At 52.5% G+C, this 535882-nt stretch overlaps 167 protein-coding genes and 4 pseudogenes across 171 annotated transcripts, besides 4 other annotated features; 86 read left to right on the top strand and 85 right to left on the bottom strand.

The window, feature by feature from the left end:
• Positions 1-1479: 1479 nt before the first annotated feature.
• Positions 1480-3816, bottom strand: NCS54_00600600 (Hypothetical protein; the record flags this gene model as incomplete). Its single annotated transcript, XM_053151483.1, has 1 exon — positions 1480-3816. One exon carries the CDS (start codon positions 3814-3816, stop codon positions 1480-1482), a length of 2337 nt encoding a protein of 778 aa, XP_053007458.1.
• A 1012-nt stretch (positions 3817-4828) lies between these two features.
• NCS54_00600700 (ATP synthase subunit delta, mitochondrial) lies at positions 4829-5619 on the bottom strand (the record flags this gene model as incomplete). The annotated part of the gene is made up of 5 exons (XM_053151484.1): positions 4829-4861; positions 4917-5095; positions 5161-5314; positions 5427-5456; positions 5518-5619. 5 exons carry the CDS (start codon positions 5617-5619, stop codon positions 4829-4831), a joined length of 498 nt encoding a protein of 165 aa, XP_053007459.1.
• Positions 5620-14437: 8818 nt separating this feature from the next.
• NCS54_00600800 (Hypothetical protein) lies at positions 14438-16600 on the top strand (the record flags this gene model as incomplete). Its single annotated transcript, XM_053151485.1, has 1 exon — positions 14438-16600. One exon carries the CDS (start codon positions 14438-14440, stop codon positions 16598-16600), a length of 2163 nt encoding a protein of 720 aa, XP_053007460.1.
• A 943-nt stretch (positions 16601-17543) lies between these two features.
• Positions 17544-18406, top strand: NCS54_00600900 (Small COPII coat GTPase SAR1; the record flags this gene model as incomplete). The annotated part of the gene is made up of 5 exons (XM_053151486.1): positions 17544-17562; positions 17634-17737; positions 17841-17880; positions 17943-18008; positions 18066-18406. 5 exons carry the CDS (start codon positions 17544-17546, stop codon positions 18404-18406), a joined length of 570 nt encoding a protein of 189 aa, XP_053007461.1.
• An 832-nt stretch (positions 18407-19238) lies between these two features.
• NCS54_00601000 (Patatin-like phospholipase domain-containing protein) lies at positions 19239-21620 on the top strand (the record flags this gene model as incomplete). The annotated part of the gene is made up of 2 exons (XM_053151487.1): positions 19239-20229; positions 20278-21620. 2 exons carry the CDS (start codon positions 19239-19241, stop codon positions 21618-21620), a joined length of 2334 nt encoding a protein of 777 aa, XP_053007462.1.
• Positions 21621-22472: 852 nt separating this feature from the next.
• NCS54_00601100 (J domain-containing protein) lies at positions 22473-24733 on the top strand (the record flags this gene model as incomplete). Its single annotated transcript, XM_053151488.1, has 4 exons — positions 22473-22502; positions 22567-22878; positions 22929-24528; positions 24582-24733. 4 exons carry the CDS (start codon positions 22473-22475, stop codon positions 24731-24733), a joined length of 2094 nt encoding a protein of 697 aa, XP_053007463.1.
• Positions 24734-25511: 778 nt separating this feature from the next.
• Positions 25512-27475, bottom strand: NCS54_00601200 (DUF4484 domain-containing protein; the record flags this gene model as incomplete). The annotated part of the gene is made up of 3 exons (XM_053151489.1): positions 25512-26611; positions 26665-27017; positions 27081-27475. 3 exons carry the CDS (start codon positions 27473-27475, stop codon positions 25512-25514), a joined length of 1848 nt encoding a protein of 615 aa, XP_053007464.1.
• Positions 27476-33503: 6028 nt separating this feature from the next.
• Positions 33504-35013, top strand: NCS54_00601300 (1-acyl-sn-glycerol-3-phosphate acyltransferase; the record flags this gene model as incomplete). Its single annotated transcript, XM_053151490.1, has 2 exons — positions 33504-34764; positions 34817-35013. The coding sequence occupies exons 1-2, from the start codon at positions 34050-34052 to the stop codon at positions 35011-35013; spliced, it is 912 nt and encodes a 303-aa protein (XP_053007465.1). The 5' UTR covers positions 33504-34049.
• A 672-nt stretch (positions 35014-35685) lies between these two features.
• On the bottom strand, positions 35686-40775 carry NCS54_00601400 (DUF4045 domain-containing protein; the record flags this gene model as incomplete). The annotated part of the gene is made up of 3 exons (XM_053151491.1): positions 35686-36066; positions 36117-40330; positions 40640-40775. The coding sequence occupies 3 exons, from the start codon at positions 40773-40775 to the stop codon at positions 35686-35688; spliced, it is 4731 nt and encodes a 1576-aa protein (XP_053007466.1).
• Positions 40776-42009: 1234 nt separating this feature from the next.
• Positions 42010-42825, bottom strand: NCS54_00601500 (ADP-ribosylation factor-like protein 2; the record flags this gene model as incomplete). Its single annotated transcript, XM_053151492.1, has 6 exons — positions 42010-42141; positions 42194-42274; positions 42336-42481; positions 42534-42550; positions 42602-42712; positions 42767-42825. The coding sequence occupies 6 exons, from the start codon at positions 42823-42825 to the stop codon at positions 42010-42012; spliced, it is 546 nt and encodes a 181-aa protein (XP_053007467.1).
• Positions 42826-43282: 457 nt separating this feature from the next.
• On the bottom strand, positions 43283-44983 carry NCS54_00601600 (Hypothetical protein; the record flags this gene model as incomplete). The annotated part of the gene is made up of 2 exons (XM_053151493.1): positions 43283-44730; positions 44815-44983. The coding sequence occupies 2 exons, from the start codon at positions 44981-44983 to the stop codon at positions 43283-43285; spliced, it is 1617 nt and encodes a 538-aa protein (XP_053007468.1).
• Positions 44984-45923: 940 nt separating this feature from the next.
• NCS54_00601700 (Hypothetical protein) lies at positions 45924-47543 on the bottom strand (the record flags this gene model as incomplete). The annotated part of the gene is made up of 1 exon (XM_053151494.1): positions 45924-47543. The coding sequence occupies one exon, from the start codon at positions 47541-47543 to the stop codon at positions 45924-45926; it is 1620 nt and encodes a 539-aa protein (XP_053007469.1).
• A 900-nt stretch (positions 47544-48443) lies between these two features.
• Positions 48444-50818, bottom strand: NCS54_00601800 (Protein kinase domain-containing protein; the record flags this gene model as incomplete). The annotated part of the gene is made up of 6 exons (XM_053151495.1): positions 48444-48662; positions 48713-48800; positions 48850-49312; positions 49360-49707; positions 49755-49836; positions 49895-50818. The coding sequence occupies 6 exons, from the start codon at positions 50816-50818 to the stop codon at positions 48444-48446; spliced, it is 2124 nt and encodes a 707-aa protein (XP_053007470.1).
• Positions 50819-55152: 4334 nt separating this feature from the next.
• NCS54_00601900 (Hypothetical protein) lies at positions 55153-56335 on the bottom strand (the record flags this gene model as incomplete). The annotated part of the gene is made up of 3 exons (XM_053151496.1): positions 55153-55976; positions 56037-56170; positions 56232-56335. 3 exons carry the CDS (start codon positions 56333-56335, stop codon positions 55153-55155), a joined length of 1062 nt encoding a protein of 353 aa, XP_053007471.1.
• Positions 56336-58203: 1868 nt separating this feature from the next.
• On the bottom strand, positions 58204-60954 carry NCS54_00602000 (Ribonuclease Z; the record flags this gene model as incomplete). Its single annotated transcript, XM_053151497.1, has 1 exon — positions 58204-60954. One exon carries the CDS (start codon positions 60952-60954, stop codon positions 58204-58206), a length of 2751 nt encoding a protein of 916 aa, XP_053007472.1.
• An 872-nt stretch (positions 60955-61826) lies between these two features.
• NCS54_00602100 (Flavin-Reduct domain-containing protein) lies at positions 61827-62690 on the top strand (the record flags this gene model as incomplete). The annotated part of the gene is made up of 1 exon (XM_053151498.1): positions 61827-62690. The coding sequence occupies one exon, from the start codon at positions 61827-61829 to the stop codon at positions 62688-62690; it is 864 nt and encodes a 287-aa protein (XP_053007473.1).
• Positions 62691-63021: 331 nt separating this feature from the next.
• On the bottom strand, positions 63022-64826 carry NCS54_00602200 (Hypothetical protein; the record flags this gene model as incomplete). The annotated part of the gene is made up of 2 exons (XM_053151499.1): positions 63022-64479; positions 64782-64826. 2 exons carry the CDS (start codon positions 64824-64826, stop codon positions 63022-63024), a joined length of 1503 nt encoding a protein of 500 aa, XP_053007474.1.
• Positions 64827-67254: 2428 nt separating this feature from the next.
• On the bottom strand, positions 67255-70167 carry NCS54_00602300 (Hypothetical protein; the record flags this gene model as incomplete). Its single annotated transcript, XM_053151500.1, has 3 exons — positions 67255-69589; positions 69904-69934; positions 70122-70167. The coding sequence occupies 3 exons, from the start codon at positions 70165-70167 to the stop codon at positions 67255-67257; spliced, it is 2412 nt and encodes an 803-aa protein (XP_053007475.1).
• A 1170-nt stretch (positions 70168-71337) lies between these two features.
• On the top strand, positions 71338-77151 carry NCS54_00602400 (DMAP1-binding domain-containing protein; the record flags this gene model as incomplete). Its single annotated transcript, XM_053151501.1, has 4 exons — positions 71338-71397; positions 71555-71577; positions 71639-76267; positions 76317-77151. 4 exons carry the CDS (start codon positions 71338-71340, stop codon positions 77149-77151), a joined length of 5547 nt encoding a protein of 1848 aa, XP_053007476.1.
• Positions 77152-78125: 974 nt separating this feature from the next.
• On the bottom strand, positions 78126-81339 carry NCS54_00602500 (DUF2183 domain-containing protein; the record flags this gene model as incomplete). The annotated part of the gene is made up of 3 exons (XM_053151502.1): positions 78126-80969; positions 81027-81128; positions 81295-81339. The coding sequence occupies 3 exons, from the start codon at positions 81337-81339 to the stop codon at positions 78126-78128; spliced, it is 2991 nt and encodes a 996-aa protein (XP_053007477.1).
• Positions 81340-85549: 4210 nt separating this feature from the next.
• Positions 85550-86304, top strand: NCS54_00602600 (Hypothetical protein; the record flags this gene model as incomplete). Its single annotated transcript, XM_053151503.1, has 2 exons — positions 85550-85727; positions 85781-86304. 2 exons carry the CDS (start codon positions 85550-85552, stop codon positions 86302-86304), a joined length of 702 nt encoding a protein of 233 aa, XP_053007478.1.
• Positions 86305-86708: 404 nt separating this feature from the next.
• On the bottom strand, positions 86709-89131 carry NCS54_00602700 (ATP-dependent RNA helicase DRS1; the record flags this gene model as incomplete). Its single annotated transcript, XM_053151504.1, has 2 exons — positions 86709-87467; positions 87518-89131. 2 exons carry the CDS (start codon positions 89129-89131, stop codon positions 86709-86711), a joined length of 2373 nt encoding a protein of 790 aa, XP_053007479.1.
• Positions 89132-89768: 637 nt separating this feature from the next.
• NCS54_00602800 (Hypothetical protein) lies at positions 89769-90829 on the top strand (the record flags this gene model as incomplete). Its single annotated transcript, XM_053151505.1, has 4 exons — positions 89769-89782; positions 89871-89942; positions 90138-90250; positions 90303-90829. 4 exons carry the CDS (start codon positions 89769-89771, stop codon positions 90827-90829), a joined length of 726 nt encoding a protein of 241 aa, XP_053007480.1.
• A 1161-nt stretch (positions 90830-91990) lies between these two features.
• NCS54_00602900 (MFS domain-containing protein) lies at positions 91991-93772 on the bottom strand (the record flags this gene model as incomplete). The annotated part of the gene is made up of 5 exons (XM_053151506.1): positions 91991-92202; positions 92253-92421; positions 92475-93134; positions 93184-93596; positions 93652-93772. 5 exons carry the CDS (start codon positions 93770-93772, stop codon positions 91991-91993), a joined length of 1575 nt encoding a protein of 524 aa, XP_053007481.1.
• A 3940-nt stretch (positions 93773-97712) lies between these two features.
• Positions 97713-98486, top strand: NCS54_00603000 (AAA-12 domain-containing protein; the record flags this gene model as incomplete). The annotated part of the gene is made up of 3 exons (XM_053151507.1): positions 97713-97958; positions 98266-98399; positions 98456-98486. 3 exons carry the CDS (start codon positions 97713-97715, stop codon positions 98484-98486), a joined length of 411 nt encoding a protein of 136 aa, XP_053007482.1.
• A 1670-nt stretch (positions 98487-100156) lies between these two features.
• On the top strand, positions 100157-101409 carry NCS54_00603100 (Hypothetical protein; the record flags this gene model as incomplete). The annotated part of the gene is made up of 2 exons (XM_053151508.1): positions 100157-100418; positions 100469-101409. 2 exons carry the CDS (start codon positions 100157-100159, stop codon positions 101407-101409), a joined length of 1203 nt encoding a protein of 400 aa, XP_053007483.1.
• Positions 101410-101541: 132 nt separating this feature from the next.
• On the top strand, positions 101542-102630 carry NCS54_00603200 (Hypothetical protein; the record flags this gene model as incomplete). Its single annotated transcript, XM_053151509.1, has 1 exon — positions 101542-102630. One exon carries the CDS (start codon positions 101542-101544, stop codon positions 102628-102630), a length of 1089 nt encoding a protein of 362 aa, XP_053007484.1.
• Positions 102631-103467: 837 nt separating this feature from the next.
• On the top strand, positions 103468-104553 carry NCS54_00603300 (Hypothetical protein; the record flags this gene model as incomplete). Its single annotated transcript, XM_053151510.1, has 1 exon — positions 103468-104553. One exon carries the CDS (start codon positions 103468-103470, stop codon positions 104551-104553), a length of 1086 nt encoding a protein of 361 aa, XP_053007485.1.
• Positions 104554-106377: 1824 nt separating this feature from the next.
• On the top strand, positions 106378-107025 carry NCS54_00603400 (NADAR domain-containing protein; the record flags this gene model as incomplete). The annotated part of the gene is made up of 1 exon (XM_053151511.1): positions 106378-107025. One exon carries the CDS (start codon positions 106378-106380, stop codon positions 107023-107025), a length of 648 nt encoding a protein of 215 aa, XP_053007486.1.
• Positions 107026-108898: 1873 nt separating this feature from the next.
• On the top strand, positions 108899-111730 carry NCS54_00603500 (Hypothetical protein; the record flags this gene model as incomplete). Its single annotated transcript, XM_053151512.1, has 1 exon — positions 108899-111730. The coding sequence occupies one exon, from the start codon at positions 108899-108901 to the stop codon at positions 111728-111730; it is 2832 nt and encodes a 943-aa protein (XP_053007487.1).
• A 3882-nt stretch (positions 111731-115612) lies between these two features.
• On the top strand, positions 115613-117348 carry NCS54_00603600 (Hypothetical protein; the record flags this gene model as incomplete). Its single annotated transcript, XM_053151513.1, has 5 exons — positions 115613-115909; positions 115959-116211; positions 116261-116379; positions 116434-117204; positions 117253-117348. 5 exons carry the CDS (start codon positions 115613-115615, stop codon positions 117346-117348), a joined length of 1536 nt encoding a protein of 511 aa, XP_053007488.1.
• Positions 117349-118093: 745 nt separating this feature from the next.
• On the bottom strand, positions 118094-119582 carry NCS54_00603700 (EHN domain-containing protein; the record flags this gene model as incomplete). Its single annotated transcript, XM_053151514.1, has 5 exons — positions 118094-118185; positions 118239-118493; positions 118560-118635; positions 118694-119231; positions 119287-119582. 5 exons carry the CDS (start codon positions 119580-119582, stop codon positions 118094-118096), a joined length of 1257 nt encoding a protein of 418 aa, XP_053007489.1.
• Positions 119583-121759: 2177 nt separating this feature from the next.
• Positions 121760-122716, bottom strand: NCS54_00603800 (IU-nuc-hydro domain-containing protein; the record flags this gene model as incomplete). The annotated part of the gene is made up of 1 exon (XM_053151515.1): positions 121760-122716. One exon carries the CDS (start codon positions 122714-122716, stop codon positions 121760-121762), a length of 957 nt encoding a protein of 318 aa, XP_053007490.1.
• Positions 122717-123784: 1068 nt separating this feature from the next.
• NCS54_00603900 (MFS domain-containing protein) lies at positions 123785-125843 on the top strand (the record flags this gene model as incomplete). The annotated part of the gene is made up of 8 exons (XM_053151516.1): positions 123785-124013; positions 124067-124275; positions 124328-124488; positions 124541-124692; positions 124744-124838; positions 124889-125063; positions 125118-125329; positions 125382-125843. 8 exons carry the CDS (start codon positions 123785-123787, stop codon positions 125841-125843), a joined length of 1695 nt encoding a protein of 564 aa, XP_053007491.1.
• Positions 125844-126643: 800 nt separating this feature from the next.
• On the top strand, positions 126644-129245 carry NCS54_00604000 (MFS domain-containing protein; the record flags this gene model as incomplete). The annotated part of the gene is made up of 3 exons (XM_053151517.1): positions 126644-126702; positions 127147-128637; positions 128684-129245. The coding sequence occupies 3 exons, from the start codon at positions 126644-126646 to the stop codon at positions 129243-129245; spliced, it is 2112 nt and encodes a 703-aa protein (XP_053007492.1).
• A 552-nt stretch (positions 129246-129797) lies between these two features.
• On the top strand, positions 129798-131162 carry NCS54_00604100 (Hypothetical protein; the record flags this gene model as incomplete). The annotated part of the gene is made up of 1 exon (XM_053151518.1): positions 129798-131162. The coding sequence occupies one exon, from the start codon at positions 129798-129800 to the stop codon at positions 131160-131162; it is 1365 nt and encodes a 454-aa protein (XP_053007493.1).
• Positions 131163-131783: 621 nt separating this feature from the next.
• NCS54_00604200 (Hypothetical protein) lies at positions 131784-132490 on the top strand (the record flags this gene model as incomplete). Its single annotated transcript, XM_053151519.1, has 3 exons — positions 131784-131967; positions 132020-132336; positions 132392-132490. 3 exons carry the CDS (start codon positions 131784-131786, stop codon positions 132488-132490), a joined length of 600 nt encoding a protein of 199 aa, XP_053007494.1.
• Positions 132491-133194: 704 nt separating this feature from the next.
• NCS54_00604300 (Hypothetical protein) lies at positions 133195-136217 on the top strand (the record flags this gene model as incomplete). The annotated part of the gene is made up of 3 exons (XM_053151520.1): positions 133195-134674; positions 134734-134831; positions 134875-136217. The coding sequence occupies exons 1-3, from the start codon at positions 134544-134546 to the stop codon at positions 136215-136217; spliced, it is 1572 nt and encodes a 523-aa protein (XP_053007495.1). The 5' UTR covers positions 133195-134543.
• Positions 136218-138918: 2701 nt separating this feature from the next.
• On the top strand, positions 138919-140245 carry NCS54_00604400 (F-box domain-containing protein; the record flags this gene model as incomplete). Its single annotated transcript, XM_053151521.1, has 2 exons — positions 138919-139144; positions 139257-140245. The coding sequence occupies 2 exons, from the start codon at positions 138919-138921 to the stop codon at positions 140243-140245; spliced, it is 1215 nt and encodes a 404-aa protein (XP_053007496.1).
• Positions 140246-140311: 66 nt separating this feature from the next.
• NCS54_00604500 (Zn(2)-C6 fungal-type domain-containing protein) lies at positions 140312-141984 on the bottom strand (the record flags this gene model as incomplete). Its single annotated transcript, XM_053151522.1, has 4 exons — positions 140312-141098; positions 141153-141286; positions 141345-141652; positions 141732-141984. The coding sequence occupies 4 exons, from the start codon at positions 141982-141984 to the stop codon at positions 140312-140314; spliced, it is 1482 nt and encodes a 493-aa protein (XP_053007497.1).
• Positions 141985-143025: 1041 nt separating this feature from the next.
• Positions 143026-143490, bottom strand: NCS54_00604600 (Hypothetical protein; the record flags this gene model as incomplete). The annotated part of the gene is made up of 2 exons (XM_053151523.1): positions 143026-143066; positions 143124-143490. 2 exons carry the CDS (start codon positions 143488-143490, stop codon positions 143026-143028), a joined length of 408 nt encoding a protein of 135 aa, XP_053007498.1.
• Positions 143491-145435: 1945 nt separating this feature from the next.
• Positions 145436-147171, bottom strand: NCS54_00604700 (annotated as a pseudogene). The gene is made up of 7 exons: positions 147020-147171; positions 146583-146969; positions 146461-146530; positions 145990-146402; positions 145791-145935; positions 145595-145738; positions 145436-145543 (listed from the first exon to the last, which is right to left on the bottom strand).
• Positions 145436-147171: a sequence feature.
• A 526-nt stretch (positions 147172-147697) lies between these two features.
• Positions 147698-148631, top strand: NCS54_00604800 (AB hydrolase-1 domain-containing protein; the record flags this gene model as incomplete). The annotated part of the gene is made up of 2 exons (XM_053151524.1): positions 147698-147963; positions 148016-148631. 2 exons carry the CDS (start codon positions 147698-147700, stop codon positions 148629-148631), a joined length of 882 nt encoding a protein of 293 aa, XP_053007499.1.
• A 1009-nt stretch (positions 148632-149640) lies between these two features.
• On the bottom strand, positions 149641-151035 carry NCS54_00604900 (Hypothetical protein; the record flags this gene model as incomplete). Its single annotated transcript, XM_053151525.1, has 1 exon — positions 149641-151035. The coding sequence occupies one exon, from the start codon at positions 151033-151035 to the stop codon at positions 149641-149643; it is 1395 nt and encodes a 464-aa protein (XP_053007500.1).
• A 691-nt stretch (positions 151036-151726) lies between these two features.
• NCS54_00605000 (Hypothetical protein) lies at positions 151727-152828 on the bottom strand (the record flags this gene model as incomplete). Its single annotated transcript, XM_053151526.1, has 2 exons — positions 151727-152729; positions 152782-152828. The coding sequence occupies 2 exons, from the start codon at positions 152826-152828 to the stop codon at positions 151727-151729; spliced, it is 1050 nt and encodes a 349-aa protein (XP_053007501.1).
• Positions 152829-153949: 1121 nt separating this feature from the next.
• Positions 153950-155100, bottom strand: NCS54_00605100 (Hypothetical protein; the record flags this gene model as incomplete). Its single annotated transcript, XM_053151527.1, has 2 exons — positions 153950-154598; positions 154667-155100. The coding sequence occupies 2 exons, from the start codon at positions 155098-155100 to the stop codon at positions 153950-153952; spliced, it is 1083 nt and encodes a 360-aa protein (XP_053007502.1).
• Positions 155101-155973: 873 nt separating this feature from the next.
• On the bottom strand, positions 155974-156477 carry NCS54_00605200 (Hypothetical protein; the record flags this gene model as incomplete). The annotated part of the gene is made up of 1 exon (XM_053151528.1): positions 155974-156477. The coding sequence occupies one exon, from the start codon at positions 156475-156477 to the stop codon at positions 155974-155976; it is 504 nt and encodes a 167-aa protein (XP_053007503.1).
• Positions 156478-159004: 2527 nt separating this feature from the next.
• Positions 159005-161227, top strand: NCS54_00605300 (F-box domain-containing protein; the record flags this gene model as incomplete). The annotated part of the gene is made up of 2 exons (XM_053151529.1): positions 159005-160191; positions 160240-161227. 2 exons carry the CDS (start codon positions 159005-159007, stop codon positions 161225-161227), a joined length of 2175 nt encoding a protein of 724 aa, XP_053007504.1.
• Positions 161228-164121: 2894 nt separating this feature from the next.
• NCS54_00605400 (Hypothetical protein) lies at positions 164122-166497 on the top strand (the record flags this gene model as incomplete). Its single annotated transcript, XM_053151530.1, has 1 exon — positions 164122-166497. One exon carries the CDS (start codon positions 164122-164124, stop codon positions 166495-166497), a length of 2376 nt encoding a protein of 791 aa, XP_053007505.1.
• A 3946-nt stretch (positions 166498-170443) lies between these two features.
• NCS54_00605500 (Hypothetical protein) lies at positions 170444-171467 on the top strand (the record flags this gene model as incomplete). Its single annotated transcript, XM_053151531.1, has 2 exons — positions 170444-171316; positions 171366-171467. 2 exons carry the CDS (start codon positions 170444-170446, stop codon positions 171465-171467), a joined length of 975 nt encoding a protein of 324 aa, XP_053007506.1.
• A 3059-nt stretch (positions 171468-174526) lies between these two features.
• NCS54_00605600 (Tubulin beta chain) lies at positions 174527-176208 on the top strand (the record flags this gene model as incomplete). Its single annotated transcript, XM_053151532.1, has 7 exons — positions 174527-174538; positions 174611-174634; positions 174692-174717; positions 174771-174812; positions 174862-174962; positions 175009-175768; positions 175821-176208. 7 exons carry the CDS (start codon positions 174527-174529, stop codon positions 176206-176208), a joined length of 1353 nt encoding a protein of 450 aa, XP_053007507.1.
• Positions 176209-176336: 128 nt separating this feature from the next.
• On the bottom strand, positions 176337-178666 carry NCS54_00605700 (Hypothetical protein; the record flags this gene model as incomplete). Its single annotated transcript, XM_053151533.1, has 10 exons — positions 176337-176569; positions 176615-176861; positions 176909-177004; positions 177056-177261; positions 177307-177419; positions 177470-177611; positions 177661-177730; positions 177785-177951; positions 178001-178160; positions 178211-178666. The coding sequence occupies 10 exons, from the start codon at positions 178664-178666 to the stop codon at positions 176337-176339; spliced, it is 1890 nt and encodes a 629-aa protein (XP_053007508.1).
• Positions 178667-180623: 1957 nt separating this feature from the next.
• NCS54_00605800 (Hypothetical protein) lies at positions 180624-182120 on the bottom strand (the record flags this gene model as incomplete). The annotated part of the gene is made up of 7 exons (XM_053151534.1): positions 180624-181002; positions 181056-181151; positions 181199-181587; positions 181634-181707; positions 181765-181798; positions 181854-181873; positions 181925-182120. 7 exons carry the CDS (start codon positions 182118-182120, stop codon positions 180624-180626), a joined length of 1188 nt encoding a protein of 395 aa, XP_053007509.1.
• A 644-nt stretch (positions 182121-182764) lies between these two features.
• On the top strand, positions 182765-184362 carry NCS54_00605900 (FAD-binding PCMH-type domain-containing protein; the record flags this gene model as incomplete). The annotated part of the gene is made up of 3 exons (XM_053151535.1): positions 182765-182839; positions 182898-183820; positions 183870-184362. 3 exons carry the CDS (start codon positions 182765-182767, stop codon positions 184360-184362), a joined length of 1491 nt encoding a protein of 496 aa, XP_053007510.1.
• Positions 184363-184908: 546 nt separating this feature from the next.
• Positions 184909-186465, bottom strand: NCS54_00606000 (Hypothetical protein; the record flags this gene model as incomplete). Its single annotated transcript, XM_053151536.1, has 2 exons — positions 184909-186364; positions 186419-186465. 2 exons carry the CDS (start codon positions 186463-186465, stop codon positions 184909-184911), a joined length of 1503 nt encoding a protein of 500 aa, XP_053007511.1.
• Positions 186466-187155: 690 nt separating this feature from the next.
• On the bottom strand, positions 187156-189461 carry NCS54_00606100 (AAA domain-containing protein; the record flags this gene model as incomplete). Its single annotated transcript, XM_053151537.1, has 5 exons — positions 187156-187700; positions 187754-187819; positions 187874-188029; positions 188081-188456; positions 188508-189461. 5 exons carry the CDS (start codon positions 189459-189461, stop codon positions 187156-187158), a joined length of 2097 nt encoding a protein of 698 aa, XP_053007512.1.
• Positions 189462-190408: 947 nt separating this feature from the next.
• On the top strand, positions 190409-191157 carry NCS54_00606200 (annotated as a pseudogene). Its single transcript has 3 exons — positions 190409-190636; positions 190698-191059; positions 191118-191157.
• Positions 190409-191157: a sequence feature.
• An 8462-nt stretch (positions 191158-199619) lies between these two features.
• NCS54_00606300 (Hypothetical protein) lies at positions 199620-200808 on the top strand (the record flags this gene model as incomplete). The annotated part of the gene is made up of 2 exons (XM_053151538.1): positions 199620-199748; positions 199843-200808. The coding sequence occupies 2 exons, from the start codon at positions 199620-199622 to the stop codon at positions 200806-200808; spliced, it is 1095 nt and encodes a 364-aa protein (XP_053007513.1).
• Positions 200809-201951: 1143 nt separating this feature from the next.
• Positions 201952-203319, bottom strand: NCS54_00606400 (Hypothetical protein; the record flags this gene model as incomplete). The annotated part of the gene is made up of 3 exons (XM_053151539.1): positions 201952-202179; positions 202238-203020; positions 203161-203319. The coding sequence occupies 3 exons, from the start codon at positions 203317-203319 to the stop codon at positions 201952-201954; spliced, it is 1170 nt and encodes a 389-aa protein (XP_053007514.1).
• A 4745-nt stretch (positions 203320-208064) lies between these two features.
• NCS54_00606500 (MRH domain-containing protein) lies at positions 208065-209249 on the bottom strand (the record flags this gene model as incomplete). Its single annotated transcript, XM_053151540.1, has 3 exons — positions 208065-208217; positions 208331-208841; positions 208894-209249. 3 exons carry the CDS (start codon positions 209247-209249, stop codon positions 208065-208067), a joined length of 1020 nt encoding a protein of 339 aa, XP_053007515.1.
• Positions 209250-210082: 833 nt separating this feature from the next.
• NCS54_00606600 (Delta(14)-sterol reductase) lies at positions 210083-211647 on the top strand (the record flags this gene model as incomplete). Its single annotated transcript, XM_053151541.1, has 3 exons — positions 210083-210144; positions 210200-210504; positions 210557-211647. 3 exons carry the CDS (start codon positions 210083-210085, stop codon positions 211645-211647), a joined length of 1458 nt encoding a protein of 485 aa, XP_053007516.1.
• Positions 211648-213849: 2202 nt separating this feature from the next.
• Positions 213850-216659, top strand: NCS54_00606700 (Beta-glucosidase; the record flags this gene model as incomplete). The annotated part of the gene is made up of 2 exons (XM_053151542.1): positions 213850-214091; positions 214196-216659. The coding sequence occupies 2 exons, from the start codon at positions 213850-213852 to the stop codon at positions 216657-216659; spliced, it is 2706 nt and encodes a 901-aa protein (XP_053007517.1).
• Positions 216660-222710: 6051 nt separating this feature from the next.
• NCS54_00606800 (Hypothetical protein) lies at positions 222711-224118 on the top strand (the record flags this gene model as incomplete). The annotated part of the gene is made up of 5 exons (XM_053151543.1): positions 222711-222852; positions 222904-222972; positions 223021-223116; positions 223167-223607; positions 223817-224118. The coding sequence occupies 5 exons, from the start codon at positions 222711-222713 to the stop codon at positions 224116-224118; spliced, it is 1050 nt and encodes a 349-aa protein (XP_053007518.1).
• A 1700-nt stretch (positions 224119-225818) lies between these two features.
• Positions 225819-226298, bottom strand: NCS54_00606900 (Hypothetical protein; the record flags this gene model as incomplete). The annotated part of the gene is made up of 1 exon (XM_053151544.1): positions 225819-226298. One exon carries the CDS (start codon positions 226296-226298, stop codon positions 225819-225821), a length of 480 nt encoding a protein of 159 aa, XP_053007519.1.
• An 823-nt stretch (positions 226299-227121) lies between these two features.
• Positions 227122-227976, top strand: NCS54_00607000 (DUF5071 domain-containing protein; the record flags this gene model as incomplete). The annotated part of the gene is made up of 1 exon (XM_053151545.1): positions 227122-227976. The coding sequence occupies one exon, from the start codon at positions 227122-227124 to the stop codon at positions 227974-227976; it is 855 nt and encodes a 284-aa protein (XP_053007520.1).
• A 687-nt stretch (positions 227977-228663) lies between these two features.
• NCS54_00607100 (Hypothetical protein) lies at positions 228664-228939 on the top strand (the record flags this gene model as incomplete). Its single annotated transcript, XM_053151546.1, has 1 exon — positions 228664-228939. One exon carries the CDS (start codon positions 228664-228666, stop codon positions 228937-228939), a length of 276 nt encoding a protein of 91 aa, XP_053007521.1.
• Positions 228940-229140: 201 nt separating this feature from the next.
• On the bottom strand, positions 229141-230695 carry NCS54_00607200 (annotated as a pseudogene). The gene is made up of 2 exons: positions 230404-230695; positions 229141-230354 (listed from the first exon to the last, which is right to left on the bottom strand).
• Positions 229141-230695: a sequence feature.
• A 917-nt stretch (positions 230696-231612) lies between these two features.
• Positions 231613-232797, top strand: NCS54_00607300 (Hypothetical protein; the record flags this gene model as incomplete). Its single annotated transcript, XM_053151547.1, has 3 exons — positions 231613-231748; positions 231805-231824; positions 231886-232797. The coding sequence occupies 3 exons, from the start codon at positions 231613-231615 to the stop codon at positions 232795-232797; spliced, it is 1068 nt and encodes a 355-aa protein (XP_053007522.1).
• A 438-nt stretch (positions 232798-233235) lies between these two features.
• Positions 233236-233982, bottom strand: NCS54_00607400 (Hypothetical protein; the record flags this gene model as incomplete). Its single annotated transcript, XM_053151548.1, has 1 exon — positions 233236-233982. The coding sequence occupies one exon, from the start codon at positions 233980-233982 to the stop codon at positions 233236-233238; it is 747 nt and encodes a 248-aa protein (XP_053007523.1).
• A 1868-nt stretch (positions 233983-235850) lies between these two features.
• On the bottom strand, positions 235851-236435 carry NCS54_00607500 (Hypothetical protein; the record flags this gene model as incomplete). The annotated part of the gene is made up of 2 exons (XM_053151549.1): positions 235851-235935; positions 235996-236435. 2 exons carry the CDS (start codon positions 236433-236435, stop codon positions 235851-235853), a joined length of 525 nt encoding a protein of 174 aa, XP_053007524.1.
• Positions 236436-237802: 1367 nt separating this feature from the next.
• NCS54_00607600 (Hypothetical protein) lies at positions 237803-238720 on the top strand (the record flags this gene model as incomplete). Its single annotated transcript, XM_053151550.1, has 1 exon — positions 237803-238720. The coding sequence occupies one exon, from the start codon at positions 237803-237805 to the stop codon at positions 238718-238720; it is 918 nt and encodes a 305-aa protein (XP_053007525.1).
• Positions 238721-240458: 1738 nt separating this feature from the next.
• Positions 240459-241754, bottom strand: NCS54_00607700 (Hypothetical protein; the record flags this gene model as incomplete). The annotated part of the gene is made up of 5 exons (XM_053151551.1): positions 240459-240858; positions 240908-240948; positions 240998-241362; positions 241413-241658; positions 241718-241754. The coding sequence occupies 5 exons, from the start codon at positions 241752-241754 to the stop codon at positions 240459-240461; spliced, it is 1089 nt and encodes a 362-aa protein (XP_053007526.1).
• Positions 241755-244523: 2769 nt separating this feature from the next.
• Positions 244524-246196, bottom strand: NCS54_00607800 (annotated as a pseudogene). The gene is made up of 4 exons: positions 245975-246196; positions 244973-245933; positions 244576-244791; positions 244524-244531 (listed from the first exon to the last, which is right to left on the bottom strand).
• Positions 244524-246196: a sequence feature.
• A 2243-nt stretch (positions 246197-248439) lies between these two features.
• NCS54_00607900 (Hypothetical protein) lies at positions 248440-249501 on the top strand (the record flags this gene model as incomplete). Its single annotated transcript, XM_053151552.1, has 3 exons — positions 248440-248497; positions 248549-248849; positions 248898-249501. 3 exons carry the CDS (start codon positions 248440-248442, stop codon positions 249499-249501), a joined length of 963 nt encoding a protein of 320 aa, XP_053007527.1.
• Positions 249502-249946: 445 nt separating this feature from the next.
• On the top strand, positions 249947-250822 carry NCS54_00608000 (Hypothetical protein; the record flags this gene model as incomplete). Its single annotated transcript, XM_053151553.1, has 3 exons — positions 249947-250532; positions 250584-250665; positions 250714-250822. 3 exons carry the CDS (start codon positions 249947-249949, stop codon positions 250820-250822), a joined length of 777 nt encoding a protein of 258 aa, XP_053007528.1.
• Positions 250823-251036: 214 nt separating this feature from the next.
• NCS54_00608100 (NACHT domain-containing protein) lies at positions 251037-254006 on the bottom strand (the record flags this gene model as incomplete). The annotated part of the gene is made up of 1 exon (XM_053151554.1): positions 251037-254006. The coding sequence occupies one exon, from the start codon at positions 254004-254006 to the stop codon at positions 251037-251039; it is 2970 nt and encodes a 989-aa protein (XP_053007529.1).
• Positions 254007-254747: 741 nt separating this feature from the next.
• Positions 254748-256151, top strand: NCS54_00608200 (F-box domain-containing protein; the record flags this gene model as incomplete). Its single annotated transcript, XM_053151555.1, has 1 exon — positions 254748-256151. One exon carries the CDS (start codon positions 254748-254750, stop codon positions 256149-256151), a length of 1404 nt encoding a protein of 467 aa, XP_053007530.1.
• A 719-nt stretch (positions 256152-256870) lies between these two features.
• On the top strand, positions 256871-258348 carry NCS54_00608300 (FMN hydroxy acid dehydrogenase domain-containing protein; the record flags this gene model as incomplete). Its single annotated transcript, XM_053151556.1, has 7 exons — positions 256871-257187; positions 257246-257375; positions 257428-257502; positions 257559-257707; positions 257764-257785; positions 257836-258264; positions 258316-258348. The coding sequence occupies 7 exons, from the start codon at positions 256871-256873 to the stop codon at positions 258346-258348; spliced, it is 1155 nt and encodes a 384-aa protein (XP_053007531.1).
• Positions 258349-259073: 725 nt separating this feature from the next.
• Positions 259074-261662, bottom strand: NCS54_00608400 (Hypothetical protein; the record flags this gene model as incomplete). Its single annotated transcript, XM_053151557.1, has 3 exons — positions 259074-260846; positions 260901-261476; positions 261528-261662. The coding sequence occupies 3 exons, from the start codon at positions 261660-261662 to the stop codon at positions 259074-259076; spliced, it is 2484 nt and encodes an 827-aa protein (XP_053007532.1).
• A 3088-nt stretch (positions 261663-264750) lies between these two features.
• NCS54_00608500 (Hypothetical protein) lies at positions 264751-266480 on the top strand (the record flags this gene model as incomplete). The annotated part of the gene is made up of 2 exons (XM_053151558.1): positions 264751-265040; positions 265094-266480. 2 exons carry the CDS (start codon positions 264751-264753, stop codon positions 266478-266480), a joined length of 1677 nt encoding a protein of 558 aa, XP_053007533.1.
• Positions 266481-266723: 243 nt separating this feature from the next.
• On the bottom strand, positions 266724-267654 carry NCS54_00608600 (40S ribosomal protein S7; the record flags this gene model as incomplete). The annotated part of the gene is made up of 3 exons (XM_053151559.1): positions 266724-267090; positions 267141-267223; positions 267493-267654. 3 exons carry the CDS (start codon positions 267652-267654, stop codon positions 266724-266726), a joined length of 612 nt encoding a protein of 203 aa, XP_053007534.1.
• A 489-nt stretch (positions 267655-268143) lies between these two features.
• On the bottom strand, positions 268144-270124 carry NCS54_00608700 (PseudoU-synth-1 domain-containing protein; the record flags this gene model as incomplete). The annotated part of the gene is made up of 3 exons (XM_053151560.1): positions 268144-268321; positions 268372-269874; positions 269937-270124. The coding sequence occupies 3 exons, from the start codon at positions 270122-270124 to the stop codon at positions 268144-268146; spliced, it is 1869 nt and encodes a 622-aa protein (XP_053007535.1).
• Positions 270125-270892: 768 nt separating this feature from the next.
• Positions 270893-271246, bottom strand: NCS54_00608800 (Hypothetical protein; the record flags this gene model as incomplete). The annotated part of the gene is made up of 2 exons (XM_053151561.1): positions 270893-271035; positions 271084-271246. 2 exons carry the CDS (start codon positions 271244-271246, stop codon positions 270893-270895), a joined length of 306 nt encoding a protein of 101 aa, XP_053007536.1.
• Positions 271247-275273: 4027 nt separating this feature from the next.
• On the top strand, positions 275274-277615 carry NCS54_00608900 (F-box domain-containing protein; the record flags this gene model as incomplete). The annotated part of the gene is made up of 2 exons (XM_053151562.1): positions 275274-275846; positions 275927-277615. 2 exons carry the CDS (start codon positions 275274-275276, stop codon positions 277613-277615), a joined length of 2262 nt encoding a protein of 753 aa, XP_053007537.1.
• A 3272-nt stretch (positions 277616-280887) lies between these two features.
• On the top strand, positions 280888-282326 carry NCS54_00609000 (Hypothetical protein; the record flags this gene model as incomplete). The annotated part of the gene is made up of 5 exons (XM_053151563.1): positions 280888-280945; positions 281015-281062; positions 281145-281853; positions 281905-282045; positions 282233-282326. The coding sequence occupies 5 exons, from the start codon at positions 280888-280890 to the stop codon at positions 282324-282326; spliced, it is 1050 nt and encodes a 349-aa protein (XP_053007538.1).
• Positions 282327-282620: 294 nt separating this feature from the next.
• NCS54_00609100 (Hypothetical protein) lies at positions 282621-283805 on the bottom strand (the record flags this gene model as incomplete). Its single annotated transcript, XM_053151564.1, has 3 exons — positions 283709-283805; positions 283076-283659; positions 282621-283019 (listed from the first exon to the last, which is right to left on the bottom strand). Exons 1-3 carry the CDS (start codon positions 283725-283727, stop codon positions 282621-282623), a joined length of 1002 nt encoding a protein of 333 aa, XP_053007539.1. The 5' UTR covers positions 283728-283805.
• A 416-nt stretch (positions 283806-284221) lies between these two features.
• NCS54_00609200 (WSC domain-containing protein) lies at positions 284222-285246 on the bottom strand (the record flags this gene model as incomplete). Its single annotated transcript, XM_053151565.1, has 2 exons — positions 284222-284978; positions 285032-285246. The coding sequence occupies 2 exons, from the start codon at positions 285244-285246 to the stop codon at positions 284222-284224; spliced, it is 972 nt and encodes a 323-aa protein (XP_053007540.1).
• Positions 285247-286025: 779 nt separating this feature from the next.
• Positions 286026-286571, bottom strand: NCS54_00609300 (Hypothetical protein; the record flags this gene model as incomplete). The annotated part of the gene is made up of 3 exons (XM_053151566.1): positions 286026-286274; positions 286333-286484; positions 286535-286571. 3 exons carry the CDS (start codon positions 286569-286571, stop codon positions 286026-286028), a joined length of 438 nt encoding a protein of 145 aa, XP_053007541.1.
• Positions 286572-288980: 2409 nt separating this feature from the next.
• Positions 288981-290072, bottom strand: NCS54_00609400 (Hypothetical protein; the record flags this gene model as incomplete). Its single annotated transcript, XM_053151567.1, has 3 exons — positions 288981-289177; positions 289235-289689; positions 289744-290072. 3 exons carry the CDS (start codon positions 290070-290072, stop codon positions 288981-288983), a joined length of 981 nt encoding a protein of 326 aa, XP_053007542.1.
• Positions 290073-296514: 6442 nt separating this feature from the next.
• NCS54_00609500 (Hypothetical protein) lies at positions 296515-298011 on the top strand (the record flags this gene model as incomplete). The annotated part of the gene is made up of 1 exon (XM_053151568.1): positions 296515-298011. The coding sequence occupies one exon, from the start codon at positions 296515-296517 to the stop codon at positions 298009-298011; it is 1497 nt and encodes a 498-aa protein (XP_053007543.1).
• Positions 298012-298915: 904 nt separating this feature from the next.
• NCS54_00609600 (Arginine--tRNA ligase) lies at positions 298916-300979 on the top strand (the record flags this gene model as incomplete). Its single annotated transcript, XM_053151569.1, has 4 exons — positions 298916-299197; positions 299254-300458; positions 300505-300918; positions 300973-300979. The coding sequence occupies 4 exons, from the start codon at positions 298916-298918 to the stop codon at positions 300977-300979; spliced, it is 1908 nt and encodes a 635-aa protein (XP_053007544.1).
• A 462-nt stretch (positions 300980-301441) lies between these two features.
• Positions 301442-302968, bottom strand: NCS54_00609700 (MFS domain-containing protein; the record flags this gene model as incomplete). The annotated part of the gene is made up of 2 exons (XM_053151570.1): positions 301442-302656; positions 302708-302968. The coding sequence occupies 2 exons, from the start codon at positions 302966-302968 to the stop codon at positions 301442-301444; spliced, it is 1476 nt and encodes a 491-aa protein (XP_053007545.1).
• Positions 302969-304842: 1874 nt separating this feature from the next.
• Positions 304843-305672, top strand: NCS54_00609800 (Hypothetical protein; the record flags this gene model as incomplete). Its single annotated transcript, XM_053151571.1, has 2 exons — positions 304843-304930; positions 304978-305672. 2 exons carry the CDS (start codon positions 304843-304845, stop codon positions 305670-305672), a joined length of 783 nt encoding a protein of 260 aa, XP_053007546.1.
• A 1086-nt stretch (positions 305673-306758) lies between these two features.
• NCS54_00609900 (Hypothetical protein) lies at positions 306759-308080 on the top strand (the record flags this gene model as incomplete). The annotated part of the gene is made up of 4 exons (XM_053151572.1): positions 306759-306926; positions 306982-307018; positions 307070-307137; positions 307199-308080. The coding sequence occupies 4 exons, from the start codon at positions 306759-306761 to the stop codon at positions 308078-308080; spliced, it is 1155 nt and encodes a 384-aa protein (XP_053007547.1).
• Positions 308081-309578: 1498 nt separating this feature from the next.
• On the top strand, positions 309579-313247 carry NCS54_00610000 (Hypothetical protein; the record flags this gene model as incomplete). Its single annotated transcript, XM_053151573.1, has 2 exons — positions 309579-311397; positions 311452-313247. The coding sequence occupies 2 exons, from the start codon at positions 309579-309581 to the stop codon at positions 313245-313247; spliced, it is 3615 nt and encodes a 1204-aa protein (XP_053007548.1).
• A 205-nt stretch (positions 313248-313452) lies between these two features.
• Positions 313453-314538, bottom strand: NCS54_00610100 (Hypothetical protein; the record flags this gene model as incomplete). Its single annotated transcript, XM_053151574.1, has 7 exons — positions 314383-314538; positions 314290-314329; positions 314220-314240; positions 314041-314144; positions 313881-313984; positions 313659-313808; positions 313453-313599 (listed from the first exon to the last, which is right to left on the bottom strand). Exons 1-7 carry the CDS (start codon positions 314453-314455, stop codon positions 313453-313455), a joined length of 639 nt encoding a protein of 212 aa, XP_053007549.1. The 5' UTR covers positions 314456-314538.
• Positions 314539-318059: 3521 nt separating this feature from the next.
• Positions 318060-318434, bottom strand: NCS54_00610200 (Hypothetical protein; the record flags this gene model as incomplete). The annotated part of the gene is made up of 1 exon (XM_053151575.1): positions 318060-318434. One exon carries the CDS (start codon positions 318432-318434, stop codon positions 318060-318062), a length of 375 nt encoding a protein of 124 aa, XP_053007550.1.
• Positions 318435-324588: 6154 nt separating this feature from the next.
• NCS54_00610300 (MFS domain-containing protein) lies at positions 324589-326136 on the top strand (the record flags this gene model as incomplete). The annotated part of the gene is made up of 1 exon (XM_053151576.1): positions 324589-326136. One exon carries the CDS (start codon positions 324589-324591, stop codon positions 326134-326136), a length of 1548 nt encoding a protein of 515 aa, XP_053007551.1.
• A 2985-nt stretch (positions 326137-329121) lies between these two features.
• Positions 329122-331868, top strand: NCS54_00610400 (Hypothetical protein; the record flags this gene model as incomplete). The annotated part of the gene is made up of 3 exons (XM_053151577.1): positions 329122-329250; positions 329300-329668; positions 329721-331868. The coding sequence occupies 3 exons, from the start codon at positions 329122-329124 to the stop codon at positions 331866-331868; spliced, it is 2646 nt and encodes an 881-aa protein (XP_053007552.1).
• Positions 331869-332510: 642 nt separating this feature from the next.
• NCS54_00610500 (Hypothetical protein) lies at positions 332511-333762 on the top strand (the record flags this gene model as incomplete). Its single annotated transcript, XM_053151578.1, has 2 exons — positions 332511-332912; positions 333019-333762. Exons 1-2 carry the CDS (start codon positions 332532-332534, stop codon positions 333760-333762), a joined length of 1125 nt encoding a protein of 374 aa, XP_053007553.1. The 5' UTR covers positions 332511-332531.
• An 80-nt stretch (positions 333763-333842) lies between these two features.
• NCS54_00610600 (Hypothetical protein) lies at positions 333843-334617 on the bottom strand (the record flags this gene model as incomplete). The annotated part of the gene is made up of 2 exons (XM_053151579.1): positions 333843-334553; positions 334606-334617. 2 exons carry the CDS (start codon positions 334615-334617, stop codon positions 333843-333845), a joined length of 723 nt encoding a protein of 240 aa, XP_053007554.1.
• Positions 334618-335194: 577 nt separating this feature from the next.
• NCS54_00610700 (Hypothetical protein) lies at positions 335195-335620 on the top strand (the record flags this gene model as incomplete). Its single annotated transcript, XM_053151580.1, has 1 exon — positions 335195-335620. The coding sequence occupies one exon, from the start codon at positions 335195-335197 to the stop codon at positions 335618-335620; it is 426 nt and encodes a 141-aa protein (XP_053007555.1).
• A 1149-nt stretch (positions 335621-336769) lies between these two features.
• On the bottom strand, positions 336770-343830 carry NCS54_00610800 (Hypothetical protein; the record flags this gene model as incomplete). The annotated part of the gene is made up of 4 exons (XM_053151581.1): positions 336770-338307; positions 338355-343207; positions 343260-343525; positions 343636-343830. 4 exons carry the CDS (start codon positions 343828-343830, stop codon positions 336770-336772), a joined length of 6852 nt encoding a protein of 2283 aa, XP_053007556.1.
• Positions 343831-347710: 3880 nt separating this feature from the next.
• On the bottom strand, positions 347711-349559 carry NCS54_00610900 (Nuclear distribution protein nudE 1; the record flags this gene model as incomplete). Its single annotated transcript, XM_053151582.1, has 2 exons — positions 347711-349288; positions 349329-349559. The coding sequence occupies 2 exons, from the start codon at positions 349557-349559 to the stop codon at positions 347711-347713; spliced, it is 1809 nt and encodes a 602-aa protein (XP_053007557.1).
• Positions 349560-351119: 1560 nt separating this feature from the next.
• On the bottom strand, positions 351120-356286 carry NCS54_00611000 (Hypothetical protein; the record flags this gene model as incomplete). Its single annotated transcript, XM_053151583.1, has 2 exons — positions 351120-352858; positions 352911-356286. The coding sequence occupies 2 exons, from the start codon at positions 356284-356286 to the stop codon at positions 351120-351122; spliced, it is 5115 nt and encodes a 1704-aa protein (XP_053007558.1).
• Positions 356287-357922: 1636 nt separating this feature from the next.
• On the top strand, positions 357923-361720 carry NCS54_00611100 (Hypothetical protein; the record flags this gene model as incomplete). The annotated part of the gene is made up of 3 exons (XM_053151584.1): positions 357923-358062; positions 358191-358892; positions 358942-361720. 3 exons carry the CDS (start codon positions 357923-357925, stop codon positions 361718-361720), a joined length of 3621 nt encoding a protein of 1206 aa, XP_053007559.1.
• Positions 361721-364216: 2496 nt separating this feature from the next.
• NCS54_00611200 (AA-permease domain-containing protein) lies at positions 364217-366057 on the top strand (the record flags this gene model as incomplete). Its single annotated transcript, XM_053151585.1, has 4 exons — positions 364217-364432; positions 364489-365774; positions 365822-365971; positions 366018-366057. 4 exons carry the CDS (start codon positions 364217-364219, stop codon positions 366055-366057), a joined length of 1692 nt encoding a protein of 563 aa, XP_053007560.1.
• Positions 366058-366396: 339 nt separating this feature from the next.
• Positions 366397-366933, bottom strand: NCS54_00611300 (Hypothetical protein; the record flags this gene model as incomplete). The annotated part of the gene is made up of 2 exons (XM_053151586.1): positions 366397-366657; positions 366703-366933. The coding sequence occupies 2 exons, from the start codon at positions 366931-366933 to the stop codon at positions 366397-366399; spliced, it is 492 nt and encodes a 163-aa protein (XP_053007561.1).
• Positions 366934-370476: 3543 nt separating this feature from the next.
• NCS54_00611400 (Hypothetical protein) lies at positions 370477-371184 on the bottom strand (the record flags this gene model as incomplete). Its single annotated transcript, XM_053151587.1, has 3 exons — positions 370951-371184; positions 370656-370897; positions 370477-370606 (listed from the first exon to the last, which is right to left on the bottom strand). Exons 1-3 carry the CDS (start codon positions 371116-371118, stop codon positions 370477-370479), a joined length of 540 nt encoding a protein of 179 aa, XP_053007562.1. The 5' UTR covers positions 371119-371184.
• A 307-nt stretch (positions 371185-371491) lies between these two features.
• Positions 371492-373365, bottom strand: NCS54_00611500 (FAD-binding FR-type domain-containing protein; the record flags this gene model as incomplete). Its single annotated transcript, XM_053151588.1, has 2 exons — positions 371492-373172; positions 373220-373365. 2 exons carry the CDS (start codon positions 373363-373365, stop codon positions 371492-371494), a joined length of 1827 nt encoding a protein of 608 aa, XP_053007563.1.
• A 1200-nt stretch (positions 373366-374565) lies between these two features.
• On the top strand, positions 374566-375366 carry NCS54_00611600 (Hypothetical protein; the record flags this gene model as incomplete). Its single annotated transcript, XM_053151589.1, has 2 exons — positions 374566-375027; positions 375076-375366. Exons 1-2 carry the CDS (start codon positions 374629-374631, stop codon positions 375364-375366), a joined length of 690 nt encoding a protein of 229 aa, XP_053007564.1. The 5' UTR covers positions 374566-374628.
• A 778-nt stretch (positions 375367-376144) lies between these two features.
• NCS54_00611700 (Hypothetical protein) lies at positions 376145-380524 on the top strand (the record flags this gene model as incomplete). Its single annotated transcript, XM_053151590.1, has 1 exon — positions 376145-380524. One exon carries the CDS (start codon positions 376145-376147, stop codon positions 380522-380524), a length of 4380 nt encoding a protein of 1459 aa, XP_053007565.1.
• A 448-nt stretch (positions 380525-380972) lies between these two features.
• On the top strand, positions 380973-383513 carry NCS54_00611800 (Hypothetical protein; the record flags this gene model as incomplete). The annotated part of the gene is made up of 1 exon (XM_053151591.1): positions 380973-383513. The coding sequence occupies one exon, from the start codon at positions 380973-380975 to the stop codon at positions 383511-383513; it is 2541 nt and encodes an 846-aa protein (XP_053007566.1).
• Positions 383514-387435: 3922 nt separating this feature from the next.
• On the top strand, positions 387436-388755 carry NCS54_00611900 (Hypothetical protein; the record flags this gene model as incomplete). The annotated part of the gene is made up of 1 exon (XM_053151592.1): positions 387436-388755. The coding sequence occupies exon 1, from the start codon at positions 387724-387726 to the stop codon at positions 388753-388755; it is 1032 nt and encodes a 343-aa protein (XP_053007567.1). The 5' UTR covers positions 387436-387723.
• Positions 388756-389204: 449 nt separating this feature from the next.
• On the top strand, positions 389205-390884 carry NCS54_00612000 (Methionine aminopeptidase 2; the record flags this gene model as incomplete). Its single annotated transcript, XM_053151593.1, has 6 exons — positions 389205-389286; positions 389338-390110; positions 390163-390426; positions 390476-390640; positions 390695-390781; positions 390828-390884. Exons 1-6 carry the CDS (start codon positions 389244-389246, stop codon positions 390882-390884), a joined length of 1389 nt encoding a protein of 462 aa, XP_053007568.1. The 5' UTR covers positions 389205-389243.
• Positions 390885-393551: 2667 nt separating this feature from the next.
• On the bottom strand, positions 393552-394607 carry NCS54_00612100 (Hypothetical protein; the record flags this gene model as incomplete). The annotated part of the gene is made up of 1 exon (XM_053151594.1): positions 393552-394607. One exon carries the CDS (start codon positions 394605-394607, stop codon positions 393552-393554), a length of 1056 nt encoding a protein of 351 aa, XP_053007569.1.
• A 2236-nt stretch (positions 394608-396843) lies between these two features.
• On the bottom strand, positions 396844-398955 carry NCS54_00612200 (Pyruvate decarboxylase; the record flags this gene model as incomplete). The annotated part of the gene is made up of 3 exons (XM_053151595.1): positions 396844-397103; positions 397152-398484; positions 398539-398955. 3 exons carry the CDS (start codon positions 398953-398955, stop codon positions 396844-396846), a joined length of 2010 nt encoding a protein of 669 aa, XP_053007570.1.
• A 1472-nt stretch (positions 398956-400427) lies between these two features.
• On the bottom strand, positions 400428-402029 carry NCS54_00612300 (FAD-binding PCMH-type domain-containing protein; the record flags this gene model as incomplete). Its single annotated transcript, XM_053151596.1, has 3 exons — positions 400428-401399; positions 401450-401657; positions 401707-402029. The coding sequence occupies 3 exons, from the start codon at positions 402027-402029 to the stop codon at positions 400428-400430; spliced, it is 1503 nt and encodes a 500-aa protein (XP_053007571.1).
• A 393-nt stretch (positions 402030-402422) lies between these two features.
• Positions 402423-404399, bottom strand: NCS54_00612400 (Beta-lactamase domain-containing protein; the record flags this gene model as incomplete). The annotated part of the gene is made up of 4 exons (XM_053151597.1): positions 402423-403293; positions 403351-403627; positions 403678-403806; positions 403859-404399. 4 exons carry the CDS (start codon positions 404397-404399, stop codon positions 402423-402425), a joined length of 1818 nt encoding a protein of 605 aa, XP_053007572.1.
• A 702-nt stretch (positions 404400-405101) lies between these two features.
• Positions 405102-406898, top strand: NCS54_00612500 (Zn(2)-C6 fungal-type domain-containing protein; the record flags this gene model as incomplete). Its single annotated transcript, XM_053151598.1, has 2 exons — positions 405102-405160; positions 405212-406898. 2 exons carry the CDS (start codon positions 405102-405104, stop codon positions 406896-406898), a joined length of 1746 nt encoding a protein of 581 aa, XP_053007573.1.
• A 121-nt stretch (positions 406899-407019) lies between these two features.
• On the bottom strand, positions 407020-408348 carry NCS54_00612600 (Hypothetical protein; the record flags this gene model as incomplete). Its single annotated transcript, XM_053151599.1, has 1 exon — positions 407020-408348. One exon carries the CDS (start codon positions 408346-408348, stop codon positions 407020-407022), a length of 1329 nt encoding a protein of 442 aa, XP_053007574.1.
• A 1552-nt stretch (positions 408349-409900) lies between these two features.
• NCS54_00612700 (Hypothetical protein) lies at positions 409901-411781 on the bottom strand (the record flags this gene model as incomplete). Its single annotated transcript, XM_053151600.1, has 4 exons — positions 409901-410754; positions 410801-411332; positions 411384-411682; positions 411733-411781. 4 exons carry the CDS (start codon positions 411779-411781, stop codon positions 409901-409903), a joined length of 1734 nt encoding a protein of 577 aa, XP_053007575.1.
• A 371-nt stretch (positions 411782-412152) lies between these two features.
• NCS54_00612800 (AAA domain-containing protein) lies at positions 412153-414957 on the top strand (the record flags this gene model as incomplete). Its single annotated transcript, XM_053151601.1, has 4 exons — positions 412153-412163; positions 412347-413772; positions 413825-414035; positions 414071-414957. 4 exons carry the CDS (start codon positions 412153-412155, stop codon positions 414955-414957), a joined length of 2535 nt encoding a protein of 844 aa, XP_053007576.1.
• Positions 414958-415331: 374 nt separating this feature from the next.
• On the bottom strand, positions 415332-417604 carry NCS54_00612900 (Catalase; the record flags this gene model as incomplete). Its single annotated transcript, XM_053151602.1, has 2 exons — positions 415332-417329; positions 417386-417604. The coding sequence occupies 2 exons, from the start codon at positions 417602-417604 to the stop codon at positions 415332-415334; spliced, it is 2217 nt and encodes a 738-aa protein (XP_053007577.1).
• A 940-nt stretch (positions 417605-418544) lies between these two features.
• NCS54_00613000 (Hypothetical protein) lies at positions 418545-421270 on the top strand (the record flags this gene model as incomplete). Its single annotated transcript, XM_053151603.1, has 7 exons — positions 418545-418707; positions 418760-418834; positions 418886-419123; positions 419174-419326; positions 419377-420202; positions 420256-421183; positions 421236-421270. The coding sequence occupies 7 exons, from the start codon at positions 418545-418547 to the stop codon at positions 421268-421270; spliced, it is 2418 nt and encodes an 805-aa protein (XP_053007578.1).
• Positions 421271-423159: 1889 nt separating this feature from the next.
• On the top strand, positions 423160-424119 carry NCS54_00613100 (AB hydrolase-1 domain-containing protein; the record flags this gene model as incomplete). The annotated part of the gene is made up of 1 exon (XM_053151604.1): positions 423160-424119. The coding sequence occupies one exon, from the start codon at positions 423160-423162 to the stop codon at positions 424117-424119; it is 960 nt and encodes a 319-aa protein (XP_053007579.1).
• A 435-nt stretch (positions 424120-424554) lies between these two features.
• NCS54_00613200 (Hypothetical protein) lies at positions 424555-425907 on the bottom strand (the record flags this gene model as incomplete). The annotated part of the gene is made up of 1 exon (XM_053151605.1): positions 424555-425907. One exon carries the CDS (start codon positions 425905-425907, stop codon positions 424555-424557), a length of 1353 nt encoding a protein of 450 aa, XP_053007580.1.
• Positions 425908-428227: 2320 nt separating this feature from the next.
• Positions 428228-429970, top strand: NCS54_00613300 (Hypothetical protein; the record flags this gene model as incomplete). Its single annotated transcript, XM_053151606.1, has 5 exons — positions 428228-428484; positions 428600-428664; positions 428732-429581; positions 429692-429859; positions 429910-429970. 5 exons carry the CDS (start codon positions 428228-428230, stop codon positions 429968-429970), a joined length of 1401 nt encoding a protein of 466 aa, XP_053007581.1.
• A 2576-nt stretch (positions 429971-432546) lies between these two features.
• Positions 432547-434648, top strand: NCS54_00613400 (Chitin synthase; the record flags this gene model as incomplete). The annotated part of the gene is made up of 3 exons (XM_053151607.1): positions 432547-432726; positions 432782-434368; positions 434421-434648. The coding sequence occupies 3 exons, from the start codon at positions 432547-432549 to the stop codon at positions 434646-434648; spliced, it is 1995 nt and encodes a 664-aa protein (XP_053007582.1).
• Positions 434649-435891: 1243 nt separating this feature from the next.
• On the top strand, positions 435892-437871 carry NCS54_00613500 (Zn(2)-C6 fungal-type domain-containing protein; the record flags this gene model as incomplete). The annotated part of the gene is made up of 2 exons (XM_053151608.1): positions 435892-435945; positions 436009-437871. 2 exons carry the CDS (start codon positions 435892-435894, stop codon positions 437869-437871), a joined length of 1917 nt encoding a protein of 638 aa, XP_053007583.1.
• Positions 437872-438544: 673 nt separating this feature from the next.
• NCS54_00613600 (Hypothetical protein) lies at positions 438545-440315 on the top strand (the record flags this gene model as incomplete). The annotated part of the gene is made up of 5 exons (XM_053151609.1): positions 438545-438727; positions 438774-439289; positions 439341-439414; positions 439462-439579; positions 439629-440315. 5 exons carry the CDS (start codon positions 438545-438547, stop codon positions 440313-440315), a joined length of 1578 nt encoding a protein of 525 aa, XP_053007584.1.
• Positions 440316-440624: 309 nt separating this feature from the next.
• On the bottom strand, positions 440625-441614 carry NCS54_00613700 (Fido domain-containing protein; the record flags this gene model as incomplete). Its single annotated transcript, XM_053151610.1, has 1 exon — positions 440625-441614. One exon carries the CDS (start codon positions 441612-441614, stop codon positions 440625-440627), a length of 990 nt encoding a protein of 329 aa, XP_053007585.1.
• A 5535-nt stretch (positions 441615-447149) lies between these two features.
• On the top strand, positions 447150-447887 carry NCS54_00613800 (Hypothetical protein; the record flags this gene model as incomplete). Its single annotated transcript, XM_053151611.1, has 1 exon — positions 447150-447887. One exon carries the CDS (start codon positions 447150-447152, stop codon positions 447885-447887), a length of 738 nt encoding a protein of 245 aa, XP_053007586.1.
• Positions 447888-448259: 372 nt separating this feature from the next.
• On the bottom strand, positions 448260-449879 carry NCS54_00613900 (Peptide hydrolase; the record flags this gene model as incomplete). Its single annotated transcript, XM_053151612.1, has 4 exons — positions 448260-448602; positions 448651-448851; positions 448901-449725; positions 449776-449879. 4 exons carry the CDS (start codon positions 449877-449879, stop codon positions 448260-448262), a joined length of 1473 nt encoding a protein of 490 aa, XP_053007587.1.
• Positions 449880-451490: 1611 nt separating this feature from the next.
• Positions 451491-453201, top strand: NCS54_00614000 (Cystathionine beta-synthase; the record flags this gene model as incomplete). Its single annotated transcript, XM_053151613.1, has 2 exons — positions 451491-451864; positions 451917-453201. The coding sequence occupies exons 1-2, from the start codon at positions 451602-451604 to the stop codon at positions 453199-453201; spliced, it is 1548 nt and encodes a 515-aa protein (XP_053007588.1). The 5' UTR covers positions 451491-451601.
• Positions 453202-453480: 279 nt separating this feature from the next.
• Positions 453481-454338, bottom strand: NCS54_00614100 (Signal recognition particle receptor subunit beta; the record flags this gene model as incomplete). Its single annotated transcript, XM_053151614.1, has 1 exon — positions 453481-454338. One exon carries the CDS (start codon positions 454336-454338, stop codon positions 453481-453483), a length of 858 nt encoding a protein of 285 aa, XP_053007589.1.
• Positions 454339-455024: 686 nt separating this feature from the next.
• NCS54_00614200 (Palmitoyltransferase) lies at positions 455025-457372 on the top strand (the record flags this gene model as incomplete). The annotated part of the gene is made up of 5 exons (XM_053151615.1): positions 455025-455276; positions 455330-456139; positions 456187-456542; positions 456590-456702; positions 456750-457372. The coding sequence occupies 5 exons, from the start codon at positions 455025-455027 to the stop codon at positions 457370-457372; spliced, it is 2154 nt and encodes a 717-aa protein (XP_053007590.1).
• A 4187-nt stretch (positions 457373-461559) lies between these two features.
• Positions 461560-462950, top strand: NCS54_00614300 (Hypothetical protein; the record flags this gene model as incomplete). The annotated part of the gene is made up of 4 exons (XM_053151616.1): positions 461560-461746; positions 461800-461856; positions 461907-462351; positions 462401-462950. 4 exons carry the CDS (start codon positions 461560-461562, stop codon positions 462948-462950), a joined length of 1239 nt encoding a protein of 412 aa, XP_053007591.1.
• Positions 462951-463472: 522 nt separating this feature from the next.
• Positions 463473-465111, bottom strand: NCS54_00614400 (Hypothetical protein; the record flags this gene model as incomplete). The annotated part of the gene is made up of 3 exons (XM_053151617.1): positions 463473-464421; positions 464469-464806; positions 464857-465111. 3 exons carry the CDS (start codon positions 465109-465111, stop codon positions 463473-463475), a joined length of 1542 nt encoding a protein of 513 aa, XP_053007592.1.
• A 415-nt stretch (positions 465112-465526) lies between these two features.
• On the top strand, positions 465527-466315 carry NCS54_00614500 (Hypothetical protein; the record flags this gene model as incomplete). The annotated part of the gene is made up of 3 exons (XM_053151618.1): positions 465527-465539; positions 465599-465841; positions 465888-466315. The coding sequence occupies 3 exons, from the start codon at positions 465527-465529 to the stop codon at positions 466313-466315; spliced, it is 684 nt and encodes a 227-aa protein (XP_053007593.1).
• Positions 466316-469871: 3556 nt separating this feature from the next.
• On the top strand, positions 469872-471357 carry NCS54_00614600 (Hypothetical protein; the record flags this gene model as incomplete). The annotated part of the gene is made up of 2 exons (XM_053151619.1): positions 469872-471245; positions 471298-471357. 2 exons carry the CDS (start codon positions 469872-469874, stop codon positions 471355-471357), a joined length of 1434 nt encoding a protein of 477 aa, XP_053007594.1.
• A 1340-nt stretch (positions 471358-472697) lies between these two features.
• On the bottom strand, positions 472698-474041 carry NCS54_00614700 (DAO domain-containing protein; the record flags this gene model as incomplete). Its single annotated transcript, XM_053151620.1, has 2 exons — positions 472698-472887; positions 472936-474041. 2 exons carry the CDS (start codon positions 474039-474041, stop codon positions 472698-472700), a joined length of 1296 nt encoding a protein of 431 aa, XP_053007595.1.
• A 540-nt stretch (positions 474042-474581) lies between these two features.
• Positions 474582-476878, top strand: NCS54_00614800 (Zn(2)-C6 fungal-type domain-containing protein; the record flags this gene model as incomplete). Its single annotated transcript, XM_053151621.1, has 7 exons — positions 474582-474631; positions 474690-474818; positions 474875-474943; positions 474996-475127; positions 475175-475509; positions 475560-476464; positions 476522-476878. The coding sequence occupies 7 exons, from the start codon at positions 474582-474584 to the stop codon at positions 476876-476878; spliced, it is 1977 nt and encodes a 658-aa protein (XP_053007596.1).
• Positions 476879-477076: 198 nt separating this feature from the next.
• Positions 477077-479310, bottom strand: NCS54_00614900 (Hypothetical protein; the record flags this gene model as incomplete). The annotated part of the gene is made up of 2 exons (XM_053151622.1): positions 477077-478242; positions 478305-479310. 2 exons carry the CDS (start codon positions 479308-479310, stop codon positions 477077-477079), a joined length of 2172 nt encoding a protein of 723 aa, XP_053007597.1.
• A 503-nt stretch (positions 479311-479813) lies between these two features.
• NCS54_00615000 (Hypothetical protein) lies at positions 479814-481648 on the bottom strand (the record flags this gene model as incomplete). Its single annotated transcript, XM_053151623.1, has 5 exons — positions 479814-480485; positions 480534-480801; positions 480854-481065; positions 481137-481416; positions 481473-481648. 5 exons carry the CDS (start codon positions 481646-481648, stop codon positions 479814-479816), a joined length of 1608 nt encoding a protein of 535 aa, XP_053007598.1.
• A 1811-nt stretch (positions 481649-483459) lies between these two features.
• Positions 483460-485425, top strand: NCS54_00615100 (Hypothetical protein; the record flags this gene model as incomplete). The annotated part of the gene is made up of 3 exons (XM_053151624.1): positions 483460-483843; positions 483896-484004; positions 484059-485425. 3 exons carry the CDS (start codon positions 483460-483462, stop codon positions 485423-485425), a joined length of 1860 nt encoding a protein of 619 aa, XP_053007599.1.
• A 344-nt stretch (positions 485426-485769) lies between these two features.
• Positions 485770-486505, bottom strand: NCS54_00615200 (Peptidyl-prolyl cis-trans isomerase; the record flags this gene model as incomplete). The annotated part of the gene is made up of 4 exons (XM_053151625.1): positions 485770-485779; positions 485831-486087; positions 486140-486403; positions 486503-486505. The coding sequence occupies 4 exons, from the start codon at positions 486503-486505 to the stop codon at positions 485770-485772; spliced, it is 534 nt and encodes a 177-aa protein (XP_053007600.1).
• Positions 486506-487147: 642 nt separating this feature from the next.
• Positions 487148-488788, bottom strand: NCS54_00615300 (MFS domain-containing protein; the record flags this gene model as incomplete). Its single annotated transcript, XM_053151626.1, has 3 exons — positions 487148-488445; positions 488501-488628; positions 488682-488788. 3 exons carry the CDS (start codon positions 488786-488788, stop codon positions 487148-487150), a joined length of 1533 nt encoding a protein of 510 aa, XP_053007601.1.
• Positions 488789-492404: 3616 nt separating this feature from the next.
• NCS54_00615400 (Hypothetical protein) lies at positions 492405-493417 on the top strand (the record flags this gene model as incomplete). Its single annotated transcript, XM_053151627.1, has 3 exons — positions 492405-492903; positions 493196-493323; positions 493373-493417. The coding sequence occupies 3 exons, from the start codon at positions 492405-492407 to the stop codon at positions 493415-493417; spliced, it is 672 nt and encodes a 223-aa protein (XP_053007602.1).
• A 490-nt stretch (positions 493418-493907) lies between these two features.
• On the bottom strand, positions 493908-494441 carry NCS54_00615500 (Hypothetical protein; the record flags this gene model as incomplete). Its single annotated transcript, XM_053151628.1, has 3 exons — positions 493908-494203; positions 494293-494377; positions 494427-494441. 3 exons carry the CDS (start codon positions 494439-494441, stop codon positions 493908-493910), a joined length of 396 nt encoding a protein of 131 aa, XP_053007603.1.
• Positions 494442-495194: 753 nt separating this feature from the next.
• Positions 495195-497300, top strand: NCS54_00615600 (Histone-lysine N-methyltransferase SET9; the record flags this gene model as incomplete). The annotated part of the gene is made up of 2 exons (XM_053151629.1): positions 495195-495293; positions 495354-497300. The coding sequence occupies 2 exons, from the start codon at positions 495195-495197 to the stop codon at positions 497298-497300; spliced, it is 2046 nt and encodes a 681-aa protein (XP_053007604.1).
• Positions 497301-497498: 198 nt separating this feature from the next.
• On the bottom strand, positions 497499-498257 carry NCS54_00615700 (Hypothetical protein; the record flags this gene model as incomplete). Its single annotated transcript, XM_053151630.1, has 2 exons — positions 498141-498257; positions 497499-498089 (listed from the first exon to the last, which is right to left on the bottom strand). The coding sequence occupies exons 1-2, from the start codon at positions 498231-498233 to the stop codon at positions 497499-497501; spliced, it is 684 nt and encodes a 227-aa protein (XP_053007605.1). The 5' UTR covers positions 498234-498257.
• Positions 498258-499156: 899 nt separating this feature from the next.
• On the top strand, positions 499157-499906 carry NCS54_00615800 (Antigen; the record flags this gene model as incomplete). Its single annotated transcript, XM_053151631.1, has 2 exons — positions 499157-499594; positions 499652-499906. 2 exons carry the CDS (start codon positions 499157-499159, stop codon positions 499904-499906), a joined length of 693 nt encoding a protein of 230 aa, XP_053007606.1.
• Positions 499907-500349: 443 nt separating this feature from the next.
• On the top strand, positions 500350-502045 carry NCS54_00615900 (Peptide hydrolase; the record flags this gene model as incomplete). Its single annotated transcript, XM_053151632.1, has 3 exons — positions 500350-500671; positions 500728-501869; positions 501920-502045. The coding sequence occupies exons 1-3, from the start codon at positions 500398-500400 to the stop codon at positions 502043-502045; spliced, it is 1542 nt and encodes a 513-aa protein (XP_053007607.1). The 5' UTR covers positions 500350-500397.
• Positions 502046-502365: 320 nt separating this feature from the next.
• Positions 502366-503325, bottom strand: NCS54_00616000 (Hypothetical protein; the record flags this gene model as incomplete). The annotated part of the gene is made up of 2 exons (XM_053151633.1): positions 502366-502762; positions 502856-503325. The coding sequence occupies 2 exons, from the start codon at positions 503323-503325 to the stop codon at positions 502366-502368; spliced, it is 867 nt and encodes a 288-aa protein (XP_053007608.1).
• Positions 503326-504761: 1436 nt separating this feature from the next.
• Positions 504762-506357, bottom strand: NCS54_00616100 (RING-type domain-containing protein; the record flags this gene model as incomplete). The annotated part of the gene is made up of 1 exon (XM_053151634.1): positions 504762-506357. The coding sequence occupies one exon, from the start codon at positions 506355-506357 to the stop codon at positions 504762-504764; it is 1596 nt and encodes a 531-aa protein (XP_053007609.1).
• Positions 506358-506806: 449 nt separating this feature from the next.
• NCS54_00616200 (Hypothetical protein) lies at positions 506807-508799 on the bottom strand (the record flags this gene model as incomplete). Its single annotated transcript, XM_053151635.1, has 4 exons — positions 508677-508799; positions 508466-508614; positions 508328-508410; positions 506807-508278 (listed from the first exon to the last, which is right to left on the bottom strand). Exons 1-4 carry the CDS (start codon positions 508692-508694, stop codon positions 506807-506809), a joined length of 1722 nt encoding a protein of 573 aa, XP_053007610.1. The 5' UTR covers positions 508695-508799.
• Positions 508800-509198: 399 nt separating this feature from the next.
• On the top strand, positions 509199-510152 carry NCS54_00616300 (BTB domain-containing protein; the record flags this gene model as incomplete). Its single annotated transcript, XM_053151636.1, has 3 exons — positions 509199-509495; positions 509558-509993; positions 510040-510152. 3 exons carry the CDS (start codon positions 509199-509201, stop codon positions 510150-510152), a joined length of 846 nt encoding a protein of 281 aa, XP_053007611.1.
• Positions 510153-510991: 839 nt separating this feature from the next.
• Positions 510992-511453, bottom strand: NCS54_00616400 (Stress-response A/B barrel domain-containing protein; the record flags this gene model as incomplete). Its single annotated transcript, XM_053151637.1, has 3 exons — positions 510992-511106; positions 511156-511384; positions 511435-511453. The coding sequence occupies 3 exons, from the start codon at positions 511451-511453 to the stop codon at positions 510992-510994; spliced, it is 363 nt and encodes a 120-aa protein (XP_053007612.1).
• Positions 511454-511895: 442 nt separating this feature from the next.
• Positions 511896-512981, bottom strand: NCS54_00616500 (Hypothetical protein; the record flags this gene model as incomplete). Its single annotated transcript, XM_053151638.1, has 1 exon — positions 511896-512981. The coding sequence occupies one exon, from the start codon at positions 512979-512981 to the stop codon at positions 511896-511898; it is 1086 nt and encodes a 361-aa protein (XP_053007613.1).
• Positions 512982-513329: 348 nt separating this feature from the next.
• Positions 513330-515635, top strand: NCS54_00616600 (Zn(2)-C6 fungal-type domain-containing protein; the record flags this gene model as incomplete). The annotated part of the gene is made up of 3 exons (XM_053151639.1): positions 513330-513443; positions 513714-514631; positions 514679-515635. 3 exons carry the CDS (start codon positions 513330-513332, stop codon positions 515633-515635), a joined length of 1989 nt encoding a protein of 662 aa, XP_053007614.1.
• A 16-nt stretch (positions 515636-515651) lies between these two features.
• On the bottom strand, positions 515652-517562 carry NCS54_00616700 (Hypothetical protein; the record flags this gene model as incomplete). Its single annotated transcript, XM_053151640.1, has 3 exons — positions 515652-516445; positions 516493-516898; positions 516948-517562. 3 exons carry the CDS (start codon positions 517560-517562, stop codon positions 515652-515654), a joined length of 1815 nt encoding a protein of 604 aa, XP_053007615.1.
• Positions 517563-517881: 319 nt separating this feature from the next.
• NCS54_00616800 (Hypothetical protein) lies at positions 517882-518691 on the top strand (the record flags this gene model as incomplete). Its single annotated transcript, XM_053151641.1, has 1 exon — positions 517882-518691. One exon carries the CDS (start codon positions 517882-517884, stop codon positions 518689-518691), a length of 810 nt encoding a protein of 269 aa, XP_053007616.1.
• A 133-nt stretch (positions 518692-518824) lies between these two features.
• Positions 518825-519340, bottom strand: NCS54_00616900 (4HBT domain-containing protein; the record flags this gene model as incomplete). Its single annotated transcript, XM_053151642.1, has 1 exon — positions 518825-519340. The coding sequence occupies one exon, from the start codon at positions 519338-519340 to the stop codon at positions 518825-518827; it is 516 nt and encodes a 171-aa protein (XP_053007617.1).
• A 152-nt stretch (positions 519341-519492) lies between these two features.
• Positions 519493-520087, bottom strand: NCS54_00617000 (Hypothetical protein; the record flags this gene model as incomplete). Its single annotated transcript, XM_053151643.1, has 2 exons — positions 519493-519865; positions 519936-520087. 2 exons carry the CDS (start codon positions 520085-520087, stop codon positions 519493-519495), a joined length of 525 nt encoding a protein of 174 aa, XP_053007618.1.
• Positions 520088-520946: 859 nt separating this feature from the next.
• NCS54_00617100 (Hypothetical protein) lies at positions 520947-521774 on the top strand (the record flags this gene model as incomplete). The annotated part of the gene is made up of 1 exon (XM_053151644.1): positions 520947-521774. One exon carries the CDS (start codon positions 520947-520949, stop codon positions 521772-521774), a length of 828 nt encoding a protein of 275 aa, XP_053007619.1.
• Positions 521775-521890: 116 nt separating this feature from the next.
• On the bottom strand, positions 521891-522670 carry NCS54_00617200 (RING-type domain-containing protein; the record flags this gene model as incomplete). Its single annotated transcript, XM_053151645.1, has 1 exon — positions 521891-522670. One exon carries the CDS (start codon positions 522668-522670, stop codon positions 521891-521893), a length of 780 nt encoding a protein of 259 aa, XP_053007620.1.
• A 3276-nt stretch (positions 522671-525946) lies between these two features.
• NCS54_00617300 (Nickel/cobalt efflux system) lies at positions 525947-527176 on the top strand (the record flags this gene model as incomplete). Its single annotated transcript, XM_053151646.1, has 2 exons — positions 525947-526709; positions 526761-527176. 2 exons carry the CDS (start codon positions 525947-525949, stop codon positions 527174-527176), a joined length of 1179 nt encoding a protein of 392 aa, XP_053007621.1.
• Positions 527177-527510: 334 nt separating this feature from the next.
• NCS54_00617400 (Hypothetical protein) lies at positions 527511-528299 on the top strand (the record flags this gene model as incomplete). The annotated part of the gene is made up of 1 exon (XM_053151647.1): positions 527511-528299. The coding sequence occupies one exon, from the start codon at positions 527511-527513 to the stop codon at positions 528297-528299; it is 789 nt and encodes a 262-aa protein (XP_053007622.1).
• Positions 528300-529057: 758 nt separating this feature from the next.
• Positions 529058-529865, bottom strand: NCS54_00617500 (EKC/KEOPS complex subunit BUD32; the record flags this gene model as incomplete). Its single annotated transcript, XM_053151648.1, has 2 exons — positions 529058-529258; positions 529425-529865. 2 exons carry the CDS (start codon positions 529863-529865, stop codon positions 529058-529060), a joined length of 642 nt encoding a protein of 213 aa, XP_053007623.1.
• Positions 529866-529970: 105 nt separating this feature from the next.
• On the bottom strand, positions 529971-530392 carry NCS54_00617600 (EKC/KEOPS complex subunit BUD32; the record flags this gene model as incomplete). Its single annotated transcript, XM_053151649.1, has 2 exons — positions 529971-530036; positions 530096-530392. 2 exons carry the CDS (start codon positions 530390-530392, stop codon positions 529971-529973), a joined length of 363 nt encoding a protein of 120 aa, XP_053007624.1.
• Between the last annotated feature and the right edge of the window lie 5490 nt (positions 530393-535882).

Below are 535882 nucleotides of genomic sequence, written 5' to 3' on the forward strand. Positions count from 1 at the left end.
ATGAACGTGCTCATGGCACATGCAATGCATTCTTTTCCTGCGTGACTCGCACATACATACATCAAGAAAAAACATCCATGCCCTGTTGATTTGAGAACAAAAGCAACACAGCCTCCATAGTTACAGTACCTTTTACTTTACATTATCTACACCGCCCAGCTTCACCGCCCAGCAATTGAGAAGATTCTTGTGTGGTTTTTGGTCCTCGATGACTCGATTTCTGTCAAGATGCGTGAAAAAAAAAAAGTAGATGCAGATACTGTAATTGAACAGCTGCATGAGTAGCTACGGGGTCAAGTTGTGGGATTTTGTAGAGATTTGAACAATTGGCATGCGGACTCATCCCATTTCTGGGAGTCTGCTCCGTTTTTTCATGGTCCTTCTTTTTTTTTACCATTTCCGTAGAAAAATTGAACCATGAGAACCAATTATTTTAACAGGGTCTCTCTCTCTCTCTCTTTCTTGTTCTCTCTCTTACACCGCCTTCAACTCCAAACATCGTTCTCGTTCTTTTTGCAAGTTTATCGAAAAAAAAAAAAAAAAAAAAAAAAGGCGGCTGACGTTACAACCCCCCCTGTTCTACACACGCCCCCCTTCCAATCCTTCTTCCTGTAACTAGTCACTTACATACATAAACCTAGCCCAGTTTTTTTTTTTCCTTGATACCCACAAGGACAGAAAGAGAGATCCTGAATGATCATCATCAATGATGGATGGGATTTTTCTCAAATCTCTCCCGCTGGGGTCATCTCCTGCCCCAAGCTCCCCCCTTGTTCCCCAAGCTGGCGATCACTCGCCCTGGGATCTACCCTGTTTCGCCTCACCTTGCTGCAGCAGTGGTTGAAATTAAAACAAAAAACTGACAGGAGAGAAAAAAAAAAGAGACATGTATATTGTCAGAAAAAGTCTCCGTAGTTTCTGCTTCTTCCCCTTCATCACCGCTCTCTCACCCCAGCCCTACCCCCCTGCAGACCGCCTCTTCCCATCAGCCGCGCGCCAGCCTTTCCCGCTGCGACGTTGGGTTTGGCCCGCTCCCCCCCCTTCGAAGCATGGGGACGACCGAGAAGCTGCAGTAGGGCCCGACGGCCGGGGAATGGAATTGTCCCTGTTGGTTGGGGATGAGCGGAAGGGCAACAACTTCTTCCCTTTCTCTCTGTTGAACGGGTGCCGCTGACGTTGGACCGCAGTGCAGGAATGGGATGGCAGAGGACACTTGGCTTTGACTCAATAAACTGCCTTGACCTGCATGGTTCAGTTGAATCTAGTTAAGCCGTGTCTCGTGTCGAGATGGATTTGGTTGTTCAAGGGAACCTAGCGTTGTGATGAATGGTTGCATCATGACAACTGTACTGCATTGGCTAAGCCATCACCATCTCATCATAGGTAGGTAGCTGAACCTGGACAACACATCGAGGAAACATTGTTTAGTTAATCCATATTCTTCTAACCTAATCAACTCTCAGAACCAGCCCTCCTACCCTACCCATGCCTCGCACTATCCTTCAATTTGGTGTTGATCACCAAGTCATCCTTGCCTCTCATATGCATAACAATCGTGAGGCCCTCAATGTCAATGTCTGGGCACTTGTGCGAGAAAGATGTGCCAACACCGGCATCAACCCCCTGATCTCGCTGCTGCTCAGTTGCCTGGTCGACCACACGAAAACTCGCCTCAGACTTGAGTTGGTCAACCTCGGTGCTGAGGTCCATGTATCGTGTTCGCCACGCGCAAACGTGATTATATGGGATCACCGGCTTCGGGTTGTGAATCTCTGTCACCGTCTCGGTCTCCTCGTACGATGAATGACTCGTCGTCTTGCAGTGCTTCGTGCTCTTCATCTCCCGAGTTGCAACAACCTCTTGCTGGGTCCTGTGACGAGATTCCTCCAGCAAGTCCTCGGCGCTTTTCCGAGCAAGTGACTGTTCCACTTCCATCACTCTAAGCCGAGGAGTCGATGACTCAACTGCAATGACATGTGTAGCATCGTGGGCTTCCCTCGACTGGACTTCACCAGCCAGTTGAGCTGCACCCTCCCCTGGTTTCGGCGATGGAGACCGACTTGGATAACAGAACAGACAGTTGTCCTTCTTTTCCGCGTCAGAATTTGGCGTCCGTCGGATTCTGCTGAGACTACGCCTCCACTTCACAACTGGAGGAGTCAACTGCCTATCTCGGTTGACATCTTCGGACTTTGTCACTTTTCGTAGTTGCTTTCTCCATGACGAGATGCCATTCGACTCCACTGCCTCCTGTTCAGGATCCTCAATACGCGGAGGTATTTGCCGTGGCCCTCTTTTTGAAGAAAGAGCGGTATGGGCTGCATGTACACTCGTATGTGTATCTGCAACAAGACTCTGTTCCTTTGCGGGAGAGACCATTTTCTGTTCCCACGATGCACATGCCTTACTGGCCTTCTCCTGCTCCCCGAGGCTAAGTGGCAGGGGTTTGGCTTGCGATACCGGCTTCGTACTTGCTGTCGTCTGCGTAAGGGGAAAAGACCGGCGTAGTCGTCCTACAGGCCGACTCTTTGCTCCGATGACTCGATCCTGACTGATGGAGTGAGCCTTCAATAGATGAGCAACCTTGGTTCGAACATCGTCAAGAAGCAAATGGGACCTGGGACTTAAGTCTCGCTCGACGGCAGGGTCAGCTGCCAGTGTGTGCTCCTCGACCACTTCAGGAGCTTTGACGTCGGTGCTCAGAGAATGCTCAACTACCTCCTCCCCTACTGATGTGACTTCGTCTTGACCGAGTTGATGATCTCCTGGGGAACGACTGGGAACATCCAGGCCATGATCCGTCATTCTGGAGAGCGCATCTTTCCTGTCTGCCCTTCTTCGCTGAGTACCGGCAGACCGTTCAAGCTGCCTCGTGCCAGCGGCTAGGTGTTCCATGATATGCTGTGAGTGATGTAGATCCTCGGCATGGTGATACAGCTGGTCAATCCTCTTCTCTAAAGCGCTGTGAAGCGGAGAGTTCTTTGGTCGTTGCGGCTCCTGCTCTTCATCCATGTCGATCACCTCTAGTTCATCGTCCTCGGTGATTTGCCCCTTGAGACTTCGACGAGCTGCACATTCGATGCTGTGGCGAACTGGATGGTGACCAGCGTGTGTCGCTCGACACCCTGGGCCAGAACATTTTTCCTCAGCGTCTTTATCACTCGATGAATTCAGCGTTGGGCGATGCGGGACACAGTCTGATAGCCTGGTCGCCCGCTTTGCCTGGACAGTTCTTGGCGTAGTCGTTGGCTCAGGGGCGTGGGCTTTCGCTTCCATGTCTGCCATATAGAAGGGATTGTTCTTCACGGAGCTCGAGATCGCCGTTGGTGCGGCAATCGTCTTTTTCAGAGTCGGCTTGGGGGCATTCTGAGTTGTCCTGAACCTTCGACGAGACGTCCTTTCAACCCAATGGGGCGTTCTAGGAGTCTCTTGTCCCGAGGTAAATCTGGAGGCCTCTCGAAGACGTGTTGTACGGACTGTAACTTGAGTCGTATGAACATGACTCTGTTCTGCCTCGACAGTAGCGTGTGTTGACTTCTTGGAACAGTGGTCTGTGGTATGTTGCTCCTGGTCCTGCTCCAAGGAATGGCCATGCTCCCTCTCGCTACCCTCATCGAGAGCATTCCCCGTGCACTTCAAGCAAGAGTCATGGCCACAGTGTAGGCAGTATCGTTGCGAGGATAGGGGCGCGCCACAAGAATGGCAAACCTGAAAGGTCTTGACCCTGCCGTCTTCAGGTGGTTCTGCAGTGCCCGAGTCCTCTTCCGAAAGCCAACCTCCAGGCCGAGAAATTCCGTACTGTTCAAAGATGTCCATTGCATCCCGCCGTCTTTCTGTGGAACTCACAGTAGCTGAGTCATATGTCGAAGGGATAGGAGACGTGAAGGCTTTGGTTAGAGCTGATGGCTCAGCTGAACAGGGCTCTTCTGTAAGAGGGCGCCGGGAAGATCTGCGGGTTACAATACTCGACTTCTTGCGTTGAAGGCTACTCCGGCCGGCTCTCAGTTCAGCTGCAGAGACACTCGATCGTATGCTTCCAAGATTTGGCTCTGAGATGCGGTGTCCAATTTTGGGGTCACCCGGGGCATTCGGTGTCTGGGACGTCCTCTTTGGCTTCATATCAAAGTGCGTCTTCTCCAGGGGTAAGCTCGGTGACTCCTCTCCGATTACGATGTTCCTTGATGCTGGCTTCCCGAAGCCGCTGTCTACTCGGCGTCCCTACCCGAGCGTCGTGCTCTCACGCTCTCGCTGAGCGGCGATCGAAGCTTCGTCATCGGAGGCTTGCTGGGATACGATCTTTCTGAGCTGGCGGATGCGGTCGCCGACGATTCCAGGAGGGATCCATTCGGATTTCTGTGTATGCGTCGATATTCGACTTCTCCAAGACAAAAGCCGGTTGGGGGTGGCAGCAGATGACGATGCCATCAGATCCAAGGAATGATAGACGACGACGGCCTAAAGACTATAGTAAAATGTAAGTAAATGCCACGCCAATGTCGCCTTGCGTGGCATCATGTAGGAGAAGTTTCGAGGTCATTGTTTTAGGAGGTTGAATCAAAGTCGGAGAGATGGAAGGCTCGTGCGCCAGATGGGGAAGAAGCTCCGGCATCGCACCAACCAAGTCATTGCCAACCACTTCAGGCAGGCCATTGATACCCAGCATTTCATGTTAGAGAAGGAAGGTTTCACAGAGACAAAAGGAGACATAAAAGTGCATTGAGGAGGTAGCACAACCAGGACCGGTATCAATTGTCACGGCTCCGTGCTAGGAATGGGTAGAATATTGATGTACAAGGGCCTCCGTCACCACAAAACGCTGTACACACATTTATTTCACATGCGCGGCCAGGGTCTCGAGAACCTGTCATATGGTCAGCAATTGGGTCAATGGCAACATGCCGGCATCGTAGACGCACCTCAAGCTCGATCTTGGCCTCGGCGATGTCCTGCTCGCTTCCGCTTCCGCTGGCGACCTTCTGGGCCTCGGCGATCTGAGCCCTGACGGCATCAGCGCTGAAGTCCTCAAGGGGGAAACCCTCGACGGCATTGATGCTCAGGACCGAGTTGGGCTGGACGGTAGCGAATCCACCGGAAACTGTAACGCAATCCATCAGCGACTATCCCTTCGTCAACCGTATATTCCCGGGGGCATCGACGTACGGAAGAACTGCTTGGCACCGCCGGACTCCTCGATAACCTCAACCAGACCAGGCTTCAGCTGCTCAATGGAGGGAACGTGGTTGGCGAGGACACCCATCTCACCCGACTCGGCGGGGATGTTGACCTGGACGACATCCTGGGACTTGTAGATGGCCTGCGTGCGGCAATTAGCTCCATCCGTCAATTGGCGACGAGCCGTCGTCGGGACGGTCCAATTCCATCGCATCGTGTCCAATCTCGATCGGGGTATCGCGCGGCAGTCATACCTGGTGAGGGAGAGCAAGGCTCAGCTTGATCTGCGATGACGGTCAGTCGGGCCGGGTCGTAAAAACAGTAGCCGGAGATTGAGTCGCTTGCCTTGTCGGGAACGGCCTCGGCGTAGGTCCTTCGCTGGAGGGGAACTCGGATGGCGGCAGGGCGAGCTCGGAGAGCCGCGCGGGCGAAGCGGAGGGAGTTCATGATGGGCTGAGCTGGTGGGTGAGGTTGTTTGCTTGGGTGAGCTCAAATGAGGCCGCTGGCACGAATCTTTGCCGGAGCAGCAATTCGCGATTCGGCTAACGGGAAAATCCGAAGGAGGTAAGTCACGTGGTATCTCACATGACGCAGTTTATCTGATCAAACGCCGACCCACCCCTGAGCCTCTTCAACTACCGACAACAACTAAAGAACAACTGCCGATGCATTTTCATGGGACATGAAGGGGCTGGATGACGATTTTAGTCTGTGAAATTTTCTTTGAGGTTTCCGTTTTCTGAACCACCACATCAGACATTCCAGGAAAGCCTCGGTGAGGTCTACTGTGGACGGGTCTTGTAACGGCTTGCCTGAAGGACTGATCCTGGTACCAAAGAAAAGCTGTATGTGATTGTGGTTGTTGAGTCATTGTTATTTGCTCCAAGCAGAGCGCCTTTTTTTGCTGCTGGAGAGAGGCCGACTAGGTACCTCAGGTTGTCATGTAGAAAACGACCCCCTGATGTAAAGCATCGGTGCTGATGTCTTGACCTCCACAATCAGTATTGCTTTAAACTTTTGCTCGTATATCTCGCCTCAGGTCAAGTCTCATGCCACTAACGCGCGTGGTTTGTGAGAACTCTACCCTTGTTGTGTGTCTTCAACATCCCTTTATCCGAAAGCTGCCTCTACTGCCAAGACCGAGCCCAGACGAGACGGCTTCGTAAAGACTGACGGCTCAAGTCGAAGGAACTTGGAAGATGTTGAGCTCATGCCTACAAGGGTAAAGTTCTTAGACCATTCTTTGACTATCCATGGTGGATGACTTCGTAAGCTCCTGATATGGTCACCATTCACGTGTGGTACTGCGCAACTGTTCTGGCCTAGATGAGTAAGGCGATGCTGTTTCTCTTAAAACATCAATTTTGAGACTTTAAATCTACGTTGAAACGATTCTAGTAAGTACAGAGGTATTCTTTTGGTCGAACTGGTATCATGAAATGCCGACTTCTCACCACCTCAGCAAAGCGTATAAATCAACATCAACATCGTCAACGTTGCAGGTGGTATGGAAAGTCGTGCTTCGACTAAGATATCGCTGATCTGAACAACTCAGCAATCTCGAAGTCTGAGACTACGCTCAATGGGTGGATGCTCCCTGGTCAGGAAACGTTGCTTGATGAGTGACCACAACTCTACGTCACGGTGGGAGCTAGCCTTCTATTTCTAGGCTATGACCAGTCATCTCCAGGAAGAAGCTCTAGATATCCCTGTTATATCGACACAATACGAGTTCCGTGAGAATTTTGCCAACTGAGATTGCCCATTAGTCTTGGGTGTCTCGAGATTTGTGTGCGTTTATACTGCACAGAGCAGGGAGAGCAATGGAGCTGGTTGACTGGATGCAACACTATACCAATAAAGTTGACTGGATTAGTAGCCCTGTTGTATTGTACTCTATTAATATTACACTGTACTTACCTGTCTTTCTCGACCTGCGGTACCTCTACCTTTCAAACCATGGAGGAAAGCCTCGGGGGGGAACTCCATGCTGCCTGTGTACACTATTCTCGTGCTCCTTTTGCTATGTGTTCATTTTTCGCGCTGATCGCAAAAATATTTCAAGGGGACCAAGATGTGTGGGAAGAGCTGTGGCATTCAATGGTGGTTAGTGTTCGTATGTGCCGCCCGTGTTGGCGACGCCCTCATCCTCCTTTTGCGCCCGATCCTCGAAACCCTTGCTCGTACGCCTCTAGCACGAGGATTATGAGGTTTGGCCCCATTAATTTGGGGTGTATAGTACATTACGCGACGGTGATCGTTTCGGCATTGTCATGCGGTATTGAAGCTTGTCGAAGCTTGTGATGTTATAGGGCACTGAGCACGATACCTTGACTGTGACTAGGTTATTCGCCGTTTGCTTCGTCCACATGTCCTTCTACTTTGTTGGTCATTTCTCTGCGGTTTCCATGAATACATGTTTAATCCCTTGATCGTCATGTTTCGGTGTTTCAGTGTCGCTCTCAGGGGCTCACTCCTGTTGTGTGCTTGGCTGTTCACGTATCTACCTCATGGCCTTTTTTCTATACCCCCTAAAACCTCTGTGTTTCCTTAACTTTGAACAGGTGTGGATCTTGGGGAGTATTCTACTGGGACATGAGGAAGTTGGATTTCGACTCCTGTTCTCATCCAGGGGCTCAGGGGTTGCTTCAGGACAAGAACTCTCCGGTACCAACATCAGCATTACATATGAGGTTTATCTCTCACATACTACCATCTATGCTTGGTTTCTTTCTCTTATCTTTTCTTGGACGATGTTACTATGTTACAGTGGGAAGGAGAATGCACTCGGCAGTGTTGATGAACGTGACCTTGGTTGCATGGCGAGCAGATAAGACCCCTAATAGTCACATTCGGCGGACTTATGTGGAAACTTTCAATATTAGAATTAACGTATGCTATGGGATGAGTGAATGGTGTGGTGTCCTCGCGGGATAGGGGGTTGACTGAAGCGGATTGCCCCGAGCTCAAACAAGCCATGTGTGAGGTTAACTCTGTAGCTTGACTGTTTATCCGAATAGAGGGATTCACTATTCTCATTGCATCAGGGCCCGCTAGCTTCTAGTGCTTGGCTCAAGTTTCTCGGAGGCATTGGGCGAGGGAATGGCAGTTCATCTCGAACTTAGGGATAACTTCCCACTTCAGCGACTCAATGGCTGGTGGCTCGGGTGTTACGGATGTTGACGAATAACATGATAACCAATCTCTTATCAGAGACACTACTTCAAGGCCCGTACACACGATACCCTTTGCTGAGTACTCTACCGACATGAATCTGTGCTGTCATCACTCCAGGCCATCACTCAACACTCCTCCCCTGCCCCATACCAAACAATACCTCGGATGTTCAAGAGAATGCGCATGGCTACCCCACGGACACCCATGTCCAACCCTCAAGCCCCAACGAATCCGAAGCGTAGCAAACGCCCCATCAACTTGTGTCGTATGACTTGGTGTCGATGTCATAGCCTCAAGAGTAGCTTACCCTGTACCCCGGCACCAACCAGCCGGGAGCACCCTCTAGAACTTCCCAATAACCTAGGTAATAACAGCGAGATTCCGAATTCCCCTCATGAGCATTCTTCCCCAGCCGGTCCGAATCCTGACGTCTGAGCTCGGAGTCTCGGGGACTGCCAGCAATCCTCGTCTCGCAGTGGCAAGTCGGCACTGGTATCCCTGGGAACAAGTTGGATATACTGCGTACACGCAGTGTCCAGCCAAGAGGTGCCGATCATATGCGAGTTGAGGCGGAGCGCTTGGTATGACATCTTTTGCTCGGTGCCCGAGGAAACGAGCCGCAGATGGGAGTTGCCCAAGTACCTAAACAAGCAATGATGTTTTCATCGGGCATGGATGACATCCATTGCTCGTGGACATTCGGACCTTCAAAGATCCGCAAAGATCCGGAATCGGGCCCCGAGAGTTCCAGGATGGTTTGGCATCGCCACAGAAACAACCCTTGCCACATCAGCTCCAAGTGGCTCAATCCCTCCAATGTCGTCACCATCCATCTGCCTCAGCCCCCGTGTGTAATGTAATGTAGCCCTCGGCTTACGAGTACGCCCACGGCATGCTCACCCGCTCAAGGTTGGACTCACCGCTATGAGATCAAAGCCGTAGTATCAATGTTTCCGGCCATGCCCCTGCCAAGTCCCTCTGAGCAATGAATTGCATCACCAGTTTCAGCCATGGCGGCAGGGAGATCAACACAGCTCTCAAGACGGCGAGATCAAGGCCCGGTCCATGCGAATCTCGAATTGCGCCTCTCGACAAACTTCATTCTCGATAGCCCAGTAATTGAGAAACTGGATGCCAGCATGGCCAAAGCTCCGCGTGCGGTCGGACCGTGGCTTGTTCCATTCTCGGTCAACAAACACAGCAATTGGCTTTTGGTCAAATTCAAAACCGTGCCCCCATTGCTTGCTTGTAAGCTACGTAAAGACGTATCATGCCGCTAGCGGAGCACAAAAACAAAATCCTCAACGGAAGCTGGAGGCGGGCGGCTTGCTCCAACCAAACTCCCTCCAGTCTAGAAAAAGCCTGGTCCAGAGCAAATTTTCAGGGCGATAACCCACAAACCGCTACTGTACGAAGCAACGAGGCCAGGGGAACACGGCACGGGAGACAGAAACGACGGTTACGCAGGAGACTTCCCGCTGTTGGATATTTGCCCTTTCGAGACTGTAACCAGTTCTCGGACATTAGAATCTCTTGGCAAAGATCTGAAAGGACTTGTAACGTCTCTGATCGACAGCAACTTGAACACAGTTGACAAGTGTGTAACATTGGGGGCCCTCGCTTTGCTTCTTTGGCACCGGCCCCGTCATAGCATGTCTGCAGGTCACAGGACGCTTGTCCCCTTCTCCCTGCTTGCTTCTGTGGCTTTCAGCGACAAGGTCCCAGCTCCGGAACTTGTTGGCGGCTCATTTGCTGGATCAAGGGAACCGGCTAGGAGGACGGGAACGACAACATGGAGGGCTCCATGTTACACAGCGACAACCACCATGCAGCGAAGAACCCACACCCCCATTGCAAAAAAACCACGCGTTTTACTGCGCACGACTCTTGTCCTGCCGGCGTCGGTAATGAGGAGGAAATGGTTCCATCTGTCGGCCCAGTCTTCATATCCGGCCGAGACCGGGGCCTACGTTGTAGTGTAGACGCAGCGAGACGGAGCAGAAGCATGCGGGCCAAGCAGCATTCTGCGTGTGAGGTTATACTCACGCTGCATCCAGCTTAGAGATATGAGGACGTACCTGCATTCTTGTCGAAACCGTGCTGCTATGACTGCGTCCTGACAATTGAGTTTGCGGCTCGTAGTCGACCATTAATATCCAGGTTTCACTTTTAAGACTTGTTGGTAAACTTTGGAGTATTACCTGCAGCGTCCGCATAAGCATAACCGCATGCCTGTCGAGGTGGCTCTCCACTGGTATGCTGGGCGGCTCGTGATTTGGGATTGGTTCATTGAAGCCGTGAATGATGCTGATTGTCGTATCCTCTGTAGCTCCAGTTTGATCTGTCACGAAAACCGAGCTGGACTCCAAAGGCCTGTGAAAGCCGACTTCACCGCCGGAATCTCGCGACGTGAGAGTGTATCGCCGAGAGTGGGTGTATCGCTGATGAATTATAGTGGACGGCCACTGATATAGCCTATTATTCAACCAAGGCAGGTTTGAACAAGCTATTTGGGCTGCAGGAGGCGTCGTGGGCCAGAACGCGGAGAGGCTTTCGGATGCCACCACACAAAGCGGCGCAAGCTTGAGAGCAAGCAAGCAAGCAACGAATTTCCATCTACGCGCTGATACCGCACCGCATCACCGCACCTGGAGATGGATGCGGGGTTTGGCTTCAACGCGGGGGTTAGCGCCCAGGTGGACGGGCCAACGTGACGAGCAACACCAGCAGATTCCAGCAATAGGGGGACGAAGCTGAGGCGTGAGAATTGATATCACATCAGACACGTCCATTCCTGAGAAAGCGGAGGCCGCCGTGGTTACGTCCTGCTGCTCAAGGGGTGTCGCACCGCCTCTTGATGCCTCGACACGACACCACACGGGAAGAGACCGAGGTATTTGACGATCAGTAACGGCTCGGGATATTGGATCCTTCACAGCTGCCGTGATCGTCACGGAATCAACTGCGCAATCAACTGCACAATCACGAGCATGATTCAGGCTAAACATCCTGACAGCTTGGTTGACGGACGTGAATGCCAGCAGCTGCAGCGCCGAAATGCACCCGACTTGTTGATATGTAACTTGTAGTTGGAGGCCAGACTTATCGAGTTATCCCGCCTGTCAGTTTTCAGGATCCGGGGCACCAATCTTGGGAAACCATCCCACGGTGATATCGTCAGCCCAAGACTGAACCATGACCCCATCCATGCATGTTGCGGGCACGCGGAAGGGTCAAGCTACCAAGATGCGCCAATGCCAGTCACTGTCGTCATGGCGCGCGAGTTCTGTGGTCTGAGTTGCATGCGTTTCTGCAAAGTGGGCCAGCCGTGGGAGCTCACGGGGTTTCGGAGTCTGGACGAGAAGAGGGGAAATGAAGCGAAATGCCAATGGCAGCACCTGTGGCAGGTATCCAGAGGCGCGATTGATGCAAGCCAACAGCAGCGCACCAGAAGGGTCGCCGCAAACGCTTATTCGAGTGCGTCCCTGAGTGCGAGGCTATGCCAAGCTGGGTAGTTCGGCCTCAAGGGTCAATCGTAGACGGAGACGGCAGCATGGCACGAGCGGAAAAGGCGCCAGCAGAGCAGAGCGACCACTTGTCAGGGCGGACAAGCGGCAGTGGAGAAGCTGCTCTGGAATTGGTAGACGGACTGTTTTCGTTATTTTCGAGGCGATATTCTGGAGCAACCCCCACGGCTCGGACGCAGCCGAGAGTAGAGCGTACAAGAACAAATATGAGGCGCACGACGACTGAGCTGAGCTGACAAAGAGCAATGATGAAGGAGAACTTGTGCGTCCAAGCTCTGTTGCCATTGTGCATTGTGGCACTAGAAACCAAGACGAGGCTTTGCGAGTTCTGTGCATTTGATGACCGGGTACTTGCCGGTGACAATCTGCAACACAAAAGATCAGCGAGCACCCTGGGCGCAGCCATCCCTTCTCGCATCAAGAAAGCCCCTGGCGCGGGGTGTCTAAACGTGAAACAGGCATAATGGCTGTCGAGCCATGTCAATCACTCGCGTCGTGTCGTGTCGTGGCTGGGGTGACGGGAAAGTGACTGATTGTCAGTCACTGACCGCGAGGATCAACAAGTACGACTCAGCGAGTCGCACGTACCGGTTCGAAGTCGTCAGCAGTAGGCAAGTTGCAGAGCGAGCGTTCGTCCAAGATTACACCGCCTCGTAAGGAGTGACTGTTGCTCCCTAGCACGCCCCAGCGTGCTTCCAACTGGCCAGAAGCCTTGAGAACAGGGATTGGTGGAGCGGCCAAGTGCGGGTTGTGAATCAACGGCGGCGATTTCTTGTGGCGGCTTGCTTCTGGAAAGATGATGACGGAGATCATGAATACAGGTTGCTGATGAGCAAGGCTTGGGTGGAGGGCAGTGCGCTTTAGCTCGGGGTGAGATATTCGCACGGCCAATCCGGTTACGAGTCGTGGATCTTTTTGGTGGACAGACAGTGCGAGGATCGTGTTCGGCGCCCGCACGTGGACATTGTTTGGCCATCTCTGACAGGCGCCACTGGTCAATTGGGAAGACCCTGACTGGTTGATCCTTCCAGAACCCGGTACTGTGTGAGCACCCTGAATGTTTCACTGGGTGAAGGTCTGGGTTCCTTATGTAGCCGAAATTTGGCCTCGGAATGCCCAGATGTAAGACGCACCGTAAATTTGGAGTCGGAAGGGATCCAATAGGTCTCCTTCTTTTTTTTTTTTTTTTCTATCTGGCGAAAAAGCGGAAACGAAGACTCGGAGCAATAATAGCGGGACGAGACAAGCTTGACAGACAGGGAAAAGCAGCAGGGCAAGGGCAGCGAACCATTGTTAGCCCGTGGCCCCCCATGGATCGATCTAGGCGTTGAAGCCAGCCCCAGGAGAAAAAGGGCGCAAAAAACAACCCCCTAAAGGTTCAAGCGCTGGCCTGGCCACCAAGTCTTTCCACTGAGCTTCAGTGGGCTCGTCCCACCCACACCAAGTGAAAGCCCTGCCCTGAACCCTCACCTGGCGCCCGCCCTGTGGGATGTAACCAGCCGAGAGAAACCTTTGGCCAAGCCCGTGCCAGCAAAATTTCATTGACACGGACAGCGACAAGGCACATGTCCCTATTTTTTCCCTTTTGTCCCCTCCATCCCATCTTCAGCTCCAGTTTTTACCCGCTCCTTGCACGGCACCCATTTACCGTCGTCCTCTAATTTAGGGGACACCCCCCTTCCTTCCGTACCTTTCCAAGTCGTACCTGCCATCGGCTACTGTTTTTTTTTTCTCGTTCTTTCCCGCCGCTTTGCAAGCGTTCCCGAGGGCTTATTAAATCGACGACACCACCACCACCTCAATTCACCAACTGCCGAGTGATATATCCCTCTTTCTTCTCCCGCACTTTTTTGTTTACTCTCCTGCACCTCTTCAACACACACTACGCTCGGGCAATCGTCCCTACCCGGTCCCTGTCCGTCTTTGTCTTAGACTTTGTTTTGCACTCGTGCCTTGAAGGGACGTCATCTGCACCTGCAGCTCCCACGCCCACCCACGCGCAGTAACAAGCACACCCACAGCGAACCCACCACCAGCAAAGCAGCATTAGCATAGGCGCCACTCTTTGAGACGGGGATCCTGCGATTCGAGAAAGCCGCGCTTCTACTACTCCTTCCAGCTCTCAAAAGTCCGGGCCGGCCCTGCATCTTGCTTCTTGCCATCGACCCATCTGGCCTACTCTGAGGCGGTTCTACCTCCCCAGGAACATCCCATCAATTATTACCGAGCCTCATACCAGTTGACCATGTCCGTCATTCTGTTATAGCACCTCGGTCCTCTGGGACACGCGTATTACTACACCACTGGACGTTGTTCTTCGCTCTCGCGATAATCCACCAGCAACGTCTTGCAGCTTCAGCTCCGCCTGACGCCTCACAACCACCACACATCTCGCCCAGCTACCTTTCAACTCTCACACGCCTCCCGCTTCGAACTGCCTTGCCGGTTCCTTGCCGACAAGCTCGATCTCTGAATCTGCAGCATTGACAGCTCATACTTTTGAAGCCTTGATCCCTGCTCTCAGATCAGATAATATTCCGAAGCCCCTTCCTAGCCCCAACATGACCACCAACAACCCAGACACGCCTTGGGTGGCTCACGGCTCAGAAGACTTCGAAGAAGCCGACGAACCTCCCGAGCTAAACTTCAAGAAGCAACCACTTGCTTCAAGCAACTTTCAGCGAACCGCCATTCGACCCTCCAACGACAAGACGTCTCTGTTGACCAAGGCCATCATGGGAAACTCGGATGACGATTTGTACCAAACTCAAACTCACGACCTTCAACGGCCCGCCCTGACCAGCAACCAACGGCGGCGTTCCCTTGCTAGCACTACCAGCCTCGCCTCGACCGCTGACCTGACGAGCGACACGGGTTTTACGAGCCCTTCGCGGCCCAGCACCCCGAGCCCTCCTCTCCCCGAGATGACCATGCTCCGCTTCAACGACGAACGGGTTGCAGACCCGAAGCAGGTCTCCCTGCTTGGTGCTGCTGTCAGGCTGCAAGCCAGGGCTGAGGAGGCACCTCGCAAGCGAAGCATCCAGTTCGCGTGCGGAGGTAAGCCTGCTGCTCAAGACCAGACACCCCGGGCTCAGCCCATGGTCAAGACACCTTCTGCTCAGGAAGCTCCCCGGCGACCCTGTATCAAGTTTGCCTGCCCGGCTCGACCTGCCTCAACTCAGAACACTCCCCCAAAAAACATTGACATCCATGCCAGCCGAGCTGATCGCACACCCAAAGCCGAGTCTCCATCCACTCCTAGACGAAGCTCGACGTTGACATTTGCTGTCCCGGCTGCACCTCAACCGACAACTCCTCGCAGACACTCTATGTCACGGCCCAAGTTTCTCCGTGCTAACTCGTCCGATCTGGCTACGGATGGCTCCCAGTTCCACGAGTTTGCCAGGGGCACAACTCGTGAAGACGACTGGATTCGTCGTGAGAGCGATGCCACGGGAGCTAAGCTTACCATCAACGATACCCTTACTAAGGAGAACCATATCCGTCGCCTCGCCACTGAGGCCGAAGAGGAGGCCCTAGAGGAAGAGGAGGAGCTGGACAACGACGACGAGGATGCAGCCTTTGACAATGATGAGGACGATGAAGACGATGACGATGACGATGATAATGAGGATGAGCTCGACGTCGACGTTGAGGATGACGAGGATGAAGATGAGGACGAGGACTCTGATGGTTATCACACGGACGAGGAGACTGGCTTCGCTGATTCTGAAGAGGAGGACGAAGACGATGACATGGCTCTCTGGACTCCTAGTGCCAAGACAGTGGTTCACATCAGCTCCGGTACTCCTCAGATCCGCCGCCCATCCCTCCACGAGCGAAAGTCGGACTCGTCCATCACGACCCTGAGCAGCCAGCAGCGGACCATTCGCCGGGAGAAGCCAAGACGCCCTAAGCAGCGCGATGAGGCTCCTGATCTTCCTGACAGCACTGACTTCGTCTGCGGTACCCTGGATGAGGACAGACCTCTCGAAGAAGCGTATCTTTCGTGCCTAGCAGCTCGAAGGACCGAGAAGCTCCGTCTCATTCCTCAGGATATTGACCCTAGCTTCCCTGCCTCCGAGTCCGAAGACGAGGGTGATGGAGAAATTTTCAACCCTGTTCACCATTCAAGCGATGAGGAAGACTTTCTTCATGGGAAGATGGAGGACTTGCATCATGAGCGCGACCGCCGCCGACGGAAGAGTGAGCATGCTTCACCCAAAAGATTCCGCTCGCCTGCCCCTAAGCGCCACCTCTCTCCTCCTCCCAAGGCCAGAGGACGTTCGCCCAAGCCCTTGTTCGACCGACACTCGCCCCGCAAGGCAAAGTCGCCAGCTCCTGCCCGAAAGCCCATAACCACACCCCTTGGATCCCCTCGTTGTGGTCAGGTCAAGTTCAACCTCGCCGGCCGCCCTGGTCTCACCCAGACCAAGTCCCTTCCACGTGCCGGTGCTATGTGCCTGCAGCGCAAGCAAGCCCGACAAAAGATCATGCACGACAGCGACGTCCACGTTCGCGGGGCCATCGACATCGTCAAGGGCCTGGAGAGCAAGCGCCAGCGACGCAAGGAGAAGTTCCATCAGAAGTACTGCAACCGTGCACGACGAGGCCAGATCCCTGAGCGGAAACCTGTCCCCGGTCGTGGCACGGAACGCATGCGAGAACTCGGCCTCTTGATGGCCGGCAAGAAAGACCAGGGCCACTATGTCATCTCTGTCTAAGCACACTTGCCGTGTTGCATGAAGACCAATTATGCATTGCCTAGATGCAAGATTGGCATGACCAAAGACGGTCATGCACGATATACCTACGATTTAACTTGACGACGTTTTCTTTTTCCCTTCCTAGGCCAGGTCCCCGGGACTGGGCCACTTGTATCTACTGGGACTTATGGATGCCCGATACAAAGGTTTCCTGTATATATCTTTTACATCTTTTTTATCATTGTTCAAAGCGGCCGGACAACGCTCGCTATCGGCGGAGAGGAGCCTTTTGTTTAAACTATCTGGATACCCGATACAGCACATTGGGAATATGGGTCACCTGCTCGGCGTTGGATGAGAGGCTATGATGATATGCATCTACAGGATATCAATAACGACTATGATACACCTTTCAACTATTTCTGTTTGACTGTGATGAAACTTGACATGCCTGATTTGTAAGAAATGCATCTGAATTCTTCGACGCAGTTCTTCTGCATGCACATTTGCTGGTGTGAGGTGTAGAGTTGAAATTCCGGTGAGATGGCCGAGTATCGGAAGTGGCAAGATGTAGATGTTGACAGGTCAAGGCTGGTTGTGTAGGGGAGAATGATCTAGTTCATGCAAGTGTGATGAAATAAATCGAACGACAACAAAGAAGCCGAAAATAAAGACTCGTAATGGATGTGCTACGTGATCTCTTTGTTGTCTGTCTTCCGATGCCTTCCCTCGCGTGTTCCGAAGGACAGCGTGACATGCGACCATGGATGCCTGAGAAATCAGGCCAAAACAGCGTCACCCTTTCTTGCCAGCTTTTGACAATCCTATGAACGCCTTCCTCATAATCCACCCAGTTCGCATTCAACGACGCCAGCCTCCACGACGAATATCCCCCAAGCGGCCGAATATAATCCATCAACTTTACCTTTGATTTAATACGACTATCTAATACATCTGCATCATGTGGATTGTCAACTGGTGTATGTGCTCGCCTCGATGCGCCGCCTGCAAGCGATTCGGATTTGGATGGGCTGACACGTGCTGCGGATAGTCTACGATGTGCTGTCCTCACTTGGACTTCTTAACAAGCACGCGAAGCTCCTGTTCTTGGGTCTCGACAATGCCGGAAAGACCACTCTTCTCCACATGCTGAAGGTGCGTCGAGATTTGTCTGCTGGATGGATCATGGGCCGCCCTGATTCACACCGACGGCAATGGCAGATTTGGAGGAGCATTAGTACTGACGATAGATGCACAGAACGACCGTGTTGCCATTCTTCAGCCCACTCTTCACCCCAGTACGTTCTATCCAGGCCTCGTGCTTTATCGCTGTGAAATATGTTGTACTAACTCGCCGTAGCATCCGAGGAGCTCGCTATCGGCAACGTTCGATTTACCACGTTCGATCTGGGCGGTCACCAGCAGGGTAAGTGATGCTTGGCCTCAGTCCGCGACTGTAAATGACTAATGGTTGTCGTGATAGCCCGCCGTATCTGGAGAGACTACTTCCCTGAGGTCAACGGTGTCGTCTTCCTCGTCGACGCCAAGGACCACGAGCGATTCCCCGAGGCCAAGGCCGAGCTCGATGCCCTCCTCTCTATGGAGGAGCTTTCCAAGGTCCCCTTTGTCATCCTCGGAAACAAGATCGACCACCCCGATGCCGTCTCTGAGGACGAGATGCGACACCAGCTTGGACTCTACCAGACAACCGGCAAGGGCAAGGTTCAGCTGGAGGGTATCCGACCGATCGAGCTGTTCATGTGCTCCGTGGTGATGCGACAAGGCTACGGTGACGGTATACGCTGGCTGTCGCAGTACGTGTAAGGGGAGAATGAGAGAAGAGATCGGGAGTAGGAGGGAGAGATCTACAGAGGTATACCAGATGTCGAGTGTTCGGGGGGAAGAGCAGAGGAGGACCTGTGACTATCCACTGTTTATGAGATTCAGAATTCTCCTTTAGGCGAACCTTGGTCGTGCAATTCTACTACAACATCTTGCTATATACTAGGTACACAACCTTATCAACCGAGTTGTGTCGTTGGGAAATACCCCTGATGATGGAAAAATAGGAAAAATAATCCCCGACCCCTGGTGGCGTCGGGGCAAGGGTGCAGCAAGGGGAGGCGACGGGGATCCACGATGCTCATGAACGCCGATATTTGTAGGTGGGGAGACATGATGACGTGCACCGTTTTGTGAATGGAGCTGAGAGGCGTAACTAGAGGATGCTTGGGTGCGTAGAGCGTCTCTGTGCCTCACTGGCATCTGCTGTTTTCCATCACTCTCTCACTCTCTCCTGATGCCAGACCGGGTGTTCTTTAGTTGGGAGAGCCATGACCTCGGCTCGCCAAGGGCGAACTGGTATGGATAAGGATGGACCCCCGAATGGCAACTTACAAGGCCGGGTTGCCATTGGCTGTGGATTTCGTTGGGGTAAAGTACAGAGGTAGCTCAGGCTGACCAGCTCCGGACGAGACCTACTGATGTCATTTCCTCACGTTGTCTATTCACGAGGTACTTTACCCAACAGACAGGCCGTGATAAAGCGCATTTCTACTCCCTTTTTTCGCCTCGTCCATGCCAATCTGATCTGTTGCAATCTCTCCTAAAATTTTTATTACCAGCGATGGGTTAGGGATTGCCAAACCCATCCGTCATGTCGCCGCCGTATGCCTCTTTGCTTCCTCGCGATCCCGTCTACGGCTTTCCACCCGAGTCCTTCGACCCCTCCCATCTACCAGACGTCGACACTGAATTCGTCGACGCGCAAGATCTCGAAGCCTTTGAAAAGGCGCTACAAGCCCCGGATCCGCTCCAGAGCCCGTCCGAAGATGCGGGTGCCCGATCGCCACGCAGTCCCAGCTCGTTCAGCTTAACCAAGAGACCGTCGCAGGCTGAGGGCGGCCTTGCCGATGATGTGGCAGCCGTTGCAGCCGCTGCAGGCGCCGCGTCCGGCGATCTTCCCGTGCTATCGTCGCCGAGTCAGGGACACCCGAGCCAAGGGACGTTTATCACGGCGCAGAACGATTGGGCCCCTGTGAACCCCAGAGTTTATCGCCATCGACGCGGATCTAAGCGACACAAGAGAAAGCGCCGCAACGGCAAGGGAGCCGTTGAGGGCCTGCTGGGAACACGGACCAAGGACGAGACCCGCGAAGGATACCTATACCAAGTATCGAAATGGCCACTGCTCTTCTTTGTGTTTGCGTGGTTGACCGGCCTCGCGATTGCGTATCTCTCGACGAGATTGTACATTTGGGTGTATGAGCACTTTTTCACTTGGCGTGGAAAGCGAGAAAGCCTTCGACGGAACCTGCGAAACACCGTTCACTATGAAGATTGGGTTACCGCCGCGAAGGAGCTCGACACTTACCTGGGCCGGCAAACCTGGAAGGAGGAGAATGATTTCGCATACTACGACTCCAAGACGGTTCGCAAGGTGTGGGAGCAGATGAGGAAGACAAGACTCCGAGCAGAAGAGCAAGAAGAGAAGGATGAACCGAGCGATGGAGGCAAAGCCGTAGACGATCTGAAGACTCTGATCGAGGCCTGCGTCAAGAACAACTTTGTTGGAGTGGAGAACTCGAGGTTATACAGCCAGACGTACTTTGGGACGAAGAATTTGGTGCAGAACTTTCTCGACGAAGGTGAGGGTTTCATATTCTACCTGTGGAATTACGACTAACCAAGAGCAGAACAAAAGAGCATCAAGTTCCTTGCTAGCACCAAGCAGCTAGAGATGGAGCAGAAGCGGGTTCTTTTCAAGCACGTCTACGCCAACTATGGAAGAACAGCGCTTTGCTTGTCAGGAGGCGCAGCCTTTGCCTACTATCACATTGGAGTTGTCAGGGCCCTTCTGGATGCAGATCTCCTCCCAGATGTCATCACCGGCACCAGCGGCGGAGCATTGATTGCGGCCCTGGTGGCCACCCGCACAAACGAGGAGCTTAATGAACTACTTGTGCCAGCACTCTCGGAGCGCATCAACGCTTGCCGTGAGCCCTTCACTGTTTGGCTTCCGCGATGGTGGAAGACAGGAGCCCGGTTCGACTCGGTTGACTGGGCTCAACGATGCGGCTGGTGGACGCGAGGTTCAATGACATTCCGAGAGGCATATGAGCGGACAGGTCGCATCCTCAACGTGACCTGTGTGCCAGCTGATCCTCACTCGCCTACTATCCTCTGCAACTACCTCACAAGTCCCGACTGTGTCATCTGGTCGGCCGTTTTGGCATCGGCTGCAGTCCCTGGCATTCTGAACCCGGTTGTCCTCATGATGAAGACTCGGGACGGGACATTGGAGCCATACTCGTTCGGCCACAAGTGGAAGGACGGTAGTCTGCGGACAGACATTCCCATCAAGGCGCTGAACACACATTTCAATGTCAACTTCACCATTGTCAGTCAAGTTAACCCGCACATCAACCTGTTCTTCTTCTCCTCGCGAGGCTCGGTTGGTCATCCAGTAACGCACCGTAAGGGACGTGGATGGCGAGGCGGATATCTCATGTCGGCGTTTGAGCATTACCTCAAGTTGGACATGAACAAGTGGCTCAAGTTTATCCGTCACGCTGAGCTGCTGCCACGGCCTCTTGGCCAAGACTGGAGCCAGCTGTGGTTGCAGGAGTTCAGTGGGACCATCACTATCTGGCCCAAGTCTAGAATTTCAGACTTTTGGCATATCCTGACGGATCCTGATGCACCACGCCTTTCACGGATGATTCACGAGGGCAAGCAGAGCGCATTCCCAAAGCTCAAGTTTATTGCAAACCGTCTCATGGTTGAGAGATTGATTGAACAAGGTCGCCGAGACTCCCGCCCGTGGGTGCGTAGGGGAAGCATCCAGACCATACTCAGCGAGGAGGATCTTAGAAGCATCCTTGCCGAGGAGATGGGCACTGGAGCAACGACAGAGGAGGAGACGGATGCGGAAGACCTCAGCGGGCTTGGGCTTGGCATGACAACCCTCGACGAGGACACGTTTTACGAGGAGCCGAGGGAGAAGAGCGATTCAAGTCACGGAGACGCCAGTGAGTAAGCAGCGAATAGATGTGAAGCAGGAGGAGGGCAGAATGTCATAGCGTAGCGTGTGATGGTTGCTTTGCTTTGGTCATGGTTTGGCGTTGGGAGGATGTAGCATTGGAACAAAGAACTGCCCCATGCAATAGGGAATCGGGATCTGTACTGTAGGACTAGAGAGACTGTGCTTTAGGTCATATTCACATGTAGCGAGAAAGAGTTTCCTTGTCAATGAATCATTAGTTTTATAATTGAAAAGCTGGAGGTTTTGAAGGTGAAAAGGGACAAGGTTTCTGTTGCAAAGTTAGACTTGGTTATCACGAGTGTGAAAAATGGAGGCGAATAGGCTAGACAAAGGCATAGGTAAGCTACAGGGCTGACCACGCTAAAAAGAGGTGAGATGGCTGCGCTTCTAAAATTGAAATGGAAAGAGTGAGAGAGAGTGAGGCTGTGAACACGGTGGCGCGTATTCACGGAAGGTACCAGCTGGAGTGTTCCTTGTGCTTGTTCCAGCCCAAGCGGCAAGTGGGGAGTGACAGATAATCCGACCACCGGCGTCCGCCCGCACCTTGCAAGACCCTCCCAGGCCCAGTGGAAGTCCCCGGTCCCGCCTGGAGTGGAAATGCGCTGCGTGGCCGTAACATTTTGAGGACAGCTTGACACACTCGCCTCGACATCCATTCTTTTGATAACTTTACGGAAATCCGCATTGTCGGCCAGCTCAACACGCGACACGACATTTGGCCGGTAGATTCCATCTTTCCTGGGCATACGGAAGAGAAGGAACGAATCCTGTCTGGTCTTGCTGTCTTCTTCACCCGTTACAAAGCTCCTTCGTCGAGTGTAGCCCTGGGCTCTCTACTCTTTCAAGATGAGTTCAGACTACTCGTATGACGAGCAGGTAAGAGAGATGCTACACCTCCTACTGCACATCCATGGCTAACCCGTTCTTCTCCTAATAACAGGGACAGTTCTTCCCCTTCTTCATCCTCACCCTCACCGGCCTCGTCACCGTCCCCCTGACCTACACCCTCGTCCGCCCCAGTCGCGACCAAGATGCGCTTGCGCCGCGGATCAAGACCGACTACAAGACGGAGCACTCGGCCACCGTCGAGTCGCTGAGGACGACCCAGAAGCGCAAGCAGTGGAGGGTCAAGCGGGCCATCTTTGCCGTGATCGGATGGGCCCTCATGGGCGGCATGGTGTACCTCATCATGGTGACCCAGCGCACTATCCCCAAGCTCTACAACCCCTACGATATTCTTGGTATTTCTGAGGTGAGCTGTCCCGAGATTGACAACCAGAGTAATATACTAACGCACCCTAGTCTCTCAACGAGAAGCAGATCAAGTCGCACTACAAGCGCCTGTCCCTCAAGTACCATCCCGACAAGATTCGCCCCGACCCTGCCAAGAACGAGACCGTCGAGTCGCTCAACGATTACTATGTCGAACTCACCAAGGCCTACCAGGCCCTCACAGACGAGGAGGTGCGCAACAACTACATCCAGTACGGCCACCCCGACGGCAAGCAGAGCTTCAGCATGGGCATTGCCCTCCCCAAGTTTATCGTCTCCGACGGAAACGGCAAGTATGTCGTTCTCCTGTACACCCTGCTGCTCGGAGTCCTTCTCCCCTGGCTCGTCGGATCGTGGTGGTACGGTACCAAGCGGAGGTCCAAGGAAGGTGTCCTGATGGAGAGCGCCAACAACCTGTTCCGACACTACGAGGAGAACATCGACCAGGGTGGAATCATCACGGCACTGAGCACTGGCAAGGAGTTTGAGGAGACTCTGAAGGGCGACAAGGCCGAGTCTGGTCTGTCCAAGATTGAGTCGAGGATCACGGCCGAGGGCGAACACAAGCCCTATGCTTCTGGTATGACTGCCAAGGACAAGGACAAGCTTGAGGATCTCGATAACGGCGTGCGACGCAAGGCTCTTGCTCTTCTTTGGGCTTACCTCGGTCGTGTTGAGCTCGATGACCCTGCCCTCACCAAGGCCAAGTTCCAGGTTGGCCCCATTGCCCGCGCCCTGAACCAGTCTTTTAACGCCATCTCTTTGGCCTACGGCAACATTGGTCCCATCGCCGGTTCCTACTACGCCAGCCAGCACCTGATCCAGGCCATGCCCCCCAAGTCGTCTCCTCTTCTCCAGCTTCCCCACATCACCCCCTCCATTGTCAGTGGCATTGAGGGCGACTCCAAGACCCACATGTCTGTTCAGAAGTTCATGGACCGACCGGATGCTCAGCGACGACAGCTTGCTGTTGGTAAGGGCCTCCTGACCGAGGAGCAGTACAAGACCGCCGTCAGTGTTGCCAAGCAGATTCCCTACTTCCGTGTCGCAAAGGCTTTCTTCAAGGTTACTGGAGAGCGTTTCATCATCCCCTCGTCCCTGGTGTCCCTCGTCATCAAGGGCCGCTTCATCCCCCCTGGTACTGAGAACGTCCCCGCTGTTGACGAGCTGGATCTTGAGGACATTGATCCCGCCGAGGACGACATTGAGGCTCTCAGCGGTCGCAAGAAGAAGGTCATCAAGGGTCCCGACGGCAAGCCTGTTCATGTTGACGAGCAGACCATCCTCCCTCCCCTGACTTTTGCCCCCTACTACGCCCGCGATCACTCTCCCCAATGGCATGCCTTCCTCAGCGACTCCAAGCAGGGCAAGATGGCAGTCCCTCCGTTCCACTTTGCCAAGTTTGACCAGCCCATCGTTGACGACAAGGGTAACCCGACTTTCAACATGCAGACTCTCAAGGCTCAGTTCGCCGCTCCCCCTCAGGCCGGTCACTACACCTTTGTGCTGCACGTCATCTGTGATTCTTACGTTGGCTTCGACACCAAGATGGAGGTGACACTTGTTGTTGAGGAGGCCAGCAAAGCGGCTGAGATGCAGGCTGAGGACGACATCAGCGAGCCGGAGGAGGGTAAGTTGATACCATTCATTGTCAGTTGTGACCATATGCTAACTAAGTTTCAGACTCCCTTGCTGGCCAGATGCACGTTCTCAAGACCGGCCAGACCCCCAAGCCCCGCCGGAGGGTCGAGGAGGACTCTGACGATGAGAGCGGGACCGAGGAGGAGGATGATGACACCAGCGCAACAAACACAGACACTGAGGACGAGTCATAACCGGATCGCCTTGTTGAACATAGTATTTCCGCAATCCCTGTATCATCGGTGCCGCACCCCTTGCCACCGTCTGTAGGTGTCTCTACGGGAGGCAGATAATCCTTGTGTATGTATTTCTGGGAAATGGGCAAAAGGAGACGAGGTAGGGAGAGCTGCTTTGTCCGGTATGAGGAGCATGGCACCCTCCGACTTTGGGCATAACATTTTCCGCGGCCAAAAACCGGGTTGGGAGTTTGGGGGTTCTTTTTTAAGGGAATGAGATATATAACCTCTTTTTTTTTTGTTGTTGTTTCATACCTATTGTACTTTGTTGATTCCACACTCGACTTTTTTTAATCTCTGCTTCTCTTGCCAAGTTTGAACCCATGCAACATGTGGGAGAGAGATGTACAAGTTTGTGTTGTCCTTTTGATCTTGAGCAACACATACATACATGCCCAGCAAAAAACGCTACATAATAACAACCCCCCAACCAAAAGTTTCTAGAATTAGGAAAAAAAAAAAAGCAAGCATTAAGAGTGAAAATATGTGAAAAATGCAACGCTGCCGGCAAATAAAACTCGTCTCCTCCATCAATTCGTCGACACAAGGTTTGTTGGGTTTTGCCTGCGAGGCTTAATTCTCTGAGTTAGGTATTCCGCATACATCTAGACTGACCCGTCTGCTCTTAAAAACAATACTCTTCTTTTTTAGCTTGCAGAGTTGTACAAAGAAGACGCAAGTCCAGCTTCGTCTCGTTGCCACGGTTGTCTCAGCAAAGACAGCCGGGCCAGAACCTTCAACAGACCCTCACGCCGCAGACTTCGACGCCCTTGCCCTCGATGCGGGCTGAGCGGCCAAAGTAGAGGGTGGATAGCTCGCGGACAAAGAGTGAATCGCTGTCGCTCCAGACGTCGAGGCCCATGTTTTCCACGGCGTGGCTGTCGACGCGGATGGCGTCGGCGTCCAAATCGTCGAGATCGGCTTCTGTTGGACGGAGAGGTGTCCGCTCACCAGAACCTTGTGATAGATCCTCCTCGTCGTCGTGGTCAGTGTAAGGTTCGTCCTGGCTGTCGGCCAGATCACCTAGTACGGAGAGGATCTGGGTTGTGAGACGGTGGAAATAGGCGATTATGGCGAGTTCGACACGGGCTTCGTCCGAGTCGTGGCTGGTACGCCTGGGTGCTGTGAGGGAGGTGAGAGATTCGGATAATGGCTCAGAACGAGAGCTCGGGCGAGGCATGCTCATTGATGAGGGACCTAAATCGGCGAGTAGAGCAGCGTCGCGAGATGCTTCTTCCTGTTGCTCGGACCTGAGCTGCTCACCGGCGCTGGCCCACCACATATATCCATTATACGCCAGGGCTGCCCAGCTTAATGGCTCGACAATGGTTTCTACAGCATCGTCGCGGGGATCACGCACGAGGCGGGTTGAGTGAGTGGAAACGCGTCGTTCTGACTCGGGAGACTCAGGGGCAGCATTGGGTGTTGAGACGGGGGCTGCCAGGCGAGCCAGGCCGTTCTTGAGAGAGGTGAAACGGCGTAGATCTCGCTGAGTTGCCTTGATAGGCTGCCCCCGTGGACATTCTACCACAGGCCAGACCCGTTCGACAGCATTAGAGGCGTAGTCCGGAGGAATGGTGATGAGCATATCCCACAGAGTATCCTTCATGGCGAGGATGCTGTCAGTGGTACATGCGATCCACCCAGAGCCGGCCTCATCGTCCACCGCATCCTCGCTACTGCGTTCCCTCTTGGAGGCCTCAAAATCCTCCATGAGGAAAGGGATGTCGTGTACACCAATAGAGAACAAGGGCCTTAGGCGCTGTGTCGAGGTCGAAGTGGGGAGGATATCGGTAACGGACAAGGGAATATTGGAAAGCACAGAGATATTATAAACTGGGAGAGATTCTTGTTAGCGACAGCTCAAGTCCACATAGCGCGCAACTTACCAAAATCGCAAATCTCATGAACTGGCGCATGACATGATATTAGAATGCGCTTGCGCAACAAGGCAGCGCGGTGTATAGGAAAGATGAGAGGGCCGAACTTGTCCAATAGGCTGGTCAAGCTCCACGCGGGATGATATGGCGAGAGAGTATTGCCGGTAGGTATTAGGGAGGCGCCGTCCGAGGCGGATCGGTTCCGGCTGTGGCCTTTGCGGCCAAAAGGTTGTGAATGGAGGGATGGAGAGCTCACGGGGGTTTCTCCTGAGAGACGTCGATTCCCCTGGCCTTGCTTCTCGCGATTGGCGGTCCAGTATTCTTCCAGAATGCTGGTGTTCTTACGGTCCTCGGCGAGTTTCCTGCGGAGAGCTGTTAGTTGGGTGTAGTTGCGCACGGCGAGACGAGACGAGACGAATACGTACGCGGCCATTTCCTTCAGAGCCTCTGCATGTCTCCAGGCGCGACCTAAGCGACCGTAGCTCAGAGGGACCAGGACGCCAACGGCGATCATTCTAGCATGACGAGCTTCCTCCTCATCGCAGGGCATGTTGACGAAGGCACTAAGACCGGCGTGGCCGCCATCGTGGACAAAGTAGATGAGATCCTCAGAGACGGTATGTAGGCCCGAGGGCAGAGACTTGTACTCGACGAGGCCTTCGAGTTCAATGCCCGGGGCGGACTGCTTCCAGAGGATGGTGTAGCCAGCCTTGACGTCGAAGTGGATAAGGAATAGTGCGTCGATGGGAGGACGGTCGAGGGGTTGGTTCGAGGGCATGCGGACCGAGAGGGAGGGTTGTCCTCGGCGAGAGGAGGCCATGGCGATTGATTATCGGGCGAGGCGCATCATATGCCAGAGAGAGCAACGACGAGAAGCTCGAGCTTGATGGTTGGGAGCCTTGGGGGGTACGGACGAGGACCGAGAAAGAGCTTGAACAAGTGGATCGGATTGCGGCTTTAAGCGACCAAGCTAGAGCTCCCGGGTTCCAGGATGCGACAGATAGGGAACGCTCGCAATGGTCGAGGCGAGAAATCTGGCGATGGTTGATGCTTGGAGTCGAGGGTGACGGCGAGGCTTCCACTTTGAGGCTGCAACGGGGCTTACAGTGGTTACATGAGCTACTGTATCTGGGTATCCCGTGTAGAGCCGGTAGAGTCCCCGATAGGCGCACTTCACGTGATGCGATGAAGGACTAGAGGCTGTAAGGTGGTGAACCGAGTTGGAAGAGCTTGATGGTGTTTTGCTAAATTGATGATGTATAGAGCAAAAACAGCTGCAATTGAACTTTTCTCTTCACATGTCTCAGACCGAGCTGGTCTTTTCAGGTTGAGTCGTGCTGGTGCTACCAAATGGGCTGCATCTCGAGCTTGAGAGGGTGTGAGGGTGTGCTCGGACGGTCCCGTGATGTCGGATTCAAGCCCTGGTCCTTGAAGAGGTCGTGCAATTTCTGCCTGCCACATTTATCCCAAGAAACGATACTCGAACAATATTGATTTTGACATGTGTTTATCTATATCATTACATCTATATGCTGCCTGCACCTACAGCCTAGAGGATCCGCTCCAGACGCCGTCGCCAGTCTACAGCACTCATACAGGGAGCTGCTTGGCGTTGCGGGGGGGGGGGAGCTCGGGCCCCCTAAATGCCCCCATTGGCCGTTTTGCCTCGGACCCGGTCCGCCGCGTTTTCCCCCACGAGAACTCCTGCCAGTCAACGTTGGATATGCAGGCCACGTTGATCTCGGATCCATTAACACGTGGAGGAATAGGAAGGTTGGACTCAAAGTTCTTGGTTGTAAGGATGAGAGTTGGTATGGGCGAGTTGATTAACCATGAGTAGATTTGGAGTTGACTGTTTGGTATTGGATTGACTGGGACTTATAGTTGACTGATCAATATGACTGTTGATTGACTGGTTGATAGATAGTTGACTAATCCACTGACATATCTCTTGGAGGATATTTGATCGACTGAGATTTGGTACTGAGTCAATACGACAATGCTGGGGCCGATTGCGTTCTGGGCGCCACTTGGGCCTGAACCACTTCGAGCCATTGCCAGTTGCGAGTGACATTTGAATCGGGTTTGCGTTCGAGTGTAATCTAGATGAAGGAAGTTGAATAGTTCTTGCACAACAGTTCCTACATCTTATCGGTGGTTGGGCATTCTAGTAACTCAACACAGTGAGTAATATATCTATATCGCCGTGGCAAAGACCTCATCATGGATCGCTTCAAAGAAGGCGGCGTTGCTGTGTTTATATATCTGAAACTGGGAAGAAGCGACCTTTCTCATCGGGTACAAACTCTAGACGGCCGACGAAGGTGATGCTCGTCGCATGGACGACAACCCGGTTCTCAACTCGGCCATGAGATACCTATGAAAGGTCTTGTTTATATTTCTTTGGTGTGCTTGGGTACTTCCAACTGTCAAGTTTTGGGAACGAGTTGAGTTCTGTGAGATACCGCTGCTATACGCATTCTGGCTAGATGGACGTCCAGATAGTACAAGGCCAGCCCTTGAAGCAAGAGACACATAAAGAATCCACCAGGACATCGCAATTGATCATCTAGGTAGGAGCAGGGAATGCATCCGGCAAAGGAATCATCCTCAACCGGGGTGCTTTTTCAGACTCTCAAACAGTAACTCAAACACACCACACCTTGTCTTCAAGGCCTGGCTGGTCCTGGTAGAGCCTGGCATAGACAACCAGATCAAACCGGGAACAACCGTGTGAGGAGTGTGGAGTTGTATCCCCAGGGGCCACCAGGTTCGATGGCCTGAAGTCTGATAGTATAAAGAGGGAAGGCTGGATTCACGCAAAGCCGAGAGGGACTTTATGGCTGATTGAGAGGAGACTGCCCCGAAACAGTCTGACCGAAACTCCCTAACTTGGCACAAAGCTCTTCTGGATACTTACAGCCCTTGCGAATTGCCTAGCCCAAGGCGGTAACCATGAAACCCCAAAGTTCCCCTGACCGGAAGAACTGGATATGGGGGCTCTCATGTGAGTGAAGGGGTCAAGATTGGCCTAGATAAGCCATGGGGACCACTGCTAGGGAAGATTCAGAGTGCGTGGTCTTCTATATATCGTTTGAGCCTTTCTTAATGAGACCTTTTCCTGTTAGGTGCTGATTGGTAATGGCCAGGGTGTAGAAAGACGGCTGATATCTGGTTAGGACGACGGTCTCATCTACCCCGAGAGCCCATGAATAGACATGTTCACCTCGAGGAGGGCGAGGCTTAGTCCTGTTGTGCCCACATCCCGTAAAAGGGATGGAGGAATGGCCAGACACCATCACCCCATCGCAATGCTTTCGTTTTGGGGATTGCTTATAGGGGAAAATCTACCCTTAACCCACTGCTATCTCGAAGAGAAACATGGACAAGGGATAGTAGTCGTGTAGCGGCAGGGAATACCCCTTGAAGGTTGTCGTTATCCAAGACCTTACTGCTTTATCATAGTCCTCGTTGAGGTGACTAACAGAGGTCCTATATTCGGTGGAAACGTAGGATCCTCGATATATAGGTAGAATATGCCTAGGAAAATATAGAATAGGTTGAAAACTGAGACTGGTCCATGAAATGCAGGACCAAGCAGAACCATTCGCAGGCACCGTTTGTCGCCTCGCCTGGTAGAGGGGGTAGGCAGCCCTGAGGGAAGACGGAAAAGAAACACCATTGAGAATATAGGGGGAGGCTCGATTATGTGGTGCGCCTAGTCTTCTGTTTCGATGGTGAGGTGAAGCGCTCACCGCGCCGAAAGTCCAACGCAAGGTGACTCAGAGAGAACCTTGAGATTCTGCCTTCGCCAGGTATATAAAGTACCGGGGAAAAAGGAGAACTCCGACCATGGGGTGTTTTGAGCCCCATACTGCAATGACGTTGCCAACGAAGGAGACCAATATGTAGAGTTGAGCGCTCCAAGGGGAAGGGGCAGCACTGTTTGCTGCCATGGCCCAACTTACTAGTTTCCTGTATATATCGGCATTTCTCCTTTTATGTCTGGCCTTTCATTTGAATGAAATTAGAATTTCATTCGATAAAGTTCAGAGATATACTCTATGTCTGGATGAGAGATTCATCCGCTCCGAGAGGCGAGAGTGTTGCCCCGCACCCCATCTCTTTGGTAGTTCCATTCTCGAGGTCAAGTTCCCGCATAGCGGTAGGGAGATGCTGAAGAGTCCTCACAATCGTTGGTGGACGGCGGGAGACACTCTGGCAAGCGTTGCCCTCAAAAGCGAGAAGACGGAGAAACCCATCTATGAACCGTACCACTACGTCGGTTCTTGTGGGAGCAATGCTGGGGACAACTTCCCGACCAAGGATAGCAGATAAACAGGGCTGAAATATATATATGAGAGGAATGATATGGCGTCGACCAGCATCCTTGGAATGACAGTGTTCTGCCACAGGGACCGATTATATAACCCTGATCCAAGGGCACCTAGGAAGTCGAGGGGAATTCTTGTGAATGCGGACGAGAAGATGTATGTCATGGTATCCAACCCGATTGTGCTTTAGAGTCATGATCCAGGTTTAATAGGAGCCATCAGAGGCACCTGCGCGAGGAAGATTCGTGCGATGTGTGGTCAAACCGACATTTGCCGCCTCAAGGAGTGTTGTTTCCGTTCGGTTGGGTTACTGGGATCGCCAGAAGTCTCCCAGGAACGGAACTCATCAAAAAGATGGATCACCGGGGATGCGATTCCTGGATGGGAAGAACGATGCCTTTGAGTCCACCCGGAGTAGACCTTCTATGACCTCTTCCCAGTTCATGAAATGACACGTGGGAGAAGCCCAAGAAGCCGGCGAAGCCATAGCTTAGGTGGATGACGGGTTTTGTTTGTCCTTGAAGTAAAGGTGAAGTAAGGGTACGTATATATATACTAGGAAAGCCGCTAATGATAATCCATTGTCAAAGACCAGCTGATGTGAATCTGTGTCTGTAACTATGTGTTGATCCTGGGCCCCGGTTAGAGGGTGTGTGCGTGCCATCGAGCAAAGGGATTGGTCGCAGCAAGGCGAAGCGGAATGGAACTTTCCTTTTGGCTCTTGTTGGAGGGTTGATACTATAGAGGCGCCGTTGACAACTTGAGGGTCCTTGATGTGATTGACGGTTAAAGGTCACGTTGAGTGGTGTTGAGTTCATGAAAGACCATTCCCATCCTACAAGTCGGGCCAGGTCGGATCGATTCAAAGGGCATTTGCAGGTCGGTAACAAGGTACAGAACGTCTGTAACAGTCCGTGGACATGGTGCGCAAGACCGCGTACGCGGTCGGCTCGAGGAACCCGAATCGATGCGCTTTCTCTTCATCCCACCGCCCACGATTTGTAACTAGTGTAAAGAACACTGGATACAACTTGGAGGCGATCGGGTCCAGGTATGTCTCGGTATTGATAAATGCATCGTGATGTATATATATTGCAAAGTTCGAAGATAGACGAATAGTCGTTCAAGACGCATTGTCATGGCTTGGGTGAAGCAACGAAGTAGGTAAGAACCGCCCGACCTGGGACGTATGATCATGGTAGTGAATGATGGAGTACAAAATTGTCCCAGATCGTTTGGACACGACCCTTGTGTACAGAGCGAAACATGGTCGACAGATTTCACTCCGATGTCTCAAGGTCCAGGATCATTTCGTTGCAGTATATAGTGAAACGCGCCAACCCCGTAAGTGAGGATGAGGGGGTTATAATATATGCGACGAAAAAGCAAGCATATAGAGAAAAGATCCGTTTGGACGTTGCATCTTTGGTCATCTCCTTCCACAGACCCGAGGTATCTCTGATTAGTGTCGAGACCTGAGGTTAAACACGAGGACCCAAAAATGAAACGTTCTGGTGAAAAAGAGACCACGGGCTAGTGGTTTTCTTCATTTATGGGGGTGACCTGACAAAGCTCGAAAAGAGGTTGACCTCGCCGAGGTCCCGCGCATGGTGAGAAGACGCAAGGTCGACTCAAAGCACAAGCCTTAACTTGGCAAGGATCTCATCGTGAGGCTCGAAGGAGAAGTAAAGGAAGTCAGATGTGGCTGGGGGCAATAGAAGGGGATAGTCGATGACCCGCCATCTTGTTCATGAATGCTGTATATATAAGAGTTTCCAAATGATAGAAGGCGATGAACAGGTGAAAGAGACCTCGGCGTCAGCCCCTTCCATGTTCTTTGAGCCTGGTCCCGTTGGGTTTTGTTTTGAGACAGATCTTCCTTAGCTAGGTCCTGGTAGAAGCAATCCTCAAGCCTGGAACAACCGAAAATGTTATGGGAGGTGGACTCTTCTATTGCGCCAATGAAGTGAGCAATAAGACGGGTACATATAAAAGGTGTTGAGTTTTCAAGTCGAATGTAAGAGGGAGATAGAGGGAGGGTATTTATACCCAGAAATGAAACTATTTGTCATTCTCAGCTGAAGCCTGCAATTACCACCAGCAGCCGTATTCACCGTCTGCTTGATGGTGATGGCTTCAAACTTGAACAACCTTGGAAACCAAACCCTTGCCAAGAGGGTACGTCACTCTTTCCCGAATTTGTGGAGTAGAAGACTAGACTAAAGGCTTGGCATCTCTGTCAAACGGTTGGGGACAGGCCCGCCACGTGATTCTCGTCTTTCTGGTCAAAGCGTTCGCTTTTTCACCCCAACGTAAAGTGGCATATCTCACGATGAGCTTGTTCCATGAGCCGCGGCACGATTTTTTTAGTGTAAGTTGGCATATGATATTGAGTCTTTAGTGAGAATATTAGTCAATTTTTGTAGCTATACCGCCTGTTTTATGACAATACAACGTCATTGGCATCTTGTAATATATCATGTGTCCCCCTGCAATTACCCCATTCGGGCCATCGCAACATCGGGGAAACCGCTGACTCAGGTCCCGACTTTCACAAGCCATTTTCACCCACACCCACACACCCACCGTCATGTTCGGCCTCGGCCAATCAAATCGCCCCAATCAACGACTCTTTTCCAGCAGCCGTGTCTCGTTCTTCCCGATCCCGTGGCCGCCATCCAACGGGCGCCTTTTTTCTTCTTTCCCTGTTCCTGTTTTTTCTTTCTTACTTACCAAACCTTGTGCTTCAAGCCATGGCCTTGTGATAGCAGGTCATTCTTCATTATTCGTTATATTCTTACCCACCCTCGTTTTTTGTTGTGTCTGTGTGTCTGTCTGTGTGTGCGTCGCAAAAACAAAGGGAACCCCGCTGCCCGCCATCGCCATCGTCGCTGCCGCCGCCGCGAGCGAGAATTGAGCCTCCACTCAACGAACCAAACTAGACCAACCACCCCCGCCAAACCCTCTCCCTATAACCCTTTCCTCCGTCGACTCTCCTCCGAATACTTCTCAATACCGTATAGACTCGCCCTATATCGTATAAACAGACGACCGCCCACCATGTCTGTCTCGAGCATCCTTGCGACCTTCCTCACGGGCTACGCTGCCCTCACCATCTTCTTCTACGCCCTCTCCATGGTCGTCCCCAAGGCCGGCTTCGTCGCCCGCGGCCTAGCCTCGTACATCTCGCTCATCTTCGCCGCCCTCTACGGCGTCTTCGCCTCCATCTTCCTCACCCTCATCGGCAAGCAGGGGATCGCCCAATGGGCCGCCGGCCGATGCTTCCTCTACGCCATGCTCTTGACCACCGGCGTCGAGTTTGTCATTGAGGACCCCAACAACATCCTCGGTACCACGCGCCCCGCCGTCTTTATCGGAAACCACCAGACCGAGCTCGATGTTCTCATGCTGGGTACCATGTTCCCCAAGTACTGCAGCGTCACGGCAAAGGCCTCGCTCAAAAAGACACCCTTCCTCGGCTGGTTCATGGCTCTGAGCGGCTCCATCTTTATCGACCGCAAGAACACAAAGGATGCCCGCGAGGCCATGAAGGGCGCCGCCAATGAGATCCAGTCCAAGCGCCAGAGCGTCTACATGTTCCCCGAGGGCACCCGCAGCTACGCCAAGGAGCCCATGCTGCTCCCCTTCAAGAAGGGCGCTTTCCACCTGGCTGTCCAGGCTGGTGTCCCCATTGTCCCCTGCGTTGTCGCAAACTACAGCCATATCCTCTTCATCAAGAGTTTTGTCTTTAAGTCTGGCAAGATCCCCGTCAAGGGTATGTTTTCTCCTTCAGAGTGACAATCTTATAGTTGACTAACAAACTACAGTCTTGGAACCCATTCCTACCAAGGGCTTGGAGACTGCCGACGTTGATGAGCTCACCCGCACAACGCGCGAGCTCATGCTCAACGAGCTTGTCTCTCTAACTGCCAAGGCCCGAGGCCAGCCCATCGCCGTGCCCGCCTCAAACGGAAACTCAACCGGCAAGAGCTCCGGCGTCGATACCAACGGCGCCGCTCACTAAGTGACCACCCCCCTAAAAAAAACATTGTAGACTTCAGGTTGGTAGAGGTAGATTTTCAAGAGGAGGAGACAGACTGGGTAAGGGATGATGAGTAAATTTTCCTAACGAGAGGGTTCCAAGGGGAGTCATGTCGGATGAAGAGACTCGAAGGCAGTCATTTGATACCCCCATAGACGCATGAGGCGGCTTTTTGCTCTGATGGACTGAGCAAAGTCGATTGCTTTTTGTTTTTGTGCTATTGCATTGTTTTTTTCTCCTCATGCATGCAGTCCTGTTTGATCCATGCTTTGCTGTTGAGACATGTTTTTGTTTCCCAAGATACAGACGATTATCAGATGAACCAATAGACGGCGCATGATGAGATGAGATTTCAGTTGTCTTTGCAGTTGAGTCCATGTTTGACGACATCACCTAGACGATGGAAAACTAGAATCAAACATCAAGTATTGATACACACATCGCTGTCTAGGCCACACATGGTCTACTATCGTCACCCACTTGTTCCAACATGAGGCTACAAACAAGATTTCAACTCCGAGATCGCCAACCCGTCCCATGTCTCATCATGCACCCAAGGCCGGGGCCAGCCAATTACAAGGAGTACCGCTACATAGAAAATAACCTCAAGAAAAAAGTCCCGACTTTTTCAACACTTGACACACTCTCTCTGCTTCACTCGCTAAGTGCCTGCAGCGCCTGTGTCAGCGACACCACTCTCAAGCTCCGACCGCGCCTCGGTGTGCCAAGAGCAGCTGATGCGTTGCCGCTGTGGGTTGCCGTAGGGCTAAGGTCATCGCGCCAGAAGCGGAAGACTCGCTTCAGGTCCCGAGGAATGCCCTCGAGCACAACTGTCGAGATGGGGACAAAGGGGCGGTCCTCCATGCCAGAGGCAAGAATGGCGTACTCTTGCGCAAAGTCAAGAGCGTTGCGGAAGGATGCATATCGGGACTGGGCACGGGCGCCGACGATGATGTACATCTCAAAGAAGGCGTCGAGGACGTAGATTTGCTCAGGGGAGAGGTCACGCTGGTTGAAGGGCGAGATCTCAAAGACCTAGTCATCGTTAGTATCTGTCAAGATCTACTTGAGAATAGTCAACATACCTGCTGCCGTGTATCTGCATCCGAGCAGAAGAGTCTGCTGCAGTACTTGGCATAGTTGGGCTTGAGTCGCCAGTGGTCAGCCGAGTGCGGCTTGGATCCTCCCTCGAATAGCGCCCAGAATGACTCGGGCTCTTCACCGTCATCGACCTCAATCAACTCCCCAGTCAGCGTGAGCTCGATGCCAATGAGTCGTGCCGCGCTAAGTTCGGCCACATCACAGCCGCGACCCTTCCAGAGGTAGGCCTTGCCCTGGTTGGTGATGAGGTACGAGAATCCCGCGCAAAGGCTAGCTGGGGTAAAGTCGCACTCGTCAAACGAGACCTGACCCTGGTATTGTCGGCCACACAGCATGTTGGGTGCCAGCGAGTCGTACTTGTTGCTCGAACCTCGTCGGACCATGACAACACCGCCGAGCGCCTGGAGGAACTCGGTCGTCTCCTTGCCCTGCTGCATCTTGACCAGCTTTCCACCAAGGGCCTTGGCTTCCTTCTGAACAAACAGGAGAGCATCGTCAGCTGCAGCCTCGGGCACTTGGTCACCAACCCAGAAGTAAATCTCCAGCCGCTTCCAGCCAGCCTCATTGGTGAAGCTATGCGGGGCGATGTACATCTCTCGCTCAAACAGCACGCGCTCATAGTGCGAAGCAACCGGCGACTTCCTGCCTTCAGCCGAGATCTGGAACACCTGGAAGCTCAGACTCTGGATCTTAGCAGGCCCTGTCGGTGGGCGGTTCATGAGAATCGATGCAGTGTCCACCTTGTACTCGGTCCTCGGCTGCTTTGGGCCGAAGAAGTCGCTGAGCAGACTTGCCACATCGTTGCCTTGCTTGGGCTTGGGCGATGCGGCCGCCGAGGTGGTTTGCTGGGCCTTGGGAGTCTGGGGTTCCTTAGCTGGAGGAGTTGGCAGAGGGCGGTTAGCCACTCGAGATGGTGTCTTGTTGATTTGGAGTGGAGACGAACGTTCGACCTCAGGAAGGGCACGAGGTGTCCTTGTTGGTGTCTTGGTCACCTCAGGCTCAGCCCCATCGAAAGAGGGCTTTGAAGGTGGTGGTGGTGACTGAGCAGCACCGCCAAACATGGCTCTGGCGTTCTTGACCGACACGACAGGGTCGCTGTCAACCTTTGTGAGCGACAACGGCTCGGGCTCCGGCAGAGGGCGCTGGAACATCTTGACAGGAGACCTGGAGCCAGTTCGCTGGTGAGTCAACCTGACAGGCTCCTTAGCAGACTCCAGCTTTGCGCCGTTGGATCCAGCTTCATCAAAGAACCTCGACATGCGCTTCGTGTCGAGCTTCTTGGGCGAGTTGGGCTGCGAAGCGGCATCACCGGTCTTCTGGATTCTAAGGGGAGACGGGAAGTCGCCAGAAGCAGGCTCAGTGGGAGATGTTTGCTTGCGGAGGAATGCGGGAGCTCGCTCCTCAAGGCTTTGGAAGCCCTTGGCAGGTTCTTTCTCCTGAGGCTTAGCACCAGGAGTAGGTCTACCACGGAGGGCCGCCTTGGCAGCGACTTGCTGCCGGATAGAGAAGGGACCAGAGACTGATTCTTCAGTCTTTTCCACAGGGGCGGGAGCAGGGGTTTCCTTCACGGGGGCCTCCTTAACAGGCTCGACAGGTGCCTCAATGGGCTTTGGGCTCTCCTTGGGCACAGACTTGGACTCAGTAGCTGGGGCAGCTGCAGGGGCGGCTGTGGTCGGCGCCTTTCTCCTAGGTCCTCTCGCTCGACCCTTTGTCATATGTGTCAACTGTGGGCCAGGCGCAGATGGCTCTGTGGTTGATGCAGAAGCACCCTTTGAGCCAGATTCTTCACTGGCTCCCCCATTGGTAGCCATGGGAGGGGGGCCTCGCGCAAGCATACCAGCCAGAGCTGGGCTGAACCGGCCAGCAAGCTTACCTCCTACACCTCCTACACGTCCCTGCAGTATAGAGGGGGCACTCGTTTCCTTCTGCAAGATCGGCAAGGCTCTTGGCTCCTCTGGCTTTGCGCTGGATTCTGTTGATACCCGCTTGAGGCCTTCGTTCGAGTGCTCAGCAGAAAACGGGACGGCGGCGGGCTTTGGTGAAGGCTTAGGCGACACAGTGGGCTTCGGCGAGAGAGATGGTGTACTTTGCATCCTCTTGGGACCAGGAACCGGCTTTGGCGACTCTGGCCTACCTGGCGCAGCAGCCGACTTCAGATCCATGACTGATTTTCTCTTGTTGGCCAGCTCGGCTCGTCGTGCGAGTCCCTCGGGCAGGGGTTGCTCGGCAGTCATGGTGTTGCTTCTGGTGATGCCCTTGCCTTCTGCCTGAGCTTTCTTAAAGTCATCCTTCTTCTTCAAGATGGCTTCCTTGAATTCATCTACCCTCTCCGTCTTTTGGGGACCACCTGTTTGGTTGAGCGCGGCCTTGCCCCGCAAGATGTTATTCTTGAGCTCATCCGGGGCTACGTAGTTCTGAGTCTTGGTCCTGCGGAGGTTGCCAAACACGTTCTTGAACTCGGGCTCGTTTGTCTTTGGCGCCTCGGAGCCAGTTGGTCGATGCCTCAAGCTGCCGCGAAAGTCCTTCTTAGGCGGCGTCTCAGGCTTCGGCTTTGGCATGGGTGCAGGGGGCTTGGTCTCGCTAGGACTTGTAACCTCCTCATGCTCCGGTTCGTGAAGCTTCTGCTTCTCCTCTGCTGTGAGCTCAGGATCTGGCACCGGTTCATGCTCAGGCTCAGGAACAGGCTCAGGGGTAGGCTCTACCGCCTTCTCTTCAGCACCTGCTGGCTCAAGCTTAGGGGCAATCTTCGAGATGCTCTTGCTAGCGCCATGGCCGAAAGGAGGTCGGTTGCCACCAGGAGGAGGAGAGTAGATACCGCCCAGGCCAGGGGTATTGGGCCTTGCAACAGATCCCACCGGCGTAGACCTCATAAGCCCACCGATGCTAACCTGATGCTTGTGAGAGATGGATCCTGGCCGAGGACGGGTCCCTTCTGCAGGATTGTTGGCTTTCTCGGCCTTGTTCTTGTTCAACTCCGCCATCCACGCGGGCTGCGACGTGTTTGACCTGTGCTGAGGCTTGGGTGACTCGGGCTTATTCAAAGCACTCTCCAGCCAGCTAGACTTGGTCGGGCTCCACCGTCGAGGATCCATTGTCTTGGATGGGCTCGTTGGAACGTGGATCCTTTCTTCCCCAGCCTTAGGGGTCTTGGATTCCAGGGCGCTGTCGATTGTGGGAGCTTTCGGTGTGGTTTCGATCTCCGACTCCCCATTTCGTGACGTAGGTCGGCTCGAGCTTGGCGTAGTAGATCCAGGGCGCACCATGCTCTGAGGTCGGCCAGTTCCGGGCAGCCCAGTGCTTCGACTTGAGGCTATTGAGTCACCACGGGCTAAGCCTGGGGGACTCGTTACGCTCCATCGCTTGACGCTGTCGGACCTCTTCATCATGGCGCTCTGTACGAAGCCCCCTACACCCTTGGTAGGCGAGTTGGACCGAGAGTTAGACCGGATAGGGGATGTGCGGCCTGAAGGGGTCCTCGCAAAGCGGTCAACCAATGGCTTGTCGTCACCTGGGCCATCGAAGCCTGGAGGATTGAGAGTCGGAGGGCTTGCCAAACGCATCTTGGTAGGAGAAGGGGTCTCCTCGACAGGCGGGCTAGGCTTGGGTTGATCGGATGTCATGCCTGGCAGCTGGGCCTTGACGGAGGCCATATCTAGACGATCCTCGTCTTCAACCTGGTTCTTTCGGTAAGCAGCAGAGCTTGCTCCCCGATCAGCCGTCTGACGGAACCACGAGGGATCTTTCGAGCCGAGTGCCTGGGCGATCTGGTCTTTGGAAAAGGCTTGCTCGGTGGCAGAGGCGGGAGCAGGTGCGGCATCCTGCGACCCGGCCAGCGACCGCTGGGTCGCATTTTGGGTCGCGAGCATGCTCAGGGGACGGGCGGCGCCGCTGCGGGAGCTAGGCCGGCGCTGCCACGACAGCGTAGACGAACGGGCGGGTGGTGTCGCTGCTGTTGTAGGAGACTTGGTGTCGACGTCGAGGGGTGTCTCGTTCTCCTTGGTGGGCGAGGAGTCGGGGGGGACCATGGGGGTCTCGAGCTTGGCCTCGGGCTCTGGCGTTTGAGGGGAGCCTTCGTCCTTGGGAACGACAGGGGACTCGAGCTTCAATGCCTCAGAAAGGTGTATGCTGCGTCGGCTGGAGCGTGGAGACGGGGTGTTTGCGGGTGAGGACTTTTGCGGCGAGATGGATCTGGCACGTTCTAGGACCAAGGACCCGTCGTTAGCAAGAAAAAGGGACAGCGATTGAGTGATTCAGCATGAACAGCATCGACAACCACATCCACGACCTAGAAAAAACAGCATGCAAGAGACCATGGAGTAGAGCAGGTAAATAACAATGGGGACGAAAAGTAAACACCGGGACGTTATGTTGTGTACGACGGGGAATGTTGGCCTGACGAAAGTGGACGCCATTAATGCAACAGCAAAAGTCTAGCATCACGTCTCTCTCTCCCATCCCATCCCGTCACATCGCAACACAGCACAGAGCTTTCTAGGACCTCTCTCACCTTCACGACGGGCTTGCCTCTCTCGCTTGGCAGCCAGGTATTCCTCGAGCTCACGGGCTCGCACCTCGTCTTCTTCGATCTGCTGGCCTCGCAGGCGTTCGACCTGCTCGAGGAACTGGGAGACTTCGTCGGACATGGCTCTCGGACATGACACGGAACGGGGGGTGGAGGGATGGATGTTTTAGAACGGGCGGCGGCAGCAGCAGAGGATTTGGGGGGGGGCCGCTATGCATAAGCAAATGGAGCAGTAAGAAGGAAAAAAAAAGAAGGCAATCCCACGCAAAAGAACGCTGCAACTATTAATTCCTAGATCTCTTTCCTGCCGGGCGTTGCCTCGGGTTGCCGATGGGAACGAACTGTAGGTGCTGCACGAGACGGGACGGGAAGAGAAAGAGTTCGCTGGGCGTTGATAAACTGGGCGTCAAAGACAGACAGTCAGCCAGCCATGGATGCATGGGATCATGTCCACCGTCCCCATCTGTAAAAGACCAGACCGCAGCTGTCCATGGAATTTTCCCTCCAGGCTCCATCCACGCAACCAGAGCCCACGCACATCACACAGACCCTATTGGCCCGCCCCATCAGGCCCCCCCTGGCAATTCTCCAGTCTAGAGGTGTCTCTCCCTAGAAACCCACCCGCGGACGGCCCCCCCGTAGCGGAAGTCTCAGGGGGGTGCTCCCGCTGCCAGCTGGAGGGCGCTCCCGCTAGAAGTTCAGCGAACCTCGATGTCAGCGATGCTCGGTGCCTGACAGCTTCAGACCCAATGGCGGTCATCAACCCCTGGCCGAGTTCGATGTTGATGCACGATTGAATTAGGTATCATACGAAGAAATGCATAAACCAACATGGCTCATCTTCTCCTGGGCATAACAGATTAATTAGTCGTTATGCACCAGCACGAATCCTTCCTTCACTGATGGATCGATGCGATGCGCCATAAACAAAACCAAGAACGTCATCTTTGGTTTGTTTACTTCCATCATCCCGTCCATGACCACGCTCCACCTCCACCACGCTCTCGAATCCGGTGAAACCTTGTCCCCCCCATCTCAGATTCTACCTAGTCTGCTGCCCTCAGAAAAAAAAAAAAAAAAAAGGCGAATCCCATCTCAGATCCTCCTCCAGCCGATCGGGAATGCGACGTTGCGGCAGTGTACGAAAGTGCCGCTTTCGATGTGCCCATCCGCCGCTGGCTTGTTCCCTGTCGTTCGCGTCTGGTGCCAGAAAGCTTCCGTTTGAGTTTGACCGTTGCCCGGCGTAACGAGCCCATCTATCGTTTCGGGCTATGCACGTCATGGTGGGTGGACTTTCAGCTTTTACCTGCTCGTCTCAACAGTCATTCTCCTTGTTGACTGGCTGCGTAGATAGCTTAGTATAGGAAAAGGCGCTTCTTGGCATCCTCCACAACCCATGATAATCCCTCCTTTAGGTTGCTACCAGTCATGGCGCTGCATGGTAGGATGTGCCAGCGATGAGTCCTTATCGACTCCAATTGAAGTGCCTAAGCCGTTGTGAGCTGATGTTTTTGTTATTCTCTTTTGCTCCGAACTTACCGAGAGGATCTCCTGTTCCGTCATGCATCCCTCAACGTCCGTCTTGTTTGCAAACACGAGGAGGCTTGCTCCTGCAAGACGCTGTGCAACTCGTCAGTAAACTCTTGGCCTCTTACACTTCCGGCCATTGGTATGGACATACCTCTTCCAAGAGAAGCCCCTGCAGCTCGTCTCTGCAGTCCTCGATACGCAACCGATCCGTTGCGTCCACAACCCAGATCAGAGCATCTGTCTTCTCAAAATAATTCCTCCAGTATGACCGGAGTGTCTTCTGACCACCAACATCCCCTAACAGAGTCAGCCATGGTGTTCAGACACTTCAGGGTGCCTAGATACACACAGATGTTGAGCTTATACCTGGGACACATCGTCAGCACTATCCATGCTCACGTTGAGAGACCATCTTACCCCTCATAATCGATCGTCTTGATAATGAAGCCCAACGTCGGGCTCACCGTATTGACGTCCTCTCCCATAACCTTCTTAACGATAGTTGTTTTTCCCGCATTGTCTAGTCCTCTGTGTGGTGTCAATCTTGCGGTCCTCGTTTCTTTTCGTTCGGTGAGCCCTCACAGCATCAGGATCCGCATCTCCTTATCCTTGAGGCGAGCTTTCCGCAGAATAGACAACATGATTCGAGGCTTGTGGTATCTGAACTGGAATCAAGAACGCAAAGGATCACTCTGTCAGCCGCTTTTGAGAATTTCAGGCGAATAAATCTGATGCGATTTTTCTTTGATGTTGGGTTACTTGGACGTCGTTGAATTCTGGTGCCTGCGGCTCTCAAAGCTGCACGTGATTGGTGCTCGCTTCAACGACCTCCTCCCTCACGATGCCCAATGCCACTCCAACTTGACACGACTCCAAAACAGATGATTTCCGTTGTACAGCGTAATTCATACAGTCTATTCCGCTTCAACGTATCTCCATAGCTAGTACATACCGCTATCACCCCAAATCGCTGTACAGATCAATCAATGAATCAAAAGTCTACAAGCCTCCTCCACATTTGAACCCCCCAAAACACATTCTTCACAATCCCTTCCTCGCAGTCCGAATATCTTCGACGACTGTGATGGCCATCGCCCTTCAGTAGTTAGCAAGCTCCTCGGCGGAACGGACTTCCAACTCCCACACAACCAGATCCAGCCACTCGCCGCCGCGGGTTCCTCTCTTGGCAGTCTCCTTGAAAAGACCAACTCGCTTGAAGTCAAACTTCTCCAGCATGCCCGTCATCCAAACAAGGCTCGGGTCATCTTCTCCGGTGAAGAATGTCTCAACGTAGATTCTCGCATACTGTCGGCGGTTCCTGTCGGCAGGGTACTCGTACATGGAATTGGGGTTTGAACACTCCCACTTGAAGTCGACCAGACTGCGGTGGCCTATCGTCACAGAAGCCAGAATCCGGTCGAGAAGTGCGGTTCCGATCAGCTTTCTTCGATGCTCAGGGTGGACTGCCAGTTTGATCTGCCCTGTGAGTCTGGATGCAGGACACATGTGACCGAGGAAACCCTGTCGAGTATCGGCGACAAATGCGAACCCAAGGATGACTGCAGGCTTAGATGGCTCTTGAGCCTTCTTGAACTTCAGGAATTCCTGGTACTCTTGCTCTGCCCCCTTTGGCCATTTGGATCGGTCTAGGAACTCGCTCTGCGAGGGAACCGCCACGATGAAGGGCCGCAGGCCGCGCAAACAGGTGTCATAAACAGCCCGGATGTCCGAAGCAGTGACAGGCTGAGGAAGGAGGATCTGCGAGTGGCCTTCTTGTTGAACCTCCAGGTTGACAATCCGAGCAATCTCGGCGCAGTCCTCGGGGACCACGGGTCGTAAAGTACATCGAGCGTCTGGCCAGGGCTCTTCCTCCGGCAGCTGTGATACTTCTTCTTGCTTGAGTTGGCCAAGGACCTCTTCCTTGAGTTTCTCGCGACGAGTGAGTTCTCTAGAAATGTACATCTCTGATGTCATGTTCCACCGTCGCCACTCGGGATCTCCCATATTATGGGTGATTGTTCTGTCCTCCGTCTTGATCCTGATGTGTTTGAGGGGCTTCATGAGCTCTCCGGTATCCGTGTCGATATCACATTGATCCATGGCTGGATCTCGAGAAAGCCTGAAGTAGGTGACGACGGGCGGCTTCCAGTCATCCAGTTGCCATTTGTCCACGGCAGCCATGACGGCGGGCAGTCGGAAAGGCCCTGGGCTAAGTGGTGCTTCAAATTTCGGGAGTTCAATTGATCTTTCATTCTCTTGCGCGGCCGAGGAGGGAATCTCAACAGCTTGGTCCTGCCCTTCACTCACAACCATAGTGAGAGTGCCAGCACCAACATCTCGCTTCTGCTGCGATTCTGTAACGGCATGGATGATGTGCAGGGGTGCAGGCAACGGCACACCTCCTGGCGGTGAGCCTTGAGAGAGATCAGGGCTTGCCTCTCGAGGCGAGTTGGTGGTCTCTGAGCTGGACTGCTCAAACCCGGGCATCGAAGGCTGAGAGCGAACTGCATACATCTTCTGGTTCCTGTTGAGGCTCCTGGTCTGCGCTGGGGGTGTTGGTATGGCTGCAGGGCGCGAAGTGTCTGGGCGACCGGCCATCTAAGCCGTGTCGTGAGAAGCTGTTTGCGCACCCTCTCGTCCGGCCCTTAAAACAACTGTCGGCCACAGGCGTGGCGGAGTCTCTGTGCGGATAGGAACGCCTCCGCTCTGGGCTCGAAACTGCTGCAGCGTTTGCAAAACACTCGAGGTCGATGTAGCATCGGGGATCTCGCCCTTTTGACCACCTGAGGGACGATACATGGCTGGCTGTCGACAGGCTGGCTGTATTGGGGAGGAGTCGCTTTGATGAGGGCGCGGATTTGTGCTTGCAGCGGAAGCTTGCAGCGGATCGACTGAGCAAGAAGCAAACGATGCGCGCAGCCGTGGGTGGGCTCTGAACAAAGATGCGTCAGCAAGATCCAACGATGAGTTGTGAAGGGTACAACAAACAAAGGATTATGCGGGAGGCAAAATATTTGTGCTCTCGAGGAAATATGTTGGCTCGATAATGGAGGTGAGAAGTGTTGTTGTGTCAACCACCAAGCGGAGGAAGGAGGTCGCACGTGCTTGCGAGAAAAGATGAGGAAGGCGCAAATGGCAGTGGATCATAACACCAAATCAATTTTTGTTGATGCCTTCTCGTTTAGGGCTTAGGGTTCAGTCTCAGTAAAGAAGGGCATCACGGTGCTCGAGAGAGGCAGAGAATCTGCCAGTTGCCGGGCACTGGCAGACAGTGCTTACAGCTTATTAGCTGGGCCAAAGAGATCTGATGCTGGCAAACAATGGCTGGAAGTTTGTTCACATGCATTCGAGCCAGGAAATCGTAAATGAGTAGGGATGTTGATTTACAAGCTGCATGCGAATCCCTCGTTGGCTGCTTCGTTGTAAGGGGGTGGAATATAAAACATGACGTTACATCATTGTGAGAACAAGGCAGAAATTAACAAAGGAAAGGTTATTCATATTATCGTATCTCGTATCAAAACTCCTATAGGTGCCCTGGGTATTTCCTCCTATCGACCTCCAGGTCTCCGTCTCATTCCCATCCATAACCTCAACTCCGGGCTCTATAAAGATACTATAGTTCCCTCCTCCAGTTTACTAATCCTCCTCGATATATATAGATGGCACAAAATTACCCCTTTCGTCCTTCTCCAATGTCCTCAACCCCCTAATGGACCACAGGGCGATATCCCCCTGTTCAGTCCTGAGAGTAGATGCTTGATGGTGGTGGCGGGCTATCATCCCCTTCTTCCTCACTTGGCTGGCTCCCCAAGCCCGACGGGGCAGAGGCCAGCGTTTGCTTCACTAACTCGGGATTCACATCCAGTCCCATCTGTCTGCAAAAGTCCAGGTATGGCTGGTCGTCAGGGGGCAGCGACACCAAGGACGGTGCGTTGCGTGTGCCAAGGGCTTTGAGACGAGCGTTCAAGTTTGGGGCAAGAGAGGAGACAGTAGACATGGTGCTTGGGGGTGCCATGGTGCTCCCTGAATGGCTGGGCGCATGAGACCCAAATCGTGAAAGGGAGGCCACTGAAACGGACTCCCAGATGCTCCCGCCTGCTGTAGAAGCGGGAGGGCCCGCAACGGTGGGTGGGCGGTTGAGTTTTGGCTGCGGGAGTCGGCTGCTTTCCGATTCAGAATCCATCGACCGTGGCCGTCCATTTCCCAATAGAGAGGGCACATCATTGGCCGGGCCGTAGTCGCTGAGGGCAGGGTGAGTGTCGTCCCCGAATAGTTTCCGGCGCTCGTTGAGTGTAAACCCTTGGCTCTTCATACGAAGGTCCATCCAATTCGATGCCTCTTGACCCACACGCTCGGCGGGAGTATCCAGCTCGTCCATGTCGGAGGACTGTGCCTCTTGAACTGAGTTAGACTCAGAACGTTCCTCGTTGGATTCTTCGTCCGAGAAACCCCAAGTCGAAGGCGGACTTCGAAAATATGCATAATCCAACTGACCATCTGCGTCCTGGGCCCATCCTGGGACACCTTGCCGCGGCTGCGATGGCTTTTTAGCAATAACTTCCCGCTCTACTTTCTGTGTCACGTTTTCGGCTCTCAATACTAGGAAGCGATTCGGCGTAGACAGCGTTGAATCGTTCTCGGCAGCCTCCTTTGCGGCCCTGACTTGAAGCCTCACAGCTCGGAGCGTATCGGCAAGCATCTCGCTCTGGCGTCGAATGGCATCGGCTCGGTCCCTACCGAAATGGTCAATCCATGATTCGAGCAAACGCAACAGTCGGGGTTCCTTGAGCGACTTTCGTCCGTAGCCTCCAGTGCGAGAAAGGAGGCTCGCTCGTAGGTTAAGAAGCGCTTGATCCTGACCACCAATGGCTGACATGATACAGGCCTCGCAGCCGCTTTTGACTGGTTTCGGACAAGAAGCAGCCTGTGCGTATCCAAATACGATTCGGAAAACTTCGGCTCCCATCCAGATCCCAGTGACAGCATCCATGCGTTTGAGCCAGGCCTTGACGCTGGCGGGGTAGGGAATGCGTCGTCGCCAGAGTCGCAAACGGTCGATGCGGCTAGTACACTCGGCGATGATATGAAGCATATGACGACGGATCAGTTTAGGATTGAGACCGTGATGAGCCTTACAGAGCTGGGCTGCCTTGGGTCGGGCACGGAACTGATCGAGCCGGGACGATATGCGAGCGAGGAGTTTGTTCGATCGGCGTAGGGACTTGTCGAGCCGCCCTATGCCTCTCGCCTGGTCCTCGAGCCATGCTTGGGAAGGATTCGAAAATTTAATTTCACAAGGCATGCATAGCAGCCCCGTGAGTTGGCGGATATCTGGGTCGTGACGACGCTTTGTCATGATCAGGACAGAGAAATCGCCAAAGATGGACTGAAAGAAGTCAAGCCTCGCTATTCTATGAGAATACCAAGAGCAAAATCATTTGAGTCAAATGACACTGAATGGGATGCAGACAGCTTTCTTTTCCCCTCGCATCATATCTGACCAAGAGAACCATATATAGCACCGGGCCTCGAATGAACTTGAGAATGCGGGCAGTGAACCAGCGAGATCTTCCAGCATTCTTGGGTGAACAAGACAATGGAACAACTGGTTGCGCAGAAAGGCTGCTGTTCGGAAGTCACTCCCACCCATCATAGTTCTTTGTGTGAACAAGTGGCCATTGTGAAGTGTGAAGGCAGACCTTGAGTTCTGTTAGCAAGTGACGTTTGCATATTTCGAATCCTTTCGGATGCCTACCTAGCACGTGAGATCACAGCCAAACAAGGCCCAGATCTAGATCGTGTGGTGACGATCTCAAGTATCCGAGACGACTCGGATACACGAGTATCGAGTGTCCCTTTCCGTTAGTCGCCAGTTGCGTCAAGGCAATTCTCGATGAGTATTTGTCCGATTTTATTAGACCTGACAAAGGGAAAAAGAAGTGGACAAGTGTTGTCCATATGCTGTCAGAGCCGAAACAAGCACCTCGACGCCGCCATCCAACAAAGTGCACCTTTCCTTCCCGTCGTAGCGTTGCGTTATAGGGGCCAGCTGCCATAGAGAAATCCCAGAATAAGTGAAAATGGCAGCGAGAAAATTCGACGGTGGCACTAGAATACAATGGTAGGTCGAATGAGCATCAAACGAGCCTCTTCCATATCAAGAGGTCCCTCCCTTCAAACTCGCCTCGGGAAACCCAGAACTCCGTGATCATGCTCGTATGTCGTTAGAAAGAATATCAGGCTTGCGATGCCAGCTTCAGACATATTGATGTCTTGCACCCTGCTGCTCCATTCGTATCCGCTCCAGGCGGATCTTAGCCGCCTCGGTGCCGTCGTCAGGCTGAGCCATCTCTTTGAGCCAGGGGTGGTTCAGGGCCTGCTTTGCAGTGATACGTTGGGCAGGGTCGTAGACGAAGATCTTCTTGAGCAGATCGACAAAGTTCTTGAGGAATGCGTTGTTGCTAGGGATGATGTCCTGTTCCATGTCAGCAACCATAGACAAGCCGGCAACTGATCTTGACCTACCGTGAGGTGCTTCATGGCCTTGACGAAGCGCCGGGAGCCGCGGGTCGTGTCGGGGGTGGGATAATCAAGCTTAAGCCGCTTGAAGTACCTATATACTGTAAGTGGGTGGACGAGTGGGCTGATCTTGAGAGACCTACTTGGAAGCGGCATTTCCTCCACTCCGTGTGGACATCTTGTTGACAGCCTGGACCAGGTGGCTGTCGATGCGGTGTCCCACCACTGCCTCCATCATGGCCAGATGCTCGAGGTTGTCGTGGGTCTGGAACAGAGCATCGCCAGTGAAGAACTCGACGAGGATGCATCCGATACTCCAAATATCGCAGGGATACGACCATCCGAGACCCAGAATGATCTCTGGGGCTCTGTAGTGGCGAGTCGAGACAACTGACGAATGATATTCATCCTGGAAAGTCGCGGAGCCAAAGTCGATCAACCGAATCTCAGTGTCCAACAGAACACGGCGTTGAGTAGCCTGTCTGTTGATGGTCGTGGAAGACGAAGGGATCTTGCGGTTGTAGGTGAAGGTCTGGTATGAATGGTTGCAGAGCAAGATGTTCTCGGGCTTGAGATCGGTGTGAATCAGGTTGAGGTCGTGTAGGACTAGAAATGGTCAGCGGCAGTTGAGCGGCGAGATTCGTTCTACTCACAAGCAACACTCGTAAAGAGTTGTCGGGCAAAGCTCTGAATTTGGCTGTTAGGGAAAGGAACGAAAGCGTTGCCCTTGAGGAAATCAAACACGCTCTGATCGAGCAAGTCCATGACGATGCAGATGTGGCCGCGGTAGTCGAAGCAATCCCGAAGATGGATGCATCGATTCCGGTTCTCCTCATCGTTGGCCTTGAGAGTGGCCAGGACACGGAGTTCAATCCTAGACGCATCCCGGTACTTCTGAACTGATCGGATAATCTTGACGGCAACAGCCTTGTTGCGTCTTCGGTCGCGAGCCTCGACAACCTTGCCAAAAGTGCCTTGGCCCAGGAGACGGACGATTTTGTCTAATGGGGTCAGCTTGGAGATGAACTCGGAGCAACGGGCAACTTACACTTGTCTGTCAGTTCAGCATCCGGCACAACAATGTAGTGGCCATCGTCATCATCGACCTTGACGTTCTTGTTGTATTGTCGCTGAGAGTATTTGTCAGTGGACTCGGTCTGCAGAGAGCGATGTGGAGAATCAACTCACGTCATGGATAACCTGAACGTTGACCTCGCCAGCCTTCTTAGGTGGGTAGGGGGGAGGCTTGTAGGTGAAAAAGGGATCACCCAGGCCGTCGATATCGCGACGCTTGGCTTCGTTGGCCACCTGCTGTCGAGTCCGCTTCCGCTTGAGTGGAACCTGGACATCGTCGTACTGGCCGTTGGAGGAAAGCGAAGTAGGTGCAGTGTTGAGAGCAGAATTGGTGCGGTCACTGCTGGAGATGGACGAGCCAGTGGGCGTTGATGTCTGCAGCGGAGTGTTGTTTTGTGATCCCAGATACTTAATGTGGTAACCCGCGCCCTGGATGGTGCCAGGCTCATCGTCACGTCTCCTCTTCTTGGCCACCTGACGGCCCGAAGTGCTGTCGGTAGGGCCGGTGGCAGTGCCATTCGTGATTTTTCTACCCGTATTGGCCTCGGGCTCGGGAGTGTCGTCAATTACAATGATCTCCTTGGGGAGGCCATTTTTGTAAAAGTTGTTCCAATCGGGCTCACGAGAGCGACGACGCTTCCTGGAGGGCTGCTCCGCGCGAGCGGCAGGAGCGGCCTCAGGCATGGTTGCGGTAGAATAGTTCGCGTCGTGACGAGGAGAAGGCTCGTGGGCCGCGGGAACAGCACGAGAAACCGAGGAGTGAGCAAGGCTCAGAGTATTCGATCCGGATGACGAGTACGCGAGAGGCGAGTGCTGATAGGGCGGCGGGAGTATGGCCGCAGTGTTATGAGAGGGCGAGGCGACCGACGAAACCGGAGGAGGGAGAATAGTCTGGCTCGTAGCAACAGAACGATAGCTGGCGCTGGGGTTTGCCTGGTATCCTTGGTGATGCGTGTGTGAATGGGTGTACGAGCCAGGATAGTGAGGATGGTGGAATTGCGGCAGAGTTCCAACGGAAGCAGTCGTCGGAGTTGACATGATTTCAGAGCCGTCCAGGGCCAGATGCAGAAGTGAACTAGGAGAACAAAAGGGAAGACCGAAGGGACGATGCCGTGTCGAACGGTACGAAAGACCGATCAGGTCGAGTCGAGTCGAGTCGTATGCGCAGGCTCTCTCTCGTTTCGTTGCGTTGTATCGTGGGTAAAGAAGAGGAGGAGAAGAGGCCGACGAGCGAGAGGCGAGATGGAACGGGGGGACCTGGGGCGTTCTCAATCCGCTTGGTGAGCCGGGACGATGTGTTGGTGAGAGGTGGGTGGAGGTGTGAAAGGTCGGGTAGTGGAAGCAGCACGATGGGCAGGCCTGGCTCCAGCCCTAGCGGTACACGATACAGTGGGCTTAGCGGGTGGCATTCGGGGGTTCCAGTGAGGGGGTGGCCTGGAAGGGCGCTGTAAGGTGTCCACTGTGCGAGGTTCAGGCGAATTTAGACTGACCCGAAAAGCTCGCTCCAGGCACCATTAAATCGCCTAATCAGGAAATGATAATGTTCCTTTTTTGGGGAGGAGGCGAGGCTTGGATTGAGTCCAAAAAGAAAGCGATGTGGAGTGATTTCACATCGGCCTGGTGAGGGCGTCACGGGCTTCGCTACCGTCTCCCTAGGAGGAGCGTTGGTCAAAGTTACTGGGTGCAGGTCGGGAGGGTGACGGGCCCATCGTGAGTGACGCTGATAGCGGCCCATTTCTAGTACTTGTTCAAGAGCGGCGGCCTCTACATTGCTCCATGTATCTTTCGCGTCATCTCCAACAGGCCCATCGGGAAGTGGATTGGTTAGGGAGGTGTGCTCTGTCCCTTGCTACGTTTTCCTTCGGGTTACGATTTAGGATGAGAGAGAGGCGGAATTCCAGCTAGACAGAGGTACCTGGATGTGGCGCTGTGATCCGGCATTGGAGTCGGCGCTGCAGGGCATCGAGCAGGGCTTGTTTTGCAGGGCTTTGCAGCCCGTTGTCTCCATCGAAACAATCCTTGGGTCCTGCTGGAGGGCGCCTTTGGGAAGGTGGCCGAGCCAGGCAAAGGCGTCCCGATGGTTTCTTGGCCCAGAGTCCGTCGCAGCGGCGTGGTCCCTGTGGAGCAGCCCGTGCCTTGGAGGGTGCCTGGGCAGTGAACGCAGACCAGCGTGTGACGTGTTGGTTGTTGAAGACTTTGGCATCGTGAATCGTTGTGTAAAAGTTTGTAATTAGGAATATCTCTGATTCACATCGAGGCGTTTGTTAAATCTCTTCTTCTGGTTTTTTGCACCACTTGATGAAGAGGGCTCTTGCCATACGACAAAAGAACAGATGAAAGTGCCCGCCCAACCTGGAAGGAGCAAGCCTATCGGCGCTGCGAATGCCGTGTCTACAAGGTCAGCTACTGTCTGCAAGTATATTTTTATCTCTCCCCGCCAAAATGCTCCGCACCGCCCCAAAAGGTACATATCGTTTCTGATGGTCCAGGTACACTTCGCCCTCGTCGGCCTGGCACCCTGCCTGCCGAATGGAAAAGACGACGATTTCGTGCTTGGGCCACCTTGGGACCTTTCACACTCCAAGTCTCCATCGTCGCTTAACTCTTGCTGTTTGATGGGCAATTTTTCCCTCCTCCTTCATCTCCTCGTCAACTGAATCTGAGCCTGGCCGTGGACCCCATTAAGGGATTAAGACAAATTTCTCTGCTGTTCGCAGAACCACCGGTTGAAGAGCGGGAAGGCCAGAAGGGGCGTCACTGCGAAACATGTCGGACAAAAACGTCAATTGATTTCCGGGTTGCAACAAGGTCACGACCTCGCAGGTGCACGAAATCAGCACTCGACATTGACACCAATGTGGAGCGATCGATTGCGGTTCCGTCGGCCTCATCGACCTCGTCGACCCCGTTCCTTGGCCGCCTTGAAACGCCTCTCTCGCAGCAAAGAGATGCTATCCCTTACTGCCAGGAACGCAATTCAAGATGCGCTGGCTCTCCTCAGCCTAAAGAGAGTTTCAACCTTCATGGCCAGGAAGGGTCTAGCCAGCCAGCGCCAAATCTGGCACGCTGTTCGCGCAGAGTGACGCTGCTGGCTGGGTGGGCCGCAGCCAACCCTCGACCCTCGCTCAACCCCGTGCTTCAGGCCGAGTTCGTTCTGTGCCCCTCGCTTTCTCGCCTTGGATCACGTCGTGGCTAGAAAGACGCAACAGACGTCTTCACAAAGGCATTGTGCTCACCACTGGCTGCCCTGAATTACCTCCGTCTGTTTATTCTTTGCTCGTTGCTTGTACCATCGACTATCAAGCCCAAAGTTACCCTAGCAATCGAGACCCCAGAGAAACAGGGACTCCAAGATGTGATGCCGCCCAGCCCCGTCTCGCATCCTTCCGGGCCCGCGGCCGTTCCAGTTCCAGAGCCTCTGCACCACATTACAGGGACTACAGGCGTCTCATTACTCGTTGGTCCGTCCCTTGTGCCCCCAATGTCTTGGGCTGATGACAGGCTCTGTCAGCTCACGGCCTCCGACATCATTCGTCGCAGCCATGACCATCCAGATGTGCTGCGGCAGCACCGCTACTCCCGAGTAGTAGACCCGAGTAAACGACGCCAGCAAAGCGCGCAATGGGGAGATTCTGTTGCCAATGCCTCGGAAGCGTTGAAACGCTCTCAGTGTTCGCCAACGCAACTGATACAGATGCCTCTCCCCACGCACAAGCACACGCATGCACCCGCTCACACCCGCGGCCTACGCCTCGGCGATGGATCCATCCACCTTGTCCCCCGGCCTAAGCGGAGGTTGACAAGAACCCCTGTTGTTGGACTAGACTTGGTTAACCCCAGCTTCTGTTGTCCTTCACGGACCTCGATGAGCCTTGACCGTTGATGTACATCTCATCTCTCTTTGAGCTCCATTTCTTCATTTCGCGCCCTCGTGCCGTCAACTGTTCGTCTCTTTCGTGCTACCAACAAACACCTTGTCATGATAGATAGCATCGTCATGGTGTGGAGTTGTAGGCACTGTCTCCAGAACATTCCCACCACACCCCGCTGCCCTGCCCGCTGCTAGCCAGGTGATGGGTCATCCATCCACGGATAAGACTCCGTTGGCTCAGCTGGCAGTCGCTGGCTGGCTGGCTGGAAACCGGTGGACAAGTCGGTCCTCGTCCCGTAGCCTTCGATATCATCAGAGTTGCTTCGCATTACCTCTAACTGGCCAGTCGTCAGCCTCTCACTTCATGGCGGCTTTGGATCCACTGCCACGCGCTGCGCGTTCTGTCGCTCCCTGATGCACTTCTCTGTGGCGCTTCGGTTCTTGGTCCCCTGATCATGCTGGGTCGATATGTTGATGCTTCGTCAACAACCCCCGCTTCCACAGCAAGATAGAAGAGGATTCGGGAAACACCAGCTGGTTTCTATTTGCCGTCCTTCTGCCGACGACTCAAGACCGCCTTTTCCCGCCTCTTTCGACTACCCCGCGCTCCTTCATGATAAGTCTCGTCTGTCAGCCTGACGAGTGACGTGCTTGGATTTCGGCATTCGATAGCGACACAGGGTCACCTGTTTAGCCTGTCTGACAGGACCAATATTCTCCCCTTGGGCATGATAACCAGTGTCTCCACTGCCACCATCGCGACTTTGACGGGCTGCCATCCCGCCAGAGTTAGCCGTGTCGATCTCGGTGGCGATGGCTTGCCCACCAAACCTAGGCCAACTCGGGCTTGTGGAAGACCTCCTGGATTTTAGGGAAAGAGGATCGAATATGTCTCGCCCTGCTGAATCAATGGATCTTGAGGTCCAGCCAGCCCCGCTCAATGCCAAGTTTGATGAGGTGAGGTGTTTGTTTAGTCATGTTGATGCCGTGATCTTTGCCCATGTCTCGTTTCATCCTTGTACACAACTAGACTGCCGTAGCCATGATGGTTGGTTGTCGAAACAGCACACCGTAGGCAGGGACAGGTTCATTCAAGTCAAAAATGGCTTGTGGATGTCAAGCAACTCTAGCTCTATTGACTGGTTTTAGCAACTCGAAGTTCTATGTAGTCTTTTTGTCTTCCGGTCCAGCATATCTTTTCAGCCCTGGTCTACAACGACAACCATAAAGATCCCTCGCATTTTCCATAAACGCCATCTGTATGGGTGTAACCCGTTCTCCAATCCTCGGAGACAGGTAAGGAGTACATCTACCCCTATTCCCTTGAGCTCAAGTCTAGGGTATTCTCAAACCCAGTCCTGAACCAAACCCCTCCCGAAAGCTATGGGCAAATCAGCCTCCTCGATCGAGGACTCCCTCTGTTTCAAAGTAGTCCTGAGACAAGGCCCATCCGACGATGTATCAAGCCCGGAGTATGCTAAAAAGCACACGATGTGGACTCTTACAGACCACGGTTAAAGATGACCTTGCCATTCAAACCTCCCTTACCGTGGAACTCGGGCTCGAGCATCTCGGCACTAATCTCCTGTTGCTGGGGGAAGACGGCAAGGGCAAAAGGCAGAACAGCAAACGAAGTGAGGGCAATGAGACCCAGGTTAAGGCCGAGGGGAATGCCCTTGGCCAACTGGGGTCGAGCGCGCACCCACTCCTTCTCCATGAGGTTCTTGTACCAAGCCTGCTTGTTCTCGATGTGGTAGAGCACCATAGGGGGAATGACCATGATGGGGCTACCAGTGAAGACTCGGCTGGCGGCAGTCTCGTACACGGCAATCTTGGCGGCGGTATGGGACTTGCCCAGCGAGGGAACGTCCCGCTCCGACTTGCCCTCAGCCTTGAGCTTGGCCTTATCCTCCTCGGAGAGAACAGGTCGGACGTCGATACCCTTGACGATCTCGTCGCGGCGCATAAGGTAGGTGTTGAGGCCAGCGGCCGAGGCGACGGCAGCAAAGGGGATCAAGCGGCCGAGGATGTTGCGAGTCGAGGGGGAGACGTTGAGGCGCGGGACGATGGCGTTCAGGCCCAGGGCGACGGAGCATGAGGCACCGACGGCCGAGAGGTAGGACTTGACCATGACCTCGGTGGACATGGGCGACGACTTGTTGGCATTGGCAGTGTTGAAGGCGACGTTGAGGGACTGGTTGAAGACCTGCCACCCAACGATGCCCATCGTGCCCAGACCGGGCTGGAGCATACCCGCCGTGACGACCAGGTTGGTTAAGACGTAGCAGGACATTCGGAATGGGAGCAGGACAGGTTCGCCGGTATCTGCAACGCTCAAGAGTCAGATATATCCATTGCTTCGAGTCTTGAATAGGAACCACATACCAGGATGCAGCGTAGAATCCACCACCTTCTTCGCATGCCAGAGCGCTGGCGACATGTGCTCGACCTTGCCTGTCTTGTATTCGGTCACCAGCTTCTTGGCCGTCTCGAGGCCCGTTGTGCCTGCGAACAATGTTCTAATGCGCCGCCGCGGTCAGCCAGCGCCAATGCATCTGGGTAGTTGAATGTTGCACTTACGAGGGGTCTGTGATGCCAATTGCATGGCGCACCCGTCCCATATACGTCTCGAGGTCATACTGCGAGGCGGGGAGCTCCCGCGTGCCAGGTAGCGAGGCCGACATGATATCTGGTGTGGAAGCTGTTGTCAAGCTTGGATGTGAAGCAACGACGTTCGCAGGGACGGATTCGAAACGGGGAAAGTCACCAGAGCGGGAGGGCGTCGAGAGGTCAAAGGAGAGACATTAGCGAGAAGGCGCAGGAAAGAGGGGGGTTTTTCAAAGAGTCCACGAGAGGGTTGGTGGAGGACTAGAAGCCCGAATGACCATGGGCCGTGGGACACTGGGAAAAATAGCGACGATAAGCGCGTCCCGCTTTCGGCGCCGGGAGTTGTGTGTAGTTGGCCGGGGCCAGGTGATTCACTAGTGTCGGGGTGCAGCGCCGGCCCGGTCAAAGATCGTGGGGTTCAACGCAGCGTCGGGAGCTCTCCCGACAAGAGCATCACGGTCTCATCGCATGTTGTCAAGAGAACCGTTGAACTATGATGAATTCTTCATCACGATCCGGTCTACGAGGGAAGGAGCCCGAGGGTTTTCTGGCCAAAAAGGGTTTAGGTCCATGCACCCCTGACCGTTGGCCGTAGGGCTGGGCAAAAAATGAGGAAGGAGCGCGGGTTTGATATCAAAATCGTCTCAACACCACCACCGACATCGCCAGACCTCTCAAAAAATCAGCGAAAATGCTGGAGAAAGACTAAAAGTATATTCAGACTCGTTTTCGACCACGCCAGGATTCGAACCTGGAATCTCTAGAGTATTCGGTGTCTGAGGGCCGAAATCTAGCGCCTTAGCCATTAGGCCACGCGGCCGATCTATTTGATGGTGGGAATGATGTTCCCGGGACATATAAGGGTGGAGGAAGGAGGGGTAACCAACGGCAGCTTAGGACGTCCCTTGGTGACACGTCAGTTGCTCGTGCAGCAACTTTGCGCGATGCAGGGTCATGGTTCGATGGGCGAGAAGCAGGGACAGGCTGCAGATGTCAGGGCTCCGGTGGTCGGGGGTGGTTGTTACCAGTCCAATGTGCTGGCCGAACTGACAGGTCGGCTGTCGTTGCAAGAGACGACATCTGCGTGATGCGGAATGGCGATTTGATGGATGTGAAGGGGAGATGGACGATGATGGCGATGGTGACGAAGACAGGTTTACTTGGAGCCCCGCTCACTGAGAGACATCCCTCTTTGCGACTGTTTCGCACCTTCCTCAGTGAAGAGTTCGACGCAGATGTCTGAAGCACCATCATTCACATCCCTTGGTTACCCTTGTCTTCCATGACACTTATCTCCGATTGACTCACTGACAGGATAATCTGAGTCAACCACCCTGGAGATCCTTGCAGGTTTGACGCTTCGGACACACCAGGGAGGGAATCATCGTTAAGTGAGCCGAGATTAACAGCCACTGCAAGAAAAGTTCACCTACACCATACGACCGCATTCTCGGGATTAACACCCTTCTGTCTATACCCTCTAGCTATGAGCTCTCCTACATCTTTTCTTGTATCAGGATTATCTATTGGGGATCGCAGTTTCATAATGGCTATTGGCCAGTCTCAGGTCAGGAGTCTCATGGTGCAGGTTAGGGGGATGTTTAGTTGGCCATGATTCTGCCAAACTCCAACTCATTGCATGTTTTATTCGCTCTTTGATTCTCCTTTCCGTAACAAGAGCCGTATTATGACATATATGACCGTGAGTTGGATGGCAGAAACGCAAAAGCCGCTTCCCTCTCTACGAGGTGATACATCTCGACTGGAGATGACCAGCTTAAGAATCACCATATCACGCATAGAAAGAACAGTCAAAGACAAGAGTGGTCATTCCATAGTCATGGCATAACAAAGTAAGAAGAACGTTACTCGTAATCTATCCGCCACCATGCTCTACCCATGTCCGTTCCTGCTATTGTACAAGTCCCAATTCCTCTTTTGTAACTCATTTATCACCAGCGTCTGCCAGCATCTGAGCAATCGCCGGCTGAAACGCCGCAGCCTTTTTGAAATCTCCCAACCTCACGCGCATGTGGTCAAACGCCATGAGCACCTCGCCAGCTTCGCCCGCGTCTTCCCTCTTGAGAGAGTCAGACTTGACGTAGCGCTGCGAAAAGTGCGTGAGGAGTGTCCGTCGGGCCTTCATCTTGTGCGCGACGCTGAGTGCCTCTCCCATGGTCGAATGCTTCTTCTTCTTAGCATGAGATAGCATGTCGTCATCAAAGGTACACTCGTGGACGAGTAGGTGAGCTCCTTCGCATTCCCGCGCAAAGTCATCTGATGGACGACAGTCGCCCGAGTAGGCGATGCGAAGACCAGATGTGAGCTCAATCTCTGTAGCAAATGACAGCCAGCAGTGAGGTACGGCGACACGAGTGATGGAGCGAAGACCAAAGCTGTCGTCCTTAACTTCTCGGCGTCCTGTGTTGAACTTATCCGACTGGGAACAGCTAGGGAAGTGCAGGCGGTGGAAGCCAATGTCTTCGACCTGGGAGACCTCCTCGAGGAGGCCGCGATATCTTGATATACACGAGATGGCCAGCTTTGCGTTGCTGTCTTCCAAAGTGTGCTCATACCAGGCCTTGATGAAGCTGGGGACTCCCAGATGATGGTCGGCGTGGAGGTGGCTGATGACGATACACTTCATGTCTCGCAGAATATTTCCAGTTTCCTCGTCTCCAAATAACCGGCGGATCTGGCCAAGGGTACCTTCACCGCAGTCGAGAAGATAGTTTCCGATACCAGGGACGCGAATGAGCGTTGCAGAGACGTTGCGGTACTTTCCAGGGATCGAAGAACCAGTGCCGAGGGGGATGATCTCGGCATCACGGTTGGGAATGTCCTTTTCTTCTTCCTCGATTCGTTTTAGAAACTCGGGGTCAGAGGTCTCTTCCTGCGCCTTGCGTGCCAGATCCATAATCTCGTCACTGACAGACTGTGCTGCCTCGGCGAGGTTGGGAAAAGGGGCAACCGTTCCAGTATCGAAGCGAAGGCGAGGCATGAGCGACATCTTGCTGCCAATGCGGCCATGTTCGACTTTCAGTCCAGGAGGTATGTCCCCCTTGACCGTGTTGTCGTATTTGAGCAGAGTGAATCTCTCAGGGTCGATCCGCCGTAGCTTGGTCTGGAGCTCACTAGGCCCAGCCAGGGCAATCATGTTTGGGCATGTATCCTGCGCACAAAAGACGTGCTTCATATTGGGGTGCTCTTGAATGAACTGGTGGATCCTGGCATCATTAGCCAAGCCAGGGCCCAAGATCCAGTAGAGAGTAACGACGTTGGCCATCAACTCAGTGTTGGACCACTCTGGTCGCTCAAAGAAGGAATCCAGAAAATCGCGGGATTCTATGTCGGCAACGATGAAGCCGTTTCCAAGTTGCATCTCGCCCAAGACCATGTCAGGGGTCACAGTCATGCCATCTTTTCCAGTAACACTCTGACCCTGGGTCAGATGCTTAAAGTCGGAGACAGCGACACCAAGTTCTTTTGCTCTTGACGGATTAAATTTGCCACGGCGGTCGTGACACTTGACGAGATAGCACATGGACGTTTGGCTGTATATTGTAGGCGGGAGCGGTCGATGTGTGACGTTGATGAGGTCCGCTTTGCGATCGATAAGGCCTTCGTGCTCGGGAAAAATCCAGACAATCTCGTCTGGGTTGCTGATTTCTGTGCCATCGCCTGGCCTAGGGCCCTTGTATAAGCTCACATCGCCCCCTTTGCGGACAAAGACGGTATCTGTGGGTTTGACTTGGCTCAACTGCGTAGGGACCAAGACGCCATTGCCTTTGAGGTGACCATTAAACATGGTCTTTTCGACAAGAGTGGCAGCATATTCGGGGTCGGAGAGCTTTGCCAATTCCTTAAACTGTGCTGAGGAGGGGCTCAGATCTCCAACGATAGAACTCGATCGACGTCGTTTCTGCGGGCTACTAGAGCGCTCTCTTTGAACTGGAATGTTCCACACACGGATTGCGTCGTCCTGCCAATCGGGTTCGAGGTCCTCGATAGTCTTGGCCCTACGATCAGTCCTGTGCTCGTATGTGACCACAGAGACGGGCTGTCGTAGAATCACAGGTCGGCAGGCGGCCAAGCTGTGGCACAAGTTCTCACCACCGTGTATACCAATGGCCTCGAAAACTCCTGCCTTGACCGTCTTCTTTCCCTTTTTCTGTCTCTCCTCGTTTAGAATGGCCGTCTGTTCCCTGCTTGCCTCGAGTGTTCCGCCAACGGTGAGGATATAGCCAAAGAGACCTCCGACCTGGTCCCAAGACACACTGCCGCTGAGGAAGACATGCTCTGTGCTTCCCATGCCAAGTCTCCGACTGTTGAAGGCGCGCTGGGTGCCCTCGGAGGGTCGGCCGAAGACGTAGGCGCGCTTTTCATTGTGAACGAAGAGGCATGTGCCAGGAGTGTCCAAGGTGGGGACGGCTGCGATCTCGATAGAAGTCGCCATTGGAATATTGGCAGAGTATAGCCTAACTTTTGGAATTGGAGATGGAGGATTTGTCGAGGTCGCTAGGGGCCTGGTTTCAGGCAAACGTGGCTTGCGAAAGGCTCGAGACTTGGCCTTGGGAATCGGGGTTGTCGATTTCTGTCTGTAAAAGAATGAGGTTGTAGGTGGGGGAAGATATAGACGACGGTTAATAGATCCTTGAAATTGACACCCAAGACGCTGAGAACCCCATCTTTGCATGGAAAGAGTGCGAGGGGAGAATTAGCAATGCGGCGTAAGACGAAGCCACAATTGCTCTGACATGGCCGGTGAAGTCTTGGTAGTAGTAGTTCTAGTTCCAGGTGGGCAACTTTTTTGCGAGGACGCGGCCGAATGAGTCTTTTGCCGCGTCTGCGCTAACAAGCGCCTCGCGACGTCACATGCGCTAAACCCTGATCCCTGACACGTGCCTCTGCGGCTAAGAGATGGGGTTTATCATTATCTTCCTCTAAGTTACCTACCCTGAACAAACTCAGTTGCCAAAAGTACTTTATCTCTGCTTTCTGGTCAACAAGTTCTTGGTTTTGATTCTTTTATGACGATCTGGAACGCTTCTTCACTGGGTAGGAAGTTTACCTGCATTGTTATCGCGCTGACTGAAGAGCGACAGTCAGCGCGGGTTAAAAATGCAGTGCAAATCTGGTATTGGTTATTCCAACCAACCTGCCCAGGTGGAAACCAAGATTCATTTTAATGTATAATATTGCCATAGCATAGCGCAGCATTGTGGGAGCTTGGTGAATTGATTAATATCTAGCCGTGAATATTTTTACCTGCTAACCAACTAACTTATCATGAGCGTCTGCGACATCGGATACCACTACCCGATTAATAACCATGTCTAACTGCCGACTTGCTTTATCAGGTATTACCAATGAATCGATGCCGCCATCAATCACGAATCGTCGACCCTCTCTTCTCCACAACCAATCCTGATACCGTACCTAGCTAGGTAGGATTAAACGCCCGTTTCAATGTTCTCCTCCGTAGCCCGTCGACGTCCCCTTAACCTTTCACCCCGCCAAATACCCCTCACCACCACCCGCTGCTTCAACACATCACCATATTTCACAATGGCGGACCAGGTCAAGCGCAATCCTCACCCGGATTTCAAGGGCGTCGAGGCTTCTCGTCCAGATTGGAATAACGAGTCAAAGTTTCGTTACACAAAGACTGTCAACCCGGATTGGAAGTTTGGCGATGGCGCAAACAAGCTTCATGAGGGCGACGCGGGGAAGAAGCACGTCGCAATAGATCCCCATGAAGAGGGACGCAACCCTGGCTTCAACTACAAGTTTCTCATCTCTGCCATTACTCCACGACCTATTGCGTTTGTGAGCACGCGCTCTGCCGACGGGTCTTCGACCAACCTGGCGCCCTTTAGCTACTTCAATATGGTCAACCACGATCCCCCGCTGTTCGTCGTGGGCATCGCTTCCGGCCTGGGAAACGCCAAGGATACGCTGCGCAACGTGTCCGAGTCGGGCGAGTGTGTCATCAACATCATCTCGGAGCCCTTTGTCGAGGCTGCCAACTCGGCCAGCGCAAACGCCCCCTATGGCGTATCTGAGTGGGACATTTCTGGCCTCACCCCTGTGTACGATTGCGAGACGGTCAAGTGCGCTCGTGTTGGCGAGGCTGTCGTCAGTATCGAGGCCAAGCTTGACACTCTCAAGGAATATGACAGCCGCGCCCGTCCGGGCAACAAGTCTGGTACCATCGCCATCTTTGAAGGAACGAGGTTCTGGGTTAGGGAGGATGCCATTAACGAGGAGAGGAACCTCGTCGATCCCCAGGTGCTGAGGCCGATCAGCCGTCTGGGAGGCATCACGTATGGAAGGACCACCGAGGTCATGGAGATTCCTAGAGTCGACTTCGAGAAGGATGTCGGTGGGTTAGAGGGTGCTGAGAAGCTCAAGAAGCAAAATTCGCAATAGACTAGAGTTTTTATATATGGCTGATGACTGATAGAATAGAGCTAGACGGATTCGCGACCCATCACATGGAACCATTTCAGTGTGCAACACAGCTCTCGATTCAGTATCAAACCTCCAGTTCCTCTCCTGGAACGGACTCAAAGGATATCTCAGGAACAAAAACCGCCTCAGACAAAAGACAGCAGCGTACATATCAGAACAAATATCAGGTCATGCAAATCATGAAGCCAAAACCGAACCTATACCGCAAGCCGAACCTCATACAAGCCTATACCGAACCACATGCAACAACACATTCTTGTACACGATGCAACGCCGGAGAATGAACAAATCAAAAGAAAAAGCTCTGCCCGGGCTTGGAAATGACAAACTCGCAACCCAGCTGCGCCTCCTTTTCGTGCTCCAAGAGCTGCTCTAGGATTTGGTCGCCCACGTTGGGTCCATCATTTAACCGGTCCTTGACGTGTATGATGACAACCTTGAGCCCCTCGAGTTGTCTCATAGGTGCAGAAGTGAACGACTCGAGTTCCCTGAGGGTCAGCTCAGCTGTTGGAGTAGCTAGGTGCGGCGTCGGGGGTGTCTCAGGACCAGGATGCACGAGGTCGACCGATGAAGCCTTGATGGTGATGGTCTTTGGCGAGACGGGGTCCTCTGGTGAGAGATTGGCCAGTGAAGGATTACGGCGAGGGACTTCCTCGTTGAGACTGCCTACACGCTTGCGCTTCTTGGTATTGAGGAGTCGGTTACTACGAGCCTCAGCAACTTGAGAGGCCAGCGCACGCAGCTCCTGGATAACGTAGACAGGCTTGAGATGGCCGAATAGGCGGTCATCGCACTGCGAATCGTCATAGCTGCACTCGATAAATATGGCACGCAGGGAGCCTGAGTCGATCTTTGGTGCGGCTTCGTTCCACACCTGAAAGTTTCGGGGACTCAGTGACAGGGAGTCAGGTTCGACGTCACCAAAGATTAGAACCTCGCGGTGGGTTTTCTGGTCTTGGATAAAGTATGCGCTTGAATCGTAGACACATATCCGCTCCTGCTCGGTCTGAGGCGATCCGGGGCCAAATGTGGCTTGGCTGAGCAGACTCGAGGTTCGCTGGGGAGGTACTGGGTGGCTGTAGAGGTCGCGTCGTGGGGGTATGGACATGGAAGCATCATGGCTGCCGAATCGCGTCGAGGCACTCGAAGCTGAGCCCCTGTGGTTGTGCTTCTCGATGCAGTGGCCGTGGCTCACACTCCAGATTTTGACCTGAAGCCCGTCGGCGACCTCGACATAACCCCTGCCTTCACCATCACCAAGAGCAGGGCTTCCTCCCTCGACCAATCTCATAAAAGTAACCATTCCAGCGCCATTGTTCTCATCACTGAGATTAGGCCAGATGACATGGTTAAAGATGTGCGTCTTGAAGGCCTGGATGGTGCTGGGCAGACCGGCTAGCTTCTTGGGTCGGGTGCCTGGTAAGCCGGCCGTGTTGATGACGAAGCCAGCGATGTGATCGAGATGAGGGTGAGTAATGAGATATGTATCGACAAGCGACTGAGTGATGTGAGCGGCATTAGCTAGGATGGACGTATGAGGAAGCTCGATGCCGGAGAAGGGGCCTGAGGTGAGTGTGAAGGGGGCAGAGGGGGCTGGTGAGGGCGTCGCAGCCTCAATGAGATTGCATATCGATGAGAGATGAACACCGGCATCGACGGCGACGACAGAACCGCGATGCCAGTTTTGAGCGACGGAGCGGACCAAGAATGAAGTGACATTGGACTCGAGAGGTCCGCCTCCAGAACCCTATGATCTGAGGTTAGTAAATGTTGTCATGGCTCATGTTGTGAGGCTGAAATGATGGTGAATTGGTCCGTAAGCAATGCTTGAAACATGTATAGAACAGAGCCAAAAAGGATGAGAGACCAGGAGTGAAGGCCCGTTGAATCACATGTGATCCCTCCATTCGTCTGCCTGCGTCTGGCCTCCATCGCATCGCGGCAACGTCTTTGTATACTGCAAGCGACGAGACCCATGATATCATGGGTCAAAACAACAACGACGGCATGAGGAACAGAGCGCGAACAAACACCAATAAAAATACGTACCAACACAATCACCTGCAGGGCAGGTTCCATCTGATCCTCTCCCATGACGAACACAAGCAAAGAGAGTTGACGGATGACAATTTGAGAGATGGTTGACCCGACGGTTGGATAGCACAAGGCGAACAGTAACCAAGGTAAGGGTAAGGTTCCCCCGTGGGTTGGTTATCGACCCACTAAAAGTGCCCCGAGCGCCCTAGCAAGCACCTTCTGTAAGGTACCTACAGCGGTCTGCCGCACGGGCGCTGCACCTGGAGAGTTCCCGACCGCCTTAGCAGAAGACCCCGACTCGGACCGCCCACTTGGAGGGTGCCTCCACTTTCTCGGATCCGGAATTCCAGGCCTTGGCCGATCTGTAACCGACGCCGCAACGCCAATGAGAGAACGGTTCAAGCCTTTCTACCTCCAAGTTGAAGGAGGGAGGGACACACCGTGCACAACGGCCTGTAAATATTCTCCGATCCTCCGGGGGGTTGGTCGTCGAGTAATGAGATGGCTGCAAACCCCGTGACGCGACGCGTGAGGATGGGAACTGCTCAGCGATAATAGGAGAGATAATCGCCGGGCAATACCTAGCGCTGAAGCCCACTGCGGGTACAGGAAAAAAGGATAATGCTGGATGAAGCTATAGTAGTCGCTCGCTTCGCTTGCATCAGGCGACGCGCCGAGGATAAGGTAGTCCTGAGAGCCAAGGGAGTAAAAAAGGTCGGTTTTGCGTTTGGCGTGGAATCGAGATGTGGATATTGAGACGGGAGTGCCGATGCCACCAGCTGGTTGACTGATGGGAGATTGACAAGATGTTCAAGAGAAATGAAAGGATTGGAGAAAGAAGGAATACTCAAACTCTAAAAGAGGTTTGAAGGATGATTCAAAAGTCCATGGGCTTGAAGCAAAAGCAACGGGAAAGTCTTCAACGTCCCCCGGGAACACAGCTTCTTTTGAACTAGGTCCAGCCCTTCAAGCAAGCTATGCTATTCGACTACCTTGACCCTCGCACTTCGCCGATGCAGCATCCAGCCAGCAGGGGCGTTTTCTCTGGGCACTTTGGATGTCAAGCTACAGCTACAGCTCACACCGGGGCCTTGGATGGGCTCTCTTCTCAGCCTCCCCCGTTGCCACCGCCCTCTCCAACAAAGCTCTTGTTCAGCCCTCTTGTCCAACACCGAAAAGTCAAACCCCCAAAGCAGACAAAACGTCAGAAAACGATGTCATCAACAGCAGCTGCTCCCCCAAAAGCCCACAAGACAAAGCTCCCGGCTCAGCTCCCAGGCCGCAGAGCTGTCCTAGCGTGGACCTCATCCATCCCCCGGCGCCCCCCCATCTAGCGCCCCCCGGGTGTGAGACCCCCCCCTCCGCCCACTTCGGCGTTCCCGTGCCATGCACCAAAGATCTTCTCCCTTTGGGCCATTTCTCCCATTCCTCAAGAGGAGGTCCCCTGTCGAACAACTGTCAAGCCGTACGTATCACAGGCTCGGGAGTTGTGTGAGGTCCACTTCTTTTTCCCTGGGCATGGGCTTGAGCTTCTGCTTTCCCAGAGCTTGGGCCCGCAGGCTGCAGTCCGTCTGGTTGCACGTCCGTCCTGTGCTATCCATCACCCTGGCGGGATCCTCTCTCGTCCCGTCTTTGACAACGTATCGATCGATTCCGTAAGAGCACATGAGGTGAAAGAGGAGTCCAAGTGGAAAATCCCTCGGAAGAATCCGAGATCTGTGTCCTTGCCCTTAGTTGGCACGGCCTGAGTGGCTTGAGTCCTAGCTACCGTGTCTGTGTCACAGTCATCAGATTATTTTCAGACACAAAGAGTTGTCAGATCACGACTTAACCAAAGGGTTCTATTTGTAAGTTTATTGGTTCGAGTTAAAGCAAAGATAAAGATAGAATTCCTTTGACCTTGGATTCACCCTCTGCCACCCAAGGGTCAGTAGCAGGGTCAGCAACTTGGTCAACTCGCTTGCTTTGTCAAGTCTTCACACAACGTCGCCTATTGCATTGCTTATCGAGAGTCCACTCTTCAACTAGGACTGACCTTGATTATCTATGACTAAAGAGGAAGGTATACCTCCGTCAGGGCTCCAAACTCCGTGCTGAGCCAAGTCTAATGCATCTATGTATGCGTCTATCCACGTCCTATTAACAAAGAAACTAACCAACAGAAACAGAAACCTCCACCTTGGAGGGGGGGATCGAAAGAGGAAACAAAGAGGAAAGACTTTGGCTAACCAAGAGACGCCATGTACGCCATGCCGTTGCCCGTTGCCTATGCAGGACCCCTCCCCTTCATAACTCATGATCAAAGCGTCTTTGTCGAACGGCTTCTCCTGCCTGCAGGAGAGAAGCCTTCGAGTCATTCCCCACTTTCTGATGATGCCCATCACTTGATAGGAAAACCCGTCGTCACTGCCAACTTTGCAGCTCTCTAGGCAGCCGAACGCCTGGGGCCTTGTCTTGGACTCCTCCTCAGAGGTGCGCCCTGACCTTAACGCTCGCTGCTCTTGGACGCCACTGAGCCCCTCTGTCGCTTGCGCCGCGGTTTGCTGCCGAACAGGCTGTCTCCGTCATCCTCGAGATCGCTGGCTCGTCGCTTCCGTGATCTGGCGTTGACCTCTGGGCTCTGGGGCTCAGACCCAGGTTGAGGTTCGTCTACAGCAGGGAGGGCGAGTGTAAGTGAATCCAACTGCATCGGGGTTGGCACTCGCGGCGGTGGCATTTCCATAGGGGTTGACTCCTCAGACTTTGTCTGCGGCATCGAGTTTGACTTCTCTAACGGCGACAGTCCCTTAAAGTTCAAATCCCCAGACGAGACCATTTGCATATAGTCGTACACATCCGGCTCTTTCGATTGCTCTGGAGGAACAAAGCCTGACTCGCCTGCCTGCTCTGTCAGTTGCATCAAGTTTGGGTCCAGCTGCATGAGGTCTTGCGCCCCCTGCTGCATCAAATCCAGCTGCATCAAGCTCAGGTCCTCCTCGCCCGGCTGGACGTATTGCTCAAAGTTTGGAGCAACTGGTGTCGGCGTCTTGATTGGTGACTGCAACGGGCTATGGAGTGACCCCTTGAACACATCTTCCTGCACATGTTCCACAAGCTCGGAGTCTTGGGGCAGATCTTTCGGAGTGACCCATGTGAGGCCCTTCTCGTACGGGCTCCCAGTCTTCCGGCGTTTTGCGCCGGCGCGTTTTCTCGCCCTGATCTCTCTGCACCTTCGGGCGTAGACGCTCAGGTCACCCATGTGGACGTCGAGGGTGTTCCTATCCTCCTCGGCTCTGACTCTGTTGCGCTTGTCCCGACAGGTTTGGCGGGCGGTGACTTGGTTATCCAGATGATGCTTGACCAGGGTGTAAGTGAGCGAGTCTTGATGATCACGGGGGATCTCAGGGAGGCCTGGCAGGTTGTCCTGGATCGACATCCATGGAAGAAAGGCTCTGTTGACAATGGCCCTGTCGGTATCGCGGTTGATCGCCATAAGGTTCTTTTGCTCTTTGGGAAGGTGTCGATCGTCTGGGAATAGCTTTCTCTTGCGCCAGAACTCGTACGGGTCTACACACTGCTCGAAGCACCACAGGTGCATGCAGCCCGCAACCTTGAAGGGGTCCTTCCGCCCATCAGACGTGCGCTCATGGTACTCGTCAAAGACCACGCGGAGAAAACCAGGCCGGATGATCTTGGAGTCCACGGGACACTGGGCGTATCGACACCTTCGGTCACACTCCTGCTGCCGAGAGTTGGCCTGAGCGGGAGGCTGCTGGACAAAGATGTTGACGTCCCGAGGGCAGTGTTCTAGGTAGTGACGCAGCTCTGCGGCGCTGAGTTCCAGGTGATCAACCCATTGGCCCAAGGGCGTGTATTCGAAATGGGGACCACCGCCGTCTCTCTTCTTCCAGTTTTCCACGAGGGGTAGGGGATCTGTGTAGACAAAGCTTGGGTCGCAAGTAATGTCCCCCTTTAGCTTGAGCGCCCTGTTGTTCTGAACCTTTCCACCAGCCCAGCGAACAGGGGCAGCCTCGTCTTCTCGGCCTTGAAGATCGGAGGAATCTCTCCTCTTGCGCTTCTTGATATATCCTGTCTCCTGACCTTGAGCTGGTTGCTGATTCATAGGCTGATTGAGGAACGGGGCGAATCCGCCGAGGAAAAGTTGTTGTGTTCCGAAACGTTCTCCATCTTCTCCTTTCCAGTAACCGCGAATAGGCTGAGTAGGTGCATTGCGGTATGCTTTTTGCATATCATCGACGGATAAGTGGACTTGAGTAGGGGTAAGTTGCAGTTGCCCTTCATAGTTGGTGGTTTCAATCCAGGCGTTCATAGGAGTATACGACGGCCCATTACGCCCTGCTAGCCCGAAATCGGGGTAGATGTTGTTGGGTTGGTAGGGTCTTGGCTGAATATTGGGGTTGATCTGAAGAACCCGGGGGTTGATGGGATTATCGAAGTTGTTGAGATCATAGTTGAGACCTCCAGGACCAAATCCTGAGACACCCCCAGGCCCCATGCCAACGTCAATCCTGTCGCCAACACCCGGCGGTGCCTGCAGGAAGCCAGGAGCTGGAGGCTGTTGTGAGAGAGGCGCATTGCCTGGCACCCCCTGAAGTCCATCGTTGGTGACGGGTCTGTTTAACGTAGGTAGAGGGTCAAAATCTATGGTGTCTAGTTGTAAATCGTCAACGTTGACGTTAGCCAGATATTCTGATTGGGCCGCAGCCATGGTACCGTCCATATAAGGACCAGAGTTGTGGAGAGGATCCATGTTATCTCCCAGGCTCGTGATCACAATGCTGTTGAAGTCTTGAGGGTCGAACGATTGCGGCGCGGAAAACCTGTCAAATGTCTGGCAATCGTGGTTCAATGGATATATAGTGGGTATAATGAACGAAATGGACATTGATCAAGGATGAAGCATGAATATTAATACTGAGGCCGAGGACAACACGAGAACATGAGTCCAGATCTATGAACATTGTCTTCCTTTGGACCTTTGTTTCCAAGAATCCCTTAAAATACGAAGCAAAGAAACGCAGACCGTGTTCAGGATATACTGAACAAGGACTGAATCTCGGAAGAAGGTGTGGCACCTCTTTGTCTTTGTAGACCGGAACACCCAAGTGCGGGTGGGTAGTCCAGGTCATTGCACCATGTTCGTATTTTCGGAAGCAGATTAAAACCTGTGGCTTGTTAGCACTAAGAAAGATGAAAGCCAGCACGATGCCAAAGAAATTGGGAAGAAAGCGCTTCGATCAGGAGAGCTGTGCACGTTTTTCGACAGAAAGTTCCGAACAGGTCTGTGTTATGCGTGTCTCATCATAAAAGCAGGGAGGGAAGGGTAGTGAAGGTGTAAAAGTCAAGGCTTACCATATAATAGCAGTTTCATGAGCCAGATCCGAGATGGATCTGGCATGGTCGCTGTGGGCCTGTCATGGTGAGTTGAAGTGTCACGTTTGAGAGAGTAGATGAGAAGATTCTGCATGCTCTAAGCCCAATTACGCTTGTCCAAGTGGCGGATGAAAATTCATCATCTCGTCAGAGAACGAAGGAATTGGACCAGAGAATGCAGCTTTTCAAGGCCATAATTGATGGCCCATTGAAGGAGGCTGCATTGGAAGTGCATGAAGAGAAGTGTTGAATATTCGGTCGTGAGGTTTGAACAAAATTCAGGTATGAGTGGGGCCATGAGCCGGAAGAGGAGCTTCAATATTCCGAGCCCACCGATAGAACACGGAGGCTGGGAACAAGTGGAGGGCTTTTGCTAACTGTCGATATCCCTCGTGATGTTGGATCTCATTAAAGCTTCGAAACCTGTAGAAGGGATGATCTGAGACCGATAAATTGCTTCATTGTCTTGTTTGTCTTCAGTGGCAAAGAGCTCTGCAAAACGATTTCCCAATTGGGCCGATGGCTAACGGAGAGCTCGCCGATGACTTGTCCAAAGTCGTGTGATGAGTTCCGTGCCGCAATATCCCTGCAAACACGAGTTTCGAGGGAGGATATTCTTGGAAACAATCCAGATAATCCGTATCCTTCTCATGGGACCGTATTTCGGATTGCAACAGAGCTCATGCTAGGGAGGAGACGTTGGTTCGAATGAAGCCAAGAGTGGGCGAGCTCTCGAGACTTCAAGGGGTTGCAACCTCTCAGGGACTTTTAGTGGAGCTAGTGGAGGATGGAGGGGCACTACAAGGGAGTTTGAGTTGCTGGGCGGTCTCAGGAAGGTGCCGTCGGATGTCGTTCGCTCCTTCTCTGCTCAGTGACTTGTCACCCAATGGAACCTTCGCAGGTACGAAGGGCGGCGGCTAATCCAGCCCAGCCCAACCAAGGCAGGGGCTCCCCGCCTTGGTCCAACGGCGGGCGTGTTGGCCCTGCTGGGCGCTCCTGCCGCCAGAACCAAACCAGAACCTGAAAAGCAAGCGAATTGTCGCCCACCTCCCGCCCGGCCTGGCCTAACCTCAAAGACTTGGTTGCCATACCTTACGTCACGAGACCTTTTGCTGGCTCCTCCAGCTTGTGAGCCGTGGTTGTCCCTAATCCACCAAACCTCAACTTCCAGAGGCTGCATCGCCAACCTCCCACCATGGCCGAACTCAATCCAGAGCTCCAAGAGAAGCTTGAGGAGCTGGACCGTGAGCTTGAGGTTCGTTGGCGCCCCCGGCACTTCCGCATTCACCACCACCATGATCCCCTCTACCTCATGCGCTCCTCTACATCATGAGACGTGGCTAGAGTAGGAGATGTTCACATCGCTTGCTTGAGATACTTCTTGATAGAACCTGACTGACTTTACTTGATAGGAGGGAGATATTACACAGAAGGGGTGAGCTCCTCCATATGCACCCCGCGATCGCGTGTGCAGTGACCGCTAACCATATCCTTAGCTACCAGAAGCGACGAACCCAACTATTCTCCAAGTTCCTTGGTTCTCCTCCACCTCAAGTCGCTGCTTTGAGCGACTCTCAACCTGGCCTCCGCATACACTCCCCTGACGATTCGGCGCATCCCTCGAGCGATGGCCACCGAGCTGCTGCTTTCGCCGCCCTCGGCAGCGGCAGCGGCCCCATCCCCGACAGTCCAGATTCTCCCATGTACCGACCGTCATCAGCCTATGGACCGCCTTCACGCGCTTCGAACCCTCCCGAGCCGCCTCCCGACTCTCTCCTGCGACCAGGGGGCTCGATGGCTGGAGGCCCGACCGGCGCTCATCGCGACTCTCTCTTCTTCTCCCCCTCGCATACCGAACCCCAAACCCGAAGCGGAACCATGATGTCGGGCGACTATGCTTTCAGACCCGAGCAGCAAGGCACATATGTCGATCCGCAACAGCAGCAATTCCAGCAACGGCAGCAGCAGTACCAACAGCAACAGCAACAGCAACAGCAGCCTTATGATGGCAGAACGACGACACTACTCGACTCTCAAGGCTATTTTTCAGACTTTGCAGGGCAGCAGCACTATGAACAGGGTCAAACGGTCGAGTATGGGGGACCTCAACAACGATATTCCTCGAGCGATGCTTTCTCTCCCACTGCCGCGATGGCCCCTCCGATGTTGACAGCGAACGATCTACCACCCCCGGAAGTCCTCGAGTACCAGCTGCCTTTAGAACCGCGAGAAGTACCGTTCGCGATTCAAGACCCCCACGATGAATCCACGCCTATGTCCAAGTTTGACAACATCGCCGCTGTCCTGAGGCACAGGGGCCGGACAATAGCCAAAAAGCCAGCTTACTGGGTGCTGGACAGCAAAGGCAAGGAGATTGCTTCGATTACGTGGGACAAATTGGCGGCCAGAGCCGAGAAGGTGGCTCAAGTCATCCGAGACAAGAGCTCACTATACCGTGGTGACCGAGTTGCTCTGGTGTACCGAGATTCAGAAGTCATTGATTTTGCGATTGCGCTCTTGGGATGTTTTATCGCGGGTGTGGTGGCTGTCCCCATCAATGATTTGGAGGACTACCAACGTTTGAACACCATCCTTACCTCGACACAAGCGCATCTTGCACTGACTACCGACAACAACCTCAAGACCTTCCAGCGAGACATTACCACGCAAAAGTTGACCTGGCCAAAGGGTGTCGAATGGTGGAAGACGAATGACTTTGGCAGTTATCACCCCAAGAAGAAGGATGATATCCCTCCTTTGGTCGTGCCAGACCTGGCCTATATCGAGTTTTCGCGAGCGCCTACAGGAGATCTTAGAGGTGTTGTCCTGAGCCACCGAACAATCATGCATCAGATGGCCTGTTTGAGTGCCATCATTTCTACCATTCCCAGCAATGGACCTGGAGATACCTTCAACCCGTCATTGAGAGACAAGAACGGCCGGCTGATTGGTGGCGGCGCCAGTAGTGAGATTCTGGTCTCCTATCTGGATCCTCGTCAAGGAATTGGCATGATTCTCAGCGTTTTGCTTACCGTGTACGGTGGCCACACCACTGTTTGGTTTGACAACAAGGCCGTTGACGTCCCTGGCCTTTACGCCCACCTCCTTACTAAATACAAGTCGACCATCATGATTGCAGACTATCCGGGTCTGAAACGAGCTGCTTACAACTACCAAGAGCAGCCCATGGTGACTCGAAACTTCAAAAAGGGAATGGAGCCCAACTTTCAAATGATCAAGCTCTGCTTGATTGATACATTGACGGTGGACAGTGGGTTCCACGAAGTGCTGGCAGATCGCTGGCTGAGACCACTGAGGAACCCTCGGGCTCGTGAGGTTGTGGCACCGATGCTTTGTCTGCCGGAACACGGCGGCATGGTAGTTAGTGTTCGTGACTGGCTCGGAGGAGAAGAGCGCATGGGGTGCCCCTTGAAGCTCGATCTTGGGTCTGACACAGACTCAGAAGAGGGTGGAGAGAAGGAAGAGTCAGAAAAGCCTGCGCCCTTAAACGGCTTTGGAAGTCTCCTGGGTGGTGGTGGTACTACGACTACAGAAGAGGGGGCCAAGAATGAGCTCGGCGAGGTTCTGTTGGATCGTGAGGCGCTTAAGACCAACGAAGTTGTGGTTGTGGCCATTGGTGATGAAGCTCGCAAGAGAGCAGGTGACGACCCAGGATTGGTGCGGGTTGGTGCTTTTGGATACCCCATTCCGGATGCCACCCTTTCTGTGGTTGATCCAGAGTCAGGACTGCTGGCGTCTCCTCACTCTGTGGGCGAGATCTGGGTTGACTCGCCCTCTTTGTCTGGCGGCTTCTGGGCGCAGCCCAAGAACACGGAGCTAATTTTCCATGCTCGCCCCTACAGATTCGATCCCGGCGATCCCACACCCCAACCTGTGGAGCCCGAGTTTCTCAGAACCGGCTTGCTGGGCACCGTCATCGAAGGGAAAATCTTTGTCCTGGGCTTATACGAGGACCGCATTCGGCAAAGAGTCGAGTGGGTTGAGCATGGGCACGAAATAGCCGAGTACCGGTATTTCTTTGTTCAGCACATTGTCGTGAGCATCGTCAAGAATGTTCCCAAGATTTACGACTGTTCAGCCTTTGACGTCTTTGTCAACGATGAACATCTTCCCGTCGTCGTCCTTGAGTCGGCGGCAGCCTCGACGGCTCCTTTGACATCTGGCGGGCCACCTCGACAGCCAGACACAGCGCTGCTGGAGTCGCTGGCTGAGAGATGTATGGAGGTTCTTGTGACGGAGCACCATCTCAGGGTGTACTGCGTTATGATCACAGCGCCAAACACGTTACCCAGAGTTGTCAAGAATGGACGGCGAGAAATCGGTAACATGCTCTGTCGCCGAGAGTTCGATCTCGGCAACCTTCCATGCGTGCACGTCAAGTTTGGCGTGGAGCATGCTGTACTCAATCTGCCCATTGGTGTAGACCCCATGGGGGGTATCTGGTCGCCCCTGGCATCGGATTCGCGTGCCGAGTTCTTGTTGCCAGCTGATAAGCAATACTCAGGTGTTGATCGACGAGAGGTCGTCATGGATGACCGGACATCAACCCCCCTGAACAACTTCTCATGCATCTCTGACCTCATTCAATGGCGCGTCGCCCGTCAACCAGAAGAACTCGCGTACTGCACAATCGACGGCAGGGGTCGCGAAGGAAAGGGCGTGACATGGAAGAAGTTTGACACCAAGGTGGCATCCGTCGCCATGTACCTGAAGAACAAGGTCAAGGTGCGGCCAGGCGACCACATGATTCTCATGTACACCCACTCGGAGGAATTCGTCTTTGCCGTTCACGCCTGCATATGTCTGGGCGCAATCGTCATCCCCATCGCGCCTCTCGATGAAGGCCGACTCAACGAAGACATCCCTGCTTTCCTGCACATCGTGGCCGACTACAAAGTCAAGGCTGTGCTTGTAAATGCAGAGGTGGACCACCTGATCAAGATGAAGCCTGTGGCAAGCCATATCAAACAATCTGCCCAGGTTCTGAAGATCTCGATGCCCAGCGTCTTCAACACTACTAAGCCGCCAAAGCAGAGCAATGGCTTGAGAGAGTTGAGACTCACAATAGACCCTGCCTGGATTCGACCGGGATATCCAGTTATTGTGTGGACGTACTGGACTCCAGACCAACGACGCATCGCGGTTCAACTTGGACACGATACCATCATGGGCATGTGCAAGGTCCAGAAGGAAACCTGCCAAATGACAAGCACGAGGCCAGTCCTTGGATGTGTCCGAAGTACAACTGGATTGGGTTTCATTCACACATGTCTCATGGGCATCTACATTGGTACACCAACCTACCTCCTGTCGCCTATTGAGTTCGCTACCAATCCCATGTCCCTCTTTGTTACTCTGTCAAGGTACAAGATCAAGGACACGTACGCGACACCGCAGATGCTTGACCACGCTATGAACTCGATGCATGCTAAGGGATTCACCCTGCATGAGCTCAAGAACATGATGATCACATCTGAGGGTAGACCAAGAGTTGATGTATTCCAGAAGGTCAACCATCACTTTTCTGGGGCTGGATTGGACCCAACCGCCATCAACACCGTTTACTCGCATGTCCTCAACCCCATGATTGCATCAAGATCTTACATGTGTATCGAACCGATCGAGCTCTGGCTCGACACGCAGGCCCTGCGACGTGGCCTGGTTATCCCTGTTGACCCAGAGGCGGACCCCAGGGCCTTGTTGGTTCAAGATAGCGGAATGGTTCCCGTCTCGACCCAGATTGCCATCATCAACCCTGAGAGCCGACTGCACTGTCTTGACGGCGAGTATGGCGAGATCTGGGTCGACTCTGAGGCCTGCGTCAAGTCATTCTATGGTTCCAAGGATGCCTTTGATGCCGAGCGGTTTGACGGACGAGCCGTTGATGGAGATCCGAGCATCCAGTACATTCGAACAGGAGATTTGGGTTTCCTTCACAACGTCAGTCGACCGATTGGCCCCAACGGAGCCCTCGTGGAAATGCAGGTGTTGTTTGTTCTCGGAAACATTGGAGAGACATTCGAGATCAACGGATTGAGCCACTTCCCTATGGATATCGAGAACTCTGTGGAGCGGTGTCACAGAAACATCGTGACCAACGGCTGGTAAGTCCGACTCACTCATACAAAATTGATTGTACTAATAAAGATATAGTGCCGTCTTCCAAGCTGGTGGCTTGATTGTGGTGCTCGTCGAGGTCAGCCGCAAGCCCTACTTGGCATCTCTCGTCCCAGTCATTGTCAACGCTATCCTCAATGAACACCAGATCATTGTCGATATCGTAGCTTTCGTCAACAAGGGAGACTTTCCCAAGTCGCGTCTCGGAGAGAAGCAGCGAGGCAAGATCTTGGGCGGCTGGGTCAGTCGAAAGCTTCGCACACTGGCTCAATTCTCCATCCGTGATATGGACGCGGCTGAAGCTGGAGGTGTTGTTGACGGGATGGACCAGGCCAGAGTCTCCATGGTCAGTGTTCGAAGCGGAGGAAATCCTGCCCCTGGCTCTTCCAGTCTGAGGAATGCCGAGCAGGCTCCGCAGATTCCCGAACAGGAGGAATTCGAACAGCCACCTCCTCGTCAGTCATATGTTCCTTCACACAGCAACATCACAGAGACATCAGATGACCACGGGACACCAACGACCTACAAGGACTCGCACGTATACCCTGAGGTGGTGCCACAAGCCCCGGTGTCTCAACCCCCAGCTCAGCTCAGCCTTTCTCCCCAGGCAGAACAAGCCTTTGACGCGCCTGATTTCTCACACTACGGTGCCACTGAACCTGCGCAAGGTCCTCTACCAGCGCCAGGAACAAAGCCTGAAGTGCCACCTGGGGTAGGTCAAGCGCCACCCCAGATCCGACTACCAGGTGTAGATGGGCGAGAAGACATCAGCTTTTGGGGGCAACCAAACAGGGACTCTAACGACGAGGCCGACTGGACGGCGGACGCCATCATGCACATGAACCTTGCGGGCGGCATGAACCCCCGATGAATATAACGGCTATGGAACGACGGTAGGGGCATGCCACGATGGCGGAGTTGGGGCTGGGAACATCTAGACGTGTACATGCCGGATCCATCTGTACTTTGATAGCTTTGAGACGTGTTGGATGTGGTGATGGGACACGGCTGCTACATGTCTAGTTACATTGTTTTGAAGACTATTTCTCCTTTTTGAGGTGTAAGACGAAAAGAATTATGAAGAACTGTGTTACTACCACCAACCCTTCCCATCTAATACGCATGAAGGATGAATCAAGGAAGGGCTGTGAAATGGTCTGGATGGGAAAGGACATGAAACGCTGGAATTCGAAGATGAGTTATTCGCGATTGCCATGTTAATTTAACCAAAACACCAAGAAAAACATCATGAATAATAGGCCCAATGAAAATAGGCAAAAAGAGCAAAAAGAGAACCAATCGACGTGGGCCTGATTCGAACAGACGCCTCCGAAGAGAATAGATTTCTAGTCTATCGCATTAGACCACTCTGCCACCACGCCTTGTGATTGGATGATGAAGCGGTTGGATATTTCGGCCTGTGAGTGCTTGCGTTGAAAGGATGTCGATAGTTGATGACCATGATACAATTCTCAATGATAGAATAACGCCGTGAAACACCGAGAAGTAACCCTTGGTTGATGACACTTTTCCGCTTCCGTGATCAGATGAATGTTCTACCTTTTTTCATCTTCATCTTCCTCATCTTCTCGCTCCGTGGACAACAAGCGCGCCAATATATTCAGCCCCTGACTTGGAATCGACGACAGCCGAGGAGCCAAATTCCAGGATCTCTTCAAAGAGTACAAGACGGCGGGCAAGCTCAACTGGCCAACTTCAACATCCCTCTCCTAATGCCAACAGCAACAATCAAACATCAATGGAAAAGACACCAGTCTTGCATCTTGAAAACATCCAAGTGGCCTCTCGGATTGTACGTGTTTATTAGGAGAATTCCTTTCATAACTACCTCTTCCTCCTCTTTCTTTCCATGTCAGCGAGGGCTTGCTTCACAATGCCCTCGGCCTCGGCGATGACGTCGCCGCCACGCCGCCAAGTGTACAGAGCTACTCCCAGCCCGTCTAACTGCTCGTGTGCCCTCGCCAATCTCCTCCTCCATAACTCTAATTTCTTGTTGACCGCCTGAGGCCCCAAGGTGGGAGAGCCTCCGGTTGGGGTGTTGCCGTCAGACCGGCTGCCAGATCTGGCAGTGCCAAAGGATGGTGGCCCGTTTGTCGGCGGGGGTAGAGGTTCGTAATCTACATCTAAGTTTGTTGTAGTCTGAGTACGGCGTGGCGGAGGGCGAGGACCCGGCTCCGTGATGTTGGATGGCGTAGCACGCCTTCTTGGGGGAGGTGGAGGGGGACGATCAGCATCGTACGCAGCAGGTCTATTGCGCGGCTGTGCTGGGATCTTAAAGCCGCCACTGTTGCTGCTGCCCATACTCTGCTGGGAAGAGTTCTGGATCTGCGATAGCGGGTGTGGTGCCGTGGGCTCTCTGACTTGCACAATGGGCTTCCTAGGCGGAGGAGGCGGGGGTTGCTCCTCGGAGTTCTGTCGGGAGAGCCCAAGTCCAGCGACTCCCTTGTTCAACTCAGTGATAGACTTGGCGCTTCTAAGGGCTGCAGGCTTGGCTGGTCTAGGCGGTGGAGGCTTACGTCCACCAAGAAGATCGGTTGTGCTGGCAGTCTTGGGGACGCTCGAGTTCCGAATCTGAGCGAGAGCGGCAGAGCGATCCACCGTCGTCTCCCCAGGTTCATCAGAAAAGTCGATCAGGGTTCCCATGGTTGGACCCGCGGATGGCCTCCTTTCTCGGAATGCGCCTGGTACTAGGTTCTGAGATGAAGCATTTCGCGAACCATCGTATGCGCTTGGAGTCCTTGACCGATTAGGATCAAAGCCAGGGTCAAAGAAGGGTGTCTCTTCCGGTGTCGTCACATCTCGGATGAAGACCGCGAGAATACGGCCAGGATTGTTCAGAGCAAGCTCTGTGTAAACCTCCAAATCAGCCTCTCCGCTATCACCTACGAGAATGAAGCTCCTCTCAGGAAAGTCCCTGAGTAGCCGAGTTAGGGTTGATCGCTTTCGTTCAGCCACTGGCTCAAAGATGCCCTGCAGCATACCGCTGTATTGCTTCAAGTGAAGGGATCCTGGAGGCAGTCCGTGGAGCTTGAAGAAGCTAGCCAGGACTGGGAAGAGCTGCCATGGACTGTTTGAGCAGTAATGAATGCTGACGCCAAGCTGGTACATGCGATTATACCATTCCCTCACGCCTTCAACCGAAAGCTCAGACAAGTCGCGTACAAATGTGTTGCGGAAGATCTCCTTGGCGCCCCCTGAGATGTTGGACTTCTTGACAGTGTCGTCAATGTCACTGATCAGGCTGACTCCATAAGGCTCGATGAGCTTGATCTCCTGGGTCGCCGATAGGTCCTCGCTAGCCAGAACTCGAACATGTGTTGGTACAAAGTCTAGCGCAGCGCGGATGATGAAATGCCCTGCATCGTTGGTCATGACAGTTCTTGACTGAGACTTGGTGTCGTTGTAGAAGAAGAGCGTGATGGGGAGAGCAACAGAAGGATTCGTCATGAATGGCGCTATTCGCGCCATGAGATTTGCATTGGCGAGTGCCAGATCCGCTTCGCTCATCTCAGTCGTGGATGTCGAGAAAGTCCTGGCTGGCATCGTTGGACTTGATGGAGCCGAGTCTGGGGACTGATTCCCACTCTTTGAGCGAGGAAAGTAGAAGCTGTCCGTCTCTGGGTCGCTGTTCTCCTGGGGTCTCTCACTGTAGCCTCCGCGATAGGCCACGCGCTTCTCTTGCTGTCCTAGTCGTTCAATGCGCCGCGCCTCATGCTCGATCTTTTCCCGCTCCCGCTGCTCCTCGTGCATCTGATGAGTTCGAGCAGGTCCGGTGTTGAGATTGTAAGACTGATCGGCCCTAGGAGCTGGGATACCGCTGAGCTGCCGTGCCAGGCCAATCAATATTCGATTCCTCCGTGTCATTGGTCCCGTATGAGGAGAGTAGATCCAGCCTCGAACGTCGACGTCGACGATGGCATTCTCATCCTCGTTCCTCTCCCATTCTTGCCTCCAGAAGTTCTCGTCTCTGATACTTCCATGTGCAGCTTCTGATTGGTGCATCGCTGTCTCGCCCCAGTCTCGCTTTGTATGTCGTTTCGCGTATGAAGGGAAAAGGACCATCTGATCGTCGCCCTGAACTGTGATGGCGACATCAGGGAAGGCCCCTGGAATGTGTATCCGGCCGTGGTTCTCATATGTCCCGTCCATACCTCGCGCCCTAGTCTGGGCGTATGATTCCTTGATCTCGGTGACCGCTGCCTGGCCGCTCCTGTACAAATTGCCCGCCATGGCGGCCAGCCGTTTCCTTCGGTATCCTCTCTCCCGATCCGGGCTGGTAGCCCGGTCCGAGCCGTAGCCCGTCATACTCCCTCCGATAGGCGGCATTCTGCGTGCCACGAGACCCTTGTGCCGGGTCCTGGCATGCTTGACCGGTCGATGTGCTTGCTGACCCAGCCACAGTCGTCTACCCTGCCTTGCGACGATGTCTACGATTCGAGATTTGTCGGCGCGCCGACGCTGGCGCTCAACTATATAACGGTAGACCCGTGACTGAAAGTTGTGCTTCAGGTAGGGAAGAGTATTGAGGTGGAAGTTGAGTAGTCGCTCGCGATATCGCTCTCGGACGGCACGTGGGAAGAGGAAGCGCAGGAGGCTCTGCTTGTGGCGCGGATGAGGGCGATAGGGGCCGAAGAACCTGAACGGAGCCACCTTGTCGACTAGTCCTCCCTAGACGGGGAATCCGATTTATATGCGAGGATGTACGTCTCTGGACGGCGGGCTCACGATGACGGTCCGGCTGACGGTGGGAGAAGACGAGCTGGGTGGATGCGACGGGCGACGGGCTCGTCGCAGGCGGGCGCGTCTTCTGACGGGGGCGTTTTCAGCCTGACACGACGGTCAAAGATGACTGGTGCACATGATTCGAGTCTGCCCGGCGGGTTTTGGAGGTCTTGAAGATAGCAATGTTGGTCTCAGCAGGATGGTGAACTCGTGACCTCCAGCTGCCTGGAATGGAGAGCAAGGCGCAGCCGAGGTGGGCGTTGGACCTTACGTCATCAAACTTGAACTTGCATATTCTCCTCCAAGGGTAAGGCATAATAATAATGACAATAATAAATAAACCTGAAGAAAAGAAGATGTTTTCTTTTTATTTCTTATTTAAATGAATTTCTTATTTAAATGAATTTTATTTAAAGTTATGTATAATATTGGAGAGGAATTAGACCTTGGTCACTGTTATACTATACTCGGTTACTAGTATTTCGTTTATTTCTTCAACCCCGTGCGCAGGTAGTTAACCTACAACTGCACATGACAAGAGGTTTCAGCATCTTACACCCTATGTTTATTTATATCGTATGTCATAGGTCGCATAGTTTCCTTCGTATTGCGGACTGTGCGCTTCTTGTCTCATTATAACCTGGTTCCCGTGCGCCTTTCTTGCCGTGTTATCCAGGAGCATTCACAGGAAATGGGACAGTCAGAATTCCACTCAACTCTCATTTGTTCCTCACCGAAATGTGGCGAAATAGTTGTTTTTGTTTGTCTCTTGTTCCTTCTTAGCAACCATCTCCGAGTCACTCACCAAATGATGGGGTGAATGGCCCTGGGACATAGTCCTATGCCTTTCCCTAGCGCTCTGAGCGCAATGATCTAGGCCCATCTCTCAGGTTCCCAGACATTTCGGTTCACGTATGTGCACTAATACACCCCGAGTGCCTTTTGGAGGTCATTTACCGCGTGAAACAATGGATGAAGCGGACGCCAGCACTCCGCTCAGTTCTTCATGCAGACGAAAGAAGTAAATATGACACCAATGGTGGAAAGCAAAATAGGGGTTAACTCCCTTCAAAAACCTCTCTCTAAATTATACAGTTATTTATAGAAATGATAAAAGGCATATCATAAGACTTAGAAGGCAATACTCTTAAAATCGTATTTACTGTTTGTTCATTTTATTACATTATTGTGGCCACCTGTAGAGGAGGATAAGCATGTACTAACTAGCCTAAATGTGTTCCGGAGCAGCTGCTCGGGCAATATGTGGAGGGAGAGGTCCAAAATTAATACTGCTCTCCAAGGTCATTTCCAGAAGTGGTAGGCCCCTTAGGGTTAGGGGGAGTTTCTGACTCCTTTTTCATCTCACCTCTGAACACGGTGTGGCGCGAACGATGTGGCTCAAGGACTCAATTCGAGAACTCCATTTTGAAGAAGAATAATGAATGGAAGAACAAATGTTGAAAAGACCAGAGCATTCTGTAAACAATGCGTTTGCTTTGGCCAGTCCAAGGTTGGAGTAGTCAATCGAGGTCCTTGATAACCCGAGGGATCTGGGCCGTAAGATCCTAGCCAACCATGATGTTATTCCTAGGGGAAGGTACTTGTGCCTCGCTAATTGATGGAAAAGATTGAATCTAGACTCTATTGCTATGTTGAGAACTTCTAGGAGAAGTCTAGGAGGGCTAGGAGAGGTGTTTCCGGTCGACAGGCGACCAGCACCTTGGATCCACTCCGTCAATGATGGCCAGTTGCACCGGATGCATTTGGCTTTGCAAGCATCATAAAATTTCGCGATCCAAATTACTTGGTAGTGAATTGACTGTCAGCCTGCCTTGTTGCTGAGCGTCAGGATGGCGAGGGGGGTGCCTGCAGGTGGGTTCTCGAGGTATTAGGTGCTCTGGGTGCGGTCCCAAAGCTGCCCTGGGGATATCAATTACCGCTCTGCACCTTTCACTTAATCAAAAGGGTCAAAAGCTGGCAGAGGAATGCGCTGTGCCGTGGAAAGGCGCAGCCCTGCACGGTAGGTAAGTTTCCAAGAGCTGGGCCGGAAATGACACCCTGGTATTTCTTAATCGATGAGGAAAAGTGCAACGAATGGGGCAAAGGATGAACCTGACTGTAGTGAGAACCAGCTGAAAGTACAGAGAGAAGCTCAATTGAAGAGAGTGTTGGTCATGTTGCTGCAAAACTCTGGGCAGGTCTCAGAGGTATGTTGTTCCTCGGTACATTACCTACCGATTCAGATGGCAGAATGGGCTGTTTCTTGCTGTTAAAGGTAGAAGAAATGATATCGAAAGGCTAAATATCCCTTTATGCAAAGTGTTCATTGAGTAATTTCTCATTTTTGCGGGCTTCAAGACAATGTTGTTTCCCACCGGATGCCTCCTGGCGTAGGGCTTTATTCCGCATTTGATCAATGTACCAAAACCATTCGGCAAGAAGCACTTATTTAAATCTATGATAAACCAGAAATGACCAGTCTCGCTCTAAATCGGCGTATCAGCGATGGGATATGGTGTTATGCATCCCTCATTCACGAACGGAGCCAGATGAGTAGAGGACTGTCTACATTCGTCATGAGAGCCTATGTAACATTTCCCATGGATAGTGAATTCATGGCTCCTTGGTAGCCAGGCGAGAAAGTGACAGAGGCCCTGGGAGAGGTGGGGGGAAGGATACATGGTGGCCCTGTCTGCTAGGACTCTGAACTACAACTTTCATCTCGATGGTTGCGAGTATCAAGGGAGTATCCGTGATCATTCAGCTCTGTGAATTACGTCTTGTCAATGCAAAATGCCGTGCCCAAACGAGCTGCAGATAGACGCATCACATTGTGGTGGCAGCCCAGTTGTGCCGTGCCTTGTTTCCAATGACACTCTTGGCTGATGCCGTCGACTCTGGGTTCAAGCCAGTAAGTGTCCCTGTATTCGATACTTTGACGCAAACTCATCACGATATCAAGTCCAACAGCGACGACCACGTACCCCATGTGTTGCTTGTCTTATTGACAACCCATCAGATGCGTTCCACACCACTCCCTCTCCAGCTCTTCCCCTTTCCCGTCTGTCTCTCAACAGCGCCGCCGCATCTATCCCGTCTCTGTCAGAGACGGTTAGAGATGCGTATCGCCTGCAGTTTCCGCTCTTTAAATCGCTCACACCATCTGCTCAAATCTCGGTTTCTTCCGCAAGAGTCCACACTGAAAACATCTCTTGGCCCTTCATCGCACCTTCCTGGTTCGAAGCGCTCCACCTGCGTCTTTGCCTTGGCGTGTCGTCGGTGGACGCTGATACCTGCTTGGTGGAACTGCCATGCTGATGCAAGGAGAGCTGAGGTTTCCGCCACTTTCAGACCTGTCATCGTCTGTGATGCGAGACTGACGAGGATATTGATAATCCACAGCTTCTACCGGCTTCCCCGATACCGCCCACACGTCTTAGATCTCGGATGTCTCTGATGTCCCAAACACCGAGATATGGAGACTCTTTCGTCAAGGTAGTGATCCCCCGGCTGCCAAGGAAGTCATCACATGGTACTGCAAAGTCACCACCGGATACTCTTCAAAGTACGCAAGGATGAAGTCCAAACAAGCAAACGAAACAGAGTTTGATCTTCACATTCCTTGCCCATCTTGAAAACGAATGTCATGGTGGAGTGGCATCCTTGAATGCATCGTGATGGTGGAGTGGACTGGGCTTGATGCGTTCAGCCCGGCGCTTAAATGGAAACAAGGCTCTGAACAGGGGCATAACAGTCAAACGCTTGGAACTGACAAGAAAGCATATTAGTCTGTAAGCTTGTAAACAGTTCGTGCTAGTAACTGCATAACCGCAAGACTAAAAGGCTAATGCATACAAGCTTCCACGCCACGGTTCCTTCGATCAAGAGACTCGAGGCAGCCGGAGAAAAAAGAAGGTCTCAAACACACGTCAAACTGAACAAACTTTAGGAGCGCCAACAACGTTGGCCTACCAGCTCCATTAGGAATACAAGTCTCACCACGGATGAAAGAGGCTTGCGACCCGCGTTTCTAGACCCGTATAGCCTCCTGTAAGTAGCTGAATACGAATCTACCTGCGTACCTTGACCAAACGGCGGAGTGCCAGGGGTGAAAGTGGCGACTATCCCGGCGCGGGCCGGCGGGAACGGCGTGTGCCGAACCACGTCGAGCTTAGCTCTCGGAGGAAAGAGAGAAAAACGTCGAGAGGGATGGTGGGATCTATGACGAACCAATCATGATGTCTATGGTAATGGAGATCTGGAATGCCGTTCTGAAATGTGACGAGTCTAGATCGAGAGAATGTCTCAGATTCCCGGAATGCACATGGTGGCTTGCCGAGAGACTCCTCCTCCGGCAGCCGGACCTGGGAGGCATCGAGGATGAAAGAGCAATCCTTGATAGACGAGATTGCTTATTATCAGTTGTTCTGGTTCAGTATATAATCCACCTACTCGCCCAGCGATAGCAATGGATCAGATCATCATCGAACAAACACCCCCTGACAACCACATCACCAACTTAAACAATGAAGTTCCTGAGCCTCCTCGCCCTTGCGTCGTTCGCCTTGGCGGTTCCGGCACCGGCCTCGGAGCCTGAGCCTGTTCCTGAGCTTGTCCCCCGACAGCAGCAGACTGCCGTGGGTGTCATTGTCAACCAAGTCTCTACCCTCCAGACTGCTGTCCAAGCCAACGTGGATGCTATCAGTATGGAGAAACTCTACAAATGAACGGGAACAGAGGCTAACATGAGATTATAGCCACGGCCGTCGCCGAAATTCAGGGGGCCGTCGACGCTCAAATCATTATCCAGCTCCAAACCATCATCAAAGCCAATCTTCAGGCCATCGTCGAGGCTGTCGCAACAGCCACAGCCTCCATCGTTGCTGTCACCACCGGCGCGGTGGGAGGTGTTGCAGGCGCCATCATCGGCCTCACTCAGCAGCAAGTCGTCCAACTCATCGCGGCAATCGAGGCATCTATCCAGGTCATCAGCCAGATCAGCGTCGTCGTCACCCTCATCGTCACTGACCTGACCCCGGACATCCGTGCCTTCTTCGCTGCTGAGATCCAGGCCGTTAGGGAGATCCTGAACCCCTTCATCGCTCCCCTGGCTATCTTTACTGCTGCTATCCTGGGGGCCTCGGTTACTCTCGGTGTTGCTGTCACGGGACTGAGGGCTGCTCTCATTGCCCTACTTCAAATCCAGCTTGCTCTTATCGCCGGCATCGGTGTCCCTATTGACCCAAGCCTTCCCGTCGTGTCTGCCATCGCCGCCCTGTAAAGGAGCATGTCATGGTTTGATATGTAGCAAGGAAATACTCCTACTGCAACACCAGAACTTCTGGAGCTAGGGCACAATTCACGCGTCCTGTGGCAGGGGCGGAGGCTCGGTGCTGAATGGAACTTCTCTTCTGCAATCTCCATAGACTTGGATCAATTATCAGATCGTAGTTGGGGATTGTGTTCAACACACTAGGTACTGTGGTTACACGAGAGAGCTCTGGCTCTCCAGGACTTGACCGGAACTGGGGTTCAACAGAGGAATAAAACACGCCCGTTTGTCGATGATACCTGTAATTATAAGAGTAATTGCCCTTGATTCACTTGACCGATAATAGCATGTGCCTTGCTATGAGTTTCATTAAAATCTACCTGTACATCGCTGACAATCACTCCTCTTTTGTTTTACCGCCTCTTGCCACCAGCCTTGCCCTTGGCTTTGCTGGGAGCGCTCTTCTTGTCTCCGCCCTTTGCCTTTGCCTTGGCTTTCGACTTGGCTTGCTCCTTATGCCTTGCCTTCATCTCAGCTTCAGAAGACTTGCCCTTCCTCCACTCCTGACCCTCGGCGCGCATCTGCTTGGCGTCGAGTCGCTTCTTGTCCTTGTTGCTCAGCTTGCCCGCCTTCTTCTTCAAGCCCTCCCGCATGCCGTTCAACTCCTCGCGACCGGCTTGCTTGGACTTCTTCTTGTCGTGTTCCGTTTCGAACCATGTTCGCTTAGGTCGGGACTTGATGTCGGCCTCATGCTCAATCAGGTTCTCACCCTTCTTCACCTGCATTTCGACATGGGCGAGGTGCTTCTCCTCCTTCTCTTCCTGCATGATCTCATCAATCTCGCCGTCCATCTCGTCGATTTCGGCCTGGAACTTGTCGGCTTCCGAGGCCTCGATGGCTCGGCTGACAACCTTGGCACCCTGGGCCTTGGCAGCCTTGACGGCGGCCTTGACGACCTTACGATCAGGCTCGGCGGCAAGAGTAATGGCGGTACCCTTACGACCAGCTCGGGCAGTACGACCGACTCTGTGAACGTAGATCTCGAGCGACTGAGGGGCTTCGTAGTTGATGACGGTGTCGACTCCCTTGATATCCAGACCACGAGAAGCAAGATCGGTGGCTAGTAGATATGACACCTTGCCGTCTCGGAACTCTTCCACACTGGAGATACGCTGTGCATACTGTTAGTATTGGGAATCATTAAACTCAAAAGAATACTGACCTGTGTTTGGTTCATGCTACCGTGAAGCTCGGCACACGACAAACCAAGAAGACCAAAGATGATGCGAGCTCGGTGAGCCTCCTTCTTTTGTCGGAAGAAGATAATGACTCGTTCTGTGTAAAGTGTCTTGCAGATGTATGCCAGGTAACCCATTCGCTTCTCTTCTCGACCAGGTCGTAGACGAACAAACTCCTGCACCAAGGTACCGACAGTCTTCTTCTGCGAGTCAACCATGACTCTGGCTGGCTTGTTCATTCCCACACGGATCAGTCGGTCGACAGTAGATGTCATGGTGGCCGAGAAAAGCATTGTCTGGCGGGACTTGGGGAGTGTTGTGAGAATCTCGTTCAACTCGTCCGCGAAACCGTCCTCAAGCATGCGATCAGCTTCATCGAGGATCAGAATCTCGACCGTGTCGACGTTGAAGCTGGCCGAGTTTCGCATGTGATCAATGAAACGACCTGGCGTTGCGATGATGACATCTGGTCGTAATCGCAGCTCTGCCTCCTGAACCTTGAGACTCAGACCACCAACGGCAAGGGTGAACTTGATATCGGTGTAGGCGGCGAGCTTGGTGGCAACAGCGTGACACTGGATGGCCAATTCGCGAGTGGGTGTAAGGACGACAACTCGAGTCGTGGGGATCTTCTTTGGCCGGTACAGCAGACGCTCGAGAATGGGCACGATAAAAGCACCAGTCTTTCCGGAACCAGTGACGGCACCACCGACGAGATCCTTGCCCATGAGAGCGATAGGGATGGACTTGGACTGAATAGGGGTGGGCTTTGTGAAACCAACGGAAGCAAGACCACGAAGAATAGGGCGTGACAAAGACATGGCCTGGAATGACGAGACGTCCGACTTCTTGCCTGGCTTGGCCTGTTCCTCAGGAGCAAAGAAAGCTTTGCGCTTTTCCTCCTCCTCGGCATCTTCCTCATCGTCGCTCTGGTCTGAGACATCATCGTCGGGGTGGCCAACAGGGGTAGCTACAGAGTCGTTGTCTGAAGCTGCCTCGTCATCGTCATCGTCTTCGGCCTCGTTCTCAGACTTGTCCTCGTCATCTTCCTCCTCTTCCCCGGATTCCTCGGCGTCTGAAGCAACGTTCATACCAAATGCGTCGTCGGCGAGAACCTCGTCGTCCTCATCGTCGAGGTCAACCTCCATTTCATTGGCGTCCACCTCAGCTTGGTCGGCATCCTCCTCGGCATCCTTGTCGGCGGATTTTCCAAGCTTCTTTTCCCTCCGTCGGCGGATAATCTCGTCAATGTCGACGCCCTTCTTGTCGGCGTTCATGCCCTTCTTCGCGCCATCAAAGCCCCATCCCTCGAATTCTTCAACACCAACGTCCTCCGCGTCCTCGCCGCCGAATTCGAAGTCAGAGTCCATGGCTCCATCGTCGTCATCATTTTGGCCCCAGATCCCCTCGGCAACCTCCTCTTCGTCATCCTCGGGGGTGGTAGCGCGTTTCGACTTCTTGGAGCCCTTGGAGGTCTTGGCCTTCTTCTTGGGAGGCTGGGCAGAGACTTCCTCCTCCTCGACCGGAAGATCGTCGTCGTCGTCAATGGTGTGGATAAAGTCGTCTTCAATTGGCTTTCGCTTCTGTGAGGGCGCCATCTTGGACGGATTGAGAGACACTCGTGTCGTGCCTATGGAATGAAAAAGTGAAGTTGAAGATGCGACTCTGGATAGTGGGGCACCTTCCTCCAGCGCAAATCTCGAACTTTTTTTCTGCCGCTTTTGAAAATTTTGGCGGTGAGAGCTCCCATCACGTCCAGGAGCACGAGCCAGGACGTGGATGCGGTCAGCGAGCTGCTGCCACGTGACCTCACTGGAAGAGCAGCCCAACGTCAACCAGCTTCAGGGGTGAGAGCGGGGGGTGTTGGAGGGGTTCTGGGATAGCGCTACGCGTCGGTACCAGACCGACCCATCAAAACACAGCAAAAACACAGCACAACACTTGGTCTCCGCCGGTACCCCCCACTAACGTCAGTGTGGTTGATTGGGCGACAGGCAAATGCTAGGTGCCAACTCTTCTGTTCTGGAATCAGCGCGAAGACTGATCCATGGTTTTAATTTCTCCCCATCCCATCCCGACAACGCAATCTCTCCTTTAGCTGAGCTTGCTTCTGCGCCGTCTCTACTCTTTTCGCACTCCCGAAAGACGTTTCTCGATAATCAGCTGCCTCGATCAGCTCCGACATCGCTTGCGTTGTACCACGATCCTCCCGAATAAACAAATCTCCAGTTCAAGATGGGCGAGTCGAGGTTGGTGGTGATGCCTTCGGGGCCGTCTACGACATGGCGGCCTCTGCCATGGCGCGCTGCTCGTGCTGACTTGGGCTTTACTTCACAGACAAGAGCTTGTTGCGTGGCTCAACAGCCTTCTGCAGCTCAACATCACAAAGGTCGAGCAATGCGGTACTGGGTGAGTCGACCTCTGCCCCGCCCCCTCGTTGAATTGGGTGAGACCCGTGCCATCATCGTGGTCATGGCGGCTCAAAACAACAAAGAACCCCGCGATCGAGATCACGACTGCGCCGCCAGACACAATGCCACGGCCAAACATCATGATATAGGGGGACATTGCGTGCGAAACCAGCGTCTAACATTCTTCTCCTAGCGCCGCCCTTTGCCAAGTCTTTGACAGCATTTACATGGACGTCCCCATGTCCAAGGTCAAGTTCAATGTGAACTCGGAATACCTGTACATTCAAAACTTCAAGGTGCTTCAGAGTACGTCTACTTCCCTGTCCTCTCCACCGACAACCCCCTAACCCTTCAACAGACTGCTTTTTGAAGCACCAGATCGACAAGCCTATTCCCGTATCGGCCCTCGTCAAGTGCAAGATGCAGGACAACCTCGAGTTCCTGCAGTGGACAAAGCGCTTCTGGGACCTCAACTTCCCGGATCACGAGTACGACGCCGTTGCCCGACGAAAAGGCGGTGCCATGCCCCCCGCCGGTGGTGCCGCCCCCCGATCCGCCGCTTCCAGCAGTGCCGCCCGCCGAGCAGGTGGCACCCCCAGCGGTGGCCCTCGAGTTGCCAAGGCCGCCGGCCCCGCCACCGCCGCCCTTCAGCAGGAGAACGCTACCCTCAAGGAGACAGTGACAGGCCTCGAGAGGGAGCGTGACTTTTACTTCAGCAAGCTCCGAGACATTGAGCTTCTCATCCAACAAGCCGTCGACGAGGATCCCGAGCTGGAGAAGCAGGAGGACGGCCTTATCAAGCAAATCCAGACCATCCTGTACTCGACAGAGGAGGGTTTCGAGATCCCCGCCGAGGATCAGGTGGACGACCAAGAGACCTTCTAGTCCCGCCAAGCTCATAAAGTCTTGGGAGATGTAATGAACGCGACCATGATGAGTTGAGTGTACTGGGAGGGGGAGCACATAGTCTGGTTTTCTCCGGCATGAGGCAAAAACGGGCATGGACTTTGGAGTTGAGGCCTCATACTTTTGGGGAGGGACTGTGTTGAAAGCCAATGGATGCGCACGCATTGGCGAATGATTGGCACTAGAAGCGAAGCTTTTTCTCTTATTCTTGTTCCCGGGGAACGTGTTCTTGAGTCCCTGTGAATGAGTACAAAATTGATCTTGTTGGAAACGTGCCTGCTTTGTTCATCTTGCGTTGCATTGAGGACCACGGGAGCGGCTCGCCGCCATGGCTCGAAGTAATTCAGAGTTGACGTGAAGCCGTTGAATGGAACGGCTATGATGCTCATCGATCATAGGACAGACTGAATCTTTGACTCACTCCCTATGCTAGCAAACTGACACGTCATCTACAACAGTTCTAGGGTATTGAAACATGGCGTCTCTCGAATTGAAGTCGTATCACGCTATGCGAGTGTGGGTAAGTTGGTTCCATGGATGGAGTGTCCATGGCCGCGCCTATCCTGACAGCACTCCTTAGTTGGCTTGCAACGAGGAACCTGAGGGCCTGTGTGCCGACTTTCTCAGAGAACTCATTGATCAGAGTCAATTCCAGAAGCCCCAGTTGCTCTCAATGTTCTGGCGCAACTACCTAGCCAAGACTAGTGTCAACTGTTCTCTTTCAGCTCATACGCCGAGAGTTCGGTGACTGTATTCGGTAGTTATTCTGCTAGGAGCGTTTAAATAGTGACGAGGATGACTGTTCAGCGAATGGATGTCCGTCACACTTCGGCGACCTGAGTTCCTCAGAAACCACACACGAGTATAGAGATATTAGCTTATTCTCCCCTAAGGTTAGCTATAAAGGTATAAGAAAAAAACGATAAAAAGCACAGATGAAAGAGATCTAAAGTATTAATCATTTTTAGGATATCTCTTTATCATTGTCATTATAACGTAGGGAGAGCCGGCTACTCCTAGCATCGTGACTCTGCCATTTTGACTACCTACTTGCCCTCCACACTCTCCTTGTGAGGCTTGGTCTATTGGTGCCAACCTCCTCAAATAGTTGCGTAACCTCAAGGAATTAAGACAATATGCTTAGACTTCCACTGGCTTCCGATCTTCCAGCTCAATCCTCTTGGCAACAACGGCATCTCCCAAGTTGCACTGGTAGTCCTTGAACTGGCGGGCAGGAACCTTCTTGTCAAAGAGCTCCTGGATCTCGGCGTAGTTGCGACCCTTCATCTCGGGGAGGCAGAAGTAAAGGTAGACACACATTGGCACGGAGAAGGCGAAGAAGATGAAGCAGACTGGAGATGCATTAGAATGCGATGGGCATGACCGGCAGGTATTGACTTACTCTTTCCGCCCAAGTTGAGCTCATCGCTGTTGATCAGGTAAGGCATAACCTGAAGGACAAGGCACGACACGGCTGTGGCGCTCATGATGTTGATGGCATAAGTCTTCTGTCGAAGAGGAATACTGGGGGTCTCGCCTCCCACAGTGTACGCGGTAGCACCCACAGTCATCTACAAGTTGCTGTTAGTCCAGGTTGCTGCCTCAAGGCACCGCGATTGCTTACCTGGTACAAGAATCCCCAGACAACCATGAAGGCAACAGTTGCTGAAAGAGCCTGCTGGTTGTTGATGGTGCTAATACCACCGATGAGGAGAAGACCAGCCGTCATTGTAATCATGCCGCCGACAATCATGGGGCGACGACCAACTCGATCGACCAAGGGCCATGAGCAGATATTTCCAAACAGCTGGATGGCAAAGGCGGCCTGGGCGATTCCGATGGGGTTGTTCACGCCAGCCAGGCGGAAATAGTAGGTAAGATAGCCGCTTACAAAGTTGACTCCGATGAATTGTTGAGCGATGTAGACCATGCAGATGATCAATGTTCGCCTCCCGTCAGTTCCGTTAAAGCATTGCAGCCAGCTTCCGCCCTCACCCATTGCCTCGTTCTCGCTGCGAATGGCGAGCTGAGCAACCGCCACGGCGGTATCAGCATCAAAGTCCTTGCCGTTGAAACGAAGATAAGACTTCTTGGCGTCGTCGATCCGTCCGCGGACGAGTAGCCACGAGGGGGATTCGGGGAGGAAGACGAGACCCATGAGGAGCAGGCATGGAGGAATTAGCTGGGTGATGACAGGAATTCTCCATGCCTTGTCGTCGGTGCGATCAGAGCAGGCATAGATGACGAGGGAGTTGAGCCACTGGCCGATGACAATCATGGTGTTCTAAGTCTGGGTTAGCGATGTGCTTGAGACTGGTGGATCGGGTACTCACGATGAGAACCAGGCATGTTCCTCGCAACTTATTAGGTGCCATCTCAGCAACAAAGACAGGTCCTAGAGAATGACCTAAACCGAAACCAAACGTCCCCAATAGCTTTCCGCCAAAGAGGTTCAAGATGGACTTGGCGTAGTACTGGACCATGATGCCAGCAATACAGATGAAACAGGCGAGAACGATCGTATACTTACGGCCAACCTTGTCAGAGATGAAGCCTGTTGCAAAGGCGGAAACAAAGATGCCGACGGTTGTGGCAGCATTCAGGATCTGTTGGTCCTGAGCTGTAATGAGCAGAGTCCCATCAACGACCTTTCCAAATTCTTCCATAAAGGGCACAACGGCGAGGAGGTTGCCGACGTTGTTGATCTCAAAGCCAAAGTTGATGGGTAGCAGGAAGATGAGGAAACCTAGTAGTTCTAGATTAGGATGGTTCTTTCGAGGAAAGACGGCCGGGCAACTCACAGAAACCCAGAACGCGGCGGTGCTCCCAGATATCGTGGAGAGTCACATTTCCGTTGTCGTCAGAGGCAGGATGCTCTTGTGATGCCTCGACATGGTTGGTATCGGTCTCTGTAGGAGCCATGATGGAGTTCGCTCTGAGCAAGACTCAATCCTGGCGAGTATTGATGTCAAATGTGTACTTGTATAGGCTAAGGCCCAGTGGGTGTTGATGAGAACATGTCCTCAAGGTGAGACTCCCACAAATTTATATAGATGCTTCACCCGTATTTCCGCGATGGATCCCCAGCGCTCAGATCATGGCATTCTTAGGTCCTGAACATGATATTCCCCATGGGCAGCCATGGCCAACAGCTGCGGAGTGTGGGTCAACCAAGAAATGGGTATGAACAATCTGGTGGTTAAGGTTTCTAGATGGAGGCGAGTCGTACACCATTCGGCACCCAGAAGCCGGGCTGGAGAGAGCTGATCCATGCTGCCGGAACACAAAAGCGTCTAGTGTTTCCAGAAGTGTCAATGTTAGTTGCCGGGCCTGCTTGCCTTCCACGCGACTCGGCTGATCAAGTCGGCGGAGACCCTGGCATCGGGGATACTCGGCAAGGAACTTGTGCGGCCTGATCAGGTCGTCAAATAGTTGACTCAGCGGCTCCATCGACCTTCTCCGACATTTGGATCGTCTTCTCCCGCACTGACAGTCACGGGGTTGGCAAAATCCCAGCCAGGCGGCTCATGGTCCTAGTCTAGACTCGGTTCCAAGCAGGGGAAGCATGATGTAAAGGCAGGCGATTCGCTGGGGACGCGCGAGCGTGTCGGCGAACCGTTCCCCGATCCCCTCAAAAGTGGAAGTGGAAGCATGCTACCGACATGGCCTGTTACTTAGCGCGAACGGCACTTTTGAGGCTGAGACTGGTGATGATTGCATGTCGTGAATCAGATAATTGGCTCTATAGAGCAAAATTGATACAACAGCAAGTCCAGATATATACATAATCAGGGGATATCTGACGCTGAAGAATGATTTAAGCTTGACGAGAGTAACATCCAATGCCCAGATGCTCCAATTTTCTTGATGGGCCCGGAACATCCTCGGGCGGAGAAACCCCACGTGAAACCCCTTCCCCGCTTCACTCCACTTTGGAGCAGTAATCCCATGAAACCACGCGTGGTTTTCAGGTATTTCAGCACGTCACGCCTGGTCCTTTTACGAAACAACCTAGGCGATAAACGAAGCCCACATCTCTCTGCCGAATATGGAAATTGTAACCACCTTGAAGATGTCATGAGTTCCCACGTGGTTGCTATTGAGCTTTTCACGATCAACATCATGCGAACAGCAATGGCTTTATTTTAACTGCCGATTTCCCTTTTCATAGTAATAGCTTGAGTAAATTTTTATCCTAGTTGTGTCTTATTTTTCAAATTTTGTCTCGTGTACGCTCTCTACGACCTCACGAGACAACAATTTGAAGCATGTCGACTTCACTATCCCAGTTTCCCAGGGCAGGCCAGCCTATTGGAAATATCACCTCATGCTATATCCATGATCGAACGTCTTCTACGGCTCAAAAGACCTTCAGAGGCTCTTAAAGCCTCGGCCAGTCTCCGAAACCATTCTTGCAGCCAGCTCGATAGCTACCCTCATTTGAACCACAATTTTTCCTCGGAACAAAAACCCTCCATGGTTTAATGACAGTGCTTACTGCGGGAATTCACTTCATGGCATTACATCCTTCGATTCTTCGTAGGATGGGAGTCGGCTTTGAAATTCCAGAAGCCTACCCAAGAGTCAGCTGGGAGGAAGGCTAGCCCCTATATTTTTCCGCCGTGTAGCCTCCGATTGTAACTCTTTCAAGTTTCCTCGGATTGCGGGGCTCCGCAGAGCCAAATACGTCCGAAGCATCCAGAGGTGGATGCGGATCGCCCGTAGCTTTCAGGGGTCGCACTCGGCGAGGATGCTGTCGAGGGTGGGATTCGGCCCTTCTGCCACCAAACCCCAGGAACCTGTTTTCCGGGGTAATTTTTGGTGTTCCAGCAGAAGCTTCTTTGGATTCGGTCTTTATTGTTTTTGAATAACTGCTCACCTTTCTCCTAGTCCTAACTATCCCTGTCGTCGCCGAGGACAAGCAACTCAAAAACGGCATTGGCTCGCTGGCGCAGCTCTCCAACCTAGCCTGGCTCGCTTCAAGGCACCGATGTACCTGGCCATCAGCATTCAAGCTGTGCTTTGGACAAGTCCTTTATCACTCCACAATCAAGAGGCCTGGAAGCAGCGTCCATAAACGGGCAAGCTCTGCCACACAAATATACCATTCATCACGGCAATGTCATAGATAAAAAAGAATCACAAGATTGCCACAGGGGAGTTGACGGTCGTGTGGTCTGTTCTGGGGAGAGCGATGAGCGCAGGTATCGCTATTGTCAAAGGTAGTTGATGTATCTATGATCTGATGTAGTATGACTACGGCTATGGGCGGGAACAAGTGAACAATGCCAAAACTGAACATTACATAAATGGTAGGTCTCATCGTGTTTCCGCTGTTATCACTGGTCATGAGATGCTATTTCGTTTTGCTTGGTGTTATTGTGCCTACACTCTTCTATCTAGATATTTCCAGTTCATATACCAAATCCAGGAGGCAGTGGGTTTGATCTATATGGGACATGGATATATTTCTCTTTACATATTGGCTTGGACGTCCATGGAATTATGAAATCTGACGTCAATTGGGCCTGGCTTAAGTTGAAGCTCGGTCTTCACCATCATCTCTTTGTGTCGTCAAGCAAAGTACCACTAAGAGTTCCATGTGGTTGAGTCATCGGCAGTAGTATGTTATCTGTTCTTCGAACTATCAACTTACGAAATGTAATCTTTCCATGGAAGATTCTTTCGAAATTACCCCCGAGTTCAGCGCCAGGAGGTGGCTTATGACAATTAAAAGACTTGTCTAGGAGATTCAATACCACCCAAGAATGAATTTAGTCTATGATTTCTATATGTATCAGGCCTTGTTGAAGTGCTTGTCCTAGATTAACCCTGATATTTCCAGCGGCTCGTTGCCAAGCTGGGGATCCATGGATTCATCCACCATCAGTCAGGCTGAGAGATCACATGCTGTACCATCATGGGGGTACCTAGGTACCTACCTTATCTAAAGTAGGATTTGCCGGAGTGAGGGCATTCATCGCGATGTTGGGAAGGAGCATCATGTCTATGTCACCCGGGCTCCTTCCTCGTTGTAGAATTAGGGCACACACCCACAACAACCAAAAATGTTTTTTCTTCTTTCGTCCATGCCTACACATAGACATGGTTATTTTTGTCTTGTCGCTGTTGTTCGGTTTCTGTCAGATTTTTGTGTGTAGACTTCGGTCTACGCTGACGGACGACACCATCACCAGACCACGGCGCCCTTCCTTCCCCTTCCGCCCCCGTTCCCTTGCCCGAAGGACTGTGAAGACGAATCCTTGGTCCTGGTAGGGACTCCGAAGAGGCGGCTTTAATTGCCTCGACAATTGGTCCTTGACGAAGTCCCACTCGTTCTCTCCACTCGATTTACCTCGCCCCTGCTGTCCTTCAGGGCCATTGGATGGCTCATACACCGTCTGCGCACCCAGCAGCGGATGGCCAGAGGATTGTTCGAGCTCTGCCACGCCGAGGTATACAGCGTACTTCCCTTCCGGCCCGGGCCGCGATGTCAGCATCCCTCAACACTCTGCCGGTCGCCAGCTGGAGGCCTACCTCCAACAGAAGTCCTCGGACCTGAAGCCCGCTGCCGCCAGTACCCTGCAGTACCCTGCAGACTGCCTTCGTCCACTGCGCTGGCTCCTTCTGCTACGTTGACCCGGTTACCCAGTCAAAGAGCAACATGGACCACTGGTCCTTCTTTCCGACTTCATAAAAGGTCAATCCGGCCTGCTTCGTCGTCATCTCGCCGTACAAGTCCAACGTCGAGTTGATCAACCGCCTGCGCAAGAAGCCCGAGTCCGCAGCTCTCGTCGGAATGGCCGATGCCGTCACAGTCGATTCGTTCCAGGGATAAGAGGGCGATATCGCTGTTGCCGTCATGGGGACAACTGGGAGATCTGGCCCCGGCTTTATAGCCGACGAGCAGCGGCTGAACGTCATCCTCAGCCGTCAGAAGAGTGGGTTGCTGGTTGTTGGTGACATTGACGACGCCGGGTCCTTGGGCAAGGACAAGAAGAAGAAGGGCAAGGGCACGCAGATGGTGACATTCGGCGCCAATGGAGAAGCCATATATGTCGGTAGCGATACCCTCAGGAACATGTACAAGGCGTTGATGGAGTGTCAAGTTTGTTTTATGATAATGTTTATATAAAATACTCTAGAAATAATAAAGACATCTCCTAATGAGAACCAATACCTTAGACCTTTTTTTATCTATTCTGTTCTTATTTTTATTATATCCTTAGAGCTAGCCTTAGGCAAGGATCTGCTAATATCTTTGCAGCTTCTTCTTTTTTTCTCAAGTAGGGCTTCACTCTCCCGTCCAATAACGCCGTCACAATGTCCAACTCTTTCAGAAACGACCTCGTTGAGCAGTTGCCTCGCTCCAAGCCACCTAAAAATCGCAATTGGAGGCGTACCACAATCTCAAGCTCACCACCACTTCTGAGGAGCTCAAGCAGAAAGCCAAGAAGCTAGAGATCAAGTTAAAAAGCGATGTGGTAACTGCCGCGGCCAACGAGTGTCTACAAGGACAGATCCAGCTCCTCAACAGCCCGGTCAACATGTAAGTGAACATTGGACCCTAAATGTACGGCGTTGGTAAGCTAACAGTACATCAAGAGCATGGGACGCCCTTCCTCCAACCTTTTAACGGGCATTGAACCAAAAGTTCCCTGGATCCTTTGACTTGAAAGAGCGTGTATAAGCCGGGATCTCTCTTCTGAAGTCGCCTCCTTCTCCAAAGGTCGTTGCTTCGCAAGCGCCCGTGTACAAGACGCCCGACAGTAAGATTCGACATCACCACCGGGAGTTCATACTAACCCATGTATAAAGGCCTGGGACCCCGTACAACAAACCAGACAGATCGAGAAAGAGGTCTGACGGATTCAGTCGACGAAGGCTCTGTCAAGCGAAAAGGTGCGCTGCTCTCCATGAAACCCAATTCCCTGCTAACCCTCAGGCAGATGGTCCAGCTACCCCGTTGACAGACGGTTCCCCTTGTCTAAATTTCAAGCGATAACCACTGGACAAAGATCAAGTGTCGCATATCCCAAACGCTCCACCTTTGTAAGCCGACGCCTCAGATGGAGGACCACGGCATCGCAATCAGGTTCGGGACTGCGGATGTGCCCGACCAAGCGACCCCGTCCGGCATATTGACCTCAGTAGCGCTAAAGTGACTATCGACAGCGCCTTCACCAACACGACCATGAGGAATTTTTCGGTCAGCGATTGGGACCAGCACCGCACAATCCTCCGCCATGTACCACTCTGCCACCCCTTCTGGAGAGTCCATGCGTCCCTTGGCGAAGAGATATGGAAAGGCGAATGGGATACGTCCATTACCCCCCAAGTTCCTCTGGCAGAGTTCGACGTTGACCTGCTACCTCTTCGACAATGGATGGACGGCGACGTTAGAGGACAATTCGGCTGCGCCGAGTGCTCCATGTCCTTTCTCAAATGCTGGCCAACTTGTTCAACACCGCCGGGATTGTAACAATCTCCTACACTCCCGCCATCTAGCAGAAGAGGCTCATACAGACCAGGATGCTGTCGATCAAGATTGCTGGGACACGGAACACCAGAACGACAAAGAAGGCCTAACTCCGCTTAAAGATTAGGAACAAAATTATATAAATACATTACAATAGTATCCTAATTTTATGAATACTTTAGATATTTTTTACTTATTCTTTTATTCTTATTACAACTTAGCAGCTACCCTTTGAGAATGATGTGCTCTGTAGATCTTCATGATGCTCTAACAACGTCTACACCACTGTTAGAGGCTCGGCCCCAACGCCTTCATTCCGATATTCCGCAATCGTAAAAGGTCTGTTATTCGTTGTCTTCCAATCAAGCGCAGCCTTGCCAGTGGCAGACCTGCTGGGCACTGCCAGGCACTGCTACGCCCATAACAGAGCAACAGCCATTATGAATCCCGTTTCTCTGTCCCGCTCTTGTTGCTTCTCCTCTCCTTCAACAACAATCTGCTCCCCGTGCGAGATCACAGCTCGCCGTCCCCGTGTTCTTCGCATTCTCCGACGGGCTTCGTGTCTGTCGTCCTCTGTTTTCGTTGTGTCACTTCCCTCTTCACTGACGACGAACCTAAGTGGTCACGCCGGCTCTCGCAAGAGGTCGGTAACTAAGCGCGTGCTTGCACGTTAGCTAAGGACCCTTGGGGGATTCTGAAGTGTCGAGTGGTCGTGGAGGAGAAGGGTAGTAGTTTGGTGTTTGGCAGGCTGACGAACTTCCTAGGTTCGCAGGGCCTTGATTTTCATCTTCCACCCAAGCAGTCGTCGTCGAGATATCGGTTCCAACATGGCTCCAGGCAAGAACAGCGGCCCCGGTCTCACCACCGCCGCCCCCCGGGCAAATTTTTGGAAGCCCTGCGCAATCCTTCTGGATGGCTGCCGCGGCCCCATCCTCGGAGGGAAAGCTCTCGGTGTGCAGCCACAGTCGGAGGTCAACTCATACCTCTTCATGTACAACTATACGCATGCCGAGTCGAGTATCGGATTCTCGCTCGAGTTCCCATTTGGCCAGGGAAACGAGGAAGAAGGGTTTGGCATATGCCACAGGGGTAGGCTCTTGCAGGTTCCACCAGAATAACACACACTGACGAATCTATAGTCGACTATCTCAGTCACACGATAGTTCCAACCGACATGCGTAGGATTGAGGTCAGATTCCCCCGAGAAGGCTTCTCCCGTTCCGTCGAGCCAGTAGTCAGCGATGCCCTGCGAAGCCGCTTCCCCAGCACCAAGAAGCACCTGTCGCTGGTCGAGGTCAGTCTGAGGGATCCAACCCTCACCAAAGTGCACGGTTTCGGCATGCCTTCCAAGGGCCCTGGGCATCCATCCGAGGAGTCGCTCAACCTCCAAGGAGGATTCATAGCCGGCGAGCATACTCTGCTGAAGTTCCTGCGGCAGGACAGCTTCCGGATCATCGTTGCCGCACCAAGCGGCATCTTGGAGCGCAGTTGGCACGTCGACGAGCTTCCGCCGCCCTTTGCCTACCCCTACGGCAACATCCACAACTGGGATGAGGGGCGATACGCCAAAATGCTTGAGGTCGAGGGTCACTGGTTCCTACCCACCTGGAATTATCATGACGACAACGCTCACCTAGCCGTTATGACACAGTCTCAGGTCCAAGATTTCATGTGGCTTGACGGAGCCGTTGGCAAGATCGCTTCGCAGAAGTTCTCGGCGTATTTCGTGGAATACGCTCAAGGCAACACGTCGAGATACTTTGTCATCATGGCCCTCTCAAAGACCTTCAAGAAGAACTTCGAGTATGCTCTGTGCCATCTGGCCAAGGGTGCCTTCAAGCTTGACCTCTACGACAACTGGGAAGACGAGGCGGCCTCTGGTCAGTGGGATGCCAAGATCGTGGATCCGCAAGGCATCGATGCCCTCAACGAACATCACCTTGCCGATCATGAGATGGTTCTGCTAGTTCGCCGGCCCCTCCTAACTCAAGCCGCCCGAGGCCCTGAGTTCGAGGTCACCACGTTCCACGATCGCTCGGCCGCCAACCTCACGTTGAACGACAAAGGTGTGGACCAGTAGAACTGCGCTGCCCTTCACTTCGATGCTCGTGCGGAGGACTATAAGAGGAAGGTCAACGCCATCTGCCTCTTTCAACCTGGCGAGCAGCCAACCAATTTGATTGGCGGGAGTCGTGACGAGGTCGACTTCAAGATGAGCCTGCACCGAGACCTGGTCCGCGGAACAGGCTTTTATGATACCTTGCTAGGCAACGTTCCTCCCGGCCGTTCTCCCGAGCTTTTGGGCAACCTAGGCAGATCACTCCCCGTGATCAACCTCCTAGGAACCGACAAAGACCGCATCAGAGCTCTGATGCAGGAGGCTCTTCCCCAAGATCGAGCCAGGTTCCAGACATACCTGAGTGAGAGGCCGCTCGGGCTCGGAGTCATCAGTGCTGGCCTTGGAAACACAACTGCCCTCGCCGTTGGCACGATTGGCATGTCGTGCAGCCTGGGCAAGATCTACGCCACCGGCCCGACAGATACCGCTGTGAACAACTTCGCCGCTCGACTCGACCGTGTGGACACCAGCGCCACGGACCGCATGAACGAGGGCAACGATGAAGGGAACCGTGTTCGATACAAGCATGTTGTCCGCGGTTACAAGCTCGATGACGAAGCATCTGCCTTCCTCCACCTGTTGCGATTCCCCGACGATGGGGACAAGGCTGCCCCAAACTCGTTCTTGTTAGGCCAGTCAGAGTGGAAGATGCACCTATCTGCCGCATATTGGCTTCTTGTCCTCCTGCGCTCCCCCAACCCCAAGGTCCGCCCGCTCCGTCGGAATGAGAGCGTTGCCCTTCACGAGATGCGAAGCCGCATCGAAAACGATGAGCAGTTGCACCGCCTTCGTGCCGTGGCCTCTCAAGGGATCGATTGGATTGAATATGAGCAAGGCCTTATGGTAAGCAAGGATAGACTTGACTCGTTGTTGGAGGACGTTGTTTCCATCGCAGATATCGTCTGCACCACGCCATCGCTGTCGGCCAAGGAGCCCTACTCCCCCTGGAAACGCAAGGCCCAGGGCATTGCGGTAGATGAGGCCGCGTGCATTAGCCGCCCCGACCTCTCCTGCGTCTGGGGCAACACGCTTCTGCCCTGCCTGATGGCCGGAGACGATAAGCAGCTCCCACCGGCGGTGCTCAACTCCCACAACCGGTTCGGCCAACATGCCAAGATCTCGCCGTTGCTGTGGTTCAAGGCCATGGGATGGCCCATCTACCGCGTCGGGTTGTCCAGGTAGAGGAAAGTAGATAGGCAGTCACAATGGCAAAGTCAAGATGCTGGAGTACTAGACCCAATGAGAACACCAGGCTCACTCTACTTTATGATGATCATAATAAAGTGACATGCTAATAAAAATCAATGCTTTGGATCTTTTTTACTTATTATTTTATGATATCTATCATACCCTTATAGCTAGCCTTAGAGGAGGATATGCTAATAACTCTGTAGTATTGTTTGCCCCCCTTATCCTGGATGGGCGCTGTTTGTTGTCTCTGAGACGATACGTCGGCGCTCTGTGAGTCAACAATGAGTAAAGTTTCCTAGAAATATACCACGAGAACAGTACGATTTGATGAGAGAAAATCGGCTGACTGCATATTATTCGAATAATCCACATTCGTGAGATGGGCAATGCTGAGCTTATGGAATGTGAGTGACGCTTGAGGTGAGAATTATACACAGTGCCTCTCACTGTAAAGGGTCGCATGCGCACCCAATTGCAGTTTGGCGTCCCAAGTGCCGGTGACCTCAAATAAGCGTGCTCAGGTCAGGCTGCAGGGCGCGCTAAACCCCTGTTGGCTCTCACCGTACGAATATGGACCAGGTACGTCAGGCACCCTCTGGTTTGGCGGCTGGGAAGCTCTACCAAAGGCCATGACGCTTGCTTGATCACCCTCGTGCCTTGATTTCATTTCCGTTTTTTCCCCCCGTTGTACAAATTTCCTTGACGCAAAGGATATCATATTGTTGCCGTCTTTCCTCTGAGCTCAATCATAGACTATCTTCGTTTCAATATCCCATCATTGGACCACCCACGTGAGTTGAGAGAGAGCAGCAGTCACAGCGCATCACCATGGCACCGCCGCCCGAGATCGCCATCCCGTCCACGAGCGTCTCCGACGAAGGCTCCAAGAAGCCGTATACCCTCTACAACATCACCCTCCGACTTCCCCTACGCTCCTTCGTCGTCCAGAAGCGATACTCCGACTTTGCCACTCTCAACCAGACCCTCGTGCAGGAGGTTGGCGCCGCGCCTCCGGAGCCTCTGCCCGGAAAGCACTGGCTCAAGTCGACCGTCAACTCGCTGGAGTTGACGCGGGAACGTCAGGATGGGTTGGAAAAGTACCTGCGCGCGATTGCCGAGTCGCCCGACCGACGGTGGCGCGATACTTCGGCGTGGAGAGCTTTCCTGAACCTGCCGAGCTCGAGCACAACGAATTCCTCGGTGTCTGCGGCGGGAAGAGTCAAGAGTGCTGCAGCAGGCGCGGCAGATCCTGGAACATGGCTGGATATACACAGGGATCTGAAGCAGAACCTTCATGAGGCGCGGCAATGTCTATCAAGGCGGGACGCGGCTGTGGACAATGGCAACTCAACGGCTGCAGCGGAAGCTGGCGCAGCAGCCAAGAGGGTTCTCGTGAGGAGTGGCACGCTTATCGCGACACTGGCAGACGGACTACGGAGGATACAAGAGTCGGGTCGGCTGGGCGAGGGCGAACTGCGACGCCGACGCGATCTGGTGTCCCAGGCACGGATGGAGCGGGAGGGTCTTGATAGGCTCTCCAACAGCATGCCCAGCTCTACGTCTGCTTCAGGACTCGGTGGATCTAGTCAGGGCCAGGCATCGACAGCCGACAAAGCCGGGCTTCTCAAGGGAGGTCGACCCAGCGGCCGGGTTCTCGGGGCCCCATTGCCCGAGACAGACAAGACTCGCGAGCTGGACAACCAAGGAGTACTGCAACTACAGAAGGAGGAGATGGAGAACCAGGATCTCGCGGTTGGTCAACTCACGACTATTATCCGACGACAGAAGGAGATGGGACTTCAGATCTACGATGAGGTGGAACGGCAGACAGAGATGCTGGACAAGCTGGACGAGGACGCGGGACGGGTGCAGGCCAAGGTCAAGGTTGCCAATAACCGCATCAAGAAGATGTGACTGCTGCTACTGGCGGCGCTGGTGAAGTTGATCCTGCTCGTGGTTCAATTGGTGGTTTGGTGGCTGTGGATTATCAAGATGCTCATGGTAGGACTCTCATGGATTGCAGACGCGGCAACACTCGCTGTACAAAGTTGAACAGGACAAGGCATTTGATGGGATTACGCAGGGCGTCTTGGGTTTTCAGGGAACAATAGGTTTTGCATTCGATTTGATGGGAGCTCTTCTTCGATTACGGCATAGGAATTCAATTTGGGCATTTTTGTGCATTGTGCTTTTTATGTTAATGCTAGGGCTTGAATTTGATGCTGGGGAAATGAGGGTGTCAAGCATGGAAAATCCAGGGTCCTTCTGCATTGCCGTTGATTGTACATGAAAGCTTGAACTCTGAATGATACCTTGTTCCTTGTCGAAATGGGAAATTTGCTCACAGACTCTCAGTGACAATGCTGTGGAGAGCTCCACAGACAGCCGCGTCCCGCACCCTTGAAGATTCAAATTTGATACAACAGAGGAAAGAAGACGGATAGGCAATCGACGACATCATGATCGACCGGTAAATAGCGGGTCAAGCTTGTTGTTTACCTGGTAGCACAACAAAACCTGCTTGGAAACAACACATACGCCATGATCCGACTCTATGGCAATTTATTGCAGAGAAAAATGGACAAGTGCCTCGAGACGCGCCGGACCGTTCCACGTGTTGCATATCATGGGGGGTACATGAGAGGTACATCTGCCAGAGAAAAGATGCGCTAAGTTATGCAAGCAGGGGTTTGAAGACGAGACGACAAAACGCTACCTAGTTGCGGTCAGGCGAAAGAGAGAGAAGAATTGGTCTCGAACTACGAGGCCATGGCATCGGGAATAGCCTCGTACGAGGGAATGCCATGACAACAAGACCAAAAAAAGAACCAGGCATCATGTGTGTCTTTCTCATCAATGCTCGTTAACCTGCAACCAACTGAGAGACATGCATCTGTTGGAACAGAGACAGAGAGATGCGCTGCACACTGCGTTGTGCTGCAGGACAACAAAAACGACTTAGTGCATGCAAGCTACGTCAGTGCCGACGTCGTCTGCCCGCTTTTAGCGCCGTTCTCTTTCCTTTCTTCTGTTCCCTTCCTCAAACGAGTCTAGTTAGCAGTAGGCTTCAATCCCTACCAGTTGCCAGGACAACCGAGAGTGAGCCCTGTGAATCGCGCCAGGGGGTCGGGACAAGTGGGAAATACCTCATGAGCAGCAGTTGTGAAGGCATTAACGGTTGGAAAAATACGCACGATTGCATGCAGAGAAGTAGCGATTGGGAAAGGTTGTGCCACGCAATGTAAACATGAGTTATGCTGTGAGTGAGGTTATTGACGATGCAAGGTGGTTTGACAACGACGGGAGAAAAAGATGGCTGGTGGATTGGAAGGCCTCAGCGGTGAGATCACAGCCACTTAATTTATTTCTTGGCGACGCGGAAGCTGCGGACGCATGATGACCAACGCAAAATCCAAGGGCCGTACTGTTTGGTGCCGAGGGTATGTAGGTGGTATCGGTGTGTCGATTGCGGATAGACCCTCATAGAGTTGAGCTTGACAGCAGAAACGCGGCAAGGGTCCAATCATAGAAGGACGGTCCAGGAACCAGAGTTAAACTTTTCCCACGATGGTGACGTCGAGGAAAGTATCTTCAGCGTAGAGTCACCCAGGAAAGTCTATTCCATAGCCTGGATGGTAATAAGATGTTCGCCGGATCCGTCGTCATTCGCTTGTTCGTAACTGCAACACTGAACCCCGGCCAGAACCGACATCGCGGCACAATTGATGGCGGAAAGGCATGGGCAAAAAGTGCAAAGAGTCAGTGGGGCCAAAGCCTCTCGACTCTTCACAAAGCCGGGCCCAGGATAGTGGCACGGGTTATTTGTTCTTTCACATGCCCGATGCCAAGCATGGGGAGTTCTGTCAATGGTTTCCCTCCATCTTCACCGTCAGCAAAGCCAAGATATCCGAGCTTGTCGGTCGTGATATCGACGAGGCAGATGTAGATGGATCAATCACGTTCAACTGCGCAGAGCAGTTCATGATGGTCTGCAAGGCTGCACGTTTCAACGATAAAAGCCACCAGGCCGAGATCCTGGCAACTTCGAGTCCCAGAACACAGAAGTTCCTCAGTCGGAAGATTGTTGGCTTTACCCACGACGAGTGGGGCCCCGTCAAGAGTAGAGTGGTCGAAGCGGGTAACATGGCAAAGTTTACCCAGAACGAACATCTCGGCCGCAAGCTGCTGGCCACAGGGGACCGAATCCTCGTTGAGGCGGCATCAAAGGACCGAGTCTGGGGTATCGGCTATAACGAAAACCGAGCCATGGACTTTAGACAGCATTGGGGAGAGAACCTCCTGGGAAAGGCCTTGATGGCAACGAGAGAGCAGTTGAGGAGGAACGAGTCGCGGAAACAGAGGTATTGGTGGGTGGAGGAAAACTGAAGCCGCCCTGGCCAATTGACAAGGGCCAGGCATCGAGAAGGATTTGTGGCAGAGGGGAAAATGGCGGACACATGGAACCTGAGCCTCCAGGGCACCGATGACGGCCCGCCATCAAAACACCAGGCCATGCATTGTTGTCCTTTGTGACGAGATCGACAGGCGGGGAAGCTGACGGCATGGCCATTCGCTGCGTGTGGGAACCTGAGAGGTTCAAGAGTTGGGACGAGCTTACGAACGAGCCCACGCAATCCTCAACGGCCGCCTTTCTTTTTCCTCGGTCCTGTGGTCTTTTGATCCTCAGGGTCCTGTCAGTGCGCTTCAACAGTGTCCGAACCGGACACGCGCCGAGTGGTCTTTGACAAGGAGATGGGAAGTACGAGAGGCGTTGGGAGGAACCCTGGGTGCGACAAGCAGGGGAGACCTGGTTGTCAACCACCTCTTGTCTCGAAGGGAAATGAACAACACCGTTGGAGGCCGAAATACACGGTCGCGTCCGTTGAATGACGGGAGGCGGGAGCGAAGGCTGGCCGAAATGGAGGCCAGGGTGAAAAGAAGACGATAGAAAACGAGAGATGGAACGAGAGATGGAAGCTCTGGTGATGGAGGATGGTCTGATGAGGCTGAAAAGTAATTACAACGCAACAATCTCCATGTTGAGCTCAGTTGAAGAGCCTCTTTTCTCGGTTATCGTCCCTGCATTTGCTCCTGGAGCCAAGATTGAGTACAATCCCCAAGCGAGCCGAATGATTGTTTGTGTTGATCTCAAGGAAGATGTCGATGCGATGGACTCTCCTGCACGTCAGAGTCTCAGACCGAGATAGAGTTGGCACATGGTCAGGCAAGAGCCACCCTGCCTGCCGCCCGAAATTGGGCTCCAGTCAACAACAGACATCGTACCATGATGGAAATCATGTGCCCTGGTCAACTCCAAGACGACAGGAAGCAAAAAGCAGACAAAGAGAAACGACGAGGAAAAGCCACACCCTCTCGCCAGGCTCGAATCCATCATGGCAATTGGATCCCCTGTCTCACTTCAACTTGATAGGATGAGCTCTCTCTAGCGCCATTTGCCAGTCATAACCAGTGAGTGACCTGAGTGGGTTGCCCCGCTGGGTGGATGGAGGTGGGCCCCGGGCCGCGGGCTCTGGACCGAGTGGCAGCGGTGGAAGGCAGGTACCTGCAATGTACTTCCACCCGGGCCCCTGGTCCCATCAACCCCATCTGCAACCGACGGGAACTTCGCCCAATGTAAACAAATCCGTTGTCGCCCGGGCTCCCTGTCACTGTCCATCTCCGCCCTCTCCATCATCTCCACCGAAGAAGGCGCTGCGTCCTTTTCTCTCTTGTCCCTCCTTTCTCCCCCTCTTCTCTCTAACATCCTGGTTTTCATCAGCCCTTCGTGCTAACCCCTTTGCACAAAACACTACCCCGAGCTTGACAAGCAAACAGGGCATCGACGTTTTCGCCTCGCTTCCCGTTTTGTCGCTGTTTGTCTACGCCTTTTGGAAGCAGTCCTTTTTTGCTTCGGTGCCTGGCGTTTGATCCCATCGCCGTATTCCCGGCCTTTGTCTTGTGTGAGTCTGTCCAACCTCAAATATCCTTAAACCTTGCTCTGGCCCCAACCACTTGGGAACAAACTCTCTTTCGACTCACGGCTGTCGACTCTTCCCCAACGACCAGTGCTGGCACACATACCTATCGCTGTCTAGGTATAGAGGCCGCCTCCACTGACCTGCTGTTAGTCTTACCTGTAGCCTTGATGGCTTCCCCAAGAATCCCATAGACGAGCGATCCCGCCTACGATTTGCGACCCCGAGCAACCGACAGCCCGAACAGACGAGTTGACACAACCCACTCGAGCTGATAGTCGACTATGAGCGGGCCGCCTCCGCCTCCGCCTCCTCATGGCGGAGTGCCGAAGGGCTCTGGCTTGCCTCCGGGCAAGTATGACATCTTCGTCATCCCTGAACACTCCTCCGGCTCCGGATTCCTATACCTACCGTCCATGAAACCCAACGTCAACAGCTTTGCCGCCGGCTTCGCTTCAGCATTAATCCTCGTTGTTCTCGGCCAGACCCTGGCTCCGGCTTTCCGTACGTGGTGGGATGGCTTCCAAGGCCTGGGTAACGTGGCCATGTCCATGTTGGTGATCGGTGTGGGCTTTGGCGCATGGAGTTTGGGTCGGTTCCAAAACCAAGATAAGAAGGGTTCCGGTAATGGCTCTGGCAACGACAAGTCGGGAGCGGGAGGATGGGGCCCATACCGTTCAACGAATGGTTCAACGAATGCCGGACCCCCCCCTCCTCCTCCCCCTCACAGCAGCCCTCCGCCTCCCCCTCCGCACAACGATCCTCCTCCTCGGCAACCTCAAGGTGATGGCCCAAGAACGTCGTGGCAAGGATCACCACATTCGGATCCTCCGCCGCGTCGTCCTCGACCTGAGTCTCAAAGGCCGCCGCCACCACCACAAGAGGAGACGCGGACAACTCCTCCACCGCGACATGATGCTCAACCACCACCTCCACCCACACCACATACTGAGACGCAGCCGCCTCGACCATCCGCCCAGGCTCGGCCTCCACCACCCCAAACGCCTCCCGAAACACCTCCTCGGAAACATAAGCATCGACGGAAGGCTCCCTCGACTGAGGCCCGAGCAGAGAGTCCTCCTCCAAAGCCCAAGCATAAACCAAAACGCGAGTCATCACCTCCTCCCAAGCCCAAGGCAGAACCTGAGCCGGCTCCTAAGCCTAAGCCTGAGCCTGAGTCGACTCCACCTCCCAAACCTGAGCCAGAACCCGAGCCAGCTCCGGTCCCTAAGTCAAAACCCGAGCCCAAGCCTGAGCCCAAGCCTGAGCCCAAGCTTGAGCCTAAGCCAGAACCCAAGCCAGAACCCAAGCCCGAACCTGAGCCAGAACCGGCCCCGAAACCCGCCCAAACCGAGACATCTAAACAAAAGGGTTCATGGGAGAAGGCTCGCGACGAGATGAGGAAACGGGAAGAGGAGCGCAAGGCGAAGGAGGCAGAGCAAAAACGACGAGAGGACGCGGCAAGACGACTGGCCGAACTACGAGCCAAGGATGCCAAGGAACGCCAGGAGCGTGAAAAAGAACGTGAGCGAAAGGAACGCGAAGCCAGGGAGCGTAAGGAACGCCTCGAAACTGAGCAGCTAGCTAGAGACTTGGCTGCGAAGTTGGAGCATGAGCGGAAAGAACGCGAGCGCTTGGAGAAAGAAGCCAAGGAAGCCCGTGAGCGAGAAGAGCGGCGAGAACGAGAAGCTCGCGAGGCAGAAGAACGAAAGAGAAAGGAAGCCGAGGAGCGCGAAGCACGACGGAAGAAGTATGCCGCAGAACGGGATGCTCAAAGGAAGAAGGAGGCTGAAGAGGCCAGACTTCGAGAAGAGCAGAAGAAACAGAAAGAGCTTGAAAAGGAGAAGGAGCTAGAACTGCAGAGACAGAAGGAAAAGGAAGAGTTGGAGAAGCAGCGCGAGAAGGAGAGAGCTGAAAAGGAGCGCGCTGAGAGGGAACGTGCTGAAAGGATGGAAAAGGCTCGAATCGCCAGGGAGAGTCTGGAGAAGGAGAGGCTGGAGAGGGAAAGGCTCGAAAAGGAGAAGGCTGAGAAGGAAAAGGCCGAGAAAGAAAAGGCGGAGCTGGGCAAGGCTGAACAGGAAGCTATGCCATCCCGTCAGGGAACTAGCTATGCCTACTCAGGCGTGGGTGAGAGAATGAGCATGTGGCCAAACGGCAAACCGCCTGCTGCACCTCGTTCAACCACCTCGACAGCTTCCAGGCAGCCTCCTCCCAGCTCAGCCGCTTCATCTCAACGAACAGCTACTCCCTCCGCTGCCAAGTCTAACATTTCGGGCGTCAGCACCGAGACTGGTCACCGGCCGTACGACAAGGCCAAGCCGCAGCACAAGAGGTCGGCGTCGTCGATTGGGTCGGAATCGTCATGGGCTGCGTCTCAGACGACGTCCCAAACATCGCCGCCTCCTTCAATGCGCAGCGGTCCTTACTCCACCAAGGACCCTGACAAGATTGTCATCTCAGGTGTCTACCTGTTCATGAACCAGTTCTCCAAGATGCCCGCCAGCCAGCTCATCTCGGGAGTTGGATCCGTCACTGACGGACTGATCCTCCGCATCACCACTGAGGGCCTCTTCATCGATGACGATGTTCGGAGCGTCCCTCAGCGGGAATGGGACGTAAAGGCCTGGACGTTGAAACAAGTCGAGGTATGGTGCCCCCCGCATTGCTTTAATTCGCCGTCTGCTTCCTCCCCCGCCCCCGACACGAAAACGAATCCCTTCCTTCACAAAACGGCCGCTTCTCGAACCCGCGACCGTGGTGCGACCAAAGCCTTCACCGGCGACGAAGCCGATGTGTTCTTGTCCGAGATGTTGCGCGCGTGCAAAACTTGTTGTCGTCTTGGTTTATGCGATCGAACTTTCCGAGATGCTAACATTCCTTCTTCGACTGGCCAGACTGGAGAGTGGAAATCTAAAGGCCTGCACCTGCTACGGGCCTCGGTTCGAGATCAAGAGGGCAAGCGATACGTGTTCGTCATTGATGAGTCGGAGGCCTGGAAGATGTCGGTCGGACTGCAGCGTCTCCGTCGCGGAAGCCAGGTTCGGCAGCTCGCTGTCAGCGGCATGGCGGCGGCGGATGCTCGAGGCACTCTTGAGATGCTGGGTTGGGCCGACTGAGGGATGCTCCCGCAGGGGATGCATTCGCTTCCGTACATAGATTTTGGGTCAGACGGTACCAACCCTCGCAGGAACAGGGACTGTGGTACGAAAGAGAGCAGGCAACGAAGTGATTTATGGGTTTCGACGACGATGGAGGGTTACCCGGGTGAAAAGGCACGAGCGCAGGCAGCATTTGTGGCGATACGGTTGTTGGAATGTGAAGGGATTGCATAGCAAGACAGGAGTACGGTGAAAGGCGGATCCGACTGGGCTCAACAGCCTGCGTCTGTCATTTTTGTTTGGTTGCGAGCATTCCGTTCATCATACCCCTTTGGCATCTTTGCAAAATTGGATCGAGGATAGATTCGACGACGAAAGATATGACCCCCAATATGAAGATATTAATCTCTTTGACGACCAACACAAGTGTTTTGTGAGTTTGAGCCTGGAGTGTGCTGGAACGTGAATTTGTGCGGCAGGACATGTGGTGACAGACCTTGGCATCCGATGTCTCACATCTCTCTGGATTGGTGCTGTTGTCGGTTTGTTGTTGATACCTCGGTCGGCGGGATCAGAAAGCCCCGCCATCCAGCTGGATTAGAGAGCTAGGGACGAGAGGCTGGCGTCGTATGACTTCTTTGTGTTTCTAACATTCTTGCCCAGTGAGTGTGTAGGGTTCTGGTTGTGCTGTCTTCCCGCCGTATTTGGAGGGTGAAGTCGTCGTCGCAGAGGGCCGTTGGCGGTCTACTTGATTGAACTACACATTGGATTTGAGAAGATACTTGATAGGCTAGTTCATTTAGAATCTCTTCGCAATGAAGAGTCGCAACTTTACAAGCTCAAACTTCCTCAGTGGCGAAAATGGGATGTGAGCGGTTGTAGGGTATATGGTCTCGGAGCCTGGGGCCATGTGAGCCGATCACAATACTCACTATACCTGTTCATCTGCAGTAGAATCTGATCGAGAAGTTGCACTATCTTACAAGTAATAGTATCAATAGGCTATCTAGTCATGTATGTGTATGCTTGTCCTCTAAACTTGAATCGGACACCCTCTCTCACCGCAATGCAAGTGTTCATGCCGCGCGTTAGGTTTGCTGTTTAGGCCAAATACTGTGAGCTTACAATTATACCGGTTTTTACTTGATTCGTAAGGCATCATTCATATCGTAAGAAAACACCTCGTTTCTGAGGTGAATGAGTTGTCTTGGGTCTGGATAAGCTCTGCTTTGAGTTGAGTGAAACTGGGTAACCATGATACTACCATCAGGCCAGTTGAATCAAATGCCTTGGAGGGACTATTCGCATTCTTAGTCCTCATTTAGACTTGAGTCGCTCTTGGTGATGAATTTAAGGTGCCTGTTGTGGTCTGCGCGATGAGTGTCAGTTACCGACATCGCAGTTAATTCAGCTTGCAGCATTTGTGAGACGAAAGGGTGGTGAGCAGCAAGGCGACAACTCTGTCACTCAAGTGCGGAAAAGTAGGAATAAAGCAAAAAATATCGATCGAGGCTTCTTCCCTATATGCTGAGGATTTCGAGCCATGCAATTTTCCCCTCTGCTTCGCTAGACGACTTCATTAAGCCCAAACGCTTGCCCGGAGGACACTCCTTCATAATCGCATCATGCTTACTACAAAATACCACCTTTTGTCGCCTCCTCTGCTCATTTAAAGAGGGTTCAGCCTCATGTCTAAGACAGGTTGAAGCCGTTCGGTATGATGCTATATTCAACTCTCCTTCTGAGGAGCCTTGTTTCTTTCCTCCTCTGGCGTTCCAGTCAAGCACAAGTGTTCAAAGAGCAGTGTTAATCCGGGGATGCATCATGAGTCGAACCCGATTGATTGGGAAATGCCATCGCAAAATAGGTCAAGCAGTGTGCCCCGATGAACAGTCAACGTCTTAAGGCGGAGGAGTTAGGGGGTCCCGGGGAGGAGGACCGGGTTGCGGACGGGGCCGCCAGGCGCCAGCCTGCATCAACGCCCAAGCGATCTGACTGGGGTTCTGAAAGTGTCCTCTGATTGAGTAGTAGTTCCTTTCGACGCGGATAGTGAACCGACGGGGTCTCAAATGGCGTCGTAAAGTGTTGCATAGAAATCGCAGGTTGGGGACCTCGCGGATGGGGATCAGGATCTCCCACGGTTCTGGGAGGTCGCTCATGATGAGAATGTTTGATCTGGGACGATTAGTTCTGGACGGTAGAGTATCCGTGGTGATGCGTCTTGGTGAAGGCAGGTGAAGTTGGATGAGAGATCCTGGTTAGATGGAATACCTGAGAGACCTGGTAGCAGAAGGAGTTGGATCTCCGCCGTCTTATAGTTTCCTGAATATTGGTTTTGATACTGCGCATGTCGTAGTGCTTTTCGTATCACTGCTTTAAAGGATGAAGCAGCGAGATATCAACTGACGAACAATGGTCGTGTGAAAGCATGAGAGGAACACAAGAGCTCACTTGATTACGAACTCATTACTCACATGTGGTTCGTGAAAGTGACCCTTTCCATTTATACAAGCGCAACTACTACTCTGAGGAATTTTCTTTGTGCCCATTGTGCCTTCCGAAATCTGGGCATTGTTCAGGGGCACCTAAGCAAGGTCCATCCCGAGCCGCTGAAGCGTGAGGATTCTAACAACTATGAAGACTCTGCAAGGCTTTCCAATTAGATACAATGGCGGTTAAATTAGTTATCATCGACTTCCATACTTTTAAGCCCCCGTTTAGGGGATGGATGTTGTTCGCCAAGACCTTATTGATGCTGACCAGTTAGTCTCAACGTCCAAGCCTATTCAACTTAGGTAGGTCAAAGAGGCTCGATAAATGGAACGACTCTATGTTATATCACGTGAAGTAGCTCTGTGACAGTGAACACTTACCTCTTGTGCAGCAAAGCGCCTGTAGTTATAGTTGATCAAGTCATTTGACCAACTGTATGACGCGTGGTGCATACGTCGTAACCTGTGAGAGGGCAAGGACAGTGATTTTAGATATAACTATCACAAGAGGCTGAAGGAGTCATAACTCATTCGAGTGACGACGCCTCATGGGAGGGAGAGATAATGATTTAGTGGCTGACTCAGGTGTTGTCAACTCATGTGAGAGACCTAGGTGCTGCCTCATTCACAACCCATCAATCAGAGCCTCGTCCTTATCGTAGCACAAATCCCTGGAGCCTCATTCGTACCCACTTTTCTTTTGCCTAAATGCCAAGTACCTAGTCTATCAGTGGCCTCGTATTTCCCATTCATCCGCAACAGCCACGTGTTGACGGCTGGACTGCAGATTCAGCTTCTGCAAGATGATTTCAAGCTCTTTATAAGCTTCTTCTCCTACGGGCAGGCGATTAATGGGCTGCATAAAGTGCAAATTGGCGACAATTATTCGGAGTGCTCTGCCTCGCCATGCATTCCTCCTTTGAACCCCTTGCTCTTACATACGGCAATAACATCAGGGACTAGACTTGGAGAGTTGCAAGTGCCGCCATTTTGACCAAATCAGGGCCAGTCTTTTTAATGTACCCGACAGCCTGCTGCCGGTCTTGGACTTGCAGCGGCCCGCAGCGGGAATGACGCGTTTCCCGCTCCCCGATTGAGTGTTCAATCGCAGCCGTGGAATTAGTCAAGCCCTAGTTTCAAACATACATGATGCATCGTCGGCTATTGGCCCGGGTATGGTATAGACTGCATGTTATGGATCTTCCTAGGCTGAAAGCTGTGGTGATGACCCGATGGCGATCTGATCAACCGTGCGTGCGAGGATCGTACGGAGGCCAAGGCAGGACGAGATGGACACTGCGGGATTGACTCGTCTTGGCATGGGGCACTTGGATGAGTATAAATTGTGGTGTCTGTTATCCCTCATTACTGACCAGTCCGGTTCAAACTTGAGTAGGTACGCGAGGCAATGGCTCTCATTCAGGTCGAGTACACGCACATGTTAGGCACAGGGGCAGTTATCCTATGCTTGGCGGTACTATGGCAACTCTTTCTTTCACCCCTGAGGGCTTTCCCAGGACCATTTGTTGCCAAGTTTACTGACCTTTGGCGTGCTGCCGCTGTACTTCCTGGAAGAATCGATAGCGTCAACCGTAGATGGCACAAGAAGTACGGCTCTGCTGTTCGGGTTGGCCCCAATTCTATCATTCTTAACGACCCAGAGATGATCAAGACGGTCTATTCGACAAAGAAAGCCTGGGTCGAGGTATGTACCTGCTTTTTACTGGAGAAAGAGAGTAACAAAGGTGACATAGAGCGACATGTACATGATTAACGACGTCTTGATTAATGGCAAACGACTGGCCAACATCTTCAACACGCGGGACCTTGCATGGCATGCACAGCAAATTAAACCTATCTCCAAGTTCTTTTCCATGAGCCGACTTATAGATATCGAGCCCTTGTTGGACGTTACAATGAACATGCTCACGTCCAAGCTCAACGAAAAGTTCGTCGATGGGCCGTCAAAGGGCAAAATGTGCATGATGGACGATTGGCTGGGCTGGTGTTTGTCAACCTCCCTTGTTCCACTGTGGCAAACTTGCTAACTGTACAGTGGCTTGGGACTCTATGGCAAACGTCACCTTCGGGAGACACTATGGTTTCATCGAGAAGGAGCAAGATGTTGATGGTTTGATCGAGGATTCTGTCAGCTCGATGCGTTACTTTGCCCCTGTACGTCAAGTTCACCCAAAGCAACCCAGGGATGAAATTGCTAAAAAAGAACAGGTCTGTCAAATCCCCTGGCTCGACTATCTCCTTGACAAGAACCCTATCAAGCGAATCGGGCCCAAGCCGCAGCTCACAGGCACCATGTACGCGGTGAGGGCCATCTCCGAATACAAGCAAGAGATTGCCGAAAAGGGGTTGAAATCCCAGAACGTTCCTCATCTTCTTGACAAGTATCTTGGTCTGGAGGAGCAGTATCCGGGGATGGTCAACGACGCTCAGCTTGTGAATTGGCTTCTGCCTACGGTAATCGCTGGAGGCGACACAACGGCTTCGGCCATGCGTGCTGTGGTGTACTTTTTGGCCAAGAATCCAGAGACGAAGCAGAAGCTCTGTTTTGAGCTTGATCAAGCAAGCCTGGAAACTCCGGCTCGGTGGAAAGACTTGAAAGAGCTGACTTATCTGGATGCTGTTATTCGAGAAGCTATGCGAGTTTGCCCTGGCATTGGCCTAGCTCCGGAGCGTGTTGTCCCTGAGGGCGGCCACGTCCTTCCAGATGGCCGCTTTCTCCCAGCAGGGACAAAGGTTGGCCTGAATCCTGCGGTTACATGTCGAGATTCTGGTGTCTTTGGGGCTGATGTTGACTCCTTTGTCCCTGAGAGGTGGCTCAAGCATGACGGCGAGGGAGAGGACGCGTTTAACCAGCGGTTCCGCCGAATGCACGAAGTCTTGGACTTTGTTTTTGGAGGAGGAACACGCGTCTGCTTGGGGAAGAACTTGGCCAAGTTGGAGATTTACAAAGCTATTGCGACGCTGTACAGCCTCTACGACGTGAGAGAACTACTCCCTTATTTGTTGACTCTTACTAACTCAGGATAGATAAACCTCGTTGATCCGACACATGAGTGGAAGCACTATAGCTCGTGGTTCGTATATCAGTTGGATATACCTACGGTCATCTCACGTCGGGGGTAGACGATTAGGTCTGGTTGTTGAGAGGATGGAGGAATGGACTTGAGTTCACGTCCTTTCTGTTCATGCATAATCTCTTCTACATCATCAAGAATGACGAGCGGGGGGACCCGGCGACCGGGTACAAGGCGCCCAAGTCTCCCAGCGCATGCACGGTGCAATACATCATGACGCCTATGAGTCCAAAGGCGATGAGCAAGGATGCGGGCCCGCCGTTGGCCAGGACCTTGCCGCTGGCGACAAAGAGACCGGTGCCGACGCAGCTGGCGATGGTAATCAGCTGTAGACCTAGGGTATGGCTGGGGAAAGACTGGGGTAAGACGCGGGATGGACGATGAGGCAATTGAGGTATGGAGTTGAGAGATGATCATGGCTTGATTTTACGGCTGAGTGTTGACTGACTTTCCCAACTAGTTAGTGCAAAGTATCATTGTGTTCAAAGTTGATATATACTACGCAAGTCGAGATTGGACGAGAAATGTTTCGTGCTGGAACAAGACGAAGGCAATTCCACATGTTTATTGCGGGAAGTTCTAAGACTTGTTCCCATTCTCCTTCATTACCAAGACACTGAAAAAAAAAAAAAAAAAAAAAAAAAAGTTCAGCGACGGGCGAGGATCAATGTTAGAGCGACGATACACATGGCAACTCCTAAGGTCGGACTCAGCAGCATGCTTTTTGGCATTGGAATGACGATCAAGTTCATGCAACTACTCCACCTAAGAGAAGGAAGCATTCCTATGGTACATTAATCCTTCCAATATTTATGGATTTTTCGAATATCAGCAGCCAGAACTGAGGGGCTGTCTAGAGCCGGAAAATGGCCACCAAAGTCTTGGACTGCGCATATTGGTCAGTATTTTCGATGACGAAACACCAATTCATCGACTCACAAGTGTATGACACCAAATTGCCAACCTGTTTAACTACCTCCTCAGGCCAGAAGCCAACATTGTACTTAAAGTTCGTGAATAGCAGAGGAGCGTCCGTTCTGGCTTTCGTATAGACAGGATAGAAGCCGTTCGGGTTTTGGTTATACATGTACACCGATGAGACGAAGGTCTGAGTGAGATAGTAAAGTGATACTTGTCGAAGAATTTCATGGTGTGTGACAAGAGAAGACCCCGTCCCTTGCCGTGGATCCGACCCTGGTACTTTGATTAGCCTCTTGAGAGCTTATCATAAAGTGCCGTATCAGTATGGGAGTAACTGACAGGAAATGAATTTCTCCGCTATCCAGGAAAGCTGCCCAATGGGGTTATCATAGAGAGAAAGACCAATGGTGTTTGGCTATATGTGGGTTTAGTATTAGTACGCTGTAAACTGAATGACATTGTAGGAGTCGAACCTTTGTAGCATGCTGAAGAGAGTACGCATTTCCAGCAGACTGCCAGTCGAGAAGTCTCTGTTGGGCGAACTCTTCACCTGCAGACAAGGCGATGCCTTGATCTTTTATTTCTTCACTCGTCAGACCCCGGAATGGAAGAAACACCAGATGAGCCGCTCGCACGGTCTGGTTGAATTGGTCGTATGCCGAGTACGCAACGCTGGCTCCATAATCCGTGGCATGGACCGCATAGTGAGGGTATCCCAGAACTTTATCCATAAGAGTGTTCAGAATACGGGCGCTATCGTCAACAGTCCAGTCCGCAGGGGGGGCTGAGGAGAACCCAAAGCCCGGAAGTGATGGAATAACGATGTTGAACCTCTGTTTGCCTCCTGTTTTCTTCCGCCTCTTGTTCAGTTCGTCGATCAGTGGCACCATTTCCAAGAAGGACCCTGGCCATCCGTGTAGTAGCAAAATGGGGACGGAGTCGGGATCGTTTGTTTTCGTGTGAATGAAGTGGACAGTTTGGCCCTCGATCTCGACGGTGAAGTGGTTCAACCTGGTCCTAAGGTCAACACCTTGCCACTGGTTGTAGCCAAACCGAAAGGACCTACCGATTCATGGTAGCTTGCTCCTTCTCCCAATCAAAACTCGTGCTCCACTGAGTCTGTAATTGTTTGAGGGTCGACAATGAAATGCCCGTAGATAGGGTTATGTTATAGCTGTCTTTAGCTGCTGGGTCTTCGTGTGCTGGTAGGCGCGTATTCTTCACTAGATCGAGCATACGGGGTACGCGATCGCCAAGGTCAATATTGAAAGGACGCACATGGAAGCCACCCTTTTTGTTATGGGGTTGTGCAAGTAGCTGAACGGCTGAAGCAAGCCAAGACAGAAGATGAATGGCCCTCATTTTGACTCAAAGTTTTTGAACCAACCCCCTTTGAGCCCTCGTGAGTTGACAGAAGAGCTCAGTTGCTGAAATTTGGATTGGAGGCGGCTGTTGTGGAAGCCTACTCTGGAAAGCTGTACAGGGCCTTTCCAGGACGCTTCTTATATGTGTTTAGCTTTTGCTATAGACACTTGTCGCTGGCAGATGCTGGGTGACGATTAGTGAGCACCTCGTACAAATTGAAGGGATGGTATAGTTTCTTCCTAAGGCTTATCAAGAACTTGAGTGATTACTCCCTGCTTAGGTAAAATTGTACTCCTATTAGTGATTGATGTGAAGATTGTCTCAGTAGTCTGCTATGATAGGAGCCAAGGTCGAGAGAGGCACAGATATTCACATATAGCGCTCAAAATGGCAGAACGGCGCGCCTTATAAATAATTGCGGGTTATATAGAGTAAGCATTAGCTTGCAGGTGCGCAAGACAAGCAAGTAAGCGCTACAGCCTCGTTGCTTATCAAGCAAGAAGATATCACTAGGTAACCACAGTCAAGGACCAAGTAGACATTCTTCTACTCGACGCCACCATTCCAAGGAAAATCTTACCCACAATACCTATCACCCACTGTGATGGGTACTGACACCATCGGCGGCCTTGCACCTCGTGCATCTTAAGACTCCTTCAAACCTAACGATCGTCGATGTTCACTCAGACCTCAAATCCCATGCCCTTACGTCTCTCCCCGACATTCCTCCCGGAGAGCCTCCACATATGCGTTCCGCAGGTCGGGTTGGCTTCCTCACTGTACAGCACTATATTCAAAGCTGAACTGCCACCACGTAGCTCTGTCCTATCAGCGAAGAAAGAGGCGGCCGAGCCCCATGTCGGTATGCCTGAGACAGCAAATCGAGTCTTTGGTTACCATGAGGCGTTGCAGCGCTCTGCACATTGGCGGAGCAAATCTTCCCAAGGACAAGAGTCAGCCTACCATGCAGTTGACAACCAATGTCGACTGGGCCTGTGACTTGCAAGAAAGCCTACAAGAGCTGACGTGATATGCCTTGCTTTCGACCTTACCAGTTGTGTCTTGAGATTTCGGGCGAAGCACTACATGAGCATAATGATAACCTAATGGGCATATATTCTTATTGAAGCAGATTAATACTATTACTTGGCAATTAGTATTATCCTTAACGATACTCCTAGTTTATCAGAGGAATAAAGCACACCCAACCACAGCCAGAAGAAAACGCCTTTCTTGTTTTTCTGCAGGTTTTGATGGGCAATGTAGCTTAATACTCACAACCTTTAGGAGACGAGATAGCTCTAGACCATCAAGCATGGATACCTCCTGTGGTATCTTCTCCAACCGGCTATCCAGTGGTATTCTCGACAGCGGTCCCAGGGCATTCAGTACCAGGACCAAGGTCCGTAGAATCTCCCCAGGCAAGAGCAAGATAATGGCGCAAATAGCTATCATAGTTACAAATCAGGCCTTGTTGCAAACGATTATTTCTCTGATTTTTCTTTCTCGGCGATGCGGCCTGCCACATTGAAGAAACTATTATCTTGAAACGTGGTTCTCATCTACAGGTGATATAATCATTCCACCTCACAGGAACCAGTGGTGTCCGCCATATCAACCCTGGAAACCCCAGGCGTATCAACAGCTCGATAGATCGAAAGCAGGTTGTCAATGTCAGGTCGGTAAGAGTCTTCAATGGAGATGCGAATCTCGTAGTCCTTGGACCTGACGCCCTCGACGCGAGTGATAGCCACCTAACTAATATGTGCCATACCGTATCAATGAGAATGCTCCTGACAAAAGATGATTTATGATACTGTCTAGATCATGACAAGAGGAATTATAGGAGATAGGGTGACATATAAATTAGAGAGTAGGCAAACATCGGAATTCGGTCCATCAATCAGGCCATGCAACCAGAGTTCATAGCATGGCTCACTGGCCAGTTGCCGGTTCTGCCCTTGCATATGGCAACTAGGTAGCTGCTCCTGGATATCCGCTTCATGGAAGCTACACAAGGATGGAGACGATGAAAGCCCCCTGCCGGCTCGGAGCTTAACACTAGCGATCCTCAAAGAGAGATATGCCCCGAGTTCACACGGCGTGCGCAATAGAAAATCCAATCTATCATTATCTATGTCTATGGAGGAGTTTCAACATGAAAGAAAAGGCATTTACAACTTTTGAATTAATGTCAAGAAATGTAATCGGAATGCCTCGCTGTTGACATCGACCGCAACTCGACAATTCGGGACTGGAGGTGAAGGGGTCTCAAGTCGGTCGGCGACCATGATGCCACGCGCTTCACCATCACCTGTAATAACTGACACAGCCATGTCCCTGTACTCGCACAGTTCAGGGTGTGACACGACGGCCACGGCCAGGGGGTCGTGCATGGGGATCGAGTCCGTCTTGGGCCTCCCCGGAAACCTGACAGCTTGATAGTCTATGTAAGTGATGGTGGCATCTCCAGCGAAGGCGGCGAAACTTGACGACGACTTTTTGAGTTCTTGAGCGTCTGCCATGTTCAGTCGAACTCGTAGGGTGCAGTCGAGGCCGATCCATCGCTGAGGAATGCCGGAGCGCAACACGGTTCGGGCGGCTTCGGGATCCGAGAAGACGTTGAATTCTCCTGGTTTGTTGCGGGAGTACATGGTCCCGAGGAAGACGCCACCCATGATGACAAGCTCCTTGATAGCTGACTTGATCCGAGGTTCGAGAAGCAGGGCAAGGGCCACATTGGTAAGAGGCCCGATGGCGACAAGGGTGATTTCACCTGGGTTGGCCAGAATGTGCTCGATGATGGCCACGGGGGCGTAGCCTGGGGTAGGAGCACGCGCAGTCTGTTTCTGCGCCAGAACGTGAGGGGCAGGAGTCCGTTGCTGATCGGGATGGATCATGGGGGTAGCGGAACCACGGACGAGGGGCGTGTTTTGGATGCCGAGTCGGTTGAGGAGGACACCAGTCAAGATAGTAGCGCTCTCAACGTCCGTATTTCCGTTGACAGTGGTGATCAGCTCGAGCTGAATGTCTGGGTCGGCATGCGCCAGGGCGAGGGCGAATCCATCGTCGACATCGGCGCCGGCGCCCATGGACAGGTCGGTGTCGAGTATGATACGTGTCGGTGCCATTGTGTTGGAAGAGGAAAAGAACAGCTGAGGAGAGGCGGTTGCAAGCCGCAGGTTGTGAGGATCAAGATTGCGTGGGTTGAGAGTGATTTGGACCGTCCTTGAATCCTTTTGTGTGTCTTGAGAGGGCTTGTTGAGCTTTCTCAGTCTGGTGAGTTCCCGTTTCCCCTGGCTGTTGTAGGTTCAAGGTAGTGCCAAATGGTAAGTATATGGCATAAGAATTGAATTGACCGCTTCGAAGGGATGAGCTGAGTCGGGTGGAGGCCGGTTCTTGTCGGGCAGTGCCCGATGTTGGATTGGGACCCCTGAATCGCGATCCTGTGCTTGTTCCATTCTCCCCGCATCCTCCCCACATCTTCCCCGGTTCGCACGACTCACTATACCGGGGATACTACTCCACTTCCGCCCCAGATGTCACCAAAGTTTGCTGGCCGACTGACCTTTCGAGAGTTTGGAAAGCCATGATTATTAGTGTTATGTTGTTATTGTTCAGGAGTGGAGGTTAGGTCTAGGGTAGTTGCTTTGTAGAATGAACCGGGGAGCATCCGACCTGCACCTTAGCACTAGAAAAAAGTAGACCATATCAACTTAGGAAAGCAGAGTTTTCTTTCCTGACTGGTTGAACTACGGTTACCCAGGGAGCATCTGGAAGACAGACTAACCCTGGTGGTTATGGCCAGTCCTCACGAAAATTGACACTGGCTGACAAGCATTGGAGTCTCGTCACTGAGTTGACTCTGTCGGCGGTGCCCCCGGTTTCAATCATACGGAGTCGGGCGCGCTCCGGTCTCGGGGCGCTGTGGGGCCGATTTTACCTCGTCGGATGCGCTCCGGTCCCCGGCTTGAATCCAACGTGACCGTTACCATCAAGATTCCTTCCAACCACTGAATAGTGCCATCCCAGAGACCATTTCAATCGCCAATACCATGGTCCATTGCGATCAGAGCCAGCCGAACTAAAGCGCTGTCGGGCATATTTAGTCAACACGCCCGCCTCACGCCTTTCATGCTTCTTCCCAAGGCACGGGGTACGAGCAGCAACAACCCCCCTTTTCAACGAGACAATTCACCATGCGACATACCCATCAGTCCAACGGGAAGACGGACCCTGTCGATCATGTCGAAGCATCCGACAATGGCGAGCTTCCAAAGGCCATCGACAAGGCGCTGGCAGAGGGCGAAGCGGTCCAGATGCGATCCGAGTTGGATAACTTGCCCATCCTGAAAGCTTTGCGTATATACTGGCGCATAGCTTTAATCTGTATGATGGCTGCGTTCAGTGCCGCTCTGGAAGGTTACCGTATGTTGTTGTCCCCCCACTGACTACAAACTCAGTCTGACTCTGAATTCAAGAACTTGCGCTTGCGAACGCTATTGTCTCGAATAAAGGCTTCATTCGACAAATGTCCAACGGAGGCACCAAGCTCAACCCTACACATGTGGCTGTTTGGGGAGGCATGCTATCGACTGGTCAATTTGTCGGTGTAGGCCTCCTTCAGATAGTCATTGACAAGATTGGGCGCAGGTTTGCCATGCACATCACCTGGCTTTCTCTTGCAGTCGTGAGTTGCAAGCTACCCGCCTTATAGCTACTTATTTGCTGATATCTTCTAGTCGGTGGCCCTGGAGTCCGCTGCCACGAACTGGCTCTACTGGCTCTTCGCCAGGCTGATCGGAGGAGCTGGCCTCGGCATGATGCAGGCTACCTATCCCGTTTACATTTCCGAAAACGCGCCAACCCAGATTCGAGGTTTCCTGACTACTTCGTACATGCTGTGAGTTGCCTAGGTACAGGCCTTGTCGTTGCCACCGCTAACGTGGGCTCAGCTGGTATGTTTGTTCGCAGATATTCGCCCCGTTGGCCTTGCGACAACTGGCCTTCACGGACCCGTATAACTTCCAGGTCCCCATCCGCACCCAGTGGGGAATGCTGGGCGGTATGCTCCTCATTAACCTCTTCTGCCTCCCGGAAAGCCCTTGTGAGTTTGACCATGGCCAGCATCACTTACTTTGAGGCTGACCAGCGTCAGGGTGGCTTGTCCAGCGGGGCATGTTTGACAAGGCGGAAAAGGTGCTTGCCAAGACACACAAAGGTGTTCCGGGCTACGATGTAAAAAACGAATTGGTGGGATCTGGTCCTATACTCTGCCTTGGACTCGAGCTGACTTGTTCCAGTCCATTATCATCGCTACGGTTGAGCACAAGCGAGAATCCACGGCCGAGGACAAGAGCCAATATCGGGAAATTTTCCGAGGAATTCACCTTTGGCGACTCTTCATTTGCTTCTGGCCCAAGGCGATGCAGCAGCTGGCAGGACAGAGTGTCACCAAAAATTATGGCACATACTTCTGTGAGTTGACCTGGCTCTATAAACCGTCCGTATATTGTAGCTGACCTAGACTAGTCCAGTTGGCTGGAAATGACGATCCTTTCACCGTAACGGTCGTGCTCGCTGTTTGTCAGCTTTTGGGCGTTCTCACAACTACCTTGATGTCGGATAGATTTGGCCGGCGCTGGCTTACTATCGGCCTCTTTGGGGCCGGAGCCATCTCGATGCTCGCCATCGGTATTCTTGGATCCTTCGACTACCAGAGCAAACAACTCGGTAATGTCTTGGTAAGTAGTTGCTTTCGCTGTGCTATTGAATCTTGACTAAACACCAATTTAGGTATTCTGGGGGTGCGTGTCTAATTACGGAATTATTGGTGGCGCCGGCATTTCTTATTCTTACGTCGCCGAAATACCTACCCAACGACTGCGGGCACGAACTGCTTCTATAGCCTTGATGGGCTCTTTCGTTCTCGGGATTGCCTTCAACTACACGGTTCCACTCATGCTCAAAGCTTGGAGTGTTAGAACGGGATACTTGTATGCTAGCCCTTCCGCTGCTCTCATCATGCTTATACAGAATGTCACTGACCTCACCAGCTTCGGAGCCGCCGGTGTCATCTCGTGCGTCGTCGGATTCTTTGTCCTGCCGGAAATTGCCTGCCGAACCCCTGCCGAGATAGATGAGATGTTTGAAGACAAGATCGCGCCTCGCAAGTTCCGCAAGCATGTCACACAGGTCCAGGTGTTTCTTGAGGAAAAGGGGCCCAAGGAGCACATGCCTCCAGAAGACAAAGCCTAACCTGGTTTCGCCGGCATGAATATTGGTAGCGGCCATTATCATATGGCATATGGCGATTGGGGACTGGGTCGGATACTAGAAGTGGTCAAGTACCTGATTGGCAGGAGGAAGAGAGTTCCATTCATAAATTGTTGAGCCACTCTGGAACGGATGAGTGGGCAAGGCTTGTGGACAGTAAAGAGAACGATAGCACACAAGCAAGTCAACATTGTTGCATTGAGCACCTTTTATAGCGAGATTTGGCGCGTTAGAACGTACAAGACCTGCGCGACGGTATAGCTTTGAACAATGGGCAGATTGGCCGTCTTGGTCCTCAGCTCTTCGGGTGAGGTTGCCTTCATATTCAACGTGTATCCTAGATCATCTCTACACTATCAAAGCCTGGAGTCCCGAGATGCATACTGTTAGCTAGGTACCTGGCCTGAGCACTACTTAATGTTATGTCGCCTAAACATGCCCGTCTTTGGTACCATCATGTCCAATCCCAACCCCCTCCGAAGTTCCAGCCCCTTTGCCACCGCTTGCGCTCTTACCCTGCCGCTACCTTATGCAGTAGAGGTCTGCTCGGGCGGCTGGTTGCTTCTCGTGCTTTCTACCACATGTTTGAAACATTGAGTCGTGTTTTCATGTCATCTCGCCCTCCCATCTCACGCGATGAGGGCCGATCCACCAAAGGTTACGCGCCCCTGGAAAGGGGGCTAGGGCGTGTCATATCCGTCTTGTCGGAATCTGGGGTAGTTCTCCTCGGCGGAACATGTTTCTTCCGGTTGTGGGGGAGAATTGGTTGTTCCCCAGTCACCATGACTTTCTGGTCTCTCATCTCGCCCGATTTACCCAAGATCTTTCTCAAGCCCATGATGTGAAAATACATTCAGGGGGACTGATTAAATTTATTCGGAGTGTATCCGTACTCGCTGCTTGGTTGTTATGGGGGCAGAGCACGTCCTCGATAGGATCAGTATTGAGGTCGACCCGAGCGCGGTTGATTGAGGTAAGCATCCAGTGGCTCTTCATTCCGCCAGATCCCTAACATGGGCAGAGTATCTATCATAGCCTCGGACATGACACATCAGTCTCGTCGGAGACGGAACTCACCGTCGACCAGAGCCAGTCGGGTCCGCTCCGCTTCGCCAGCCCGCGAACTATCATCCTCTGCTCCCCGCCCGTTTGGTTCTGCCCGGAGCTCTCAAGGGCGCAATTCCATCCCTGCCTGTGACAGGTGTCGTTCATTCAAGAAGAAGTGCAGCCGGACCTTTCCTGCGTGCAGTCTGTGTGCCAGCGCAGGTCAGAGTTGCTCGTATAGTGCACCACCGGCTACCCCTGAAGCCGAGGCATTACAGTTGAGAGCACGGGTCCAATGGTTCAGTGATTACATCAATGGGCACCTCCTTGAAACACATCATGGTGCAAGAATTGAGGACATTGAGACTGGGTCGGACCTTGCCGCCCTACTTGGGAGTCGGCTGAATCTCAGTCCCACGGACCAAGCTACCCTCCAGGAGCAGGCTCGAGGTCAGAACGTACTTGATGCATTGTCATCATCTGATCTTTCCCCGGCTCAAGTCCAAGTTGGCTTACTTCCGAGCCACGCCGAGCCAGGGCACTCCGGTTTGGAGCCACCGAGTCTCGGTGTTCAAATCGACGGAAGCATTACGACTTCACCTATTGATTCCGACAGTGCTCGCCCAACTGGCCGCCAAGTATCTTATCAGAGCTCAACAGACACACACGATCTAGAGGCCGATAGCTTCGCGGCAGGTCACGGTCTGCCAGCAGATGCGGCAGCTCGCCGCTTTGTCGACGCCTACTTTCGGAACGTCAACGGAGCATACCCCTTTGTGAACCAGGCCAAGATACTTGAGAATCTTGAGACTCTAGGTGACCTTGCTCAAAGGCTTCGTGACTCCCAGTCTACTCTCCTTTATCTGGTCATGTCCATAGGTTGCACCACTCTGGAGCGAGCCAGCCGGGTCCCTAGAGACACGGCAAAACAGTTCAAGGTGGCATACGCCGAGATCATCCAAGAGTGCGTCTGCCGGGACAGCATCGAGTCGGTCCAGATCTTGATGCTGTTAGCGCTTTACTCACTGTTTGACCCGGCTGGAGCATTGGTATACTCCATTGTCGGAATTGCGGCACGGCAGGCTATTACGATAGGTCTGGCTCGTCGACCAGCAGATGAAAATACCTATCCGCCAGCTGAAACAGAGCTACGCCACCGTCTTTACTGGAGCATCTTCGCTCTCGATCGCATGATGGCTGTGTCACAAGGTCTACCCGTGGCTCTTCCGGATAATGCTGACGTGCCATTTCCCGGTCTGACCGTCGAAGAATTTGCCAGCGGGGAGAGAATAACGTACGCCAGGAGACTGCAGACAAGCCGACACGTCATCCAGTTACGCCAGCTGGAAGGCCGAATATTGGAGCAGATTCATTTCAGAAGAGAGGCCGACATTGCGGAACTGACACCCTTGGATAGGCGAGCAACGCTGAGCAGTTTGCGGGCGACCATCGAGGATTGGCATAGTCAAGGATGTCTGATGTCACCGATAGGGGGCGATAACACCACCATTCATAGCACCACAACTTGGCTCAGCGCGCGGTACTACTACCTGCTCCTTCTATTATACTATCCGAACCACTTTAACAGCTCGGCCGGAGCTGTGTCACGGCAAGAGCTACAGCAATTCGCGCAGCGCCAGCTTCAGGCCACGTCGGCGCTCTTCCAGCAGCAACAGCTACCCCTCAACTGCAACACGCTCTACAGGCTTATGCCTATATGTCTGGTCTTGATGTATGACTTTGTGGAAATATGCCGCTCAGCAAACTGGACCTCACAGTCGACATTTCCCTTCCTGGCCCAGGGATGAGGTTGCGGTCGCGCTATCAGTCCTGGAAGCGTTCCCAAAGGAGTGGAGCCTCGCACACCGAGCGGCGCAAGTAGTGCGTCAGTTTGCCGGTGTCATATCGGGCGGGATGGCGGCCTTCTTCTCAGATGAGGCAGTGTTCCCTTTAGGAGCTGCCGGAGGCGCAACCACCACTGGCGAGAACGCTGCAGGAGAGGTTTACGGAGGCAAAGAGAGTCTACCGGTTTTGATGAAGCCTTGCATTGCACGACTGACATCACTGATGCAGGAGATGATGGGGAAGTCAACGTGCTTCCAGTTTGTCGAGTATCCATCCGATGACAATAAGCGAGCAGATAGTCAAGGGGCGGCCATTTCCCATCAGAAACCACATCAACCGTACCTCCAGCAGCAACTCCAGCAGCAGGCCCTACCCCCGGTCATGAGCCAGGTGGCCATAAACCGGGATGAAATGGATGGCATTCAGCAGGTTGGTGTAGGGGATGACGATGTGATCGGTTACGGCTGGGGCGCGATAGATTTGGATTTTCTATGAAACAAGAGGCAGTTGTAACTCGAAGGGCGTTTTTCGAGCATGGTCTATATACCTGACTTATCTCTAGCTAGGACCGCCTCCGAGCACGAGGCCATATGGTGACGCTGCTCAAGAGCCTGGCCTCATAATCTGTAGTAAGGTATTATATTTATTAGTTAACGTGATAATACTTCTACACACGTCCAAGTCAGCAGTTTATGTAAGCGAAGTTATTTTATTAAACACAACTCTCAGTATTATGGTCTATTGTGCAGACTGATGATCCATTCTCTTTGTTAAGCTCAGCGCTTGGTGTTGGTTGATGGATGAACTGAGAACACAGCCACAAATCCTACAACCAGGTGTTGGTCCAATGAATCACAATGACTAACCACTTCCACCAAAGCGAGTCTCATATATACGAGGACTCGAAACAATGACCCCTCGTTTCTTGCAATCATGCCATTTCTTTCACCCAACCAACATCCTTTGAGTTCGTTCAAATAGGAGCACCTAGCCAAAAAAGGACTGACAATTCATCTTCTCTATCCATACCATACTCGTGTGCCTAAAATGCCAGTCACTCTTTATCCAGCTGATCACCCAGCTACCCCATGGAGGAAAGCAAGCGTGGCGACATCATCCCTCGAACTTCTGCAAAAGTCGTGCCCAGACGAGTTTGAAAAGAGAAAGGAAATCATTCAATCCTCCTTTGACGACATTCCCGAAAATGGAATCTTTCCCGAGGCAAACGGCTTTGTCAACGCTGCCTGGTGGGCATATAGCAATCATCACCACCTAAAAATTCGCCCCGAGGATGTTTGGTTTTCCATCCTCACGCAGCTGAGCTTCTACATCAACAGGAACGCCGAGAAGTTGAGGTCTCACTTTGTCGCGCACGAGGACAAGAAGGAAGTCAAGGTCTACGCTGAAGGACCTGTCGACTTTGGTAAACTAGCCGTCCTCATGACCAAGAAGATGGAAGAGCACATTGTCGACCCCAAACTGAGGAAATGGATCATGCCAGACTTTACGACTACCGAGGCAACGGACAAGGTTACTGCGGCGATTCTCATGATGGGATCTATGCAAAGCTACTTTAACTACACCATGTGTATATGCTGTGGTCTCCCATCGGTAACTCTACTCGGAACCAAGAACGACTGGCGCAACATCCGCAAACGCATTGACAAGATAACCGAGTTTGGTGAAGAAGCGGAACTATTCACCAAACTTCTGCGGCCAGTGCTCGACCGTCTTGTTCGCTCGTTCGACCGTCCCAAGGATCCCGATATCCTCGACTTTTGGGGCAAGATTGTTCACTGGGAACAGAACGGATCTGGTCCCGATAGTCTATCTGGATGGATATCGGCATTTTGCTTCTGGACACCCGAGGGGAGCTGTCTACATCCCAAGGGACTTGTCGAAGACATAATGGACCCCGAAACAGGCCGGTATCGCGCGGGTTGCAATATCGATAGCGTACAATTCCATCACGTGGACATTGACGAAATTCCAAAGGGTTTTGTATCGGTACCTGTCAAACTCATCGCAAACGAGATGGAACACAAGACGAGGATGGTGGCCGGTTCAGTAGGCGTCAAGGTCTGGAGCAGCGGAGATTTAATAGCAGATGCGTTTCCACGTCCTGGAAAGGCGATGGCGAGACCAAGAGTTAGAAACACACGAGAGACCAAGAAGGAGGCGAACAAGGTTGCTCGGTTAAGAGAGTTTGCTTCGAGACTCATTCGCCTTTCGGGAAAAGAATCCAGGGGTTCAGCATCGAAAGAGTCCCCTGACAAGGCGACAGCAGTCAATGAGCTATCAGACACAACGTCAAAGCCGCAGGTTCCGCAAGGGGAGTTAAAGGCTAGACTTGACTCGGTTCAGCCAGTGTCGGGATGGTGGATGTACGAACTCAAAATCGGACGAGAATAGGTTGAATTAGGGATATTTGGGAGGCTTACACTAGGGTATGTACGTATGATTACGCGGCGCTTCATCTTGATGAATGCAACGCAATCCTTTGGGCTGATGTTAGTTCCAAGCCACTCGTTAATAAACAGGGTCTATTTTCGACAAGTTATGCCTTTACAAGTGCCAACAGGGTACAGTTTCAGCCCATATTTAATTGTGTACATAAATCTTGCACAATTGACTTCGGCTGTTGTCCTATCCGTCGCGAAACCGAAACCGAATCCGCAATTCCACCCATTTTTGGCGAGCCACGTCTTGGCACGGCCGTGTCATGCTTGTTTGACATGGGGCTCACCGCCAGCGGCTCAAAGGCGTAACGCATTTGGGAGAACTTCCTCGTACGAAGCCGTTTGTTATACGCGTAGTCTAGAGCTAGGGCTGATTCAAGCTTATTGTTCGGGTTCCGGCAAGACTCCGACGAGGAGTTAACGGAGCCTCCTTATGGAGTTCGTCTTGTTATAAATATAGACTCGTGCCTCGACTTGAGGTGTTGTTCCATCATCAAACACTTGCTTCTACATCCACTAACTCACTGCATCGCCTTCAGTTACTAAACTTCTCAACCCCATCAAACACGCCACCATGCCTTACTTCACCATCGTCGTCCCTACCATCTCCGAGGAGAACAAGGACCGCTTCCTCGAGGCTTGGCCTACGCTGAAGGAGGAGCTCAAGTCCCAGCCTGGAGTTGCTGGCGTTTCTGCCGGCCCCGTCGTTGCCGAGAACGGTGCGGCTGCCACTGAGTTCAAGTTTGTTCAGTGCATCTGTAAGTGGACGAGGCCCACTTGTCACAACACATCTACTAAGACATGCCACAGCCTTCAAGACCGAGGAGGACGTCGAAGCATTCCAGTCCTCTGCATGGGTTCAGGAGCGCAAGGAGAGGTACAATGAGCGAGTTGGAGGCGAGCCTACTGTCGGTCGATTCGAGGTTGCCCAGTTCCCCGAGGGTGCCTCCCACAAGGCTTTCACTCAGTTCTCCAGCATTGTCATTGGCGACAAGAGCAAACACCCCGAGGTTCGAAAGGCCTGGATGACCCTTGTCGATGCCCTCGGAAAGGAGACTTGGGGTGGTGTCAGCGTTGGAGATGGACCTACCGTTGGCCTGGGTCTGATTGGATGGGACAGCCTTGAGGTACGGCAATTTCATTTTTAACTATTGTGTGACGCTATGCTAACAATTTGTTTAGGAGGCTCAGGCGGCTTACCAGGACCCCAAGGCTGCGGCTGCCTTGGCCGAGTACAAGAGTCTTGGCCAGCACAAGAACCTCATCGTTCAGCTACAGTAATCGGGGGCTTTCCACTCCCTTTGTTGAGAAGTTTGATTTGGTGAATGGGGGTTGCAGAATTATTCAAGAAGGATAGATAGGTTTTTTTCAACACGACAAATCTCCCATTCACGTTGGTGCACTGTCGCTTGGCATATTAGGGTGACTGTAAGGACTCCTACTAAACCTAGCAATTCTGCCCCTCAAATCACTTTGAGTATGGGGTTCGGCGGGCAGATGCTTCTAGTACCGAAAACTTCCAAAGTACTATCTCTACAACCCTGAAAACCTGGACGGACTTTGAAGTCAACTATGGGGTTGATCTCAGCGCTAGGAACCATTGATTTTCTCACCCTCATGGCAGCATATTGAAAGAAAAAGAATCCCTCAATACTTCTCAAACGTAATAAACTGGCACTAGTCTATAGCTGAGAGCATGAATGGTCAAAATCAGCAAAAAGGACTCTGCACGGGAAGCCATGTGCTTACATATTAACTTTCGGCTGTTGAAGACGAGCAAGCTCAGGTTTTCAACGCAGTAACAAACTGCTTAAGAACAAAGATTCAGGTAAAGTGACATCTTGACACAAGGCATACTCATCTTGGCAGCATCATGCAGACGCCTTGCTGCGCCCCCACGTGATCCAGCTTCTCCCTCTCGCCCAACAACCACCACAGCCTGATTCGTGATTCCCATCTTTTCTCCTTCAACTCCATGCAAAATCTCGATGGAACCTCTAGAGATCGTGGGCGCCACGGCCGCCATCGCTCAACTACTCAAACTCGCTGTCGACATCGGGGATCAGGCTCGCCAGCTGGTCCAGTCCTTCGTCCATGCGCCTCAAGAGCTTGCCGAGCTAAGCGCCAAGATTGATCGACTCGGTCTCTTGCTCCATCATGCGAACGAACTAGATAAGGACCTGGCAAACGCAAACGCCAGCGAGCTCATTCCAAACGGTCACAATAGTTTGCTCTACAGCTGCCTTGGGGTCAGCTTGGTGGCGCTGGAAAAGGTCCGAACGCTACACGGAGATGGCGACCAATCATCAGCATCATACAGGCTGCGTTGGGCTGCCATCGACAAGAGAAAGGCCCAAAAAGTCCTCAAGGATGTGAAAGAATCTGAGGCTGCTCTTGACACCGTGCTGAGTATCCTCAGTGTGTGAGTGGCACCTGGTAAAATGTTTATTCCATCCCATCGCTAAGTTGGCTCTGCACCAGGCGTCTTACATCTTTCAACCGAGCCTCGATTTCCACCGTTCAACTTGGACAGGAAGCCATCCGGGATGACATCACCAGTGCGGTTCAGGAACTAGAGTCGTGTTTCCAGGCTCAATCTGGCTTGCTAGGAACAAAGGTTAGCCAGTTCAGGCAGCATCACGATTCCGTACCCCAACTGACAAGGACGTCAGGTAGAAGAGGCCTCGGCTAGAACATGCAACCTCGTTGAGAGATTGTGTCAAGAGCAACAAACGGCCTCTCTCATGGTCACCCAGATGATGATAAAACTCCTGGACTCGCAGGAGAGAGCTGAGGTTCGGGTCACGATAATACCGATCCTATCGATACGCGGCTCTTGTCGTATTGACCTTCAATGTGCAACAGGAAACCCAAACACAGATGGCCCTCGAACTGTCGAGTTTGGAGACAAGATGTCGCTCAGCCCAAACATCATCTCCTCGAAGACCTAGGGATGTGGCGACAGAACCACCATGTTTTGAATCATCGGCACGCGCTAGCTCTTTGTCGCCAGGGCCATCGACTGATATTCCAGACGAAGATTTGGCACAAGTCAGAGAGAGAACGGAAGAATGGAGATGGAAAGAGCCCCTTGCCAAGCAGAATTGGTCATTCAAAACCAAAGCCAAGTCCCAAGACGATTATGATCTACAAGAGCGCCTCGAGGGATCTCTGAGTCTCATCTCGAAGAAGAATCTTTGGAAAGCCCGGGCTCGTCTCAAAGCAAGGGTCAACATCTTAGGTCAACGAATAGTTTGCCTCGAGATTAAGGCCCAGTATTTCACTCAGACTTGGCTTGGCATGCCGTCCGTGTCTGGACAGGTCTCTGTCGTCAATGTTCGACCAAATGATGCACCAATATTCAAAGCTTGCGCTGATCTCGAACTGCCGATTGTTAGACACCTCTTGGAGATCGGAGGGGCAAGTATTCACGACGTGGATGAAAATGGAAACGGTTTACTTGAAGTGAGTGACATTTGCATAACTCGAAAGCTGTTTTGACAACGTATAAATAATTTGGCCAGCACGCAGTCAAAAATCTACCTCTCAGTTCGGGTATCAGGTTCCTCCAGTTTTTACTCGAGCAAGGCTGCAACCCAAACATCTTCCATGGGGATTTTATGTGAGTTTGGAGCCACATATCGTATTTTGGCATGCTTTGATAGCTTATAAGCTTAGTAAATCTGACCCAGCTGTGCTTACCGCCTTTGAATCTGCCCCTGATCAGCGGGTTTTGTCCCTATTTATATCCCACGGAGCACAGCTAGACGGTTTTGCACTGAACCCAGTATCATATCTCAACAATTTCCTTTTTTCCAGCCAGGTAAAATTCTTGCGCTCGATCGGGTTTTCGGATTGGAACTCAGACCACCATTTCAACAATTTCCTATGGGGAGCCGTGACAGCAGGGGACATCGCAGAACTGTTGTTTGGCTTGGAAGAGGTGAAACTCGACCCCAACAATCCCTTGAATGCGCCGTTGTTTAACAATGAGCTTAACGTCTTCATGGCTTCTTTACTGGTTGAATTCGACGCTCAAGTCAATCTCACCAGAATTCCTAGACTGTCTGGCACCACGCCGCTCAATGTGTGCATCAGAAATGAAAATAGTGAGGTGGTGCATTGGTTGCTATCTCGCGACGCAACCACCATACTCGACGGTCGTGAATTATCAAGTGCATGGCAAACTGCCTGGAGGAGCTTACCCGAAAGACTCAATGCGAACCGAGATTGTTATACAGTCAACTTTATCCAATTCGAAGGAGTCCTGGGCCATCTCCTTTGGCACAACTCGGACCCACACGCGACTTTTAACACTGTCAAAGTGGGGGACAGGCACTACAAGAGGTGGTATTTTATCTCTTCCACTACCAGGGCACAAGAGGTCGCTAGGGCATACTCATATCACATTAGAGAGCCAGCACGGAAAGGGAGCGCCCTGAAACCAAAGAGCGAATCATTGCGTTTATGGGAAGCAGCATATGAGCGATCAGAGCAGCTCAGGGTCCCTGATGTCTTGGCATCTTGGTCCTCCACTGGTATTCTTTGCGGGAAATCATACGACTCAGATGATGGCTCAGAATACAACTCATCCGCCGGTACCGAGTCATGGAGTGGAGAAGAAGACTGCTTCGCCCATGAAGAGCAACCTTTCGAGAACGCGACCCTCTTCTACGAGACAATTTCAACCGAGGAAGGACGGAGGCAGTTGGCTCGTTTCCCGTTTTTAAGGTTGCTTGTCAACTCCTTGCAGTTGGCTGGCTACCGCGCAGAGATGGATGACGACGGCGACGTCTGGTACGATGATGACGATGGGGACCGGTACTTTGATGCCAGGGAGTATCAGCCTGAAGAGGGGGTAGATGATGGCCTTGTTGCCAACTGTCCAATCTGTCAGGACCCGGAAAAGTATGGATTAGGTCACGTCTTTGCAGAGGCTGAGCGAGCAAGACAGGTCCTGCGGGAGTATAGGAGGAGAAAGGCAGAAGAGAAGGGGCGACGAAGATAGTGAGATAGGCGGAGTCATGTGAGTCGCTTCATTTGTTCCTTAGTACTTTTTATAGTATCTCTTTTCGATTTTATTTAATCACACCACCTAAATGACAAGATAAAAAGACGACAGTTAAAGAGTAATTCCAATAAACCTTTCTACTTGTCTACTTAACTTTTATGCTGTACTACAAATATGAATATTTACTCAATCCGTTGCACAAGATATACCCTCCGCTAATCAATGTCAAGTCATTCAGACTGAGGTTATCAAGTCTATCTCCAACTCTTGGCCCTAGTTGATTCCAACTTTAACCTTTCACTATTATCAGGTTAAGGAATGCCAGCCGACCAATCACGGTAGAAGTTCCTACTGTTCAAGTGGGAAGTGTAACCGTAGATAAGCTATACAAGACAACTTCCGCCCCCCGCTATTGCTTGCCTCTCACAAGTATCCTGCGGCAAAACTCCCGAGACATCCATCACCTGAACAGGCAAGTCAAATTTGTCATCAACTTGGTCCAGGATTGGGACTGCCTGGACTGGCAGGCGTGTCTCGCCGACTGGCCGGCTGTTGAGCCACCGAATAACAAGCTTTACATCCGGCGAAACAATTCGAGTATGCAGGTTGATAAGGCGGGATGGTCGAATGACAACTTTTCCATTCTGAAAGTATGCTTGGATGATACGAGCTGAGAACCGGGCGTGAAAGCTGGCAATCAAAATCTGCGACATGTCAGCAAGGTTGACAAGATGGAACGGGATGGAGACATACAGGACACACATGGTGGCCAAGATACCGGCTTGGCGAGTCGATTTGTGCCTTGAGGAGACAAACGGCTGCGACCAACTCGCTGTGGAGGAAACCCTGGCCCCTCGGGCGAGTTATATCGCAGACGGTGCCAATAGCATGAGGTACGTCGGGGTTGTAATTGGACATACCACGTTCAAGGGGACAATTTCCTGGACGGGGCCGTATGTAAAAATCGCCACTCGACCAATACTGCCAGCACGGGCGACCGTCCTCCGGAGAGCGCCAGGATTTCTTACACTCGAGTCCTATTCCAGCAAAGCTACGGAAAGGGGTTAGTTATTGCGTGCAAGAGAAAGCAAAGGCGATGGGTAGAATATCTTACTCGTGAGGCGTCCATGAAGAAGAATTCTGAGCAACCTCCTCGCAGAAACCACCACGAGCTATGGCATCCCACAGAGCATCGTCGGCTGCACTGCTGTGGGCAAATTCGTCTCTGCCTTGGAGGTGATGATTCTCAATCGGCTTGGCCTGTGGCCACGGGCGAGGGAAAATATCCCACTCGCTGCGTAGCTGCTCAAGTCCGTCTTCCATCTCCTCGACCGGGCCGGGAAGAAAGTAGCGTGGATCGAGGTCAATAGGATCATCCTCATCTATGTCTAAGGGTGAACCTCGCACGATATTGAGTTCCTGGAGTTGCCCGTCATCAAACAAGATGATCTTGGAGCATCTTTCAAGTTTCTTCTGGATTCAAGTGAGCTGGCGGAGCTCCTCTATGCGCGCCGCTAATTGGAGTTGAGCGGCATTTCCATGCTCTTGGATTTGGATAGTCGAAGGCATGATGAGTAAGTTGTTCGCGCTGGTGAAGAATATCGCGGGTGAGGGGATTAGACAAAGGGGATGAGAAGAATGGCGTTGTTCAAGTCAAACAGTGTAGATTGGGAAGTTGAAATTGCTGCGGTAACGTCTTCTTATGTTGGTTTGCTGTTTTGTTTATCGTTGCAGAAATTTTTACAAAGACAAAGTTTCCAGAGATAACTTAAAGGCGTCCTGCCTAGGAGCTGACCGAGAGACTCGGGCCTTCTGGCTTAGTTATCGCATCGAGGGTCGGGCTTCAACTATAACAAAGAACACATTGACCGAGAGACTTACTTCGGTAGTTGTGTACCTACGCAAATCAGCGTCACCTAGTGTAGCAGGACTCTTAATTTTATAATCGCGTACTCTATTACTGTTGAGGTAGGGGCTTTGTTAATGGAATTGTGATGAGGATGAGGGAGTGTATAGGGAGTCACTTAGCATTCATCCTCAGATCGAAGGGAGAAATTTGGTATGAAGATGGTCTGCAGGTTTTCGGGCCTAGATGATTTAGAAAGGGGAGTTGTAGTTTGGTGGTGGCTGTGTACTGATGATTTGAGCTATTGAAGGTTTCCCCGGAGGGTTATTCTAGGCACCAACAGTCTCTACACAGATGCGAGCATTGAAGAGAAAAAGGTAATTGAGACAGAAGCGAGCAAAAGAGTTAACTCACGTCCCTTTCTTCCGAATCAAACCTTCTTGTTGTGATGGGGTTGATCTCTCTAAAATGGCACACACACGGGTTCAGGCATTGAAGAAAGGCGAGCACTCGTATGCAAACTGTGACGTTTTTATATCTCATTAAGCCTGGATGAAATAGTCTGGAGTTCTGTAAAGAATATATATCTCTGGAGGACGATGGGCGACTACCCTTTCGGCGTCACGTTCTCGTCGCCCATCAACGACAGGGCTGACAGTATGCAGATTCACGATGACTTCAACTGACCAATCGTTGCAGTCGACCGAGATTCCATGCCTTGGCATTGCAACTGATTAGGCAACCAGTGCGAATTTGCTCCACCGCATGTCAGCATGTCACACGAGCTCTAGATATAAAGACACCCGGATTCGTCTTACTCAAGCAACACATTTCCCATCTCGGCCCCTCACAATGCACTCTCCCGACACTCTCCCTATTGAAATCATCCTCGAGATCTCCTCTTATCTCTCCTTTAGTCAAAAGTCCAAGTTCAGCCGCACCTGTAAGCGCATCAACGCCCTCATCGAGCCCCAAATATGGACCGACATTGAGCTGCATGGGGATGGCTATCACGAGACCCGCGACCAGATTAAAGAGCCGCAGCCTTTCAAGTCTCCCTCGGATCGTGTATATATTGGTAGATACCGTGGAGGCAAACGTCCAGAACGGCTCTCTCCGCTAAATATCTTGCGGCAGCTTCTTGAAACCGACCAGGACAGGGTCAGAAAGGTTGCCAGCCGAGTGAAGAGTCTCTGCACCGTTCACCGTTATCTCCACCGGTGACAAGGTCTGGGATATTCTGCCCTACTTTTCCAACCTCGAGGCCCTGGAGCTGTACGGCCGTTGGGATAAGATTGACCAAGTCACCCCTGAAGTCGATCATCCACCTCTCACCAAACTCCGCTTTGCAAAGTTGTTTGGGTATATTCCCCGGGCTGGAGCCAGATGGGTCCTCCGCTCCGGCCCAACGCTGGAGCGCCTAGAGCTCGGGATGCTGGACCGGCCACTCATGACCCCACTGTATCCTGACCGGGATCCCGCACCCTTGCCAGAGGAGAATCTCGCCGGTGACGACGAATCATCCGACTACGGGAGTTTGTCTGCGGAACACACTTTTCCTCGTCCTTTGGGTGGATTTTTGCCTGAGGAGGGCATATCAATGCCGATCCTGCAACACCTTTATCTGTGTTCGTCTGCTCACGTGGAGGATGACCCTTGGGAATCATGGTCAGCATGGTCATCGCGTGCTGAAGAGGCAAGCTGTCAGGACTGGATGGGCATCCTCATGGCCTCACGCCGGACGCTGCAGACACTGGTCCAAGAGCATAAACCGACCCTCCCGGATATTGAGCTGGATACCTGGTGCGAATCAGATTGCCTGAGAAATTTTCACAAAAACAACGATGGCGCTGTAAGCTCCAGGCTAGCTGAAGTGCTGGAAGCCGTCGGGGTGCACAAGGCTGAAGAGTTCCCTGAACTGACACGTGTCTACTTTTACGGCATTATTGTGAGCAAGAATCTTGACAGCAGCCCTTCAGAGGAACGCCCAGTTGGACGGGTGATGAAACGGCTGGGACAGCGTGGTGTCAGGTGTGAGGCTAGACGGGGCCAGTGGTCCATATTTGAGGATCATGGATGGGTGGATTGGGCGGATTGGGATGCGTGCAGCGACTCAAGCTCTATTACTGAGCATGCGGATCCCCTTATACTCTGGGATGAGGTGATAGCGAGTGTATGAAGAGATGAGGTGATGGATGGAGTTTTTAAGGGGAGGTTAACGAGAGTGCCTATCTAGAGCTCTACATTACATGACAAACACATACGGCCTATCAAAAATGCTATGCCAGCTTCTTCTCCCATACCCAGTGGGAATCCAGTTCGACTTCCAAAGCTTTGACAAGAAGTCGTGTGCAACGAGTGGCGAAGCCGTTCCCACCACCTTGCTAATCCAAGCCAGTTCACCACAGATGAGCTTTTTAGACGCTTCATCGTTCACGTCTACCTCGATGCTTGCGATGACCAGCGGCCAAATGAGCATTTTTCGGAGCTGCAAGTTTGAACCTGAGGCGATGTCCTTGATGTTGCTGAGCAGGGTGGCTAGATAGGCTGATCGAATAGCTACAATGTCGACATCTTCGTCAAGTGTCTGGGGCATATCCTGGGTATACTGAGGATAAAGTAGCGACGAGATGCAGTACAAGGCAACGGCAGACTGGTAAATATACGCAACGCTCTGCCAGTCCCACGAAATTGCCTGACGCTGCTTCGAAGGCTTGTTAGGATCTTCATTCAACTTTTCGTTGAGCTTAATGCTGGTGACCCAGCTCTCAACAGAGAAGGACTGAATCCTCTGGAGCAAGTCTAGAGAGGCTTTTTGGAGGTTGGTGTCGAATACGGCTCCTTCGTAGGCTTGGGCTTGTGACTGGAGGTGGTTGACAAAGACAATGTCGACGAGAAGCTCCGGGGCACAGGGAACTGTGGTGAAAAGGCCCATGTTGAAGGCCATCGGTAGGAAGCCGAGTATTTCCATTTGACGACGTGCTCGGGCTTCTTCAACTACCGGAGCTGTCGTGGTGCTCAAGATTTCGATGCTAGGATAGGTTAGATCCGGGTATGCAGGTGATAAATACTCAAATTCCACGTACAGGATGTAGTAACGAACGATAGGCCGGATAAAGGGGTAGCAGAGCAAGATGGTACTCATCCCGCCAAGAAGTTCCACAACGGTGTTGGCGGCATCGCAGTGCTGGCGCCAGCTAGACGAAAAGCTCTGCTGGACCTGAGCTCCTGTTAGCCCGCTGGATAGATCAACGCCCTCAAGTCACCGAATGGCTCACCTCTGCCAAAAGAAAGGTAAGGATAGACACCAACGTGATGGTGTCCGGCTGCGACCCCGGCACCAAGTCACTCGCCAAATGTCGGATGGCTGCACCACGATGCTTCTGCAGCCTCGTGGAGAACAAAGCCCTGTCGGCCTCAAACCCTTGCTCCGACTGCAGGACACGATGGGCTAGCGCAATCGACACCATGGTGTGTCTGATGGCCGTAGGGATGTAGGGGGCTTCAGAGGGGTGTAGGATGAAGGGACAGTTGGAGCCACCACCAGCGCCATTGGCTACTAGATCGGGACAGATGTGAGTGTTGACTGCAAAGTGATCAGTACATCAAGATCTAGGTGCTTTCCAGATACAAAGATCCAAGGTTCAACCATGTAGGGTACTCACAGTATTCGATTGCTTCAAAGACACTCGTCGCCTCACTCGGATCCTTCAACGTAAGCCTAATAACATTAACCTCCTTCTTAGCCCTCTTCCCCTTAGACCTCGTCTGTCCAGGCTGCAGCCACTTCAACGGCTTCTTCTCCCCATACCCAGGACAAGCAACGCCCCTAGCCTCGCACTTTTGACAAGCCGGACTTGCAAAGTCACAGATGAGGCGTCTCTTGTGGCACTCCCAGCACGCTTTCGGGTCGCTCATGATGCATGCAGTTGCAGACGTTTTGCTGGTTTGGGTCGGGAGGGGGGAGAGAGCTTGGATCGTTGGACGTACTTATGCTGCAGGATAGGGACGAGGGATGCTGGTGAGAGGACGCCTTGTTTAGGTGGGGATGTCAGACTCGTTTCCCCTTTGGGCAAAATCTTTGGCCAAGACACGCCAAGGGGGCGTTGCGCTTGGCACCGTCATTCAGCTGAGCGATGAAGGATTGCTGGGCTTTTACCGGCATTGAAGGAGACTTGGCTGCTTGAGTTCCGCCCAATAGACAGGCTAATCCAGTTCATGGCAGAGAGTACGTGATCACAAATACAACTCCGGGTAGTATTTTGGCTTATATTATCTCATTGTCGCATAGCTCAATTCTTTGCTCAGCCGGCTCAACTCACGGATCCCGTCTTATGTCTGGCCTTGTTATCTCACATCAAGTCAATGCTGCCACATACCGAAGGAAACCAACCAACATGTTGCTCTGGGTAGAAGACTCAGCAATGGAGCTCGGCCTTGGCTACAACCCGACCTAGGCGTAAGCTGTGTACATGACAGCCCAAATCCCCACATCCATGATCCTCAGAAAACAATCCCACGCGCTCTGAGACCAAACATTACTAAAGAAATCGCTCAAAAATAGAAAGGGTAAAAGATCCTTTCAGACAAAAAAAGAACAAGGAAAGTAGTAGTACAGTCAGATCATCGTCAAAAGTCCGTCCAGGCCAGGCAGAGCCAAGAACAGCCTGAACACATTGTAGGGTGAGGAAGCCAGTTCGGATTAACCAGCATTGGTACTTGTTTCCATCAGAATTCGAATGTTCCCTTTTCTCAACCGAAGTATAAGAAGTCCACGGACAACTAATCCAGCGAATGGCGTGACCCCTTCAACCTTGGGTAAGAGACGGGGCGTTATCAAGAGAAAGCGTTGCTGGTAAGGGAACTATTCTAATATGGCGTGTTCATTGATTGCATCCTCGAAGCAGGGCGGGCTGATCTAGATCGCCCGCATAAAACAGATCGAATCGGTCCTGGTGCTCATTTATTCTGAATCTCTCCCGCTTCTAGGGCGGGTAGATCTTGACACGAGCAAGTCAGCCACGGTCAGTTTAGTGAGGGTGGGATTAAATATTTACCCTTTGAGTCCTTCTTCTTCCTTGATTTCTTCTCCCTATTCAAGATGGACGTCCTATTCTTCCACCAAGTATGTATCGTGGCCTCTGGTATCTTAAAATGCTTCGCAGCATCTCTTTGGAAAGGCTTTCTATAGCAATTGACCGACTTCCAACTATCGGGATCATAGATAGTGTGGTTGAGAAGATACAAGAGAACTTCTTCCTTCCTTCTCTGTGAGTAGCTGTTCTCGATGCGCTGGATTGGCTTGGCTGGCTTATAGACGCGCTCCGAAAGGGCCTTTGGCTTTGGGCCTGGCTTCTTGCGCGGGGGTTTCACGACCAACTCGGTCGTGGTTGCGCCTGTTGTGCTTTTCTTGGCACGAGTCATTTTGAAGATGAACTATGAGAACCCATCAATGGGAAAAAATAGCTCGTGGACAAAGGGGTAAGACGGTGATATGTAGTGGAAATTTGCGGGGAAAGACGTGGCTTTGAAGTTGGTGATGATAGCCTAGCCGAGGTTTTCCCCGACGCCACATTCGTGACCCCTGAATGAATGAGACACGCTGAAACGATGCAGCCAATAGGAAATTCACTTGTTCTTAGGCTCGGCCTTGTTGTTGAATTGGTTCTGAAGAATACGAGACTTGCAAACTAGGAGGCAAGGCACTCCAGGTGGTGCGTTTCGGAAGCCTGAGTTAAACAGACAAGATGCTGCTTCACGTGGTCAATCAATAGGGCTGATAAACACATCGGGAGGGCTCCATTATGTTGAATTTAAGGTGCTTATTAACCACCCGCCCTTGCCTATTTAATCTCAAGAAATATGGTCTTACCCGCACCCTTGTTGATGGACCCTACCGCTTACAAATCCATCATCACTCTCCCCTTTCTGTTCTCTAACTGCATTCTTTGTTCGGTAGCGGCAACTGAAAACAGTTGTTTCCTCTATCAGGGACCTGATTGCTCACAGGCCAAAAATGACAACCTCCAACGGAATACCAAGCACCTACACCACGCGATGGAACCCCCAAGCTCATCAACCTGCTACCCTTACCCTTACTCCTGGCTCCACGAGTTCGAGTGGCACTTCAGACCTCGTTCATCCTCGCAAGTATAACACCTCTTGCAACTCTTGTCGAAAATCGAGGGTCAAATGTTCAGGGGGTGTTCCTTGTCGGCGATGTGTGGCGTCCTCAAATGCCTCCTCGTGCGTTTACAGCATCTCTCAGCGACGGGGTAAACGCAAAGCGAGCGGTGAACCATCATTGACGTCAGAATTCCCAATTCAAGCAGCTACTGGAAGTGGGAATCTAGGAGTCCATTCAATGTTTGGTTTCGTAACACAAAATGACCAAGTTGACAACGCTGAGGGCGTCTTGTCTGGTATCGATACCAACACGGTGAGTGAAATTTGTTGGGCCATTCATCGTGATGGGTTTTGAGTACTGATGAAATCAGCTATTTCATAGCAATTCATTTCAAGTAGATCCATCTTTGCTACCAAACAATACGATAGCGCTCACAAGCAACTCTCCGTCTCTCACTGATCTGATTGACTCTCTCGACACTCCACCTCCACCTTCTTCCTCCAGCCCCAGTCAAGGACAAAGGTGCCCGGATTCCTGCTACGCCTCTATTCACGACAAGGCAAACATCCTGAGCGACATTTTCAACTCCCCAGGAAAAACAAGGCTCGATGAAATCCTGCAGTTGCTGCAGGATGTATATCAACTCGCCACAAAATATCTCTCTTGTCCAAACTGCGACGCTGGCTGTCCCCGGCTGATGAACCTTGCTATGCTCCACCAGCGTCAAGTCAACCTACTATGCGAGATTGCGAAAAACCCTAGTGTCCATCTTGGAAATGACACTACTCGCGTTGGGCTAGGGACATTTCAGCCATCGAAGCAAGACGATTTCTCACTCAAGCGATTGATGCTACAGAACGCAACACGAGATGTGAACATCTTGGTGGAAAAGTTTCATCAAGGGGCTAGGAACTTTGAGGAAAGATATATTGCAGGCACATTGGAGTTGGGGGATGCTGGCAAGTTGAATTTGACGTGGCTACTAGGTGTTGCTTCGAACCTCGAGAGACGGCTCCATTGCATCAAATTACTATTGGAAAAGGAAGATTGGGCTTCGGAGATGATCCAGCCTTAAACAGGCAGAAGGGAAATATTTAATAAATTGCCCACACATAGTCTCCAAATTCTTTAAAAGCGCGGCTTCTAGCTGCGCATTGAAGAATTTGGTTCGTCTTGAAAAAAGTAACTCTGGAGAATCCGTGATATACCTAGACTTGGCCAAGTGACGATGTCTAACTCGGATCAGTCAAATTTGACATCATACTTGTTCCGCAATATTTCTCCGTATCGCCAGAAGAGAAGAGGAGCAATAGAAACAACCATTGCGATGAAGCCAAGCAGAGAGTTTCCCTACAGAACTTGTTAGACAATTCTTGAGATCTATACCCAACCGAGACTCACCCATCCGTATCCAAGCGCCGAGTATAGTGGCAGGCCTGCAATGGGAAGACAACCGCCCACAATGCTGCGGACGACACTCGTTGCCGCCAGCGCACTTGCCGCATATGTTGTAAAGGCATCGACCATATATATCTGTGTAGGAAGCTTGAACAACTTAATTAGTTGATGGAGTTGGTAAGAGGGTGAACTGACTTACAAACGAGAAGATGAGACCGGCTCCAGTGAAACCGGTGAAGATAATTGGGACGATCCAGTGAACTTTGTACTGGGCGGTCCACCCGTACACGAACAAGCCGATCGGTAGCAAGGGTATGCCCAATACAATTGGAAGAAGGCGGTATCTAATCGACGTTAGTCAACCCAGTTTCGCTATACTTGCGTTGGAATGCGCCCACTCCGGTTTCGACTCTCCATGCTTTTCGGTCAGACGATCCTGTACCCAGTCGCTGAGCCATGAAAGCACGATCAGTGCAAGCATACACCCAATTCCAAGCCCAAGAAAAGCTAAGCCCAAAGTATCGATGCCGAAGCCATATTGCTCAGGAAAGACTGTCGAGAAGGTGGTGAAGAGGAGATAAAGGTAGCCGTAGACGAGCGCAAGGTATAAGGAGAGGCCCGTAACTATGGGACTCCGGATCAACATGCGCATTGGTCTTGAAACAGCACGCAGAAGGACATCGCGTGTGCTGGGCTTGCTCTCTTCAGTAGGGACGACTTGTTGGACAGCATGTCTCGCCTTTTGCTTTTGGATGGTTGGGGCATGGCTTTCGGAAAGGAATACAAAGGTCACAAGTGTCATCATACCTTTCTGCATTGATCTAGTCAGCTGATAGTTCAACGAGGATAGGAGAAATTGGAAGACTTACAACAATCGCCATGACCCAGAAGACCCATCTCCAACCAAGATTCTTGGCGATGAATCCTCCCATTACCGGTCTTGCGGGCAAGTTAGATAATAGCTTGAGAGACTTATGAGTGCTTCACTTACCCGATTACAGGCCCAAGAAAAATGCCAGTGAAGAAGATGGACATGACAAATCCCCTCTTTGCGAGGGCAACTTGGTCAGCAATACTTCCTCCTCCAATGTTCATCGGTCCAGCCCCAAAGCTGCCAGCGATGAATCGAAACACAATGAAAGAAGCAATGTTGGGTGCAAGAGCACTGCCGATTGAGAAGCCGAGTGTGACAAGGTTCGAGATGTTGAATAGCAAACGTCGGCCGTATAGCTCGGATAGCGGCGATAGTAGAAGAGGACCAAACGCAAATCCTAGAACAAAGATTGACACAACAAGAGATGTTACGGGCCGACGCGTTTCATGAAAATCGTCTTTCAGAAGCGGGACGCCGGGAACAATGACGGAAGATTCCAGTGGACTGAGATACAGTGAGACGTTTGCCGAACAAGCAACTTGGCGTCTACTTACGTGATAAAGGCCAACATGGAAACTATCCCAAGATTGACTGTCTTTTTCAGTTTGCTCCAATTTTGGGGGTTATCGGGGTCTTGATCCCAGGGCAAGACATCGTTTTGTTGCTTCTCCGAGTCGGTCATTCTAGCGAGGGTAGGAGGGCTGAGACTGATGCGCAAGGGAGATCGGGGTGATATTTTACTCTAAAACATATTTCTTTAGATCTTTCATGTCCAGCTTTCTTATTTGATCTTCTATACCCTAGAACATTACTCACTCATCCAACTGATTGCCATGGTAGAGGGTGGACCCTCAACACCCTCGCTCAGCGAGAATTGCCCGATTTGGAAACATCTCCACCTCGCTCAGCGACGCTCTTCGAAACCATGGCACTCCTTGTTCCTCGACGACCTGACTCTGACAAATTAGTCGTCACATTCCTTTTAGCGAGAAATAATACTGCGTACTACCGATTACGCCAATCTCCGCCTCGGTGAGCGAAAGTGCCATCTCATGATGAACAACGATAACGTTACTGACTCAAGCGTTGGCACTCGTCAGACTGGCATGACAGATCCTGTCTCATACAAACCTGATACCTAAGATGCATATAAGACCAAACATTCCCTTAATTCAGAGCGTCAACACAAACATCTTTATCCAACTCACACAGCACCCCCAACACCTTGCACCATGTCCAGCACCAGCACCCAAGTTCAACTCAGCGACGGAGCAAAGCTTCACGTCCGGCTTCTCGGTTCCGAAAACAAGACCAAGCCACTTGTCACTGTTCTTCACGGCGCCCCAGGACTGTCCAGTCACACATCGACCGAGTCCGCGTACAAGTTCCTTGCTGAGAAATTCCGTGTGCTCGTCTATGATGCTCGGGGCAGTGGCGCTAGCGACATCAAAGGCCCCTTTACTGATGAGCGTTGGATCGCTGATGTTGACGAGCTCAGGTAATTCATTCCTTTTTAGCCACCTTTGACTTCACTGACACAAGTTATGTAGGGAGTGGGTGGGAGTCGAAACATTCATCCTGGCTGGATATTCCTACGGAGGGTTCCTCGCGCTGAGCTACGCCTTGGCATTTCCCAACCGTCTCTCCGGTTTAATCCTACAGAACACCTGGGCATGCGGGCCCCTTGGAACTCATCGAGTCCTTGCCTCCCTTTTGACCTCGAACCGTATTAAGCCGGATCCCGCTCGACAGGCCAGACTATGGTCTGGAAATGTAAGAGACAAGAAGGACGCCGAACAAGGCCTTGCCGAGATCATCGCCATATACACCCCTGAGAAGGACGAACCATCATCCGAGCCACCCTCTTTCGACTCATTCGAGAGTGCAGGCGGCGAGTCCCATCTGCACTGGGAAGTTCACAACGCGGCCTTTGCTTTCAGCCAACCTCGCTTCGACGTTCGTGATAGACTTGGAGAGATTAAAACTCCCACCTTGGTGGTTGTGGGAAGTCATGACGTCGTCTGTCCTCTGGAAGAGGCTAAGGATATTAGTAGGGGGATTCCCAACAGCGAGTTGGTTGTATTTGATCACTCGGGACATAACCCGGCAGCTGATGAACCGGAGAAGTTTCAAAAGGTTGTCCTCGGGTTCTTGGAAAAGCTTTGATGGAGTCGGCTTTTTGTGCATGTGTGCCAGCCTAGGTTAAGACAGCTTCCTCATGCCTGATAAATGTCACCATCTCCTCGTGTTTTCTTTCTCCCCCACCCAGGATCTCGCACCTGCATCAATTATGTAAGGAAAACTTTCGAATATTGGAAGTATCTCAGAGAGAGAAAAGTTTAAAAGAGGTAACTTAGTGCGTATAAAAAAAAGTATGTTCAGAAAGATTTCAGGGACAGTGGCAGAGTCGGATACACGCTCTTTAGGGTGTCTTGCCCGAGAAATTGCAAATTCCTCAAGTTTCGGTATATGTGAGATTAGATTCTCAAAGACTTCTCGTGGCATATAAAACTCGCAGAGCCGAAGCGTATGGAGGGACTGGAATGATAGCCGCTCGTCAACATCCGAAGCGAGGGGGCAGTAGACAGTCAAAGATTCAAGACTGTTGAAAGTTTTAATGACCCCCCGACCCCGTCCCAGGAAAGATCCATCATTATTTTGTTATCGGCGATGCCATTTGATCGTCCCAGGCATAGACTCTTCAGGTTCGATGGGAGGGCGCGATCCAGGATCACGGCATCATGGTTCAGCACGTCAAATCCGTCATCCTCGAGGCGCTCAAGATTCGGCGCTTGGAGCAGAATGATTGGTGCGAGAAGAGGCTCGTATGGTATCTCTTGCCTGCTGTTGAACAGATAGTGGCTGAACTTGTCGACAGCTTCTGGTAGTCATCCCTGCACAATGTCTTCTGACGCCCAAACTCTGAATCTTGCTGATAGGTTAGCCCGTCGAAGATCCATCCCAAGTTCCCGCTTGTTGTAGATGGTACGGCAGAACAGAGCGAGGGTCACGTCTTTTGTTTCGGGGTATACACTAAGATGACAGGAAACTTTGAAACTATGTGACATAGTTGGCTTGAGCAAGGGATATGTCGTATGATGAACATGTCTTCAAATGGCTTCATCTTTTTAATTTCTTGCAATAACTAAAGTGATTTAATCTAGATTCGCAAACTTTACCAGTCCCTGCAGCCCTCTTCATCAACGTTGCCCTCTCTAGATCCCCAATCCCCCATATCATACCAAGCAAACCTCCTCGCGCTAAACACAACAGTCCCGTGTCTGGTCCACTCCTGACATCCCAATTCAAGGAGTTGCTTGAAAGGACTGTACCGCCGGGCTGGTTCTTCATAGATGTCAAAGTACACTTGCTTCAGCTTCTGCTGTTCGGACGACTCTCTGTACGTTGACGAGATGTACGTCATCAAAGCCTCACCGGCCAAGGTCAGACCCGTGTAGGCTGATATGACGTGGAGCTTCTGCAGCGATGGTGGCAGGGCTCTCACCAGGGCCTGGCTGTCGAGACGATATAATTCCGACTGGGGTTCGAGAGCAGGTCCTGCCCAGATCTTCAGCTCCTCCAGATCATCTAGCTCCCTTAGAGCGTGAATGTCATCAGTATTACATGAAGCATCGAGCATAACACGCCGCAGGGTATCCTTCCTCAGCGTCAAAACTTCGCAGATATCGGAGACAGTAGCTGTATCTCCCCTAAACATGGCGGGTAGACCAAAGTAATAATGTGCGAATTCTTGAAGCATTGGTGTACACGAGATTAGTCTCTCAAGCTCGTCTCGGCGCATCAAAAAGTCACCGAGCCGAAGGACACGCAGGTGCTGAAACAACACCCGTTCGTCAGGACTCGAAAACACGGGACAGTAGATAGCCAATGTGTGAAGCTTCGGCAAGGAACTAAGCAGATATCCAAGGCCCCACAAGGAGAGATTTTGGCCAAACCTGTCATGTTCCTCCAAAGAGGAGATCCAATCTCCCAGCCAGACGCTGGTCAGATTCTGCGGGAGTGCGCCATCACGGACCACGGACCCGGCGTCCCAGTCCAGCATGCAGAGGCATGTCCCCTCGTTCTTACCGTCGTCGTCGATGCGTTCCAGATTTGGAGCTTGGAGCAGAATGAGTGGCGAAATAGAGCAGTTGGGCCAGTCCTCCTGCAAGGAATGTGCATCGAGGGCCATGTGGTGACTAAACTTTTCTAAAGCATCTGGTAGCCAACCTTGGATCACCTCCCTGTCTATCTCTGTCTCAGATACTGAGAGATCAGCCCATCGGAGGCATTTGCCAAGCTCTGGGTTATCAAAGATGGTGCGGCAGAACCTAACGAGGTCATCAGGCTCCCTATCCTTATCTACGTAGCCAAAATGATGGTGAAGTACCCGCTGAGCGATTGCTCCTACCTTCCTATTGACGAGCGATAGGTCGAGGAGAGCGCGGCGAGAGGAGTCCCTTCGCCACCAGTCTGGTCTAGGAATTTTCAGGTGCTTTTCCTGGCAATGTTGACAGAACTCTTCGCAGATCTGGAGGAGGATTTCGGCACTGAACTCTGAGAGATTCATGGTGGCGAAGATTTAGATGTCTATGGTATGGTAAGTCGTATCGTGGAGAGAGAAACTAGTGAAAACAAGACCTTGCCAGAGATCTTGAGTCGGGGTTATATGCTGCAATGTCCGAAAATGGTTTATTTCAATACTTTACTGGAAACTATATACTGGTAGTTGCCGTGCGAACTTGGTATGAACAGTAACCCGCACAATGCTTCAGTTGTCAGGAGAGAAGTTCACTATAGCTATTTTATTGGATGAAGTTGGCAGCTTTTAATGAACAAATTTGCTCAGTCCCCTCATTGGGCAATACTCTGGAAAAGCCGGCGTTGTGTTCTTTGCTCCCGTGTCTACCGTCTCAATCTCTTTCAGGAGAAATGCGCACAAACCAAACAGTCCTAAAAGGGCCCTGTGCTATGGTCATGCTCTTTCCAGTTGGGTGGTCACCTTTAGCCTGCCAATTACACCTCAAAATGAATGACGTCCGAAACGAGCAGAAGCAAGAGCTTCTTGGCGGCTGACAATTGACTGAGTGAAGCAGACGAAAGGAATATAATAGAGTAGTCAAATGAAGACACATGCTGCAGTAGTTACATCCGTATAATACAAACAACAAACCTTCCACTTGTCAAGAAATCAATAAATAGCAACTTTACGCCCTCAAAATCAGCAAAATCAAGCACGTCCTGGGGTATCATGTAACTTTTCAACACCTCGGGCCAGAAATATCCCAAACCTCAACAACGCCGTCCATCCTGCCAAGCACCAAAGTCGTCCCGTCCTCCGAAAAAGCACCCGACATTACCAGTTCCTCCGTAGTCCTCTCAAATTCAACGGTTCCCGTCGCAACGTCCATGATGTCGAAGCCGTCTTCGGTTCTGCAGAGCACGTAGCGACAGTCGGATGAGATAGCCAGCGGCCAGCCTTCAAAGCGGCGCACCGAGTTGAGGTTGTATGAGGTTAGGTCGTTGGCTAGTGGCATCCAGACGTGCACGCTCGTTCCCCAGACTGAGACGATTCGTCGGCCGTCGGGGCTGACGGCTAGAGCTCGCGGGTTGGTCGAGCCATCAATCTCAAGACGGCGGGTGGTCTTGCATGTGACTGGGTTGGTGATTCGAAGAGTTCCGTCGCGAGAGATGGTGACCAGGCTGTGGTCGGGCATAAAGGCAGCGTGCGTAACAGTGTCGATGTGGCTCAGAACTCTTCCAACTCGGTGTCCGTTCTTTGCATCCCAGACACCAATGCGGTCTCTGCCCTCTCCGACAGCAATGACTCTCCCGTCGTGGCTCCAAGCAACCGGCTCGCCCTTGGCCTCCTTGAGTTCTCCAGCAGTCTTTCCCGTCGTAAAGTCCCGTAGGAGAACGGTGCTAGAGTGGTGAAAGTCCACTCCTCCGGGAAGCTGAACGATCCAATCCCGGATAGTCGCCAAACGAGCAGTGTGCGGCGCAAAGACGGCGTGAGAGCCGCTGGTCTGCGAGTAACCCCGCTGAGTCTTCAGGTCAAACACATCAATCCAAGACTGAGAAGTCTGGGCGGCCATGTAGATGGCAAAGGCTGCTGAGCTGCAGGGCGAAAGGCCGACAGAGGTGATCTCGCCCTTGCTGCAGGTGCGGCGGAAGCGGAGGGAGAGGTTCAGTTGAGATGAGGAACTGCCCGGGTCGCCGCTATCGACCGGGGTTGTAGGCGATGCTGGAGCAGATGATTGTCCCCTGTGGTAGTGTTAGTGGGTGCATCTCTTACCCGGGACAGGCATTGACTTACATGTTGGTGTTGGAAGATCGATTTGTGGATCTCAGATGGAACTTCATGAGCGTTCGGCTAAAAGTGGAAAGTAGATAATTGTGGATGAAAGCCAATTGAGTGCAGGGATGTTTCTTTGTTCTTGGTGTTTGAGGTTGTTTGTATAATGCCTCAAAAAACTGGCAGCAGCCTCATCTTAAACCAACGCGAAGTCGTGAATCACGACCCTGTAATTCGAGTCACAAAGCAAACCCACTCTCGTGTGGATTACCAACCGGGCTGTCGGCGAGTCCCAAAAGAGGAATGCTAAAGAACAGGATGCCACCATCGCTGGGCGCCGTGATGCTGGTTGAGACTCCAATTCACGCCTGTCGAGGCCTGCAACGTGAGTCACCCGCCGTTCTGCTTGCTGCAGGCTTCGGCGAGTCAGAATTGGGGATAGCGGCAGATGACATGGGGGGCTCCGGTTCGGGGGATGTGGAGGGTTGAGCTGGGGTATGGGATGGGTCGAAGAATACGGATATGTCAGCACGAGACCATGAACAGTTCTTGGCGTTGATAAATGCGCATTCACGAGGTTTTTAAGCATGAAAAGGTTAATAAGCATATGGCGCGCTGTGTAAATGTTGTGTTATTATCCGCTGTGTATGCTCCTTGGCTAGCCGGGTAGAGCCCCTACTGGAGGTAACAATCCACTGCTGTTGGACCCTCGATAAATACGCATTCTTGTCAGAGCAATCTTGAAACCATGTTGCGTGGCTGTTTGGCGAGGAGGATCAGTGTGTAGCAATGGATCCAACAGTGTGGTGAAAGAGGTAGCAGAGCCTGGTCATGATCCATTATGAAACAGTCTGTTAGTGCGTGCGAATTCGCTGTCAAAGCACGAATTGCCTCTTTTGCAGGCCAGGGTTGCTCATCGGGGAAAACACCATCAATGGACTAACCCACCACGCTACAAAGGCACCTCTCAGCAGGATTGGAAATCAATTTTATACCGTTAAAGCATATTCAATTTGTCATTCAATTCGTCATGTAACAGAGGGCAACTCGTGCAATTCTAAACACAAAGTCGTCATCCTCGTGAACCTATCAAGGTGTCTCCATCCCCGCGCCGAGGTCGACATGGGGTCTCCACCATTAACCATCCCATCCCAACTCTTTCCCTACTTCATCATTTTTTGTGTCTTATTTATGCGCCAAATGCCTCGTCGTAGTTGACCATGCACGATCGGTATCGCACCTTGCTCGTTCGGAGGTTCTCCATGGCGAGCTGAAGACCCTCGGTCGAGATGGGGATCTCCTCGACCCACGACTTGATGCCGTTGTCGGCAGCCAGCTTCAGCATCTCGAGCATCTCCCGTCGGCTACCCAGGTGCGAAGAGCCGATGTAGCAGCCGTTGGAGAGGAAGTCCTGGTTGCGCACGGTCAGGCCGTCGCCGCCGGGAAGACCAACAGAGTTCCAGTGGCCGTGGATGTCGAGGAGGCTGAGGTACTGGCTGAGAGCGAAGCCCTCGAAAGAGGTGGCGGTGTTGATGATGATGTCAAAGGTCATCTCGTGGCCCTTGGTCCAGTTCTCCTCGCCTGTGGCCAGGAAACCGTCAACACCCATCTTACGGGCATCCTCCTCCTTTGCTCGCGTACGGGAGATGGCCCAGACCTCGGCGCCGAGGGCCTTGGCAAAGAGAAGACCATAGTGGCCGAGACCGCCAATACCGACGATGCCGACCTTCTTTCCGGGGCCAGCACCGAGGCGCTTCAGAGGGCTGTATACGGTGATACCGGCGCAGAGCATAGGGGCGGCCTGAGAGCTGGAGAGGGCTTCGGGGATAGGGTACACCCTGTGAGTGTTCAAGTCAGTCGATGAACGTCAATGCTAATATGATGAGCAGGAATGAGATCAACTCACCAGTACTCGTGGATGCGGCTGTGGGAAGAGTAACCACCCTGGGTGTTGACACCGGTGTCGAGGTACGGAGCACCATAGGCGTCAATCTGGTCCTTGCAGTAGGTCTCATTGTCATTCTTGCACTGACGGCACTCGAGGCACGAATAGACCTGAGCACCAGCACCGACACGGTCGCCAACCTTGGCCAGCGTCACCTTGTCGCCGACGCGGACAACCTTGCCGACAACCTCGTGACCGACGGCCAGAGGGTAGGGGCAGTCACCCCAGTCGCCGCTGATGGTGTGACGGTCACTGGCGCAGACGCCGCAGCACTCGACCTTGATGTCGACGTCGTAGTCGCCAAAGGGACGGGGCTGGAAGGTGTTCTTTTCAAAGTCGGTCCATCGCTCGGCGCTGGGGGACTGGAAGCCCTGGAACTTTTCGGGGAAAGACATGGTGACGATGGGGGGTGATGTTGTGGGGGTATCACAAAGACACGGTCGAGAATGGGAATGACGATGCAGCAAAAGACGAGAGCAAGAAGGAAGAACGACAAGAGCTCAATGGCAACAGCTGGGGTATTCCTTATAAAGCTTTTGTCCTGCTCCTCACAAACCCCCACTCAGGTCATCCATTCCCACTCCTCGTCGCCTTTTACTGCCGTGTCGGTCGGGTTGGTGAGGGGCAATCGACGGACTGCCCCTCACTCAACGCGAGCGACAGCAGAGAGCGACGTGCCATCGGATGTGCGCCATGTCATGGACCTTTGGGGGAGGTCAAGGCGTGGCTACGGGTGTAGACGGTCCTCATTGGACTCGATTTGTTTACTCACCTTCAAGTTTGGGGGTTTCGCATCATGGTGCCCTCTCTTCCCCAATCCCGCAACAGAGACAGCTCCAACTCGGCCGTCGCAACGGCACGCGATAGGGTGACGAGCGTCATGAGGGATCCATCATGAGTCGTGTCTCCTCCCCACAGTCACATCGGATTATCGTGGGAATGTTGATCCGACGGAGGCCGATTCCTCCACCAAGGAGGTGATGCGTGGGGAAGAGAGTGGCATGAGATGAAAGGTGAGTTAAGAATGTGTTGGTGATGTTGCTTTTTCAATTGCTCCGTTGGTCCCGAATGGGGGCATCCTTTTCTGCGAGGAATTAATTATCTCTATCCTTCTTTCAATTGCCTGATGTTTGTATCCCAAACATGCATTTGTCTCTTGATTGTCCAACTTTGTCGTCCCATCGTGTATCGGATCGGATATCGGGTATATCTTGTCCAACCCCGCGAGAACCAAATCACCACCACGTCTCACGGTTACTCAAACACCCTCAATTCTTCCAATCCTTCTTCTTCAGAGCCCGCGACTCGCCCAGACCAAAACCCGCCAGGAAGCAAAGCCTCATGGTCATGCCGACATAGACCCATGGCACATTACCCAGATCGCTCACATTCCACCCCGCGACATCCCAGTAGATGCTCGCCCCGAGCTCCCGCATCGAGTACAAGTGTCCCACGTCGGCGAGCAGTAGCACAAAGAGCACGGTGCGCCAGACGCGCAGGTCCGCCGTGGACCGTAGCACGAGCGCCTCGTTGAGCGCGAAGAAGAAGAACATGTTGGCCAGCTGCGACATGGCGACAGAGGTTGCCAGCGGCGCACTGGCGTCCGGGGACGGTGCCGAGTCTGAGTTCAACAGGTTGAGGTAGGTTTCCTGGCGGAAGTGGCTGTAGTAGGCTCCCACCAGCGCGGAGATGGGTTCGACGACGAGGAAGAAGAGGCGGTAGATGAAGTGGATGCGGAATGCCACCTGGGCTGGTTTCTGCTGACCAGCCATTTTGAACGAGCTCTATAGAGGCAATTGTGTGTCAGGTAAGTTGGTATGGAGAGGTGATATTGCTGTCGCAATTCCGCAACGTGTTGTTCATGCTCCTTCACGAAAACTCTCCCAATGGGCCCTGGTTCGGGAAAAACTTGATCCACAAGGTTCAATCTCTCACCCCACGAGAACCGTGCCAGCCCCGTTATCTCGGTGCTCTTTACAACGAGATCTTGAAGCCGGGTCCATTGATGCCTGACAGTAAGCTATCGTCATTTTGTAGCAGCTCCGACCTCACTTGAAGCTAGGCCGGAGTCTCATGTGATACTTGTCTTGTCCAAAACGCTTCAGCCACGGTCAGAGAGTTGAGAAACGTTAATAGACCTCTAAGCCCAACAGAGCCCCGGGCGATCAAGGAGATCCCCCAATGCAGCACCAATAGCGTCGCGCTACGACAACCTACCCATCGGACTCTCCGTCTCGTTGGGCCAAGCTCCAGACCAAACCTGGAAGGTTTCTAGTTTTTCCCTTCCCAGTCGATCCTAACCCGCAGAGATTTTCCCGGAAGTTTCATAGTCCGAACGGTTTGTGGGTGTGCTCGTTGCCGAGATCGCTGCAGATCTTTAAAGGGCACGAATCAAGTGAATTCCTGCTTCACAGCGGCACAGCATCTCTTCTTGTGCCAGACTCAGCTTGTGGATGACCAGGTGTGTAGTACCGTCCACCGGAAATAGAGGTCCAGGGTCTCACAGGAAAAATTTCTATCCCTGCGGATGAGATCATCCAGCGAGCCGAGTGGAATCCGGGGTTACTAGTCAGTGGCGCTGTTGGGGGGGCTTTTTTCCATTGAAGAACTGGGGTTGGGATTCGGATTGGACAGCTCTGCGAATTGAGGTCCGGGCATTAGCTGAACCGGGATGGTATCTGTTATTGCCTGGCAATGTTTATCAGAGACCCAGCTGCAGTGTAGCATCAAAAAGCAACGCTGTTGTTGTGGTGAACGGGGTTGCGTTACACTTGGTTGGACAGCAAACATTCATGTCTGCGAATGTCAACAAAGAAAAAGTCAGCAAGTGCAGGCTCCTTCTGCAACCCATACCAAAGACCCTTTGACCTGCAGAACGATTGCGAGTGCACATCGCCACTCACAAGGGCCCCCTTTGCCCCCAAAACACCGAATGTCTGTGTTACGCGCCACTTGCAAGTTATGGAGGGGGAGGGGCCGGGCTAGTGTCGAGCCTAGAAGGACTTGTCCCGGAGTCGTTTCTTATTCTCACCGCTCAACTGGAGAAAAGGAAGTTGAACAATGACAACACGTAGAGAATTTGCAAAGAGTCAAGTAATTACAGTCCCTGTCCTAAATGTCACTCAGTCATGGCCACATCGCGGCCCCCGAGGAAAAACTGGGACTCGCTGGCCACAGATTGGGCCTCCGTCCTCCCGCATTCCATTCCCAGTCCTCTGGTCAAGTCGGGTCCAGCTGCTGTTCGGGTACCGGGGGACGCTAGTTTTTGGGGCGGTCCCTGGCGCTGAAGATGGCGTTGGCAAAACTGAACCTACAGGAACGCCAGCCTGACATCACAGGTGGTTCACTGGTAACATGGCTTGACTGAGGATAGACTGGTATCTTGTTATCGTGAGACCTCGTTTGCCCCCTTTCCCGTCTCGACACCCTCTCGTCCTCAGTTCCCCTGATCGTCACTCTCTTGTCCCCTGACTCGCTTCTTCCTTTCAAATCTTCTCCCTTGGCCTCGGCTCCTGACCCCCGATCCAGTTGCCCTTGTCTGCCGTCGACGTACTGTAAATATCAGTGGTACCCCTGTCCTGTCCGCCGACACCTCCCGCCCCGTTGGTTTGACCGGGATTGCTAATCGGCGCAACGCTTTTTCTTTCTTGTGCTTCGCTTCCTTGAATTCCAGGTCTTCTTTCTCTCTTCCTTTCTTTTTTCCTTCCTTGTCCAAGACGCAAGCGAAAAAGGATCACCCACCAGGAAATAAATTTCCAATATTCTCACTCCTTTTTAACTGTCGTGTCCTTCCTTTATCAGCTGGACCATCTTCAGCTCCTGCAGCGTTGCCCACCTGCCCCCGAAACGCAGCCGGTCCTACACAAGGCGACCCCTCCCAGACCCAAACCTTATAGCACCATCCTCCACTGCCTGAGGTGCTGCAACAACAAACAAACCGACAACCTCGATTCAGTCATACGACGAGCTGCGCCCACCTCTCCGCCCAGCTCACGGGTCGCCGTCCCAGTAGCACGCAGCACCTCACAGTACAAGAGCAAGCAAGCATCTTGTGCTGAATCATTCTTTCATCCGGGGCTTGCGCTGCGCTCCTCTGTTCTCTTCTGCTGGCTTGAACTGTCCTTGGCTTGGACCCGACGCTCCTTCATCTCTGACCGCCGTCGCATTGCAACTCGCAGTATCTGCAACTCGACGACTCGTTTCATCCGATACCGACAACCGACGATAACCCTACGATCCCTTTCGTCGATTCGAACTTGAAACACATCCTCTGCTTCTGCCTGCGATTCAATAACAACCATGACCAAGCGCATCATTCCCGTCAACGACTGGGCTCCTGCTCATGAGGCCATGATGGAACCCCCCGCCGAATCGTCTGCCATGGGCGCAGCTGCTGCTTCTGAATCTCAAGCATCGGCCCCCGGCGTCTTCCGTCCAGAGACCGGCTCTGGGGCGACCACGTACGGCCACAGACACCGTAGCATGAGTCTGTCGCTTCCTTGGCGACGCCCCAAGTCGTTTGTTTGGGGACATGATAGCTCGCATCATCTATCGCGTCACTTTAACGATCTTGCCATCGACGATACGGAAGAGGAGGTGCACGGGTCAGGCAACGGCGCCTCCCATGGCCACGGTCATGAACACCACCATCACTTCCATACTCCTGGTGCGATCAAGGGGATCATCCGTCGAGCGTCTGTCTCGTTCAACCGTATGGTTCATCGTCGACCCTCTGGCGTGGCTGAAGATGCCCCTGAACACCACTCTGCAAGACCCATCACATCTCATGGACACTCGACCTGGAGCAGACTTCGACAGGCCACTATCAGACACTCACGATCCATCTATGGACTGGATCTAAACCATGAACACGGATTCCACCATCAACAGGAGAATCCCTCTAACCTTCCTATTCCTGGTTTCCGTGGAGAGCCACCAATCATCCCTGATAACTCGGGAGCTGCTGCAAAGGCTTCAGCTGCCATGCAGAATGAGTACTATGCTCGCCAGAGCCTCTACAACATGTGGCTCAACCCTACGACCAACGATGAGAGCAACGACCGAGAGAGTGGCATTGGAATCACTGTGACTCTGCCTGGCACCGAGGAAGCTGATGCCGAGTCTGTCATTAGCAAGATCGACTTTGTCACCAAGCTTCCTACTGAGCTTGCCATCCATATTCTCGCCTGCCTGGACGCTGCAGCTCTCACCAAGGCCAGCGAGGTCTGCCGCAGCTGGAAGAACATCATCAGCAACCAGCACATCTGGCGTGAGTCTTGTCTCCGTGAGACGACGACCACGTATGCCACCAGCACTCCCGTCACACCCGGAACTGGCCTCGGTGTCCCGGCAATTGCACCCACTAATGATTGGCGAGAGATTTATCGTGTCAAGCAGCAATTGACTCACAGATGGAAGGGCGGCAAGGCCAGCCCCGTTTATCTGAATGGTCACAAAGATAGCATCTATTGCCTTCAGTTCGATGAGTGAGTTTATTGACCGACTTCTCCCGATCAGCCTACTGACTTGATCAGGCACAAAATCATTACCGGTTCGCGAGACAAGACGATCCGTGTCTGGGACATGCACACTCTGCAGTGCCGTCTCGCTATTGGGCCTCCCGAGGTCATCCATGAGCCTGATATGCTCCTGGATGAGGAAGGCAATCCTACTCACTTTGCGACCGGCTCAGACAACGAGAGAACGGCACCCTCGATGCCCACTCTTGCCTCATTCCCTACTCACCACAAGGCATCCATTCTGTGCCTGCAGTACGATGATGAGATCCTGGTGACTGGATCCTCCGATTCGACCTGCATCGTCTACAACGTCAAGGCGGGATATCGACCTATCCGCCAGCTTCGCCGTCACACCGCTGCCGTTCTGGACCTGGCCTTTGACGACAAGCACATTGTCACCTGCAGCAAGGACTTTAGCATCTGTGTGTGGGAGCGCGAGACTGGCAACCTTCTGAAACAGCTCCGTGGACACAGTGGGCCTGTCAATGCAGTGCAGATGCGGGCAAACACCATCGTGTCTTGCTCGGGTGACTTCCGCGTCAAGCTGTGGAACATTGAGACGGGCAAGAACATTCGCGAATTCACGGGTCACACCAAGGGTCTTGCCTGCTCGCAATTCTCCGAGGACGGTCGGTACATCGCCTCCGCGGGTAACGACAAGGTGATTCGCATCTGGGACGCCAACACGGGCGAGTGCCTGCGGGAGATGCGCGCTCACGAGAACCTCGTTCGCAGTCTGCACATTGACAGCGTGAGCGGACGGCTCATTAGCGGAAGCTACGATACGGACATCAAGGTCTGGGACATGGAGACGGGCCATCAGTTGCTGGACTTTCCTGGATGGCACGCTAGTTGGGTGCTCAGTGCCAAGAGCGACTACCGCCGTATCGTGAGCACCGGACAGGATCCCAAGATCTTGATCATGGACTTTGGCGCCGACGTTGACGGCATCGAGATGCTGGAGTGCGGTCAGCCAGTGGAGACTGATGGAGGCTTCATCTGAGTCTGGCAAGGTGAAGGCAGAATACTAATGGGTCAACACAATTCGCAAGTCGAGTTGCAAGTTGGCTGTAACGATTTATGATACGGAGGGATTGGATGGTTAGACGTGGGGTATCTATCACATGACGGCACGGCAGCATGATGGAAACTTGCTGGACGGGTTGGAGACATGACCAGGCGTGCAGCCTCACGGAGCACCCTATGAGTTGAGATCTGGATGTATGTAAGGATGGCGACTCGTTGCCGTGTGGGGGTTAGGTTACTTGTTTGACATACTGTTAGCGATTTGTGGATTACATAGACCACTGGTGTAATACGATTATATGAGCATTTCTCTTTACATCTTTCTGGATAAGTTGAGCCGATTCGACTTGCCGAAAACGAACCAATGGCTTCGGGTTGCTCGGGCGAAGCCGAGGCCATTCAGGGGCGGGACGATGTAACGGCGGGAGATGACGGGGGTAATGAGGATGCGCGTCGAAGTAGAGTCTGGGGGAGAATTGGGCCGAGCAGAGTCCGAGATGAGGGATCGGGGAAACGAAACGCCATGTGTGTTGGAACTCATGGCGATGATGCGAGCATGGTCTTTAGTGAGCAGTTGACGGATCTAGAAGATTTCTGTTTTAATGCCTGTCAGAGTCGATCAAATGCTGTGAAACGTTGACTTGACGGGTACAAGATCATGTAGGTAGCCGTCGTGGTCGACGCCACACGATGCACCCGATCGATAGGCGTCGAGTCGCCAAGAATATGATTCTGGTCGTGTTTAATGAGGTCGAGCCAAATGCGGCCATCGAGGGTTGGGTGTTTCGAAACGGGGGTTATCGAGGGCGCGTCGTTGGCTGCTGAGTGCTAAAGAGAGTCTGCTATAGCCGCCACTACAAGACTCGCCTTCAAAGTCACCTATCTATGGAACGCACTTGTGGATATAGAAAACCCTTGATCCTGAACTTGACAGCCAGCAGCGCTTGTCCACCCAGCCCCGGATAGTCGCGCGCGTGTTTGGAGCCATGACGCAGGTTGATTGAGGAGGAATCGATCCGTTGGCGGGCGATGGCCCGAGGGGGTTTTAGCGGGGCAAGGAGGGAGATCTGATTAAGGGATCGGAAGTGATGCCTTGGAATGCGGCGGACAATGATGCATATAGAATTCCTGACCTGAAGCATCACATTGTTAATGCAAGAGACATTTTGAGGCTGGCAGGGCTGCGAGCTGACAGACGCCACGGGGACACGGGTGCATGTGGAGATTTGCATCAGCGAGGCTTGAAGTTAAATTGCCGGCATTTAGAACTCGTGGATACATATGCTGCAAGGCACCACCTCTGCCTCGTGGACCGACTCTCACGATCGCTACATGGATGCCACGAAATGCATCACACGGTCCAGGATTCTTTCTGAGACAGACAACATCCCTTTGCCGCCTGACAAAGAGAGGGTCCTCCATCCGATGAAGCCCTCAAAGCCACACGCTGGCTCGTCCGGGGGGAACCACTGAAACAAGGCGCTAGAGACAGGGGGACCTGGGCCGGGATAAGTTTGTCTTTGCCTCTTTTGGATCACGAGGTTTTGGGTGTTATTCTCCATCTGGGGTGCTATGCTGTGAACTCTCTTCCTCTTTATTTTTGTATGTTACCCCTTTTTTCTGTGAGTGCTTGATTATCTATCATCCCTTGTATCTTTGCAACGACAGGTCATTATAGCCTCTAAATCTGGGTCCCATCTTCTGTCTTGTCAACCAACAGAGACATCATTCAGCTTGGTCCCGTCTGCCGCTTTGGCCCCATATGTCCGGCCGTGTTTGAAACAACCCGCTGGTGCCGCATGGTCCAATGGGAATGCCCTCAACCTCGCCCTTGCTAGCCTAACAAAACCCAGCCAGCCTGATCATGGATGGTTCCACATCGAGGATGCCGTCAGTCTACGACGGCATCCCTGCCCATGACCCTGTCGACGACAATAATGCAAAGGTGAGCTATTCTCTTGGATGTGTGTTAAAGTTCAACCTTCCTCAAAAACGCATGTGCCTGCTCTCCCGTGTCTCTCCCTTCTCTTTCTTCTCGCTTTGTAACCACCACCGCCAACAAAAATCGTCACTGTCTTTTTCGTGTGAACACGCGCCTCTGCGTGTGTCTCTCTTTTTTCTAACCATCGTTCCTTTCTTTTTCATCCCTCTCTCATTTCAGGGATTTAAACACGTTTTGGTCACCTTTCACTTTTTTTTTTTCCTGCATTGACCGCATTGACCTCTTTTTGTTGTTTCCTGGTAAGTGTGTGTGTGAGCTCTTGGACGTGTGTGACTCTCAGACACGCACAACACGCGAGATGAAAGACGACGAATGCGTCTTCTTGGCTTAAAGCAAAGTTGCTTCTGGTTGGATGAGATACAAAGAGGAAAAAAGAAAAACGTGGGCCTCGAGATCTAGTAGTCTCACCAGCGAATAGCCTCGGGCTATTATTGAAGCCACCGGCCGGCCTCGCTTCACTTACACCAGCTGGTCGCCAGCTGTCTCCCACTTTTCACCTCTTTTGACCTTCACCTTTCGCCCTCAATTGGATTTTCTTGCTATTATTCTTTGTTTTTTCTTTTTTTATTTATCCTCTTTCAATCACACTCTCCTTCATTGAGCCATCACCATTGTCGCCTTGGCTCTTTGTCTTTCCTCATCCCCCTCCGCCTTCATCAAAGGCTTCATCAAGCTTCCCTTCTTCTACGTCACCAAGCAGAATTCATTTCTCATCACTCCCTCCTCGCGCGATATACTGCGCTCGTTAAGCACGATCTCAACGCGACTAACATTTCTTCATTCAGCCCTTCGCTGGAACATCACCACCACTCTCATTAGATCGACAAAAACCCCAAGCGACTCCGTTTAGCTGGTTCTACATGGTCATCATGGGGCTCTCGACGATCGTCACCGCGTCTCTCTTGGCCTTGCACCTCTTTTCTCTGCCCGTCTCGGCCGCTCCTCAGGTGCCTGCTACTTCGGCTGCTGTTCCTGTTGCTGCCCCCGAGTACGGTGTCTCGGCCGCCGACTCCTGGTGGCTCGCATCCATTGAGCGCCAGGGTGCCGTCGCCTATGGTGGCTCTGCCGACTACAAGATCTTCCGAAACGTCAAGGACTACGGTGCCAAGGGTGATGGCGCTACTGACGACACTGAGGCCATCAACGCCGCCTTCTCTGATGGCAACCGCTGCGGCTACGGCTGCGACTCGAGCACCGTCCGCCCTGCCCTTGTTTACTTCCCTCCCGGTACCTACGTCGTCTCCAAGCCCATCCTCCCCTACTACTACACCCACATGGTCGGCGATGTCCAGTCGCTCCCCGTTCTCAAGGCCGCCGCCAACTTTGCGGGCATGGCCGTCATCGACTGCGATCCCTACGACGACCAGGGCAACAACTGGCACACCAACCAGAACAACTTTTTCCGCCAGATCCGAAACTTCAAGATTGATCTCACCGGCATGCCCAAGACTTCGGGTACTGGTGTCCACTGGCAGGTCGCCCAGGCTACTTCGCTGCAGAACATTGTCTTCCAGATGATTGAGGACAAGAGCGAGGACAACGTCCAGCAGGGCATCTTCATCGACAACGGCTCCGGCGGCTTCATGACCGATCTCGTCTTCATCGGTGGCAAGTACGGTGGTTTCCTCGGTGGTCAGCAGTTCACTGCTCGCAACATGACCTTCCGCAACTGCAACACTGCCGTCTACATGAACTGGAACTGGGTCTGGACTCTCAACGGCCTTGACATTGATGGTTGCAACATTGGTGTTGACATGACTGCCGGCGAGAACATCCAGAACGTCGGCTCCATCCTTCTGCTCGACAGCAAGATCTCCAACACTCAGGTCGGTGTTCTCACCACCTACGATCCCGCCCAGCCTGGCACCAACGGCACCCTGGTCCTCGACAACGTCGACATGTCTTCTGCTGTCCCCATCGCCGTCAAGAACAAGGGCACTGAGGCTACCGTCCTCGCCGGCAACGCCAAGATCGACTCGTGGGTTCAGGGTCGCGCCTACGTCGGCGGCAACGGTGAGGCTGTTCAGGACGCCCAGTCGCCCATTCAGAAGCCCAAGGTTCTCCTTGACAGCGCTGGCAAGGTCGTCACCAAGAGCAAGCCCCAGTACGACAACATCCCCGCTACCCAGTTTGTGTCTGTCAAGTCCAAGGGCGCCAAGGGTGATGGTGTCTCAGATGATACCGCCGCTATTCAGGCTGTCTTTGACGGCATCACTGAGGGCCAGATTGTCTACTTTGACCACGGCGCCTATGTCATCACCGACACTGTCAAGGTCCCCAAGAACATCAAGATTGTCGGTGAGATCTGGCCTCTCATCATGGCTGGCGGCGACAAGAACTTCAAGGACCAGGCCAACCCCAAGCCTGTCTGGCAGATTGGTCAGGAGGGTGATGTCGGCAATGTCGAGATCCAGGATCTCATGTTTGAGACTCTTGGTCCTCAGCCCGGTGCCATCCTCATGGAGTTCAACGTCGCTGGTGAGACTCCCGGCTCTGCTGGTCTCTTTGATGTTCACTTCCGCGTCGCTGGCTCTGCTGGTACCAAGCTCCAGTCCGACACCTGCAAGAAGACTCCCGAGGTCAAGACCGAGCCCAACCCCGAGTGCGTCGGTGCTTTCATGCTCATGCACGTCACCAAGCAAGCCAGCATCTACATGGAGAACACCTGGCTGTGGGTCGCCGACCACGAGCTTGATCTTGCCGACCACTCTCAGATCAACATCTATAACGGCCGAGGTATTCTCATCGAGAGCACCAAGGGCGCCTGGCTCTGGGGTACCGCCTCTGAGCACAACGTTCTCTACAACTACCAGCTCAAGAGCGCCAGCAACGTCTACATGTCGCTGATCCAGACCGAGACGGCCTACATGCAGGGCAACCCCGACGCCACGGTGCCCTTCACAGTCAACGCCAACTTCTACGACCCCGATTTCACTGCCTCGTGCACTGGTGACTCGACAAAGTGCGCGCGCACCTGGGGCGTCCGAGCCATCGACTCCAAGGACATCTTCATCTTTGGCGGCGGTCTCTACAGCTTCTTTGACAACTACGACCAGGAGTGTGTGCCTCTCAACAACTGCCAGGACAACATGATCAGCCTCGAGAGCTCGCAGGTTCACCTGTACGGCATCAGCACAAAGGCCAGCATCAACATGGTGACTGTCGACGGCAAGTCTGCCATTGTGGACGCCGACAACCGCAACAACTTTTGCGCTGCGATTGCTCTGTTTTCTTCGTCGGCGTAAGCTGTTCAGCGCCTCTCATGCGTCACTACAACTTGCCGTGATCAAATGATGACCGCGACCGCAACAATGGTCTAGACATACAAAAGCACGCGAAGTACATACACATGCATACCCAAGTCACTACATTCATGTCCTTTTTTTTTTTCTTTCTTCCCTTGCTTTTTCTACTTTCTCATCAAGCTTCTTTGACGTGTCACTCCGGGCAACTGGAATGAGGACACGATTTTGGGCCGGTTTCTGGTTTGTTTATTAGTTCCGTCGGTGGAACAGGAGTTTAGGGATAGCGGCAAACGCTTCGGATAGGGAAATGTTGATATAGCCATTGCTTTAGAGGCAAGGTAGTAGAATACGACGAATCGACGTGCTACCAGTTTTTGCTGCTTGTGATTGATGTGATTGTGGCTGGGGATGACTTCTTGACATGATGGGATGAAGATAGAATTCAAGAATGATGTGAGTCTACTACGTATCTATTCCAGAGGCATATGCAGAAAGCAAGACAGCCTGTGATGGCCAAAAAAAGAGTAGACCATGGCTCCGCGAGTCGAACCTTGCACCCTTCATCGGCAAAAAGCGAAGGTCACTAATGTGACGTATTCTTTCACACTTAGAATTGTATTAGATATGAAGCTACTTCGCTGAGAGAAAGTGTGTTAATTTGGCTTATAAGGGTCTTGCCTCTGAAGCACGTGCTGGTGATGCTGTTGCCTGGAGCTGTGACATGTGACCTCGTGGATGTTACTTGGACATAGTTTTTGAGTACAGTGGACATTTCTGGTGGCTGACATGGATAGACGATCATGAATTTGTTTTGAATGGTGAATTCTAAGGCTACGTTTATCACTACGAACCAGGTGACGAGATCGTCGTTCCCTCCATCGTGTAGTCGCTCGAGGGCAATGTCAACGCCACAATGAGTGTCTACTTGGGTTGGCATCAAGACGAGTGAGGCCTGGTCTTCTTGCAATATTCAAGCGATGAAAATCTTTTTCTTTATAATTCCGAATCCCATGGTGCTGCTCCCAATCGATAGACGTCAGGACACTTATACACGGGGGACAAAAAAGTGGAACATGGAGGATTGAACCGTGTCGTTTAGCAAAAAAGAGCGAAGAAAGCCAGGGAGCACAACGCGCCACCAACCTGACCAAAGTGTGTTTTCTTTGATGAGTTTGCTACTTCGCTGAGAGGAAATGTGCTTTCTGAGTTGATAAAGGAAGGTTCCCTTTGTTGGGAGGTTGTTGGTTCCATGTGTCGGGCAGTGACTCAGCCGGCGAAGGAGGCGCCGGTAGGTGGGGCACGGACGGCAACCGTGCCCGCACAGCGAGAAGACTTGACGGGATGGTCAGGGATGAGCACAGAGAAGGGAAAACTCGTAAGCTGTCTTTGAACGAAGCAAATTTAATTTATGGTATGAGGATCAAAGTGATTAAAGAGAGAGAAAAAAAACAAGAAGAAGAAAGGCACTTGTCGCGCAGAGAACACACTTCATCCACGACCAATGTTCGAACGCAAGCCCTCTAGACTTACACGACCATCATCGCCTACCGCAAAAAGCGAAGGCTCCTCCGAAGAGGAGCTGACACTACTGGCAGCTTGATGGCAGCCGAGGCATGCCATCAGGCTAAATGATTTATTGTAGCTACTTCGCTGAGAGTGTCCTTTGTTGGTTCGACATATAAGGGGAAGGGGTGTGGTGAGGTGGAGCCAGCACGGGTGGGTGCTCCGGCGGTTGCCTCACGGTCACCCACGGAGGAGCCTGAAGAGAAGGACATCTTCCAGGAGTTTTTTGGAAGAATTAAAAGCCAAGAAAATACGTGAGAAGGCGCTCATATTGGAAGCATGGAGGGCAAAAAAGAAAGAAGAAAGATAAGATGAAGCTACTGCATGCATACATCAAGACGGCCATGGCTCGAACGCAGACTTCTGGTGTCTTTACTGTCGACTACCAAAAAAGCGAAGAGCCTCCCGTGAGGGAGGAAGAGATCATAGTTTCAGGCAGCCGAAGCTAGCCACTAAACCAAATGGCTTTCAATGTTTTAGCTACTTCGCTGAGAGAGTGTTCTGTTGGTCTGACATATAAGGGGATGGTGCGTGCGAAGGCGGTAGCGTAAGCAGGGCAGGCCAAGCGGGCGGCATTCACGGTCACACACGCCAACACAGACGGTCGCGTTCAGAGAGTGATATCGAAGTTGGGCCTTAAATGTAAAATCTTAAGAAGACAGAGAGATTCAAAGTAAAGGGCAAAAAAAGGAGCGAAAAAAGACACCACAAAGCTATTGCACGCATACATCAAGGCTGCCATGGATGGCTCGAACGCAGGTTTCTGGTCTTTGCTCTCGACTGCCAAAAAGCGAAGAGTCTCCCGCGAGGGAGGAGAAAATCTCAGCTTCAGGCGGCCATAGATAGCCACTGAACTAAATGACAATTATGTAGCTACTTCGCTACTAGAGTGATCTGTTGGTTAGACATTTGAGGGTGCTAGGTCGATGTCAGCGCGAGGTGGGGGCCAAGGCAGCCCGCTCAAGCTGTAGGCTAACAGCAAGGCGACGGAAACATGCAAATCGTCGGATGAGACGCAACTTCATCCTATGAGTGTGAAAATTTACGATGCGGACAAAAGAAAAAAAGAGAATGGGAGTGAAAAGGATGAGCGTAACAAAAATATGAAGCGATGAGGCGAAAACTCCACTACTGTCATCGCTCGAACTGAGGTCTCCGCCTACCCACGACATCCAAAAAGCGAAGATTCCCTCGTGAGAGGGGAGACATATCCGAAGATATGGCGTAATTCAGTACCGCTGTACCAAATACTGTACCAATGGTATTATTGTTGCTACTTCGCTGAGAGATGCCGGGTCTTTGTTGGTATAAGAGGAGGATTCATGGATGCCATGGAGCAGGGGTGGTTGAGGCAGCAGCCTGGACGTCACACACAAACAATACACTCTCACTCACGATAAAATGGCGACTCCAATGGCGACTACTTGGCTTTTTGGTATGGCTTCTTCAATTATGGGCGCTGATTTGGCTCAGCAGAGAGGGAACAGTTTCTTTGGTATCGAGGTCTAGGGTGGTGGACGACACAGTCGCATCTTAACAAGGGCCTGGCTCAACGAATTCCATGGCGCAGGCCTTTCATCACAAAAAGATAGAATATTAGAAAGTACGCGGTCCAGAGGGACTAGGATTGATGAGAAGACGGAAATGAAGCTTAAAAAGGACGTTGTAGAAAAGAAGAAAAAAAAAAAAAAAGAACGGACTTGCGTTCGAACGCTCGACCTTCCACTGGAGCATCACGAACCAAAAAGCGAAGGACCCCCGAAGGGGAGTGGTCTGTTTAGGGAACACGTCTAGGACGGATCCCATCGCGCCATGCGATTCTCTGGTAGAATGCAGCTACTTCGCTGACGGAGGAATTTATTAGACCAGGTTATAAGGGCTTGACTGAAGCGAGTGATTGTGGTCGGATGGCGGTGGTAGCCTGGCGCTGTGTGACGGCGTTCAGCTGCCAAGATCAATCTGGTTGGTGTCGGTGGTGTGGGGCACCACCAAGCGATCAAAGGATGGATGTCAGGATGGCAACCCAGTCAGCATCTAGGAACAAAGACTTCTTGGTGCCGACAGAGGTCAGCGCCAATACAGTACGCATTCAACGTAAGGGGTCTCACGATGATGGGCTTTTGCGCTCACATTCCTAACCTTCACAGCTCATTTGTCCTTAGACAAAGACTCGGGGATTTGTTCTTCCGGCCGACGTTATGGAGGCCCTGACGACCTAGAGCCACCACGTCGACGTCATCGTGGTGGCCAGCTTTCGCCAACAAAGCCGTTTGGCGCCACTTAAACTCCTCCTCCTTCCGCGCCAGAGGTTCTTTTCTACCCGTCAATTAACAATCTGCGATTTCTGTCGGACTGCACTCTGCTGTTTTGCTGCTTTTCTAGAATGGTTACTACCCGACGCGCCGCCAAAGCGGCCGACTCTGCTAGCGACATCACCATGGAACCCGCGAGAACTTCGACTTCCACCCCGCGCACGTCGCCCTTCCTTCCGACGCCTTTCGAGAGAGTCGGCCTGTTATTGTTCCCCGTCGTTCTTGTGTTCGGCACCATCTTCTCCATCCTATCTCCCGAGACTCGCTCCGCGCCATACGACCACGTCGCGCAAGCCCACGTCCAAGACATCAAAGTCGCCCCGAGCTACTTTGCGCTCAAGTCCAACATCTTTAACGTTGTCTTTGTCAAGAGAGGCTGGGCATGGATTACTGTCGCCTTTGCGCTCTTCATCTTTACACACCCGAGTACTGCCGACGCGGGACGTCGACTCCGCGCAGTATTGCGATGGGCTGCTGTGACGACTATCTGGATCCTCGTTACGCAGTGGTGCTTTGGCCCCGCTCTGATCGACCGCGGCTTCCGATGGTCGGGCGGCCGATGCGAACTCGCTCGGAGGGAGATTGAGATGGGTGATAGCGGCCTTGGGGAGATGGTGACATCTGTGGCCTGCAAAGCAGCCGGTGGTAAATGGAAGGGCGGTCATGACATATCAGGTCATGTCTTCCTCCTCAGCCTCGGCACTGCATTCCTCATGCAGGAAGTTGGCTGGGCATTCGGGCGATGGCTCGGGCAGGACGAAGAGAGATGCGTCGTCATGTCGGACGGAGCCCTCAAGAGCGCCAACGTCGAGGCCCAGACATCCCAGGAGCGCGTGGAAGAGCCGTCCCTTGGCGTGGGCGGCAAGTTTGCCGTGGGCGTCATGGGCCTGAGCGTATGGATGCTTCTTATGACGGCCATCTACTTCCACACTTGGTTCGAGAAGGTGAGTTTGCCCTGGCATTTGTTAATGTGTCTGAACTAACGATTTGAAGTTTACGGGACTCTTGACCGCAGCTACAGGCTTTTACATTGTGTACATTGTGCCTCGATTTGTGCCTGCTGTTAGACAGGTCATTGGACTCCCAGGGATATAAACGAATCTAATGTGACGAGACATACGGGTATGAGTGGCGATGGCCAGCGTAATTAGATACTAGAGATAAATAATATGTATTAACTTTCTGAACATTGCTGTTTCGGCTGCTTTCAACGTGATGTGGTTTCTGGCGTTGATGAGACAATCCTGTGTGCTGGGAGGCGCATCGAACGACGCTGGGCGGGATATGTTATTCTGTTAGTCACCCTTCAATACGGCAGCTGATTCAACAAGATTTCTGACGCAGATGAATAGGGATAGTTGAACCGCACCCGGGAGAAGGCTTGACCCCATGGTGAGGCAGAAAAGGAGCCCTGAAGTCGACACTCTGGATAGTCGGTTTCTTAGGGTTAAAAGGGGAGTAGAATATAGAAGATGAGATAGGTAACCAAAAAAGCCCAGACAGTGAATAATATTTGATACAGAGATACATATGTAGAAACGGGAAAGCCAAGTGGTGATGCACACACACAGATGAAAGATTGCCAGGGGCGCAAGAGCGGATGACAACTCATACTTGGGCCGATGCCACCGATTCTTCAAACAAAGACAACCCTTAAATCGTGCAAACCGATTTTTGTTGATTGAACACTATGACTTACGAGATACCATGTTTGAGTGGTTGAGGTCTTAGCTGGTATTTTATTTTTGTTACTCGTTCTGAACTACGCAATTCTCGGACGTTGCAGCCTGCAGAGATCAAAGCGACATAAGGAACGTTCAATGAACAAGAATCGACAGGATTCCGGTGTGAATACTCGCCCTGAGACCTGTAATCACCTGTGGGAGTTGCGTCGCATTGATCCACATGTATTGCAGCGACGGGGGACGCGAAGGGCGACAACCCAAGTATCAAGCGTGTAGAGGAATTGCCGTAAGGCGAAGAATAAGCAGATGTTTTAGAACATGTTAGGAGGGAAACTTGTTAATGAACTTTCAAATGAGGCGAATGGTTCCGAATAAAGGGTCACCGCTGTTGGAAGAGTTTGGACGTTGCTTATCCCCTGAGTAGTCGAGTTCCATTGTCCAGTACCTGAAGTCTTTGGAGAACCCTGCGTCACCCTGTTGAACACATAATTTTGAGCTATTGATATATAGCAAGAATTCATTGTACTGCGTCGAGTTGCGTATCCAAGTATTGTGTTGTAGTCCGACAGGGGTTGCTATATTCTATCCAGGACTGTATGGCGACTCTTCTACGACCGCCACTGCGTTGCAAGCATTCCGGTTGGATGAATCGAATTTGATTGAATTCACCATGGGTGTTTTAGTACGAAACAGAAACAATGCTTGAACCTCGCGTCTTTGTGGGTTGGTTTATGGTCAAAGTTGAAAGCCTCACTCCCCCAATGACGTCTACTAGTTGTGGCCAACGATATAGCATAGAAAGTAGAAGACTAATTTGAGTGAAATCGTGAGTAGGTAGAGATATAGCAAGCCTAAAGCTTACTGTTTTCAAAGAAAACGAAGCTGACACCTGAGAACGGACTCTATCCATATAATAGGGTCGCGGATATGCACAAAAGCGATTTCAGCAATGTTAATTAATTAGTTTTACAATGATTAAAACTTAGCACGTTAACTGAAGAGGGATTGGTTCGGCAGCAAACACGCCCAGGCATTGTTTTTCGAGTGTTGAGGAGGGGGATTATAGCTAGTTGTAGAGGCGAGCATCCAAAGTAGGAAACCCATGAAGAACGGGACCTGCATGCTGGCGAGAAGATAAGAGTCTCTGTGGAGATGGAGATGTTGGCTTGACTGAGTCGACCTTGAGCGAGAGGATTGTGGACAGAATTCCCCAGTCCCTTCAGTGTCGTCAACTTGTGAAGCTGAGACGGAGAGGACATGGCAAAGTGGTCGGCGTGCACGAGTTACGGGGAACTTGTTGTCGCGAAATTATGTGATATTGAGTTGCAGCTTTATTATCTCTTGTTCGTCAAACTGGTGCGATTTTGACAATTTTACCACGGTGCTATTGGCCGTTGCCGTTGGCTGTCTTGAAGGATGAAAAATTGCTTGCCGAGATGACGGAGACCAACGTTCGTATTAACTTACTGACATTGCGAAAGACCTTGCAACCGAGTAGAATGACCAGCAGCAAACCTGGTGCACCACCAAGTTGAGGAGATGCCCAAGTCTAAGACGATTGCACTCTAGTACATGGGGGTTAGTTGCAGTGTTGGAGATGTGGTCGTGAAGTATTCGCTGAAGGTTCGATTAGCCAAGGTTTGGGCACCCGTTGACAACTTAGGACGGAAAACGAAAAGCGCGCACCTGCGTGGTTGGGCTGTGGTTATCTGCACGGTAGATGGATGTGATGTGACAGCAAAGTATGACAGGCTGTTGGAGTAGGTTTCATGGGTTCAAAGTAGCGCTGACATTTGGGAGCCATGTTCCTCTCAAGAAACGACTCAAGGCTTCTATTTGACAATTTCCAGGCATCATGATTAATTCCTACCGTCGTTTATGAGAAAAACTGGGCGGTGACAAGTCGCCCACCTCTACTGGCGCCTTACATGTTATCATGCAATTGAATGGCCGGCTGATAAAAGTGACCCTCACATCCGTGCCACGTCAGAAGCGAGATGAGGACAATTACTTGGCCAGAGGCAGCGATTATTGTCAGCACAAGGCCCCCGCGTTCTGGCCACAAGATTGAGGAATGAACGATGGTCTTAAACTAGGCAGACAGAATACAAAGTAAAGAGGGGATGATGGAGGCAAGGTCGTCAAGGGCAACTTGTCTCGGTCGCAACGAAACGCACTCGAACGTCTACCCAACAGGTCCAAGATCCACAGCAGACAACAAGCCCGAGCAATCGGGGACCGGAAAGAGCCTGTCGGCCGATAAATTAGAAATCAGGGATTCCCGCCCATCCCATGGGCCATGTCAGGCCACCAGGCTACAGCCTTTAAATAGGCACCAGAATATCTCTCGCCGTTAGGCATCAGGTTTGTGCCGTATAAGTTGTCGTACTCCGTGACGCGTCCTCAGAGGGAGTAAGCTTTGGAGCAAATCAAAGGCAGCAGATTCCTATTGCAGTTTAGGCGGCGACAATGCGCGAGATTGTGAGTTTTTGGCAATTTGCATGATCTTCTTTTTTTGGGTTGCGAAATCTGACGACTCCCCTTTCTGATCAGGTACACCTTCAAGTCGGCCAATGTGTAAGAAATCCCACCCCCTGTTTGCTTTGATGGTGTAGATGTTGATTTTCATCGCAGGGCAATCAAATTGGAACAAACTTTTGGTACTGCAGCAGTTGCTTGACTTTCAAGGAACAGCAGAGCTGACCCCTTCTAGGCAAACCGTTTCTGGTGAACATGGAATTGATCTGGATGGAGCGTGAGTTTCCCGACTTTTGACTTCTCACTCATTGCTCAACTCTGCGCAGATACAACGGTACATCGGACGTTCAACTAGAGCGACTCAACGTCTACTTCAACGAAGCAAGTCACTTTTACACCGCCTCACATAGACAAGGCCCGCTAAATGGTAGTTACTTTCTAGGCAACGGGCAGCAAGTATGTTCCCCGTGCAGTCCTCATCGACTTGGAGCCTGGCCCCCTGGATAGCATCCGCGCCGGGCCTATGGGGCAACTGTTTCGCCCTGACAACTTTGTCTCGGGGGCTGATAGCGCCGGAAACAACTGGGCTAAGGGGCATTATTCGGAAGGTGCTGAGATCGTCGATGAGGTAGTTGATGTGGTGAGAAGAGAGGCTGAAGGTTGCGACCACCTTCAGGGCTTTCAGCTCTCCCACTCTCTCGGCGGAGGCAGTGGCTCAGGAATGGGCACCCTCCTGCTGGCCAAGATCAAGGAGGAATTCCCTGACCGCATGATCGCCACCTATTCAGTTCTCCCATCACCAACCGTTTCCAACACGGTCGTTGAACCGTACAACACCACCTTGGCTCTAAACCAGCTCATTGAAAACTCTGACGAAACGTTTTGCCTCGACAACAAGGCCCTCGTCGACATCTGTACCAGGAGCCTCAAGATCGCCACCCCGTCCTACTCGGACCTTAACTTTCTGATTGCCAAGGTCATGGCGGGTGTGACGACGTGTTTCCGCTTCCCTGGCCAACTTAACTCGGATCTTCGCAAAATGGCCGTCAACATGATTCCGTTTCCTCGACTGCACTTCTTCATGGTTGGCTTTGCGCCTCTGATGAGCCGGGATAGTCGGTCATTTCAGCATCTGACTGTGCCTTCACTTGCCCAGCAGATTTTTGATCCGAAGAACATGATGGCGGATTCTGATTTCCGCAATGGAAGATATCTTGCTTGCTCTGCTATTTTGTGAGTCATGCCTGGTAGGGATGTTGACATTGACGTTGCTAACTTGATTCAGCCGTGGCCGCCTGTCAACCAAGGAAATCGAAGACCAGATGCTCAACGTGCAATCCAAGAACTCTTCGTATTTCGTCGATTGGATCCCCAACAATGTACAAACCGCGTTGTGCTCCGTACCCCCACAGGGACTCAGCATGGCAGCCACCTTCGTGGGCAACTCGACCGCTATCCAGGAAGTGTTTAAGCACGTGGCGGACCAATTCTCAGCCATGTTCCGCCGCAAGGCCTTCCTGCACTGGTACACGGGCGAGGGAATGGACGACATGGAATTCACGGAAGCAGAGTCTAATATGCACGACTTGATATCCGAGTATCAGCAGTATCAGGACGCCAGCGCTGACGACGAGGCTGCTGAATACGAAGAGGAGGAAGTTGCCGCTGAGTGATGGGGATGCATGTTTGGGATTCTTTCGATTTTTTAATTGGTCATGGTCTTTTGTTGAAAAATATCTATATATCTAAATAGCCGCTTTTCTATCTACTTCTCTTGGCAACTCATATCTAGGACATGGTATTACTTTGGTACTTCAGACGACTTGACATACATGGTGTCAAATTCAACGTGTTTCCATTTGCCGGTCTCAGTGTTGAGAGAGAGATTGGTGTGCTTGACCTCTCCGTATCGGAGTGCGCCGGACTCAACTTGCCCGTCAGCAACTGGTCTATGAAGGTGGTTCTCACCAGATAGAACAGTGAAGTTTGCCAGAGGAATATCCCAGGGGTTACGAGTAGTCACCGAAGGAGAGCCTGGGTCTGTCAGTAGCTGTGTCAAGGCTTCAGAGGAATACTCACCATAGAACTGCGCCGTGACCTTTTTGGGACTGACGTCAAGACGAAAGTATCCCCGGTAGTATCCTTCCTGCCACATCAACTCGGGGTTGCTCTCGACTCTCTCGCGAGCTGCCTCTCCGGCATTGGGCTCGATGGGGCCGTTGACACCACTGGAGCTGACGGCAGTGCCAGCAAACTCGACACCGATACTTCCAGAGCCGGTCTTGTTGTCGTAGTCGTGGTTTCCTAACCAGACCAGATCCGAGACCTTTAGAGGTTAGCTTTGAAGAGCCGACTTGCAGTCAAGAAGCTTACCCAGTTCTGGTGGCTGTCTCCAGCGAGGAAAATATTGTTGCCGATTTCGTTATCATAAAGATGTTCCAGAGTTCGATTTCTGTTGGCAACGTATCCCTTGCGTGGTGTAAGTGCCTCAAGTTGATACCCAGATAAGGTATGACTTACACTCCAATTGTCACTCGGCAGAATCTCCCCATTACCCCAGTTCTCAGTGATGCGAGAAAATATGATTTGGTTTCCAATGATTCTCCAAGCTGCACCTCGCTCTTGGGACTTGCTGAGGGACCTGTAGAACCAATTCTCCTGACGTCCCCCCATCAAGGTGCGACTGGGGTCGTCACGGATCAAGTCAACATATTCATCGTTCCAGCCTACACCTAGTCAGTAGTGATATATATCAGGGGAAAGTGACCTACCAAGCGAGGTGATGCTGCGGTCATAGTTTCGCGTGTCGAGGATGATGAGATCCAGGAGCTTGCCCATCTGGAAGGATCTCCAGACTCTCAGGCCATCGTCCAAATCCGTTTGCCTAAGTTTTGTTAGCGACACAATAGTTCTTTGAAGGATTCAATTTCATACCGAATAGGCATCCACTCAAAGTATGCTCGCACGGCATTGACCTTTCGAGTGTCAACGCTGACCTTGGGACCTTCGTTTAGGAAGGAATCCTCAGTGTTGTTCATGTGGGAGAAGCCATCCCGGTAGCCGTTGTCAGCGAACTCTGTCTTGATGTTAGTTGGACTTTTGGCAGCTTGATAGATGCAGCCTACCGTGGTCGTCCCAGGTAGGAATCCAGGCAAAGTTTTGTGAAAGGAGCTGTAGGTCGGGGTCGGTGCGATACTGGAGCAGCACATTAGATCTTACATTGTCTGAGTCCCACTTTTGGGATATTACCTGTCCATGTCGAGTACGGTAGTCATGCAGAGTAAAAATAGTCTTGGCTGGCATAGTGGCCCTCTCTCCGTCCCGGCCAGTCTCGTAGATGTAGTCACCTAGGTGGATAACGTAGTCGTGCTCATCCTTTCTAGCGGCATTTCCATACGCATTGAAATATCCATTGGCTGGATAAAGTCAGTAGCCATCTTCAAGCATCGGGTTGAAGTCTCTTACGGTAGTTGCTGCAAGAGAAAACAGCAAAGCTTAGGTCGTGGACAGCATCGTCGGCTGTCGGAGCTGTCTTGGTACGACCCACGACACTCTTCTTATCGGAACCACAGATTGTGAATTGATAGTAGTAGACAGTGAGAGGCTTCAAGTCAGGAGCCTCAACCTATTAACGCCTCAGTCAGAATCTTTGCTAGCAGAGCTATGATGTCTCACCTTGACTGTGTAGTCAATATCAGACGTCGTATATGCTCGGCCACTCGTCACACGGTTCGCCTCTCCCTCTGACGGATCGGAGTCATAGACATCCCAGTCCAAGCAAATGGGATGGGGATCAGCCTTTATGTACTTTTCCGTCTCATGGCTGTAGTATCCCGCTGTGCCGTCTACCACCTTGGTGCTCTCACTTGACTTGGCCGAGGGGGCGACTCGAGTCCAAAGAACGACACTGTCGGCCCATGGGTCTCCAGAGGCTACGCCATGAGTGAATTCAAGGTCGGAGGGCTCGTACAGAACGTTGCCGCGCTTCATGGATCGACGTTTTACCAGGGGCACGTCGATGCCAAGGCGAATGTGACGGCGGGAGGGACTGGCATAGTTGAGGTTACCGTCGAACGCAGCCAATACTGTCGTGGCCAAGAGGCCGGTTGCGTATACAAGCGTAGTCCTCATCTTGGCGATTGTCAAGGAAGATGGTCTTGTGCTTGGGCTCTGTGGCTGCAGCCAAACTTATCAACATCATTTAAGCCCAGTCCACCCCGCCTGTGCCTCTTACTGCTCGAATATGCCCCTCCAGTCTGGCAGCCAACAGTTCGCTTCGTCTCCTACACGTTTCTTGCGCCGGTTACATCACCACTCCCATTTGTAGCATTACACGTCAACCAGGCCTTATCTACCGGTCACGAAAGAGGCAGCGATGTGAGAGGGAGATATCCAATGACCAACGTCAGGATTGTAAGCATCGAATACTAGGAGCAAACTCATTGCACGTGGTTGTCGGAGTTTTGAGACTGACTGACCATCGTGGTGTCGTTCGGGCAGCTAATTGGCTGTCAAGGATGTATCAACGTTGGACATTGTCTAGCCGTGATTGGAGTGGTATGGATCAAGATCGCATAGTGGATCGGTCAAGATGCGACTCCATACAAAGTTAGGTTATCTTAATCTAGATCACTATCTGTTAATATTCCCGGTTGGATAGTCGGACTTGGTTCATGCCGAGGCGATGAGGTGATTGCCAGAGAACAGGTACGAAAGGTATTATAATTAGTCAAAATATTAATAAGTTTACAAAATTAGTCAAGGTAATATAAAAAGCTAATAAGTGTAAATTAGATAGTTAAGCTTGGTTTATTAAAGTATTTAAGCTTGAGATTATTTACTTATAATCTCATAGAATTTCATTCAAGCTTATTAAAATTAGCAGGGAATCATAAGTCTCATTATATACCTATCTAGAGGATGCTCGGGCTATGATAAATATGGCTTTCTCACACGTTTGGAGAGATGTCAATGGCATGTCATCAGTTGATTGATGGTCACCCATTTGAGCCACTCAGACCCTCGTCGCCGCTTTCAAGGAGTGAAGGGACGATGAGGAACAAGTCATGCTCTAGGTAAATGACTTGATGCCATCTGCATCCAATAGTCTGATAGCCATCAAAAGGCCTGGCAGATTCAGCGGATAACCGAGATATACGAAAGGGCAACCAGAACATAGTCTGGCCAGAAGTCGACTCGGACAGCGCTGGCGGATTCATTGACGCCTTTTCCGGGGTGGATGAATAGGCCAGACTGTGGGATTTGAGCATGGCTTAGAGACTCCTCTTCTCCAACACTATCATGGAGTGGTTCCCTTATCTGCAGGTCCTTATCATGTTCGAGAATCTCCTGATGGCTTTTTCAAAAGCTGGTGCGACGTTCTGTTCATTCAGGAGACGTTGACGGCCAGAAATAGGAGCTCTGGTGTCCTCGCTAGCGAGAATATCGCAGGTTTCGTCTACGGTGTGACCAGGATGGTTGAGCAGTAGCGTTTTGGAGCTCCTCGAACCGAGGTCAGTCGCTACCTAACCTTCTAATCTATGCATTTTCCCGTGGAGTAGATGACATGACCCTCCGATCAACGGACAGGGAAGCCAGGGATCGCTTGAGCCTCCTGAACCTTGGCAGCGACGCGAAGGAACTTGGGATCCACCCCGACTACGACAACACTTTGTGGTGACGCCTTTATCGAAACCTGGTCGGCTATTCCTTCAGGCGAGTTTCCTTATCTGAGCATAATACGGATGACTCCCTGCCAGTGAGCCGGCTACTTGGTGAGACTCGGGGACTACCAGGTGCTGCTGGCTGAGGAACCGCCCTCCTGGGTTTTTGACTGGGGGGAACAGTTCTTCGGGAATGTGGCTGTAGACAGGCCCTTACGGCATGCGGCGACATGGCCAGCACGGAATGGGCTTCTACCATGGATTCGGGTTGTACTGCTATATGCCGGAATAGGATCACCATTTGGTATTTGCTCTTTAGACCTCACATATGGGCAAATGAGATATCTACATGTGGATTAATTAATAACCTCTTCTAGCTAGACTAGCCAATCATTATATCACGCTGCGCTCTCTTCAGGAATGCGTTATACCGCACGAGCTTCTGAGTATTCGACAACCATAGTCGTTGTTTGGAGAATCCCCTTGTCACTTCTCCCGTCATCGTTACTTGACTTGTCATCCAAGCTCCCCGACTTTCCTTCCCGTCGCCACCCGAAGCCACCCTCGGCCTCAGCTGTTGTGGTGAAGGGGTCGTCGAATTGGGTGTAGGGCGCCCTGTTGGCTGACCTCCCCCCTGTGCCTCCTCCAATGGTTCGAAGCTCGTGGCCCGAGGAGAGGCCCGTTTTCGACTTGCCTGTGCTGGTTCCTCTGCTGCTGGAGAGTAGGCGGGGAGCAACCGTCTTGACGAAGTGGCGGAGTGTTGATAGGCATGCGCACATGATGAGAAGGTTTGCTTCGACGCAGCTGTTTCAACGGTTGGTCAGTGAATGCAAGAAGATGAGGGGTAGGGAACAAACATCCAAGCGTGGATTGGGCCACCACCCCAGGTTGTGTCGACGGCGTCGAGCTGGGAGATGAGAAGAGCGAGTCGGACCATGGAGGTGATGACGGTTCTACAACTGTCAATATCTAGGCATTCATCGAACGACACAAGACTTACGCAGAACCAATGGCAAAGAGGCACAGAAGGGCGGCCTTCTTCTTAGCCGACAGATGAAGTCCAACAATCATCGGTATCGGGATGGCAATGATTAAGACATCAGTTGCAACACCCAACCCCGCAGTCGCCTGAAACATGGCCGGTCGATCGATGCAAGAACCTACATCGACAGGAATATTCAGATCCCAAGATTTGCGGAAAGGCGTGCATGGGAAGACGGAGGCGAAGAAGATGCTGATGCTGGAAGCAGACACGATGAAGATGGTGCCAAAAATTGTCCATCGGTACCAGGCCTGGCCCTTGTTGAGTTCGAGGAGGAATAGGAGGATGACTACTTTTGATAGACATGTCGGGACGGTGTAGACGATCGAGTTGATGTAGGTTGCCCACTGCGACGGTTAGTCAAGGACGGACGCAGTAGATTCAAAGACGTACAAGAATGGCCTTTTGGAACTTTTCAAAGGGAATCTCCCAGCCGTGGACTCCCATCCAACCCTCGGCGAACGAGCCTGCAAGTGTCAGCACACACCTACATTCTGATCAGGTTAATGTGCAGAGAAACTCACGAAGAGACAGGGCTTGAATTGTGATTGACCCAACCTGTCAAGATAAGCGATTGATCGGCAGATGGCAGTTTCCATTAGACAAGACATACCCAGGCGATGATCAAGAGCACTGTTAATTGTTAGCTTCCGTCTGATCCACTGCTGTTTAGCTGTAACGCACCGTCGTCGATCCCGAAGTTATTCCTGACGAACATCTTGACGTAGAGTCTCTGGAAGAGAAAGAAGAGGGCCAAGGTCATACCGATCCCGCAGATCACGTACGTAGCCTCGACAGAGGTACGCTGCGGGTTGTCAAAGTCGACGACATAGCCTTCTGGGGGCGGGATGGCGACGAGAACGCCGTCAACCACGGACATGATGATTTCACGCAAACAGAAGAAGAAAGAAGCAAAAGAGAAGAAAAAGCAGGACCCGACAATTCGGATTCTCCTGCAGGTGATTTGTTTGGTATGCGCGGAAAAGGCGCAGCTTTTTACGACCCCGATTTACATCAGGAGGCTCAGGGTTGGGTTTGGGAATCTTGGCCTGCATGACAGCATCTTGTTCTTGGCCCCGGACGCACCGATACCGTTCGTTGACCCCTTGCTATTATTACCTGCATAGTACCATCGCTTGGCTTGGATCCTTCCCCCGGGTAAGGATGGCAGGGGGGTAATCCTTGACAACGAGCGGGATAGCCTACTCCGTACGTGGTACGGAAGAGGGAAGAAAGAGCCTTGGCATAACCAGCAAAGATATACCTCACCTTTTTGTCCGTAAGCTCCGTTGTAATTTCCGCAGGCGGGGAGAAGGAGTTGTCCGAAAAAGTACAAAAAAGGGAGGTGACTTGACTTATAAAGGCGCTCCCGACTGTCGTGTCACATCAGCACTCCTTGACCCTGCAGTAGTAACCTGCATTGCATGCTACTATCCCCCCTCGGCCACCTTGTCTTGAATAAACTTAAGCCCACTGTCGATCCTCCTCCCCACCATGTTGGTCCATCCATTTACAACGGCGCTCATGGCGATCCTCCTCGCGGGTCCCAGCTCATCGCTCGTGATGCGTCAAACTGCCGAGGACGCGGCTGCTAAAGCAGTAAGAAACACAACACCTTCATCTTGTCAACAGAATGAGCGCTGATCCCCTCTTCCAGTGTTCTTTGCTCTCTGCCGCGGGCTTCAAGGACGGTGACCAGCTCCTTGTCCCTGCTGAAGATGGGTATGAGGAGAGAGTGGACTCTTGGTGGTCTGCCAGCTCCCGCTTGACGCCATCTTGCATCGTTCGACCCAAGAACGCTCAAGACGTGTCCAAGATCATCCGTGTGCTCGGGGCCAACTCTACCGCTGACTTTGCCATCCGAAGCGGTGGCCACAGCCACTGGGCCGGCGGTAGCAACGTCGACAACGGCGTCACCATCGACCTCGGCCTCATCAAGGGCACCGAGTACGACCCTGCCACTTCTCTGGCCTCGGTCTTGCCCGGCGGTCGATGGGCAGATGTCTTCAAGGAACTTGAGAAGCACAGCGTCGCTGTTCCAGGTGGCCGAGACGGCAATGTTGGCGTCGCTGGCTTCTTGACTGGTGGTGGTAACTCGTATTACACTGGCCGCGCCGGCTTTGGATGCGATTCCATCGTCAATGTCGAGATTGTCCTCGCTGACGGCAGCATCGTCAATGCCAACAAGGACACAAACCCCGACCTTCTCAAGGCTCTCAAGGGCGGATCGGGCAACCTTGGCATCGTCACACGCTTCGACCTGCAGACCTTCCCAGCCGGCAATGTCTGGGGCGGTATCCGCGCCTCGGAGCTATCCCAGGGCGACGCTATCGCTCACGCCATGGTCAACTTCACCAACAACAATGAAAAGAACCCCGAGGCGGCGTATCTGATCAACTGGACCTACAACCCGGGTATGTCCACTGATGTCCTTGTCGCTCAGGTTCTTGTCGATACCAACGGTGTCGAGCGACCTGCCACGTTCGATGAGGCATTGGATGTACCGGAGCTATTCAATGACATCAGCGTCCGACCTGTCAGTGACATGGCCGAGTCCTATGTCCTCCCCTCTGGCCTCTAGTAAGTACCGCGATATTTCTCGAGGTACCACCGCTAACAACTCATGCAGCAACGTCTGGTTCAGTCTGACATTCGCCAACGATGTCCGCATCATCCAAAAGGCCGCCGACCTCCACGACACCTTTGTCAAGGAACTCCTGGAGGAGATCCCCGCCACAGAGCTCGGCACCCAGAACCTGTTCCAGCCTGTGCCCAGGCTCTTTGCCGACCGTGGCGTTGAGCACGGAGGAAATGTGCTCGGTCTCGACAGAATCGAGGGCAACTCCCTCATGTGGCTGCTGTCCTGCACGGTTAAGACGGCCGAGCAGGAGGTGCTGCTCCACCAGAAGGCGAGCGCTTTTGCCTCAGCGCTGGAGGAGTACGCCAAGACCATTGACGGCCTGCGCGAGTGGCGATACCTGAACTACGTGGACCCTAGCCAGGAGGACCCCATCCTGAGCTACGGCAGCGAAAACGTCGCATTTCTGCGCAAGGTGTCCGCCAAGTACGACCCTGAGGGCTTCTTCCAGAAGAGACAGAAGGGCGGCTTCAGACTGCCTTGAGAGAGAAAGGGATTATGAACGTAGTCAGGGGTTAGGGACGAAGGAATAGAGAGTGGAGATGCGTTATGCTTAATAAACTTAAAATCCAAGGATATCCTGCATTAGCTTGTGCCAGTTAAATACCTTGTGTTCCATCTTTTCTGCAAGAACGGCTTTGGGAACTGAACTCGTGTCAAGATGTCAGCAACAGGGGATGAATTAGCCTTCCCGATCCTTGCTGCCAAGTATCCAGGACCCCCTGAATCGGGATCCAAAGTGCCAGTGGACGTGGGGGGTCCCCGGTCTGTGCCCTGAAGGATTTCCATCTGTGTCTTAGATCGATGGAACCTTGCCGGTTGTCAAGGAGAGAGCGGCTTTTGCCGTCGGGACGAGGCATCGAGCCAGGATTCTTTATCGTCTTATTACCCTCTATATTTCCGTCCATAGGTATTCGTTGCCGAACATCTCCTGACAGGCCTTTCTACACTCAACCCAAAGAAGAACCTAGTCCGGTAATAAATCCTTCATTATGGGATACATCAGTTACATTGAACCCTCAGTGGCAAACTAACGCGTCACCGCCACATCCCGAAAGCATTTCTCAATATCACCCACAAGATGTTCTCCCAGTTCGTCGTCAACAACACCTCCCTGCCAGCCAACATTGATGGTCAGATCTCCGCCCTTAACAGCGACAGGGCAGATAGTAAGCGCTGGGCCGGCAACGTCAGCGCTTAGCAAGAAGTCTGCCCTCTGAATTGACCATGTCCCTGCCAGCTGGTCTGAGCCATTCTCTCCGTCTAGGACTCCCAGGTTGGTGACGAGCCAAGTGGCTGCCCGCGGTTTTCGCTGTGCTTCCTTGGCATGCTCTCTCCAGTCCGAGATGAAGCCCATCATGCCGACCAAGTCGTTCTTGAGGCCTTGGCTGAGCTTCTCTTGAAGTTCCTCCCGCACTCTTGCCGACACCTCCCACATGATGTCTGCGCAAGTTGCCAACTTGGAGTCATCCGCGGCAGTCTTGATCCGATCGCTAATTTGATCCAGCAGCTCGTTATTGAACCTGTGTTCTGTCGAAGTGACGCAGCAGCTTACCGTCCTGTCAGGCTCAAGATCAGGGAACGCTTCCGACCGCGCTGGGATGAACCGCCGCAGGTTGAGAGGCGTGCTACCTGTTACTTCAGAGACCTCTTTTGGAACGTGTGGAGTGAGACTGATGAGGGAGATGGCGTGTAGGAGACCCGTCAGAGTTGTCTTGTGCGCTCGACAAGCCGCGAGCACACCCTGGAGCATCTGGTTGTCAATAGTCAAGGTTCGAAACCTCGTTTCGTAAGGCTTTGGAGAAATAGGTGGCCAAATAGCTGGATGTGTACATGCCCAGCCAAAGAGTTTTGGCTTTACATCTTCCCATATCGTATCGGCAATGTAGCCAAAGGAAGTAGAGTAGTTACCTGCCGTCTCTTGAGGAGGTGGGAGGTTTTGCCTGTTAACCACTGTCTCCAGAATGTGGTTGCGGACAATTTGAAGGTCGGAGCCTCCACCGGCCTGATTTAGAGTCTCGAGCATGGTTTCGTGAAATATCTTTGCACCGGTTCCGTCGAAATGGGGATGATTCCAAGCCAGGATCACCTCCATTAAATCGTCGGACTCTTGCTTCAGTACCACCATCCTCCAGCCAGGGCGAGTTTCAAGATCAGTGAATTTTGTGATGAGCTGCTCGCTAAGTATCTGCTTGCGAATTGTAGGGTAGTCTTCCAAGGAGCTGACCAGTCTCCAGGAAATATGTCGAGACAGGTCGACAGTATCGAGCCGGACCCATGCTGGTTCCGTCGAGTCTTCATTGACTTGACCAACCTGCATCAAAGGATGCTGGACGATGTTTCTGGCAACTGCACGTTCCCAAAACTCTTCAAGATCCAGTTGACTCGCAGGGGTTGTGATGAAATGATGTGGGATTTTATAATGGCAGGTCAAGACAGTGCTAGGGTAGAGATCCAGCAGATGCAGAGCGGACTGGTAACGTTCGCTTCAAGGAAGAAAATCAGATATAGATTTTTCCCACGAGGTTCTTTGGACTTACACTCGGCCCAAGGTACGGAGGACCCGCGATTCTGAACTGGACTGCATGGTGCGTGTGGCGAATGCGCAGCGTTGGAGATGAAAGATTCGAGGGAGGTGAGATGTACTTTTGTAAATGGTCTTGTTAAAGTGACTTGAAAGTGATTGACGTCTATTTGGCTTTGGGCTATGAGGTTCTTATAAAATACAAGTATATGAGTTATCTATGCTGGATGCGCTCGGGGCCCGCGGAACCCCGATGACGAGACTTGGATACGGGTCACTAAATATGATAGGTGCTCTCGTACGGGTCTCACCAGTGTAAAAGTGACGCCAAAACAGCCACAGGAGGAGCATCCAGTTGTTTGGAGGTGGCTCAGCAAGTCAATCCTGTTCGGTGCCCGTGAAGCCCGGGTGCCGAAACAGAGCAGGTCCGGCGCTGTCCATTCGGGGTCCCCGGCCGGCCGAACACGCCATGCGCTGACCGGCGCCAGCGTTGCCTACGCAATCGCCTTTTCAAGTCCAGCTTTTGACTCTCTCTCGGCATAGAAGAAGTAATTGTATAAGATTGCATGATGGGCATTCATACCGCAATTGAAGATTTGGTGTTGCAGGGAAATGTCAGGGGCGTTCCCAGGGGTTTGCTGAAAAATAACAATCCCAGAAAACTGAAGCGTAGTTTGAAACGCCAAATACCTCTTTGAAAATTCAACTTGAAAGTAGGAATGGCGGCATCCTTCGGAATTCCAGCACAGCCACTTAGTCCATCTTGATATTCCCCCTCTTGATGCGCAACACCGTGTTGATATGACCCGAGCAAAGCGGTACCCCTTCTTCAGACGCCAACAGCCTCGCCGTCTTGACCACGTTCTTGATCTGTCGCCCGTTGAGCTCCTCCTTGGCAAGTTCCCCAAGCTCAGCTTCTGAGACACCACCGGTCTCGATCTTCACAAACGTCTTCCACACGTGCAATCTAGAATTGATGTCCAGCTTCGGGTAGTGGATAGTCAGATGAATACGGGACTCAAAGGCGGGGTCGAAAGACGAGACTCTGTTGGTAGTGAGGAACATGACTCCCTGATAGTACTCAAGCAGACGGAGGAAGATGGCGACTAGCTTGTTGCGCTGCAGGTCAGATGATGAGCGGCGCTCGAGGAACACGTCACATTCGTCTACGAGGAGGACGGCTCGCCATTTTGTCGACAGTTCGAGGACGCGGTTTAGATTCTCCTCAACTTCGCCGGCGTCGTCACCGAGTTCGCCAGCGCTCATGCCGTATAGGGGTTTGTGCATGGTTTCGGCGACTGTGGGAGATGTAAGTATGACAGAGAAGATGAGAGACTACATAGATACGAACCTGACTCTGATGTGAGGGTCTTGCCAGTTCCTGGCTCTCCACTCAGGAGCATGATGATGCCCCGTCCTGTAGATCCGTTAGACACGGGTCTTTCCGTTCGCAGAGAGTGTCCATTCTTACCTTTTCCCTTGATCACGTCGTCAAAATTATCCAGTCCAGAGATCTGAGCATGGACGAATGCCCGGATAATGCGTTTATAGTCGTGCGGCAGAACAAGCTGGTCAAACGCAGTGTTGCTCCAGACAATGTCCTGGATGAGGTCGATGTCGAGATATCCTATACCTTGGTAAGCACTTGTTCTTGGAACGGCGTGGCAGTAAAACTCACCCCAGTCCTTTGCCTTGAGGCAGAACCCTCTGACTACGTGTGTACACAGATGGTAGTACTTGTCAGGGAGATTCTCGTCCTCCGGCGCCACTGGCCTCGATTCCGTGTCCATGATTGGGATAGGCATGGAGATAGGCATGGGAGCAGCGTATCGTCCCCCTCTACTGGGGGCAACCTGTCTCATCCGATACATAGGCGGTTGAGGTGGTCGGGAACCCATTTTCTCACGGATTTGAGGGTCTAGGCTCTTCTCAATGTCCGAATTGGCCCCGTGTGGCGACTCGTCGAGGGGGATAAGAGGTGGCATCCGTCCTTGATGCTCATCGACGTACTTGGAGAACATGCTGCCGTCGATGACGATTCTTTCCTCAACCACCTTTTGGCTGGTTAGTCTCTGCTACCGAAAAAACAGGTTGGATATGCTCACATGCTGCTTTTTTGGATGTCCAGCGGGGGGGTTCGCTCGCTCATAGACACCAGTGTACGATCTGTGGTGAACTCCCTTCAGCGCCACGAAGCGTTGGCCTCGTTCTACCAGCCGCTCTCGGATGGCCTCAATGTTGGGCTGCAGACGGCTGGGGACAACGTCGAGCTCCAGGATAGGCCTCAAGTTCCCGAACGGTTGGATGACGATGTCCATGTTCCTGTATCCAAAGCGCTCTCCGTCAGTGTCGACGTAGCGACACGAGAGGTTGTAGATGATGCCGCAGTCGGTCTTTTGATACTCGCCATGGACGAGGACAAGGATGCGGTCGTGGCCATCGACTCTGGTGTAGACCTCGATGCCAGGCTCAAATAGAGCCCAGACATACTGAAAAGAGATGACATTATTCTTGACCAGGTCAGTGACCTGCTCGATGTGAGGCGTCATCTCCTTGGAGACGGTGTCGAAAAGAAGCTTGTAGTGACTCCTCGAAACCTCGTTCTCCTCGGCCTCGGCTGGCATGGCCTGCACAAACTCTTCCCATCGGTAAAAGAATTCGTGAAAGGGAGCCTTGAAGTCGAGCTTCCTCAAGTTTGTGTTGATGCCCTTGTACCCATCAAAGACGGAACTCAACTGCTTCTTGATCAGCGGGCTCTGTACCGTGATGGAGAACAGAGCGAGAGCGAGGTCTCCATTGTCGTCGCGGTGCTTCTGGCGGCGGATGATGAGGGCAAACTTGGCGGCTGCGGCGGCTGAGTTGGCGTTGACGCCAATGTCTTCGGGAGCCCATTCTTGCCAGGGGTCGTCGCAGTCTTTTCTGTAGAGATCTCTAGTCTCGGCAGTCATGCCCACTTGGACTGTGCTATTGATGCCTCCAAGATCGTCATCGCTTTCGTTGTCGTTTGCGCCTAGGCGTCCCATTGGGGCGGGCATACGATAGGTGGAGGGCATTCTCATGACGAAGGGTGCAGCTTGACTGAAGGAAGTCTGGTCTCGTGCCTCGGGGGTAGTTTAAATAGGAGGACTCGACGTGAACAAAGAGGGGATTGTCTGCATAACCTCCAGGCAGCTGAGGCTAACTCTGCATGCATGCCTTGGCGTCAGCAGTGTGGTTACTTGCAGAACAGGCAGAACGAGGCGGATCCAATAGCAGGGGTGTTTCAACCTGTCATGAGCTCACCGGTTTTGCCTTTTTCGACGCCTAACTGCAGAGATGATGTGGTAAAATGGGCCGCAGTGTTTGCGGAGAGGCTGTGTTGTTGTGATACGAGTGTTGGTGCACAACCAGCTTAGCCTCTCCATATAGTTGCAGCTATGGTGGATACCCAAAATTTGCCTTGGCTAGAATCGGCAATTGCCTTGCGATTTTGTTTTCTTGCAGCTCTAGCTGGTTTTATTTTAATGTGTCATCAGGCCGCCTTGTCCGCCTTTTCGAGACCATCTCAGCCGGTCGCAACATCATTCACAAAATGTTTGACGACACTCGTGAGTTACTTCCAAATGAGTCTCGAGATCAAATAGAAAATGCCACGCGGTACAACATTCGCGAAAATGTTGCGACTATCATTAACCAGCGCATGACCCGCGTCCACACGTCGAGTTGGGCCGATAGCCTTCGCTTTCTGACATTCGATGATGGTCAAGATCACGAGCCTCAGGAAACCAACCAGGACACGCCCCTTCTCGGACGGTGCCAGCCTTGTCAGGAACGATTACCCCTCCCGGCGGGTCACGTTTGCGAGAAGCATCTGTCCCTCACTCCCACAGCAAGGATCGAGAACCGTGAAGCCGAACTGCACCAGTATGCGAACCCGTGCGTTCACGTCAGAGAGCACTCATGCGAGACTTGCCAGCACATTCCTCTCTTTCCAAACGAAGGAAAGATTACCAAGTTTCGGATCCGAAGAGTGAACAAGGTTGGCTCCAACGGGCACAGCAGGTGTGATCACTTCGTCGCCGTGTCCTACTGTTGGTCTGCTGCGACAGCCAACCGTAGTGACGATGAAGAAGGACCCTACAAGGTGGTTGAGGAGGATGGTAGCGTTCGAGACATGCGAGCGGCAAAGAGCACGATTAACCGGGTTGTGACCTTTGCCCGCGAGAACGGATTCCGCATGATCTGGATAGACCAGGTTTGTGTGTTCGAATGTTCGTGAACTATAGGTCACTTACTAATACCATGGATCCAAACAGGAGTGCATTGAGCAAGACAATCCCGAACAACAAGAGCTCGCCATCCAGGCCATGGACAATGTCTATCTACGTGCTCAAACCTCGATCGGCTTATTCAACGCCGAGCTAAGCAAAGAAGACATTCATTGCCTCCAAGTCGTCTACGAAACTCAATTAAAGGGGGCTGGAAATTCTCGCCGTGGCCAAGCACCACCCCCTCAACGCCGTCTGCCTACTCGCAACGAGATGTACGGAGCTCTGAGCAAGGTGGCCAACGACAGATGGAACACGCGCGCCTGGATCTTACAGGAAGCCTTTGCCTCTAGTGGGAACATGTTTCTTCTTTTTCCTCGACTCGAGGGGATTGACGTTAGCCGTTGGATGTTGGTCTGCCATGAATGGTCTCGAAGCGAATTGGCAATCCGGCTTGATGCGATGCAGACCTGTTTTCAAGTCTGTACGCCATTCATACGGCCCGTAGTGGTGGAATTGCGTACCAGAGCCAGACTAGGAGCCTTCATGGGACAAAGGCCCCCAGCCCCTGGAGCCAATCAACAGGAACGACAGGACGAGAAGACTGATCCTGAACTGACATTGAAAAGGATCGAATGCTTCCATCCTGGAGAACCAGGAAAAGCAACAACAATCTTCGCCGGAACCAACAAGCCCAGGAGGACTTGCAATGCCGCAGTGGCTCTGACATTCCTCAAGCTTCGCGGCCTCCTGAGGGTACCAGACAAGCTAGCCATCTTAGCCAATATGTGTGGATATCATGTCCGATTCAACACCATTGAGCTCGAAAAGACCCAGGACAGCTTGGGTGCATGCGTCATTGCTCTCTCTGTCATCAACAACGACTTTTCGTTGCTTGTTCCCGAGTTTTACAGAGTGCCAAGTAACATACCCCTGGGTAAGACACACTCCCCTTGCGAAGAATTGCCTTGCTAATACAGCGATAGTGGCACCTTCACACGATGATGGAGAGTTCTCTTGGGTTCACAGCCTCTCCCGCAAGATTCCGTTACTGCAAGTTAGCGAGTGGAACCCTTTTGGTGCGTTTTCTTTAGAAAACGTCGGATCTACCGTCGACCTGTCTTATAATGGCCTTTCGATTCTTGGTCATCTCTGGAAGAAAGATCGCTTCATAAGCCTTGAGTCTTTGCAGATCAAGCATGCACGCTCCTGGGAACAACTCCGCACAGGCAAAGGACATTCAAAACCTGATGGAGAAACTGTTAGGCTGGCCACGACGCACATCATGTTCAAGATTATCGAGACTTTGGTATCGAAGGGTGAGAAGGAACTGGCGGATTCCATATTGAACTCCACCTCGAACCGGTACTGGAACAGCCGCAGCGACTTGGACGACATGATTGAGTCTGTCGACGAGTTTCCACCGGGTCTGCAAGTCGAGAACCGAGCGGGAATGTTTGCCCTAGATCCTGCTCTTGATGGGAGATATCATCAATCTTGGATCATCGATAGGGTCATGGAGCAAGGGGGTCTGTGGTCGTGGGCCCTAGTCAACAACACGCCCAAATCGGACCTGACAGCAGAAGCATCAGAGCAAGAAGCAGACAAGGAGCTCGAAAAGCACTTTGCGAATCATAACCACAGTCGAATGCTTATCATCGCCTCGATGCTCTCCAGAATGGGCGAAGAGGCTACGAGAGAAGTCATGTCCACCAATCCTGGCATGAAGAACAGTCTTATGAAACACTCGGCGGCTGGAAGCATCATGGCTCTGTACATGACCAAGGTTGGAACTCAGGGTCCAGAGATGGGTCGTCGACGGGCAACCTTTGACGTGGATGTGAGTGTGGGAGAGACCTTTGTTCTTACCCCTTTCCAGATGGTGCTGGAGTCTCTACCTCGGCCAACTATACGCGGTATGAGCGTGTCATGGGTTGTTGAAGAGATGGATAGTCGGTTTGATGTTCTGAATCCTGCGCATGAAGAGAAGGAAAGATTTTTTAAAGTCAAAGGCATGGCAAGGGGGATGTGGAGGTTCATCTTGTTATCGACTGGGAGATACACCCTTGTGTAGGGCTTCTGGGGGCTTCAACTCATGCATCCTTCGTATATTGTTCCATCTGACGTAAACTCTCAACATTCAAAGATCCTCTCGCCCTGGAATCCATGTCATATCGGTCACGAGCAGGAGTGAGCTCCTCTACCATTGGAGAAGGCGCGTGGCGAATGCCAATGTCGATCAAATGACGTGTTGTACCTTCAACCAACACAGAACAACGTCTGGTCACCAGTTGTATTTATGACCTATACCCCAAGCCAAGCCATCTTCCGCCCCTCCGACCACCATCATGACATTCAGAAACCTCAACGAAACCTGGCGAGACGTCGTCTTCCGAACATACGCCCAAGACCACCAAGACGACGTCCGCTTCCCCGTCACCTATCTCATATTTGCTACTGAGTGGAAGAGAGACATCATTATCGAGGTTCCCAAAAAGGTCGACGTCAAGGCCTATCGCCACTCCGTGCTCAAGTTCGCCATCAACCTACGTTTCCAAGACCCTGTCTATGATGACGAGTATATATCGGTTCGGCCGCGTGTGAGTAAATACAAGATTGGCGAGTCTAAGGACCAGGCGCAGGAAGGCGAGGCTGGCCAGGGCGATGCGAGTGTTGAACGTGGTGATTCTTGAACTATAGGGCACGATCGGTCTTGGGTGAAAAGTTGTCACTGGGATGGGACTAAGAGATCGGCGGATTCAACTGGACGCTCTTTGATAACATTAAATTTATATACTCTGTGCTGTTCTAATTAAGTAGCCACGAAAGAGACGGCTCGGTCGTCTCAGGGAAGTAGAGTTACGAGCATCGCAAGCATTCCAAGCCACAGGGTCGACCCCATCGGCACATCCTTCAGAGCACTCGAACCGTTCTCGTCATCAAACTCCATATCGGGGTTCACCACACTCTTGATGCAGTTCATCTGGCTTTCGGGCTCGGGGATGGTGTCGGAGTCTCCTGGGAAGAAGACGGTCAGGATAGGAACCACACTGTACGCACCTTCGTCCTGTTAGCTAGATTAGCAGGTGGCTTCTCGTTGCAAGACGAAAGTACGGACCCCGTTTCGATCCACCACGTATGATTCGACCTTTGTGAGACTGTAGTCCTTGGGGGAGACTGGCCAGCAGTTGGACGTAGAGTTTTCCTGGCGTGAGATAGGCTTGGGCGCGTCTGACCCTGACAAGGCTTGTGAGGTTGTTAGTACCTAGGTAAGTATGGATATAGGTAACATTCAAGTACTTACGCACGGAGGTGATGTTGTTCCAATCTCTATCCCTGGCCCATGAATAACAATCAGGGTCCATCGTCTCCAGCAACTCGTCCTTCACTTTGTCACAGGCGTCCTTCGCAGAGAGACCTTCGACGTCAACAGCAGCGACCTGCTTGTTCAAAGCTGCTACGCAGTCCTTCGACATTGCATCCTCGCAGGTACCCTGCGACGTCCTACTGGAGCCTTGAAAGCCAACCGCACTGCTCACATTCCGGAAGAAGATGGCGCACGCCGTCACGCCCGAAAAGTTCGTCTCGGGTGGTGCACCCAGGTAAAAGTTCTTCTCGAACGCCGGCGAGGCGGAGCTATTCTGCTTGGCGCCGTAAAGCCACGAGAGGCCGGGCCAGGAGGAGTTGAAGCTCAAAGGTATCCGCGAGAAGCCGACAGCTGTGTAATCCTTGTCTGCTAGGGTGCAGTTGGCCCACTGGTATCTGGGAGTACCGTCGCCGAACGGGCAATCGAGATAGTCGCATCCTACAATTGTCTGTGGGAGCTCTTCCTGAGCCGTGGTGGTTCTGTAGAGGAAGCCAGGGAGGTACAAGGTCTTGAGCATCATTCGAGAGTACGGAGACGTCATGATAGATTCGGTTTGCTCAACGGCTTGTCGGATTGTCATTGGAACCTAGGTGAAGGGAATCCGTCAGAATATATAAGCAGCAGGAGACGGATGGGGACATACGGAGCGCTTCTAGAAGATCGACTGAAGATCTTATTCTTTGAGGGCTGACTGAGTGACGCCCAGGAAGGCTGAACGATTGACATCCTTGGTGGCATGGCCGAGTGTTGCCGTCTCCGTCATCATGGTTTCGCCCGACTTCTTGGCGTCGAGACACTGCAAAACGAGTCAGCCAAGAGATTGTAACGTCATTGCACCTTGTGGCAACCAACTTGCACTGCCTCCCACCGTAAGTCGGCCTTTAATATTCAAACATTGTTGTTCAGGGATGCTGCTCATGGGCACATGACAATGCGCTTGGGGATATTGTGTGGTATCATTTGGACGAGGCGGGATCTGGACAGGTGGCTATGCAGTCCACGGCGACAAATTGGTGCCTTCAAGAAATAATGAAGACTAGGAGTTCAGAAAGCTGATAGATAAAAGCATCTAGTGACGTATGGGAGACAAATATCGCAGTGACTACAAAGGGTGCAATCAAATAAATCAAACAATCAAAGGCAAGGGGAGCAAGTCGTTGCAGTTTGATATTAATGGGAACAATATTTTTCCTGTCCAGCCCGTAGTTGTAAATACAGCCGAGAGTGGCTTCGGCAGCTGGCTGTGTTTGCCTGATGCTCCTTTCAGAGGTAGATTACATGTCTTATCAGGACTGTAGCTGCTTTACCGCTTTGAGTCAAATGATGTAATTATCTTTGAAAACACGGCGGCTACCCTTCTGTTCTATCTGGTTATATTGCACCTTGTCCCTGAAGCTCGTCGGCTCGGTTCTTTTCAATGGCGGTTAGGCCACTACCGCATCAAGGGTCCCCCGAAGGAGCGCTGTCATCAACTCCCAAGTTCCTTTTCTCTCAACTCTTGAGAATATCTTCAACAAGATGCCCAAGCCGTTCATGCCACATCGGCTCCTATTAGGTTCGTTTATCTCCCCAATCTGCATCATTGATCCACGGATGAGTGACTCGCTGCAGACTATCTGATACCATGGTTGTTGGTATTGGACAGCTGTCACTGTGGTACAGTCTGCCTGAGTTGAAGAAGAAAGATATGGTGTCCCGGAACGTCGAGGTGCCTCGCCGTTTCCATGTCACCAAGTCTGACGGCCAGCAAGAGTTACCTTCAGAACTCGAGTTCGTTCCGATACAGTCCAAGTCAGGAGCACAGGATTCCCAAGACCAGAGTGACTGCCATTCCTCAGTTGGAATTGGGGCTTCAGTTGGCAACCTGGTAAGCATTTTTCCTGCTACACCCCCGGGATAAGCGTTGACTATTGCTATATTGCAGAGATCTCCTGGAAACATCCGTTCAACTTTTCCTTCCCTCTGTCCCTTGCCTTCAAGTCAAGAACTTCGCGCGTCCGGCGCAGACGATACTACCAGAATATGACCCAATCCACTGGCCCCCTATAGACGAACGCGAACCCTCTACCATCTCCCTCCCTTCCCTCGGCGAGTTCATTGTATGTCTGCTAACTACGCACGAATTCCACGATTGTCAACACAAACCTGGCTTCAGATCGCATCCTGCTCGAACATCATGTGAGTTTTACTGGTTGTCTGGTCTGGGACTCTTTATTTTCGGCGTCCGAGAGCTGTGTGCTATGTATCATTATACTTGCTCCCCTCGATAGGTCCATCGATGTTCTAGATCCGCAGGCTGTGCCAGATGTGGTATCCCTCTATCCGAGACCAATGCCTTTTGAAGAATAGACTCCTTTACCGAGTTGAAACGAGAGCCTATACGAACCGATTCACGAGAAACTACCACGAGAACGACTGCGAAAACGGGAGCGAGCGTAAACATCCATATGAGGTTCTTCTGGGAGAACTACTGGGCATTTGCCCCTCCCCAGACTTGAGGACCATCGCAAGGACAAAAGATTCAGCGATTTAGTGCTTTTGTATTCATATCTAAATGGAGATCGAAGGCCCAGGGATAATATCGCATGAGCCAAGCTCAACAGGTGGTCCAGTTCAGGGGCTCCCCAATCTACCTTCCACGGCCACTCTGCGTAGCAATTTTACTCTCCCCCATTGCCATCAACATCTCATGGCGGGCAAATGGGGTAGTAAGCCGGGAAATCTTGATGCGAATCTTATCCGTCGCAATTGCAAACTGCCATCGCAAAAGTGTCTACCATTTTCAGGGGCCATCGTTTGCATCATGCCCCTTCAGAGTGCAAACACGTATTGTTCTGGAATATCCAGCGATATACTCTCAGAGTTCAATGGGTCTAGAAAAGTTTAGATTGATAGCATCATAAGAGACCCGAGTTGTAACCCGGTGCCCCTATTCTCATATCCCAGGCTGCTTCTCCAGAGGTACAGCCGAGCGAAGCGGAGAAACTCTAACCTAACCCTGTGCTCTGAACTTTTTTCCAGTAAGAAAAACTTCCTTTCATCCAAATATACATTTTGTGTTCATTTTTTTGGGGGCATTGCCTGCGACCCTGGTTGCTCTTGGCTCCGCATCGTGAAGGAAGGTAACCCTCGATTCAGACCACCCAGCAACCAAGTATATTTATACGCCTTGCCACTCCTGCTTCCTCTAAAGGTTTAAATCCACTTAAAGCTTGTAGCTTATCCTCTTCTCCACTTTCTGGTGGCCGTAGGAAATAATGTTTTCGCTTGGGGGGCTCGTACTCGGTCGGAGGTAAAAGGAATGTAGAATGGGACTTCAACTTTCGAACACAGTGGTTTCGATTGGGATCCTAAGTATGTCTTTCCAGGGTCCGTTGGCAGCAAAGCTGATGGGCCTTCCACGCACTTCCTACGTTTCTCAGGAAATCTCTCGTCTCAGGAAGAGCTTATAATCCCCTTCTAAACGCATGAGCTTGGTGTGCTACTTCCCTCATAGTCCTCTGGGATTCGTTTCGAAGCCCATTGTATGAGTTACTGCAAGGTTTGTGGAGTATCAGAGATCCAGAGCTGGCTTATCAACAGACAGACGATCCTCGTTCATGACAGTACCTCGGTCCGGTAGCAGGTATCCATACGCTTCGAGCATTCGTCCATCTCGATCACAGGAACCTTCAATCGTGGGGGCTTTCGACCGTTGAGGGACAAGGAGTAGGGGGCCTCGGTAGCATGAGGCTCTAACTATGTTCTTCGTCAATCCAAGCTATTAGCATCAGTCGCTACCCGGGTAGGCTGTGCGACAGTTGCTATACACCAAGAGGGCCAGAGAATTCCGTACCTTGAACGCTGGGGGATACACCGCTAGGTGGCAACGACTTTCCAAAAGCTAGCCGCGGTACAGTCCCACGAGCCAGGTATGACTTGTAACGGAGTTGAGCCTATCGTGAGTTGCCCCTGACGCCCATAGGGCCGCTGCATCTAGTCCAAGCCCATATCTCACCGGGGATTCCATTCCATCTTTCCGGGACACTGAGATACCACCTTCCATTTCCTTTGTTGTAAGTCTTGCATGCCTTGCGCGTGTAAGTACAGACCTGTTGTGTCACGGTGACCCCGGACGCCCAGGGGGCAGACACCTTAGCCGTTGAGCATCTCGGAAGCCCCGGGGGGTCTTTCCTCTTTCCCCAAAGTCTTCAAGACTTTGAAGTGCTTCCTTCTGTAGGTGTCCTTGGGCTATAAAGGATAGATCGTCGGTAGAATCTCAGGAGTTACCAAGGTGAGTAAGGGGGTTAGTAAGGTTCTGCCCATAGATCGATGGGGCTACCAGCACTTACATAAAGCTTCTGGTATATCTTTGACGCATTTCCTCTCACTGTCTAACAAGTTCTGGTAATGTAGAACCTGGTACATAGCTGCACTGTGTCATAGGGACCTTGCATGTGCTTAACACCTAAAGTTAAGTTGGGCTAAGTGGGGACTCGGAGGTTTCTTTCGCTCATGAACGAGTATAGAGGTACATACCAAAGACATCTATGCGGTCAGGTTCTCCTTCTGGTTGCCACTTTGGTGATGATCGACGAGTGGACGGGCGAGCCACCTATGTACGACATGAGTTCCAGCTAAACCACCAAGGCGGACCCCTGTATCCTGGGTCCAGAGCCGGCAATCTACTTCAGCAAGGCTTCCAATGAATCATCAATGACTGACCGCTCATCCTTGACCGCAATTTCGTTGCCAAGGCTTCTTTTCTGCTGTGATCCCGTGGGAATCTTCCAGTGGCAAGGTTCCACAATGTGCTCCAGTGACACCACATGCATATAGACGTGTCATCGGGGAATTTCAAGGGTTTGGAATGGAAGACGGTAGGCTAGGGTGGCGCAAGGGACGGGACGGGTTGTCGGGATTAAAGATGGCGGTCGGGGAGTCTGAGATTTGTTAGGGAGTGCCCAAGAGGAACCTTGGTACTACTCACTAGTTTCCTGGTTGTTCCGCAGGCCCCATGGAGTCCTCTTTCCTGTTAAATCCTTGTTTATTCGGTAGGGGACTAAGGAACGGGGCGAGCGAACTGCGGAGAGGAGTTCGAGAGCGAAGCAGGATGGCGGGAGGTCGGAATGGTCAACAGAGAGGAACTGAGCAAGACTGAGAGTGCATCCATGCTTCAACAGAGCCGCAAATATATCGGTATGAGCCACTAAAGAACTTTAATAATGTTAAAAAGGGCGAGATAAAATCAAACAAGGTGTTGAGCCAGGAGAGCAGTTGCACGATATTGAAGGTGCAGTATCGGAGAAGATTAGAGTAAGGAACGTTATAGTGGAGATAACGCGGTTACAGCAGCTCGAAGGGAGCTGGAGGCGCTGGAAGTGCCAGGGTCCAGGGGCAAGGGGCCTAACGTCAATGGACCGGATGTCTTACCCGTGCCGCCATCGAACCTGGTGGAACCTTGTACCCAGGTACCTTAGGTAGCCCTCACTCTTTTTCTCCCGCACGCGGCACAGACCTAGACAAACAACCTCAGATCTAAGCAAGCAAGCTCACATCGCCAACTCGTCGCTTTTGCTCGGGCAATTCGGTCTCCCCTTGAGTATATCTTCTCTCGAGACAAAATGCCGGGCATTCTCCCTATCAATGACCTGCCCCGACTGGTCTCGGCCGCCTTCTCCCGCGCGCTTGGCCAGAAGGAGCTCACGTTCTACTCCACCGAGGTGGCCGTCCTGACCCTTGGCGGGGTCCCTGTAAGTGTCGTCCCCCTGGTGCGTGACATTCATGACATTCATGGATGACATACATGTTCCCGCGTGATCCTTGCAGGTACTAACTTCTATCCAGTTCCAACTGCGCTTCGCTCCGGCTCTCTCACGCAAGCCTGAGCCTGGTGCCGTTCCCGCCGCCCCTCACTCACAAGCCCAAGCTGAGACCGACCCTCATCATGTCCCCAAAGCCGAGGAGGAAGAGATCAAGCGTCAGGCCAGGAAGGCTCGCATGCTTGCCAACGACGTCTTTAACAATCCCCCCGAAGCTCTCCGTATCTCGGACCTCGGTCCCTCCCACTACCTTGTCCTGAACAAGTTCGCCGTTGCAGCTGAGCACTTCATCCTTGCCACCAACGACTTTAAGGATCAGGACCATCTACTCGAGAGAGATGACTTTGCCGCCATTCGTGCTTGTATTGACGGATATGAAAACCCTGATGGTGGTGATGGGCTGTTTACTTTCTTTAACAGTGGCGAGTTCTCGGGTGCCAGCCAGGCACACCGGCATGTTCAGATGATTCCCATCTCGCGAATGAAGGATGGCCTCGGGCCGGACTCCCCTTGGTCCATCGTCGCTGATAAGCTCACCGTCAAGGACAAACTCTTTGGAACCATCGTAGCCAAACTCCCTTTCACAGCCATCGCCCGCAATATCTCCGGCATGAATGCTGATCAGCTGCACTTAACCTACCTCGACATGTACCAGAAGGGCTGCATGGTCGAAGCTACCATCACGCGTGATCCAAAGCACGAGAGTGAACCTCACCTTGACGGACCATCTCGCATCAGCTACAACCTAGCCATGACCAAGGACACCATGGTTCTTCTGCCTCGTTTATCCGACAAGATTCATCTCGAGGACGATGAGGGCAAGCCTCTCGGCATCAAGCTTTCTGTCAACGGCACCATCTTGGCTGGCACGGTCCTGGTCAAAGAATACCATGATTATAAAACCATCCAGCAGTTTCCTGGTGCTCTCACGCGCGGCCTTCAGCACATTGGTGTTCCGTCTTACCTCTACCCCGGTCTCCTGTCCCTTTAGAAGCGGTCTCGGCCGGCTCGGTCTAGATGAATGGAAAGCCATACTCTGCAGATTACTTGTACCTGATACTGGAAATTTACTGCTGATCCAATGAATCTGAGGGGAATGGATTTCATGTATGTACAAATGGATATGGGTCACGGCTTGCATCATGTTTGATAATTCAAAGCATCTGGTCAACTGGATGCGTGCTCTCTTCCAATGCCTGTTCGTAGATACTTGTAGCACCCCTATGGGGATAGAAGCGGCCAGCTCAACAATACAGATTATCACGATCTCCATCAAAAGACCAGAGGGCATTCCAAATGCACTGGACCGCACTCGGGCAAGTGAACAAAGATTTTTCCGCATGTGTTGGATTCTGCAATGTCCATCCACACGTGACCCTGCCCTCGCTCGCTTGGGGGGCCACACCACAAGATGCATGTTGACATCCTGTATGAGGCACTGGGCGGGAGCCTGGAACTTTTTTTGCCAGGGGCTGAAAATGCATGGCAGCGCATTTTGCGATCACGAACAACCCTACTGTAGATAAAAAGCAACACGAATGAGTTCAATATACTGTTTTAATGTTTTATGTGCAAGATCAAAGAGTCAAATCATCAGGGCGTTGATTTACCGTGGAGTGTCGGCCCTTGGTGTTTGCGAATCCCCTCGTGCAACACCAACAGCCTGCAGTCACCACCAATCCCGACAACAAAGAAACAAGTCACGATGCATTCAAGTATCAATCAAGACCAAGTGTGATGTGAAAAATCAAATTCATATAACTAGAGGCAGCCTGTTCATCCTTGTGCTGGGTACCATGCCCTGAAGCTATCTGTGGTTGACTACTCTACTTGGACCTTGCCCTTGATCCTTCGAGAGAAAACCAGATGCTGTTGAATGTTTGGTCAACCTATGTGCCTTCCATTTGCCTTGAACTTTTATGTGCGACCTTAAACCCCTTGCGCAGCGATGACCATGAAGAAAAGAAAACCATGAGAGAACATGAAGAGCAAATGCAACGTGAAATCAAATCCTTGTGAGCCACCATGTTTTTGTGTGTTTTGAAAGAAGCAATTGGAAAGTTGTGAATGGGGTATCAACTCGTTAGTCGTGAGAATCGTTACCATCGTGAAGAACCGTGGAGTGAAGTGTTGCTCAAGCGTTGGCGTTGGCGTTGGCAAGAGCGATTTCCTGGAGTGCGTTGTCCCGGTCGGTGGCGTAGACGATGTCCCACATCTTGGAGATAGTACCGCTGCCGAAGTGGTAACTGGCACCTTCGTCGAACATCTCCTGGGCCAGAATCTTCCAAGGAGGTCGCGCATCTCCGACCTGCTTGTTGTTGTCGGTGAACCATCGGTAAGTCACGCGGCGAAGAAGCACGAGCTGTAGAGGGAGATGGTTAGCACAAGTCAAAAGGCAGTTCAAGGTGGATACGACTTACATCGTTCTGCTCCCACTTGGGTTTCCGAAGACGTTGCTCAGGATCCTTCGTGAGAGTTCGCCATCTACCCCGAAGGGTCGGCTCCGCCTCGACAAAACCACCGGCCTCCCTGATCTCACGATAGGTGAAGCCATCCGCGCGGCGATCAATCAGGTATTGATCTCGAGAGGCACGAGAGTTGTGATCGGGAGGAGGGAAGCTTCTGATGTCGGGGAGAGGACGGTTGGCGGTCTGGGTAGGCTGGGCATGGACCTGAACGTTCTGGATGTCGTTGGTTCCGGAGAGAGGAGCGTCGGCGAAAGTGGGGATACCGTCAATCTGCTCGGGCTGGTCAATGTCCATCTCCTCGCCAGGCATCATGTTGATCTCCCTGAGCCGGAGGCTGTTCTGGAGATCGACGATGACCTGAGAAAGTTGGTCGATGGGAAGAGCGCTGAGGCGAACAAGGGCTGCGACATCCTCGGATGCCATGGGGACGGGGTTGGGGAAACCGATGAGATCCTGGAAGTAGGCAGGCTCGCCCTCGGCATCGACGTCATCCTCGCCGCCGGAGGCAATCTCGGTGTCGTGGTCAGAGCCGGTAGCTTGCTCGACCTTGGCGGAGTCGGCGGAAACGATGTTCGCGAGCTGGTTGGCATCAAGATGGACTGGGTCGAAGGTAGGGAAGACGATGTCGCCGTTGTTCTGGATACCCTGGGCAATGGGTTCCTGAGCGACAACGGGGGCAGCCTGGATGTTCTGCTGGGCCTGAGGAGCAACAGCGGCGTTGTTCATGGCCTGCATCTGAGGTGGTGGTCAGTTATCAAAGTCATTTAGGTATGATAAGTGAAGCCCAAGACAGAAGAAGAGTCAATGGTGGAAGAGGGGAAGGGTCAAGACGAGAAGAAAAAGATAAAGACGAGACGAGAAAAGAGGATACATACCTGGATAGCTTGCTCGAGAGCAGGGTCGATGACAAGTGGCTCAAACGTCGTGCCCGGATCAATGCCCAGGTTGCGGAGGTTCTGCATGATAGCGGCCTCCCACTGCTGATAGGCCTGCAGCTGCTCAACGGTGACGTCGAAGTTGAAGTTCTCGAACATGTTGATAGCGGTGGAATGGAGCTTGTCGTAGAAGGGTTGACCGCCACAATGTGCGGACAAAGAGCGATCTGCAAAGTGCCGGAGCGTCAGTACACAACAGAGGTTGCATGCAAAGAAGAGAAAAGAGAGTATCAGAAGGTTGGGTGGGTGGTGAACATACTTGATGTTGGCGATGGGTTGAAGTGAAAGAGGTTTGAAGATCTGCTACTTGGATAAGGAGCAAATCGAGAAGATGATGTTGTGAAGGATGAAGTGGAAGGGAAGAAGAATTCAAAATTCAGAGGGGGTTTATATATTGGTGCCAGAAGCCCCCCTCCGGCGAACGACTTCATGTCTTGATCAATACGGTTAAAAACCATTCTGAGAAGAATCTGAGAAATGTCCCAAAATGGAAGCCTCGATCGTTCGTCCAGAGGAACGGCGGGCACAGGTTGGCAATGCTCTGGCGCACTGTCCGCACAGGTTGCCGAGGGCCAATGGGTGACGTCTGAGGTTGACGGGACAATGGGGGGCAGAGCACCGCCAGAAGGGTTCCTCAGGCGTCGAACAGGGGTCTATTCCTATTCAGGAGAATTTGACAACGAGCAGGGCTTGAATCTGAGGAGGATCTGAGAAGAATCTGAGGTCTCATCTGAGGTGATGCATCCCCTTGGATCTCTGGGGGGACAGGCTATCTGATATACCTGCTCGTCAGCCACACCAGCGCCCATTTCCCTTTGCTTGAGCACGCAACACACTCGCCCCTGGCCTGCAGTTCCTCGACAGGCTATTCCAGCGTCGTATTTTCCCCTTCCCGTAGTGGAGGCTCCCGGGCAGACGCTCGTCGCCCTTTTCGCCTGCATGTTTTTTTCCATTATCTACGTACCCCCCTCCCCCACAGGATCTCTGAGCATCGTATGTAGTGCATATCGCTCTCGACATCACCCCCGTAGATTGAATACTCCCTACTTTGCTTGCCCACCCCGGTGGCGCTGGCCCAATGAGAATGTCGTCGGTCCAAATCTGACCATATACGTCCAAGCTCGTCATCTGCGAACTAAAGCCACACGGGTCAGAGACAGTGCAGGGATGGGTAGTTTAAATCTTGGCAGCCACTCGGCATAATCGCTGAAAGTTGAGCCGTTGAGAGCACGGCATCTGATGCCGGGGAGGTGGGCTAGCTGCAGGTGGTGGCACTCGCTCAGATCTGGCCCTGACCTAGGCACTGACGTCTGCACGCCAAGGGAAGAGGAGAGAGACCCCCGCCGCTTTCGTCGGGGCTATGTTTGAATTATCCGGATTGGTAAAAAAAAAATGGTGAGGGCAAACTTGAGGGAAAGCCCCTCGGAGAGCTGCAGCTGGTGGTCCACCCCAGGCTAGAGGGAAAACCACCGGAGGGACAAGTTTGTGATGATGATAAGCTTGGTGTGCACACTGGCATTCCTCTTTAATTTACCACTCGTGCATTGATTCAGAGTCTGTGACCGCAACTTGAACATTTACCTTTGCGTAGTAGTCAAATATTAATGGATATCTGCCCTTGTGCTACCCCATTAGTTCATCGTCTCGCTGCATAAGGCCCGGCTGCATACCTGCAGTCTGCCAGTCTTCCATGGATCTCCGTAGAATTTCAAAAAGTCGGTCACTGCCGTGTCATGTCGGGACTCAGCATAGCATGCACATCACCTGCTCCAGACCGCTGACACAGGGCACAAGGTTCCCCAGATCCCTCTTCTCCCTCTCCTATCGCTCGCAGAAATCATTATCTAGTTGTGCTGCTAACTCTGTGCATTAGAATCTGTCCTCCTCTCCACTCTCCTCCCCCCTTGATTTCGCAGACACCGACGCAAGACCCAAACATTTCGAGCTCGACCACTCCCAGCGCTTCCCGTTCCCGTCGTCGCCGTCACCGAGTCGTATACACTCCCCCTCCTCGCCCCTCCCACGCTCCCTCAACTTCGGATGGGGGGTTCAACCCCGGACAGAGCAAGTTTGATATCCTCGGGCTGAGCCGTGGTCGTCGATACTATTGAAGGAAAAGGCGACCTTTCCCTCCTGGGCAAAGACCGCATACCAGATACCCGGAACTGATAGGTCGCACGGCTTCTGCCCTGTCGCCGCGTGGGAACCCGCATGATGGCGTCCAGGGGGGCGGTGTGCCCAGGATAATGGCCCACGGGGTGTCTTCTCTGAGAGAGACATTCTGCATGCTGACCACGAGGGGGGGTGTCTGTAATCAAGGCCGGCGGGGGAGAGAGACGCACGCTGGCACACCCTCCAACTCCTAGGATGACGGGGTCCTCTGGGGCCGAGATCACTTGGCTTAAGCAGGCCCTTCGATTTTGGGAAACCCGTCCATGATTCTCTACGGAAGAGGCTTGAAACGCGGGAGCGATTGGGGGGCCACCAGCCAATGTCGGCAACGGCAGGGCAAGACAGGACTCGAGGGACCTGAGATTGGAACGGCAAGGACGGGTTACAGAAATTGTTTGCTTCCAAGATGATCCCATGATCCGTGATCTCTCAGGTCCCCCCTTTCTGCACTCGATAAGCCAGATAGAACAAGCCCCAGTACACTCGAGTTTGCTCTTGGAGCCTCTCGCAGAGCTCAAGACGACAGAATCAAATCTCCAGAACGACGATCCTCCCCAAGTTTGCTCGCCTCTCCTGCTGCAACATTTCCCACCCACCATTCTTAGCGTCTCTGGCCTCAGCAGCTAGACTCGCCGCTTAGGCTCTGCAGGCCCTGAGGAAACTACATGAAAATTGCTTTGCCTGCCAGGATGGCAATACATGTTGACGTAGTTGGACTACGAACGGGAGGACGAACACCTCTTATGGTCCCTCTTTTCTCTCGAATGCCATTTTGTTCTCCATCCAGGCTTTGTGAACTGGGGAGGCAAAAAAATTGTGCACTCGGCTGGAGAGGGCAGCAGACTGAATGCAGGGAGCTTCTGCCACTCAAGTCAAGGGCGGCGTGCTTTTTTTTTTACTTTTGCTGCTTCGTCACTGCAGAAATATGCTGGCCCGCTGTGATTCAATGCAGACCCGGGTATCTCAATGGGTTACGTAGACAAAGAGGCAACGTGTTTTACTTGGAAGCACACTCGAGACCCTTCATGATGCCATGGATGTCGCCAGAATAAGGCTTGGTGCTTACCTACACAAAAACTTGTTTCCCGTCTCCACGCGAAAACCGTTGCTGGTGCCCGTTGGAAGAAAAATAGAGACACCTAACGCTATTTGGCTTGGGCAGGGGAACTGCAACCGTTGAGAGAAACCACGGCAGGGGTTCGTCCTCTTTTTTTTTTTTTTTTTTGTCTCCCTCTTTTATTATTGGAGGCAGCTGCACTGCCCTGCCCATCCCCCATCCATTCATCGTGCAGTGCAGATTTGGATCGAACCGATTTCCGGGTCCGTGGATCTGAGCGCAAGCGAGATCCAAGGTTGGATCTGTCTGATCTTGTGTTTCATTGTACGGGGAATTAAAGTCTGAGTGGGCTTAGGTAGGGGGGGACCATCTGATCTGATGCCCTTGGGGCTGAATCGATCTGAGGATCGGAGATCTGAGAGCCAAAGGTGGGGCAAGGCTCTCTCTCGTCTTTTCTCAGAAGTGACAGAAGCCAGAGGAGGGCCTGGAGTGACATAGCATGGCAGGTTGTGTCCTCGGCCCCTGACGACTCGTTGGTTTGTCACGTCACAGACGATGAGTGCATATCCCTCGACACTTGTTCGTCTGCACCAGGCAGATCTCGTGAGGAAACAAGCAAACAGACAGGCACACACACACATACACACACACACACACACACACACAATGGGAAGAATAGAAAGGACAACACACAAACCACCCTTGCTTTTTATGAGGGCTCGCTCAACTCGCTCGATCCGGATGCAACCAGTGCATCCGCAGCGTCATGTCAATCTTCGGACCTAGAGCCCGATTGCCCATCATCAGGACATGCATGACAAGTCAATGGCAATTGGGCAAACGCATGTTTGCCTGCTGCCTAGTAGCATCTGCAAGTCCACGCTAGAGCAGTTCTTCGATCAGGCTCTGCAAGAGACGTCTTCCCCAAGGCCCGTGCTCTTACTGTGGCTTGGAGAGGCAGTCTGAGAGAAAGAAGAACAGTGACTACCGCGTTAGGTACAGTACTTCACCTTAGGGATGGGCCGTGCCGCTCACACCTATGAATGCAGTGTGCGTTATGTCTGTCTTGCTTGCTTCGCTCAGACCCTCTTGGGGGCTTGACTAGACTGCGCTGAAGATGCGCCTCTGGCCTGTGGTTCGTCACGAAGCAAACATGTCCGCATTTGAACTTCTGGAGCGTCTGTCGTGGTTTGCTGTAGCTAATTGGAGATTGTCTATTGAGGCCAATTTGCCCATGGCGAACCCGTGGGTCGAGGGTTCATCTGCTGTGGCCTTGATTTCTGGGGATTTTGCTTCTCTCTAGGGTAACCAACTGAACTCAACACCAACATCAACACATCCCCTCGGATCCAGAGCTAACATGAGGAGTTACACATTGCCGGTCAGACACCTGCTCAAATAATGTGAAATAATAGCATCATGGCATTGCTCAACATACCAACCCGTCTTCCAGAGCTAGTTGATAATGCAGCGTGTCTCGACCCATTAATCATGGAACCCATCAAACACCAGTGTGTCCCCGTCTAGATACAAAGAAGAAACCCAGCTTCAAAGAAGAACACCCCCATAGAGAAAGAAAAAAACACCAGAACCCATGACAAAGTTAAAAACTCCCTTAATCCTCCCACTCTTCGTCCAGCTGGTCAATCAGCCGGTTCTCAGCCTCATTGTTGCGATCCCTTCGGCTGGGACTCGAGCTCACTCTGCTGTAGCCACGCCGAGGAGCGATGCGGCGGATGCAGGCCGTAAGTAGGCGGAGAAACAGATCCTATAGAAACAAAAACACCCCCCCGTCAGTCCCACAATCTCCTTTTTTGTATGTATATCGCCAGTGATTCAGGGAAGATATCTCTCCCGCTTCGAGGAAAGGGGACGACGCACGCAGATGAAGCTCCAGATGCCGGCCCAGAGGCTGTAGTTGGGGAGTTGGCGCCAGCCGCGGGCGTGGGCCACGGTTCGGTTGTAAAAGATGCCGCCCAGGAAGTAGACGAGCACGGCGATGAGCACAATCAGCCCAAAGATGCTGCCGGGGCCTACACTACCAGGCTTGTGCGGCTCGGCGTGGGCGCAGGCGTGCGAGGACCGCACCTCGAAGAAGTAAGCGCACTCTTCAGGGTCGGTTCCGACAAAAGAGACGCTGGCAGAGGTGCTGCCGGGATCTCTGTCGCAGTGAAACGAGATGGTGGTTGACTTGCGCCTTCGAGTGTCTACCGGCTTGGGCTCCTGAGAGGCCTCGGGCACGGGGGTGTAAGTCGCATCTTCATCGTCGTAGCTGAGTTCGCTCCGTCGTCCGAATACGTTTGTCGGTTCGGCATCCTCACCACAGGGAGAGCCACCGGTGTATTGCAGAACCAGCTTGCGACCTCGGCTCTGCAAATCCATCGATTGGGAACTGTTGCTATTAGCCAGCGCATTCTCTCAGGGAGATACTCATGTTAACCAACCCTATAGAAATAATCTCTCCGCGCGACATGTAGTATGCGCTTACGTTCTGCCACAGACCAGCATCCACACCCACGACATCGTGCACGGGATCGACAACGGCGCCGCAGATGTTGAGCGTAAAGTTCCTGCCATAGTCATACCCCTTGGAGAAGTAATCCTTGGTCACGGCCGACTTCTTTGTGTTGTCGTCGGCCACCACCGCCATGTCCGGCCGCAGGTCGTAGAAGCCGCCACTACCGGTATGCGACGTAGCTGTACATGCTGGGGCGTGGGTTGTGGTGGACGGCAGCTCGTCCGGCTCTGCGCTGACGGCCGAGGCTATGGAGAGGAGGAAAGGCAATGATCGGAAGCGCATATCGACGTGTCTAGGGATTGTTTAAACGGACGAGATGGACGAGGGTCGTGGTCGCGCCTCGAGGCAGATTCAGCAGTTTGGAATCGCGACAGCAGCACCTGGTCAACTAGACGTCACAGACCAAAAAAGAAGGAACGTTAAAGATGGAGAGAGCGTGAACAAATCTCGACATACAAAAAATGAGGCTTCAATCGACTCTGAAGATGAACAGGTTCAAGTTGCGAAGTGAAAGTGTATGGCATCCCTTGATTACGCGTGCGTTCCCCATCGACACTCAAAACCTCAAACTGTCTTCTCCAAAATTAAACCCCCGGCAGCCTGCCCTTGAGAGTTTAGGGGGGCTTGGTCCCGTGGCGATGGTGGCTGGTGATTGGCCGGCAACTACACCAAGGACAGGGTGGGAGGGAGAGTTGAGCGAGTATGACGAGGACACCGGCTTAAGTATTTGTCCGGGATAAAGCTTGTCCAAGTCGGCGTCCTTGGCTCCCGATCTCCGTGCTCCCCCCTGAAAGCTTATCGAAGCTCTCCATTTGTCAATTGCTCTCAGAGCCGAATACGACGGGCAGCGGGGCCCATGTTGTTGCGCAGGCCGCATTTAAATGAGCCGACGCGGAACTCGATCGCTCCGCGACGGCAAACGTGTGCGTAAGTGCATTCAAGCAAAGGATTTTTTTTTTGCCAATGGTGGGCTCTGCGTTGAAAACCTGAGTGTTGCTAGTTGTTTGTGAGGAAGTGGCTTCTCAGGGGCTTTATAACATCTCGAGATCCCTCCTAGATCTTGCATACCCTTGCTCAATTGCATCCGCGACACAACGAGCTTCATCCACCGCAAGATGGCCCCCAAGTCCAGCAAGGCTGCCTCTGAGGAGCAGCATGGCTACGAGTTCTTTGGACCGTGAGTTGACCCTCGACAAGCACAACTGAAGACTACTTACTAACTGGCGTGTTAGTCCCGGTGCATTCGCCATCTCCTTCCTCCTCCCCGTCCTCGTATACGTCTTCAACTTTGTCTGCAACGACATCTCGGGCTGCCCCGCGCCGTCTCTGCTGAGCCCCAAGACCCTCTCGCTCGACAAGCTCAAACAGGAGGTTGGATGGCCACAAGATGGCTTCGCTGGACTTGTTAGCTGGGAGGCTTCTGCTGCCACGGCTGGCTACATCCTGCTGTCCCTGATCCTCTACCGCGTGCTCCCCGCTCATGAGGTGGAGGGCACTGAGCTGCGCTCTGGGGGTCGTCTCAAGTACAGACTCAACAGTGTGTTACCACGTCCTTGGTTCTTGCAGGAATAAAGTGCTGACTGTCTTAGCTCTGTACAGCAGCTCGTTCACTCTAGCTATCCTCGCCGCTGGAACCGCAGCCCAGGGCGCCGAGTTCCCCGTCTGGACCTTCATCTCGGACAACTTCATCCAGATCCTGACCGCCAACACCATCTTCTCGTACGTTGTGGCCACCTTTGTCTACGCCCGGAGCTTCAGCGTCAAGCCGGGAAACAAGGAGAACCGCGAGCTTGCCGCGGGAGGGCACACGGGCAACATGCTGTACGACTGGTTCATTGGCCGCGAGCTGAACCCCCGAGTTGTCATCCCCCTGATTGGCGAGGTTGACCTCAAGGAGTGGCTGGAGCTCCGACCTGGCATGATGGGTTGGATCATCTTCAACTGCTCCTGGTGTGCGCAGCAGTACCGCAACTACGGTTACGTTACCGACAGCTCCATCTGCATCACACTTGTCCAGGCTGTCTATGTCTTTGACTCTTGGTGGAACGAGCCAGCCATCCTGACCACCATGGACATCACCACTGACGGTTTCGGTATGATGCTTGCCTTTGGTGACATTGTCTGGGTGCCCTTTGTATACTCCCTGCAGACCCGGTACCTGGCTGTGCACCCTGTCTCACTCGGCCCTGCTGGTCTTGCCGTGATGCTGTCCCTCATTGGTCTTGGCTTCTACATCTTCCGCTCTGCCAACAGCGAGAAGAACGCCTTCCGAACCAACCCCAACGACCCCAAGGTGTCTCAGCTCAAGTACATCCAGACCAAGAAGGGTAGCAAGCTTCTCATCTCTGGCTGGTGGGGAGTTGCTCGACACATCAACTACCTGGGCGACTGGATCCAGTCTTGGCCCTACTGCCTGCCTACCGGCCTTGCTGGCTATCAGATCCTGAGCGCCGGTGCCCAAGCCGAGGGAGCGTTCGTGATGCGGGATGGCCGAGAGGTTGTCCAGGGGGAGGCCAAGGGATGGGGCATGCTCATCACCTACTTTTACATCCTGTACTTTGCCATCCTCCTCATCCATCGCGAGCGTCGTGACGACGACAAGTGTCACCGCAAGTACGGCGAGGACTGGGAAAAGTACCGCAAGATTGTCCGCTACCGGATCATCCCCGGAATCTACTGATGGGTTTTGGAGCAATGGGGAAGCTAAGGATCAAGTTTTACAGCAGCCTAGAGTGTTGTTGGCATTCGGGAGAGGGATATGCAAGTAGAATGGGTCGATCCAGGCTTTAGTCGGCCATTGTGGCGGATCACCTGCGGAAGACCGTCTTACAAATAGACAAGACTATTCACCTGCCTAGACAGGTATCAAGCTCTACGACCTCTAGACATGTGTACTCGTTTTAACCTTATTTTGCTTGATCTGAGGATCCCTTCGTCCACGTTCGGGTCGGGACCAACACGAGCCGGAGCGTGAGAACCTGTAGCAACCCGACCTGTGTACCACGGAACACCAATTCCACCAATTCCACAGGATGGGCTTATACCACGTTGCTTCTGCATGGCCAGAGGGAATTCTGGGTAAACTGTAACCTTGTGGGCGAGGGGGCTTAGACTCGGTCGACGGATGGTGGTCCCCTCGTGGAGAGACCTAGACTACGGAGTAGAGCGTGCAGCACCACGAGGCCTCGTTGGAGTCGAAACGGGCCGAAGAGCGCGGGGCCGATGGACGGACGATCGGTCGACGACGCGGGGGATTTTTGGGATGCGGGGAGGACGTGAGGAACAAGGGTTCGAAGCTGTTGGCGTCATCTTTAGCCAGGGGGTTAAAGGTAACCATTGGAGGCTTTGTCGAACGTAGGAGAGAAAGCTGTTCCTGTGTCTTGGTCAGCGAGAAGAAACCCCAATTGTACATACACAAAACCGTGTACGTCAAGTTCAGCTGTCAAACGCGTGGAAGAAAGGGGATCGAGTGAGATGAAACTGAACACTGCGTTACGCCGTTGGGAAAGCTAGCGTGTCGATCACCATCTCCAGCCCGGGAGTTTTGGAGTCACTATCGATTTTCTGCCCTCGACAAGGATCAATGCAAGACTTGGATGCATCACGTAAAAAGAGGTTGACGTCAACATGGCCAGAACCCAACGTCTGTAGACCATCAGAGCAGATGGGTTGATGCCTGTCGGTCGAGTAAAGCCGAAGCAGAGCATCAGCTGGTCATTTCGCAGCAAAGAGCCCATGACTGCCGTCATTGCAACTGCTCGAACTGGTCCATCATCGGCCCTATTCCCCACGAGCGCAGGGGGGTCGTAGCCTGGCAATGCCGGGCTGCTGGAGGGTTTGTGGGGTACAACGAACGATCGGCGGGAGGTTCCTCGTTCTGGAGCGTGTCATCGAGTTGGGCCAAAAAAAGCTTCCGAGTCCTTGAAGGATAGTCGTACCAAGTCTGGAGCCCCCTCGAGGGGGAGGGATACGCGGCCGAGAGAAAGAAAAAAATGGATTGGTGAGCATTTAGGAAGAAGAGGGGAGGGAGAGGGCAAAGATCCTGGGCCCAAGACATGCGCTTGTTCGGATGCCCTGGCACGATAGTAATATCCACGGCGGCACATAAAAGGCCACACAGCAGCTGCTGGGTCTACTTTTAAATTGACCAGTAGTCTCGGTCTTTCTTTATATCAAGGCCATCTCCCCTCCTGCCTGACTGCATCCCCTCAGGCTTGATTCCTCGGGCCTGGTCTGTATATCGTCCCATTGACTTTGCTCTACAGTGGTTCCAGGGGCATACGGCAGATGGGCCGAACACAACGCAGACCTATTTCCAAAGCCACAAAAATACAGAGCAGATAAAATGTTTGTATTATCCATATAAAAAACTCTACGAATAGCAACACATAATTAACCGTTAAACAGAAAAATACAGCAAGAATGAGGTCGGATTGGCTCCTCGGAGCCCTTCTGCTGGCCACTGCCACAGACGCTGCAGCTCCTCCCAGGGTGAGCAAGCTCCCTTCCCACTGAAGGACCCCTCCCCAAGCCCACACAACCCTTGCATCTTCCCACAATTCCCTTCTTCCTTCTCCACCTCCACCTTTCACCACCGCAAATCATCATTGTCGCTCCGCTTCACAACCCCTGCACAAGTTCAAGCTATCCGCCATTCCTTTGCCGCTGTGTTTTCCGACAGGATGCGTTCCCCCACTGCTCGTCCCAACTACGACCTCGTTCTTTCGGAATTTGTTGTGATCTTTTTCCTGGGTGCTCTCCTATTCGTCTTTTTCTTCTCTATCTACGCCTTTGGGCGCATGTACGAGGAGTTGCACGACGACGAAGAAGAAGCCCAACACGAGGAATAATCCAACAAATTCGCTTCCGCGAGATCGACAAGATGCGGTCCACCGTTGTTCTCGCGGCATTTTCGGGGCTGGTCCCCATGGTTGGTTCGCAAGCTGACCAGAAACCACTACAGCTCGGTGTGAAGAATAACACTCTCGCGCATTCTCCTCCCCATTATCCTTCCCCATGGATGGACCCGGCCGCTCCTGGCTGGGAGGAAGCCTATATCAAGGCTAAAGATTTTGTCTCACAACTTACCCTACTTGAAAAGGTCAACTTGACCACTGGTGTCGGGTGAGTCACTTGTTTTTCTCTCTCCTTCCTGACGTGACACTTTGCATTGACCTCCTCCCCGAGGTTCCTATACACTCTACTAGCACTGCTAACACTCGAGGCAGATGGATGGGCGAACGTTGCGTCGGCAACGTGGGTTCTCTCCCTCGTTTTGGAATGCGTGGTCTCTGCATGCAGGATGGCCCCCTCGGCATCCGCTTGTCTGACTACAATTCTGCGTTTCCTACTGGTATTACCGCTGGCGCCTCTTGGAGCCGAGCGCTTTGGTACCAACGTGGCCTCCTGATGGGCACTGAGCACCGTGAGAAAGGCATCGACGTTGCACTTGGGCCTGCTACTGGCCCTCTCGGTCGTACTCCTACTGGCGGCCGCAACTGGGAGGGTTTCTCGGTTGATCCCTACGTTGCTGGAGTTGCCATGGCTGAGACTGTTAGCGGCATTCAAGATGGTGGCACTATCGCCTGCGCCAAGCACTATATCGGCAACGAACAAGGCATGACTTCTTCCCTTCTACTCGCTGATAAATATGCTAACAACGACATAGAGCACCATCGCCAAGCCCCCGAATCCCTGGGTCGCGGCTACAATATCACCGAATCACTGTCCTCAAACGTGGATGACAAGACTCTCCACGAGCTCTATCTCTGGCCGTTCGCAGACGCCGTCAAGGCCGGCGTTGGTGCTATCATGTGCTCCTACCAGCAGCTGAACAACTCCTACGGCTGCCAAAACTCAAAGCTTCTCAACGGAATTCTCAAGGACGAACTGGGATTCCAGGGCTTCGTCATGAGTGACTGGCAAGCTCAGCACGCCGGAGCTGCTACCGCTGTTGCAGGCCTTGACATGACCATGCCTGGTGACACTCTGTTCAACACCGGATACAGCTTCTGGGGTGGTAACCTGACCCTCGCTGTCATCAACGGTACTGTTCCCGACTGGCGTGTTGACGACATGGCTATGAGAATTATGGCGGCATTCTTCAAGGTTGGCAAGACTGTTGAAGACCTTCCTGACATCAACTTCTCTTCCTGGTCTCGAGACACTTATGGCTACGTTCAAGCCGCTGCCAAAGAGAACTGGGAACAGATCAACTTTGGCGTTGATGTTCGACATGATCACAGCAAGCACATTCGAATCTCGGCCGCCAAGGGCACCGTCCTCCTTAAGAACTCTGGGTCGCTGCCTCTCAAGAAGCCCAAGTTTCTTGCCGTCGTTGGCGAGGACGCCGGCCCGAACCCTGCTGGTCCTAACGGCTGTAACGACCGCGGATGCAACAACGGCACTTTGGCCATGTCCTGGGGCTCAGGAACGGCCCAGTTCCCCTACCTCGTTACTCCCGACTCAGCACTACAGAACCAGGCTGTCCTCGACGGCACTCGCTACGAGAGCGTCTTGCGGAACAACCAGTGGGAACAGACGCGGAGTCTCATTAGCCAGCCTAACGTGACGGCTATTGTGTTTGCCAATGCAAATGCCGGAGAAGGATATATCGATGTTGACGGCAACGAAGGCGATCGGAAGAATCTGACCTTGTGGAATGAGGGTGATGACCTGATTAAGAATGTCTCCGCCATCTGTCCTAACACCATTGTTGTCCTGCATACTGTTGGCCCTGTCATCCTGACGGAATGGTATGACAACCCAAACATTACCGCCATAGTGTGGGCTGGTGTTCCTGGACAGGAGTCCGGCAATGCTCTTGTTGACATTCTCTACGGCAAAGCAAGCCCTGGTCGCTCACCCTTCACATGGGGTCGCACCCGAAAGAGTTACGGCACTGATGTCCTTTACGAGCCCAACAATGGCCAGGGTGCTCCCCAGGATGACTTCAAGGAGGGAGTCTTCATTGACTATCGCCATTTCGACCAGGTTTCTCCCAGCACCGACGGCAGCAAGTCCAACGATGAGTCTGCTCCCATCTACGAGTTCGGCCATGGTCTGTCCTGGACCACGTTTGAGTACTCTGAACTCAACGTGCAAGCTCACAACAAGATTCCCTTCGATCCTCCGATTGGCGAGACGATTGCTGCTCCGGTCCTTGGCAACTATAGTACCGACCTTGCCGACTACACGTTCCCGGATGGAATTCGCTACATTTACCAGTTCATCTACCCTTGGTTGAACACCTCTTCTTCCGGAAGAGAGGCTTCTGGTGATCCCCACTACGGAAAGACTGCCGAAGAGTTCCTGCCCCCTGGAGCTCTCGATGGCTCAGCTCAGCCGCGACCCCCATCTTCTGGTGCTCCAGGTGGAAACCCTCATCTTTGGGATGTTCTATATACCGTTAGTGCTATTATCACGAACACTGGCAACGCCACATCGGACGAGATTCCACAGCTCTACGTTAGTCACGGCGGCGAGAACGAGCCCGTCCGCGTTCTCCGCGGCTTCGATCGGATTGAGAACATTGCCCCTGGTCAGAGTGTCAGATTTACAACTGACATCACTCGTCGCGACCTGAGCAACTGGGATGTCGTCTCTCAGAACTGGGTTATTACCGAGCACGAGAAGACAGTCTATGTCGGGAGCAGCTCCCGCAACCTGCCTCTCAAGGCAACTCTGAAGTAAATACTGCATGATGAAGGGTGGCAGACTGCATTTTTTTTCTTTCTTTGGCGTTTCATGAGTAGCCTCGGATGGCTACAGGCATAGCACAAGCAAACAAGCAAGCACGTTGAGTGTCTTAATGTACCTATATGGTCTAGCGTCTCATGAGGAACATGACGATTATTCACATCCTCCTTGGTGCCTTCGTTGTGACTTGCTCCGTGACTAGTCTATGTTTCGACCGACTCCCCATATCAATCCAAATCTTTTGACACTCATTACTCCCTCCTGTAGGCTGTAGATATTTCCTCGATTCTCTTCTGTGTTAGCCTAAACTTCGGCATCGTCTCGATTCTTGAACGCAAGCGTTACGCGGTATCGCCCATCACGACATCAACTTGTTGGACTTGAGAAGCCTTTCTTGTACGTGGAGACCTACTTAGGGATCGGGGTGCGGTCGTGTGCGTCAGGGGGGAAGGTATCTCTGAGGAAAAACTCGTGTTAGTATCTGGCTCGACATCCTGAAGCTAGCTCACCGACCTGGTTTGATTCTTCTGGCAGAACGTGGTACTCACTGGACAAATATTTAGCAAGACTAATGCAGAGTGAACTCGGGCAAGAGAGAAATGTCCTTAGAGAGGACAAGGTCTCAAGGGAATATCTTAGATGGCGTCCTATAGATCACTGTGACCCTGTGGTATCTTGGACAGCAAGGGACATCTACTTCAGCTGGAGCTCTTGGATGTACGCTGGTTCTCCTATGACAGAGGCTCTGCTCATTAAGGGACTTCTTCTCTCATGCCGACCGAGTTCCTGACCGAGTTCCTGACCGAGTAGCACAGAACTCAATGTTGCCCACAACATTGGCATTAACAACTCTGTGTGTACTCTTAGTGCATAGCTTTTGTGGGCAGAAGCGAGGTGAGTTTGAGAAGTGGTAGGTTCGCGGGCGGACGCTGGAGCGGAGGTAGGGAGCACGTTCGGGTATCGAGTATTTTCTGCAGAGAAGCAGTTGTTAGTCCATGACTTGAACAATGGAGATGTGGTCGGTTGATAGATACTTGGAGAGAGTTTCAGGATTACATCAGGGCCTTGGAACCATGAGATCCTGTATTCGACGAATTATCTTCTTAATAAGTCAGGTTGTCTCAGGGGCAGGGACGGGAGATGGCATAGATTGAATTGGGAGATTCTTCTGGAATGCTTAGCAGTACCCATGAATCGGTAGGTCCTTTCGGTTTCGCTACAACCAGTGGCAAGGTGTTGACCTTAGGACCAGGTTGAACCACTTCACCGTCGAGATCGAGGGCCAAACTGTCCATTTTATTCACACGAAAACAAACGATCCCGACTCCGTCCCCATTTTGCTACTACACGGATGGCCCTTTCATAACGACCATCCAACCTCCTGCCGGATATATCCTCGACACCATAGTACTCAATCCTTAGCCAATATCTTCTCACGAGGGATAAGACACGTCGAGTATTGCTTTGTTTTGTAAAAAATGTGGCTAGTACAGCACTCGGCGAGAGGTAGGGGAGAGAGAGGATTAGGGGTCGGTGTGTGTTCGAAGGGATTCTGCTCGAGACCAATGTTAGCATTTGAACTAGACGACATGGCTTGACAGACAATGAGACTATAGACTAAGGTCAAGAAGACAAAAGAGGTTTCGCCTTGAATCCTTGGAGTCAGGGGTTAGTGGGAAACAGTGACACTGGATCAACTTGAGCCAAGATAAGCCACAAACCTTGAAGTCAGGGTTTGCCAGCCGTTTGGTACAAACTGAGGGTAATGAAGAGTGCATCCTTCCTCATCTCATATGCTGTGAGAACATGATATGGATGTCGAAACACTCTCTTCCACCCCCCCTTTGTCATCTTGCCATTCTTCATCTTGGGCCGCTGCCATCTCTCTACCCTCGGCTCGGGTGCCCCTATCTTGAGGATCTGCTGACCTAGAATGCAGGCGAGGGGTTGGTCGTCGGGGAGGACGTGGAGCGTGGCCATCTGAGACAAATGTGATCTGTTTCTAGAGGAGAATTGGATTAGCTGCATGTCATTTCGGCAGTTGAAGTCGAACAGATTGTTTTTTTATTGGTAGCGACAAAGGTAAGTTTGGAGGAGCATTGGGAGAGTGACACTTGGCATACCTGTGTTGTATCTGACAAAGGGAGCAAGGAGACGACAGGCCTCCTCTCACTCTCTCTCGTATATTGCCGTGATAGTCTTGAAGGGAACCTTGGAGTGACGTTAATCGGGTTCCAGGCCAGGGACAATTCGGCAGACAAAGGGCATTAAGAGCATTATTTTTTGGATGATTTCTTACTCCACTGCCAGCTATACTGAGAGCTCGGAAAAGACTGTGCGACTCTGTCAATGACTTGAAACGTATAGGTACGGCGCTACTTCCCCTTTCATCCGCCCCGGCCCCTGGATCATCCACATCTCCGGAGATGGCCATGTTTGCGGTTCATTTCCTGCTTCTGTGTAGTCCACTGACGTCTTGAAATCGGAATAGTTCCAGCTGTGAGAGTTTCGGCAGATGATTGATTCTTTGAACAGATAATTCACTGCTCTGGGGCATGTTGGGTCGCACTCTTCGTCCGTCTGTGCATGATAGCTGAAGGGTTCGGAGTCAGCTGCACTCTTCGTTCCTCTGAGTAACGAGTCCTACATCCTTGTGTGTAAATAACGCCCAGTTTAACAGCAAGAGTCAGAGGTTGTCGTCCCCCACAGCAGTCTCGGGGATGTCTTCGGTTGGTCTGACCATCCAACTGCCGAACCTCTTGGAGAGAGGGAAGTCCTTACCGAGTGACCACCCACAATCCCGTATCACGACGCCTATTCCTTCTCGATCAAGAAGTTGGTAAACAGAGTTTCGTATCCGGCGTCAGATGGCCACGTCATCAAAGTTCCAAATCGGCCCGTAGTGTCCTCGTGGTGAGGCAATGTGTCGGCAAGAAAATCAAAAATGTATCTATCCCCGAAGTCAGCAGATATCATGAGTAGCGCATCTTCGCCTATGGTCAAGATTGTGTGGCTCGTCCTAGCCGAACCGTCGACCTCCACAAGTCCTCGACAAACGTGGAGCCTCGTTTCTTCCTGTATTGGGAAAACCTTGCGAGGCGGGGGGGACACATTGTACTTAGGAAAAGGTGCTATTTAAATGTGAGGCCATCCCTTTCGTGAAATACTCGTGAATTGCTGCCTGACAAGTCTTGGTGCGTCATGGCAGTGTCTCTAGGACCATAGAGGTAAGAGCCAACAGTCTCTCCCCCATTCATGTTGTTGAGTTTGCGTAGGACTAACGGGTAGTTGAAGAAGGGATTCGGAGGAGAGCGAGCGATCAGGTGGTATCTAGAGGGAGCTGCGGCAGTCTTGCTGCCGTAGATTCGGCTAGATGACTTGAATCTGTACCTCTGTCGTTTTGTTGGGGCGGCCCACTGGAGTCCTGAGGGGATTCAGGTTCGCCTAATGGTTCGCCCGGGCCAGACTGGTGCTGCTGGTCTTGCGACCTGAGCCTGGTCTCGTCCTCGTTCGTCATTCTTTTTGTCTCGGGACCCCAAAGGTTCATTCTTTTTCGACTTGTCCGTACGGCGCGGGTTTGGCTTCTCCTCGTTCTGGCCTACTTTTGATGGGATGCTGTTAGTTTTATTTTCTCTTCCCTCCCAGATAACCCCAATGAGAAATGATTCTTACCCAAATCTTGAAACCCTCTGTTCCATTCCTCGAGACCCAGACCACAGGCACGGCAATCCAAGCGAGCAACCAGGACCAGGTGACTGATTCTGCCACCAGGTGTGAATCAGCTGTTAGGAACTTCGGCAACAAGGCACAAACAGTTTGGTTCCACGGCCAGTAGGACAATGGCAATAGGACAAACAGTTGAGCAAAAAGGGGTGTCCGAGGTTTGATAGGGCAAACCCCTTGGCGAGTGGTGACAAAAACAACTACCGACGGTTGCCTGCATGCGCTGGCGAGGAACGCTTGGGGAGAGGCTCAGTGGGCATCAAGAGGGGGGGGAGCCTCTGGAGCAACTGTAGGGGAATCGAAAAAAATCTTCTGAAAATTCAGGCTCCTACTTTTCGGTGACTGGGAAGCCATCCTCTGCCCGCATATTTCGAACCCCACACGTGACTGTCTTTCGTTGGAACAGACGTCTGTTTAACATTTTGATAATGCTTCTCTTCTGGAATAAATCAGCCTCAATCAGATGCATCAAAGACGCGGTAAACTGGGCCGACGCAGGAGAGACATGCATGCTCAATTCCTTGCAGTTGACGTATGCATACCCCAGACTTTCCACCTACCAAACCCCAACGTGTCTCAGCAGAGCCGCATGGACTCACCGAGAGGCATCCAGAACCAAAATGTGAGTTAGGAACTCCCCGCGGCTGTTGGAGCACGAGATTCAGCGTTTGGCGGTAAAGTTGACCAACCGAATCGACCGGGATAGGCTGCACAGATGCTGCCCAGCGAACAGTCTGCCTGCTCTATCCTATGACGCGTGCAGTTCGAGTTCCCACTTCGACCGGGCGTCTTTGCTCTCGACCATCCTATGACGAGTCCCATGTTGGACGCCGCGGAAGACCTCGCCATAAAATCGAGCACATGATGATGGAGAGGACAGGGGCGGAGCAGCTGATACACGGTCATCCGAAAACGAGGCAACGAGAAGTTTGTGGGAGACTGTGATACTACAGTGGTGCAGGAACTTCAGCCTCAACAATATTCGACAATGACGACAACGACTGCCTACCATCACGGTTTTGCTTGGGCTGGCTTCGTGTCCCCTTCGGCAGCTAGGAAGGACCAGCACCCTAGGTCAAGGTCGCCATTCTCAAACTGTTTCGACTTACAACCTACAACAAGAACTCTAGAGTCTTCGGCCATGTCATCGACTCGCCGGTTCAAAGCCGGTCAAGGACCGGGACGAAAAGGGGCGGCCAAACAACCTTGGCGGGAGTTGTCAACAAGGTACGTCACGCGTATGGGTAGTTTGTGAGACGTTGCATGTGGGATAATTCAGCATGGGAGTCGAAATAGATGGGAACACACCCGTTCTATTTTATCTCACGGCTACGGGACGGGACCAACCGGAAGCGAACCCGAGCCAACTCCTCAACGAATTCCTAAACGAAGAGACACTACGATTCTTCACAGAGGATTCCTAAAAATCACTACAGAAGTGGGCATACTACGGTCGACCAGTACTCTTTGAAGGTTTTGTTGCAGACAGGTTACCCTGATTGCCTTTGTGGCAGGTGAGTAATATACATCTGGCTGAGACCCAATAACTGATCATCTGATAGATTCTTTTCAAAGTATGGCTTCTTATCACTTGCAACTCCTTCTCAACAAGCAATCGAACCCATCATGTTGTGCCAACACTTTGTCCTAATCCCAAATCCTCCGGCCTTGAGCTCTGATGCACGAACGACACTTGTGCGTCGCTGTACTCCCAGCTAGGTGTCTATACCCCAAACCTATCCTTGTCCATGTTCTAGACCACAGAGACAAGGCAGCCACATCGTCACCGCCTCATTCATCTGCAAGGCTACAGAAACATGTTTGCCTTCAGGGGAGAAAGGCAGCAAGCCTGACTTATGCTTGAGCCCGAACATCGGCACCACCTTCATGCTGCCAACCGTGGAGGCCTCTTGCTATGAGAGCACAGGGATGAGGTTACATACCGAAAGACGGATGCCCTGTTGGAACACCCGCTTTGGACCGTGAATCACTGATCAGTTTAGAAGAGGCGGAATCGGATGGAAGGAGGCTATCGGCTTCAGTCTCGTTGGCGCCTAAGGGGGCTATCGACGAAGAGCCTCATCTGAACTATAAGTACGGTACTTTTACCCCTTGAATGGCGACTATCATTCTTGCTCATCACAAGCTACTACAAGCTACTACTATAACCAAGGACCAAAACATCAGATTTCTATCCTTACTTCAAGGTCAGTCCATGCAACCTTGTTGAGGTGTCGAGTCCACAGCAACGCAAGCTGACATGGAGGTTACAGATAACCTCATCAGCGACACTCATCCAAACATCCGGCACCTCGAGACACCATGCGGCGCGGTCAACCACTCGTCCGAATGCCGGCTAGGGCTCAAACTCAAAAGGTCAGGGAGGAATGCAAGGCCGTGGGATGTCACAATGAACCTGCTAGGTCTTCCTCCACGGGAGCGTTTTACTATTTCTGCCATCACCGTGAGCATTCCATGTCTAAGTTGAGTATGAGGCGTATCTAACGGATGACAGACGCCTGTCAAGCCGGACCAAACAACTGTGGTGACCAAACAAGAAAGGGCGAAAAGTTCTGTGAAAAGCGTGCGTTGATACCATCCAGACTCATGAAGCAGAGGCTGACCAACCCAGACGCCGAATGCACCGACCCTGATTGTCACGTCAGGTTTGAACCCTATAACCTGAGATACTCCCAGATAGGAGTAGACAGATGGTTTTGTCCAGACCGTTCGTGCCCCTTTTCATCCCGTTTGAATGTGAAGACTGACAAGACATAGATGCCTGCACGGAGGAGGGCTGTTACAAGAGACGTCGCGACTCTGTCACATTGTTCTGCGCAGCGCATGCCAAAGAAAACCAATGCAGCAAGCCAGGCTGCGAAGAGATCCGGGTTCCCGACGGCCGGATCTGCAAGCAGCACACGTGCGACGAGCCCGGGTGTCTTCTAGAAGTCTACCCACAGGGCCAGAACGGGCAAATGTGCTCTCAATACCAGCCCTGCGGCTATGCAGGCTGCAGCCGCTTTGCACCCCTGGATGGCAATGGACATCCGGAGAAGTTGTGTGCCTACCACCGCCTGTGCCGGGCCCCCGGCGACCCCTGCGATGGCATAGTCGATGGCAACAGCGATTACTGCCCACAGCACAAGTGCGGTGTGATGGGATGCAACAGATGCCGTGACAACCAATGGATCCCAGAGAACCGGTGGTGTACCCCTCGTGAGTCCCATTCTTCTTAGACAATAGCCGGACAAAACTTGGGCTGACCATTACTTTTCAGATACTTGCATAACCGAGGGGTGCCAACAATGCATCGACAACACAGACGACCCAAACTCGCGACACTGCTCTATGCACACGTGCTCGTGGAGAGGCTGCTCTGGGGAGGCCCGCATGAACAGCCGGTTCTGCTCTGATCACGTCTGCAGGCGACGCGGCTGCGAGCGTTCACGATTGGAAGGATCCGACTTTCGCCCGAGCCACTCGTGCCGCCATCGAGGGTGTCCGAATGCTGCCAGGCGCTCAGGAGGCTGTTGTGCCGTCCACGATGGTGGACGGGACAACTTCTCTGGGAGTGACTCGGACTCTTCCCACCGCCGCAGACGGAACAGACACAACCAGCCGCGACGTGATGACCATCAGCGAGGTCCTAGACGGTTCAGCCCTGGTCACCGCCGGCCACGAAAACAGGAGGAAGAAGAGTACGAAGACGACGGGTACTACACACTGAGTGGGAGAAATTCTAGGAATGTCAGCCCCGGACCTCGTTGGGCACGAAGACGTGATGGGTTTGACCCACACGCTCCACAGTGGGAGTTCCAGGCGAATGTTCCGCGAGGATTCAGGAACGCTCGGGAGGCCGAGGAGATGGAAAGGGCATTCCAACAAATGGACAGGCACGTCCAGGACCGGAATCGTCGATGGTTTTAGTCCCGTCACTGAGGGGGCTTCTCATCTGTCCTGGGGAGGAGATTTGGCAGATAAGAAGAACGTCGCCATAGCTACCAAAGGGGGTAAGTCACGATGAATAACTCTCACATCAAGGGACGAGAGACTGACTGTTTGTAGTGGCGGTGAGCTTGGATTCGAGGTCAACATTCAGACTAGGAGATCTATCTCTTGGGGTTGGTTTGCTGTGATGGGACAGAGGGAGTTGATGGTGTCCAAAGTGGGAGAAGAGATCAAAGGGGTTAATATCGTCTGTAACTGCAATTATTCACGGGTAGATGAGAGGAACGCCGCGACAGTTACCAAAGGAGGTAAGTCATGATGGACTCCTAGATCAAGGGATGAGAAACTAACTTATTGCAGCGGCGGCGGGCTTGGATTCAAAGTCAACATTCAGACTGTCTTCTGGCTCAGTTATCCCATTAAGGGCCGAGCTTCAACTATAAAAAAAGTCGACATTCAAACAAGGAGATTCATCTCTTGGTTTTGGTTTGCTGGAACGGGACAGAGGGGATTGAAGGTGTCTGTTCAAAGTGCCATAAGGGGTTAATATCGTCTGCAACTGCAACTATTCACAGTCATTTGTACATGGGATGAGTTGAAGGATCTTTCGTCTTGTTAAAACTTCCTGGCTTAATGGATCGGTTGAAGTGTGTTAGTTGAAGGAGATCAGGGAGTGTGTCTATTCTACTTAGGCCTGAAGTAATGCTACGGGTCGTATATGAAACTTATTCCATCTGTGAGAAGCTTCTTCCCTCATCAAGGCCCACTTTTAATCCACTCCGCTAATTTTTGGTACGGTACCTGCATGAGGTCACATATCAACAACCCCTGACGGTCACTGACGGTCCTTGACACTGCCAACTCAACACCAACACCTGCCCATCACCTACACTCAAAAAAACAAGACCTTATCACACAGAATTGCAGCGATTTCACGCAACAACGAGACCAGCTCCCATCTGGCCTCACGGTTACGGGTCACCAACGATCTCTGGCATTCCATGTGTCCTAGATTCAACTCCGAACTGTCCAAGCCCTCAGCGCATCGTATGGGAAGCCGTTCCGCGGCTGATGCTGACACGAGGCTTTTGGGATTTTTTCGGGTCGAATTGGATGCGTAAAAATGCAGACCGAGTACCGGTGCGAAGGGGTGAAATCGAGCGTTCCTATTCCTCGAATGATCCTCGGGCCTTACCAGCCCAGCTCCCTGAGAGCTATGGGGTGTTGCTATCCGAGGGACTTGTGACCACCTTTTTGCAATTAATGATGGAATTTGGATGTTATTAATCTTGAGAATCTTATTGAAGAGGTAAAGAATGTGATTGATTATTTATCTACTCGTCAGTTGTCAAGTGTCATCAGCTTCAACTACCCACCCCGTTGCGCCATGTCAGCGCAGTTGACTTCCTTCGCACTCACCGAATGACACCTGACGCACAATATCGACAAGAGATCGAGAGGTTCGAGCAGATAGATGACTTACCGAAGCGACGGAGGAGTCAACGTCCCCCTGACGTGACGAATCGTTGCCGGCCCAGAGAGCTGAAGTTTAGCCCAGACAGCAACGATAGCGAGGGTGTTGCGCACAAAGATGATGCGGCTCTCCACATCCAAGGGCCCATCTTCAGCCTGCGCCATGATCCTATACACGACCTGCCATCGCACGAGCAGACGGACAAGATGAGCAGTCTCGTTCCAAGTCTCCTTGTTCGGGTTGGGGCGGTTATAGCACCACCTGAGAGGCTCGCACTCTACAAGGGAGAGAACCCATATGCAGTGGTTTAAACAGGGGTTGAAGGTGTAGCCCGGGGGCTGCTTCGAGAGCCAGTCATCCCAGAGTTCGTGGAGGGAGGCTTGGAGCTCGGGGAGGGACAGGTAGAAATCATACACCTCCCAGTCTCTGGCGCATCTAGGGTAGACTCCATCCCAATCATAGTGATGCCATATCATAGTCTCCATATCTAGAAAAGTCGCCCTGATATCGTTCTGGCCAGAGAGTAGCTCGGTGTTGTCTCGGTCTGTAAGTATCGGTTCTTTAGAATTGTCGATTTGTGATTCGAAGGGAAGGGTTCCTGGTTTTCATGTTCCTTAAATGTTCCTTGAAGAAAGGAAAATCGGTACACATCGTTATCTTTGTTTAATGGTATTGATCAATCATTTTCTATGTTGTTCGTGAGCAGCACAAAGAACAGGGTGACTTGGCACTAAGTAGCTCACAAAGCCCCTTCAGGATGCTTCGATGCCTTTCAATCTAGTCTGGGATACAAGGGAATATGATGGAAAGACAAAGAAATCGGTTTAGGTGGTCATTATGCAATGTTGACTCTCGAAATAATTGTGTTTAGTTACATAGGGTAGCCACGAGTGAAGGCGCCGAATGGTGAAGGATTAGGCCACTGTGTGACATGAGGCAAGGATAGACGAATACAAATTCTACAAAATAAGACATTTTTATGTTCGTTTTGTGCATGAGAGGAGTAGAATGGAGGTGGGCTTGCATATGGCCGCATCAACTCAATCTCCCGACCACCACACACGAGAGGGAAGGTGTAAGTCCATTCCCAGGTTGATCAGGTAAGAAAATAGCAAGGCTGAGCAGAGTCACAACGTTGACTGCCTATGCGCATGTGGAGCTAGACAATTGTGGCTTTGGAAGAGTGCTTACTGAGAGGCCGGTGTGACTCTGACGGCGTGCTTTGCAAGTGAATCTCAGCAAGCTGACAGACACTAAACACCAAGAACTTGCACCCACTCACAAACATCAACAAGAGACAAACTCACGATGAGCACTCAAGACTTGAAAGAAAATGCGTCAACAAGCGCTGGGGACCATGGCGACACGACAGACCTCGGCTTGCTCGTTGGCTTGGATGAGGAAACATTTGGAGCTAGAGTCCCAGCGATCCTCTCATCCGCCAGCCAAGCCATCTTCAAGTCTCACCAGTGCAAACCTCCCGGAATCGAAGCGATCCGATCACGCGCAACGGAAGCTCCAACAGTGGCTGCCGTCTCCGACATCATCAAATCACCGATAAAGGACCAAGACGGCTTTTACCTTGCCTGGACAGCCCTCAACGAAGTCGTCGTCGACCTGCCTCTTGAGGAGCTTCACCACTATCGTCCGGCCTTGAAAGCGGTATCCGAAACAACCGCCTCCGACACGACGGCGTCGCACTACCAAGGTGCGACGGGCCTACGCAGCGAAGCAGCATCGCTCATCCGCTTCATGGACGATCCGACGGCGGTGTGGGTTCCCCAAACAAAGAGCGACTACATCGCCGAGCGCACTCTCCAAGAACGTGTAAAAACCGCAGACGAGATGCGCCCGCACGTCCCGGGTCTGCTCGGCTGGCTCGCCGACCCAAACTGGCCCCCGTTCCGTGGCTGTCGGGCCCAGCTGGCCAGGTTCCCGGAGGTGACGGTGGGGCCGATCGGGCAGCTCATCGAGAAGGAGAGAGGAGACGGAGGGTGGATCGCGAGTCTTCTCGAATTTTTAGATGAGTGCGTGCCCTTGAGCATGTGTGAGGAGCTCAAGCCGAGGGTCAAGGCTCTTGTGGAAGAGGCTAAAGGGGACGAGGACGATTGGGAGGTTTCGGACTTGGCGAGTCAATGGTTAGAGAAGCTAGAGAAAGCCTGAGGCGAGACGTTTTACCACTGTCACATTTTGCAACACTCAAAACTCGCTTGTAACCGCGACACAAGACGCCAAACAATCGAGCCAATTTCTTGTCAATGCGGTGAACAAAGCCAGCATGACCAGAGAGGCTGGGACCTGAAAATTCACAGAGCAAACCCATTGGCCTCTTGTCTGTTTAATGGGCTCATCACAAGCCTCCCATCGACTCACCAAGACCAGCCTATTCTTATCATCAACCACCCCCTGTACCTCTCCCCGCGCTTAACCCCCGTGGCCATTGGACGCCTTGGAACCCCCTCTGCAGCCCGCATCACCAACCAAGACGAATCCGCGACCGGCTTGGCCTGGTCCGATGGCCCCTGAGACGTCTCATTGGCTGCTTGCCGCATAGTGCCTCTGATCGACGCCAGCCTGCGACAGGCATGGTCCGTTGTGACGGGCTGGGAGACCCCTGTCGCTCACGATGGGACGAGGAGGGGGATTGCGAAAGGCCTTTTTCTTGACGGCGTCTCGCTGTTTGGGAGAGAATCTGAAATTCCTTTCTTTACTCGCAGGCGAGTTGAACAATTGCTGGACCAATTTACATTCTCAATCAATCTCAAACTTTTACCAACAAAAAACACAAGGCCCCATCTCCAACCAACACATCTCCAACCTCAACCCTACCTATCTATACCCACCTCCACCATGGGCAACAACCTCTCTTCAACCTTTGTCCCCGACACCTCGGGAGTCGTCTTCAGCCCCCAAGACCGCGCCTCCGCCATCAATCTCGGGATCTTCTGGGCCGCCTCCCTCTACGGGTGCGCCGTCATCTTCAGCACCTGCGCCCTCGTCGACCGCTGGAAGGGTCCCTTTGACAAGAACTACGTCGGCTTCAGCTCTGTCATGGCCGCCCTACTACTATCGACTTGCTGGCCGGTCGTCATGACCTATCTATTCTTATCACAGGGGTCTCTGTGATGTATGGTGGAAAGGGATAGTGGCGGTTTAATGGTTGGGGGACAACAGGATTGTACAACATGGCGCACTGGAGGGAAAGGAAGGTATCACAGGACGATGGAAGATATACAGAACGGCCGAAACGGGTCAGCCCAGGTTCAATTACATACCCAAAGCGAATTTCCTATTTAATGCAAAATACCTCTATTACACCAACCTTGATCATCCCACCAGAGTATTGCGCCGACTCCTATCTGATCGAGCATCCTTTCTCCCAATGATGGATTCGAGCGCTTGTGTCAACGCCTTGGCGTCGTATTTTCCTCCTCTGCCCGTCTCATCCTTGGGCCCGTATAGCCTCGTCGCATCGATTCCAAGAAGCCCAAACTGTTGCTTATCCACCTTGGGCGAGTTTGGACCTTCGATGTAGATGACGTGCGTTACGTATTGGGAGTACTCGTCTTGCTCTATCTTTGGTAGACCCCTCGATTCGGCACAGGCATTGGCAATAGCGCGGACAAAGTCGAGGCCGGTAAAGGGCGCCGTAGAGGGACCCGTCTCTCGGTCGGTAGTGCCGTTGAGGATGAGAATCTTGTTCCTAATCTGGGGGCTGGCAATCGCATCTCCCACACCGCGGAGGACAAGACTAGGGATGAGAGATGTAAACAAGGAGCCAATGCTGTAAACTATGCTGTGTACCGAGCGAAGGGCATCCAAGACCCTTGGGTTGGCCGGCATCTTGATCTCCTCGCCATATGGATTGATGTACCAGAGCCGGGATATCCTTGCCGGTAGGTCCTCTTCTTGTTCCTTGGAGAAGGCGATAGCAGGTCGTCGCAGCGCTGGTAGAGTTCCCGGGAGGTTGGCGTCTTCTACATGGTGATGATCCCACACCTCGTGTCTCGATACTGTCGGGCTGTGAAGGCCAGCTGATGTCCCGGGAACAGCTGCAGTTGGCGCGCTGGGATGAGAGATGTCGTTTTGGCCAGTGATTATTGTCCCATCTTCCAAACCAGCAGCGATGTGACTGGCAAAGTTGGTATTAAGAGCAGGAAGAACTGCTATCCGGTCTGGCACTGAGCAAATGGAGCTCAAAAGATAAATGGCCGCCTCAAAGCTACCAGTAAAGAGGCGAGCCCCGGTGAGGAACAGGTTCCCAATGCTGGCGCCCGAAAAGTCGAACCGACTGCTGGGCCTCATGCGCTTCACAACTTCAAGATTGAAGCTATTGAGATAAGACCGGATGAGTTCGCGTTTCGGTGATGAAATGTCGTCCCATAATGGATGCGTGGCCTCTAGAATCTCGAACCATTCGGACCTCGCCTCATTGTAGGCTTTGGGCAAGCGATGGTTAAAGAAGCACTTTATAGCAGCCGTCTCAGGGCTCCCGTCATTTGGAATAAGACGAACCAGACGCGACCTCACGTCTCCGATACCTTGGCCCCGGTCAGTCTAGCTCTGCGACCTGCATGCAAGGAGTCTCACCTGGCCCACCAAACACGCGGATGATCTCGCTGCTGCTGCCGCCATTGTCTGAGATGGGGATAACGTAGCTCAGCGTGCACTGGTTAGCCTCGCGGACGCTTTCAAAGACGTCGACGAGATTGTTCGCGGCGCTTCCACCCGAGAAGACGACGAGGCCAGACGGGGGGCCGGGGTTGGGCGTAGCGGTGCGCCGAGGGGTCGTCAATGCAGAGGATCCACTGGAGCTTGGCAGTTGGAGGCCGAGTCCATTCTGCTGGATGTTGATCTGGGCCATGGAATGAATAGTCAGGAACTATTTGTCAAGTTATCAGTTGTTTCTTTGCTTCAAGTCGTGTAACTATACGCGGACAAGGTGCTGGCTGACATGTGTCCAGAGTATGGAACTGGCTTGGATCAAGTTAGCGGGGCAACTGTAACCCCGATAAGGGGGATCACGCCAATTGATGCATGGATGTCAATTGCTGGAGGGAACGGCAGACGGCTTTGTTCTGCACTTTCACCTGAAGCTCTCAATATCGTCTCTATCAACATACCCTGCATTGCCATCCATTGTCATGATTAATTGTTTGTGCAAACTCCTCAGACACCACAGGACACAGCAGACACCGCCAATTGACCCAAAGCGGAACCGCATGAGGCACGAGTCATGGGAACATGCAACCTCCAAGATCAACGACACGCAAGAAAAAAAACAGCTGTCAACGCATAATTCTTCTAGAAACCACCCCGCCCACCATCCCGACTCGGGTCCGAAAAGTCGGAAAAGTGACATAAACGTCCGGCTCAACGTGGGTCTCCAGGCGGGGAACGACATCAATTATCAAGCACAAAAGACGGGGATGGTGCACTCTCGCACGGGGAGCTTTGCTTGTTACAGGCTGGAAGGGTGTGACCCGGAGCAACCCCCCATGCCGTCAGTGACGGCATTTGCCAGGCTTGTTCTCCGCGGTGAACGATCTACGGGATAATTCATCACGTCAACAGCTACTGTAACTATGGTCGTGCCATGCGTGCGGACCCGCGGACCGCCGAGGTTGCGCCAGGGAAGTCCCCAGTCGCTAGGAACAAGGCAGTTTCCACGGAGAGGTTCCTTACAAATCCAACTATGGCATCTTGGATCAAGGGAACGAGGTATATAGGCCCTGGTTCTGGTTCTGGTAGAAGCAAGAGATTTCCCCATCATCGCATCTCGACATCACATCTTCAACAATGACTCAGACAAAGATTCCCCAGACGGTCCGGCAGTGGAACGTCACCGCACAGGATGGCAAGGATGGCTTCAACGCCCTCCAGCTCTCTGAGCAGCCTCTGGCTGAACTCGGCGACAGCCAGGTCTTGGTCAAGAGTAAGTTTCAGGAACAAGAATTGAATGCCCTGAGCCCAGCTAACCCGTTCCGACAGTCCAGGGCGCGTCCCTCAACGTGCGTTTTTTCCTATACTTTACAGTAACGTTAAAGTTTCCCCTCACTAACAACGTCACAGTACCGTGACCTCATCATCCCGCTCGGCCGATATCCCTTCCCGGCTGTCCCCAACGTCATCCCCGGCTCTGACGGCGCCGGCACCGTCCTAGCAGTCGGCAAGAATGTGACGCGCTTCAAGCCCGGCGACAAGGTCGTCACTCTCTTCAACCAGGGACACATTGGCGGCTCTCTCGATGGCCTCTCCATCCAAACTGGCCTGGGTGGCGCCGTCCACGGCACGCTCCGCACCGTCGGCGCCTTTGACGAGCAGGGTCTTGTGTCCATGCCCTCCAACCTCGAGTTCCACGAGGCCGCGACCCTCACCTGCGCCGGTCTCACCGCGTGGAACGCCCTCTTCGGTGTCACCGACAAGAAGGTGCAGCCCGGCCAGTGGGTGCTCACCCAGGGCACCGGTGGCGTGAGTATCTTTGCTGTGCAGTTTGCCAAGGCCGCCGGCGCAAAGGTTATCGCGACCACGAGCTCAGACGAAAAGGCGGAGCTCCTCAAGAAGCTCGGCGCCGACCACATCATCAACTACCGCGACACTCCGGAATGGGGCGCCAAGGCCAAGGAGCTGACTGGCGGTGTCGGTGTCGATCATGTCGTCGAGGTTGCTGGTCCCGTTTCGATGAAGCAGTCGCTCAACAGCATCAGGATTGACGGCGTCATCACCATCATCGGCTTCGTCGGCGGTACCGACAAGGAGCAGCCTGGATTCCTCGACAACCTCACCCACCTCTGCACCACCCGCGGTATCTTGGTCGGCAGCCGGGTTCAGATGGAGGACATGTGCCGCGCTGTCGAGGCCAACCCAGAGAAGCTCCGACCTGTCGTGGATCCCAAGATCTTCACCCTGGACCAGCTCAAGGAGGCTTATGAGTACCAGTGGTCGGGCAAGCACCAGGGCAAGGTCTGCATCAAGATTGAGTAAGCGGGAGCTGTGTAGGTAAAAAATAATATAGTCATTGTCGCACCATCAATTGCACTTGGCAACGGTTCGAGTTCGTTGCTGTGAACTAAGCATCAAAGTCCACGGTCTCATATACCAGGTCTTGACTCCTTGTCATCTAATTGCCAGGATTGATGCGAATTATAGTGAAATGCCGGGGCGCATATGCGTGTAAGACGGGTGATCATCCGCCCGCATCTACCCAGCAGATCTAACGTGAAACTTCAACCGATTCGTTCGTTAATTATATTGACAGACAATTACATCCGATCAGGCACACAACCTGTACCTGCCCCTAGCGCATGTGTTCCTGAAACTGCTGCTGCAGCCACACCTTTGACGATCCAGACCATTCCTTAGCTGCTCACTAGCCAGCAGCCATTCCCGCGACAAATGAAAGACAAAGTTTAGTGAAAGGCTCTAAATCAGTAGAGCGGCGAGACCAGCCACGACACCACCGATCCAGCTGTAGCCATTGGAGGAGGCCGCGTTGACGGTGACGGGTGTGGGGACGGGCACGGGAACTGGTGTGCCGGATGCAGTCTCGGTGCCAGGGACGGGGACTGGGTTGGGCTCCGGGTTGGGATTGGGGGTCTGAATGACAGGAGGAACGTCGCTCGAGCCAGCGGCACCACCATCACCTCCATCACCACCCGAACCGCCATCGCCAGAACCACCGTCACCTCCAGAGCCGCCAGAGCCACCATTACCGCTAGGGACGGCGGTTCCGCCACCATTGGACTGAGAGATGGGAATATCGATGGTCGTTTGGCTAACTTCAACGATGAGAGAAGTCTGTGTCTCCACGATGGGTCCCTGAGGCTCCTCAGTGTCGAGTGGGTTATAGATGGTCGTCGTTCTACCGGGGACGACAATGGTGTTGGTCATGCCGCGCGTGTTGGCACCGCCATCACCACCACATTGGCTACCATTGGGACAACAGCCGTACTCGCCGTTGGCACCCACATCGCAGTATGCCGTTGGAGGACAGCCGCCGGCTTTGCTGGGACAGCAGGTCCAATCCTGCTGGATACAGCCTGTGCCGCAGTCCTTGAGGCCTTGGTCGGAGCAGGGAATGGTGACGACCTGTCGAACGGCGAGGAGAGGGCTTCTGTTGGCGGCCAGGACGCCAGTAGCCGAGAGGGCGAAGAGGAAGATCTTGTTCATGGTGGAAAGTTGAAAATATTGTAGCGAGTGTCGAGGTTAAGTAGGAGGGGGTCAACGAGTGACTTTTTTGTGGCGAGTGTATGTGTGATATATAGCTGAGGAGAGAAGAAGACGAAGGATGGATCGACAACCCGGAAGCTGGTAAACGGCATTTATACTCAAGCCTTCTCTCCAGATCCTCTTGCCCATATTGCCGGACGCGGCCAGCCCTAAGGCATCGGGTCATCGGGGCTAGCCCACGGCATCCAAGACATTCCAGCCACGGGGCACTAAGCCAAGCCCGCAAGCATCACCACGGGGGCCTCATCACATGGATCTATATCCAAAACGTGCATCGTACCGATTTGATTAAGCAGGATCTGACACCTTGTCGTGTGTCCTTCCCGTGGCTGTCTCACCAGGCGGGTTGCCCCAGAGATCGAACGACGGGAAGGGCTTTGCACGTTTTCTCCCTAAGCGCCCAGATGTTTTCGTCGTTCTTGGCTTTCGTCTGCCTAGAAAAGACCAGCTGCACGCGGATGCTTGTGCAACCCGTCATTTTGTTTGTGCGGCATTTACAAAGGGGAGGGTTACGTACGCAGTACGAGGCATACGAAGGAGATATTTTTTGTAATCCTGCATAGTATTTGCTTGTCTGATATCATTGGCGTCTGGGCATCTTTGTCTGACTGCATTTGAGATGCAGGCTGTGTCTGGTATCAGTTACTCCTCGACCAGGCTGCCGAGATCTGATATTTGTTTTGGGGCCAGCTCCCGTGTTCCTGATGTGTTATGCCGTCAGTCTAGACGGTAGATTCACAAACAGGGCTGAGCCACGAAGAACATGGCACCAACGCCGCCTCGACTGGCAGCTGTGGTTTCACTAGTGCCCCTCGAGCCGCTTCCAAGATCTCTGTAGCCTTGGCAGGCTTATTATCTAGGAACACGTTATCCAATGTCTTTTGGGGGCCAGTTTGAACGCCCCCTTGGCTTACTACAGCCCGTACACGCGTTGGTACAACGAGTTCATTCGCAATGAGTAAATTGATATCCATCTATGTATCAGATGCTACGCTATAAGGGATCACGCAAGATTTATCAGGTAGATGGCCCAATGCCTGGGTTTCAAATAATAGTACACAACGGATAGGCAAGCGTAAAGATCGGACCGGTTTTCATGTCCACACTTGGTGAGCAGGTACCTTCTACACATAACGTTAATGAGATATATCATCATGTTCACTTTTTCTCATCTTCATATATGCACCAATGAATCAAATTCAAGAAGCAACGCTCCAGAGATCGACTTGCAGAACCGTATGAGGCCATCCGGCGCCACTCTACGTCAATACGCTTGGCAAATTCCAGAACCAAGTTGAGTGTAGAGGTTTAGACCCTCTACGGAACAAAGTTTCAGGGCATCAAGCCTAGATCGGCCTCTGGCTTAAGCCCCATAACCTTATCGGAAGCGACGCAACCAGGAACAGCAGATGGCGCGATTTTCCCCTGGGCTGAGTCTGTCGTGGCCCAGGACCAAGACATGCCACCAACACCAAAGGTTTATACAGAGAAGATGGCGGATCGTTCACCTATCACATAACCCTAAAGCGAATTAACGCACTGTTTCACTATTTCTTAAGTTCTCTACCGAAAAAAGTTGGTCTTTCAATTCATTTCGACTTGTACCTCGCAGTATGCTTAGAGCAAAATCACCTCATCACCTCAGAAATAGGTACAAAAGAGTTTAACATGGCTCCCAAAGAGTACTAGCTCAGAGCCGCGGCGTTCAGGGGACCCTCTTGGAAATTCTGTTGAAGATCATCGACTATGAAGGATGACTCCGTCAGTTCTAAGTCACGAAGACTACTCTTTTTATAGTCGTCACAGCTCTATTCGAGGTACGCGGGCTTCGGGGTGAGGCCATCAACAGCCCGACGCAGTGATTCCACTGACAATTTCTGCTGCTCCATCTTTCTGCCATTGAACATACATGTTAGTTACCGAACATAAAGATTCAGCTATACTCAAACTTACCTCGCAATAAGAGTCAGCTGGATGGCATTGAAGTGCTGCCTGCAACTTTCCAACCTTGTCATCTTTGCCGCAGTTTCCTTTTTGTGATACCACCATTTAGAACGAGTCCACAGAGACGATGATTTCCGTGGTCCTTGGGAAGTATGGTAAGAATTGTTGTGATAGTTCAGTCCATCCTGTGGAGGTGCAGTCGGGTTCTGCGGCCATGTGTTCCCATGGTTGATACTGGGGCCATTAGATGGCTTCGGTTGTTCCTGGGTAATCTCTGGTGCAAATTCTTTCAAGTAGTCCCTGATATCATCACGGGCTTGTAGGAACTCCCTGTAACTACCGGTCACCGTGGGTCGCATCTCCTTTAGAACCAGGTCTCGTTCGATGTCTAATTGTGTTAGATAGGCGTTGATATCACCGAGATGTACATCGGTCCGGTCTAGAGCCATTAACAAGCCTCGAACTTCGTTGTCAGCGTTCCGAGTGATAGTTACCAAGGCAGTGAACGATAGAAATAAGCCGAACGCGAACGTCAAGATTCCCAGTATGTTTGCAGCTGTCGTTAGCACGCTATCGCGGCATTCTGTGCCGGCTTCCGTGAGAATGCAATGCATCTGTACTGTAGATGAGTATGACTTTTGTCAGCGGGGTGCTTCAAGTCTTGTAGCGGCCAAGCCGCGAAGCTGGCATGGGTTCTAGGTAAGAGATTATATAGGTTGCTTCCTAACTTCCCATAAAGCGGTACGAATGATTCTTTATTAGGTTAGCCCAGAGGCATTGTTAAGAATGATGATAAGTGCCCCTTTCAGAGGAGAAAAACCACTGCGCGAACAAAGAACGTACAAATTGAACAATGAACACACACCCAACAATAGAGAACATTTCAGGAAATGCAATATCCATGGCGAAGAATACTGTTCCAAAAACAAAGAACTCGGTGTTACAATGGCAGATTCCATCAGCTGCCATCAAGGGCTACAAATTTAGCCAATTACCATCGCCCATTACTGTCAGATATATACGAGTGTGATTTTCGGTTGAAAGAGCTGCTCGTAGCTCCGCTGCAGACAGGACGTGGGGCTTTAACAGGATTCGACCACCGAATCTTTCAGCTCAGGTTGGCAATTCGACCCTCATTTATGGCAAGTTTCATGAGAATGAGCCGCTCATGGCTAATTCATGAATACTAGGAAACCTTCCCTCATAGCCATCCGCACAGAAGAGGGCAGGTATCGCGAAGGCAAGCCAAAGGTTGGCCCCCGTGGACTCATGCCTAGGAATCCTTTTTAAGTAACTCTCAATCGAGTTTCTTAAAGGGGCTAAGAAATTATTCGTCAGTAATTATATATCCCTCATATATCTTGGCGATGTAAAATTGTAGGAGTTACCGGGAAAGTAGGCTGGAGTTAAACGGGATTATGGAAAAATAAAGTCCGCGTCGGAGGTGGCGAAGAAACCATCTCCATGTCCGAGTAACAAACTGAGCAGACGACGGGAATATTCATATGGATTTAACCTTGAGCCGATTGGCTGCAGCCAATTCGATATCTGGCAGCTTTACAGTCTCAGTTGACTGCAATTGTGACGAGAGGGTGTTGAAGCTTGGCTGCGATTGGATCTATGGGGGGCTGGCTGCTCACGATCAAGAGTGCCAATGGGCAGAAGATGGATGGAAGATAAAAGGCCTTATAAGCCTCGCACGGATTCAAATATTGCCACAGGATAACAAGAACTCACGGTAGCTCCTACGCAGCCCTTCCTTTTTAAGCCAGGCCACAACACAGACATCATCCACTTCCACCATTTACAAACCAAGATGGCCCTCTCCGAAGAACAAATTCATGCCACAATCCAGGCCGTGGTCGACGACTTCCGCGGTTGGACTCTTGCACCCATCATTCACTACCCCGAGGAAGCTGGCCTCGAGTATGAAGACGTCTTCTTCCCATCTGAAGATGGGGTTTCCCTCGAGGGATGGTTCATCCCATGCAAGGGCTCCAACAAGATCATCATCGCCAACCATCCGCACTGGTTCAGCCGTGCTGGACTTCCCTCTCATCTGGAGCCCTGGAACTCGCTCGTCCCGGGCAATGACTTTGAGGTCAACTTCATCCCCGACTACAAGATCCTTCATGATGCTGGATACAATGTTCTTGCCTATGATCTACGCAACCACGGCCACAGCGGAAGTGGTAACAACGGCCTCTTTGGTTTCTACGAGTGGCGCGATGTCCTTGGTTCACTCAAGTATATCCGCAACCGCCCAGACACGAGTGACATGATCATCGGTCTCCTCAGCCGCTGTGCCGGAGCCAACGCAACTCTAGCCGCCATGAAACGTCACCCCGAAGCTTTTGAGGGCGTCCGTTGCATGGTTGCTCCCCAACCTCTGACTGTCCGAATCTTCTTCGAAACTCTTCTCCAGGCACTTGGAGCCCCAGCTTCTTATATGGAGGAAGTTGACCGGCGATTCTTCCTCAAGACGAGCTTTCACGTGGATTACGTTGCCCCAGCGTCTGACGCCAAGCACGTCAACGTCCCTACCTTTTTGTACCAGGTCCATGATGACCCTGTCACACGGCCTGAGGACGTCCAGTCTGTGTATGACAATATTCCCATCGCTGAGAAGAAGTTGCATTGGATCCAGGGTACGACGAAGCGATGGCACGGGTATACGTATTTTCAGAAAGAGCCTCAGCAGTTCTTGGACTGGTTCGCTCGGTTCATGGAGTAATTACTGGTTCCTAGGAGGTCAGAGCTAGAATACGTGGCTTTCTGTTCCAATTTGTATCTTCAACAGTCAGGTTGTATGTAAGACGAACAGGAATCGCGTTTGCGCTTTGAAACTCCAGAGTGCTCGAATTTCTATCAAAGGGTCAGACGTTCACCATGACACCAGTGTACTCATTTCCACCGTTAGCTGTAGCCATTCATAACTCTCAATTGTAAGAGCAGTGTGCAAGCCCAAAGTAGAGCTGTATGTTTGTTGGAATAAACGCGAGGATCCTACCAGCAAGAACCCCAAACGAATATCCATCCCTTGTTACATACAATGAAGCATTGCTTCTATATCTAGCCGCTCATGCCATCCTGGTGTCACAAGGCAAGTCAAACAGTACCCGCAAAAAGCAAAACCGCCAAAATTTACTGAAATCTCGTCTATGTATCCACCTGGACAGCAACGATTAGAGTCATTGATGCAGTTGAACAGTTGAACGTGGCGACGGATCTATCTCAGGTGCCCCTAGTGAGAGCAGGCGAAGGCTATACCATTTCTAATACAGCATTCGTCAGACAAAGTTCTGAACAAAAGCGCTGATGATTTTGCCTTCCACGATGTTGGTTAAAATAACATGACTGGGGGATCAGCCGAGCTGCGATCTTGGGATATTCCGTGACCTAGGAGCACTTGGCCACGAGGTGCATGATGAAGAACAAGAGTCAGATGCATGCAAAAATATACGAATCTACTCATCGATCAAATAACGTGAGCTTGAGGCCGTGCCGATATGCGCTGATGTTGTGTAAAACTTGGGATGATGGGCCATGTGCAATAGGGGTTGACACAAAGATGGCCCAATTGGTGTTGTATTTGTCGAAGCCGAGAACCCCAGCAGCACGCTGATCATCCAGTCTTGAAGGTCGAGCCATGATGGCGATCACCGGGGTTTGTTCAGACATGGCCTGATATCCCGATTAAATTAATTGCGATCAGATGACGGGGAGTGTTGAGCCAGGGCTCGTCTAGATGAGATGTCGTCTTGACATTCGAGGCATGAATCTGCCAAGATGTCGCCTGAAATGACAGGCATTTCCTATCAGATCGTTTGTTGGGGCATCGGACCAGGTGTGCGGAAGAGGGTCCGCCCTGAGCTGACCTGCCAGGCATCGTCGATCATTGAAGGCGGCGTATGAAGCTAACGGCGGTACCTTGCTTAGACGAAGAGTTTAATTCCGATCATGCCTCGGTAAAAATGAACAAGAATGTGACAGAGCTTCTTCCACGTTTTGCCCAGTGACTTGTCGCAAACTCCCATGGGTGGTGCTGTGGGCCAGAAGTGAGACAGGCATCGCGTCTTGCTTACTTTTCCCCAATCTCTCGGGATCTGAAGAGTTGCATTGCATCTACTTTCGCTTCTATTTTGTGACGAGTCGTTCAATTGACACCCATTGGTAAATCCGGAGCTGGGTCGGCTCTGGGCATTGAGGGACCGGCTGTGTAAATCCAGAACAATGACAAAGGATCGCACCTTGTTTTCTATTACGCAAGTATTGTAGTCTAACGTCATCTATAAAAGAAACAGAAGAAAAAGCAAGCGGGTATCGTCTACTATTAAGCAGTGCTGGACGGCGCGTCAAACGTCTGGATCAGGATGGGGGTCTGGGAGCTCCGGCGCCGATGCTCTGGCATCTATCATTACTCAGAAAGTTCAAGCAGTGTTTCGTTTTTGCCAAACGGTTGTGTCTCGTGCTCATACCGGAAAGTGCTCCCTCTTCAGTTGCCTCGTGGAACTCGACTCGCTTGCCATGTCTGGGTCATCGTATTGGGATTGTCGCGATGGCTTGACCACCACCTCGGTCCTCACAGTCTTTTGGATCCCGTGCTCGTTACGGGTCGGAAGCTCGATGTCTTCGGCTCCGGCTTCGATGTATGTCGTGTTTCCACCGGCGAACATGGAAGTCGGGTGCTTGCTGTTGCCGGTGACTCCGCGTCCTGAACTTTTGCCCTGCTGTGTCGTGCGGGAGCGAGAGCCTGAGTAGTCAGGGTAGCCTGAGGGGTTGCTGGCCTTGACCACCTTTGTGATGAGATCGGCCATGTTCATCTCGATGTGGAGCTTGACGAGGTATGCGAGGGGATGGAATTGGACGTATCTGTTGAGTTGTCAGGGGTGAGTAGGGTTGATGTAACGAGGAGACTTACACAATGTCGTTGGGAAGAGACATCATGGCAATGAGAAGGACCTAAGCCAACATCAGTATGAATCCAGTGTCCCAGACAAGTCCGACGTACATCCATCGTCATGGACACGGCAATCATGCCCAAGTTGAAGCGAAACAGTCTACCATATTTGGTGAGACCATTCGCAATAAGCCGCGACCGCACCAGATAAATAAAGTACAGGTTGAGACCGGCGTCGACGAGCAAAAAGATGACCTTTTCAATACGGTCCCAGACGTTATTGATGTCCTTCCAGGTCTTGTTGATCCCCAGGCGAGCTGGGATCCAGATGCAAAATACGCTGATGTTGACAACGAGGATGATGAGGAATGCGCCGATCTTGAGCTTTCTCGCGTTCTGTCGGACGACCATGAGGATGGCGATTCGGTTTATGATGATCTGGATGAGGGCCTGTAGTTGGATACACCAGAGAAAGACTGCCCCGTGTCAGTGGTGAGTGTCCTTAAGACGGAGCTCGTCGACATACCCAAGATAAAGAAGAAGGGAAAGCCTCCGGGGATGTAAGATCGCAGGTAACACCAGGTAATAGCACTCATAATAGAGCTGCTCGCCCACTCCATCCACAACAGAATAATGTAAGGGTTCATCTTGCGGCCCCGCCTCCACGATTTGATGGTTTGTCGCGTGCCCTTTGCAAAAGTGAATATGCAAACACCTAGGGAAACTCCCCAAGCGATGCTCGCAATGTTCATGTCATCTATGCTTGGTGAGACTGTCCGCGTTTGTCATGTTAGCCTCGGGTATCTAAGACGGGCCTCTTCTTGAGCGGACCTGGTTTGTAGAGCGGGCCCTTCCATAGTTCAGACATGATGGCGACGGGAGCCCGCAGTCGGCGGACGTCGATTCAAAGGAGAGTGAGCTTTCAGTGTATTCTTGGAGATGTTTGACAAAGCAAAACACAGTCTCGAACGGCAAACATGAAAGAGTGGCAGCCGGAACAGGGAGCGGCAGGATACATATTCCAAAAAGCAAGGCGCATCGACGCTAAAGAAGCGCCCGATCTCACGACCGTTTTTAAAACAAGGCCATGGCCAGGCAAGTATAAAGCACAGACAGAGAGTAGTCGGATCCGCAGCTTCTTCTCCTCCAGCGGGCCGCGCGACGATCAGTGGTAGGGGGAGGGGGGATTCACGGCCTGTTTGGGGCATTTGCGGCTGAGGCGTTGGTTGGTTTGAGGGTGGGAAGCACAGTCACATCCTCAACGGTTGCATCTGTTGTTTGTCGAGGCCATCCTTGTCTGGACAATCCCTACGCCTGTCTCCTGTCTGGGAGGAGCGTGGGCGAGTGCCCATCTCTGCCGCTTCGATATTGTCGATGGTCAAGAGGAATCTCGGGTACGCCATCAGAAGTCCACTGAGCGGTAAGAAGAGCTTAGTTCTCTGAAATGGCGCTCAGGCTGTCGAGTGTGTCCACAGGGTGGATGCTGTGACAGCCTCGTGCTTCCATCGGGCGTTGAATAGCACCACAAGCTCAGCAGGACAAGACCACAGTGACTACCTCACCAATTGCATCACAGGAATAGAGTACATCTGCCATGTGTGCTCAGGCAGTGGAGTTGACAGCTGCTACTAACTACTCGATGGCAGCAGTGGGCGCAATACTGAGCACGAGTCATATCCGGGTGGATCTGGGCCCATCCATCTCGACGCGGGAGACGGGAGTCGTATTTGACGGATCAAGATCCTTGATGTCGTCTGCTGCTACTCGAGTTGGAGAAAATCTCTGGACCAACATCTTGCAGTAGGAACAAGTCGGAGGTTACTGTTGGAAATCTCAAGGCTTCCCCCGCAAACAAGCATCGGATAGCAGGCATCATTGCCCGCGAAACAAGCCAAACAAGGGCAGGGCGGGCGAGTGACAGGGACCAGCAACTGAGAGATGCAAGGAACGAGACGCAGGAGAAAGGAAGAGGGCAAACTTCATGATCACAGCTGCCTTCACTCACACGGCTCTTCCGAACGCCTTTCTTTATTTCCAGAGATGACACACCAGTAATTGCGTCTCTCCCAAATACCAGGGAACCAACCACTCCTCAGCGGATCCCATTTCTGGGCTGACCGAGTAAAACAGGACGCCACCAACACATTACCCAAGAGCTGCATAACCAAATTAAATTCCCTTTCTGCAGCCAACACGTTGCAGGCGGAACCAAGTCTCCGGTTTCATGAGCTCATCCATCAGCCATCAGAGCAACTGTGGCTCGGTTGCAGATAAGCCTCACAGAGTTTGAGTTAGCGCCTGTCGATCCGGGCTGACAGCCTTAAACAGCGTCGATCTTAGGTCCTCCCAGCGTCGTTTCGGGCGTCGTTAGCACGCCGCTGGGGCTGCCTACACACGACCGAGGCCCGACACCAGGCGTTTACACAAACCAAGGAGGTTCCTCCAACTCGAGGGCCAGAGATTCATCCGACAACTGGAGCATAGAGCTGAGATGTGTTCATCAGGCGATGCCTCGTCTCCCGGCAGTAGTTCGTATAAGCGAAAAGTTGAACTGCAAGAATCTGTCTTTCTCCCTCTTTTCCGCGGGGAGAGCGAGATCAGAAACATGGGGCGTCCCCTGGAACAAGCAGCCCCTGTGGCATGATTTCGAGTCAATCACCCATACATTGGCCACAATGCCGCATCCTCTTAATCCCTGCCCTCCCTTGGAGATGAGATTGGGGTTCCTTTGTTGGAGAAGGCCCTCTTCCCCCTCATTCCCTTCTTTTTTTAAGAAAGACGTTTGCTCCTGAAGATCCCTTTCCGCAAGGGATCCCCCTGGAAGAGGTCATCCGTACCTCGTCCGATACCTGCCGCCTGCTAGAATAACATGGCATGTTTCCGCCGAGCTGAAACCTGCAGGGGTTCCCGATGCCAGGTCCATCATCTGGGGAATTTCGCTTGACGGAAAAAAACCTGGATCTACCAGTGTCGCTCGGTACGTCGACAATTTCCCGTCATAGCTAGACAGCCATTAGAGGAAATAAGTATGGATACAAGCTGCTTCATGATGATATCTACAGGTAGGTGTAGGATTTTAAAGTCTTGAACGCCAGAACGTCTAAAGGGCTACAATTGCTTAAGTAGGAATTAGCAAAATCGTCAAACTTCTTACGATGAAGATAGTAAGAATACATTTATCGTCTGAGGGGAAGTTCCTCTAATCGTCTTCACACGCAAAGGACATGCTAGGCTACATAAAAAGTAAAAAGTCACCATTATCCACGACACCACCACTGGCTGGGGGCTAGAAACAAGCCTATCGCTCTCCTTGCTACCCACACCCAGTTTCCCTGCAAACTCGGACCTTCTTAGCTATCTAGCTGCTCAACAGTAAAGCCCAGGTTAGCAAGCCCGGCATGGTAACCCAACTCGCAGCCTCGGGTGTGATGAAAAGAAGGTCGGTCAATTAGGTATCTGTAGCTACGAGGAAGAAGAAGTCGAAGCCGCCGAGGCTCAGCTCGTATGAGTCTCAACTCCCCTGATCCTAGTTGCGCAAGCTCTCTCATTAAATGATCCCCTTGTCTGCTCTCCATTCTATAAGCGGTGTATTTACCGGCTTGTTCCTCACATGGGACCAGAAGAGCTTAACTAACGTCTTGGGTTCTATTCGTGTCAGCAGAGGAACCGGACAGGACTTCAATACCTACTTCTCTCCGCAATGACGTGCCCGGCCCCTTCGACAACAACAAACGTAAAATGCTTCACCCTCTTGAACGTGCCTACAGTCAGCTTCCGATTCTGCCGCCCAGGATTGAAGCCCTGCGAGTCCCAGACCAATGGCTCAACCTCAAACGTGCGATTGATTCCCACGGTCACGTTTTGCGAGAGCCAACGGAGGCCGAGAGGGTTCGCGATGACATCTACTCAAGGCGTTAGCTCCTAACCGACAAGGTGGGCGGATGGGTGAGACTTGCCGGCATCACCGCCAACGATCATAGTTCTTATCTTTGAGTGCACGACGTATCTGAGACTCTTCCTCCAGGACCTAATGACTGTTCCTTGTTAGGTTTTATTCTCATGATGGTTGACCAGCTCTGTACTCACTCTCTTGGTTTGCTGAATAGGGCTTGAGCACTTGTATGTTCCATGGCTCAAACCTGATGGGTTCGCGCGCCAGCTTCCCGCCCGTCACTCCGAGATGTGCTTGCGTCTTGGCATTACTCAGCCATTTTGCTGCTGGTGTTATTCTCATCCCGATGTTGCGAGATCTGTCAGAATTGTGCCGAGCATCTCGGAGGTCCCACAAGTCAAACTCGGTCCGCAGCCCGTCCGGGGTTGTCGAGCTACGGAGGGCTTGCCTGTAACCCTTCAACTCCTCTTTGCAATCCTGCTTTCTCCTCTCGGAGCACGCTACTAGATCGGCCTCGAGTGTGTCCATGTACTCCCGGAGAGCATCCTCGCCATCTTCGATCGATTGGACATAGAGCCACGGGTTCTTGGCCACGTACATGTACATGTGTGCAAGCTGTGAAGGGGGATCAATCTTGGGACTCTCCAAACCCATCATGGAGAGTCTAATCGGGAGCTCGCCCTCCAGACCCACGCTCATCCACGTGAGGCCGACGTTCTTCTTGAGGATCCTCTCAGCGAGGGCAAGTCCAGCAGTAGCGCCCCAGTCCGAAGTCCAGATGCCAAACTCATTCTTGCGGTATTGGGGAAACTCGAAATAAAAGTGCTGCATGAATTGATACAGGTATTCTGCTGCCTTTAGGTTGTCGGTGAAGTTGGCATTGCCAAAAGAGAAGCCCGCGCCGACTGGCTGGTCGACGTAAAGGACGTGGGCGTACTCGTTGAGACTGTGAGGATTAGGGCCTATGTTGCCCTGCCAGTCGATGTTGCAAGGGCCACTGCCGTCAAAGACTCTGTAGATGGACGAGATTCCGGGGCCGCCGTTTAGGAAGAGGATGACGGGCGCGTCTTGGGGTTTGTGTCGCGCTTCAAAGAACCAGAAGAACATGTTTGCATATTCCTTGGCTGGGACTTGCTCCCTTATTGGGATTTTGTCCTTGGCTGGTACGTATCAGCAGTGTTCGCAACACAACGAACCTGTTTGCGGCTCAGCTTGCTCTTACGCTTGCTCTCGATTGCTATTGAGATATAACCTGAGTAGTCGCCTGCCATCCCTTCTTGTCCACATGTGCTGTGTCGTTCGGTGATGTGTGCCAATGGTCGACCAGGCTTCGGATACTTGTCTCCGGGGTCATATTTTTGTGCGTTGACGGCGATTAGCCATGCGATGGCGGCAAAGAGAAAGGATGATGACCACATTTTGGCGGCCAGGATGCAAGACGGGACTTGTCCTAGAGGTGACGTGGCCGCAGATCTCTAAAAAAAAAAAGAATTTGAAAAAATAATGATGATCTTTGATGACGAACCTATTAGTATTTGAAGGGAGAGTCAGGCTTTCCGATGAGGGTTTATGAGGGTTTATGAGGAGACTTAAGTTTTGGCACTGCGTGCAGGAGCAGCCAAGTCCGGCTGGCTTGAGGGAAAGAACCTACAACAGACATTTTATACCTCGAAAGCAAGTACATCTCGGTAGGGCTCTTGTACCTGCCTGGTTGAAGGGGGGTCCAGGACATTGTGATGGATGACTTGCGTCACGGTCGTGAGACAACTTCTGGCCTTGGGGGAAGAAATTAACATAATGTCCTTCCATTATCAGGGATTTCTCTAAGAATAGACCTATAACACAATGATAAGCCATGAGTAGAGGTATGCTATTATTAAATAATAAATAGCTATTATCCATTGATGTTACACCTTTCATATGGCTGGCTTTAGACTACAGTTCAGGGACTCTGCTCCAAATCCCCCATCGCATGGGTAGGTAAATACCAGAAGGTCCCTCCCTCTAACCGGACGGCCGAGAAACGCGCTTTTCGCCGCATTGTCTCTCTGATATTGACTCACGTAGCCCATATACCTTACTTGCCTCACAGCACAACAGAAGAACGTCACGCTGACTTGGAAGAGAAGATGACACATCCCAGAGTCAAAAGGACCGAGAACATCTTCATACCTCCCTCTTATGTGTCATCAATTCGCTTGCCCCAAAGTTTCTGATGCTCTTGTATTTGGGTTAAATGCTCGCCAAATGTCCCGACGCCAGCCGTACACATCAAGTTACCACTCCTGTATTATTCGTCTGGGCACTTACCATCACCAACCAATCAGTAACCTCATCATCACAAACAGTCATGGCTTGCCCATTTGGACTCCGAGTTCTATTCCTGTGGCTCGCCATGCTTGGGCTACTCGAAAGCCATGCTTGGGCAAGGCCAACGTATGAAGTTTGCATGCCTTCGCATATGGAGTACCTCCGAAAGCACGCTGGCTGGAAGGGAATCCCACATCGATGCACTGCGCCTACGCCTAAGGAGCGGGAATGCATAGAGAAACAACGGGAAAAGATGACCCTCGAGCGGGAGACTGTAGAGAGGACGGCTGAGCAAGCTCGAAATCTCACCATCAACATCAAGCAGGTCAACAAGGATCCCATAATCATCATCCAAATACAAGTAACGAACAACAGTACCATGCCGGTAACATTTCTCAATATCAGCAGTCCACTCGACCCGGAAGCCTTCGGCCTGGGACTCTTCCACATCGCCCCCGACAATCTACCGATGGTGAATTTTGGCAGCCGAGTTCTTCCACCAAGAGATAGCTCCCCGAACAACGAGACATATGTCGAAATCGGTCCCGGTATGACCTTGTACAATACCGTCACCATACTCGCTGAAGAGTCCGTGGACAAAGAAGGATGGGCAAGAATGCTGAATGTGGCAGACAGGATTGAGGTGCAAATGAAAGGAAAGTGGCACGGCATTTGGGCAAAAACGAGGGACAAAGCCATAAGCGAGGCGGAGATTTCAGAATCTTGGTTCGAACGTGACTTTGGAAGCTTTGAGTCAAATGTCATAGAACTCGAAATCTAGTGAGGCTGCGTTGCATCAATCGCCCAAGGTTGTGAGTCGGCGCGCCAGAAGTTCGTTTGTGTATCGCCCGTCATCTCATCAAGACGAGGGTGATAAGACTGCTGTGTTTTGGGTAGAGCCGATGAATTGAACTCCACTTTAGCCTTGAATATTGAGCCGCCCTCAAGAGAGGCTATATGGACAAACCCAATGCCGCAATCCAAGTGCGTAATGTCCAAACTTGACCTGCCAAGATATTCAATATGCATCCGGCACCCGCCGTCTTCAGTCCGGCTTCAGATGACCCAGTCAGGCAATCAAGACGGAGCATGCTCCGGATCCAACCTCGGACGCCCGATGATCCGGGGGAAGTGGATCGGATCGGAAGTCGGGTAATGAGCGAACGCCGAGCTGGACGCATTTTGACAAATCCAATCGCTAGGTTGATGTCATTACTCATCAGCTAGTTACTTTAATTGACTTGATTTCCCGCCTCTAAACTCTCTTGCTTTGTTTCACTCGAAAGTCAAGAGTTGGTACATCTCTTGAAAATCTCAGGTGAGTTGTGATCTCACTCTGTCAACTTTCATCATGAGAGCCTTGGCGAGAGTATCGACTGCTGCGCGTGGCCCAGCACGCCGTGTAGCATGTTGGTTGTTCTTTATACTATTCTGCTATCTAAGTGCTGAATGGGTTTCAGATCATCGACTCGCTCTGTCCCAGCTGTCTTCCTCAAGCTCGTTGCCAGCGAGGGTGTACCATCGTTACTTTGCCGGGATAAACACATTCAGCTCATCGGCCCGGAAACTGTCGACAAACATGGACTCTCAAGCTGCGAGAAACCTTGACGGTCTCAAAGGCCACCTCACCCACAATAAGCTCGAGGAACTGCGGGCCTTTTGGTTTGAGCATCTGACGAGTGAGGCCGATCGAGCTATTCCTCGAGCCGAGAACCAGCGCCGATGGTTCTTTGGCGGAAAGGAATTTGACGATGTCTGCGTGTAAGTCACTCTCCCGTTACCAATTGGTTCATAAACTCACGGCCTTAGTGCTCGGTTCAGCCCCATTCTTGAAGCCATCAAGGCCGCGGGGATCACATCAGTAGAGGACATTCTGGCCGTCGCTCAGCCACGTGATCCTCTGGACTGGCTGAGTCTGGTCATCTTGTTGGACCAGATCCCCCGCAACTGCTACCGCGGTGCTGAGGCAGCCATCTGCTTTACCTTCTTCGATCCCCTCGCAGTGCAACTCACGCTGAAAGCTCTCGAAGAAGGCCTCCCTTACAATGCTCCCGAGCTACGATGGCAATTCTCCCACCGCAACTGGCTCTACATGCCCCTCATGCACTCCGAGGATGTATCAGCCCATGAAAAGGCCGTGTCGGGGTATGAACGCATGCAGCAGGACATCCTGAGCCTTCTGGAAGGCACCGGCGGGGCAGATGAATATGAGAAGAAGGCTAGAGAGGTTGCTCAGGCGGACCCCGAGACTGCCAAGACATTCGGCAAGATCAATATCGATTTTGAAAAGAAGCACCAGGTGATTATCGAGAGATTTGGGCGATATCCTCACCGGAACAAGGCTCTAGGGAGGGAGCCGACAGTGGAGGAGACGGAGTATCTGGAGAATGGCGGCGACACGTTTTCGGCGTAAATATACATACTGAACATGTATGACCTTGTACCGCTCAAATAACACATTCTATTAATTAATCTCCCATCATCATCTTCAAAAAAACTCGACTAAACTCGTCGTAGACTAGCCACACCCTTCCCCGCATCGATGCCACCATCTCGAACGCCACTAAACCACTGCCGAGTCCACTAGACCCCAGCACCCACTCACCCAAAGCTGCAGCGGATGTCAGGCACTTTACGGTGCTGACGGCATCTGGCCTCTTGGACAGTGGAAGGGACCTTTTGGCAGTTGCCTTTTTGGGAAACCCGTCACGAACGGAGCCCGGGCTGCTCCTCCGAGGGGTTGTTGTTGTTTAAACTGGGCTCCCCTTGTTTGGGATCACCTTGTTTACTTTTTCTCCTCTGACAACTGCATCATTCCCTCATTCGACGCATCAATCAATATCCTCGACAGCTTCACAATGGTCACAACCCGAGCCACCTCCCGCGCAGCAAGCGCCGCTCCCGAATCCCTCTCCCCATCTCCTCCTCCTCCAGACTTTACCCCAGTAACGCCGTCGACAACACGCAAGCGGGCACCTCGAACCACAGCCAACACGACGTCCAAGAAGCGCCGCGTCTCGATCGAGAATGTCCCATCCGCGACATGGCGGCACACGCCCTCGAAGACCACCCTCCTCTGGCTCGCCGTGTCGCTCCCCCTCGTCGCATGGGACACGGGCTACGTCCTGGGTCGCCCCCGCACCATGCCCGGCGGAAACCTCCACTGGCCGCTGTGGGTGCCGTACGAGCTATACGGCAAGGTCGATCACGTATACGGCCTCAAGTCTTGGGATGCGCACAACGGCTTCACCGGCGCCCAGAGCGCCCTCAACGTCGTCGAGTCGCTCATGTATGTGGTCTACCTGTGGCTGGTCTGGACGCGCGCCGACAACCGGTCGACGGATGGAGCTGCGAGGAGGACGCTCAGTGGCCGTGATGGCGCTTTGGCTGTGCTGATTGGCTTCAGCGCGGCTGTCATGACGCTGAGCAAGACGGTCCTGTACTGTAAGTGATGCCATGATGCATTGAGGGCCATGTTTACTAACTAAACATGAGGGGCCAATGAATACTACAGCGGTTTCGATAATATCGGCCACAACACACCGCTCGACATCTTCTACCTCTGGATGCTCCCCAAGTGAGTCTCCTCCACTACCTATCACTCCACAATGCTAATCCCACCCAGCGGCTTCTGGCTCATCCTCCCAGCTTACATGATTTGGGTGTTTGGGAATAACATCCTCGACGGCCTGTCCATGACTTCCGGTCAATCTGTCAAGAAAAGCTTGGAGTAAGCTTGTGACGGGTCTGTTTTTCATTCATTGATCGAGTCGGGCTATAGGATGATGTACCGACCATGAGGCATGAGTTATGAAGCGCGACTGGAAGCCCTGAGCAATTGATACCCTATTCAAGTTTCAATAAATGACGATTTGCTACTCATCAAACGCCCGAGCTAAATTGCCACGTATCTAAATCCTCATGCTGGGTACTCAGGCCCTCTCAGCCTCAGAAACAACAAAAAATATGCTTGACAAGATTGTTCAGCTTTAGCCTCTCTTCCACGGCCCGCGTTGGGTCCAGGCTCGCCTCGAGGTAGATTCTATGCAGGACCTGCACCGCGCTCTCAGTATCCTCCTCCATCTTTCGCCCCCGCGGGGCCGTGTTCAAGGTATCTCTCAACATCATCAAGGACGGGCCTCCCAGCCTGCATTCCCGCACGTACGGGAGCAGCAGCACAATGATCTTTGCAGTCTCGTTCTTGCCCGGGTCCTCTTCCAGGTCCCATACGAAATGCTCCATCAACTGCTTCCCGCAGAACTTCTCACTAGGCTTGGCGCCCTTGTCAAGAAGGAAGGACACCATTTCCGAGGACCGATGAAGCCCCAGGTTCTTCTCGCGGTTGCGTCTGAGAGCTTTGCAGCCAGGCCTCAACGCGTAATCCAGCAGTGGCCTTCCAGATTTGCTGTTTACCGCCTTGCTGACTGATTCATTCTCCTTAACATAGTGGACGAGACCAAATCGTACGGCCAGGGATAGCATGCTGCTCTGGCTCAGCTTTAGCTGTTCCACTGACACCATACCGTGCGTACCAACTTCACCTAGCAGACGTAGAGTGTTGCTCCAGTGATATTTGCCAAGCCCGTTATACACGTTCTTGTACAGATACGTCATGATCTTGTCCAGCTCCGCTACCAAACGACTCTGGGCCTTACCTGACGCCTTCTCGGTCTGTCGACACGTGGTCAGGGCGTAATAGACCAACCTCTCAAGAGTCGCAGGGAACACAACGTTCTTATCAGCGCCCTTCTCAAAACCTTGCTCTGCAAACGTCTTGATTCGAAAAACCAGCATACGAAGCATGGCAGTCTCTGCATGGAAGGCATCCCCAGATCTCCCCGCCGATGCGCCCGCGGCCTCCTTCAGTTTGATGCAGACCTCAAGCGATGAGACAAACTCAAACACGGAGCGGTGGATAAACGTGACAAACGGGTTTCCAAGCTCGTCCTCGATGCTGTTCCGGTAGGAGTCCGTGCTCCACATTACCGTTTCCTCGTTGAGCTGGACTCTCTTAACACGCTGCACTTCAATAAGGCCTAGGCAGCGGCCAGCTATACGGGCTTCCATAGAGTCCATCCAACGATGGGCTTGTTCCTTATCGAGCGGTGCCACCGGCAGGGTAAAGACGGCCTCCTCGTCGAGCTCCTCTACCAGGGCCAAGCCCAGCAAGCTGGTACGAGCTCCCTCGGACGTTCCAAAAGACAACATCTGCAGGAGACGAGAGACTTGTGGTTTGTATCTTTCGAGTATTCTGATCCACATGTACAGATAAAGGTCTTCAAGATCTGTCGGAAGCTCGAGGATGCGCTCACGCAGCTCGTCGACAGAGTCCCCGTTGTTGAGACCTTCGAGCAGGGACCGCACAACGAGATACACCCACAGAAAGACGCCAGCAGAGTTCTCCACTATCTCTTCCTTCAGAGCACTAATGACTGAAGTATCATCGCCCATCGTTGTCTGTGAGGACTGATGCTCACTGATCCGCTGGTCCACGAAACTGGCAACATCAGGCCGCGTGAGCTCATGAAGGCGAAGCCTCGGGTATCCAGCTAGGCGTTCCTCAAAGACAACCCAGGGACGGCTCGTGAGAAGAAACTTGACGTTGGGAAACTCTGAGAGCGCCTTGAACACATCTACTAGCTCAGCCATCTGATGATTGCTCGCGTCGTACTCATCAAGGCCATCAACGCTAAAGAAGAATCGCTCATTTGGGCAACTCTTCAACAGTGCCTCCAACGCCCTCTTCAGCTCCCAGTACGTTGGCTCAAAGCTCCTGTCCCCATTCTGGTCAAAGCGAAAAGCCTCGAAGCGCTCAGGGAAAGCAAATTTGATGAGCTCGCGCCGCTTGAACAGCATCTGATGGAGGAGCGACCTCAGCACACCAGCCTCTGACTTTTCCAGCTTGGTGCCTTTGTAGTAAAAGTAGAAGCACGCCATGTTCAGAGGCTTCCCAGCTGCCCATCGCAACAAAGCCTCAGAAGTCTCGCGGTGATGGGTGGCAAACTTGGTCAGCGTACTCTTCCCAGACCCAGCCTTGCCAGTGATCCAATAGATATCCGCATCGTCAGAGAGAAAGTTGCGGAAGTTGTCCCAAGGCTTCTGCTCCGCGACAGGATCGCAAAAGAGCCACTCGTATGTCCTGCGGTATGCCTCGTGTATCGTATCCTCCCGGTCTTGCATTGTAGCAAACCACAACGACACCAGGATCTTTTTCTGCGCAGTTTCCCTCATCTTGCGAGACACTCTCTTGTTTGGTGGCAACGGTTGACCGGGCTGACACATTGCTCCCTTGACAGCACCCATTAGTTCTTCGTGTCGGCGAGATGCTACTATTTCGCCATTCATCTGATTATCGATTATGGTGTCGTTCTGCACCTTGATCTTGTCAAGCTGGCCAAACAGCTGTGGGATGACGGCCTGAGCGTGGTCGTCGAGCTGAGCCACCACATCTTGGAGCTGGAGAGAGTGCTGGTCAAGTTTCTTCTGGATCAGGGCAACACCGTGAAACTGAAGCTCTCCCCTGACAGCAACCAGTCTCTTCTCGAGTTTTTCAATATCGTCTCTCTTCCAGATGGTCATGAGGGTTTGGTGAAGAGTGTGCCAAGGCTTCCCGCCAGCGCCCTTAGCTCGTAACTTCTCCAAGAGGAGCTTCAGCTCTTGGGCAATAAGTATAATCTCCTGACCTAGACGCAGTAGCACCGAATCTTCAGAGCCCAGGAGCGCGGGGTCGCATCCGGCGAGACGCTCTGTGATATCGTCAGCCGTTCTCGGCGCATCAATCGCAATCTGCTCAAGCTCAGAGAGGCCGGCAGGGCTCCCGGCGTCGTAAATCTGCTTGGAGATTGCGATGACATTGTTGGTGAAGCCTATGACCTGGAAGATGTTGGCTACCAGGCTAAGAGCCGAGATTGGGTCCATGAGGCCGTGTTGGTAGGATGATGAAGGAGCGCATGTTGGGATCAGGCTGTGAAAGCCTTGGATCTTTTGACGAGGCAGTTTTCAGCCACACTTACCAGACCAGCATTCACCTTGCCCAGCCGAGTAGGTAAGCCAGCCGTCTGAGGTATCATTCGGCAAAAGCAATTTGCTTGGGAATTTTGACGACACCACGGTATAGAACTTAATAGGAGAAGGGAGTTAACTTGATTAAGTATATTAAGCCCCGGTAGGTGCTCTCTTTAAAGGGAGTATATATTAGCTACAGGGTTCAAAAGATGACGATTTATATAATCAATTAAGTTAAATTTATTATTATATTGTCTTATATTGTATAAATATTCCGTTGCTCTCACCTATCCCCCTACACCTGCGGAACCTCTCCGTTTATGGCCACAGGGGAAAGCCCTTGCCCGTAGGCGAGATAAAAACCTGTCTGTCACACAGCAAGCAGTCCCCTCACTTTCAGTATTGACTGGAGATGCGGAAAAAAGGTAGACCCGCGCGGCACGTCGCTGTTGCCTGAAACTATACTGTAGATAATATACTAAAGTAAAATTATAGATAGTATCTGCCACTAGCAACAAACAGCCAAGTCGATCAACCCCCAACCTTTGTCAACCAACTCTTTACTCTTTTCTCGTGAATCTCACGGCAACTTCACCCCCGCCCTGTCATCATTCTCCGACACCGAACTCGACTCACCTTACCGAATTGCCTCAGATGACTCCCCATATCAGAGCTATCCCGGCTGAACTTTTGTTCAAAATACTCCGGAACGTCGACCACTCTCACAATGGAAGGTCCACCATCACCTCCTGTTTGTTGGTAAACCGGGAGTGGTGTGATGTTGCGCATTCCATACTCTACCAGGATCTAGTACTGCTGGGCGGCGATCAGATGGATCGTTTCCTGGCATGCCATGATCGTAGGGCTATCCGCTCCATCACCCGGTCCCTGACTCTCCGACCCATTCAGAAAGATGGCGAAGGGAATACGCCTTCATACAAGCGGCTAGACACACAAATTCTTCTGCTGGCGAGAGACGTCATTGCACACATGGAAGCACTTGAGTCTTTCTCCCTGACAACACACCCCAGAGAGCCCAAACTCAAATTGTGGATTCTCAGGTCAACCATCTCAACCGTTCTCAAAGCACTCCCCGCAAGTTGCGTGAATCTGGAGCTTGCCACGCGAGGCGGAGATGGGGACATGGTCAGGGGTGTTGACGGCGACCCAACACACCTTTGCGAGGACATACGCCGCTTGCTGCCTCGCATGCACCATGTTCACATCGACCTCGCCTCTGTATGTGATGCCATGCTAGGTAGGTGGGACTCAGGCGACGTTTTCCGCCCCATCAAACTTGCGTGCATCCGAAGTCTCCATATTGACTGCGTGGGCATGGATGGGAGGAAACAATGTGACCACCGCCATGATGGCGACGGCGATCGGTACTCTTACCAGCACACGCCTAGATCACTCTGGGACTCGATTATTCGAGGCCTGCAGCACGCGGTAGGGTTGCAAGAGACAGAGACAGGCGAAATCACGGTTCTGGGATCAGCCCCACGCGGTGACGACTTCAACAAGGACAGATATTGGACCTTGCTGCGTTGCCATGTCAGAAGAGGTCACAACGGAACCACAACCTGGGCCTTCCCGATCACCCACATTGCACGGCTGAACGACAGCGAGTACGCTTGGTATATCCGCATCGATGGCGGGACGTTTGTAACGCTAGGCAAAGGTCCACTTTATGACCTTGCCGCAGGGCGCCCGTGGAGGATGTCAACTACAGGCCCAAAACTGCCCGCGGCTGTTGATCCTCATGCGACGCGGGTCTCGGACGAGGAGCTTGGGATACTCACCGAGGCCCAGTGGAAGGAAAGGTATCCCAGAAAGGCATCCATCTTGTGGCTAAACGAGAAGAAGACGGGGATGCGATTGATAGATGCTGAAGAACGGGAGGGCTCCGAGATGAGAAGCGCGGCGGAGATGACGCCAGAAGGCTATGTCCGACCAGCTGAACAGGGGTATTTTCGCAGCCAGGTGTTTACGGAAGAGGAATGGGAGTACATGAGGGAGGATGTATCGGAGGACGAACCGGAAGAGGAATCGGAGTAGGAGTTACCTATGGGCTCTCTCTCTCGCCAAGCCAACAAGTGAACTTTACAGTGATCGACGATGGACCTCCCAAGTTATTAAGATCCCTGTTCGATCTGATAAGATTATAAAGCGCCTCCACAGGCTGCGGGCTATTTAAACCCCCGGCACCCCGTGTGACATGGAAGCTTGGGTTTAAGCTCAAGTTGTGTTACGGTTGTATTATTTCTCGTATTAGGTTGCTCTGACGCTCAGCCCCTCCCGAGTCCTCATCGAGCCTTTTGACCAAGCACACCGACCTATTGTTTTTTCTTTTGTCTGGTCCTTTCATTTGCGAGTTTGTGTGATTATGATTGACCAAGCCATAGTAATATCAAACGTGGGGATATATAATGGTTCCTGCATGCTCCCACCGGCCCTCCCACCGAGAGTCCGCATTCTTGGGTTGTAGGAACATCGCCCCGTGGGGGGTTACTCTCTTTCCATTTACGGCTTGCGGAATAGATCACTTGCACCAAACTTGGAACTTTCGCCCGATGGAGGATCTCTGCCAAGTCCGATGCCGGGCTCCTGAATAATTAAGCATGTTAACACGGCGGCCGCCTCAAAGCCGAGGTCTTAGCATGTATGAATGCTCTCGACATATATAAGCTATGGGAGCATGCTCGGTTCCTGCATCAAGGTAACGGCAGTACAGCTTACACCCTTGATCGAGGTCTTGGCTCCAAACCCCTTTCATTATGCGTCCTCAGTTGCTTACAGCTGCTCTGGTACCTGGTGCCTTTGCGGCTCGTCCGTTCCTCAATGAGCCTGATATTGGTCTTGAAGAGTTCCTTGGTGAAATCGAGCCTGGAACCCTGCCCAACATTTCTGCCATCGCTACCCTCCACGATTTTGACTTTGCTGCTCGTAACTACCTGCCACAGAGCAACTATTCATGGTTCCGTCACGGCGCTGGCGGAGAGTGGTCCTACCGGAACAACCTCGAGGCCTTCCAAAGATACACATTCAAGCAGAGGGCTTTAACCGACATCACCAAGGTCAGGAATTCACTGCCGTAAGTCCTGATGGTTGAAGACAAATCTGGTGATTCGATTGCTAACCGGGGTCCTTAGGACTACCATACTTGGTCATAACTTCTCGGCACCCTTCTATATTAGTCCAGCAGCTCAAGGCATCCGATGCCATCCTGAAGCCGAGTCGGGCCTTGTCAAGGGCGCTGCTGCTGGAGATATTCTCTACATTGCATGTCTTTTCCCACCACGTGCATTGGAACCTTTATCTAACCACCATCTAGCCGTCAATTTTTGCCTCCAAGACGATCGAGGAGATTGCGGCTGAAAAGGCGGAGGGGCAGATTCTCTTCCAGCAGGCAAGATGAGCCATGATTCCGGTGCCATAGGCCCAAAGGCTGACAGCTGCGTGTAGCTATACCTTGATAATAACGACACTAACACAAAGGCACTTCTTGCTCGCAGTGAGAAGGCTGGTGCTGCTGCTATCGTCTTTACCGTTGATGCTGTCGCTGACGGTAACCGACCTCGTCGGAGGCGATTTGAGTCTTCGTTCAACCCCGAGTAAGCCCGCTACCTTTGCCCAACAAACCGTCACAGACTGACAGTGGAAACTTTAGCGAGGAGCTCTCTCTTTTCAACGTACGTGACTGTTGTGTAAAAGTTATCCCTCGTCAGCTGACAAGAAATAGTGGGAATACTATGACAAGTTGGCTAGCCTTACCGACCTCCCCGTGGCCGTCAAGGGCATCAACAGTGTCGAAGATGCCAAGCTCGCCGTCGAGCACAAGGTACCGGCCATCATCATCTCCAACCACGGCGGCCGCCAAGTCGACGGCGTCTCCTCGGCTATCGAGACTGCGCTCGAGATTCACAACGAAGCCCCAGAGGTGTTCAAGCAGACCGAAGTCTGGGCCGACGGCGGCGTTCGCTACGGAACCGACGTGATCAAGCTGCTGGCTCTGGGCGTCAAGGCCATCGGCCTCGGTCGATCCTTTATGTACTCTAATGTCTATGGTGCCGAGGGCGTTGAGAGGGCGATTGAGATTCTCAAGTACGAGATTGCGATTGATGCTGCCAACCTTGGGATTTCTGACCTCAAGAAGATTAATCCAGACTGGGTGAGTTCAAGTTTGATCAACCATTTTGATGTGGTTACTGATAGGTTACAGGTGAGGTGGAACCAAAATGGTTGGTATAGCTGAACGACACAACCATAGCGAAGTGGTGGTGTTGGAGATGTAGCGAACAACCTGTTGAATACCATGTAAATATTGAAAGCAGAGCAACTTGTGTCGCGTTTATCCCCGCACTGAGTGGCTAGGTCTAGTTCTATATCACAGCATGAGAGTAAGGCATGGATCTGCAAACTGTGCCTGTTCTGTTCACCTCGAAGAAATATTGCTCTACCAAGACTTGATACTGGCAGCGAATCCCAGGATTGTCTTGTCAAGTGTTTCCATAGCGTCCATGTCCTATAGTTGAACGTTGAGAATATGTCGGTTCTAGAAAGGTTCCGGAGTCGAGATTCTGAGACATAGGTATTTTGAGTAGTGTCTTGCAGTGGATTTTCGTCTCGTCAACAACGAGAGAAGGCCAAATTCCAGGCAAAGCTTACAGAAGACAACAAAGCAGAGGCAGATTAACACAGATTACATTGCAACAATGTCTCATGCAACACTGGATGCGAAAGAGCAATCCCATCTTTTGTGGAATAATACCAGACAAATACGCTAAAGTAATCCGTACGACCCATCATGGCAAATTTCCATCCCTCAACGCAGGTAGTAAAAGCTATCTCGTCTAGACATGTCGTTCATACATAAGAGAAAAAGAAGGGGGTATCTGCTAAAGCATTGAAAACAACGAGACAGAAAAAGAAAAATCACCGCTTGCTGAGCGGGCACAAGTACAGTCGTAAAAAAAGACTTCAACGACTCATATCCGTTAATCCTCCCAGGCCTGCGTATTCATCCCAGGCTGACAACATCTCGTCGTCTTCCCTCTCTACGAATGTTTGCATGACTGCCCAGTCAGAGTCTTCATGCATGATATACGGCTCTCCCTCGTTGTCGGCGCGTGATGGCAATGTGGCGCTGCGGGATAGGCCGCCTTTGCGTCGTAGGTCGGGGAGCATGCTATGGCGTCTGGATTTACCCCCGAGGGAGCTGTGACGCTCAACCATGTGTTCCACGTTTTCGGCGTATCTGGAACTGTCGGAGAAGAGGGCGCTGATGGGGCGTCGCTTGGAGACGCGGCCGGAGACGGAGCGCGCAACCATGGACATGACATCACGCCTCTTTTCACGTCGTGCCTTGACGTCCTTGGGTATAGGAGGCTCAACGTAGTACTCGACGATCGGAGGTGTATCCAGAGGAGAATCGATTGTGTCGGCGTTGCTCTCCATACTCTCGGGAGATGCCCCTCCGACCTCATCCCCCTTTGACCCTGTCGAGTCACTCTTCTGTGGCCAGCCCGTAGCATCAATATATGGCTCCTCAGACTCCAGGTTCACGTCGTTGGTACCGTTACCATACCCATGCACGACGATCTCGTGGTACATGGGTCGCGACGGCGGCGTCACGGTCTGTGGAGGAGTGCTGGCTGGCGATGACTTGAACATGCGCATAGAGCGTCGTATAGTCGAGGACCGGCTCAGGGCTTGGGTTACGGAGTTTGACCTTGATGGACGTGCAGGAAGCGAAGCTCGGCGTTCAATCTTGCCAGAGCCACAGTGACTCGAAGGACGCTCCTTGTGAGTAAGAGCGAAATAGTCAATATCGGGCTTGATCTCAATCTTGCCACTCGACTCCTCCATATGCGAGTCCTCATGCACACTCCAGTCGAAACCAGTAACAAGCTGAGTCTGCCGCCGAAGAATATGGCCCATCTCACGAGGAGTATTCCAAGGCGGAATATTATCAGTAGAAATACAGAGGCTGTAACTAGCCTCATCGCGATCCTCCTCAACCTCAGGCGGCACATCAGTCGCAGCGCGAAGAACCTGACAGACGGCATAGATCAAGATCCATCGGACCTTGCGAGCGTCAGCGAGTGACACTTTCTCCTGCTTGTCTGCTTTATTCGGCGACATGATGGAATCCTCCTCGAATCTCCGGTAGGCTCTCACGAGGTCGTTCTGGGACACGCCCGGTTTCAGCAGGTTGGACGCATTGGTCAGTGCCGCATGAGCCGTGACCCGGCGATCCGACCGGAGGGTGACGCGTCCAGGGAACCAGGACATCCGGCGGGAGCCGTGGCTAAGGTCGGGGAGGAGAGGGAGAGGGTGTTCGAGGGGAGTGTAATCGCGTTCAAGATCAAATGATTGCACGAGTTGTAATGTGCAGATGCCTCCATGAGCTGTCGGTGGCATGGTAGAAGTAGAGGTGAACCCATCATCAACCAAGAGGTCATAAAGAGCCTCAAAATCCTCGCGCATGATCCTATAAATGCGAGGATCAAAAATGTCGATATCCGGTTCAACAGAAGTAGGTGGGTAATACCCCATCTTTGTCGTGTAAAACGACAAGAGAAAGCTTCGGAAACGCTCAAGGTGAGCTAGGGCACCAGCCGAAACGCTCAGGTGCGCCTCCGAGAGCTCGTCGTCGAGAAACGTCTTGAGCATGGTCGTCGACTGAGTCAGTCGGTATTCCATCTCTATCCGGCCTTTGCGAATGAGTTTGCGCGACTCAGGGCTGAGTTCCTGTTTGGTCGTCAGTGGCTTGATTCCAACATTCTTCAACTGAGCGTGTAATACCTGAAATCTGGGACTGTTGAAGAGACGATCACTCATTCCAACGCAATGAGCAAACGCTCTGACGTAAAGCTCCTTCATCTCAAAGAACTCTGCCAGTTGCAGCATCGCCAAGGCATGGTTAGGCTGGTTAGCCATGTCCAAGTATCCCTCCTCGTCAAAGTAGTCCATCATGTCCGCCACGTTATCATCAACGCCGGAGCGAAACTCGTGCATGCTGTGAAGGAGTCCGATGAGGGCGCCGCCGAGGCTTGATCCGACCATTGATCTTCGAAACACCCATGCGAAAAAGTTGCGAGTTGCCAAGTGGTAGTGGAATGCCTGCGTCTTGTCTGTCGTCGGTGGCGGTGGTATATACAGCTCGACCTTTCGCATGGGGTTCCTTCGGCTCCATAGGATGAGTTCTCGTACATTTGGCGTCTGAATGCCCTCCCAGAAGAGGAATCGCTGTATGAGAGGGTAACATTGTGTCTCCAACAGGGCTGAGAAGGGCACTTTGAATGAAGGGCCTCTTCTTGACTGTCCTCTTCCATATAAGTGAACCAGGCAGTTTCCGTTCCTGAACCAGAGCTCCGGGTCCTATATTCCATCATTAGTCTTTGACTACCACAAAAGTAGATACCAACTCACCCGGCGGATGTTGTCCCAGTCAGTACATGTCCTTGCAGCACCATCCCACCGTTGCACAGAAGGATGAGGATCAGTTCTGGCCTCGAGAAAGTCACCAAACTGCCTCAAACGAGGACTCCTCCTCGAGCCTGCCATTGAAGAAAAAAAAAATTGGGTGAAAGATTCCCTCGTATCGTTGTGAGGTGAGCTGAAACTCCCCAGGTCGTATATGTAAGAAAGGTCTCAAAGGACTTCCCCTCCCCCTGGTCATAAAAAATATGCAAAGATTGATGCGAAAGCAATGCGCGGCTCAACAAGCAATGCTGCCAGCCGTGTCGACGGGATCTTGCAGGCCAAGCCTTCGTACCTGGGCCGCGAAATCTGTTTTTGGCGTTTTCCTTCCCCAGAGGTCAACTCCGAGAGGCGTTCAATGGTTTGTCCCCTCCTTCCAATCGGCCTGCGATCTTTGTATCTTTTTGTTGGTTGAAACAAGGGTGCTTCGTGTCGTCGGGAACGGCAAAAAAGGGAGGGCGGCGAAGTTCAAAGGGTGTAAAAGAAACCCGACATGTCGCCTCTCTTGGGAGCCAGTCGTCAAGCCCGGGGTTCCATGATGAGGAACGAGTGCCACACAGGGAATCTCAAGAAAGAGAGAATTCGCAGACGGGAGATCACCTCAGGGGACAGGCCTGGGTTAATAGCTAGCTACTGCATCGCACGCGCGCGTCAACGCGAGACCAGTCCAGAACAACCCAGGCAAACCTTGGGGAATTGGTTCCTTTCGGCTAGGAAGCCCCCGACGGTCGGAATTTGCGTTTTGGAGATGGGCCACTCGCACCCAAGACAAGAGCTTGTGAGACACCCTTCAAGCCACCGGTATTAGCGCGACCCATTCATCTTGTCCCACAAGATGGCGATCCCTGCAAGCAGCTCGCCGACCGCCAGAAGCAAGAGAGCTTCAGCTGGCAACAAGGCTCTGATCGGCCGTGGAAACCACCAGATCTGGACCCCGCTGTGTCAACATTATGCTTCGTCTCGGCGTGAGCTGATGCATGCATTACATGCACTCGACACTGTTGGCCTCTCTCATCCCACGTCTAAGGTTGTACAGCAAAAGAGACCCATTCACCGGGTCCAGAAACAGGAGAGCCTCCCCCCATTTGTCTGCCCATCTCCATGTGTGGCTGGCTGCTTCAGCTCCGATCCGATCTACCGGACTGCCTGTGAACACCACCACGACGCGGCACACGTCTGTAGGAGGTCCACGCAACCCTTGACTCAGCTGTGCAGCATGCATTCAGCATCATGCCGTCACCCTCTTTGAGAGGGACCCAACGTCAAAGGAAAAGGCAAAGGCCGGTCCTGCCGGACACCCCAGTAGCGGGGAATTGCATGATGATGGGCGTTGTGAGAGTCTTGGCTCTGGTTGAAGAAATCATGGCGTAATCTCGCTGTCCGTCCTGTCCTGAAAGAGCGAAGCTCAGTGTCCATGCTGAAATGAGCTCTATCAATCCGTGGTTAATCTAAGCCCATCTATTAGTGAGTTAGGCTCTGACGTTCCATTAGATCGGGGATTAATCCTTCGTCCCCAGCAGGGCGGGTCTCGAAATTGGAGCCTCCGCCTCCACCTGAAAGGTCCAGGGATCCGAAGCCATGGATCAGCCATGCCCCTGGATGCTTTGACGTTCATCATCAAGAGGGCCGTTGATCCTGTGCCCTTCCTTTGGACCCTTCAACATCTCGGGTGGCAAAGTAAACAAAACGACACACACCTCAGCTGCAGGCCAGTCCAGTCCAGGCACCCAGAAACTTCAATACTTCAGCCCTTTTCGGTAAATCCAGCAAGCCTCGTGGGCTAGTGAGTTGCTTAGGCCAAGGGGCAGATGGTCCAGAGCACGGGAGGCGAGCTTTGGCCAACACGCGGGTTGAAAAATAAATGAGGCACCCAAAGGCCCAAGGTACTTCTAGCTCTTGTCAAATGTTGCTTCTTTATGACGCAATAACTCTTGGAAGAGTGCTAGATAAGAGAAGATGATATTATCGTCATAGAAGGCAACGCTCTAGAAGTCTTCCACGTATTATTTGCCCATCCTCATTATAGCTTCATAGCTTCCCATGGCGAAGGATACGCTAATACCATGTATGTACTGGTGGTCCTCTTCTTTTCTTCCTTGATCCCCGTGCCAGCTCAGCTCGCCTTAGTCTTGACATGGTTGCAGGCCAAGGATCTAGCCATTGGTGGTCCAACCCTCAGTTGTGCTTTCATCATGACGCGACCCGAGTCAACAAAACAAAATGGATCTACCGCCGTGTTCAATTGATCATCCCTTGTTAGCTGGCCCCGCAGAATGTTGTGCAGGTGTCAAGGTGAGGAGACCGGAGCCCGAAGCAAGACAAGATACACGAGTTGAGTGATTTGAAAGCATCTGGTCTCATCCCATGGACGAAAAACGCCGCTATCGGCTTTGCCTCTGAGAAAGAAAAAGCTCATCAATAGCTGCTCCCAGCAGGCCGTTCTAGACATGTTCCCGTTGCCGTTCCCACGCTAGGCTGGACACCTCGCAGCCGAGCTATCGAAAGGCTGGAAGCGCCTCTTTTCGCCGCCGTAAGCCCGTCAGAGAGCGGATGCCAGAAATCAATTGGAGGGTCAGTGTCAAAAAATGCTTGTCTCTTGTTCAGTTGTGTGTTTCACCAACCGAAGCATCGACCGCTCTTTTCCGGGCATCGTCCCCAATTGATAACGCCACTGACTCGGGAGATGGGGGGGGGGTACCTTGAAAACGGGCTGTAGGGCGGAGAGCGGGACTGAAAACGCCTATTCTTTTTTTGTGAGACAAATCCATTTGTTGCTTTTTTGTCGATTCGGCAAGATTTCACGTGGGGGAATGAATGCCATGTTTGGAGGCTCCCTGATTCGCATCAGCTTTGTCTCGTTGGAACATCAAGCCCGTTTTTGGTGAACATGTCTTTCAATTAAGTTTGCTTCTGTTTTCGAATGAAATTAAATCAAGACAACGGGATATGTCACTGGGACGGAAACGGTAGACACATTGACAAGAACGCCGTGAAAGAGCGAGAGTGAGAGTGTGAGTGTGGTGATCTCAAGGTGGTCAGCTGACCTGATTGGATCTTCACCGAGAGCCACCCGCTGCTCACCTCACACCGAACACCTCACCTGGCCCCGATTTCCAGACAGCTCCCTTCACTCAATGTCGAGCTTCGTCAACTCCGGGACATGACCGCTGCCATGGCGCCCGTGATCCCCTACACGTACATACAATGTCCCTGCTCCGACCTCTCGCCTCCCGACCTCCCAGACAGCCCTCAGCCGCAGGACTCCTCCGACGATGAGCGATCATTTGACCCCCGTGCCCCTCGATCCAACTTCAGCCTCTATCCCCTCGAGCACCTCCTCTACTGCGAAGATTGCCAGCAGATTCGATGTCCTCGATGTGTCAATGAGGAGGTAGTCACATACTACTGCCCCAACTGCCTGTTCGAGGTCCCTAGCAGTAACCTCCGCAGCGAGGGCAACAGGTACACCAACCCTCCCAGGTCATGATATCTCCGTCCTAACGCGACTTGCACAGGTGTACACGAAGCTGCTACCAATGTCCCGTATGCATCGGTCCCCTCCAGGTCATGGCGCTGGCGCCTACAGACCCGGCCCATCTCGCAACAGACGCCTCGTCCCACGCCCACGGCCCGTACGCTCTCTTCTGCCAGTACTGCAACTGGACCTCGACCGAGATCGGCATCGACTTTGACCGCCCCAGCGGCATCCACTCGCAGCTATCCAAGATCAACAACGGCGGTGACCTCAAGCTCACGGCAAAGGAGTTCAAGGAGCGGCGCAAGGAGAACCCGGAGGAGCCACCGCCAGCGGATAACGATGTCGACACAGATCTTCAGTTTGCCAACCTCAAGTCGTTTTACCAGGCGCAGTTGGCGGATGCGAATGCTTCACTGGGTGGTATGTCTCTGCTCAATGACAACGTCGGCTTCTCGTCCCCTGCAGCGCTATCTAGGATAATGTCCATCTATACCGGGCATGGACACGCCCGGAAGCGCCAGGGTCCTTCAGACGTAATGCGGGAGGCTCTCAATACAGAGGAAGGACTTAAGTTGGCGGATCTAGATGAGTCTGCCGAAATCAAGAGGCTACATCTGGAGGGTTGGGACACTACTGCTTCCAACGAGCAAAACGCCCAGCAGACAGAGGTGAAGCGGTTCCAGGATGGCCTACGACCGATACCATACCTCCTCAGGACTAAACGCTCTAAGCGTTGCTCTGTATGTCGACACATCATCTCCAAGCCAGAAAACAAGGTCACGTCGACGAGATTCAAGATTCGCCTTGTCGCAAAGGCCTACATCCCGACAATCAGCATCCGCCCTCTCAATCCCACAGCCGGACCAATTCCCACCACCCATCGTCCGCAGATCGCCCTAGAGCCACCTCTGAAACCTCTCAACCCCTATCACTACATCCTCACGTTCAACAATCCCATCTTTGACGGTATCAAGGTCACGCTTGCGACGCCAAACAGCACGCCTGGCAGGTTCTCTAGCAAGGTGACCATTCTGTGCCCTCAGTTCGAGGTTGGGGCCAACACGGACATGTGGGATGACGCTCTCAAGGATGATGACCGAGACAAGAGGCGAAAGGGTGAAGACAGCAATGGTCAGCCTGAAGCTGGTAAGATCTGGGAACGCGGCCGGAACTGGGTGAGCATCATCTTGGAAGTGGTTCCTGCGCCACTACGCCCAGAGGACTTGGTTGGCGACAAGGTGGACAAGAGTCCACTGAGAGAGGATGAGGATGTTTTGGAGATACCCATGTTTGTCAGGATGGAATGGGAGGCCGACTCTCAGCAGGACGTCGGCACAGCGCCTGGGAAGGACAAGGACGCTCGGGAGAAGAAAGAGCTAGCATACTGGTGCGTGCTAGGAGTTGGCCGCATCAGACAAGAGTGAATAATGAGTCAAGATACAAAAGAGACAGACACACATGGCATGAGACACATAGATCTAGATACCCAATGTTGGACGAGTCATGGACGGAAGAAGTGTTTAAGTTGTCTTGTCAAATCATACCGCAGCTTGTACCATTCATCAAGCTACTTCTCTTTAAGACGCCAAGCCCTTTTTTGACCAACCAATGTTAAAATCACTCCCAGCCCTGAGAAAATTGTTCATGACACAGATAATTCCGCAAACTTAGTAGTCGGCGGGACCGCTCTGAGGGAACTCGAAGTTGACGTTGCGGCCAGTCAGACGTCGGTAGACCTCAGAGTAGGTGTCCAGGCGGTAGTCAACACCACCACGCTCCTTCTCGTCGAGGATGACCTTGAGGAGCTTGGAGCCGTCCTCCTTGGTGCGGACGCGCTTGCCGACAATCTCAACGGGGTAGGTGAGATCCTCGAGGATAGCGTCGTGGACAGCAGTGAGAGTTCGCGAACGGGGTCGCTTCTGCTTCTGGGTGTTGCGAGAGCGGGCAGATCGCTTGGGGCGGGGGAGGATGCGGCGCGAGGCGAGGATCAGGACATGGCGGTCGGAGAACTTCTTCTCGAGCTCACGGGTCAGGCTGAATATCGTTAGTTGTGGCTTCAATCATCTAGGAGAAGGATATCTTACCGCTGCTGAACACGGTGGAAGCCCTGCAGGGAAGGGACGGGGACAAAGATGACAATAGCCTTCTTGCCGTGGCCAACCTCGATCTAATCAAGATCCCAAGTCAGCATGCGAGCTCCAGGACAAAACCTTGGACCGCTTCCCGTCCTGTTCCACAGAAGTCAATGATACTCCGGCTGGCACGCCCGCCCCGGCGACACAGGTTGCGCTGCGCATTCAATCTTTCTCCAGGAGCAAGATCTCTCGACGGCGCGTCGGGGGGCGAAGTGGTGGGCCATTGCAAACAGGGTTTCTTGTGGGAACAGGAAGTTCTCGGACAACCTAGGTTTTTGTTGATTCTTCACAGTGTTCTCACCTCACGGGCAGAGACGAACTGCAGAGGTCGCAGGGCAACCTTGAGGTCGGCAGTGTTGGTCTCGAGGTCGTAGAGAGCCTGGGCGATGCTCGACTCGAGCTCGGAGGGGTTCTGCCGCGAAGGGCTGTTGGGAGCGATCTTGTTCAGGGCCTGGGCGCTCATTTTGACTGACGGTGCACTGCGTTAGTTGACAACGACAAAGGGTGCTTGGTGTTGCGAAGGGCCGGTGCAAGTTTTGGGGTCTGTGAGGGTGGGTCGCTAAATTGGGGTTTTCAAACCCTCGAATTGTGCGCGCGTGCGGTGGGTCTTGCTGGTGCCTGAGGCTGCCACTTTGGCTCACCGACCGTCCTTCACTGGGACATGTGGGGCCGTGTCACCGAGACTGATCTTATCATCATCAGGGATCTACGAATTCCCACTTGCACACTTACACGGCATCTTAAACAGTTCATCACCTCCCCAGGCAACAACAGTATGCCGTACCGCTCATTCTTGCTCAACAAGTTCACGACATCGTACAATTGAAGGCTTCCGAACTCCGAGGAATGATTCTCGTACCTCATACACTGAACAATACTCGTTTATACCCCAGGACAGTCAAGCAAGGGTCTATCTAACTCTATCCCAATTCCGGCATCACACGCATATCTCTTAACCCTCTCCGCCCTCAGGGTCCTCATCCTCATCGCCCAGCTGCTTGTCGACATCCTGCTGCACCTTCTCACCGGTCGTATCCCTGGCGATCTCGGCAGCCTTCATTCCACCAGCCGTCAACCACAGGAAGTGGTTTGTCTTGAACTGGTCGATCTGGTTGAAGAACATGTGGAACCTGCATGTCTTGTTAGCTTTCGTCTCACCTCAGGGTGCATCACTACTCACGAGTTCTCCTTCTCCTCTACGCTAAAGATGCGCGTGTAAATCTGCTTATCCTTGAACTCCTGGATCTTCTCCTCGTAGTTTCCAAAATCGATCGCTTCTCTGCCAAGCGACTCAGTCGCCTTGCGGTTATAGTTGTGGAACACAGGGCGCTCGAGCAGCAGACCTAGACCGGGAGCCTTGGGGATCGCCATCTTCTGGTTCTGGTAGCTCTCGTCCATGCGCTTCAGGGGTGTGCCGCAGCGGACGATCAGACTTGCCAGACCGACCATCTTGCGGATCTGGTGCATCATAAAGCTCTGTCCGTGGACCTTGAGAGACAACCATTCAGTGTTGTTGATGATGATTGGCTTGGGGTTGACCACGAAAGACTTGATGTGCCGCTTCGCAGAGGCGTCAAAGTAGGACTTTTGAACCGTGTAGTTGTGGAAGTTGCGCGTGCCGTTGTACTTGTTGAGGGCCTCCTGAAGACGCTCCAGACGCTCGGTGCTGATACGGTACCGGCGTTTTGCAGCAACGTACGCCGCCTTGATATCTCGAAGCGCGAAGTCAACTGGACCAAGCTCACGGTTCTTAGGCTTGTGGCTTTCCAGAATAGAGTCGGTCTGCATAGCATCGGGGTCGGTAGCCGCTTCAGTAGTCTCGGTGGTAGCCTCTGCAGCAGTTTCTGTCGCAGGGGCTTCAGTAGCGGGCTTCTCTTCAGACGCTGGCTTCTCCTCAGCAGCTTCACCCTCTTCGGCCTTTGCGGGCTCCTTGTCTGCTTCAGGCTCTGCCTCCTCTGCAACGTGCATCCTCTCCATCACAGCAGCCTTGGTCTCGGGGTCCAGTCTCGCGAGGATAGGCTTGATCTCCTTCTCCTCAACCTCGGACCAGAAATCCTTGACATCCTCCATCTTGGCAGCCAGTTCATCCTCCACGCCGTGCTCCTTGGCCAACTCGGTGAGCTTTCGGCCCAGGAAGGTCTCGGGGTGAGGCGGCAGAAGACAGTAGCTGGGCATGAGATACTCATACCATCGCGAATCGCAGGTCTGGTAACAGCTGAAGGCGTTGTTCGTCCTCTGAATACCCCAGATACGGATCTGCTCCGGCAACTCGGCGTTGATCTTATCGATAATATCCTCGTCTTCAATGATGAGCTTCAGACTAATGACATTACCGGCTGCGTGCACGCCCTTGTCGGTTCGGGCGCATCGCACAAGACTCGACTTCTTGGGGTCGTCGGCGTTGGCCTTCGAAATAGCACCAGCAGCAACAAAGGCCTTGAACAGGTCGGCCTCGATGGTCTTCTCGTTGCCGTTCACCTGCATGCCCTTGTAGCCAGTGCCCGCGTATCCAATCATGACCGCGACCTTTCGCTTCGGTCGTCGCTCCTCGGCAGCGATCTCCTCCTTGGAGAAGGGGTTGTTGCTAGACTCGCCATCCGCAGAATCGCCCTGCTTGTTCAGCTTGCGGCGCTTGTACTCCTTATACTCGTCGTTCTTCTTGCGCTTGTCGCCCTTCTGACGGCTAGCATCTGGTTAGCCACGTTGGAAACTGCGCTAGAAAGAGGTTCTCCCATGATCACATACCCGAATTCACCACGTCCCTTCTCGGCGCGGCCTTTGCCAGGTCGTCGGTGGTCGTGTCGGGGATTGCGACGGTTGCCATCCTGGCGCGACTGGCCATTGTTAGGAGCGGCATTGGAGTCGCCCGAGCCCTGAGCAGGCTTGGATTCGCTTGCGCTGCTCGCGACAGGAGCCTCGTTGTCTGCCGCCATATCTGCATTGGTTGCGACAGCAGGAATAGTACGAGGAGGATAGTCGATGGATATACTTTTGAAGCTTGTCTGGAGAGACGAGATTTTCGATGCATGTGAGTGGGGCTTCCGTTGCGGTCCCGGCGGGGGTTAGCGCGGATGCTACCCTGGACCTTGAGTGAATAGAGGTGAACGGCATGAACAATCCCCGGGGAGAATCGATGGTTAATTAATTAAGATTCCAATATCTTTACATCTAGATGGTGTACTTCAACTGTCGTGATCGTAGGAGTAAGTCCCTATTTTGGTTGGTGTAGATACTCTCCAATGCTTCATCTCATTTGGCAGCTCATGATATCTTGATGGGTTGACGATAAACTACCATCCGTCTCATTCACTCTAGTGACCACGGCTTAAAACGTCCATATCTAACTTCAACCGTGCTTCTCCTTACTTTGCTCATATCTTCGATTCTAGAGCAGTCTCATCGTAAATGTCCTTTCTGGCGATGTTCGACAACACTGACGACTATTTCGTGTAGGAGTCAAACACCTAGGATGAAGTGAACATGAAGTGCGAAGAGAGAATATATTGATGATATATCTCAGACGAATCATAGGTCGAAGATGAAATGTTTCGAAGATGCAAATTATTCTCTTCGCATTCTGAGTTTGCTTGGAAACTGGATACGTTGACAGATTTTGCGAATGAAATCGTATACCACGATCGCGCACTTGATTGAAGCCAAATCATACATGTAATACACCCATTATGCCACTCCTGGATCATCTATCGGTTGGAGCTTCGGCCAGTATCATCTGGCAGTCCCTCCTCGTCGCCAGGTTCCTTGTAGGTACCACCAGGCTTAGTCGCGCCACGCGTGCGCTCATCAATGATGTTGCTCTTGTCGATGGCATCGGCATCATCGCGCTCTGCATACAATTAGAGTAGTCGAGATGGAAGTGTCGGGAAGTACATACCGAGTTGCGCATCGGTGTCCGCATGGTTCGCATCAGTTGGGTCCTCCACCGTGTCGGAGTCGGCCTGCACGGGAATGGGCTCTGCCTTTTCACCAGGGCGAGAGACATAGGAGTTCTCCTGGAACTCGCCAGAAGGAGCGTTCTCGTAACTTCGGGAAGACATGTTGGTGTTGTGTAGATTGAGTGTGCTGAGTTGGAAGCCAAGAGTGATCTTTGATGCTTGAGATGCGTGTTGGAGCTGAAGGATGATAGAGAAAGGCTTCTAACTACCACTTAGGGAGTTGAGTTGTCTTATTATACTCCTCAGTCTCGAGCATTCCGTAGCGATCAATCTCACTAGAAACGACTGTGCCGTCATCAATCCGAAGGATCTCATCTATCAATGACGACATTGACTGTGAACTCGCTCATGAATCATCTCGACACGGTATTTCACTAGTGAACATGTCCGACGCGATCCCAAGCGCGATGCTTGATCCAGTGTCTAGCAGTGAAGCAGAAGGAATTATCCGATCCAAGGGGAATATCGCGACGAACCTAGATCTGTCGTCGGGTGGCTGGACAACGACCGCGGTGAGGCCCGCCACTTGCATCACGAACGGAGCTTTGATAGCGGAACGTTGCGAGTATCATTGTTCATTGACTCATCTGCTCGAACGGACTCAAACTGTACCTGGCTACCTTCATGGGATCGTTGGTAGTTTGACCCGTAAACCCGTCTATGGACTAATCGATGATGCTAACAATAGTTCGCTCCTGGATCGAGGACCAAAGATCTCGACCAATGATCTCGACCAATGTCTTAAATAGTGAGACTTGTGACAAGCTATCGGAGCAAAATGAGCGATCCAAGCTCAATGGACCGCTTAAGCGCGTAGTATATGCGTGGCCGTATGAAGTCACCTTCTCGAAGCTCAGGGTAGAACATGGCATTGAAGCCATCACTCAAAACGAAACTGTCAAGCCATCGCGCTCTCATAGCCTGAAGAGTTCTGGTAAGCACGGCAAAAAAGGAGCAACCGAGTCTCGTCGAGTCTCATCAATTTAATCAAGGGAAACAAGAAGGCAACGGAAGCAAAAAAAGAAATTGATGAGACTGGGACTCGAACCCAGGAGGATTGCTCCATCAGGAATCTTAGGTTGTTAAGGTGACCTTAACCTGACGCCATAACCAACTCGGCCATCTCACCAGAACTTGTTGATGGTGATGGAGCTAGAATTACGTACTATGGACCTTTGGCTGCCACGGGACTCGCAGGGGACGACCCCTGTCCGACTTTGAAGTCGAGATAGGCCTTCTACAACAACCTGGCTGAAAGATACGTATCGGACATGTCGTGATCAATCAGACAGATGATGCTGCATTTTGAGCCTCATTATCAACATTCTCACCTGACTCCACTGGAATGCTGTCGCTACATCAGAGGATGGTTGGCGTTGCTAATGCTGAGTTTAAAATGATCACGATTGGATATCAGATTGCGCCAGAGTCGGGGCGCCTCCGACCTCAAAGTTGCGCCTTATGAGACTTTGCTGAACAACACACACGTTGAGTCACTTCCCGAGACCGCTGTTTCTCCAAGGAAACTCTGGCATCATCCTCCCCATCAGAAACTTTTAGCTGCATGGAAGAATCCGTTGACACGGCACACCGCGTGTCAGATGCCGAATCAAATGGCATCAACGAGGCCGAGGTTTGCTTCGTCTGACAATGCCGTCACACCGACACCTGATGTCGCAACGTCGTTGAAACCAAGTTGCAACCGCCAGAGGAGGCAGGGAAGTGCGAGTGGCTGGTTTGTCTCTTCAAGATGGTTCCCTTGGGCCAGGCCTGCGATCTGTGCGGTGCATGTTGCGAGCCAAGTGGAGGAGAAACAAGACTTGGCCTGTTGAATTAGGCCATGGCATTGACGAGCAAGGGCTTCCAGGGGCCTCTACTCAAAAGCAAGTTGTGATCGACGAATGAGGGCGCAGGTTCGCATCGCTGGCTTCCGGAATCGACGGAAACCAGGGGCGTCAGGAGTCGTAGATTGGTGTTGCGACAGAATCCGAGAGATAGCAACAGAGGTCGAGATCGCGAGCTCGGGCTCGGCCAAATAAGGGGAGATTGGCACAATAAACAGACCTCAAGGTCGCCCAGAGCAGAATCATGACATTGCCGGGGGTGATGTGCTCACAGATATGGTTCTGCGCCACGGTAGCACATGCGATGATGTGCTCAAGCAGCCGAGTGAGCAACCCAGCCCGTCTACGTAATCCGCGACCGGTTGGCTGGTTCATCACCGCCAAGCTCAAGCGCCCTTGCCATGAATCACGAGGGATCACCCCTTGTTTGTTTGATTGTTCAGCATCGATGCTTCGACCGAGGTGATGAGTCGCAAAACGCGATGAGGCGATCCCGGGGCTCGGAAGTCGGATGTGGCGAGATAATGAATGACAAAAGGTAAAACATGGGATTGCAAAGACCCAATTGCCTTGGGGAAATCACGTCATCGCGAGCGGCAAGATCTAGAACGGGGACAAATGCCGTCTCGTCGGGCTGTGGAATTTGTCAAGAAAGTCTCGGAATTGGAAAGCGAGGGAGCGAATGCTGAAGGTGGATCGAAATGAAGACGACATGAAAAACGTGGGCTCTTGCGTGCGTCGATGGAGTGAGGATGCAGGTTCTTTGTTGGGTGTGGCTCTGTGGCGTCCACTTGATGAGTTGAGATGAGTGCATGTGTATGTAAGCAATCTATGAAAATTGATCGCATCAGCTGAAGACATGAAAAAGAGGGGCCCAGAAGGAAAAGAAGAAAAAATAGAGAATCAGCAAGCAGAAAAGAGGAGTCGAAAAGTCTGAATGGATTCATGATTGGACCATAATTGCAGTAGAAGTGAGGATACCGCGGGCAATGCCGTCCAATCTAAGCAGGGTGATTTTCTCTGCCGTCTCAGACAACATTGTGATTGACCATGAGTACGAACTGCGTTTTGCTGCGTGCGTCAGAGGGTCTTTGAGGGCCCAGAGCCCCGTCGATTCCCCAGTTACCTGCATGGCTTGGTACAAGCCCGTGCGAAACCTAAGGTAGGTGAGCATGGTTCCCCTCAGGATGCAATCGAGGAGGCCGAAAGAGGTAACCTGTCATGGCCTTGATAGCTTTCGCGAATAGTTGCCATGATGCCCAAGTGAACCTTGATGGCGGTAGCTCGAGTGGCAAAATACCAGACTTGTATCGTAACGCAAGAGCCACCAGCACGCCTTCCACACCGACCGACTGCCGTGTCAGGGACCCACTTATACCGTCAACCTATCCGGCCGATCGGTCTCTGATAACGCCATTTGGGGCCCAAATTCGAAAGCGCTCCTTGTGAGATGATTGACCAGAGAGAGCAAGGGCCAGACGCCCAGGGCTCAAATCAGTGCGGACAAGGTCACTGGGGGGTCAGGGAGTCCCGGAAGGCATTGAGAGAGACCCTCCATCATTTTGGAGGGACACGGTTGTTGTTTGTGAGGGATTGAAGATGAGATAGGATGAGGTCGGCGAGCTCAACAAAGAAGCCCGATGTCAGATAACAATATGACCTATCGAAGTGGCAGAAAAAAGCCCAGCAGGAAGCTGCATCTCAAGCTCCTCTTTTCCCCGCCCTCCGGTCGGCTCAGGAAGGAAAGAGTAGGGCAGGCACGGCGCACGGCGAGAGGGTACCTGCCAATTCGGAGTGGATGGTGACTGGAGGACCTGGGTCCTCCCGACGACCCGAAGGGACAGGACACCTTCTCAAGGTTGATTGCCTCCACCGAACGTCACCCTCCATTCCCACCCACTTACACCTTGCAAAACTACGTCCTCTCGTTTTTCCTCGCCGGGCAACGCAACGCGACCACGACAGAAGCTCTCGTCGAATACCGCCAGAATCGGTTTCATCTCCCACGGCCGCCAATTAGCGCAAGCAGCAAAAGCGACCGGCCGCTGTCGCACAGCCGCTGACTGGGGTTTCAAAAGGTCTGGGCTGGCTGGCGCACAAATCTAGGGTGGACCGCAGGTAGCGCTCCAAGGCTCAGCACGCCATCGCCCAGCGACTTTGCCTCAGATCCCACCCCAGAAGCCCAGTCACTCTTCCCCAGACGGCAGCAGGGAGTTACGATATCTAGCCCTCTCATCGCGCAACTCCCTTTCCCCCAAGGTCCTTGATTTGGCTTTCCCTGCGCCATGAACAGCCCCTCGCTCGTCAACGGCCATCGGCCCTCCTCCGACTCATCCACTACCGCCCCAGTCACCTCAGCCGTATCTCTTACCTCTACTTCCTCGACTCCTTCGCCTTCTGTTTCCGCCTCTGCTTCCGCCTCAACAATAACATCTGTACATCGCCATGCTCCTGTGCCGTCCTCGACTTCAAGTTCCACCGCCTCACCTCTTCCTCCTCTGGCTGCCAGCAGCGACTCTCTGAAGCTCACCGACGACACCTCTGAGCAACTCGATAACCATTCTCAACAACCTTCGAAGGACAACTGCGACCGAAACCGATCCGCCGAAGAAATCAACCCACGCTTAGTCAAGATGCCTTCTGAACTGGTCGGTAAGACCGTCAGTCCCTTCCTGAAGGAACACATCCCCGGCCTCTATGCACCCTTCGGCAAGGCCAAGCAGGCACTTCCTCAGACACCCAGCCGCAATCCCACTGTTCGCAAGAAGGATCCCAATAGCAAGTACTGCTATCGCCACCGCCCCGATTCCAAGTGTCGACGTGCTGCCGACGAGACCAAGATGGGCTTCATCCAAAGTGTAAGTGTTGCTGCCCCTGCTTCCAACTTCGGTAGGAGCTAGTTGGTGCCCCTGGATGACTTTGCTGACAGCTCATGTAGGAACTCAACAGTCTCTCGTCAGCCGATCAAGAAGCCATCACACATGTGTGGTCGCTATTCTCCGCAGCCCCTTCAAAACACCGCGAGCTGATGCTCCAGGGCATCATCACCCAATGCTGCTTCCCTCAGCTCTCCACCGTGTCGCGCGAGGTCCAAGAACAGCTAAAGATCGACTTCCTTGCCGCCCTCCCCACCGAACTCTCCTACAAGATTCTGAGCTACCTCGACACCGTATCCCTCTGCAAGGCGGCGCAGGTCAGCCGAAGATGGCGCAACCTGGCTGACGATGATGTTGTGTGGCACCGCATGTGCGAACAGCACATCGACCGCAAATGCACAAAATGCGGCTGGGGTCTACCGTTGCTGGAGAGGAAAAAACTCATGGCGTGGAGCCGCCACCAACAAGTACACCGACATCCGCGGCCCGCCGACGTGGTTGAGCTTGACGAGGACGCCGAGACACAAAGCAGCGAATCGCGAAAGCGCCAAGCCGACGATCACGAGCACGATGAGGACGACAGAGGCGCAAAGCGACCACGAGTAAACGGCACGAGCAAGTCGCGACAACAGCTCGAACAAGAGCGCAAGTTCCGACCGTGGAAGGATGTCTACCGGGATCGTTTCAAGGTGGGGTACAACTGGAAGACGGGTCGTTGCTCCATCAAGACCTTCAAGGGTCACGAGAATGGTGTCACGTGTCTTCAGTTTGACGACAACATCCTGGCCACGGGCTCCTACGACACGACAATCAAGATCTGGAACATTGAGACGGGAGAGGTGATGCGCACGCTGAGAGGCCACACGTCGGCGGTGCGAACGCTCCAATTCGATGACTCCAAATTGATCAGCGGTAGCTTCGACAAGACGATCAAGATCTGGAACTGGCAGACCGGGGAGTGTCTCAGCACGCTCCAATGCCATACCGAAGGTGTCCTATCGGTCCACTATGACGGCTGCACCCTGGCTTCGGGCTCGATTGACAAGACGGTCAAGGTGTTTAGCTTTGATACCAAGCAGACGTTTTGTCTGCGGGGCCATACCGACTGGGTCAACCACGTGCGCATCGACTCGCCCTCGCGAGTTGTGTTCTCGGCATCGGATGATCTCTCGGTCAGGCTCTGGGACTTGGACTCGAAGCAATGCATCAAGACGTTCCTCGGCCACGTGGGCCAGGTGCAGCAGGTTCTCCTGATGCCCGCGGACTTTGAGCCGGATGAGATGCCCCACTTGGACAACTCGGATGCGGCGTCGGTGTCGAGTGGCCGGAGCAACACCCCGGTTGCGGCCCCGGAGCAGCCCGCGAATGATCGGGCGGCCTATGGACCGGGCTTTGCGGACGAGTCTCGACCGCTGCCTCCACGATACATGCTCACTGGTGGTCTGGACAACACAGTTAGACTCTGGGACACGGCCACTGGCAAGTGCATCCGCAGCATGTTTGGCCATGTCGAGGGCATCTGGGGTCTCGTCGGTGACACCCTGCGGGTAGTCACGGGTGCCAACGACTCGATGACCAAGATCTGGGAGCCTCGTTCTGGCAAGTGTGAGCGCAGCTTCACTGGCCATGCTGGCCCTGTGACATGTGTCGGCCTCAGCGACAGCCGTATGGCGAGCGGGAGTGAAGACGGCGAGGTCCGCCTGTACAGCTTCGAAGGCGAGCGCGTTGAAGAACGTGGCACGCCTTCGTAGTCTGTGCCAATTGGTGCTGGCTGTTCCCCCTGATCGCACTCTTTTTTCCTTTTCTTTCTTTCTGTCGGTAGCGGGAGTCTTTTAAAGGTAGCGGATAGTCATTTGGGGACTTGGTCGCATCATGAAAGGATTGGTGTTTGATTTGACGCATGCATTTCTTTGGAGATACGGAAAGGTTCGGGCAAGGAAGTACACCTCGGGTTGATTAGTACCGAGGCACGGGGCAAAAATCAAGGGATGACGAAAGGGTTGAGGACCGGGGAGTTATTGGCACGGATAATTGTTTTGTTTGTGGGTACCTACAACGGGGACCGTCCCTCAACGAGAGGATAAAGATGGGCCTCACGGATGCATGGAACGGGAGGGACAAGGTGGCTCTGTACGTTAGGAGTTGGAGATGATGCAGTATGACTAGCGAAGAAGATGATGTGAAAAGATACAAAGACATTTGAAAGTTGTCCAGCCTTGTGCAAGTAATTCGATGTGATGGTGACATTGAGATTCCTTTTGGGCTCTCATAGGGCTGACTGTCTGTTATGGTCATGCTGCCGCATCTGTGAGTATTTCCCTTCCCGAAGTATACAACCTGGAGCTGCGTAGATTCAAGGCTGAAGCAGTTTGTTCGTTTCCAAGGGTTGGACGCCCAAAACAAAACGCATGAATCCATAGTCTGTATGTAGACCGACTGTTTACCTTGTCCAGTGAGGCTGTTATCCCCAAGACCACTCCGAGCATCAGGGTCCTTTGATGAGGGAAGAGGTCCAGAGAAATCTCTAGTTGGGGGCTCAGGTTATATCCTTGAAGTCGCCTAGACGCAGCCGCTAGAATTCCAACCCCAAACGAGTCAAGCGAAATGGCGTCATGTCCTCAAGGCTATCTAGAACCGTCTAGTTATGGATCCGTTCCCTCGGCTGTCTTGTACCGTCCCCTGACAGACACGCTCCAGCTTTTCTCTACGTAAAAGATTCAATCTCACGGGGAGAAAATAAAACAAATGTTTTCCTCTTTAGGCGCCGAAGCGTCCCAATAAGATGGACGGCGGACGTGTCGCCGCCCGGGTCGGGATACGGCTGCGGCTCCGCGGGTGGAGCTTGACCGGAGGGCCGAGTGTGTGTTGTTGTGAGTCGGGTAAAACGTACGTACCTTGCCTTAGTTCGGGCGGCAGCTGAGACAAGGGAAAGAGGCAGGTCTTCCCTTGTCTCGTGGAAAGGGTCCTCGGGGGGAGGCAGAGTTGACTGCTAAAAAGGTCGTCCGAGTCTCCGAATCTCCGAGTCCCGGATCAAGCTGCTAACAACGACCAACTCCGACACACACGGGGGCCTGGAAACATGGAAAGGAATGGATGGATGGAAGGGGCAGAGCGGAAAACAAAGTCAAACGGGCACCTTATCTGATCTCTTCGGAACCGACTGATTGGGATTTTTCGGCAGAGAGGGTGCTTCGTTTCCGCAGCATGTCTCGAGTGCCGACTTTGTACACGGCATTCAAATCTCACGATCCCTGGGCATGAGGCCACTCGTGCCTTTTTGACAATGCGCTTTTTGCTCTGTGCGTTCACACACGATGAATACAATTACCGAAAGGAAAACCCGGGTTCAATTCCATCCCCCGGTGAAGCACTTCCGACGGAACCTCTTCCCCTTCTCTTTTACTTGAGATCCTCTTTAGGGTCCAGAAAATGATATGGAACAATAGGTAGCAGACCTCGGCAAATCTCGGCCATGCACTTCCTTTTCGCTTTTTTTTCGTGCAACGGATGATGGCCGTTTTCAAAATAACAAGGGGGTGTGTGGATTCTTGAATGGGGGTAGTGGTGTGGGTGTAGTTGTTGGGGGAGAGAGGGAAAGGAGTCATTGGATGCGAAACGGCTCCGATTGATGTTCTCATTCTTGCATTAATACATTGTTAGAAGGCGCACAACCATTACTATCTTATTTTTATTCATGTTTGACTGATAGTTGAGAGCAGCCATTGTTGTGAATAGTTCATATTTCTCCGAGGTGAAAACCCCAGATTTACATTGATTAGCTAATTCCGTAAGGCGAGGTCAGCGGAAAAGGAAAGCGCAACGAGAGGTCGACACACAGAGGCAAGCAGGTGCGGGACCCCGCAAAATCACAAGCTCGGCTACCCGTCGGTAAAAGAGAGAAAACCGACGTCACTTGGAACTTCACCGAGCTCTGTGTCTACACCGTGACCACGATTATTACGAGGCTCGGTCAGCTGAGGGCATCGTCACAAGCTCATCTTTTACTAGAAAGAATTTAAACAGGATCTCAGCATGACATGTGGTTGGAAAAAAGAAACAAGAATCTCTTCTTGCTTCGGCCGCATGGATGCGTAGCCGCACACTCCCTCCGCACCCCGGTCCTCCGCCTGCCCGGAGCCTGTGGGGCTCCTTGTTCGGCTTTGGGATTGGGGGGGCAAGTCAAGTCATCAGAGCCAGAGACGTCAGAGTTCGCGGGTGTTTTTGGGACCTGCGCTTGGGGGAGGGCACATGTGAGTGAGGGGATGAGGGGAGAGGGCGTGAGGGGAGAGAATATGGCTTCAGATGTAGAATGTTTTCTTTGATACCAATACATTTTTGAAGCTCTACACAGTCACACGTTATCATGGTCCGGGCACCTCTCCGAACGAGATATCTGCATCTCCATCTTCCTTTCTTTTGCCCGTCCCACGCGTATGCGCATCCTCCTGCTTCCGTCCCTGCATCCCCTCCCCCTCCCCAACTCACACGCCTCCAGCTAAGCTAGGCCACGACCACGGCCAAGCTCCGAACCCATTCATGGCTTTCTCCGAGGTGCTCCTCCCGATGAGACTGTGGGGTTTTCGTAAGGTGTGTCGGTAGCTACACCACGATTCCCCGTGCCCATTCGGCAAGGGGATCCATTCTTTTTCATATGAGTCTGCCTTTTTGACCTTGCGCGACGGCGTCTCGGCCGGAGAGAGAGAGGTGCTCCATCCACCCATTTTCTTTTTCTTAAATTGTTTCCCTCCCTCCGTTCTTCGCTCCTCTCTCTATCCTTCTTAGCCCTCTTCTCCTCCTTTGCGTTGTGACTCCTTTCTCTCCCCTCCCTCACTCCCTCGTAGCCTCACTCTCACATCCCGTCGAATCTCCGAACACCTCTCCTCCGAACCTCGGTCTTAAGAATCCTCGTCTGGAAAGTGAAATTGAGAGTCAAGACTCGCGATCCGGTGCCGTCTGGTAGATCTCAAAAAGAAAGCAAGGGAACGAGAAAAGAGCTGGGCGCATAAGCTCTGGTTTCGTCGCAATGGCTTCTAAGGGTGAAGGCAAGAGGCAACCGCCCTCGGCGGCCGTCAACCTCATTGGTAGGTCCCAATTGCATGAGAATGCTTTCACAGAGCATGGTTGAAGCATAAACTAACGCCGATTTACAGCTGGTGGTGGTGCTGGTATGATGGAGGCCCTCGCGTGCCATCCCCTCGGTAAGCAGCCAAACCCTCTTGCGCCTCACTCGCGCGCAAGCTCAATTGACCCCCAAACAAACATCTAACGGCATGTAAAAAGACACAATCAAGGTCCGCATGCAGCTGTCGCGGCGCGCAAGGCAGCCCGGAGCTCCTAAGCGCGGCTTCATCAAGACCGGTGCCGACATCATCCGCAAGGAGACGCCCCTCGGCCTTTACAAGGGTCTGGGTGCCGTTCTCACTGGTATCGTGCCCAAGATGGCCATCCGGTTCACTTCGTTCGAGTGGTACAAGCAGATCCTCGCCGACCCCAAGACGGGCGTCGTCTCCGGAAAGGCCACCTTCTTCGCCGGTCTGGCCGCCGGTGTCACAGAGGCCGTCGCCGTCGTGACGCCCATGGAGGTCATCAAGATCCGTCTCCAGGCGCAGCACCACTCCATGGCCGACCCCCTCGATGTTCCCAAGTACCGCAACGCCGCCCACGCCCTGTACACCGTCGTCAAGGAGGAGGGTTTCGGTGCCCTCTACCGCGGAGTCAGCTTGACTGCCCTGCGACAGGGTTCCAACCAGGCCGTCAACTTTACCGCCTACAGCTACTTTAAGGAATGGCTCAAGGTCTGGCAGCCCCAGTACGAGGGCACCAACCTTCCCAGCTGGCAAACTACTTTCATCGGTCTCGTCTCTGGTGCCATGGGTCCCCTGAGCAACGCCCCTATCGACACTATCAAGACTCGCCTGCAAAAGACTCCCGCCGAGCCCGGTACCAGCGCCTGGACCCGAATCTCGAGAATCGCCGCCGACATGTTCAAGTGAGTTTCCCAAGCATACTCTCAAAGATGCAGTAACTAACAACCCCCCAGGCAAGAAGGTTTCCACGCCTTCTACAAGGGCATCACCCCCCGTATCATGCGTGTCGCTCCCGGCCAGGCCGTCACCTTCACCGTCTACGAGTACCTCAGGGATAAGCTAGAAAAGAGCAACATCTCCCTTGTTGGAGGCAAGTACGAGGAATAAAATGGGAGGAATATGGAAGAGAAAAAAGTCACTACATACCCAGTCGAGCCTGATCTCTTTGTTGCATCTCAACAACAAAGAAGACGTCGACTTCCACACACACACACATCACAACACACCCACCGACCAAAAAGCCGCTTTTTTGTACCGTCCCAGTTTCTAATACCTCCTCAGTGCAAAATGCTGTGAAAGATGCGGAAGAGTCCATCTGAAAAACTCGGGGCGGGCGGCACATGATTGGCGAGACGAGAGCGAGTACATGACATGAGAAGACAACACCAAAGAGGATGAGAAGGTCAACGATACAAAGGAGAAAGAAAGGATACCATGCATTTGGGGGGGTTGAGGGGCGGCTTGGGTTCTCATTACATGCATGCATCTTTGGATAAATACCAGCATTTGTAGCTTGGACAATTGACGTTTCTTGCATCAAAGATTAACTTGCTTTACATACCTTGAAAATGTGAGAAAGTTGTATTGTGTCTAGTTCGACGTCTTGACGTGCTCGTAAACATGATGGTTGCAAATGTGTATCTTCTCATCTGTTGATTCATCACGTCGATTACTTTCGGCCAGGTCGCTTCGGTCGGCTGAAGCCCTGTCTGGCAGCGACCTTGGGGTGCAGATCATCCAGCACAGTCTGCTCCGTGATCTCACTAGGCTCTTCCACTTCAAACTTCTTCTCCAGCTTAAGTCCGGCGTCTCGCTCGGCAACCTCCAGCACTGCCCGCTTCATCAGGGGGTACATCATCCTGAACTTGATGGCCTTGTTTCCGGGCGTCACGGGACAGGTGTAGATGAAGAGCACGGGGCTCTGCTCGGCGCCGTCGTGTGTGTGGGTATATCGGTAAAAGGTGAACCGCGGCTCGGTCTGCGAGATGGCCTGGGTCAATTCCGCGATTGAGCTTGGCGTCGGCGACTCGGGAACCAGCTCCACCACCTCGGTTTCTGGGTTGATTTTCTGCCAAGTCTGTTAGTATACGGCATAGGATAAATCAATTGCCCAAAATAGCTCACCAGCATGACAACCGATCGTCCGTCGTCCTGTCCGACCTCCTTCATGGCAGCAACTGCATCCTCTCCAATGGGCATAGAGAAGCTCTTGCTGAGATGAATTGCCTTGACTCCTGTTCCAGACCCGGCCTCTTGCTCAGCACGCTTAACCTCTCCTAGCGCCTGCTCTTCCTCGGTAAGAGGGGCATCCAGCTTCGTATGCGCATCATGCTTCTCGAAACCCTTCTCGCTCAGCTCTTCGGGGACTGTCACAAAGATGGTTTCACGGAAGTGTTCCGATCCGAGTTCACGGACAAGAGTCAGGCGTGTCGATGCGAAAAGCATCTTCTGGCGCACGCGCGCAGCATCGGGAACGTAGGTGATGGCGAGGAATTTCGGTGCCGAGTCGTAGCGGCGCAGGATGATGTAAAGGGCGACGTCAGTCTTGATGTGCGGCTGCAGGCTCGCTAGGTTCTCGCCGAAGGATGAGGAGGTCGAGGGAAGAGTGGCGACAGGGACGAGGGACTCGTTCTCGATCGAGGCAAGGAGGCCAAAGGTATCGTCTGATGCCAACAACGAGTTGAACTCGTTCTGGAGCTCTTGGGAGGCTGTTGCATGTGAGATGAGGGACAGGCAAGAGGGGCGATCCAATCATACCTGCAATACCAGACTGCATCTTGTATGTATCCCCTGTGCACGGGGAGCGATTGATAAGATGCGAGAACAAGTCCAGGTAAATGTCAATGTTGATGTTGGTGTTGACGTTGATGTTGCTTGGTTGTCAGCTCCTACCCCGCCACTTTCCCCTGGGCGCTCGGAGCTCTGGTGGGGCCGTCGAGGCCACCCTCACTCACTCACTTACCCTACGCCGACGGGAGATCAGAGAGTAATTCAGTACTTCATAAGATGTATTCATCTTTTTTCGCGTATGCTCTACGGTCAGATGGCCTTCCTCACAAGTAAAATGGGATTGAACCCCTCACTAAGTTTGACAACCTGTCTAGGACATTCTCGATCAGCGCTCCCAACATGACGGTGTTGGTCCACGACAGACCGCCCAAAATCTTCCCACATAAACTACCACCTGAGTTCCTTACAACACATGACCCCTTTAACCGAATGCTGCCATGACTTCTCCTCAATACCCTCTTCATGAGACCTGACCTAAACTTATGCAATCATAACAGCAATCAGGAGCAGCTCGCCCAGCACCGTAAGGACCGGGACCTCGAACTGGCTCGACCGAGACACAAGGACCTGGGAAGGCACAGGTCCGTCATTTCTGTTCGGCGTAATCGAGGGAACAGGCTCAGGAAGAGTTTCGGTCAGAAGGACCTCGCTGGTGACGGACTCTGTGGAAGAGTCGGGTGGAATACCGGTGACCAAAGTCGAGCTGGATGCATCCGAGGCAGGTGTTACGGGAGGGTTTTCCTGAGGCAGGGTGCTGGTCGAGAGGAGAGTGGTAGGCGGCACTGGAATAGTTGGTTCTAGCTCGTTCACCGAAGTGGTGGGTAGGGACTCACCAGGTGTTGAAGCCGATGAAGGTAGAGGGGCCGACATCTCCGGAGGAGGTAGGGGAGCATCAGTTCGCGGAGGAAGTGCCTGTGAGACCCCAACCTCGGGAGGTAATATCTCTGTCTCAGAGACTTCTTCCGCAAGGGCGCTCGATGCAGCGAATTGCTCTCGTAATGGGGGCACAGGGGCATTGTTGGACGGAACTTCTGGATTCTCTGGGTTGACTGGCTCGGGAAGAACCTCGTCCTGTAGAAATACGGTATCAATGATGAACAAGGTAGAGATTCTTGGCTTTCCCTCCTGGCAGATCCCGCCGCACATGGGAGAGTTGGGATTCTCTAAGCAGGGGTGGTTGCAGGAGCCTTCGTCAACAGCATGGATCGCATCGGGGTCGTTTCCGCAACGACAAGCACTGGATCATGTTAGAAGCGGACATGGGGGATAAACTTGCAGGGAAAGACTCACTCGGGAGACACTGCAGCAAAGATGTGGCCTGCACAAGCTGCCTGGCAGGATTCATGGCTCAAGACGCCAGAAGGAAGCTGGGCGGGTTCACTGAAGCCCGCTGCATCGACTGTAGCGCAGCCCCAGTATTTGAACGGCTCGGGTTCGGACCCGTACGAGGCCTGGCCAAGGACGGCCATGGCGCCAAATGCGGCGATCAAAAGGTAGCTGAGCATCTTGGGTTATCGATGGACATGGGACGGCTGGCGGATAACGACGAGAGAGTGTAGAGATGAACCCTTGGGGATGAGGGAATACTGGTGGGTTGGAAAGGGAGAAGAGGGTTGGAAAGAAAATTCAGCTGGACGGCTCAAGAAGAAGGAGCCCGGGAGGTGAATAGGCGGGGATTCATCTCTGCTTGAGGAAGGATCCTGGGGGAGTGACGTCCACCTGGCCCCAGGGAAGGCGCTGTTGTTGAAGCCATCATGAGCGCACCTTCCCAACAACGACTCCGACTCGAACTCGTGGCGGCCACCGTCAGAGCCCAGGTTCTTGGAGACCAAGCACGTGGCATCCATGTTCATAAATGTAATCCAGTTGACCAATACCCAGGTACCTATGGATCTAAGTACCTTATGGGTGGATGAAAGGTGAGAATATCAGGGCTCGGGTATCTCACTGTGACCTCTTTTCCAAACCCAGCCCTTCAACGCCCCAATAACGCCCTAATGAATCACCCCGTCCCATGTCTTCCATTCTTATCGTCCAGTGAACTCAATCGCCTTGCATCTGTAGTGTTCAAGGCTTATCGCCGACTGCCACCAGTCGCAGTGCCAGCGTTGTCCTCAAGGTCGCTTTCCTCCTGTGACAGCAGCCTGTCTGCTCCGTACGGACTCTCTGCCCTGAGTGTCATCGAATTTGCCGTCGATGCTCTACTCGCTGCCGACATCTTCCTGTTTTCAGAGTCACCTGTCATCAAACTTCTCGCCGCCTCTTCCAACACCGCCATCTTGCTCTAGCTTCCGGTTGTCGGTGCCGTCTCTGTCGGCCTTTCTTGCAGCTCCCACGTCCCCCCGCAGCGCTCAGCGAGCTTCTTCATGGCATTCGCGTCAATCATGTCGAGAAGACCTGCCACCTCGGAGACATCGCGATCAATCCGGTCTTCCTTTGCCTGAGATTGAGTGTCGCTCTGGTTGAGGGGCCCAAAGACCCAGAGCTCCTTGATTCTGCGGGATAGGGCGAGAAGCTCTTTGATGGAGGAGTACTGGCAAATGTGAGATCCTCGGTCAAAAAACAGGCACTGACGTAAAAGGCAGACCTACCAAACCGTCAAAGGCCATCTCCATCGAGATTCCCGCTACGGAAATCGTTTCGGGGTTGCTGTTGCTGCGCTCGCCCTCAGCTTGGATGGTTGCAAGCATCATGAGCGTGCGATAGTGGGTGAGGATATCGGCGATGAGCCTGTTGTGTGTGTCTTGAGACTTGTCAACGATAGTCTTAAGGTTGCTAGCTTGAGAGACTTACCCATGAGATTGGCACTCGTAGCTTGTGATCGATCCATGGTGATGAGAGTTTCTCTAGGGCTTTAACGTGTGTAACAATTCAAGTTAAAGAAGTAAGGCACCAAGCACTGCTCAAAGAGGATCTAAGTGATGTTGATGCAGTGTGAGGTTGGTTTGTTGGAGATGGTGGATTTACGAATGAGGGTGGAGCAAAGCTCCCAAAGTGGGGCCAAGGGTACGGTGACACCTTGGACGAAAAGCGCAAATAAGAGAGCGCTCTTCTCAGGAATTGCCCGGAATCCATTCTTTCAATACAAAATCAGAGTGTTGATGGGACCCGAACCTATACAGTAGTGCTCGTTGACTTCAAGGCGATTGGAAGGGATTGGTGATAGTGTTGAAAAGCTTCATCTAAGCCCCAAGGCAAGACGATTTACATCACAGGACTGCAGAACATATTCGTCATTACACGCTTGATATTAAAAGCACTCATCTCTACTTGCCGCATTACTTGAATACAAACTCAGTCCCGGTCAAAATCGTGAAGCTTGTCTCCTATCACACCGGCGATCGTACCCGATATAACCTTCGCATCACCATAACCCAGCTTCATGGTGATTTCAGTAGCCTGTCTGGAAATGGCGGCTAGGGTGCCCTCAACAAAGCGGTGCTAGGATAATGTTAGTTGTTGCGATGCCATATCGGTAGATTCAATAGGGACGTACCTGGAAAATGGAGCGTGACTTATCGTGGTACACAAGGAAACGATGTTTGTTCCCCTTCTGCTGGCCATACATGTAATCGTTGTCGACCGTGAGCTTGAAGCCTGTGTCGGTCCTCTCAATCTTTGACGACTTGAAGTTGTCTAGCAGCTCCTCTGAGACGAACAAAAAGTTCGTCTTTTCAATCTCGTCGGCTGTTAGATGTGAGAACTATGCGGGATTGACTCTAAGGGCAGGTCCATACACACCACGAGTGTTGGTAAACTCAATGCAACGGTAGACTTTCTTGTTCTCCCTCATGTTCTGCTTCCAGGCGATGGGGGTGACTCTCCACTCCTCCTCCCCAGGGATGGTGAGGATGTCGGACTTTTGGACGGGCATGTTGTATATTGAGGGCGAAGAGGAATTGTTCTGTGTATTGGAGAATGGACTGGAGAAGTGCTGATGGGATTCACCAGAGATGGCCTGCTCGGCTCCCATCCTTATAAGCACCGAGAGCAGAATAAGGAGCTAGTAACATGTTGACTTCTATGTGAGTCCATGGAGCCATCTCACCCTCCATCCAGGCCACTATTCTGAACTATTGAGTTGCTCCAGCTCAGCTGACAACCATCTAGACCTGCCAAGATAGATAGGTAGCTGGAATCAATGGTCCAGAAGGCTCGAATTGGGACAGAGTCCCGAGCGACCAGTTCCCGAGTTGAGCTGAGCCTCCACCCTTTCAATAATAGACGTTCACACCATGCGTTAGGTTCAGTGATGCATGGGCAAGTGAACCTCGCCTTACCTGCGGGAAGACCCTTCTCGGCCTGCGTGAGTGAGGCAGCCCGCCACAGCGGGCATCGGAACTCCACGCTAGGGAGTTCTAGCTCCAACAGACAGGGACGAGAGCCGTCCCCGCAGAATTATTGGAACAGTTTAGCAATGTTTGGAACAAATCACAGGCGCAATGAACTCGTGCTACTCTGTATAAACGGCTGGTGGCTTGCGTCAAACTAAGCCTCAAAGGTCCATCTCGTCTGCGAAATCGTCAAAGCGAGACTCAAGAAGTCTAGCACGCTTTCAACAGGCCTGCACGTGGGTCATCAATTGGGGACACTGAGCATTCGTAGGAGCATCATGACGTTGGCATTGAAAGGAGAGATCTACAGTACTCGTTCACTAAAACAACGACCTACATAAGACCCCAGGATCAGAGCAATGAAGGAGATCGATAGCGAATCCTTATCAGCGGCAAAACATGGAAGTTCAAGATTCCAGAGCGATATGTAGGTGTGACAGATTATGTAAGGCGTCAACCACAAGCTTCAGCATAGTTGGCCTCAAACACCACCTCAGGGGCAGACGTCAGGGGCATTCCTAGATACGAGGTCAAGACACACAAGTCTCTATTAACAGCCCAGCACAAGCGCATCCCGTGCAGAACTCTCTATCTCCTACTGTTGCCCCCAAGATGGTGATAATGCTACAGAAACCTCTACTTGATACAGACATAGCAGATTGCCCCGTCCCAATCAATCCCAGACGCCCGCCCCGTGACCAAATAAACCAACAAGAACCCAAAGGTAAAGGTAAGGGCGAGCCCCTTTTGAACATCCTCGTGCTTTCGTGCCCCCATGTTTTCATCCTGATTCCCGAATTGGATGGATAAATAAAACTGCATGTGAAAGAAAACGTGCTCCTCCTATCGTGACAGTCTATAGGCCGTGTGAATCGAATCGCATCGCATTAGCTGGCTCCCTCGGATCAGGGCTGCCCGGTCCAGTGGCGGTCCTCTCCCTTCCATCCGAGGCGAGGCCAGCCCTTGGGAAGGGTGGAAAAGGGAGGGAGGACGTATTGGCCGTCGCACTTGTCTGCTTCGCAAGTCATGTCGCACATGCCGTAGTTTTGACAGTAGCACTCGGCAGCGTTGGGGCAGTGGACCGACTTTTGGCCAAAGATGACTGATATGAGTGTTAGTCTCTGTAGAATGATTTGCTCGTGAGCATTGGGAACCTTACTGTGCCATGAATACTCCAGGACACGGCCGCTCAGGTCGTCGCCCAAGGGAGACACAATCAGCCACTCGCGGAATCGCACATACTCGGCGCGCGGGCGCTTGCGAATGGCCTCGCGACGCACGGCGAATTGCGAGCAGCAAGTTACGCCGACCTCCTCAGGGACCTCGAGGCTGGGGAACAGCTCCTGGAAAGCAGCCTTGTATACGTGACGGGCGTGGACTGGCTCTCCCTCCTTGGCAGGAGCTTCGTCCTGGATGGGCTTGATCTCGGCGGGGCAACCAAGGACCCAGACGCATCGCAGGTTGGCGTAGCCGACCTTTTTGAGGTTGTCGAAGCGGAACTTTTGGAGGAGGGGGAGGGCGTCGTAGTCGGGGTTGTCGTTGTGCCACTGGAAGCGCTCGGCGTGGTGGAAGATGATGTTGCCGGGCAGGGAATCGTATCGGTCAATGATGTAACTGCGGCGCACGCATTAGCAGACGCATCCTGTCAAGTTGGGCAGGTGGGCGTACGTCAGGAAGACCATGGCCTCGCGCCCCTTGTTCATAGGCACGGTCAACTTGGCTTTGTTATCGTCGACGACGTAAATGTTCTTCTTCCACTCGGGGAGGTAGTGGTCGAGCCACGAGACGTTCTCGTGCTTCATGCTCGCCACCACCATCTCGACATCGTTGTCACCGAGGCGCAAGGTGGTCGAGGTGTCGTATGCATGGCTGCGGGAGTTTGAGGAGGGAGGAAGGAGGTCGTCGCGGAAGTAGAAGAGGACGAGGAAGAGCAGGGCGAAGAAGCCGACGACGTTGTTGCGATGCGAGCGCTGCCGGGGAGTCCAGCGACCGGCCATGGTGGAAAGACGGCGATGTCAATATCGTCGTCGTATGAGTTAGTAGAAGTTCGTGGAGCTGGCAGAGGAGAACCGCAACGTCTCGTCTGCAAACTGACGAGATCGTGGAAATCTGTAAAGCAAGGGTTGCTGCTGACGGGATGCTCTGGTTAGGGGGGTCCCTCTTCTCCCTTGAGAATGGATCCATCCTGACAGCCAGCCCCAAGCTAAATCGAGAAGAACTGGACCGCTAACGAAACATCCCTGCAGTGCGTGCCTGGCACTGCGTGCGTCAGTCAGCTCCGTCACGTTTCGGCTTGGGCGCCTCAGTGGCTTGATTCGACGCGGCCTTGCTCTGGAATTGCCGGGTTTTAGTGGACGCCTCTTTTTGGATGATGTAAATAAAGCTGCAGTTTTCGATAACAGCGGGAGGGGAGTGCACGATTATTTATGTCGAATTTGTTTTGGTGCCATACGGAACGTGCAATCATCTTCAAGGTATTTGGCGTGGATCTTGAATACGAGCCAAGGTTACCTCATCAGTCGTCACTAACATCATGATTTTGAACTCCATCTCTGGGCGGCCGCTTCTGGGCCCAACTTGAAGCAAGAGTATGGATGCTGAACCTTTTCCGACGATTGCTTGGGTGCCTGGTCTACAAATCGCTATTGTTGTCTACTACTAGAACTGTCGGGATTGCTAGCTGGGGGTTCTCATTGATTGCAAGAGCTCCAGTATGGAAGTGGAGGTGGTCGTGTACAAGATTCCTTGGCGGTGTTTGCAGGCTTAATACGAGTATTCCCGAGGACCCGAAGAAGCAATTCTACGATGAGCAAAGGTATCTCCCACTCGATAGAAATCCCCCAAGACCGGTAGGAGTATTGGCTAGGCGGGTAGGTAGAGATATAGATGGCTCGAGTACCATCGATGCATGCTCGTGGTCCCGCAATTGGCGATGCGTCAACGTAGTGAGAGAAGTACCAACAACAAATCTAGCAGCCATACTCTCTGAAATATTGCCTGGGTGGGTTTTTATATACGTGTTTCTGAAGACAATGTGCTATGGAGGAAGAACAGATGATGTAAAGAGGACTGTGGTCACAAAGCTGCATACGCGTAATCAGGGCCGGAAAACACGGCAATGGCTTGCTCGTATAGGGGTTTTAAGTAAACAGAGCCATGTTTCCGTCGAGATAGGGAGTATGTAAGAGTAACCAAACCCCAATTTTATCAAGAGCATCATGAGGAAGAGACTAACGGTTGCAACTAACAGAATGCCATGCTGGAGAGCTTTGCGAATACTACCTACCTACCTAGGGTAAATGATCCTGCGAGAAGACGAAAAGGGGCGAACAAACTTGACAGTAAGCCTTGATTCCGTTATGAATACCATTGCTGTTGGTTTTTATAGGATTCAAGGTGTTGTAGCGGTTTCTTGTGCTTCGCTATTCACCTGAAGGGATCGTCGTTGATGCTAGAGAGAAGGAGACATAACAACTATCCGCCACCTACGCAATTGGCGCGATGGCTTAGGCATGACCATCGAATTTTGATACTTCAAGATCGTCTCGTTGGTTCTGAGGAACTCTTGAAAGTCAAGATTATCGAGTGCGCGAGAATCCTGAGAGCCAACGACATCAACGCCTCCTATCTGCGCAGTGCGCATCGCAGACAACGACACCAGGACACATGAAAGAGCTTCAGCATGTCCAATGTCAAAGTCTAGTCAATGTAGCCACTATAAACCACCTAAGTAGTGAGCAGACTTTGCAAAGTCCCTCATAACACTAATCCAGCAGATGAATCTGTCTTTGTCGTCACTCAACCAGTGGTCAATAGCAGTAGCTGCCATTTCCCGTGTGCGCTAGGGGCAATACCCGCGGGAAGTGATTCTGGTTGACCATATTGAAACGCCTGAAGAACAATTCTCCTTGGTTCCTTGGTTCTTCCCGACGAGTATCTCGCAAACATTGAGTGTCTGACCGAGGGTCACTTAAACAGACTGCAGTCTGACCTTGACGTGTCCCAAAAAAGAGCCACTTGATTGAACAAGACACAGTCAATCATGATGCTTGTTATTGATTCATCCTCCAATGATCAACTATCGGGTAGAAGCCGGCTCGGGGCGTCCGATACCGAGATTGAAAGATCAGTGACAACCGGACGATGTTGGACCACTTCTTCAACAACAATGACCTCGATCACAACAAATCCTTCAGTAGCTGTGTTAGATGCCTCGAGGAATAAGAAGTATGCCTGTCAGGCTTATGTCTTCTGACTGCCACCTCCACGGTCGACTCATCTTGACTCTGACTCTGGCGCCACCATCGGCAAAGCCATGACTGGTGGGGCTAGGCAGACGGCATGTGGACTCTGTGCCCCGGCTTTTGCGTCAGAACAAGGAGAAAAGGCCGCATGAAGGTGGTGATCAGGTGTTGCTGCAGTGGATGATACTAGAGTATCTGCCGGCAGATGATGGTGCATGTCTCAGGCGAGGACCGATCAACGGGAGAATCTCGTCGTGCAAGCATCAACCGCCGGCGAAACTCAGGGATTTTATATGAATACGAGACGTCTTGTGAGCCATGATGGGGATGGTCTATGGTACCCAAATACTTGAGTTCCCTGCGTGGGACACGCAGGTTGGGTCATGAGAAAGCCCTGGGATTGGGACACGATCCATGTCTGGGGGAACGGGATGTGGGCTCGTCATATTTCTTGATCATACCACAATAGAGTATCAGAATCTTGCAAGGATGGGCTTCCCTTGAAGGCTATGGAGGCCAAACAAGCAACTGGTCACGGACATGTCTGATCCAAGCTCAACATGGAGTGTTGACCGATCCAATGCCGTGCACCAAAGATATCTTGTCCCTTTGACACTCGAGAGATGATCTCCAGACTTTGACTAGGATGGTGGATAAGGCGCTTCCACGGGTGGCGATCATGGCAGTCACTCGGTGCTGTCGATCCAGATTTACCGTAGGTCGTTGTCTAAGCGCGGAGGCTAGCAGTTCACGATGGTTGCGCGCGCCAAAAAGTCGAGTTGTGCGCTTAAGCGTGAGACAAACCCCCCACCAGCCAATGCTTCCTCTCCGCCCTACACACTTGTGCATCTCGGTTGCAAAGACAATTGCCAAGCTGAATCCCGCAACTCGAGGTCAAGAACCGAATGCTAGTGATTACTCGGCTCGTTGCCGAAGTGCCAGCTTGAACATTTGACAAGGAAAAAAAAAGTCTTGGTGATCGGCCGCTTTTCCGCTAGTGCTGAGGTCAACCATGTGGTTTCTCCGCACGATGGTTGATTTGGACACAGACTACGACGGCACTAATGCAAAAGTTCAGAAAGAAAAAAAGGTGTCACGGTGAAACGGTCAGATCGAGCTTGGCGTTTTCCTTTCTGGCTCTTACATGGCTTGGACGATGGAGAGCTGAGAGTCACACTCGGCTCGAGTCAGAAAGGAGAACCTGTCACATCACATGCTTCATGGTAGGACATTAACGGTGAGGGGGAAGAGACTTGAAGTATTCGTAAAAGAAAGGCTGGGCTTGAATCTAAGTCTGTAGACGAGATTGATCAAGCCAAGCAAGGGCTGCTAGTTCAGCTCTTGCTGACTGCATCACCGCCTCTTGTTAGCAGACGCAGCATGAACTCGAGTTAATATGCCACAGGCCTTGGCGAAATTTGTGGACGAGGGGGGTCCCCTGTCTGTTTTCTTTCGCCTCGCCTCACCCAATGTTGATCCTCCGCCATGCCATGCCATGACTTGGTCCGTGTCGGTCCGAAGGGTGGATGGCTGCAGAAGATGTGACCTGCAAGAGTCCTTTGAAAAGAATGAAGGGCAGAATATCAGGCTACAGCAGAAGCAATCTTGTGAGCATGTATGTTGGCGTGTTATGTGTGTACGTCAGTCTGTCGATGGCAAATGAGACAGGTCTCGCAAGATGCAGCCCAGCAAGTTTGTGGACTCTTGTCCATGCAAAACAAAATCTCACCCGCATTGAACGCGTCCAGGGCTACCAACAGACCAGGATGCTGTCCGTTACTTTGATGACAAACAAACCATCAGAAAATAGAGCATCCGCGAAAAGAGAATAAAAAAAAGAGACGTCCGCCAGGACCGATCAACAGGCGGACTCCGGAGAAGGAGATCGAAGGGGGAAAAAGCTTGGTTCCTGTTAGTCCGACACGCGTATGCCCGCGGTGGAGACGCTGGAGATTTTTGCTGAAATTAGTCAAACCGGGACATGGATGTCTTTTTACGAGTTACAAGAGGATGGACTGTATGAATACTGTGTACCTAACGTGCAGCGAAGCAAGATGCACCTACGTGGACGAGTAGGCAGAGGCCAGGCCATCCAGAGGTTGGCATTGCTACAATGCCTAGAAAAAAGACGGAAGTGAGTGCCTGAATCGGAACATATTTTTCATTAGAGATGTGTTATGCGCGCCAACGGAGGCGCTATTATGGAGGCATAGTAAGCAGGTAAGCAGTTGCTGAGCCCAGTTCCAAAGACCTTTTTTCACATGAGAAATACAACAACACCACAAACGTAACCTCAGGTAGCCTCGTATCGAGTGGTTCCGGTATACCGGGAAGAGTCATGGTTAGCAGAAAAAGCTAAGCAAACTTTAGTCGAGAGCCTAATTGTACCGCTTCTTCCCTGACCAGAGGTGGATGAGGAGGACGGTGCGGTCAGGATCTCGAGGCTGTCATTGGACATGGTTCCTTGTTTGATCTGGAAGGGGGCTGTGCAACGCATTTCCCTCTCTCACCATGGTACAAGCAGACCGGACCCATCTTTGTTTTGGCAAGGGATGGATGTCGATTGTGGGCTTTTGTTACTCATCTTGGATCTCCTGGCCGTTCTCCATTCCACTCGCGCAACGCAACACAACGACACGTCACGGGCCTCCTTTCCTGAGACAGCCAATCGAGGACAAGATGAGAGTCATCAGAAACCCATGTGGATTCTCTGCCCATGAGAGCGCCCCTTGTTTCGCCACGGAACATTCAGCAACGAGGCGTCCGACCCGTTTGCAAAGAAAGGCAGGATCATCGATGAGGTGAAAATAAGGTGAGCCCATCGGCCAGGGGGGCCAACCAGAACTCCAGCTTTGCCTCTTCTCTTGCGAGAGCCCAACCCTATTTCCCCTGAAACCCGCATCGCATTCCTAGGGGCATCGTACACTGTATGTGTCTCCTCATCGCGATCCAATCCTTGGCTTGTCGGATCGGCCTGCGGTCTTGCCCGTTGGATGTTGTCTTGCGTGCTCTGCTCTGCTCTGCAACTACCCAGCCCCAACCTTAGGTGCGTCTCGGCCTGGATCATGGCGTTAGAGTGTCCAAGAACAAGAGGGTTCAGTTCTTTGACCATCAGAGGCGCCCAGACATTCAGCCAAGCCTCATGACCAGGTCTTGCTCCCACATGCCAAGATGGGGGCGCTCTATGAGGTTTATTTTCTTTCTTTCCTTCTTTGGGGCCACCGCGACAAAACAATAGCCTCTATTGGCAAAGGGGGCCGGAGGGCCCAAGTAGCGTTTCATGTCCTGCTTCTAATGTCGTAGTGGCTGGCCTCGACCTCGGCAAGCACTTACCGTAGCGCTGACAGCGGCTCTGAAAGGTGAGGTGAGTGTCCCGGTACTGAACGGTACTCCGGAGCCGAAGTAGAGGCTGCACGCGTAGCAAGAGTAAAAGCCGTTGCGGCCGACGGTTGGTGGTACAGACCGCGCACAGTACGGCCAAGTACCCAGCGCATGTACCGTTCCGCTACAGGGCCGTTAGCGCTGCTTCCATGCCCAGGCGGGCCCTGCCGCAGCTCCGTAAACCGCTTCAGGGCTTCTCAGGAGCCTCCAGCGCAATACGGGGGCGCCGGGTGTTGCTCGCCTGCACCAATGAGAGCCCAAACACGCCCTGGATCGTTGGGGGCCGCGCAGGGGTCCGTCCAAAGGCGGGACCCGTAGACGGTTCCTGAGTGGCGACGGTACATGGGGCATCTCCACTTGGGCTTGGCTTCCATCGGTGGTCTGGTCTCTCCAGGCTGCTCCTTCTCATTCTCTTTTCCCAACGAGCTTCATCCCGCATCAGACGACGAATCGACCCCGTTCTTTCCTTTGCTCACTCCCCTTTGTCCCTCATTCATTAAGACCTGGAGCCCCTTCCCTTGCGCTTGCATCCTTCGTCTGATCTCCTTCTTTTTCTTCGTTCGATCAACCTTATTTCCTTTAGCTCCTGCCCTCACTCTCGACCATCACCTCTCTTTCCTCGTTTCACTTTATTACGACCTCGATTCTTTTTCCTTCTTCTCACCTCAGCGCCCAGACTTTACGCCAAGTCTCTCTGCATTGCATTGCCTGCTGGCAGGAACACCACTTTCGCTCTCCAGTATCCGAATCACCGAACAAGCAGCACAGCACAGCACAGCACACTCACTCGCAAACAAGCGACCCCTTCCACATCATGGGTGACTCCTACTCAGCCGGTTCTGGCGCTACGGTCGTCAACCGACCGACAATAGATACCAGCAACCTCAGCAACGAGAAGCCTCAGTCCCCTAGCATCGACCCTTCACGCCTCCACAGCATGGACGCCGACCCCAAGCGTCTCCAGAGCCTTGACATTCCTCTCGAGCACTCTCGCTCGCCTCCATCGCCCAACATCGCTGTCAACCCAGCTCTTTTCCGCAAGCAGACCTCACTCGACCTCGACGACTACTTTACCGGTCCTCGTGATATCCAAAAGCATTCGAAATGGCCACTCATCATGCAGATGCATGGCTCCATTCTGCCTAAGCTGATTGTCCCTCTGGTCATTGTTGGTGGTTGGTCGACCGTCATCACTGTCATTTCCGAGCGGGTCCATCCGTTGGGAATCGACTCGGTTCTGCTTACTGTTCTGGGTTTCCTCGTCGGTCTGAGCTTGTCGTTCCGCTCTTCGACTGCGTACGAGCGATATGCAGAGGGTCGCCGTTACTGGGGCATGCTTACCATGGCCTCTCAGACACTTGGCCGTGTCTTCTGGATTCACGCTAGAGACCCCGAGGATCAGGACCCTCGCGAGATTACCCTCAAGAAGATTGGTGCCATGAACCTCATTGTCGCCTTCGCCGTCTCTCTCAAGCACGCTCTGCGATTCGAGCCTTACAGCGCCTACCCGGACCTTGAGCACCTCATCGGTCATCTCAACACGTTTGCCAAGGAGGCCACGGCATGCGACCCTGATGCCAACTCCATCAAGAAGAAGAACATCTTCAAGTCGACCGGAGAATACCTCGGCGTCTCTTTCGCCACGAGCAACCCTCGCAAGGCTCTTAAGAAAACCAGCCAGCCTCTTGGCAACCTTCCCCTCGAGATTCTCAGCCACCTTGCTGTCACCCTTGACAAGATGGTTGCCAACGGACAGCTTGACGTTCCCATGCAGCAGACACTTGCCTACAACCACCTCACAATGATGAACGACGTTCTGGTTGGCTGCGAGCGTGTCACCAACACTCCTCTCCCGATTGCCTACACGATTGCTATCAGCCAAATCACCTTTGTCTATGTCATGCTACTGCCCTTCCAGCTCGTCAAGCCCCTCCACTGGGCCGCCATTCCCGCTACCATTGCCGCCGGCTACATTATCTTTGGTCTTCTCTTCATCGGTCAGGAGATTGAGAACCCCTTTGGACACGATGTCAACGATCTGCCTCTCGAAATCTATTGCGATCAGATTGCTTCTGACTTGGATATCATTGCGTCTCATGATAAGCGCGAGCCGGATGCATTCCTTCTCAGCAGCCAGAACATGCCCCTGTACCCTGTCAGCCTTGCCTCTGCCCGCACCTGGATGAAGCGCAGCGACGAGCATCTCCGAAATGCTATCAAGGACAAGCCCAGGACCGTCTTTGAGTGGCGCAAGAAGAAGGCGACTGGCGAATCGCTCAGCAACGAGATGCGCGGCGATGACAACGTCTAAAAAGATTTCATTTATATACCCTCACTCACTCACTCACTCATGCATGTTGGCGGATTTTCGATGAGATTGTAAAACCGCAACCACGGCGCATCAAAATTGGCAATTATTCCACGTCTCGATTCTGTTCAATAATTCGGTTCGATTTTTGGGGGCTCCTGCGGGGGCTGGGGTTTCGGGAGCGAAAAGGGGGTCCGGCATATATCATAATGACCTGCTCATTCGAATGGTCTTGGGAGCGTATTTATTTGGTTCGATCAGTTGCAATAAAATGTGCGATAAAGATGTATCTGGTGCAGTATTTGAGTGAGGTTGGGTTCCGGCGTGAGTCCCAGTTGTGTCTTGATGGCATGACGCTGTTGGTTATTGACAAGGCATTGGTGATTAAGACTAGGCTCGCCAGTTGTATCTTTCAGTTCCTAAACACCGGACGCCTCCTAATGCCTTGCCAATGCTCGATCTTCCCAGTTAAGCCTACAATACTCACTCTTCTTCATAGCTTTTCCATCATGGTGGCTGATCCAACCCGAGGCATGGAGGGGTAATCCTTATCCGGAGCGGAAAAACAGCAGGCCGTGCCCCGCGGTGGTGTCGCAAAACTGGGCGAATCGATGGCGCGCACTGCATGAGAAAGCGGCTGCCAAAACCCCAATGGCTCAAAGCCTTTTTACCCTCGAGCCCACTTGAGTCACACTGCCTGCAAGTGCAAGTGATGGTCGCGCGCCGTTTGACTCCCTCGCCCATTTTTTCTTCTTCTTCTATCCATCGAACCTTTTACTCATACGCCTGCTGTTCGCGACGACCGTCTCTGGCCTCGAACCGGTCTCTTGTTCTTTGGTCAACTCCCCGCCAGCGACGACCCCTCCTACAACACCCCTCCCCACGATACTTCACCTTTTACTCCACGATGGCGTCCGACGGCAACGCGCTCGCCGAGCAGCTTCAGAAGCTTGGCATTGACAAGGTCGAATCGTACCCCAACTGCCACCCCGATACCAACCCCGTCGACATCTACCGCTCTCACATCACGGGCCTTCTGCAAGAGATCACGGGTGTTGACCCCAAGATCATCTACCCCGCCATCCAGTGGACTCAGACCCTCGACAAGGGAGATGCTATTCTCGCTGTCCCTGCGCTCCGGGTCAAGGGCAAGAAGCCCGGAGAGCTGGCTGAGGAGTGGGTTTCCAAGGTCAGTCGCATACTGTTGCAATTGTTTTATCTGTTGACTGACTCGACCATATGCAGTTCCCCGAGTCTCCCCTGATCGAGAAGCCTACTGCTAGCGGTCCTTTTATTTCCTTCTTCTTCAAGACCGACAAGCTCACCAGCCTGCTGCTGCCCACGATCCGAAACCGCTCTGATGCCTACGGAAAGAACCCTTACAACGGCCTCAAGGACCCCAGCAACCCCAGCGCCGGAAAGAAGCGCATGATTGTCGAGTTCTCCTCCCCCAACATTGCCAAGCCTTTCCACGCTGGTCACCTCCGAAGCACAATCATTGGTGGTTTCATCGCTTCGCTGTACGAGTACTCTGGCTGGGATGTCATCCGAATGAACTACCTCGGTGACTGGGGCAAGCAGTACGGCCTCTTGGCTCTGGCTTGGGAGAAATGGGGTGATGAGGAGGCTCTCAAGGCTGACCCCATCAACCACCTCTTCAACCTTTACGTCCGAATCAACGTGGAGATGTCCGACGAGAAGGAGGCTATCGAGGCCAAGAAGAAGGCTGGCGAGGACGTCACTGCCCTCCTGGATGCCTCGCTCGATGAGCAGGCCCGAAAGTACTTCCGACGAATGACGGATGGTGATGAGGAGGCTGTTAAGCTGTGGCGACGATTCCGAGATCTGAGCATTGTCCGCTACAAGAAGACCTACGCCCGACTCAACATTGAGTACGATGTTTACTCAGGAGAGAGCCAGGTCCCCGAGTCCGACATGGAGGAGGCTGCCAAGGTTCTCGCCGAGAAGTCGCTTACCGAGGATGCTGACGGTGCTATCCTCATCGACTTCTCCAAGCACGTCGCTGGCAAGCAGGGCAAGAGTCTCGAGAAGGTCATTCTTCGAAAGAAGGACGGCACTGCTCTGTACCTGACCCGAGACATCAGCGAGCTGCTGAACCGACAGAAGAAGTACAACTTTGACCACATCATCTACGTCGTCGCCTCGCAACAAGACCTGCACCTGAAGCAGCTGTTCAAGACGATTGAACTGATGGGCCACGACGACATTGCCAAGAAGTGCCAGCACATTAACTTTGGCATGGTACTCGGTATGAGCACTCGAAAGGGCACCGTCAAGTTCCTCGACGACATCCTCCGGGACGTCGCTGAGAAGATGCATGATGTCATGAAGAAGAACGAGAACAAGTACTCGCAGATTGAAAACCCAGAGGCTGTTGCCGATATTCTGGGTATCAGCAGTGTCATGGTCCAGGACATGTCTGGAAAGCGGTACATAGCCCCTTTATTGTTGACGAGTGTTTGCTAATGACAACAGAATCAACAACTACAAGTTTGATATGGATGCCATGACCTCCTTCGAGGGTGACACTGGCCCTTACCTCCAGTACGCCCACGCTCGTCTCTGCTCCATCCGCCGAAAGGCCGGCCTCACCGATGAGGAGCTGGCGACTGCCGACTTTACCCTTCTGAGCGAGAAGCACGCCACCGACCTCGTCCGTCTGCTCAGCCAGTGGCCCGACGTTGTCCAGAACACTCTCAAGACTCTTGAGCCTACCACCATCTTGACCTACCTCTTCAAGATGACCCACGTCCTCAGCTCCAGCTACGACCACCTCCGAATCGTCGGCAGCGAGAAGGAGCTCCAGAAGGCCCGCATGGCCCTCTACGATGCTGCCCGAATCGTGCTCCACAACGGCATGAGCCTGCTCGGCCTCACCCCTGTTGAGCGGTATGTACCCTGAAGTGATATTTGAATGAGATACATGATGCTAACTGGAAATAGAATGTAAGGTAGACAAGATTAGAAATACAAAAAACGGGATATAAAAAAGGCGATGACGATGGGATGTTGGCGGCGAGGTAGATCTCGATAAAGCCACAATAGATGAGAGCATGAAAAGTTATTAATATACCCATACATTAAGAAGTGGTACTCTTGCTTGCGGTGTTGATGTCGCTGATTCCCCAAATCGTATTAAGAATTACAGGGGAATGAATCTTATGGTTATCGTATTCATCCGGATTTCCTTCACAGCCCCTTTTCAGGAAACATTGAATAGGGGTCATCGCAACAGCACTCGACATATTGGAACAGCCTCATTCGTCATGTCTCTTAGCTACCTGATCGAGATGAGATGCTCGCGTCTCTCATCAATCTACGTAAAAGTCATATATACATGCATGCTCCAGCAGCGTTTGACGCCGACAGCGTTTATACACAGTTCTTGATAAACCTCTTGAGTCTCATCATCTTACAAGGTAAACCTGAAGCTTGGGTGCCAGTCACCCATGTTCCCCAGGTCCTCCTCGGGCAGGCTCAGCCTTTCATCGCGGTCACCGGCATCGCGCTTCCTGTTCTCGCGCCACATGAAGCCAAACATGAGGGTGGCGGCGAGTGTGCCCACCCACATCATGCCGAGGGCGGTGCCGTAGCCCGTCTTGTAGGTGGGGGACTCCTTGACGAGGAAGATGTTTGCGCCGATGATGCCGGCGACGTTGCCGAGGGTGACCTGGAGGGCGGAGCCGAAGGAGCGCTTCCAGTGGCCGGAGAGGTTGTTTTGCAGCCAGGCGAGACAGATGGGCGTGGCGATGTAGCCGCCGGCGTTGATGAGGAAGACGGCCGCGAACTTGTAGTCGCGAGACTTGCCGCCCTGCTCGAGAAGCATGGCGTAACCGATGGTGGCGATGCAAGCACCTGTCAGGACGAAGCCGTAGCGGTGCTTGAGGCGGTCGGACCCCCAGGCCGAGAGGAGCATGACACCGGCCGAGAGCACGTACACGGGAATGGTCTGAACCTGGGCCTCCTCAGCCTTCCAGCCAAACTCGAGCAGGATGGTGGGCATGAAGAAGACGCCAGCGTAACCTGTAGTACCAATGCCCATGTACATGAAGGCACCAAGCCAGATCTTCCAGTCCTTCAGAATCCTCTCGGTGGCGAACTTGTTGAGTGTGTCCATGCGGCAAGAGTCACCAGTGTCAGCAGCGAGACGGCGCTGAACGAGGGTCTTCTCCTCAGCGGTGAGGAATCTAGCCTGCTCGGGCCAGTCCGCGATGAGGAAGACGGCAATGATGGAGAGGAAGGCGGTGATGGCACCCTCGATGATGAAGATCCATCGCCAAGCAGACATGCCCTTGTCGCCACCGAGACGAGCAATTCCATAGGCCAGCAGTCCTCCAAAGGCACCTCCGATGAGAGTGCTGGTGAAGAAGAAGGACATGCGCTTCTGGAATTCGTGGCGCTTATAGTACATGGAAGTCACGTAGATGATACCGGGAAGGACTCCAGCCTCAAAGGCACCAAGGAGGAATCGCAGGGCAACAAGGGAACCATAGGAGTGGATAAAGCCCATGCACATATTGATGATACCCCAACAGAACATCAGCCCAGAGAGGTAGAAGGACGGGCGGACCTTGCGGATGAGGATATTGGATGGCACCTCGAGCAGGATGTAGGGGATGAAGTACACCTGGCATGGATGTTAGTATCTGTGAATCTCCACGGGTCGACAGAAACGTACAAAGAGAGCAATGTTGAAACGATTGCCCGAGAGGTCAATCTCTTGTGGCAGCCCCTGGATCCTGGCATTGCTGATGTTGATTCGGTCGAGGAAGGACATCATGTAGATGATGAACAGGGTTGGGTAGATGCACAGATCCAGCTTCATCAGCAACTTTTTCTCCGCCGCGGGATCGATGGGCGCATAGTCCTCCGACTTGGGCGTGCTGGGAGGATGCGACTCATCGGCCACAGTGGGCGTCTTTTCCTCAACGACTGACATGTCGAATCTGGCGGGGGGAGAAAAGCATAGAGAAAAGGCAGGGAGGGAGGGAACAAGAGAGTATTAGGGTGATAGCGAGGCGAAGGAGCAGCAGAGACTCCAGGCAGATTGGGCCGTTGATGCGTCAAACCAGGACGGGGGTGGGCAAAGATCAACTTGGCTCCGATAATCTGATCGGCCGAGATGATCAGATATATTAATCTGCAATGAGTCTCAGAGGGGATATCTTGTTTTGAAGAGATGAAGCTCCTTGAGGGAAAAGAAGAAAAGAAGGGGAGAAAGGGACTTGCGAGACAATATATGCATCCTCGGACGAACCAACAGGTTGCAGCTGTGTTCCTCACAGCCTCCAGGGGGATGCTACGCGATGCGAGGTTCGAGCAAACAGACCCCGGCTGTGACTCCAAGAATATCCATTCTCACCTGTGGTATAGGACGGGGTCCTCAGGTTGCGTCCTGCCGGTAGCTGATGGCACGTTTTGCAGGTGCATGTTTCCCGCAGGTCGAGCATGTATGTCGACGCTGCATATTCCCCCTCCTCGCTTGGCTCACACTTACAGGCAGCTCCCTCGTAGAGGACGGGATGAGCACCGTCTACGGCGAGCTCTAGATCGAATCAGGAAATAGAAACTGTTCAAGGGCATCGTCTCTCCTCGTGGTTGACCGTCGATAGTGCCTTCCGAGTGGACTGTCGCTATGAGGATAGGATCATCGCTTGGCAAGGCAAGACGGATAAAACACCCATGGCTTGGCTAGATGACTGGGGGGATGGCTCCCCGATGGTCCAACGAGAGCCGGTCTTCGGCGTGTCGACGGGATGACTTTCTCAGGGGTACCCCGGCCGAGCTCTAGATCCATGCTAAAGCCGCTCCCGCAACGGGTCCTGCGACGAGATGGGTTCGGGAGGGGGGCAGCAGAGATCCGACCCGGCTCAACAACTTACGAGTCCATGCGTCGGAGGCTGAAGGACAGGATTGCGCCTTTCGGTGGATCGTGAGTCCCCATGAAAGAAAGTGGTGATAGAGAGCTCGCACGTCGAACGATGTCGTCTAAGCCCTGGCGCGCAGATGGAAGCACCTTTGCTCCCTTGTGCTGGCCCTCGGGGCGTGTGCTGGACAAAGCATCATCTAGATGCCCTACCACGTGGCCACAGACTGGATATTTTGGATGCCAATTTCATGGGGATCTAATGCATAAGAAGATGGACCAACACAAAGTGCTGAGCCACTTGCTAATCCCGACTGTTGGCGGCATGTCAGGTTGAGGCTCCATCATCCCTGCTTGCTCCTGAGGTGGGTGTTGAGATCCAAAAGTTCTTTGGCCTGACGGTAAATGTCTCGTCAAGGAAGCACAAGAAAGAAGAAAGCAGAGCTCACAAGCGACTCGTCTGTTTCAAGAGACGGTTACCGCGCAGAGTAGCATCCGCAGTCAGCCGCGCATGGTCTTCAAAGAGAGTCGTTGGAGTTGATCCCCCGGCATCGTGTGATGGATCAGAGGGACCCTTGCTCGGCCGAAACTTGACCCACCATGTGCCGGACGCCAAAGTGCCAATGTTGCGAGTGCCGTCTTAGCGGCCGTTGTCCCGCCCCTTGGCAGCCAGTCCAAGGACACCTTGGCCATGCTCAACAGGCCCATCCCGGTAGTGGATATCATTGTGGCAACGTCAACCAACAGAGAGTTGCATTGGAAAGCCCCATGAGGCTTAGAGCCTGGGACAGGGACAACACCACATCCAGGCTCGCAAACGAAGGAACTCGTAATAGAAACCCCAATCGAAGCCCCATCCAAATACAGCCCAAGGGCCCTGCCCCCGAGACTCAGGCGCGATGGCCGCCATGGGGACAAGATGAGCTCTCCACAAACTCCCTTTAGAAATGATCACCGATGATCCCCATAGCGGACCGAGCAAGATGGAGTCTTATTGCCCTAAACTCGACGCTAGATACGCGGCGAGTGGTCTTTGTGTGTTTGAATGCAATATCTGCGTGGCAGACTATAACTTCACACAGCTCGCGACTTCTTGCAAGTCTCATCCGTGACCGCATTGTCGGGACTCTGCAAGTCCTTCGGCATGGGTCAGGGGCACGTTCTGCAAGAGAACCAACACAAGGCGAAATTGGTGGTCAGACTGTTGGTTAAGCACTTTTCCAGCTCTCGAGATGCCGGCGGATTCTTCCACGATGACTTGGTCTATGCTGTCCCAGGCCTCCCTGGTCCTCTTGCAGTCAAGGTTACATGCGCAGAAAACCACACTCTGACCATGTCACGTTCTCGTGTACGTAAATCTCGACCGCCGCACTGCAACGAAGTGATCACCTCTTTCCAGGCGGGGTATAACCGTTTCGTCTGTGCTGGATCGACTCGCGACTGCGAGACATCTGGCGTGACCATCTTTGTGGTCGATGAGAGCTTCTCTTGTGGAAAGAATGAGTGCAGATCCGGGAAGAGCAGTATCACCATGCTCGGCACGAGCCACTGGACGCTGGTTGCTCAAGGCTGCCTGCTATCAGCCTGGGATTGTGAGCCATGGACTTGGTATTGTGAGAACCAACATGAACCCAATAATTCGGAAGAGATTCCAGCTGTTGGTAAGCCCTTGAAAAACTCTCTCGTTCTGGCTGTCGGCAGCTCAGGGCTGCAAGGGCCGACTCCCTATATGACACCACCCCCAACCTCTTACGGTTCTCGACACACAGCACCCTAGCTTGCGGTATCTGAGTGTATTTAACCGGAAGAACCCTGGAGAGGTACCGGTATTTGGGCATAATCACCAACTATGTCTCCTGGCTTCCTTGACGACCCCTCACGGAGTATCTGACTCTTCTCTTCTGAGTCTTGCCCGTGGCCATGATGCGATTCGTGAACCGTTTGCCTGACTGGCCGTGTGACTTCGAGTCAGTGTCTCAGGACACGCACCTCAGGTTCGAGGATGGGTGAGAACCTTGTGTGTGACAGCGGGATGCATAATCCTTTGTGGTTGATCCACCTCCTATGCAAGAAGGGATCATCACGGAACAATGTGTGCCAGAATTCGCCGACGCAGGAACATCCACATCTCCCATAAGCAAAAAGCAAGCTCTCTTCGACCAACTGGAGGATTCCAAAGCGGCAACAAAGATTCATCTCCGAAGGGGTCCCGGACCCGAAGACCTCTACCGGGATGAGTCCTTCATCGCCTATTATTGCTTCTGGTCCGTGGGGCCAACTCCTCAACACCATGCCCCGGTCTTCTGTTGGCCCTCGCGGGATGGACCACTCTCGAGCTGCGTGTTTTCAGAAACAGCCCCTGGCGTATTCACCCGCCTCATCATTCTCAGTAGCCAGTGGTATCCTTAGACTGGTGGCTGCTACTGCATGGCCAGGAGGAAGCATGGATATGCCCAGGCCTCCTGCGTCTGGTCCTCATGTTAACGTCGTAGAGGAACTGTCGATAGACGAAGGGGTGTGCACGAATTCACCTGCACAACGGCTTTGTCCGGCGCAACGGATCACAGCCCGCCCCATGTTGGACATTGTTCGGTCAGTAGTGGCGAGAGATGTTTTCTCGGGCCTATATCACCCAAACATCGTCTCGCCGCGCCCAGGCCGGGGAGGTCAACAATCACCTAATGCTTCTCCCTCCCAGCCCGTCGTACTGGATCCTTAAACAGGGAGTAGGTTGTCCGATTCCTTTCTCCTGGGAGGTTCCTGTCGCCATATATCTTTGACACCCCAACGAGCTCAACCTGAGACTGGCCCTAGACGACTTTTCGACGTCTGAGACCCATATGGCATCGACCAACACTACAACATGGCGACCGACACTCCAGACCCAAGCTTGAGCAATGCGCATATGCTCTACATTCCCATCGCGATCTTTGGTGTGCTTTGTCCGTTGTTGGTGGGTATACGAATCTGGTCCCGGCGGAGGAAGGGAGGACATCTCGGTGCTGATGACTACACCATCATTGGGTCTCTGGTAAGTTCCCTGTGGTGCGAAATGTCGTGCAGAAGCTAACTTCAACTTCTGTTAGATCTTTTCCCTGGCGTCAAGTGGACTTGAGATTGCATGTGAGTCTGTCAACTGGCAACCCTGAGTGTGTACTCGCTGACGCTGTCCAGCATGCCATTATGGATTCGGACGACACTCTAAGACCCTCTCGAACGAGAACAAGATCGAAGCCCTCAAGGTTTGTCACAGAGCCCCCTCTCAAGAGATGATACACTAATCGAAGGCTTGCCATGCTCCAGTTCTTTTTCGTTTGCCAGGTGTCGTACAAGGCATGCATCAACTTGACAAAGTGCTCGATTGTTCTCTTGTACCTTCGAATCTTTGGCAAGGTCCGCTGGTTCAAATGGCTCTGTTGGGGGTTGGTGGCAATCGTCGCCATGTATGCCGTGTCTTCGGTCATTGCCACCATTTTCCAGTGCACACCAGTTCGTCGGGCATACAACAAGAGCGTTCCGGGAACCTGCATTGACAACGGCAAGTTCTGGTATGCCAACGCCGGCTTCTCCATCGCGACCGATCTGATCATCCTCTTCATGCCCATGGCGTCTGTATATCAGCTGCAGATCCAACAGATCCAGAAAATCGCCCTAGTCATTGTCTTTGCGCTGGGTGGCTTTGTCGTCATCACCTCCTGCCTTCGAGTCACCACTATCGATGTCGCCGCAACAACGACCGATGTCACCTTTGACGTTTCTTCCACCATGTGGACTGTCATCGAGATGAATGTCGCTATCGTCTGTGCTTGTCTTCCGATGATTCGACCAATAATCGTCAAGGTGTTCCCCAAGCTCATGCCTAAGAGCAGCAGCAACAACCAAAAGTACGGAACTCCAAGCTACGGAACCAAGTCATATGCGCACAGTCAAGCGCGAGACAAGAACGAGTGGATCCAGATCGACGCTGGCCGAAACGGTATTCCCATGACTTCGATTCGAAAGGCTGGCTCGACAGGAAGCGAGGAGAGCATACTCGGTCCTCAGGTCGAGGCCGGCACCAATCTTGGACCACCAGGAGCACCATGGCCGATAGAGGAGAATGGTCAGATGTCGATCCAGAAGACGGTACAATATAGCGTAGAATATTCGAAAGGACAGCAGCAACAGCAGCAGGGTGAGAAGTAGTGGTGGACTAATAGCAGGCCTCTCAGGGATCGTAGCGAAGGGTTTGGTAACGATGAAGCTTCACGATTTATTTTGTAATAGTAACGTTTTCCGTAGAAAAAAAAGCACTTCTTTTCGTCAACGTCTTGTGTATGCCGGTCTGTGATGACTGTTTGAGTGCTTCGATGCAACCCATTGTGTCGCCGGGGCGTCAAATTTTGGCCTCTGTGACAGTTGTTGCGATGTTCACGACGTCGTAAAAAGCCATTTCAGGTCACGGCGCATGCACACGAACTGGACATTGAGAATGGGTGTTTATTCCATCCCAGGAGATGGTGCTCTTCTCGGTTTCGGGAGTTGGATCCGTCAAGGGTCATTGTAAGTCGAACCTTGTAGTATTAAGCTTCGGGGCTTGTAAGCCTTTCATATTAGAGACAGGTGTGGTGCTCGTGAAAGGCCAAGAAAGGACGTCGAAAATGGATCCTCGTCTGGGGACCCCAGTATGTAGGATCGTCTTGTGTTCTCGCTTCTTCTCGCCAGGAGGCGGATCAACCTGGTCAAGAGGAGCCCCCACGAAACCGAACGGCGCAAAGCGGGCCGTCTCGTCCGCCTATCCCAGACGGGGGAAGTTGGCCGCCAGCTGTCGCAAGCTGTCCGCGTCAACGATGAATTGTCATTCCTTCAGGTCATGGTCTGGAGCAGAGTGAGGACGACGTTGACAACTGGCTGCTGGATACCTCATAGTGCGACTTGTGGGTCGAAATGGAGCTCCTCCAAGGCATCCAGGAATTGATAGGGGTCTAGAAGGGCCATGTGGTTGATCGGGCAGCCATTGGTGTGTCTCTCAAAGAATGGTACGCATGCGAAACCGAGCAAGGTGACGAAGCCATTGGTGGAGCATGAATTCTCTTAGAGTCGAGAATCATGCCAACAAATCGACAAGGGGAGGATTGATGTTGAAACCTCGCAGGCAGCCGTATTCCCACATCCCGAGCACGTGTTTGACCATGTGCTTTCCCCGTGACTTCAGCATTGAACATGGTCATGTGACACTGAACCATTGCCACTCAATGGAGATCCAAGCAGATTCCAACAACCAGCCAATGATAGCGCAGCTGATCAGGCAGCAGTCAAACCCATGGAAATGGGCCGCGAATAGGCCGCGCTCAAGATCCGCTTCGCAGGCAACGAGATAAGAGCTTCTCTCAACAAAAATCACTTGAATCGATGCCCTGCCGCTGTCGCTGCACTTGCTTCCTGTCATTCTTCGTTTCAATTGAATCGCATTGCATTGTCCTTGCATGTGACCTTTCTTCCGCTGCGCGCCAAGCATGTTTTATGCCGATGCGTGGCTAGCTTTGACCCCCTAGAGCTGAGCCTCACTAAATTGCGACGAGGCCCCGCATCATATCACTCGCCATCGTCAAATATCACTACAAAACTACGCTCAATAATCACCATCATCGACTTTTGCACTTTAAGAATCCGAAAGAATTGAACGCCGTACATTGTTCCACAGATGGAGTCGTTTCTTCCGCTTGGCGGCTTCCAGCTGCCGTTCCAAAAGCGCCTCAGCAGACTCTACAATGACACAAAGAAATCAAGCGACTTTGTCAAGGAACCTGTCCAAAATGAGGAGGACCCTGAGATCAAGGCATTGCACCGAAAGCTCCGGATTCAGAAAGACAGGCTTGTCACATGGGGGCTGGAATGGTCAGATCCGACTCAATCAGCTGAGATTGATGAATCTCTATCCAAGGCTGGTTTGAGTGAGGTCGTGGGAAGCATCATGTCGACTATCAAGGATATCCTGGCAGAGGCTGAACCCCTCTGGCTCAGCTCAAAACGCATCATTCAAGGGCCTCAGACCTCACAAGACTCGAAGCCACCGCTGGTTCAATGGGACAAGAACCGCTTCGAAGATCTGGTCAACGACCTCACCACATCAATCGACACTTTATACGACCTCTCCCGAACTCGAGCTTCTGGTGGACCCCCAAGACGATCATCCAAAACCCCCTTCAAGTCTCCTCAGCCAGCCGAGGACTTCCGCCCATTTGAGTCTACACGCATGCAAACTCCGCAGCAGATTGACCCCCTCACCCTAACACACCTGCGGCCCAGAAAAGGCAACGAAGCAGCTGTACCTCGAGAGGTTGTCTTTATGAGCAAAACAGCTTATGCGGAGCTCACCCACGGAACCACACGCCAACCATGGGCTCCTCTACTTCTTGAGTACGCCACTTTCGACTCTATATATGCCTCAACCGGCATCATGCCGCCAATGGCTCGCTTCGAAAGGCTGTCGGCTGGGTTACAGCAAGACTCACAGCGATCGCCGGGAACATGGACCGGATTACCTCGTCTCTTGGGATACTTTGAAGACCTCGAGAACTCAAGGCTCGGCCTTGTTTACAGATTCCCCCCTTCATTCAATGCGGTTTCGTTCGAGAGACTCACCAAGAACCCACTCTACAACCTGCCCACTCTGGGAGACTTGCTCTCTGTCCCTGGATCGGAACCCAAACTTGAAGCCAAGTTCAGGATGGCTCAAAACCTAGTCAACACTGTCTTTGACCTTCACGCCCGTGGCATTACGCATGGCAACATTGTGGCAAGCAATGTCTCGTTCTGCGATGCTGTTACCACGGAACCCAATGCCGTCAACGGCGAAGTTGATGTTCGACGTCCTCTCCTCTCTTCGTTTGACCTTTTCCCAGATGATGCCCCCCTAACCTCATCTCCACTCTCACGGCATCCTCTGGACCCCCGCACTGCACCCACATCTCCTCTGTCCAAGTACACAGACCAGAGGATTCTTGACCTTTACTCTCTTGCCATGCTGCTTCTTTCTATTGGCTTGTGGTCAAGACTGGAGGAACTTGCTCCTGAGTTCTCACCTAGCATCCCCGTGTCAATCTTGGACCAACTGGCCGTGAGATGCGGAAGTCTCTACATGAAGGCTGTTCAAGCATGCTGGAATGCAGTCGACGATGAGCTTGCTGGCCGGTATACTGGCGAGCATTTAATGTCAATGGTACAGGTCAGGGCAAGCCGATTCTTGGAGGCGTGCTGCATCCTAGATGGTGTCAGCGGCCTTGAAGAGAGGCTTGACCAAGAATTGAGCCAAACCGAGGCAAGTGCCTCCAATGCCGGGTTCTCTGCCGACCATCCTCCCATGGGGGACACTTCCAAGGGCGGCAAGGACGCCAAGGACTCGAAAGGGTTGGTGGCCCCATCAAGGGTCAGCGAGAAACAAGCGCCGTTATCGACACCCTCGCACGTCGCCAAGGCTGGGAAGAGCTCTGAGAGGTTTGAAGCAGATGCGGACATTGACGGTACGTCCTCTGTACTACCTGTAACATACATGCAAGATACTGACCTTGACTCAGACACCCTTGATAAACCCCCAGCCAAATCGGAAGCCAAGCTTCGACTCTACCCCCATGTCCCGCTCGCACCTGAGATTGTGGAGAGATGGAACAAGATCCTGATGCCTCAGATTAATCACGCCCTTCGTCATTTTTATCGCAAACACCCCGAGTCGGTGGAGATTTCACTCGAATCTGTTGGGCCGAGCCCACATAAGACCCAACCAACAGTACTCGTCGTCTGCACTTCTGTTGGCAAGGTCCGCGCGATCCTCAAGAAGAGGATCGGCGACCTGTTTGACGAGACAACTGGCTTCGCATTGAAGGTCTGTCGCGGCCATGTGATGAGATCTCGCCGGGAGCCATACTCAGTCCTCCGGTCGATGGCCCGGAGGAGTGCCAAGGGCGCCGGCTTAGATGCGGAAGACGCTGACGCCATCAATCCGGAATACCAGGAACGACCAGGGAATGGCGCCAGCATTGGGGCTTGGATTGGAGATCGCCATTTACCCCCTGTCAGCCTGGGAGGTCTTGTGATGGTGGACGGCAAGCCCTACGGCATGACGGTCCACCATATGCTTGATGATCCGGACCGTGATTTTGGAGCCAGCGACACCACAAGGTGCAGCGCTTTGCCCGACTTAGACTGGTACGATCAGTCTGGAGACGAGACTTCCGCGGACGACGGTGATGGCTATGAGCTTTCCGATACCGAGTCAGAAGCTTATTCGGAGTCTGATATCACGAGCGATTACGATGATGACGAAGATGAGGAGGACGATGAGTATAACGAGCCTGGTGACATTCCTGGGATTGAGCCTGGGTGCGGTGATGGGTACATTGTTACACAGCCTGCTTTTGACGACGTGGAAGAGGGTTTCTACCCCGACCCCGACACTCAAGATGAAGACCATCTCGACACATTTAGTGTAGGAGAAGTCTATGCTTCGAGTGGCATCCGCAGGAAGGAGGCGAACGGGTTGGTCCATGAAGTGGACTGGGCACTCTTCGAGTTCGCCCATGAGAGACTGCCCGAAGACAACAATATCCCTCGCGCGCAGAGCAACTCGTCTCTGCAGAACCTGGGCCGAAATTACAAAGACGGGGCGGCCCTGCTGCGGCCGACCACCGTCGCGCCCTCCACGTCCCTCCCCGGTATGGAGGTGCAGTGCATGGCCCGGACAAGTGGCCTGCAGACCGGCAAGATCCTCCCTGCCCTCACTAGTGTCAAGATCTACGGTCGTGTCTCCCCGAGCCACACGTATCAAGTCACCAGCGTCGAGGGCCCGGAGGATGAGACGCACAAGAGGGGTGTGCCTCTTGGCATTCCAGGCGACAGCGGCGCTTGGATTGTTGATCGCAGGCACGGCCAACTCTGTGGTCATGTCTTGGCTTGGAGTCAACGTAAGAGAGTTGCCTACATTTGCCCCATGGACGTCTTGTTTCTCGATATCGCAGAGACTCTGGACGCTCATGAGGTGAAGCTCCCTGGAGGCGAAGCCGTAGTGAGTCTCGGGGGTGTGCATGGTTATGCCTCAAGGGACCAGCAAATGTCACAACCAGATGACGACGACTTGGAAGATTTGGTCGAAGAGGAGACTGAGGAGCAAGACCTCCCTCCACGACTTGTCACCTCAGTAAGCACGGCAAGGGATGTCTCTGGGTCGCGAAAGGGAGGCATCTCGAGCTGCACCGTCAGCGAACGGGGATCGTCCAGCCCCATCCGGCTGGAAACATCCTCCGAGCTGGGGAGCCTCTCGAACCGTCTCGACGAAATGAGCATGAGCGGCAGCTTTGGGATCGGCGTTGGCGGTTGATGGATGGCCGCGGGTCTTGCCGCCTCGGTACTTGTTCTGTGCGTTTTGGATTGCTTTGAAAGCGAGATGTAATAACTTCAATACCCTTGTACGCAAAACCTGGTTGGAAATAAGGAGAGTTAAGTAGTCCAAGATTGGTTTTGGTAGTAAACTTGAGCCCGGACGAAATCGAAACGTATACAGCATCTTGCCCTTGGCTTGCGCGTTACATGAAGTCATCCTCCCAGTCCTCGCTGCGGTCCTGGTTGCTCGAGCCAGCCATGTTCTCATCGGTGAAGAGATCATCGTAGGCGTGGTCCTTCTGCCACTTCTTTTCCTTCCACTCCTGGGCCTGGCGCGCCTCCTCCTTTCTCTACCGAGACAAGTCAGCCATAGGTAAGCTCCGGGGTGCGCTTTAGGGGTCCTCCTCACCCTCTGCTGCTGGGCAGCCTGGTCCTGCCGGCGCAGCTCCTTGAGACGGTCGTCCTTTTCCTGCTTGAAGTCGGGCTTCTGCTCCACCTTTGTCTTGTTGAGGCGGTTGACGATGGGGTTCTCGCGCTGCGGGACAAGCACTCTCTTGACCTGTGCAGGATGTGAGTCTGTGGACAGGGGGGGAGGGGTGGTGGTAATGCAGGGTTCAGTCGAGACACGCACTTTGCGTTGATCCTTGAAGCCGACTTGGCCGACAGCCATGCTGCCGTCCTTTTTGAGGTTGGACCAGGGCGTGTAGATGACGGTGATGTTGTCCTTCTTGTTTCCTGATTTGCCCGTCAGAAATCGTAGACTAGCAGCCATCTCCAGGGGTTCCCCATACCCTCGATCGAGTTCGCCTTGGTCAACTGGGCGAGATCCATGACCAGCTCCTCTGGCAGCGCATCCCATTGCTGGCCCTCCTTCATGCGGAGGTAGATATGAGCGCTAGAAAGCTTATCCACGTGGAACTGGGGAGCAAGAAAACCCGGAAATCGTCAGCCCTCTCTGCCCGTCCCATACAGTTGACCATGCGACCTCACCCTGTTCTCCCGGTCAGCTGTCGCCGAGTTTCCCAGACGGGAATTCTCACCAGACATCCTCATCCCAGCCAAACTTGATCAGGTCCTCATCTAACACGGTTCAGCTGACGAGACAGGGCTCAGAGGTGCGGGGGAGCGCATACTCTCAAACTTGTCCTTGCCGACGTAGATGAAGCCCGGCGGTTCAACGACGCTGGAAGTAAAGTAGTACACCATCCTCAGGTACGAAGCCTCTACCAAAGAAACGAGGGGGTGTGAGATCTCAGGGGGTACGAGTCTGACTCTGACGTTGAAATTTCCTCTGGAGATATCTCGTGAGTGCTGAAGGGAGGGGGGAGAAATTTCCTGCTTTGGTGTGGGTACCTTGGCACTAACAATATGGCCCGAGCACCCCGCTGTAGCCCCCCCTACAAGGCGCCTGGCTCAGCCCTATGCGATGTTGTCGGAGTACCTCCCGGCCCCGGCAATAAATGCCGGGGATGCTGGAACACGTGATATCGCGATCATCTCGTGAAACGTCCAACGTCAGCTGATGGAATGAACCATGCAAGAAGACGTTGTTACGAGCTTCCATTTGATAGGGAAGTAAACGAGTACCTCATTATTCCCTGGCTCGTGTGCTGCACGCTATGAAAGTACGCTCTGGTTAGGGCAAGCCTTCGTGGGCATGTCCGCGGACCAACGGTTCCGAGTCGTTTTTTTAAGTCGCGTTCTGCGGTTCAAGTTCGATTCGGCTCCTTCGGAGTATGAAACACGGCTCTAGTGCCAGCCGAGCCTTGCGAGACTCTCCGGATTAGGGGACACGGGTCGTCCGTTCAAAGCTGGACCTGGAGGACGCATGAACAGGTTTCTCTGAGTTACATCGTTTCGACATCGTCAACAGGCCCAACGTTGACGAATCAAGATTTTGGTATTATAAATGAAAACCTCGTGGTTTCGACTGAATTTAGCGTACAGTTAGCGAGTTGCTGATCCTGGCTCCGTCGTGTGGTCTAAAAACTTGGTGCAGTTTTGATTGTCAACCAAGTCTTAGAGTTGTCGTCGTCGTCGACAAGCAGAAAAAACAGAGGGCGTTCCAACGCCTGCCATGGACTCTGCCTGCCCGTGTCCGCAGTTTCCGCTGCTGGGCTGTGTCCCAACCAACAGGGCAGATTTCAGACAAGGCCCTCTGTAGTAGGCGGAGGGAGAAACAGGGCTGGGAACGAGGCGTGGACGTAGCGTCAAGCCAGGTTTCGCAGAGCCTCTAGACCGCTTGCTCAGAGAAAGTGGGCTCCCGTGTCTTGGAGGCTAGCTTGAAATGACACACCCTTGAGAATGGCTTCATTTGGGCATTTGATCTCTTGTGGGCTTTTCGGCGATCAACATGAATGCAGTATATGCCTCCTGGGGCATGTCTCACTCCGGCTTCTTGCTGGTCCGGCGCCTTCAACACTTGGCATCCAGTCTTTGAAGGAACACTTGTCTCCACCAAGATCGATCGTCGCTGCCCCCACACACCCTAGATTTCGAGCCCCGGATTTCGGTAGTCAGGTTGCCATGTGTGCACCATGGTTCAAGGAGACAACAGGAGACTCCGGCCGCTTGGCGTGGGCAGAAGATGCCAGAGAGATATTATAGAGCTCTGAAAGTGAAGTTACGTAAACAGGTATCTTACAAGTACTCCGAAAATTTTCGGGGCTTCTGCTGGCGGTGCTTAGTTTGAGCTGAGGTTCTGTATCGCGGGTTGTCTAAACCGGCATCAAGGCACGCGCCGTGTTGTGTCTAGTGCAACGTGACATCTGATTTGACCAAGTGCAAGCTTCGCAAAGCTGCCTGAATTGGAACATTTTGTTTCTAATTGGCTGCTTCGTTGAAATCAACTATTGCTTGATACTAATAAATCGTGGTGACTGAGCTCGTTAAATTAGAGGTCCAGATTTGGCTACCAAAATAGTTTGATAGAACTAAAGAAAAGTCTAGATAAAGCTATACCCAACTTGTAAGTTTACGAGCTACAGGAAAGCAATGTTCACTCAAGCGCAAGCCATGGCCCATGGCCCACGCCTCGACTGGCTTGCGCGCGGACGCTAGAGGAGCAAAGACCAGACGAAGGCCCCGAAGCAGTGGCGCTTCGGAAAGAAGCTATCCGGAACAAAAGAAAGGTCGAGTCGAGAGCAAAAGCCTTGCCATTGGACTAGCTAACGCGGTGGGCGGCCGAAAGGGCCCAGACCAGGGTCCCGTAGATAACCACCAACAGGCATGCCCGCGACCCTGCGTGATATAGCTCACGATGCGGGAGACCGGGGCCCGTCCGGGGGGGTCCAGTCCAGTGGGGAGGCAGAGGGGCAGCAGCAGTACACACCCCCGGCTCTGGACGATGGAGGCTTGTGAGGCTTTGACAGGACACACGCGCACACGCACGCACTAAGGGACTTGGGCGGGCTCCGCTCTCTGCCAGACGCTGCTGTAACCTGTCAGCTGCCGGGGGAGGCTTGCAGATGCGCAGAAGCCATGTCTTGGGCATGTCTTAGAATCGCATGCCTCCCGGACGAATCGGTAGGCGGCTTGCAGGATGCCCAGAAGAAGCTATTGCAGAAGTGAGTTTCTCTGTTTCGTTGTTTGTTTTCTTGTCATTCACTTGCAGTCATTCCCCCACGATGAGTGGCTGCTGTGTACAGCAGCTGTCAACTCGTCATCCACACGCCGAGACAAGAAATGCCTTCAGCCAACACCCCAGGTTACCACATAGAGTACATACACTTCTGCCTGGGGCTTGTGCGACCTGGAAGCCGTCTTCATCTTAGTTTCTCTCTTTTTCCATTTCATTGCCCCTTTTGTCAAGCAATTCACCGACTGATCCCGTAACCTAATTAGGACGCTTTGCCCCTCGGGCCCTCTTCCAGCCCTTGACAAGATCTCTCGCCTCGGCTATAACCATGGCTATAGCCTCATGATGCCATCCATGGGGCGCAGATCCCCCTCCGCATCGAGTTTAGGCTTTTAAACATGCCGGGTGGCGTCATAAGGGTCCCCGGCTCAGGCAAGCTTCAAGGAACCGTCACCGGTGCTGCTGCATGTATGAGCAGCGGCGCACCCCCCCTGTCTGTTCATCACACAACTGGCCTACAGATTGGCCAGTCGGGCCCCTTGACACCGAGGCCCGGTTATGCGGAATTATTTGCGTCTTCTATTTCCCTTAGCCGAGTCCCACGGTGCCATCCAGCGCCTAACGGGAACGGGAGACCTTCTCCGAGGCTTGAGGACCGTAAAGGGCGGGTTTATGATTTTTTCGACCTCCGATGCGTGATTATCATGGCCAAGAGGCGAGTGTCTGCGCCTGGAGCGGTTGCTGAGACTGAACGATTTGCTCAAAATGGCACTTGGAGATGCCTTGTCCTTTGCTCTACTGTAAACCATGAATGATATGATGCCCGAGATTTTCCACCTTCATAACCTGACAGCAAAACCCCCAAGTTTCCCTTTCCATGCGCCGCCGCTAGAAACAGAATACCAGTCTACCCTGAGACCTTTTCCCTCGTCCCAGAAATCCTCGTGTATCCTCATGTATCCTCGACTTCTCGCCTCTGTCCCAGTGAGAGGGGTGGCCGGTGTCGAAGCACATTGCATCATCTTCTCGGACAGTTCCCGCTGCATGATATGATGATGCCAGTGCTGCTGCTACTGTACCAGAGTGGGGAGAGCAGTAAGAGGTTTTGAACGCTGATAGCCTCCAGGCGGCTGTATCACACAATACTCCGAGTGGCTGCCGCGGGTGTCAGTTAGGCTATCAATCTTTTGAATCTTGCCAGGCTCTCCCACTTACAAGGACACCCCGAGAGATTCAGCCTTCGGTAACGACGATCTGATTGCTGTTGACCTCAGCGCTAAGCGTAGCCGCGTTGTAGTCATGCCCAGGGGCCTTGTAGACGTCCACCCTGATATAGTATGTTCCCTCATAGGCGATATAGAGGTCGGTGAAGTGGAAGGAGAGGTCAGTCCCCGACCTGCCGCCGGCCTCGACACCCGTGGCAGTGGTGTTGCCGAAGAGGGCCCCTTCGACCATGACCCCGTCGCTCCCCATCAGGATGGCCATGGCGAAGTAGCTCGAGCTTGAAGACCTCGATTTGGACGTGAACCGAGCAATCAAGGGCGGGTACAGTATCGTCGAAGTTGCGGTCCACGGGGGAGGTTGAGATGTGATGCTGAGGTTCGGCATGCCGTGAGAATTGATGATGCGCTGCTGCTGCTGCTGTTCGGATCAGGGGTGATAGGCATGGCACTGATATGCCGTATCAACAACAGTCGTCGGCTGCGAGCATATTCGGGTGAGAAGGGTCGATATATACCCCATCGAGGTGCGCGAGCCGTCCACACGATTTGCTCCCAAGCAAAAGAGATACCCGCCGACCGGGAGGAAAGGTGCCTTTACAGATGGATTGACTTGAAGATGGTCCAACTGGACGAACGATTCGTTCAAATTCCCGAGCCGAGCCGGTGTCTCACCTGTCAGGTATAGGAGAACAGCCAGGAAGCGCGGAGGAACGAGAGGAACGGGACGACATGCACCGGGGGGTACCTGTTCAGCAGGATCGGAAGAAGCCACGCGGCTAAGATCTGCCCCAGGGTCTGGGGAGGGGGTGGTTTCGGCGTAGAAAGAAAGACAAGACTTTGTTCGGCAGTCAAAGTAGAAAAAGAAAAGAAAGGGACAAAAAATCTCTAGAGCCAACGACTGAGGGATGATCCAGGCAGTCAGCGAGACAGAGAGGTGTTGCGACGGGCGTTGATAGCCTCGCTCGGTGGAAGCTTGCAGCGGGAAATGTAACAACGGTCAAGGACAGGCGAGGACAGGCGACGAGTCGGGAGACAAAGCGAGGCTCAGGGCTCACCAAGTGTGGATGTGTAAAGTGCAATTCGATTGCCAGAGAGAGGAGGAGGAAGAGGGAGAAGGAGAGGAAGAGAAATAAAGAAGGCCCTTGCTGAAATCACAAGTCGATCCCTGCAACCTTAGGGAATCCCTGTGATTATCAGAGAGAGAGACGCATAACGCTGTCTGTCTGTCTGTCTCTCTGTACCTAGGATACGTAGCATTCAGAAGAATGTCGGCGACTATTGAAGCCGCTGAGAAAGAGCCTCTCAAACGGCCACTCAGAGATGGTAGACCGACAAGTCGGGTTCGCCGCCAAGACGGACGCCCTTGAAGTGTAGGTAAGCGATGGCGCTGGCTGAGATTTGCTTTTGTGCATGCGTGAGTGGATTGTGTGTGGTAGTGGGCTTATGAGCACCAGTCTCCTTCTGGGTCCCTTCACTCACTCTTTTGCTTCTTTTTCCTTGGCAAGGCTTTCCCTTCTTTGGCTGGCCGTTGGTCTCGAGGAATGTGTCAATAGACCCAAGACTGTGGCACCGACCCTGATCAGTAATCACGCTACGTTAGCCTGATCGTCGTCGAACTGAGGTGGCGGTCCTGTGACGATCTCTTGACCTCTGTCTCGGGTGATGAACGAGCCGTGGATAAGTAAATTACACGTCTCTTTGTCCCCTTTGTTTACAAACCCCACGTGTGGATGGGCAACTTAAAAACGCACTCTTTTTTTTTTCCCCCTCTGGGCCGCGGTAACCCAGATGGCAATTCTCTATTATAGCTCTTGGGGTTAATAATACTCGTCCATTCAGCGTAGCAACGCTGCTGCTGCAAGGGTGGGAGGGCAAGCCACGTCGTGATGGTTTCTAGAAAAAAGAAAAAGAGCTCAACGCCATAGCTGCGCTAAATACCAGGGGTTTTTTTTTTCCCACTCAAGGTCTACAACGCACTTCAGCGAAAAGGGCAAAGTCCCCTTTCTTGAACAGAGCCTCTCCTCTTCTGGCCGTTTACACGGGCAGCCGCTAAACACTGGGGGTGCGAGCAGAACAGAGAGGGGCTCTATCTGCGTCGGCCTCATTGCCGACTGGTGGCTGGCTGACGAGGGCTTGCAAGGAGCAGTGCTCGTCTGGTTTCAATCGTGCTCTCACTGTTGCTATGTAAAAATGGAGAGACAACACAGCTCAGCGAGACAGGTAGGCAAGGTCTCGCGCGGCCAGCCATTCCACACGTCATGCGTCTTGAACGCGTGCATAAAGAAAGAAGGCCAGGTTTCCCCCCTCCCAAAACCCAGTTTCCCATGCCCGGGAATACGTCGGGCGTCGTCAACCAGACTCCTGGTTGTTAGCGTCGACGTTCTTGTCCCATCTGGCAGCTTGTGTGGTCTCCCCCGGGAAATTGACGTTGGTGAGACAACGATCTTCAACAAGGGACCCTCTGCTTTGCAGTAATGGGTGGTGGTCCAAGTTTGAACCGTGTGGTCCCCCTGTCCTGTCCCCTTGAGTTTGCGCGCGGTAGATCTTCTCGACACCCCCTTTTTCCGTTTCTGGACACCCTTAAAGGGGGGTGGATCACGGTAGCATCGAGAGGGCATCCACCAGGTGAGTCTCAGCTGTTTACCGGTCAAAAATCTCTGTCCTGTCTCTGTCTAGAAACTCACTCATGTGTGTGTGCGTCGTCGTGTGCGTCGTCGTGTGCGCGTGTCTCCTCTACGTGAAGCCAGCAACGTTGCCCATGTCCCAGCAGCTCCCTTGCGCCCTTGGTCCGCAGCCCCTAACGTAGTCTTGGACGTGAAACCCGGCTGTCACCCGCGGACGCTCGGGCTGGCTGACCTTGGCCCTCCTTCTCCAGGCCTCTAGATCGCGCCATGGGCGATTCTAGCTAGCGAAGGCCTTAGCGGATGCAAGACAGAGATTCCATGGCTCCAAACTGACGTCGATGCGACGGATGGGACGGGGAGGGACAAGGAAAACGAGGAACGAAAACGAGAGACAAGAAGGGAAGTACGTACAGTTTCTCTCTTCTCCCCCCAGCCTCAAGGGGAGCAACGGGATCCTACACTCACGCCCCCGGCCAAAACTGCCTGATAATCAAGCAACGGTCCGCTCCCATTTGTCCGAGACCTCTGGGAAGCTAGGAATGCTGCCAGTTGAAGAGAAGCTGGCAGGTCCTGAATGGGCTTCTGGCCCTGTGGCGCCACGTGTTATTCCTGTCGCGGGCTAGGCTGGGTCATTGTTCGTGGCCCATGGAGCGGAGCCCCCGTTCCCTTTGTCATGGGATGGAGCCAAGCTCAATGGATCGAGCTTGTTGCTGCTGCCTGTCCCGAGCGTGAGACCTTGAAGGCCCTGTGTAAGTGCTTGTGCTTCTCAAACAATGGATCCATGCTGTGTCTTGGTGGTGAGCATTGCCTGGCTCCCCCCCCGTTTAGAGAGCCCAGACCATGAAAGAATTCTTTGGAAGATCCAAAGAAACTGGCATGATCGGCCGAGACAGCAGCTGTTAGACGTGGGGGGAGTGACAGAGTCTCTCCCGTCTTGAGGCGCCGCTACACTCTCTGTCACATCTCATCCAGTCAGGATCACACCAGTGCACGCAGACGCGTCTGCGCAGTCCAAAGCCGCGGATCCCGCACTAAAGCAAATAAGGGCACATGTAGGGCTTGGGGGAGAGGACGGGCTCAGGAGCGAGACGTAAGAGTGGTTTGTATGTCCCCCCCTCTTCTCCTGGCAATCTCTACGATGTCTCCCCCAGTCTCTGATGGCAGACTCATGCATGTCGTCCTGCAATCGGATTCTCCTCCCAACAGACTTCGATGTCTGTCTCTGCGAACCGTCCCTGTCCTTGACAGTCCTCGTCAGCGTTCCTTCCCTCTGCTTATTAAACAAGCGAGTCACATGATACCCGTTTACCGATCCCACGGCACGGGTTCCAGCACGCCGATGCTGCTTCTTTTCCAGGCTCCAAAAGAGGCATACAATCGCCGGTTGCTTCTCTGCTCGGTGTCGCGGGAACAAAAGTCGCATGGTTACATCCATCGCCCAGCCGGGCCAGCCCTGATGCGGACAGCTGAGAAGGGATAGTACGGCGAGGCCTCTTCAGGACATTGCTCTCGGGCACCCCTCGGTCAGGCCAGGGTCGAAGCTGGTGATGAGCTGACTGCTGCCTAACAAGCTGGATAATCAGATCAAGACCTTACTGCGGCCGCCGCCACCCTTAGTTAACTCAAACGGCCTTTTGTGCTGGGGAAACTACAGCACGCTGCCAGAAGATTCCACTATACAGATTCGAGACGATGCCAAGCATATATCCCCGTCGATAAATTCGGGATACAATCTGCAATGGCCTGGCGTTGCTGCCTTTGAGAGACAAAATATGCGGCTCCAAACTCGTGTTTCCATTGGAAGCCTGTCGACGACATTCCCGTGTAACCAACCCGCCCCCTTCCGCCGAGTCGTCAGCCAACAGTTTTCTGCACCACATGTACGGCCTGCGTCTGCAAAGGAGGGCCTCTCGACTTTGCCTGCCCGTTGGCTTTTGGTTTTATTGGACAGAGAACTTCTTTCAATGAGGGAACACCCCCGTGGTTGGTTGATTAAACCGGGCCGAAAAGCGATCCTTGGGGGAGTTGAGCACATTTGCAGCACAGGAATGGAGTTTTGTCTACTTGTCGAGGCAGGCTCCGGCAAGACGATGTAGCAAAGCCTGACGCCTCTTTGGAGGCAGTTGAAGGTTGGTTTTGCTAACTCGCTGGCAAAAGTGCTCTGGTACTTCGTCGATCACTTTCCAAGCCCCGATGCCATCATACACTCCTGACTCGAGAGAGTCCCGGTCGATGTCTTTTCCTCTGTCAACTGATACAATGCTCTGTGTCGTCACGGTCACGTCGTGTGGATCTCCAAGCTTGGCGTGAATATGGACCGTCATATCAAACCTATCGGGAAATGCATACCAACCAGACTGACCTACAGGCTCGGTCTGATTCGACCGTTTCTGGGTCGAACCTGAGACAGGCCAAACGAATCAAGTGTCTGTCGGTCAAGCCATGCCGTTGCATGCTTCAGAACAATCGACATGTCGACCTCGATGCTTTTCCAAACTGATGGTATCATCCCCCTGATGGAACCTCGATAAGCCTGCTCACGAAGCGGTATGACAAAGAAGAACCTCTTCTCGATAACAAGATGATCAGCAGTTTCAGAAACAGTTGCCGGCGAGCGAAAAACTTGATTTTAGGCTGATCTTGATCTTTAGTGACGTTGGTTGGGGATAGTTCAGAACCCCCATCTTTTGTGTGCCATCACAGTGACCGCACCAACAGACTTGCCAAGCCCTCTCCCTCGCCGACGATGACGAAATCAAACAAGACAATCGCGGGTAGGACCGTCGGGAGATGGAGATTGTGTGTCAACGTCTCCGGACACTCGAAGTCCCCACAGAGTCCCAAATCGGATCGCGATGTAGGCCTCACACGACCCTTCTCAGACGGACTGGCTCGAGTTCGACTACGATCAGCAACTGCGGCAGAAGTCGGATAGGTTCGGTGGTGACTTCGGACAAATCGGTTGGTCCGGGGGAACCCACGTTCTGTATAACGCAAGGATCGGCAGTGGCCTTGGGCAAGTGTTGCAGCAGCAATTTTGACGTGCGGATACAAAGGCCAAGAGATTTAATAAAGACGAAGGAAGGCCCTCTGGATGAAACCAGAACAAAGCTCGACCAGGCGAATCTGCGCCGTGAGTCGGCATCTTCCCTGTCTTGGCTCTTGATGCATCTACACAACGCACCCCTCGAGGCCGTTCTTTATCCCGAACAGCCCGTCACCTCAAGGAAAAACATGTTTGATTTGTGAGGTCCGACCAGGCCGTGCAGGATACTCTCTTTGACCCCTTCGACTGACCCAGCGTCGTCCGGAGGCATCCCCAGGGTTCCCGTGGGGGATTTACCTCTTGTTACATTGCTTGCAGCGTCTCCCATCTCTTTTTTGCCTGCCGGCCCATATCTCGGAGGACCCAACAACGGGCTTAGCCATGCGAGTCGAGACCATTCCACTCAGGCGCCGTGCCTAGACTTGCCCGTTTGCGACCGTGCCCGCGTCATTGTTTCAAGCTTAGTCTGAAACACAGAACGTGACTGGAGATTGCGAGAGCATCTGCGTATGCAAGTCTCTGAGAGACAAGTTAGATGGTCTAGATTCGTTATTGGAAGATTATAAAAGCAAGATTAGCTGCCCTTTTTGACGTTGTACGCGTTGTCTTTTCTTGCGTTGCAACGACCAAGATAATGTTGCTTACCCTAGACAACATGTCCGAAATAGGCAGTTCGACGCCATTGAGCTCCACAAAGAACTTCGCCCTTTCAACAACATTCCAACCTCGACGCGTTGTGATACTCGGTGATTTCTCTGGAATTGGCGAGGTATGTACGCATCATAGACTTCGTCGCGATAGATCAAATGCCTTTTGCCCTTTCGGATAGCCTTCACAGCTCGTAAAGCGGCCTCATCAACCGACCAACCATGGCAGCTGCTCCGCGCCGCTCCCAGAGCCCCTTCCGGGATGCCTCGGAGACGACCCCTCTCCTCGGCGACGGCCTGGAAGTTGACACCGAGGCCTCCACTCTCATTGGTACCGCGACTCCCACCGTCCGCTCCGGCGCCGGTACCCCCGGACCCGGCGACGATGTCCCCCCGGAGGTCAAGCCGGGAAAGCCGCTGCCGAAACTCCAGATCTTCCTCCTCTGCTACGCCCGGATGACGGAGCCCATCGCCTTCTTCTGCATCTTTCCCTTCATCGCCGAGATGGTTCAGCGGAATGGAAACCTACCCAAGTCTGACGTGGGCTTCTACAGCGGCCTCATCGAATCTTTGTTCTCGGCAACCCAGATGCTGGTCCTCATCAGCTGGGGCCGTCTCGCAGACCGCATCGGCCGCAAACCCATTCTCGTCCTCACCCTCGTCGGCACAGCCGTTGGCCCGGCGCTCTTTGGAATGGCAAAGACTCTCCCGCAGATGATTCTCTTCCGGTGCTTGGCGGGTGTCTTTTCAGGATCCAGTCTTGTCATCCGGACCATGATTTCAGAGCATAGCACCCCTGAGACGCAGGCGCGTGCCTTTAGCTGGTTTGCTTTTGCTGGAAACCTGGGACTCTTTATTGGACCCATCATTGGCGGTGCTCTGGCGAATCCGGCAACTCAGTATCCCGGCAGCTTTGGACACAACAAGTTCTTCATCGAGTATCCCTACGCTCTTCCAGGCTTTGTCACTGGTGTCATCAGTGCCACGAGTGCTCTCACAAGCGCCCTCTTCCTCAAAGAAACCCTCAAAAAGCAAGGCACAGACGAACTATCCCACCGAGAAATCACCTCCTCAAAACCACCTCTGTCAACATGGGAACTCCTCAAAGCCCCCAGCGTCGGCATCGTCCTCTGGGTCTACGGCCACGTCATGTTCCTCGCCTTTGCCTTTACGGCCATCATGCCGGTTGTGCTCTACACGCCCATCGACTTGGGTGGCGTGGGATTCGACTCTGTCAAGATCTCCATGTACATGGCTGTCCAGGGAGCAGCCCAAGCCATGTGGCTGGTCTTGGCGTTTCCCATGCTGCAGCACCGTTTCGGCACCAAGGGTGTTATGAAGCTGTGTGGATTTGCGTACCCCTTTTTCTTTGCTGGGTATATCATTCTCAACACGTTGCTTCGGGCAGATACGCATCTTACGACGGTTCTGTTCTGGACTTTTGGAGCCGTTGTTGCCATTCTCGGACCTGGCGTCTCGATGGCGTTTACAGGCGTGCAGCTTGCTCTCAACGACGTTGCCCCTGACTCTCACGTCTTGGGAACTCTCAACGCCCTGGCTCTGACCTTGTCTAGTGGTATTCGGTCCATTGTGCCAGGTGCTGCCACAGCCATCTATGCTGTGGGAGTTCGAGGTCAGATTCTTTGGGGTCACCTTGCGTGGTTTATTCTGGTTCCCCTTGCCGCGGCGTTTGCTGTTGCCTGCGAGTATCTGCCAGAGGGTAGACGGCCAACAAAGGACGACGACGAGAACGAAGAAAACGAAGCTTGATCTACACTGGCTGCTTTGGAGTTGATATTCAACAGAGTGCGTGAGATCTTTTGGTTGAGCGCCTTTCAAAAGGGGTGGAGAGTCAGGAGGAAATACATGGACTGTACAACTTTTAGCATTCAAGAAACGGGCAGGAAAAGACTCTAGGAAGCTCTTGTTTACGACACAGTTTGCTTTTACACTCCAACGGCGTGGGGATGCTTGAGAATTCTAAACTGATTGTTATCTATACAAAGAATGATGTCGGCGGCGATGGTCTTGGCAAACTAACTTTTCTCACGGATAGAATACAGGGGTTTTTAGATCAACTGATATTCAACCACAAACTGGTATTTAACATACTTTCTGGCTGACATCCAACTTACACATGCCATTATCTGTTTCATTGTCCCGACATATTGCGACCTTTCGGTATTAGTGACATAGGACACGAATGTGAGAGCCTCAGAACACCCCCATACCAAAGCAGCGTGCCTCGTCTTTTTATCACGAACTGCCGACCTCAAACTGGACCCTCGAGAGCCCGAGCTGTCTGTGAAGTTATGTCAGGTCAAAGTTGTAGGAGGGGCATGCGACATGAAGCCTACACAAGGATGCCGCCGACTTGCTAGGTAGGAAAGAACCAACATCGCGGCCCTTCTAGGGATGATAGACTATAGCTCTATATCGAATGATTAAACAAACACAGACTTTGTAGACATGAAACTTGGGCACTAGGCCCAGAGTGCGCAAAGAATGTCTTGGTCAAAACACTTGGCTCATGGGTGTAGATCGTTGTTCCGGAAAACTGTGATCTGGAGAGCCCCCTTATTTATAATCTTCCCTATCCACTCACTATATGGTTCCATTTCATTGCAATAGTGTGTCCCGTCTCACCCGCTTGCATCCCACAAAGCATATCCTAGTTCCATTAAATAGCAAGTTCGTTCAGCATAGGCACGCCCAACTCTCCCCGAGTACGGCCATTATAGCTTGTGTAGGTCATCGTGATCCGCCCTCCCACGATAGTGGCGGGACCGCACAAGCTCGTCCTGGTCCGGTCAGCAAAGTTGGAAGATGCATCTGTCCGCCCTACTGGGTTCTCGTGCTTGCGTTCCCCCAAGTTCTGCGAGCCTCAACCGGGTTGATGGTGTCACCCTGCACGACCGCATCGACAAGGATGAGCAGCTGCAGCGCCTTTATTCTGTGGCCACACAAGAGATGGACCATGCTTCCCACGTCGGTCGTCCTGACTTGCACTGTGTCTGGGGTAACACGCTTCCATTCTGCTTAGAGCGACGGGAAGCTCCCACCGACAGTCCAAAGCGAAAGATGCAGAGAGTCGCTCCCAAACCCGGTTCGAGCAACATGCCAAGCTCTCGCCGTTGGTGTTTTTTAAGGCTATGGCATGGTCCATATACTATCTGCGCGCCTAGTTGCACATGGCTGGAGGACGAATTGTCAAATGCTCAACAGTATCTCTTCATAGTGTCCTCTAATAGTAATCTCCAAAAATAAAGATGTGAACCTGGTAAGGCTTCTTGAAGTCTCTTCTAAAAATTATTTGACCCTTGTGCTTGGAAATAAACCTGCGTCAATTACCTGGGCAGTTGAATGAGGGTAAAAAGCCAAAGTCACGATTCTCCGACGGGAAAGCTATAATGGATCATTTACCCTATACTTGCTGAAATGTAGCGATAACAAATAACCCCTGCAAGAGGATTAAAGAAGCTGTGTCACAGGCGCACAGCCGCCGTTGTCGGATGCCGGAGTCGGAACAAAGCTCAACGGCCAAGCCTTTGTCACACCACATCTCAGGGCACTCACCACGGGCAACGACATGTCAAAACAAGGTGAAGCGTGGGTTTACCTTGTATTCTTTAAAGAAAGATGAATGATCGATCCAAAGGCAAGGCAAGCATGCGTTGTGCAAATGAATGGAGAACCAACTGCTGCTGCTGTGTGTCGTCTCGCCAACGTCGGGTCTCGACCAATCAACAAGCGACTTCTAAAAATTGCTCTGCTGTGAACGAACGAACGAGTCGTGGGGCCGCCAACAACCTACGTGTACAAACTCGTGCATAGCGTCCCGGCGGTTGCTGGATACGAGGCTCAGCTTGGTGCAACACGGGAGTTTGTGCAGGCGTCGTGCATGGCTAGTTTTTAACACAACAGCCACTGGATTTTGAGCCTCTTGAAGGTTTGTTTCTATAACTGTTTGCATGGCGTGGGATGTGATCGATGCGCTGATCATGGTATCCTTGCTGTAACTGCGTCATGGCTGCTACTGTCTCCTGTCGATCGTGGGGCAAAAAAAGATTGAGATGCAGGGGAACTTGTCAATTCTCTTGAAGCTACAGTTGAAACTCGGAATTAACGAAAAAATGCATTGACTATTGGGTCCCCGCCTCGCCGTGGTTACTCAACATGGACACCCAAGCTTCACCGAAGGAAGGATTCTCGTTGATTGAGGCACTGTAATTGAAACGCTGGGATCCCAACTGCTGATAATTCCGCCTCAACGCGCAATCACCTCATGCGGCTCTCCTCTTTTTTCCCCAAGCAACCGGCGATGAGTTGGTTGTGGTCCTCCTCTGTCGTCATGGCTCTCCCGCCAAGACCCTTTCATATGGGGCCACTGGGTCTCGATATCCGGTGTCAACTTGAGGATCCTGTCTATATACAGGACGTTTCAAAGCTCGCTTCCATGCAGAGAAGCCGGTCTCCCGGAGCTACTGGAAAATAACCCCCCTGCAATCTCGTTCGTGTTGGCAACCAAGGACCCAAGGCGCTTGACAATGTCCACTCTCCTGCATGGGAGATATCCACGTCTCAGCTGGGGTGGTCGCCCTAAATCCCGGCGTCGTCGATGGCGACGGGGCCTTCATCATGGGCCCGACAGATGATCGTATATAGCCTCTGCCCGGCTGGTCTACCCGTTGTACGCTTTATCCTTCCCATCTCGTATCTTCCCATCGTGATTGCGGGGAGGCCTAATTCTTGATCATGCGCTTGTATTCGCTCGTATGGCTCTTTGCCGCGGCGGCGAGTGCAGTCGACATCAAGCACATCGGCAATAAAAAGACGTCTTCCCGACTGCCGGGCGCGTACATCTTTGAGTTTGAGGATGATAATGTATGTTGATCGAGTTCAGCTCAAGCTCCCACCGCTGACAAGACCCCAGGACTGTTCAGACTTTTACGCCAAGGCCTCCGAACATGGAACGACGCGGATGCAGTACGATTACAAGCTCTTCAAGGGCGCTTCGATTCAGTTCAACGATGTTGATCATGCGGAGGATCTGGCTGTCATGATGACCAAGATGCCCGCCGTCAAGCGGAGCTGGCCGGTCAAGATGATAAGTCTACCGACACCAGAGGTTCATTGGCAGGGCACTCCGGGCAAGGACTACTCGGCCATTCAAAGGAGAGACTTGTATGGGAGGGATGCGAAGAACGACACCTTTTCGCCGCATATCATGACACAGGTTGACAAGTTGCGAGCTGAGGGAGCGACGGGCAAGGGCATCAAGGTTGCACTCGTCGATAGTGGTGTAAGTAGCTACTAACAACTCAGTAACTGTAGCCAGCTGACTGACTGTACAGGTTGACTACACACATCCTGCGTTGGGCGGATGCTTTGGCCCTGGCTGCCTGGTCTCCTTCGGAACTGACCTCGTCGGCGACACCTACAACGGCAAGAACGCAGCAACCCCAGATGACGATCCTCAAGACTGCGAAGGACACGGAACTCACACTGCTGGGACCCTCGCGGCGCAGGCCAACTCGATGGGCTTCACAGGAGCCGCCCCGGGTGTCACCATCGGCGCGTACCGGGCGTTTGGCTGCAAGGGCGAGTCTGGCAACGACATTCTCATCGCTGCCTTTAACCGGGCTTTTGAGGACGGTGCGGATATCATCTCGGCGTCCATCGGAGGGCCTGCGGGTTGGTCCGAGGACCCGTGGGCTGTGGCCGTCTCCCGAATTGTCGACCAAGGAGTGCCATGTATCTTGTCAGCTGGCAACGCTGGTGAAGCTGGTTTGTTCTATGCGAATACTGCTGGCAACGGAAAGCATGTTACAGCTGTTGCTTCCTTTGACAACACGAAATCACTAGCCCTGTTCAACGTCTCGCACTACACCGTCAACAACGGCCCGAAACACGAGTTTGGATCCTTGGCTGGGGCACCGGATGCTTGGAAGGGCGTCAAGCTGCCGCTATGGGCTCTCAACTACAACACGACCGTCGCCGATGATGCCTGCAATCCGCTACCGGTGAACACGCCCGACCTCAGCAAGTACATTGTGCTCATCCGACGCGGCACGTGCACATTTGAAGTCAAGGCTACTAACTTGGCCAAGTTTGGAGCCCAGTATATGATGATCTACAGTGATCTGGAGAAACTGATGCCTTATGACGTTTCCATGGTTGCGGGCATCAAGGCTGCGGCTATAGTTTCGCCGTCGCAGGGTGCGGAGTGGATGAAGCATCTCAGCAAGGGAGAAAAGGTTGTGTTGGAAATGTCAGACGGCAGTGACGGAAACGTCATGCTTCAAGAGACCGTCAACAATATTACGGCCGGTGCTGTCAGCGCTTTTACATCTTGGGGTCCGACGTGGGAGATGGACGTCAAGCCGCAGTTTGGCGCCCCTGGAGGTGAGATCTTGTCTACTTACCCCAGAGACCAGGGCAGTTTCGCCGTCTTGTCTGGTACTTCGATGGCGACTCCCCTTTTAACGGGTATCGTGGCCCTCATCGCCGAGGTTAGAGGAACGCTGGACCCCATTTTCATCGAGAACCTCCTTTCCGCCACCTCGAAACCGCAGCTTTTCAACGACGGAAAAGCATTTTACAGATTTTTAGCTCCTGTTCCTCAGCAGGGCGGTGGTATTGTGCAGGCTCACGATGCTGCCCACTCCAAGATTATCCTGAGTCCCTCAAGTCTCTCCTTCAACGATACAGACAACTTTGTCGAGTCTCTCAACTTTACCCTAAAGAACACTGGACGCGAAGAGGTGGAGTTTCAGATTTCGCATGTTCCTGCGGTTACAATGTATACTCTTGCAAAGGGTTATATGTATCCTGATGGGTTTCCCAATGACTTTGCGAACGAGCAAGCCAGCGTCAGGTTTAGCGAGTCCAAGGTGTCTATCTCTCCAGGAGAGAGCGTCGTTATCGAGGTACTCCCCACTCCACCCCAAGGCGTTGATGCGAAACGTCTACCCGTTTGGTCTGGCTACGTCGCCATAAACGGCACAGACGGAAGTGCGCTCTCCCTCCCTTACCAAGGCCTCACCGGTTCCCTACACGACTCCCCAGTCCTCGGCCCCAACGACACATGGATCACATCATCAACCGACGAAAACTTCTTCCCAGCCAAGGCAAACAAGACGTGGATCCTCCCCAAGCCCGGCACAGCCAACAACCAGACGGACGAGCTCCCAGAGATCGTCTGGTTCCTGGCCCTCGGCACGGCAAAGCTGCACGGCGACATCATCCCCGTGACGACGGACAGGTCGTCCTCGACCGGAAATGCCAGGGTCATCGGCGAACCCGTCAACTTTCCCCTTCTGTGGAACCCCATGGGTCGCAACTCACAGCCCTTTACTGGAGAGCTAGCGGGAGGTGGCTTTGCGCCGGCCGGGATGTACGTGGTTCGGTACAGGGCGTTGAGAATATTTGGAAATGAGGAGGATGAGGGAGATTGGGATGAATCGTACTCGCCGCCGTTTGCGATACAGTACGCGCGATGATTTAATTGTAGAATAAAAGAAAAGGTTATGGGTTTATGGATGGGATGACGAGGGTTAGAAGCTTGGAAACATATTGGGATAATGAAGCATAGAATAGTTTTAGATGTAGACGTCAGCCAAGAGAGCTAGACATGAGTTTATGGTTAAATATAAGTTAAAGAACAATTGATACAACAAAGTCGACATTCTCGCAACAAACGGGGTTTACCAAGCTCTGTGCTGCTGGAAAGCCCCGTGACGTGTCCACGGCGGTTGTTAGGTTCTCATAGAAGTAGAGGCTTAAATTAACATGCCACCAAGGACTACCCAAGGACATGTATCCTCATCAATACCCTTGAAAATTTAGTACAATGGCAGCGTTAGAGTAAGAGCGATTCCAGGCCCGTCATGGACGACACCCTTCGGTCATCCCTCCGGACCCACCCCGGAGGACGGACTCTGTCATGTCCCTTTTCTGATTGGCCAGCAGCTCCGATGCACATGCTACGGCGGTCGAAGATGGGAGAATTTGACATGACATTAATCCAGGTACATAAAGAAGGATTTTCTCTTTCATCTTGAGATTTTATTGCATCGATATTTATCCTTGTTGACAATAGTAATAGCATCACTCAGGTGTTGTGAAATCGACAATCCTCCGAATACCTTCAACCTCGCCCAAAAATGCCCCCCGAAACACCACCTCCGAAGGAAGAACCTTCCCCCGTGCACGATCTCGAGAACAACTCTACACAATCCAAAAAGAATGCCTCGGCCTTCAAGTCCCTCGGCTGGCTCGACCGCTTCCTCGCCCTCTGGATCCTCCTCGCCATGACGGTGGGCATCATCCTGGGCAACTTTGTGCCCTCGACGGGACCGGCGCTGGAAAAGGGCAAGTTTGTCGGCGTCTCGGTACCGATCGCTGTAGGCCTCCTCGTCATGATGTATCCCATTCTTTGCAAGGTGCGGTACGAGTGTCTTCATGAGATCTTTGCCCAGCGGGATATCTGGAGGCAGATGCTCTTCAGTATTGTCATCAACTGGATCGTTGCGCCCTTCCTTATGGTATGTCCCTCTCCTCTCACCCATCGTCGGGTATTATTGTGCCTCTAAAAAGGGTATCAACACGATGGACAAGAACCTGGGTCTGTACTTGTGCTGACTTGAACAGCTCGGCCTGGCATGGGCGTTTCTCCCAGATAAACCTGAACTCCGAATCGGTCTCATCCTCGTGGGTCTAGCAAGGTGCATCGCCATGGTTCTGATTTGGAACGGCCTCGCAGGCGGTGACAGCGAGTACTGCGCCATCCTCGTGGCCATCAACTCGATCCTCCAGATGGCCCTGTACGCCCCCATGGCCATCTTCTTCATCAGCATCATCAGCGGGGAAGAAGGCGCCCTTGAAGTATCCTACTCGACCGTTGCCACGAGCGTAGCCGTGTTCCTGGGGATTCCTCTTGGCGCTGCTGTTATAACCCGCTTCTCGCTCCGAGCGATGCTGGGTGCGGATTGGTACGAGCGGGTATTCCTGCGCATCGTCTCGCCGTGGTCCCTGATCGGACTTTTATACACGATCCTTATCCTCTTCGCCTCGCAGGGCCACCAAGTAGTCCACCAAATCGTATCCGTCATCCGCGTCGCAGCCCCCCTAATCGTCTACTTCATCGTCATCTTCTTCGCAACGCTGCTCGTGGCGCGGAAATGGGGCTTTGGATACCCGCTCTCGACGACGCAGAGCTTCACGGCTGCGAGCAACAACTTTGAGCTCGCGATAGCAGTGGCCATTGCCACTTATGGACCGGGGAGTGACCAGGCGCTTGCCGCGACTGTGGGGCCGTTGATTGAAGTTCCAGTGCTGTTGGGATTGGTGTATCTCCTTCGGTGGGTTTCGGATAGATGGACTTGGAGAATTTGAGAGTGTGTGGTGCGATGTTTAACAGAGTCGTGAGGTTGGAGGGAAAGGGGTTAACCATAGAGTAATAGACTTGGCGAGCATCAAGTCATCTCATCCATGAGGTCTAGAAGATCTGTATTCCGGACCAAGCAATCATTGTTGTTGGAACAGCCGAGAGCAGCCTGAGCCTGAGAGATATCTGAATTTCCTCGAATCTGAGCAAGAATGGTGGCAGCCTCCATGCAGTGGATCTTGTCCATCGGCTTTGGTTTTGAAGTCTCCTGAGATTCGGGCTGTGGTTGGGAGCAATAACTGAGCGTGGGTGCGTCTGTCTCTTGTTTGCAGGGTTGTGGAGATGGTGCTGCTGGCGTAGGTGTTGCGGAAGAGCGTGCCTTGAGCTGTCTTTGAGAAGAACATGGAGCACGGTCAGGAATGGCGCCGTTTGAACCACATCCGCTGGGCTGTGAGCAAGCTACTGGCCTTGGGGCAATATTCACCGGCGACGCAGCACAGGGTGAGTTCGACGCAGGGGTATACGCCATAGATGCGCCAGACGACACTCCGGCCCTCACAGCCTCGAGATGAGCCTCAACCTCATCCGCAGCAACCCCTTTCGAAGCGAGCAGACTCCTCAACGCGGCGTTCTCACCAGCGACGGCCCTCGCTACGCGCTGCATCTCAAGAGTAGCCTGTCCATCGCGAATCTCGTACTCACGAACCCGACGCTGCAGGTCCTCGAGGAGTTCACGCTGTCGCGCGCGGGAACGACGCTGGTTCTCGCGGTTGAGAGCGAGAGATTCGGGGGTTCGGTTCTGAAAATCAGTCAGTGGTGCTAATTGATCCTGACAATGGTCATGTTTATACCTTTCGTGGCATCGGTTACAAGATCAAGCATGTATTATACCAAAATCAAACAGGCAAACAGATTGTTTAAGAAGAATCGATGAGATCACAAGTCACGACGAGATTACGTGGCTCTCGTCGACGGGCTACAAACGAGAGAAGCCTTGTCCAGCAAATTTTAGTTCCCACCAGCCATGAAAAGAATTGACAAGCCTCCACCACTCTCACAAGCCATGTCGGGCATGTAACTCAACACTCTTCTCTTATACAGCATCCGTATTATACAGTCTCTAGAAGGAGGATTTATAGCCGTATTATAATACTCTAAATAATATTATAGATCTTATCTACCCCCATATCTCAGCAAATCCCCAAAATCTGATTTCAAAGCCCCTCCACTTTTTTTTCCCCTTCCCCAGTGCCCACGCACTGAACACCCCCCGGCTGCAAGCTTCTCAATTAGGTAATCTCTCGGCCTCCAAATTCCGGCACATGGGGATTCTTTTCCCCCATCGTCATTAACTTCTCTTTCCTTCTTCCCCCCCGCCGCCAATTGATCCGTCGCACAACATCCAAGTCCAATTAAACTGCCTCTAATCACTCAATTGCCATGATTTGTAACGCCTGTCGTCGCGCTGCGATGCGCACACGCCTTCCTATGCGATCCCTCCTCCGAGCTCCCACAGTCTCTCGCTCAACAACGCCCTTCTCTATCCGCCAACCCGCTCGTCTCCTCTCAACGTCTCTCCCCCGACGGTCCTCCCCAGCTCTCGAGGAAGAACCCGATCTCCCCTCAATGACACCCGCCGAATCCGCCATTGCCAAAATCCTCGCAGAGAAACTCTCCCCGAGCGAGCTGCTCGTCCAGGACGTCTCGGGCGGTTGTGGAAGCATGTACGCCATCGATATCACATCCGCAGCCTTCAAGGGCCAGACAATCCTCAAGCAGCAGCGTATGGTGAATGCTGCATTGGGTGATCTCGTCAAGGGCTGGCACGGCGTGCAGATCCGGACAAAGGTTCCCCAAGATGCGTAACGAAACAAAGATTCAAGAGCAAATTGAGACGACATTCATGAGCTAGACGGCATAAAACACACACATTGAGAAAATCAAGGAAGGGGTAAGGGACGAGAACGGCTATTGTACAATTACGACAACTGGAAAGAAAAGAAAAAAAACTAGGCGTCAAGTCTTGAAATTGAGAATAAGGCAGTTGCGAATTCAGCGAATAGGCCATCGATGACTTTGCCCTGGGTCATTGGTATTCTTTTCACTGAATCCGCAACTGCCTTATCTCCTCAGCTTCAAGACTTGGCGCCTTGTTTTGGGAGGACGGAAACTGGGAAACTCGGGAGGCCACCGTCACTATACCATTGGGACATTGGAGACGGGTCTGTTATTTACGGCATTGTATTACCAAAGACGGCCAAGGGTCGAGGCGCACATATTCGGTGGCCAGATTAGAAAAATCTCATCTTTTACATTCAACCAAGGAGATTGGCCAACAGCCCATGAGCGACGCGTCCAGCAAGTGCGTTAGAGGGGGACAATACGACCTTGGCCTTGAATCCTCGGTGACAACGGTCTGAGGCCTCTTCTGAGCGAGTTCGAGGTTGTGAAGCTGGGTTCTCTTGATCTCCAAGACAACGAGGGCACATTCATGTCAAGTTGGACATTGAAGAGTAGGTGAATTTATCAAGGCTTGGTCTTCGACGTGAGGATGAGGCATGAACAGCGTGAGAAGAAGTGTTATAACATTCAAGGAAATTGATAAGAGACATTATCGCCTCAAAACAATTTGTCCTACTTTAAGGCCATTCTATCAAGGTACCTGGTCATAAATTTACTACTACCTAAGCTAAGCAGAGCATGACAGATATGGAGCCAAGTGGACACTGCATGTAACACATCTACTCCCTCCTGAGTAGCAGCACATTCACTTCAATCACCTCACATCAACGAGTCAATCAGTCATGGTAAAGAAATATTGATATTGAACATGTCTTGTAAATCCAATGCCTTACGCCTCATACACATCCCACCACTTCTCTATCCTCCATCATTTCTAATGTCTTGACGACGTGACGTAAAACCATAAGCAGCGTAAATCGCCTCTAAAAACACACATTAGGAGATTCCTCCGAATCGAATGTCCTCTTATCTTCCTCCTCTACTTCTAATCCTCTACTGCTGGAGGTACTTGAGAATCTGCTCCCGCTCCTCAACGGGCATGACCCTCAGCACCTCACGAACACCAGTCCAGCCAGCCTTGGCGTGGCCTCGGACAACACTGGCAACCTCGGCAGCCAGCACCTCAGACTTGAGGGAATCAACCTTCTCACCAATAGTCTTGCGCTCAGTCTCATACCACTCAGTGACGGCCTGGTCATCCTTCTCCCAGTCGACAATGCCCGACCAGCTGCGGAGAAGGTGCAGGTACTTGGCACGCGTCTCAGCGTTCTTAGCAGCAGTCTGGCTGTGCGAAGTGCTGATGATGGTCGAGGTCATGCGGCGGATGATGTACTCCTCGTTGAGACGGCGGCGAAGACGCCAGTAGAAGTAGCGACGAGCGTTGGTCCACTCAAGAGAGTCTCGGATAACACCCTTGGCCTTCATGCGGCCAGCACGGTCGTGCAGGTCGGCGAACTGAACGGCGATCTGGGCGTACACGGGCAGCAGCTGCTTCTCGCGGATGGCCATCTTCTTCTTAATCTCGTCGGTCTCCTCGGTAGACAGGCTGAGGTCCTCAAGCTGCTTCTTAAGGCCGGCATACTCAGGATCCATGCGTTCCATGGTCTTGACCTGCTTGTCCTTGCGGTACTTGATACCAATGATACCCTCGGGCTCAAGGACACCACCACGGGCCTCGACATCGGCGTACATCTCCATAGCCGTGGGGTTGATTGTAGGGTCGACGACGACCCAAGATCCACCACGGAGCTCACCAAAGGGAGGGATGTAGATGAAGATGGGCTGCTCGTACTTGACGAGGGCGTCGACGATGAAGGATCCATACTTGAGCACCTCGTTGTACATGTCTCGCTGACCACCAGAGAAACCACGCCAGTTGGCAAGGATCATCAGGGGCAGCTGCTCACCGTTGTTGAAGTCGTTGATGGCCTGGGCAGTCTTGAAGGCAGAGTTGGGGTACCACACACCACCGGCCTCGTTGCTGACCTGCTCGATAGAGTCAGGGTTGGCAGGGTCGGCAGGAGTAATGTTCTCAACCGATCGAGTCTCAACAGCAATGACACCCATGGGGATACCACCGAGACGAGCACGACCGACAACAACAGTCTTGGCCCAGCCACCAAGAGCCTCGACGAACGAGTCCTTGTCGAACAGACCAGACTCGAAACCGTCCTCACCCTCGCGGCCACCAATCATCCACCGGACATCGTAGGGCTGCTTCTGGGGAGGGAAGTAGGTGATGTCACGGTCCCAGTCGTCCACGCTAGGGCTGACGGGCACGGGGCTGTTGCGCTTCTCGGGAACAAACGACATCCACTCGACAATCTTGGAGACACCAGCAAAGTCGTCGTTAGCGGTCATGTGGGAGACACCGTTGCGGTACATGATCTGAGTGCCACCGAGCTGCAGGTTAGAGGTGTACACCTCACGACCAAGCAGGTTGTTAAGGGCAGGGGCACCAGTCAGGATGATGGGCTGACCCTCAATCTGGACAGCACGCTGACCAAGACGGACGAGGTAAGCACCAATACCTATTGAATGTTAGGGAAGCACTTTCTTAATGGACAAATCAACTTACCAACTGATCGGCAGGTCACCAGGGTCACGGTGAAGATGTCGTTGTAGGCTCGGCTGGTGGCACCGGCAATAAGACCGGATCCCCTCAGACACTCAACACCAAGACCCTCCTCCTTACCAATGATGGTGACAATCTTGTGTCGCTTCTCACCATCCTCAGAGACCTCCTCGGTGATGACGTCCTTCTCGAAGCGGGTCTTGGTCTCCTCGTCAAGGTAGAGGTATCGGAAGCCACCCTGCTGGTTGTTGGCATCGTTCCAAGCAACCTTGAAGTGGCCCATGAGCTCATCCGCAAGACCAAGGCGAGCACCAGAGTTGGCAGACAGGTAGATACGGGGAATACCCAGCTTGCGAGCAAGCTCAGTGCACTTGTGGAAGAAGTCATCTTCCTTGGGACCGAAAGAACCAATCTTGTAGGTAATATCGTTGGCAATGACGATAAATCGTCGGCCGTTGGGGTACTCAGGGGTGCGGGCCCTGAAGATCCAACCAACCATACCACAAGTGTTGGTACCAGGCTCACGGTTCACCTCGTCGAGGTTGTCCTTGTCATCAAGCACGAGCTCAGTGAAGCTGATGCAGTCACCAGTCTTGGGCTGCTGAGAGGCCAGGCTGGGCTGAAGCTTGACAGCCTTGGTCCAGGTGTTCTGGATAGCCTGTCGGAACAGCTCAGGGAAGTCGTAGACGTACTGAGTGCCCATGAGGTGAGCCTTGTATCGCTTAGGCTGGAGCCAGTTCTTGGTGGCATAGGGGGTAGAGACGGGCAGCAGATGCATGGGACCCTTCTCGTGGGTACCACCAATGCTGTGGAAGACCCACTCGCCCTTCTCCGACTTGCGCTCAGCGTACATGTCGACGTCGACGACATAGCCGGAGGTGTTGGTGATGACAACACGGAGAGGGTAAGGAGTTCCGGTCTGGGGATCCGTGCAAATAATGCGAATCTCAACCTGAGCGATACGGAGGCGCCAAGCTCGGATACCGAATCGGTCAAGGAAGCCCTGCAGGGACTCCTCAACCTCCTTGGGCTGGAGTTGGAACACGGGGGTGAAGTTGATGAAGACCTGGTTCAGATCGGAGTTGTTGTTGCCGATAATCTCCAGGGCATCAAAAATGTCGTTGACGACACGGTCAGCCTCAGAGATGAGATACTCAGCGGTGGGAATCTCATCCCGAAGACGACCAGGACGGATGACAGCACGAGTAAAGTACCGCTTGTCAGTGTCCACAGCCTTGCCAACACCCTCGTACACGTGGATGCTCTTGTTCTCAGTGAAAACAGGCTTGATGTGGAACTTGGCCAGACGAGCAAGCTCGAGCTGGAAAGCAAGAGCGGGCTCGCTGTGACGAATGCTATCATCTTCCTTGTACTCGGGTCCTCGGAAAGTGTAGTATCCGGGGTAGGAGCCATCGCTGTGACCGCAGATGAACGTCAGACGGCGGACACCTCGAGCGAGGAGCTCATCCTTGTACTGCTCAACGATAGGCAGGATGCGCTCAAGAGTCTCACGGTCATCGCGGCTCTCAGAATCGCGGATAGCGACGTTGATAACAGCGGACAGCTCCTCCACCTCCTGCTTGGCCTGGACGGGCTTGCGCTTACCACTCAGGTCAGGGATAAGGCCGGGAGTGGTGTGCTTCTTCCTCTGCCTCTGCTCAGTGGCCAGGGTCTCAAGAGCCTTGCCGATAAGATCCTCAGCATCGTCGATGTACTTGCAAGGAACAATGACACCCTTGCGAGTAGGCTCATCCTCCCACTTGTGGGTGAGGTAAGACATGTCGCTGATCGAGTGAATTCGCTTAAAATTGAACTCGCCTCCGCTGGGGGTAGCGGGGGTGGAGGGAGCAGCAGACTGCAGAGGCAGGCCGAACTCGGACTGGCCAAGCTTGCGAAGCTGGAAGTCCCAAGACACAAACAGGGGAGCGTCAGACTCGTCCTGGTGGTACTCGATCGACTTGAGGATGTAGGCACGGTACGCTCGGCGAACATAAACCTCAAGAGAAGCCAGAGACACCCAGGGGTCATCGTGAGCAAAGAACATGGTCAAGACGTCGAAGACAGTGTACTTGGAGTCAACGACCTCCTTGATGATGTCCAGGCTAGGCTCTCGGTGGTCCCAGCCAGTCTCACCGTATCGGGACTCGATAACGGAGGTGCGCAGGATGTGCTCCAGCTGGGCGGTTCTCTCCTCGAGGGAGGGAAGAGAGCATTGGATCATGATCTCGCGGGCCTTGAGAGAGACCTTGGAGGTGGGGCGCGAGGACTGAAGCTCAGTGAGCATGCGGAGAGTGTCGCGAAGGTTCTTGGCAATGTTGCCAGCCTTGGGCTTGTTGGGGCGGTACTCCTCAAGAATGGCCAGGACGAAGGAACTCTTGGCGCTGACACGGCTGTGAGACAGGACAGTGTGAACAACCTTCATGATGTCGTCCTTGTGCTGGTCACGGAGCTTAAGAACAACAGCATCCTCCTGAGGCTGGTTCATGAAGAGGTTCTCAACCTCCCAGTACTGCTCGAGAAGACCCTTGATGACGGAAAGCTCACGGTTCTTCTGGCCCTCAGAGTACATGTCGATGACTTCAGTAAGGGGAGCGAGGGTGGTCTTGAGCATGTCGACATCAGCAGGAGCGACGTTGTCCTCGAGGAACCGGTGGAAAGCCTTGCCAAGGGACTTGGCAGGGAACTCGGCGTGTCGGGACTTGGCGCGGTCGACGATCTGAGTGAACTGAGCATCGAGCTTCTGGGGCATGCGGGCGTGGAGGGCCGAGAACTGAGCGTTCCACTCGCTGTAGGGCAACTCGGGGTCTCGGAGAACCTCAATAAGCTCCTTGAGGGTAGGCAGCATAATGACGGAGTTGTCGTAGCCGAGGAGGATGTTGTTGAGGATGTTGTAGAGGACAGAGAAGCGCTGAGCAGGCTTAGAACCAATGACAACAGGCTCACCGTAGGCAGGGAGCTTGTCAACGAAAGCCTGAGCCTGCTTCACGCGGGTAGGGTCATCCAGGGCAAGGATACCAAGGATGTCACCGGCCTCAAGAGTGGCTCCGGGCTGCTTGATGAGCTGGACAACACCATCCTCCTGAGCAACGAGGGGCATGTACATCTTCATGACCTCGACCTCAGCATAGGTCTGGCCAGCTCGGACGTGGGCACCGTTCTCGACAGTGTACTTGACGAGCTTACCAGGGCTAGGAGAGCGAAGCTGGGTAGGGTCGTTCTCCTGCTCCAACAAGCAGGTCTTGTTGTCAACGGACAGACGGGTTGCACCAACTTCCTCCTTCCAGTAGACGTTGTGGCTTCGTCCGTCGAGCAGGATAAGGAGACCACCGTCGCTCAGAGCACGGACACCAACCGAGCACTTGGAGCCGTTGATGAAGAGATGGTAGCTGTCAGAGCTGGCACGGGTGGCGGTGAACTTGTATCGGAAACCCTCGTAGATGAAGTCAATAGTGAAGACCGTCTTCAGGATATCCTTGGAGGGAACCTGACCCTTCTCGAGGCCAGCGCGATACTCGGCCATGCATGCCTCACTGGCAATGTGAGCCTTGGTGATGGCACCGCAGACAACGGCGAGCATGGTCTCAGGTCGCTCAGCGGTAAGACGCTTGGAGATGAGCTCATCCAGCCAGCCAGTGGAGATGGTGTTCTCCTCGAAGGCCTCGGTCTCGAGAAGCTTGACGAGGTACTCAATGGTGGTTCGGAAATCACCACGAATGCTCAGCTCCTTGAGGGCCATGACCATGTGCTTCCGCGAAGCAGAACGGTTCTCGCCATAAGCGAAAATGTGACCGAACTGAGAGTCCGAGAAACTGTGAATACCACCCTGCGAACCGACGGAGAAGTAACCCCAGACGTTGGAGCTACTCCTGAAGTTGAGCTCGTGCATGACACCGTTGGAAGGCTTGAAGCCCTCACCGGGATCCTCAGAGGTGATTCGGCAAGCGGTGGTGTGGCCCTTGGGCTGGGGTCGTCGCTGGCTCAGAGCAGTGCCCTCGTTCTTGAACTCAAAGTCGATCTCGCTCGACGTCTTGGGGTCGACGCCGTACAGGAGTCGAATATCGCGGATGCGGTGAAGGGGAAGACCCATAGCAATCTGCAGCTGAGCAGCAGGCAGATCGACACCACTGACCATCTCAGTGGTAGGATGCTCGACCTGGAGACGGGGGTTGAGCTCCAGGAAGTAGAACTTGTCGTCGGCGTGGGAGTAGAGGTACTCGACGGTACCGGCGGAGACGTAACCGACCAGCTTACCGAGACGGACAGCGGCCTCCTCCATGGCCTTGAACGTGTCGGGCTTCGCAATGGTGACGGGAGCCTCCTCAATAATCTTCTGGTGACGTCGCTGAACGGAGCAATCTCGGCCGAAGAGGGAGATGTTGTTGCCGTACTGATCAGCGAGCAGCTGAACCTCGAGATGTCGGGCGTTGCCGGCAAGCTTCATGATGAAGATGGGAGAGCCAGGGATTTCGCTGGCGGCGGCCTTGTAGAGAGCCTCGAAACCCTCCTCGGCGACGGCCTTTCGGATACCCTTACCACCACCACCCTCGGAAGCCTTGATCATGACGGGGAAGCCAATCTCCTTGGCCTTCTCCAGACCCTCCTCCCACGAGGTCACACATCCCTTGGCGTAGATGTCGTCGGCGACGGTGACAATGCCCTTGTCGTCGACAGCGACGTCGCTGACGCCAGTTCCCGACCAGGGAATACAAGGTACGTCGGCGTGTTGTGCTACGATTGTGGAGGAGATCTTGTCGCCTAGTGATCGCATGGCGGAGCCGGGGGGACCGATGAAGACGATCTTCTTTGGGGAGGCGGCCAGCGACTCAGGCAGCTTGGGATTCTCGGAGGCGTGGCCCCTGATTCGGTCAGTATCTCGTGTATACAGGATCGCAGCCAGCAAAGACTCACCATCCAGCCCAGACGGCATGGACGTTCATGCGCTCAGCAATATCCACAATCAGCTCGACGTTGGCATAGTTGTGGTTGTTGGTGCCGCCGGGAACCTCGACGTAGTGGTCGGCCATTCGAATGTACTCTGCGTTGGCCTGCAGATCTTCGGGGGTAGCCATCACGGTGAAGTGAATGGCTCGCTCGTCGCCGAACGTCTCGTAGGCCCATTTTCGGACTGATCGGATCTCCTTGACGGCGGCGATACCGTTGTTCGCAATGAGGACCTGTACAACGCGAGCAAGCTCTGGTCAGCTCAACAATTCTACCACGGGGGGGTTGGCGGGGTCGAGATGCCGCTCCGGGGACCTCGAAACTCGCAAAAGGGGCTTCTCACGTTGGTAATAACGGTGTGACCGCCGTTCTGGACAACAAAGTCCTTGACCTTGCTGGGAGGCGCATTCTCTACTCGGTTTCCGCCGATGAAGTGGTCTGCGATATTGAACTTCTCTGCATACGACGCTTTGCCATTGACGTAGGGCACCGACCGCCCATTGGCACCCTCCTGGGCACCAGCTGAGATCTCAGTCATGGCTTCTGCGTTGTGTGTATGTGAAAGAGAAGGAGGAGGAGGAGGAGAAAGAAAGAATCGCGGGCGGAGGAGATTATGGATTTGTTGGAAAAAAGAGGTTTCCAGGAGGAAGAAGAATTGATGAGCTTTGGTTCGCTGTCTTTGCTCAGGGCGTCATGAACCGGCACAGTCCAGTCAGGCGGGTGCGCGCAGGGCAGGCACGGCAGGGGTAGCTCCGACCCAGAAAAAAAACAAAGACCTTCTCTGTTGTTGGGAAGGCTCAGTGGAAAGCGTCCCGGTAGGTGGGAGCGGTTGGTATACGCGCTAAAAAATAATACAAGAGGGCGAAGGGGGATTAAAATGAGGTGGATAGGATAGGATGGATGGGAGAGAAGACTTTGTATGTATGTGCTGGACGTGAGGAGGGGGTCCAGGTATTATACAGAGAACAGGGCTTCACAACCTATTCGTCTTCCAATTAATTCTCTATAGGACTTGAGAAGAGGAGGAGAGGGGGACAAAGATCAGAGGAGAGAATCTGTCTGAAGGATGCGGGAGACCTCAAGTACAAAAAAAAAAAACGAAGCTACAAGACATGCACAATGCTACGGGATCTGCCCAATCCCCTTGCACCTGGAGCTAATCCCGCCACGGATGGTCCCTCCTCTGCGGGTTGTTGACCTCCACTCTGTCTCTACTGTTGGCTTAACCTAACCTAGGGGGGGCTCACTTGTTGTTGGCCAGGTGGTGGCAAGCCCTTTGCTCGGCAGCTGGCGGGGGAGACAAACTAGAACTGTTGGGACGGGAAGACAAGATGGAAGGCCGGGCGTAAGCCGAGCGATCAAGGGTTGGAGGGGGGGGCCGGGATTGGGAACCAGCAAAGGGGAAGAGAGGGAAAAAAGTGACACACTGACTCCCCCAAAGAAAAAAAAAATTGGAGGTGGCCCGGTGGAGTTCCCAGGTGGTGATCTCCCAGGTGGAATTGGCGTGTCCTTTCAGGGTCCAGCGGGAGACATGGAAGTTCAATGGGTGAGGTGAGGTCGAGGGTTGAGGGGCCGGCACTCGCTCCAGGTGGGGATGCCCGTCAAGCTCTCTCTCTCCCAAAGGGCCAAGGCGGGCCAGGCGGCTCCGGGGAGCAGCGCGGTTGGGCGGGCACATTTAGTAAGGGGGGCGTGGCAGATTTCCCTTTCCCATCGCGGGGACTCTCGGGTTTGTTGGAGACAAAGCCCGTAGACGGAGACCGAACGACTTGCCGGAATCCGCATCGGAAGCCGGCTTATTATTGATGATGACCATGATGATGATGCTTGCTCATGATGTTAGGCGTGATCATGAGTCTGATTGATTCTATTTGACGGGTTCCGATACCGAGATGGCTGACAACCAGACGACCTGCTCATTCTGGACCTGTCATCAGCTGACTGCGCGTGTAAGTGGCCGTCTGACAAAAAAGAGCTGCGAGATGAGATGGATAAGATATGTCGTCATGAGCACGAGCATCTTGACCAAAAATTGCCTGAAAACGATAGACGCATGAAATTCAAGATGAGGAGAAGTAATGAATAAGAATTGAAATTAGCCCCCAAGAAAGGCATCACGTATTACGCCCCCATGTCAAACTACTCGGAACCCGATCGATCACCAGTTGGACAAGACGATTTCCCGAAGAAGCCCAATTCATTACCGACATGTCCGGGCTGACCACGCGAAAATCGCATGCACGTCACGATATAATCCACAGCAACAGCAGCCTTTCTCTCGTAGCCTCGCAGTCGTGAATCGCAAGGCTGCCCAGGGATGTGTCCATCCGAAAAAAAGCCACAGGCGCAAGCCCAGGTGTTGGGAGCCAGTCGGGAGCGACTGATGCGCGGCGTTGAGCCACACTTCCAAAACGCCCTCTTTTCCCCAAGTGACGTGTGTGTGTGTCCCTTAGCCCGGAACGACACTGTACCGAGCGGGAGCTTCGTCAACAGGGACAAGGGGCTGTCATTTCGCTTGACCTTGCGAATATCCCAGCGCAGAGGGTTGATGAATCGTGGTCAATTGGGTCGATCCTACTATTAATCGTGGCTCTGGGTATCCATTACTACCTAGCCAAGCCCAGCTAGAAAGCTTCCTGGGCTCCCTCTTCTTCCATGAGCCTCCATTATCCCAAGATGAACATCTCCACTCCCGTGTAAATGCTTCATCCACCCCTGTCAAATGGTCAAGCCTCCACAATCATCCCCAGCATTCAACACAAGCCTCCGATATCACATCTAGAGTTTTCGTCATCGCGATAAGGCAAAATGCCTCCATCTCCAAATGTCATTCAACAACCAATTTCCCTCTCCCTTGACATTCCAAGCCCGCTCCCAACCCCAAACTTCCCAATCATCCAAGACATCCATATCAAACCCCATGCACAGACATCATGTACCTTGCCTTCTCCGCTAACGCCCAAAGACACTAGCGCCCTACCTTAATTCTCCCACCCCCAGGCACAAGAAGAGACAAGGAAAAAAATGGAACAGGAGCCGTCCCCAATTGTTGAGCCCCAAACCCGAAATCTGGATCCATGTATCAGGTTCCTCTGCCAATTAGATGCTCCCTCGGGGTCCCGCGGGCCGCCGCAGAGCCGCAGCCTTGAGCGGTCATCCTCCGAGTCCCAACATTGTAGGCGTCCCCGGGATGCCGGCAATCCAAAGCAAAGATTGCAGGTTTTTGATTCAGAGATAGACACGCTGCGCTGGGCCAGCGGAACTTCAGTACGTACTCCCCCACCCCCTTCGAGGGTTGAGGTTGGAACGTCATGCAAGATGCCGATGCCGATCTCTTTCCCTTGACTTTGCAGGGCCAATAGTGAGCAGGGTATTCTACAGTTGAGCTTCAGAGTTGCACCCGGTATCTCAGACTAGCTAGTCTTGAGGCATCAACGCTCAACATGATGATCATCACCACCGTCTCGTGTAATCTCAACGGCTTGTTGCGCGCGTTGCAGGTTGGAAACTCAATTCATTGCTGGCGCCGAGTACTGGAGCATCATGAGTAGCCATCTCTGTGAATCTCTGTATCAACTTGCCATTCCATATCCGGGCTCCTCCATCACATCACCGCCCCACAGTCAATCTGAAATCTAGAAACAGCACTTAATGGTATCAAGTTGTGTATTGGGCGTTTTCAAGGCCGGGCATCTCCCAGTCCTCAAGCTAAGGTATACTATCGTACGCCTCCACAGTCTGTATCTACTCCTCTTCTCTTCCCCTTCCCCTCCCCTGATCAACAAAGGAAAATAAGATAGGTTTAACTAATTCACGGGCCGCCGTTTGTCGTTCGCCAGCCTTGTCAGACATCGAACCACTCCCCACACTGTCGATGTCGCCCTCTCCGCCCCCGCGAGGGAACCAGAAGTAGCCTCGCATCATCTTCCCCAGTATTACCCGCTCGCCAGCTTGAGCCGTCAAGGCCAGCCGGGCAGCCTGGTCGATGACTCGCTTTGCAGCGGTACACCCCCGTCCCGTCAGGCCCGGCCAAGGCGTGTGGTATGGTATAGTACCTCGGAGGTATAAAGCCCGGCCAGGCCCCTCGGGATAATAAAAAAAACAAAAGAAATATCAGATGCCATCTCTTCATAACGTCCATAAACCCCGTTGCCGAAACCCCATGTACCCAAACAAGCGGTATTAGTAACGAAGTCTGCCAGAGAGACAAGAATGGATTCCGTAATCATCATCAACACCGTCTTCAAAGCGCCTGCTGTGAACCATGCCGAGCCGTCCCACCCCTTCTTGTATGATGGATATCCTTGACCGAGGTGAAAATGCTGCCAATTTTGTAACCGCTCGAACCGCTGTGAAGCAAAACCAAATGAAAGAAAATCGTACACTGGGACAGTCTCGGAGCGTTGCCGAGAAGAGACTGCTTAGTAGGTCTCTCCCAGGTCGCTCAGTTTCCTGTGCCCAGCAGAGATGCTGGATCTCATTGGCCCGTTGCTAGTTCGTCGACCGCCGCTCTGGCGCCGACTTGATGGCATAGGGATACCGCTGCCAGGGGCGGGGATACCGCTCATACCTCCGTCAGGGTCCAGCTTGGAGTATGTACCTCTACGGCTTGGAGTCCGGAACTCGGTCTCATCTTCCTCCTCCAGATCAAGATGGCTGATGCTGGCAGAGTGACCGTGAATCGAACCCCCAAGCGATGAACGGGGCCGGCCCATAGGAGTTCGCGTTCCTGTGAGAGATGTTCGAGAGACAGGTCGCGGGATCATGTCTCCAGCGGTTCGTGAAGGTGGCCGAGCATACGACGAGACGCTAGCACGTGAGCTGGGCCTGCTGATTTCTGAGTCGGGACCCCCACGATTCGGCAGTGGTCCAAACGACAGCCGACTGACCCCAGACGTGCTAAGTCGGGGCATGTGGCTACCCTTGGATGTCCCAGAGTTCTGGCTGTTGGTTGGGGTGGTGTCGTCACCTGCTACAGAAGACGTCGTAGAGCCCACAGTGCGCTTGCGAGAGCGGATCGTAACCGTTGAAGGCACATTGCTGACTCCGTAGACGGAAGAGCGCGGCGAAGCTCGTGTTGGAGTGCGCGTCGGCCCGGGAAGCTTAGATCGTGCAGAGTGCACGCGAGCCTCGAGGCGTTGCATCTGCGCAGTAAGGGTTCGGATGTGCGTAAGCGAGTTGGAAGCGGGAAGCTTGTGCGAAGCCGAGCGAGGTCCAACGGCGCGGTTCGCAGGTGTGCGCATAGTCGTAGTGCCGCCAGTCGAGATTCGGCTGCCAGGTGCTCTTGTCGTCTTGGTGGGAGGCTTAGCCCGGGGCTTGGGAGTAATGCTGTTGTCAGACGACGAAGGAAGACGAGAGCGACCATTTCGAGACACAGCCGGAGTTCTTGTAGATGCAACCTTGGGCAAAGGCGCCGAGACATCCGACATGGGCGGCGAAGGAGGATCGGGGAGTTCGGACAGCGTGTCGCCATCGGGAATAGGCGACTTTGATTCGGGAGGTGTTGTGATAAGAGGCGAGCTGGCGGTCGACCCCGGGGACCCGGTGTGGTCAAAGGTTGGCGACTCGAGAACGGAGAGGTCGGTCGAGATGGTAGAAAGATGACGGGACTCCTGCTTCTTGATCTTGTCCTGAAGAAGCTCGGCCTCGATCTTGAGGTCGCCCAGCTCTTCGCGCAAGCGCTGAGATTCGATGCGAAGTTGCTCACGCTCCTGCTCGCCCATCTTGATCTCCTCCTCCATCATGACCGCCCTCTCAATAGCCTGGTTGTACTTAGATTCCATGTCCTCCAGCGATGACGTGGTGTTGCGCGCCTGTCGCTCAAAGTCGTCGTTGGCCACCTCAATATCCCTCAGCTTCAGTTGCAGAGTCCGGTTCGAGTCTCGCAGTGTCGTGATTTCCTTCTCGAGCGCATTCTGAGATGCGCTAGCCTCCGTCTTGGACTCTCTGTATTTCCTCTGCGCGCGACAACGTAGCCGTCGAGTTAGCCAAGTGTCCTGCTAGTCGGGTTTGTGTTCTGTTGGGGGTGGTTCGACTCACCTTCCACTCCTCCACCTCGAAGCCCAGAGTTTCGGCCTTTTCTTGCAAAATGCGCTCCTGCTTCTCTGCCCTCTCAATATCCTTCTCCAACTCCTGCTCCAGCTCCTTGCTCGACTCTCTGAACTCGGCGAGTTCTGACTCAAGCTGCTCATACTGCGCCTTGTACCAGTTGAGGGTGTCCTCAGCGGTTGCTTCCGCGCCGGGCGGGGATGAAGGGGGTTCTGAAGCCATGACGGATAGTAGCGATCGGGTATCTAGATGGTTTGGCTCGATCGGGTTCGCATGGGTGTGGTTTGGTTCGGGTAGGGAACCAAGGTACGGGGTCGGCGGTGACGACGGTGTCGGAGGCTGGGGCTGGGGTGATAAAATAGGGTGGTCGAAAAGAAAAAGGACGGAACAAAGACGTCGTCTCTTTGTGTGTAGACTGTATCTTTGCGCTGCGCAGCTGTTGCCCTCCGTCAGTCGGCGTCTGGGACAAGAACAGGCGGGGGACGTTACTCACCGACCAAGTCGTCCGTTCGCAGGGCCAGCTGAAGTGGTGGGAATAAGAGGGCTTCCTTCGAAATGGAATCACCTCTTTCTCGGGCGGCAACCGCACTTACCTTGGATCTTACCTTGTCCTGCTGCTGTTGGGGTTAGTATTCGCGGCCGCTGAAGCGCGGAGTTCCAAGGGAAACGTCGCCGCCAATGCTGGTGATGGTTGTTGGATGTTAAAGGGTGTTTGCTGTTTTGGCCTGTGACGACCGCTGTTGATGCGACACATCGCGCCCCCCATTCTCCTTGGGCCGGCATCATGCACTAAGCCCCTTGGGGCAAGGTTATTGGCAGCCATGGGCAACAAGGGCGCTTTTGGTCCCCTTCTTGACCCCACCATTGGGCAACAGTGTGTTTCTGGTTCACGTGACTTGCATCTGAAGCCACTCCTGCACTTCAAGCCACCTTTGTTCCATTGTTTCCAATTTTCCCCTTGTTCTGTCAATGGGTATCAAGTGAGGACTGACGAGGTTAGAGAGGTTCTTGATGTGCCAGGGGCACAATTGCTTTTTGCCGTATCATCAGGAATTGAGTGCGGCCCGCTATGTTTGCCGAAGCGCACGTACTTTCTTTTGCTCTGTCCACGTAGGGCTCAGACTTGTCCAAATAGGACACGGTCTTGAGTCGTATTCATCCAGACTATCTACATCTAGATCATAACCCCGTCAATAATTGAAGCCGCCAAAGTATACTGACGCCATACTTACCATACTTTTAGCACTACGCCCCAGCGTAAGCCGCCAAGAATGTAACAGAGCCCAGACCAGGGGTTCTCCAGGGGCAGATCGAGGAATGACCGACACTTGCATGCTGTTGGTCTTTAATTTCTGCATGTTACTGGTCAAGGGTATTAACATACTACGTGGTAGTATTTAGTGTTGACATTCAATTGAGTGCGAAAGTCCATAGCTCAAGGGATGGCGGTGTGCATTGTTGTCTGAGAGCATAATCTTTTGTATGTGTACAGACCGGTTTGACCAAAGGATGGATCTACCTATTTTCCCACGGACCTCGCCCGCTCCAAGAAAAAAATACAAAGGACCGAAACCAACGCTTCTAAGTAAAAATGATAGAGGTGCTACATGAATAGCTTTGTGTGATGGCCCGCTTTCTGGTTGTCCGGGCTCTTGAGTGTTGTGGTACAGGGTGGTTGTAAATATGGGTCCAAACCCGTGGGACCCAACTCCGCATTAATAGATGCAAGTATTGACAGACGTAAAATAATAGAAATCAATATACCAACTGATGCCTGATCTTCTATAGTCTTGCCCCTCCAGCTCTCCAAGCGCCTCTAACTCTTCTTGCTCCCGCTGCAGCAGCACCAAAGTTGTGTAGTCTCTCTCCTATCAGGTACGCTTCGTCACGGATACGGGCTGTCCATCCGTTGAATACCTTGACCAACCCTACCGTATTCTTAACGAGTAGGGCTGTGAGTGCAACGGCTGGGTACGATTGACGATACACAATCGCTAACCGTGCCACCTCCGCCAGCTCATTCGCACCAGGTCGGGCGCCTGCAATCAAGCCGTACTTGATGAGGCCGTCGGTGATGGCTGGAGGCCCTAGGATTGCCGCCGCTGATATGGCTAGACCAGGGACAACAAAAGCTCTAGTCAAAACGCCAATGTCGGGGTGCATCCAGCCGCGCCGTAGCACCGTCCGCACGGCAACTGCAAGTCGAGTATCCGCGAACAAGGTCGTAACCATGCGGGCACCCAGCTTGAGATAGAGTAGACCAAGGGTCCAAGCCTGAATGACTCGGACTGTATGTCGGCTTGCCTCGGATCCTCCCTCTCTTGATGCCTGAACTGACGCCGCGGTAGGTGGGTACATATACGTGTGGAGAGGAATTGCCAGATATAGCTCCAGTAGCCCTGATACAAGGAGTGGGAATACCACGAGGAGGAAAAAGTAGGCATAAACCAGCTTGGCTCCTCGCAATAGGACAGTAGCGGTGCGCCAGCCAATCTCTCCAGCAGCCAGCCACTCCCAAGACTTTTGTGCCCCGCGCTGCACATTGGAACACACGCTTCGGATGTGAAAGACCAGATAAGCGAGGGAACCGAGGAGGTAAACACCGATGCTAAAGGCATAAATGTCGTTGGTTCTGATGTGCTCCGGGATCAGCATCTTAAACATTCGTCGACCAAACACCAACGGGATGATGGTGAAGCCAACTCCAGTGATCGCCGCAAACACCCAGATAAATAAGATGAAGAGAAAGATTCTCGCGCGGAAGTGAGGAGGGATGTACACCATCTGATACTGAGGACCGGCGTACAGATCAGTGTCGTCTTGCTTGTCCTTTCTCCGGCCGCGCTCGTCAACCTCGAGGAACACCTTTTTGCCTTTGGGAATCTTGACACGGTCCGAGGCTGGAGCGCGAACAAAGTGACCACTTTGGGTCAGCTGATTGGCGTCTCTCAAACGATTCTTCGCCCGGGTGAGGGCGTGGATTTCGCTCTGGGTGAGAGGAGCCCTAGGTTTGGCATCACCCCCGTCGAAAAAGTCTGTCCAGGTCTTGGGAACAACGTGATACTTGTGGTTCAGCTCCAAGAAGAAGCACTTATACCAGGGAAGTTCTCGGAACCTGCGGTCAGCTCCAATATGGAGGCTTCCCTCTTCGTCGATTCTTCGCTCGCCAAACAGGAAGAAAGTGAGTCGCAAGCTGCGCGCACATGTCCGGAACCACCACGTATACATGGCGTGGAGCCCATCGCCAGGCTTGAAGAAGTTAACTGCAAGCGGCATGAGGAAGTTATAGAAGAGGAGGTCGACTGGAAACTCGAGGACCGGCTCATTGGAGGAATAGTGAACCGGGAGGATATCAGGCACGGAGTAGGAGAGACCCCATACAACGCCTCCCAGACAAACGATAACAAGTGCGCCATAGACAAATGCCGAGAAGAGAATCTTTCTCAACTGTGTCATTAGGTTCCTCTCTAGGACGTCGCGGACAGGGTGAAACTCGGGATCATCCGGGTCACGAATGAAGTCTGTTGCAAAGTTAGCTCTGAGATATTTGGCTGAAGAATAAGGGGGACTTACAGAGAACACCCTGGCGCATAATCTTCCTGCACATTGACACAAACAGTGCAAAATGGAACATGTACCCAGTGCCAACGAACCAGTGAACAAAGACGGAGGTCAGAGGATAGTTATAGGTGAAGAGCATCCGAGACTTGAAGGTCGTGTTCTCAAACAGGGGCAGAAGGGCACCATCGAGGAGGAGACCGCAGTAGAGGGGGAAGACGAGCATCTCGATACTAATGATCATGATGACCTTCATGATGCCACTGGCCTGATGCAGGGTGTCGATGACACCCGCCTCCCAAGCTTGCAAGATGTGGCCCCTCGAGAATGGACTTCCTCGCTTCAGGTACATGGCGCCGGCGAAGAAAATCGTCACGTAGCCAGCTAGGATGGCCCAGAAGCGATCCAACCCAGACCAGTAGGCTAGGACGGGATTGATGACAGCCGGCCCATCAGGTTCGCTAAGATCAATGACCCAGAAGTTCGGGTTCAGGAATGCGGACGAGAGAGCGAGCAGGTTGGACCAGACCATGTCGCCTGCGGAGGTGATAGTCTCCAGAGATAGGCCAGTTGATAGAAGACCACCGCCGAGAATGAAGCCCACCGAGTCACTGATGGTTGTGAAAACAGCACCAATGTTCTGCTTGACTGCAATCAGAGCGCCATGACTGATGGCGGAAAAGTTCTGCATCTCCGAGGCGGACATGGGAAAGTCCATAAATGCATAATCCAAAACTCGGGACCCGGCGCTCGTCCATAGCATCCAGGCAGCCTTTCTGGCTGATAGGACTTGGGATCCAATGAAGCCTCCAATGATACCGGTGAACATGTCGATGATGTTCAAAATAACCCATGAGGCCAGACCGGCGGCCATAACAGCAGCATCCTGAAGAAGCTTTGAGAGCTCAAAAAGCAGGCGAACGAGGCGCATGGGGTTGGCAAGAATCCAAACGCTTACACGTCCAATGTTGTAAGGAACAAAGATGCAAGCAAAGATTGTCACCGAGACGAGAACGGCGCAGAAGATGGCATTCTGGAAGAGTCCGGCAATAGGACCGCGCATGCCAATCAACTCCATAACGCCCTCGAAGTCTTCCAACTCTTCCATAGCTTCTTGGTCAAGACCGGGTCCTTGGGCATCACCGAGATCTTCGGGCTCGTCGTCGACACCGCCGGCTACGGGGGCATCGTCCCGGCCAAGGTCGTCAAGATCAAATTCCCAATCATCAAGATCATTTCGAAGGTTGCCAATATCGTCGTCGGCGTGATGGAGATCTTGAAGGGCGTGTTGCTGCTCGTCCAAGTCGCCCCACATGAAATCGGTTACCCTACCGACAAGGCCAGGTGCCGGGCCATCATCCTGTCCAGCAGCAGCAGCAGCAGCAGCAGCAGCATTACCCTGGACAGGCAGTTGTGTGTCCGGAGTTTCTCGTCTATCATGGTGGTGGTCATCCAGAGGAAGGCGTTGATCCTGTTGACCCCTGAACTCGGGAAAGTCATGAACGCTTGATGGCTCGGGCTCATCAGGTACATCGGATTCATCAGTTTCATCGAATCCCGTCACAGCTACGTCGCTTCTTGGCCCAGAACGGGATTTCTTGAACTTGCCGTACGGGCCACGAGCCTGGGGCTGGTCATGGGCCTGGGATGAAGAACCCCCATCCTCGGGGTTTTGGGGGAGGCCAGCGAATGACCAGCTGTTGTTGGCCAAAGGATTGATAGTGTCGTGAAGCTGAGGGCCGTCAGATACGGCACGCGGACGAGAAGGGTTTGGTGACAAGGCTCCTGTCCAGGGGTCTATCTCGAAATCCTGATCAGGAAGAGGGGGTAGCGGTTCCTTATCCTTCCCCTTTCCGGATGCCGAATCGCCAACTTCGTCAAAGGAGATAGGAAATTCCTCAGAGGGAGGGGTGAAGGCCTTTCTGGATGAGCTTGCTGCAGTAGAACCTGGGCTTTCTGGGTGATCTCTTCCATCAGCTTGTTCTGGATGTCGGGCAACGTCAGAGGGTCCGCCTTCTCGATCCCGGATGGATCGGCGCGTAACGTCCACCCAGTATGCAAGTCTGTCCTGAAGCCCTTCCTCTTCGATGATCTGCAGGATTCTCTCAGCTTCGCCGCCTGCCTTGTGGTATATGCGCATGTAGTCATAAACAGTAGAGGGTTCTTCAGCAGCAACTGGAGCGACAGGACGAGCCTCAATAGGGCGAGGCTCAAGAGGAGAAGACTCGGATTCAATCATTCCCGGAGGAACGCGAAGATCGGATGATGCTCGACGGAGGAGTCGTATGTTAGCAACCTGCTCGACCTCGGCAGCGAAAGCTTCATCGGGACCGACATGAGGCTGTTCCCCATCATCCAGAGTTTCGTCATCCGACTCATCGGGACCCCGCAAGTCTTCTGCAATCTCAGCCCGGACAAGCATGGGTTCTTGGGCTGCCAGGGGGTTTTCGGGGCCGGCAAAGGCTGCGCGCATGTTCATTTCGGGCTGTTGCTGAACGACATAATCCCTGACCAGGATGACTAGAATGAAGCAAATGATGACCAAGACAGTGATGATTTGACCCTCAATAACCGAAATCACGGTCCGATTAAGCGTTGGGTTCCGGGTGAGGTTGTTCAAGAAAGCCACCTCCCCAAGTAATGAAGGTGGCGCTGTGCCAATCGATGCAGCTTCCAACGAGGCATTGACGGATTCCAGAGACGAGTCGGATCGATCGAACCTGACGGGCACTCCCAACGAGCCTAGGAGAATGCGCATCAAAAATTCGGAGATATTCTGGCCAGAGAGGGTTTCCAGGAGGGCTTCGGCGGCTGAAGCAGATGTCGTCGTGGGCGCAAAGAGGGGGCTCGCGGGGCATGTGCCGGTATCGAGACCTGCAGCCAGTTGAAGTGCTGCATCCGTAGTCTCATTGTTGCGCGAGAGCATAGAAGTGTTGCCAAAGCCTTCATCGCTGACCCAGAACATAAATGACCAGATGGATCTCATAAAATAGGGCAACCAGCATAGCCAGACGCTGATGGCCATGGCAGCACGAAGCCAGACCAAGACATTCCGAAACAAATATTTGGCCAAATGTCCAACAAAAACGTGTACCGGAAGGGACTGAGGCATGTCAGGCGCGTACAGCTTGGTAAAGCGGAACGACGTCTTGCAAAGCTCGCAGTACTTCTTCTGAGAATGGGAAAGCCACTCCATCAAGCAGTCCTGGTGGACATATTTGATACTACCACTGCATTTGCACGGGTAAAAGAGAGGCTCCTCCGGAGTCGCCTCCCCTCTGCAGATTCGACAAATTCCAGGTGCAGCATCTTGATTCTGATTCATGTCGTCGGATCGAGTGGCGGCTCGGTGAAGGCCCTTGAGCTTCATGCTCGGGGTGAGGTCCTCCATGACGGCAAATAATATTCAGCGATGGCGATTCGAGAAGAAATCGATCGCGCCCACGAGGGGCTTATTGTGAAGGAATTGTTGGGAGAACCATGCGCTGGCCGATCAAGAGGATGTTCGAGGGGCGCGAGCGGACCGAAGACCGGGGAATCGAAGCGGCGAATGGGACACGGAGGCAAGAAAAGGTGACCTGACAAGTGAAATGGCGGCGACAATGCAGTCGGCCAAGCCGGTGAGCATGTGTCTCTTCAGTCGAGAGTGAAGAGTCGACAAGGTGACCGGGAGTAGTCGTTGGCCTCAAAATAGAGGTGATGAGACGTGGTGGTTAATAATTCCACAGTGGCTGTCGGCCTGGGCTGCAACTACAGTACCGCCACTCCGACCCCACAAGGCGCAACACGGCGGAGAAAGGGACGGTTGGCGGAATCCAGCCCCAACGCAATGCGATGCGTGAGTTCCGAAACGGCGAACAAGGCTTCGGAGAAGCAGATAATCCGACACCGCTGGTTTCCGTGAACTCTCACGTGTCAGAGGCAACACTGGCAGTTTGATGTGTGCAGCTGATGTCATGGACCGAGAGGCGCGTGTCACATGGGAAATGATCATCGTTTGAAAGCATGATGAAGCTGAACCAGGAGATTCGTGATGGGCATGATCGATTGCGATGGATCTGTACTTGTTCAAGATAGCTCTTTTTACTTTGAAGAATCATTAATATTGGAATTAATGGTACGGGAACGGAGCCGAGGCTCGATGGTAAAACACGTTAAAATAACCGTCGTCACCATCACGGCATCCCCTGACGTTCCATGTTTGGAGTCCTGATAGAAGACTCAGGTTGCCCCAACCTCCAGTTCACGAGTGTCCGCATTCCAGTCAAAACAGCAACCAATCAATGTCTGTAATCTCGTCTCTCTGATCCCAAAGAGCCATGATGCCACAGAAAATCTGGACCAAAGCAAGCTTCTGTGCTTCTCCATGACGTCGCAACCATCCATCAAGTGTTTCGAAGATGCAGGACAGGCTGCAAATCGCTGAGCAAAAGCCGCTAAAAGTGCCAGGCCGCGCTGATGCGAACCACTAAAACCTGGTGGGGGAACTGATGACACCACTGTACATGCGCTGGTGCCCTCCAATTCCAACCAAGGAACAACGACTTCAGCTCAGGTGTTGCCATCATTCCCGCCCTCTTGCTCATCTCCTGGTGAAAAAATAATAAAGGGTCAAAGAAACTCACACCAGTGACCGTCTGTGTTGCACGTTTAAGCCCATCGTCTCGTCCTCGTCTCGAGTCACGTCGCAGAAGCACTCCTGCTCCTGTCCCGAGATCCATAACGCTTGCCGGACTGACCCCCTGCAGCCTATCCAAAAAAGTAAGCACCTCACCCCGAGCTTCCCAGTCCAGTCGCTCGCTGGCCGAAAAATCCCAACTTGGCTTCGTGGATCGTGAAACTGACTGGCAGGAAGGGCTGGATACGTCTCTCCCGTCGCGAGTCGGATTTCATCTGAAGTCGTTCGCTTTTGCGCCACTTTGCACAATCAAACTTGTTACTTTGCATCATCTTTTGGCTTGCTTGCTCCCCTCTTCGGAAGCTCCCGTCATCAACCGTCCTGACCGCAGCGCGTGCTTCTATCAACCATGGCCGAGTCCGCCGGCTCGATCATGAACGGCAACGGCCACACCAACGGCATGGCGAATGGAAAGCCCCTAGCCGGCCGAAGAAGAGCTGTCAAGAAGAGACGAAGCTTCTTGGCTTGGACATTCAATGTCGTCGCAAGGTATGTCCTGTTTGCGCGTCATCGCTGCCAGTTCGCCCGAGCTTTGTTCTGGCCGCTCTTTCATCAGCGTCAATTCATCTTTGCACTCTGAATCTCGATTAGCTGATAACTAACTTGTACTCCCTCAGACTCGCAACGTGGGCTGCCATCTTGACCGTCCTCTTCCGATGCCCCTCGTCCCTTGAAGCCTGCGGCGAGACCTCCCCCTCCATTTGCAAACCCTATTTCCAGATCAAGGACGCCGTGTCGCCTCATGTCCAACCCTACTACGACCACTATGCAGCGCCCTACGTCGAAGTCGCCCGACCGTACTACGAGACCGTTGAAAGCAAAGTGTGGCAACCCGCTCGCGCATATGCGATCCAATACGGAGCTCCCTGGGCCGAGAAGGCACAGGATTATGTTTGGGCTCAATGGGAGAAGAATGGTCAGCCTCAGCTTGTCAAGTACCAGGGTCTTGCGCAGGCGCAATACGACCAAACTGTTGGCCCTTACGTCAAGCAGGCCGGAGAGGCCCTTGGCCCCTACTACGACATTGCTCGCACCAACGGCCTACAAGTCTACTACGAATATTTGCGACCGGGTTACGAGTTTGTGCAGCCATATGCGGTTCAGGGTTATGACGCAGCCTCTGAATTCACCGTCCGAACCGCCCTTCCCACGACCTACTGGGCTTGGAACAAGACCTATGCCTTCCTTGACAGAAGCGTCTGGCCGCACATTCGTGTCGTTTACGTTCAGAATGTCGAACCTCAGCTCGTCCGTATCGGTGAACGCCTGGGTCGCTACAAGACCAAGGTCAAGCCTGTCCACGATAACTACTCGACCAGGTGAGATGCTCGGCGTTCCTTGTTAAAGCACCATACTTACGTCTCTCAGCTATGTCACGGATACCACTACTTCGTCATTCCAGAGGCCCTCTCCACAGAGCACAACTTCTGTCGAGACATCCTCTGAGGTCCCGGTCGCTACGGAGAGCCCCGAGCCTGTGACCGAGTCTGTCACTCAGGGGTACATCAACCCTGTGCAGGCACCTCCCCCCGCCGAGAACGAGAGCGAGAAGCGACGAAAGGCCCGAGAGATGGTGGCCCATGACCTGGAGACTTGGCAGACCAAGTTTGCCTCTCAAGCTGATGAGGGTGCCAATGACCTGGAAGAACGTGTCGACGAGATTGCGAAGCGCATGATCGAAGAGAATGTCCAGATCACTGGCAGACAGCTATTTGATGACCTCGAGTCTACGATTGCCTCTGAGCTTGAGGCTCTTCGGATCAAGATCTCGGCCTTGGCTGGATCGGTCGATGAGAACACTGACAATGTAGACGAGAAGATTGTTGCCGCGGTACGATCTGCCGGCATGGCCATTAAGAAGAAGGCCCAGGCCATTCGACAATGGCGCGAGAACTATGAGAAGGAGCTTCAGGAGACCGTCATTACCGTTGCCGATGTTCATTTCCAGCTTTTGGACGAGACCAGAAACCTCGCCCTCCAGCAGATTGGTATGAGGTGGGCATGGACTGATGGGGTCACATACAAGGACTGGGCCAAGTACCATGAGCTCAAGAGCACCCTCAACGAATGGACCGAGCAACTCAAGCAGCTGATCGTCACGCACCCCAGCCTCCTCCAGGCGCAAGACGCATCTGCGCAGGTTGAGGATGAGGGCATGGAGATCGCTTCTGTGGCTGCCAAGGAGCTTGCTCGGCTCAAGGAGGTTGCCCGCTGGAAGGTTGTGGCCAGAGATTCGTCGGATGATTTTGACAGCGACGCGATGAAGCTTGCTGCCGAGGAAGCCATCGCGGCCAAGAAGGCCGAAGTGTCCAAGGACGCCGACGAGCAGACCCCTGCCGAAGATGACGTTGTTTCCAGCCTCTCCGCTTCTGCTGAAGAAGCCACCTCTCAAGCCGAAGATGCTGAGCAAGACCTGGAGGACTTTGTGTCGTCTATTGCTGAGCCCATTAAGGAAGAGGTTTCTTCGGTTGTTGACGATGAACCGAATGTTATCGAAAAGGCCTCCTCTGCTATTTCCGAGTCGATCGAGTCGGTAGTCAGCGATGCTTCCAGCCTCGCTTTTGACGGACAGGAGAGCGTCAGCAGCATTGCGGACGAAGCTTCCGAGACCGAAGAGGCCCTGGCTTCATCAGCCTCCGAGTCTGCTAGCAGTGTGATTGAAGAGGTCTCAAGCCAGCTTTCAGAGACGTTCGAGTCGGCCACAAAGGACGCAGAACCAGAAGACAGCAGTACGTCGACCCCCTTTGCTTCGGAAGCGTCTGAAGTGCTCATGGGTGACACCCATTCGATAGTCAGCAACGGTAGTGAAGATCCTCTCCCGGCCGACGACGAGCCCCTCGTTGAGATCGAGGAGGACCCCCTAACGCATCGCGACGAGACGCCGCTGTCCAACGAGCAGCATGTCAAGCCAGCCTTCCTCGGCGCCGCGGCTCAGGAAGTCCCCAACCGACAAGTCGTCCTCGAGGATTACGTGGACACAGATTATATTGCCAGTGCCACCGACGCAGCACAGGCAGCTTATTCGACCGCTGTCTCTCGAGCATCTGAGCAGTACTCAAGTGCTCTGTCTGTCGTGTCTGCCCAGATCTACGGTACTCCCAAGCCAGTCCACGAACAGCTATTCGCATCCGTCTCATCGGCGTACGACAAGGCTGTTTCAGCTGCTGGCGATAAGCTCAACCATGCTGTCGAGGCTGCCACAACGGCAACCCAACTCCCTGCCACGACCACTATCCCTAACTGGGTTGACTGGGAACGCATCGAGTCTATCGCTACTCAGAGACTCAACGAGGGCCGTCTGTGGGCTGAGATCCAGTACCAGAGCGCACTCATCGCTATGGGTCTCGCCACGCCCACTCCGTCATCGTCGATGGAGAAGTATTACGAGCAGGCCAAGTTGAACTACTTCGCTGGTCTTGGTATTGCCCAGGACCGATACGCTAGCTTTATTGCTGGAGCTTCCTCTGCCCTCTCATCTCTGACGGCCACTCCTACCCCTACCGACCTCGCTGGATCTGCCTCATCTGTTGCCTCTGTGGCGAGGGAGTCGGCCGCTTCTGCTGCCCAGGCTGCTGGTGATGCAGCTGGATCTGCCTATTCGGCCGCCGGTGACACAATTAAGTCGGCCACACAGGCTGTTGAAGATTCCGTGTCCTCTGTTGTGGATGCTGCTAGCGAGCAGATCTCTAGTGCAGGCCTGGCGATTGCCGAGTCTTGGAACACGATCGTTGAGCAGATCAGCGGCCAGGTTTACGGAGAGCCTACTCAGATTGCGTGGCATGAGCACATCTGGAGTGATGCCAGCTCATATGCAGCCGCGGCTACCGACGCCGTCGCGGACAAGGCGTCTATTGCCTCGGATGCAGCTGCAGCATCTGCAGTGACTGCATCAGCCGAGGCGGCTAAGCAATACGAGTCGGTGAGCGAGCTTGTCTCTGAACTCATCAGTGGCAAGGAGCCCTCGTTTACCGAGAGTGTGCTCTCCCGACTCCAGGCTGCTTACGCCACGGCGGCCGCCAGCGTCGAGAGCCTTGCTAGTGAGGCAAACGAAGCTGCGTCGTCTGTGGGCGAGAAGGTCGGAAGCGCTGCCAGCCAGGCTACCGAAGCCGTCAAGGAGTCATTCCAGCACGCAAAGGACGAGTTGTAAACAGGACAAGTTGTTGGAGAAGAACAACTACGAAGACACTCTTTTGGACGATACCCAAGTTGAAATGACGATCGTTTAATGCCATGAACGGGAGAAGGAAAAGACGAGAATGGAATCAAAAGACGGGTACTAACAAGGATGAAGACGAGGCGCGACTGACGGGACTTGGATTTCATGCATGGATACTTGTACTATTACGATTCCCAACCCTTGAGGTGCATTCACGGCGACACCGAAGGCAGGTCATCTGCCGGTGAGTGCGGAACCAACGAGACGGGACATGAGCAAGACTGGGGAGGAAAATGCGAATGGATGCTGGTCTCTGGAATTGGTGTTGGTGACGTCGAGCGGGGGGTGATGCTTGGTTGTTGGTTTGCAGCTTACATACATGGGCACATGGCCACCAACGAGATATCCTCAAGATTAGCGCTAATATGATTTTCTTTTCTTCTTTTTGACCAAACGGAAGTGTCGATGACACTCCACAGTCAGACGATGGGCAAGATTAGCGTGTCTCTTTGCAGTCGCTTGAGAACGAGCATGGTATGAGGGGAGAACACGCGGATATCGACAAGCAAAGGGATCGTATAATGATTCGAGCGATTACCTCTAACTTTAGGCAATATTCAACTAAATAGCAGGAGATTTAGACCAGTGTATGGCATGCTTAGATCCACTAGACTACCCATCGTTATGCTGAACCGTATCTAGGAGCAACTCTATTCCAACAACGGCAGATCCGTTTCCTTGGCTGCGCAAATCCTCCAGACGCCACATCAATATAAGAGCGGGGATGCCGTAAACAGCTTCCTCTTTGATGCACCCTTGTCGAGTATCCTTGGTCCCCGGTCCAGGCAACAGAATAAACTGCTCGATCAATTGGCTCTTCAAGGGCCCGAGTCATGAATTGCCCGCTATGCAAGAAAAACGCCGACGCTACAACGGCGACCCTCGCAGGCTCTGGCAATCAATATCTGGATCGACAGGTATGGCCTATCGTCAACGGTGTAGCGCCAATCCATCTGAGTGTCTTGTTTCAAGTCCATGTCTGTGTTGGGTGTGAAATGCGCTCAACATGTGAGGAAGAGTGGTTATCATTGCGAGTGAAGCGCTCAACAGAGAAGTAGCCATGCATTGGACGCTCAGAAGAGTCGCACGTGAGATATTGCTAGATAACTGATTACTGAGTTATTATCTATTTGTTGAAATCCATGAGGGGTATCATGGATCCTTGGCCGCGACTATCAATACTACGTTGTAGAGCATGGTGGTTGGGACAAAAAAGCAGCCGCATCCATGTGAAGCGAAGCGATGGAGTCGTTCTTTGGTGGGTCTCGTTCCCTCTCGTCATTCTTGACAAGCCGAAGGGCAAGGATGAGCGTGATCTAGACCCGGGCATTTGGTCACAGGCATGGCGAACCAGCTCGTTGGAAGCATGCGTTGCAACGTCGAAGATGGCGTGGTAAACTGAGAAAGCTGAAAGTTCATCGATTCTTGGAGTAATATCTGCACGCGACTTGCGCAGGGATGCAAAAAACACCAGGCCATTCATTACCTTGCAGGAGGGGGAGGGAAGGAAACAAGAGACTAGCAAGGGCATTAGAGTGGAGAGAGAATCAAGCTAGAGCCAATACTCGGCGACTTGCCGAGGTTGTGATTCGTGATATCGTTGTGTCAAACTGCATCCAAGACTGAGGCTTTCCGTCGTGGCTTGCGCTTGGGCGTCATCCCGTGTGTTGGCGCCAAGCAGGAGGCTCTTGAGGAACTTTTGGACGTCGGTTTAAAAAGACCTACGGAGCCAACCGCTACCATCGCAAGAGCCCAACGAAGAAAGATTTGAAGGAATCGCCCGTGGGGGGAAGCACAGGATGGGCTGTGCTAAGAGCCCCAGGCGAATGGGGTTCCCCGAGGGGAAAAACCTCGTCATGATCTAGGATCCCTTGTGAGCCGAGATGGGATGGTCAGACTCGATGTCGGGGATCCAATTGGTTTAGAGACAAGTACATGCTGTGGGAGCTGAACACTTGCGTCTGAAGAGGTGTTGGGTTCTTGTGCAGCCATCCATGGTCTCAGTGCTTGTTCCATGAGGACTTTTTATCAGTTCTTGTCTCGCCACTGCCGAAAAAACTTGGTGTTGCATCATGTGTAAAAGACGGGAGGTCGGGTCCCCTCCCCCCCTTTGCATTTAAAAGCCGCGCGATGGCCCGCAAAGTCTGGAACTTGAAGATGGGCCTTTGATTTCTTTGTTCCTCTTTTTAAGCTTCTGATTCTCCTTGGACCGAGCTTCAAGGTTGATCGTCAACACTAAAGGATTTATCGCCAAATTGGTGAGGGGGATCACAGCTTCGAACCTGTGTCGCAGCTTATGGACTTTGTTGTTGCCTTCTTTTCACTACTTCTCAAGTCCATACGCTGAAGCAGAGTCGGCAATCCTGTTGAGCTCACTATAACCTACAAGAAATCCTACCAGTTGGACGTGACTAGATCCAGGTCGAAATGTCTGGCGCCATCAACTCAACGCCGCCGGCCTACCCTGCTGGAGACGACAAGTTCTCGAGCGAAAAGGAAGCTGGGGCTAGTCCTGCACTCGCCGACGACCTGAATGCTTCGTCGTTCCACAATGGCACCAAGAAGGATGCCACTCACCGAAAGCTCAAGTCGCGGCATATTCAGCTGATTGGCATCGGTGGAACCATTGGCACTGCCCTCTATGTGCGTAGATACTAGCAATATCTCCTCCCCTAGTTCAAGAGCTTATGCAGTTATAGGTTCAAATCGGAAAGGGTCTCCTGAACGGCGGTCCGGCCAGCTTGTTCCTCGCCTTCACCATCTGGTGTACCTTTATCCTCGCCATCACTCTCTGCATGGCCGAAATGGTGACCTACCTTCCCATCTCGTCGCCGTTTATCCGATTCGCGGGTCGCTACGTCGACGAGGCCTTTGGATTCGCAGCGGGCTGGAACTTTTTCATCTTCGAAGCTGCCCTCGTCCCCTTCGAAGTCGTGGCCTGTAACCTGATTATTCACTTCTGGAGCGATATTGTTCCAACCGCTGCTATTATCGTCATTGTTCTTGTTCTATACGCTGCTATTAATCTACTGGCTGTGCATTGGTACGGCGAGACAGAGTTCTGGGCAGCCCTCGGCAAGGTTCTACTGATCGTCGGCCTCATCCTGTTTACTTTCTTCGTCATGGTGGGCGCGAATCCACAGAGGGACTCGTTTGGATTCACCTATTGGAAGAATCCGGGAGCTTTCAAGCCGCTCTACTACGACGGAGCGTTGGGTCGTTGGCTGGGCTTCTTGCAGTGTCTCATCCAGGCCTCCTTCACCATCGCAGGCCCTGACTACGTCTCAATGGCAGCTGGAGAGGCAGAAAACCCCCGACAGGTCATGCCACGGGCCTTTAACGCTGTCTTCTACCGTCTCACAGCATTCTTCGTCCTTGGATCGCTTTGTGTTGGTATCCTGGTTCCTTACGACGATAAGGAGATGACCGACGCCTTTACGAACGGAAAGCCAGGAGCAGCAGCTTCACCTTACGTGGTTGCCATGAACCGTCTTGGAATCGATGTGCTGCCTCACATTGTTAATGCCATGGTCCTGCTGAGTGCCTTTTCCGCCGGGAACTCTTACGTCTATTGTGCTTCGCGATCTCTTTACGGCCTCGCCCTCGAAGGAAAGGCCCCGAAGTTCCTAACCACCTGTACTCGAAAGGGTGTGCCGATCTACTGCGTCATCTTCGTCCTGCTCATCGCCCTCCTCTCGTTCCTCCAGCTGTCCACCAACACGGCCGTGGTCCTGGACTGGTTCGTCTCGCTCGTCACGGCCTCGCAGCTCATCAACTTCTCATGCATTTGCGTAACATACCTGTGCTTCCGACGTGCTCTGAGAGCGCAGGGTATCAGCCGAGACACGCTGCCCTACAAGGCGTGGTGTATGCCCTTTGCGGCGTACTATGGCCTCACGGGTACCTTTATCATGACATTCGTGGGAGGGTATACCGTGTTCTTGCCCTTTGAGGGATACTGGAACGTGCCCGACTTTCTGTTCTCGTAAGTCAAGTTCCCAAAGTTGACGAGTTCGGATACTGATGTTATAGGTACACATCTGTCGGTCTTTTCCCGGTGATGTACGTTGGTTGGAAGTTGATCCACAAGACCAAGATTCACAAGCCACACGAGGTTGATCTCTACAAGAACCTCGACGAGGTGCGAGAGTATGAAGAGAACTATGTGCCGACACCGCCAAAGTGAGTACCGTGAATTGCCGAGGAGTGTTTTGCTAACAGATGATAGGACAACGTTTGAGCGTATTCTGGATAAGCTCTTTGGTTAAAGAAACTGGAAATAGGAGGAACTCACGTTGGCCTTGGTATATAGATGCTTTGAATAGGCAATATCAGAGAGTGCCAGACTCCCATGGACTTTTCATCAACTGACGACCCCTTTGGGGGCATGTTCGGATCATAACACTCAACGCAAAAAACAATTTCTAACACGGCAATCCTTGGATCAAGGGAACAAGCATCTATATAACTAGTGACTGACGGAAGATGACTCTGGGGAATGTTTGTAGGTTATGCAGAGGGGCAATGCCAAATGGAGTCAGATGCTTCGCTCATCGAAAGCCTCATGTGATTGAAGGAGGCTCTTCAAAGCTTTATTCCTAGGACGCTCAATGATACTCCATCTCCGAAGGCTCGCTGCCCTCAAGATCCATGCTCGCTGAACCCAAACTTCGGTCCTCAGGAGGAGGAGTCTCTCCCCCGGCATCGCTATCCATCTCAATCATTTTGTTCATCGCCCACCGAAAGTCTTCGGCGTCACGAAGCTCCTCTGCCGAGGTATCTGCCTCTGTCGATCTCTGCATAGTGTTTTGCTCTGTGGCATTTCCCGTATCGTCGTCGTCGTTCTCCTCCCTCTCGAAGAATGAGCCCTATTCCATTTCCGAGGGGTCTGTTCCTTCAATCCATGCCCGAACAGCGTCATCATCATCAAGGGCGCTCAAGGACAGACACATGGCGCAATCTTCGGCCAGACCTTCGCCGTGATACACTCTTTCCTGGATGAACTCGGGAGGGAGGTTGTGTGGCAGCCAACAGTTACTGTCTGTGTCGTGAGCAATGCGGCATCTTTCGAGATACCACGTGTCGGAGTCGGGGCGGATGGGGTGACCGCAGCCGGGGTAGACGTAGCGGACGGCTTGGCACATTTTGATCTGGGAAGAGGTTAGTGATGTGTCTTGAGATGAGCACTTGGTGATATTTACCTTCAAGAGGTTGACTCGTGGTAAGAGTGGTGTTGATTGATGGTATGAATTCTCTCGATTCGAAGGACGATATGAGGAGCATGATCGGCTTATATACGAATCAAACCCAGTCGAACGAAGTGCTGACAACCATCACGGACCATTTGAGGCATTGTAAAGATTTGGTGTTTGCTATAATCCCTTTTGATCTTTGGAGATAAAAGGTATCAAAGGGACGAAGACGGTGAATAGCAAACGGGCCCGTTCGGTGAATGACAAGCCGGGACCACAATGACTTTGAGCCATCCAGGACAAACATGGTCGAGAAGTCAACAATGGAAGCCACTACAATATGGCGAGTTATTCTATTACAACAATGTCGCCAGAGAATGTCATTGCCGAACCCAGTCACGATGAAAACTGGTAGAAAGATTCCACCATCCACCTCGCGTAGTGCAATGAAGCCCTACAGTAATCTTCGGCACAGGGCTCTTGAGGACCGGAGCCGTCTTCACCTTCTAGAAGCTGTCCTCGGGAAGTTTTAACCCACAGCCTCAGGGGGTACTCTTTACCCTCGGCCGAGATGGTGTAGTCAAACACCCGAGTGTGCTTCCCCCTCCCGGGCACCGGCGCAGGCAGGTTGATGACAGCTCCTATCGTGACTCTGCGCAGAGTCACTCGGACTGTCACCGAGAGTACCTCGTTGCGACGGCAGCGATGGCGGTTGACAAAGTTCTTGATCGTGGAGCCGAAGCCCGTGAAGATGGTCTCGAGGCCTTCTTGAGGGCGTCTCGTGTACTCGGATGTAATGTCCAACGAGTATGGTTCGTTGGAGTAGACTTCGCAGTCTACGATTGGACGTGGGTATCTACAGAGGCGAGGCATGATCGTGGCGGCTGGGTATGTGAGCGTGATGTTGTGCTGAGTGGGCGTGAGACTTACAGGACCGGGGTCTTGGTGTCGAAGGGCGATAAAGAGGTAATGAATGGGTCATAGAGTAGATAGTATTGAATCGCTGTTCGAGATGGCCAATGAAGCTTGTTGCCAGGAGTTGAGGTTATTCGCATCAACGACAAAGGTTGAGCGCAATGCAAGTCATCAACACTTGGTGATAGTTCTGGGATGTCCATATCTTGTCGCCCGAAAAGCAGAGGGAATCCTCTGGCTCTTATGGAAGAAAACAAAAGTAACACATGGCTGTTTTGGTGGCTCAAGTTCTTGCTGGCATACAGGCAGCCACAACCCTTACTTTTCGGCGTAACACCAGGCAATGCAGGGACAGAGGTTATATTCCATATTCGTGCATCTTGTCTTTAATATTCTCCCTTTAACCTCTGTAGGTTAACACACATGACCCAGCAAAGCTCTTCCGGTAGCCTTTCACAGAACCGCTCAATGGTCAGATGCCTGTTTCCAGTTCACTGAAGTCATTTTACACCCGAAATGGGCCCTTTGATACTTAACGCGTCATGTACGAGCACAACTCTTACCTACCTACACGTGTTCCATTGCTTCTAACTGTGCCTGTGAATAGACATTAACCCTACCCAGGCTGCTGTAAATTGAGGTTGAGCTAATGATGATTATGGCATTGGCCACAGGGCATGGAATCGTGGAATTGGAACCAAGGCGCTTGTTGTTATGGGATGAAGAGCTCAAGTGCTGCTTGACTGGCCGTGAAGCCATCAACAGGGACAAGGACAACTAAGATCTGTTCTGTGATCCTTGTATTCAGCCTACCCAAGTAGTTACATAGGAAATCAGCGCTCCCAACCGCCACCTTACACGGCCTGTGACAGCGCAACGCACGCAACCTATTCCCACTTCCCATCCCGGCCCGCTGATAACAGCTACCGCCGAGGTACCCGGTACACGCACCACGGCCAGGGTTATTGGAGAAGAGAAGAGGAGGGAGCTCTCGGATTGGGCCTGGCCGACACCCAGGCCACCTGTCTTTGCCCTGATGGAAGCGGATCACGATCGGTTCTGGATGCTTGACTGGCCGCGAAGAAGGGGCCCCGCTGACCCCATGAAGGTCTGAAAAGGGCCTGAAAAGTATAAAGAGCTTCTTTGGGTGCAGTAAGCTTAATAGGCTGGTTCGTTGGGAGTGACCTTGTCGGAAGTGATCTCTGTCTCTTTCGTGATTCGACCGCAACAGGGCCATGTATCATGAGAGCACTGCGTCACGACCTTTATTGACGACCTCGGAGTCGTGGTCTTTGAGTGGGAGGGCACACCGGGTGATCTGAGCAGCTGTGCGCGCGCATGCTGTTGAAGTTGATCTGGATAATGTCCCCAAAGAGGTTATCAGCCACGATAGCAAAAGGCATAGTTATCAACACATGTCGGCATCAAAATTCAATCCCAAAACAACCTGTTTTGTCGCTGCTCTTGTCGCCATCATCCTCCTCTTTGTTGTTGTTGTTGCTGCTGTGGCTGAGACCTTCTTTTGGAAACGCAAGTCCACAATGACAGGTATGCTCTCCAGTGTTGTTGCTGTCAACGCCGTCATCTTTTCCACAGTGTTAGCATTGGGATATGATGCTGTGAAGTGTTGATGTTTTTTTTTTTTTTTTTATTATAGCAGAAGCCCGGCCCTTGATGGGATAACTGAGCGAATAGATAGCCGTTGTCTTTGCTGTTGCTGTTGCTGTTGCTGCTCGTAGAGTTCCGAGAAAGGTTTGCCCTAACGTCGCAGTGTCAACTGTTGTTGAGTAACGCGACAGGTCCAAAGAAGCCATCGGCCGCAATAACAAAGAACACGGTTCGTAGCGGTGATCTTGTTCCAGGATCCCACGTGGAGTAGAATTTGGCGTGTTGTGACGTTACTTGGTGAATGTAACAAGGTGCCATGATGGCCAGAGCCAACCTAATGCGTGTCTTCGAGGTCACGATCGAGTCTCCGCTCATCATTCGCCCAACGTTGTTCGCTCCTGACACAAACTTGGTCACCACTTTTGAGCAGGCAGGGGCATTTCATAGGCACCCAGGTAGGAAGCCATTCACCTTGTCACGTCCCCATCTCGATGGATCAAGACGCCTTGAGGGTAGAAGTTGTCGACATTGCTAGAACGGAGAGTAGGCCGCCTTTTATGACCATTTGCGAACAAGGTTTGTTGGTGTATCATGCACCTGAAAAAGCTTGTTAGATGCTGCCGCCTGCCGTGTTAAATGCCGTTTGTTTTGATGCCTTTGTGTTGAGAACCATCTTGCTTGTTAGGCAGCCATGATTTGCCCTTCAGTAGACCAAAGTGCAACAAACAGCTTGAAGGTGGTCGTAGAGATTAGCACTTTGAATGATGTGAGACCAAGCTCAACCGTAATATTAGTCTACCTTCTCTCTGTCTCGAAAATATCATCACGTTTCTCGTGACCGCCAGTCGTATGCTCAAAATGCAAAACGCCGATATCTGATGGTTGTCGTCAAAAAAGCTGTCTTTGAGTAACCGCGTGTGTCGATGCCTGTCCTTTTCATATCTCCCTTTGTCGTTCATTACTTCTGCATCGTCATAGTATACCCATCTGATGCCAAGGATCATTTCTCCTCCTTCGTCGTCTCTGTCTTCTTCTTGCTGCCCGTCTAGCATCACCGGAACAATCCACACATCCCCAAACCGCAAAGATCAACCTCCACCCGCTACCGCACCGTTAGCAATGAACGCAAATCAAAACGGGAGGAAACGTACACTACGGCGATCAGGGTCCAGAGGGCCATCATGATCCACTTCTCTTGACGACGCTGCTCCGACGTCTTTTCTGGTGAGAGGCTGATGTTTGATACCCACATCATGATGATGCCGCCGACGCAGAGAGCCATGGAGAAGAGATCGTGCAGGACTCTTCGTGACGCGGCGAGGCGCGGGACTACCATGGAGGCGTCGGTGGTGGCCAGCATGTCCCAGCTATCATTGAGCATGGCGATGGCACACTACACTGTGTTAGTCTTGCGAGAAATACACATATTTTTCAGGAAAAACTTACACCTATGGCGCCTGCGACGACGACCTGGTTCTTTGATGGCCACTCCTTTCCCACATACGCCAGCATGAGCACGGCAGCAAGGCTAGTCAACCACGCCACCAGCCTCACGCCCGCGTTGAGCAGGGCGTACACCCTCGGCAGAGGACGCTGCCTTCGACGAGGAGGCATGAGCGATCTCTTCCGGGCATTTATTTTATTTGATGAGAAGTCGGTCAAGACTTGAAAGTAGGTGAAGCCGGCCGAGGTTTGTTTTGGGTGATTGAGGCTGGAAACAACAAAAAGAGGGGACGAGGTTTCGCTAGACGTGTGCAGCCAATCAGAGACGGGAGCAGCTGGCAGGGGCAAGGTGGGTGGATAAGGGAGGCATTCCAGGCTGGTCTGGAATTAAGAAGCAAACATTGAATTGTTTGGTAAATGGGAGAGGCTGGTACTCGGTAGATAGTTTCATCATTATCTGTTAAGCTGTCGTTACGTGTTCAGTGCTATTCTCTAACATGCACGTCCCAGGATATCCATGATATCAGTATCAACAACATCCCTGTTAGAACGAGTATTCTTCAACATGCAATCCAATTCCCTGAGCCCCTGTCCCCTTGTGCACCGCCCTCTCGTCGCTTAAGCGGCTCACGCAATTCCTCGTCCGTGCGACAATCTCTCGCCCGCCGCAGACAACGACCCCCGTCTCGCCCCAGGCCTGCTCCACGGGTTCACGGATCAGGGCCTCGATATCAGGTCGACTCGTGTATTGGCGCATGAGATCTGGCGTTGCTGAGGAGTCGCTGGAACATGCCTTTTCGTCTGGCGTCTTTTCTGACGGGGCGCTGCAGCAACAGCCTGTCTTTGTAGGCTGGATCTCGTCCGAGTCGCTTTGGCTTTGAGGCTCCGGTGAAGCAATGGGTTTACTGGCTCCTGTTATTGCAACGTGGATGCTCACTGTCACGCCCTTGGCCCTCACCATTCGCCCTGCTTCCTCGGCCCTCTCGACGTAATACTGGATCTCCTCTGATGTCCTGGCAACCAACACCACCTCTACTCTTCGCGTACAGTTGACCTTTTGTGCGTCGGCCACGCATTCAAGAATGGGAATAACAAAGCTCGCTCCGGTTGATGCCCCAATGAGCACCAGCGTCTCGAAAATATCCCATCGCGGAGGAACACCATAGGGCCCTGATACGAAGCCCGTGAGTTCTGATGATGGGTTCTTGGTCGCGTATTGGTGAATTCGTTTCGAGAAGCCGTTATGCGCCCGGACGACCAGCTGTATGCTGTTGCAGCAGCATGTGCCCTCGATTTTGTGTGCGCAGGCGATGGTGTAAGGATGGGCCTCAAAAGGTCCCAGACGAGGAAGCCAGAGGTAGATGTGCTGGCCAGCTTTCCACTCAAAGTGAACATCCTTGATCGTAATGACAGTTGTTGAAGGCCCGACGACTCGGGCAGCCACCTGGTGTCCCAGATGCTTCATCCCCTGGCAAGCTGACCCATTGGGTCGAATGCGGACATTCTGCCAAAGTAAGAGTATCCATCTCATGGCGCGGTCAAACACAAGAAACGAGATGCTCATCCATAGCAACCACCGGGCGTTTGCAGGGATATGCTTGTGTAACAACCACAGCATGATGATGCTGGTCAGGACATGCTGAGCAACCCAAATCTCGTACGAAAGCCTCCGAATAGGCACGATGCCTGTAACAACGTTCCAGAGTAGTATCGCCCAGGCTGCGAGTCCGTACTTGACCAACGGCATGATCTCAAGGGCATAGTCGAGGAACTCAGCGCGAACCCACATGGTCCAGAAGTGAAAGCCGTGGACCGTCGCTGTGACAAACATGGTTCGCGCAACCCAGCGATGCAGCCAGTTGAGTCTTTCATGACTGGTGCCGATGAGGAAACCAATGACGTTGACTTTTGTCGAGAGGAGGTATAGTAATGGGAACTGCGTGAGAGTTACCCAGGCGTTGCGATATCCGATGCGCTCCCAGTAGTATACGTCGTTCTTGGAGACCTTCCAGCTCATGAGGTAGACGATGACAGCCCAGTAGCAAGCGAGAACGCATATTCGGCCAAGAGGAAGTGGTGTAGCCCATTGAAGACCGCGGAGGCGGATGTAGTACTGCGGATGGCCCATCTCGCGGATTATGGCGGTTGCTGTGGCCCAAGCCTGGCTAAGAGGTCCATGAGGTCGGGTAGGATGGTCGACTGATGGATCGCGACATGCTTTTAGTCTGTTCGAGTCAGTCTGAGACGGAAGAGAGCGGAGGGTGTTGTTCACCTTTGTCGAGCATCCAGGTAGTTGATGCCGCGCACAGCGGCGAGGGCACCGACGACGCCAGCGATGGAGTACCAATATCCCCGGGCAAAGGCATAGTTTGTCTCCATGCCCAGGCCGGGGTCATGATGCATGTGGTCCATATCCATGGTGGGCTATGATGGACTTGAACCAGGGATAGAAGTGGTCGTTTGCAACGCGGGGACGACCAGCGTCTTGAAAGCAAGGTGTGATGTCGGTTGAAGAGGTCTAGATGGAGCGCAAATGCAGATGCTTCTCAGATAATCATTGTGCTGTGGACCTGTTCATGACCGCTGCGGGGAGTGTAGCAATTGTCCTCGGCTGGGTGATGTGCCGAGCAGTGACTGTGTGAGTGAGTGAGAGTGATTGAGCAGGTTGATTCAGCTGCCAGACTGGTGGTAAGCAACGACGAGACACGGAAGACGGAGGAGCCGTAGAAGAGAAGTGCTGATGTCGGATGTAACTTGAAGGAACCCCGCGAGGGACGAGACAGTCTCGAAAGATGGTGGTCAATTTGATAAGCCGTGTCTGATATTGGCACTGGATCTAGACCATGCGGATTGGCCACGGCAAGAAACACAAGCGTGAAAGACCAGGAACTCGGGTAAAAATCCACCAAAATTAGTCGATATTGCGCCTCTTTTCCCACGATAAGTTGATCCGTCTCATCCGTGTTTCTACTGTAAATATGCCGTGTAGCCGAGCCAAAAGCCAGACTCTTTCAAGTCTCTCGCAAAGGAAAATGCCCTCACTCTTGCACTAGAGATGGGAAACTTGCTCAAACAGCCTCAAGGCCCGTGCACGCGGCTCTTGATTGGACCCTGCGCTTTAGCCCCCGGCTTTGCAGGGGTGTCCTTCTTTGGGGTAACGGCCTCCACCATCAAGGTTGACGATGGATGGTTTGTGAGAGCTTCGCTTGTGTCTTGCAGTCGCTTGTATTCCATGGCCATTGAGATGTAGATGGTGACTTCCAGAGAATGTTGAGGCTTGAAGAGAATAGATGCACAGAATACTTCCTCAACTGACGCATCTATAAACATGATCCATTGGCGCCATCATGTCTTCTCGTCGCCTCAATGACGTACTTCTCATGATGACCTCGAGAACCGAGTCCAGACCAATTCACTGCTGCAATTATGATGCACACCCTTGCCCCGTCAAACATGAACCACACTCCCTCCTGTCCCGTCAATTAACGAGCTGAAGCCACTAACGCGCTTGACCCGTTCTCAGGCACTTGCCAACACTGCAGTAGCCTCTGTTGCCGATTTCCGCAGCTACAAAAACTCTCAGCCACCCACCTTCATCTCGCATCACCAACTCCCTCTCATCCTCGTCTCTCTCGCGTCCTACCACCTTGCTTTTCCAGCGCTTCTTCCAAAACCACCACAATGCGCTCCTCTCTCCTCCTCTCCGCCGCCGCCCTCTGTGGCATCTCCCTCGCCCACTTCGAGCTCAAATACCCAGACTCGATCGGCTTCAAGGACGACGACGAAGACAAGGCCCCCTGCGGCGGTTTCACTCCAGACCTCTCCAAGGCCGACCTCGTCGACTTTCACGTCGGCGGCGAGGCCATCGCCGTCCGCTCTACCCATCAGCAGGGCAACTGGCTGTTCCGCGTCACCACGGACGAGAAGGCCGATGGTGACTGGGAGCAGCTGTTTCCTATTGTTCAGCAGAGTGGTCTTGGCGATTTCTGCCAGCCTCAGGTTACCGTGCCGGAAAAGTATGTTGGCAAGAAGGGATGGGTGAATGTTGTTTCTTCTGCCGTCGATGGTCTCCTCTACCAGGTACGTATCTCCTCGCCCAAAATGACCACCGTTTTTAACGTTCAACAGTGCATCGCCGCCAACTTTGTCAAGGGCAAGGCCGAGCCCCCCAGCGAGTGCCGAAACGCCTCCTCGGTAAAGGCCTACTTCACCGACGACAAGGCTCTGGAAGCTCTCGTCGGCGACAGCAGCAACAGCAGCTCTGAGACGGGTTCTTCAAGCTCTTCTGCCACCAGCTCGGCGGCCTCGTCCACCGAGTCTGCTGATGCTGCTGCGGCTCTGCAGGCGTGGTCTTCAAGTGGTGCTGGGTTCATCACTCTGCTTGCCATGGCGTTTGCTGGAGGTGCTTTGATGGTTTAGATGGGAGTTAATGAATGGAATGTACTCGTATTTGCAAGCGAACAATTCGAAATGGGTCTTTGACAGATACTGGCTGTCTCATTGCAACGTGCCCGTAGCTCTACCACCAGCACCATATGACTTCCATCGCCTCAACATGCGATGACGATATTCATAAGCACAACTCTTTAACCGCCATCCCAACGCCATACCAAACCCCTTCCGGCCATGATCCACGCCGTCTCACTCCTTCACCCACGTTTTTCTCCACAGCACCCTGGATCATTGGACAATGGCTATCGCGGCGCGGTTGGTTCTCTCGCGAGAATTCACACCGCTGAGGGGTTCTTCTCTAAAGCTTCAACTCTTCACTGAAGCTATCCAGAGCTTGGTGTGGTTGTTGAAGTGCGTTCAATTGACCATCGCGACGCCATTGAGTCCGTTTGTTGTGCTCCAATGGATCGTTTTGTCTCTTGTCTTTTGTGCTTTGTGTGAATTTTTTGAGTTAGGAGCCCCGTGTTGTTTGTATCTGGTACGCGACCGTTGAGCGCTGAACCTTTCGGCTTCAGTCGAGTCTCTATACTTTTGTGTTGCAGGGCAATTGTCAATGTCAGTAAACTCAGCCTTGACTCACCCTTTCCCTTCTCTTTGGCTTTTCTTTCAAACAATTTCTCTTGCACTTTCCCCAACCGTTCAAATCGCTGGAGTTTTTCTATTGACACACACAGGCTGCCAAACCAGCATATCAACACAACACCGCTATCAACGCAAGCATCTTGTCTATTCGGCATCTTTCACAATGGCGTCTACAAACATTTCATACATCTCTGGAAACTCCAGGCAACTCTCTACCGATTCGGTCCTCGCGTTTGACCAGCAGAGCTTTCAGACCTGGGTGAGCTCACTATCCGGGCGTGACGCTGGAATCCTCCTCGCCCTCAACATCACCTCCTTTATCATTTTCCTCGTCTACGTATTCCTAAAGCCTCTACGATACCTTACGCCGAGATGGCTCAAGCCTTTTGCCCAGGAGATTGGCCTTCGTCAGAAGAATGGCAAGCGGTGGACGTTTTGGACGGTTTGCTTGATGGTCATTAGCTTTCTGGGGCTCGCTCTGGCTGTTAGCTCTGCTATCCTCAACCCTCGACTACCTATTTCATTTCTGGATATTGTGCCATGGACTGTTGCGGTGCTCATTACGCTATTCGACCGTCCTACAAAGACCCCGAGGTTGTTGTTCGTTCAGTATCTCCTCATGACGTCGGCAACACTCGTCATTTGCGCTGCTCACTACATCAACTTCAAGACAATCAACCTCAACGTCTTTCAATCCCTTCGATTTATTTTGACGCTCGTCGCTATTCTCATCATCGGCAATATGCCTCTTCGAAATCAGTCCTGGGGAGCTTCAGACATTGGAAGCTCCAAACGCGACCCTACCAACCTCCTCCGCAGCCCCGAAGATAACCTCACCCTCTTCCAATTCTGGACCGTCACTTGGGTGTATCCTCTTGCTAAAATCTGCCGCAAGCGAGAGATTTCTGTTGAAGATGTTTGGCAGCTGCCTCACGACTTTCAACATTTTCGACTATACATGGCCTTCCGCGAGCTCAAAGGCAAACTTCTCCCATGCCTCATCGAAGCCAACGGTCTCGACCTCTTTATCTCTACTCTTCTCGCCATTGTTGAGCGCGTCTCGGAAGTATCCAATCTTCGTCTTACGAGCAAGCTGTACCGCGCTCTCGATGACAACGACCCTGCAGAGGCTGGTCTCTGGTGCGTGGTGATGCTCGCCATCGACACTATCCGTCAAGTTTCAAAGACTACTTCGGGATGGTACTCTCGCAAGGCGTATGAGCGATGTCGTGGGGAGACGTTTATCGGGCTTTTTGGTAAACTCTTGACTCGTGCTGTTCCTGGGTCTGAGATGACCGAGAAGGATCCTTCTGCGGGAGATGATCAGGTCAACGCTCATCCTACTCGTCTGGACAAGGTCAAGCAATTCCTCAACGGATGCTTCGGTCGCAAAAAGTACAAGCCCATTGTCACAGAAACCTCGAGCAACCAGGCTTCCAACGCCAAGGTGGTCAACCTGGTCCGCGGCGACACCTACGAGATATCGCAGCGGTTCTGGGAGTTCCCCAAGGTAATCGCCCAGCCCATCAAGGTCATCGTCACCGTTTACTACCTCATCGACATCATGGGTTGGCCTTCATGCGTGGGCTTCGGTTTCATGGTCCTCTTCCTCTGCTGCAACTCGCTCCTCGTGAAGCAGGTCATCAAGCTGGAGCGACAGCGGACTGCTCACTCTGATCGGAGAGCACAGGCTGTGGCGCACTTTGTTGAGGCCAGTCGTCCGCTCAAGCTAAATGGGTGGACTTCTTCTTGGAGTGAGAGGATCATGAGGTTTCGTGATTTGGAGATGAGGAAGCGTCTACACATTTCGTTTGTCAATGCTGCCATTTCGACGATTAACGTTCTCGGAGGAGCTACTTATCCTTTTGCGAGTATCTGTCTTTACACGCTTGTCCTTGGACAGGGTCTTCCCAACGATGTCATCTGGCCTTCGCTTCAACTCTTTGCGCAGCTCGAGTCCGGGACAAAGGAGGCATTTGACTTGATCTCTGCTTACTGGAAGGCTACTATTCCGGTCGACCGAGTCAACAAGTACATGTCTGAACCCGATAGAGACGAAGACGCCTTTAGCGGATCCTCTACCAAGGACATTGAACTCTCCGTCGCCTCCTTCTCGCGACCTGCTACTGAACACCTCGTCCTCAGAGATCTCACCCTCAAGATTACTACCGGTCTTACTGTTGTTAGAGGCAAAGTCGGTTCTGGAAAGTCTAGCTTGCTTCTTGCAATTCTCAACGAGATGGAGCATCGAAGTGGTTTCTTCTCCCGACCCGATGAACCTATTGCATACGCTCAACAGCTCCCCTGGCTGCAGAACAAGACGATCCGCGAAAACATCATTTTCCACGAACCCTTTGACTCAGCAAGATATCGAGATGTCATCAATGCATGTGCCCTCGTTCCCGACCTTGCGACACTTCCAGACGGTGATCGAACCAAGCTTGAGGAGGGAGGTATCGGTCTCTCTGGGGGACAAAAGGCTCGCGTGGCTTTGGCTAGAGCTGTTTACAGTCGTTGTCGTATTCTTCTTCTAGATGACCCTCTTGCTGCTCTGGATCATGATACTGCGAGATCTATCGTTCAACGTTTCCTTCGAGGACCTTTGGCAAAGGATCGAATCATTGTTCTTGTCACGCATAGAGATGATTTGGTTCTTAAGCATGCTGATCAGGTTATCGACATCACCAACGGTTACGCTCACATCCTGACCCCCCAGGAGCTTAAGGAAGAGCTGGAGCACCCTCATCACGTCGACTCAGGCCCTGTCGGAACTCAAGCCCACGAGATCCCCCAAGATCACCCTGCTGAGGATATCCCCGGAGTCAAGGATGTGCCGGAACAGGTTACTGAGACTGGCGCCATCCCCTTGTCCATCTACACCAAGTATATGGGTGCTGGTGGATGGCATCTCTGGATCTCTCTGGCCGTCTTTTACAGCTTCTCTCGGTGGTGCGATATTGCTCGAGCTGGTCTCCTCGAAGCATGGGGATCCGAGTCTGTCAACCTCGAGGATTCGGTGACAAGTGGTTACTGGGGTCTTCCCGATCCTGGCCAACATCCTTCTCCCTGGCTCGGTGTCCTTGGCGGCCTCTCCCTCGCGCAGATCGTGTCGTTCGCCATCGCTCAGATCCTTCTGGCATCCATCAGCATCAACGCCGCTCGCGGACTGTTCAGGATCGCCATCGAAAAGGTGAGCAAGGCTTCTTTCCAGTATCACGACACGACTCCGACTGGACAACTCAAGAACCGCCTGATATCCGACATGGGCATGGTGGACGGTGGAATCCTGGCCCCTCTGGAAGCGTTTGTGTACAACCTCATTGCTCTAGCTTTGAGTCTTGCTGCCATCATGACGCACCAGGTTTTCCTCGTGATTATCCTGGTTGCTGTGGCGCTCTTGTTTGTCTACTTCTTCCGGATCTACGTGCCTGTTTCCCGCTGTCTTCGCCGCATGGAGATGAGATATCTCACTCCGATTATCGCCAACATCGGTGTCATGCAGGACGGGCTGGTTACGATCCGGGCGCTCAAGGTTGAAGGTCGGTTCCAGGACAGGCATCTCGAGGCGGTCGACGACTTTCAGAAGCAGGACCACTTCTTCTGGAGCATGGCCTTCTGGCTGGACTGCAGACTCGGCATGTCGTCAGCCGTGATGCGAGCCGTCCTGGTCTTGTCGATGGTGTACATGGGGACACCAGCAAGCGCCGTCGGTTTCGTCTTGACGCAGACAAACATTGCCATGAGTGCTGTTCAGCAGCTGTGCGAGAAGTTTGCGTCTCTCCAGTTGGATGCTGTATCTCTGGAGCGAGTTGATGCGTTGAACCGGATTCCTGAGGAGCCGAATGGTGATATCGAGCCGCCAAAGGATTGGCCCAGGCCTTGCGATGACGTCTACTTCGACTCCATGTCGTTCAAGTACGACGATCATCTTCCCTCTGTCCTGGATCGTGTCACGTTCGAGATCCCCGGTGGTTCAACCTGTGCAGTCCTCGGTCGAACTGGATCAGGCAAGTCAACCCTCGCCAACGCTCTCTTGGCAACGCGAGCCCCTGCGGAGGGCTCTGTCAAGATCGGAAGCGTAGACCTCTCACAGGTTGATCGCACGGCTCTACGTAACCGCGTCACTTTCATCCAGCAGGATCCGACTCTCTTCCCCGGCACGTTGCGCGATAATATCGATCCATCCGGGGAGTTTTCGGATGAAGAGTGCACCAATGCCATTCACCGGGTTCTTGGTGAGGAATGGAGTCTTGACTCTCAAATTGACGCAGGAGGCAAGAACTTGAGTCAAGGACAAAGACAGTTGGTTGGTATCGGACGAGCTGTCTTGCGGAGGAGTGGACTGGTGATCCTAGACGAGGCCACCGCGTCCATCGATCGTGGTACCGCAGCGACGGTTCAGCGCATCTTGAGACAGGAACTAAAGAACAGCACTGTCATCACGATTGCGCATCGTCTAGAGGCTGTGGAGGATGCAAACTGGTGTTTGCGTCTGGATCATGGAAAGGTTGTCGAGTGTGGACCGGCGAGGAATCTGAGGTAGAGATCTGGTCGAATGTTGGAGGAGTGGTGTTGTTTGTTTTCTTCATGCCAAACAATTACAATGTTCGTTGCGTCAAAAGATCATATACCTTGTTTGGTCTTTCATCTGCAGCCATCAAAGAGAACGGTTGCTTCATCATCCACCTATAGAGGCTATCACCCTTGTGAGGCAGTATCTCAACGGGCTCGCGATCTCGAAAGCCCTTCCGCCAACCTCGTCGACTCGTCGTGCCATTCCGAGTTTCTGTTTTCCCGCAAGAGGTATCTTGACTTTGTCGTCATGCATTATCGCTCATATACTTCAGCCTCTGGGTGGTTATCGTGAAAACTTCAGAAGCTTATTCTGTTGGGAATGTCGCCATCATGCATAAGAGCTATAAACGCGAATCTCACACAACCCTGATGGACCTATTTTGTTCATTGTTCCTCTCTGTAGAACCGTATCCAAGATGGAATCAGAGGAGACAAAGGCTGCGATATCAAACGACGCGATATCAAACGACTCGACATCACCCCATGAAAGCAAACCCATTGCCACGGAGCTCAAAGATCCAGCCTTTGACGCCGATACCCCTGAGTCAGATCTAATCGAAAAGCTCAAGATCCTACTCAAAGAGCACGAGCGAGATCAAAACTTCCCCCATCAAGTCCTCGACCGAGCACGATCATATCTCAACAACAGCAATGACTCCGACCCAGAGCTCGCGCGGAGCATCTTTGCCGACTTTGAAGAGCAAAAGGATCTAATGCTCAACAACTCCATCTATCCTGAAGTTCGAGCCGTCGTCGATCCTACCGATGATCCTTCCCTCCCCGTGGGGACGTTTAGGGTGTTTATACTAGGGACGCTTTTCGCCATCTGCGGGACGGCAATATGTCAGTTCTTCTCATTGAGGATGCCGCCGATTGAGATTTCGACCTATGTCGCTCAGCTGTTGTCCATGCCCTTGGGCTTGTTGATGGCTAGGTGGCTTCCTGAGAGGAAGTTCCGGATACTATCTTGGGAGTTCTCACTCAATCCGGGACCGTTCAACCAGAAGGAGCATGTCCTGATCGCAATAATGACAAACGGTTCCTTTGGAGGGGGCTCTACAGGCGCATACATCGTTGGGATCATCCAGGTCTTGAAGCTGGAACGCTTCTACGGCGAAACCGTGCTCGCCAACAGTATCCCCTGGCAGATCACCACTCTGCTATCAACCCAGCTCATCGGGTACGGCTGCGCCGGGATGGCTCGTCGGTTTCTCGTTTACCCACCCCCAATGATCTGGCCGAAGGGATTGGCCAACATTGGACTGACAAAGGCGTTGTTCGACGATGATGGAGAGATTGGGCGAAGCGCGAATGGGTGGACTATATCGAGATACAAATTCTTCTACATTGCATTCGGCGCCATGTTCTTATACTATTGGATCCCAAACTACCTCTTCACCGGCATTGCACTCTTCAACTGGCCAACCTGGATATCCCCCGGCAACGTCACCCTCGCATTGATATCAGGAGCAACATGCGGCCTCGGCCTGAATCCGCTACCATCGCTTGACTGGAACATGTTGACGTACATGGTCGACCCCATCAGCATGCCATTGTTTACAGTCATCAACTTTGCAAGCGGGATGGCATTGGCGGGGTTCGTCGTTGCGCCGTTCATGTACTTCAACAATGTCTGGAAGGGCGGATACTTTCCGATCAACGGGAACAAGATTTACGACAACACGGGCAACATCTACAACGTCTCTCGCATCTTGAGTCCAAAGTTCACTCTCAATGAGACGGCTTATTACGAATACAGCCCGCCGTTGGTAAATACAACTCAATCACTCAACTATGTTGCCGTCTTCATGGTCTACATCTGTCTTCCCGTGCACATCTATCTCTGGCATCGCCACGACATGTTGAGTGGACTCAAGGCTTTTTGGTCCGGAAAGTCGAGAGAAGAAGAGTTTAAAGACGTGCACAATAGGTTGATGGCTGTCTACCCAGAGTGTCCTCACTGGTGGTACCTCATCATCCTCGTCCTCGCCTTGGTCATGGCTTGCGTCTCTGTCACAGTCTGGCCTACAGACATGCCCGTATGGGGCATCTTTCTCGCCCTCCTTTTTACAGCAATCTTGCAAATTCCTCTTGGTATTCTGACGGCCATCACCAACATCCAAATCTCAACAGCCTTCCTAGCCATGGTTATTGGCGGCTACGTCCTAGAAGGCAGAGCGATCCCCAACATGATCTTCAAAATGTTTAGCTTCATGTCGACACACCAATCCGTCAACTTTCTCTCGGATCTCAAACTGGCCCACTACGCAAAGATCCCTCCGCGGTGGGCATTTGCCGCGCAAGTCTGGGCGACTGTCCTAGCAGGCTTTGTCGCGCTCGGAGTCAACCACTGGGTTCTACGCAACATTGAAGATGTTTGTTCAGAGAGACAAAAAGACCGCTTCACATGCCCTCACACGCATTCCTTCTTCATGTCGACAGTCATGTGGGGATGCATCGGCCCCAGACGTTTATTCGGTCCCGGAGCTCCCTACGCTGCGATCACATACCTCATGCCCCTTGGCCTAGTCTTTCCAATTGTCATCTACTACCTTGGAAAACGGTGGCCACGATCATTCTGGAAGAATGTCAACTCACCCATCTTTCTGGCTGGACCACTGGGATGGGCACCCTTCAACTGGAGCTACATCCAAGGAGGCGTTCTGTTGGCATTTGTCTTCAACTACTATATCAAACGGCGGTACACGGAGTGGTGGGAAAAGTACGCATACGTCCTGACGAGTTCGTTTAGCGCAGCCATTGGAATCTCTGGGTTGGTCATGTACTTTGCGCTGCAGCATCCAGGGGTGGTGTTGGACTGGTGGGGGAATCGAGTTGGCAATGAAGGAGTCGATAGGGGTGGGTTTCTCAATGCTCAGAGAAAGCCGGTGCGATGCTCTCACTTCAAGGTACCTGAGAAGGGATTCTTTGACATTGATTTTGATTGGAGAGTGTAGTCGCAAGTTTACGCGTAAGATTCGATGCCTACAGATGTGTCTACATGGGATTTGAAATAGCCACGCTACTAATATTGGCAACAAGATGAAGACAAACCCGCAAGCCCGTCTCGTTTAAACATCTCAAAGCATGACAAAAACCGAAACCATGCTTCTGAGACTTTCCATCTCAAGCCGCCACATGCAGCTGAAAAGGTGCGCCTCAGCTTGGAATAGCACTACCCTAGAGTTTACCACGTCGTGTGCTGGATTTTGCCGCGCGGACAACGGCCACATGAAACGCGGCCATGGATGGGAACCCCAAATAGAACAGGCATCTATTATCGGAAAATGTCAACGGAGGATCGGAATTGCCACCGCTGGCCTGGATATGTTTAGCACTAAAGTGGTTGCTGACGAAAAGAGAAGGGCTGGCAGAGGATCACCAATCACGGGTTGGACACGGCAAGAGCCGCAAATATCTCAAACATGTTGGCTGCAGGCGACAAGTTGATGTGAATAGAATCAAATTATGTGCAGATTTCATGGTCTCTAACTACGGCCACTCCTACACTCGACGGAATTGACTGCCAGGTACGGTTGTGTTGGTTGATCGATCATTCAACTGTCAGTTCATGACGGCGCTTGGTGAACCCGAGGGAACGGTTTGTTAGCCAGAATCAACGGCCCAGCCCGAAACATTTGCAATTTAAATTTACTTTTGCGTGGGTGTTGAAGAAGCGCGCGTCAATTCGCAAAATGTCCCAGCTCTTCGGGACTCGAGACATTGGGGGCCAGGACTTGGGAGGCATCCCAGAGGCTGATCGGTTTCATCATAAAGCCCCTGTGACTTTTTATTATCAAGCGAGCAAAAAAGTAAGCATCATGACCAGGGGATGATGTATTATTAAATTGCCTGTAAACGAGAAGAGAAGCTCGACGATGATGGAGCCTGGATGCGGAGGGGGCAGTGCAGACAGGCGCGATTGAGAGAGCTCTTGCTTGCAGCTCGGCTGCCTGAGAGACCATCGTGCCTGCCTCGCAGGGCTGACTGGCCTTTCCCTTTTCGGCAAGCGCTTTGTGGTGACCACTCTTGGCGGTACGTACCTGCCCTTGATGAAACGAACCTCGCCACTCTTGGCCCTTTAGCAGGGGCCACGAGTTCTTGCATTTCTATCAACACCATGAATGAAGCACAGGTATCGTCACCAGCAACCATCTTTGGACACAAATGTGCGGACGCGTAAAAGTGCTGCCGGCTGAGCTGGATTCCGAACGGATGTCCGTATCGATCATGTCGCTCATTGGCCTAGTCCGTGAGGCAGCCAAAAAGGCAATCGCCCTAGCGACCAGCCCTGGCACACACTTGGGGGCCGTTGGGGGCCGTTTTCTGAGAGGGTGACTGTTAGCGGCGAGCAACGCGTCCTGCCGAGTTTTCTTGATCCATCAGCAGAGCCTGCAGGAAGAGGCAACTTGTCAGTCCTGACGCGTCAGGCCGAGTTCTTCCTAGCGAACGGCTCTGATTCAGAGCTGTATGAGGTTGCTCATGGGGATTGGCGTTCGTCTTGAAGAATATCGTGTCTTGAGAAGTGGCTGCCACAAACCAATCACACACGGGCCTGTGGAGTTACCGGGTTGGACGCAGGTCCCTTCACAAACGGCCGCGTGATGGATCGATTAGAGCCAGGCACGTCAATGGTTGCCCATGTCTTGAGTCCTGAATGGAGACGTCTCGGCAGGCAGCATCTTTGTCATTTGGATCTTTGGTTCTCCGGGGTATGCTGCACTCGCTGAAGCTATTCGCAGTAGTGCGACATCTTGCATCTCCAATTCCAAGGTCACAAACAAAATGCACGCCCTTGGCTCTGCATGCAGTCGAATCGAATCGACAATCGACAGTGGCTGCTTCTGGCTGCTTCCAAGACGACTTCCCTAAAGTGGCCGTTGAACTGAACTGTGCGTCCCGTTGTGACAGGCATCTGTGCCATTCATCTAGCTCCCGTGTGGTTTGCATCTTGGCGGGATGATGGACAGACAGGTGGAGGACGGCATACCCGTCAGAGGGGAAGAGGCATCCAATGATTCCTTCAGGATCATCAAACTCTGCTCAAGCTCTTGATCCAAAACCTGGGATCGATGCAAGGCTGAGCAGCCATCGCGATCAAATCCGACGCCAAAGCCTCTCATACCCTGGTGGAAGGGCTGAGGCTGTGGTAGACGATGTGGCGCCTCTGTCGCTAGACGACCTTCTAGCGCCGCAGCCAGATTGCCAGAGGCGTCCACTCTCGAGGTCCAAGCCTCGATAGGCGGACTCTAGGGCCCCCAGGCACTGCCCGCTCTGGCTTCCCACTGCTGCAGGGGCTCTTGGAGTTGAGACTCGGACTTGGAGATGTCGGACTTGGAGATGGATGAAGTTGCGGGCGAATGAGAGATGCCCGACATTCATGTCAATGATTGCGATTGCGGGACGACAAAGAGCACGCGCATGATGATGGGGCCGTATTGTACACTTTGACAAGTCACGCCCTGCCCTACCCAAATCCCGTCTCACTCCGTCTCCCGACTCGCCGGTTGGAGGGCGTGTCCTTGTCGCTGTCGCATTCTAGGACGAGGTCAGTGTGTGCAAGGGCGTGTAGGTGGCCTGTCTGCACTTTGCTCTAGCGTTATCGGCTTTCCTTTGTGTGTCTGCAGACTCGATGAGTCAATGCCGGATACAAGAGAAAATGACCCCATGATGCAGGTTTTTTGACAAGACGGCCGACGGCGGCTTGAGAGAAGGTGTTGGCGACATGTTTTTGCGTGGCCTGGGACTTTCCGAGTGAGTCGCAGTCCGTTAGGGTCGAATCTTTTTTGCGAGGCACCTTTTTTTGTGTGATGGTCTGGATCTGCTCATGGATGGTGTGCGCAGACCACCTCCCAGACACGAAAAGAAGATGGTGTACAGTACATGTCAATCGATGTCAACACAATTGTGTCCTTTGCGTTTCAACCCAAGGCCGCGTCTTGAGCCGCCTCCATCGTCATGAGCAAACTGTCAAAGATGCCATACCACCTCGTGGTACATTGACATGTCCAAAGTCCTACGCTTGGACGAATTTGTGGACGGGTTCCAAAAAGGTTGGCGATGGGTTCACCAGCTGGTGGGATACCGTACCCGTCAATGCCATACGTCCAACCCTTGATCGGATTCGCATTGGTTCGTCGCTTGTCAGAGTCCCCCTCGTCTCCCGTGTCGATTCCCGTCCCTCCCCCAGACGGGAAATAACTCGATCCTACGGACTGGACTGTTACTGGGCTGTGTTTTACTCTTCTCTGGTGGTAAACCCTTGGGACCATGGGTTGTCTCGGTCAGGGGTGACCCTAGCGAGACGGCCGTGGCTCAGCAGGCACCGCCATTGGACTGTCCCCTTGACCCAGGAAGAGGGAGTCATCGGCAAGGTTCTGATGGTGGACCTGGGGGCCACAAGGCCATTCCCAAGGCCATTGGCGCCCGTGGCAGGGGTCGTCTAGTGGCCGCAGACACTCACTCACAGACAGACCCTGGCTTCTAGGGCTGGTAGGCAGAAACGGCCATCCCCACCCTGAGCTCTGAGGCTGCCTCGGAGGGAACACCACCATCTTGTTCAGCCCAGGTCCCGATGTATATATCGCGATCCGCTTGGCGAACCAAAGTCCTGTTCCTATCCATCAGACTCGCTCAAACCCCAAGGCAACAACACACCCCATCTCCGCATATTTTCCACTTTTTGATACCCCCCCCATACTCCAAAGTCCATCAGTCCATTTCTTCACTCCCCAGGCATCCATCCCTACCCTTTCCTGATTCAGCAGTTGCCGGCTTACACTCAAGTCCCTGCACACCATCCCATCAAACTTCCATTGACCTGCGGCCTCTCTTCTATATAAACAAGGGCCCTCTTCCTCCTCTTGACCAGCCAAACAAAACACTCAATCCCATCTGGATCAGAAGGCTCATAAATACCCACGACCTCTCCAACAACAGCAGTCTCCATTGACTTCTCTCACCAACGCACTGTCGTCTCAACACCTTCCCATCGTTGTTGATAACGTCTTATACAACCGTCGTCGCCGTAACAGCAACCCTTCAGCAACACCACGACCAGAGCAGACTCGACTCTTTCCCAACAGGACTCGTCTGCCTCCTGTAGTTATCCAGGAGAACCCTCCTGTCCCGCGCAACCAGCGCCCAGAACCCTCCAACACCGACACAATGTGCACCACCAACATCTACACCTACGTCTACCCTGACGGCCGGACAGAGCAGTACTCGCAGCCCACGCTCTGCGCCAACTCCCGTCACGGTCAGGTCTGCGCCAGCAACTACGTTTTCCAGCACCCCAGCCAGCTCGTCAACTACGCCGAGACAACATATCCCACCATGACCCAGCTGCCTCCCACTCCTCAGTACAGCCCTGTGCCCTCAACACCATCCTACCGCTCTGGTGACGAGTCAGACCGATCATACGGCAGCTCGTCCAGCAAGAAGAAGCGGGCATCTGGCCTCTACATTGACGGCCACAAGGTCCTCGACTTCCACCACAAGAAGGAGCGTCGACCTAGCTCACGGCACGCTGATCGCATCGTCCTGGTCGACAACCCGCCAACTTCTCGCACACCACCTCAGACCTGGACTGCTCCTCACACTGCTCCCGCCTCTCCCAACCCCAACACCTACGTTATCGAGACCCGCGATGCTTCTCACCGACGGCCAGTGATTGTTGACGACCGGGCCAAGCCTGAGCGTCACATCATTGAGGTTGTCGACAACCACCGATCTTCCAAGCACGTTCGACATGCCTCCTCCAGCTCCCGTGACAGCCGGCACTCCGACAGCGAGGAGGCCCGCAAGATCCGACGTGAGCAGAAGCGAGAGGAGAAGCGACGAGAGGAGGCTGCCCAGCGACTTGCCATCCGCATCGCCGAGGCCAATGCCGAGATCGCTGGCCGCCCTGCAGTTCCCGCTCCCCCTCGCCCTCGCCGTGCCTCTACTTACAAGCGACCCTCAGTCGAGGTCCTGGACCGCGAGGCTGAGCTCGTCGAGGCCGTGCGACGACTGAACTTTGAGGAGGAGCGCCGAGAGGAGAAGGCCCGCAAACTGGCCAAGAAGGAGGAGAAGAAGGAGGAGGAGGCCCAGCGAAAGCGTCTGATGGAGCGCATGCAGCCCAAGCGACGGTCCACAGTCGGCCCCGGCAGCCGGCGGCAGCGAGTACTCTACGACGACGGCGTGTACCGCTGGGAGTAAGCGACTGAGAGTCTGATATCGGTTTCTTCTGTGTATTTCTTCTTGTATCATTGGCTTTCTTGATTGGGATCTCGGACAAACAGTACAGCATTTTGGTTTTATTGGGACTAGCGATTTGATTTAGATTTGGGCATGGTTATTGGGAAACTTGTACATGATATTGGATGAAAGCGCTTGGGCTTGGGATTTATTGATACCAACCGACACCACTCATTCGGAAGAGAGCCGATGAGGGAGGAATACGGAGAAATCAGATACACAAAAGAACAAAAAAAAGGAATCCAAAAATGGGTTTTGATTTTAAACAAAATATTCTGTTTCTCATCATATCAAGTGAAATCATCATGAGCACCTCATAACTTATCCATTCTGCCATTGTTGACCGCTTTCTTACTTGCATCATTGCTCGCGTGAGGAGTCAGCTCAGATCTCAAAATCATCCAAGCAACTTCACAATTATCAAGTCAACAATCTGCGTTCATGTCGGAATGGGCGCCAAGATATCTGAAGATCACCCCCCACAGGGAAATGGTACGAACACGACTCACCACCATGACTCTCGATGAGTGCTTACTGTGATAGGCGGCGGACCCCTCTCAAACGACCCTTGTTCCGCCGGCGGAGAACCAAGAGGCGCTCACTTGTCCCGGGATGGGGACGGGAGTGTGGGTGACAAAGGCGGCGACGACGACGACGATGATGATGACGAGGGTGTCGTTGGCGCCGTGCCGCTGACTGATGCATCTGATAAGAAGAAAAAGAAGAAGAGAAAGCCTAAGAAGAAGAAGGCCAAGAAGGCCACTCACCAATCATCCCCTCCGAGGGTGCCGCTGAGTGAGCTCTTTGCTCCTGGACAGTATCCTACTGGAGAGTTCCTCGACTATGAGGACACCAATACAGCTCGCACCACTGCAGCGGAGCTGCGTGCCCTTGGCCGCAAGCAACTTGAGGACCCTGCGTTCCTCGATGACTACCGCCGGGCGGCAGAAGTGCATCGCCAAGTCCGCCAGTGGGCTCAGGAGAGCGTCAAGCCAGGCCAGACCCTGCGTGACATTGCCAACGGCATCGAGGATGGCGTGCGAGCCCTCCTCGGCAACCAGGGCCTCGAACCGGGCGATGGCCTCAAGTCCGGGATGGGCTTTCCAACAGGCCTGTGCCTCAACCACGAGACGGCACACTACACGCCCAACCCTGGCCAGAAGGATGTTGTCCTGCAGTACGAGGATGTCATGAAGGTCGACTTTGGCGTGCACATCAACGGATGGATCGTCGATAGTGCGTTTACCATGTCATTTGACCCCACGTATGATAATCTCCTCGCGGCGGTCAAGGACGCGACCAATAGCGGCATCAAGGTGAGCAAGCATCTCTACATTCAACCGGTACCGGGGTTTAACGATGCCTCAGGCGTCTGGAATCGACGTGCGCATCTGCGACGTTAGTGCGGCTATTCAGGAGGCCATGGAGGGCTACGAGGTAGAGATTGGCGGCAAGACGTACCCGGTCAAGCCGGTCCGCAACATCAGCGCGCACAACATCCAGCACTACCGGATCCACGGCGGCAAGTCTATCCCCTTCATCAAGAACTCGGACCAGACCAAGATGGAGGAGGGGGAGGTCTTTGCCATCGAGACGTTTGGGACCACGGGGCGCGGCCGCTTGTATGATGACGTGAGTGGTTATGTTCTCTTGGGGGAAGAGGAAACTGACATCGGGATAGGTCGGAATCTACGGTTACAAGCTGGAGAATGGAGGTCCGTCTCCGGCGTCGCTGCCTTTTGCCTCGGCGAAGAAGCTGCACAAGGTGATCAAGGAGAACTTTGGTAACATTGTGTTTTGCCGGCGCTACCTTGAGCGTCTCGGCCAGGAGCGGTATTTGGCCGGGGTGAGTGCTAGAGTAAAGTGTTGAGGAAGAGTTTGTGCTAATGGGTTGAAAAAGCTGAATTGCCTGGTTTCCAACGGTCTGCTTGAGGCTTATGAGCCGCTTGCGGACGTGAAGGGGTCGTACACGGCTCAGTTTGAGCATGTGAGTATATCTACGCTTGAAGTGGGATGTGACTAATGATTTGTAGACGATTCTGCTTCGAGAGTCTAGCAAGGAGATTCTGAGTCGAGGAAGCGACTATTAGTTTGCTACTTGGTTTGATGGAGAGCCACGATGTTCAACACGGCTTGGGAGTAGTTCCTGCTCCATGGCAGATTCAACTCTGCTTCTGCATGGGATCAAGGAGATTCAACACTTCCCACAAACACTGCATGACTTCAACAGTTTGCCGTAGTTACCTTCACCACATTCATTTGATCAACTAGTCTAGATTGACTCTTATACAAACTATCATTTCAACCGTTTCGGTGTTGAACAAAGCACAGAGCTAAACCTCCGAAGTCGCAACTGTTGCCTGAAGGAATTGGCATGACACACCTCCAAAAAGCATGCGATTGGACATGTCCCGTCATTGACCAGTGATGAGTGACTCAAAAAGCTTGCTGCAAGCCAGGGTACATGCACAGCTGAATGAGGATGGTTTGAATGCTTACACCCCCACCATCACCCCTCGTCGATCAAGAGAGGGGAACTACCCTTTCCCATTTTGAGGTTGGATGCCTTGTGGTGTCATGGGGCCTGAGGAAGAGGGGGCGTGTCAGGCAACGGAAGAAGAGGGAAGATGGAGAGGGAATAACTTTTGTTTGTTTGTAACCATGGAATATGCCCTGGTTCAAACAGAAGTCCAGTTTCATGAAACAAGGTGTTGTAGAGAATGAGTGGTGATGCAATCACTGATGGCTTCACCGGGAACAACGACAACTAATGCATCTCTTGCATTCCATAGCTGCAGACCTATAGATGAGTCCAAGCCAAACACATGTGAAGCTCTACCAAAGTCCCAAAATATACCCATGTTGCGAGTCTTGGTGTTTTCCTTTCTCCTCTTTTCCCCAGGCACCCACGCACGCTAGCGCAGGACATCAAAGAGCCCCTCCCCCACGTCGAGAGAAGAGGGAACTTTGGTCGCGCTCCACAACCCTTTTTCCAGTTCGTGTTGGATGGATACTCGGCTTCGGCTTTATCGAAACTCGCAGTGCGCATTTCCACATGCGCTCAACCTGGATGTCGTTCCTTGATCTTGTTCTCGCCTTTCTATAGACATGGATGTATTTGTCTCAAGGTGTCTCCGAGTGCCTGACACGCCCCCTCCTCCAAGTGAGACCACACTCGTGTAGATTCGACAAGTCATGAGATGAGACGAAATTTTTAATCAAGGCTTATAGTGCGGGTTTGTCTTGTACCTTGCTTTAGTTGAGCCGGACTCATGCAAGTTGGGGGATGACTGCATCTGGCTCACGAACCTGTGCTTGGCTGGGCAACCTACCTGGGCGAACCAACCAAGATTATCACAGCTGAATGTTCTCTCTCATATCTTGGTACCATCTGATTATTTTAAGTTTCGGATCACAAAAATGGCCGACACAGCTGTGCCAAGAGAATACTCGTATTTGCCTTTGCCCCACGTATCCTTGGGAAAGGCCGGTCTGGGGATAGCCTCGTATTTGTCTTCTGACAGATCCGAACTGACCGTGATTAGAAATGCTTACGTTGAAGTGGGAAGCCCGTACTTTGTCGGTGTCGGTTAGTGAGTGTATTTGGGCTGGGCGTGCTGGGCTGATGTGGGTTGCAAGTCTGCCACTCTGCTGTAATTAGAAATCGCTTATTCTACATTGGCTAGTATCAAGGCCCAATTCTTGCCGATACCAACAGGGAAAGAAGAGTGTGTTTAATCTTCGCTTCAGTAATCATCGTGGTCGTTGCTAGAAGAGCGTTGAGTGGCTGAGGAGTTCAGACGCCTCTACATTGGAGAGCATTCCACAGTTTTCTTCTGGTAGTTGAACAAGGCGAGTATATACGTCACCAGGACATAGCCAGCATTAGACTAAGCGAGGATCATCAGCTAGGATTATTTAGTAGTGGTAACTGGACGATCTCCTGGATCTGACAGTTCACCAACTGCAACATCCCCGTTGGGCGCAACATGAACAACGAAGGGTTGCAAATGCGCGAAAAGAAGGAAAGATACAAAAACTAAAGAAAAACTACATAAAATTTCACATACCACTTGTTTGCGAATCGCGCCATGATTCTGAGTGGTGCCCACACGTAGATGTTGAAGGTGTCATGTCTTAGACAAATCCCCAAGACACTGAACCTTCTCAGTGAAACAATATTGAACTCTCACTCACATCCACCATCAATCAAATTCTACCGTCCCATGATCCCCTTGACCGAGACAAACCTCCACCCTTCACCGAAGCCTCATTTCTCGCTCCGACCCGACGGTTGACCATGTAACCCTCCCCTTCGCATCTTATCCGAAAGGGGGCCACGAGGACATTGAAACGGGACATGTGCGCACGAAAACAGCACAAAGAGTGTAATTCTTGCGTCAGAGTATACTTGGTGTGACGGAGCTTGTCGTTGTTTGGTCGAAATGCTATCAACCTCGTGACTGGTGATAACCAATAGTCATCCTCACACGCTCACAACAACAACAACAAGAGGCTTTTGAATGCAGTCAATTATGACCTAGTCTGGGTATCGAAACTCAATATTCGCTTCATATGTGCCTTGCCATCTCCCATCAATGCCGCGCCTAGACTATGTGTCAAGTTATCCCACAGAATACTTAATCCTCGATATGGCCGTGACCCGTATGTACAAATAGTGTGCGATGCCTTCCACATATGCTCTGGTAAAACTCCTTGGACAAATGGAAAATAGTATGAGTATGGTATATGCGTCGTTAAGCCACTGGTTGTGCTTCCTCGCGTGGCCTCTTGCCGAGCCTCAGTGTTGGCACGTCCAAATTCTCGAGGATATGCTGATGCTGGGCTGTCCCCTCCTTCAATCTTTGATAATGCTTCTGTAAGCGTTTCTCGCCTACAACCAACTCGAACCCGACAAGGAAACAGAAGCTGATTTCTAGACGGGCCAGCTCTGCCTCGCTGACGCCTCCCACCTTGGCCATCTTGGCATGAGGATAGGATAGGTCCTCGAGCGCCTTCATTGCGACCCGGAGACCAGCCAAGACCAGTCGATGGGCATTGCGTCGAGTAACTGGAATAGCTCGCTCGTCAACTGCCAATCGGTGTATGTATAAAGACGTGGCGAGGTATACTGCCGTGCTCATGGGGCAGAACTGGTGCAGACGCTGGAGATACTGGTTGATGCTAATGGGCGGCTCGTTCTTGCTATAAAACTTGCGCGTAATGGCGCTGTGCTGAAGATTGACGGGCTGCGAATCGGCACCGACAACAACGTATGGCTCCGATTGAGGAGGCGGCGACATGAGGCCCGCGGGCTGCTTCAGCCGGACACCGTCAATGGCGTCCGAATCGTGACTCTCTGGCTTTGGAGCTGGCGATTCCTTGGCGGCGGCCAATTTCTTGGCCTCGAGCTCGGCCTGCTTCCTCATCCTGGCGAGGTTCTTGTCCGAGTGGGATCGCACAATGTTCTCCTTCTCGGCCTGCATGCCGCTCATGTGCGGTACGGTGGGAGACTTTGGAGGTGGCGTCGGGGGTACGTCTCCGGTTATCCTGACGAGCAGCTCGACGCCGGCGCTCAGCAGGGCGAGGGCCTCAGAGGGCGCCATCTCGAAGAGGCCATGATCGGCGGCGGGCTTCGAGGTGGATTGATGCTTATCTTCGGCGACGATCAGATGGGGATCGGACGAGGGCACTGGGGGAGGAGGCGGCGGTCGGTCGGGTGTGGGTTTCGGGTTTGAGTCGGGGAGTCGCAATGGGATGCTGCCGGCGTGCGTCTCTGTCGCTACGGCTGCCGTCGAATTGTGGTGAGACATGGCTCAGTTTGCAGAGAGCGGGTAAGTGTTTAAGAGGTATGTGTTGGTGGTCGTCAGGATATGGAGCCGTTGACGCGTCTCAGTCTCTTGATAAAGACAAGGCGCTGCGCAAGAACCGGCTCGACGCCTTTCATGATCTCGTCGCTCAAGAAGAAAGAAAAGGAAAATTGAAAAGCGCAATGGAGATTGGGAATTCCAGTTGTCGTGGGGCCCGGCGCTTTTTTGTTTTGTTGCCTTTTGCGAGCGAGCGAGCGCAAACTTGCGACTCGGGGTGGGACGAGACGAGCCAGGCGCCGTATGTGGATCCTCGGATCTAGACCTGGACCCTGAAAGTGGGAAGCGCTGGGCCGCTGTTTGTCGCTGCAAGCAAGAGCCGGGATCCCAAATCTCGACTCCTCTAGATGGTGGTGTTGGCCATGAGAATCGTACAACGGTTGACGAGGGACATTCGACGAAGACGGTCCGACTAGCGGGTCAGGATCAAGATGAGAAGGATCGCGAGCCTCAGCCGCGCGTGCAGGCTGTCTGTAAGGAAGGAAATGAAGGACGCTCCTACAAGCGCCGGCGATGGCGAGATTAATAAAAGCAAAGGCAAGTTGTTTTTGTAGTGTCGGCGGCTGGCATGACCTTGCAGTCCCAGTCCCAGTGGTTTTTTGCCTGTCACGAGCCAGGGCGTGCGTGCGTATGCGTATTGGGTGCGGGGGAGCTAACTTGGAGATGATGGCTCTACCGGGCTTCCCTTTCAGCCGATCTCTCGGGTTAAGCTCTGGTCCCGTAGCGTAGCTGCTGTAGAAAAACAAGCTCCGTTGAATGGAATGCTGTCAATTCGCCTCTCGGGTCGGGTTCGCGGAAGACGACAAGCTCGTGTTATTCAAGCGGTCGATTCCGGACGTGTGTCTCCCCCTCATCGTATTATTCCGGCAAGATTTGCCTGCCCACGAAAGGATTCTAGACCTTTTTGTGAGTGATCATGCTTTCAAACTCGCGGTTAATATACAGCGTAGTAATAAAGAGATGATCACCTCTCCTCGCCAAGAGGTCCATGGGCGAAATGTCGCCTGATGATTTACGTGCTTTTTCCTGGCTGTTGATCGAATCGCTGGGTCCTCTCTGCGCCGCCCTCAACTTCCTAGTCGAGGCTAGGGTGATGGGCGCTTAGGACGCTACAGGGCAGGAGGGGCAAAAAAGACAACACCAGGCAGTACGGAGTGTTGATATATCCTCCACGAATGGGAGCTACACAGAGATTATAAGATTGATGAAACTACATGTAAATTAATTAGAGAATATGGTTGTATCTTATCTATTATTTCAGTATTTTTATATGAATCATTACGTCGTAAACCAACAGTATTTGAGAGGACTTAACCTTCAATGTCTCATTATTTTTAACCCCAGCACAGAGCACTCTCGCTAATGATCCGGCGCTACAGCGCGTCCGGGAGGTGGCGGTCGCCCCGGATTTTAGGCGGGGAGGGGCACGCAACAGCAACTCGACCTGCTGACCTGAAGGGATCTACAGGAAACGGGGGATGGATTCGATGTAGCGACTCCAACATCAGACTTCGCTTCTGCAACCCCCAAGCGCCCTTGCCACGTTTGAAGAGAGACAACACGAGATGAAAATGAGGCAAGATTGAGTGGCAATGTCTGGAGCGTTCAAGAATCTCCGCAATTGCACCAGATACGACTGGAGACGGACGTTTTGAAGCTAAATGTCCGGAATCGTCCATTCCCAGGAACTGTTCCCTCGTGGCCTCCACGATACGCAGGTCTTGCCAGCGTGTCTCGCATTGAAGCATTCGTATTGGGACCAAAGCTACTGCACCTTGTGACCCAGCTGCCAGGGACTAGGTCTGACTGTTTTCGTTTCAAAACGCCTCGGAACTTTGTATGAATGCGTCTTGATCTCGGGGTGGAGATGTTTCCGTGTTGAGACCCAAGATACGAGGTTCCCACGCAACAATCAATCAATCTTTAACAAAGATCCCCACTGGTTCACCTTATGCAGTCAATCGCCTAGAACGAAGCGGAGCTGTCTGTCAATCGAGCAGATACGATGACAAGATACATGAAAGAAAATATGCAGGCGAATCAACCGAAATCGTGTTATCAGTTGACCACATGCTAGCGCCGTCTCAGGTGTATTTCCCGAGGAGCCTCATAGGTCTAGAACCATCGCTTTATTATCTTTCTATCATAAAAATTTCATCATCTCTGCGTGCGTGCCGCTCCCTTAGCAGTCGGGCGCCACCTTGCAGTCCACCACAGCAGTCTGGCCTGCCTGCACCTTTGCGATGGCCTCCTTGAGCACGCTCTCCAGCTCAGACGCCTGGTCTACCTTGGCGGCGTGGATGTCTCCGCCCGCGGCGGCCTTGGCGATGCCGGAGTAGTCGGGCACCGGGTCGAACGAGATGTTGATCTCCTCGTTTGTGGCCTTGGAGCCAAGGCCGTCGGGGTGGACGAGTAGTAGAGATCTGCGGGGAGCGTTCCAACCTGTCGAGAGTCAGTAAGTTGTTCATGATACTAGTTCATCCCACTTACCCTTGTTGTTTAGCACAATTGTCAGTACGGGAATGTTGTATCGTCTCGAGATCCAGTAGACGCTGCCGGGGACAGTGAAGAGATATGTTCCGTCTCCCACAATCTGCACCACAAACTTGCCCTTGTTCTTGCCGCCATTCTCAGCATCAGTCGCCAGCTTGATACCCAGAGCACCACCACCGGACCAGCCAAGGCCACCACCACCGCAGTTAATCCACGAGCCGGGGATCTTGGGCTGCAGGTTGTCGTGCACGAATTGGGTGTTGGTGACAGCCTCGATGGCCCAGAGTGTGTCCTCGGGACAGAGGTCGCGGAGCATCTTGGAGAGGTGACCGGTGCCGAAGCTGCCGTCTGCCAGGGGCTCGGCCGCCTTGGCGATTGTCGCCAGCTTGTTCTGGTATGCTTTGGAGCGCTCCTCTTCGGCCTCAGCAGCACTGGCCTGGAGCTTGCTGCTGAGCTCCTCCTTGTTAAGGGCTTCGGTGATCTGCTCCACTGCTGTCAGAGCATCGGCGCGATATCGGGCATCAGACTGGATATAAAAGACAGGCATCTGCTGCTTCAGGGGATCAACATCGATATGGAAGATCTTGGCATCCTCCCGAGGCTTGCATCGAGTCTGGATCCAGGGCACGTCGCAGTCAAGGACGATAATGGTGTCGGCAGTGGTGATTGCATCATCGGCGCCGAATCGCAGACCAAGCCAAGCGGGGTGGTCTGCGGGGAAGCACATATCGCTGCCACCAGTGTCCAGCACTCGGAGCCCCTTGACCTTGTTCGCCAGCTCGACCAGCGCGCCGGGGATCTGGTGGTTTCGACCAGAGTATCCTGTGACCAGAAGGGGTGACTTGGCGCCAGCCAGGGCCTCGGAGATCTTGGTGACAGCGCTCTTGGGAAGTCCTCCGAGCTCGATGGGGTCCCAGTGCTGCTGCTTGAGGGAGTAGGGCTGGAGATCAGCCTCCATTACCTCTCGTGCACCGCACAGATATACCGGACCTTGAGGGTCTGAGGTGGCGAACTGCAGGGCGCGGTTGACCATTTGCTTAACGTTGGATCCAGTCTTGATCTCGGCCGAGTATCGGCAGTACTGGGAGAGGATCTGCTTCTGATCGGGGACATCCTGGATCCAGTGGATGTACTCAGTACGGCTGCCGCGGTGCTCTCCTTCCTGAGTGAAAGGTGAAAGACCAGCAAACACCAATACAGGGGCTCTGCCAGTGGAGGCATTATGGACAGCTGCTCCAAGGCCCTGAGTACCAACATCAACATGCACGATAACGCACTGAGGCTTGCCTGTTAACCGGGCATAGCCATCAGCCATGGACATGGCCACCATCTTTCAGATCGTCACGTCAGTTTCTGAAGTTCAAGTCTGCAAGGTCAGACATACCTCATTGGGACAGGTGATGATTGTGGGAAATTTGCCCTTTGCCTCACGCTGACCCTTAACCATGGCCTCGATAATACTGGGGTGGTCGGAACCCAAGTTGACAAAGCAATGGGTGATGCCAGCCTCCCAGATGGCCTCGAAGAAGGCAAAAGATGCGGTGTACATCTTGGGGTTTGCTGACGAATACGGACGAGAGATGAGACTTGTGGGGGAAGGGCGATGCAGAGCAGTCGAAGGACCAGACTTTTGGTCCCTGGCTGCTACTGTATGACGAGTTGAAGAAGAAGCAGAATGACGCCCGCGGACGGAGGAGGACGCAGCGGCAGTGTTATATCCGCGCAGAGCAGAGGCCCCTGTAGGTCCACGGCGTACCCAGAGGCTCGGGGCGACCAATCCGGAGCGCTGTAGTAGGGCCATGGTTCGGTAGGATTGTGCTTTTATGGCGCATTGTCAGTATTACGCAGTTCCTACTGTAGACGTGGGACATGAGGAGACACGCTGTGATGTTGCCGAAGGGGTCCCGGGGATCGGAGGACGGAGGGGTAGTGTGGTTGGGGCAGGGGTTTGTTAGCGGCCCGCCTTGGCGACCGGGAGTGAGAGACGGGATGTGAAGATGGGGGGTCCCTTGTGGAGGCTCCGTCTTGCAGCGACCGGGGGTTGGCATCTTGGGATTTTAGACGAAGGGGATCAGACGAGGAGTGGATGGTGAACAGCAGATGAGACGGGAGCACTTGGACCAGGGACGGAACGAAGAGTGGGCGGGTATAGGGATTTGTGGATATGATGTTGGTAGGCGAAGGAAAGGTTGTTTGCGAGATGACAGGGTGGGCGAGTTCGGTGTAGGAGGGGTTGTCAAGGTGAGAAAAGGTGAGTGAGGATGTAAGTGAGGCTGGTAGGTATGTATGGCCAGCAGGGATGCCAAAGATACAGGTCAAGGTAAGGGTGTGGTAAAGTGCAAGATAACAACAACTCGCCAATGAACCTACCTCACGTACAACTCGTCTGGTGATAACTTCAAACCAAAAGAACCAATGAGGTGTAGAGTTGGAAAGTCAAGCTTGTTAGTTTTAAGATGTATGAAAGAAGAAACAAAGCATAACTAGTTCCCGAAAGTCCGGGTTTTGTTTGCCGCCTCGTCGAACCGCAACAACCTTCTCCGCTCCCTTCCCCGCGGATGCAAACATTTGGAATTTGTTAACACCCCCCTTTGTTACGTCCAGGTGGGTCTTTGTGCCGTGGCTGGCCGTATCAAGACGCGGAGTAGATGATGCTCACGAGGGCACATAGAGCTTCGGGTTCAGTTACCCAGAGGACAAGATAGAGGATGCGGGGTTGCGCGGGAGCTAATTGTGGGAATAGGGTGTTCTTGACAAGCGTATTTGGAATTGGCGTGCATAGAGTTGAACCTCTTGATAAGGCGAAGTCTCCGAGGCAATATCTTTGCCAATTTCACCTTATGAATAGCCGTGCGCACCTTGAGGATTGATTTCCCACGTGCATCCCCTGGCCTAGAGCCTCATGCTATTTTATCCAGACACGAGACGACAACGTGGTCAGGCAAGGACCCTCGACATCGACCTGAACTTGAGGTGCTTGCAGGGTGGGGAATTCAGCCGCCGACAGGACTCCTCTTAGTGGGTTGAGGATCCTCTTCGCATGCCACCTTTTGGCCTGTACCCTATAAGCGATGGTATCATGAGTGGGCGGTTAGCATCGTAAGGCATCACGCTGAAAAGCATCACAGACATTGACGACAATGATCTGTGTTTTGTGTTCAACATCTGTGCTACACAAGTACACTCGGTACCCTGGCCTTTATCGGCATCCAAACACGGCATCCACCGGAGCCCGTCTCGGCATGCACTTTATAGGTCCGTTCGCTATGGAGGTCACGTCTCATGATCAGCCGGCTCCACGCCTTGCGGATTGCTAAACACGTCTTCCGGGTCCCACGTCTTCTTTACCCGCGTCAGCCTCTCCAGGTTGTCCGCCCAGTAGAGCTCCTGCGCCGCCGTCCGGTTCATCCACCCATCCACGTACCCGGCGTACGTGGATCGGGCGCCCGGGGCCGCCCGTAGGACCCGCTCGTGTACGCCGTCAAGAAGCCCCCGTGTTGAGTCCGATACTTTGCCCACTCCGGCGCCGTAGGACTGGTACATCATTATCTTGTCCCGGTGTGGGTATGCGGTCGCGTTGCCTGCCGTGTCGGCCGTTGCACCGCCTTCGATATTGAAAAGGATGACGAAGGGGGCCGTTTGACTCTTCTTGTTCTCAAGGAAAGCGAATATGTCGCTAATAGCTGTCTCGTTTAGCATGTCTTTCCTCCGTAAGGCCAATGATTTGGTGTAGAACGCCGTCGGGAGACTCATGGCTGCGCATCCCACTCTTTCTGCTTCATGCAAGAGGTGGCCCATCCAGTTCGTCAGCCAGATGGCACCATCCTTAGCCCCGGGGAGTCGATCAGGGATTCCAGATGCGCGGTACTCTGCGTCAGTTCCGAAGAACGTTCCTGTGATGAGTACGCCTAGTGGTTGGACGACAAAGAGGCTCGCAAACCGTCGATCGAGGGTTGGATCAGTAATCAGCGCCTGCCAATCCCTGTATAGAGTCGACATGTTTCCTGGAGTACCAAAGGCAAAGTTGTAGCTGTATTCGACAACACCGTTGGGCTCCGGATGTGTCTGCACCGCGAACTTGGTGACGATACCAAAGCTGGCGCCAGCACCGCGCAGTGCCCAGAATAGATCCGCATTCTCCGTCTCGCTCGCTGTACGGATGGTTCCGTCTGCTGTTACCACTTCGACTTGGACTACATGATCGAGAGAGGTCCCCCACAGGCGTGAGATTGGCCCCAGGCCGCCCTTTTGCCGTATTAGCCACTGTTGAGATGCATCAAGTCGTCGAAACTTACGATTGTGAAGTGTCCCCCTACGCCCACACTCGAACACGTTCCGTGAGCCATGGCCCGTCCACCGTTGGCATGAAGATGCGCGTCTAGTTCTCCAAGATGCATCCCTCCACCGATTGACGCTTGCCACGTCGAGTGGTCCATAGTGAAGTTTTTGAGGTTCCTCAGATCAAGCACCACAGCCCCGTCAACCCCCCCGAGGCCAAAATTGCTGTTCTCGTTAGCACAGCTAGAGGTGACCTCCCTGATGATGCCCTTACCCATATGAGTGACCGCCAGATCTGGCTTGGACCTTGAATCCGTTTTCCTTTGCGCATTTGACCGCTCCAGAGACATCAATGGCAGTCCTGGGTCGAAGAACTGCCACGGGGGTCACTGGAAACTCGAGATTGAACGGTATCGCCCAAGAGAAGAAGAGGTTGTCACCAGGATATCTGACGCAGTCAGGGCGGCTTGCACAGACGGCATCGAGGCAGTCGCGAATAGGCGTGCTAGTGCCGCTCCCCATGTTGATAAAGTAAGATATGAACAGTAAAAGATGGAAGAGAGGAACTTGAGGGGCTAGGATCAGTGATAAACGCATGATGGCTGTATATTTTCAAGGTTATCGTAGGTAGATTGTGCTGCAAGTCGATGCATCATCGAACCTTTGTGTGTGGCCTACCGGATCTCTTAAGACGAACATGTTGATCAGGATAATACCTTCCGTCTCAATCGTCCTGCTTTGGCAAGGGGGCAAGTAGGGAAGTTGCAATCAATGCCGATATCCGCGCCCGTGGCATGGCAAAACGAGAAGAACAAACACCGATTATCTCTAAAGGTGCAACTAGGTCCAGAAAACCCCGAACAGTTTTATGTATAAAGCAGGTATTGGCAATATTTAGAGTTGTGCTCCGTTGGTGTTATATTGACCGGAGTGCTGCATAGGTAGGTGAACATGAGCAGTCCAGCATTTCCTGCTTAGCAGCAACATCCTCTATTCTTGCCTCTGAAGAGTCTTCCTTGCCCCTCGAGCTGTGATAGCGGTAGCCCTCCCATTCTCGTCAACATCAAACACAAAGTCATCGAGCCCAATGTTGCCATATGGCGGCTCGCCAACCCCAGCCCAGGCACCACAACCGCCAAGCCAAGGCTCATCTCTTGAACCAAATACGCTTTCGTTGGTGTTTAGACCGTATACGCCCCTGAAAGCGACTTTGCCGCCCCCGTGAAGTCCAACAGGGTAGAGGCGCAGATTGGCGCTTGGACTTGTGCTGGATACGGACTCGGCCATCGACAGGGCTGCGTAATATGTGACAAGCAAGTCAAGGTCTCCCGAAGTCCAATTCTGAACTCCAAGACCCAAATGCCCGTCTAGACTAACAATCGTCATCTCCATGGAGTTGTCAGTCGCAACGTACGTACCCGCAAGGTTCTTGATAGCCTGCTCAACGGCGGCAGCCTCAAAGGCTGGGACCATGATGTCTGTTACCATCTCGTTGATGATGTTCATCTCAAGAGACCTCCGGTCTGGTCCACTAATTGGAGGCCTGCCAGCGATGTTGACCATAAACCCAAGTCCATGGTCGGGCGAGAGGGCCATCTGGGCATAGTAGCCTAGAATCCCGCCGTTCTTTGTGTAGAGATCCACTAAGCGGGTTCCTGAGGCCTTGGAAGATGCACCTGGAACTGAGGGGATTTCTATTCGTCGAATTTCCCAGGGCATGCCGACTGAGAAATGGCTATCCGGGGTATTGGATATGGGCTTCAGCCAACGGCGCGTCGCCACTGGGGATAAAAGAGATGAGGAAAGAATCGACTGGCCGATGGCTGCCATGTCAGATCCGGTGGATAGCATAATGCCCTGACTGAGATGGCCTCGAATGTTAGAAAGAGTGGAACCCAATTTTATAGGCCATACTCACGCGCTCGAAGTCTCATCTCCGACATCAATCTTCCAGCCGCTTTCAATCTCGTCTCCGGGGATGATGGCATTCAGGTTGTCGGTTACCGATGGCGTTGATAGGTACGTGGCGTTCAAGTGAAGAGGGCGCACAATGCTTGACTCAAAGACTTGGGAGAAGGTCTTGTTTGTAATGCCCTCCAAGGCGTAGGCTAGGATTTGGAAGGCCGGGTTTGAGTATATGGGCATGTTGAACGGCGCTGACACTGGATGGAGAGCCTTTATGCTGTCAAAGAATTCTATATCAAGGTGAGTAAATGGTGAGACAGTATGCCGTGGGACAGCATACCTTGTCTCGAGCAGGCAGGCAATTCGGTATCGCTGCCGCAACTTGGGATCTCATTATTTGGTAGGACAGGAAGACCGAGCTGCTTTTCAATGGAAGCGTTGTAGGCAAAGGTAAGGTCAGCAACTGAAACTGTAGCCCAAGTCAGTATCGGAGTTGAACAAGCAAAAGAAAAATCACATACAATCCTTCAACAGGCCAGCTTGGTGCCCTGCCAGAGCTCCGATCGTGATATCCTGCCATCGCACCGCATCAACAGCTCTATCATCAGGCACGGAAGCAGCTGCGAGTTCGGGAACCCATTTCGTGACGGGATCGTTGATGTACTCCATGCCAGTGGCTGCCAAGAGGGTGTAAACCGCCACTAACTTGGAGACGCTTCCAATCCGGAAGACGGTGTCCCTGTTCAGGACGCCTGCGGTGAGTGAGTCTTTGATCTGGGGTGCGGCATAGCTGTAGTTGAGAAGATGTTGATCCGTGGAGAAGACTTCGAGATGGAAGGAGGCGTTGGCAGCGCCTAGAGTTCCGTTGCTCAAAGCTACATCGAGGCTTTGTTTCAAGTTGTCGATGGCCTTGGTGACAATGGTTGACTTGAGCACATTAGTGGGAGCAGGATAAATAGGGCCCCATAGAGGACAGTCATGGGCGGTCTGGGCCTCAGACAAGCTGAGGAGAGTCAAGAGCCCAAGGACAAGTCTCGGTGTCTTTGAAGGGTTGATGAACATGATGAGTGAGCTGGCTGTGATCCGTGTAAGAGAGATGGTGTTGTTGAGGAGAGTATCATGGTGGTGACCTCGCGATTAAATAGTTTGCATGCCTTGTTGAGTTGGCCATTCTGCTCGTAGGCTTGTTTACGCACGTTCTATAACACGGACTGCCCGCCCAATCATAGAAAGCCCAAGTCCAACACAACATCCTATTGGGGAGTTCGTCAAGGATGACCGTAAGCAGAGGACCTGGAAATACTTTAGGGGCAAGGATATACGTTAAATCGGCCGGGTCATCACGAGGTTTAGCTTTATGAATTTGTTGCCAGGATTGATATCCTCGCTCAGCTGCACAGCGTAAGGCTTTCTCACTTACAAGCTATGGGGTTTCGTTAGGCATGACCCGTCGTTATGTCGAAGAGTAGACGAATCAGAGTTGACGAGAGCTCAACTGAGCGTCTTATTGGTCAGGTCGCATAATCTCACCCAGGTATTTTGAAGGTGCACGGGCTTCTAACGAACTAACCGTATGCTTACACTGGGGGCTGGTCAGTACACTGCCACTCTGCTTGACGAAGCTCCAGGGCGAAGGGAACAAGAAGAAAATTGAGTATCTGGCTTGTTACGCGTCATCCTGTCGCGTCTCTAACCTGAGGAGCGATCCCAAGCTCCAAGTCCTGTCGCCGATACATCGTTGAACAAGGCCATGGTATGTTTGCCATGGTTCCGAGGAAGCGGGCCTTTCACCCCCGAAAAAGAACGGGTTGCATTACTTGCAAGTAAGTCAAAAACTCATAAGATCATTGTTAAATCTAATAACCCCTACATAGGATCCGAAGAGTGCGGTGCGACGAGCAAAAGCCGTCGTGCAATCGCTGCCTCTCGACTGGCCGAAAGTGCGATGGATATGCAAACAACATCAGCACTGAGTTGCCATCCCCTCCAGCTTCAGCCAACCCCTCGTCCTCTGAGACCCGGTTACCCAGACGAAACGCTACTATTCCCATGACCTTGGTATTGCCATTGCCAAGGAGAAATGACCAGGAACTCCGCAGCTACCGCTTCTTCCTGGATGTTACAGCCTCCGAGTTTGCCGGCGTTTTTGATGCCGACTTTTGGCTGACAGATATACCACGCACTTGTCACTCAGATCCAGCGATCTGGCACGCCGTGGTGAGTCTTGGAGCGGCGCACCAAGGTTATCTTGCAAGCCGGGGCTCTGCTCGTGCGGAGTCAACCTCGCCATTTGCAGTGTACCAGTATAACCAGGCTGTCAAGCACCTTGTCCATCTGCCATCTTCACGGACTATTCCCGAAGAGAGATTGAGGGCGCTGATTGCGAGTGTGCTGTTTACCTACCTATGCAGCATCCAAGGTCTACACTCTCAGTCTGGAGTCCATCTTGCAGCGGCAAAGAGTCTGTTGAGAGAACTGCAAACCTCTAACCCAAGCCAATCCAAGTTGGACGCAACCCAAGTAAACCAATCTAAAGTGCCTGAATACCTGACAGCCAGCTCAGTGTCGTATAAAGCCGTCCTGTCTATCATTGCCAGCCTTGAACTCCAGTCCCAAGCTCTCAACAACCGCAACGCAAACGAAACACCTGAGATTCTCAGGGACGTTGACGCGTATACCGCCTGGCGATACTATACGGCACCGAACCCGACCGAGTCTTCAAGGATCTGCCAACATAGCAGATGTGTGCCGTCTCGAGCGACACCGGAAAACATTGCGCGTGCTGGAAGAGCGTTCCAATCGTTGCTCGATGCGCTGATTCTCTTATCACAGCGCATCCGACCAGACAAAGCTGGGAGTCTTCGGAGTGCTGATAAAGCGATGGAGAATCCCATCAGCCAACAGCAACCCTATACTCGAGCCTTTCACGAGTTGGATACGGCTCTCAATATGTTTGTTTCAGACAGTTCGGGCAACTGTCTGTGCTTTGGGCCGCCAGACCAACTCTCATCCTCGACGCAACACCGAAATAAGGCGATAGACTCCCTCCGAGTCTTTCGAGCAGTATGCCACCCATTGTTAGACTACCTCATGGGTGACTCGGATGCCAACCTCAAAGCACACGCCATCCAGCTGCTGGACATGGCCGAGTCCGTGCTTGGGAACGAGGCCAGGTACGAAAGATCTGACGCAACAGAATTCATCCCATCACTATCAATCACGCAGCCAGTCTTTGTGGTAGCTGCTACTGGCCCGACTCTGGCGTTGCGGCGCCGTGCCATGGCGCTACTGCGGCAGTATCCTCGGCGCGAAGGCCTTTGGGATAGCTTATTCACCGCCGCTTTCTTGGAGGCGTGTCTTGAGCACGAGATTGAGCTTTTTCGGGGAGGGTCAATGGCTGGTCAAGCCGGGCTTGACGAGGTAGAAGCCATTCCCGCAAGCTGTCAAGTGCGCTGGGCCGTTTTCAGGTTCACGGGGGCACACACGGCGCGTGTGAAGATGCAGACTTTGGCGGAATGGCTTGATGATGAGCCTGGGCGAGAAGTGCCATTGGTGTGGTGAGCCTCGTATTCAGACTCATCTCTGAATCCACCTCAGGCTCAGATACTCTTGTCTAGATGGTGTAAGCAGCTTCCAAAATATTAGACACGGAACACTTACATTACCAATATTGGGTCTGGCCTCATTTAAAGACCAACAAGTCTCGGTCCTTGTCATCAAAGGTCCAATGGTGTATCTTGGCGCATTTGCAGATGAAGAGATCGCCGATACTCAGCCTGATCATATTTCCCAGGAGCAGCTCCATATCCATGCCAAGAGCCTGCCCCATCATGGTACATCTAACGATGAGTTGCCAACAATATTTGAGATAGCTCTCTAAGTCGGCGCGGTTTTCGGGATGGAGTGGTTGATCTGCAACACGTAGTCGGCGCTTTGGGGTGTAGTCCGCCTCGTCAAGAATAGCATCGGCCAACTCTGGCGGGAGGCCCCTCTGACATAGGATCCATTGGACGTGTGTCACATCAGTAGCGTGAGGCTGATAGCCCATAGGCTTCTCAAACTCCAGAAATGCTTGGTATGGCATCAAACCATATGGATAATAGGTCATATCCTGGTACTTTCCTTCCAGCAGATGGCCCCATCGACCGATGTCATGGGGCGTCGGGTAAGATTTGAACTGGCCCTTCTCGATCCCAAAGAACTGCCGATGAGGATATGTAGCAATATCCGATGTCCAGCCGGATTTGGTACAATGGCGGACGACATACTGGTATGCCTTGATGGATGTGTAGGCATCCGAGGGAGTTCCGGCGTTATCCCAAGTCTCCGAGAAGCATTGTATGAGATTGAGCAAGATGTAGGAGTCAATGGCCAAGCGGCAGATCTTATCCCATCCAAGGTCGGGCTGCATGCAAGCGCACTGGGATTGCTCCCACCAATTCTCCAGGTCAATGTATTCAGCAGTGCAGACTCGAAGTATCGTATCCATCTCTCCGTAGAGGAGCAGGGACTTGACAACCTCAAGGTTGAAGAAGCCATCCCTGTTGTGTCTGTAAAACTCGTAGCATGAGTTGTACGTGTGAGGGTTCAAAAAGGCGGACATTTTCCTTTCTTTGAAAGGTAGAGGACACTGGCACGTCTCATCAGGTTTCATATGCTGACAAATTCCATGCTTCTTTGGTTCCTGAACGGTGTCGAATTCATCTGGCGCATCGTGATAGAGCCGCCAGCGGTAAACAGTGGGCTCGATGGTCTTGGCTACCTCATCCGAGATAACGACATCATCGTCTGCCGGAGGGTCGTACGTCTTGGGATACTTGTCCCTCTCACAGCGCGCATGATCCAGAGCATTCTTGACAAAGGCGTTGGCAAAATAAGTCAGCTTTTTTCCGCGGTCTGGCTCCTTTCGGACGTGGAAGTTCTGAGCGTGGTGCTGGCATGAGTTGGCGGTCTTGAGCTTGAGAGTCGACGCGAGGACGGTCCAGGGGATGTTGTGAGCTTGGTGAGCCATTCGCTGAGACTGGCTATGAGATGAGGAGGTGAGGTGAGATGGGTCACTTGGTGATGGCGACGGAATCTTGGTTGTTTTGATGGTGGTGATGTTGAGAGGTTGAGGCCAGATGTGGCGCCATGTGAGGCTGACATGGGCCGGGAAAACGTGACTCAGGCCGAGAGATGATCAACGCGACGAATCGTAACCTCGGTAAAGATGGAGGGCATCTTGGACATTAAAAAGTCAATCAATCAAAAGATGATTCATTTGCATGGTCGATATGGGTAAAAAGGGTACGGAAAGGAGGGTGCTTGAGTAGGTAGGTAGCTGTCCACAGTTGCGGGGGCGGAAGAGTGCCATCGGCTGCATCTTGAAGCATGACCCAAACCGAATTATTATCGAGCTCAACAATGGTTGAATTGCTTGTAGATGTATCTTGTGGGTAGAGTAATGTTTGATTTTCATTTCAAAACACCTAGATCAGCTCCAACCCTTTCTTGTTCATTCGCCAAGTTACCGACCTTTGTTTTGCCCGACCCTGTCGAGTGTCGTTCGAGGGAACGCGATAAGAGAAAGGCAGCTGTCAGCACGATATTGGCATTACACCCAGCCCAATACTGAACTAGAATGTATCCCGTTCTTTTGCACCCATATCCTTCACCAAACACGTCCAGAATGCCATTTAACATCATTCAACAAACAAAAGTCCACACATGAGAGACCAAAGTAGAGCAAACAATCCCACCCTAGCCCCCGATAGACCCAGCAGGGCCATCAGCCACGGCCCATTAAGGCGATATAGGGTCAAGACAAACGTGCTCGACAGGAAGAACTCGACGGCGAAGAGAATTACCAGGAAGGTGAGGAAGGAAGCTTGGTGTACTTGGAGGAGGGGAGGACCGGGAGAGAACACGCCAAATCGTTGAGGAACTCGTAGGATTTGCGATTGGACGTAGTAGCCTCGAGTGCCGATGGCGAGGAAGAGGGGATTTGGGCCACCGTCTTTGAGTCGCATTTTTGTATGATGGGGTTCCGTGGTTTGCGGGCTTGGTTTGCGTGCTCCCTGCTTGGTTATTAGTTTCGTCCAAGATGCAAAACAGCAGCTCATTTACCTAGAGGAAGTTCAATGTGATACTAAAAAAGGATATCTGGGCCGCCCAGTGCCTGCTAAAATGTGATGAGTTGAAGAGGAGAGGCCATCTTGCCTTCAGGATGAGAGGAGATGTTTCCGGTGCGAATAGTGCTTAAAGTTCCTGCACGTCGAGCCAGGGCTGGGACCTGCAGCTCAGAACCTAATACATGCATAGGCATATTTGACACTTTGGCAAGATCAATTGAGGGGATCATGACGTATGATAACTGAACTTGGGTGTAAAAGGCCCCTTGCTTTGGGTAGGTAGTCTGGGTTGACTGTTGTCTACTCCAGTGGTATTAGTTCAAGAGAGTGACATTAATGCATTTGGATGATTTATTAAAGAAATAAAAGCTTGCTACCGCAGCCAATTGTGTTAATACAAAGTTGAAGGATGAGAATGTGCCGTGCCCCCCTGCTGCTCTTCCTAGGGGACATCTAAACTCGCCGAGTCTGTCTTGTACCACGAGAAGAAACGAATTGCCTGCAGATCGAATTTCTCATTTCTTTTCCTCGTTGCCTTCCTGTTCTCATTGACCTCACTGTGATAACTCTATCCGAAAGAGCCCTTGGTATGAGTCTGAACCATTCCGCTTCGTAGGCTAGGAACACCATCTTGATCTTGGTGCCCTTCTCCTTTTCAGACACGTCGCTCAGAACCTGGCTCATTTCTTGGATGAAATTGAGGCCTTCCACAGACTCTAGGAGGGATCCCGCCATGGATAGGTCAACAATCATATATACCTGTCCTCCCAGGCCTTCGATGATATGTTTAAACAGAGTAAGCCATTCTCTCAGCGTCCTTGCAGTTTGAAGCTGTAAATAGCGCCATGACATTTGCTTCTCTGTCTGAACAACCCCGGGAAGCTTCAATGCCTGGTACGTAAGATACTTCACCAGGTCCGTCGTTGTCAGCGTCGGGCTTGACCTTGACTTCCGAGAGCTGGCCAATGCCCAGAGCGTCGAGACGGTACACGTTGAGAGAGCTTCAATAACATTGACGCCAAAGTCTTGAATGGCGGATCGTAACGTGAAGGTGCCCTTGATGATTGCCAGGGATGAGCTGCTGCCTGAGGACCACTTTGCAAGCTTCGGGGACAGCCAGAACTCGTTGGTTGAGATGGGATTGCCCCGGCCAGAAGCTCTTCGATTTCGGAAAAACAGATTCTGCTTGAAGCACCGATCAGGGTCCTCAAATTGCTGAGAGAAGCTGTTGAGGGCTTGGGACAGTTGCAACTCCGACAGCTGCTGGTTGGTATTCAGCTGACCACTGGTCGTGATGGAGTGGAGGGCTACATCTACATTAGCATCATGGATGGTGAAGAGATCGATGCTCACCTTCAATCCTTGCTATAATTTGATCAGTTCCAGTTCCACTCCTTGAAACTTCTAGATTGTGCATGAACAGCTTGTGTTGCTGCCTGACCTCGTCCCTCAGGTTAGATACCGCACGAGTTAGGCCCTCTATTCGATGCTCTGTATCGCTCGTCGAATTCTGTACAGCGGTGATGGCCTTTTCAAGTTGGCTAATGAAACCCGTGTGCATGATTCGAATCTCAGTGCGGACCCCTACATCCGCCCACTCGTTGATCTCGTTGGTGCAATTCGCCATCCTCTCAAGTAGTTTCTTATACCTAAGCTCATGTGGGCGTGTGAAGCTGTGGTAAATATGGCGGAACTTGGATTCATTCAGCCACGAGTGAGCCATCATAAGGAACTCGAGAATCGCGGCAAAGAGCCTTTCAACGGCGACGCGGATTTCTTTCGTTGGGTAAAGCATCGAGAGAACCTTGGCCCGTGGAAGACGCTGCGCGACTTCAAGGAGGGATGTTGATAGGAGCTCTAGGGTTTCCAAATGGTTCACGGCACTCTAGCAAATGATATCAGTTTGTGGAATTGTGCAGTCAGTCCATTAACTTACTATGAACACTAGCTTCATGGTCCCCCAGGCCAAGGCAACGTACTCGGGATGATGCTGTACAAAGACATCGAGGACTTGACTATAATGACAGATGGTTTCGGAAAATCTTTGGAGCCATTTTCTTGTTTTCGACGATTCGGCTTTGGCCTCGTACTTGGCCATTGCTTCGTCGACGGCCTTTTGAACATCTTCGAGGGAGGATGAGTCTTGAAGAAGTGCTTTCTCTTTGTCGCTTAGGTTGCTCTGCTCGAAGTGTTTCTTAACCGATTCAAATGTAGCCTTGGCGATGGCCGCTCCATCTGTAGGCCCAGTTAGGTCGTGATCGCCTAATTGTCCAAATGACTCTCACCTTGGCCGTCACCCTGATGCCATGCAGTGAACAAAGCCCTCGAATCCATATATCTGCAAAGGGACTAGTTTGGAATATGTAGGACGCGCGATGTTCCATCAGGTATTCCCATCCGAGAGTCGGGCTTTGGTCTAATACGTGAGAGAGGAGAAGGCCGATCAGGCTGGGTGGTTACATGATCATTGGTAGCTGAGCAAGATGAATGTGCGAAAACAAAATGCTCCGTCTCGGACCAATCATGACGTGAATCCCTTGTCTGGCACATGAGGGGAGCTTGAGGGTTTTTCCTGCACAGCCTGATCTGCCGTAGATGGTTTCAACACCTACATATCTACCCTTATGAACCAAGATACAATACGAACCAAGAACTCGGGAACTCTCTATCAATGCCCACTGGCCTGGTAGAAGCCAGTGCCAATCATGTCATCAGAGTTTGTATTTGATCCCTCACCCCAAAACTGCCAAGACGTAGTCATCTCTTCTTGTTGGGATGACAGCCGGCGGAATCTGTCCAGATCGAAAGCCGATAGCGCCTTTGAAGCTTTGGCGACGCCATCTGAAAGTTTGAGTGGCATTATAGGTGCAGACCTTGCTGATTCGACTGCCTTTAACAGACCGAAGAGCCAGGCATCGATCCGGAACGAGGCCCGAAGAAGCATCATTCTCGGGACCACACCACGAGCCCCTCCAGAAGCGGAGAACATGGACAGTGATGTTTCTAGCGACATCTCCGACATACCGATATTTAGATCCGCTCTTAGAAGCGAAGAGACATCGTCTCAAGTACCAAACACCATCTCCAACGACGCCATTGCAACTAGCGAAAGGAGCAAGTTGGTTGCAATAGAAAACAATTGCCTTGGCACGAAAGGCACACAGCCTCTCTTCCCAACCAAACCTCTAATTAGATTTGACGCCCCGGTGGCCCCATGCCAGCCACCCCGCATTCCCTATCACCCATCGTCCATGTCTCTGCCCCGGTTCGACGACAACGATAACGATGGCGGCGATGAAGTGGTGAAAAAATTGAGAGAACGGCTACAGCAACTAGAAGTCGAAAACAGCCGGCTACGCGCAAACCCAAGCACCATCGATTCTGTCAATGTCCAAGTATTCCACTGCTTGCAAGGCCAAGACGAAAGCAACGATACTGTTTACTTGTCCGAGCCCGACTGGGAGAAACAGGGTGAACAGATCAGCTTGAGATGCCAGTTCCCTGTCCCAGATCCAGTTGGATATTCCCAGCATCACAGCATGTCATTCATCATCCTCAAATATTACAACCACTCCCAACAGGAATCGGTGATAAAGGCAGCGATGGAAGCTAACGAGGCACTGGGCAGGCCCAGGGCTTACGCCCAAGAGGTGGTCTTGATATCAAAAGAGATGGTCAAAGCGATGAAGGCTTTCTTTGCTCAAACACCGTCTTTCACCGACGTGCCCAAACTATCCGAGAAGGGAGTTATGGATCCTCCTTACACCTGGTGGTACCACCGCCGAAAGTCTCACAACATCCAGGGTTTGCCGAAGCGTCAGGCACAGCTTGTGTTGGCTCTCGTGAACTGGATTGAGGCCGACTACTCGCCGCTATTCGACGTGATCGAAGATCAGCTGCACAGAGGTTGTGTATCTCATTTGTCCATACCGTTTCACTTTCGCCCGGGAGAAGTTCTAGTGTCGAGCGAGGATGGTGTTCCCCGGGGCTACGTGGTGTTGGCCCATCCTCAGCCTGATCGTGATTATGAGAATGGCCAGCAAGATGAGCAAATTGCATCGCAGAAGCCAGTATTATGGCTTGCCCAGTGCCTGTCGCTTAACTATTCTGGAGAATTCTATCTGGTCAGGGAAGAAGTTAAGATAGCCATCGAAACTGAAGACCCAGATGATGAAGTGGACATACGAACCCTATCTGTCATGCCCCTCAAATATGCTCCTGACGATGTGCAGGGCAAGTTAAAACAGCGAGCAAAAATGTGGTGGAAGCTGCGCGGCAAGCAGCTTGTCTCGTACGAAGGGGTGCCTTCAAATGAAACACAAGCAGTACGTAGGCATTTAGAGCTCGAAGGGCTCAACCACAACTGACCTGTAATAGGGGCAAAGGTTCATGATCGACCTGAGAACGTATAATGAGCTTCATCCTTCGAATAAATACTCTCTCAACAAACCCTCTTTTTCTAGAAAGGAGCTATATTCGCCAAAGGATGGCCAAGATCCCGAAGCTCCTGACATTTATTTGTTCCCAGCAATGGTTCCCGGCTTTGACCTCAGACGCAAGAAATGGGGCAAGTCCGCTCCATGCTATAGTTCTGTGAACGCTTTTCGCTAATGTCTTGAATAGTTGACCTCCAGGTGGACCAAATTCGAGATGTCGTCTGGAATGACAAGGCCTTTAGCAATCTTGTGGCTGACGAAGACATGAAGGAACTGATCCTCGCATTGGTTACCAACCAGCTTGAGACAGAAAAGGGAACAGATCTTATCGACAACAAGGGGAATGGCCTCATCATGCTTCTTCACGGCTCACCCGGCACCGGGAAGACTTTCACTGCTGAATCAGTCGCCGAGATAGCAAAGAAGCCCCTCTACCCGGTGACTTGTGGTGACATCGGTACTGAGCCCGAGCAGGTGGAGAAGTATCTTCAGTCTGTCTTCCACCTAGGCAAGATATGGGACTGCGTCGTGCTGCTAGACGAAGCAGAGGTTTTTCTAGAGCAACGAACGCTTCAGGATCTGAAGCGAAACGCCCTGGTGTCTGTGTTTTTGCGCGCTCTCGAATACTACGAAGGTATCCTTATCCTAACCACGAACCGCGTTGGTACCTTCGACGAGGCATTCAAATCGCGTATCCAGCTGGCCTTGCGCTATGAGAAGCTTCAAGGCTACCAGCGGAAGAAGATCTGGAGAAACTTTCTGAAAAGGCTGGAGGAGATCGGTGAGGAAGACAAGATCGATTTCGACGACATTGAGCTGAATCTGGACGACCTGGCAGGGTACGAGATGAATGGTCGGCAGATTCGCAACTCGATCACGACGGCGCGGCAGCTGGCAAAGTACAAGGGAAGGAAGATGACGTTTTCACATCTGAAAAGAGCGATTACCGTTGCGGACAAGTTTGATAGGTATCTGGCTGATGTTCAAGAGGGTATAGATGAAGAAGGTGGTGGAAGAGGGGAGGATGGGAGGTACTCGGACGAGTCTATTGCCCGGCAAGACGGTGTACGGTGAGGAGTATGAATGGATATGATCAGGGCTGAATCTCTAAGTAGATTGACTTGCCGTATATATTTTAGTGAACTCCGACTATTTCTCTCAGTGCTCGGTTTCATTACCATAAGTGAGGATAGGATTGTGTCCATGAACGTGCTGGAAGATGGGTAAGGTGAGTGGTCGTTTGCTCAGATGCGCGAGCTGACCCAAAGAAAGAGGGTGCCTCAACTCGCAGTCATTTAGTACACAGCAAGGAAAGTGAAGATATCTGAGGTTCTCTCGACAGCTGTACTCCATATTTGTGCGCATAAGTGGCCATGATATTATGCATTGAGATATACATGGGCTCAGGTTTGCCCCATTGCGATCGGCCATCCATTCCCAATGCCCCTTTAATACGCCACCATGGCATTCAGCCCGTCCAACTCTCGCTGCCAGCAACGATGCTGGCTAATAGCATACACAAACTGTTCCAAAAATCCCTTTGCATTCTTTGCAACAGTAACAATCTCCTTCAGACTCTCGGGTCGCGCGTTCCTGAGCGTCACAACGCCATAGCTTTCCACCACATCGCCGTTATCTGCCTCTGAGAGGGAAACCTCGGGGAGTTGGATAGCATTCTCAATCAACTGGACACCTTCACCCGTACCGCCAATTGCCTTGAGATGACCAAATGCTTCACGGATGTAGTGCCGGGCACGACCGACCTTGGCAAGCGTCTGGATGGATCTTTCGCCGCCGGGGATGAATAGGGCGTCAAACATTGTGCTGCGCTGGCCTTCGAGGTGGTGATCAGGAACGATGCCTTTGGATGAGTCTGGGTTCTCGTCTGCTGAGAAAATTGCTGAGCGGCGCGGTGCGATGACAAAAGGAATGGCATTTTGGGCCTTGATGGCCCCATACACGGCGTTGAAGGCGATGGGGTCGTAGCCGTCTGCGACGATGATTCCAACACGGCGGGTGGCGATCGTAGGGGTCTCAGGGAGGAAGTCCATCTGACTAAGATTCTTGGCTGTCTTTCCAGGGTTTGCTTTACCTCCCTCTGGCTTCTTGCCTCCAACCATGTCCGCGACAAGCTCTGCAAGAACTCCGTCAACCTCTGACAGTCGCTGGGTGAGTCGTTCATAGACAATGGGCTCGTCGCAGTGATCCAGTTCAAACGAGAGGGCTGCCTGGAGATGCGCTCTCTCTGGCTCAGAGAGCGAGTTGTAGAACAGCTGGGCTTGAGACGTGTGGTCCTTGAACTTGGCGCTCAATGCTCGCTCCTTGATCCCCTGGACCTTTTGCGCATAGTCGATATAACCACCTTCTTCCTTGGTAGCTGCCGGCTGGTAGCCATATCTGTTTGGCCAATAATTGACCTTGCCCTTGGCAATCGTATGTCGCATGGCGCCGTCGCGGTTAAAGTTCATGACAGGGCATACAGGCCTGTTGATGGGCAACTCCTGCCAGTTGACGCCAAGTCTACTGAGTTGAGTATCAGAGTAGGAAAAGTTTCGGCCTTGGAGGAGGGGGTCGTCGGAGAAGCCAATACCAGGAACGACATGACTGGTACAGAAGGCGGCCTGCTCAGTCTGGGTAAAGAATTCGTCGACGTTCCGGTTGAGCTCCAGTTCACCGATGTAGCGGACGGGGATGAGATCCTCAGGCCAGACTTTGGTGGCATCGAGAATGTCAAAGTCAAAGTCGTGCTCCTTGGACTCGGGGATGGTCTGGATGCCAAACTTCCACTTGGGATACGCCCCGTTCTCAATAGCCTCCCAGAGATCCTTGCGGTGGAAATCTGGGTCCTGGCCCGCTAGCTTGAGGGCCTCATCCCATACAAGAGAGTGAACTCCAAGCTCAGGAGTAAAGTGGAACTTGACAAAGTGCTTCTCTCCCTTTGCGTTGATAAGTGTGTAAGTGTTGACGCCGAATCCCTGCATCATGCGAAAGGAGCGAGGGATGGCTCGGTCGGACATGGTCCAGAAGTACATATGCGTCGCCTCGGAGTGCATGTACATAAAGTCCCAGAAGTTGTTGTGTGCCGACTGTGCTTGGGGCACTTCATTATGCGGCTCAGGCTTTCCAGCATGAATCAAGTCCGGAAACTTGATGGCATCTTGTATGAAGAAGACGGGGATATTGTTGCCCACAATGTCCCAGTTTCCCTCAGGGGTGTAGAACTTGACGGCGAAGCCACGGACATCGCGGACTGTGTCTGCTGAGCCTCGGCTGCCGAGCACGGTGGAGAAGCGGACAAAGAGGGGCGTCTCGCGGGAGGTGTCGGTGAGGATGCCGGCGTGGGTCACGTCTTCGGCCGACTCGTGGAGTCTGAAGGTACCGAAAGCTCCGGTACCGCGAGCGTGGACGACTCGCTCGGGGATACGTTCATGATCAAAACGGTGAATCTAACACGTCTTGATGAGTCTTTGTCCGAGGGTTGGTAATGTTATCAGAACTATACCTTTTCTCGACCAAATGTGTCCTCCAAGAGCATAGGCCCTGTCTGATCCTCTCTATTCACGCGCAGCCAGTTATCCGTGTTGCTCTGCTTTGTGCCAAAGTCGGAGGTGATCCTTGACTTTTCGTCAGGCTGGACCATGGTGGTCTTGAGTTGGTCAATCTTGTCGCTTTTGGAACCCATGACTGCGTGCTTGATAGTCCCAATTATTTGCTCGGACATTTCGTATCGCGAACTCAGGATATCTGGGCATGTGTGAAGACAATACTCTTATCCAGGGCGTCCTGGCCAACGCTCATCTTATACAACTCCGGGCCTCGTCCAAAGGCACGTTCATTTGACGTCACAACTGCGTTCATTCCTCAATCGTGAGCGGGGAAATGCCACCACAAGGGAGGTTTGGTCACAGAAGTGGTTAAAGCAACTAAATCGTCATTACTTGTCAGGAGGAATTCCTCCGACAGCGATTGGCCTATGAAGGGCGTGTCATTTACAACCAGGCATTGTGGCACTGTGAACAATGCTTCTCTTCGAGATGTGATCGTCGTCTGCCAGGTTACACCGGCCTCAGTTACGGAGAATTGCTCCGGAAGGATCGGCGCCGTCTTTCCTAGAGGCTAGCGAATCGGCCGGGGCCCGTTTGTAATGTCCTGATGTGGAATCTCGAATCTTTCAATGACAGCTACAGTTCAAGCTATTGCAGGAGACTTGTTTTAGCTCCTTGGTAGCCGCCTCCCGTGGAGCTTCCAGAAGCCAGTGTATTCAACACCTCCCGCCCCAAGTGACATTATCATCTCGAAGCACTGATCTTGGAAAGTCACGGAGAACGAAGTAGATATTTTTTTTTTTTCATCTTTTGTCTTTTTTATTCCTTATTTTGTTTATTCGCTGCAGTACGGTTTTGATTGTCAAGATATTTTGTTAAACAGGTCGTTTGTCAAAGCGACGTCATCGACGTCATTGACGTCATTGACATAGCATCATTTTATGCTTGGTTTGTCGTCACAATCATGTCGGCCCAGCCGGACCTATTCAACTCTTGGCATTTTTTTCAACCTGTAGATTCTCAGACAGACACTCATTTACTCTGTTTTGGCTCTGCGCACGTCGTCTCACTTCCCTTGCGATATCGCAATACCTATGAACTTGAGTTTCGAACAAGATGCCCGGCGAAGTCATTGACAGACCCAACCCGGCGCCGCTCGAGAGTCGGTTGCCATATGAAACCCTGGACCTTGCCGCGAGGCCGCCAAAGAAGGCCCTGGATAAGAGTGTTGCGCAGTCGCTGAAAGACTTTCAACAAGCAGCATGCTATCTTGCTGGGTGTATGGTGAGCCACTCTTGAATGTGAGAAACTGGCTGACATCAATCAAATAGCCATGATATTCCTCCGGGACAATGTCTTACTCGAGAGAGACTTGCGATTAGAAGATATCAAGCCACGGCTGTTAGGTGCGTAGCTCACTGCCTCTGCACTCAACCACGCTTGGCTAACCACCACAGGTCACTGGGGAACATGTCCTGGCCTCATCCTCGTATGGTCTCATCTCAATCTATTAATTCGGAATCATGACTTGGACATGATTTATGTTATTGGGCCCGGTCACGGTGCTCCAGCCGCTCTGGCATCCCTATGGCTTGAGGGCTCCTTGGAGCGATTCTTTCCTCAGAAGTATGGTGTTAACAAAGATGGTCTACGAAACCTCATCACAGGCTTCTCTGTTCCCGGAGGTTTTCCCAGGTGAGACAATAATTTTTGAGGGCAACATGTCTTGCTAATGTAGCCATCAGTCATATCAACTCTGAAACCCCGGGATCCATCCACGAGGGTGGTGAGCTTGGCTATGCCCTAGCAGTGTCGTTCGGTGCAGTCATGGACAACCCTGACCTCATTGTTACATGTGTTATTGGCGACGGTGAGGCTGAGAGCGGCCCAACTGCAGCGCAAGTTCAGCTATCCAAGACAGAAGATCAAATTCCTAATTTGCTCACAGGGCCTGGCATTCCATCAAGTACATAGATCCCGCAGAGTCTGGAGCGGTCATCCCCATCCTCCATGCCAATGGATTCAAAATCAGTGAGCGCACCATCTTTGGCTGCATGGACAACAAGGAACTTGTCAGCTTGTTCTCTGGCTACGGATATCAGCCGGCCATCGTTGAGACTTTGAATGAGATCGACGTCGAACTTGCGAGCGCTTTAGAATGGGCCATCAGCGAGATCAGGAGCATTCAGAGAGCTGCGCGAGAGGGCAAGCCGCTTGTGAAACCGCGATGGCCCATGATTATCCTTCGAACCCCCAAGGGCTGGACGGGCCCCAAGAAGGTTGACAATGACATCATTGAAGGCTCATTCCGCGCTCACCAGATCCCCATTCCCAACGCCAACAAGGATGAGAAGCACCTAAAGATTTTGCAGGACTGGCTCCAGACCTACGACGCAGGTCGGTTGCTCAAGGACGGGAAACCTACCAAGAGCATCTTGGAGATCATACCCCAGAAGGATGAAAAGAGGCTTGGGCAGCTTAAGCAGACGTACGACCCGTACAAGGCCCTCAAACTCCCTGATTGGGAGCCGTTTTCTGTGGAAACCTCTCAGCAGAGCAGCTGCATGCAGCAGACGGGCAAGTTCCTGGACAAGGTCATTACCGAGAACCCAAAGAGCTTCCGTATTTTCTCTCCTGATGAGCTGGAGAGCAATAAGCTCAGTGCAGTTCTCGAGCATACAGGTCGAAACTTCCAATGGGATGAGTACTCACGGGCTCAAGGTGGTCGGGTCATTGAAATCCTCTCTGAGCATTGTTGCCAGGGATGGATGCAGGTAAGCAGAGCCATTACACGTCGGGCGACCAGATGAAAGCTAACTCCCAGCAGGGCTACACTCTCACGGGTCGGACTGCGCTATTCCCCAGCTATGAGTCCTTCCTGGGCATCATCCACACCATGATGGTCCAGTATTCCAAATTCAACAAGGTTGCAGGCGAGGTGGAATGGAGAGGCCCCCTCAGCTCCATCAACTATATTGAGTCCAGCACCTGGGCCCGCCAGGAGCACAACGGCTTCTCGCATCAGAACCCATCCTTCATCGGAGCCGTGCTGAATCTCAAGGCCGAGGCCGCGCGGGTGTATCTGCCCCCCGACGCCAACTGCTTCCTCAGTACCATCCATCACTGCCTGAAGTCCAAGAACTATGTCAACCTCATGATCGGCTCCAAGCAGCCGACGGCTGTCTACCTTTCGCCTTCTGACGCTGCAGAGCATTGCAGAAAGGGTGCGGGAGTCTGGAAGTTTGCATCTACTGACGGTGGAAAAGACCCTGACGTTGTGCTTGTTGGGATCGGTGTCGAGGTGACCTTTGAGGTTGTCAAGGCCGCCGAGATGCTCCGACAGCTACTTCCAGACCTGCGAGTCCGTGTTATCAACGTAACGGATCTCATGGTGCTTGCTGCTGAATCTCGCCATCCACACGCGCTCAGCCGAGTCGACTTTCTAGACATGTTCACCGAGGACAAGGCCGTGTGCTTCAACTATCACGGCTACGCTGCGGAGCTCCAGGGCCTCCTCTTCGGTCGTCCTGGTTTGCACCGCATGACAGTTGAAGGATACAAAGAAGAGGGAACAACGACGACGCCGTTCGACATGATGTTGGTTAACGGGGTGAGCAGGTTTGATGTGGCGAAGCGAGCGCTGAGAGGTGCCGCCAAGTACAAGGACGAGGTCAAGGAGAAACTAGACGGCATGTTGAAGAAGATTGATACAAGCGTTGAAGAAGTCAAGGCGTATATTAGAGATAAGGGCATCGGTGAGTTTTACACACATTTCTTCCATGTTTCTCGGTGTTAACGGATTTGCAGACCCAGACGAGTTGTATGATATGCCGGACTTCTAAAAGGCTTTGCATCCTGTATATGGGGAACACGGGCGATTGCAATTTGGTATGAGAAACCGGGCGTAATAGGTTCCGGCTGAGTTCAGCTCCGGTGCATTCATTGGTATCGGGATACGAGATACGGGCAGAATCACACCCAAATAGCTGAGGGTTTGCGGTCTTTACTGGGCTTGTAGTTTTTCTATCATACGACGAGCCCTATACCCCAGATCCTATCATGTCGACGCTCATCTACGTTTCAGAAACGATTCATTGGATGCACAGCCTAGAAATAGAGGCACTTTTGTCAAGATGGGAAGCATGGCGCAAATGACCTCTTCACATTGAGCCTTAGATATCTGTGTCAGTGCTAACAACGGTGCATTCACTTAGAACCCTATCTCCAGTTATTTAGGATCTTCAAAGAGGCTTTCATATATGCCTTACGGGCGCTGTTGATTGAGCTGTAAAAGAAAGACCCATTTACTACCATTTTGCCATGGGTATTTGAATTGGTCTCTCTTCAAGTCCTCTGAGTCTGGCAAGTCGCTCTCAAGCCTCAATATGAACCAGTCCAAAACATTGCAATGGTCTCATCTTCTTCAAAGTCGACGTTGCTTCACCCCCCTCAGTACGAGGCAGTTCACGACAGCGACACACCATCCCGACACAAACCTGATACCAGGTCAGCTGTCCCTCTCCCGCAATTCCCCATCTGAATCCTCCCCGCCACTAGTTCTGCAAGCTCGCTGCAGCTTTTGATGGCAAAGAGTTGGGCTTTCCGGCCTGTTGATCCTCATCGTCGGTACTATTATCATGCTTGGATCCTCCGGCATCCTTGTCTTCCTCTGGGACGGTGCTTCAGCTGCCAAAAATCGCAACCAGTCTTATTTTTAACAAGTTATTGTTGTTCGGGAGTGGACGTCGCAAGTCGTTACCATCTGCTCAGCCGCAATATGAACCTCGGTAAGTCTTCACATTGGTCTTATCGCGGCCGCCACCGCTGTTGTCATGCCGGAAAGGACTGGTGTCTTGCTAGTCGATTCTCCCGTTCTCTCCATTACAAGAGCAACATTTCCAGACCCCTTGAACATTCTTCCTACCACTCTAAGGCGATGCATCGCCGGCAGGGGGCTTGGGGTGCTATATCTCCTAATTCTTGCTACGGCCTTCATCCTTTCTCTTCTATCCACTCTCACTTCGACCATGCTCCTTTCGGATTTCGACACTGGCCAAGTCCAAAGGCCGCTCACCGCCCGCAATGTATCTATTGACAGCAATGAAACGGACCCGTTTTGGAACTATCGCATCGGATCTTTCTCAGAATCGGAGTATCAAACGTTGATCTTCACGACCCGACCGTCTAGTAGTCCGGCCCGTTCCCGCTCCGGGGCTCCACACGGCGTGACACGGGCCCGAGTGGAGCCTGGGGATTTGATCCCAGCCGGCCCGGTGGTGGAATTCGGAATCAACAGGGGCCAAGAGGTCTTTTGACTGAAGGCAAGAGGTCAAGTACCTTTGACTACTTTGTTAGGTATACTCCCTGGCCGCTTTATCATTCCAGCACTTTATAGTGAGAGATGCTTGAGAACCCACAATATCATTGCCAAGCACTGGATGTAAGCCACAGGCCAATAAGACGCGTAACATTTTAGCATCCTTCAGTGGGGTTCATCCTCCTGGTGTCAAATACGCGATACGATGACCTCAAGTCAGCTAGAAAGCAATAGAAGCCAGGCACGAGGTATAAAGAGCAGGTTACTCCATGATCCATGGGTCGATTGGAAAGCTGAAGCCTCCTCCAGGTCCCCTCGATCTCAATTGCTCAAAGCTGCGTCAATTCTTCTCACTACCCTTCAATCCAATTTCAACCTCACCCCGAGGTCTGCCGATCTCAAATGCAAACAGTGATGACTACAAGTCCTCGAAATTTGTTAACATTTCGCCTCCCCTCCACCAAGCGACTCATTTCATGGACCGAATTCGGCTCCCCAAATGGACGACCGATCATCTACCTTCACGGAACCCCTTCTTCTCGCCTCGAGTGTGCCGAATTTCACCAGGAGCTTCATGACTGCAATATCCGACTGATCGCCCCAGACCGACCAGGCTTCGGCCGGTCTGAGGGTCACCCCGGGCGAACCATCGGAGGATATGCCAGCGATATTCGGGCACTCGCAAAACAACTCAATCTTTCGAAATACGCAGTCATGGGTCAGAGTGGCGGTGGTCCGTATGCCCTGGCATGTGCCAGGTACATCCGCCCAGAAGAAGGTCTTCGAGCCGTGGCGGTCCTCGGGGGCTTGTCACCTTTTGAGTCTGGATTCGAGGGTGCCCACTGGGCTACGGCTTTCAGCCTCAAAATGGCCAAGCGGACGCCTGGGCTACTTGGGTTCTTCCTTCGCCTCCCGATTCCGAGCCGACAAGGCAACTTCACAGGTCCCCTAGAAGAATGGACCGTTGATCCATCAATGTTAGCCGAAGCGGAAAAGACACAGCAGGCTTTCGTTAACACTATGAAAGGCCGAGAAAAAGAGATCATGAGCAAACCAGGAGTTGTGCACCATCTCACCACAACCTTTGTTGAAGCAACAATCCAGGGAGTCGATGCTCACTTGTATGAGTCGAAATTGTTTGCGCAGGAGTGGGACTTTAAGCTCCAAGATATCACCTTCGCATCGGAGAGCAAGAGACCTTTAGTTATGTGGTATGGAACTGAGGATGTCAACACCACGGTTCACATGGGCAAATGGATTGCTGAGAGAGTTGCTGGGTCGCAGCTTCGGGAGGTTGAAGGAGAGACGCACAATACGTTGGTGGTCAAATTTGTTCACTATTGCGATGAGCTCCTAAAAATTGCTGAAAGATGATACAGGGAGGTAATGTGCATGCTATGGCTCGCAATGAGATCTGGGCTGTATCACAGATGCCTTGGTTGGCAGCCTGCCTTTTTTAAACACAACCTACCTCGGATGTATCATAGAATATATAAATATCACTGTCTTCTATAACATGATAAAAAGGGGTGATTTATTACAGGCCGTGTTCAAAGAAGAGTGCGAGTCCTAGGCGATTGACTGCCACCCTGGACCTTGGTCTGGAACTTGGAGGGCAGCTTGGTTATGCTCGTCAATTCGATCACTCAAAACTCTTGCATCTATCTCTTCGTGTTTTATCGAAAAGAGAAAGTAAAAGACAAAGGAAAGAACGAGGAGGAAGGAAGGAAGGAAGGATGGAAGGAAGGAAGGTATCGAGGGTCTGTTGATAACGTTGAGGTGGCGCTTTCCAAGATTCTCTCCCAAACATCAAACACACCACTGCTCAACATGTACGCCTTGGACACGATCCAACACGTCGAAATCAAGACCATCTTGACGGAAAGAAACAATAATCATGTCAAAGAGGCGCCCCAACGCCTCAGCTGTCCAATCGCTCTTGGATAAACGCGTGATCTGAGGGATCGCGTCCTGTGAGACCAATGGATCTGCCCAGGTGACATCAACCTTCTCGGTCAACACCAGGCTCTTTGCAAGTTCGAGGCCAGGGGAGTTTGCGAGATGGGACTGCCCTCGTTTGAAGCCGATGCCGACGACCAAGACCCGCGGCCGTATTCCTTCACGGCTTTCGCTGTAGAGACGATCGACAGCGCGACGGGCAATTTCCGTGGGACGGGTATGCATCTTCTCAGCCGCGGTTCGAAGAAGAGGGAAACTACTGTTGGAGAGTAGGTACCACGGATTGACAGGAATACAGTGTCCTCCAACACCAAGTCCGGGAGAGAAGGGCTGGTAGCCAAAGGGCTTGGTTGAAGCTGCCCGACACACCTCGTAGGGGTCAATGCCGTGCCCAAGGCAGGCATCTGCCATCTCGTTGGCATAGGCGATGCAGACCATACGCTGGCAGTTCTCATACAGCTTCATCATTTCGGCAACCTCTGGACGCGAGACCGGGACAACTTGATCGAAGCTTTGCGAATAGAGCCCGAGGATGGCGTCAAGCGAGCCTGGCACCACATCGTCGAGTCCCGAAACAATCTTTGGTATGGAGTGAGCCGGCGGCTCGACACGACCAGGGTCAACTCGCTCTGGCGACATGCCGGCAAAGAATCCCCTTTCTTTGGCGAGAGGGCCAAGGAGCTCGCGTGTCATTCCGACAGCCACAGAACTCTCGACAACCACGACCGCACCTCGACGGGCATAGAGGCCAACAGATGAAAGAGCGCTCCTGAGATAGGAAGAGTCGATGGTCTTGTCAGGAAGCAACAGGGTTGGCACCGAGATGAGAAAGTGGGTGGCATCTGCAAGATCACATGCCTTGGAGGTGAACCTCACTCTGCTCTCGACCGTTTGTTTCTGAGACAGTTGCTGCGTTCGGGCTTCAGAGACGTCGTACCCAAGCACATTGAAGTTCTTGGAAAAGACTTCAACAAGGTGCTCGCCGACATAGCCAACTCCAATGACAGCGACAAGAGGCTCCGTTGTCAAGTCGATTGACTCCGTCTCAGTAGGTTGAATACCCCCTTCTGTCTCTGAGACTTCGCTCGGTGGAGTAATGTCGTAGTATTTGCGGTTGGAGAGGTTCCATGGTTTGGAGTCTTGCTCATGTGCGATCAGGGGAAGCCCCTGAGCTAGGAGGCTATGCGAGAGCAATTGGGCCATACTGGTGACGATCGGAAAAGGTCTACTAACGAATGAAAAGGCTACAGAGCCGGAACATGCACCGGAAGGCTACGGGGACTCCAGCTCAGATATGTGGATGTGAACAAGTAGGCAAATTCTGGCTGCCGAGGGAGATCGAGTGATTTGGTCCAACGATCGCAATATACTCCGAAGATGGGCAATACGACACGTACTCGCCAGCCCCCACGCAAGACTCTCGCCGAGTAGTGTTCAACAAGCAAAACCAACATCTTCATCCCTGATGTCTTCAGAGCCTTCGGGCAGCATCTACTAAGAAAACCAGGGCGTGCGGTTCGAGACCATTCCCCCATCGACGTCATCCTACAAAGTGCATCCGCCTGCGCAGGAACGAGCTTCGTCCCGGCCTCAGCGATTGATCAGGGGTATCCTATTGTGAGCCCAGCTGGAACCGCCACCTCGTACTTCTTCCGCCTGTCGACGCTATAACGGACTCTATTTTCCTCTTCGGTGCCTTCGTCAGTCGTGTATCCTGCGCAGAATGATTCGAGGCCAGAGACACGGCAGCTGGCTCTAATTGAGCGGTCCCGCATCACTATTGCATTTGACCGGATGAGCCGTTTCACAGCCCGGTTGTGCTGCCCATCGTAGCTTGAATTAGAGACCGGAGCATTCCTCATTCTCATAACGACGCCTGGAACTTTGAGCCGAAAGCGGGCAGCTCGCACACCCTACAGAGGGAACGGAACCTCCACTGTCTCCTTCTCGGACTGATTTTGTGAAGAGAATACCATTGTTCGGATATGCTATCCTAGGAGGAGGATCCCCCCCAAATCAACATCTGTGAGAACTCAACTCCAGTTGAGCCTATAACTCTTTGAGCCTATAACTCTATGACAGGGGTCTTTGAGCAAACATCCAGGAACCGGTTTGAAAAAGGTTTTGGAGCACCATATCTAGCCGAACACTGTCACACGTCCGGGCATCATGACCATCGTATCGGTACTTCCACCCGCACCCATATCCGCAATTTCCACCCTGGTCGCAGACTGCACGTGGAGAATTCAGTCTGGCTTTTGTGCGACGATGAGACGAGAGACTCAGGAACTGACCGTCAAGCGGGCGTTTTCGCTCAGTGGCGTCCACCTACGTGGGAGGCCATCAGCCCTCCTGGAACTGGCTCAAGCCACAGCAAGAACACCAGATCCAGGGCAGGCCGCTCATCGGAGAAGAAATTTGTTGGCCTGTCTGATGTTCTAAGTCTATAATATGCAAGAGGCGGTTACACACAGCACCCATTGCGTCGTCATTCCCAGTGGTGCGATGCCAACCCGATAAGACGCGTCGTCCCTGTCTCCGACCTGAGTCTCGAGTCGAAACGAGGAAGCTTTCTGCTATTCTTATTCATATGACTGGTTGAAAATCAAAGCCACGGGCTGCTAAGCCGATACACAAAGTCTTGATTGCGAATGAATGTTGTTGGACCTACAGGAACACGCATAGAGGCTCACTCAACCTTCTTTTCCTGCAGGACCAGGAACATGGAAGGCTGAACGCGAATCCTGGCCGTCAGCGACCTCGTCTGCATCAAAATGCATCATCTGAGCGTCTAATTGGCTTTTGCTTCTATTGAGAAGTGGGCAAAGAGCCCGGGAACCGTCTCCCGCTAAACATTGTCTCCAGCATCAGCTTGATGCTGCCGGCGAGGTGGCCGAAACGGCCTGCATGCCGGCCCTCCCGATCCCCCCTCGCATCCGCCTTTGGCCAAGACCTAAGAGCCTCTGGCACATTAGATTACATGCGATATTTCCGGATACATCTACTCCTTTGCAGTGGTTGACCTTCTATTAGGAGCTACACCAGTCTTCGCCTTGGCAGTGGCGCCGGGTCACCAGTCAGGAGCATGGCTGAGAAGGAAAGCCGAAGAGCATGGGGACGGTTCCGAGAAAAGAATAAAATTACCGGTGAGGGCCACATCCGACAACGGGCTGAACCATTGCTTGGAGATGGCTGTAATTGCCGCCATCTCGGGGATCCTGATGAGCTATCATGGCGCCCTGGTGGGGAGACCTAGGCTGTCGGCTGAACACATTGGACCTGCCTGAACGGGGCTTCTCGTGTTCATGGATGCAACGGATTTCGGCGTTCCAATATACAGGCTCCCCTGAGGTGATCCTGCCCGACTTTGAGCGAGCTGCATCTAAGCTCGGTCGGGTAAATAAGTGGTGGTTCCGCTCCTGGAAGACGCTTGTGCTTCTACCCATCGCTCGTTCATGTTGTCACTGGTTTCTTTCTCCTGCTGTTTCCCTGTCTGTTGAAGCTCACGGAGCGTAGCGGCAGGATGAAGTCTGTCTTTTCTATCACCCTCGTTTCCTTGCTGTTCAATGCCGGGACTGCCCTTGCTGGGCCGGCTCTAGCTGAGGATCAAGTTCTGTCACCAAGATATGCTATGCTTCGAAAGCGTGCAGAGTGTGGTCCTGGGATTGGATCGTGCGACGATGGGTCCTGCTGTTCAGAGAGTGGCTTCTGCGGCACAACCGAAGAGTTTTGCGGTGGTTCAAGCTGCCAGCTCGAATACAGCGACTCCTGTGATACTTTGTAAGTTTCGCCACAAAGAGTTGATTGCAGATGAATGAGAGGAGGTTATCCTGATGCGGCAATGCGGAGGCCTATGGAGTAGGGTTGCATGAATGATGGCTGACTGTCGACTCAGCTTTGGACCAGATGGGAGCAGCACGGAAGACATCCCTCGACCAAACCTCGAGAACGTGCCCTACGGTATATACATTTGTTGTTCCGATGTTGTGATGCGCCTCATGGCACAAGGCTGACAAGATAATGACAGGCAGTATCATCAGAACCTGCACAACCCCTGGTGTGATTGCCCTGACGTTTGATGATGGCCCGTACACCTACACCAACGAGATCTTGGACGTGTTGGACGAGTATGATGTCAAGGCAACCTTCTTTGTTGCCGGAAACAACAGGGGAAAGGGGCACATCGACGATCCGTCTAACCCGTGGGCTGCCATCCTGAGACGCATGTATTCAGCAGGCCATCATATCGCTAGCCACACCTGGACTCATCGCAATCTCAACGAAGTCAACAGCACCATCAGACGAACGGAGATGATCTACAACGAGATGGCCTTGCGCAACATCTTTGGGTGGATCCCTACGTACATGCGACCCCCTTACCTGGAGTGCATCTCTGGATCCGGGTGTCTCGATCTGATGGAAGAGCTTGGCTACCACGTCGTCAATAATAATATCGACACCAAGGACTATCAGTATGGCAGCCCGGATCTAATTCACTTTGCCAAAGACAGGTACTCTGACGGCGTGTCCTCTGATTCGGACAACAATGGGTACATTGTGCTTGCCCACGATGTCCACGAGCTGACTGTCACCGAGTTGACTGCCTACATGATCGAGACAGCGCAGGATCGTGGGTACAGATTAGTGACAGTCGGAGAGTGCCTTGGAGATCCCAAGGAGAACTGGTATCGAACTGCGCCCCGAGGCCGCGACTACACAGCTGTCCCTACGTCCTCTACCAAGGCCTCGCAACCCACCTACACAGTTGAGCCGACGGGTGGCCTCAAGATTTCGCCCAACCAGACTTGTGGTGGCAGTACGGGCTACACATGCCAAGGATCTCGATTCGGTAACTGTTGCTCCTGGTATGGCTACTGGTAAGTTGGCTTCCTTTAACTTTGGTGAAGCACGGATTCAGCCGCACCCCCGAATAGTTGTATAGTATACCTTTACAAATTTTCTCGTTGCTAACGTTATGGTTTGTAAGCGGTTCGAGCGACCCATACTGCGGAACTGGCTGCGACGCCGACTTTGGGTCGTGCAAGCCTCCCAGTGGCGAGATCCACGACACCACCAACGGCCTCTGCGGATCCAAGTTCAAGGCAACCTGCGCCAATTACGGGTCTCAGAAGTGTTGCTCTCCGTACGGATTCTGGTAAGGCGTTCTCTCTTCCCGGGACAACAATGGGCTGACTTTGATAATAGTGGCAGCAGTGACGAGCACTGCGGCAAGGGCTGCCAGGAGGGCTTTGGGAAGTGTTACTGAGGAGGCTTTCAGTGTGCTTGTGTAATTGGGATCTATTCCGTCATGTCCGAAGGAAATTCCTTTGGGATACTGTTTGTTTGAGTTTCCTTGGACCCTTGTCAAGCAGTTTGGGGCTGATTCAGCCCAACATCTCTGGGTTGTTTCGTTAGTTGAGATCTTTACTTCATATTCTATTCCTCAAGTTTATTTATCTACGAGATACTTTTCATTCATACTCCTTATTCTCTGTTTAGTCCTCTTCATCTCTGGACCATTCTATTCAACATCTTGTCCTACAGAGCCACTCGCTGCGCATTTGACGATATATCCGTCGCGTAACCTACCTACGGTGAATGCTCAGTGAAGGCGAACATCCCAGCAACTCATGTCCAGGCACATCAATCTCTTGCAGATTGGGCTTAAGGTTAAAACGCGCCATCAATGCGTGCCGTCCTTGGCCCCTCGTATGGGATATGCGTGTGTGCCGCCGTATTCCCACATGCGTCGCAGCGTCCCAAATAGGCAGTGCTTGCAGAGAGTGTGAAAGAAGAAGAGGGTGTATACCTGCCAGAATAACCTCACCATGGCTGTCCTGTCCACCCCACGAATATGCAGCCTCATAGTTGAAGCTCACTGGATGGAATCAAGAAGCCATGAGCCAATTACCAGGCCTCGCACTCATATCGTCGGATACGGCGTCTGAAGTGGAATCCGAGTGAGTTATTATGCAAGCTGAATGTGCTCCGAATTCCGAGTGTTACGCAGCATTTGCAATGTGTATTTTCGGGAGGATAACCGGACCATGATGTCAGTGATGCTGTGCATCTTGAGGCCAGGACATAGGTTACGACCCTGTGTAACGGTGGCTTCAGACAGGCAACGGGCTCCTCGTTTTGTGGGTGGGGGATAGTCTTCTTCCGTGCTGATCTTGACTCAAAGTGTCCATCCCAGACCCCGTGTCGACTTCCCGTCTCCGGAGATAACCTCCTTAGTTCACGACTTCTGTCAACGGGGACGGACGTACCGGTACCTTGACGGCACGAACCCCCTGCCTAACTACTGCAGGTCCTGGGATCATGGGCTCGGGGGTCGCGCTGCAAACACGACTTCTCTGTTATCTCGCTTTTGCAAAGGCTTTACATCACGACATCCGGGAAAGACTCCCGACCTACGTTGACTCGGTGTCGTGCCCGTGAGCATGCCGTGTGCTTGGAGCTATTTGATGTTGTCCTATTTGTGAGCGAAACTCGACCTTGAGACACGAAAACTCCCCCCACGGTCGCATCCCCCATCTTGTCCTGAGATTGACCATATACCGCATGGATTACGAGTCAAAGGCCAAGACCATGGCGATTTCGCCATCTGACCGTTGAATGAGACATTAGCAACTTGGCCTACCGTTGTTGAGATGGCTTAAGACTTCGGGACCAAAGGAGTAAAGACTTGCAGAAACGAAACTCGGGATGCTCTCAACAGCATAAACGCTGGTCTCGATGGTCCTCGGCCCCGACCCGGATCTGTTTTCTTCTCACGAAGAATCCCGAAATTGAAAAGGACCCAGTCATCACTAACCGGATGTAATTCTCATGTTTGTCGCACAACGCAATGGTGGGGGGCTTTCACGCTGTCGTGACTGCATCCTCCTTGGCTGTTTTTGTCGACTTTATACGGTGCTCGAGACTACACGTATTAATTTGAATAGTGGCAAAGAAATCTCTAAGCTCAGTTTAAAAACAACCTGACTCGTATGCTGTCCACGTCGCTAGAACGGTTGGCAGTAGTTGAAAGTTTACAGACAGCATCAAACTAATAGTTTACGCCATGCTTCAACCAAGACACCCGCATTAGGCCACTGAATAAACTTAATGATGTCTCCTGGAGGGCTCATGTTTATGCTTATCCTTGTTCCTGCTTGGAGGTCGTCAGTGGATGGTGGTCAAACAGCGACTGAACAAGGGGGCGTGTACGAGCTTCTCCAAGCATGTCTCCCTTCGCTCTTTGCTATTCTCGAACAAGGCACATATCTTCTTGACTTGGTTGGTTGGATACTACAGTCACCCACCATCTCACGCCCCTGGGAGCTGAGAATTCGTATCAGCTCAAGAGCTATCTGCTGTTGTGCCATGGCATCGGGGTTCTCCTCTGGGACCGTGATAGAAGGCGGTGGTGCCGGCTGGTGTGATGGCTTCCCGGTGAGGCGCCCGGCACTTAGTGCTCAACGGACTTTGCAGAATAGTGGCGAGGAATCGAGAGGGAGAGTGATGCTGCTATAGCTTCTACAGCTCCCCGGCGTCTTCTCGCTGGCTCCCGTTGCTCTTCACCCTGCCTGTCACTCGCTTGGGCTTGTCATTTCTGCGCGTTTCCTCTTGAAGGGTACCTCTTTGAGTCTGGAACAAGACTCTGCCTATCGTTCATCCTTGTTGTCTCCATTCCCCCCCGTTGCTGCGTCCCTTGCACGCAACTACCCGCTTCACTCGTTCTCATCCCAGTCATTCACTATCAAATCATTTCACCCTTTCGTTTGCCCTATCCCTTGCCCCTGCTGCAGTTGAGTCTCGGCCGCACGTCGCTCCTAGGGGGACTAAGAAGCTGTCGCGATGAGCTTCCTGGGGATCCCACCTCCCAACGGGGAGTCTTCTTCCTCCGCTGAGCGATTCAATAGCATGACCTCTCAGGGGCTCAACAGTATGACTCCTCAGGGATCGCACCCGCCCGTATCCTACAACCAAGTGTCTCAGTATCAACTCAGACCTGGCGGGACCGGCTCCCGGGACTCGGTGAGTACCTCAATGGCACTATTATCAACGTGAACAATTGCTCAACTTTGTCAAGTCCGTTATTCGAGGCATCAATGGCGACTTTCACCCCGGTGTCCAAACCCCTCGATCAGGCGTAACCCAAGCCTCATGGCTCACCCACGGCGGAAATGACTCGAGCCTCTCCTTCACCTCGTCCATCCAACAAGAAGAAGCCAAGCTACGCTGGGACTCGGACGAAGAACTCAAAAAAATGTCCAAGTCGATGCTCATGCTCCAGAAATGGGGTCTCATCATCGGCCTCGTCGGGCTCAACGCTGCACTCATCTACATCGGATGGAGATACTACGAAGTGTACTACTTCCTCCTCGTTCTCCTCAGCTCGAATACAATTCTACAGACGTTCATGTGCTTTTGTATCATGCTTCATTGGTTCTGCACTCATATTCTCGGCTTTTGGTGGAAACCAAAGGAGAATGTTCCGGATGAGCCAGAGAAGATGGTTCTTTTGCTCCCTTGCTACAACGAGACGTACGAAGAGTTGACGCGATCCCTGGACTCTCTGATTACACAAAAGAACATCGAAAACCATCCGCGTGTCATTTTTATCGTCGTTGACGGAAACGTGCGCGGTCCTGGCATGACAAAGACCACTCAAGGCTATCTTCTCGAGGACATCCTGGAACCAGGCCCATCTCGCGACTTTGAGAACGGCTACCGTGCTCGCGACGGTCTCTTTATGCCAGTCAAGACACAGACAGGGTTCTACAGGGGCATTCCATACGTCTTTGTCGGCAAGCGGTACAACCAGGGCAAGCGAGACAGTCTCTGCTTTGCCCGATCGCTCCTTTACCACTTCAAGCAGCGGTCCGAGAACGTCGTCACAATGTTCAACAATGACCTGTTTGAGTACATTGGCAACAACTTTGTCCAAGCTGGCCTCGATGACGTTACGTACCTCTGCGGTATGGATGCTGATACTGTCTTTGACGAGATGTGCATCTGGGAGATGATCAAAGAGATCCGCAAGAACCCCAAGCTTGTCGGCGTATGTGGTCACGTCTGTGTTGACTTTGACGGTCACAACTGGGGTCTTTGGTCCCTGTATCAGTCTGTCGAGTACTCCCAGACACAAGGCCTTCGCCGCATGTTCCAGTCTCGCATTACGGGAAAGGTCAATTGTCTGCCCGGTTGCTGCCAGCTCATCCGCGTCGACGAGGCCACGTTTGGAGATGCTGTACTCAGAGAGCGCTTTGGATATTGCCCCAAACCCAATGATATCATGACACAACACATCATGGGTAACTATTCAGAGGACAGTATTCACGCTTCCATCATCTTCAGTCTCTTTCCCCGCAAGCAGACGGCGCAGGCTCTTCGCGCCAAGGCCATGACGATTGTCCCTCAGACATGGAAGGTTTTTCTCTCTCAGCGCAAGCGCTGGGCTTTGGGAAGTATCTCGAATGAGTTTGTCATGATCTTCCGACCGGGTATTATCCCCATCGAGCGACTGCAGAGTGTCATTGCTGTCGTGACTTGGGCCATCACCCCCTTCATCATTGCTGCGTTTGTTGAGCTTCTCATGGTGTTTGCCAAGAGAGGTAGAGAAGTGATGCAGGACCCCGTCTTTTTAGGTCTCATCTGCGTTTTATTCTTCCGCTACGTAAGTCCCGGCCTCCTCACGACCATCCACAGCTTCATTCTAATGGTATCAGCTCTACTCATTCTGCATTGGCTTCTGGCTTCCACGCAATAACCTTGAACGAGCCCAGTACTTTGCAGGCTTCGTTCTTCATCTCTTCACTTCTCCATTCATGAACATTATTATCCTCGTTTATTCTCTTATACGCTCTGACGACTTCAAGTGGGGCAAGACTCGCGAAGTTGTTCGCGATAGCAACGAAAAGGACGGTGACGATGTCGGTGGGCGAGGCACGCACTGATGAAGCATACGTTGGTGTCGCATGATATAAACGTCTAGTCTTTGTTAATAATACGCAGTGTGCTTGTTGATAAATCGTCTAGAGGATATGAAGGGCGGTAGCTGGGCTCGAGTATACGCATAGTTCGGCATGGTGTAATGTTGATGAACGGCTCAGTCGTGCAACTTGGTTTTGGAAGTAGAGAAAATTCCATTATGGGTACATGAAAATGATATGAATCTCATGGATTTCGCGTGCTTGGATCATGGTCAGATTAAGGTTGGGTGTATGGACCCATCCGCAAGGCCATGGTGTTGAGAAGAATCGCTCATAGTCTCATGATGAAGAGAAACACATGATTTGGACGTGGAGGATAAGATATGCCATGCTGGAGATAACGAGAGTCCGAGTGATTGGTTTTTGCATGGATTCACGGATAAGATAAGACCGAAATCATGGATACTCGGCATCCCCATATCTTGATCGGCATCTAATTGCCGAGATACTATTCCCCTGTTCGGAGGTCTAGCCTTTTTCGACTTTGATACACGGCCGACATGTCAGTTCAGATTGCATGTCAAGACGATCAAGATGCTTTCAAGGTGTGAAAAGAAGACCTTTTAATTGCTGTAATGATTGTTGGCAAGATTCTTTCTACATAGGGTCACAGGCCCCTCTCCTGTCAACAATACGTAGTAGCATTCGCCAAAAAGCACGATCCTTCATGGGCATCCTTTCCAAGACCGGCAAGAAATTCTCCTAGCTTTTAGATTATAAGCTTAGAGGATTTAATGCATCATCACGCGACTAAACTACCTGTTGGCGCAGCGTCAGAGGGAAATGGTTACCATTCAGGGTAGCCAAGTCCATGGTGTCAAGAATCCCTGCTCCAAGATACCCCCCAACCACATAATCAACAACAGACAATACGAATAAACACGTAAGAGTCACGCATTCATCTCCTGTCCCCGTGATCAATCATCTCCGCAAACCAATTCATGAACAAAAGCCGTGGTCATGAGCGCGTCTGCACAAGATAAATCAACCCCGCACGAAGATACCAACGGGACTTTTTTCCTTGATTGGGAATAGCCTCTGTCTCCCTTGTCGATCTCCGGTAACATCCCATTGGCTTCACTCTTAGCGTGCCCAGCTTTGAGGCTCGAGAGAGAATCTGGGGAAAGTGGGAACCGCCCAGAGTTCCTCGGCCGAGCCATGCAACTTCTCCTCTTTTCAAACTCATTGATCTGTTGAAACATACGATATGAAGGGGCAGACGAAATCCCGGTCGGGATGCCAGGTGTGCAAGGCGAAAAGGGTACCAACCTGTCCTATCATCCTTATCGCTCTCGAGGCTGACAAAATCCGTCCCCCTCCATAGCTGAAGTGTGATGAGAGCAAGCCAGGCTGTCAAAATTGTAAAGACAGAAAGATTGTCTGCCCTGGCTATCAGCAGACGCTCAAATGGTCGACCAAGCATGAGCGGCGCAGCAGGCGCAATACCAATGATCCCCCCAATCTCGATCAACTCATCTCTGCCGCCTCCGTGTCATTTCAAGAGCATCATGTTTCAGACACGCAGAGTCATGTTCGATCGTCCGGGGCCACTCCAAGTCTCCCCCCTACACAACCATCCTCTTCCTCGGAGAAGGGGGCGAAAGCTGGCATTGTCGCCACAAGTTATTCTCAACCATCAACCCAACGACGTCTGAGGCCAGTCAATCTTAAAGCTGATCATGCTTTGACGGCTTCAGCAAACACGAAGCTTGAGCTCAAGCCACTCCAGCCAACCCCGAGCAACTCCGAAGATGCTGAAGAGAAGCAAATTGTTGTCTCCAAGGGCTGCACCTCAGGTTATATACCAATCAGTTCCCCAGCACAAGCCATCTCCGAACCATCGACATTCCTCATTGAGCTCTGGTTCAAATCCGTGTGCGGCGCCTGGGCAGCCTACGACTCCCCAACGAATCCATTTCGACGACTTGGATCTTCCCTATGGGGCTCGTCACGACCTCTATTCTATTCTCTCCAGAGCATGGCAGCTGCTTCGTTGGTCAAGCGCCAGCCTGAGATCCAAGAGATTGCTGCGTCAGCTCCACGGATCGCGACCGAAGCCATCATACACGAGCTGAGGAAACTATTTGAAGCGCCGAATACCGTCACGACCATACCTCACGCTCTCATTATATCTCTCTTCTGCTTGAGTTCATCGCTCTGCTGGATGGATCACAAGCAGCTCGGGCTACAATACCTCCGTCATGTCCGGGTGATACTGTCCCTTCTGGAAATGAGATCCAAGTATCTTACAAAAGAAGATCAAAAGCTCGTTGAATTCTTCAAAGAGTGCCTGATTTACGAAGAATCCGTCAGAAGTATCGTGACGAGCTACAAGGAAGACATCAGCACCCTCGTGGAATGGACGCCCGCAACCTACCCACCGTACGACTTTGTCCTACACCCCTGGACCGGCGTTCCGCCAAAGATAATCGCGCTCTTTGGAAAGGCCATGTCCTTGTGTCGCAGGTCTCGCGATACGTGGCGAGGCAGCATCGCGCCCACGTATGAGGTGATGTGGCAGGCGATGCTAGATATCAACGAAGCTCAGGCCCTCGAGGAGACACTCTTATCGGTCGAGGTACCAGCTCTTATCGAGGATGCGGGCGAAATTCGCAAGGAAGATGGTCTGGACATGGACTTGCACCGCGCTGCCGAGGTGTTTCGTCTATCGTCGCTTCTTCAGCTCTACCAGACATTTCCTGATCTCGTCTCCAGGCGTCTACCAGATAGGATAGATTCAGGGAGCGTTACAAAAACGACATGGCCGACATCGCTCGCTCTATACATAACCGGGATACTCTCGGAGATCCCAGCAGAGTCAATCCGATGTCTTCAGCCCTTACTATGCCTAGGCGTAGGCTCCGGACTCCGGTGCAAGACAATATCTACGGAGGAGGCACCCCCTAAGTTGGAGCTGTCAGATACAAGCTGGTCGGATATGTCTTACCCAGTGATCGGAGACTCCAAGTCTCCAAAGCAGAGGCATTTCTCAGACGTGGGCCTAGCTCGCGAGTTCATCATGGACAGGCTGAGGGGATTTGGTCAAGGTCCCGCTGTAGGCCCTATTGTCATACTTCGGGAACTTCTACAGGCTGTCTGGTCATGGTACGACAGTGAGGCGGTGCCGGGGTCGGTGCATTGGCTCGACGTCATGGCTGATCTCAAGTATGAGACTGTCTTTGGTTGACGTGGGGGGAATAATTCGAGTAAATACCCAAAATCCAATAGATTCATCAATAGGCCTTGACTTGTTTAATCGTATGTGAATAGCGGGCATCGTTTACGCCCATTACCCCAAAACTCAGCACCTGGGCCATAAAACTGCCGACTCTGGCATAGAAGTCCCTGTCACACACGTTGGTACCATCCCAAGACACAAGCGGCAACAAGATTGACATCCTTATCTCAAACCCTTGTCCCAACGACCAGCATTCAGAAGTCCTAGTGGCAAACCTATTACCCCCCCTCCGCCTTTCCCCTTCAGGCTCGAGTTCCCGTCCACCCACCAACCACAGCCAAAGACCACCCGGGGCGGGGGTCGCATCCGCGCGAGTCAGACTAACACCTTCTAGGCAAAAAAATCCCGTCCCAAAATCCGGGGAAACAGGGTTCTTTACGGCGCGGCTTATCATCCCTGAAAGCTTGTCGCAGACAAGGGGGGGAGACTATCCTATCAGACATGTGGCTGGACATGTCACCGCCGAGGGAGCCGTCAAATGTTATGGGAGACGGGGTTTATATTCGACGCGATGGCTGCTCTTTTGGATGTGAGTTTTGCCTCACGGACAACACATCCCCGAGACGACTCAGCACTTCTTTATCCTCACTACTGTTGATTCCCATTTTACTTCTTTGCCATCATGGTGTCTGAGAAGGGCAGTGATAGCGACCGGCAGGTGAAGTCATTTGATCAGCAGGGAAAGCAATTTGAGGATGCTCCCGTTGGTGATGCCGCCGCCCTCAGTGCCCTGGGCTACAAGCCCGAACTGCGACGCAATCGCTCCATGTTCACACTGCTATTCCAATCTCTAGCTATCGCTGCTGTAAGTTCCTCTTCATCATTCTGATGCTTTGTCTAACTTTTGATAGATCCCCTATGGCTTCGGTGCACCACTGATCAACTCGATCTACGGCGGCGGCCAGCTTGCCATGTTCCTAGGCTGGGTCGTCGTCTGTATTCTTGACGAATGCATTGCAATTTCTCTAGGAGAACTGGCTGCCAGATGGCCGACATCCGCTGGTCCTTACTACTGGAGTTTCCAGATTGCCTCTCCGAAGTACCGAACCGTCCTCTCCTTTATAACCGGCTGGACATGGCTCGTCGGTAACTGGACCATCACCCTGTCCGTCAACTTTGGCTTTGCCTCTCTTCTTGCTGCCGCCGTCGGTATTTACTATCCCGACTACGACTGGCAGCCTTGGAAGCTTCTCCTTATCTTCTACGGTCTCTGCCTTGTCACCTTTTTTATCGTCGCATTCGGAAACAAGTTTCTACCAACTGTGGACACGTTCTGTGCTGCCTTTACAGCCATCACCATCTTCATTGCTTGCGTATTCCTTTCTACAAAGGCAGCTGATGGCCGACATTCCCCCAGTTACACTCTGGTAAGTTGGACATCCTAAACTCGAGAAGGATCTAGTTATTGACATGCCCAGGGCCACTATGACAACACTTTGAGTGGATGGGGAGACTTTTCCTTCTGGATCGGAGCTCTACCCCCTGCTTATACGTGAGTTAACGTGCTATCTCAAAGAAGTTCTTGACTAACAGACACAGATTTTCTGCCCTGGGCATGATCACAGCCATGGCTGAGGAATGCGGCGATGCGACTGTCAAGCTCCCTCGAGCCATCTCGCTCTGCGTCCCCGTCGGTTTCGTCGCTGGTTTGTTCTTTGTAAGTGCCTACCATCCATATCTACAACTTGTCAGCTAACTCTCGTCAGATCATCCCCTTGTGCGCCACTCTCCCACCCCTGGCAGAACTTCTCGAAGCGCCCCTCGGCCAAGTCCTCCCATATATCTTCTACCGAGTCACGGGTACCAAAGCCGGCGGCATCGCCCTCACGGCCTTGGTCCTCATCATCACCCTCTTCTGCTCCATCTCCATCACGGTCGCCGCCTCTCGAACAACATGGGCTTTTGCTCGAGACGACGCCATCCCTCTTTCCAAGGTGTGGTCCAAGGTCGACAAGCGTCATGGTACGCCCATCTACGCTCTGGTCCTTACCACCGTTATCGAAATGCTTTTGGGTCTGATCTACCTCGGCTCCAGCTCAGCCTTTAACGCCTTTGTTTCCGTTGGCGTCATTGGTCTGGCCATCTCGTATTGCATTCCTATTCTTCTTTCAATGCTCACTGGACGAGCTGGAGTCAACACGGCACCCTGGACCTTCGGAAAGAGATTTGGCTGGGTCGTTAACATTGTCGCGGTTTCGTGGATCGCCTTTGAGATGGTCCTCTTCTCGATGCCCCCAGCCATCCCCGTCACCCCCGTTACCATGAACTATGCCGTCGTTGTCTTCTTCGGTTTCATGACGATATCGGCTGTGTGGTACTTTGTCCACGCAAAGAATGTGTACAAGGGACCACCCGAGTCTGACGGCTTGAGCATTGAGATTGAGGGAAGGTAGGGTTTCTGAGGGGAATGTGCGATGTCTTGCGTTTCTGGCCTTTTGTCATTATTAGGTAGTAGATATCTATCTATTACGAACAAGTAAATGTTTTATAACGTCATCTCTGGATTTTCTCGCCATCTCGTCTGAGGCTTGTCGCGTACTATCAACCGCCAAGGTGGGCAATGGATGCCAAACTTCGTCTCCGCCAAAAGAGCGATGGTCGAGTTATCGCAATGACTTGATTGCAGAGACAAGGCCTCCAGTTATAACCCCTTTGTAGCGATCTAAATTACTCAATGACCAGCAACTGCACAAGTCACTGCGTCAGGCCTTCTTCCCATGAATCTTTTGCTTCAGCTTCTGTATCGTCTTTGTCCCCCTCTTCAACACAAACGTCGCATATTCCCCATGCCCTGCCATCTCCATGGAAGCTCTCTTCTTGATCCCAATGTACTCCCTAACATCTTCATCAGTCTCTCCAATTGCCACGACAATGCCGAGGTAGCGGCGAAGGATCACATTGAGAATTATTCTACACATTCGTCCGTTGCCGTCCTGGAAGGGGTGGATGTCCACAAACTGCAGTGAGTATTTCGCAGCAAGGGAGAAAGGGGCGACATAACCCTGTGTCTCTATGGTTTGGATCTCCTCTTTGAGGCTGCTGCAGAGTTCCCTCATCCGTTGCGGGACGTACTTGGGCATGATGAACATGGTCGAGCCGGCACCGAAGGCGACATTGCGATAACGGCCCGCGTACATCTCCGAAGGCACCTCGGGCAGCTCTTCATCGAGGATTGACACCCCATTGCAGAGGATTGCATGGGTCTCTTTGATGAGGTCTTCGGTGAGGTCTTCGCCGCCTGCCACAAAGTGATGATTGAGGTACTCGAAGGCTTGGAGGTGCTGAACGACTTCTCGGCCTTGGCGTAGGAGCTCTTTCTCTGGTATTTGTCGCAGCAACTGATCAACCGCCAGCTCCTCCATACCAGCTTTATCAGTAGCCCTTCCATCAAAGGCCGGCACTGAGCCCTGGTTGAGTATCCTTCGGCAGAGGTAAAACGTCGCCTCTTGGCCAAGCCCAGCATGCTCGATTCGGTTGCTCCCATAGATGTAGTGTACCAGAATCTCGTTGAGCTCCTTCTTGAATAGATTTTCTCGCTCTGCAGAATCATTCAGGTTCCGTAAGGTGTCCAAGTAACGGGTAGCTGTGGTGAAGAGATCCTGAGGATTGGCCTTGTCATCTTCCAGACTTGTGCGGTAGATGGAATCGGGCCGTAGAGTCAGAGAAGAATTTGTGATGCCTTTTTTAAACATCATATTCCTTTGCGCTGTGTATTGAATGTAAATGACGGTTGAATGGGCCCTACGCAGTTATAAGGCTCATTGGCAGAATTTACCTCCATCCCCAAAGTTTGTTCCAAGAGCCATGCAGCCTCGATGTGAGTCTCCATGCATTGAGCTGTATTTTTCAGTAGCAAGCGATGCAGCCACTCTAGACAATTTGTGTGATAACGGAGAAGCAAGAGACAAACCTCAAGCTTGCATGGCCTGCGCCTCTCTGGCATTCAGACTAGGTAGCAAAGAAATTTCATGATAGGAACAGCCCATGAAAGGCACCCGGGGATTCTTGGTTTAGGACACTTATCGCCAGAAAAGAAAGCAACTACAAGTTATACGTCTCCAGCAATCCCGATGGTTGTATGCCCCTGAGCAATCTCATGACCGAGTCCAAGGTTTCATTTCCCGAGATTCCATACTCATAGAGCATTCGGTCCTTTTCCAAAGCTTTGCCGCCATATATCAGTCGCACCTCACTGGCGGCGTGCCCGCTCCTCGAATGAATTTCATCATATAAACTCCCCACTGTGGCAGAAGCTCTCGAGTTGAGCAAAATCGTCGGACCCCACATAGTCTTGACGAAGATCTGGATATCTCTGGTGAAGATGTTAGAGTCCTGTACGAAGACATTAGTAACCCATGATTCGAGAGGCCGAGTTCGCAAACAGGACACTGACCATTGCGGAATCTAACAAGTCCAAGGCTTGCTCAGCTACTTTCAGTGGGATCCCCGCTTTCCTGTATGCAATCCTGACTCTTCTGAGGCAATCTTCGGCCTCAGGTCGCATCCGACGGTCCAACAACTTCTCAAGATACCGGATGATGCACCGTTCATAGGACCATGATTGAACCGGGCAACGGATAGTCTGGTCTACTTGTTCATTGAGAATAGGCAGTGACTCGTCCCCAGCCGTACTGGAGGCATAGAATGCCGCACGGCGGCACTCTTCCGACTGTTCTCCGCAAAGTTCTCTCATTTCCTGCCATATCTCAACCCCCTCTCGTTCCGCTTCGTCGTATGTGGCCTGCTCGCAGGCAGACCTTAACTTTAGATATCGCATCAGAACGACGCAGTATCTCCCCATCCATGAAACCATTGGATGAGTTATGTTGAGGTCGGATGAGAGACTGGGCTTCAGGCGGTCATAAGGCACGACACGAAGTGAAACAAGGTAAGTGAGACTTCGTGTTCTTTCTGATGGACTGACATCGCCGCACATCCTGTCATAGATGTAGGATCGAACTTTGCGACAATCCTTGCATAAAGGTTTCGGGACGGGTTCTTCACGAGAAGGTTCTTCAAGTAGCTCTTTCCGACAGGGACAGAAATCTGAGCGGTGCAGACGCCAGACTTGCGTAGAGAACGTCGCGTAGCTAGCCGGGTCTGCTTGGCGAATCCTGTTTAGAAGGTTATTGGCTTGTCAAGGCTTTCAAACGTTGAGTATTCGAGGACTTGCAAGAGAGGCAGTCCAATAGCAGGAAGGATTGGTCTCTGTGGGATGCCCTGGGCGAGGACCAAACATCGTCTTGCATGGCTCGCCAACTGAAGATACTGCCTCCAAGGCCATATCCCCAGCTTACCTTCTTCGATGCCCCTAGCACCGTAGGTTCTGGGAAGACATGGAGGTAGCCTATCTTGTTTCTCAAACACGGAAGTGACCAAACCGATGAGACAAAGCGTTAAATCGTTCTTGATCTCATCATCTTCTAAGCTATAGGCCGCCCAGTAGTGGACAAGAGGGTGGATGTAGATCAAGGACGAATCCAACCCGCTCTTGATGAAAGAGAATCTTCTTAGCATCTTCTTGGCATCGATGTATCCTTTGCGACTCAGAAGAACCTTCTTCAACAGCTGTGGCACCCATTGCTCTTCTTCTGGCGCTGCTTCAAACTCGCCACGAGGAGATCAGTAGAATTGTCCCGACAAGCAGCTTTCCAAGATGGTCAGGGGGATTTCTTTGGTGTCCAGAAGGGCAAGCATTTGTAGTAGTAGCGCTGCTCCCAGTGAATCCTTCTTAATGGCGTCGAACGAGATGGTCCAAGTTGTTATGACGGTTTCTCGGCTCTGGAGATTGTATTCCGTCGACGGATACTCACTTAGACACTCCGACTTCTCTTGGCGGTATAAATCGAGGTACTCTGCCACGGAAACTTCGGCCTCTCGGATGTAAGAGGCAGCCTGGTCAATGGCCAATGGCAAGCATCCTAGAGACTGGAGGAGATCTGATACTGGGCCCTCAGCAGCATCTTCAGCGTCGGTGATATTCGCCAAAAGCTGTCCGCCCTCTGCCTCGCTCATGTTGCCCACGTCGATAGTAGTCCACCTGAGCTTGACCGACTCGTTCCGGCTCGTGATCAGGGTGGAGCCTCGCATTCCGGCCGTCAGGAACTTGCGATGCAATACGCGAAGAGCCTCTTCCGAGTCGACGTTGTCGATGATGAGGAGCCACCCGATGTGGCTAACCAGCCAGTCCGTGGCCATGTCCACATTTCCTTCGGAGATCTGGTCGGTTCCTACCCCAACTTCCCGCGCAAGATAGCAAAAGCCATCAATCAGACTGGCTTCAGCCAATGTTCTTAGTCCTCCCTTGCACTGAGTTGCCAATCAGGTCAGCCAGTCAACCTGGCCTGGCATCCAACGACTGGTTCAACCTTGCACCACCAAATATTTACCTATCTTACAAAACTTGATCATCTTGTTATCATGGCCTCACTACCAGATCATGGCTGATATCTAGTACTCTCCCTGTTCGAAGACGATATTCCCGTTGAGAGATGGCAGCCCTTCAAGCCTTCCAGGCCTCATCGCGCCAACGTAGAGGCCCTGCTCTCTCTCTGCCTTGTTTCTCGTCGCCTTCGAGATCTCGCTCAACCCATGCTATATCGTACCTTTCATCTTGCTTCTTTTAGCCATGGACAATATGCTTGCGCATTAACTATCCGATCACTCGTCGTCCGTCCACAGCTCGGGCAGGCCACTGGCGCCATCTCTTTGTACAACTGGGACCTTATATCACGGCCACTGCAAATGTACATGGATGCAGGGTAAGGGTGTGCGTTCGTGGACTTGCTGAATGAGGCACACACGCTATTGGATTTGCCCCCTGCGGTGGCGGCCGACTTGACGCGGCACTCAGCCCAATGCCATCTGGTACTGGGCTGGATACCCTCATCCTGGCCCTCACACCTCGGGTTCGGTTAATTGATATCACTGTACCATCGACGGTCCCCAATAATGGATCCTCGCCTTTGCCATGGATATTGGGTGGTCAAGAAGATGAGCCCGTAAGAAACGAACTCTCAAGGTGTTGCCTACCACACTTGACAGAGGTACGGCTGACGAGAGACCGCTATCGCCGCTAGAACTTCGACATGGTTGAGCTCGAGCCGTTACTCCTCCACTCGACCCTGAAGATACTGAGGGTCTGTAAATTCGAGTGCAAGGGGCGTCACGTCTCAGAGCTAAAGTGGTCCGACCGCGTCTCGAAGCTAGAAGCTCTTGAGCTCAGGCGATGCTTCCTCGACATGACCGGAATGAGGAGCATACTCACGCGCTGTAGCAACATCCGCTGGTTGGCGATCCATCTCGGTCCTGAGCCTGCTCTGCCTTTACTCGAGATGGGTCTGAGTTACCAGCCCAGAGACCAGGCACGCGACTACATGATATCCGAGACGACGTTCGACTTGGCTTTATTTGGCCAGATGCTGAGGGAGCTTGCGAAAGACCTCATCGAGTTAGATTTAAATACCGCCAGGTACCTAGATTACAACCAGATCCACGGAGAAATCGAATCCCTACGTGGACTCGGCTCACTACGATGCCTGAAGTTGATCCTCGCGATCTAGGCAGCCCAGCCTCCCTGAGCGGAAAGTTGCTGCCATTGTTGGAGTCGCTGGTCTTGTACTGCCATGCTCTGTCCGGGTATGATCGTCAACATAACGAGGATCTGGCCAAGCTCATCACGGCGGATGGAGATCTCAACCTAAGCGTGACGGTGGAGTGAAGGAGCAGCTTCTGAGAGGCTTTTTTGTCGTCATTGGATAGAATCTTGACATTGTGAGGATGGAATTAATCGTGATTCTTAGCACTTGAGTGGTTGAAGCACGAGCTGAAGCAAACTCCCTCTCCTGCTCTCCCTATATTTTCTAGGATATCATACATATCTCTCCGAGATTCTACAGAGAACCAGTATCGAAATTCCCTGTCGTACCTATGTCCTCCTCATTTCAAACAGAAAGAAAAAAAACACTCATTCGGCAGATGAGAACGCGTTCGGCAGCAGCCGCAACTGCTGCAAGTCTGCGTCACCAGCCGGAGTGCAAGGTTCGCGCAGCAGTGCCAACGAATAAACGAGTCTGAGACGCACAATGAGCCACCGGCTCTACATTTTGGGACAAACGCGATTAATGGACTGCTATATAACTATGCCGTTCTTGTACTGAGAGACGTCTTGCACTTTGCCCGGTCCTGCAAGTGGTGATATCGTACGAGGTTACAAGTCAGCTCATACGTCACTCGTCAACATCATCTCTCTTTCCTCGCCGCCCACAAGCTTCACCACACTGCCCATAGAATCATTTCTGGCTCAAGCACAAGAGAGGCTCAAAAGGCTCAGTGAGACGTAGCCCAGTTATACCTGGGGGAGTCTCATCACGAGACTCAACAATCATGCATGGTTCACGACAGTGATGCCAACGATATAGACTTTGAGGTGATCTCAGCCACTATATAAATGGCCTTGAGAAGAGGTGATAAGAGTACAGATCGTTGGCGTCTCTCAGAGACAAAGACGCGTCTTAACAGGGACGGGACGCGAGGAGACTCAGCCTGCATCTAAAGTAAACAAAGTCGGCAGGGCTGACTCATGCGAAGACAAAGAGATGAATAATACACATGTATATGCCAAGACACATGCCGTCTTTGCGAACGGGAACCCAGCTTGGACAAGCAGGCACGGATCCGTACTAGACTTCATCACGATCATGACCCGAACCCCCACAGCGAAGCTATTGCGAACCAAACAAAGCATCCCAAAAACACCGCAGCAAGGCATAATGCAGTCATCTTTTTTTCCCTCTTGTTGTTTTCTCTTTCAGCACGCACCAGCGCTGGCAGCCTGGTTTCCAGGCTGCATCACGCAACCCCCTCACTCACACGATTCCCCGTGCTATTGGCCAGCGCCCAGGTCCAAGTGACCCTCTTACAGTTTTTCGAGATACGGTTGCATCGGGTAGGGCCACTCAAGGCATGCCCGACTAGGAAACCAGTGCAGCTCTTCTTTGTTGGGGGCCGCTCTCTATGAGAAGCGGCGCGAAAATGTTCAGATGACTGGTGTGTATCAAGGAGGGAGGGGGGCCGTGGGCGAAATGCGTGTGTGGGACGAGGTTGGAAAGCAAGATGGGTTTCCTCAAAAGGCCGACACGTCGTCTTTGCCTGAGTTCTGCGACATTTCCTTGCACATTTCCTTGTGAATAACCTCACTTTTTTCTCTACTTCAGATCGTCTCAGATATGGCCACGACAACGGCGCTCCCCCACTTCAAGGCCATCCGACAGGAGGCCCAGGTCATCACGCAGACTGTCGTCCTCCCGTCCACCACCTATACAACTTACGTCACGCTAGGCGTGGACGCTACGGACCGTCCCGTGGTCACATCCCATCACTCAAACCCAAATGGTCTCACGGATACTGAGATCGGCATCATTGTCGGCACCGTGGTTGGCGTCTTTATCATCCTCATGATCGTCATACGCTGCTGTCTCCGTTCAGGACGGGTAAACGATATTCATTTCGTGCCGCCAGGTCGGAGGATGCCTCACAGCAAACGGTGCAGCTACGGGAGCTCATACATGTCGGATGGCTACTCGGAAGCCATGGGTGAAGTCCGCCGAGGCAAAACACCACAAGGCCAACCTCCACCACAACAATGGACTCAACCCATGCCTCAAACATACTGGACTCAACCAACTCAAGGGTACTGGCCTCAGCAGGCACAGCAAGAGTACTACTACCCACCACCTCCTCCTCCCAAGTCTCACGCAAGCAAGACACCCAAGAAGCGGAAGAGTCAGCCGGTACAAGGAGAAGGCCGCTGGGTGAGGACCATCCCCGTGCCCACCACCAACCTGCAATTCCCTCCACCGGTTATAGACAGGGAACAAGTCCCAGGCGGTCCCAAGATTCCGACCTACAGGGCGATTCCGATCGCCAATCCAAACAAACCCCAGAATCCTCCACGAGTTGTTTGATGGAGGGGGCGGCCTTTCAAGCCTTAGCAACAACACCAAGATGGGCTCAGATTGTATTATTGTGAGCGTTTCAGAATACGCATGGCATGAGAGTCTAACAGGGTTTGTTTTGGGGAGATAAAAGACGAGATCCGGTCTATTGGATGGCCTTTGCCTGCGTTTTTTGAGGCCATCCAATAGATCACCCACAACATACCAGCTATACGAGTGAGCATGCTTAATGATTAATGATGCCAAGATTCAGAATGATATAATGAGATATGATCAGATAGTATAGTTGTCATATACACATAAATCCTCTAATACACGTTAACTACCCCCTTACCAACCTCAACTCCAAATCCCCTACATGAACACATCACTCATCAAGCTTTAAACAACAATCTTTTCCTTGTGCGCGCAGCTATGAGACTTTCCTGCGATCCTCTTCTTCTCCTCCCACTTGGCAAACTTGGCAGCAACGGCTCTCTTGCTGGTGGGGTTGGTGCTGGTCTTGGATCGAGGGGGGACGCCGTCCAGGCTGAGGGCGAAGTGAGCAGCAGCCCTGCCGGCAGTCTTGGCGTTGAGGGTGAGGGCACCCCAGTGGATGTTCTTGATGGTGTCACACGCGAGGTGGTAGCAGGGGTCGGTCTCTGCGTCGGCGCCGGTGAAGAGGCCGGAGGATGGGATGCCGAGCTCGATAAAGGCAACGTAGTCAGAAGAGGTGTCAAACTCCCTATTCCGCGTTAGTCATATTCCATGTTCAAGATGAAGAGATACTCACTCCCACTCTGGCTTCTTGCCCTTCTTGCGCAGCCAGTTGGCCAGGATATCTCCACCAATCCTGTCGGCATCGGTGGTGGCCTGAACCCAGTACTTGGGCTTGGGAGAACCAATCATGTCGTAGTTGAAGTAGAACCGGATCTTGTCGGCATCAGCCTCAGAAAGCTGCTGTCCGTAGTAGAGAGATCCAACGAGGCCGCTCCTGTCACTGTGTCAGTATTGTCGCAAGGTGTAAAGTAAATCAAACTCACTCTTCGGCACCCCACCAAGCGAATCGGACCTTGTTCTTGTAGCCCTTGTACTTGGTGAAGGACTTGGCAATCTCGAGAACAGCAGCGGTTCCGCTACCGTCATCGTTGATACCGGGGCCAGCTTGCACGCTGTCGAGATGAGCACCCAGCATGACAACGTTGTTGGGGTCACCCTGCTTGGTCTCAGAGATGATGTTCCACGTCTCTCGAGTCTCAGCAATAGAGTCGACGAGAAGAGTAACCTCGAGCGTCTCACCACCCTCAATGCGCTCACGCCAGGCAGTGCCGATCTCCAGAGGGATAACACCGACGGGGACAATCAGACCGAGGTTCTCGGCGCTGAGAGTAGCACTGCTGATGTTCTCGCCTGGGAGTTGGTTGACGAGAATGACACCACGGGCACCGGCCTTCTTTGCCAGCTTGAGCTTGTCGGAAATAGCACAGGTGCCACGCTTCACGAGGGCGAGCTTGTTGGTGGCATCAATGCCCTCCCACTGGTCCTCAAAGCATCCAGAACCACGCTCATCATCAATGGGAACGAGGACAAGAGGCGCAGTCACTCCATCGGGGGTAGGAGTGGCCGTGTTGTACATCAAGGTGATGACATAGACATCCTCGCCGTCAGGTCCGCGCACCCAGATATCTCGCGTCTGCTCAAAGGTGTGGTTGAAGGGTTGGACAAAGGTGTCGAGGTACTTTCCGTACTTGCCCTGGACCTGGTCGAGGATGTAGTCAAGAGAAGCCTTGTAGCCGGGAAGACCGAAAGCTCTGTTGCCGCCGTTCTTGGTGCCGATCTTGTTGAGATCCTCGAGCGTCTTTCGAAGCCTGACATAGTTAGGAACAATGTCTTTTCGCATTGACTTGTGATAGCTTACTTTTGCTCCTTGATGTCACCCTCAACTTGACTGGCAGTCAACTTCTTGGCAGAAACATCAGTGAGGAGCAGAGCTCCGTAGAGAAGACTCGCGAGAAGCTTCATGGTGACAATTGATGGGCAATCTCAAGTCGTCCTCAGCAGAGATCGCCTTGCAGTCTCTGGTGCAACTTCAATGCAACGCGACTGCATGTCCCTTTTATAGCTCAGGAACCCGCAGCTCAAATAACCTTGTAATTAACCTCAGACCATAGCTCAAGACACTTCAACTTACACAGCGCCATGATCGCCGTGCCAGATAGAGCGGATCATTCCCAGACAGGAAACTCCATGTAGCCCTTGGCCTATCGGCATCAGCAGCAGAAATGGCAGGTCGCAATGGCCAAGGGTCTTGGCAACGGGCTGGCGCCGCTACCCCCATGTCGTGGCGCGAGAGCACGAGCTCCTGATTCGCCAGACAATTACAGGGTGCTACAGAGAGACGCGGGGCGGTGCGCAGAGGAGCTCCCCGAGACGGCAATCGTTTGTGTGCTCACGCTGCGATATCAAGGGGAGCAAGGTCCGTGATAGGAGGGATGAGCTCCGGGAGAGGCGAGTGGGGAAGGCGAGGGAACTTTGTTAGAGGGAGAAGGCACTTTTGAAGGGCTTATCGTCATGAGATGGATATTGTCGTTCAACATACGAGATGCATTGTATCATGGGAGGGGAGGTTGGGGTGATGACTGTGTGCTAAGAGATAGAGTGGTCATCAATTGGTGATGGAAGGAAACAGAGGACAAGATGGAGGCAGAAAGGTCTGTAAGAGGTTGTTATGATAGAGTCTATTCGGTTCGAAAGTGTCTTGTCTTTGGGATATGGCTTTTTATTTTGAGCTCTAGGTAGGTTGTCCCAATTGGAGGACTAACTTGGTCTTGTGGCGGCCGCTGGCAGCATGATGATGATGCAAACACCGCCGGGGTTAAGTGAAGCCTTTGCTCTGACTCTTCTTTTAAGGTCTCTGCTTTCACTAATGTTATATTAAAAAAAGATATCTATGATGGCAAAGATACCTTGGTCAAATACATTTGTTCATTTTTTATCTTCCTTTTCTGGCTATCCTTTGGGGGAGATATGCAAAAGCCTTCATAGGGACTATAGTGGTGCCTCGTTTTTCCCTTAACCTAGAGCACCAAATATGGCTGACTGCCCGCAGACCGTTTCAAAGCTTGAAACACTACGTCAGCTTGTGCTAAGCTTACCGGGATGATTAACACTTATCGGATTAGATTAGAGCATCAAACGGTCACCGGATTGGAAGGATACTTTCGGATTAGAATTTACCTGTCGGTTTAGAAATGACTGCTCGGATTAGAGTGGGCTTCTCGGTTTAGAGAACAGTCGTCGGATTTGAGAATGGCGACATCCAAGCTCCATCTGGCAGAAATAGCAAAGATCAGAGACATTCATGCGCCATAACTCATATCTCAATGAGCTTTTCATCAACCAATGCACAAATCATTCACAATCTATATCACAACCACCCATGAGCTGAGCATCATGACAATCATCTTTCCCGTGGCCCTTCACCGCCTACTCCTTTCGGCTCGGTGTCTCGGTATTGACTAAGCCATTCACGGATAGTCTCGGCATTGGCGGGGTAGAGTTTGCTAATTGTGCCGTCCCGCCACTTCGAATGTCTCTGATTTGATCGTGGTGGACTGTGCAAGACTCCGCCGTGGCGTGCTTGTCTTCTCGTATGAGAAGAGCTTTGAAGCTTTCTTCCTCTTCTTCTTTTTATTCCAAAGCTATACTCTCCAGCTTACTCATTCTTCAGAAACCGCTGCGAATATGGCGTCTCAGGTCCCCCACGTTCCTCCTCGTGCTGCCACCGTCCAGTCGGCCACCGAGCTCATCGGTAACACGCCTCTCGTACGACTGAACAAGATTCCCCAGTCGCTGGGTATCGAGTGCGATGTCTACGTCAAGCCTGAGCTGTTCAGTGCTGGCGGCAGCGTCAAGGACAGAATCGCCTTGAGGATGATTGAGGAGGCCGAGAAGAGCGGCCGTATCAAGCCCGGCGACACTCTGATCGAGCCTACCAGCGGAAACACGTAAGATTTACCATGCTTACAGCCGTATCTTCGCAGTAACTAACCATTGCAGTGGCATTGGTCTCGCCCTCGTCGGCGCCATCAAGGGCTACAAGACCATCATCACCCTCCCCGAGAAGATGTCCGCCGAGAAGGTCTCGGTCCTCCGTGCCCTCGGCGCCACCATCATCCGTACCCCTACGCAGGCTGCTTGGGACAGCCCCGAGTCTCACATCGGCGTCGCCAAGCGCCTCGAGAAGGAGATCCCCAACGCCCACATCCTTGATCAGTACAGCAACAAGGACAACCCGCTCGCCCACGAATTCGGCACCGCCGAGGAGATCTGGGAGCAGACCGCCGGCAAGATCAACGCCATTGTTGCTGGCGCCGGTACTGGTGGTACTATTACTGGTCTTGCGCGGGGTCTCAAGAAGCATAACAAGGACATCAAGGTTATTGCGGCGGATCCTCAGGGCAGTATTCTTGCTCTGCCCGAGCTTCTGAACGAGGAGCACGCCAACGAGTCTTACAAGGTGGAGGGAATCGGCTATGACTTTATTCCCGACGTTCTCGACCGCGAGATTGTTGATAAGTGGTACAAGACCGACGATCAGCAGTCCTTCTACCTCGCCCGTAGACTCATTTCTGAGGAGGGTCTTCTTGTTGGTGGCAGCTCCGGCTCTGCTATGGCTGCCATGCTCCTCGCGGTCAAGGAGTTTGGTTTCAAGAAGGGTGATGTCGTGGTCGTCATCCTCCCCGACAGCATCCGAAGCTACCTCTCCAAGTTTGCCGACGACGACTGGCTGGCAGCCAACAACCTGCTGCCCGTCAACGGAATCGAGTCCACCGCTGCTGATGCCCAGAAGTCTTCGGACCCTTACGAGGGCGAAACTATCGCCTCTCTCCGCCTCAAGCCTGTCACATCAGTCGGTGCTACTTCTCTGTGCTCCGAGGCCATCGAGACCATGCGCGACAAGGGCTTCGACCAGCTCCCCGTCCTCTCGGCCTCTGGAAACAAGCTGGTTGGTCTCGTGACCCTGGGCAACCTGCTGAGCTACATCTCTCGAGGCCGCGCCACCGCGCAGAGCCAGGTCAAGGACGTCATGTTCGACTTTGCCCGTCTCGACGAGATCGTCACCGACCCCCGCGAGTTCGCCTCGCCCATCAACCCCGGAAAGAGGAGGAAGTTTGTCGAGATCACCAAGGACACCCCTCTGAGCACTCTCAGCAAGTTCTTTGAGTGGAACAGTGCGGCCGTCGTGACCGAAAAGGCCGACGACTCCAAGTCCCTGTCCAAGCCCATCGCGGTCGTGACAAAGGTGGACCTCCTCACATGGATGGTCAACAAGAAGCTGTAAGAAGGAGGGGAGTGAGCCTCGCGAGAGGCCGGAACGAGTACTCATGTTTTCAACGACATTCACGTCTGGCGTTCCGGGATAGAGAAGCGTAGGAAATCTTTAAAGGCAGGCGATTTCGGTTTTTAGAACTGGGCATGGATCTTGGGACGGTAGACTCAACATCTACAATGGATGGCATCATGTGATGGGACCAGCAGCGTAAATTAAAAAGAAAAAGTCATTAATACAACTGATATCCCAATCCGCCCTTTTTCATAATTGTTTTTGCTTCCCTGGGTTTTACACCCGTTGGGCGATCCACCACCACCACTTGTCGGCGCCAGGGCCATCGCCAGAGACATTGCCAGGGAGGACTTCGACGTCAATGTCAAACTCCTGGAGCTGGCTAAAGGTGAACTTGGAAGAACCGTACTCGCCCAGCCAGGAATCCTGCTCCTCGGAGCCAATGTCGTCGGTTCCAACACCAGAGTCCAACAGTCCCTTGCTTCGCGAGGCGCGGATTCTGGTCAGCTCGGCCTCCAGGTTCGTCATGACGAGTGTCGAGGGCAGAGCGGTGAAGAGATCCATCTTGTTGGCGGCAATCAGAACGGGAATAGACACCTTCGTCTTAGAGTTGGAAGTAGCGCGCTTCTGGAGGGTCAACAGCACGTCGTAGAGGTACGCCGCGGTGGGTGCCAGGACATCCTGCTCGCTAATAGCGGCGGCGTCCACCATAAAGACAACGGCCTTGAGCTTGTCGGTGCGGGCCAGCTTCTCCATGGCGACAAGGCGCAGCTTGCCGTGCCCGGGGGTGTCGACGAGGAGGAACTTGGTATACGTGCCATCGGTGGCATCGTGGTTGCGGAACGAGTGTTTGGTAGCAGAGTCGGTGGAGGCGTTGAGCTCGACCGACTGCGGAACCTGCGAGGTGTGCGTCTCGGTGCCTGAGGAGCCGCGCTCGAAGAGGGTCAAGAGAGAGGTCTTGCCGGTGTTGGAGGGGCCGATGAGGAGGACGGTCGGGGCGACGGTGTAGGTCTTTGAGGAGGACAGAATAACGTGGAGGATGATCGGGGCGAGAACGATGATGAGTGCGCCGACGATGATTGTTGTGGCCGAAGGCGTCATGATGGCCTCGACCACCTCGGTGAAGGTGGGCATTGTGAATGAATGATGCGGCACCAAACGGGCGCCTGCGGTGATTGCGATTGTTGTGCAGTTGAAGAGTAGGCGGATTACTCAAGGGTATCCGAAATGCGTCCACAGCGTCAAAACCGACGTCTGCGCATGCAATTGTTCGACGGCCAGGATGTGAAGCTGTGTGAACGATAATCTGGCCAACCCACCTCACCCACCGGCGAGCTCCTACACCGGACGCCACAATACGGCGCAGCCACTCACAGGAACCCTACAGCCACAGCACGAGCCACACCCCCGAAAGCGGATAGGGGGAAATGGAGCAATCAGCCACAAGACCCTTGCAATCACGGCACCCCGTCACCGGCAAGTCTGAAGCGTGCGGCTAAGCCCCTTTAGGCAAGGCCAATGCTCAGCCGCGCTCGGCATCACGGCTTCAGTAATACGTAGTCCTTCTCCACGCGCCGCTGTCCAAAATTGGTCAGTTCGTTCGGGTCAGCATTGGCATTTTTTCTTCCTCTCCCTCTTCATTATTTTCCCTGGTTGCGCGTGGGAAGTCTGATGATGTTTATGCTGTACGAATAATCGAATATCCTCTTCTGTCCATTGTCTCTATTTGATCTTTTGTCGAGTCCCGAGCATCCGTTGCTCCCCCTCAGTCGCGCGCCTCGAATCTACGGTTCCCCTGGCTTTCATCATCATCCTTCGCCATGAGTAGCAGCAGCAGCACCTCTGGTGCGCCAACTGCGCCCATTCAGATGTCGTCCAAGTCGAATGCCGCCACGCCCAAGCTCAATAGTGAAGTGGAGATGGGTAGCCTTCCCGGTGACGACAGCCAGAACCAGGCGGATGACATTATGCAGCTGGCCAGGATAGGAGACGTTCCGGCCATGGAGAAGTTGTTCGAGTCGGGCGAATACGACGCGACCTACAGCGACGACGAGGGAATCACACCCCTACATGTGAGTCGTCTGCTGCAGTTGGCGATGACGGCGATGGCTGACCTATGTTCCAGTGGGCCGCAATTAACAACCAGTATGCGATGTGCAAATTCCTGATCGAACACGGCGCCGAGATCAACAGGAAAGGAGGCGAGTCGGTGGCGACGCCTCTCCAATGGGCTGCTCAGCGATGCCACTACTACACCGTCAACTTGCTCCTCCAGCACGGCGCAGACCCTCTCATCACCGACGCCCAGGGCTACAACACCCTCCACATTTCGACTTTTAACGGAAACGTCCTCCTACTCGTACTCCTTCTCCACCAGGGCATTCCCGTCGATGTCCTGGACACCTTTGGCCACACGGCGCTGATGTGGTCGGCTTACAAGGGATTTCCGCAATGTGTTGACCTCTTTCTCCGCTGGGGCGCCAGCGTTCACGCGACCGACGAGCAAGGCTTTACCGCTCTGCACTGGGCCTTGGTCAAGGGAAATCCGGGATGTATCCTCAAGCTCATCGAATATGGCGCCGATCGATTCGCAAAGACTCAGACTGGCAAGACTCCTGCCGTAACAGCCAGCGAGCTCAATACGGAGGGTGCCTGGCACCGAGCGCTCCGGGAATGCGGATTCAACGAGGACGGCCACCCCGCGGTGCCACCGTGGCCTGGCGCGAGCTATTTCTTGAAGGACAAGAGGGCGTTTGTCACCAGGTTCCTGTTCCTCTGGCCTTTTGTGCTTGTATGGGGCATGCTCATGGCTGTTGCACACGCGCCGGTGTACATCGGTCTGCCCCTCGGCCTGGCTGTCGTGTATGGTATTCAGTGGGTTGCGCAGCAGGTCTTGGAGTATGCACCTCCCGACATGCGACACTTCCACAAGACGGTATGCTACTTTGACTCGCCTTATGATTCGTTTCTAATTATCAACAGCCCTGGCTTACCGGCATCTTTGCTGCATCTCTGTTCTTGGTCGGGGTCAACTGGTTGACGACAGTTCTTTTTGCGACAACTCTGCGAGCAACCGAGGGTCACAGCCATCTGTTCCTCAACATCTTCTTTGCCATCTCCTATGGCCTGACGGCGTATTTCTACGTTGCCAGCATGCGATACGACCCCGGCTTCGTGCCCAAGATGAACGGCATTGCGGAGCAAAAGGCTGTCATTGATGAGCTGCTCGCGCAGTGGAAGTATGACGAATCCAACTTTTGTGTTACGTGCATGATTCGAACACCTCTGCGAAGCAAGCACTGCCGCCGATGCCAGCGGTGCGTTGCCAAGCATGACCAGTAAGCTTTTCTCTCCTTTGAGACATGTACAATACTGACTGGTTTAGCCATTGCCCTTGGGTATACAACTGCGTTGGTGTTAACAACCACCGACATTTCTTCTTCTACCTCATCTCGCTGTCTCTCGGTATCATTTCCTATGACTGGCTGCTGTATTATTGTAAGTTTCTCTCTTCACGTACATCGGCAATCGCTTACAATGTGCAGATTTCGAGATTATCAGCACAAAGGCTTCAGACTCGTGCAATGTCCTTAGCCCTGGTCTGTGCAAGTTCATCAACGCTGATTCTTACACTGCGCTTCTGGCTGTTTGGATCAGCCTTCAGCTCCTCTGGGTCACGATGCTTCTCTTCACCCAGTTCATCCAGGTCTCGCGAGCCATGACGACTTACGAGAACATGTTTGGTGTTCAGGATGGCACTGCCATTACAGCCCTCACCTCGACCGGCGCGCCCCTCGACCCAAACCACCCATCTCTGTCCGCATCGACTCCTGCTGCTCACTCTCACAAGCACAAGGGCGGTATGCTTAAGCAGTGGAGCCGTATCCTGGGTGTCGACCCCTTCATCGAGACCATCACTGGCCGAGGAGCAGTGTCAACCAAGAACAAGCGCAAGAAGAAGAACCCTTACAGCAGAGGCTGCATCACCAACTGTAAGGACTTTTGGTGTGATCCCGCCCCGGTCTTTGGACAGAGAGAAACGGGAACTGCTGTTCTCGGCGGCGAAAAGATCGACTATACTGCCATGTACGAGAGTCCTACTTTGATGCAGTTGACGGGTCGACGAGAGCGGGGTGGCTACGAGGCGGTGGGCACCGAGGAGGTTTAAGATGAAGATAGCCACAAGTCTTTTTTTGCATTCAGGTGTCACGGGGAATAGACGAGTGGTTGACGGGCTATGTTATGCGATCAATGAGACGGCCGGCAAATGACAAAAGGCAAAGAGTCGGTAAATAATGAAAGGCCTACCGGAGGATGATGCATCACGAACGACTATACACCTGCGAGAGATTCTTGCGAGAATGGGAGCGTGTCTGGGTAGACTTGTTCGGAGGGGAATGTATACTATGGGTTGGAGTGTGTAATATTAATACGGGGGATTTCCAGGGAATCGGTATTGTTAAAGAGATTGTTCAACGAGAAGCTGTTGCGTTGAGAGTGGAGTGGATGTGAGGCCTCGTGAGCACTACCCTGTAGTGAACCATCATTTGGAAAGGAAATTCTTGATGCACGTTTATGCTTACGTGGTAATAGCTCGTGAGAATGGCAAGAAGCATGATTACTTGACTTTGCTCTGGACCATCTTTTTCTAGTTCCAGGCGGGATTGGGAATGTGAATTTTGCACCATAGATGCGGTCGAAATCACGACTTTTCAGAAGCATCACCAAGAACGTCAAGCAGTCGGGTTCGCACGCCAGCATCCTTCCTTACCCAATTCCAAGAAGAAAACTCCCTTTCTTCACGGCATTCGAATTCGGCAACCGCGGAAATTCATTAAATGCACCAGTGTCGTCTACATGAGGCGCCCAGCCTCTCTTTCACACAGAGTGACATCCTGCTGCTGTTGTGGCTCACGGGATTGCTTTGTCGAGATATTGCACTCGACCGCATCTCAAATCCTCATCCAAGGCATTGATGCTTCTTGCTTTTGCACTACGACATTAAAAAATCCAATCGAGGTGTGATTTCCAATCGTGAGGGATGCCCGACATGTTACAAAACTCTCACAATCATCCACGCTGTTGGGGCTGAAATCCAGAGCAACGGGCTCAGCGTTACATGGCATGGTGCGACGTGGCCGGTGTTTCTGGCAAAGCAGGAGATATGTGACGGTGCAATGAGATGCGGTTTTTGAAGAATGGATGGTAGATTCGTAGTGTGGAGGGCAAGGGTGTCCCTGGGGAGAGGCTATCTGAGAGTGGATTCTTGGAGAGAGGGCATATGACGAGGAAGGCTTTGCTTTTAATGAATGCTGTCAGCAGGTCGGCAGTTGCCAAGGCAGAAAGGATGGCGGTCTCGAGTTGATGAGGGCAGTGCTATCAAGTCTGTTGGTCGAGTCTGCTGGCCAAGAGGGCGTTATCTCGCATCAAAAGCCTCCAAATGTTTGTTTCCGCGTTTTTGCACTCGGACCAAGCGGCTCAACCGGGTTCTACATGAACTCTGGCCGAGCGTACGTAAACGACGGCCCCGGTGAAGAGGAAACAACCCCTGCCTGTCTCAGCACACGGACGTTGTCATCAATGACGGAATTGTTCAAATCTTGGTATCGGATTCTTTGACCGGCTTTTTTACATGGCAAGGCCTTTTTTTCGCTAACAAGCGATGGCGGGCCGTTGTTTGATCGGCACTCGTTCCGCTCCTTGTTCAGACGAAATCATGACTTCCGAGATGGGCAACTCGAGATGGACTTGTGTAATGTGGATTCTCTGGGCTGAAAAGCCCTCTGTGGACCAAGGTCTGTAAGATTTGCATAATATCTCAAGTTGTATTCTCTTCAAACTTCGAATTCTCCTTCATGGTGGAGAGACGCAAGAAGCATGCAGCGAGGGTAAGGAAGAAGTAATGGATATAATATGTAATATTTTCCCCTTGCAAAGCCGCCACGAGAAAGAAGAGGAGGCAATGCAAACTGTGCCCCCCCCTCGATGGTACCTGCATAACTGCGGCTAGGCGTCCTCCGAGGAGACCTGTAGGCATGCTTGCTTTTTCATCACGCTTTGTGGCTGCCTCGCTTCTTGATGGCCTGATTCTACGCTGCCCTCCGTTTTTATCTCTGCTCCGTTTTCATCCTCGAGACAAGAGGGAACTTGACCCGGTCGGATCCGTACTCGGTGGACGGGTAGCTAGCTTTGGTGGAGATGGCATAGGGCTAGAAGTGAATGTCTCGCTGTGTTGGTTAGTGGTGACAAGTGTGTTGTTGGTTGGTTTCACTATGAAGCGGCAAACAACGACTCCTCTCCTCAGCTTCTCAGGGACGAGATTTGCCTCCAAGATGAGCATCTGACCAGATTTACCTGCACGGAGAAGAAACCGTTCAGCTGGACAAGGCAAAATGAGTTTATTCCCAGACAATGCCCGCGTCAAAGGGTGGAGAATGATCCAGGAACAGGGCATAAGCCACAGTCGACCGAGACGCTGCAGAAAGAGGCGACCTCGTGGCTGTAGGCCGTGATGTCGCGCATGTGTGTGAGAGCAATGTCTCAGAAGACAACATGGGATTTTCTTCAACTTTGCTCAAAAGTCTAGACCAGGTGTGTGTCAATGCCTTGAGAGCAAGACAGGGATGTCTTTGTCTCCATAAATGTTCCCAGAGTCAAGCGTGGTGAAGAAAAAAAAAGTCTGCCAAAAAAAGAAAGGAAGAAAAAGCAACACCAACGGCTAGAGCTTCTCTGGTTCTAATTTGCCGCGCCATTGACATAACTACTACATGTCGCTTAACGGATTCATCAGCGATTACATTCATATCCGAAGAGGAAGCTGTTGGTTGTGAGTGTTGAGCTGTCACTTCACATGTAAATGAAGACCGTAATCATGGTTGGTGATGTTGTTAGTTGGGTCGTTTACCTTGCGGCTCCGCAAGACCTCTTCTCGGTTGTTCTCTTGGCTTGACTCTTTTCGTCCCGGCTCACCCCGGATTCCGTTCTCGGCTTCAAATCCCTTCCGTTTCTATAGAGAAAACTGTCAAAACGGCAAGTCACCCCATTTTCAATTACTTTCTTCTTTGAACCCCCCTGGAAGCCATGCTCGTCCATCTCCACACGAGATCTATCGGTGAGAAGACAAGCAGACACGAGAAAAGAAAGGAAATGAGGAGCACAAAACCACGCGTGGAAAAAGAAAATGTGAAGTCCGATTGTCGAGTCATGGATCAATAAGGTGTAAATTAGACAACCCTCTACAATAGGAATTTCCTATTCCGGCAGTGTATTGAACACTCTTGGTGGTTCGATGGGTGTTTTTTTGGTTGAAAGTGTAACCTTGGTCGATCCTCCACACTGCCTCGGCTTTTGAGAGTCAAACAAGAAGCTGATGTTACGGTAGATTTAGCTGGGTGTGATTGATCGGAAAACCTGGACTGGGAATGCAATTGTCTGTGCTTTTCGTCTCTTCCCCTGGTTCTGACATGGGTTTGACGTTGCTGGTGCTCCATCATGATCGGAGGTGTAACCCTCTAGATGGACATCACGATGGTTTCTCGTCGTAGATAAATGCCGTCACTTACACCGACCTCCCGAATGCCCCCAAGTTATGCTCGAGTGTGCACAATTCGAAGCGGGCTTTCGTTTCTACAGGGTCAAGGCAAGACGGGAAAACGCCTCAGCCGTCGACCTGCAACGTCCTCACAGCAAGAGGGGCGATGAGGCCATGAATTTTTTTCTTCTTCCATGGGGTCTCTTTTTTCTTTTTCTTTGTCCTCACAATGCCTTTGATGCCGTCCATGTGAGAGGTGCAACTCCGTCCCCGTCACCTCCGTCCAATCCCCGGCGGAGCCCGGCCTACGGCGAGGAGCGGAGGCAGGGACCGGGGTAGCTTACACTCCCGTGTAAGCAAGCCGCCGTTGAAGAAATTCTCTACTCTCTCCCCACGTAACAAAGTGCGGGTCATGGGAGGGCCCGGGTTCCTGGCAGCTAAACTGCCAGGGGGCCCAGACGCGCAAGAACGGAGTCTTCTAAGCTCTCGCTCTAGAGTTTCTTTTTCTCAATGCTGGTTTGAGAGTGAGTGATCACTTTTGCGAGTTCAAAGTCGAACCATTCTCCTCCTTCAGCCTTGGGATGGGCCCCGGACGACAACGGTCGTGTCCTGTGAGAATGGATCCCTCGATGAAGGACCCTGAAAGCACTCCAACAATGGGCGGGACCCGGATGAGATGGATATAATCCTCTGAGTGTCCGCCATGCTCACTTTGCTACGGAGTTTTGGTTTCGGTTCACGTCCATTCCTTGCTTTCCTCGAGTGGCCGTGACTGTTCAACTTCAAACCGACCGTTCAAACCTGTCAATCAACAATCCTTCACAATGGCGGCCATCACCTATGTCATGGACCCCCCCGAGGGCCAGGTTCGAAGCTTGACCAACCTCCCCAGCAGCGCGGGCGAGGTGGTCCCCGCGGGCGTCGCCACCACAATCATCGCCCTCATCGCCGTGTCGCTGCGCATCTTTACCAGGAAGTTTGTCGTCAAGAGTGTGCTGGGTGCTGATGACTGTTGGTACTATCCGGTCTGTCGGACTAAAGAGGGAGACTGACTTTACTGCTAGACCTGTGCCTTACTGGTCTCGCCTTCTCCTTTGTGTTCCTGGGTGTCACCTTGACTCGTATGTGTATATGTCATCCATCTATACATCCATCTCTAACACTTCTTCAGTCCTCAACCTCGGCGCTGGCAATCACCTCTGGGACATCTCCATGGCCGAGTACAGCCCCAAGTTCTGGCTCACCACCCTCGGAAGCACCCTCGTTTACGGATTCTGCATCGCCCTGGCCAAGCTCTCAGTCCTGGCCTTTTACCTCCGTATCTCCCCCGACAGGGTCATCCGTAGGGCCGTCCACGTTCTCATCTGCCTCGTCTGCATCTACACCTTCTGCTTCATCCTTCTGAACATCTTCCGCTGCCGCCCTATATCTGCCAACTGGGACCTCTCAGTTAAGGGCGATTGCATCGACAAGGAGATCCCCGTCCTCACTCTCGCTATTGCCAACATCCTCATCGACCTCTGCGTTCTTTGCCTTCCTATCCGCATCGTCATTCCTCTTCAGATCCCCACTCCCCAAAAGATCTCTCTCGCTCTTCTATTTGCGACTGGTGGATTGTGAGTCATCATTTCATCCCATCTCACTTCTCTTACTTACAATGTCTAGTGTCTGCATCGCTTCCATCAAGCGGACCGTCGTCACCTACCCTCTCTTGCACACTGTCGACTACACCTGGCATCTCCCCCAGCAACTCATCTGGAGCTTCATCGAGGTCAACGCCGGTCTCATTTGCGCCTCTGTCCCCGCCCTCAAGCCCTTCTGCATGCGCTACATCCCCTTCCTCATCCACTCCCGCCTCCGCTCCCAGGAAAAGTCCTCCAAGAACAGACACTCCCACAGCCAGGAGAAGCGCAAAAGCCGCCATCCCTACAGCAACTCGTACGAGCTCCCCAGCCGCGAGGAGTTTGGCAACGGCAGCAACCCTAGCCAGGACGAGGAGGCTCGCCTCTGGACCATGATGGGAGAGAAGCACAACGCCCTCGAGTCTGTCGACACCAAGCAGGACTCGGACAGCATGGAGACCCTGACTGAGCAGCTGCCTGAGCCTCCTGCCAAGCCTGAGCCTGTTCTGGTTGGCTTCACTACCAAGCGAAGCCAGAACGTTGGTGGTATCCAGGTCACCAAGGAGACCGTCATCACATACGGTCCTTCATAAACAAACAAAACACAAAAAACCGGAAAATCAACAAAACCACACATTTCGAGCATCTCTGGATACTCACTCTAAACGCCGCGCCGCTCAATTAGAGCATTTTCACAGCCCCGAGGATAGTAATGTCGGCATCGTCCCGACCCGAGACGACCACGGAGGAGAAACAGAAAACCCAAGAAGCCTTTACAGGGCTCAGATTGGGAGGATAAAGGCGCTAGCCGCTGAGTCAACGACCGCGCCAACAAAAACAGGGACAGCTGCCCCCTTTCTCGGGAGAGAGAAAGAGGAATGGCAGCGCCGTTTGTAAGACCACAAGGCTTCTTTCACGTTAGATCTTAGATAGAAACGGGGTGGAACCCCATCGAGATACCCTTCAGGATTGGGCTGTATATAGTAATTCTATTCAAATCACAAGATCATGACTTCTACCATACTTTCCCCTGAATATGACGGTGTTCAATTTGGTCTCGAAACTTGCTGCAGTGTCTCTTTTGATGACAGTAATGAGATGGTAGTGAGTGTTGATCAGAGGCTTGCTCCTTCGTCTCGTGCTTGGTATCCATTACCGTTGGTGAACCTTTCCTCCCTGTCAACAACAGCCTTGGGAAGTCCAAACCCAACACCCAAGAAGACGAAGATTGCCCACTTCCACCGGAACGGGTTAATAGCCACACAAAAGAAAAACCACCAGACAAGCTCCAGATAAGTAAAAAAGTCAAAAGCGCCGGTCGGGCTGGTGATCTTGAGGGCCTTGGTCATGTCGATCCAACGCTTCATCCAGAACGGGCTGGGTCGGGCAAAGGGATCCATGAGGAACATGAGGAGGATACGGGTGTAGATGCCGATATGCCAGTTGCCCACTGTGCCGATGGCGTTGAGATATGTGCAGTTGATGGCTGAGATGGAAGGGTGTGTTGGTGGGAAGGTCTGGAGGTACCAGTTTGGTGGACCGTATGGTTCCTGGAAGCAATCGTCGGGGAGAATAGAAAGAGAAGGACGCTTGAAACCGGTGGCCATGACGATGATGTCCGCCTCGACAAGCTCTTGATGACCAGGTCCACCCTTGGGAACACCCCTGGCACGTCTGTTGACCATGACTCCACGATCGACAAGCTCTTCGATATCGCAACGAATCCAATCAGCCTTGCCCTCACGGAGCTTATCCATAATTTCCGAGTTAACCATGGGCGTATCCATGAAAATCCCGTTGCCCTTGGCAGGCGCAAGCTCCTCGAGATCTCGATAGAAGAACTTGCGGAGGAAGAACTCGGGGATGAAGGATAGGAATGTCTCTTGGCCAAAGATATTGAAGCTCAAAAGAGTGTCGACGACCATATTTCGTGGGATAATCCACTTATCAGATCGAGAGAGAATGCTGACCTTGGCGGCTTCTTCGGCAAAGGCGAACTCGAGGGCTTCGACAGCCGAGGCGCCACCGCCAATGATGGCAATCTTCTTGTCCTTGACGTCTTTCCTGGGAAGAATTAGTTTGTGTGTAGCATGAGGCATCGATAAACATACCCGGTCAATTCGCTCGAGTGATAGATTGGCCCGTCAAAGTCGTCCATGCCAGTAATCTTGGGCATCTTGGGATCACCGCAAGTTCCAACAGCGGTGATGACACCCCCAAAGCGTCCAAGAGAGGGTTCGTTGACAATCCATCTGCCGTGATCGTCCTGGTAAACTTGCTCAATCTTGGTATTGAACCGGGTTCTCTCCTTGAGGCCGTAGCGCTCCCAGAGCTGTCGGACTTGGCTGAGGATTTGCTGGCGGTCGGGATACCCGCGGTTCCATTGGACCAAGGGATGGAAGCGGTACATTAAAGAGTGGATTTGTAGACCAGACGTCTCATTGACTCTCTGCAAGGATCATTAGTTGAAGCGGCAGTATTGTTAAAGCTGTAGCTTACACTCCAAATGCCTCCCACTTGATCCTTGGAACCAGCCTCAAAGATGACAACTTCAAAGCCATGGCCGATACAATGAGCTGCTGCCGTAACACCCGTGATTCCAGCACCGATGACGGCAACCTTGGGACGACCCTGTCTCGGGTTCTGACCCGGAGGCTTCGGCGATAGCAGCTTATCCGTAAGCCATTGGAAGATCTGATAGAGAAAGATGAAAGGATGGAAGAGCGGATTGACCAGCCCCGAGTCTGAAGCCATGATGAACAATATCTGTAGTTCAACAGTCAGAAATCAATCAATTGGCTTCTCGGCCTAATAAATATCTCGTTGATTAAAGGGCTCGGGCTATCATGTGAAATTGCTACTTGATGAGACTCGGTCCGCGGGCATGACGTCAATATTGCATGTTGAAGGGCCCCGCCATGACGACTCGAGTTCTATTGTTCTACTGCCCGGGAAGCTCACGGACAACCACACAGACATGGCTGAAACTGCCGTCATAGCAAGTAATCTTGACCATTCCAGGATCTATTTGTTTACTCGTCCTCGATACTCTGACTTTTCAATTTCCTCATAAACCCCATCTTTGCAACGCGTTTAACAGTCCATCAATCTCCACACCATCTTCCTTCTCACCAATTGGCACATCAAACGCGCTACGAACAAAAACATAATGGAGCATCCAGGTAAGAAGTTCCCGCCATGACCTCACTTGAGGGAGAAGAAAGCTCACAGCTAGCCACAGTCAGAGAAATCGCCGACGTGATAAAGTCTCTCACCCAGGGAAGTCCTGAGGTTCAAGAGTCAACGCTTAGAGCGTACTTTCTGCCCAACGCCTCTTTCTCTCACCCGTACTGCCATGTGCCGTCCATCTCAAAGGGCACGATCCCTTTGGCCGGCGGGCTTGACTCTATTTGGTTGATACTTGGTATCTACCGGTGGTATCGCACTCTAAGTCCACATATCGACATCAAGGTTGATTCGGCTGGTAAGTAGACACTGTCGCTCATAGCTGCAGCTGCTAACGTATCTAGTCTTTGACCAAAAAAGCGGTCTCCTCTACGTCTCCCTTCGCCAAACATTTGCCGTCTGGTTCATACCGCTCTACAAGGCACCCGTACGGCTGGTGTCCGTCCTTCAACTGACCCAACTATCACCCGACTCTTCAGAGGAGGACGTTCCTGAAAAGCAGCCAACCAACAAACGCAACGGCAAGCCAGGAAGTGTCAAGCCGCGCCGACAACAGAAGCCAAAGTACTTCATCGCTAGTCAAGAGGACCTGTATCCTGTCAACGACTGCATACAGTTCATCCTCCCTGGCCTTGGCCCCTTCCTTTGGACTCTGTGGCAGCTCTACAGCACATGGCTATGCGTCGTTGCATCTCTGATATTCCTGCCGGTTTACCTTCTCCTCAACGGCGCTCCGTCGTCAAAGACAAAGAGAAAAACGCCCAAGTTTTGATTCGGAGTGTTTGAACGGCGTTTTTGGAAAGGTACACGACGGGATGTCTGATGACACGATTAACGACAGGGTTTTGAGGAATCTAGATACCGTTTGTTGCTGGAGGAACACGGGCGCTTTTGTTTCACGTATGATTGCGACGAGATGGTCTTTGAGCGGGCGTTTGTCTCACATAGGTAGATGGGTAAAATCTTCACTCGGAAATATCAGTGCCATGTGAATTTGAGGCTGAATTTATTTGTCTACTTTTTGGGTGAGTGACTGAGAGGCGTTGCGCCTCCATTTTGAGTAGGAGAAGTGGCGTCGTGGTTGATGGAGTGATGGGAGGGCAGATTAAGAGGCGATATCCGTATACCATTGACGACGCCTCAAACACGGCTGAGGACTAGCCGACGAGACCCGTCTAGCTGCCGAGATAACGCTAGTGCAATTAGTCTATCCTGACCGAGAAGAACGTGGTTCTTAGAATGTTAAGGAGATGGCGTTTAGGTTGCCATCCCTTATCATCCGTGCCGTTAGCATTGCCCTGTCGATCAGCTTGCTGGCAGGGCGGCAATTGCTACCCTGAAAATTCTTTGTAAAGTCTGATTCGCGCCAAGGTTTGCGCCACATGAAGTTGTAAGCTGAAATGTCCCGACGTTTAGCTGAGTCGTCTGGGAAGACTCGGGTTAGTATTGAGGGGAGCATGAACCCAGGGATAATTCCACCACTATTCATGAAGGAATACCCGAAGGGGATGAGGGGTAGATAATAGAATGTAGAGTCGTTTCTAACCTGCGTACTACTTCCATTACGTTTGTCCATCAAGGACATTTGACTGTGTCCAAGTTGGTTTTGAAGCACCCTTCCGCTACGCCATGCTGAGCCACTCACGGCCGCAAAGGCGTTGGACCTTCCCGATGGCGCACCGATGTTGACTGCGGACTTGGGAAGCCCGTCAGCGTTAGCTACTGGAAGCGTTCCATAACCCCCTTGGTAAAACCATGGCGCCAGATGGGCATGGAATGGGTAAGCTGGATACAAGTATGGCTTGTTGTTATCAATCGACCTGGAGATAGGACACTACCTTCAACTACCCGGGAAGATCAAATTCTGTCGCCTTGAATAGGCTGACCAAGCCTGTGATCTGCTACCCGACCTTCTTCGAGAGTTTGGTGTGGTGAGTTTCTGTCCCCAGTCACCTCGTGTCGACTCAACCTCAAAGGACCATGCCCGTTATCTCCTCACGTGGTGCTACACTATCTAATATCCTAGTCAACAACACGGCAACGCGGCCCAGAGTTGTAAGCCAACCATGTAATCGGCTGTTTCATTGCTTTGACCAGGTCGCGACCAACACACATGTGAAGGGCGCTGTCCCCTCGGCACGCGAGAGCTAGACCGTGTAGAGAGATTATCCTTCTCTTGAATTCACATGTTGTTATAGTTCCAACTACCTTGACCTTGAAGCATGTGCGTTGTGAGAGGACTATGGCGATGCCTTTCATTCCTTTCGACGCCATGTCTTTGAAGCGCCTGTTAATGGTGAATACAAGGTCGAGCTGTTTATGCCCCCGTGCATCTCTAGATACCTGCAGTCAAGTTCCCCACATTTGGGCAGGCACTGCTCTGGCCATCCATCTTGAAGTATACGATGGCATATAGCCTGCAGCTGAAGCGACACTTCTCGGTGCGCCGCCACAGGGTGGTCCTCAGCTGGTCCTTGTGCCAGCCGATGCTGCCCAAGGCAATGTCAAGGCCGGAGTAGAAACGTGAGTAGTCAATAGTCACGTCCGTGCTGCTCACCAGTACCTTGTTAGAAGGCCTCAGAGGCACCAACCAATATCGGCGTCACAAGCCTTAGAACCGAGGTTCCAGGCACAGATATCGGGTCTCAACAGCGATGACCCGAGACTGCGGCTCCGTGCTACAATTTCAACAGTAGAGGGATTGTGAATACATTGGTGAACCCAGGAGGTAGCTTGAGAAGAGTGTCTTCTCGTCTGGGATTCCATGGTGATGAATGCAAATAGGCGCACCAGTCCCAATGGCGCCAGCAAGGCCAAGCCGGGCGGCTGCGTTATACCTGGCGTTAGTGCCGGGACCTCTGCCGCTTCCCGGGAACACATCCTTGCCCCATCAAAGAGCTGTGAAGCTATCTCTTACGTGATGAGCTCTTTTCACTTTCCCAATCTTGACGGCCATGAGACGCGGGGGACCGGCTAGATCATTCTGGAGTAGAGACACGCAAAAACTTGGGGAAGCGAAAAGAGATTGCTTCATCGGGTCACAAATGGAGATTGTCTCATGGTGCCCGTGTCTGTGTGCGGCTCCCCATAGAAAGTGGAGGCAAACATGGGGCGACCCCCTACCGGCGTTGCCGAGCCAGAGCCGCCACCCGATGGCCTCTTACTGGACTGTATCGTAGTCATAAATTTCTTACGGAAGGTATTAAGTGAGAAGCTGAATAGGAAGAGGGGAGAGTGTTGAGAGGCTGTGGAGCCTGGTGTTCTAGTTTCATGTATATTACAGGTACGAACAATGCAGACAAATGGCTGAGACCTGTCAGTTGAAGCATCTCGAGTAGCTCTTCAGTATCTCGCCTGATCAACCTCTATCCTGCAAGTCACGATGCAGCCAACATGCACTCCATTTATTCCTCCATCGTCTTTCCAACGGGAGCTTAAAACCCCCTCCCCAGCCAATATCCTAGGTCCATTACCAATGAATGGCATTGACTCGCAGATTGGCCTCCCGTACCATCTCACCTCGGCCATCTTCCTTCCGAAGTTCCATTGGACCTGGGGCGATAACCCTATTTTCTCCTCGTCTCACGGAGCTTCTGACTCGGGGCCTCCGCTTTTGTCCCAGGGGACATTATGTAAAATGGACCGACTTTTGAGTAACGGAATCCACAAAAACACCATCACCACTTTTTTTTTTCTCGCAACTGGTGACGGTCTAAGCTTCTAACGTCTGGGGCGATTCAAAAGTTTGATTCAGCGCCTGACCGGTGAAACGCTTGGACAACTGTATCAATTAATGAGTTTCACTGAATTTTCTTTCTTCTTTCTCAAAGTTGTAAGTTGAAAACCACTGTTACTGTAAGTGTGAATAGCTACAACTTCATGTCATGGATCCGCAGTTCGTTCGCTTAGTCCCCTGACCCATAACTCGAACCAACAACAAGGTCCTCAGGAACACGCTTCTTCGTCTTCTAGAATCCCTCTTCAAGTGTGGTATCCACTATCAGACCCTCTTGTTCATGGATCGACAACTGGCCCTGGCTCTACGCATGACTGGTGCAACCCCCCATCGAATGACAGAGTTTTGCCTCTTGAGCTCTCTTCCCCAAGGAACTGGACCCCGTCCGGCGTCGGTCCATCGGGGGAGGAGTCATCTTTTTGCTACAAAACTTCCCCAGTCCTCTCCTCCGGATTCAACTTCATGTCCCATCCGTCCTCCTCCTTCACACGCATCTCCCTCCTCTTCAAACCTCCTGAACTTTCAAGAGTTCGACCCAGCATAACCGTCTGTGTGACCATGGTAGACTAAATCAACAATCCAAACCCCCAAGATGATCCCCACGACAACTCCTGCGGCCGACGCCGCCGACATTCAACCCTCTGGCAAGGACATCAAGCCTGCCGGCCACCCCTCGGACCCTATGTTCGCAGCCCCTGACGACTCGACCAGCGAAAAGATGATTGGCGAGGTGACAGAGTTTGAGAAGCGCAAGATCCTTGACGGCAAGGCCAAGTTCAGCCGCCTTGGCTGGAAGAGGCTCACCATCGTCCTCATCGTCCAGGCCGTGGCCCTCGGCTCCCTCTCCATCCCCGGCGCCTTTGCCACGCTGGGCATGGTGGCCGGAGTCATCTGCTCCGTCGGTATCGGCCTCATCGCCATCTACACGTCCTACATTGTAGGCCAGGTCAAGGTCAAGTACCCGCACGTCGAGCACTACCCTGCCGCAGGAGGTCTCATGTTTGGGCCTTGGGGACAGGAAGTCTTTGGTGTCATGGTGACGCTGCAGCTTCTGCTTCTCACGGCCTCACATTGCTTGACGGGGACCATTGCCTTTTCAACTCTTACAGAGAGCGACATGTGCAGCCTCGTCTGGGGTGTCATCTCTGCTATCATCCTACTCATACTGGCTGTGCCTCCTAGCTTTGCAGAGGTGGCCATCCTGGGCTACATCGACTTTGGCTCCATCATTGCTGCCATTGGCATTACCATCATTGCTACGGGCGTCAAGTCGACTGGTGCGGCTGAGCCTGCCAACTGGTCTGCCTGGCCCAAGCCGGATATTACCTTTGCGCAGGCTTTCATTGCTATTTGCAACATCTTCTTCGCCTATAGCTTCTCCATCTCGCAGTTCAGCTTCATGGACGAGATGCACACGCCCACCGACTATATGAAGGCCATCTGGACGCTGGGAAGCCTCGAGATCGTCATCTATACCCTCACCGGCGCCCTCATCTACTCCTTCGTGGGTATTGATGTCAAGTCGCCAGCTCTGCTCTCCGCAGGACACACCATCAGCAAGGTCGCTTTTGGCGTGGCTTTGCCCGTCATCTTCATCAGCGGCTCTATCAACACAACCGTCGCAGTGCGATATATCCACGGCCGGATCTACGAGAACTCGATCGTCAAGTACATCAATACCCCCAAGGGTTGGATCACATGGTTGATCGTGATCTCAATCTTTACCTGGATTGGATTCGTCATCGCCGAGGCTATCCCCTTCTTCAGCGACCTAATCGCCATCACGTCGAGTCTGCTGAATTCGGGCTTCACTCTCTACTGGCCCGCAGTTATGTGGTTCATGTTGTTGAGGAAAGGAAGCTGCTTCAGCAAGGAGAATATCCTGCTGACCATTGTCAACGCCATCATCTTCATCATGGGCTTGATCTTTTTCGTTGCCGGAACCTATTCTGCTGTTGTTGACATTGTAAGTGTATCAGCCCACAAGAGACAATACAGCTTGCTAACTCTTATTACAGATTGACCAGTACGACCACGGAACCGTCAAGGAGCCCTTCACCTGTGCTCCTCTCGGTTAAGCCTTTCCTTCTCTCAAGCCATGGGCTTGGTCAAGCCCGAAGCCAGTTGTCTACGGACGTTAATCTACGACTGTGGCTCACTCCGAGTCCTCAGTCGTAGACCCGATGGGATACTCCATGTCATACCAGCCTCCGTATCCCTGATAATACAGCACACAAAACCACCGTAGGGGCCCTTTTAAACGTAGGCGTGATATGTTACAGGATGCAGTAGTCTTTACTCTGCTCCGCTGTAGACGTTCTTTCAAGGGCGTTGAACCACTTTGCTGTGAAGGCATGCTCATGGGCGAACACCCAAACCAACCAAAATTACCAAGAAGTGGCATTGATTTGCCTGGATGAAGCTCAATAAGGCTCCTCCGTAAACAGTGTTGTCTTGTGTGGCACTACAACAATGGTCGCGTAGAAGCCAACGTACACATGTTGGGGCTGATATACTCAAACGTTCCTTAGTTGACGGGAGTGATAGCATCGTCAAGTGCTGATTCCCTTGTCTTTGGCGATGTTTGAAGTGCCTGAGTGTTAATTGAGGGCTTGCTACTCCGTAGTATTGGCCAAATACAACCGTCGTCCACATAATCGCACATGCATGCGTTGAGCCTCAAGTCCCAACCGAAACACCGATTCCCGAGAATTGGCAGACATCTCAAAGGCGGGGTTTGATAAGAGAACCCTTGAAAAGGCCATATTTGGTCTGGACTGTTCACGGGAAAGGCCTCAGCGTGAGTAATGGTTGTCTAGACAGACATGAACGGGAGACGAAGTCCGATAGATCTCACTTCAGATAACTCTCCGATCACCTGGTCAAGAAGAGTGGTCACTTTGGGCATCTCCAACCGTCGCGCTTTACCCCAGATATCAAGATAGGCGGCTTCTGGAGTACAGATAGGCTCCCCAGGTGGGCACGGAGATTTAAGTTGACACGGCCTGCGGGGGAGAAACCGAGTCACCACCAGGTGTATCGTGGGACTGCGGGGTTGATTTGACACTAAACGGCCTGTCTATCTTGAAGTGGCAGGGGAGATAGTGCACGCCTGCCTCTGGGTGGCAGCCGAGGCGATACCAAGGAGATAATGTGCTCATGGTTATCGATGAATATTGTTACTCTCACCAAAGAGCCAAACGTGACGGCTTACACAGAGCAGGTAGAGGATTTCAACAGGCAAGTGAATATGCCTAGGGTAGCTTACAGTTGAAGACATGAGGAGGTTGGTATCAAAATGGATTGAACTCTTATTGTCTACTTTGGTTCAAACTGTCTAAGCCCCATTTCTACAGTTTACAGCAATCTATGTACAAGCCAACCACGCTCATTACATCTAATTTTCGCATGACTGTATCTATAGCTTGGCCTGCTCAGCCCGTGAAAGTCTCCGCAGAGGAGGTCCACCTCGGCTTCCATCTCCCTGCTTGACAAGCTCCTTGCCAGTCGGGGCACGGAGCCTCCACTTGTGTCGAAGCTCTTTAGGAGCCTTGTTCTCGTAGCAGTCTACGATGTATTTTCCAAGAATGGGGAGGAACTTGAAGGCGCTGGTTGATGTTAGCTTTTAGTCTTGCCTCCTTGGACTGTATACTTACTGTCCTGCACCACCGGTAGCTAGGAAGAGGTTTTCTCGGACCTCGTGGTGATCCACGATAAAATCGCCTTCAGGAGTGTCGGAGTACCAGCAAAGTCGATTCCTAAGCCAATCCCGGCTGGCAAACTCTGGAACAAGCTGCTGCAGACCCTCACGGAGGGCTTGCTCTGCATCCTCGGGCAGAAACGACCCGTTGGCATTGTTGCCATCCCGCTTAGGAGACGACACTGCTCGGGACTGGCCTAGAGGATCCTCAACTTGGACCTCTGTGGCGTAGCCGTAGCCGTGGCGCGCAATCTTGAGGATGTGGGAGTTTGGCGTGGGAGGGAAGATGAATATGCCCGTACTGAGGTTGATGATGACGGGCATCTTGGCAAGTCTCCTTGATTCCTCTGGAGATAGTCGGATGAATCCAACAGGTTGACCAGAGGCAGAAGATGCCCAGCCTACTGGGAGCAGTCGGTTGGTCCATGCGCCGGTAGCCAAGATGACCTGCGCAGCTGGGATGGGATCACCCTCGGCGACATTGATGGCGACGACCTTGTATCCTTCATATTTCAGAGAGACAGCTCGGCCTCGGGGACCAGTGATGAAGGTAACTCCTGCAAGACTGCATTGGTGGGCGAGTTGACGTATACTTGACTCGGCATCTGCCCAACCACCGGTCTTGTTGTAATAGGCCTTCATTCCATCCAACTTGGCCTGAATCTCTGGAAACTTCTTGCGAATGTCGTGGGCATTTTCGTATTCCTCAAGAGTATCACCGAGTGACTGGTTGATACCCTTACTCTTCTCAATATAAGAGTTTCCCGACCCATTGGAGACCATGACAAACCCGGACTCATGATAGTGATCAGGATAATCCTTGACCCAACCCTCATGAGCCTCGCGGGCCATCTTTCCATAGAGAGGATCAGCATACTCTACCCGAATGACTCGGGAGATGTCGACGCTAGACCCGTCCACGACTGGTGGGAGATAACGATCAATCACGGTGACATTCTGGTAGCCTCTCTTCTTGAGTTCGAGGGCTGTCGAGAGGCCAAAGACGCCTGCGCCCACGATGACGATGCGCTCGTTTTTCGATACGGGGTTTCGGGACGTCATGGTTCAGGGGTTGATGGAGCGTTGTAGGAGGAGGAATTGGAGTGATTTGGGAAAGAAATCGACTGAGAAGACATGTTATCACCTTGAAGACGAAGCAAGGGACAAAGTATTAATCGAGTACGGGCATCCGGAAAAGTAGTGTAAAACTCCGTGCTGGAGCCATTGACCAATGGTATTTCACGCAAAGATAAACAATGTGGGCACGGATATTTAACACGTAACTTGCCGAGTCTCCTCCGTAGTCTCGCTCATATCTCGAAAAGAGTCAGCTCAAGACAGGGTTTCAATATCGCCTCTTCCCCGCGCCGAAGGGATATCCTGGAAGCTCAAGGAAGCCTCTTAGCTTGATACCAAGATTAGCAGATTACCCCAGGTTTTCAACCCTTCTTGATCACGTGTCACTGTCGTTGTCTCGTTCGAGCACACCGAGTATATATAACTTAAAGTGGGCACGGAGATCTCATCGATCCCACCTTCATCCCCTCTCTGCCTTTTCCCCCGGATTCTGGTGGCATGAGCGGCGAAAACCCCACACTCAATATGAGTGGTAACGCAGAGCTGACTGTCCGTCGTGCGTGCGAGAGCTGCAGGTGAGTGTCGACCAGGGTTCTTTGGTGTGGAACGGGAAATGCTCATTGTGAGATTTAGGCGGAAGAAGACGAAATGTACCGGAGAGAAACCCATTTGTTCGTTCTGTGAACGGCTTGAGCAGCCGTGTGAGTATCTTCCGCGGCATCGGGAAACGACGAGACGCAAAAGGAGGACTACGTCTAAATCGTGAGCATACCCCCCTTGTCGTTGGTGTTTTGGTCCGAGCTTATGAACTTGGGTAGGACGTCAATACCAAGAGATCGCGTCCGCAATTTGGAGGCGCAAGTTGGCGAGATTTATGACATTCTTCGGTGAGCATGCCATCCGATCCTGATGGACATGAAGCTGATGGAGTTGTTCAAGTAATTCTCAAAATCATGCTAGTGGTAGTTCTCTCACCCCAGAATCGCTTCTCGAGCAAAGGCATGCGACGGAATCGATAGCTGAGAGGCCCATCACTAGACAAACAGCCCCTGACCAGCCCTCAACGCCATGGTACGCTCCAATCTCCCACTTTAGTAGTGTCACTCTGACTTGCATAGGCCTTCCGACCCTCATGAGACCTTGCCGTCTTCAGAATCCCTCGACAAGGCTGTTGAGGTGTACGGCACTCGACTGTACTTCCAACCGCTCCCGCTCTTCAGACCTGAGGGTCTGAGAGATCGAGTGGATGGCTTTCCTCTGTTTCTGCAATGGATCTTTCTCGCTCTGTCGCTATCCAACCTGCCATATGACTCGAATAGTGCCAAGGAGGCTGATCTCATTCATTTGAGGGCTAGGTCTGCCCGCGACACTGTCCTGGAGCTAGCGATGAGGGGAACAGCGAAGCTCGAAATCTCGCAGGCTCTCTGCTTGCTGGCCTTGGCCGATATCCTCGGTATGCCTTTAAGTCGACTTTACATCGGCATTGCTAACTCGGTGCCTTAGAAGGAAGACCTGCCCTGGCATTAATGGCCATAGGGGCCGCCGGCCGACTAGAACTCGTCCGCAGTATGAGCTTTGCCAACTCCCCGCAAAGCAGCCCCCAAGACGACGCCAGTTTAAGATGCTACTGGAGCGTTTTTATCCTGGAAAAAGCGTTTGCACCACGTTTCACTCTTCTATCTCAGAGCCTCGCACCTCCTGAATATCCAAGGAGCTCGCGTGAGCCTTCTCCCCCATCTTGTCAAGGAGACGAGGAATTTGCACCAGACCTAGCCAACATCCGGGACGACAGTAAGCCAGATTCTGGTATTATAGCTCATGCTCTACGAGGAGTGTCGTTCTGGGGAGACGTGGCTTCGTATGTCCACGCCATCCGACTCGGCCAGGTCGACAGCCCGTCCAATACGGATTCCAACTTTTACAGGTTGACCAACAAACTATACGACCTGGAAGCCGAACTGGGCCACGTACACTTTGTACGCAACGTGGGATTCTCGGAACGGACTTTGGATGAGCTGAAGAGACATCACGAGTACTGGGTGCCTTGGCTCGTCTTTCAGATGGCGGCCCACGCAACACAAGGGGTTCTCAACCATCCATTCATCCATCTCGTCACCTTGCGAAAAGCAAACCGACCTTCCCAACCAAGGCTCTTTCTACAGGGAACTGTTGATCAGGCCATGTTTCACTCTTCGTGGGTTGCTCGATTGGCGCAGACGTGTATGGACATTGGGTTTGTGGTTTACGACCCGTTGATCTGTGACATGGTTGCAGCTACGGCTACTATCGCGTGGTTGTTTCAGTATGCGAGGGATAGCAAGGTTTCTGATACAGCGAGGGAGAATTATCGGAAATGCGTCGACTTTCTTTCATCGATGCCGTATCCTAGTCCACGAGGCGCCCAAAAGGTGAGTTCGGCCTTGATGCGTATCATGTAGTACAACCATTGCCTAACCAAGTCACAGCTCGAGCTTCTACATCAATTACAAACAATGTCCAGCCAAGCCCAAGACAACAACATGATCAGTTTCCAGCCCGCAAAAATTTGGCAACTTATCGACTCCGACATCATGGACACTGTAGCACCACAGGTCATGACCGACGACACACCCGGCGGCCAGTCCAACATTTCCAACACGACTGTGAGCGTGCAGACAACGTTTGTTCATCCTGTCGGGGATAAGCGGGCTCAGAGGGAACTGCTCTCTGACGCTCAACTCCCGAGTGCGGATGGGTTTTATGAGGAAGGGTTGGAGCAGTTTTCGCTAGATAGTATATTCTCGCAGCCTATTTTTATCGACCATGCTTGGTTACATATTTAATATCATGAATAATTGGCTCCATTCTTTCCTTAATCTATGTGTGGGTGACGATTTATATCTACTCACGACCAGCGTGATCATGAACCTTTGGGCTGATAACCTATGCTGTGTCTCGAAACATCCTGGTTTCAGACTATTAATTCGAATATGACCCGCCCTTTCATTAAACAGATAAGAAAATTAGTGAGCAAGGAGATATTAGTCCTGCTTGAAAATGGCGTATCCTCCACCGCTCTCACCCATCCTTCCACGCATCACCTCCGCCAGTCTACCCAGCTTCTCCTTCGTCTGCCGTCCAGCGACGCTCATCTCCTCCTCTCTCCATCCTCTCAGAGGATATATCAGATACGCCATGATAGAGGTTTTGAGCAGTGGCCCGTCTCGGTTGATGACGATAACCCAGAAAAGCAAAACAACCGTGAAGAATACTTCCATGAGTGGGAGGATGAACCATTCCCAACGCACCATGATGACGGGCTCGTTGATGAAGGCGGTGCCGTTTACTGTCGTAGCGTTCCTGTTGTCGCCATTGTCGTTGGTGCGGAGTTGGTTCGTGAGTGTATCGGCGAGGTTGTTCATCAACTTCTCCACGTCCGTTTCGGTAGACAAGAAGCCTGGGCTCTTGAGAGCTCTTGATAAATCTGGCCGTGATGCGACGCCGTGTGCCATCTGCTGCTCTAGCTCAACACTGAGGACCTGTCCCAAATACATCGGCAGATACTCCTCCAAATCTCGTGTGATTGTATAGTTCTCCTGTCCATCAGGAGTCGTGAACTTGAGAAACCAGCGACCACCCTCGAACTCGTTGCTCGCAAACTGGAGGAGCTTGTCGTCGACACTCCCCGAGTCGGGTCCTGAGGGATTGGCAGAGACGTCCTTGTACATCTTTTCGCACCATCTCAAATCAGACACCAGTACTTCTGGACTTTTTGGCTCTGATGAGTCGTCGCCCCAGCTGTCGTTCCTGTGTCGCACGACCACGAGCTGGCCTACCACATCCTTGTCCCCAGGGACAAAGCTTGTTCGCAGAACATGAGAATTTTCGCTGCCATCACCGTGTTCCGTATCCTCGTGGTATTTCATCGAGATCGTGGTATTTTTGCTTCCCTCGCGTGACTCGAGAGTTAGAGGGACGGTGTAAGTGCAATTGGTGACGCCTTTGTCTCCCTCTTCACACTTTCGCTTCGTTTGTTCAGTGACGTTGCTCACTGCACTGCAGATGCCGAGGCTGCTAAAGTTGGGCCATTCGCAGCGTGTTGCTGGTGAAGGGCAGTTGAAGTATGGTTGAAAGATATCTCCCGCTAGAGCGCTGATGGCTGAGGCTTGGAAGCGAGGAAGGTCTATGCTGCGATCCAAGATTTGCCCTTTCGCGGATGTTAGCACAATTTTCATTTGAGTAAAACATGAAAAAGCCATCATAACTTACCGTCTCCCTCGCCGGACTGAAAGAGGCTCTTGGAGTAGTACATATCCGCCTTTCCAATCTCTGTCGTGACATTCTTCAAGGTCCTCTCCTGGACCGGAAAGGCCAAGATCTGCTGCGCACTCGGCTCTATTCCCAGCGCAACAACTGTGACGAGCGCAAGAGCCCATCCAAGTCTTGACTGCAACGGGAGTTTCCACATCATCGCGGCTGAACCCCAAGGTCCTCGGCTGGCGTCGTCGAATACTTGAAGATGTGATAGCGGTCGTGATTTTGTGCTCATGTGCCTCCACTTCAACTGGCTCAAGCAGCTGGTTATGGGTACGAGCATAGCTGCCTTGCTCAATGTTGTAAGTATGGCGATGATGGAATTTGGTTGTATCGAGGCTGGCCAAGACTCCAGTGACGTGTCGTGGGCAGAGACCAAGACTGCAGCCACCATGCTCATACACACAATACTGAACATGGCAGCCCCGATGTCCTCCCACCACCAGCAGTGAGTGGCCTTGATGTCCTGGGCCTGCCTATTATATTCGGTATCATAGTCCGGTGGTTTCGTAGATGAAAGTTCTCGGGATTCCTGCACCGAGTTTCGAGGGGTTGTGCCATCGGATAGAGGCGAGCCCGGCGGAGAGGGAGAGAGAGGTGAGCCAGGCTGAGAGAAAGGTGAACCGGAAGTAGAGGGAGAGCGAGGTGATCCGGGGCGAGAGGGGGAGAGAGTTGAGCTGGGGGCAGAGGGAGAGAGAGGTGAACTGGGATGAGAGTGAGAATGATGCGAGTTGGCGGGAGAGCGAGAGCGAGAGCGAGGTGAACTAGAGGAGGAGCGAGGAGAGGGTAGTGAACCGGAGGGAGTGGGAGAGGGAGGTTCACTGGCTTCGGCCAAGGCGCGGAGGGTGAGGCTATAGTTGGGTACAACCGAAGGCCGACATGTTATTCTGCGACTGCAGTCACCTGGGTACTTTTCAGTGTCGCTGAAGCCATGGTCGGCCGGCTGATCCGTTGAAGCCATGATTATTTGGAGTTTTGGCTGGTCTCGCACTCAGCTTGAGTAGCGACGAAACAAAAGAAAAAAGGTCAAAGAATACGAAGAGCGAGAAATCATCCTTTATTCTCAGAGAAACGAAACATTATCCAAGCTGCAGCAAAATACCGCTATTTTTGGCCTCGACCCTTGGACAACACATGCCGACATGTGCTTAGACGCCCATATGCGGCCACATTCCCTGCCCTTGCTTAGCCGCCCGAGGACATGCGATGGAGTCTCGGGCCTCACGGGTTGCGGACCCAATCAAGTTTATCGGGGTCCTCCCTGTTTCAGTTTATCCAATACCCCAGATTGGAGGATGAGCCTGCATATGTTTGTGGGCCGGGGGCAATTGGCTGGTATTGAAGGAATTCAGCGGTGCGGATAGTACGATGGACAGCAGTTGAAACATGAAAATGGTAGAGATACGAGAAATCTTAGGTTTCTAGTTAACATCTTTGATGCATCATGGTAGAATATCACAATAATCACGCTGCCCATCGTTGCACAAACTCATCCTTGGCAACACTCCTCGCCAACGATCCCTTCTTCGCAACCACCCCCTCGAGCTTCTCCCTCACCTTGTCCACCTCTTGGCTCAGCACGTGGATCGACCCTTCAATCTCGGGATCGGCGAGCTTGACCTCGTTGAAGGGGCTCTCGGCCAATACGCTGTCGCGGAGGAGCTGGATGGCGAGGCGGGTGTCGTCGAGACGCGAGGTTGTGATTGCTTCGTAGCTTTCTTGTGCGTTGCGGGTTACGTCTGTTGTTTTGATGGTGCGTTCTGATACGACTTGTGCTAGGGTTGAGGTTCGTTCTTGAGCGGTTGCGTCTTCTGCTGGGGGTAGGGTGAGTGCGAGGTTACGAAGGAGGGCCTCAATAGCAGGCTCATCCAGGATTCCAGATGAACGGCGACGGTTGCCGCGACGAGAACCAGTGTTCGCGCGTATTCGTCGAATGGGAGAGGGGTTACGGTTGCGAACAGGTGAAGCAGGGAAAGCGGGCTTGGCAGCTTTCTTCTCTGGAGAGAGGGAGGCAGCGACCTCTGATTTGGCGGTGGCAATGATGGAGGATGTTGCTGCGTGGTGTGACTTGAGCGTCTCTACGCGGTCTGCGAGAAGACATATTCTGTCCAGTAGGTGGTCCAGACATTCATCGACCTGAACCAGTTAGCGACACTGTACAGCTGGCGTGCAACATAGACTCACGTAAGAAACCGCTACGGCAGAACGGTGTAGGCTCTGTCCACTGTGAGAGTCGGTCGACTTCAACGCTGGCTCTAGATGCTGCTGCTCGGCCGACATCTGAGCAACAGGCAGAATCTCAGAGTAGAGAGACTCAAGCTCCTCCTCCAGAGCCTTGACATCGTCACTAGTCGCCGACTTGACATCACCCGATCTCTCCGCTGCAAGGATAGCTTCAAGGTAGATCCTATCCAACCTCGTGCGGAGCGTCTCAACAGTCGTCTTGATCAGCCTGCAAGACCGTTAGCAACCCATGACATGATACCCACCTAGGCACAGCATACCGCATGCAGATCTCTCGCAGCTTCTCAACAGTCTGCTTCTCCTCCGGATCCTGCTGGTCCAGCTCCCAACCTAGCTTCTGCAGGCTCGACAGCAGCCTGTCATCGGACTGCAGCGCGTCATCCACCGTGTGCTTGAGGTTGGAGCGAGAGTCCTTGGCGAGGTGCTCTAGATCGGCAACGCGATACTCGAGGCTCTGCGCCTCACCGTCGACCTGATAACCCTTGTCTTAGTCTGACGTTTTTCCAGGGGTAACTGCATATTGAGTGACGGGGGGGTAGTCACCTCAAAGGCTAGCTTTTTGAGTGCCAGCTTGGTCTTGTTTAAGCGGGAGTCTTCCCAGTCACGGCGTTGACTTTCGGCTTCATCTCGCTTCTTTACAAGACGCGAGAGAGCATCTTGCTGCTGTCGTAAAGCCTCGGTCTGCTTGGATATGGTGGCGGTAGACCGGTTCAACTCATCAATAGCAGCTCTGATATCATCCTCATTGACCGCCTGAACCTCACCCAGATCATACAAATCAGCCAACCTATCAACCTGTCCGCTCTTGTCAAGGGCAGTATACCTATCAAAAGTCAGCCGAAACAGATTGCGCACACAAGCAGGGGGTTGACAGCTCACAATGCCAGCTCATCACCCGTCAGGAAGTGATCGGGCGCGAGATGTAGATTCGCCCACTCGACGAACGCGGCATCGTCCAGGGCGCTGCGCACGTCGTCCTTCGCGACGGGGACGCCGTACGCGCGGGCGGCCTTGAGCAGCAGGGCCTCTGCGCGATCCCTGGGGGCGAGATCCATTCTGGTCCTGTGGAATAGCGAAGTGGCGTTTTTCAAGTAACCTTGATAATGTTGCACAAGCCGGTGCTGGCTTGCTTCAGGCTTTGTTGAGAGGAAGGGTTTTGACTAGGTAATGAGAGGCGGTAAGAGGCTGGGACAAGTGTAGCCGAGGCCAAGAGCCGTTTGTCTTTAACGTGTCGCCAGGTGGGATCAACGTTGTGGTGGTGATGCTCCCGATGAGCCGCGACGGGAATAGCCACAAGGCTGAGGTCAAGATGGAGGCTGCTGACAGGGATCCTAGATGGATCTCAAGATGAAGGCGCTGTCCGTTCGTCAGCCTTTGCCGCAGATCCAAGCCTCGTGAGCTGATGGGTGGGTTTTGATGAATCTTGATGAGCCTCAAGCCCAAACAAACATTAAAGACGTTGGACGTCGTCGGCCCAAGATCCGAGACAACGGCCGGGGGCGGTCAGCACGAGCCCCCTGCACCGTAAGGTCCTTTTCAGCGGCCAGCCCGCCCCGGGGGACCAACTGTTCCAGGCGGGGTGGGTCCGCTGGCCGGTTACACCTACAGCACATCTTGCATCCAACAGATATTTGCTTCAAGAGACGCTTCATCAGGGCTTCATCATTGGTAGATGTTAACAGCTGAGGATATTAATCTCTGCACGTCAAGCCTTTTCATTTATTCTAGTCAGATCTGTCAAGCTGGGTATGTATGCCCTGGCTGCGTTGTGCATGAGTGCATAGGCCACAGGCTGACGATAGCCTCACAACCGCACAACTACCCATCCACGTAGGGCTCCTTTTAAGGTCAATTCGTCCAACCCATGATGTTATCTCTTTACACAGACGAAACCTTCGTCTAATTCTCCTCGTATCCATCATCTCAAGTTACAAAAAATCGTGTTTCGCCGTCTGAACAAAGCCCCTCCCCTCTCCGTTTGAAGAGTCGTCACACGTCCCCCAGCATCGCCCTCCATGCCGTGACCCAGGGGCCCCTCTTTCAATTACCAAGCATCGCCAAGTCCAATTTAACTCTCTTCCCCGCGGGGATTATTTTCCCATGCCGTGACCTCGAGTCTCACCCTCTTCAGATCCCACAAGGCTGCTATTTCCGTCCTTTGTTTGTCACCACGTCCCGTCTCAATGACGTTTCTCCGTTGGACACTCCAAGACGGTGACCTCGTACTGGGCTGTGGGCAGGTACAAGATCGCTGGGGAAGTTCTTCAAACGGAGGGTCTCGACACGGCAAGACGGGAGCGGCAAGTTGCCAGTGGCTGATGTGGGATTGGACAAACAAGACCAAACGGATATTTGCCTGGGGTCAATCTTGAAGAGCAAACTCCTAATTTCGACACCTCCATATACCAATAATATCTCTGGCCTCGATGTGCCCTGATTTTGATACACTCGTATACCAATAATATCTCTAGCTTGTTGGCATGTCGGAAGTAGACCGATCGAAACACCTGCTTTGGCACTGGTGATTCGGGTTCTTACATGGCCATCAACCAAAAAGAGCCATCCGAACCTTGAAATGCCATGCAGCTATGCTGTCAATGTCCAAAAACTGCCATCTCAAACTGCAAGTCTCTCCGGGGTATGTTATCCGCCACCGGCCCCTTGTCACTGTCAACGCTTGCTCGCTTCACCCATCTCAACTCCTGCAGTGCCCAGCACCAGCAACCAACTTTTTTTTCTTCTTAAAAAAACAACATCGCCCCCCTCCGCAAGTTACGAGGCTTTGCCATGGTGTAACACCCTCTTCAACTTGCTCTGCCCCGGGGACTTTGTGTTGGATCCTTCTCTCACTAAGCCTTGTTGCACAATGGCCCCCTTCAGAGACAACGTCTCTGAAATCCTCCGTCCTCTGCGCCGCTGTCTCGGACGCTCAAATGAAGCCCTCGGTCCGCTCCTCTTGGATTCGACAAAGAAGATGCTGCTATTGTTTCATCTCACCCGAGACATGCCCGCCCTATGGAGGAGGCGGTTGACGGTCATCGCGATGAGCATCCTCGACTTTGGATGGGTCGTCATTATCTACCTCCTGAGCGAGCTCATCATCTGGGGTCTCAGTCGGGCTTTGGCTCCTGCGCACCTCGAGTTCTTTTCTTCCATCTTCGGTATGGCTTTGACCTTTGTTCTCATGGCCGTGGCCTATCTCTGCTCCCCGTGCGTCGACGAGATATACCAGAAGCACATCAAAGCAAAGGTACGAAGCACTCGCAGCTTTCTCAAAGGTGCCGGCCTAACATGTACCCCAGATAGACTTCATAAACGTCCACTTGGGCTTAGGTTTCCCGATCCCTTTGGTCATGCTCAACCAGAACGACATCCTCGGCCACGACATTGCCTGCATCATCGGCAACTTTGGTGCGTTTCCCTGCCCCTGAGAATCTCGCTTGTTTCGCTGATATCCGTGCCTAGTTGTGAGCAACCTTGTTTCTTGGACCACCGTCTTTGCTGTCTCGCTCCTCGTCATGTCGTTGGCGACTTCTCGCATCCCTGACGACTTTTGCATCCCCAGCCCTCTCGCAACGACTCCCCCGCGGGTCGAAATCAGCTGGCTCTCCTCCGACTCGACCGTGGATCAGATATCCCGATCCGCTGGTAGCAACCATGAAAAGAACATCGGCTGCTCAACGCCGGGGCATGAAACAGGACAATCTCTTGCAGCCAGTCGAAGGTCGTCGGTTCTTAGGCCTATCGACGAATGTGTGGACAACTCCTCAGTTTGGCGCTTTTGGACCTCCAACTTTCACCTCCTTGCTTCGTTCTTCGGCATCTTTGTCGTCGGCGCCCCTATTGCAGCCGCTGCCAACGAAGATCGCGTCCTTGACGGCTGCGTCCTTTGGTTCGTCTGGGCCTTGACCCTCTGGCTTCAACGACAGTTAAACACATCAAGATACTGCAACGACTTACCCAAGTTGAAGAACACTCTCGTCACTCTCATGAATCCCGTTTTGCTCACGACTTTGCTCATGACGGCATACACGCGTGGCAAAGCCGGCGCCTACGGTCCCGACAGCTTGCCCCGAGTGTTGAGCATCTTCAGCAGCGGCACGCCACTCTATTCTCTCTGGACTTCCATCGCGACAAACACACCCCTTCCAGGAAACCACTCTCCGTGGTTTGGTGCTGGAGATGCTGCGCTCTCCATCCTCGAGTGCGGTATCTTGATCTGGGGCTTCAAGCTGTACGAGTGCCAGCGTCAGCTCTTCAGTGTGGCCGGTCTTCTCACAATCTTGGTGGCCACGGCAGCGGCAGCAGGAAACGTCTTTTTGTCGGTTCTCGCGGGCAAAACGCTGGGGTTGGATGGCCCCGAAGCACTGGCGTTTGCGGCACGAAGCACGACTCTTGCTCTGGCGAAACCAGCAATGACAGCATTGGGTGGCAATCCAGGTGTAAACGCGGCTCTCGTGGTGAGCAACGGTATTCTCGGCCAACTTTGCTATCCGTTCGTGCTGGATAAGCTAGGGGTGAAGCGAAAAGACGACGACACCTCTTCTCGAGAAGGTCTGCCTGCGTCAGAGAGCAAAAGCTCATTCCGAAGTCTCAAATCCCTCCTCAACACGACACAGCAACAACTAGCCAGTGGTGACGACCCCATCACAATCGCCGCAGGCATAACCGTCGGCATCAACGGCGCAGCCATGGGCGTATCCTACCTGTACGAGACTAAAAGTCGAGCAGCGCCATATGCAGCCTTGGCCATGACAGTGTCTGGAGTCATGACGGTGGTTTTCACAACCGTCGAGCCCTTCAAAGACGTGGTGTTGAGTCTGGCAAGCTAGACAAGACGTGGGCGATAGATAGACTAGAGGCGGTATTGTGCGCTTTATGCCTGGTGTTTAGAGTTCATTTCGGTCGAAGGAAGGATAGAAGGCCAAGGGGGAGCATGTCTGATATAGAGAAGCACATTTGGTTGAATTTTGTAGCATTTGAGAACAGACCTTGGGCAAGATAATGTAGCTAGAGGAGATGTACGGATTCTAGGTCAGCAATTGAGTTTCTTATGAGCACTTGAACGAAACAGGAATGCAGGCGGCATTCTTCAGAACACTGCTATTAGTGTTGCACACGACTTCAACTGCACGCTGTGCTTTGTCAATTTTTCGGCATGATATATACTTTTTAATTACTCCAGGCTGCCAAACTCATCAGTCAATGATTTTCTCTCGGATCACAGATGAACTTACCGCTCAATCAAGTGCAGACCACTAGCTGTCTCCACAACTCCGCTCATCTGGCCAGGCTGGAGGCCAAAGGCGGCATCCTCAAACTCCTTCTGCATGTCTCCCTTGCCAAAGTAGCCGAGGTCGCCTCGCTTGCGCGCTGAGGAGCAGTCCGACTCGGTGAGGGCGAGTTCGCCGAGGGTGATGCTGCCCGACTTGATCTTGTCCTCGTGGGCCTGGATGATTTGGTAGGCGTCCTCCTTGGAGCGGGTGATTTCAGCCTGGATATGTTTGTCAGCGGGTTCGCCAAGACTCCATTTTGCCCGCGCATACCTCTCGCCAGCTGCTCGGTCGTCGGCTGTCGCGGTGCTTGACCAGGAGATGGGCTGCGCGGATCTTGCCCTCGGGGACACCAGGGGCGGCGGCGGGTCGAGAGCCGGCGCTGTGGTGGGTGGCCATGTAGTGCTTGAGCTTCTCGGTGTCGGTTCCGGCGGGGGGCTCCCATCGGGAGACCTTGTCGGTCGAGTTGAAGTAGTAGGGGAGGTTCTTGGAGTTGGAAATTCGCACCTCCCAGCTGGGGGGGAGACCGGTATCAGACTGGGTATGTTAGCTGGAGGTACCCATAGCGAGCATCATGAGGCCGTGGTGGCTTGGTGCTCCGGTGGTCAAGAGCTATGCTGTTGACTTGGTGCTTACCATGTTTACAGAGTTTGTTGATGTGAAGCTGGTGGAGGGACAAGTCAAGTGTCACGAGAGCTACAGTATAGGTAGCTTCGACGTCGGTGATGGTATGGATCGTCGCAAGTGTGAAGCCAAGATGCGCTGGGCAAAAGAAGCAAGAGTATGCAGGAGTAAAAGTTCGGCGGCAGAAGCTGAAGCTGGGATGGGCGTAGCTGGAAACAATGACGTGCCGCAGAACCAGTTTCCACGGGAGACCCCATTAGAAGGTCAGGTCCAACCCCCCGGCCCCGCGAGGCACAAATTAGCGGCGTTGCCGTAGCGAGCGGGGTCTGACGCGGGGTGTCGCAGTTGGTGGTGATCGGCCAATGGCTCTCATAGGGCGACGCATCCTCTCCGCAGCACCCAACACCTCCAGTAGGCAAGGGGGAACGCCTTGGACTGGCCTTTGCCTTGACGAGGCATATCCAGATTGGGTTTGCGCTCTGCGTGCGTCTGGTCCAATAGACGCACAAACTTAAGAGGATTTAAGGTCATGGGGTCACTAGTGGTTGGCCTGGATATCCCTCACTCGTTGTCCCAACTCAAGTAAACGGACAATGTCGGATTGGATACTATTCATCGATATCAAGGTATTTACAGAAGAATTGGATGTTTTCACATCTAGGGCCTCCATCGGAATGACGGGTGCTTCCAATCCAAGTCTTCCTGCTCCTCCGCTGACATGCCCTGCACCCTCTCCAACTCCTCACTTTCAACCCTTTCCCTCCTCTTATTGTCCCGATTCATCCACAACAGCGTCAGCGTCGCCAAGATCAGAGTTCCCACCTGGGTAGCCAAGTTCAACCCATTGCCGATAGGATAATTGGGCCCGTCAAAGGGCAAAAATGACCACGTCGAGATGAGACCCCCAATGTTGCCGAGCATCACGTTTAAGCCGATGGCAGAGGATCGTGCCGTGTCCGAGACGACGTTTGCCGAGACTTGACTGTTGGTGAGAGCCCCCAGAGAAAACACGGATGACGCCACCAAAAAGGTTGCGCCGTAACGTGCTGACTGGTTGGCTGTGGACAAGAAGATAATGTATCCAGCAATGCCCAGCGGCGTTGAGAGGATCATGATCAACTGCCGTCTATCAAACCGCCAGCTTATCAGTGGCAGCAACAGCGTAACAACTGATCCCACTGCATAGGGCGGTACCGTGTAGAGCTGTTGCTTAATGACCGTATAATCCGTGTAAATCGTCCTCACAATTGTCGGCAGGAAGAAGCCCAGCCCTTGCACCGTGACGTTGCAAAAGAGAAAGATCCAGGACGTGCTGATGACAACAGGGTTCCAAATGCCCAAGATGAGCTTCTTCTTATCCATCTTGTCGAGCACTTTGACCTGTCCGACACGCTCTGACCGAACACGATCCTCGGAGAGTTGCTTCTCTGCTTCTGTGAGCCATCGTGCTGTGCCCGGTCGGTCTGTCATGGTGACAAAGCCGATCAATCCGAGTCCGACTGTGATGATTCCCTCAATGACAAAGATCATACGCCAACTATTGACACTTCCAAAATGGTCGAGTCGGAGGATGGCTGAGGCGAGGAGAGCTCCAAAAGCACCGGCCAAGGGTCCCGCAACGAGGTACAGTCCCAGCCGAAACGTGAGTTCAGAGCGGCGGTACCATCGAGAGAGGTAATATGCAATTCCCGGAAGCATTCCAGCCTCAAATATGCCGAGTAGAAACCGCACTCCCATCATCTGAGGGACTGTCTTGACAAAGCCAGAGCCGATAGAGCAGGCCCCAAACAGCACGGTGAGGGCAGGCAGAAACCATCCTGGCCCAAGGAGCTTGCATACTATGTTAGAAGGAAGCTCAAAGACGATATAAGAAACATAGAACATGGATAGGGTGACGTTATAGTCAAACCCTTTCATTCCAAGATCGACATCCATGCCAGCAATCCGAGCGTTGCCTGTTATCATACTTAGCAAGACGCTGATGAACCAATACAGGCATAATATTCTTACCGATATTAGCACGGTCGATAAAGCAGAAGAGATACATAAGACAGATGATGGGCATAATAGTCAAGTCGATCTTGTTGCGCAAACGACGTTCAGCCTGACGATCAAAAATAAACTCGGGAGGAACATTTCTACAGCCAAGGTCAGCTCGCCGAAATCACTAAAGAGGCGATTTGATACCAACTTTTGGTTCTCCATGTGGCTCAATTCGTCACCGGCTTCGATCTTGGCGACCGAATCGGCGCTTGTGATTGGGATGGGGTTGTCGCTGGTTTCAGTAAGGCCTGCCATGCTTTCGGTGTTCTTATTGATGAGTCTATGCGTAATGAATACATGTCAACCTAGGTGGTCTTTGTCTATTATATATGGGATAGCATCGGTGCAGGTGTCGTTGGTGAGGTGTTACGCGTGGCCGTTGGGAATACCCGGCATCCGAGACACCATCGGATCCTTCGATACTGACATCCATATGACAAGCGTACCCCTTTCCCGAATGATTTTATAAAAAAGAGTTTAGAGCAACGTTAGCATCGTTAAGCTTCGTAATCTCCTCCAACGAATAAAGTTGCCAAGATCCGGGGTTGGTAGTCTCTGTGGGGAAGATAAGCTTCTTTCCTGGAGAAATTCGTAGCAACGATTACACCTCACAACATGACCCGCAACCACATAGATAGAAAGAGTCTAATAGAGGCATTCTTCGAAATAAGAGGTCAACTGTATCAATCCTCAGTCAGGGATTAAGTATCATTGATAGAGCCAAGATACTCAGCATCCTCATCAATGCTTCTCTTCAACGCATCCCCAACACTCATCCATGAGCAAGTTTGCTCGCCTCTTTTCTTAGCAAGACCAAGCTAGCATGTGAATAAAGTATGTACATTAACTTACCCCTCAGTACTTATGCAAGATAAGGATGGGAGGCATAGAAGTCGGCGGATAATACCCCGGCGGGCGGGTACGAACCTGGTCTCCCCAATAACGTTATGTTCGGCATGGCGGCCTTGAGTTTCCAATATTTCGGGAAGCGGGCGACAAATTAAATAGGTTATCGGCTCTAATCAAAGTGTTTGATCGTTTTTGTCCTCGTGCTTTATCATCTTCGAGGTCAGGAAGGTTGGTGTTTGCTCCAAACCTTTCTTGATGAGGTCTTGAGCGGGAATCGCAACTCCCAGAGGATTGATAAGGACCGACAAAAGAGACGCCAACACAAAGGAAGAAAATACCTACAATATCCCTTGAGTAGTTAGATGGCTTTTACACAAAGTTATATATAAAATTGGAGAGGAGTTAAATTTCCATCATCGTCGTTGCCATCGCCGGCTGCCTCGTTGATCACATAACATTATTGCTTGGCCTACGTGTCTGGCGTGCATCAGGCAGCCGTGTTGACAGGCAAGATGGAGCACGTGATTATGTATTGCCAGCTCGTACCAAACATTCATGACCCCTAATAGCCAGTGTCAGTGAAGTGATTACCGCGTCCTTGTTTCCATTGCGATGCGCGACTGCGATTCTGTATCATCCAGGTCGTCCGGCCGCCTTTCCATAAAGTCGGATAATTCTAACTACTCAAGCTCATTACTGGTCAAGGTACTCACAATCCAGGTTATCTATTACTGAAAGAGTGGCTGACCCGGCTTCTCCAGTTCCGACTTGGATGGAGTACCATATGTGCTATCGGAAGCCAAAATGATAGCTACCACCCCAACGTGCTGCGACTCTCAATTATTCGTGGCTGGTTTGACCGCGTTGTAATCGCCTTGTTCCGCTGGCTTCCTCTGGTGATCCAATCACTGGCCAAATCTGTCATCCCAGGCTATTTCCTTCCATCGAGAATTGTGGTCAAGAAGCCCAAGCTAGGCTGGAATGATAAGTTTAAGAATGAAAAGAGCATGTATGAAAGGCTTCTATCTTTACAAGGACGCTTGATCCCCAAGTGTTTTGGCGAAACAACAGTCCATGGCACTCATGTCTTGATCTTCTCGGAAGTCAATGGGATCGAATCCTGCAACCAAAAGTTCCCTTGTCTTGAGCCTCTAGAGTTTCAACGTCGGGTTGAGGAAGCTTTTGCTGGGTTGGCCAAGTATGGACTCGCATACGGCGACTTGAAGCTGGACAACTTGCTTCTTGTTGGGACAGAATAGTTATTGTGGATTTGGAATCCGTATGGGAAGACACCCCAGACGAGATCGAATACGCAAACGAGACGCACGTGGAACACTTGATAAGCATGTACGAGAGGCATTTAGAGGGGATGTCTAATGATGGATAAAACGACTATTGGCGAGATCCACGAGCCAGTCGATGATCAACCATCGGTCGCGTTTAGGAACGCGCTTTAGGAATACCATGACTCACAATGGCACAACCCAAGAGCGCATTATTGTGAAGAATTGCACGGCAGTGAAATGGAAGTGCATCTAGATGGCTTTGGCATGGGGGGGAAACAGCGAGAGTATTGGTGAGCTCGTTGAGCGATAGGAAGACATAACATCACCCATTAGCGGGGACCAGGAAAGCACCCAACGAACAGTAGTGACATCCCCAACTCCCCAATTCTTCCCATTACAGCGACGATGGGATAGATTGCGTCTATTTTGCACGTGGTCTTGACCTCGAACCGTCGTTTGTGGTCGTGCTGTTGAGAATGGGCTGGTCCCGTGGTCCTCGTACCCGGGACTCCAAGCCTCCATGTGCCACTCTTGGTCACCCGCCATTACCTCTGACGGCACTCACTCTCTGCCTGTCTACGTTGGGCTGTTCTGGGGATTTCCAGAGGCTTCGTATGCGTGTCTCTTATTTCATGCACATCATCTTGGCGGTCTCCCTTTGGGTGCCTACCAGGTTGCATTGTTCCTGGATCGAGGCGTTGATTAACGCAGGTGTGAATTTGCGCGTCCGACTTGAGAGGGGTGTTGTCGCTGTCGCCCTACCCTACCGTCAAATCGGCTTATTTTCAATCGTGAATCAGCTTACTCGCCCCCTTCTCGAGGTGACGGGCTACGACCAATTATGACGCAAATCACGATTCTCACTGTTATGTTCCTGAGTGCACAGTAGTCGGCCGCCTCACCAGATGATTTGGGGTTGCCAAGTTACACAGGGCGGAAGTGCCGCTGCCAGCTGGCCGGGGTCATACTGCCTGGGACTTCAGGCAGGAATAGCGTCACCTCATGTTTATCGCCGAGTTGTGTTGTTCTGCACTGTAGCTTTCAGGCGTGAGTCACCAAGCAAACCAAACAAACCAAACAAACCCCCCTGTCGGGGATCCATAGTGGCCGTGTTGTCCCCTAGTATTTGCCTTGCCACGCAAGGCGCGTCAAGACCGTGAAACAGAGCGACAGAGAGTTTTGAGGAGGAGATTCACTCACTCTCATGGCAATCCCCACGTGTGACCATCCACACGAGGCCTGGCTTGGCCTATTTCGAGTCTCCCTACAAAACGAGCAAGACCTACCACACTTTCCAGACTCTAGTTCTTCCTCTCTATTTCCTCTGATATTTGACCACAACCCTCAAAGTCCGGCAAAAAGCAAAAGATACTTTTCCCCATCTGCAGACTTGACTACCATTGCATCAGCCAACCTTCCCCTACGACCCAGCCAAAAGTCAAGTCATCTGGAACCAGTTTCGGGCAGCGGTAAAAAAACAGTGGGCCTAGGTCTTTTCAGCACGGACACGCCCTCCGCTCCCACTCCTGGACTACCCTACCACCATTTCCCTTGCCTCGCCGCTTTCAACTTGGTCCTCTTCTTTTCTTCTTCACCAACACCACAACCTCTGAGCGACAAACAAAGGATCGCCTTCGCGACTCTCACTCGCATCTTGGAATATACTAGTATTTCAACCGCGCAGCGACTCGCCATTTCCCCTACGCATTATTACATCCAGCTTGCGACCGACCATAATGGCCACCCCCCAGTCCACCACTTCTTACGACGACGCCTCGGGCGACAAGAAGCTTGAGCAAATCACCTTTCGCTTCTGCTCCGAGTGCTCCAACATGCTCTACCCCAAGGAGGATGTGGATTCTCACAAGCTGCAGTTCACCTGCCGGACCTGCCAGTACACCGAGGACGCCCAATCTACCTGCGTCTTCCGCAACGTCCTCAACACCTCGGCCGGTGAGACTGCCGGTGTCACGCAGGATGTTGGCTCCGACCCAACGGTTAGTCACCTCCCGCCCGTTTCCTGCCACGGCTGTGGCGAAATCATCCTCTGCACCACCTGTGGGAAGCCCGACTGCCAGATGGTTGTCACTCTCCGCGAGAACGTCAAGCGCTCCGTCACGGGCATGTGCCAGTTTACCTTGCCCTGGGAGGATGAGGATGCGGACCCCTTTTCCGAATACGACGAGGAGATGATGTCCGAGGAGTGCGACCTCAAGACCGACCCCGAAGATTCATGTTCCGACACGAGCGAGGAGTTCTGCGACAGCCTCATGGACATCGACCTATGACCGACACATACTCCCGATCGACATTACTCAAACGACTATACCATTTACGCTGCATCACGACGCACACGATTTATGTTCATCCTCATTTGGCTGGCACATGCTCTGGGCTTCTCATGATAGACACCCTCGCGGCTAGCAGTTTGGCAGCCGACCCGTGACGGTCGCGTAAAAGTTGCACTCAGCAGTCGGAGCTCATGTGTCTCGCGTCTTCTTTGGAACCCGCTTGCCCTCGCTTACAGACTGCTGGCTGACTTTGTTCTTCTTTTGTGTGCTGCAGCTCCCGCGATCCAACAAGACCTGCCCCAGTTGCAAGCATGAAGAAGCCGTCTTCTTCCAGTCTCAGCAGCGAAGCGCCGAGACCGGCATGGTAAGCCATACCGATGACCGCCTGAATATCAGACAACTAACTCTTGTAGAAATTGTTCTACGTCTGCTGCGAGTGTGGTCACATCTTCACATAGGCATGACTTGTATGAATACCCCCGAAGAGCTCGATCTCATTACCGTCTTAAAGATTTGGAGGAAGGGTTCTCGGATTGTTTCCATTAGCAAATGGCGTTCACGGAAGGGTGTGGCTAAGATGCCACTGGCGCTGGATGGCTTTAGAAGACATGGAATTTGTATCCTATCAATATCTGATAGACCTGTACTGGTAGATGCGATGGAGGACCATAAGGATTTGTCAAGCTGCTCTTTGCAGTCTTGAATCATAACATTATTCGCAATAACATCCAAGTGACATGTAATCACATCCAAAACATGAAATCGCAATCAGTGAACCATAAATGATTGAGCTGAAAGGTGTCTTTATTTTCTCATCAACGCCTCGCAAATGCCCGAGTATTCGTAATTGTACAGTATCCCACTCGTACATGGTGACATCTTCGTCCTGACCTGTCTTTATACACAACCATCCACATCCCCTCTTGTAGTCTCTCATCTTCCCAAACTTTAAGCCTGCATGGGAGCCATCGACAGAATCTTGCTCCACTTCTTGCGCTTCAGCTCGGCGCCCACAGCACCGTTGATGCGGGATCCGACGGGGTCACCAGCCTTGTTGAGCAGCACACAGGCGTTGTCGTCGAATTTGACGACCGAGCCGTCCCGTCGCTGAGTAGGGTATCGGGTTCGGACAACGACGGCGTGGCGGATGTCGCCGCGCTTAACCTTGTTGGCGGCAGAGAGACCAGCCATGCCACCAGAGGAGGAACCTCGCTGTTCCTGGACGACGACGACGATACGGTCACCTATTCGGGGCAGTTAGTTTCTATAAGTAATGGAGACTTCGGACAGTTCGATTGAGGGTCGTAAATCGTGTGGAGGGGAGAGGTCGTACCGATTCGGGCGTGTCGCTTTTGGCCGACGACAAGAGCGCATTCGACAAGGGCAGCGCCCGAGTTGTCGATGCAGTTGAGCATTGTCTATCACGGTTAGTATATGGAATTGAAACCATATAAAGATCAATCATACCTTTAATTGAATCATTTTGGCAGTCTATCCTCGCGCAGGGAGGTCTATTCCAACTCGTCTCTCCACAGTCCAGCTCAGATATCGTCGACTGCCTGCCATTGGCGTTGAACTTTTCGAACCAAGATCACGTGCCATCCAAAGCTCAGGCTCAGGCCCAGGCTCAGGCTCAGCCAGCCACGCCTAAGCCGCCAAGCCACATCAACAATTGCACAGCCCCACCCGTCGCCTGGCCAATTCTCTGGGGCAGGACCAGGCCGGGGACGAACAAAGCAAGCCCCCCCCTAACCTCGAAAGCAAGCAACGATGTCATTCCACCTCCGCCAACTCTTCCCTCCTTCAATCCGGATCCCCTGAGAGACCGCACCCCCTCCTCTCAAGTCTCAGCCTCGCCTTGTCTCTCCTCTGTCGCTTTTCGAATCGAATATCGTTCCTTACAAGGAGAGACTTGTGTCTCCACTGCCTTGACTCGTTGCAGGCCATCTCAAGACTATGACGTTGCGGGAGTGGATGAGCTGAATTGAATTGGACGACATCACTTCACTGCGCCGCTCTTTTAGAACCCACCGCTTTTTTCCAAGACCAGGAGGTTTCCGTTTCGGTTTTTGCGCAAGGATTCTGAGTTGGAGTGCCCTGAGGATCGACGCTCGCTATCCTCTCTTTCTCGCCTTTGTTGTGTCTCTTGTTGGGGACACGTGCGCTCCTTTTTCAGCATCGACGACGGTTTCGGCACTTGGAGATTGCCTGTGTTGAAGGGCTCGAGTAGGCATCATGCCCCCCTCAAAGAATGCGCCTGCCAAGAAGCAGCGCATAACGTTGGCTCAATTGTCAGCATACGATGACATTCTCACCGATGCCCTGGTTGACCATGTGAGTGGTTTATGAAGGAGTAGACGCTGGCGTTTGTGACACAGCTCTAACCCAGACAAGGTCTTTTACTGGACAACGGTTCCCAAGAATCGCACATCTTACCACCCTTCCCGAGGTGTACGAGAAGAGGAAATCACAAAAGTCCTTCAGGAGGAAGTTGTTGTCAACAAGGACCTCGAGGCTGCCGAGAAGCGACTACTGAAGACAGACGGACTCAAGAGGTTCTACAATGGCTTAAGAACAGACAAGGAAAAGGAGGATTTCAGACGACACTTGAGGCGATACGTGCAAATCTACCTCCCCGATTGTCCATGGGAGGTCAGCTCGACCAACCGATACACGATTGTCACCCACGAGGCTGCCGTGCACGCCAGACGGTACATCAAGCGCAACGAATCCATCAAGTACCTCTCAGGCGTTCAGGTCATCATCACCCCGGAAGAGGAGAAGGCAATCTCGAGCCAGAAGAAGGATTTCAGCATCGTCGTCAGCTCACGCAGCAAGTGCACCAGCCTCTTCATGGGACCCGCACGATTTGCGAACCACGATTGCGATGCAAACGCCAAACTTATGAGGACAAGTCATGCAGGAATCGAGATTATCGCAACACGAGCGATTGGACCAGGAGAGGAGATCACAGTTACTTACGGTGATAATTACTTTGGCGAGAACAACTGCGAGTGTCTTTGCAAGACCTGCGAGGATCTGCTGCGGAATGCGTGGGAGCCGGAGGAGGGGTCAGTGGCGGTGAAGAAGAGCATCGAGCAGGAAAAGTCGGATGGATATTCGCTGCGACGACGAAGAAGAGACGATAGTATCTCTGGTTCATCACGAACTCCTTCGGTTACTCCTGACATGCGGCCACGAGTTCCCAAAGCCACGAGACACTCGCTCCTCGGCCACGCTCGAGATTCTTCAGCTGCTCAATCTCCTCCTGCGGAGAGCACCAACAGCCGCAAGCGACCACTTGATGCCCTTGCGACGCCACCCAAGACACCCGCAAAGCGTCTCAAGCGTTCAGCTGAGCCGATTCCCAGGGAAGATTCATCCTCGCGCAGTAGCTCTGTGACGGCTAGTGAATCGTCAGGAAGCGGCGTGGTGGAGACGGATGTCACTTCGCCTGAGAAGGAGACTCCGGAGCCCATGGTCAAGACACCGGTAATGAAGGAGGCGATTCCTCTTGCTATTGAGCAGGGCAGAGTTCAAACAGTCCCCCAGGTGGCACCAGTTTCCCCCCAGAGCACTGAGGGATCCCGGTCACCCCAGACAAAGACAGAAGTCTCCACAGCAGGGCCGAACGGTCGAAACGGCTTGGAGAGCATGTCTATTCGAGCTATTCTCAACGCTCCGTTGGAGTCTGAGACGGAACCACAACCTGAGCCTGAAAGTGTTCCTGAGGCTGTACCTGGGTCTGAGCCAGTCCCTATCGCAACCAGCATCGAGCCTGTTGAGGAGGGTCAGGCCGCTGACGAGGAGGAACAACCGAAGCGCCGCAAATACCAACGCCGCACCTTCGTCAAACAACCCACGCCTCCATCTCGGGTGCGAGTCCCCGGTGATTATCTCCTGACTCCACTGCTCTTGTCGGAGCCTGAGATGGCATGGATCCAGTGCACTATCTGCGACGGATACTTTGTACAACAGAACGCATACTTTACACGATCGTCTTGCCCCCGCTGCGAACGACACTCGAAGCTCTACGGATACATCTGGCCCAAGACGGACAAGGCAGGACCGCACGACAAAGAAGAGAGAGTTCTAGATCATCGGACGATCCATCGTTTCCTGGATGCTGACGATGAGCGACGGGTGCGAGGACGCAAGAGCTTTGGAGCTTCCAAGACGGAAACTGAAGAGCCAGAAGAGTCAGAGCGAGGACGAAAGCTGAGCCGACACAGCACGGCCAGCATAGCCAGAAAGCTGGCACCCGCAGTGGAGGAAGACCTGTCCGGGATTAGAAGAAGTGGAAGGCTCAGAAGGGTCAACAGCAGGCTGCTCGATCCATGATGGGCAGAATAATGTTTGTATTGGGGCGTTCCGGGAGCAACAATTACAGCAACGGGGAGTTGTACATTATGAGGCAGGCATGCATGGAATGGTTAGAGGAGTGACTAGCGCATCTTTAAATTAAATAATCTTCCCAGTGTTGTTTGGTTTATTATTGATTGCGCTCAGGATATGAGCAAGGCCGTGGCTGAGTTGGCTTCACTTGCTCTCAACCTCCACCTTTCCAGCTACACCATTGTCTCCTTTGCCTAGCCTCTTGGTGATTGTAGTACGGTCCATACCACCACTAAACCTTCGAATTTCTTTGTTAAACCATGATTTTGCCTCCTCGTCATCACAAGAGTCCAAGGCATCATCCCCCAGCCCAGAATACCCATACACGTAGGAAATAGCCCATGCGGAAAGATTTGACGTCCACATGCCTCTGAATGGTTCTCGCACAATAGTGCGCACGAAGCTTGTAAGTAGTTGGGTGACGTCGGGGTAAAGGATGCCGCCCTCGAGTTGGGGTGTGTCGTTTGAGGCTGAAATGTGTGCATATGAAGATGGTAGTAGGACAACCTTGGTGATCTCGTCTTGATCTTCTGGGGGAAAGAGGAAGCGAATCGACACTCGGTCTAGATTGCGATAGCCTCTAGTGATAGAGCGATAGAGTTGCTGGGCTTGGACGGTTTGATAAAAGTCTGGTTTGCGGGAACCGAATGACCAGGCGCAAGGCTGGAAGCCTGCGGCTCGCAGTTGTGTGGCAGCAAGTTCGAGGTCCGCATCTGGGATGACAAGCATATAGTCCTGGAAAGATTAGCATCTTTTGATAGAGCGGCAGGAGAGGCAGTATCATACATCACATACAACTGGAGCACCGACATGCTGACAGGCTCTTTCACCCCAGAGTATCGCCTTGATGGGGCCTAGAGCAGAGCTAATGCGCTCCATCAGAACTTGAGTAAATAGAGACGGGTGAGGCGGCGGAAAGAGTACGTATAAGCTTCTGCAGAAGGAGAGACAGGGCTTAGTTGGGGGTGGAGAAAGAGGGATGTGTACCTAGACATGCAAGAGAAGGAAGACAGGGAGATTGCGGGGCTAGTAGAAACTTGGATTAGTGCCTCAGGCGCTCTGATGACTAATATAGTAATCCCACTTTTAGCTATTACCTCTCTTTAATTAATAAAAGTTATTTTAATATTAAATTTATTATAAATTATTTTTAATATATTTATAATATTAATATTTTTATTTATATAATTATATTGTATTTTATATTATATATTTAAATTTTAATTAATTAAAATTTTCTTTTATTTTATTTTATATTCTTATAATATTATTATTATTTAGATATTTTTAAATTTAATTATTTTAAAATTTAATTAATTTAATATATTTTAAAATTTTAATAAAAAATATATATATTAAGATTTAATTAATTATTGTAAATTAATTAAGAAAAATAAACAAAAAATAATATATATAAGATTTTTAAAAAATATTAAAATTTTTATTTTTATTTTAATATTTAATTTATTTATTATTATAATATATTTTTAAATCTTAAAATTAATATTATTTTATAATTAATATAATTATTTATATTAATATAAATAAAACTATAATTACTTATTTAATAAATAGTAATAATTAAAGATAGGTAATAATTTAAGAGGGGTAATAGATTAAGACAGGTAATTGATGAAGAGGGGTAATAGCTAAAGGGGGTGATAGCTAAAGGTGGGGTCGCAATGTCAATCCAAGGTGCATAACTCGACTCGCATTCTACCTAAGCAACACCGTCGCGCGGAGACGGGTCAGAAGCCTTCTCTTCTGTACAACCTACCAACCTGCACCATTTGACTCCAAGCATGCCTCCCTCTCCGGCTAGCGGGCCTCTCTCCCTGCAAGAGCTTGTGCAAGCCATCAAAGAACTAGCCCAGTGCTTGTCGGCAGTAAAGGCTCAGTTCAGTATCAGCGGTGGTGCTGCATCAGCGCTTCTCCGACGGGAGCATGGTCTCCGTCCTAGACTCACTGAGGATATTGACTTGGTTGTACAACCCACACCTACCATCAATGGCGAAACGATTTCCTCCTGGCTTCTCCAAAATTGTCCCGATTCTTTCGTTGCACAGACAGTCCACGGTGTGCCTGTTCCAGCCCTCGCTTTCAAGCGATCAGATGGTTCGATCAGACACGTCGATATCGAGATATTCGACATGAACGCATGGCCAGACAGACCCCAGTACGATTTGAGCAACACAGACAACAAAATCGTCATGGCCGATGTCATTGGAGTGAAAGTCCCGGTTTTCAGCCCTCGCTAGCAAGTCAGGGAGAAAATTGTCACTGCATTTCAACGACAGGGATCGATCAAGGAACGAACTGACCTTGATGACGCCTGCACTTTGCTCGAGCTTCTTGACGACAACAGCCTCAGTCTTACAGGCCATGAAGCAGCGGTTCGACACCTTCTCGAGAAGGAGCCCGATGTTCGGGAGCTATTGCAACTCAAGGTTCATTGTCCAGAAGTCTTGGGTAACCCATGGGTATTTGACGAGGCTTCTGGTATGTACTGGCGCTGGGAGCGCAAAGAACTGTATTGCCTCGATGAGGACTGACAACAACACAAGTTCAAGTGGGATGAGAAGTCTACCAGACATTATGTTACTGTTGATGGGCAGACATGGTACTATGACCCGCGGACTCGCAGTCTTGTTTGAGACGGTTGTGAAGGGGGATCACAACCAACCCTCAAGAGCCGGCATCCATGGAAACCGCAATGCTTTAGTTCAGTTAAACTCTGCAGCAGGTTTCTCTTTGTACACACTGCACTGTAAACACCTTCATCTCTGTGAGTCCAGGGCAAACAGGCAAGATCCGAGACATGCTGCAACCTAATGTGGGGAGGCAAAAGCTCATGACTCAAAGCGGCTAGCGGCGAGACGCGATAAGAGCTTGTGCCTGACTGGCGTCGCAGTGGGCAACCACAGCCACTAATAGCTCCCGAGTCCCAGCACCTCATCACAAGGGCTGTATCACTTGAACTCTCCTCCTTCATCTCTCTCTCCTCCACAAACAACGCAAGACAGATTCTCATTTCACCATTCCAATGACTGCCAAGAGCCTCTTGGTCGCTGCCACGGCGCTCTCGGGTGTCTCAGCCCTCCAGATTCCTCTCAATGTCCAGCTCCCGTGGAGCTCCTGGTCGCCTAGCTCGGGACCCAGCAGCGATGACCTCACCAGTCTGCCCTTGATCGATACCAAGGAATTGCAGAGCAGCATCAAGGCCGGGAACCTCGAGACGAGGGCCAAGGAGCTTTACGAGATTGCAAAGAATGGAGAGGAGGAGTATGGACATCCTACTCGTGTCATTGGTAGTGAAGGTGAGCTTGCCGATTTCGGCCGTGTTATCTGCATGATGCTGATGATTGCTAACTAGGCCACCTCGGCACATTGTCCTACATCCACGCTGAGCTGGCCAAGCTGGGCGGCTACTATTCCGTCTCTAACCAGCAGTTCCCCGCCGTGTCGGGTAACGTTTTCGAGTCTCGCCTCGTCCTCGGCAACTCGGTGCCCAAGGACGCGTCGCCCATGGGTCTGACTCCTCCCACCAAGAACAAGCAGCCCGTCTATGGAGACCTCGTCCTCGTCAAGAATGAGGGCTGCAGCGAGTCCGACTACCCCGAGACCCTCAAGGGCAACATTGCTCTCATCCTGCGAGGAACCTGCCCCTTTGGTACCAAGTCGGAGAATGCCGGCAAGGCTGGTGCTGTCGCCGCCGTGGTGTACAACTACGAGAAGGAGGAGGTTCATGGAACTCTGGGAACTCCTTCTCCTAACCATGTCGCTACTTTCGGCCTCGGTGGCGAGGAGGGCCAGGCCATTGCTAAGAAGCTCAAGGATGGCGAGAAGATTGATGCTATTGCGTACATTGACGCCGAGGTCAAGACCATCTCTACCACCAACATTATTGCCCAGACCCGTCTCGGTGACCCCGAGAACTGTGTGATGCTCGGTGGTCACAGTGACAGTGTCGCTGAGGGTCCTGGTATCAACGACGATGGCTCCGGCAGTATCTCCGTCCTTGAAGTCGCCACCCAGCTCTCCAAGTTCCGCGTCAACAACTGCGTGCGCTTCGCCTGGTGGGCCGCTGAAGAGGAGGGTCTCCTTGGTTCGGACCACTACGTTGCCGTGCTGCCCGAGGAGGAGAACCGCAAGATCCGCCTCTTCATGGACTACGACATGATGGGCAGCCCCAACTTTGCCTACCAGATCTACAACGCTACCAACTCTGAGAACCCCGCCGGCTCTGAGGAGCTGCGCAACCTGTACGTCGACTGGTACGAGGAGCAGGGTCTCAACTACACCTTTATCCCCTTTGACGGCCGCAGCGACTATGACGGATTCATCCGTGGTGGTATCCCCGCTGGTGGCATCGCTACTGGTGCCGAGGGCGTCAAGACCAAGGAGGAGGCAGAGCAGTTTGGTGGTATCGCTGGCCAGTGGTACGATCCTTGCTACCACCAGCTGTGCGACGACCTTGGCAACGTCAACTACACTGCCTGGGAGGTCAACACAAAGGTGAGTCGTGTATTGTGTCAAGACGAACGTGTAACTGACCAGCGTTACAGCTCATTGCCCATTCGGTGGCCACGTACGCCCTCTCGTTCAAGGACTTCCCTGAGCGTACAACCGAGGTTTCTGTCCAGGCCTACGCTGACAAGGTCAAGATGCACGGAAACAAGTACATCATTTAAGAAGTGCACCAGACCCAATGGTCTTTTTTTAATTGATTGGATATCTCAACTGAATTTAAATGCTTAGATGAATCTTGTCCACCTTGTGAAAAACAAAGAACCCATTTACAATCATGAAAACCTTTGGGAATGCCCGTCTAACCCCAACCATCAAGCAAAAAGACAGCAAGCTAATCCGACCGGCCTTGAAGAAGCCTGCAATTACTAACCCTAACACCGAGTTTGCATCCTCGTCATCGTTCCTGATGATTATCCTTCCCGAGGACACGTCCTCTTCATCTTTGGTAATTCATACGCTAATAGTAATCCAGCCGTGTCATTCATCGCGCCGGCGTAAATTCATATGGAGTGCCGACAAGCACACCGCCTGTGACAAAATCACAGCCCCCGACCTGCTCGGGGATGTCAGGCACATAGTACTCGAAGTCGTCCCGCAGCTCCTCTAGTGTGACGGGCAGGATGAGGCGGGAGATGGCCTTTCGATCGGCGAGGGTGCCCGGGTTGGAGGGCCAAGATCCGGGGGTGGGACCCACTTCTGCACGGGCGATCGCGGAGGTCTCGGCGGGCTGGGCACCGGGGGACGGAGGCTTGGCGGCCGAGGATCCGGGCCGGCTGCCGCTTCGCAAACGGGATGCGAGACCAACGTTGAAGGTGAGAAGTCGACTAATGCGGTGGGCAAGTTCGTCGCGGCTAATTTTTGCGTCCTTTTCCCCGGGGCTGGTATTTCCATCCAGTCAGCCATTCTGCGGTCTGTGCGAACAAACGGGAGGGGGCAGGGATATGATTCTGTGGGTTATGTGGCCTGCTCACCAGTTTATTACGGTCATCATCATGGCGATTGACAGATTATGCCACCGGACACGGGCGCACAGGGCCCTTATGCGCTTCTCCAGGTGTCTTGTGGCATCTTCAGGGCTCGAGCGCGCAGCCTCCTCGTCGAGTGCGCAGCACAGGGAATACATGCGAGAAAAGGCGAGAACTGTGTCGGTCAGAGTGGCGACCAGCTCATCAAGACCGATCCATGTTGCGCGAGCTGGGAATGGAATTTGTGCATTCTCGATGAGGCTGAGAGTCTTGCAGAGGGCGTGAATCGAAGAGCGACACTCCTTGACCTCACGGAGGAAAAGGTTCAGAATAGCCGTGTCGTGCTGAGGTGAGATGTTGAGATCGATGAGAGTGTCGATAGCAGTGGCGCCGACAGCGAGAAGCCCGGCGATGGCGGTGGACGCAGGGAGGCCGACGACGGCGGGGTCCATGTCGGCCTGCAGAGCGGAAGGCATTTACATGAACGGTTCGACGGAGGCGGGCTTGGAGGTGCTACGCCTAGGAATTGGGAAGCACAGGTTTGGTAATTTGTTTGATTTGAGGCTCAAAGGCACACAAGATGTGAGTGAGTTGAATGGGCGGCGCGATCGAGTTATTTGCTTGGCAGAGGCGCTTCTAGGCCGGCCCCCCTGGACTCTTGAGTAGCCCAAGACAAGGCGAGACAAGACACTTTTTTTTTTTTTGGAGGGGAGGGGAGGGGGACGAACAGGGCCAAGAGAAAATGGGGGGAACAATAGACAGCGAGGGCGGGGGGAAAGAGAGGGGAGAAAGAGACAGACGGTCGTCGTGGGAAGGGATGTATGTATTACAGCGAAGGGGGGAGAACTGGAACTGGGACTGGGGGGGGCTGCCGCCTATTCTTAGTCTACCGCCGCAAAGTAAGGGCCTCGTCGCGTCCTGGAAGAAACGGCACGAACAGATTCAAGGGCAAGCTTGGGGACGAAGCCGTACTTCCGAGACAGGACGGACTGCCCTCCACTAGAAGCTTAGCTATTGGGGGGGGGGTGTGGGCTTTCATGGGGTGGCTCGTGGGTAGGATCGTGGTGCCGAGGAAGCGAGGTGGGACTTGAAGGGAATAGAACGGTTGTTGACGATGACGGGGATGAATAGATTGGAGATGGATTATCTGTGTAAGATGAAGAGATACAGATTGCTGAAGAGAGGAACAGCAGACCATCCAGAGATAATTATCCGTCTGTTTGCTTGTGTCTTGCTGATCCCGCTGATGGAAACCAGACCCTGACAAGCCTGAAGCCCTGAAATTCATTCCAAAACCGGGCGTCTACAACTTGTGGATGTCGCCGTGCCGACTTGCCGGGGTCGATTGGGCGCGATCGGATACCGGCACGGCGCGGTGAGATGATGCTATCCCCCACTTTTTTCCCCTTCTCCCCTCTGTCGTTTCTCTTTATTCTCATCCTCTTCAGTCTTTGATTGATTCATTTTGATATCGTGTTTGGCTATAAAGAAACCCTCGCTCGGCATATACATTCCGGTTTTGAGTTGCCGAGTGGAATGGACGATCAATCCACGAGCCGGTATGCCGAACACTAACGAGATGGCTAGTTGTTTTTCTCACGCGTCGTCACCTTTTTTTTTTTTTTTTATTCCCACCTTGACGCATCACGGGGTTATTGTCATTTGGTTTCACCGGTGGCGGTCTCTCTCTCTTTGACGTACGAAACGACGGCTCTGACGGCATCGTGCGTAAACAGATCCAAGCAAGGGTGGATGATGTGAAGAAAAGGTGATGATTTATTACCACTAATTTACAGTCTGACTCAGCAACATTCTCGTTCCTGAATTTCCGCCATGTGCAACCTAGCTACACTCGCAGCCGCGTCATCTCTCGGCCCGTCCAGAACGGCGTTCAGACGGGAAAACCTCACACTTACCATCGCCGCCTCTCCGAAGGCCCATCTCCGCCTCTGTAGGCGCGATTACGGTCCGCTAGTGCCCTCAACTGAGTCTCGTTGACGGCCTCTCGTTTGCGCCATGCGATATAGGAAGGGTCGGACAGCTCTTCCTCGGTGAGGTTGCCGTAGGCTCTCATCCGCTCCATGCTCTCCCGGAAGAGGTCCTGCGCTTCGGGGTTGTTCTCGAATTTGGCGTTGATGTCGCCATCTTCGCCTGTCTCGCGTCCGTATTGGTATTGAGGGCGTGTCGTCTCGCGGCCGCGCTCAGTCCTGGAGAAGGGGTCAGGGTTCGCCTCGCGTTGGGTGTTGGGGAAGCGCCTATCTCTGCCGATATCACCTCCGTATGGAGCACCGCCGTAAGGGCTGCCGGTGTTCCGTGCCTGTGGGGCGCCATTGCCGGTGTCCCGTCCACGTTGACCGGAGTATGGGTTGTCTGTCTCCCGTCCGCGTTGACCCGAGTATGGGTTGCCGGTGTCCCGTCCGTATTGGGTACCAGAGAAGGCATCACGGCCAGTCTCACGTCCTGCTCCAAAGTCGCCATAGCTGGCCATGCCACCCATACCGGCATCTCGTCGTCGTCGAGGCTCGTCAAAGCCAGGCTCGTCGAAGCGCTGTTGGGCACGATCTCTCCCATCACCACGCCGAGGCCTTCCAAAGGCATCAAAACGTGATTCGCCTCCTAGAGTGAGACCGCTGAGCTGGTCCTGAAGGCTTCTCTCCTCTGGCAGTCTGTCGTGCATGCGACGGCGCTCCTCAAACTCGATGTGACGGGCGCGGGGAGGATCCAGAGGGGCTCGGTAGTCGACGTTTACCTCGCGGCGGCGCTCGTGATGGCGGCTGGAAGAACTGTAACGGTCTAGTCCATCGGCCTCACGATGACCTCCAAACCACGGGTTTGCGCTCTCGAGCTCCGATCTTCGCTGACTCATAAAGTCATTGCGGCGACTGGTCAACATCTGGTACTCATCGTTAGTGACGCTCCCAAACGCGCTGGAGACGGACTCAGGAGTTATGGGCCGGCCCTCAGACTCGAGTGAGTCGACGGCCCCGTAAAAGAACCGCACGGCTCCGGGCTCAATGGTCTCGGCCTCTCTCGGCCAGTCCCCGTTGTCGATCCGGTTAAGCCACTCCCCCGAGGCCGTGCAGCGGTGGCACTTTGGCTGGACGTCCCCGTTGGGGTCCTCGGGCTTGGTGAGCGGCGCGTCAAACACGGTGTCCGGGCTCGTCTTGGCGTCAGGCACCGTGAACGTCTTGGACGCTTCGCCGCAGCTGCAGGCCAGCGCCGTCCGGCAGCAAGGACACTTCTTATCCTCGCCTCCGACGCCAGACTCCTCCGCCTGTCTAAGACACCCCCTGCACATGGCGTGTCCGCAGAAGAGTACCACACAGATGGGCGCGTTCCCCGATGGCCTGTGGAAGGTGGTGATGTCAAAAGATTCGAAGCAGACAGGGCACTGAGGCTCCATGCGTTGACTCGGCGGCTGACCTGCTGGGTTCTGCAGGATGGCGTTCTTGATGTTGGGCCAGAAGTGCTCTGGCCCGTTTGCAGACGACATGGTGCTGCGTGGCATGGTTGCTGTTTTGGTTGGTGAGTAAAGGGTGAGTTGCGTAGATGGTGGTGTTGCTTTGCTGTAGCGTTGATATCTACACTTGATTGAGTGTAGAAGAGTGAGCTGTGAGTGATGAGATGAGAGTAAGTTTGAAGGCAACTTGTAAGCCATTATATAGTTGAGCTCAACATCACTGCCTTTGATATATTCCATCATGTTAAGATGAACGTCTTGGAACTGGTGGATGTGAACAGTCAATTATCGAGTACTAGAACATGAACCATATAGAAAGAACCGTTCACGAGACAAAGTCATGGTTAATGTCGTCCGAACAAAGCAGCGACCATATAAACAGGCACCATATTCAGTGAACATGTTGGCAAACACTCGACACTCATGGATATACAATGAATTTCTACTATTCATTCTATCTACCACTTGCAGCATGTACATCATTACAACATGTACACTCAGTTTTCAGTCGCCTTGACCTCCTCCTCCCCTTTCCTCCTCTCCTCGGCAATAATCTCCTCCACCGTCTTGGTGCTCACGCCCTCACCAAAGTACTTCTCCGACAGCTCCACGCAGCGAAGGTTGGCCGACAACTTGTTCATCGTCTCCATCCACTCATCCGTCGGGTCGCTGTCATAGACGATGCCACCACCCGCCTGCATGTACGCAACGCCGTCCTTGACGAGCATGGTGCGGATGGCGATGCAGGTGTCCATGGGTCCCTCATCCATAAAGATCTTGTCCTCGGGCTTGCTGTTGTCGTCCACTCTTACCACGTCGTAACCAAACCAGCCGGCGGCGCCTGCGTAGATTCCTCGCTTCTCCTGCTCCAAGTCGTAGATCAGCTCCATGGCTCGGATCTTGGGGGCGCCTGATACGGTTCCAGCAGGGAAGATGGATCGAAGGGCGTCCCAGCGTGTGCACTCGGGGCGCAACACGCCTGAGACCTCAGAAGTCAAGTGCTGGACGTGAGAGAATCGATCGATCCTCATCAACCGGTCAACCTTGACCGTGGTAGGGTGGCAGACTCGGTTCACGTCGTTACGAGCGAGGTCGACAAGCATGACGTGCTCAGCGCGGTCCTTCTTAGAAGCCTGAAGCTGAGCCGCAAGCTCATCATCCTCGGCGGCATTCTTTCCACGGTGAATGGTGCCAGCAATAGCATGGTTAACGATGCGAGGCCGTGAGCGAGCCTCGGCGGCGGTGTAGCCAAACCGAGAGTCCGAAGGGAGAGGGGCATATCCGTCAGTCTTCATAAGACACTCAGGCGAAGCACCGACAATGTGAAAGTCGGCGCATGAAAGAAAAAACACATAAGGTGAGGGATTCAGTGTGCGGAGGGTCCTGTAAATGTTGAAGGGGTGAAGCTTGGTGCTGCGGGAAAACCTCTGTGACGGCACAGCCTGGATAATGTCTCCCTTGACAATATACTTCTTGAGCTCCGTGACAAACGTCTCGTAGCCCTTTCGGCCAACATTTGACGAATACTGTAGCTCCGAGTCTGATTGGGGACCCAATGTCTGGGTGGGAAGGGGAGTGTCAGGCTGGTAGATGATGTCGAGAGTCTTTCGCAGCGTAGCACAAGCCTCATCGTAGGCGGGTTGGAGATCATCCGAGGGATTCTCGGGAAGTTTCATGTGGGTGACGATAGTCAAAGTCGAGCGGAAGTGATCCAGGGCAATAATGGTGTCGAACAACATGAACAGAGCCTCGGGGATCTTGAGGTTGTCCTTGAGCGGTCGTTCGGTCTTGGGCTCAAAGTACTTGATGCAGTCGTACGAGACGTAACCCACGGCACCGCCGGAAAGCTTGGGAAGTCGTAGGGAGGGGATATCAAGGACTCGGTCTTTGGAGAGTTCGGCCTCGAGGGCTCGGAGAGGGTCGCCAACATGATCGTAGCCGTCGCCGGTTGTCAAGACTTTTCGGGGGTCTGAAGGACTTAGACATTGTTTCACTTGGGGGAACACAGGGGAGCCTACTGGCGCCAATGAAGCTATACCGTCCAACAGTTTCGGTACTTCCAGTTGCACTCTCCAGGAGAAATGAGTATTCGGCCGTCGCTCTATAAGTCGTGAGTCACAGGTCGAGCGGTCTAAGCTAGAACAGAAGGTATTTACCCTGACGAGAGCTTCAGATACACGGCAGAAGGAGTCAGGAGATCGGCGGGGGTGGAGGCGCAGACGGGGAGGAGAGTAGGACGGTTCGAGTCGGACCAGGCCTGGTTGAAGGCATCGCGAGCTTCATCGGCAGAAGGCCGTATCTCGAGCTGACGATCAATGAGTCTACTATCCATGGTGAATTGAGGATGATTGGGATGGCTATAGTTACCTGCGCTGCACCATACATCTTAAGGAGATCAAGACAATGGCAAGAGGTGGCGTCTAGAAAAGGAGGGGAGGTAGGCCAGGAACAAAGAAAGTGATGGGTTGGCTTGGAGTTTGCTACTTTTTCTTTGTCTCCATGCCAATTGACGGCCAATTGAAGGTCCAGCGTTGGTTTGGTCAGAGGTGACTCCAAGAGATTGGTGGGGGCGGGGCACACCGATAGCGGCTCCAGTTCAAATGTGAAGGTATAGGGTAGCTGGCTCCTCTGTTGATGCCTTGCGCACGAGGCATCAGCTTCCTTACCCCGGACCTGCCAAGCTGGCTTCTACTTTCGGACTAGCGTGTCTCCTCGGCATCCATCTAGAGCTCCCACCTCTCCTCTGGTATACACACCCACACGCGCCCCTCAATCAGCTTTCGTCGGTGTTGCGACCGATTCCAACGCGCGCGCCGACTTACGCTCGTTTCTGGTTCCAATTGCTCAAGACTTTCCTTTTTTTAAAGATCCACGGTCACTCGGCTCAAAATGCCTACAGATGGGCACCACGAGGGGTTGGCTGAGCCGACCGGCGACGTTGAGATGACTGAGACCCAGAACACTCAGGATGGCGAGGAGCAGGAGAACCCCAACGGGAGCGAGCTTCCTTTCGCCGATGCCGAAATCGCAGATCCTAGAGTCACATTTGCCAACTATCTTATGAGCCCGATCGTTACCCTGCTCATTGGATCAGGCGATCAATCAATTCTCACGGCGCATCAAGGCCTCTTGGCCCAGAGCCCTTACTTCAAGGAGATTTGCGACAGATTTGTCGAGGATGGCAGCGTCAGTGTCTAGTACCTTTGCGCCTTGTGATATGTCTAGTTTAGACCGTTAACACCCCGTAGCCGCGTCAGATCGAGCTCCCAGACTACGACATCGACACCGTCGGAAGCTTTCTCGAATTCCTCTACACTGGCGAATACTTCCCTAAGAAGCTCCCCGGCCAGCGCGTCCTCGAGTCGGACCCCTCGATCCCCTCGGTCGACAACAGCGGCGACCAGCTCCTCAAGCACGCCCGCATCTACACACTCGCCGAGAAGTTTGGCGTCTCGGGCCTCAAGGCTCTCGCTAGCTCCAAGATCCACTGCGTCAACTCGACTGCCAAGGGCGAGATCGCTTACGCCCGCTACGTCTATGCTTACACCAGCACCGACGATACCACCGTTCGCGCACCCATCGCGAGCTTCTGGGCTACCCGCTCCCATACACTGCGCGCCGAGGCCGAAGACGAGTTCAAGGCTCTGTGCTTGGAGCATCCCCAGTTCGGATACGATGTTCTCAGTACGTTCTCCTGTATAAAGATGCGCCCAGTGCTAACATATCTCAGCTCGCGTCTTGGACGACAAGCTCAAGAGAGAGCGCAACGACAAGATGCACCCTGCCACAAGCAGCGGCCGGAAACGCGCGCGACACAGCAGCGGCGGCTCACGCGCCGAGTAACCGCAAAAGCCACGTTGAGAGGGTGGAACTGGCCGGCATTAGGCCACTGGCGCATTTCCTGCTTTGTCTGATTGATTTTCTGGGATATTCGTTTCACCTACCGGGCGCAATGCTGTACTATAATTCGGGATTTACATCGGCTGCTAGATACGGCCGCTTCAAGATACGGATGTCATGGAACTTGACTCCTGAGGTTGTGAGTGGATAGCGCTGTTACTGATTCGTCTACAGTCGCGCCGAAAGGAGTTCACTACTGTTGATCTCAACCTCGAAGCACTTGGCGCGGGAACGTACAAGCCTCGGCGCGATCGATGACCAGAAGCGACAGACCAATTCATCCGCCCATGGCCACGCCGGCTATGACTGTCTCGGCTCGTCAGCGCAATAATTCCAGACGATCTCTTGATCTGATGTTTCTTGCGACAAGACGGGGACTATGATGTTTAAAGTGGTCCTTCATCCTTGGCATAGAGAGGTAGAAAGACTTGTAGGAGTGGACGAGCTGACTTTGCCAGCGATCTAGAGTACCATCTATCTGGTAAGGCACTGGAAGGTTACTCTCTGCTCCTGTTCGGCATGCTTTCCGAGATGCCTCTATACAAGGTGGCTGCGGTAGAGCTTCACTTTGAGACACAGAAGCCCCCCATATCTCGAAGGAGCATGGTAATGGGTAGAGGGACCTCCTCAATCTGAGAGACTCGTCGGAAGTCTAGGGGCCAAGCTCGTTGGCGATTCACACTGCATGAGAGTCCTGAAGTGGCTTGTTTGATGTGTACGTCGTAGATGTGTGAGGGTTGGCCTTGATAGAGGGATTATGACAACAGTTTAAGATATATTTTCTATGTCTGAGAGAAACCAAACGTCTTTTCAAACATGTCCTCATCCTCAGCGTCCACCTCGAAGTCGAAGCGTGTTACATCCTCCGCAAAAGGCCACAGATATTGACTCGTTACCCTGACACCAAGTTAATGCCTGCCCATTCTCATCGTAGGGTGCAACTCACCTGTGGTGCTCACTGCTAGCCTGATACTCTGCCAACGCAGCAGGGTCTTGGTGAAAGCTCAGCAGGGCAATCTGGTTGCCTTTGCTTCGTGCGATGGGGTCTGTAATGGACGGGCCGCCTACTACCAAGCGCTGATCCTTGACGCATGATAGACTTTTGAGTGTTTTGAGTTCTTTGACAAAGGTCTTTCGATGGGATTCATCGACATCAGGTCGGAATTTGAAGAGGACTGTTCAATGTCAGTGGTGAGAGGTGATGGAATAAGGCCGTAGGAGGTACCGATGTGAACCACAGTCATGGTTGTTGATGATGTGTAGTTTTATGATTTACTGTTGTTATGTTGATTAGGAAGTCAAGTTCACTATGGTTGATCTTCTGTTCTTAAAGTGTGCACGCTTGAGTTGGTGTAGGCTGAGCGGAACAAACCCGCGGGTTGCCTGACGGAGAATGCCCGTGGCCACTATGGGGACAACTCGCCGGCCTCTGGAACCTACCATGAGCTCCGAAATGACTCATATGACAATTCTCTAAGTACTGTAGCTGTTAAACATAGTTCGTTTTCGCTCTCAAGGATAGGGGATTCTTTGCTGCCAGGTGTCTTCCTCATGCATGAGATTCGTCTGGTCACATAGCGATATAAGAAGTGTATTTATTGCCATGATCAATAACGGGTGTACGCCTGAATAGTTTTCTGGTATTGATACATGATTCCAACCAATGATTTAACTCTACATCAACTATCAATCCTTCATTGTGACCAAAGTGTCTGCAGAAACCTTCCTCGCCTCCTCATTCAAAGCATCAATCTCAGCCTGCACAAGCGGAATCCCATTCTCCTCCCTCTCCTTCTGGGCCAACTGCTCAATCTCGCCCGGAAAATAGATTCTCTCTACACCGGCTGCCTTATCTGAACCCACCACCCTCTCGTACAGATACTCCATCCTCTCGCGGAACTCGTCCAAGCTCATGAATAGATCTGGCTTGATGGCGACTAGAAAGTGGCCGACGTCTGCGGGTTTGGATGGGTCGTAGGGGTTTGTGACGTGCCCGGCAAAGGCCGAGCCAGAGAGCACGCCAGAGAAGACGTCCATCATTATGGATAGGGCGGAACCCTTGGGTCCTCCCATGGGGAGCATGACGCCTCCGAGGGCAGCCTCCGGGTCATCGGTTGGGCGTCCTTCGGAGTCGAGGGCCCAGTCGGATGGAATCTTTTCGCCGCGTCGCTTGGCTTTGTAGATCTTGCCTCGAGCTGCTACTGAGGGTGCCATGTCGAGGATGAAGTTCTCCATGGGGCCTTTGCCTGGTGCACCACAGGCGATGGGAGATACACCCATGAGCTTACTCTTGCCGCCCCAGGCAGGTAGAGCAGGGCTTGAGTTTGTGAATACAAGACTCATCATGTCTGCGTCGAGAGCCTGCTGAACAACCCAAGCACTCATACCAAAGTGATTCGAATGCTTGATACTAGCCATGCCAATACCAAACACACGAGCAGACTCAATAGCAGCAGCCATACCCTTATAGGCTGCAACAAAGCCAAAGCCATTCTTCCCGTCAACTTGGGCAACAGCCGGCGTCACTTGATTCACGACAGGCTGTGCGCTGGCGTTGAGTACGCCCTGGCGGATGCGCTCCATGTACGAGGGGATGCGGTTCATGCCGTGGGTGTCGACGCCGCGGAGGTCGGCGGCGACGAGGCAGCGGGCGATGATGGCGGCATTCTCTTCTGGGACGCCGTTGCCTTTGAGGATGTCTTGGACTAGGCGTCGGGCTTCTGAGGCGGCGACGTGGATTTTGAGGGATTCTTCTGGGGGTTGAGATGCCATTGTGGGGATGAGGAGTTGAAGATGGAGGTTGGTGGATGGATTGGTTAAACAGGGAAGAGGTAGAGAGTTGTCTTGAACAAGTGGTTGTAATTATGGAATCAGTTAATAACGAATAGTATTTGTTTTAATTGAACGAGCGTTCAATGGTTTTATTTCATCGTGAACTGGGTCAATTGATTATCCTCTACCTAAACCACGCGGCGTTTTTCCGTCTCGCCTCCAACCTCTGACGGCATCTCCCCGCTCCCATCGGAGTTTCGCCACTCCATCTTCCACTCTTCAACAACAGCACCTGCAGCTACTCATCCATCCACCAATAATAACACACCCGCAAATAGATTCCCAAAGATGCCGGAAGACGACAGTTCCAGTGGGCCGCGGACCCGAAAACGGAATCAGCTGGGACGGAGAAATCCCAGGCTGCGCATGGCGTGTCTCCGCTGCCAGCGACGCAAGATACGAGTACGTTGAAAAGTCTAGTGTCTGGGATATGGAACTGATGAGTTTAGTGTGATGGAGAGTTGCCGTCGTGTAAAAATTGTCGAAATGCTGGTGCGGCTTGTACAGACGGAGAAAGCGCCCGATTGAAGGATCTGCCTAGGGAGTAGGTCAAGCGTGCCGTGGTTATTCCTATGTTAACGTCAAGGTAGATACATTTCGACTCTGAAGCGCCGTATATCTTGGCTAGAGGGTATCGTACGCTCAAGATGCCCTGATGTTGATTTATCCCAGGAGCCGCCTCCTGAGATTAGAGAAGCCTCGAGTGAAGCTGCTCTGGATGATACCACAGATACCATACTACACTCTCCTTCTGCTTTGCAGACCCAGGACTATACGGAGGAAGTCAACGAAACAATTACAGAACCAAATAATCAGCCTGTTAGGTCGGCTCCTGGGCCTACAGGGGCTGGTGCCCTGTCTCATGAGATTGGACTGGTGTCTCTGGGGACGAACCAAGACCCAAGATACATCGGCCCTTCGAGCGGCTATTTCCTGGCGCGAGTGATGCTCAACTCGGCCTCGAAGCAGGATGAGAGGCTAAGCCGATCAGGCCGCGATACCCCTTTTCCCACCAAACTCGTTGAGGCGATCCAAGGGCCTCTGCCTCTTCCCGCTCGAGATATGGCCAAGCAGTTGTGCGATGCCTACTTTGACGCGATACACCTGCAGTACCCTATCCTTCATCGGCCTACATTCTTAAAGATGTTGGATCAGGCATATGAGCAGGAAGAAAAAGACCCTGTTGTTGCCTTTCAAGTATTCATGGTTCTGGCCATAGGGGCTACTGTACTATCCGGTCGGCTCAGGGCTCGCATCCCAGCAGAATCATACTGCCTGTCTGCCCTACAGCATTTGGAACAGCTCAACCTCGAGAACTCTCTACAAGGCGTTCAGTGCCTTCTCCTGCTCCTCGTCTTCACTATTCATAGCCCCTTTGTCCGCCTGAATGTGTGGTACCTCAACTATCACTGCCTCGCTGCCCTGCTTGACCTGGGCCTCCAGCGCAACATTAACATTGGCTCTGGGATATCTTTGCTGGAGCAGGAGATGCGCGCCCGCATATTTTGGGTCATTTTCTCTTTTGATCGGATTATTGCAACCATGATGGGCCGTCCTATTGGTGTGAGGGATGAGGCGTGCGAACTTCGTGTAAGTGGAAGCTGACAGGCAAACTGGGCCTTGACTAACCAGGATAGATGCCTCAAGGGTTGAGCGACAATGAGTTTGGCGACGTAAACCAGTCACGGCTTCCAGAAACTGAGAAGGAGATGGACTTTGCAATGCATCTCTTCAAGGCGGCCAAGCTCAACTCGGAGATCAAGTATGTTGCCAACAGCATCATCAGAGACTCGCCTAGTTACGCATACCCCCCAGTCATCGACATCAATGACTGGCAAATATCTATGCTGCGTCAGTTGGATGAGTGGGCAAGCCAGATTCCTGTCTCTCCCAACGCGCCATCCGAATTCTATCTGAGAACGACCTGTCAGCTGCGCTATCACGGTCTGAGAATGCTTCTCCTCAGACCCAGTCCCGCCATACCCAAGCCTTCCAGTGAGGCTCTGGTACAGTGCCACCAGAGTTCTCGTGAGAGCATCAAGTTGTTTGACAGCTTGTACAAGAAGAATCTTTTGGTGCACAGTTGGGTGACTTTTCACGCTCTCGTTCTTAGCACCATCACCTTGCTATACTGTATCAAAGTGGTACCTGAGATTGCTCGTGATACTGAGATTGATGTTTTGATGGGAGATCTAAGCATTTCTCTGAGTGTGCTGAGCGCCACTGGTGAGCATTGGTCAGGGGCAAAACGAAGCCGGGATATCTTGGATGAGCTGGGAAGATCAACGATTCGATGGCTACGAGACAGAAATGGGCAGTTTAGCGTTACAAACAGTCGTGGAGCTACAGAAGGGCCCGTCATCACGTCTACGCAAACCACATTGGCAGGCTTGGATGTTGGCATCTCCTATCCCAACACTACGCTGTCAATGAGCAACAACGAGAGCATGAACGCCTTCAGCGGAAACGCATTTGAAGACTTTCTCATGAACGATACATTTGCCGAATACTTTGAAGCGACGGATTCCATCAACGTCGACACTATAGTCCGAGACCTTTTCCAGGACTTTATACCCACATACCCAAGTATATAACAGACATCAACAACTTTCATGATCGAGGCGGCCCATCGGCCGTCAAAAAGTCAAAGTCTGCTCCTGCCTCTGCTTGGTTCACATGTCGCATGTACAGTCCCCGATAACCTCTCATTCCTTCTCTCTTCACCCACGGTGCTGCGGCGCCTTCGCTCGCGGCAAAGGTCTTTTTCCTCTCTTGGATTCTTTGGGCGATTTCTTCGTCTGACAGATCAACTGAGAGTATCCTCTTCTCAACATCGCAGGTGATCAGGTCGCCATTCCTGATTATTCCCAGCACTGAATCGGGGTTGGCCGATTCTGGTGAGATATGAAGACCGATGGTTCCGCCTGCTGTACCACTCATGCGGCCGTCTGACAGACGGAGCATATCCAATACTCCTTGTGAAGCGATCTTTCTGGGGATTGGGATCATTCCAGCCTCTGGCATGCCTGGGTTGCCGATGGGTCCGATACTCTGAAGAACGAGAACACTATCTGGCGTCACCTCCAGATCAGGGTCGTCTACTCTCTCTGCGAGGTCTGCCGAGTTGGCAAAGACGACCGCTCGGCCAGAATGCTGGAGGAGACGTCTGTACTTGGAGGCACTGGCTTTCATGACGGCACCTCCTGGGGCTAGGTTGCCTCTCAACACGACGAGTGATGATTTCGGGTAGAGGGGCTTGTCGAAGGGCTGGATGACGCTGAGCTCTCTTGGTACGGGGATGAGAGAGTTTTGAGCTATTTCTTGACCAAGCGTTCGCCCGGTTACTGTCATGGCGTCAAGGTAGAGAAGAGGCTTGAGCTCATGGAAGAGGGCAAGCATGCCACCTGTGGATGTCAGTCTCTGGTCAACTATTGAGATGTAAAGGACAAACCTGAATTGTGGAAATCAGTCATGTAATTGTCGCCACTGGGCTTCAGATCAACCAGCAACGGCGTCCTTCGGCCAATCTCGTCAACAGTGTCCAGAGTGATGGTGCCAGCCACCTTTGGATGACGTCCGATGATGGCCATGAGATGCACAACAGCGTTGGTTGAACCACCAATAGCCTGAAGAACAATGATGGCGTTGAGAAACGACTCGCGCGTTAACAAAGTTTGCGGCCGAAGCTGGTCGAGATTTTTGCATGCAGCTACAGCGTGTCCTCCTGTGGCCTCGGCGATGCGGAGACGAGTAGCTGAGACTGCGGGAGCTGTGGCGCCTGCGAAAGGCATCATGCCGAGACCGACGAGGATACAGGCCATGGTGCTTGCTGTGCCCATGACACCACATGTTCCACCCTGAGAGCCAATGAGTTTGTGGGCACGAGTTGAGATGGGTTGAACTTACAGTCGGTGCCAGCTCATCGTTGATAGCTGAAATATCCTCAATATCGATGGCGCCAGCTCTGTACTTTGCCCAGTTGTTACGACAGTCGGTACAAGCTCCGATTCTCACACCTCGATGACTTCCTGGCATCATGGGGCCTGTGACAAGATGGAGGATGGGCTTGTTTGCTGAGATGCCTCCCATCAACTGAGCAGGCGTGGTCTTGTCGCAACCTCCAATCAACACGACGGCATCACAAGGTTGAGCACTGATCATCTCCTCAGTATCCATACTCATCAAGTTTCTCAAATACATGCTCGTCGGGCTCGAGAAAGACTCATGTATACTGATGGTAGGAAAGTCAATCGCCAATCCGCCGTTAAGCTGCACGCCTCTCTTGACGGCGTCTATCAGCTGCGGAATATTGGCATGGCACGGGTTGAAGCTCGAGTATGTGTTGACGATGCCGATGATGGGTCTTGAGAGCGCATCTTCGCTGTACCCGAGGGCCTTGATAAAGACCTTGCGCAGGAAGAGAGAGAAGTGAGGGTCTCCGTATGAGGCGAGGCCCTGGCGGAGGCCTACCTTGGAGGTTATGGGGGTGTCGAGGTCGTAGTCTGGGTTGATGTCTGCCATTTTGATGTGTATTTTGTTGCGAGTGTAGATTGGGATTTGAGTAGTAAAAGAGCTGGCCTATCATGGCTTATGTATTACACCCCCCAAATGACGTTTCTTGCAAGTGTCGCCGTGAGTTGCAGACGGAGGAGCTCCGCATCCTCGGTGATCACGCAATCCTGCCGACGGAGAAGTTCCGACAGGACACAAGAAACCCGTTGGAAATGATGGAAAATGGCCATCATGTGCAGCTTATAACTGCATCGTTCGGCGCCTTTGAAAAGATGGCCGCCAATCATTATTTTGTGTCTCGCTTGTCATTTCCTTTTCCGTCTCCGTCATGTTGGATTTGCACGGAAAAGTCGCTCTTGTTGTCGGCCTCGGGCAAACTGGTGCCGATGGATGGGGCATTGGTGCTGCATGCGCCGTGTTACTCGCGAGAAGAGGAGCTGTTGTCTTTGGAGGAAACAGGACTGTCGCTTCAACTTTCAAGACAAAGGAGACGATTGAAGCTGAGGGGGGACGGTGCGATGTCGTGGCTACCGATGCCACGGATAACGCCTCGGTGAAGAAGCTCGTTGATGCTTGCCTCGAGATGCATGGACGGATTGATATCCTGGTTACGAGCGTTGGACAGAGTCAACCTGGGGATCCGGCAAGTTTGAAAGAGGAGGTTTGGGATGCGCAGATGGACATCAACTTGAAGAGCGTGTACCTCGCCTGCCATCACGTCCTACCCATTATGGAGAAGCAACCAACAGGAGGATCAATCGTGTGCATATCCTCCATCGCAGGACTCCGATACATTGGAAAACCCCAAGTCGCATACAACACAGCCAAAGCGGCCATCCTCCAATTCGTCAAGACAACAGCCGTTATATACGCCCCCAAAAAGGTCCGCCTCAACAGCGTCGTCCCAGGCCTCATGGATACACCCTACACAAAGAGTCTAGCGGATAGGTTCCCGCAGGAAGGAGGATACGAGGCGTTTTGCGAGATGAGGAATGGACAGGTTCCGATGGGGAGGATGGGGGATGCGTGGGATGTTGCGAATGCGGTTTTGTTTCTTGCTTCTGAAGAGGCGAGGTATATTACGGGGCAGAAGATTGTTGTAGATGGGGGGATTACTTGTTCGACTGGGAGGGTTTGAGGGCGAAGTCTATAGTTGTATTGATCTTTATGCCATCCGTCTCGTCACCTTCCGTGTTATATCTATGTCGCCTCTAGGCATCTTCCATATCTTCCATGTTTCTTTCAACATTCTTCTATAGCGATGTCCCATCTCATGACTTGTCCGTCTTTGCTGAGCTCTGCCTCACATACTTTGTATGCTGCCCAACAGTAACAGGCGTCAAACTCCCATCCTCCCCAACCTTGGAAATCCGAATAGTCGAAAAAGCCATGCTCCCTCCAACCTTGTCCGCAGTAGACACAATCTCAACCGTATCCCCAACCTTTGCCGTGCTGAGATAGCTGATGTGCATATCAACGCTCGCCCCCGTCGTCTCCCTCAGATCCCAAGACGCAATGGCAAGACCCGTCACAAAGTCGATGATTGTCGCCGATACGGCGCCGTGCAGACCTCCTCTGCTGTTGACGTGGTTGGCGTTTAGGACCATTTGAGTTGTTACTGTTCCTTGTGTGGCGCTGATGAGTTTGACGGGGGACATTATGAAGTTGTAGATGGGACTCTTTTCGAGGAGGCGGTCCATTAGGCCCTGGACGTGAGCTGTTCTTTCGACTTCTGATGTGGTGACATCTGGTGTTTGAATGCGGGTAGAGGGTGTTTCAGAAGACATGATGACTCAATGTTGTATTGTTGATATCTTTAAGATGTGGTTTCTCTTGCCATTAAGTAGGTTGGTGACGGTGAGAATTTCTCACGGACAATTCCCGGCCCCCATTCAAGAATACCCTCCCTTTCCCGCATATCATATCCCACCCTCAACCATCACTCTTTCTCAACCTTTTCAAAAACATCCTTCAGATAATCAAAAGCCCCAATAGGGACTCCCTGCGCACGCATAATACAATACGCAGAAGTGAGATGAAAGTGAAAGTTGGGCAGCACAAACTCAGAGACGTATCTCTGCCCCGTGAAGCGAAAGTTGCCCATCCCCGTCTCCATGATTATCTCTTGGTCTTCCTTTCCGTTGATGCAGGCTAGGTCTACGGACTCGAGGATCTCGATTGTGCGGTCAATGCGGGCGTGCAGCTCTGTAAAGGTTGTTTCGGTGTCTTCGAAGATGGGGATGTTGGGGGCACCGAGGCGGGAGACGGCGTGTTTGGCTGTGTTGGAGCAGGATTGGACTTGGTATGTAAGTCTATGGATATGTCATGTTAGAGATGATACGTCTGAGGGGAATTGGGCTGAATTGGTGATGGATTGCTTACCCTCGCATATCGGCGATTAGACGGTAGGTGAGGAGGTCTTCATGCTTGACGCCCTTTTCCTCGCAAAACTTGGCGCCTTTTTGGAGAAGGTGGGAAAAGTTCTTGAGGAACTTGACCAGCGGTGGGACGGTCTGTTGGTATAGGGACGTCATTGTGTCTTTGAGTAAGTGGATGTGAGATGTGAAGCGTAGTTCACAGCTCTCCCATCAGCAAAGCTCGCTCATATATACCAGGTCCCTAATTAACATCCCAACCCCGCTTCAACCCATGATGACAGCTTTATAATCATTAACTGTGCCGCTTTCCGGATGTTGCGGATTTGCGACGGAGCTTGGTGTAGACGCGGAGATGGTAAGCGCTTAGATCTCACTCAACACAAGGGTGAATCTTATGTGCAGGCTGCGACGATCCGAGCGGCAGTCGGTAGGCTATTTAGAGAGGCTGGACGGTCGATTGTGATTCGATGGTCTGATACGAATGGCGAACCGGCGAATGAAAGAAGTCATCGCTTTGAAGGAAGCTGGATGGTTGGCGTGGAGGTTGGGTTGAAGCAATACGCTGGTATCCATTACAGCAAGGCAAGTGTTGCGATTCTATCACCCACAGGAACAATTATATGGTATCGATATATCTCATCACTGTTATCCATTAATAGTGTAATTGGATGAGTATCGCGATGTAAGCTTGCAGTCCAATGCGGTGTTGAGTAGCTATGGCACAAAACACACCAGCAATTGCTCCATCGGAACCTCAGCCGACAGTCCGCGTGTTCAACAAGGTCGGTGGAGCAACTCCAACATGTCCCCTATACAATTGATTGGCCATATGCAAATAAAATACAAATGGGCGTCGAATCACCTGTAAATGTCGACTCTGGCGCTTGTTATGCGCGTCCTCCGAACCACCTCCGAACCCCCGCACTACCCTTCCATGAACACCATTCATTCATTCATTCAACAAAGCGGCAGGGACACTCGCTCATTCAAACACAAAGAAAACAAAGAATCAACAATGACCCTCCCAATTCTTGACCACATCGCCATCCTGGTCTCCTTTCAGACCCTCCAAACCGTCACAGACCAACTCAAAGACTCCCTCATCGTCATCGACGGCGGGGCCCACGCCGACGGCCTTACCGTCAACAAACTCATCCACCTCGCCGACGGCACCTACATTGAATTCATCGCCTTTGTTGAAGGGGTAGATCCAGAAAAGAGACGCGCTCACCGTTGGGGAAACCTCGAGGAGGGAAGGATTGCTGATTGGGCGCACACGCTGAACTCTGAGGCCGATTATGTGCAGCTTCAGAAGCGGGTTGCGGATGCTGCTGCGGGTGTCACGTATAGCGATCTTGTTCCGCTGCAGAGGAACAGACCAGATGGTGTTCTTATGAAGTGTCTTGTTTCGGTTGCTCTTGATTCTGAGGGGAAACGTGTGTTCCCCGCGACGGTGCCGTTTTGGTGTGTTGATGTTACTGAGAGGCATCTTCGGTCGCCGTTCAAGGGAGAGGATGGACCTCACGAGTACACCAAGCATCCTTCTCACGCCAAAGGTCTCTCACGGGTCACAGTACTACTGCCGGAGAATGATATCTCGACTTATAAGCCAGTCTATGACGCCATTCACAACACGGTCGCTACTGAAGAGGCGGGAGTGTTCTCGTGGCCTTATGAGCTTCCTGCTGGACAGAACCCTGGGAGCAACCAAGTTGCTTTGTCTACTCTGACGAATGGGGGCAGCAAGGCTGAGGTCAGGTTGACATTGCTGGGCACAAAGGAGAGCCCCAAGTCGATTGAGCTTCTTCCTGGATTGGTTCTGGACTTTGAAGCCGCCGCATAGATGGATGTTTTGTCACTTGAACCGGCTCATAGCTAATAAGTGGTCTGCAGAAAATAAAACAGTAAAATTATATGAATTACAATATGGCCCAACCTCACACCGTCTATATATTCCCCTTAAGCATACGCTCGAGGATATCCCGACACCCTAAAAACGTGCAGGCGATACTCCAGCTCCCGAAGGTCCACCGACCTCCACACCCCCTCCCAGTTCTCCGACATCGACTTCCGCGATAGCTCGCAAAAGTCCTTCAACACCCCAAAAGGCTGCATCGTACGGACGATCGGGTCCGCCTTGTAGGGATCCGTCGAAGGTGCCCACATGGCGTCGGGAGAGCAGATGGACACGCCCAGATACTCACCTTCGCGGAGGTCCATCGGGGGAAGATGGTTCTGTGCCATGGAGCTGAGGTTCCTGACCTCGTCCATCATGATGCAGTCGCCGCACTTGTTTGATATGAGGACGTTGTCTCTAAAATAGGGGAATTGCTTGATTTCTTCCAGTGACTGAGGCATGGGGAGGGAGTTGAGGTCGTGGTAGCAGTGTGCGTGATAACCGAGAGCTTGACGACACGCTGGACAGGCGAACCAGCCATCAGCTTCATTCGCATACTCCCACATGCGTACGAGGCATTTTTCGCCAAAGATGTGACCGCAGGGGAGGACGTGAGCTCCGTGGGTGTAACTACCCATCGCTGGGTCTCTGACGTGTTCATCCTCAAAGATGGACATGCGCTCGAAGCAGAGGCATTCGAGATCGAGGTCAGTAAACCTGCTGGGGTCATTTTCTAGAATCTGCTTTAGCTCTGGCCAGTAGATGGACGAGATCTTGCACGTCTTGGAGCAGTTTCGACAGGGGCTCTTGGGCGTGGTGGGGGAAGGGGATCTAGAATTCATGGCGGTCAACGTTGGAGGATCGGAGCAGATTGATGGTATGAATTGTCACTTGAGAGGTATTGGTTTGTATTTTAAGGTGCATTAATTCTTTAATGGTCAGCAGGGACGTTGATGCGTGCTCTGTTCAACTCGACGGTATAAAGAACAACAACTTGTTCAGACGCGATCATTCTAGCAACAAAGAATTCACCAGGACATCACAAGGGTCATCTTTAGGTAAGAACAAGGAAATCAACAGACAAAACACTTCATTACTAGTCGAAAGCAGCCCTCTCGACACTTGAATACGTAGACCTCCAACCAACCCTCTATCCACAACCAACCAAAAAACCACCGGCCAAAGATATTTTATCGAAACACAAAACAGGAACAAGTCAAACAAGAACGAATCGATCGGCTTTGAAAAAGCTTATTCGTAAAAAGCCATTCTCCATCTCTCCCAAAAAAAAAAAAAAAAAAAAAAAAACCAGATCCGCCGTCTACTCCCATGCGTAGACATGGAAAGAAAATTGGATGCCGAGGAAATCTCTGCCAAACCAGCGCTTCGTAGACTCTTCTTCCAACTCCTTTTCCGTGCCGCGGCAGGCTTTGAGGATCATTTCGTCTCGGTTTAGGTTCAGTCCTCGGCGAATCGTGGCGTGTCTTTGTCTCTCCTCTGAGTGAAGGAGCCATACGCCATCACCGAGCGTCGCAGCAACGCCAACAAATTCGTCATGCGCAAGACTCACGGAGCCGTTCATGATGGAAGCGATGGCCGTCATAGTGTTGAGAATTTTCTCTACGTAACAGGTGTCGCAGAGTTCGCTGAGACCACCCCCTTCGGGGATGGTCGGTGGGAGCCTCTTCAAGGCTTGGCGTCGGGTCTGCTTCGTAGTTCCATTGTCGAGGAACCCATCGATGGCGGTGATAAAGGTCCTGAGAGATTTCTGAATGTTTCCAGAGTGGGAGGTCGCATTCGAAACGTTGTCCGGTTGGCGGGGCTCAAGAGGGATCTCCATAGGTCGACTAGTGTGTCGACACTCCGGGTGAATGGTGGTGTGTCGGCATGAAGGACAGCTCGGAGGTGTGCCCCTGTCCAGAAGGGATTCTGACCAGAACCTCAAGCAGGAGGAACCAAAAATGTGACCACACGGCAGTACGACTGCCGTGTGGTCGGACTCGTGGGGCGCGATCTTGTGCTGCAGTTCGACCTTTTCATAACAAATGGTGCAATTAATTGCACAGTCGGCGATCGTCGAATCTGGATGGAAGAGCTGGGCCCTGAGGGCTGGCCAAAAGGTTTCGGTGATCATGGGAGACATTATCATGGAAATAAGGGTATCAGGTGCTGGATATGAATCTGGAAAAACTCTCGAAGAAAACCAAGAAGGCGAAGGGAAGGTGTCTTTGAGTAGAGCTTTTTGGTGTGAAGAGGGATAGAGAGAGAAAAGAGAAGAGAAGAGGACTGGAGGAGAAGGCGGTTATTTATGTTCCTCCAGACAGCAAACGAAATCTGTTGAGCAGTGTTTACAAGCGTGCACTGCAAACCAGGCAGTGCAAGTCTAATGGCCGCGATGCAGCTGGCAACTCTGTCTGCCGCTCAACGGGGCAGTGGTAAACAGGCTTTGGCTCACATTCATGAACTACGTTTGAGTACTAAATGCTAAAATTGAACGGTAGATTGAACGATGGACAAACGACACGTCGAATAGTGAGGGGGAGAGAGTTGGACGGTGCATATGGCGGTACCCTCGGGGTGGATTAAGGGGTAGAAGAATAAGTTCTTGAGACCATGTGTCGGGGATGAAGTCTGCCTTTGTTTACTTGGATCTAAATAACTCAAAAGGAATGGCACCCTTTAACTCTTGATACTGCTCGTTGCAGCTGGTGCGGTGACGGGGGCGGGCATAGGCAGATGTGACCAAGATCCCACGAGTTAGACCATCTTGTTTTCGAGTACTTCCTCTTCCTCGTGCACGGCTTTGGTGGGGATCTAGATAGCCCACGAGTCAGGTGCGATCTTGCCATGTACTCGGCTCGCCATCTTGTTGTTGCCGGCGAGCTTTGCGCCTTTTGTTGTGGATAGGATGTCCAGGTATCCTCCACCAGGAAGCCAGGGAAAAGATATCTTTGAGTTAACATGAAGTTTTTATTAAAGACATCTTATCCAACTCGGGAACCTCCCATGCGACATCAATAACTGCCCGCTCATCCTTAGATTCCATAACGCGCCTCTCCCCAACTCAGAGAGGCGAAGGCGAGCTATCATCCCGAGACTGGGATCACTCGAGTTCGAGATGTGCGATGAGGCGCATTAAGTCAAGCTTTTCCCACATGCACATCGTTTCAGTCTGTATTGTCGAGAGCGACTTTACCCTTTGAGGACAACATCACGCGCATGAGTCGACGGTTTTGACACCATCGGATGGATCACAAGTGCCGGGGCCAGGGAGTCAAAAGCATTCAGGCTGTTACAGTTATACTGAGGGCACATACAAGCCGCAATGATTCAAGTTTAGTTGTGTTGAGGAGAGGGAGAGAAATGGGGCAGAGGTTCCAAAGGGACAAGACCAAGGGATTCGTCTGAAGATCCTCAATCGTGACACTCGCATCGTGAAGAGAGAAATGGCATACCCTTTCACTAGCAATAGGAATAACAAAAAGGATCACAAAATATCTGCATGCTGCAATGTTTGTGCTTGTTGAGGCCAAAGTCAAAAGGCAATAACTGACGGCGTTGTCGAGAAGCTCCTGTCATTCGCTCGTTGGTGGGGAAGGCCGTGTCGTGTTAACTTTACTGTGAGCGATGTCCGATTGCTCTGGAATCAAAACAGTAATAAGAAGTTTAGCGGTGTAGTAGCCATCAATAAGCTCCCAATCAAGTCACCTGCAAACCATCATCTCGGCGCAAAGACGTCGTTAAGTTGAGGCTCTTCTGAATAGCCTCAGTTTACCCTGGAGTCTTGTCTCCAGCACATCCCCCATCAAGTCTAGCCAGCCGTTCCCAAAGTGGCTTAGCTTATCGATATTGATCCGCATCCCCCGCACATCGCGCGTGTGCGCATGATAAGGCGACTGCAACGCCTCTTGCATTCAAGCGCCCGCCGGCCGCCGTCGGTCAAATTCATGGCGTTTTTTTCTTCCTCAAGTGATGACTAGTAGCATCTTTTACGTGGGGGGTGAAGAGAGGGGGTTTTACTGGTGGCTTGTGTAGTATATCTTTCTAACTTGTCGAGTTTTTAACCTTTTTTCCTCTGAATATTCTCCGAGGTGGTTATTCACAAAACATCAATCACCATGGCGCCCTTCAACTTTCAGAACCCGCTGGGCATCTCCAAGCCCAGCTTCCTCCGCGGAATACCCACAAACAGCCTGTTCATGATCTTCCTCCTCATCAGCGTCAACGCCATCATCTGGGCCACTGTCGCCGTCGTGCTGCACTTTCACCCCCGCCTCGTCGCGCCGGCCGCTCTCTCGTACGTCCTCGGCCTGCGTCATGCTCTGGATGCAGATCACATCGCCGCCATCGACCTCATGACCCGGAGGCTCATCGCTTCTGGGCAGAGACCTGCTACTGTGGGGACTTTCTTTTCGCTGGGGCATAGTACTATTGTTATTGTTACTTGTATTGTTGTTGCGGCTACGAGTGGTGCTTTGAGGGAGAGGTTTGATGGGTTTACGCGTGTGGGAAATATCATAGGCACCAGCGTCAGTGCCGTCTTTCTCATCATTCTATGCATAGGAAACGGTTGGGTTCTGTATCAGCTCGTGCAGCGCCTCAAGGTTGTCCTGCAGGAGCGCCGGCAACGGAGTGGCTTCGACGCCGAGGAGAGTCAGATTCAAGACCACTTTGCCCTCGAGGGAGGAGGATTCTTGGCTCGTGTCTTCAAGAAGCTCTTTCGAGTCATTGATCGACCGTGGAAGATGTATCCTCTTGGTGTCGTCTTTGGACTTGGGTTTGATACGAGTTCCGAGATTGCTATTCTTGGAATTGCGAGTATTCAGGCTGTACAGGGGACGAGTATCTGGCTGATTTTGATTTTCCCGTTGCTGTTTACCGGTAAGTTTCAAACCCAGTCAACCATTGTCTTGAAAACTAACTTTGTAACAGCCGGCATGTGTCTCCTTGATACCACCGACGGAGCCTTGATGATGGCTCTATACACTTCCAAGGCCTTCTCCCGAGACGTCGTTGCCATTCTGTATTATTCCATAGTACTCACCGGCATCACAGTCTTTGTCTCTGCCTTTATCGGCATTATCCAGGTCTTGTCCCTCATTCAGAACGTTGCCGAGCCCGAGGGAGGTTTCTGGGATGGTGTATCCGCCATTGGAGATCACTTTGATATTATCGGAGGAAGCATCTGTGGTGTCTTTTTAGTTGTGGGACTGGGTTCTATCCTCGTGTACAGGCCTTGGCGAAGACGTGTGGAGAGGAGGAACCCACCCCTTGTCGATGCTGCTGATGAGGGTTTGGAGGAACCTTCGACTCCTGATGAGATACCAGGACGTGTTTACACACCCTGATACGAATGTTAACGCATTAGGAAGGCTATCAGCCCGAAAGTCTATATCTCTCAATAGTTAGAGTGGTCATGAGAACACATATTAGGCATTAGGCAGCAGATTTATACATACAGCGTGCATATTGGAAATGATACACCTTGTTACCATGACAATAAAAATTCAATTCTATCTCTGCCATGACTTGTTGACTGCTTATTATTGACATGATGTTTTCATATGAAGAGACCTATCCTCACATCAACAACAACCACTTCTTCTCCCTTTGTTATTCTCCAAGCTCTTATTCTGTCCATTACTTGGCCATCCCTCGCTAACGCGATCATACACTCTCAACATGAATAACTTCACTCTTAATCCCATGCCCAACTTTGCGTTCGATTCAGTCGCTATGGATTGTAACTCGATGACCAACAACATGATCGACAACTCAATGGTTAACAACCTTGTTGTTGACAACTCCACGAGCAATGACTTGATGGATATTACCGAAATGACCCAGGGTCTGATTATCAAGGATTCTGGGGTTGAAGATTTGATGGTTGATGACTCTCCGATCAACAGTCTCACGTCCAATCACTCCATGGCCTACGCTCACTCGACGAATAGCTCTGCCAACGGTTTCCCTACCACAAATACTCCCGTCTCTATGGGAGATTCAATTGACACTCCCATGGTCGATAGTCCTATTAGCAATGGGCCTACGACTAACATCTTTCTGGCAGGCAATCCCCCAGCCAAAGACTCTATGGGCTCAATCGCTAATCCTCCCATGACCAAAAGTCTTATCACGAAAGGAGCCATGGTAGACAGCTCCGTACCTACAAAACGAGCCGCAAGTATCTTTACTCCCGTCTTACGAGAGTCACTTCGGAACCAGTTCCTATTTGTGGACGGGCCCCGAAAGACAGAGGGCGTCTGGCTCTGCGCCAAGTGCATCAAGCATCTCGACCGGGATGGAAACGATGACCTGCGGAAATGGCGCACTCGGTATGGCATATGGCCCGGCCTTGAGCTGCACCCTGAGGTTAGGGTAAAGAAGTTTAAGTGCACGCACTGCAAGGAGCGTCGCCGGTGCAACTTTGTCAAGCGTGCTGGATTATCGTCGCCGCCGCTGCCACCATGAGTCCGAACAACAACGCCAACAGCCAGCAGCAACAACAACGGCAGGCTCTCTTCCTCCTCTAGTGCGGCCAGAAGACACTCGCCTAGTATGAGACCTCCAAAGCTCAACTGCGAATGGCATCATTGATGCATGGGGAAGGTGGTCAGGTTGGCATGCTTGTTGGTTATTGGCAATGGGACGTCAGCGCGGCCAACGCCTATCGAATTGAACTCCACTATGACCATGCTATCCTTGCCGAAGCCATTATCCCCCTAGGTGATCAACTCTATGAAGAGCTAAAAGAAACAGCTTCTGGCGAAGCCTTAAACGGTATCGGATTGGATAAATGGCCGAAAAATGACAGCCAAAGAATCGCACTGGCGATCTGGGACGTAGAATAAGCGGGTTGTCATGCTCATTACGAAAAGCTTTACTGGTGTTGCTGTGTTATCCACAAAGATGGGGATGTCACGAGGGTTCTGACGCTGTTTGTCATTGCACTCGTCGTTTGAGGGTAGTCGGTTTACTTCATATTGGTGTTTGGTGACGGTTTTATTGGTTTCAATAATGGCGTTGGAGGATCCCTTTGTTGGCATCAGTCTGGTGGTTTGGCTTTCGTACTTGAACATGATGGAGTGTAGACTGCTCACTCCGACTATTCTCATTGACCAATTAATCCTGTCAACAAAACCTCATCTATATGTCTCATAGAAAGCCATTGTTCCAAGTCTCACAGTTCCCAATCCTTGGACTTGGCTATTTAACGCAAAATCGGCCAGTCAGTCCCTGTTGACAACCGACACATGATTCGCTGGTGGTATCGTCGAGTGTGTATCGCCGATCACCAGGTTCTCCAGTTCAGAGCTATCCACAGACAGCTTTAACATGGTTAGGTAGTGCTTGAGCAGATACTGCGCAAGAAGACGAGCGTAGAGTTCGTTCACAGCGTCGATCCCAGCAGGAACACAGCCGTGTACCATCTGTGTCAACACTCTTGAAGCCAGATTTGTAGTTGACAGAATAGACATGCATGCTCTGAAGTAATTGAGCCCAGGCCAATTTCTAGCAATCTATTATCTTGCCAGTTGAAAGAAGCCGCTTCCCGTCCTCTAGCACCCTCTGCGGCGGTCGCTCCCAGTTCAGTACCTTTCCGCCTCTTTCTAAGATGGCCTGTTTCCTCTCATACCACTGATCCATGGTTACTGAGAGAGGAGTTCCATGTACGTCTGCCATAGGTACGCTAACTTTCGGGGGCTTTAGCCGAGGAGGCCAGTTGATGGCCTTGGGAGCATCTCCCGACCCTGGGTATAAAGCCCTCCTATCTCGCCGTTCCTGCAGCACTTGCCGATACTCAACGACGGGGCGATCTAGTTGTACTTCTTGATGCTTTAACCACTCCAAAGGGAGGCTGTCGATGTTCTGTTCTTCGCGAGGTGCATCGCGGAGGCTCTCGTCTCGAGTAATGATCTCGTCTATAGTGAAGATGACGCCTTTGACATCATTCCGGTTCTCATCATGCCATTCACCCTCGCCATCTTCAGTTGAGGGGTGATTGATGTGTGCGGCAAAGTTAAAATCGAGGAGCATGATCGAGGCCGTCGATTCATCCACGACGAGGTTCCGTAGGGCAACATCTTGATGTGAGATGCCATATCGAAGGGGGACTATATTCAGATGACAGGGTAGGCGCATTCACAGGTTCATCTCTTTCCAAGACTTTTGCGCATACTGCCATAAAAAGTAGTACTTGAACACCACCTGGTTAAACATCAGCATACGACAATGTAATTTGGGAGCAGTGACTTGGTGGCCCTCACCTTGTTGGCAGGCTCACTGGAGCATGGATGGTATGTGACAAGATCAGTGTCAGGACCAAGCCTCTGGAATTCCTCAAACATACCCCGGCGTACTGTTCGGACTCCCTCAGGAAGGGAGATCTCATCAAGGAGCGGGTAATGTACGCAGCAAGTCTCATCATTCTCCGCATCGGTGTATACAGAGATAATTTCACCGGTGTTGGATACGTGTATCCTATACACGTTGAGCGGAATCTGGCTGCTATGGCGTCTGAGCTGTTGGATGGCGATGCTCTCGTCGTCTTGCTCTTCGTCCATCGTGACAGAAATCACTCGCCTTGGATCCCAATCAGTGATGTGCCATGTGCTTGGCCCGCCGATGCGGACATCGCCACTGAGCGAAAAATATTTGGAATTTTCATCAATCATGTTGCTAGGCCATGGTGACCGAGGGGAGGGTGTGATAACCGGCAGGATGAAGAATAGAAGTTGAGACAAGAATGCAGTCTGGCATTGCCATGACTAAGCTACGAGAAATCCGTCACTGACAAAGGCGAGTAAGTATCATGGCACTGGAGACGCGCACTCTGTTGATCAAGCGGACGTCGAGGTAACTCTACACACACAGGTCGAGGTCTATAGACAACTAGTCAAGCAACTCCTGTCTTGTGGAGGCGCACATGATGGGTCGTACATCTAGGCCTTGTGGTTGGACTCCTCCCCAGGGCGGTCTTCAGAGTTGTCATGGTCAAGGTCCAGTATGAAGAATGAGCATTCACACAAAGATCAAGGAATCCGGTCACCATCCAATAGCTCGAGCCATAAGGGGTGTTCAACTCATACATGCGTCACACTCTGGACGAGTACCATTTCGCATCTCTGGGGGGCTAGCCCTTCCCTTCCCCAGCCGTGTCCAATGTCTCTCGCCGACGCCTGGCCTCCCTTTCATCCTATCATCATCATCACAGACTACCGGCAAGCAGTTCAAACTGCATGGCAATCTCCGCTTCCGCCTCGGCGAGCTCCTGGCTCTTGTCTTCACCCTCTCTGAGCCCCTCGCACATGCTCCAGAGCCATGAGGAGTAAAAGTCGGGCAGAATGAGGAGAACAGGTCGTATATTTGAAGACGTAGGATGGCAGTCTTTGGACATTCCTCATAGTTATGCCACCAGTCCACACGAGGATTCTACTCTGCATGGCATCCCACCCTCTTCCTCTCCAACCTGCGTGCAGTCTCCTTTATCGTGCCTCAAGCATAATCTTGCTAAAGTGTTGATCTCGTCCGCGTACTTTGTTATAGTTGAAGCCCGGCCCTTGATGGGATAATTGAGGGAATAGACAGTGGTCTTCTCGTTCAAGCAGCCACCGCCTCCAACGCTACGAGATACATAGGTTAGTTCTCCAGAGCTAGTCAATCTATAAAACAAGGATAACTTACTTGCAGTCGTTGGCAAAATCGGCTCGCAAGTACGTGAAGTCATACTTGCGAAGCCGACTCACAAATACATGAAGTCGTACTTTCCGGAGAAGCGTTCCACTACCAAGGATGTCATCGGGCAGATATATATATATATATATCTGTTCGTAATCGCTTCTTGCAGCTGGGTAGCTTTCCCCACCGCCTCCAACGCTAGAAGAGACATAGTTCAGTTCTCTATAACCGACGACATCCACAAAACAGGGATAACTCACTTGCAGTCGTTGGCGAAATCGGTTGAACCCGTTCTCTCTGAGGCCGGGCCACAAGTACATAAAATCGTACTTTCCAAAGCCGGCTCGCAAGTACAGATGTTTTTGTTAGCAGCACCCGCCTTCAACGCTGGAGGAGACATAGGTTAGTTCTCTATAACAGGTGATATCCACAAATGGAACAGGAGTAACCTACTTGCAATCGTTGGCGAGATCAATGCGCAAGTACATGAAGTCGCACTTGCCAAAGCCGACTCGCAAGGACATGAAATGCTCTGTCACTGCCCGGGATGCTAGAGGAGACTGAGGTCAGTTCTCTGTACCTAATGACATCCACAAAACAGGAGCAACTTACTTGCAATCGTTGGCAAAATCGATTCTCAAGTACATGAAATCGTACTTTCCAAGCCGGCCGGCAAGCAGATGAAATCGTACTTGTCAAAGCCGGCCGGCAAGTACATAAAATCGTACTTGCCGAAGGCAATTCTCAAGTACATTAAATCGTACTTTCTGGGCTCGCAACCCACAAGTTTTATTTCCCATGTGCATATTCACTTCGACAGGCCAAGCGTATAGAGAAAGGACGGTTCTCGACCTCATTGAGGTCGCGGGTGTAGGAGGCACGTCATCGTCTTTGCTGGACTCGGTGCCCCGTGAGCCATCAGGGACGCGAGGTGAAAGAATCACCTTCCAGTGAAATGGGATAAGGTGGTGTGTGCTGAGGTGATGGTTAGCTGCAAAGACTAGCTGTGGCAGACCTTGCGTCGCCTGTGCGCGAAGGATGGTCCGCAAACCAGGCGGAAAATGGCTTCTGGGTATGCCAAGAGATGCGACAACGTACCTATCTATATCATGGGGGCTCTCGCCCGATCAGTTCCTTTGAATATACCCTTTGCAAGAAGCTTCAGGGATGGTTTGGATAGGCCAAGAGGTGGGGGAAGAGGAAGGGGAGAAATGGGGGAGATGTTTGGAGATGGTGAGGGAGAGAGATAAACAGCAGAGCACGGAATCCAGTGGAAGCTCAGGTTTAGGCTCGCTCAGGGTTCTCTGCCAAAGATGTGAACCCTAAGCTTAGGATATCCTTAGGGTCGGCTGTCAAAGAGGTGCATCGCAGGTATTGGCAGTGGACATGCCCAAATGGATGCCAGTGCGCCTCTGCCTTCGGTGCAGAGCTCGGAAATATCCAGCACAGTCACAATAGAAAGAAAGAGATGGATCTCATATTCGAGTTATTTAAAATAATATCATTCTACTTGAAATAATCTAGAATGTGTCACGGCGATTTAAATCCCAACGAAGCCTGCATGCATGGAGCAGATGCTCGCTCTGGCTCTGGCCGACACCGGTTGCCCCAGACCCAACCTCACCTTCCCATCTCACCAGCTGCCATGCTGCACGTGCTTGCTTCACCTCCATTCACCTTCAATCTTCAACCACCTTATCCTTTCTCAGCCATCAAGTACCCACGATGCATACCTATTCCAAAAGCAATCAAGTCCAACGGCGCAAGCTAGCCAGCTACTCCATATGCCCCCATGTACTCGACTCTGCTCCCAGATCGCCCGTCCCTCATCAGCTCTTCGACATCGTTGTATCACACATGTGCGGATAAACGATCGATACCCGTCTCACAACATCCGCTATAGACGCGGCTAGGCGCTGGCCAGTTTGTGCGCCGAATCACACACACCTTGTCATCTCTTGGGACAACTGAGTTGTCACTTTGCAACTCTGAACGCGGGGGTTGCTCTGCATTGGCGCCAACTGAGGGGGCAACAAGAGTTGGATACCTGCAATGCAAGCCACTATCAACCAGTTCAACGAATACAGTGAGTGCGAGAAGAGAAATCAGCCTGTATCCATTGACATGACATGTGACTGACTGCACCCAGTTGAGCCGTGACGAGTCCCCGCGAACGCGTCGGCCATTGCTAAGCTCTACAAAAGCCGCATCCTCTAGTCGGCTTGCACGATGCTGCACAATGCACTTGGCCGTCACTACAACAACCAATGGCGATCATAGCACTCCATGGGGAGGCCGCATAAGCACTGCAGGACGACGAAACCGTGAACAATGCTCACGAAATATCACTCGAGTCGACATCTCTTATTTTTGAGCCGCCTCTTGACCAGGTGGCACCAATCAGCAAATAGGTTGGTTCGCGAACAACTCGTATCAGCGTTGCATGCACGCAGAGGCAGAGGCAGCTAGGTTCTCAGCATCGGATGGGTGGACCATGACGTGAACAGAACCTCGTTGAAACTGCAACATATCCCTCACTGCAACACCCGTCGAGAGTGTCAGTTCCAAAGCCACGAACTCGAGGACGGTTGAGTCAGCCTCATGGAACACACGCCGAACAACGGCTTTGTTCTTCCATTGGCACTTTGGGGCGACAGCCACCTGGGTCGGGCGCCGCTAGACACGCCGATCGGATCAGACTTTGTCTACTTTTCCCCCAATTGTCTCCTTCCGTCCGCCGCCGACTCATTTTCAAAGCACCACGTCTAGAACCGAAGTCCGAATTGCATGTCGGAGCCTGGACTGCCTGGAGGGCTCAGCCTTGGCCACGCACTCAGACGCACGCGTTGAGGCTCTGTGCTGGGGCCTGGTCTAACCTGCTGATGGAGACCACAGGCACCAAGGCATCCAGGCTGACGATAGTGTCTCGTCGTCTTCAACCACAATGCGGGGGCGGTCTCTCTTTTCATCCACTGGCCCAGCTACGGGCCCGTCCACCAATGGGTCACTCACGCTCACTCGAGTCGTGTGAGGATTTGCGGATTGCAGGTCGCTAGAAGGTCCAGCTTGAGGCTGAGGGAGGGTTGAGAGAGTCAGATGGTCACCCCAGCAGGCCCCGCCGTTCTCGGAAGCGTCGCCACCCTTGCACATCCTCTGTGATCGACTAATCTCGAAGCGCTCATAGGGCAATTGCTTATCGCGGTCTGGACAAGGTGCCAGACAGTGCTGGCCACAGTCTCTTTTTCTCTCCTTTTCTCGCATGAATGCGACGGTATTGCCACACAAGAGCTACTACAGAGCCCTGCTGTCTCACGCACGATCACATCAGCCGCCTTGGTCCAAGAAAGCTCCTTGACCACTCGTTCTCATCCTCAGCCTGCCGCCTGGAAGCTGTCGGTGACAGGATATCCTTGTCCACATTTGCAGGCATCTCCATGCGGCCCACAGGAGGAAATGCAGCCTTGGAACATCGGCCTGGACTGAGGCGTGTCCCCGCACTGTTTGCCTCGCCAAAGTCCATTTGAAAGAGACATCTGTGTGCCCATCCACGCCGTCCTAGTGACTAGCTCAGGACCCTTAAGACCCCTAAAACGGGACCCACAGCCCCCAACGACTCAGGAGTCTGGCGTGGCCGGCCGAGCGAATCGGAACCGCGGGGGATGGTGGGCAATTGGGATGGCGGATGGCGAAGAATGGAACATTCCTCAAGAAAAAGGGTCGGAGAAGGTATTTCATGCCTCTGATCTGCCATGGGCCGTCGCCATGTGCTCACCAGAAGCGTCACGGTTGAAAACCACGGCTTTCAGCCCCCACTAGACCTCGGGCTTTCCGCCCCCGAAGAAATCTGTCAGCTCAGCCTCCCGCAAAGGCCTCGCTTTGATCGTCAAGCCACTGCAGCCCGTTTTTCACACGGCCAAGTACACTGAACAAGAGAAGACATACGCTGTGCTCGGTGGTCCAAAAGTGAAGAGATAATATCAAGACGAACAGAAGGACTCGTCAGACGAACGAACGAGTTCTCGCCTCAAAGTCCAAATTGCTGGGGTTGCACCAGTATCAAGCCGTCAACCATTAAACAGCTCGTTATCCCCGTGTGGAACCTTGTACCATGCAGCTCGGGGTACCGGTTACAATTCCAGTTCCGGGGGACTCTGTGTTAGCTTGTCACCAAAGAGGACCCTTGCTGGCCTCCTTGCCGTTCTCCGCCAACCCACACGGCAGACCCAGCCGGTCCGCCAAGTGCGCCGTGCGTCAATGGTGCGATTCAAGACATCCATTGATAGCTTTGCCTGCACCAGAGGGAAGAGACGAAGCTTGCTGTAGCCTCTCAAGTCCAATGTCGGTGTAGCTGCAGAACTAACGAGGCAGTAGGTCTG

The sequence above is a fragment of the Fusarium falciforme genome, chromosome 4 (assembly GCF_026873545.1).
Source record: "Fusarium falciforme chromosome 4, complete sequence".
NCBI lineage: Eukaryota > Fungi > Ascomycota > Sordariomycetes > Hypocreales > Nectriaceae > Fusarium > Fusarium falciforme.